Raw genomic sequence first — 576716 nt, forward strand, 5'->3', positions numbered from 1 at the left:
GTGCTCCCAGCTAGGGTTCCTGGGAGGATGAAATGAGAAATGTTTTGTAAAGCACTAGAACAGTGCCTGGCTCATATTAAATGCTCTGTAATTGTTAGCTATTACTATTGAGTTAGCCAACAGATGAAAGAGTACTTTGGAAATCACCCTGACAGCCGGGACAAGCCAAGATGGCTCAGCAGTCTCTTGGCCTCACTCCAAGAGTATGAGCAGAGAAGGGTGGTGTTCCTGCTCTAGGGAGCCTTCCCTAACCCTCCTGTCAGGGCCTACTTCTAGGAGCCCTGATAATGTCAGAACTTCTGCCATCATAGTACGTGTCATATTGTCCTCGCCTATTTACTTGTCTGTCTCCCCAGCTAGACTGTAAGCTGGTGGAGGAGAAGCTGGGTCTATCTTTTCCACCCTGCCTGTCTCCAGCACCCAGCACAGTGCCATGCACATGGTGACTGATCAATAATATTATTGAATAAGTGTCCTAAATGAATGCTTATTTGCCGTTTGGAGAGTCTTCCAGGTGGAAGCTCTGTGAGGGCAGGGACTAGATCTGTTTTTCTAAGCCATTGTTTGTTGGTGCCTAGTTGAGAACTGGCATGTGATAAACTTGCTTACCCTTCAATGAATTCATTCTAAATACCAGAATGCTGACACTCTCCCTTCTACTTTTGAGCTTGCCTTTCCCTGTTGCCTAAAAAGGCAAAAGAGAGAATATCGAGGATGTAACATCTATGCTGGGTTAGTCCTGAATATGCAAGTATGGTAGCCTAGTAGTTAAGATTGTGCACGTTAGAATAAGATTGAGCAACTTAGGGTTGAATTGTGCCTGTCACTGACTAACTGTGCATTTTGGGACAAGTCATTTAACTTCCCTGAGTGTCAGTTTCCTCATCTATGCAATGAGGATAATAATATACCCACATGGCTATGAAATAACTGTAACAAAATAGTTCATTCTAAATTACTTAAGAAACAAATGCATCACAAATAGTTCATTTTTAATTTAAATTATTTAAAATACAAATATGTCATAAAATAAGTTTTTAAAAATTATTTACTTATTTATTTTGAGATGGAGTTTCACTCTTGTTACCCAGGCTGGAGTGCAATGGTACAATCTCAGCTCACCACAACCTCCGCCTCCCAGGTTCAAGCGATTCTCCTACCTCAGCCTCCCGAGTAGCTGGGATTACAGGCATGCACCACCACGCCCAAAAAATTTTTGTACTTTTAGTAGAGATGGGGTTTCTCCATGTTGGTCAGGCTGATCTCAAACTCCTGACCTCCGGTGATCTGCCCGCCTCAGCCACCCAAAGTGTTGGGATTACAGGCGTGAGCCACCGCACCCGGCCTAAAATCATTTTTAAATAAATTAATACAAACAATGTCTGTAAAGCACCAAGTCTCGTAGATGGAGCTCAGTTAATGGTAACCATTATATTATAAGGAAGTCTGGAAAAAGAGAGTGTCTCTTTCCCATAGAGATGTATTTCTTTTGTAACAAATCAAGGGCAAGCTGCCTTTTCTGAATTTTCTTTAGTGATCTTGGCACTTAAAATCATACTTATTTTGGAAGCTGAGGTAAAATACACTTTAGAAGGAATCATAAAAATGCTGGAAAACAGGGAGAAGTAGAATATATAATTCAGGCGGATGTGTGAATGCTAGAAAGAAGATGGGCAGGGGACAGAGGTTGGATGATAATGGGTGAGTCTAGGGTAATCTGATGAAGGCAATGTTTGTTGTTGCTGTTGTTATTTGAGACGGTCTTGCTTTGTTGCCCAGGCTAGAGTGCAGTGACGTGATCACCGTTCACTGTAACCTCAATCTCCAGGGCTCAATCAATCCTTCCACCTCAGCCTCCTGAGTAGCTGGGACTACAGGAATGTGCCACTACACCTAGTTAATTTTCATAGTTTTTGTAGAGATGGGGTTTCACCATGTTGCCTATGCTGGTCTTGAACTCCTGGGCTCAAGCAATCCACCTGAAAGGCAGCATTTTTCCATGGTGTCCTATATTTGGCACCGGCTGCTACAAACCTTGTTGTACATGTCTCTTGGTGCACATATGCAAACCTTTCTATTGAGTGTATACCAAGAGGAATTATGCAGCTTTAGCAGATATTTCCAAACATGTTTCTAACGTGGTCAGACCAATTTGCCCCCCTCCTCAGCAGTGGGAGTTCCTTGGTGAGTGCTCCTTGTCAGCACATGGTATTATCAGTCTTTTAAATTTTAGCCATTTGGGGGAGTCTCTAGTGGCATTTTACCATGGTTTTATTTGCATTTCCTTCACAACTAATGAAATTGAGCACCTTTTCATATGTTAAATGGCCATAATCTTCTGGATATTTTTTCGGTGAAGTTTATATTTAAGTCTTTGCTCTTTTTCTATTTGGTTGCATGTCTTTTTTGTATTGATTTGTAGGAATTCTTCATCTTGTCTGAATAAAATACCTTTCTTGGTGATTGCAATTGTCAATACCTTTTCTAACTCTGAGGCTTGCCTTTTTACTCCTTTAATGATGTCTTTTGATCTTCTGATGACTACTAAAGATACACAAAAATGAATTCCAGCTGAATGTAGATCTAAATGTGAAATGAAAAACAATAAAGCTGCTAGGTGAGGAGAATGTCTTCCTGACCCTGAAGTAGACAGAAATCAAAGCACTGACCTAAACGGAGAGGTTGATAACTTAGACTACATTACAATTAGGAACTTCTGTGCATCAAAATACATCATTAAGAGAATGTAGGCCAGGTGCAGTGGCTCACGCCTATAATCTCAGCATTTTGGGAGGCTGAGGCAGGAGGATTGCTTGGGGTCAGGAGTTCGAGACCAGCCTGGGAAAGAAACATAGCAAGATCCCCATCTCTATCAAAAAAAAAAAAAAAGAGAGAGAGAGACAATGTGTTCTATGTATACCAACATACCATGTTGTACACATTAAATGTATGCAATAAAAGACTGAGTGTGTGTTTTAAGCACTTGGATTATATTATTCAATCCTTTCAAAGAAGAATATCCCAAATAAGTATCCTCATTTTACAGATGAGGAATTGAGGCCCAGAGAGGTTAATGAACTTGTCCTGGGCCACACAGCTTACAAGTGGAGAACTTAGGTGTGAGCTCAGGTCTGTGTGAGTCTAGAGACTGAGCTCCCAACTCCTGGCAGTGCTGCTCCACCTTTACCAGCTCCAGAGTGTGCCCTGTGGGGCCTGGCACAGTGTTGGGCTCCAGACATTCACTGTTGGCTTCCTGTGGTATCTTCCTGTGTGTATAGAGATCACTTCACATGGCCTTGCATTCATCCTCGTAAATTATTCATTTTCTCCACCACCGTTTTGTAAACTTGGCCTGCTGTGAACAGTTGCTCTTTGGTCTTCTTTTTAGTCCTGAGGAAGCAGGACTCCTTCTCCTGGTGTGATTTGCTGAGGCTGCACCTGGAAAAGACTCAGAGCCTTGGACAAACATTCTGTGCCTGTAGCTTCTCTGATCTGGCAGGATGAATGGCAAAGCCTTGGGTAGCAGGGGAAAGGCAGCCTTGACGAGTTGTGCCAGGTCTGCCAGGCTCTGTACTGTGTACTCACGGCCTGCAGGAGTTGGTAAGGTCCCCGTATATGCACGACCACTTCCCCTTCCTTCTCTCCTTCCTCCTCTTTCTGGCTGCCGGAGGCCCTCCCTTGGAGCTGGACATCTGTGCACTGAGAAGGGCCCTGTGCAGGCTGCTTTTGTGGGAAGCAGAATCACAGCAGGGTTTGGGGTATGTGGGTAAGTCACTTGGAGTTGCTGCCAGGGTCACCACAGGCCTAGGTACCTGCTATGCATGCCTATGATAATAGAAGCTAGGAATAATTCGGTCCTGCAAAAAGTCTTGTGAGAGTTAGGCAATGCCAAGGTTCCACCCCCTCCCCACCACCCCATTTCGGCACCCCAAGGGGATCTGGCTCCCATGATCACCACATGCCAATATCCTCATAGTGAAAGGAAGTGTAGCTCTGCCTCCAGGAGCAGATGTGAGCCAGTAGTGCTAATCACAGCGGCTATGATTTAGTGAGAATTTGTGTGTCAGGCACATTGCTGAACCTTTTATATACATTTTCTCAATCCTTATAAACCCCAGTGAAATACAAACTATCATCATTTCTAATTCACAGTTGCAGAAATGAATGCTTGGAAAAACTAATTTTTGCTTTCTCAATGCATCACATCACTGCTAAGTGGCCAAGTCAGGACTCAAACCCATATTGTCTGACTGTAAAGCTCAGAGAAATGTTTACTATGAAGCTACTGAGACTTAAGCCCTGGCACCTCCATTTGCATAAGTCCCTTCCCAGGTGCTAAGTGGATCCTAGCAATGTGTTCACATGGTCATATGTGTTTTTGTTGTTGTTTTTTTGTTTCATGTTTCTTGTAGAGATGGATGCTGTTCAGGCTGGTCTTGAACTCCTGGGCTCAAGCAATCCACCTGCCTTGGCCCCCTAGAGTTTTGGGATTACAGGTGTGAGCCACCATGTGTGGCTGGTCATATAATTTTTAAAAATCTGTGGCTGGGCACGGTGGCTCACACCTGTAATCCCAGCACTTTGGGAGGCCGAGGTGGGTGGATCACCTGAGGTCAGGAGTTTGAGACAAGCCTGGCCAACATGGTGAAAACCCGTCTGTACTAAAAATATAAAAATTAGCTAGGCATGGTGGTGGGCACTTGAAATCCCAGCTACTCGGGAGGCTGAGGCAGGAGAATCTCTTGAACCTGGGAGGCAGAGGATGCAGTGAGCCGAGATTGCACTAGGGCACTCCAGCCTGGGCGACAAGAGTGAAACTCCATCTCGGAAAAAAAAAAAAAAAAAAAAAATTTTGTAAAACTAGGCCAGGTGCACAGTGACTCATGACTGTAATCCCAGTACTTTGGAAGGCTGAGGCAGGAGGATAGCTGGAGCCTAGGAGTTCAAGACCAGCCTGGACAACATACCAAGACCTCGTCTCTATGAAAAATAATAAAAAATTTTAAAAATTTGCAAAACTAGAAAATTTGCAATCTTAGTAGTTTGTTTCCTTACTCAGTTAAAACTACTGTTTCTTTCCATTCTGCCTTGCTTTTCTCCAATTTCCTCCAGTGTTGGGTGGAGCTGGGCATTTTGCGGATAGGCTAAGAGGAATCTGAGTTGGGATATTCTTCAGTTTGAGTTGGTGGGATATATTAGTGTGCCTTGCAGTCCCTTCTGAGATTAAGTTATTGCTAGCTGTCCCACTGCAGGATGGCTTCCAGGAATATCCTGCTGCCCACTGTGCCCACATGCCTGTGTCCTGACTTGATGTACAGAACTGTTAACAGAAAGGGGTCCCAATCAGACCCCAAGAGAGGGTTCTTGGACCTCACACAAGAATTAGGGGTGAGTCCATGCAGTAAAGTGAAGACAAGTTTATTAGGAAATGAAAAGAATAAAAGAATGACTACTCCACAGGAAGAGCAGCAGCTTGGGCTGCTGGACTAAGGATACGTATAGTTATTTCTTACTTATATGCTAAACAAGGGGTGGATTATTCATTAGTTTTCTGGGAAAGGGGTGGACGATTCCTGTAACTGAGGGTTCCTCCCCCTTTTAGACCATATAGGGTAAATTCTTGATATTGCCATTGCATTTGTAAACTGTCATGGCGCTGGAGGGAGTGTCTTTCTGCATGCTAATGAATTATGATTAGTGTATAATGAGCAGTGAGGATGACCAGAGGTCACTTTCCTCACCATCTCGGTTTTGGTGGGTTTTGGCCAGTTACTTTAACTGCAACCTATTTTATCAGCAAGGTCTTTATGACCTGTATCTTCTGTCAGCCTCCTATCTCATCCTGTGACTTAGAATGACTTAACCTCCTGGGAATGCAGCCCAATAGGTCTCAGCCTCATTTACCCAGCCCCTGTTCAAGATGGAGTTGCTCTGGTTTAAACGCCTCTGACAAAGCCAGACACTGGACTACAAAACTGAATGTGGCCTGTGTCTTCAGCACAGAGAGTATGTGGGAAGTGGAGGAGAAATGAGAAATCTTTTTTTTTTTTTTTTTTTGAGACAGAGTCTCACTCTGTCACCCAGGCTGGAGTGCAGTGGCACAATCTTGGCTCACTGCAAGCTCCGCCTGCCAGGTTCACGCCATTCTCCTGCCTCATCCTCCTGAGTAGCTGGGACTACAGGTGCCCACCACCACGCCCAGTTAATTTTTTGTATTTTTAGTAGAGACAGAGTTTCACCTTGTTAGCCAGGATGGTCTCGATCTCCTGACCTCGTGATCCGCCCGCCTTGGCCTCCCAAAGTGCTGGGATTACAGGTGTGAGCCACCATGCCCATTGAAATGAGAAATCTTAAAAAAACCAAACAACTATTACTAATCAAAACCAGTTTTTATCTTTCTATTCTCTATATAGGCAATGATATCACAAAACTGTTGCCACATGAAAATGAAGAGGCAATCAAAGAATATGCACTGAAAAAATATAGAAAAATAATTTATAGAAATGTGTCAGGCAGTTAATAAAAAGGATTGTTATTTTTCTGGATTTTGTTAAAATTTGTGAATTTATCAGTTTTTTAAAAATGCGTAAATTGTGAGGACCTCTTTTCTCATTCTAGTTACTTTTACGTTAATTTTGTGTTTGTAATTTTGTATTATTTTTCTTAAAGAGGACCCGTCTTCCCAAACCTTGAGGTGACCCTGCTCAAACTCATGCACTTAGCAATGGTGACACAGTGTCTGCCTCTGAAGCTTCCAGTCCTCAGTTTGGAAAGAGAAATGGGGCTGTGAGGTGTGCCCAAGCCTGAGTGTACTTTAGAAAGTACTGTAAGCCGGGCGCGGTGGCTCACGCCTGTCATCTCAGCACTTGGGAGGCCGAGGTGGTTGGATCACCTGAGGTCAGGAGTTCAAGACCAGCCTGACCAACATGGTGAAACCCCATCTCAACAAAAATATAAAAATTAGCCAGGCATAATGGCAGGTGCCTGTAATCCCAGCTACTCGGGAGGCTGAGGTGGGAGAATCACTTGAACTCAGGAGGTGGAGGTTGCAGTGAGCCAAGATCGTGCCTTTGCACTCCAGCCTGGGTGACAGAATGAGAATCTGTCTCAAAAAAAAAAAAAAAAAAAAAAGAAAGAAAATATTATGTTTGTCTTCTACTGAAGGTGGGAGGCTGAAGAGGGGGCAATAGCACAGCAAAGCCCCTCAGAGAGGGTTAGCAGCAGCAGACTGCAGTGGGGGTGGGATATGTCCAATGTTTGCAAAGAGCAAAAGAGGGGTGGGGCAACTTATACATCACTTAGCCCTTTGTAATGTATGGTGGCTTTCCTTATAGCCCCACCCAAACCTGAATTTGCTGATGCAGTTTCCTTGGAAATCTCAGTCCAAAGGGCATTTTTGGTACCACCTTGAAGGTGAGGAAGCAGATGTTAGGGAGTGGAGCTGCTTCACGTGCTGTCTGTTCAGCCTCCCTGAGGGCTCTGGAGTAGAGGAGGCAGAAATATGGCTGAAGGCAGGTGGCTGCTGGTGCACTTGGAGTCAAGGTTGGAGCTTATCCTGTCCTCTGTGACCCAGACTACCCAATCTACTTCATTCTGGCCCCAGGGAGTTCCAGTGGCTGCAGGGCAGGAGCCTGGCTTTCCTTCAAGAATGTGTCTCCTTTTGTGGTTTTCATTTCTCCACCTGGTGTCTGGACTGCAAATTACAGGAGAGGATGATGCATTTGCTCTCCCCACTGAACAAAGGGATTGCAGTAGTAGTAGGTGGCATGGTCTTATCCAAGCTCCAGGAATGCTGCTGCCCCTGGCTCCCCTTGGAGCCACCAGGGCTCAAGCTGGTCACTGTCTTGGAGGAAGCTTCCCCTGGAGACAGGCTCACAGAGAAGGCTGCTTCGTTCAGAGGCTGTGGTGTAGGGAGAGGAAGGATGTGCCTACTGACTGCAAGTTTGTTTTTTTTTTAATTACTGTGCAGAGAGAGCACATTCTCATCTGAAATTCTAATAAACGGAGAGACAGAGGGAGGCAAATAACCACAGTTCTCAGAGTAGCCTAGCCAGGCTGCCCTGAGGTCTCCCCCAGAATTATCTGTTTCTGGCTTATGAGTGCAGGACCCTTGTTCCTCAGCCTGTTTTTATCATCACCTCTGAATGAACAGCATGCACAGGTGTGAATGCATGCACACAGCCCATGCTACCTGCCCATCAGACCATAGGCACATTCCATTCCCTTCTATAACAATATATACACAGCAAACTTCTATACACAGTATACAGTATACATACACAATCAAATAGGTAGTATTTGGGATAATGCTATGGGCTGAATTGTCTTCTTCCCAAATTCGTATGTTGAAGTCCCAACCCCCCAGTGCCTCAGAATGTGATTGAGTTTGGAGATAGGGTCTTTAAGGAGGTATTCGAGTTGAAAAGAAGTCATTAGTGTAGGTACTGGATGGGGTTGGACTACCTCCTAATCCAGCATGACTGGTTTCCTTATAAGAAAAGGAAATTAGGACACAGATATGTAAAGAGGGAAGACTATCTGAAGACACAGAGAGAAGATGGCCATGCACAAGCCAAGGAGAGAGTCCTGAGAAAAACCCAACCCTCCCTGACACTTGGATCTCGGACTTCTGGTCTCCAGATCTGTAAGAAAAGAAATTTGGTTGCTTAAGCCACCCAATCTGTGGTATTTTGTTACAGCAGCCCTAGCAAATAATACAGATAATGATAGCAATTTCATTGCATCAGATATCAACAAGCAGGAAAATGTATACCTCAAGACTTATGTTGCCTTGTTTTAACACACTGATTATTAGGAATTTCACATTTGGGGCTTTGGAGCCACTGGTCCATGCCAGGCCTGTTGTTTCCTTCAGAACTCGCAATGACTTTTGCTAAAGTCATCTACACCCCAGCATCCTCTGGTGAATTCCTGTACTTGCTGTCATCCCTGATACACTAGGGGTTTTGAAGCCTGTGGACTTTTCTTTTCTCCCTCATTCAACAGCCTGATCATGAAGCAGGAAAGAAAGGAAAATGTGTGACTGTAGCTTTTCTTAAATAAGGAATAGGGCCTACAACTGGAGGAGTGGAAAGCTGGACAAAGGGTTAAGATCTATATAGAGCGATAGGCTGGGTATCAGAAAAGGGGGAAAGAAATTGCTACAGCAAAGAAGGAGGATCTAGCTGGGGGAGAGAACCTGGAAGAAGTGAGAGCTGGTTCCAAGAGAAGGAACAGCCTGCAGAGGGGTGTGAATGCACAACTAGTAGGATAGCACTAGCCAATAGCACTTTTGGTGATGATGGGATATTCTATATTTTCAGTGTTCAATATGGTAGCCTCTGGTCACATGTGGCAATCAAGCATCTGAAATGTGGCTAAGTGTAACTAAGGAACTGAATTCTTTTAGTTTTAGTTAAGTTTAAATATAAATAGCTACATGTGGCTATCATATTAGACAGCATGGTTCTAGAGCTCAGACACAGCCCACTGTTGCTTGCTTACCCAGCAGTTACCTGCCTTTTTCCTTGCTTACAAACCCCCCATTTTGTTCAGGCAGTCAGGAGCCATGTGCTTCAGGAGAGACTGGGCCCCTTACAGCTATAGGGGGAGAGGTGACTCTTGATTAGTCTAAGCCAGTTATGGTAATTATGTTCCTCTTGCTCGTGATTGGTTTAGGAGTTGGCAGATGATGCAAATGCAGCCAATGAGACATAATGGGGAGTCTGCTGGAGGATTCCGAGAATGTTCTCCTTGATCTTAAAAAGGGGTCAAAAGGAGGGACTAGTTCTCCTTCTGGCGCTTAGATGTGTGAAGATGTGATGCTTAGAGTTGCAGCCACCATCTCATGCCCATAGGGACAAAAGCCAGTATGCTGAGGATGGCTGATCTAAAAGATGGAAAGAATCTGGGTCTCCAATAATGTTATCAAGCCACATCAGAACCAACCTTGGGATGGCCCCATCCTCTTTGTTAGTAAAGACAGTTTATTAGGAAATTAAAGGAATAAAAGAATAAAAGAAGACTTGTGTCTTCTGTTAAATGCAGTCACGGGAACTCTTTTGGGGATAGCAAATATGCGGCATTTCTGCCTCCAATGTGTTTCTGTGTTTCTGCCTCCAATGTGAATTCCATAAAGTATAGCACTTTTTCTCATTGTTCTTAAACCACTGTTCCAAGCAGCTACTACCAATCAAGTGGATTTAATATGCTAAATAAAAATCTGTTTGCTATTTCTACTCTAGGGCAAAAGAACACAAGCGTCTGCTTTGCCACAAACTCCCCCACGAACATATTCTTCCCACTGGTCCTGGCTAACAGTTGGAAAATACTCACGTAAGATCAACAACACATCAATACCCGTGACACCAGCCCACAGAAACAAATCAAATAAACCTGAATTGGAGAAACAGGTTTTCTCTATATCTAAGGACATTAAAAAAGTGCTCATTTTTTGAAGGGTCAATTCATGCTTAGAAGGGAAGCCAGTCACACAGCAATCTGTATTTGAATATAATGGAGCAAAAAAATGCTCTTTTATTAATCTGATATACACTAAATATCTTTGCAGCTGTTACATGAATGTTAGTTATCTGGCATATAAATGTATACACAATTCCAAGTTTGATAGATTTATGCTGTACACGAGCCATCCCACATGGAGCATGCCCTTTCACAAGGATACGCATGGCTGTCTCGGGATATTTGTCAAAACACACTTGGTCAAACATTTTGGCAATTGGAAATCAGACACAGAGGAGCATACAAGAAAGATGAGTTCACAATAGGACCAGCTGTACTTAAGATGAAAACTCGAAAACCTGAAACAGAATTTACTGGGGTTCACACATGCAGCACACATATATACAGTACAATAGGGGTAACTGGAACATTCATAGCAGGAGATCTTACACAGCATTAAAAACAGGAAGAATAAAAAAAGAAAACAAAGCCAAACAATCCAAACACCAAAACCAACAGGACCATTGCCAAGATCTCATTAAAAAAGACAGTAGATAGCACGTTTAGCATATGTTCAAAATGGAAGTTCACCTGAAAGAGAAAACTCTTCTAGCATGTTATTTAGTGTATCTAGATAGTAACAAAAGACATATGATCTGTTCAATATGTTCCTGGATCAGGATGAGGATACATAACTGCATGGATGCTAAGAAAGTGTATATTAAAAAAGGACATTTCTTTTTTCTTCTGACTGACATAGGACATAGATTCAGTAAAGCAAATATATAACAATAGCAGCGGAGATGAAGTTAGGCCAATTTGTCAAGTTCTATCTAGGTAGGCCTGGTGAATATCAAGGCAAGGAAGGAGTTTCCTTCTTGGATGACTACGTGGGCGCAAGAGGGGAGACACTTTGCAACTTCAAACTAGTTTCATTTTGTTTGCATAGCATGAAATAGCCAATTTTACTGTACATTCTTTCTGAAGGAATGACACCCATAGATAACAGTGGATTCTCCGTACTGGGTCCTATTCTGAATCAATACAAATGCAGAAAGAAACCCTTTGTGAATCATACGAGGTTGAGCTTGCTAAGTCTTTCCCCTTCCTTGGACTTAGGGGCAATGCTGACCCATAAATCCATGAAACTCAATGTGATGTGGCCAGGGTCTATGCAGTGGGAGGCCAAGCATTCTTTAGGGCTTTAGATGGTGGTATGCTGGCAAATGTTTAACAACTGTCTTAGGGGTTAGGAGGAGTCTGATTTGCATGGCTTTGTTGCTTTCCATGGTATAAATACCACCACTATAGCTGATCTCAAACTACAAAAATACTATCACTTGGGAAGGTGTGTGTAGTAGTATACCTGTATACAGTATTTCTACCATACAGACATAATAGGCATACATTACCTCATGGGCACAGATAATGGTAAAATGTAGTAAAATAAGTAGAAAGTGATGAGCTTTGACTATATGTTGCCTTTGCTTTTAGCTATAATTTATCTAATCTTATTTAATTTTTTAATAATAGCTATGTTTCTCAACTGACTCTCAAAAGTTCTGAAAGTTTAACAATCAGTTCTGGTGAACCGGTTCAAAGCTGTTCCAGCTCATCACTAGCTTTAGATGACTCCAGCCCCTGTGAGCAGGCTGCCTAGTCACTCCCCAGGCACCACAAAGCTGTTTTGGACTTTGCACCCCTGCTGCTGGGGTAGATTACCCGCTTGAGTTGAAACCCGTCTGAGTCTGAACAAAGGGTTGAAAACTGCTTTCTGCTCCTAGTCCTGGGCACTCTTGGATCTAAGGGGAGCATGAATGCAGTAAAGTAGGCAGAGAGTGGACAATCTCTGCAATTTCAGCATTCAGACCTGACTGGAAGGCACCTAGCCTTCAGCACCAAGTGGGGAATCTTCTGCAGACATGGAGAGTACCATCTACCTCCACTAGCCAATGAATCTCGAGAACCCAGGTAGGAACATCCTGGTCTTCCAGGAGTCAAACGCTGAGCTCTCAGACTTCTGCTCTGGAGATGGGCTGCTCTGATTCCATACCAGCTGTGCCCATCCTATCAGGGCACAGGCACTGAAAAGCAATTGGAAATCCAGCCCTGCACAGGGAGCTGTGCCAAAGCCAGCAGCCTTGCGTTCACACTCCCCCTGCACCCATTCCTGTTCTTCACCTTCTCCCCCTCTGTGCCTCCACAACAGGCATGGATGGGCCTTTCATCCCAAGTGCCCCAGGAAAGCTTGGCCTTGCTTTTGTACACTGCTAGAATTAAGAGGTTGTCGACCAGAGGAGGAAAGGAAAAAAAACAAAAGGGAAATAAAAGAAATGAGTGGGCACTGCCCTGAGGAGGTAAGAAGAGAACTGGTGGGCAAAAATGGCAATGGGGCTCTCAGAGGAGGGTAGAGGGTCACTGACAACTACCCTCTTTCTGCTCTGCCCCCCTGCAGGCCCTAGAACCCCAAACATCCTTTGCAACTTCAAGACACTTGCAACAACACGCACCAGTTTTAAACTGAAACCCAAAATGCCCCCGCTACTGGCTGTCAGAACCTGTTTTCTGGATGGCTTATCTGCTGAGGGTAGAGAGGAGGGAAGCTGCTTTAGGATGTCTGCAAAGATAATTGACTCACCCACAAATCTTCAAAATCAGAAAGGAAACACCCTGGGAGGCACAGACCAGGGGAGTGGCAGCAGCTGCAGGCTTTGCTGACTTAGCTCTGAAGAGAAAACCCCAACACTATTCGCTGGGGAACAGACTCCCTAGCTCCTGTCTCTGGTTTCACACCATGAAAAGAACACCTCAGAAGAAAGCGGGACTTTAGGCCAGGTGTGGTGGCTCATGCCTGTAATCCCAGCACTTTGGGAGGCCAAGGTGGGTAGATCACTTGAAGTTAGGAATTGGAGACCAGCCTGGCCAAAATGGTAAAACCTCATCTCTACTAAAAATACAAAAAATTAGCCGGACATAGTGGCATGCACCTGTAATCCCAGCTACCTGGGAGGCTGAGGCAGGAGAATTGCTTGAACCTGGGAGGCGGAAGTTGCATTGAGCCGAGATTGCACCACTGCACTCCGGCCTAGGTAATAGAGCGAGACTCCATCCCCCGCCCCCCCCCGCCCCCCCCAAAAAAAATGCTCTAGAGAGATGGGGCTATCTCTGCTCCTGATTCTTTTCCTTGAATAATATCTTAGTGCAATATCCTGCTGAGATTATTTAAGGGAACAGCTTATGTGTGGTTTCATTTTTCTCATTTTCCAAGTACTAGTTAATAGTCTCTCCAACAAAAACCAGGTAATCAAGCAGCTTTCTCCTCTCATCAAAGGTAATCTCAATGACTGAATAGTTCCTGCACTGTCTGCTGAAGGCTATTATTTGTTTTAAATGTGGAAAAATAACACTTCGTGTTTATGCGGGGGCGCGGAGGGTTCATATGTAATGGGGGTCAGTGTAAGAGTGTTTTCTCTCATTCTGTTTTCCTTGCCCTCATTTAAGTCCTCCGTAGGCTTAATTATTGCACACAGCAGTGTCTCAATACGTATTACATGGGAGGTGCTCAATAAGTATTTACTGGATAATCATATGAAATGACAAGAGATCAGTGAAGGCTCAGCTCAGCTCTTCCCCTGCCCAACCATGCTAGCCTTAAGTAAGAGCTGAAACAGACCCATAAACTGTATTCTTGTAACTCAAAATCCTGGGATTACTAAACTGCATTTAGATATTGTTTAAGAAAGACTGAAGGGAGCCCTGGCAATGGCTCTGTGACTGGTTGGTGAGAGACGGGCGACAAGAGGAATGGTCAACATTTAGAGCAAAAGAACATCACACGGAGAACTGTTAGGCCATACCTGAAACAATGAAGGGACACGCAATACATCCAGAATATACTAACAGGTTTTTTTTTTTTTTTTTTTTGTCTACATTACAGATAACAAGAGAAGCTTTACTTAAAATACATACTTTGCTGAGCAGAAACAAAAACTGTGAGAAACGTACAGTCCACTTCAGAGTTTCCCACTGTGCAGATTTCAGAAGTTGTTGCAATACTGGCGTTTTTAGGCTTAGTAACCAGACTAAGTTTGGCACGATGTGGGGATTAAAGAAAACCTAACATACAGCCGATATGCCCCTTAACACCAATATCCCAGTTGTCTTTCTGTGATACCAGGTGAAGGCCAAATTCAGACATTCCTGGCTCCAGAGCCTTTAGTGCATGAACAGATCAGGTATATTACTGAAGAAATAGGTAAAGGCCATTTTGACATCAAACAGAAAAAAAATTGGAGAATATCATATTCTATCTATTTTGATTGGCAGAGGGAATCAGAAAGTATTCCCCTGGACTGCTTTGGAAATGATCCCAGCATTTAGAAAGTCTCTGCTGTGTCCTAATCTCTTTGCTGGAACCTTATCAGTGGTATCTTGGACTCTCCCTTCTGTCACTACATTTCTTTTCCCACCTCCCCTTTGATCTCTTAAGGTATCTTGAAAGACAACTAAGCAGTTTTTGGTGAAAACCTGAACTCTGATTTGGTGAGATTTGTCTATTTGCCAATATAGGTAAAATCACTGAAAAGCTGTTTCTGAAGCCTACGTATAATACTTAAGGCCATGTTTCAAGAAAATAATGGAATAAACAGTCAGGAGAGCTGTAGGGTAATATTGCAATTATAGTCTTCTAACCTAAGCGCGTTTATCTGGCAAGGCGGGGCCCTTTTCTGGCTGGGTGATGGTAACTGTCAAACCTGCAGTGAACAGAGATACTAGTCAGGATGCTGAGATGCTGGCAGGGCAGACAGCATGGGGACTGTGCTTTCTGGCCTATTCCATGCGGGCTTCCCAAACAACTTCCTACACTCTTTTTATGCGTGCCTATTTCCTAATTTTTCAGTTTATAAACTAAACCTATTTAGTGCTTGTAAAAATGAGTTGAGGCCTCCAGTGGCTCACGCCTGTAATCCCAGCATTTTGGGAGGCTGAGGTGGGCCGATCACTTGAGGTCAGGAGTTCGAGACCAGCCTGACCAACACGGTGAAACCCCATCTCTACTAAAAGATACAAAAATTAGCTGGGCGTGGTGGCGCATGCGTGTGGTCCCAGCTACTTGGGAGGCTGAGGTGGGAGAATCACTTGAACCCGGGAGGCGGAGGTTGCAGTGAGCAGAGTTCCCACCACTGCACTCCAGCCTGGGCAACAGAGTGAAACTCCATCTAAAAAAAAAAAAAATGAGTTTAGCATAAGAAGGCAGATAAGATGAAGCTATTTTCATTACTGTCTTCTAGAATGCTGGAGAGTGGAGAGCAGACTAGTCCCAATCCTTTATTTTGTGCACGGGGAAAGTGAGAACTAGAGATGTTCAACGACTTACAGTCTCCACAGCAAGATCTGGGTCCCTGTACCGCTTAGTGGTGAAGGTCAGGCTAGGACCCATCTATCGCGTCTCCCAGGTCTGTACTCTGGTGTGAGATGATTCAGGCAGCAGGACTGAATGTGAGTTGGGTGCCTTAAAACCCAATACCTGGGATAGAATGTGGTACATACAGAATTCACAGTTTGAAGCAGTTGTTTGTTTTTCCCTACTGAGAAGATTCTGTGATAATAATGGGACTTGGGAGCATTCTGGATTGATTCCAAAGAGCAACAGGGAAATTTTAGTTAGAAAAGGTGGTAAAGATATAGGAGCAAGTGGACTATTTCCTAGGTTTTCATTTTTGTGCAAATTTTCATTTTCCTTCTACTGTAGGTGAAATGAGATGCCAGTTGCATGTTTAGGTGCCAGTGGCCTGCTACACTGATACAGCTGAGAGTTTCTGTTTAATATCCTGGCTGTTTCTTAATCTCCAGCTAAATCTGGAGCAAGCTATACAGGCCACACCACATGCTTTGGAAATGATTTGAGCTCTCTTAGAAAATCAAGGTGATGAACAGTCTCAAGGAGGCAGGGAAGAGTGCACAAAAGGTGGGAGAGGTGGTGACCAAGAAGGTTTGTGACCACAGACTGTCCAGGAGATGAGAAAAGATCCCTCTTAGGCCACCAAGGATGCTCGGATTAGGTAACAAGTAGGCCAAGAACGGTCCTTCTGCAGGGGACACGGATGGCAGGTCTCATGAAGTAAGGTTTTGCTGGTTTATCCTATGCTGACCCAACCCAGTGTTCAAATAAAATTCTGAATAACTGTGCTCTGCAGCTTGGGAGATGTTTTATGCATTTAGACCCCAGAGCAGACATTAGAGATATTTTGAAAAGTAAAGGTAGTCTAGTTAGCAAAGTGAACTATCACAGAGGACTAGAGACAGCGATGCCCATGTACATTTCTATTTTTCTTTTGATGGGTTGATGGAGATGCACTCCTGGCTTTTGCAGTTATTTCTCCACATGCTGCATTCAACTAAAAGACCTGCTCAGGTCCCCAAATGTCTTTTTAAAGAAGACAAATCAGGGAGAGATAGGTGGGAAAATGGGTACATGTGGAAGAAGAAAAACATACAGGGTACTTTCTTGGGTTGTTTGACTGCTGTCTTTGTTCTCCAATAAAATGATAGGAGGCAGAAGTGAGAGAAAGTTGTTTCTTTCCCTGTGCGGTTGGTATCTTTCAAATGCATCTTGTCTAGCCTTCAGTGATTTTTCTTCTTCCTGCCACCTTTGCAGTTTTTGGTTCGGATTTTCCTGATGTTCTAGCCCTGATCACAGACCCCCAGGGAACCACCCTCTTCCCACTGCCCCCAACACCAGTCTTCCCCCCTCTGCAGACCTGAATTACTTCAAGGGGAAGTCGATTAATGGCTTATGTTAATGAAAGAAGCTTTTCACTTAGTCTGAGCTCAGCGAGGGATCATTAGGAAGGGGAGGGGGAGGCAGGGGGGCCTCAGGGGAGTTAGGACATCTCTGAATATAATGATCAGTGGAAACAAAAGCTTTCCCTTCCTGGAGGCCCCAAGCTATGGCTTGCCTGAAAATGCCTATAATAAGTAACAAGAATAAACCTCTATCGAGGCAGTTAAAAAAGGAATATTGTTTAAATATGGGATTTATTCCTGGCTTCTGGTCATTGGCTGCAAGTCTACAAGGAAGGTTCAGATTTCAAAGAAGAGGTGTAAAAAGGACGAGCCTGGGGGAAGGGGAGCCTGAGAGGCGAGAAGGTCATGTAGCTGACAGCGGGCCCGTGGGAATGTCCTGGCTGACCTCTTTCTTCCAAGCCCAGGCAGATTCCAGAGGTAAAATGAGCAGTCAAACCACCACAGGGAGATGGTCTGTCTGTGAGAGGGGCCCTCAGGAGTCCAGGCGGGCTGTGATTTTACAGGGAGCCAGGAGCGCATTGAGCAGTGGGCCAGCCCTGGGGAAACTAGAGGGACAAACCCTCTTTGCTGATGCCAGCTGGGAAGCTGAATGTCAACTGCGGGCCAGGTGGGGTGGGGGTCCTGGCGGGCCAGTCCCACAGCAAAGAGGTACTGGAAAGAGGTACCATTTTGTATTTCCAAATGGCTCTAGGTGTGAATTTCTTCCTAATTTGCAGTTTACAATTTAGCTATCCACTGGCAATCTCTAGACTAGAGATAGTGTGGGTAAGTGGCAGAATCAGGTAGGCAGACAGTTTTTAAGAAGCAGCTTTCTTTCCCTGAATCTGCTGTCTGGCAAGACCAAGGGCAGCTGAAGGAGTGGGATTGGTAAATGGAGGCAGAAGCTCTCTCTCGGATCTCTGATTTTCAAACATTCTGAACCACATGCCACAGTCACAGATACTGTTACAGTTCTTTTTCCTCACACTCTTCAGAGGTTTAATTGGGCTTTCTGACAGAAATCTTGCTTATGCAGCTCACTCAGATTTTTGCTGCTAATTGCAAAGCTTTTATTTTTCTTGTCAGCAGAGTCACCTTAATTGTCTTGCCCCAAAGAGCCCCACCCAGCCCTGTTTGGTGCCACATGGTTTTCTTTGAAAGGCTCTGCTATAACAGTGAGAATTACTGGGTGTCCTTTCCTAAGTAAACAGGAAATATCACTCTGTTAGAAAAAAAAAAAAAAAAAGAATCCCTCTTCTCAGCACAAATGCAATAATGTGCCGACTTATATTTCCTGTTAATGTTAAATTAGGAGCAGGATCTATTTCTTACACCAGCCCAGTCTTCTTAGCTTCTAAACTTTCAATGAGCAGAACCCCAGGGAAGCCTGGCTGCCTAGGGCATTTTAGAAATGCTTCCACTGATTTGCGGGAGGCAGTAGCATCACAGTTTGGAAAGATAACAATGCATTCAAACAAAACAAACAAACAACCTGTGCAAAATCACAAAGGGGCAAGATGATATGCTTCTAAATTTTAAGTCACAGCACGTGTTTATGTTCTGATACTTGATCACCTTTCTATATAGGAAAACTCTGAAGCCTTGAGTCAGGAAGGAGAATTGACCCAGGGCAGGAGGAAGAAACGCAGGAAGGATGGCTTTTTTTCCCATTACATCAGAACCTGGGTTCGTGTGTCAGGCAGGCGCAGCCCAACGAGTCCTCCACACACGAGCACAGTAGAAGCCAGCAGGATGGGGATTGATTTGGTGATGCTGACCAGAGAGCCAAATATTAAGTTTCCCAGGACGGCTGCTGCCTTGCATAGCGCATTTAAGAAGCCAAAGCCTGTTGACCTGCAAAGGAAAGAGACATGAACAAGGTTGAGAAAATGCCTCCCCATGATTCCAACTTTAGAACAAAAGATCCTAGATTTTCAATGATCTTCCCTCAGATTGTGTTGTATATCAGTGGAGCAAATCAATGCTTGTTAGCAAATCTGGGAGTAGAGAATCCTAGCTGTTGGTATTGTTCCTCCAGCCCTCTGTTGACTTTCTTACCATAGCTTCCATTGACTCTTACTCTGCCTGTAAGTCCCAGTGTATTGTGAACAGAAAGAGAGAAAAAATTGTAGGCAGTATGAAACATCTCTAGTGGTTTAATGTTGTTGGAAGGAGGGGTCTTTTTCATTTTTATAGAGATTAGGTCTTGCTCGGTTGCCCAGGCTGGAGTGCAGTGGCATAGTAATAGTTCACTGCAGCCTCAAACTCCTGGGCTCAAGCAATCTTCCCACCTCAGCCTCCTGAGTAGCTAGGACTACAGGTGTACACCACCATACACAGCTAATTTTTATTTTTATTTTTGTAGAGATAGGGTCTTGCTATGTTGCCCAGGTGAGTACACTGGTACAGTGATAACTCACTGCAGCCTCCACTTTGCAGGTTCAAGTGATCCTCCTACCTCAGCCTCCTGAGTTGCTACCTGGGACTACAAGTGTGTACTGCCATGCTCAGCTATTTTTTTTTTTTTTTAATATTTGTAGAGATGGGGGTGTCCTCCTGTGTTGCCCTGGCTGGTCTCAAACTCCTGGGCTTAAGCAATCCTCTTGTCTTGGCCTCCCAAAGTGCTGGGATTACAGGCATGAGCCACTATACCCTGCAGGAAGGGTCTCTTAAAACAAACTTTAATCCTACTCTATCCAAACTCTTCTCTCAGGAATAAAACAGGCATAAAGCACAGTTCATTAGAGAGAGGCAGGTCACCTCTGCTCAGTGTGGGAAAAGCTGGGTTACCTCCTCTTATCCCAGGCAAAGCGTGGAGAGGGTGATATAGAAAAATTGAGCAGTTTCTCATCTCTTTACAAGAGTGACTTGTTATTTTGTTTTGTAAATTCCCATAATTTCAGAAACATCTATGTTTAAATGGAAATTTAAATTTCATTCCAAAGTTAAAATGTATGGCAGGCTGAGCAGGGTGTCTTACACCTGTAATCCCAGCACTTTGGGAGGCTGAGGTTGGAGGATTTCTTGAACCTAGGAGTTTGAGACCAGCCTGGGCAACATAGACCCTGTCTCTATCAGATAAGTAAAGAGAAAAAACCTGTTGTTAAGTGCAACAATATATTTACTTAGATTTGTTACTCCCTATTTTCTTTAATTAATTATGTTCATGCTAAGTGTTTTATTTTTTATTTATTTATTTTGTATTTTACTTTCAGTTCCGAGATACATGTGTAGAATGTGCAGGTTTGTTACATAGGTATACATGTGCCATGGTGGTTTGCTGCACCTATTGACCCATACTCTAAGTTCCCTCCCCTCACTCCCCATCCCCTAAACAGGCCCTGGTGTGTGTTGTTCCCCTCCCTATGTCCATGTGTTGTCATTGTTCAACTCTCATTTATGAGTGAGAACAATCGGTGTTTGGTTTTCTGTTCCTGTGTTAGTTTGCTGAGGATAATGGCTTCTAGCTTCATCCATGTCCCTGCAAAGGACATTATCTCATTCCTTTTTTATGGCTGCATAGTATTCTATGGTGTACATGTACCACATTTGCTTTATCCAGTCTATCATTGATAGGCATTTGGGTTGGTTCCAAGTCTTTGCTATTGTAAATAGTGCAGCAATAAACATTCATGTGCATGTGTCTTTATAGTAGAATGATTTATATTCCTTTGAGTACATACCCAGTAATGGGATTGCTGGGTCAAATGGTATTTCTGGTTCTAGATCCTTGAGGAATCACTGTACTGTCTTCCACAGTGGTTGAACTAATTTACATTCACACCAACAGTGTAAAAGTGTTCCTATTTCTCCACAGCCTCGCTAGCATCTATTGTTTCTTGACTTTTTAATAATAGCCATTCTGACTGGCATGAGATAGTATCTCATTGCAGTTTTGATTTTCATTTCTCTGTGATCAGTGATGTTGAGCTTTTCTTCATATGTTTGTTGGCCATGTAAATGTCTTCTTTTGAGAAGTATCTGTTCATATCCTTTGCCCACTTGTTGGTGAAGTTGTTTATTTTTTTCTGGTAAATTTGTTTACATTCCTTGTAAATTCTAGATATTAGACCTTTGTCAGATGGGTAGATTGCAAAAATTTTCTCCCATTCTGTAGGTTGCCTGTTTACTCTGATGACAGTTTCTTTTGCTGTGCTGAAGATCTTTAGTTTAATTACATCCCATTTGTGAATTTTGGCTTTTGTTGAAATTGCTTTTGGTGTTTTCATCATGAAGTATTTGCCCATGCCTATGTCCTGAGTGGTATTGCCTAGGTTTTCTTCTAGGGTTTTTATGGTTTTGGGCTTTACATTTAAGTCTTTAATCCATCTTGAGTTAATTTTGCATAAAGTGTAAGGAAGGGGTCCAGTTTCAGTTTTCTGAATATGGCTAGCCAGTTTTCACAGCACCTTTTTTTGAATAGGAGATCTTTTCCCCATCTCTTGTTTCTGTGAGGTTTGTTGAAGATCAGATGGTTGTAGATGTGTAGTGTTATTTCGGAGGTCTCTGTTCTGTGCCATTGGTCTATATGTCTGTTTTGGTACCAGTACCATGCTGTTTTGGTTACTGTAGCCTTGTAGTATAGTTTGAAGTTAGGTAACATGATGCCTCTAGCTTTGTTCTTTTTGCTTAGGATTGTCTTGGCTATATGGGGTCTTCTTTGGTTCCATATGAAATTTAAAGTAGCTTTTTCTAATTCTGTGAAGAATGTCAATGGTAGTTGGATGGGAATAGCATTGAATCTATAAATTACTTTGGGCAGTATGGCCACTTTCACTATATTGATTCTTCCTATCCATGAATATGGAATGTTTTTCCATTTGTTTACATCCTCTCTTATTTCCTTGGGCAGTGGTTTGTAGGTCTCCTTGAAGAGTTCCTTCACAGCCCTTGTAAATTGTATTTCCAGGTATTTTACTGTCTTTGTAGCAATTGTGAATGGGAGTTCACTCATGAGTTGGCTCTCACTTGTCTATTGTTGGTGTAAAGGAATGCTTGTGATTTTTGCACGTTGATTTTGTATCCTGAGACTTTGCTGAAGTTGCTTATCAGCTTTCTATTTTCTTTTATTAATTAACATGCTAGGTCTTAAATAAGAAGAGCCCACGGAATTTTCTCAGAAAATTAGGGAGGGTGAGGTTATATCCCTCATCTTTCAGATACTATGGAGGTGAAATACTCTGCTATCTTGCCAATTATTTTTGGTAGCAGGCAGAAACCGAATACTGAGCTGGGGAGCACACCAATGAGCCAATGTAACATTTGGGAAATCAAGTCCAAGAAAATATGACAGAAGAGAATCAATTGTGGGCCTAGGAAGATCTTGTTCCCTCTCCTTAAGATACGCAGGTATATAAGTAAGACACATCCCACTTCTTAAGACATTTTTTAAAAAAGAAAAAATTTATTATCTTTAGTACACATGAACAAGTGATCTTCTAGGCAGAAAACTTATTTTTTTTTTTTTCAGAGATAGGGTCTCGCTCATGTCACCCAGGCTGGAGTGCAGTGGAGGAATCTTGGCTCACTGCAGCCTCGATCTACTGGGCTCAAGTGATCCTTCCACCTCAGCCTCCTGAACAGTTGGGACTACAGGCGTGCACCACCATGCCCAGCTAATTGTTGTATTTTTTTGTAGAGATGGGGTTTCATCATATTGCCCAGGATGGTCTCAAACTCCTGGACTCAACTGATCATCCTGCCTTGGCCTCCCAAAGTGCTGGGATTACAGGTGTGAGCCACCATTCCCAGCTGAAACTTAATTTTGTTCATGAGCCTGCATACACCACTGACACCATGAGACAGTATGAATTTCCTTCTGACTTTATGTCAGTTTACTCTTTTTTGGCTGTCACTGAGTTAAAGGCATATTGAATACAGGGCAATTTTTGTTTTTTTTTTTTCCCCTAAGAGGGAAATGCATCTTACAAGCTGCAAAATGCAGCACTTAGCCACATCTTTCTTTCTTTGATTTGTAAATTTGTAAGTGTGGGTTTTTCTTTGACAAGTCATAACTACTCATCACTACTTGTACTGTACCTAATGATAGTTGTTTCCATAACGTGTGGACTCTTCAAAACCAAGATATTTATTGTGGTTATTATCCAACCATCCTCCTTTCTGCACCATGGGAAAGGAATAAACACTCCTCCCTGAGCTGCACAAATCCAGTCTGTGAGTTAGTGCACAGCCAGTGATTTTGTGGGTTACATCACACCTAATAAAGGGCAGTAAGCACGGATTTTCTTTTTGGCTAAGACACCTAGAAAGTAGAGTATGCAGGCTCCTGAAGTGAGGCAAAGTTGCCAACTGTTTGGAATGTGGGAAGAGTATGACGGAATCTCTGACTGAAAGAAACTTCTTGAGAAGAGGGTAAGCTAATTTCATATTCTTCCTCTTCTTTTTTTAAAGCAAGAGACTAGTAATGGCAGCAACCACTAAAAACATAAGGAGATTTAATATACTGATAACTACTTTCAAATGAAATTGCTTGAGCCTGTATGTTGGGTACCAAAGAAGACTTAATTATACTAGAAAGACCCCGTCACCACCTCCCCCACCTCCATGGATATGCCATGAGGCTAAACTGTCTTTTTGCTGTTTTTTAGAAAAATGAATAGATGTTTTTGAGCAGCTTTAGGTTTACAACAAAAAAAGTGAACAAAAAGTAGAGTTCTCTTATACCCTCAGTTTCCACTATTAACTTCTTGCTTTGGTATGGTACATTTGTTACAACTGATGAGCCAATATTGACACGTTATTAGCCAAAGTTCAATTACATTACATTGGTGGTGTACATTCTGTGGGTTTTGACACATGTATAATGACATGTATCCATCACTACAGTATCATGTAGAATAGCTTTACTGCCCTAAAAGTCCCATGCTCCATCTATTCATTCCTCTCTCCCCGCAACCCTGAACAATCACCAATCTTTTTACTGTTTCCATAGTTTTGCCTTTTCCAGGATGTCACAGAGTTGAAACCTCACAGTATGTAGCTTTTTAAAGACTGACTTCTTTCACTTAAAAAAAAAAAAAAAAAAAAAAAGGAAGATGAGACGAGGCTATTGCTATGTTGCCCAGGCTAGTGTTGAACTCCTGGGCTCAAGCAATCCTCCCACCTCAGCCTCCCAAAGTGCTGGGATTACAGGTATGAGCCACCGTGCCTGGCTTTTCACTTTGTTAAACTAACATTTTAGTTTCTAGATTCTAGTGTCATAAATGACCAGATATATGTTGTAGTAGTAAGATAAGCTGGATTCTTCCGGGGAAAATGGCCTGAGTGTATGTTGCTGATAAGAAAAAGGAAACCATTTTTCTGTCATGAAGAAGTCTCTCAATGCTGAAACTGCAGAGTAACCCAGATAGGATTTGCATCTAGGTTAAAATAACCATATTTTCCCAAGCGACGAACCTCTGGTATAACTCAGAATAGCGTATAAAATGTGGGCTGCTATCTCCTTGTATCACTGAAACTGTACTCGAGGAATGGATGACTTCCTGAGATTCCTGGGCAGACTAAAGGCAGATGTGTTAGGAGCATCTGGTATCTGAGGGTTTTGAAAAAGACGATCAAATCCTTCTTAAGAATCTCCATTTTCATTTACCAAGCAAAGGCAGTTCTTTAGATGAAAATCTGGTGTGGATGCAAAGCACACAGCCTCCGTAAATTAGTGTCGGCATTCAAGAAAACGTGACTACCCTTTCCTTGGAAAAGTAAATTCTTCTTTCAAATATTTGCAGCTGAAGCGTGTAATTTTTCTTTTCTTTTTTTCTTTTTTTTTGAGATGGAGTCTCGCTCTGTGGCCCAGGCTGGAGTGCAGTGGCACAATCATGGCTCACTGCAGCCTCGACTTCCTGGGCTCAGATGATTTTCCCACCTCAGCCTTTTGGTAGCTGGGACTAAAAGCTTGCACTGCCGCACACGGGCAATTTTTGTGTTTTTTTTTTGTAGAGATGCGGGTTTCACCATGTTGCCCAGGCTGTTCTTGAACTCCTGGGCCCAACTAATCTGCCTGCTTCGGCCTCCCAAAGGGCTGGGATTACAGGCGTGAGCCACCACGCCCAGCTGGGCATGATTTTTCAATGCATCAGAGACACAGCTGTATTAGAAAAACCATTCACAAAGTGATTCTCCCTTGGGGTTATCTGTTTATAAAATAAATAGGCTTTTAGTTCATTTACTCTCTGTTCTTACTTAAAGGAAACTGTATTGCTTCTGCAGACACCCAAAGTACGAGTCACCTTGTGCTCATAAAGTCCTTTGAGGGTGGGGAGCTCAGAGCTTGCAGAACCCTGACTTGCTGATTTCTCAGCTGTAGAATGAGTTAATGCATTATTTTTCAGATCAAATATGTTTTCATGCCTTTTCTTAAACAACAAGCACTGAAGGGAAAGAATGAAATGATCTAGTGTCATTCTATTGCTCCATCCTTTGCTTCTCATCTCTTCAGCCAGAAGCCTTTGCTCTCAATTTGTACTCAATCTACCTATTTAAAATTTTTAAATGTAAATTATTTCCCCCAAAAGTACCCTGTGACTGCAGCTGCCTTGTTGCTCATTCCATTAAGGTGGCTCTCCTCCCTGCATCATAAACTTCCTTGGTCTGAGACACATGTGCTGGTATATGGAGCTGGTTTGCAGCAGCACTTAGACTCACCTGGTGGGGATGTGGCCACCTCTGCAGCTGGACGGTGGCTCCCTCTCTGGGGCCTTCACGATTTATTGGGTTCTAGTTTATTTATATTGTTTCATGCTGTTTTTTTTTTTTTCTTTCTTTCTTTTTGAGATGGAGTCTCACTCTATTGCCCAGGCTGGAGTGCAGTGGCATGATCTCGGCTCACTGCAACCTCCGCCTCCCAGGTTCAAATGATTCTCTTGCCTCAGCCTCCCAAGTAGCTGGGATTACAGGTGCGCACCATCATGCCCGGCTAATTTTTGTGTTTTTAGTAGAGACGGGGTTTCACCATGTTGGCCAGGCTGGTCTCGAACTCCTGACCTCATGATCTGCCCGCCTCGGCCTCCCAAAGTGCTGGGATTACCGGCATGAGCCACTGCATCTGACCCATTTTATGTTTTAGTTGGTGGTGGGGAAAAGAAAACTACTGGCTCCATTCTGGATAAAATGAGGATAATTTTGTCCTCACATCCAGCCTCTTTGTGGATTTTTCTGTCTTTAGTGCAGGGCCAGATATGGGTTTTTTTTGAGGCTCCTAGGAAGAAGAAAAGGACACTGAAAAATGGTGGCACTTAGGGCAGTGCCTGGCATTTGGTAGGCACCATGTGACTATTAGCCATTGTTTAAACACTGGCTGAATATCTACCCCACCAACTGATAAGATTATTAGAAAAGAACAATTAAGTGCTACATTTTTGAGGCAGGGCCTTGCTCTGTTGCCCAGGCTGGAGTGCAGTGGTGTAATCATAGCTCACTGCAGCCTCGACCTTCCAGGCCCAAGTGATCCGCCTCCTCAGCCTCTCGAGTAGCTAGGACCACAAATGTGTGCCAGCAAGCTCAGCTAATTTTTAAAATTTTGTAGAGATGGGGTACCCACTATGTTTCCCAGGCTGGTTTTGAACCCCTGGGCTCAAGTGATTCTCCCACCTCGGCCTCCCAAAGTGTTGGGGTTACAGGCATGAGCCACAGCACCTGGCCTAAGTGCCACATTTTAAAAAGGCCTGAAATGGTGTAGATCCAGACTTAGCTCATAGAATTTACCTGTTAAAGGGTAAAAGTGTGTGTGTGGTGGGGGTGGTTCTTTTTGTCTAGAATAAATTTTTGTAAATAAGCTTTTTCTGGACAACTCAGTTAAATAATTGGTAGAAGTTACAAGAGGGATACTCAAGACTCAGCATGGGGCATTTTGAAAAGTATAGGCAGTCCTTAAATCAGGAGGACATTGTGATCTAAAGATTCTTCTGGAAGTTGGTTATTTGAAATACACAATGAATTTCATTTATCTTAGAGAAAAAATATTAAAAATGATGGCTAGGTCATCAGGTTAGCCTAAAAGAACTTTTGTAACACTGAATCCATCTAAGCTATCACATTACAATGCTAAAAGCACAAGAAACCCTTAAATATTTGTCTAATACGCAGATTTGTCCTTAATACACTCCTAATTTACATATTCTATGCGTTTTTTCATATTCATATAATCATTCATTAAATATCTGCTAAGTGTCAAACACTGCACTAAGCTCCAGAGACCCCAAAATTAATAAGATGAAACCTCCATTTTCACTAAGACGGGTGAGACGAGATCATGGTAACATACATGCTGAGTGCAATGTTGAAGATACCCACAAAGTATTATGCAGCCAGGAGGATAGAAAGTGATATCGAGCTGAGGGTAGTGGCAGTTGAAGGAAAGCTTCTCAGGGGGGCTGGACAAGACAGGATTGTGCTGAAAGGAATAGTAGGAGCTTGCCAGGAGAAGGATGGCATGTGGATAGGGGTGTTCTCTGCCTCTCCCCGTACTCTCACATCTCCCTAACTTCCCTCATGGTACCCACTCAGGTTTGCCTTAGACACACCCCTAAAGGCTTCTTGAGGGCTAAACGGCTTACCTCCCTCCAGCCCCTAAATAAATTTCCTACTCCCAAGCAGGTGTTTTCAACCTAGGATTAGGATAGCAATCTGATTGAACCAAAGTGCACGTATAACCATGCCCTCACCTAATGATGCTTAAGCTTGGGTGCATCAGAATCACCTGGAGGAGCTTTCAAACCATAGTTCAATACTGATGCCTAGGGCCACATGCACAGCGATTCTGAATTTATTGCTTTATTGGGGCCCAAGCATTAGTATTTTTTAGAAGCTCCACGTGACATGAAGGTGTATCCAGGGTTGAGAATCCTGCTGTCTTCCCAGGGATGTCTGCATTCTTTGAATTGATGTGGGTTTCATATACAAAGGAAATTATAAAAGCAAAACATCCACTCCACCTTTCTGACAAATGGTTTTCATTTCTGAATTCCCTTTAGTGTACTTCCAATCATATAAATCACAGGAAATCAGAGGATTTAGACAACTTTGCTTTCTGCTTTTTTTTACATTCATATTACTGTTTTCTCATGTTGATGTTTTGTTTAAAATGAAATGATTTATTTAGCATGGAACCATTATTCTTGTAACCATGCCATTGGCTAATGGGAGCTTTCCAAATTTGGGGTAACAAATGATTCTGCAATTAACACCTTCACATATATGACCTGCTTCGTTTGTGCGTGTTCATTAGGGAATATCAAGCAGCATAAAACATCCAAGGGAAAGTGTTTATGATGTGATGCAGGGGATACCGAGGCCAGCAAAGTATGCTTTGCACACTGGAGAGGAGAGAGAGAGGGATCCAACCCAAAGGCTTCCCATCCCTTTTTTCTTCTCCCTTCCTGCTTAGGCTCTTATTAAACTCCCTTGTTTATTCTGCTTCTCACAGCACAGAGCTTAATTCATTTCACCAGAGGCAGCTTCTCACCTAACCTGAATTGTTTCCTTCTCTTCCAACTGTTACTCAGTTGCCTCAACTTGATTCCCTCCACGCTACCCTTCCCACTCCCCTCCAAGGGCTGGTTTATACCAATCTTGCACATCATCTCCTTGTCCAGAATTAGCCTTGTTTAGGTCCAGGTCACCTCTGGGGGAGTGGAGCCGGGTAGCCTTTGTAGTCACTCAGCACCACCTCTTCTCAGGACCGGAACAGATACCTATGATACTTATTAAATGAAAGACTGAGCTAACAAATTTCCTGAGATCTTCCAAATATGTTGGAAGTCGATTTTTGTAATAGACATTTTAATGGAAATTAGTTGGGTCATATTTGTTTTTTTGATACCAGACTATCATATTGTTTTTTTCAGAGAGAAAAAATGAATTTCACATTAAGTCAGAAAAGACTGAATGCAATTGTTTTCTAATCTTCAAAGAAAGATAAAAATCTGTCTTACCCTAGTATCTATTGTGTGTGTGTGTGTGTGTGCGTGCGCCTGGCTATGTTCCTTAATGAGGGCAAGATGGCACCCTGCACCCCTTCGAGCAGGGCCTTCCTTACATTCAAGTGGAGAAGGACTCACCTACAAGTTGTGAGCTGACAGGAATCCCTGGATCCCAAGTAGCCCTTTATCTCCCTCCCATCTCCACCACCATAAGGGGCTTTTGACTGCTTACTCCTGTTGAAATCAAATATTCTGGGAAGGTAATAACGGCAGCCTTTATGTCTTGTTTATCTGATTAACCTAGCTAGGGAGTGAGGGCCTGGGCCAGGGTAAATAATGATAGAATGACTGAGCACCCCTTGGAGTTCATCTGTGGCCAAGGTCATGAACATGGCTGTGCATCCCAACAGCCAAGTGAGCTGTTTAAAAATAGATTCCCACACCTACTGGGAGGGGAGGTAGATATGTCTGTGCTGGGAGCAGCACCACTGAGTCAGACATCTGGGTTGGAGGCTAAGTGATCCAGGACAAGTTACTTCCCCTTTCTGTGCCGCATTTTCCTCACCTGAACATGGGGTAAGAATACCTACTCTTACAGGATTGGGATGAGAATTAAATAAGTTGAGATCATTTAAAATTTCCAGCATCATGCCCGACCCACCCTCCACCACACAGATGAGGAAACCAAGGCTCAGAAGGGTGAAAGGCCTTTTCCAAATTATCCAGTTATTATTTTTCTGGCAGTGACTGCACCTGAATTCAGTGACCCCTAGATCAGAGCTTTCCTCCACTTTGTTGATGAAGTAGAGGGAGAGGGGGAGGTGGATCTCTAATAGGCAATGCTTTATGAGGAACGGGGAGCTGACAGCTGAAGGATCAGGAGGTCTCAGGCTGTGATGGAAGAAGTGGAAAGGGACCCAAAGGACAGCAGAGAGGACTGAAGACCAGTGCTCCCTCCCTTACACTGGCCCAAATGCTCACTCTGGAAAGTCGGGAGGCTGGACCCCATACGGGGAGGAAAACTATCATCCATAGCCAAATTAATTCTCAAATGCATATTTCATTCATTCATTCACCTAGAGTTATGGCAGTAAATAAGGAAGACAATGTCCTGCCCTCAAGGAGCTAACATTCTAGTGAGTTAAACAAGTACACATGCAACCTAACATCCTCTCATCATAAGGTCTGGGTGATAATTTCCTTTAAGTACTTCAGTATAAGCAATATGATAGATAGATTGTCTCTAATGCATACCCATATAATTTAAAGCACATGAATCAAGAATCAACAGGCCAGAGATGGTTACTTAGTGCTTTAAAGATCATTTTAGAAATCTGCATGAGAAGGTTTGTTAATGACCATGGAGATGATTTTTTCTCTGGTGATGTGAGTGCTGTTCTGTATAAGCAATGATTGGAAAGAATGTTCTGCCCTTAGCCTAATGAACACACAAGCGTCCTCCAAGCCCTGCAGCCTCAAGTTGGTGAAATGGTACTCCTGGTCTAGACTCCAGATTCTAGAGCCCCCTTATCCTGCACCCCACAATTAAAGGGGCATTACCTTGTTTAGCTGGCCCACAAGTCTGGTGGCCCTGCTGTCAGCCTATCAAGCACATGGCCCTTTCATGCAAGGGCTTGCTCAGTACCCAAGGACAGCGAGATGGACTTCCTTGGAGCTCAAAAACAAACTTTGTGACTGTTTTTGTGCTAGTACACTTGGCAGGATTTGCTTCCATTGTAATATATTGCCTGATGGCAAGTTTGTGGGAGCAGGAAGCATATATTCCCCACCCCCTCACCCTCTACTTCTAACTACCAGAGACAAAATGAATCTGACGTTTGCTGGATAGCCAAAGCATAAACATATATAATATAATGATAAGGCGTATAAAGAAAAATCAAGCAGAGCAGAGGGCCAGGGATGGAGTGGATTACATAGGTTGGTTAGTCACCATAGCTGAAAGATTCCTCTGTACCAAAATCTTCACAAATAAGTGAGATATTTATCTTTATATTAGATGTAGAATGTATTCAAAAAAGAATGAATGAAATTGCCATTACAGAATACCAGATGATGACAGTGAAGAGAATTCTAGAGCTAGAAAGGCCCTGAGATACTATTTATTTCATTCTGCTCATTTAAATCTCAAACAATCCAGGCCCAGTTAGGCTGAGTGGTGTCCCTGAGGTCGCACAGCTGGTCAGTAAGAGATCCAAGATGACAGACCTTCGGAACTGAAGAATGGGGAGGAAACAAGAGAACTCTGTCAAAACAAGGACAGTCCTAAGGGAAGGGCTTGGGTTGCTTAATTCTGGGAAAATGTTTTGATTTTAGCTCATCAAGGAAGAGACCAATCCCACTGCACTGGGTGATGGCAGCAGCTGCCCAGGACTCTCAGTGATTGGCAGGTGCGAACAATCAGATCCTCAAATCCTTTCTGACGTCATGTCTGAAACTGTGCATGCATAAGGGGGCATAAGGGGGAAAGAAAAGGGAAGAAGGTAGGCAGAGAAAGGCAGGAACATGCGGCCAAACGACACCATGAGACAGGCTTGCCTGGCTCTGGGAGTCTGTGCAGAGTTGCAGGACGGCCCTGAGAGCATGGGCTGCATCTCACAAGGTGTGTGCTCCTGGCCCTGAGCGCCACGGAGGAGGGGTAAAGATGGCCCCTAATGGCTGGGCACACTGGCTCATGTCTGTAATCCCAGCACGTTGGGAGGCCGAGGCAGGCAGATCACTTGAGGTCAGGAATTCGAGACCAGCCTGGCCAACACGGTGAAACCCCGTCTCTATTAAAAATACAAAAATTAGCTGGGAGTGGTGGAAGGCACTTATAATCCCAGTTACTCAGAAGGCTGAGGCAGGAGAATTGCTTCAATCTGGGAAGCAGAGATTGCAGTGAGTGGAGATTGCATCACTGCACTCCAGCCTGGGTGACAGAGTGAGTGAGACCCTGTCTCAAAAAAAAAAAAAAAAAAAAAGTGGCCCCTGAGCCATAAGCACACAGGAAATGTGAGCAGGGGACTTGGCCACAGCCACATAGTGGCAGCAGAAAGTCAACACCTGGACTCAGAAAAACATGAAGGCCAAAACCTAGAACTGGAATGTGCTGGAACAGGCCTATACCGCGTGAGCTACATTTATGACTTTTGAGAGATTTACAACTTTCACAAAGGAGGGAGAGAAAAGTAGGGACCATGATGGATGGAAAAAAATCCATTTCAACCTGTCATTACATATACTTTCGTTTTGAAGATTTCAAGAGATAAGGGAAAATTGACTTATTTTTCCCAGTTAGGGTATTGAGGGAAGCTGACCAGCACAGACTAAACCCAAAAAATGAAATGCATCTTCTGTTGGTGTTCTCAGTTCTACCGCAAAGAGGGTTGAAAGTAATTTTGCTGGTGGCAGGGACTGAGGACGGAGAAATGAGGGAAAAGTAAGCTCCCCCACACCAATATGTTAGATGGTTGGGGCTCCTTTCAGATTTATGGCAAGCTGGAAAATCCATTCTATGTCTGGCTCATGTCACATTTATATTTCATGTCTATTAGAAGAATCTCACGCCACATCAATTGTTTGTGATCTACATTACATATAATAGGCTCTCTGCTTATCTTTGACACAGGTGAGGGGCTGATGTAGAAACTGTCAAAAGACTATACAATGACTTGTATATTCAATAATGGCTCAAACTTCAAAGGTCTATCATTTTGCCCTGCTCTTCATTTCTTTCCTCATAATGCTTCTCAAAGCAATCTTGTCTTTCCAGCCTCACAATCAAGGACAAATTCCTGAATGCAACATTTGCTTTTCCATCTTCCCGCTTCACCTCACTCATCCCTGCAGAAGTATAGGTATTCCTCGCTTCTTCAAGTCCATGCCTAAGAATTAAGAACCTTGGGGAGAAGGGTACTGCATCGACTACTGCATCTCAATCATTGTGGCAGATGTACCACAGCACTGGGAAGTTGGCCTTGGCAAGAATCTCAAGCTGTTACTACAGAGTTGGGAAGAAGGTTTAGGATCAAGATAGAGGTGACTGACCAAGGTGAGTGCATGAGCAGAGAGGTGCCTTCAACTTCCACTGCAGACAGTTCTGACATCTTGCCTCTACCTGAGGCGAGTTCTAGTCCTGGGCAAGTCAGTCCAGTGAATGTCGTTGAGAACTAGCTGCAAACTATTACTGCCCTACTGACCTAAGCACAGAGGTTATAGGGAAGTCTAACTTGCAAAGCCTTCTCTCAATGTCACACACCATTTTTGAAGATCAAGACATCTCCTTAATACTTTGACCACTTGCTTCCAGGCTAGTTTTTTTGTATTCCACTCTGCCAGCCTGAGTTTCTAGCTCACTGAACTCTTGTCTCCTGGCCTGGTATCCTAACTCTGGTGTCTGTTATTTCTTAGTCCAGATCTGTGTTACCTCTGGATTTTCTTACGTTGATGGATTTACCCCCAGACTCCAACTCTTGCCTCTCAGACATGTTATTTCTATGGAGACCTTTGTTTTCTGTTTCCTTTGACTTGAACTATTCCAGGTCTCTCTCTTAGACATATTTTCAGAATCTAACCACTTTCTCACCACCTCCACTGGCACCATTATCTCTTGCCACATTTCTTGCTGTGGCCTTCATAAGTCAGTTCATGTCACTCATCTGCCCCAAACCCCACACTGGATTTCATTTTACTCAGCAAGAAGACCAAAGCCCTTTTAGTGTCCACTCTGACCCCATGGCTTCTTACCCTCTACCTTGGTCATTCTGCTCCAGCCAGACAAGCTTTGCCTCTCTTCCAACTGGTCTCTCACACTCCCACCTCAGGACCTTTGCACCTGCTGCTGCCTCTGCTGTGAATACACTCTCTCCAGATGTCTGCCTGGGTCTTTGCTCAAATGTCAGCTTTACAGTCACATCCCCCTAGACCATTCTACTTACAGTTGTAACTCTCCTTACCCCAGCATTCTCTACGCTCCACGTAGCTTTATTTTTCTCTACAGCACTTAGCACCATCCAATATACTACATCTATTTTACTTATCTGTTTGTTGGACTGTCTTCCTCAAACTATTATAGAATATAAGCTCTATCAAGGCAAAGCTTTCTGTCTGTTTTGTTCACTGCTGTCTCCCAATGACTAGAATAGTTCCTGGCACAGGATATGCATTCCATAATCATTTTTTTTTTTTTTTGAATGAAATAGTGAATGACCTCTCTATCCCCAGCTCAGGTATCTTTCTGGCATCCAAACAAAAATATTCAAATGCCAATCGGACAGCCCCAGGTTGACGTAAAAACTCAACTTGTCCAAAATGGAACTTATTACCTTCTTGACCACAGCCCAGACCCACTGTCCCTCCTGTGTCCCAGCCTCAAAATGCCATTGTGCTCCTGCAGGTGGTTTTTAAAATTAAAAAACATAAACAAAACCTCCCATCTCCATTCACTCAACTGCACACGCAGAAACTGGAATCATCTTTGACAATCTCTTTTCTTCCCCCTAACATCTAATCAAGCACCAAGGTTTGTTGAATGTATCCCTAAATATCTGTGAACATGTTGAGTGTTGACTTTTCCCCTTTCCAATCTACATTTTTCTTTCTTTCTGTTTTTTTTTTTTTCTTTTAGATGGAGTTTCACTCTGTCGCCCAGGCTGGAGCACAGTGGTGCGATCTCGGCTCACTGCAAGCTCCGCCTCCCTGGTTCACGCCATTCTCCTGCCTCAGCCTCCCGAGTGGCTGGGACTACAGGCGCCAGCCACGATGCCCGGCTAATTTTTTGTATTTTTAGTAGAGACGGGGTTTCACCATGTTAGCCAGGATGGTCTCGATCTCCTGACCTCGTGATCCGCCTGCCTTGGCCTCCCAAAGTGCTGGGATTACAGATGTGAGCCACCGTGCCTGGCCTCCAACCTACATTTTAAGTGTCTTAACCAGCCTCCCTGCCTTCTTTCTGGCCATTAGAGGGAGCTCTCTAAAGGCCAAGAATGATCTTGTCATTCTCTGTAAGACAGCTCAAAGTCTCCCCGTCCCCACACAATAAGGCAATGTGAAAGAGTCTTCATGACTTGTTCTTTGAGTAACTCTTTTACTTCCAGAGCTTGTTAGCTGGTATTTGCTCTAACTGAAATGTTCTTTCCATCTTTTTGACTGGTTATCACCTACTAGATCTCAATTAAATGGTTCTTCTTTCAAGAAACCCTCTCTGATGCTCTGAGCATCATGCACTTCCCACGTAATAACCCTGACCACTATATTACAACTGAAGTTTGCTTGTGCTTATGAGAATAAAGACCACAACTGATTTACTCACGGTTGTATCATAGGTGCTCAAAAAAATAGTTGTTGAGTAAATAAACAGTATTAAAATTCACACTGAGATGGAATAGATATACTTTTCTTATTCTTCTTGATAAGTACAACAAAATATCCTGGACATTATATATAAAACAAACAGAACAAGACTGAAAGAGGAAAAAGGCAGAACTGCTAGGGAGCTTGGGGATGGGGAGTTCCCTACGTTTGCCTTCTGCTCCATAGATCTCAGACTTGGAATTGAACAAGTTGCCAACCCAGAAATGCCATTAGGCACAGACAAAGAAAAGCCCCAACCAAAGCCTGCTCTCTCCAGCCCAAGGACCAGGAAAACGGCAGTCTAGCAAGATAGAAAACTTTTAGATAATAACCTCTCTCCTCAGACCAAACACCAGGAAAAAATTGTAGCTCAACTGCCAGCTACATCAGCAAAGGTCTGGTGGTAGCCTAGATTTCCACCCTTGTGAAACTAACAAGACCTGTCAACACTACCATTGGGATGCCATCAGAGAAGGGTAAGTAAGGAGCTGGGACTTTCATCCCTGCTGGGTGGTAATGAGCTCCTCCTTCCCTCCCTCCCATGGTATCCATGATCAGGAAGGGAGTGTGGACTCCCAGCAGTAATGAGAATGCCCACTCTTGGGTGTCACTGGAGCTTAAGTGGAGTACCTGGACTTCTACGTCCACCTGGTAATAATAAGGCAATGCCTCCCTTTCTCTTGCCAGAGAGGAGTCAGAGAAAGCCAATTCAAGCAAAAGGCTTAAATAAGATCCAAATTCTCATAACATAATATGTAAATGACTGCTTCCAATCAGAAACTGTTTGTCATACAAATAAACAGGAAGATTTCAAACAGAATGAAAAAAGACAATCAATAGATGGCAACACTGATATGACAGAGATGTTAGAATTATCTGATGAATATTTTAAAGCAGCCATAATAGGGCTTCAGTGAGCAACTATGAACACACTTGAAACACATGAAATTTAGAAAGCATCATGGAAAAAATAGAAAGCCCTAGCAAAGAAGTAGAAGAAATAAGAACTAAATGAAAATTTTAGAACTGAAAAATATGATAACCAAAATAAAAAGCTTAGTGGTTGGGCTCAACAGCAGAATGGAGGAGACAGAGGAAAGAACCAGTGAACTGGAAGACAGAACAATGGAAACTATCTAAAGTGAAGAACAGAGAAAACAAACTAAATCAGGGGCCTGCGGAACTATAACAAAAGATCTAATATTTATGTTGCTGGAGTTCAGGCAGAAGAGAAAAAGGGCAGCACTGAAAAAGTATTCAAATAGTTAAATTTTACGGGAGGCCATTGTTTTGGGCTAGTCTCCTGCACCTAGGCCACAGCAGACCAGTCCTAAGCAGAATGGAGTCACTCCTGCTAAGTGCCACCTAATCAAATTGAACTTTGAAAAGAGCCAGTTTTCCAAAAAACAGGTGATTCCGGCCAACCCAAATGAGCATAATAAGGAAGTCCCCTCTGTTTTAGCCCTTTACAGAAAGGGACTTTGAAAGGTCCATCTGCTTTTTGTTCTCTGTATCTGCTCTCTTTAGAGCTTTTCTGCCTATGAAGCCAACTTTCTCTGCTCAGCTCATTAGAGCACTCACCCCATTTTATAGAGTGAGGTGTTGCCTGCTTCTAGAATAGCAGATAAAAGTCAACTAGCTCTTTACACTAAATTTGTTGTAATTTTGTTTTTTGACAAAATAAATAATGGCTGAAAACCTCATAAATTTGGCAAAAGCTGTAAACCTACAGATTCAAGAAGCTGAGCAAAGCCCAAACATAGTAAACCCAAAGAAATCCATGGCAGGCAAAGAAAAAACCTGAAAAGCAACCAGAGGAATCAATAGTTTATTCCTACTGGGAAAAAATACTTAAGACTGTAGATCATCCCCCTCTACAAATGTGGTATCTGTTTTCAGAATTCCCACAACAGACTCAGCAGTAACCCCTCACTTGCCCCAGAGAACACTGGATCTTATCTATCTTTTAAATATTGGCTTCTCTGAATAATAGGAGAAAGCTAAATGTCATAATTGCTTTAATTTGTAATTAATTTTTACTATTAGTGAAGCTGAGCATTTTTATATGCTAAGTGTTTGTTGACATTTCTTTATGAATTTCCAATTTATATATTCAGGTTATTAATTCATTTCTGTTTCAACCCCCTCCTGCCCTCAATTTATAATTTATATGTGCCTATGGTATTTTTTGCTGTATAGAATTCACATTTTGTTTTACCCAGAGAATTCTTTTAACCTTCTCCCTGATGGTTTCTGGTTTTGAGGTCATGCTTATAACTAGCAGCTAAGGTTTTAGGGAATGTAGATTTGTTTTTGATTTGCTGTCCAGGGGTACAGTTTCCCACCTTTTGCATAGCTAAATCCTCTGAATAATAAATTGCACTTTAGTAATAATCTCCAGCCTTAAATATATGGTATAAGTAAAGAATAAATATTTGGTCTTCATCCCCAGTTCCCGGCATTGAGCTCCTAAAACCCTTGGATAAGAGTATCTTTTGCAGCCTGGCACAATGGGTCATACCTATAATACCAGCTACTTCAGAGCCTGGGGCAGAAGAATTGCTTGAGGCCAGGAGTTTGAGACCAGCCTGGGCAACACAGTGAGACCCCCATCTCTTAAAATAAAAAAAATAAAATTAGCCTGGCATGGTGGTGCACATCTGTAGTTCCAGCTACTTTGGAAGCTGATGGGGGAGGATCACTTGAGCCCAGGAGTTTGAGGCTGTAGTGAGCTATGATTGAATCACTGCCTTCCAGCTCTGGTTACAGATTGTAGCTCTGGGCAACAGAGGGAGACCCCATCCTTCCCCCTACTCCACCAAAAGAGTGTCTTTTGTAGGCTAATGAGATGACTCTTGGCTGAGGGGATCCTAGATAGTGTCTGGATTGGGCTGGTCTCCAGAAAAACCAACCATATGTCCAGAGGGTTGGAATGTTCAGTCCCCTCCCACCTCTTTTTGTGTCCCTTAAATCATCATGTCCCAGTCATTGTGTAAGTGCTCTCTAATCTGGGGAAAAAGCTAGAATGTCACCATGCATCTGTTTAAGATTGCAATTGTTATGCTCATTTTTGCTACTGAGGTTTTGAAGAAAGGAGGATGTTGATGGCATTTACAGAATGGAAAAATGGTTGTTTCATTTTTTTTGGCACAGAAAAGTGCTATTCAGTAAGTACATCTAGATTTAATTCCAAAATTTCCTGCCTCTTTATCAAACGATCTAGGTAGGACAACTTATAAAAGACACAAAATTAATAAAATGGGCATAAGAGGGGGCAAATCAAGATAAGGAAGAGTGAAACAAGTATCTGGACTATGCAGATTTAGCAGAGACACAGGCTCTCTGCTTCCGGATTGCACAACAGAGAAGGAAATGTGAAGAATTACACAATTTTTATCATATGAAGTGAGGACACATAACAGCTTCTCAAAGCATGGGTGGAGGAATACAAAATGATTCCTAGAACCCACCCCTGAGATGTTCAGTCTTCATGGTAGACTCTGAGTAGAAGAAGATGTGTCCTATAATGAACAACGTCCTCATTAGTGTTTTCATAGTAAATGCAAATGTAATCCTAATAGAGATTGGATGTGTGCCCCACCCAAATCTCATGTTAGAATGTAATCCCCAGTGTCAGAGATGGGGCCTGGTGGGAGATGATTGAATTATGGGGGCAGATTTCTCATGAATGGTTTAGCACTATGCCCTTGGTACTGTCCTCGCAATGGTGAGTGAGTTCCTGTGAGATATGGTTGTTTGAAAGTGTGTGGCACCTCCCCTTGAGCTCTCTTGCTCCTGCTCTTTACATGTGATGTGCCTGCTCCCCCTTTACCTTCTGCCATGATTGGAAGCTTCCTGAGGCCTCCCCAGAAGCAGATGCCACTATGCTTCCTATGCTTCCTGTATAGTCTGCAGAACCATGAGCCAATTAAACCTCTTTTCTTATAAATTACCCAGTCTCAGGTATTTCTTTATAGGAATGCAAGAACAAACCAATACAAATCCCAGTATTAAGAGAGGGGGGCCTTTAGGAGATGATTAGGTCATGAGGGCTTCTCCCTGGTGAATGGGATTAAGGCCCTTATAAAAGAGGCTTCACACAGTGTTTGGCCCTTCCTGCCCTTCTGCCTTCCACCATGTGAGGACACAGTGTTCGTCCCCTCTGAAGGACTCAGCAACATCTGGAAGCAGAGAGTAGCTCTCACCCAAGACACCAAACCTGCCTTGATCTTGAACTTGCCAGCCTCCAGAACTGTGAGAAAATGAGTTTCTCTTCTTTATAAATTACTTAGTCTCAGGTACTTTGTTAGAGCAACACAAGAGAATGAAGTAAAGCACAGCCTCTAGCCAGAATTTTTGTGTTCTATTCCTGTATTCTTGTATTCTATCCTGCCCCCATGGGGAGATGAAGCTATAGAGTATCTCAACTGGTTGGGATTTTCCTCTAATAGCTGAGTTAGAGATCAGTGGAGACCTCCTAATGCAACCCAGAGAAACATGGAAATGGTGGAAGAGGTTTTAGCCTGAAACATTTTCAGATACCCACTAATTAGCTCATACTAGCGAATTTACCACGGCCATGGTCACGCTGCTCTGGAGCACAAGTCATCTTCTAGATCACCAAAGGAAATGACTTCCTGTGATTATCTGATGACATCTACTTAAGTGCTGGAGAGCGTCTGCCAGCAAGAGCGTGACCGCGGTGAGAATGCACCTGGCAGACCTTTGTGTTATCATGCTGGTGTGCACAGAGGTGTTTTCCCACATGCTGCTCCCAGACAATGACTGGACGTGACAGGACTATTACTGCAGGCTGCTTCCTGGGTCACACAGGACTCCTGTGAGGCTGATGCTGTCATGATCCCTGGGTCTCCAACAGCCTTGCCAAACCTTCCTTAGATTACTGGATAGTCTGGGAGATTCCACCCAAATGCTCCTTCCTCCCTCCTTCACTCAGGCTTAGAGTTGCATTACAGCTCTCCCATACTTCACTCCCTCTCCATCTTCTCTCACAGTCATTTCCTCTAATAACATTTTTGCATGTTTAATCCCATCCTGACATCTGCTTCATGGAGGACCTGAATTAATACAAATAAGCAACGTTTGTTTTTATTTCAATTGATATTTAACCTTTCTGACAACAGAAACACGGTAGGTCTGTACTTCTCACAGGAAGGACCTGACCAATTTCAATTTATGAGGGTTTTTTTTTTTAAGCCAGATTTTTGTCCTAGGTGAATACTCATCCTTCTATTCCTTATGGCAGAGGGATAAGCAGCTGATTCTCCTAAAACAGTATCACACTCTTACAGTATACAAGAAAAAGGAAGGAGGCTATGACCTAGCCTTGTTTTAACATTGAGGAGGTTATTTTATTTTATTATTTATTTTTTGAGACAGGTTCTCTCTGCTGCTCAGGCTGGAGTGCAGTGGCACAATGGGCTCAAGCAATTGAGGGGTTCATTTTAAATGTATAGTGTAATCCACATCTAAGCTCTGTTTGCAGAATGAGAGGTTGATGAAAGAAAGCTCAATGAAGCTCAGAGTCTTAATCTTGCTTTTGGCCGCACCAGCCCTGGCAGGACCTCGTTCACAAAGACAGAGAATTAACATTTGTTGAATGAATGAAGGAGATGCCGTACAAAGATTGTATGGTTCCTTTCAGAGCCTAAATATTTAATAGGTGGGTCACTGAGGGTCTGAACTAGAATATTTGATAAGCAGACATCCAGGGTTGAGTGTTAGATGTTCTGCAGGGAGATGGATGGAGGGGTACCTACAGGGTTCTGCAAGCTCAGCAATAGATGTTGTTGAAGAAGAAATATAAGTTAGAGACAGGACAGGACACACAGAGAATGCACCTCTTTGGGGTCAATAAAAAAAGGGAATGAGCCCAGAGGAAGCACTCAAGATCAGTTGCAAATTGATATCCCAAATGTTTTGGCATAGTTCTAGGAAAAAACTCTCCTACATTTCAAAGTCCAGATAATACTGACTCCACCCTCTGGCACAGAGGACTTCTATGGCAACATAGCACAGGAGTGGTACATGAAGGCAAAGTCCATTTGTCTTAGCTCATATCAAATGGTAAAGCAGAGCTTCTTTTATTTTAATTTAGCTATTCAAGCTGCTGAAGCTATACCCAAAAGCCCTAGCCCTTTCTCTGATATGAGTCTCTGTGTTTCCATATTGGGAGCAATTTTTTTTTTTTTTTTTTTTTTTTTTTTGAGATGGAGTCTCACTCTTGTTGTCCAGACTGGAGTGCAGTGGCATGATCTTGGCTAACTGCAACCTCTGCCTCCCAGGTTCAAGCCATTCTCGTGCCTTAGCCTCCTGAGTAGCTGGGATTACAGGCACCCGCCGCCATGCCTGGCTAAGTATTTTTTTGTATTTTTAGTAGAGACGGGGTTTCACCATGTTGGCCAGGCTGGTCTCAAACTCCTGACCTCAGGTGATCTGCCCGCCTCAGCCTCCCAAATTGCTGGGATTACAGGCATGTCCCACTAGGCCCAGCACAATTGTTTTTTATAACTAGAAATGTGTTTGGCTTTCCTCCAACAAACCAGGAAGGTCAAGAGATATGTTCTAGATACCTCTTTGTGGTTGCTTAATGCAGAGCTCATGCAGACACATCTGCAAACCTAAGGAAACGACCCTCTAAGGACTGGTTAGCCACTTAAAGTGTGGGCCAAGATAGGCTATTAAATTCTAATCCTCACTGCTTCATTACAGCTTCCTCATATTGTTAGCCTACAAACTAAGTTAAGGACACACTTAAATTCCTTCACTGGCTTCATTGCCCTATTAATTCCTTCTAGCACATATGTTTCCCTATATTTTCTTTTTAAAAGATACGAGTGGAACCTACAACTTTGTGAAGCCAGATATTTTTGGATTTTTACTTTTCTGGGGAAGTGACAGTTTGGCTTTTTTTTTTTTTTTTTTTTTTTTGAGATGGTGTCTCACTCTGTTGCCCAGGCTGGAGTGCAGTGGTGTGATCTTGGCTCACCACAACCTCTGCTACCTGGGTTCAAGTGATTCTCCTGACTCAGCCTCCTGAGTAACTGGGATTACAGGCACCTGGCACCACACCCGGCTAATTTTTGTATTTTTAGTAGAAACGAGGTTTCACCATATTGGCGAGGCTGGTCTTGAACTCCTGACCACAGGTGATCCACCCACCTTGGCCTCCCAAAGTACTGGGATTACAGGCATAAGCTACCGTGCCCAGCCAGTTTGGGTTGTTTTAAAATAATTTTTCAGTGGTCTCACAGGGCTTAGAGTGCCTCTTACTAGAGGCCCATTTCAACATACCTCCGGTCTGTGGGGTACAGTTCCACAGTGACCACGTCAAGAGAGTTCCAGGCTGAGATGGTCAATCCATTGTACAGACACAGCATGCCTATCATCATGGATTCACTGGTGCCGAACCAAAGGAAGAAACAGCTGATCCCCGAAAGCACCATAGAGCCACCTGCCAACAATGCAGACAAAAGGCTGGAATGTTTCCCGTCATCTTAGTAAAGCAAGAACCCTTGGGTCCTTGGGATTGCTCAAGAAAACTGAATTCTAAGTGGAAGCTGCAGGATGGGCTCCATAAAGCTCAAGAACTGGTGCATTCACCTGAATGAAAGGCTCTAACTGCCTCTGAACGCAGAAAGTATGAAATGCATATCATCTTTTACTCAGCTACTTAAGTGGGAAAATATACATTTTACACATAGTTTTTCAGTCTGTTAACTCATGGAAACCACTCAAATGAAATGTAATTAGACATAATTTTCACTATAATTTAGTCCCAACGTAAGGTCTAAAGGATTTCTCCTCATTGGATGCAAATCCCTAATAGATGGGAGTACAGGGGGAAACAGGGTCCCTCTGGATTGCAGGGGCAGCTCTTTTATTTGACATGAAACTGAGTACATACCTAGCATTGTTAAGCGCCCAATTCTGTCCATCAGCAGAGCAGACACAATGTTCCCTGGCAATACTGCCAATGTCCCCAGAAAGTTGACAAAATAAATCCAGTAGGCACTATAGTCATCATCAAAGGTAATCTGACATCCCGTCTTGTTGTGAAAAAACGAGCAGTTTTTAAATTCACTGTCAATGAATTTATATGGCTCAAAATCTGTAGAAACAACAACAAAGACAATTCATCAAGCTCTTACCAGGCATGCACCAGTATAAGAAAGCCTATGGAGAATTCGGAGAGGAATCCAGTATTGTAAATTCCTTGAGGGCTTTCAGGCCTATGCTAGCTTGACTTTTTGGGTCTTCTGGCCAAAGCATAGGATCTAGTCTGGGTCTTCACATCATAAAGTAGGTGAATGATGAGATACCTTTGCTGAATAAAGGAATAAATTAAATTAAGGGGTCCAGTTATCTTCTGATTTCCTATGGTTGGCCATTGCTAATTATATTACTTACTTACTCCTTTACAATATTACTTTGTCCTAATTATCATGTTACATAAAGACTATCATTGTAGTACTAATAGCGTCCATACTACAATTATAAAAACAATTTGTTTCAAAATGTGCATGGGCTGGGTGTGGTGCCTCATGCCTGTAATCCCAGTGCTTTGGGAGGATGAGGCAGGAGGATTGCTTGAGCCAGGAGTTCAAGACTAGCTTGGACAACATAGTGAGACACCATCTCTACAAAAATAATAATAATAATAATAATTTTTTATTTGAGGCCGCAGTGAGCTGTGATTGCGCCACTGTACTCCAGCCTGGATGACAGAGCAAGACCCTGTCTCTAAGGAAAAAAAAGTGCAAGAGTCAGCCTTATCATTGCCATTTTATGAGACTAGAGGGCACAGAGAAGGAACAAGTCTTTCCTGAGGCTGAATTTATAATTTAAAGTCTATGTGCATGAATCTACTGAGGAACAAGAGTCAGCCTCATCTGAAGGTCACCAGCATTCATTGCTAATCTTTCCTTGAATTTGAAACCATCCAAGAAGAGTTGCAGATGGTGGTGGTTTCTGCTAAAAGGCTGTGAGAATTGAAACTATCTTCCTTGCTGATCAAGATCTGACAAAATGTTCGTCTTCTGAGGTTTAATGGGTTAGAAGACAGGTAGATAGCATTGCTCAAAAAACAAAAAAACAGAAAGACACCTGACCCCATTCTTCTTTGGAGCTAGGCAGAGCCCTTGTCTGAGCACTAAGAAGGCAGGTCTGGCAACAGGGCAAATGCTGATGCTCCTGCCAATGCCACGCTGTTATGCTGGATTCATTTTACAGGACACACAGACCAATGTTTGGGAGTGGGAAAGTGGAAGGCACAAGCTTTGAAATCAAATAAATCTGGGTTCAAACATCTGTTATTACTAGTTCTATAATTGTGGACAAATTACTTAATTTTCCTAAGCCTCAGCTACTGTGAAAACTAAATGAGATAATGAATGTCTAATGACCTAGAGTAGAAAACAGTATATAGGTGTTCAATCAATGCTTGTTTGCCTTCCTTTTTTTCCCCCTGGGGAGTTTAAAATACCCCATTGTATGGATTTGGCCAAAATATATATCTATCTGAGCATAGCCACATATTGTCTATCTCTGTTGGCTATAGAGTTGAGGCATTTAAACAAACACCAGATTTTGAACCCAGGATTATCAAAACAAATAAACTTCAGGTTAGGTCTTTGCTTTAAAAATTTATTCATCAAAGGATTTTTTTGTTGTTGTTGCCAACTTTTGAACTTTGGCAAGCTCCATTTGCACTAAATCTGACAAAGACAAACAATACAAGCCAACCTTTGATCCAACCTGATTTAGAGAACTTGTTCCATTTATTCTTTAATATCCACTTCCCGCATAAGCCTCTGCCCACATTATCACATGGTTATCGCAGTGAGCCCTTGGAGAGGCCTCAGGTAGAGGCAGTACTAAGTAGCACACCTACCTGTGTTGTCAAAAACAGTGTCAATAAATGTGCAGTTCTTGAAGTAGGTGTTCACTGAAGTTACATCCTCAAAGGTGCAGGACTTAAAAACGGAGTCTTTGAAAGTCACAGATTTGAACTTGACCCCTATGAATCTGCCCAACACACAGAAAAATTCATATCAATCAATGACTGTGTCCATCAAGGTTCAAAGCTAAGTCAAATAGTTTTAGAGATGGAATGCCCCACTATGGACTGTCTTAATTATAAAGAACACAGAGTTCTGGATTTTCTTAGCTCTCTGCTTTTTCCCCTTTTTCTCATCCAGGCTGACCTTTGGCTATCTTGTTGCTTACCAATATTATTTTTCACCAGGAAAAGAGATGACACTCCTAACTTCCCTTAGCTTTTTGCAATGTTGGTAAAAAGTTTTGTGGGGTATGCAATTGAAGATAGTTTGGGGATTACCTGGGGCTATTCTTTAGGTTTTAATCCTATCGTCTCTTCATGTATATCTTTATTTGAATATTCTCTATTTGGGGTTAATGGCTCTAACTTAAGGATGTCCTCCTACCCGATCTTTTAATAACTTTATTTTTCCCTAGCTGAAAATCCAAGTCTTCTTCATTCTAGTGTAGGGACCTCTAATTATCCTGAAGAGAGAGCACGAGAATTCTGTTTCATTTATGTGAAGAATAACTGACTTGGGGTTGAAGAAACTCATAGGCGATGCTCATTTCCAGGATAATTTTTCTTCTCACAGCCAACGGATAGTCCTTGAACCAAAAGGAATTATGAGAACTCTGCTTATTTTTGGAAACATGAAGAATGATGAAACCTGTTCAGGTACATTTTTGGGTGTTATAAGGGGGAATTCTACGTGGTAAAGATGGTAACAGTCATAATGATCATAACATCTTAGAAGAGTCCATGGTCCAGGCCTTATCAGCATTGATAAGGACTCCCAGAAGACACAGATAAATATTCATTAATGTGTCTTGGTACTTTATTAAGAGACTGTGAATGTACACTTAGCCAGTCACTGAGAGGAAAATGCTTGTTCTCCTGGGGAAGGAGTTGTTATGTCAATACCACTCTTATTAGGGGCAGAAAGGGACTGATCCTTCTAGGTAAGTAGGTTGATTTAAAAGCAGTTTACTAACTATTGAGTACTTTCAAATTTATTCTCTCCCTAATACCCAATTACATGTGTTGGTTCAAAATGCACATGGCCTCACAGACCAATCAGCTTAAAAAAAAAAATCATTCCCATGGTACATTACCTGGAAATAATAATAATGATCTCGTTTCAATCCCCACTCCAGGGACCCAGAGTAAAAACATCTAAATGCACCAAAAGAGACTAAATAATGGCACATCTTTAAAAAGTTATCAATTTTTTCTGTCATGGAACTGAATTTGGAAAAGGGAATGAATCAGTTTTATTTTTTGAATGGATAATTCAGAGAGTACACATGGTGCACAATTCGAAAGGTTGAAGACGGAAAATGTCAGTCTTTTCCCATCCATCCCCAGGCCACAAGTTCCTCTGCCCAGAATAACCATTGTTGTCAGTTTCTTGTGTGCTCCTCCAGGGGCATTCTGTGTCTAAAGTACACCTGCTTTATCTCCTTCTAGTCTACCTTGGAGGTTATTCCGTACCAGTACATAAAGAGTTGCCATTTTATGATGCTGAATAAAAAAGCTATTTTTTAAAAAATGATTTTGTTAATGGTATTTCAAATTTTCCTGAAGGACAAAAAAATTGTTTCTATCATCTTTTAAAATAAATGTGTAACATATATGTTTTACAAAAACTGTAATACTATTAAAATTAGTAATCATTATATTGCTAATGTAAAAAAGTTCTAAGCAGTGACTGAATATCCAGTTTAGAACTTTAACATATATTACTAAAACTATGACTGTCAGAGACACAAACATATATTAGAAATTTCTAATGGAGTAACAATACTTTTGAAAGTCAATTTTCACCCTGGCATCACAGAGGACTTGACACTAAGCTTTCTGTGAAATGTTAAGTGCAGATTCAAGTCAGTATTTTATGTGGGAGAGTGAAGGTGATCCCACTTGGCTTGGATTATGATTAGTTCCTTCATTGAATTGCTAATTTGAACAATTACCTCCTAGTTAGTAACCCTCTTTTCCATTACATAGATCATAAGCATCCCACTGAATTCTTTTTCATCTTTCTAAACTGGTTTTTGCCCTGGGGAACTTTGATTATTTTAGAGTTTTATTTGATCACTTTTGAAATTGGGACAACTTCCTAAGAATGATGTAAATTGTCATGAACTGGCAATTATTTGTTCAGGCAACAAAAATACTTGGATATAAACAAGTACTTGGTCTACTCTTTTCCATCTCTAAAAGAATGACCCAGGACCACCTCCCTGAGTCAGTTCTCTCTTGTCATCAAGAAGTATTTCAGATCCCATAAAGGAGACCCTTCCGTCTTTCAAAGCCCTTTACTTTGGGGAATGATTCCTGTTCTCTAATTGAAACTCTTCCTGATGCAATTTAACCTCAATTCTGGATTCAGTGTATTGGGAAGGATGAATTCTGAAAAGTGGCTCTGTTTCTCAGGAATAGAAGACTCATATAATCACATTTCAGATTTCTTCTGTGAATTAAATAATCCTATAGCCTGTCTTATTTTCCCATACTCTTCACTCTTCTCTTCCTTCCATTATTTTTGTTGCTCTCCAACATTGCTCTAAATTTTCCTTCCACACCAGTCAAGTCCACTACCTAATAAATATGAAGCAACTTAGCTGCAAAAATAGTTTTAAGTGAAGTAATGGATACATTTGTACCTTTTATTTAAAGCCTATTCAGAAGTATTGAAATTCACCATGAAAATGACTAAATGTACAAACTAAAACAAACAAACAAAAAACTATGCCTGTTTCAGTGCAGGGAAAGCTAAGAAGAAATAAGTTTTTGTGAATAGGTAGCAAATTAAATTATTTCAAGTTTCTAGACCTGCCATTGTCGTATTCCATTCCAGTATGAATCTGATTTTCCATTGTAAAGTTAATACTGAAATTTGCATATTTATCTCTCTCCACATTTCTGGTTAGCAATGCATATTCATCGGACTGCAGATGTTTAATGACATCAGGGAACCAAACAGATAATCCATAGTACCTGCAAAGACAAAGAAATGTGAGTTTGTAAAGGCGCTAGCATGCCAGAGGCAATGAGCAACTCCCTGATGTTTTCAGAGTGGTAATAATTCCCAGAGAATGGCTGGCTCCCTATAACATTATGAGTAATTCATCATACAGCAATCCATGTGTCCCTCTCCCCCAGCGTTAATCTGCAAAAATCAAGCTTGAGAGATGGCCTATGGTTAGCTGGAGAACCCCAGGTATGTAATTCCTAAACCCTTCCTTTGGGAAGAGACATGCAGAAAGCATCCGATCCTATGCCCATACGTGGTGCCTGGTCTGAATGTGTCCTTCCAAAACTTATGTGTTGGAACTTAAACCCCAATATAATAGTATTAGAGGTGGGGGCTTTAGGAGGTGATTAAGTTATGAGGGCAGAGACCTCATGAATGAGATTAATGTCCTTATAAAAAGAGGTGCGAGGGTGCTGCCTCTCTCACTTTTTCCCTTCCATCCCTTCTACCACTGAGGACACAGTATTTGTCCCCTCTGGAGGACTCAGCGACAAGCTGCTATCTTGGAAGCAGAGACCGTGCCATTACTGCACACTGAATCTGCCAGCAGCTTGATCTTGGACTTCCAGTCTTCAGGACTGTGAAAAATAAAATTCCTATTATTTACAAATTACCCGTTGTGGTATTTTGTTATAGCAGCAGAAATGGAGTAAGACACCTGGCATCCTGGCCCCAATATCTTTCTCATCATTCCAGTCTGCTCTGAGAAACTCTCTCTCCCAGTCTGGTGGTACAAACTCCTGGGATCTAAGCACGGTGAGAGCCCCTAAAGAATGACCTCTTTTGCTAATGGGGAATCTTTCTCGGTTCCTACAGTGCTGTGATACTGCTATCCTGGGGGTAGAGTTCCAGTTCCCAAGGTAGTTAGAGGCTGGGAAGAGGACATTCGTGTTATTCTCAGAGATTCCAAGTTATTTCCCCTTTCTGCCTCTTGACCTCTAATGTGTTATTCTAACAGCTGTGTCATGCTGCTGTGCTGTTCAGTACAGAAGCCACTAACCACGTGTGCCTACTAGGCAGTTGAGATGTGGCTGGTTCAAACTGAGATATACTATAAATATAAAATACCACAGGATTTTGAAGACTTACAGAAAAAAAGAAGGTAAAAATTGTTGCTAATAATTTTTATACTGATCATATGTTGAAATGACAGTGGCTCACACCTATAATCCCAACACTTTGGGAGGCCAAGGCAGGCGGATCACAAGGTCAGGAGATCGAGACCAGCCTGGTCAACATGGTGAAACCCTACCTCTACTAAAAATACAAAAATTAGCCGGGTGTGGTGGTGCACGCCTGTAGTCCCAGCTACTCAGGAAACTGAGGCAGAAAAATAGCTTGAACCAGGGAGTCGGAGGTTGCATTGAGCCAATATCATGCCAATGCACTCCAGCCTGGCAACAGAGCGAGACTCCATCAAAAAAAAAAAAAAAAGAGAGAGAATGAATGAAACAAAATGTAGTATTAAAATTAATTTTATCTGTTTCCTTTTACTTTGTGTGTGTGTGTATGGCTACCAGAAAATCTGAAATGACATCTGTGGTTCACACGATATCTCTATTAGACTGTGCTGCTCTAAAGTAGTACCTCCCAAGGTAAGGTCCCCGGACCAGCAGGATCATCATCCCCCACAAACCCAGGTTCCAGTGAGACCTGATGAATTAAAAACTTTGGCAGGGGAGTCCTCCAGGGATTCTTCTGATGCACGTTCAAATTTGAGAACCACTGCTCTAGTTTATTCCCAGTGACACTTAGCTACACAGGGAAAGAAGAGGGTATGGGCATAGCCTTTGCAGGAGGACAGGCTGGGTTTGAATCCTGGTCTTGTCGCTTACTAGCTGCCTAAACTTGGGCCAGTTTTCTAAGCCTCAGTTGCCCATCTCTACTATTGCAATGATGGGAGTATCCACCTTCCTGGGTGGTTGCTCAGTTTAAATGGGATGTCAAGTACCTAGCACATAGAAAGTGCTCAGAAGACAGTATGAGTCATTTTTATCATCATTGTCATTAGGATTCCAGAAACATCTGTGCCTCAGGATTCCCACCCCTTTTCTTCATAGTAATGACTGTGGGGGTGTGAGGGTAGTTATTGAGGAAGAAATGACTTAGGGGTACAACATATATGGCATTGTTCTCTAGTCACATACATTCAGCACAAACCTTGAAATGGCAACAATGAGGAGGGCACATTACCCTGGAATGTCCATCCATCATCAATGATGTGGAGGGCTTTTGGCTAATTTGTCATTTATTTAGCAAACATTTACCGAACATGCACTAAATACTAGGCACCATTGAGGTTCCAGGGATACAGCAGTAAAACAAATCATAAAGCTTAAAATATGATCAATAATGAATTAGTAAACAAAATAAACAAGCCAGATAATGATGATTACTCTTTACACCTTGACAGCAGGACTTCCTTCTTGCTTATCTTTGTCTTCTTTGTCTTTAACCCCTTGCTTAGGTACAGAGTAAGCACTTAATATAGGTTAATATTCAGCCTTCCCTTCCTTCAGAGATTAATGGATTTTCTAGAGCTTGGGTGGGAATTACTTTACATATTCTAAGTCAACCCTCTTAATTTAGAAATGAGGAACTGAGAAATGTCTCCAAGTCACAAGCTAACCAAGTCACCCAGCAGAATGGGCTGCTAGGTCTCCTGACTCCCAGCTTCCTTCTTTCTCCATATTCCACCTCCTCAGGCACTAGGAAAGAGTGGTCACCTTTGATCACTTGCCTGGTTTGATTTAGGGAGGTTAAGAGATGAAACTTGCAACATAAATGTTAGGTTCTATAAGGTACTGAGATCCTGCTGACCTGAAAGTGTAGGGTATTATCTAATTTTTCTTTTCTAAACAGCAAATTAGGCAACAATAGAGTTGTACACACACATTCTAAAGTGACTATGTCAGCGATTAACAAATAAAATCTTGTTATTTTCTCCCTATTTCCTCTTTTCCTAGAACACATATATGGCAGTTTAATTCATTTGGCAACAACTATTTATTGAGCTGCTCTTACATGCCAGGAATATACATCAGTGAACAAGACATAAACAAAATTATTATTATTTTTTTAGAAATGGGGTCTTGATATGTTGCCCAGGCTGGAGGGCAGTGGCTAGTAACAGGTGTGATTATAACACACTTAAGCTTCCAACTCCTGGGCTCAGGCAATCCTTCACCTCAGCTTCCAGAATAGCTTGGAATATAGGTGGATGGCACCGCACTCAGCTTTGAACAAGGCAGTTAAAAACCCCTGTCCTCATGGAGCTTCCAGAGAGGGAAGCCAGAGCTTTACTCTTTATACAGAATAAAGGAGTGTTTTGCATATTAGAAGGTAGAAAGTGCTGTGGGGTAAAGTAGAGCTGAGAAGGGGATAGGGAGTGTGAAGGGGCTGCAATTTTTTAAAAAGAGAGGATGACATCACTGAGAAGGTGACATCTGAGGAAAGAGTTGAAGAGGGTAAAGAAATGAACCGGGCAGATGTCTGGAGGGGAAAGCAACTCAGGCAGAGGAACACCGCAAAGGCCCGAGATGGGAACTGTTCTAGAATGTTCGAAGAAGAGCAGAGAGTCTGGTATGGGTGGGGCTGGGCAAAGGAGGACAGGACAGAGAAGTCATGGGGCAAATCATCCAGGACCTTACTGGATTTTGCAGATACAATTGGTTTTGCTACCTTAGCTTTATGACAAAACAAATAAAATAACTGGTTTATAAAAACCATAACTGTCAGCAAACCTAAGCTGAAAAAAATTTCTTCCTTAGCAGGTTAACAGCATCAAGCAGTATCAGAAAAGAAAGCAGCATGGCTGGGAGTTACAATGTGGACATTGAACGATTTTGCTTGCCAAGAATTTAAATATCACTTACCCAAAGGACAGGGTGAACCAAACAATTGTAAGCTTTATTGTATTATCCCTGACTGGGTAGTTGAAACATCTCATAAAAGTCAGCCAAATCTGTGAAATATTAGAGAGTTAGTTTTCTCATGCAGTTACTTAGTCAACCCCACTCCCCGACCCCTTCCACCAAATTATAAAAAATGCTGAGTTGTCATTGGGTTGGATTCATTTCACCTTAAAATGTAAAAGTTAAAGGTAATTGGAATTTTCATTCTTCAGCTTCCTGGATGTCAATGGACAAGGTAACTCAAGATTTGAAGGCACCCTGCCACTGCCAAGACTCCTGGCCTAACACTTTCCCTTCCCACAGATGGAATGTATTGGCTAAATGCTGGTCGAGTGGGATCCAATTACCTGGCTCTAGTCCAGGAGTCAGGTGTCCTGGGCAGCAGGAAAGAACCTCGCTCATAGGGCAGGCCCAGTAAACCCCTCTTCTGACTAACCTCAAATGCAATAAATTAACACGCAGGTCATCATGGGACTTGTTACTTACTCCGTACAGCTCGGTGCGGATCCGCACAAAACACCTCCTATACCATGTTCCTGTGTCACTCTCAATTTCAATCAGCTCATCTATTTGTTTAGGAGTTTTTATTTTGTTTACCTGTAGAGAGAAACAGACCAAAGCGCTAAGTTACCTTCTCTGAAGTTGCTGAGTGTAGGGTTATAATTTGTCTTTACAGGAGCAAAAACTGACTCCGGCAAGAAGTAGGCGGTATTTGGTAATCACTTCATACATATATGAGACCATTGGCATAAGTATATGGATCCAAACAGCACCTGGAAGAACTGAAGAAGGAATGAGTGAGAGGGAAAACCACAAAGAAATGGGGGAAGGGAAGGGCAAGTAGTAATAGAATAATGTGAAACCAAAATGCCCTCCCTGAACCATTACTACAGAGACACACATTAGCAGACAAAACATCCAGATAAGTTAGATTCTGGATTAAGAATTATTTAGCTTGGGCTAAAGTGAGTGTACACATTTTTTTCTTTGAAACCTACTTATTTGATGAATTTGACCCCTAACTATAGTTCTGAAAGCATTCCCATCACTATTCTCAGAGCACCACTTCCGGTCCTTTTCTTCCTTCTCCCACAGCCTAACCCACAGTGGCTAGTCAGCAAATACCCACAGGTAGCCATGATTCAAGATTAAGTGAAGGATTTTTGATTGCAAGCGTCAACATGAATTTCTCAGCCATATAAGGGAAATAAATGATACAGGTTCAGCATGAAAAGCAGCATCTATGACTCAGTTAGCCTCTTTTTGCTAAGGAAGAGAACCACAAGACAGGAGAAGCACAGAGAATGAATCCTGAAAATAGAAAAAAAGGAAGAATGGGTCCTTTGTGGGCCTGGCCCGCCTTCTCCTGCTAATCAAGATTTACCTGTTTTTGATAAATCTGAGAGGACATGGAAATGTGTACACATTACCCCTGCCAGAGGTTTGAACAGGTTTTTCCGGACATCCTGCCAACATTTAAAGGGGTAACTCTATTGGCAGAGTACAGGTACCTAGGCCAGTTTTGGATAGAGGTGGCTTGGGGACCCTCAGCACCTTTCAAATTATACCAAGTAGGCAGTAGCTTCTTTCTGGCCAGGTAAACAAAGATGTCTGTACTTAGCAAAAATAATCTCTGAGTTAAATATGGAATTCCAAATCAAATGCAATCGGCTCAAAATAATCCATGTAGGAATTATGTTTTTTAAAACTCTAGATTAAAAAAAATTTTTTTTTCTTTTCTTTTTACATCATGGGATAGTCTTAATCCAACATACTACTTTTGGGAGGCTTCCGCTTTTTCACTTATCGATATTTGTTTGTTCATTTATTCATTGGCACCCATGCGGGATGCAAACATAGGCAGCCATGTGGCTCCAAACAATTACCATACAAAACGAAAAAAAGTACTCTAATGGGGATCTATAAAAGATGGGAAGGAAATACCGTTCAGAACAACCTACTTAACCTGGAAGTGAGAGAGAGGCTTCAGGAACTGCAGGCTTATAGAGAAATATGCTATCTGCCATGGATGTAACCTGCTTGGAGGACATTCCAAGTGGGAGAAATACCATGTGCAAACAAATGTCCAGAGTTAGGAGGGAAAATAGCGCACCGGGAAACTGCAAAGAGTTTGCGATTCCTGAAGGATAGTAGAAGGTCAGAGGGCGGTGAATAAGGAGGCCTGCACCAAATCAGCAGCAGTGGAGTGATATTTAGGAGGTGGAATAATAGAACATAATGGTTTCTTAGATGTACCAAAGATAAAAGAAGGAATATAGTTTTTGGGTTTAGGTGGTGCTGGTGGTACCTACTGATGAAATTTAGGGCAATGATGAGGCTTGGAGACTCCTTAGGTGATAAATTCAGATTTAAAGATGCCATTTTTCCCCACCCCTCACTGCCCAAAGATGCCATTTTTGAAGGGCCTATGTGATCTAGAAGGATGCCCACAAAGTCCTTCAACCTGCATGTGTGGAGCTCAGGAGATTTGTGCATTAGGATACATGCAGGAAATAGCTGAGATCAGCTAAGGAGAGTGAATAGGGTTAAAATGGAAGTTAGCTGAAAATGAAGTCTTGGAAAACAATATTTAAGGCAAGGGCACACTAAGAAGAGCTTCAGAGGACACCTTAAGAGGGCCAGGCATGGTGACTCACATCTGCAATTCCAGCCCTTTGCGAGGCTGAGGCAGAAGGATCACTTGAGCCTAGGAGTTTGAGACCAGCCTGGACAACATAAGGAGACCCTTTGTTAATTATCTACAAATAATTCAAAAATCAGCCAGATATGGTGGCACATGCCTGTATTCCCAGTTAGTAGGAAGGCTGAGGCAGGAGGATCACCTGAGCCAGGGAGGTTGAAGCTGCAGTGAGCTGTGATCACACCACTGCACTCCAGCCTGGGCAACAGAACGAGACCCTGTCTCAAAAAATAAGGAAAAAAAAAAAAAAAAGAAAAAAAAAAGAAAAGGAGACCTTAGGAAAATGCATGCAACTTTGCTGTACCGTGGATTTAAAAAATAAAAAGATAAATTTGTTATGGCAGAATCATGTAACAACTTTTTGAAAGTCACATATAAATGACTTTGAAATTATCAATCACTTTTGGAGTATATCCATCTTATTCTCTTCTAACCTTCATGTAACAACATTAACACATCGCCATTAGTGGACTTGGTAACTCAACCCTTTTGGAAGAAAAGGCAGGTAAGTAGGGCAATGAGGCCCTATAGAGACACCTTCTCAGAAGGTCTGGTAAATAAAGGGTTTTTCTTCATCTGGCTGAGAAGAGTTAAGTGATGTTGTATATCCAGATAATGTCTCAAGATTCTTCCAGCCTTATGATCCTTTAAATTAAAATTTTTCCCCTTTATTGTACATCTACTCAAAAGAAGAGAGTCCTCAAAAGCTTTCAGGCCTTAATTGAAGATATCCATTACTTATCTTCATTTCTCCATTATACTGCAGAGAAAATTTTGCTAATTAAGAATCTGTGATAATTTGGATAGAGGCCAAATTGCAGTTTATCTTTACAGTATGAAAAATTCATTTCCTAAATAAAATGAAATTAATAAATGAGATAGCAGGGGACTATTTAATCAGAAGTGATTTCATGTGTTTTAAGAACTGTAATTGATGTTAGGTATAAGCCACTGAAGATCTTATTTAGGTTCCCACTTATGTCTTACCGTATGTCCCTCCAACCTATTGTAGACAAAACACTTTTAGTCTATTTTTTTTTTTTTTTTTTTTGAGACGGAGTCATGCTCTGTTGCCAGGCTAGAGCGCAGAGGCACGATCTTGGCTCACTGCAATCTCCGCCTCCTGGGCTCAAGCCATTCTCCTGCCTCAGCTTCCCGAGTAGCTGGGATTACAGGCAGGTGCCATCACACCCAGCTGATTTTTGTGTTTTTAGCAGAGACGGGCTTTCACCTTGTTGGCCAGGATGGTCTCGATCTCCTGACCTTGTAATCCGCCCACCTCAGCCTCCCAAAGTGCTGGGATTACGGGTGTGAGTCACCACACCTGGCCATTTTTAGTCTAATTATATGACTGCGTATATTGAAAGATTTTAAACAATTGTTCCTTCCGAAACATTTCCTGCAACCAATTTAAATTAATTTATACTGGCTTTCCCCATGGAGAATCAGCTTTGTAACTAGAGATGGAGGAATGTTCCATGCAGAGGGAACAGCAGCACTGTGGCAGTGCTGTATAGTAAGTCAAATGTTGAGTGTGAGGAGCTGAGGGATGAATGTAGCTGCAGAGAGAGGGGAACTATAAAGCAGGCAGGAAGGAGACTGGCAGGGCCTTAGTGTCCGGAGGGAGGGTTTCTGTCTTTATCCTGAGAGCAATGGGAAGCTGCTAGAATGTGAAACTGGGGTATGTGTTATGTATGTGTGTGCCCATGTGCCTGCATGTATAATAAAATGAAATATATATTTTTGGAACTATATCTATGATTCTTTTATACCTTATGTTCATGTCAAGCTATATCAAGTTGAAGCCACATTCTTGGATTACCTTTCTCTGGTTTCCTATATAGCTACTTTCCTTTACCAAATTCTGATTAATTATTAACCTAAGAAATGGCCATGTGTGAAATGTCTGCCTTTATGTAGAAGTGTTACTGAAAATAATGTCCATTATATTGTTCAATATCCCTTATAATAAGGCCTATGAATAAACTTTTCACAAATTAGAACAAGATAAAATTGGCCTTTCCTGAAAAGTGAATACACTACCTGAAAAGCATTTCCTGAAAAGCGAATACATTGCTTTATATCAATAATGATATAATTCATTAAATTTATCCTTTGCTTTGGTTGTCAGGTGATATGGTTTGGCCGTGTCCCCACCCAGATCTCATCTTGAATTGTAGTTCCCATAATCCCCACGTGTTGTGGGAGGGACCCAGTGGGAGGTAATTGAATCATGGGGACAGTTACCCCTATGCTGCTGTTCTCATGATAGTCAGTGAGTTCTGACGATATCTGATGGTTTTACAAGGGGATTTTCTCCCTTTTGCTCAGCATTTCTCCTTGTTGCCGCCATGTGAAGAAGGACGTGTTTGCTTCCCCTTCTGCCATGATCAGAAGTTTCCTGAGGCCTCTCCAGCCATGCTGAACTGTGAGTCAATTAAACCCTTTTCCTTTATAAATTGCCCAGTCTTGGGTATGTCTTTATTAGCAGCGTGAAAATAGACTAATACATCAGGAAACCCAGAGATTAGTTTTATGTTGTTACATTGCTTTGATCCTTAGTATAATTGTTTTCTCACTTATTAGATACTGTTTTTTTTTGTTTTCAATAAATAATTTTACCATTTACTATGTATTCCAAGGTCTGTTAAAGGCCTCATGGTGGTCCTAATAGAGGCATACCTCTCTAAGATGTCTCTCTGACATCTTAGAGAAAATGTTATGGGGCTGCTATGAGTATACACCTTTGTGGGGGCTGAGTGTCACTTGAAAAGTTGTGACCTGGCCGAGTGGAGGAAATGGCCCTGCACAGCCTGGCTCTCTTCTGGTAGCAGGTCAAGGAGAATCAGCTGGCAGTCCCTACACCAAGAATCTCTTGTCCTCGGGTACTGAACCTGGGAGTCAGAGAGTAAGTAAGTCTGTGATGAAAATGCAGTCTTTCCACCTTAACCCCATCTCTTCGGTTGGTGTTATCATTTAACCAACCACAGAGCCCTCGAGTGCTAGATAGGCATAAGCAAGGTTGGCAACCTATGGGCCAAAAACAGCCCTCTGCCTGTCTCCGTAAATAAAGTTTTATTGACACACAGTCATCCCATTTATTTTAACATTGCCTATGGCTGCTTTTGCACTACAATGGCAGAGCTGAGTAGCTGTGTCAAAGACCATATGACTTGCAAAGTCTAAAATATTTACAATTTTTCCCTTGACAGAAAACATGTCCCAATCCCTGGTGTTGAGGATTCTCTGGGGAGAAGACTCACCGTGAAGACCTTCTCAGGCTGACCCCGGGCTCTCATGTTGGTGTCATGAATTAACTTCAGAATCATCCAAGCTTCATCATGTTTTCCAACCTAAGAAATGAGAGTGGACAATGAAGCGCTAGGAGTGACACACTTACCCTCCCTGATTTTCCAATAGCCGTCTTGCATTGTCAGATCAAATGAGGTGTAATTGTGCAAATGTATCTCAGTACATCCCATTGGAACATACAGACTATTTGGATATCACTGAATACATGAGCAGTTCAAATAATATGGTTATAACTAGAAATAGTATCTCCAGATGGTAAAATTTCGCTATAAAACAATAAATCATGTTTTCTTCATTGAGCCAAGTTATTTGTTTAAGGAGAAACATGAGTGCTTTCTAGCCATAAGGCAGCTTTTTTACATGTTGGTTGTTGAAAGCAGGTCTCCATGAAACCAAACCCTCCATCATTCTATAATAGGAAGGGAAAATGTACCTCTCAAATAGGCAAATGTGCTTTCCTAGAATTAACAAGGAACTTTTTCCAATAGAGGTGGGCTACCTGAGTATCTGCAATAATAAGTGTTACCTCCAACAAGAATCGTGGGCTTTCAGGCATGAATGTGAGGGCCACCACGGAGGAGACACAGGGGAGTGCACAGACGATGACAAACACACGCCAACTGTGAAACTGGTAGGCCGATCCCATGCTGAAGCTCCACCCTGGAAAAGGAGGACAGGGAGAGTGAGGGAGAGCTCCTCCCAGACAGCCTCCTGGGAACATCACCCGGGATGCCCGAGCCATGGACTTATTAGTTAAGTCTTACAATCCACAGAGCAGTGAGCTGATCTGGGCATCATCCATGGTGGCCAGCTCAGCTTTAAGACCCATAATTGCAGAGCTGAGAAGAAGGGTGCTTGGAACCAAAGGGGTCAAGGCCTAAGTATGGGGGTGCAGGTATGCATGTACCAAACCCCAAAGGCCAACATAAATTTGGGATGCTTTTTCCAATAGACCACTGTGCTAGTTATCTTCTGTTTGCTCTTCCAGATCACTCTCCACTCTTTCCCACTCTGCTGTGTGCTAGGGAATGGCCCTCTATGGACTGCATCAACCGGCTCCCTTGCCCACTGGCTTGTAGCTAAGTTTGAATAAAGGAAGGAAGGCAAGAGAACAGAGTGAAGGAGTGTTGGGATATTATTTCCCTTGCTTCCCTTCTCCCTTCCCCCTGACTGGCTGGAGGTCTGGCGGTGGGTGCTCTCATTTCCTGGGCCTTCTTTCACAGCAGCCACAGCTCTTGTCAGGGTCTGGCCACCCCTCCCTCCTGTTGCTCTTTGAGGCATAGGTGGATCCAGGGTGCTTTATTATTCCTTATTGCTTTCTCTGAATGGTTCCCATATCTTCATAAAGAGTCCCTTCACTAAACACCTTTCCACGGCCCCTTTTGAGGGTGTCACTAGCTTCCTGCTGGCACCCTGACCAGTACAATTATTAGGAATTGGCGGTTGCTGCATGTCTCCTCATCCACCTCATGAAATAGATCCAGAGAATTTTACATTTCTAAATAGAACACTTTAACTTCTAAATATTATAAAAATATAAATTTTTATATAATAGAAAAATAAGCATAATGGGATATAAACAGAAATCCTTTCAAGAACTAAAAGAAAGCTAATATTTGAATAAACATAAAATGGTTGAAAGCAAACCATTTTATATCCATTCAAATGAATATAAAATTCATTCAAATGGCTGGTTCTAAATGAGAAATAATGAGGCATATCAAATCTAATTGAAAACAGAGAGGAGATTTATAAAGGCATAGATGAATTATGTGAGGTGAAATTTTAATTTATAGCAATGCTTGGTATTTATATGCCTTTTTGTGAACAAAAATCAGATAATATACATCCTATCTCCAGGAGAGCTGTATAATTACTCATTGTTTACCTGGGAGCCAAGTGAGATTCTGAAGGTGATGTAACTTCCTCAAGGCCACACAGCTGAAGTTATACCTTAGTCTTTCCTGCCAGGACTTGAGACAGAATCTTACAGCCACACACAGCCTCATGTGTGTGCATGCTTACTCATTCTTAAATGCTGAATTTGTTGACAAATGATGTAAACACCAATGACAGGCTATATTAATCTTAGATTAGTAGACTCTGGGAATTTAATATATGAAGATAGTGTATATTACCATATTAATTATATCATAAACTGTAGGGTGTATGATTGCTATGATGTTTTATGTAGCAGAAGTTCAAAACTCTCACATATCCAAAATGCAGAAAAAAACCCTATGATGGATCAGAGAAAACAACTTGTTGACTTCACATTTGATCTCAGAGCTTCATATAAAGAACTTCTTTTTAAAAGCTCTAAATCCTATTACTTTAAGGCACTGAAAGAAAAATAAAAGCTTTAGGTGGCTGAGTTAAGCAAATGCAATGTTTTAAATTTCAGGCCACAGCACATTTCATAAAGTATAGGGGGAAACAACGAAGGCAAGAGAAGGGAAGATCTCTGGTACCATTGTTCTTTTGCTTTTGTTTTTGTTTTTGTTTTGAGATGGAGTCTCGCTCTGTCGCCAGGCTGGAGTGCAGTGGTACAATCTCAGCTCACTGCAACCTCCACCTCCTGGGTTCAAGCAATTCTCCTGCCTCAGCAGGAGTCCCGAGTAGCTAGGACTACAGGTGCACGCCATCATGCCCAGCTAATTTTTGTATTTTTAGTAGACATGGGGTTTCACCATGTTGGCCAGGATGGTCTCGATCTCCTGATCTCGTGATCTGCCCACCTCAGCCTTCCAAAGTGCTAGGATTACAGGTCTGAGTCACCGCGCCCAGACTTGTTTTTGTTTTTGTTTTGTTTTGTTTTGTTTTGTTGAGATGGAGTCTCACTCTGTCGCTCAGGCTGGAGTGCAGTGGCACGATCTTGGCTCACTGTAATCTTTTCCTCCTGGGTTCACGTGATTCTCATGCCTTAGCCTCCTGAGTAGCTGGGATTACAGGCGCCTGCCACCACGCCTGGCTAGTTTTTTTGAATTTTTAGTAGAGACGGGGTTTCATCATGTTGGCCAGACTGGTCTTGAACTCCTGACCTCAAGTGATCCTCCTGCCTCGGCCTCCCAAAGTGCTGGGATTACAAGTGTGAGCCACTGTGCCTAGCCTCTGGCACCACTGTTCTAATCAATTGTGGAGGAAAAGTTAAATATTAAATTTGAACTCAGATGAACATGGACACAAACAATGGTCACCAAGTCCCAGAACAGGTTGTGTGAGCCACTTGAGGCATTCATCCAGCACTGTTTCAGAGAAATCTCTATTTCAATCGACTCCTACACATTAGTTATTGAAAAACAATAGACAATCACAAAAACAGGTTGACTTTTTTGTGTTCCTTGAGCCTAGTCGAGAAGGGCCCTCATGACTGGGCCTCATGCCAAACAATTTGTTACAAAAAGAGCTGGGGTCCCAGACTGCGCCAAAGCTTCATGAGACCTCTCCTTGTCGGTACATGGATGAGTGGCTGACTTTGGAGTCCAGGCTGTTACTTCCCAGTCTGGGGGTGAATCCTCCATGTCTGGTGAATGTAAATCTCTTTTCCCTTCTCTCCTTCCCATTGCAATTTGCTTATTATGTCAATCTGCTTATTATATAAATTTGCTTATATCATTTGCTTATTATATCAATTTGCTTATTATATCTGCATTGCCATTTACGTGGGATAAAGCTTGTTTACCCTTAAAGGTATTGTGTGTGTGCCTTTTCTTCTCCCCTCACGTGTTTCTCACACAGAACCTCAATTAGTTCAGAAGGTAAGTTTTCAAAGGCAAATAGGATGAAGTGATTTAACCAAAGAGAAAGTCACTACAATGGATACAGCAGGAAGCTTCTTATGGTAGAATATTCCCTCACCCCTAAAGATGTCCTCATCCTAATCTGTGAATATGTTACCTTACATGCCAAGGGGCTTTGTAAGTGTTATTAAGTTAAGGATCTTGAGACAAAGAGATTATTTTATATTATATGGTTGGGCTCAATGTAAATACAAATGTCCCTAGAAGGAAAAGAGGGAGGCAGGGACAATGAGAAAGGGAGATGGGTTGAGGGAAGCAGAGATTAGTTTGGAGAGAGACTTGAAGATGCTGTGCTGCTGGCTTTGAAGATAGAGGAGTGGGTCGCAAACTAGGGAATGCAGGTGGCTGGTAGAAGCTGGAAAAGACAAGAACACATAATCTCTCCTAGAGCCTCCAGAAGGAGACTCTAGAAGCCCTGCGAATCCATTTAAACTTTTGATCTCTAGAACTGTCAGATAATAAATTTGTGTTGTTTAAAGCCAACATGCTTATAGCGATTTGTTACAGCAGCAACAGAAACCAATACACTTCTTCTTACAGTTAAAGCTCTACTGCTAACTTGGCTGATAGAAGTTAAGTTGGAGAACTGTAGCATTCTCTATAAAACTTCAGGCTCCCTGCCTTTTTTTTTTTTTTTTTTTTTACTTTGCATAACAAGTTTATTTTTAAAAAAGGCATATAGACAATAAACAAAGTAAATTTTAAATCAGATCTTAACTTCCGTCCTAGAATCGTTCCATTAAGTTCTAGTCTATGAAAACTTTTAGTTCAATAATCGTCATCTTCATCAGAGTCTATTACTTTTCTTCTGTTGAATTTCACTGTTGTTGTCTTTTCTGTTTGTCGGCTTACTTTTTTAAAGGATTTCTATTAAACCTAGTTGTGATACCTTCTCACTTAGTTGTCCATATCTTGCCATCTGTATAAGGTAATTCTCTACTGCTTTAGTTTTTTTAGTCTTTACAAGTGCTAAGTTACTTAACCTGGCCAGGGGCCGACTGATTTAGAACTTGGGCTAAGATACTGTTTCTCATTTCTGCCTCCCTGTGCTTTGCTTCCTGTTGGGCCGCATCACCAGGATCCTGTCATCCTGGCAGGCTCAGACCCTGTCGCGCTCTCAGCACCGGGAACAGAGCGGACCCTCACTTGTCGGCTGAACTTGGGTCAGAACAACTGAATTCCAGAAAAACTGAATTGGGCCCGGCTGCAACTGCTGGCTCCAAAAGCTGAGATTGTGCTTAGACCTAGGCCTGGCAGGATGAGCCTGCTCTGGGCCAGGGGACCCCACACCCCCACACCCGGGTAGGTCCCGCACCTGGAGGCCCCTGACGCCTGCCTCCCAGGCACCCCACGGGGAAAGCAGCCAGGCCACCTCGGAGCCGGCCACGAGGCCGCCGGGGCAGGCTCCCTGCTTTTGCTTGGACTTCTCCAGAAGCCTCTCCAAGGACGCCGGGCTCCATCTTGACAGCTGGTCTCGGGAATTTTGTTGAATTTTGTTCTTCACTCTTACTGCTCTGGAACATCATATCAGCTGATGGAGAGACTGATTGCAACATGATTCCAGTCGGGCGGTTTTCAGCCTCCCAAGGAATTGGACCACAATCAAAACCCAGAAGAGAGCTAACTGATGCAGAGTCCAGCTCTGCTCAGCTTAGAATCGTTTCTTCAGGTGTAGATTCTTCCATTGAACAGCTGAAGTTTAGCCTACTTGTTGCTGTTGAGGTCCTTCTCTCCTTCATTGCTTAGTGTGTGTGTGCATATGCGTGTGTGACACACACATATGAACACACACATGCTGGTGGTGTCTCTCTCTCTCTAAAGGGTGTGTTGTCCACTCATTTCTCTCTCCATTTGTTTGTAATATGCTTTTTTCCCCCAGTATCCAAAACCATTTTATACCTTTTTCCATTTCTCTTCAAATCTCCAGCAACCAACTCCACTCCTGGCACTTGACCTTACTTCCTATTTCTTAGAGGAAATAAACACAGAGAGAACTACATACTCCTCATCTTCTCATCCTTGAATCTATTCATCCACCTGCCCCTGTTCCGTCTCCCTGTCTTCTCTTTGATTACAACAGATGAGCCGTCCATGTGCCTAGCTAAGGCCACCCTGCTCACATGGGCGGTGGAGCTCATCCTTCTCTTTCCCTCAAGGATGGAACTCCTGTAAGTATCTGTTCCTCCTCTCCAACCCTCATCGTCATGTTTTCTCGCTTTACTTGATGGGTCATTCTATCAGCATATCTCTATCTGACACCTGATAAAGAGCCCTTCCTCCACTCCCACAGGCTTCTCCAGCTGCACTGCTATTCCTCAGTTCCCCTTTACAGTAAAACCTCAAAAGGATGGTCTATAGCCAGTCTCCAATTTCTCCCCCAGTATTCTCATCCCAAACAGGCTGTCCCCAAATTCCGCTGAAACTGCGCTAACCAAGGCCACCAGTCTTTGTCATATTTAATGGTTGCACTCTAATCAAACTCTCTAAATCATTCTGTATAGCTGTCCATTCCACTGTTTTTTGTAAAACTTATTTCCCTTGGCTTCCTCATCACTACGTGCTAGTTTCGTTCCCACCTCACTGGCTTTCCTTCAGTTTCCTTAGCTGGCTCCTCTGACTGGCCCCCAAAGGTTGGCACAGTCCAAATCTTGGTCATTAGTCATCTCCTCTCTCCATAGGCCCTTTCTAGGGGCACTAATCTATCTCCACGACTGTAAGTGCCACCTGCATGCCACTGTCTCTGAAATACATTCTTTTCTGTTCCCAGAGCTCCAGAAATATACCTCGACCTGCCTACTTACATCTTCACAGAGATGCCTAATGGGTGTCTCAAAGTTACCATGTCTAAAATGGAATTTTGGTTTCCTGCCACACTATCAAGGAAAACTCTTGTTTCTCTCTTACCCTTCCCTATTTCAGCACTGTCAGACCCCAGATACACGTGTCAAAAACCGAGACCTCATCCTCATCTTCTTTTTCCCTCACAATCCCCAATGTTCAATCCATCAGCAAGTTCCAGCTCTAAAATCTACCTCAAAGCCACTCACTTCTCCCTATCTCCATGGCACTGCACAGGTTCTGGCTGACGTGGACCTTCCCCTGACCTTTAGCAACAGCCTCCTGTTTGGTCTCCCTGTCACTCTTGGTCCTCCATAGTCCACTCTTCCTATAGCAGCCAGAGTTATCCTTTTAAAATGTCAATAAGGTCACTTCACTCTGTCACTTGAAAGCCTCCCACAGCTCTGAGTACATTTGGAATGAAACCCAAATGCCTCACCGTGGCACCTAAGGCCTATGTAGACTGCTTCCTATTCATGTATCTGAGCTCATCTTCTGCTGGTCCTCTAACTGGCTTGAGCCAGTCCCATGGACCTGCTTCCAGTTCTCTGAACATAGAGCTTAATCCCATCCTAGGGGCTAAGCCTTTTTCCTGGAAGCCCAGCCACGCATGAGAAAGGATAGAAAGGATGTTTGTTGTATTTTAGCCAGGCTTTCTGAGTTTTGAAGTGAGGGTTTTCAATGTTGTCCCCTAGGAGTCTTGGAATGTGATGTTTTCCTGGTCTGGACAGCTCTACTTGAGTATTTGCATGCATGGCTGCCGGCTTCGTACCTTCCAGGATTCAGCTTAAGGTTGTCTCCTCAGAGAGGCTCACACACAAAATCCCACTCATGTAGGCCTGTTTTATTGTCTTGACAGCTCTTATCACTATCTGAAGTTGTCATATTCATGTATTGTTTACATATTACCTGTCCCTCTCCCACCAAGAGAGCAGGAACCCTGCTTTTCCCACTCATCAAGACCTCCTAAGCAAGTGCTAGTCCATAGGAAGTGTTCTTTTAATGTTTGTTGAACACACACACACACACACACAATGTGTACATGAGCATGGGCAAAATCACTGCAGGTTACAGGACCACAGACCCAGATTTTCTTTTGATTATTTTCTTTCTGAATCTACACTAAACAGCAAAATAACCTTGATTCACTTTTTCAAATTAAGTTTGTATTATCTTCATAGAGTAAAACTTTATTTGTTTTTAGTTATACAGTTCTATGAGCTTGACAAATGCAGAGTCATGTAACCACCATCATTATCAGGGCACAGAACAGTTTCATTACCTCAAAACATTCCCTCCTGCTGCCCCTTGAGAGTCACCTCTTCCTCCAGCCCTAACCCCTGGCAATCACTGATCTCTTGTCTGTCCCTATAGTTTTGTCTTTTCTAGAATATCATATAAATGGAATCATATTGTACATAGCTTTTGGAATCTGTTTTTTTTTTTTTTTTTTGAGACAGGTCTCCTCGGTCACCCAGGCTGGAGTGCAGTGGCGTGATCTCAGCACTGCAGCCTTGGCTTCCCAAGTGATTCTCCTGCCTCAGCCTCCCAAATGGCTGGGACCACGGGCAAGCGCCACCATGCCCGGCTAACTTTTTGTAGAGACGGAGTTTCACCATATTATCCAGACTGGTCTTGAACTCCTGGGCTCAAGCCATCCTCCTGCCTCGGCCTCTCAAAATGCTGAGGGTACAGGTGTGAGCCATTGTGCCCAGCCTTGGTCTGGTTCTTACACTTTGCGTTACAGTCGAGATTTATGCAAACTGTTGCACATACCTGTGGTTTGTTCTTTTTCATTGTGTTGTAGTATTCCGTTGTGTAAATATATCACATTTAGTTTATCCACTCACCAGTTGAAGGACACTTAGATTGTTTCCAGTTTTGGGTGATTATGAATAAAATTGCTATATACATTTCATACAGGTTTCTGTGTGCCCCCAAAATTTCCTTGGGTAAATATGTAGGAGTGGAATGGTTGAGTCACATAATAAGCTCATGTTTAGCTTTACAGCAGACTGCCAAACCATTTTGCACACTGGTTGTGCCATTTTGAATTCCCACCAGTAGTGTATGCAAGTTCTAGCTGCTTCACATCTTTCCCTTCACTTGTTAGGTTTCTTTTCTTAAATTTTAGCCTTTCTTATAGGTATCTAGTGGTATCTCATCACAATTTTAATTTGTGTTTCCCTAATGCCTAGTGATATCTTCATTTACTTTTTGTTCATTCATTCCTACTTTAGTGCCTATATGTGCCTGTCATAATGCTGTGATATGGAGACTGATTCCCTGATCTCAAGGAAGTTATAATCCATTGAAAAAGGCAGATATGTTAACAGACAAGGCCAGATGTGTTGGCTCACACCTGTAATCCCAGCCCTTTGGGAGGCCAAGGCAGCAGGACTGCTTGAGGACAGGATTTTGAGACCAGACTGGGTAACATAGCAAGGCTTCATCTCTAAAAAAAAAAGAAAAGAAAGAAAGAAAGGAAGAAAAAAGCTAGTTGTGGTGGTGCATACCTGTGGTCATAGCTACTAGGTGACAGAGTGAGATGCTGTCTCAAAAAAAAAAAAAAAAAAAAAAAAAAAAGGCCAGGTACTGTAGCTCATGCCTGTAATTCCGGCACTTTGGGAGGCTGAAGTGGGTGGATCACCTGAGGTCAGGAGTTCGAGACCAGCCTGCACAAAGTGGCAAAACCTCGTCTCTGCAAGAAATACAAAAGTTAGCCAGGCGCATGCCTGTAGTCCCAGCTGCTTGGGAGGCTGAGGTGGGAGGATCACTTGAGCCCTGAGAGGGAGTCCTGGAAAGGGTGTTGGGTGCTCCTCCTGCCTTGTGGCATGTCCCATGGCAGGGGGCAGGGTCAAAGGCTGATGGGTGATAACCTGTGGCTTGAATGAGAGATAGACACCATGAGGGCCTCAAGAAATGACCCTGCAAATGCTTTGTAAAACTATGATACCATTCTCCGGGTTAAACATAGATACAAGAACGAAGGTGTAAAACACTGACCACCATCACTACTCAGCCATCAATTCTCAGGACCTGCTTTTGAGCTCCATTTTAAGTGTCTTAAATTTGAATTTGAGAGCTACACAAAGCCTACACTACAAAATCAGAAAGTGGAGAGACAGCAACGTGGAATAAAGGACAGGAATGGGAAAACAAGCCACAATCAACTGGGAAAGTGGGTTGTTGCTTTTGGATACTTACCTGCAGTTAGTAAAATGGATTCTTTTAAATGAACCTTTTATATTGGCACCACACCTTTTTGTCTTAAAAATATGTCTCGTATGAGTGATGATTCTAATTATCCTTTGGACTTTGTTAAGATACTCAAATGTTAAGACATTCAAATGTCATACCGAGGAATTTATCTACAGATAATATAAGTTCCATGCAAGGAAGGATCTCAATATTACAGAAAGCAGTTCTAGCACAGCACTAATCAGTGTGGAGCTAATAAAAGTATTATATGTCATGAATAATAATCAAAGCTTTTTACCAGCCTTAAGCTGATGTGCTCTGTGACCGCAGAAAACAGCTGCCTCCCCAGTTGCCTGACTGTCTGAAACCTTTCAAGGTGCCAAGGCAGAGGTATGTGACACACATACAAGGATGCTGGCTTTCATGTTCTTGTCTGGGCTCTGTCCCTGATCCCCTGGGGACTTGACACCTACTTTGCTGATCTATATTTGTTTTGTTTTTGTTTGTGTTCGTTTTTTTTTTTTTTGAGACAGACTTTCGCTCTCTTGCCCAGGCTGGAGTGCAGTGGCAGGATCTTGGCTCACTGCAAGCTCCGCCTCCCGGGTTCACGCCATTCTCCTACCTCAGCCTCCCGAGTAGTTGGGACTACAGGCGCCCGCCACCATGCCCGGCTAATTTTTTGTATTTTTAGTAGAGATGGGGTTTCACCGTGTTAGCCAGGATGGTCTCGATCTCTTGACCTCGTGATCTGCCCGCCTCGGCCTCCCAAAGTGTGGGGATTACAGGCGTGAGCCACTGCACCTGGCCTACCGATCTGTATTTGACTGTCAGTTATGTGATATTATTAATGAAATAGTTTTTGGTAGGAATGCAGATTTTAGGTACAAGACACAAACCCAAGGTTCTAAACGAAAACATTAAGTATCATATGTGAGATCAATTTTTAAGCTAAGAAGTAAATCACCTGTATTGATTTGTCTATGGTCTTCTTTACTCACAAGGCACCTGGCCAACTAAAATTTTCTTTAAAAAGGGGCCCAAAATCCATTTTTTCAAGGGTCCAACAAGCTTAGGAAGAGGACAATGATCAGATAAATTTCTGATTTTGTTCCCACAGATATAAAATTTTATCCCCTCAACATGTCACAGGTTTAAAATATAAATACTATGTAATCTGCACGAAACATTAATCCTTGGCTGGAAACTCAGGTTGTCATGCATCTGTGACTCCACCAGATTTAACCAGATGCAGCTGGATGGTTCCTGTTGCTAATACCAGCAGAGATTTTTCATCTCCTTCTCAATTTGTAAAAAGAAAAAAAAAAAAAAGAAGGAGAAAAAGGAAAAAAAAGGCCAAGTAGTAGGTGGAGGGGGGCACATGGAGGGGAGATAGTTAAATAAACTATGGTATAGCCTTACAATGGAACATCATATAACTACTGGGAAAGAATGAGGTCGATTTTTCTAAACAGATATATGGAAAATGTCCAAGTGACATTGCTCAGTGAAAAAAGCACTTTTAAATAATAGTGATTTCATTTATATATATATACATAAAACATATCAGTTTTTATATATATACATAAAACATATCTAGAAAATGACTAGGAGGAAAACCCACTAAACTATTTAAAGTGGTTACTCAGGGTAGGGAGGAGAAGCTCATGAGGACTTTTACTTTTTGAAAAAATTATAGTCCTCCATTCTGAAGATTTTCACTTGACATTTCTTTAATGTTTGAATTTTGTAGTGTCTTGTATAACTTTTTACCCAAAAAGGAAAAGAGAAAGCTTTTCAAAGAGTTGCAAGCCTTTACATTTTTTGAGACACAGGCCCTGATGGGAGAAGAGAGAGGAGAAAGAATCAAATTATAATTGTGCCACTATTCAATACTTACATATTTTTCTGAACTAAACGAATGTTAATTCTGATTGTGACAAATCTAAACACTGACAATACAGGTCTCACTTATGGATACCAAGGCAAAAGTGCCAGAGACTATCCTGGTATCTCTGGGTGAAAAAGAGAACAATATTCACAGACCTTTAATCTTTTGACCTATAACCGCAGTCATATTCTAATCTTGGACCCTTGGGGCTGTGGCCGTTCTCCTTGAGCTGAAATCCTGTGAACACTATTGCCAACAGAGATGCACAAAGCAATCACAATAAAAATAATTGGCAGCGATCTGCCTGCAGCACATAATCACGCATTCAGGAAGTGAGAGCCAATTATACGTCCCAGGGAGAGAGTCCAGGGGTTAAATTCCAACAAACTCCAATAGTCATCTGTCTTTAAGAGCAGGCCCGAGCAACAAGCCAACCTTTCCTGCGAGTTTCTCTATTTCTGTTTCCAAGCTCTGGTCTTGCCCTTTGGAATGCGCAGAGGAGCAGCCAGCGGTGGAAGGAAGTCACATTATGCCTCTGCTTCCTGAATTTGACTTATGACCCTAACCGTGCTTTCGAAGAAGCACATTTTCTGGTGGCTTTTGAAACTCACAAATTCATGGGCTTATTTTTTTAGGGTCATTTTTTTTTCTGGAATGTCTTCTGTGAGTGCCCCAAATATGCAAAGAGTGAATGAGGGGAACTTTTCAGAAAGGGTTCCTGGGGCCAACATGTAAGACTGACTCAAGCATGGTGCTTCCCAAACTCCAGTGAGAGAAATGATGAGTCTGAGAGTTGAAAAAAGCTGACAGCATGAAATGTGCATGTGTATGTATGTGTGTCTATATTTTAGGCAAAGGTCCTTTGGGATTTTCTTTTGTATATAGATAATAATATAGTATTAACGTTATGATAGTATAGGTCAATCAGCCTGAAGTTAAAAAAATATATATATGTGTATATATATATCTTTTTTGTAAAAGATTTTTACGCAAATTTATACTAAAAGAGCCTGTAGGATAGTCAAATGTTGACCAAATGCAACTGAAGCTTATATCATAAATGCATGTTAAGTCAGCTCATTAGTCTATAAATATACATTGTATATATTCATGTTATTATCTTAAAGCACAAATAGGCACACATTAAGTTTCCTTCTCTATTTTACTCACGTAAATGTTTATTTAAAGTGAAATGTATACTTTTGTATTTATATATAAACTATTATATTAGCTGATGTCTGTGGATGAATAATAACAAATCAATTATGCTGATTTTATGAACACATACAGTCTTAGGAGACTGAAAAACAAACAAAAGTAAATATTGGCAATTCTTACACTGGGTAGAAAGTTGGAATACTAGCCTCTAAAGCTCATTCCAGAACTAAAGTTCTCTCTGATTCTAAGATCTTGAGTCTCGACCAGATAAGGCCACAAGAAGGTCCTTTCAAGTATAGATCTAAGGCAAGAAACGAAATACTTTCAAAACAAAAAACAAAACAAAACAAAACACCTTCTAAACTGCAGTTAGTTCTGAGACAAGTGTCCAAAAGTTGGTAGAGGACTTGCAGCAAAATAGTGGTGCTTATTTCACATATTAGCAACTTAGTCAATCTGCTTTTCAAAGTAGCTGTCCGTAAAAACCCAAAAAGCCCAACAATAGTATTCCAAACAACTGCCTGGTTCTCATTCTCTTCCAGATCAAATTTTCTTTTTGCTGTTTGCACATGGCCCCAGGAAGATCTTGCTCATGATCAACAAAGCTCTCTGTTTATTCCTAGAAGATTTTTGTGATAACAATACAAAAATTCTAGTGGAATCCATCGTTAGGTGAAAGATTTTTCTCCCGGGGGCAAGGGGGAGAGATTACAGAGCGGGCTATAATATTTCCAGCATTAAGACAGCAGAGGTCAGCCCAGGTGCTCTTTGTTGCTGATGCCCAAAGGGCACACTTGTATACCTGTGCTAACTTGTTGACCTCTGTAACCTGTTTCTTTTTCCTAGCCCCATTTCTTGCCTTATAGTCTCTGATCCAGAACAAATCATTTAACACTTGACAATTGAAACAGCTGCTTAGCTCATGACTTGGGCCCAAAATGACCCTTAGAGTTTTGTCATTTTTGTCAAAGAAATTCCATTCTAACGGGTGGGGAAATGCATGCAACTACAATGACTGGGAGCTCTAATTTCTGGTCCTTGTGCCTCAAGCAAGGGGACATCATACTCTCCCTCCAAGTACAGTGGATGAAAATGTGACTCTGGAATTTTTAGAAACATATTTATTATGTTTCCTAATTTTCAAAAAGCTGATTTCTTAGCTTAATTTCACTGTGATAAGAGCACATACGCCGGGCGCGGTGGCTCATGCCTGTAATCCCAGCACTTTGGGAAGCTGAGGCGGGCGGATCAGGAGGTCAGAAGTTCGAGACTAGCCTGACCAACATGGCGAAACCCTGTCTCTACTAAAAATACAAAAAAAAAAAAAAAAAAAAAAAAAGAGCACATGCTTGGTAGTTTTTTTGAAATACACTGGAGCTTGCTTTATAGCACAGTATATAGTCCATTTTTATAAATGCTCCACGTATGCTCCAAAAGATTGTGTACCCTACAGGTATTGGGTGCAGTGTCTATATACATCTATTAGGTCAAGTTTGTTGATTGTGTTGTTCAAATCATCTATACACTCACTGATTTTTTCCTCCTATTTGTCATGTTAAACTCTTTTCGGTTGTTTTTTGTGGGTAGTCCCAATAACATAGCCCATCACGTTACTGAAAATGGAACAATATACCTGTTATAAAATCAAGACACATCTATATTCCTTTGCCAATATACTTCCTGGCACCCTAATATCTGGCAGAGCGTATGTTAAGGAATTGGTAAGCCCCAAACTGTGGGATTGAGGAGGAAGAAACATAGAAATTCATGATTACTTGAATTACCACTGAAGACACAAAATGGAATCGTTCAATTTTTATTTCTTTTTTTTCCCTTTTGACATTTCTTCTTGCCTGATAATTTCACTTTTAAAAATCATAGCGATTAGGTCAGGTGTGATGTCTCACACTGGTAATACTAGCACTGTGGGAGGCCAAGGCAGGCAGATCACCTGAGGTCGGCAGTTCGAGACCAGCGTGGCCAACATGGTGAAACCCCGTCTCTACTAAAAATACAAAAATTAGCTGGATGCAGTGGTTGGTGCCTGTAATCCCAGCTACTAGGGAGGCTGAGGCAGGAGAATTGTTTTAACCCGGGAGGCAGAGACTGCAGTGAGCTGAGATTGCACCATTGCACCCTACCCTGGGTGACAGAGTGAGACCCTGTCTCAAAAAAAATAATAAAAATAAATAAATAAATCATAGGGATTAAAAAATGAAACACCTTTCTGTTGAGTAGCAAAGCCATAAAAGGCTTCGCATCTGCTTGTTTGAGCCCCAACACAATATACATCCTGCCCCAACGCAATACACATCCCAGCTAGATATGTCCCCAAGCTATTCTGTAGTGTCATAGCTGCCATTTTGTATTACCTTGTTTCAAAACAGTTTCCCATAGACTTGCAACTTTTTATAAGTTGGAGATGATCAGCAAAGGCTCACCAGCAAGAATAAGCAAATGCAAATCTCCAGCCCACTCTCAGGCTTTGCTGGGAGCCATCAGAATCCTTTACTCTTGTTTTTCCTCCCCTGGGCTGTGATTACACTTCTAATGATTCATCTCACTACAGTCAGACAGGAACGGGGCTTTCCCCCAAAGCAATGAATGCATTTTTTTGTGAACAAACCTAGTACTTCCCCCACACACAACTTAGACTTCCTTCTGGAAAAATAAAACATTCAAGAGTTAATATACTGATATGTAACTCAAAGGAGGCTCTTCCTACAATACAGCTTTAAAGCATGTTTCCTGCAGGTTATATGAATCATAGAGATTAAAAGAAGCCCAAATTAATTAAATTGTTGGCAGAGATGCAATCCACTTTTGTCCATCCAGATTTATGACCCTGCAGGAGACATTCAAATGCTATTTTTCTTCATTCCCCATCCCCTTTCTCCTTTGTCTCAAAATGTCAGGCAACTACCCAGAGTTAAATTTCACCTCTGCTCTCTGGAAAGGCTATTTGGGTCATTCATCTTGGCTCAGAAATAAGTTCCTAGCTGCAACTGAATGTGGAAATGATTGGTCCTGCTGCATCCCAGTGAACGGTTTTCTAGGGCTATGCTGCCGGAAAAATCAAATGCAGAGTGACTGAGTCTGGGACTAATGCAGCAGTTTTTCATTCACTATCACTTCTCTGAATGCTACTTACCAGAAATGATCTAATGACTCAGGGAGACCACAGTGACAAAGTGCTCGAGCATAGGCAGATTGATGCTCCCTCCGGCAGAGGTGGATGTAAAACCAGCTTTGACCAGAATGCTAGTTCCCAGAACTTGCAGACTCACATGTGGGCTTTCTATCTCCTCACACCCACTCTCATGACAGTTTTGGCAAAGGATAGGCAGGCTTGAGTACCAATTGCAGACTACAGCAGGGACACGGGTAAAGTGGATTCAAAGGTACGCAGCGGATTCCTTGAATATTTATAATGCACCCACCATGTCCAGGCACCTCACACACATCCTGTTTCGTACATCAACGATCTTGTTGGCTGCCCAGGTAGGGCAATCAAATAAAATACAGGCCAGCAGTTACATCTGATAAAAATCCGTTTTTAGTGTAAGTATGTCCAATGCAATATTTGGGACATACTTCTACTAAAAAGTTTGTCCATTATTTGGAATTCAAATGTAACTAAGGGTCCTGTATTTTTATTTTATACATCTGAGAACTATACCCCAGGAGACAATTGGTAAAGCCTGGAGACATTTTTAATTGTTATGACCTTGGGAAGAAGGGTTACTACTGGCATTTTGTAGGTAGAGGCCATGGATGCTACTAAACATCTTATAATACACAGGACAGGCTCACCACCTTCAAACAAGAAGTATCCAGCCTAAAATGTCAACAGTGCCTAGGAGGAGAAATCTTGCTGTGAACTAGTCACAGTGTCCATCCATGTCATAGGTGAGGTACTCACAGGTAATAGACCAAAAGCTTGAGGATACTTCGAAACTTCGTTTTCTAACAGAGGTGTGAAAACCGACTTTTAGGAGACCCCTTTTTATTCCTGCATGAATGTGTGTTGTTTTTGTGTTAGTTTGTGCTATGCAATTATAAGCTCTTTTGAATATACTTTTTTGTTATAAAGTTAAACTATAGGGGTTTCCCATACTCTTTTTATGCACCTGGAAGCAACTTTATGTACCCTGAAGTTGACAAGTAAAGGTGACACACAATGAAAGAGTAAAAAGAGTAAAGAAGTGATGTTCCCCCTGGGGTTTTAGTAAGAGTGTAGCATTCTCCATCAAATACTTTCTGAAAACACCCACAGCTTATAAATGGTTATTACCACAGAAAAGTAATAACCATATATTTCCTAAAGCGTTTGCATTCTTGTCTCATAAAAATGGGAGAAGTTGGTTCTCAAAATTCCCGTGAGTCCACAGGAATAGGGAAACAGCATCCTTAATAAAAGCACCTGGCACTAACCACATGTCCCTACAAGTTTACACCAATAAAGCTGCAGCCAGGCAGCGGGACGGGCCCACACTGGGTTCCACAAGACCTGCAGTGAGAATGCTGGGAATCAGTGTTCTCTTCAGGTCTCTCGCAGCTCCTGCCTCCTGGACTCCACGCTCAGTTCTCATGCATCATCGAGCCCCGTGAATCCAGTATTCACGGCCGTGAATTCAGTATCACGGAGAGTGTTCATTGTCTCTCAGCCCTCATCCACCATCACAACTCACCTCTCATTAAGAAAACTTGCTTCACTGCAGCTGCACTTTCCCTTCCCCCTCCCACCTTTTCCAGAATCTGCCCACTATCAGGTTATCTCCCTTCTGTCTACCTTCCAAATACAACTGCCTATAGTACAAGATCCTTTGCAACCTTGCCCCAGCCTGCTTCTCCACACTCATTTCCAACCACGGGCTCCCCAATCCAGCTCAGTGATCCCCTCCACTGCACTTTTGTGTGCTAAGAATCACGAGGAGGATATCGTTGAAAATGCACATTCCCCTCCTCTGTTACTAGAAATGTCCCACTTAGGAGGGCTGGGCTGGGACCCAGGGATCTGCTTGTGTGGGATCCAAACAAGCACCCCAAGTGGTTCTTATGCAGGTCTGCACAATGAGAAACACAGCTTCAGTCCTACTGCATTAATTTCTGTTGCCTGTACCCACTGTCAATGTGATGTCCCTTGTGTCTCAGCCCAGGCTCTTTCCTTTGCTTAGAATATCCCCTCCTCACCCCTGTTGTCTGCCTGGAAAATTCCTACTGATTGCAGAAGCCACATCAAATGTCACTTTTAGAGCTTCCCCGACTTGTATCTTGCAACAGCCATGCTTGGCATCAATGCCTTTCTCTTTGGTATATTTACAGTGATGTAGACAACCACTCTCCCAGCATGTATCACCTGTTCTACATATTTGTTTATAATATATACTCTGCTAAATCCTGCTAAATTCCAGAGACTGAAAAATTTAACCTGTTTGAATCACCTTAAGTAGAATGGAATATACAAAAGAATACTTTACATTTTGATATACCCTCCACAGTTAAAAAGGCTTGAAAGGTACAGGCCATCAAGTAATGAAAAAAATCATCATATTGTACTTGGACTTCATATAGATGTATTTTTTTAATATTAAATTTTCTTTTCTTTTCAGGCAGCCTCCTGAACCAGAATAGGTTCAGAGACTCCCTCATATATATGCATTAACCATAAATTTCCAAATATTTTCCCGTACCCACACATCTGTAAAGTTTTGCCCTTGTAGCTAGTATGTCTCTGGCTACACCAGGTATATTTTAAAAATAGAATTAGAATAACCACATCAGTCACTCATTCCCACATGTTACTATGAGCTGTCTAGTCTCTTCCTCTATTATTTCTGGAGATGACCAGGAAACATGTCGTGTGTTCAGGAATGTCGCCCTCCCAATCACCGTGTGGTGGACATTTGTTTCTCTTTTTGGAGAATCTTTTGCCACATATTTATGCCTTTGATGTCCAGCAAGGACCAACAGATGCCTGCTAGCTGGTGCCACCTCCCAATTTGGAAGTGTCTCTGGAAAAGGTAGACAGTGCAGGCTCTGAACTGGAGCAACTGACTGTTAATCCTCATTCTGCTCATTACTAGCTCTGTGTCTTGGGCAAGTTACTTAACTGCTTATTTTGTTTTCATTGTGATAAAATATACATAACATGAAACTTCCCATTTTAACCTTTTTTTTTTTTTTTTTTTACTGTATAATTCTGTGGCATTAAGTACATTTACATTGTTGTGTAACCAGCACCACCATCCAGCTCCAGAACTATTTCCATCATCCCATACTGAAACTCTACCCATGAAACGATAACTCATCATTCCTGCCCTACCCTCATGCTCTGGTAACCTCTATTCTACTCTCTGCCTCTATGAATTTGCCTATTCTAGGGAGCTCATGTAAGTGGTATTATACAGTGTTCATCTGTTTGTGACTGGCTTATTTCACTTACCATAATGTCTTCAAGATTCACATATGTTGCCTGGGTGCAGTGGCTCATGCCTCTAAACCCAGCACTTTGGGAGGCTGAGGTGGGTGGATCACTTGAGGTCAGGAGTTTGAGACCAGCCTGGTCAACATGGTGAAATCCCATCTCTACTAAAAATACAAAATTTAGCCGGGGGTAGTGGCTCACACCTGTAATCCCAGCTACTCAGGAGGCTGGGGCAGGAGAATTGCTTGAACCTGGGAGGCAGAGGTTGCAGTGAGCCAAGATCACACCAATGCACTCCAGCCTGGGTGACAGAGTGAGACTCTGTCTCAAAAAAAAAAAAAAAAAAAAAAGATTCACACATGTTGTAGCATGTGTCACAATTTCCTTCTTTTTTAAGGCTGAATAATATTCCCCTATATGTATATATGATATTTTATTTATTCATCCTCTGAGGGACATTTGGGTTGTTTCCACCTTTTGAATCTTGTGAATGAACATGGGTGTACAATTATCTCTGTGGACTAGCTTTTAATTCTTTTAGGTATATACTGGATCACATGGTAATTTTGTGTTTAATTTTCTGAGGAACTGCCATACTGACCTAAGCCTTCTATATCTCAGTTTCTTTGTCTGTGAAATGGGGCTGTTGTACGGATTAATTTGAATGGGTTATAATGTGTGTCAGGCCCTGGTCCTGCTAGCATTACTGACAGGCCTAGACCCCAGGCTTCTCTGTTCACTGTTGAGATATCCTTTTCTCCTCTCTTGAACTGCATTAGGTTCCCATGATTTTTTTTGAGGACGTGTTTTTTAGTTCACTTGAGTTCCCTCTCACTGGTGTTCAAATTAAAAAAGGATAAACTAGCTGGGTGCAGTGGCTCACGCCTGTAATCCCAGCAATTTGGGAGGCTGAGGCAGGCAGATCACTTGAGGTCAGGAGTTCGAGACCAGCCTGGCCAACATGGTGAAACCCTGTCTCTACTAAAAATACAAAAATTAGCTGGGCGTGGTGGCACGTGCTTGTAGTCCCAGCTACTCAGGAGGCTGAGGCAGGAGAATCCCTTGAACCTGGGAGGCGGAGGTTGCAGTAAGCTGAGATTGTGCCACTGCACTCCAGCCTGGGTGACAGAGTGAGACTCCATCTCAATAAAATAAAATAAAATAAAAAAGGATAAACTATAATCTGTGGGCAAAGAAACTTCACTATCTCCAATGGCCATATTTGGGCCACTGGCCATATTTGTCTCTTTGGCTTTCTTTTCTCAGCATCTTTCTCTCCCTAGTGGCTCCTCTCACCTTCTGCAGGTAGAGTCCTTCTGGGCACACCCCACCTGCCTTTCAGATATGCTCAGATAACACACTTAGTTCAGGTTCCCCTGCCATAGCCCGTTTTGTAGATTTTAAAAGTGATGATTAAAAAAATCAGTCTTGAGGGCATCTGGCAAGATGGCCAAATAGGAACAGCTCTGGTCTGCAGCTCCCAGCGTGATCAACACAAAAGGTGGGTGATTTCTGCATTTCCAACTGGGGTACCCTGTTCATCTCACTGGGACTGGCTGGGCAGTGGGTGCAGCCCACGGAGGGCAAGCAGAAGCAGGGTGGGGTGTCACCTCACCTGGGGAGTGGGGAGTGCAAGGAGTGGTGGAGGGGGGCCTCCCTTTCCCATCCAAGGGAAGCCATGAGGGATGGTGCTATCCAGCCCAGATACTACGCTTTTCTCATGGTTTTTGCAATCCACAGACCAGGGGATTCCTTCGTATGCCTACACCACCACGGCCCTGGGTTTCAAGCACAAAATTGGGCAACTGTTCAGGCAGACACCAAGCTAGCTGTAGGAGTATTCTTGGTTTTTGCTTTTGTTTTTGTTTTTTTCATACCCCAGTGGCACCTGGAACCCCAGCGAGACAGAACCATTCACTACCCTTGAAAGGCTTCAGCCAGGGAGCCAAATGGTCTTGCTCAGCAGGTCCCACTCCCACGGAGCCCAGGAAGCTAAGAACCACTGGCTTGAAATTCTCACTGCCAGCACAGCTGTCTGAAGTCGACCTGGGACACTCGAGCTTGGTGGGGGGCAGGGGCGTCCGCCATTACTAAGGCTTGAGTAGGCGGTTTTTCCCACTGTCAGCACTAAGGAGGCCTGGAAGTTCAGACTGGGTGGAGCTCAACACAGCATGGCAAAGTGGCTGTGGCCAGACTGCCTCTCTAGATTCCTCTTCTCTGGGCAGGGCATCTCTGAAAGAAAGGCAGCAGCCCCAGTTAGGGGCTTATAGATAAAACTCCCATCTCCCTGGGACAGAGCACCTGGGGGAAGGGGCAGCTTTGGGCACAGCTTCAGCAGACATAAATGTTCCTGCCTTCCTGCTCTGAAGAGAGCAGCAGATCCTGACAAGGAAGGTTCTCCTAGCACAGCGCTCAAGCTCTACTAAGGGACAGACTGCCTCCTCAAGTAGGTCCCTGACTCCCATGTCTCCTGACTGGGAGAGACCTCCCAACAGGGGTTGACAGACACCTCATACAGCAGAACTCCAGCTGGCATCAGGCTGGTGCCCGTTTGGGAAGAACCTTCCAGAGGAAGGAGCAGGCAGGAATCTTTACTGTTCTGTAGCCTCTGCTGGTAATACCCAGGCAAATAGGGTCTGGAGCCGACCGCCATCAAACTGCAGCAGACCTGCAGAAGAGGGGCCTGACTGTTAGCAGAAAAACTAACAAACAGACAGCAGTAACATCAATGTCAACAAAAAGGACTCCCACACAGAAACCCCATTCAAAGGTCATCAGCCTCAAAGATCAAAGGTAGATAAATCCATGAAGACAAGGAAAAACCAGCACAAAAATGCTGAAAATTCCAAAACCAGAATGCCTCTTATCCTTCAAATGATCGCAACTTCTCTCCAGCAAGTGCACAAAACTGGATAGACAATGAGTTTGATGAATTGACAGAAGTAGGCTTCAGAAGGTGGGTAATAACAAACTCCTCTGAGCTAAAGGAGCACATTCTAACCCAATGCGAGGAAGCTAAGAACTTTGAAAAAAGGTTACAGGAACTGCTAACTAGACTAACTAGTTTAGAGAAGAATATAAATGGCCTGTTGGAGCTGAAAAACACAGCAGGAGAACTTTCTGAAGCATACACAAGTATCAATAGCTGAATCAATCAAGCAGAAGAAAGGGTATCAGAGACTGAAGATCAACTTACTGAAATAGGTGTGAAGACAAGATTAGAGAAAAAAGAATGAAAAGGAATGAACAAATCCTCCAAGAAATATGGGACTATGTGAAAAGACCAAACTTACAATTGATTGGAGTCCCTGACATTGACGGGGAGAAGGGAACCAAGTTGAAAAACACACTTCAGGATATTATCAGGGAAAACTTCCCCAACCTGGCAAGACAGGTCAACATTTAAATTCAGGAAATACAGAGGACACCGCTAAGATACTCCCTGAGAAGAGCAACCAGCAACCCCAGGACACAAAATTGTCAGACTCTCCAAGGTTCAAACGAAGGAAAAAATGTTAAGGGCAGCCAGAGAAAAAGGTCAGGTTACCTACAAAGGGAACCCTACTCACCAGAAGAGAGTGGGAGCCAATATTCAACATTCTTAAAAGAATTTTTAACCCAGAATTTCATATCCAGCCAAACTAAGTTTCATAAGTGAAGGAGAAATAAAATCCTTTACAGACAAGCAAATGCTGAGGGATTTTGTCATCACCAAGCCTGCCTTACAAGAACTCCTGAAGGAAGCACTAAATATGGAAAGGAAAAACCGGTACCAGCCACTGCAACAACATACCAAATTGTAAAGACCATCAACACCATGAAAAATCTGCATCAACTAATGGGCAAAATAACGAGCTAGCATCATAACGACAGGATCAAATTCACACATAACAATATTAACCTAAAATGAAATGGGCTAAATGCCCCAGTTAAAAGACACAGACTGCCAAATTGGATAAAGAGTCAAGACCTATCAGTGTGCTCTATTCAGGAGACCCATCTCACATGCAAAGACACACATAGGCTCAAAATAAAGGGCTGAGGAGTATTTACCAAGCAGATGATGGAAAGCAAAACAAAACAAAACAAAAACAAAAACAAAAAAGCAGGGGTTGCAATTCTAGTCCCTGATAAAACAGGCTTTAAACCAACAAAGATCAAAAAAGACAAAGAAGGGCATCATATAATGGTAAAGGGATCAATGCAACAAGAAGAGCTAACTATCCTAAATATATATGCACCAAATATAGGGGCACCCAGATTCATAAAACAAGTTCTTAAAGACTTACATAGAGACTTAGACTCCCACACAATAATAGTGGAAGACTTTAACACCCTACCGCCAATATTAGACAGATCAATGAGACAGAAAATTAACAAGGATATTCAGGACTTGAACTCAGCTCTGGACCAAGTGGACCTAATAGACATCTACAGAACTCTCCACCCCAAATCAACAGAATATGTATTCTTCTCAGCACCACATCATACTTATTCTAAAATAAACCACATAATTGGAAGTAAAACACTCCTCAGCAAATGCAAAAGAATGGAAATCACAACAAACAGTCTCTCAGACCACAGTGCAATCAAATTAGAACTCAGGATTAAGAAACTCACTCAAAACCACACAACTACATGGAAACTGAACAACCTGCTCCTGAATGACTACTGGGTAAATAATGAAATTAAGGCAGAAATAATAAAGTTCTTTGAAACCAATGAGAATAAACAGACAATGTACCAGAATCTCTGGAACACAGCTAAAGCAGTGTTTAGAGGGAAATTTATAGCACTAAATGCCCACATCAGAAAGCGGGAAAGATCCCTTAAAATCGACACCTAACATCACAATTAAAAGAACTAGAGAAGCAAGAGCAAACAGCTAGCAGAAGATAAGAAATAACTAAGATCAGAGGAAAACTGAAGGAGATAGAGACACGAAAAACACTTCAAAAAAATCAATGAATCCAGGAGCTGGTTTTCTGAAAAGATTAATAAAATATATACGCTGCTAGCCAGGCTAATAAAGAAGAAAAGAGGGAAAAATCAAATAGACACAATAAAAAACAAAAAAAGGGGTATCACCACTGATCCCACAGAAATACAAACTACCATCAGAGAATACTATAAAACCTCTATGCAAATAAACTAGAAAATCTAGAAGAAATGGATAAATTCCTTGACACATACACCCTCCCAAGTCTAAACCAGGAAGAAATTGAATCCCTGAACAGACAAGTTCTGAAACTGAGGCAGTAATTAATAGTCTACCAACCAAAAAAAGCCCAGGACCAGACGGATTCACAGCTGAATTCTATCAGAGGTACAAAGAGGAGCCGGTACCATTCCTTCTGAAACTATTCCAAACAATAAAAAAAAGAGGGACTCCTCCCTAACTCATTTTATGAGGCCAGCATCAACCTGATTCCAAAACCTGGCAGAGACACAACTGAAAAAGGAAATTCCAGGCCAATATCCCTGATGAACATCGATTCAAAAACCCTCAATAAAATACTGTCAAACCAAATCCAGCAGCACATGAAAAGGCTTATCCATCACGATCAAGTTGGCTTCATCCCTGAGAAGCAAGGCTGGTTCAACATATGCAAATCAATAAATGTAATCCATCACATAAACCGAACCAATGACAAAAACCACATGATTATCTCAATAGTTGCAGAAAAGGCCTTTGATAAAATTCAACACTCCTTCATGCTAAAAACTCTCAATAAACTAGGTATTGATGGAACATACCTCAAAATAATAAATCTATTTGTGACAAACCCATAGCCAGTATCATACTGAGTGGGCAAAAAACTAGAAGCGTTCCCTTTGAAAACCGGCACAAGACAAGGATGCCCTTTCTCACCGCTCCTATTCAACATAGTACTGGAAGTTCTGGCCAGAACAATCGGGCAAGAGAAATAAATAAAGCATGTTCGAATAGGAATAGAGAAAGTCAAATTGTCTCTGTTTGCAGATGACATGTTTGTATATTTAGAAAACCCTATCGTCTCAGCCCAAAAACTCCTTAAGCTGATAAACGACTTCAGCAAAGCCTCAGAATACAAAATCATTGTGCAAAGATCACAAGCATTCCTATACACCAACAACAGACAAGCAGAGAGCCAAATCATGAGTGACCTCCCATTCACAATTGCTACAAAGAAAATAAAATACCTAGGAATACAACTTACAAGGGACATGAAGGATCTCTTCAAGGAGAACTACAAACCATTGCTCAAGGAAATAAGAGAGGACACAAACAAATGGAAAACAATCCATGCTCATGGATAGGAAGAATCAATATCGTGGAAATAGCTATACTGCCCAAAGTAATTTATAGATTCAATGCTATTCCCATTAAGCTACCATCGACTTTCTTCACATAACTAGAAAAAACTACTTGAAATTTCATATGGAACCAAAAAGAGCCCATACAACCAAGACAATCCTAAGCAAAAAGAACAAAGCTGAAGGCATCATGCTACCTGACTTCAAACTATACTACAAGGCCACAGTAACCAAGATAGCATGGTACTGGTACCAAAACAGATATATAAACCAATGGAACAGGACAGAGGCCTCAGAAATAACACCACACATCTACAACCATCTGATCTTTGACAAACCTGACAAAAACAAGCAATGGGGAAAGGATTCCCTATTTAATAAATGGTACTGGGAAAACTGGCTAGCCATATAAAGAAAACAGAAACTGGACACCTTCCTTACATCTTATACAAAAATTAACTCAAGATAGATTAAAGACTTAAACATAAAACCTAACACCATAAAAACTCTAGAAGAAAACCTAGGCAATACCATTCAGTACATAGGCATGGGCATAGACTTCATGACTAAAGCACCAAAAGCAATTGCAACAAAAGCCAAAATTGACAAACTGGATCTAATTAAACTTAAGAGCTTCTGCTTAATAAAATAAACTATCATCAGCGTGAACAGGCAACCTACAGAACGGGAGAAAATTTTTGCAATCTATCCATCTGACAAAGGTTTACTATGCAGAATCTATAAGGAACTTAAACAAATTTCAAGAAAAAAATAAACGACCTCATCAAAAAGTAGGCGAAGGATATGAACAGACACTTCTCAAAAGAAGACATTTATGCAGCCAACAAACATAGGAAAAAAAGCTCATCATCACTGCTCATTAGAGAAATGCAAATCAAAATCACAATGATATACCATCTCATGCCAGTTAGAATGGTGATCATTAAAAAGTTAGGAAACAACATGCTGGAGAGGATGTGGAGAAATAGCAATGCTTTTACACTGTTAGTGGGAGTTTAATTAGTTCGACCATTGTGGAAGCAGTGTGGCAACTTCCCAAGAATCTAGAACCAGAAATACCATTTGACCCAGCAATCCCATTACTGGGTATATATCCAAAGGATTATAAATCATTCAACTATAAAGACACATGCATACATATGTTTATTGCAGGACTATTTACAACAGCAAAGACTTGGAACCAACCCAAATGCCCATCAATGATAGACTGGATAAAAAAATGTGGCACATATACACCATGGAATACTATGCAGCCATAAAACAGAATGAGTTCATGTCCTTTGCAGGGACATGGATGAAGCTGAAAACCATCATCTTCAGCAAACTAACACAGGAACAGAAAACCAAATACAGCATGTTCTCACTCATAAGTGGGAGGTGAACAATGAGAACACATGAACATAGGGAGGGGGAACATCACAACTGAGGTTTGTTGGGGGTGGGGAGTGAGGGGAGGGAGAGCATTAGGACAAATACCTAATGCATGCAGGGCTTAAAACCTAGATGACAGGTTGATGGGTGCAGCAAATCACCATGGCACACATATACCTATGTAACAAACCTGCATGTTCAACACATGTATCCCAGAAATTAAAGGTAAAAAAAAAAATCAGTATTATTACTGAATAATCATTGATCAACACCATTAGTCTTCAGAGAAATGCAAATTAAAACCCCAGTGAGATGCCTTCCCAGGCCTGCCTAAGGTTGGTGAGGACACGGGGCAAGTGGCATTCTCATACTTCACTGGTGGGAGTGTAAAATGGTCCAACTTAGGAGAACTGACAGGTTTTTATAAAGTTAAACATACATCAACTCTATGACCCAGCAATCCCCATCCTGGGAATTTATCCAAGAGAAATGAAAACATAAACAGAAGTGAGGCGCTCAAAAGACAGGTATGAGAATTTTCAGAGAGCAGCCTTAAAAAAATTAATTCTTTCCCCAACCCTGTAAAAACCCCACAAAAAATTGGAAACAACCCAAATGTCCCCCAATAGGAGAAGACAGGAATTAGTTGTGGTATGTTTATATAGTGGGATGCCATATAACAATAAAAAGGAACAAACTACAGAGCCACACATGCAACAACCAAGATGAATTTTAAAAACATGCCGAGTGAAAGAAGCCAGAAGGCTCCATATTTTATTTAAATGAAGTTCAAGAATGGGCAGAACTAATCTTCAGTGACAAAAATTAAACAGTGGTTTCCTCTGGGGAGGAGAGACAGTGACTGAAATACGGGTGATGGGAATGTTCTATATCCTGATTTGGGTGGTGGTTACATGGGTGCATAAGATTGTCAAAATCCATTGAACTGTACACTTAAGATTCTTGCATTTTTTGAATGTAAATAATAACCTCAATCATAAAGAGTGGTGCGATAACAACAAAAAAACAGCAGCAAGATTACATTTCCACAAAATACCAAAGCTCCAGGCATAGACACTTTATAAACTAATCTGATTTGGTATCATTCAAAATGGCATTGCTGTGGATTTCGCACTATTTCAACTGGTTGTAAGGATTCATTTCCATCTGAACATTCTTCTTGCTGTTTACAGTAGAGGTGACCGAAGGTCAAGCTCCTTCCAGCCATCTCTGGCCATCATCAAGCTCTCACCAACTAAGATAGCTCCTGAAGAGGACATTTGCAGCCCTGGAAGACTAACAAAGCTGGTTAATTTCTCCTTGCCCAGGGGAGATTTCCTGAGGCAGTTGCCCCCTGCCCGTGTCCTTCTGTCTAGAATTGTCTGTAGTAGACCATCTGGGTGGATCAAATACATCCAAAGGGCCGGGCAGCAGTTACTGTTTCTAAGCATTCAAGCTGCTGTGCAGGAAGCTCTGACCTTTGTGGTCGAAAGAGTACTTCACCTCCAACAAACTCCTTACACACACATACACACACACACACACCCCATATACCATACACCACACCCCCACACACTTCACACACACCACACACCACACCCCCCATACTACATAAACACATATATCATATACCATACACCACACAATCCACACCCCACACACTACACACATACTACACACACACCCCATACTACATACACCCATATATCACACACCACACGTCTATACCCCACACACTACACATACACCACACGCATACACACACCACACACACACACCCATATATCACACCACACATGTTCAAACCCCACACACTGCACACACACACCACATACACCTACCACACACACCATCCATACTACATATACCCATATATTACACACCATAGACACACCATCTATACTACATACACCCATATACCACACACATGCGTCCACACCCAACACACTACACACTCATACACACACATATACACCTACCTACACACCTATACATACCACACACCACACCACACACACGCCACACTTCCATGCACACTACACCTACATACCCACACCCACACACACTACCATCTGCTGACACTATAGACACCCCATACCACACATATCCATGTCCCCCCACACATACACAAACCACAGACTCATACACCACACGCTCATACACCACACCACACACCACCCTCACACACAGGACACTCCCACACACCCATACACACCGCTATCCCCCACACTACACACACCCATATACTGCACATTACCCACACACAAACCATACCACACTACCCCACACATACTACACGCACCCCCCACACCCCAACACATACAACCATGTAGTACACACACCATACAGATACCACACACACACTACACACCATACAGATACCACACACACCCTACACACACACACACACACACACACATACACTACAGCCCCCCACCACGAGCTATAGAGACTATTTAGCCTCAGTGACAACAATAAGTATAAAGATTAATATATAAGATATATGTTAATTAATAAGATTAATAAGTAGGAACATCAAGGAATTTCTTTGCTGAATTCAGTGGCTCTGGAAGTTTACGGCACATCAGAACACCTGTGCAGGTTTCTAAAATCTGCAAATGCTTAGAGTCTGACAACTGGCCTAAACAAAATGGAAACGTGCTTTGATACAGAGGTAGATTAAGCAAAACGAAAGCAAGAAAAAGACTTCAGATGTCTGGAGGCAATTTTCATTCAGCTAGAGGCAGGTAGAAGTTCAAATGCAATTTTAGAAACTTACAACCCCGATCAAGAAGAACTCGTTCATTAAGTCTGTTTAACAAGTTTTTTGGCCTTGTGAGAGCAAAATGAAGATGTAAACTAGACAGTGTTTGTAAGTTTTATGAAGGTCTGTATAAGGAAAATATAATGACATTTTAAAGGGGGGGGCAGATTAAAAGATGATTTGGTAGCAGGCAGGATTCTTGCTGGGAGATGAATTTCCCTGGAAACTGCTCTCTTTCAGAGTTCAATTTGCACAAAGGCAAATCAAAGTGAGTTTTTAAAAGTACCACATAAGCCCTCTGATAGACTGAATTTACAGAAGTAACAAAGGCAGGAAAAAGCTTCTGCAGAAAATTAAGAGTGATGGACACAAGTCACAAAGCTAAAACGTTTAAGGGTTGCTTCATTCTAGGGTGTTCTCAGAAACAGTGGCTTGTGATTAACCCTAGCCAACACTTGAGGGCACCCTGGGTTCACAAGAGACACACAGACGCTGCGCTATAAAAAGCCTCTTCCCTGATGACTTTCACTTGCATGCGTGAGTGGATGTTCCAAGCAATCCAGACTCTGGGGTTGCCCTGAAAGTGTCAAACCTGGGGGCCACAGAAGTGACAGTGATTTTTCTTTCCTCCAGGGCTCGCATTCACTCAATGAGTCTGCATTCTAAGTCAATTGCTGCATTCTTAAATTCAGCCTGGAAAGGTACTCCCCCAGGGGACAGATACAGACTGGAAGGCCAGCCCCACCCTCTAGCTCTGAAGGCCAGAGACTCAGGCAGAGCAGGCAAAGCAGTGGCCTTGGTGAAAGTCTTAAGAACCCAAGGGTCAAGCATGTGCCCTTGAGAGCAAGGGCTGCAGAGAAGAAATGTTTAATGGGGCATTTTTTGCCTAGCATTTCATAAAAACAACCTAGCACATATTTTGCATTCTGTCCCCTTTATTGATTTTTAAAAAGGCATCAGGCAAACTGGCCTGACACTGTATTTCCTTTCTATGGAGATTCTAAGAATCTGAGCCCTCTTCCCCCAGAAAGGCTGAGATGGGAGCCAAGTTGAAGGAAGAGGCAGGAAGAACTGGGCATTTGGTGGGAGGTGGCTGCGGAGATGAGAGTCTCAGGTGAGGCAGTCCCTCCTCCAGTGGCCCAGTGGCTCAGCAGAACCTGAGGGGTGAGGGGGGCGCATAAGGTGGCCAGGCGTGACCACTCCGATAACGATTTCACCAGGTGAGGGGCTTGGCTTTCACAGGCACGGTGCTGACATGTAAGGGTTACTTGATGGCAACCCCACAGACTGGGATTTGGTAGGGAAAATCTAATAGAGCAAAGGGATGCCTGGCTAGACAGACAGAGATCCAAGCTAGGACAGTGGGGCCAAAGGACCACTCTAGGGCCACAGTTAAGAAGGAAATGTGATACATTCCCGAAGGACTAGTGAGAAAAGGACTCTAGAACCAGGGACAAAGGAAAGGGACAACCATGGACATTCTGGGGTGGAGGAAGACAGGGTCCCTGCATGGGAGACTTGGGTGACATGGGAAGATGGTCTCCAGACCGGCTGATCCTGTCTCCAAACCACCTGCTATCATTATAACCAGAATGCGTTTGTGAATTCCAGTCTGGGAAAACAGACAGATTCAAAAGAGTGAGCTAGAAACATATATACTTTATGATTTTGATAATGCTTTATGGTTTTAAAAATCCCTGGCAGGACAATAAACTTAATTTATCTGCAAAACAATCTTTGGCTACCTTGATGTATTAGAAATTACTGGAGAGATCCACAGAGCTTTTTAATGATATTAAGAGTGATCATTAATATTATATGAATAACTGTTCTTCTTTCCATAGGACAGAATAATGGGGAAAAGCTCAAAATCTTAGGTTAACAGAGTATTTCCTGACAGTGAGTATTAAAAAATGTAGACAAAGTAAAATCCATTTGGGGGTGGGGTGGAGAGAGGATTTATAAAAAATAAATATAAATAAACACTTAGAGTCTCATTTGTACCAGGAAAAGGGGTGGACCCCAGCCAATATGCCTGTCTCAGATGCTTTTGATCATTTTCTTCTACCCTCAGATAGCAATGTGATTGTTTCTCGGTTACAATAATAATACATGTCTATGTGGCAAGCAATACAGAAAATAACTTAAAAGAAGTAAATAACTCCAAGTTTCATCACTCAGAGATAAACATAATTAACATTTTGGATTTAGTACTATTATTAGTATTTAATTAAGCCATGAGAAGATTTAGTGACAGTCTTGGGGAAAGTAGAAGCTTCATTCATTAAGATTTTTGAAATCTGAATTATGGTTCAGAACACATCAGAGGCAGTCTGTGTATTTATTTCACATTGAATGTTTGGGCATATCTATGTCAGATGTTACCTTCCATGCCTGGAAATTTCCATGGAAAATAGGCAGTTCATAAGGGCTAAAAGAGTGAGATCAAGTGAGTGACACCATTGTAAAGCTAAACATGGAGGTTTGAGTAATGTTTGCCTTCTGTCTCACTCCAGCTGGGGCTCTCAGAACCGCTTCCACCGACACTCTCAAGGAATAGATGGAAAAGTAGGGATGCAAATAATGCTGTTATTATGCCACATTGGCTGGCTGGATGTGTAGATGCATTACATTTATTTTTAAATTTTTAATATCTCTCTCTCGATATATATATATATACACACACACACATATATACACACACATATATATACACACACACACATATATATACACACACATATATATACACACACATATATATATACACACACACACACACATATATATATATATAATAACACATATATTTAATAATAGAGACAGGGAGGTGGTTTCTCCCTATGTTGCCCAGGCTGGTCTCAAACTCCTGGACTCAAGCGATGCTCCTGCCTTGGCCTCTGAAAGTGCTTGGATTACAGGTGTGAGCTCCTGCACCCAGACAATGCATTACATTTCTACCTTCTGCCAAGTCTAATGAGGGAAGCAGTTCAAGTTTTTTAAACTCAGTGAGAATAGTCTGCAGCAGAATCTTTAAAAACTTATGATAGGGAGAAAATTGAATTAGTTTTTCTTCTCGTAATACATGGAGATAATTGTTTCTAAGTTAAATTATGCCTGTAGGTAAAGCTAAAAGATTTTGACTCGGTGATATTAAATAACTAAGAAACATTGATTTCACAAAGATAAAATTTTCGTAGTAAGGAAAGGTGAGATTTTTTTTTTTTTCCTTAGGGAGGAGAGGTGGTGGGGAAAGGAATAGAACTGTCCCAGAAACGGCTGGATGCGGTGAGTAATTAGAGGTGAGTAATATGGAACCACACTTTATGCTCATCTACTCCCAAAGAATTCTGAGAAACCATTTCCCTCCCATCCTAAATGGTAAAATTTCTGGCATATTGCAAATAACAGCATCTTTAAATAAAACCATGTCATTAATCTTTAAAATGTAGCCAATGGAATCTAAGTACCATAGCAATTTTTAACCTGTCACTGGCCACTTGAAAACCCCACAGACAAGCTTTTGATCCAAAGGAGATTTTCGCTTGAGCCCGGGAGACTGAGGTTGCAGTGAACCAAGATCATGCCACTGCACTCCAGCCTGGGCGACAGAGTGAGATCTTGTCTCAAAAAAACCAAAAAGCAAAAAACATAAAAAAACAAAAATCAACCCACAAAAGGAGATTTTATGTTTCTTCTTTCTCTTTGACCTTGAATTTCCATTCCACTATCTGCACAGAATTCTAACCTAATGCAGTACATTTTTAGGCATGAATCATGCTTTTTCTGATTTTATTGATCAACCTATTATAATTCTCTGCAACAAACACATGTATCTAAATTTAAAAGGTAAGAGTCCTGTGACCACAAGCTCTTTATGTGATAAAACTGTATCGATTGAGCCATTATTGCAGTTATTATTACACAATTGATCAATATAACAATATGTATTACACAATTTTTGATAATTTTTAAACTAAAAAATAAAGTTTTATTGGATATTTATCTTTTAATAACATGAAGTGGAGGGTTTTTTCCCCAATTGGCTCATGTATCCATGGATGAATATTACTTGTTTATAGAATGAGACAGAGTTTGTCATTAATTCTTACTCATATAATAGATACAAATGGAAGGAGTTTTACTTTTATGGCTACATCACTCAATTCTGTGAACTCTGAGTTCACTTAGTTATCCATCATCAAAATTGTTAACGATCTACTAGCTTATTTGATTCTTTTTCAATGTTGTTAAAAGAAAAATATTCGAAACCACCTGACCACAAAAGGATTTATTACTTGCCTATTTAGAGTGATTCACGTTCTCACCAGCTATACCAATATTTTGAATCACCTCTTTGTTCAGAGCCTAGAGGTTACTAACTTGATGCTAGTGAAAATTATATCTTTCTCTCATAGATTAGAAGAAGGTTGTGTTCTCAGGGAGATCAGTTTAAGGAAAGAGTGCTTATGGATGTGGAGTTTCTTAAAATTGACTTTCTTAAATGTATCACTGCGGCTGGGCGTGGTGGTTCACGCCTGTAATCCCAGCACTTTGGGAGGCCAAGGCGGGTAGGATCACCTGAGGTCAGGAGTTTGAGACCAGCCTGGCCAACATGGCAAAACCCCGTCTCTACTAAAAATACAAAAAATTAGCTGGGCATGGTGGCGGGAGCCTGTAGTCCCAGCTACTTGGGAGGCTGAGGCAGAAGAATCACTTGAACTCGGGAGGCAGAGGTTGCAGTGAGCCAAGATCGCACCATTGTACTCCAGTCTGGGAGACAAAGTGAGATTCTGTCTCAAAAACAACAACAAAAAAAGCATCATTGCATATACTCCTTGGACAGTGAGTTTGAATACTCGAGTTTGAAGATCAAAAAGCTCTGGAATTAGTCTGGTTAATGCTCCTAATTCCGAACCTCAGTTTTGTCATCTGCAGAATAGAAATAATAACAATAATCTTTGGGCTTTTCTGCAGGCTTGAATGAGGTAATGGAGTAAAAGTGTTTTGTAAACTAAAATTCTATGTCAGTGTTATGTACTGTTGTTTTCATGCTAACAATCCTAGTTTAATGATTAAATTAATGATTAAGTGGTCATGTACATAAGTGATATCAGTCCCTGGAATAAAGAGACCTTGTTAGCAAGCTCAAAACCCTGGTCTCCTGAACTTCAAACAATAAAATAAAGAATAGGTGCATGGATAGCTCTGACACTGGATATCACTGGTTCTAAAAGTGTGGCGCTTATATCAGCAGAGTGAGTATCACCCGGGGTTGTGTTAGAGTTGCAAATTCCCTGGTTCCATCCAGACCACTGGAATCAGAAATGGTGGGGTGAGACCTGGCAACCTCTGTGTGTGTGTGTTTAATATTTTGTTTGTTTTTTGAGACAAGGTCTCACACTGTTGTCCAGGCTGGAGGGCAGTGACACAATCATAGTTCACCGAAGCCTCTAACTCCTGGGCTCAAGCATCTTTCCACCTCAGCCTCCTGAGTAGCTAGGATGACAGGTATGGGCTGCCACCCCCAGCTAATTATTATTATTATATTTTTTTCTGTAGAGACAGGGTCTTGTCATATTGCCCAGACTGGTCTTGAACTCCTGGACTCAAGCGATCCTCCTGCCTCAATCTCTCAAAGCACTGGGATTACAGGCATGAGCCACCATGCCTGGACACAACCTGTGCTTTGATGAGCCCTGCAGCTTTGATGTGCTTTGATGACTCTATTGCATGCCAAAGTCTGAAAACATGGCTGCTGTGATGCTTTATGTGTGGGGAACCCTACAATGTTTCTCAGAATAGTGAGTGACATGAATAATAATGCATGACATAAGAGGAAGCATTTAAAGGGAATCAGTTCTGAATCAACACGCTACTACATTTCCCTAGATGTGGGAAATGCTCCTGATGCACATGCTGTGGTAACTGCAGTGGGTCGGGGAAACAATAGGACCTCAGGAATGGAGGTGTGGGGTCTACCTGGTAGTTTTCAGATCGTAAGTAACTTAAGAGCTCTCATAATACACAGCTGATGGCTGCCCTTCTTGTAGGCAAGGGCAAGAAGTCCTTTTAATCTTCTCTTTTATAAAAAGAGAATCACAAGAAAAAAAAAACATCCATTGAGATTTCAAGAGAAATTAATCTGTGCCCATCTGGCTACAAATAATTGGGTTTTGCTCTTGATGATATCGTTTTCTGCTTAGTACTGAGCCAGCATAGCCAGCATAGCCAGTGTAGCCTGTTCCTCCTTCACTCCAGGCTTCTAACGCTGACCCAGGAGCGGAGACCCTTCTCAGACAACCTCAACCAAGTGCAGATAGGCTGCTCTCAGTGGGGCAGGGGCGAACCCCAATCCATTATGACTCAAAGAGGAAGAGTGTCTCTAGCAGTTTTTCCAAGTGGACACATAGCACCTTTCCTCTAGTACAACCTATTGGATGCATCTAGAACACAGGTGGAAAGCAGTGGCTCAGATGCTGTTTCCACAGAACGCTTATTTAGTGCAAATAAATAAGTGCAACAACAATAAACCACAGTGTGCCAAAGGAGAGAGGCAAGATTTCAGTCAGGGCATTGCTGAGAGCGCTAATGTCCTATTTTAAAAATATAAAGTATTTTTTTGGTTTAAAACACATGTAGGAAACAAAAATCAAGTTAAATAATAGCAATGTTAGGTATTTTATTTAATTTACCAGTTAGGTTTGAACTTTTCTTCATCATATTTTAAAAAAAGCAGGACGCGCAATAAAAGAACAGCCAGAATGACATGGAGAAGAGAGTGAGGCAAAGATGGAGCACCTGCCAACATTTCTTTACCAAGGCAGTAACCCTCGAAACTTGGGTACACAATGAAGAATTAAGGTCTTCAATTATTTGAATTTCACACCTGATTTCTATGTTGTGGAGGAGTGACTTTGAGAGAGAACTGAAAGATCATTCCACAAAGCAAACGTTCAGAATAAAACGTTCCCATTGAGGGGTAATGTTAAGCCAATACCATTGAAAAATCTCATTACCAGGATTGTGGCACAAAATTGAGCTGCTGTATGGTTGACTGAGTCAGAGACTCTGAAGATTTATATACCCCATGGCTCTGCAGAGTCTTCGATTGGGTCTCGCTCAGTGCTGCCACTGACACCGCACAAAAACACAGCCATGCGCATCAGCAACACACACCTACCTGCCATCATTTTCATCATAGCAGAGGGAGGCAATGATATCCTCACACTATCTTTTCATGTTAAAGAGAAACCTGTACAAATGGACATCTTAATGACAAGATGAATATATTTTCAGTATATTTTTGTTAAATATATTAATTATAAAATTATTCATCTTACTAACCAAATAAAAGCAGCTGCTGGTATTAACACAATTATTCAAAAGCCTCAAATCTTATTAAAATGCTACCCAAATTGGCTTTAAATTACAGTGCTACAATATTTTCCAAAGCCAATGTTGAATATTTAATGGATAATGGGACTGCATCGTGCATCTTTCCAATTTACTTCGCATGGTCTTTTTTTAAACTTTGTGACTATGGGGAGATGTAAAATTGATAAATGTTTTACATCTAGCATCAGGCATTTCTTGTTTGAATGCATTAAAATAAACAATGGGCTCTAGAGTAAACAAAATCTACTACAGAACCACCCACTTAACATTTTCATAAACTCAGAAGTGCTGCTAATTGCTTGCAATCAGCTTTAAATCACAAGATATGATAGAAGCAGCTCTTGGAGAACTCCTGTGTGTACACTTCCAACTGTGTCCCTCAAAGAGACACTATCCAAGTCTTTTCTCCTTGTCTCTTTATAGGGGATCTAGAATTTTACTTTTCTTCCAGGTTTATTAAGGATATAAATATTTTTTAAGAAACTGATTGCTATTTTCTCTGAATGGTCCAGTTGCAACCACAGCATCACCACACTCCTCCTAATAATACCCACCCTTTTCTCTCAACACAGGAACTTCTGGCTAATTCTTTTCATTCAGTCATTCAAAAATTATTCACTGAGGCCAGGCGTGGTGGCTCACATGTGTAATTCCAGCAATTTGGGAAACCAAGGCAGGTGGATCACTTGAGGTCAGGAGTTCCAGACCAGCTTGGCCAACATGGTGAAACCCTGTCTCTACTAAAAATACAAAAATTAGCTGGGTGTGGTGGTGCATGCTTGTAATCCCAGCTACTTTGGAGGCTGAGGCGGGAGGATGACTTGGACCCAGGAGGTGGAGGTTGCAGTGAGCCAAGATCGCACCACTGCACTCCAGCCTGGGTGACAGAGCAAGGCCGTCTCAAAAAAAAAAAAAAAAAAAAAAATCACTGAGCACCTACTATGTGCAGGGCACTGGGCTAGAAAGATGGCTGCTGTTATGGGCTGAACTTAGTCCCCTCCAAACTTATATATTGAAGCCCTAACCCCCAGTACCTCAGATCTATATTGGATACAGGGCTTTTAAAGAGGCAATTAAGCTAAAATGGGTTCATTAAGGTGGGCCTGAATTCAATACGACTGGTGTCCTTATAAGAAGAGCAGATTAGGACACAGAAAACAGAGAAATGACCATGTGAGAACACAGCAAGAAGGCAACCATCTAAAAGCCAGGGAAAGAGGCCTCAGAAGAAACCAAACCTGCCAACCCCTTGATCTCAGATTTCTAGCTTCCATATTTGTGAGAAAATGAATTTCTGCAGTTGAAGCCACCCAGTCTGTGGCACTTTGTTATGGCAGCCCTAGCAAACTAACATAGCTGCCTATGAACATGTGTGCTATGCATTTGAGGGGTTCTAGATGACGCTCGTGGAAGGCCAAAGTACACAATAGTGTGTTCTTCCCTTAAGAATATTTCCAGTTTTGCAGCATTTTAATGGCAAATAGGACATGCATATAACTTGATCATTAGCAGCTCTGAACCAAAAACTCTCCAGGTTTTGGGCAATTAATTTCTTTCCTTCATTATGGCCTTGCTTATTCTCTTTCAGTCACCTAATAATCACTTCATCAAATACCTTGCCAGGTGAGGAAGGGATAGCTGAGAGCTGACTTTTGCATGCCTTATTATTTATTTATGAAATATTAGCATGCATGTAGTCTTATATTGTCAAATTTAATCTCAGAAGCTAATGATATGGCATTGTAGAGGCTTTGGTTGGGGCAACTGTTTTCTGTTTTAATACAAAAAGAAAGACTACTTTTGGTCCACAATTGTTAAAAACTTTGACTTAAATTCAAAATTCAAGTGCACAGACTTTCTTCCCAATAGATTGTTAGAATTACCCTAGTTCCCCGATGTTGTATTACCCTCCCCTTGGCATTTGATATTCGCTCCTGTGTGCCAATGCACAGCAATTGGAAGAAAGAACAGGCATTACCAGCAGTAATAATTCATAATCTGAAATGAACACACAGATAATAAATAATCACGTTGCAGGAGAAAATAAGCTGTACTCAGTAAACAATGTTTTTTCTATTTCTCATTCACACCTCACAGTATCCACTTCAATCCCTAGATGTGGAAAGGGAAAGTTGGTTTTAAGTGAGTGACAACTACAGATGAATAAAGCATGAACAGGAAGCATACAAATAATCACAGCATATGGCCACGGGAAAGCATTATTCAATTAAAAGTACCTGTAAGTGTTTAGCGTCCCATCTGTTGCACACGGCAGGTCATAAGACACAATCATTGTTCTGGCTCAGTTATTTCCTCTCCTCTGTAGCATTTGCTAAGGTCAATACAGCACTGTGATCCTTAGTTAGTCCTTCTTCAAGGTGTGTCCGCCTCACTGGCCCCCGTCTTACCAATTAGGGAACTAGGACACTCTGGGGCTAAAAGATTTTGAGTTTCTAATCTTTAATCTCTGGTTCTTCAATTTCCATTCTGTAAAGGTCATCAATATATCTCTCAGCACATATATCATTCCTAATCATTTCTTTGATAGTTTCAGAGGAAAAGCAAAGATGCCACCTGAATCTCTTCGTACCTCCACCCATACCATCCATCCATGGCTTCCATTTCTGTGAGTATTCCACTAACTTAGGCCCCAGATTCTTTTCACTTTAGAGTTGACACAAGAAGGGGCGTTAGTGTGGAAAAAGCAAGCATGTATGCATGTTCATGGGTGCATGTGTATATGTAGGGTAGGGAAGGGTGACAGAGGTGGGGACACTGAGTCTTAGTGTCTACGGGGAGGGAAGCAGCACCACTATGTCTTGCTTTGCTGGGCATAATTTTTCCCTCTTCCCTTTCTAACCTGATTTTCTAAGAAGAATTTCTCTTCTGCTGTGTGTGTGAGTGTGAGTGTGAGTGAGTGTGTGTGTGTGTTGCTATTTAGGATTTGTGCTGTGTGCACCCAGAAGGTGCCTACTTACACAGTCACAAACAAGTCAGAGATTTTCCTCCTGAAAGGACTTAACTGACCAATTGTTTTAATGGTCCACAGCTACTGAAAAAATGTCTAGCTACCTGTCAGAGTTAGGTCTTCAGCAATAAATAAGACAGTCCACTGGACAGGAGGAACATAAGTCTAGGTTAACTCTGAAGGCATAAATAAACAATTATTCAAGACAATCACTTTTATGTTACTGATAATCACTTATTTTTCTATTTAGATAAATACTGAGAACTTTTAACTTGCATCCTGGTTTCTTAGTGCCAGTAATTTTGACAAAGGTAACCACAGACCCACAGGCCTTATGATAAAAATGAATGAATACTCAGGAATATGGAAAGACGAAAACTCACACTGGCCCTTAAAAATTTGAATAAAAGGTATTGTCTTTTTTTTCCCACATGGTGATTCCCCTAACTCCCAGGAGTCCTCAGGATGAAATCACAGGGCTAGGAACTTGACATTTCCTGATGGTGATGGGTACATTGTAAGCAAACTTAAAAGATAAATATATGTCCTTCAGAATCCCCCAACCATAATCTCTATATGCTGGAAAAAAATCCTTTTATATCCTGTTTATACCCTTTAACACACACACACACACACACACACACACACACACACACACACACACTCCCCTGCCTCAATAGATGGAACTAGAGTTCCTGTTTTAGTTTATACTGCAGTGTTTTAGTGGGCCATTTACTGAATTGTCTTCTTTGATTAATCACATCTCTCTTCCTGGCTCCAATAATTCTATCCTTTAAGTATCTTTAGATCAGATGCCCATAAATCACATGAAATGCCCCAAGCCAGCTGCAATTCGCTCCCAATTTCAATTAGCATACAGAGTTAACAGCTGTCATTGGTGGAGACTGCAGTAACTAGAAGAACCACAGCTGACCAGACATTAAAACTGGACCATGGCCTTAGAATCCAGTCTACTCACAATATTTAAAATATCGAAAACTCTTAAACCAAGGACATCAATACATTTTTGAACTTATAAAAAAAGTATTGAGCTTAGGTTGATCTGATTGTCTCTTGTAGGCTCCCATAAAAGTGGCTTCCTGCTTATTAAGTCTGATCGTGTTTTCTTAGCTCACATCTCCTTGGACTCTTCAGAATCATTTGCCACTGGTGACTTTTGCATGAACTGAGCTTCTATCTTCATGCCTGGTCCTTGCACCATCCTGGAACCCCTTCCACAGCCTGTTTCTCCATTCTAGCAGGGCTAGTCATTCCTCTTCCTCTTCCTCCAAGTCTTGGCCATTTCATTCATTCATTCATTCATTCATTCATTCATTCCTACAAAATTTATTGGGAATCTGGCATTGAGGAATTAACAGTGACAGCTCCTGGCCACATGAAGTTTATAAACTCGGGGGAAATGCAAATATAAATAGAGAGCAATTGAAACATAGAAGGGCAAACTGAAGATGGTAGACATACAGGGTACTCTGGGATCTTACACTTGAGGGGAACTAACCCAATTTGAGGGTACCATGGAAGATTTCCTAGAAAAGCTGATATATAAATTGAGTCCTAAAGAAAGAGACAGTTCCTGTCAGGAAGAGGTTGTGTACAAAGGCAGTATTCAGACTTTGACTCTCTTCTTTATATGATCTCTTCATGAATGTATTCACTTCCCCACATTTATACACCTCATCTATTCTGTTAGACCTGGACTGCCTAGTACAATATGGCAGCCACTAGCCACTGGTATTGAGCCCTTGAAACATGGCTAGTGTGACTGAGAAACAGAATTAGGACTTTTATTAATTTTGATGAATTTAACTTGATTCAGTGATTCAAAAACCATTAAGTATGTTTGGATCAACTTGAATATGAACTGACATTTTGTAAACTTTATGGACTCTAAATATAGAACAAGGGTTTCCAATAAAAACTTGCATCTGAATTGAAATGCATTGTAAATGTAAACTACATACCAGATTTAAAGGATAATACCAAAGAAAGAATGTAAACTATCTCATTTTTATATTGATTACATGTTGAAATGACATTTTGGATATTTGTTGGGTTAAAATAAGGTAATTATAAGAACTAATGGTACATATTTCTTTTTACTGTTTGATGTGGTTACTAGAAATTTTAAATTACATTTGTGGCTCATGTTATATTTCCACTGGACAGCACTGGGCAAGACCAAAACTCTTTGAAGGCAGGAACTTGGTCTTACTCATCTTTTGCCTTGGCACCATGTTTTGTGTACAACAGGGGCTCTATAAATCATTTGTCAATTAAGCAAGATATCCTACATGTGGCCAGCCCCAATCCACACCAGAAATACTTCATTTGACATCTCATTCTGCTTTTTGAGAGCTTACCGTGTTTGGTTGTTTTCTAGGCCTGGGGACAGAGTAGTAAGTGAGACAAAGTCCTGCCCACATGGAGTTTCATTCTAACTGAAGATGCCATATTGAATGTGTGTTATAAATCAGTGTAAGGAGCTAGGGGCTTGGATTGAGAATGGGTGTGCTATTTTAGGTATTTTAGGTAGGGTGGGAAGGGATGGCCTCTCCAAGCCACAGAGAACTGAATGCAGAGAGAGGGCAGTCCCTGTGGATGTCTGAGAGAACATTTCAAACAGAGGGGACTACATGTGCAAATGCCCTGAGAGGGAAATGTTTTTGGCATATTCAGAGCAGAGCAAGGCCAGTGTGGCTGCATGTGAGTTGGAGTGGGAGGATGTGAGGTAAGCCAGGACCTGATTGGGCACACCCAAGGAGGGCCCGGCCAGGACTTGAGGTTTACTTTCAAGTGTGATGAGGAGACACAGGGGGTCAAGAATAGGAAATGACAGAAGAGATCTAGATTTTTGAAGGACCACACTGGTTGTCTTGTTGAGAATAGACTGCGGGGCACGGCACAGAAGCAGAATCAAAGAGAGCAGGCAGGAGGCTTTGGCACCAGTCAGCAGTGACTTATTGAGCATCCAAGGGTGTATGCAGCAGGAAAATAAAATGAGATGTGTTCAGAATCCCACTGTGTATTTTACTACAAATTGAAAAAGATCCAGGAAAAGCCATCTTTTAAAAAAATCTCTCTTCCCAGTCAAAAGCATTATGGCAAGCCCAGAAGATGCTCATGTGGACTGTCTCTGTGCTCCCAGCTGCTGTCCTGCACTCAGCTGAAAAACCCTCAGAGGAAGTCTTTGAGCTATACCAGGAAATAAAATCCCCTCAATACGCATTTGTTGACTGTAGAACTGATCTGAGAGCATTCTTGTGGAATCCTTTACTTGAGGTTTGTAAGTCCCTAGCAGATTAACTCTGTTTTTAGAAAACATGCATTTTTTTTGATTCCATGCATTTCTGTAGTGCAAGTGTATTATAGCTCTGTGTGTGCACAGCAACCATTTACTGAGCACTTGCTACGGTGCCTTGCCCCTCACCAACCTCTTTACATGGCTCATCTCATTTTATCCTAGTAATGACCTAACAAGTAGATGCCACTATCTTCATTTTCTTTCTTTCTTTTCTTTTTTTCTTTTTTCCTTTTTTTTTCTTTCTTTTTTCTTTCTTTTTTTTTTTTTTTTTTTTTTTTTTTTAGATGGGGTCTCGATCTGTTGCACAGGCTGGAGTGCAGTGGTGTGATCTTAGCTCACTGCGGCCTCAAACTCCCAGGCTCAAGGGATCCTCCCACCTCAGCCTTCCGAGTAGCTGGGACTACTACTAATTTTTTAAATTTTTTGTAGAGATGGGGTCTTGTTATGCTGTCCAGGCTAGTCTTGAACTCCTGGCCTCAAGCAATCCTCCCACCTCAGGCTCCTAAAGTGCTGAGATTACAGGCGTGAGCTACCACACCTGGCATCATCTTCGTTTTCTTGATGAAGAAACAAAATGCTCCAAGATTATGCAGATGGTCAGTGCAGAGAATGGCTTCGAGTAAGACACACCTGGATTTTAACTCTAGCTCTGTACCCACTATCTGTGCGACCTCGCAGCATTTTGTTTCTGTACCAATAAAACAAAACATGTCTCACTTGAAGCCATGAGGCCAGCGTCTTTTAAAGTGTGGTTCCTAAACCACCTACATAAGAATCACCAGGGTTCCTTATTAAAAGTGCAAACTGGGCTGGGCGCATTGGTTCATGCCTGTAATCACAGCACTTTGGGAGGCCGAGGTGGGCCAGATCGTCAGGTCAAGAGATTGAGACCATCCAGGCCAACATGGTGAAACCCCGTCTCTACTAAAAATACAAAAATTAGCTGGGTGTGGTGGCGTGCGCTTGTAGTCCCAGCTACTCGGGAGGCTGAGGCAGGAGAATCGCTTGAACCTGGGAGGTGGAGGTTGCAGTGAGCTGAGATCACGCCACTGCCACTCCAACCTGGGTGACAGAGTGAGACTCCATCTCAAAAAAAAGTGGAAATGGGGTGGGATCTGGGAGTTTGTATTTTTAATAATAGTGGATCTAATCAATGATAAATATTTATCTGGCATCTGCCTGTAGTGTCATAACTAGGATTAATATACTTCAAAAAATTGGTCATTTTATATTTACATTACTTTTCTGAGGCATTTGGAGCCCCGTGAAATTCTGTGTTTTGAGGTGGTGTCTTAGTTTGGTTTCCCCAAATGGAGCCTGAGACAGGGACTTGTGTGCAGGTGGTTTACTTGAGAGGTGAACCCAGAGCACAGGTGGAAGGATCAGAGAGACTGAGAGAGGAAAGGAGGAAAAGCATATAAAGAGTATATAACAGAACTGCTTACTGCTAGGAACAAGAGGGACTCAATCCCACTTGGGGACCCTCTAAGGAACCATGTAGAATGTGTCACAGATGGTTCCTCCAGAGGACAATTATTCACTGCCTTCTGTTGTCTTTTAGTTGAGGGTTGATTCCTAGTTAGTTACTTCTCCTGCATTTCGAGGCTGAGTCTGTGTGGGGATGAGAGGTCTTCGGAGAGAGCCCTGAGGCAGAAAATCAGAGACCCTAAGGGGATGCTTGGGGTAAAAGGTTGGTAATGTACACACTACTGTTTACACAGCTACACTGATATCAGGGGACAGGTGATGTGGTCAAAATATATCTGCTTTAAGCAGAAGTTATCACACAACTGCTGTGTAATTATTACTTGCCACATTTGGGGTGGGGGTGTGGGAATGCAGTCTCCCTTGGCTGGCACTGAACCAACACTATGTTCTCCCTCACACATGCCACAATTTTATGCTGTAGGGGTGCCACCAAAAAAAATAGTAGGCATTAGATTCTTCTCTTTTGCTTTCACATTCTTCATCTTTCAAGATTTCAAAGAAAAAGGGCACAATATTTGATGAATGGTGCAGAATAAAAAGCATAAGAAAGGAAAAGGAACAAAAACACCAACATCTTAGCTTAAGACAGGGAGAAAAATATTTTTTCTAACTTCTTTCCAACACAAAACCATGTTGCAAAGAAGGGAAGCAGATAGCCCTCCTGGGAGTTGGGCATTTGTGACAGCTAGCCTCCAAGATGCCCCTAGCGATCCACATCACCTGGGATTCATGCATTAATGAATTGTGGCTGGCATGGGTGGCAACAGAATGCTGTAGAAGTGACAGTGTGTGACTTCCCAGGCTAGGTCAGGAAAGGCATTGCAGATTTTACCTTAGTTACTCTTTGATCACTAGCTTGGGGTTAGGGGGTGCTAACCTTTGATAGTGAGGACACTCAAGCAGGGTGGAGAGGCCCATTTGGGGAGCGGCTCATGTGGAGATGAACCAACTTGCCAGGACCAACTTGGTAGCCATGTGAGTAAGCCCCCTTGTAAGTGGATCCTTCAGCCTTAGATAAGTCTTCACATAATACTAGGCCCCCAGCCTTTGATACTGCCAGCAAAGACCCCAGGCATCATGCGACAGAGACAAGCCATCTCCTCTGCACGCTGTCTAAATTCCTGACCCAGAGAAACCATGAAATAATAAATGGTTATTGTTTTAAGCCACGGAGTTTTGGAGTGATTTGTTATGCAGCAATAGAGCACAAATACAGCATTTATTTCCTCTGCTATCTCCTTTGATTCCACATGGAGAACTTATTCTTGACTGCTCAATGGACATGGCAGACTAAATATCATTCTGTCATTTCAAACATCACTACGTAAGGGTAAAGGAATAAAGAACAAGAACAAAGAAAACTGGAGAGGAGATAATGAGTGATGAGATCTCGACAAGATTTTGGAAGACAGCAAGCAGACAGAGGAAGAATAACTGGCTTAGTGGAGCCAAGGAAACTGTGGTGTCAGGACATACAGAAGGAGGGGGAAGACTATTTATTCCCTAGGACCCCAAAAGGGTCAGATGTTGAAGGCACCAGATACTTAGGAGGATAGGAGTGAGACACAGGCTGAAAATAATGAAATTCATTGAAAACCTGTGAATGCAGTGGGCAGACCTTCAGACCTCTCCCCAGCCAAGCAATCAGAGGACTACCCTTCACTCATGTTGCAATAGTCTGGACTTGGGTAAATCAATCAGAAAGAAAATGAGTTAAGTGTGAGACTAAAAGTAGGGGATTTAAGTCAAAGTTTTCACCAGTGTGAATAGTGTGGCATTCCCCTCCACATCCTTCGCAGAACCCCAGGAGTCAGGCTTACTCCTCCAATCTGGAAAATGAATTGTTCGTTTTCACAGAAAATAGTCTTCTAAAAAAGAGACAAATTCAAACAATTAGAGTACCTTTGGATTAAAAGGCTGCCTGCTGCTAGAACACCTGACTGTGACACACCCTCACCCTCAATCCTAGTTGACAAGCTCCCCTTATTCAGTTTTCAGTCAGATTTTCGTGCTTCGCTCTTAAATATTAATAGATAACTGAAGACTTTCAGGTACTAAGAGAGTGTCCAACATGAAAGAGAGACCAAAACAACAGAAAAAAAGAAACTCAGAAGGACAGACTCTACAGGGAACAAAACGCGGATCACTCCCATCCCAAAACCTCATAGTCAATCCCTTAGAGATGTAGGAGAACATGATACAGCCATGAAACAATGAAAATTTGGATTAAAAAGGGCAAAGAACACACACACACACACACACACACACACACACACACACACACACACCCCTCCTTAGAAATAAAAATATAGTAATAACAGAAATAAAAACTCAATAGAATGGTTGGAAAATATAAAGAAGCTCCTAGAAAGGAGAACAAAAAGACAAAGAGATGGATAATAGGAATGAGGAGATCAAAATATTAGAGAATCGATCCAGGTAGTTCAACACCCATTAGACGGACATTCCAGAAAGTGAGAACAACAACAAAAAAAATGGTGGTGAGGTATATATATGTGTGTGTGTGTGTGTGTATGTGTGATTGTGTGTATATGTATGTGTGTGTGTGTGTGTGTGTGTGTGTGTGTTAGTCCTCTGGACTAGGGCCATAAGCCTTCAAATTAAAATGGCTCAATAAGTCTCAGCAAAGTGCAGAGAAGAAACAGACGCATTTGAATATTATGATCATGATACCACAGATAAAGAGTAGATAAGAACTCACAGAAAATACAGGTCATATATAAAGCCAAGGGAATCATAAAGGCATCAGATTTATCAACAATGCTGGATGCTAGATGATAGTGGGCAATATCTTCAAACATTCTGAGGTAGAATGATTTCCAACCTAGAATTCTATGTCCAGCCATACTATCAATATAGTATGTGGTATGATAAAGACACTGTCAGTTGTGCAAGGACCAAAACACAATAACAACAGCAACCTACTTCTGTTTAACTTTTCTATAGAAATTGCCAAAGATTATACTTCACTGAAAAGAAGGTATAAGTCAGAAAGTCCAGGGGTTCCAGAAATAGATCAACTCAGGAGAGCAGTGGAGAGAAGTTCCAGGATAACAGATATGCAGCAGACGTAAGACATGGAAGGACCAAGAACTCTCGGAGAAATGTCTTCAGTAAAAAAATGGTGGTAAGATAGTTCACCCAATACATTTCATTATGTTGAAAACCTACATTATGAGGCTATAGATATGGGAAGAATTTGTGAAACACACATAGAAAACCAGGCAAATAAAAACACAATATAATTGTTAACTCCAGGAAAGACAAAAGTTGTATGAGAAAGTAATCATACTCAATATACTACTTGATTCAGTAGAAGTCAGAATAATGTAAATTCTCATTACTGATTGGTATAGATTGGTGTGTTTTTCCATTCTCACACTGCTATGAAGAAATACCCATGACTGGGGAATTTATAAAGGAAAGAGGTTTAATTGACTGACTCACAGTTCCACATTGCTGGGAAAGCCTCAGGAAGCTTACAATTATGGTTGAAGGCAAATGAGAAGCAGGCACCTTCTTCACAGGGCATCAGGACGGAGTGAGTGCAAGCAGGGCAAATGCCCGATGCTTATAAAACCATCAGATCTCATGAGAACTCACTCACTGTCATGAGAACAGCGTGGGGGAAACTACCCCCATGATGCAATTACCTCCACCTGTTCCCGCCTTTGACATGTGGGGATTATGGGGATTACAATTTGAGGCAAGATATGGGTGGGGACACAGAGTCAAACCATATCAATTGGTTTCATGGTGAAATTTGACCCTCAGTGTTGGAGGTGGGGCCTAATGGGAAATATTTGGGTCATGGGGGTAGATCTATCATGAATAGATTAATGCTCTCCCTGCAGTGGTAGAAATGAGTGAGTTCTCACTTTATTTGTTCCGATAAGAGCTAGTTGTTAAAAAGAACCTGGCATCTCCCTCCTCTCTATTTCTCTCTCTCTCTCTCTTTTTTTTTTTTTTTTTGATACAGGGTCTCATTCTGTTGCCCAGGCTGGAGTGCAGTGGTGCGATCTTGGATCATTGCAACCTCTGCCCCTGGGTTCAAGTGATGCTCCCACCTAAGCTTCCCGAGTAGCTGGGATTACAGGCACCTGCCACCATGCCTGGCTAATTTTGTATTTTTAGTAGAGACGGGGTTTCACCATGTTGACCAGGCTGGCCTCCAACTCCTGACCTCAGGTGATCCACCTGCCTTCCTCCCAGAGTGCTGGGATTACAGGTGTAAGCCACCATGCCCAGCCTAGTGTATTTGATTTTTAGGACTATGAACATGTTACTTTGATTTTCAATATTGACTATAAAAGGTAAAATGTATTCTGAAGCTATGAAGTAACTTTTACGTGCTATCCATCGTGCCACAGAGCCAGTTTTGTTTGATAACTAAAGAGTTGTCTTAGAAGTCTTTGGGTATGCTGCTGACATGGTGTGTGGAGCATGTGCCACCAAAAAAGTTACCTCATTTTATCTTAGAGAAGAAACGGCTCAGCTAAGGCAAAAGATCAGTTTCTTTGTAAGAAAACATGGGAACCTCCACTGAGCTCTGCAAATACAATTTCTATATTAAGATCACTCTGTCTTCTACAATACATAAATTATTCAATTTCATATAGAACCAGCGGGGGGAAGACAACTCATATCACCAACTGTTCTCTATTTTAATCAATTTAGAAGCAAAAAGAGTCATGCTCAGCTGTAGGGGACACAATTAATGAAATGTACTAAGTAACTGTGAGCTAAATGGAAAGGAAAAAAATATGGATTCTTAAAATAATGATGTTTTTCTCTGGATCTGAAAATGAGTCCACAGACGTTTTATTATGCTTGAAAAAAAATCTTAATCCCTTTTTTTATTGCACTAAGCAAAGGCCATGTGAAATTGATAGCCTGGGATTTTCCATATAAGCATTCACAATACACCTCAGTGACAGCATTCTGTGTTCTGAGTTTCGGCCACACTACAAACATTTAATCACACTGCAGTACTCTTCCTATGTAAATGTTTACATTGATATGATTTTTATTATTTTTATTTGTAATTTCAATCTCTCTATAAATATACTTAAAATCATACTGCAAATGTCCCAGCTTCAGACATGTTTTCTTTCACCACTGATAAAGAAAGCTTTGCTGTCTTTCCCTTTACCAACCAATGTATATAATGCCTTAGAAAAATCCATAACATAACCAGAAAGAAAATGTACCGGGGCCTCATTTACCTTGCTGCCAAGACATTTCATGGCATTTCTGCATTTTACTAATGATATTCACTTATTCCTTGACTTTAGGCCTTTCAAAAATATCGTTAAATGTCTCATCTCTACTTTACTTCCTTTTTTTTTTTGCCCTTTTCTCCATGGATAATTCTCCCTTTGTCTTTTTTCTGATCCTTTTGTGAAAAAAAAAATCACTTAAAGCAAATCACAATTGGGTACAATCTTAAAAGGCCAAGTTAATTACGATAGGAAAAGTGGAATGTTAGCTGGCTTTAAAAGCAAAATGAAACACAAATGCATCGCCTTTAACTGTGTTAGTTCTTCCATCTAAACTGATCGAATGTCCCTGTCTTAGCAAATGCAGTAAATAATTCTGATGAAGTCTGGCCAGCATGTGTAGTTGCTCTAGCTTTTATCTCTTGATTACAGTCACTGTAGGATGAGCAGTGTGAAATCCCTCACTCGTGTCACCTTTCATTATAAATCAAGTAAGCACAGGCCACACTTTTGATTGGCTATGATATACTTCATAAAGGAAGCTTCAATTTCTCACTAAAGTCGGCACCAGAGGGAGGCAGGGGAAAATGAGCAAATCAATAACCTTTTCCCTAAAATGAAACCATGATTTATAATGCTCTTACAAAGGGCCAGAATGCTTGTTTTTAAGGACGGTGGCAGTGATTCTGTGGGCAACCAGGAGAAACAGAAGGCTGAAATCAGGTTGTTATGATGAAGTGGAATAATATATCAGAATAAAACTTCATCCCTTTGGATTCCTCCAATTCTGGAATCACAGTACCAAAGACAAAGCATTTGATTCTTACTGAGTAAAAACTCCGGAAAACTTTCCTCTAAGAAAATTTGCCAGATCTTTTGTATAAGATCATTGAAAGAACACCTGGAATATGTTACACTGAGTTTGATAAAATGGACATGTTATTTATAAATCGTGCTTTAGAATTTGAGTCATAATTTTTTTCAGAAACATGCACAGACTGATATAATAGTGACCCTATTGCTCAGTGTGAATTGATACACTTAATTTGTTGCAGCAAAAAGAGAAAATATTAAATTGCTGTGTGAGGCAGTTCTAGGAACATGTCATAGGTGTTTCTGAATTACTAGTTCCTTCACATTTAAATATTTATTGAATAACACACCACATCATATACTATAAACTGATATGCTCAAATACATTCCGGCTTATAAAAATTCATGACATATTAAACAAATAACATTTGTTTAAAATAATTATATACATAGAAGTCTCCCTAAAAGAGCTTGTCCCTCCACGTTGTGAATTAATGCAATTTCATTGTTATGACATAAAAAATATTTCAATAAAAAACTTCCCAAGACTAGAAAAAATAAAATCAGCCATGAGCTCAGAGACACAACCAAAAAAGAGAATTTTAGACCAATATCCTTGATGAACATTGATGCAAAAATCCTCAATAAAATACTGGCAAAACGAATCCAGCAGCACATCAAAAAGCTTATCCACCATGATCAAGTGGGCTTCATCCCTGGGATGCAAGGCTGGTTCAATACATGCAAATCAATAAATGTAATCCAGCATATAAACAGAGCCAAAGACAAAAACCACATGATTATCTCAGTAGATGCAGAAAAAGCCTTTGACAAAATTCAACAACCCTTCATGCTAAAAACTCTCAATAAATTAGGTATTGATGGGACGTATTTCAAAATAATAAGAGCTATCTATGACAAACCCACAGCCAATATCATACTGAATGGGCAAAAACTGGAAGCATTCCCTTTGAAAACTGGCACAAGACAGGGATGCCCTCTCTCACCACTCCTATTCAACATAGTGTTGGAAGTTCTGGCCAGGGCAATTAGGCAGGAGAAGGAAATAAAGGGTATTCAATTAGGAAAAGAGGAAGTCAGATTGTCCCTGTTTGCAGACGACATGATTGTATATCTAGAAAACCCCATTGTCTCAGCCCAAAATCTCCTTAAGCTGATAAGCAACTTCAGCAAAGTCTCAGGATACAAAATCAATGTGCAAAAATCACAAGCATTCTTATACACCAACAACAGACAAACAGAGAGCCAAATCATGAGTGAACTCCCATTCACAATTGCTTCAAAGAGAATAAAATACCTAGGAATCCAACTGACAAGGGATGTGAAGGACCTCTTCAAGGAGAACTACAAACCACTGCTCAAGGAAATAAAAGAGGATACAAACAAATGGAAGAACATTCCATGCTCATGGGTAGGAAGAATCAGTATCGTGAAAATGGACATACTGCCCAAGGTAATTTACAGATTCAATGCCATCCCCATCAAGCTACCAATGACTTTCTTCACAGAATTGGAAAAAACTACTTGAAAGTTCATATGGAACCAAAAAAGAGCCCGCATCACCAAGGCAATCCTAAGCCAAAAGAACAAAGCTGGAGGCATCACACTACCTGACTTCAAACTATACTACAAGGCTACAGTAACCAAAACAGCATGGTACTGGTACCAAAACAGAGATACAGATCAATGGAACAGAACAGAGCCTTCAGAAATAACGCCGCATATCTACAACTATCTGATCTTTGACAAACCTGAGAAAAACAAGCAATGGGGAAAGGATTCCCTATTTAATAAATGGTGCTGGGAAAACTGGCTAGCCATATGGAGAAAGCTGAAACTGGATCCCTTCCTTACACCTTATACAAAAATCAATTCAAGATGGATTAAAGACTTAAACGTTAGACCTAAAACCATAAAAACCCTAGAAGAAAACCTAGGCATTACCATTCAGGATATAGGCATGGGCAAGGACTTCATGTCTAAAACACCAAAAGCAATGGCAACAAAAGCCAAAATTGACAAATGGGATCTAATCAAACTCAAGAGCTTCTGCACAGCAAAAGAAACTACCATCAGAGTGAACAGGCAACCTACAAAATGGGAGAAAATTTTCGCAACCTACTCATCTGACAAAGGGCTAATATCCAGAATCTACAATGAACTCAAACAAATTTACAAGAAAAATACAAACAACCCCATCAAAAAGTGGGCGAAGGACATGAACAGACACTTCTCAAAAGAAGACATTTATGCAGCCAAAAAACACGTGAAAAAATGCTCATCATCACTGGCCATCAGAGAAATGCAAATCAAAACCACAATGAGATACCATTTCACACCAGTTAGAATGGCAATCATTAAAAAGTCAGGAAACAACAGGTGCTGGAGAGGATGTGGAGAAATAGGAACACTTTTACACTGTTGGTGGGACTGTCAACTAGTTCAACCATTGTGGAAGTTAGTGTGGCGATTCCTCAGGGATCTAGAACTAGAAATACCATTTGACCCAGCCATCCCATTACTGGGTATATACCCAAAGGACTATAAATCATGCTGCTATAAAGACACATGCACACGTATGTTTATTGCGGCATTATTCACAATAGCAAAGACTTGGAACCAACCCAAATGTCCAACAATGATAGACTGGATTAAGAAAATGTGAAAATGTGGCACATATACACCATGGAATACTATGCAGCCATAAAAAATGATGAGTTCATGTCCTTTGTAGGGACATGGATGAAACTGGAAATCATCATTCTCAGTAAACTATCGCAAGAATGAAAAACCAAACACCGCGTATTCTCACTCATAGGTGGGAATTGAACAATGAGATCATGTGGACACAGGAAGGGGAATATCACACTCTGGGGACTGTTGTGGGGTGGGGGGAGGGGGGAGGGATAGCATTGGGAGATATACCTAATGCTAGATAACGAGTTAGTGGGTGTAGCGCACCAGCATGGCACATGTATACATATGTAACTAACATGCACAATGTGCACATGTACCCTAAATCTTAAAGTATAATAAAAAAATAAATAAATAAAATAAAATAAAATAAAATCAGCCATGAGCTGCAGCAAGCCTCAGTACGTTAACTCCTGGATCTTTTCATAAATTGACAAATAATAACTGTACATATTAATATATTTATGGTGTACAATGTGATATTGTAACATATGTTTACATTGTGAAATGATTAAATCAAAGTAACTAACAAATCCATCATTTCACATACTTATTAAAAGGTAAAAAATTTCAGTAGGACATGAAGAATAAACTTTAGTGATCTATTGCACAGAATGGTAACTGTAACACTTAGGTCTTTGAAGGCCAAAGAAAAACAACTGAATCGATGAGGGGGTGTTTTGTAACCTTGGAAATGACTGTGGCTATACTGTATTCACAGGCACCAATTAACCCTGCAGGTTCCTGCACTGGGCAGAGAAATTTCATTCAGAGAGTTCCTAATCCATTCTTTGGCTTTTGCAAATTACTTACACAGGAACTCAGGATGTTATGTTAGAATTAAATAAACATTTTCTAGTTAATGTGTGTCAGGACTGAGGCTTCGAGAACCCAAGGGTGCAAAGGTGTAAGTAAGAAAATATAGCCTCTGATTCATAGTCCAGGACTATGTTATTCCTTTTCTTTTCTTACTTTCTTGCCTTTCTTTCTTTTCTTTTCTTCCTTTTTTTTTTCTTCTGAGACAGAGTCTTGCTCTGTCACCCAGGCTGGAGTGCAGTGGTGCAATCTTGGCTCACTGCAAACTCTGCTTCCTGGGTTCAAGCGATTCTCCTGTCTCAGCCTCCCAAGTAGCTGGGATTACAGGTGCCTGCCATCACGCCCAGATAATTTTTGTAATTTTAGTAGAGATGGGGTTTCACCATGTTGGCCAGGCTGGACTCGAACTCCTGGACTCAAGTGATCCACCCGCCTTGGCCTCCCAAAGTGCGTGGATTACCACGCCCAGCCATGCTATGTTATTTGTTCTTTACAAATCTTATGCTTAGACAATATTGCCTACATGAATAATTAAAATGAACTCCAATGAAACTCTTGACATTTTATTTTCTTTTCAACCTTAGGTGCAGAGAACTGAATTCATTACCCTCCCCATGACCACATCACGGTACCACATCATTGATGCTGTTGATACAGCATTGTGCAAATAATGTGCATTGTTAATTATCCCTTTTATGAACATTCTTCACTCTCATTCTCTTCCATGACTGCCATCATAGCCAATGTGTTTTAATTGTGGATTTGAATGTGAGTAAATCCTTGCAAGATAAATTTGTGTCTTTTCATTTACATAATGACAACACGATATAGTCCTCACATTTTTCTTACTTTACACTCAGCTGCTTTTATGATGTATCAAATTACCATGATTGTTTCTAATTGATGCAAAGTACTGCACTGTCTTGTGCATACCCATTCCCGTAGTGATGGACAGACAGATTCTCTAACTCTCTCCTTTCACAAACAACATGTTGTGAACATCCTTACTCATGACTTACATGTGAATTTCTCCGGCCATATACCAGAGATGGGGGTATGCTTGATTGGTGTGTATATATTTACATATTTTGACAAGCATCATCGATTGTTCTCCAGAATGACTGCACCAGCATACAATATCTCATGTACTTCAGAATTTTAGTTCAAGCTTCCTCTCCCCAAACTCTTCACCCTCCCCATCACTCTTCTTTCTCAGTTATTGAGGTCCAGCCTCAGCATGACTTTGAGAAAGAGGGAGGGCTTTCGCCCTTGTTATGCAAGCCCCCCAGGGGATAAGGGCATTGTCCACATATATGTCCTCTCTCTCCTCTGCTGGGTGCCATCTTGCCCTGTCTAAACAGGAAATGGTAGGGGCTAACTACACTTTAGCTTTGGAATTTGGAGGCTCAGACTTCATCAGAAAGTGACAAAGAACTTATGTACAGGTGAGCATGAAGGTGGGAAAGTCTTAAAGGAGTGAGGGTCAGCTGACATGGCTCCTAGTAACTAACCCCACTGAAGGACTTGCTCCAAGTCCAAATGGAAAGAAGAGGGCCAACAGCTTGGGCTGCCTGCCTGGAAGGAATAGTTCATCGCATCCATTTTACTACCCTCCTACCCATTTCTAATTGTCCAGCCTGAAGGAAGGAAGCAATGTGAAACCTGAGAGCAAATCCTGTCTGTCCAGAGATCCTCAAGCTCTGAAGCAACCAACAGCACTGCAAAGTTGGATGGGGGTAGGAAGAACTCTGAATGGCCACATGGCCATCCCGCACCGGGGTGAGGATCCTCAGCCTGGCAGACATAGGCAGCGGAGTGGGGAGGATGGAGGATGGGTGTTGGTGGGGTTTCCACTTTCACCCAAAGTTTATGCAAATATTTCTAGAAATTTCCCCGCTTTCTCAGCTGGGCCATTTGGAGGACACGTTTTGGGGGCAGGGGAGGAGGGGAAAAGGCATTGCCCTTGAACTTGAGGAATGTTTGACAGAAAGCTGGGCATGGGCCACAGTGAGTACCTGTGGCTTCTTGGGTGTCAGCCCAATGGAATGGAAAACCACATAGTAAAGCCACTAAGGTTGTGGTATCTGGAGGCGTGGCATGGCCCTGAATCCTAGCTCCTCCACCTTACTAGCTGGGTGACCTAGGGCAAGCCATTTAACTTCCCGGCCTCAGTTTCCTCACCTGTAAAACATAGATAATATTAATGCGTACTTCATAGAATAGTTGTAAAAATTAAAGACTATATCATCACTTCTTGGAATGAAGTATGATACATAATAAATGCTCAATAAACATTAGTACAGGATGCTACTGACACCAAAGTTTTTATTCAAGGGGTGAGTGAGGGGTGTTTCTCCCCTACTCTCACCTCTCAGTTCCTCTTGTTTTCCCCGGGGGGAGCGACCTCAGTCTCAAAGATAAAACTGTGGCAGTCTGGAGGGCAGACTTACGGTTTCCTTGCCTTAATTTTCTAGCTGCTCAGTTACGGGTTTTTCCATCCTCCCCACCCTCCTGCTGAGCCTTCCTGAAGTGCATCGTCAGGCAGCTTGCCCCGCTACCTGTGACAGTCAGATTTCTGATTTTCCGAAGGCTCTCCACTGTGTGATTCCTCTGTGAGTTACAGACCAACTCTGGGGTCACCACAGCCTGTCTTCTGCCCTGTCGCACTTCAACCATACAGCTCAGCCCTGTTCAAACCATTATCATGCTGACAGGCTTTTCTTTGAGAAACGCCCAGGTGAATCTGATTTGGCTGGAGTCGACGCTTAATAGCAGGGAAATTCTCCCTGATGGTGCAGTACTTAATGAATGCCTGACATGTTCAATAAATGCAAAAGTCTGGATCCCTTGAGCAGCCTGCAAAGGCCACTGATACAGTGCCTTAGAAAAAATGTGAGTCGCAGGCTAGAAAAAAAGAGAGAGAAAGAAAGAGAGAGAGAGAGATAGAGAGAGAGAACCCCAGAAGCCTGAGAACCATTTCAATTACAATAATCTTGCAGTAGCTTAGCAATGATAAAACCTCAGGTGGTGGGAGAACTACTTGCGATTCTGCTGGCCCGCGTGTAAGCTCCTGCAGAGGTCTCAGCTAAGTGAGCCGCGATGGGACAAGATGAATGCCTCCCCTTCAAGCCCATCAGCTAGGGCCACCACCAGGGTGGTAACCCATTCTGGAAATGCCAGTTCACAAAGGAAAAAACTGCCCCACAGCACAAGCTTATTTAATAAAACTGATCAGAACTAGATGGAACTGTCTCAACCAGATGTGTGGAGGGGACTGACACCCCTGAGTAGCCTGTTTATTACAGGGCTCTGTGACTCAAGTCAGCAAAACACTCACCGTGGGCTTATCTGGCTCAGGCATTGTGTTCAGTGCCATGGAGGTTATAAAGATAACTAAGACTTCAGCTCTGGCCTCAAAGAGTCCAGAAATTGCCTAGAGTTCTAAAGAAACATATTTATTATTTTATTGCAATTATAAAGACAATTCTGTAAGATAGAGATGTGTATCAGGCACAAGGAGAGGGTGGTAGGATGCCCTAGGAAGGCACTGGGTTACTGGTGCCTCCAGAACCCCCTTTGAGCCAGACAGGGGGGAAATGCCCCTTCTACAGCTTTTCTTTCTCTATGTTTGTGGAACCCCATCCTCTGTCCACTACAAGACAGAAACCATACCCTGGCTTGGAGTATCCTCGAGCACAGACCACACATGGCAGAGGGAAGGTGCTCCTGCAAGGAGCTGGCCCAGCTGCTTGTTCACTGTGGGGTCTTCTGCCTGGCCAGCCCCTGTGCAGTACAGGCCGTCATGCAGTTTGGCTTTTATCTGCATCATGAGATGATGTTTCTGAAAATCTTCATAAATCACCAAGGGTACTTCTCATGTAAGGTGTCATCGCCTGCCAATCAGATGTTTGGTGTCTTTCCATCCCTCCCGGAAGGCCCCTGAGGTCCTTCCTTTCCTTGAGCAGGCCCTTTCTGTCATCACTTCCAATCTCTGTCTGAAACCAAGCTCTTTCTCTCTCTGATCCCTGGAACTCTTTTCCTGTGGGGCCCGCTTAACTTCCTTTGGTTTAAGGACACAACTGCTTGCCAGACACAGCCAGTGATCATGGGCATCCCACCTGCCTTTCTCCTAATTCTGAGAATCTTCCCCTATTCAGGCTCCCAGAGAGACACATCTTTCTCCATCAGCACAGGCCCATCACCCGTGTCTTCCTCTCCTGGCCAGTGCAGCTCTCCTTATCATTGGGACACATCTGACATCTGACCTGCACGTGTGTTCTGTTAGGCCTATACCTTGCTTTGAAACTTCCTGAATTAGCTGCCAACATTTAAACATTGGAGGATTATGGGAAAGTGACTTTAGAAACAGTTTAGTAGTTTCTCATCAAGCTAAACATGTACTTACCAAATGGACATCTTTGGGAGACCATTATTCTACTTACCACATATGTAAATTGTATATCCATAAGAACACATAAGAATTAGAGCATTAAAAATGGGAGAGATTTCATATAAATATCCAGAATTTTGCCTTTTTTTTTTGGAAATCAGATCTGGCCAAACTGGGCTTTAATATCTGTATGGCTGGAATCTGCTGCAGCTCAGTAGCTGCTAATCCTCTATAGAGGGTGTGGGCTTTCTCATTTGCTTCTGTTCCCTTTTCTGCCAGCTTCATTTATTCATGCCACCTGCTTGGTTCCTAGGATATTTAAGTTGCCCATCTCAGTCTTAAATTGTCAAGCCAAGACCCCTGGGACTCTTCCCAACTCATTTTCCTTCTGCCCCACTGCTCCCCAGCCATCCACCTAACCGCTCAGGCTAATGTGTACCCTCCATCTAACTAGGAAGACCAGTGTAGGTTAAAGAACAGAGTGGAATTCAAAGTGGCCCCAGCAAGGCTGAACTCCCAGATCCATTACAGTATTTGAGGAAGCGGTTCGTTGAACTCATAAGCTGAAACAGGCAAGATGAGAAGCAAGGATTTTCATCTTCAGGACTCTTTGCTGTTACCCCAGACCAGAGATTTCTTCGCAGTCCAACCTTAGCCTAGAAGCATTTCTGGCTTCCAGCATGGGGCCAGGCACAGACGGATGCCCAATGAGCATTTGCCAAACCCAAAATGTAGTGTTATACTCTCATCAAGTAATTTAAATGAAGGCTCAATCCCAGTTTGTTTAGCTGTAATGGAGGCAAAGCCATTGAATCCACTTCTTTGTTGGATACTTTAGACAGAGAAAATATATTTGTTCCATGGCCCTCAACCAGTTGCCTAACCCATGCTGGTCATCTCATTAAGATGTGCTACTAATCATTGGAAAGACTGGGCATGGAATACATAAATGGCTTAAATGGCTCATCTCTTCGGCTACCACTAGATTACACAAGAGCAATTTTTTTTGTTTGATTAAGATCTACAGTAACCACTTCACTCTGTTCTAACCCATACTGTTTCCTTTCATCACACTCTGCCTCCTTTGATTTCACCAGATCTCAAGGCTGACCACTGCCATCTCCCGCCACCCAGTTCTCAGGCTCATTGTTTTCCAACCTCTTTGCAAGTATCCTGTCCAAGCCCCAAGTAACTCCCTTTTGTCTTATACATTCCATGGTGTGACAGACAGCACAGCTGAAGAGCTCCTTGAGGGCTGAGCATGGGAATGAGGAAGAAGTGGATCATGCAATTTAATTTATCCTCAAGTGGAAGCATGCCTCAGTGTTACATAAAAGATCAGAAACCTCCCAAAGAAGAAGCCCCTTCCATCATTGAGAAGGATCCCTAGGAATTACTTCACTGCATAATTAGATTCCCTGTCAAGCTTTCAACCTCACACTCTGTCGTATTTAGCAATCTATTTTTCTAATGCTCTACTCTAGGCAGTTGATTGTACATCTCAGGAAATTAGTCACATAGGAAACATCAATGTGGCCCAGTGGTGCTGAATGGCCACACTGGCTAAGATGCCATACCAAGTGTCCCCTTGGATTCTCTTGAGACCTTCTCAAAGCAACTCAGGGCAAATCTAAACTTGATTTTGACAGAGACAGCTGAATAAAATAGAAACACAAAATCAGCCCATAAGAGAATAGGGAACTGGTAGGTAATTTAACATCAATGCCTCTGATGGTAGGTTATGTAAAAAAATAAAGTTTGGCTTAGTCCTTGCAAATGAAAGAATACTGTGCTTGTGAAGAACAGATGGGTAGCTCTACAATTTTTTACCTTAACAACCTGGGCAAATTAAGGGAGTACTCCTTCTGGGGACCCCACTCTAGATATGGAAGAAAAAGGATTTTGAGGTTATTCAACTTGTACCCTAAGATATGAGGGAAGCATTCTCTCCCTTTCCACAAAATTGTAAGTATCTCTTGTCCTGTAAGTCACTTAATATTATTTATGGAAATCTGGGGAACAATTACAACACTCAAACAAGGAATACTTTTGAAAATGATGGCGATTTTTGTGTCCCTACAGGTGAAAGTTAATTTAGAAACACAGCGGTGAGTTACTAAGACTTGCTAATGGTGTTAATTGTAAGCCTTTGATAAAGGATCTAATTAGGTTAATGATAAATTCAGCCCAGCAAGGGTATTTTCAGAACAGTTATTTTCAAAGAAATACACACATACACACACATACATATTTTGTCTAGTGCAGAATATAAAAATGTGCAGGAAAATGAGATGGGGAGTTCTTATGGAATCATAATGATAGCACAAGACCTTATTTTAGAGAGAAAAGATATCCGTGTTTCAAGTTAGGTTTGCAGTAGGTAGCTAACAATAAAACAGCAGGAAAAAAACCCCCCAAAAATCCCAGTGCCTTCAAAGGGTGGAGCCCTTCTAGTAGCTAGAGGGCCCTTTGTTTGCTAAGATCATAATGGGTGGTTTTATGGACTGAATTATGTCTCTCAGATTCATTGTGGAAGCTCTAACCCCCAATATGCCTGAAAGTGATAGGGTCTTTGGGAGGTAATTAAGGTTAAATGAGCTCATAAGGGTGGGACCCTAGTCTGACAGGACTGTGGCCTTATAAAAACAGAAGAGAGAGATGCCCATCCCCCCACCACTTCCCCCTCCCCACCATGTACAGACACAGTAAGAAGGTGGCCAGAAGCCAACTCAGCCGACATGTTAATCTTGAACTTCAAGCATCCAGAACTGTGAGAAATAAATTTCTGCTGTTTAAGCCACCCAGTCTGTGGTATCTTGTTATGGCAGCCTGAGCAGATTAAGACAGGTATGCAAGTTTGGAGCCAGAAGCTGGAAGAGCTTGATTTCTCTGACTAATAAGGGGTTGGGGGTGACAGTGGAGTTAATTCCTGGAGGAAGAGAGGAGCTAGAGAAGTTGCATGCTGTGTTGGGAGGAGAAGCGAGAAGTTATGTTGTCTTTGAGGGAAACACAAGTATCAAATCAGGATTTATCAAATGTGGGTTATAAAGCATGTGATGTAAAAAACCTCTTCAGTCTCTTATGAAATCTTTATATACATATATATATATATATATATATATATATATATATGTATATAAAGAGACAAGGTCTTGCTCTGTCACCCAGGCTGGAGTGCAGTGGCCTGACCATGGCTCACTGTAACCTCAAACTCCTAGGCTCAAGCAATCCTCCTGCCTCAGCCTCCCAAATAGCTAGGAGCACAGGTGTGTGCCACCATGCCCAGCTAATTTTTAAAATTTTTATAGAATATATGTTGCCCAGGCTGGTCTCCAACTCCTGGCCTCAAGCAATCCTCCCACCTCAGCCTAAGATAATTTTTAAAACAACAAAAAATTCTGCATGCAACTGGTTTTTCTCACGGCAAATGATGAAGGCTTGGGTCTCTGAATGCTTGGCAAGGGGCTGTGAGAGCATCGCCTGGACAGACAAGGGGTAGCTGGCATCTGGGCCACACATGCACACTGTAGAGGCAGTTGAAATGCCCCAGACACCATTCCAACTCTGTGTTGCTCTCTGGAGAAGTTTCTTAGCTTCTTCATGTACAGAGAACATTTTGAAGAAATAAGGATCAAATGATTGCTTCTAATGTCTAATCTTCCATTATCTGTGTCAATCTGGGGAATGGCCAAATTTCTATGCAACAGGATCTCTATTCAAAAAAGGGTAATAATAGTTACTGTTGTTTTTCCCCCCAAAATTGTTAGAATAAATAGATAATATATGTAAGACTGCCCTCTTGAAAGGTATTACTCATTTGTTTTCTACTTTTTATTTTGAATTAATTATAGATTCACAGAAGATGGTACAGAGAGATCCCATGTACACTTCATCCAGTTTCCCTCAATGGTTAATCTTACATAACTATAGACAACATCGAAAGCATGGAACTGACATTAGTGCAATGTGTGTATATAGTTCTGTTTCATTTTATCACATGTGTAGATTCACATAACCATATTGAAAACCAAGACACTCAACTATTACGTCAACGCAAGGTTCTCCCAGATGCAATTCCTTTATAGTCATACACCCCCCATCCCCCAATCACCCCAAACCTCTGCCAATAATTAACGTGTTCTACCACCTCTATATTTGTCATTTCTAGAATGTTACATAAATGCCTTTTGAGATTGGCCTTTTCACTCTGCAAAATGCTGTTGAGGTCCATACATGCTGTTATAGCAATCACTTCTTTCTTATTGCTGAGTAGCATTTTATAGTATTGCAGGACATTTTGGTTATTTTCAGCTTTTGGGTGTTACAAATAAAGTTGTATGGATAACCATGCATACGCTTTTGTGTGGATACAAGTTTTTATTTCTCTGGGATAAACGCCCAGGAGTGATATGTTAGGTGTATGTTTGGTTTTTAAAGAAACTGTCAAACCACTTTCCAGAGTGTCCATAACTATCTTTCATTTCCACAAGCAATGCATGAGAGATGCTGTTTCTCTGTATCCTTTCCAGCATTTGATATTGCCATTAATTTTTTAAACTAATTTTTTAATACTATAAAATGTATTCACGATTTATTCACAATTTGTTTTCAGGACAAACCCCAACATCAACAGCTCCTGGAGTAGGCACCTATATCTACAATAAGTAAAACCAATGTTACTACTTTTATTTACCATAGGTATGGGTGCCTTTGTCTCTTCTGTATGTCAAGGTCTCCAGGATTTGAGGGGGATCTAGTCTGCTGGTAAGGCTCAGATTCACATTTGGTTTGGGGAAGACCCAGGATCTAGCCAACTGTGATCTGAGTACCAGGGAAGTCTAATCCACTCTGAAATACTAAAGAGGAGTCACACTGGCTTGAGGGTCTCGAGACCCCTGTATCTACATTCTCTGAAACCAAATAGAAAGGCCACAGCAGCCCAAACTATGCCTACCTTCAAATGGGCCCAGATTCTCCTCCCGACACACGTTAGTGTGTACTCAGCACTTATCTGAATGAGGGCACTGGGGTGACTTGTCCACAATGTCATGCTTGGGTAATTATGATTTACTAACAGCAGGCAGCACCCCTAAGGATTGCATCTTGCAAAGACAGCAACTCCCCATGACTTTGGAAGAAAATCTAACAATATTAAAAGCCCCTTGGGGCACTAAAACTGAAGTTGTGTAATTTGGGCCAATTTTTGTTAAACTGTAAGTGTTTTCTTTGGGTCGGAGTGCTGAAATTTTGAGTTTGCTGAAAGGCCATGTAAGCCATCTAAGGAAGGATTCCTTTGTCTTCTGCTGTTTTCTGAGCCTGTTTCTCCAGCCTTCCTGACCATTCCCTGAGCTATCCAATAGCCTTCCAAGAAATTCCTGTTGAGTTAGCCAGAGTTGCTTTCTGTTTCTGGCATCCAAAAATGGATGGAAGGGCCACACTTAAACATTAGATTATCAAATGCAGGAACATTCCTAAAAGATTTTCCAGAGTAAGAATGAAATGGTGCAGCAGAGATGGCCAGTTGCCTCCCTGTGTCCACTCTACACTGATTTGTATTCTCCCTGCTGCCGGGAATAAACAGCTACTCTACATTTCAAAGACTTTCTTTGTCTTGAAATTCTGGCCAATGAGATTCAAGTGGATTTGTGTGGGACTTCCAGGAAGATTCTTTCTGGGAGTACAGACATATCCTTATGAATCCTTCCCACTTTGTGCTGCCTAGAATTCCAACCCTACAGTTGGAACATGCTACGAATGGAGGAGCAGTAAGAAAAAAGGAATTGGGGCCTTTGATGATGACCGCTGAGCTACTACACCAGCCCCGGACTGCCTCTATCCAGACTGCTTTCATGTGATATAAAACAAACTTATATCTTGCTTATACCTTTGTTAATTTGGCTTTTCCTTTCTATCTAGTCAATTCTTTGTTTTTTTTTTTTTTAAGACAGTGTCCCTTCCTGGGAAGTTCAAGCAATTCTGGTGCCTTGGCCTCACAAGTAGCTGGAATTATAGGCACCTGACACCATGCCCAGCTAATTTTTGTATTTTTAGTAGAGATGGGGTTTTGCCATGTTGCCCAGGCTGGCCTCGAACTCCTGAGCTCAAGTGATCCACCCACCTTGGCCTCCCAAAGTGCTGGGATTACAGGCATGAGCCACTGCACCCGGCTGTCAATTCTAATTTTTAACTAAAGTGAAGAAATGGATTCTGGAGAGAATCTGGGGTCCAGTGGTTTCCTAGGATTGAGAAGAATGCACCAGTTGATTTCCACCTTCTACACTTGTATCTACTTCAAAATTGTGGTAGCTACTAGCCCTGTCACTAGATGTTGTTACTTAATATGCTAATATATTTTGATAATACTATTTTGAAACAATTGATTTCATTTATAATCCTATTTATTTCGCTTTATGTATATAAAAACATTATTTTGGGAAGAGGTCTGTGGGCTTCACCCACTTACCAGAGGGACGTATGGTCACAAACCCCGGGTTGACAGGGTCACCTGCAGTGCTATCAGCATAGGAACATGCAGTTCTTCACATGAGCACCAGAGCAGGAAACCGCCATATTTTAAACCCCATTTCCCCATTTTAAGATCAGGTGCCTAAGATAACCTACCTGGTACAATGCCTGGGACACAGAAAGCTCTCAGTAAATGCCTGACATCACTTCCTTTTCTGGTGAGCTTGAATGGAAGAGTTCAGACTTCAATTCCACAATAATTGGCTTAATTCACAGTAGGGGAGGCAGCTCCTCTGAGTTCACTATACATACCTCAAAGGTCAGCGTGAGAATGTTGAAAAGTGTTTCCCAGATCTGGCCAGAACTCTCAATCTCTCAAGAAAGTAAATAGATGTCTTTTGGGTCTGTGGGGACGATCTGCATCCTAGCTGATAGATGCCTTCCCTACAGGCTCCATATTACCCCTACTAAACAAAGAGGATGGGGAGAGAGACAAGAGGCTGGGCTGGGAGACCTGGATTGTGGCCATGTTTCAGCACGTGAGACTTTCCAAACACTTGCTTCTGGGTGCCATGAACAATGAAACAGATGCATTCAAAGAAATGGCCATGCACTTAAACACATGATAATTTTTTTTAAATTTCACATCTACTTTTTAAGCCCTTAAAGACTATATCATCAATGTTTATTTGACCGATGCATCTTATTATTGCATGGGGAAAAGTGAACCATCACTGAAGGAAATCGGAAGCCAAGGGTTCTTTCGTTGAGATAAAATATAAGATTGATCGTAAAATTAACAAATTAAATTAACAAATTAAGAAATAATACTGGTATAAGTCAATGTACCAAATCACTTCCCTCTGTCATGTCTTACTCTGACTCTTGAGCATAAAATCATCAGGGCTGTAACACTCAGTGAAATATGGCAAAGATGAGAGGACAGGGCTCTGGGCCACCTGTCACCTGCCTGTCCTGGCTGGGCTGCTGAGAGGAACCCCAGTTATCATGTGAAGCCTGCCCTGACACCCTAGAGTAGTGGGCACAGGACACTTTGGCATGCCTTACAAGTTCTGTTCCTGTACTTCTAATCTTTCTTATCCATCTCCACAACTTCAAATGACAGGTGAACCATTGAGAAAACATGGTTAGGAAAAGGTAAATACAATCTTTTAAATATTCCTCTTTTTAATTCTTCCTCCCTGACCCAAACTTCAGTCCCAAATATGAAAATATGAGACTACACTTAATGAACATTTGTGCCAGGCACTGTGCAAAGACTACACTTAATGAACATTTGTGCCAGGCACTGTGTCAGGCACTTTTTGTATGCCATCCTTTAATACAGCAATTGTATTTTTTTATTTTATTTTACTTTGAGTTCTGGGATATGTGTGTAGAATGTACAGGTTTGTTACGTAGTTATACATATGCCATGGTGATTTGCTGCACCTATCAACCCATCATCTAGGTTTAAAGCCCCACATGCATTAGGTCCTAATGCTCTCCCTCCCCTTGCCTACCTCAACCAACAGGCCTTGGTGTATGATGTTCCCCTCCCTGTGTCCATGTGTTCTCATTGTTCAACTCCCACTTATGAGTGAGAACATGTGGTATTTGGTTTTCTGTTCCTGTGTTAGTATGCTGAGAATGATGGTTTCTAGCCTCATCCATGCCCCTGCAAAGGACATGAACTCATTATTTTTTATGGCTGCATAGTATTCCATGTTGTATATATGCCACATTTTCTTTATCTAGTCTATCATTGATGGGCATTTGGGTGTGTTCCAAGTCTTTGCTATTATAAATAGTGCTGCAATAAACATACATGTGCATGTGTCTTTATGGTAGAATGATTTATAATCCTTTGGGTATATACCCAGTAATGCGATTGTACAGCAATTGTATTAGGTCATACTATTATTATCCCTGTTTTATAGACGAGGAAACAGAGGACCAGAGAGCCTAGGTTACTGTCCTAAAGATGACAAAGCTAGAGAGGGCAGAGGTGGCTTGGAAGTAGGGCCTTCCCTCTAAGCCCATGCTGTTAACAATTGCACTGACTGCCTGTCTCCAGGATCTCTGACATCTTGGTGCTGCGATAGAGCTTGGCTCTGGTGCTGCCCATATAACCCGCAGAATCAGCTGGTAGTTGATGCTCACAGGTTAGAGTTGTCAGACTCTCGTTATTTCTATCTGGGAACGATAGCACCATGGCCTTGAAAATGGGTCTTTATATAGTACATGCCCCTTGAATATTAAATTACCCAACAGAAAAATGGAGGATTCTGATTTATTGGGTAAAAAGTCATCAAGATTTTACAGTATTGTTTTAATACCTTGGTTCTCCTTTATCTTAGCTTCTATCCTTTTTTGTTTTCTTTTCTCTGACTTCTCTAATCTCAAACTTTAGGCAGGGTTTATGCTTTTTAGTTCCTTCTCCCTCTTTTTTCATGTAGCTCACATTTGGGCTGCTCTGACAGTCTGGGTATCCCATGTAGGATGACCTGATAGCAACAAGAGCTACCATTTTTGAGCATCAAATACACACTGGGTATTCTAACAAGATTATTTTGCTTAATCCTTACTACAGTGCTGACTAGGAGAGTGGGCTGGATCAGACTGAAAAGCTTTGACAGAGCTCACAGAAGTAGCAGGTCTGAGACTCAAAATACCTCTCACTTTATACCTCTTTCCCTTGGCCACAGTGCATTCCTTCTTGTGAACAAGGAAGCTGACTTTCTTCTTCCTTCTTGTTGAATATCTGCCTGGTTGAGGAATCAGGAATCCTTCCCTGCTTCCTTCTTCAATTAGATAGCTATTGCCTCTCCTGCCAGCCAAAGGAAATAGGGACGTTTTGGTAATTTGGACAACCTTGGGAATACATGTATTTTTAAGCCCGGACATCTCATCACGGCTGGAGAGGTAGGGTGGGGTAAGTCTGACGTTTATGGGAGCCCCAAGTTTGACCCTATAACATCTGCAGTGAAGGGCTAGCCAGATAGAGGCCATGGGGCTATTCTGGGGGCTAGATGAGGCCCAGTGTGCTGTGGGCTTTCAGAGCTGTGGCCTTTCGTGCTAAAACAAGAACTTTCCCATTTAGCTAATTGAACGCCTTTGCTACACACTGTAATGCACACCGCAGGGGAGAACACCTCATCTGATGCGCACATGAATTTAAAAGGGAAAATGATGACAGAGGGTTTAATGGAGCAGACAGTGCCGCAGTCTAGCAGCAATTCCAAAGCCTGGGCCTAATGAAAGCTCTCAGCCAACGTAGAAAGTTCCTGTGATTCAGCTCTCTGTTCCCATTTCCCCTGAGGTACTGGGGCTTCCATTAAATGCTGATGTGTCCTGATTATTACAGAGTGTGGAGAGAGAAAGGAAGGGCAGGAAGGCTGAAAGAGAACCTTTACACCTGACCTATCTGTTCTTGAAGATACTGCTTATTTATTTCTGAACCAGTAGCCAATTCCCACTATGGGTCAGAAGGCCTAGGCTTGAGAACAGGTGTTAGGTCAAGAAGAGCCAAATTTTCTCGAACTCCTGGCTTTAGGCAATTCTCCTGCCTCAGCCTCCCAAAGCACTGGGTTTACAGGTGTGAGGCACTGCACTCGGCCAAGCCAACTCTAAATACCTATTTTCAGCTGTTACAGGCACCTGATTTTTGAGGCAAGGGCATTTCCTTCTCAGTTTGTTGCTCTTCCTCCTCCCTTGTTCTAGTGGACTGCTCTTTGCCATGGGGGAGACACAGACGGCCCAGAAGTTCCTGAATGGAGTGGTGGCAGGGAAGGTGCTGGTGTGACCACAGCCAAGCACTCTGCCTCCTAAGGTCTTGTCAGCATTGGGTGAGGTCCATTCATGTTGGGAACCTTCAGATGTTAGCAACCATCTGTCTCCGGAGAAAATTTCAACTCTGATAACAGTGATATGAAGAGAAAGCACCATCATTATTCCACACTGGTACAAAAGCTAGGTCTCAGCAGGCTGGGTGGACTCCACTGTCCACCAAAAACTCCTGGCCACAGCCCATGTCTTAACTCACTAGCCCTTAGAGCAATCCAATCCCTTATTCCAGTGTCTAACTTCACAAGAATCCTTCCAGATTTCCTTCCAGAATCCTTAGTGACCCACTCAAGGTCTACTTTGCATCAGAGGCTCGTCAGGGGCCAGAATTCCAGTCTCACAGCATCAGGCTCAGGCTTTGTGCACTGACTGCTCTGCCCTAATTACTAAACGGCGACACCCAGAAACAGCGAACACCTCTGTCCATGAGCCTCTGTGTTATTTATCATTTGAAATACACTTGCAATGTGGATGCCAATTATCCATTCCTTCTCTCCAGAGCAAAGCCCATTACTAATATGAGAAGGCTGAGGTCCTGGCTCTGAGTCACTTTATTACACTCCTGTGTTCATTCTCTGCAGGGTGCAAACTCAATGCACAGGGAGTGGTGGGCACTCAAAGGCCTCCTCAGTGAAAGAGGACAGAGCAGCAGGGGCGGACCCGCTCTTGTTTCTGTGGACTGTGGCATCATTTATACAATGCAGATTTCAGAGGAGAGATATAAGCCTTTAGTTTTTTCAGAGGCTTCAGGGAAAGTGGATAGACTTTTAGCCCCTTGTCTATTTTAGGTAAAGTTAAAAGATGTATCACTGAAAAGAAGAGATATCTAGATGTCAAAGTTATTTTTTAAGTGTGATCCTAAACCAGATGGACAGGAAAGTGTTTTTGCGTGGATGAAACCAACAATACGGAAACTCAAACACTGAACAGATCAGGCTCACTGTTCTCCTTATTCTCATTCACATCCCCCCACTCCCACCCAATACATACCATCAAGTTCTAGGGGCCCAGCAGAGAAACAAACTTCTGAGGTCACTCATTGGGCCTTTCATGGACAGGAAGCTGAAGAATCTCAAACCTGGCTGCACATTAGAACCACCCAGAAGCTTTAAAAACTATTGATGTACCTTAACATAATCAAGGTCATCAATGACAAGCTCCCAGCTAACATACTCAATGGTGAAAAGCTAAAAGCTTTCCCTCTAAGACTAGGAAGACTCTTGTCATTTCTATTCAGGATAGTACTGAAGGTCCTAGCCAGAGCAATTAGGCAAAAAAAGAAAGAAAGGGAATCAAAATCAGAAAGAAAGAAGTAAAACAAGAGTATGTTTCTGCAGATGACATGATCTTATATATAGAAAATTCTAAAGATGTCACCAAAAAATGTTAGAATACATGAGTTCAGCAACGTGACAGCATACAAAATCAAGAGACAAAAATTATTTGTGTTTCTACACAGTAATAATGAAGTATTGGAAAAGAAATTATTAAAACAATCCTACTTACAATAGCATCAAAAAGAATAAACTAGGAATAAAGTTAACACAGAAGGTAAAAGATTTGTATGTTGAAAACTATAAAACTCTGATGAAAGAAATTGAAGATGGCAAATAAATGGCAAGATATATTGTATTCATGGATTGAAAGAATTATATTGTCAAAATGTCAATGCTACTCAAACAGATCTACAGAGTCAATGTAATCCCTATCAAAGTTCCAATGTCATTTCTCACAGAAATAGAAGAAACAATCCTAAAATCTGTATGGAACAACAAAAGACCCTGAGTAGCTAAAGCAATCTTGAGCAAGAAGAACAAAGCTGGAGAATTCCTGATTTCAAATTATATTACAAAGCTATAGTAATTGAAATAGTATAGTATTGGCATAAACACAGATACATAGACCAACGGAACAGAATAGAGAGCCCAGAAATAAACCCATGCTTATACAGTCAACTGATCTTTGATAAAGGCACCAAGAGTACCCCATAAGGAAAGGATAGTCTCTTCAATAAATGGCGTTGGGAAAGCTGGATATCCACATGCAAAAGAATGAAATTGGAACCTCCTTTTGCACCATAGATAAAAATCAACTTAAAATGGATTAAAGACTTAAATGTAAGTTCAGAACTATATAAAACTGTAAAAACAGTAAAGCTTTAAAACTGTATGTGTATACTTATGTACATACATACACACACACATATATGCACATATTGGAATTTTGTTCAGCCTTTAAAAAGAAAGAAATCCTTCCCTTTGTAACAACATGAATGAACCTGGAAGGCATTATGTTAAGTGAAATAGGCCAGACATGAAAAGACAAATGTTGCACAAACTCACCGATATGTGAAATCTGAAAAGTTGAACTCATAGAAACAGAGAGTAGTTAAGAGTGGTTACCAGGAATTGAGGGATAGGGGGAGATGTTGGTCAAAGGGCACAAACTTTTGGTTATAAGATGATAAGTTCTGGAGATCTAATATTCAGCATGGTAACTATAGTTAATAATATTGTACTGTATTGTATACTTGAAACTTGCTGAGAGTAAGTGTTCTCATCATACACACATGAAAGATGTTAATTAGCTCGATTGTGGTAATCATTTCACAATGTACACATATATCAAACCTTCAAGTTGTACATATTAAATGTATATAATTTTTACTTGTCAATCATACCTCAATAAAGCTGGAAAAAAATAAGAATAAAAACTCTCAATGCTGCGTCTCTTGTCCAGAGAATCTGATTTGATTGATGTGGGGTAAATCCAAGCATGAGTGTTTTCAGGGTATGGGGGAGGTGGTAAACTTACTAAAAAGTGTTTGTGAAAAAGTGTAACATTCATATAGTAACATGCACAAATCTTAAGCACTCAGTTTAATGAATTTTACAATTCAAAAATTCATTAAAAACCTCCACCCAGCTCAAGATATAGAATGTCATTAGCACTCCAGAAGCCTCAGCACAGGATTTTAAAAATTAAACTTTAAAACAAAAATTAAAACTCTTCAAATTGCGAGAGTACAACAAGGACCTCAGCAAAGTTATTTTTAAAGCTTTTCATTTTTAATTTTAATTTGCGGACAGAATTGAATGAAATATATGTTTTTTTGCCACACTTCTGGCCATGGAAAGCCTTTAGTAAAGCATGGGCATAAGGTTTTCATATTGACATTACTCATTTCCTAACCTGGTCATTATTTCTCAAGGTGTTGTCAACATAAAAGTTGATGTCAGCCTCCGACATTTAATTTTGTTGTGTCGTCATTGTTTTTTGTAACTTTTCATGCATTGTTTATGATTCCCAACTTTCCCTCATTCTAGTTATATATGAATTAATTAGCCCTTGTAGCTATAAACAAGAAGTATCTTAAGTGTACTTTGGAAAAAGGAAAGTGGTGATCATGCTTATGCTTTGTGGGTTGGCCACTGACTGACCGGTGACAAGGCAGGAGAGAAAATCTGCAAACATCCAGAGTTCAAGGGCAGGGATGTGTGAAAGGCAGAGTCAGAGGAACTGAATCCCTAGTGAGAAAAAAAACTAAAAATAAAAACAGTCAGGCCCAGGCTTGGTGGACACACGGACACACGTAGGCTGCAGAAGCCAGTGTGAGTTACGTGTTTAAGAAGGCCAGCAGGTGAAATTCTGAGTGATATGATGGGAAGGGAGGACCAGGAAAGAGACAGCCATTAACCAGGGAGACAAGGGGCTCCAGAGAGCAAGCTCAGCGAGAGCCAAGGAGCAAGGCTCTCATCAGAGGCTGAAAAGAGAACAAGGCTGGCCTGAAGGCTGGCTAAGAAGGTATTAAAAAAAAAAGAAAAAGAGAGAGAGAGAAAAAAGCACTTCAGCTGCTGTATAAATTTGCCAGGTTGAGCCCTCTGTGAGTAGTTGGCAGAGATGATAAGTGGGGCAGCACTTCTGGCTACCTACCTGGAGCAGCCCTTATTTGAATATGCACAAAGAGTATGAATGGATAGACTAGCAGTGGCTCTGGAGGAATGATGGGTAAAGCTGGACTCTGCATTTCCTATTCACCTTCTTAAACATAGTTCCTATAAAGCAATTCCTGAGTGGCTTTTCCACTTGAACCAGTGAGTTGAGTGGGGCATGAGTTAGATGCTGCTCTACCGAGGAAGGTTCTGAGGGTGGCTGAGGTCCTGAGATCTCAAATTAAAAAAAAAAAATCTTGAATTCCTTGGATGGTGGCAGAAGACAAGCCTCATGGTGGATATGGGGACCTGCCTGTATGAGGGCATCTCTGGCCCAGAAGTGACCTAAGAGTTTAAAAATGAAAAACCCACCACTTGAGCTTGGCACCCTGAACTCAATGTAAATGTTCAGCAAAGAAGTTCTCTTCAGGCCAAGTAACCAATTTCTTATATGTTGCTTTTGTTGTTGTTAAATACGACTTCAGTTTTCATGTAACTTTTCAGGTTCATCAAAAGAAGGCGTGTGACATGATTTTGTAACTCAGCATGTTAAAACTCAGTTAAAAAAAACAAGTTAAATACATCTAAATACTAAAGTCTATGTCTGATTTAAACAATGAGTCAACTTCACCAAGGTTGTTCCCTAACAGAACTGTGTTTTATAATGAAATATTACCATGTTCTAAAACAAAAGCAGAGAAATAAAAAATGAGCAAAGAATGAGTTTTTGAAATCTATTTTTTTAGATTAGAGCAGAGAGTGAGTTTCTGAAGTCATGTGGTTTTAATTTACATGGTATTCTTATTTTGCAAACTTTAGCCTGTTTGGGCACATGTGCACATGTGTGCGTGCATGTACACACACACACACACACACACACACACACGCAACCAGAACACTTCTCTCCCCTTTCCTGATATATTGAATTTGATTTCTGGATTCAATTGACCTTTCCATGCATTTCACTGCTTATAGATGAAGCAACTTGGAGCCGTTGGCTTCTGAGGGGTATTGCTCAGAAACATGCAACCTGTACAGGTTTCTGAGGCAGCAGAAACAGTAAGAGCTTAGGAGAAACTGAGGAGGGGATCTGGGAGTGTGGACAGGTGGAGTCACCTCTAAAGTTCTGCAGTTCAACAGGCCATACAACAGGAGTTTTCCTGCTCCCATTCCAGTTCTGAGTTGCCAGAAGAGGTGGGGCTGATGTGGAGCTGAGCTTTGGACTGAGCCCACAAGAGTTGAGTAAAGGTGCTTCTGTGTGTTTGATATGTATGACAGTCCCAAGAACAACTATAAGTCATGTTGTCTTACATGCTGCTGCTGATCTGTGTATCCTCCCACCTCTACTTAGGGTAGGAGAGGCAGAGGGGAGAGGAATCCCCAGCATTGATAGCACAGAGGAAACAAATGAAAGAGATTACTTTAAACACAGTAAAATGCAACAGTACACTATGATGCTGTGATTATAATAAGAAACATATGTGTTCGTCGTCATTCATGGTTCCTGACACTTCTATTTCCTGGGAATTTCCTGGGTAATAGGAGCATCTTTTGTTCTAACGAGACAACTGTTTGTGGGCTCCTGAGTGGGACTGGTCACCAGAAAGACCAAGCCATGATCATAAGCTTGGAGCTTTCAGCTCCACCCCCATCCTCCAGGAAGGGGAGAGGGGCTGGGGATTGAGTTAATAATCAATCATACCTAATCAATCATGCCTATAGAAACCTCTATAAAAATCCCTGAACTATGGAGTTTGGAGAGCTTTTGGGTTGTTGAACATGTGGAGGCACTGGGAGGGTGGTGAGGCGGAGAACTCATGAAAGCCCCTCACCTCTTCCCACATACCTTGCCCTGTGTTTCTCTTCACCTAGCTGTTCATCTACATCCTTTGCCATATCGTTTGCCATAAACTGGTGAATGAGAGCTGTTTCCCTGAGTTCTGTGAGCCATTCTAGCAAATGATCAAACCTGAGGGTGGGGGGTATAGGAACCTCCCATTTATAGCTGGTCAGTCAGAAGTTCCAGAGGCCTGGACTTACAATTGGCCTCTGAAATGGGGGGCAGTCTTGTGGGACTGAGCCCTTAATCTGCGCCATTTGACTCCAACCCCAAGTAACATAGTGTCAGAATTGAGTTAAATTGTAGCACACCCAGCTATTGGAGAATTGGTCAGTGGGAGAAAACACCCCACACATTTTGGTGACCAGAAATCTTGTGAAAGCATAGTAGAGGAAAATATTTTCCCCCCATTACATTCATATAACCAGAAGGGCATTTGATACAGTCTTACTTTATACAGATCTCTACACAGAGGGGAAAAACTCCTGGACACTATGAAAGGGAGAAACATGATGATGAGTAGTTTTTCTCAAAGTAGCCCTTAGAAGAGAGGAAGAAGATGGGAATGGAGCCTGAAGCAAAATGAAGTGACTGCCCAGCTGGGGCAAGGCCAGCCTCTTACCGTAGTGCGGGATGATGGCCCAGGCCATGGCAGAGGCGTAGATGCCACCGATCATCCAGAACATGCAGAGCCAGCTCAGGTGTTCGCCCCGCTTTTCCCGGGCCAGCACTTCAGCAAAGTATGAGAACACAGTGGGTATGGCTCCTCCAATCCTGCCAAAAGGTACAGAGAATACATGAAATCAGGGTGTGGACAGCTCATGTGAGACGCAAAGGGCAGAGCCAAAGCAAACTCTAACAACACATGCTTTCTCCCTATCCCAGCATATCAACAAACATATATTTTCTATTATTTTACAATGTAAAAATTATAGTCTCTGTATTTAATATAGGTTTATTATGCCTCCAAAAACTTGAACCTGCAATTAAGCTATGTTACCAAGAGGTGGCAGTGGTGTTTGTCTCAGGTGGTTGATAGAGCTTAACATGAGATTCCGTTGGCTTTTCAGCTCATGGTTGTGTTTTGTGTGATATTTATCAAAACTTACATTGATTTCCTATAATCTAGTGAATATTTTAATTAACTTGTTTTTAAAAACTGATGCTGTGCCATGTCCCATTCCTGATGTGGGGACTTTGGAAACAGCTTCAAACACCTCTAGGGTACTGTCTGCAATCTGTATTTACTAACTGCTACCCCACAGCAGCACTAAATTAGGTTAATGTGTTGACAAACATTAGTTGAAATGACTCATGGGGTCATTTCCAAGATTAGCTCTAGTCCCAATCCAGTAGATATGACTGCTAAATAAGTAAACATGAAAGGGACACTTGTAGAATAAAATAAGGAGCTGGTGGTTTAGATGTCAATAGAATGGAATATAATGCTTCCTTTCAGTAGGAGCTAGTTATACAAGCTGCTGACTGAGCTCTGGGGAGATGACAGAAACAGTGACCTCCACCCAGGGTAAGGGTGCTCAAATGAGGGTTTATGGAATCAAAATAGTGCTCATTTTTAGGAGATGGGCCATAGATTTCATCAGAATTTCAAATAGGTCTTGGCCCTAAAACTTTAGGAAGCACTGCCTCAAAAAGCAAGGTAGTAAAGAAAAATATTACTATCACTCCAAGCAATATGTGAATTTTAAAGTATTTGTTTAAAAAGACACACAACATAAGTACATTGTTGAGATGACACAAAATCTAATAGAGTTAGGAAGTGTGCACTGATTCATTTTTGTTCAGATTTCTGTAAGGTAAATTGCTATTGACATTTCATGCAAATTTGATGTCAAGGACTAAAGCATGTTTATTTATTTAGCAATAACTGATTTTCTTAGAGCCTTTGATATGATAAAGAAGTATTGGCAGTGTTCTTAACAAATGCAATTTAGGGAAAGGTCATTTTGGCAGCAAACTAGTGTACCAAATAAACCGCGGGATTTACAATGTTATCCTGCATCAACTGGTAGGTGAAAATATGGCACCATTTCATGTATTTGCCTCTGTTTAAAGTGATGCCATAGTTACGCATCAGTGGACATGGGAAGACCACTTAGGCTGGTGCTTTTCAATCTATGGGTTGCAAAATTTAGTTTAGTAGCTATAAACGGTAAAGAGCATTTTAAAAAATGAGATAGTGATAAAAATATTGAAGTGCAACCTAAGTAATAAGGATAAGCATAAGTATCATTTCATGAAATTTGTGTTATAAACATATTTGTAATGTATAATATACATATATAAAATATATAATGGGTCACAGTGTGTTTCTTAGTGGGAGTTCCTGTTCAAAGAGTTTAAAATTCACAAACTTTAGGCATCTATATCAGTTTCTCTGGGCTATGACAGCAGTGGTTCTACCTAAAATTCTTAGAGGTGTGACTCAACCTGTCTTCAGATTTAGCACCATCACACACAGAGGCAGCCAACCAAGTCCAAGTCCATAACCAAACCCTCAAACAAGAAACAAATGCATGTGGTGGGGGCTCAGAGCTGGCTCTATACTGCACCGTATTAGACTCATACAATTCTCTTGCCTGGGCTTCTTGAGGAGCTCATACAATGGATAGCTAGTTGAATTTTATTTTATTTTATTTTTATTTTTTGATGGAATGCAGATAGTAAAATTGAAAGACATCGTTTAATTAATCTTCTGTGCCATGAGACTCCACCAGGCTGTCTACAAAGACCATTGGGAGGCTGAAGATCACTTGAATCCAGGAGTTTGAGGCTGCAGTGAGCCTTAAAGGGCCACTGCACTCCAGCCTGGGTGACAGAGTGAGGCCCTTTCAAGGGGTAAGCTGCATGCTTGCTTGCTATCTGTGATCATTAAAAGCCCTGAAAACAAATATCACATATTAATCATGACAAAAAACAAATGTGTGATGCTTATTGGTACAGTAAGCTGGTTGAATTTTAAACCTCAACAATATTTTGAACTGATTATAAATGGTTTCATTATAACACACAATCCTAGTATGAAATAAAATATCTGTGTTACAAATAATTTAATGCTACTCCTTTTTTTCATTTGATGTGAAGAATCCGTTTCTCTGCACCATAAAATCCCAGCTCCCTATTCTGTGGCTTAACTTCTCAATGCATAAAAATAGTCCTAGTTTTTACTGACTTTTCACATCCTCATTAATGTTTCATCAGGACTCTGGACATCCTCTTAATAGCTATAACTTAAACTTCATGAAGGCACTATTGCACATCAGGATATGCCAGCCCCCTCTGGACCAAGATAAATGTACTTCAGTGTGGCTATAATTTCTTTCTTTCTTTTTTTTTGCAGTGTGGCTATAATTTCAAGTGGAAGACTGTAGATTTGCCTGTTCGTTTTCAACAAATCATTGTTACGTAAGAAAACACCAACTTGTAGGGGCTTCTAGGCAATCTGGCTGGATTTTATTCAATGCCTCTTTTTCACGTGGTTATTTTTTTTGGATGTCTCTCAATACTTGTTTGTAAAGCAGGCTGCAAGGTAGTGCTAAGGAATACTAAGGGATAAGTGAGTCTGAAGAATTAGAGAAGGCTTCTATTTAAATCCTTTGCAAAGTTATTTAGACTCAGCGATATATAAAACAATCCAAGCATTCACATTTCTTATTGTGGGCTGATGATATATTTTGGGGAAAAAATTACTCCTTGTCCTACTGTGATGTCCTTTAAACAGAGAAGAAACTATTACTATTACTAGTGTTTCACATCCCATAAACCCCTTGAAGGTAGGGACTTCATCATATTCATTCTTGAGTCCCCATTAACTGGCCCAGTGGACATGTGCTAAGTGTTTACGCAAAAGAACTGAATTTCCCAGACTCTTCAATGTTGTAGTTGGCATACCAAGTCTCCTGGAGTAATCTGTTCTGATGATTTAAAGATCTCCAGTGAATAGAAAGATACTCCTCACTTTCTGAACCAATATGACCATAATAGAAGTTGAGGGTGCTAGACTGAAAGTTCTGACAGCAATGGAGCCCCCAAAGGGTTCCCGAGTTGCTCTTTGCCTTAGTTGCTGTGGTCACCCCTTGACCAAATGACCTGATGGCCCTTGTCGTGGAGAGAGCTCCCTTGAACTGCTCAGAGGACACTGGGCAATCCCACTGGGCATTCCAGGAGCTTCTATAACACCTGTGAGCATTTCAGAAAAAGGTTGCAGATGCTATAATGATCATCAGAAAAATATTTAGGGAAGAGATAAAGCAAGAGCTTTCAGGTCTTACAACATAATTTGGTATCTCTGGTAAGTTTTGAAGATAAGAAAAATCTGCCACTCCCCAACCCCCAAATCTTATAAATTAAAAAGAAGTTTCCCATTATGATTCTACCTCAATATTGCATGTGAGGGGTTAAAAATTTCCTTATTTGTTGCTTTTTGGTTGTTTATTACACTAAGATACAATTTCTGAAAATATATGAAGAAATTAAAAAAATGTAAATGAAAGTCCTTAAATTCCCATGTATCAGTAGGTCTTAAATAGAGCTGATTTTGCTCCTCTTTGCTCCCTGAAGATATCTGGCAATGTCTGGAGACCTTTAGGTTGTCATACCTTGGGGGCTGCTGCTGACATCTAGAGGGTAGAGGCCAGAGATGCTGCTAAACACCCTACAACTCACAGAACAGCTCCTTACAAAAAAGAACTATCCAGTCCAAAATATTAATAGCGCTAGGGTTGAGAAAGTTTTGCAGTGGGGGGCTAATGTGGAAAATATAATTGGTTTTATATAAAAGTCCATAATATAAGACACAAATATCTTTTACATTAACTGATGGGTAACACATCCTTAAATCCAGTTTACATGGAGACCTTAGTGTTCGTTATAGAATGATCAGTTAGCTACTGTTGAAATCTGTTCAAGTTCATTTTTTTCAAGTTATATTTAATGGAACATTTACATAAATGAAGCAATGAGATCAGAGTGGCTTATAAAGAATTTTTCTCAGTATTGGATATTAAGTCTATTTTATTAGCTGTCAAAAATGTCAAATCTTAATTATCCTTGGTAATAAGAGGCACAGAAGGAATAATAATAGAAATTCACACTCTACGTAGGTGTGAGATTAGCCAGATTCAAAATAATTTAATTTATACAAATGAAATAGAATGTTAATATTTGGAGTTTCAGAGTTGGAGTTATTCCTTAAGAAATATTAGTTCTAGGTTTTTGCAACTTTAATTATACAAATAGAAAGAAACTAAAACATTCTGTATTAAACACATTTCTAGAATGAAGCAGAACCTCCCCAACGCACAGGCAAGCAGACACAGACACACACACACACAGACACACACACACACACACACACACACACGCACAACACCTCAATAGGTCTGCACATGACTTAATACTAGGCATCTGGTAAATATCATGAAATATATTCATTTATTTTCCCCAATAATCTAAGGCAAATTCACAAGTGGCATATTGTGCAAGGCAAAGAATGTGTTAGCATTACAGACAAAATTTCTCCTCTGCTGGGAAATGTGAGGCACACAAGTTAAACCAGTTTAGCACAACAGGATGACAGAGTATGCCAAGTCTTCCTGTATGCACAAACCTCATTGGGAAACTGGGAAGCCTGACTGAATTTCACAGCCACGCCTCGTCTTACTCCAGTTCACATGGCAACCCAGTGGGGATTATGTTTGTTGCTGTGCTTCATCACACTGATGTACGCTGTTTCAGGCAAAGGTGGGGAGGGGTTTAGGTTTCTTCAATGAAAGAGGGAGGTTATAGATAAAAAGAGTAATTGTACTTAAAATGGCTTGAAGCATGGCATTTTAGAGAGAAATTATGGAATGTTTGATGATTCTTTGTCTTGAGAAGGGATTCTACTGAGTAATTCTATTCTGCTTTAATTTTCTAGCTAGTATGTAACAAAGAATAATTCATTCTAACTTATTTCACCATATAATTGTCAAGCAGCCCTTTACCTCAATCTTCCATTTCCCATTTCCACTGGAAAATGGGACATTCTGCAAGAACATAATTAAGGAGAAAGTTGAATAATCATTGTAAAGTCACATGTTCAATACAAATAATAAACAGAGGGCAGAGTCTACCAAGAGCTGACTCTGGCAGCTTTTATAAGACAAGTATTATAGGATTATAAAAAGATTAGTGAATGGTCTGGCCTATGTCAGGAATCACAATTACAAATAACTTGCATGAAAAATATTCTTTTAATTCTTACTCGGAATCAACAAAAAGGAGAGAAGACACTGAACTGTCAGGCAAATTGCAAAGCAATTCAGAGCCAATTTATTATGTTATAAATTGGACCCAGAAATAAGGGATTAGAGCAGCAGTCCAAAGATGAACCTTTCAGTCTCTTCCACTTTATGAAAGTAAATAGAGTATCACAGACCTTGGGGAGATTGCTCAGAGGCTTAGATGAAAGAGCACACACCTAACACTCTTTCTGAATAGGCTAGGTTGGCACAGAAAATAAGGTTGCTATATAGATCAGAAGGCACATGTTTGCTATCAGTGATAAAGATAGAAATGGGAGAAAAACACATACTGGTAACCTAACTCATCATCAAATCAAGAACAAGAATTTCCTTTGCCCAGTGGCAATGCCAAAGGATGGATGATTTGGGTAGCTTTAGTCTTCAATTTCCAAAGCCACAATTTGAAAAATAATATTCTTCGATATATGAAGTTGTCATTTTCTAAATATTATGTAAACTATGAATAGAATAATGAGTAGAAAATTTGGTTATTTAAAAAATATTGATCTTTAAGTATATAATTTGTGGGGAAAACTGCATTGCTAAGAAAACAGCTGCAATTCAACTCCCTTAGCCCTGGTTTGCTATCAGATTGGTGGCCTAACCCCCTAAGACTGCGGAGGTCTATGCATCCACAGTAGCAGACTTAGTACCACTGAGGGAAGTGGGGTAGTCATGGATCAAGACTTTAATACTGTCTTGAAAAAAAATTAGCTATTGATAGAGTTGGAAGAATGCCTTCCCATAGCATCTAAAGGTGCCATGAATAAAGATGGTGATGATCATTATGATGTTCTATAATTAATGATAAAACATGCAGATGTATCTAGCCTCCTGCTGTATACATTTCCTCATCCATTCCTGCACTCATCCTCCCACCCACCCTTCATTTACCCATTATCCACCCATTATCCCTCTATCCACCCCCTCGCCCAATCAAACTCTGGGCCAGGCACATCACCAGTTGTTGGAGGCGCAGGCATGAAGCACACAAATTCCTGCTGTGGGCTCCAGAGAGTGAATTCTAAAGAGTGCATATGGCTAATTTTTCACAATTATACACTGTGGGTCTGGAAGATCTTTTGTTCTGTTCCTTCTCCTTTGTGATCAATAGTACCTTTGCTAAAGGGTATACTGGGAAACAAAATGTGTCCAAAAGGTCAGCCTTTTTGTTGGAAAGTAAAAAGCATTGCCTAAGACAGTGCTTTCCAATAGAAAATGTGAGCCACGTATGTAATTTTAAATTTTTCCAGAAGAGACATTAAAACAAAACAATCACGTAAAGTTAATTTTAATATATAGTCATTTAACCCAATATATGTAAAATATTATTTTAATGTGTAATCAATGTAAAATTATTGAGATATTTTGCATTCTTTTATATGTTCTAGGTCTTTGAAATCCACTGCTATGTATTTTATACCTACAACACATCTCAACTTGGACTAGTCACATTTCAAGTGCTTGGTAGCTACATGAAGCTAGTGGTTACCATGTTGGACAACGCAGCTCTAAGAAAACACTGACACACTGTTTACAATTTGGGTTTTATATTATTTTTGGATTAAAGATAATCTTGACTGTTGCCTCATTTTACATATTGGGGAAGGTCTTTCCATTCTGATGCTCTGGGGCCAGAGATATTTTTGGACTGATCTGTTCAAACACGTATGAGCACATATCATGTATACGTTGTGCCATATGAAATCAGAGACATTTCTGGTTGAGTCTGAAGCACAGCACAGCCTGATGGTTATGAGCATGGGCCCTGGAGCCAGACTGCCTGGGTGTGAAACCTGATTACATTACTTATTGTGTGACCTCAGATAGGAACTTAACCTCTCTGTACTTCAACTTCCTCATTTATGACATACAGTTAAGATATATGAATAATGAATAGCATCTTTCTCATCGGGTCACTGATGAGAGTCAATATTTACTAATATAAAGTGCTGAACACAGCATCTCTCACGCGGCAAGCACTATAGAGGTGTTTGATAAAATACATTTTAAAAGTCTTAAACAATTTTAAATGACTGCATTTTTCCAATATGATTATTTTAAGAAAAAGACTACTTTGAAGGGAAAAACCTCATAGCTCAGAATCAGACCAAAATTCAGAAGACTGGGTGTCTGTTGAATATTTGGAAGCAATAATGAATCTGTGCCTCAATTTTCTTTTTCTTTTCTTTTTTTTTTTTTTTTTGAGATGGAGTCTCGCTCTGTCGCCCAGGCTGGAGTGCAGTGGCGCGATCTCAGCTCACTGCAAGCTCCGCCTCCCAGGTTCGCCATTCTCCTGCCTCAGCCTCCCGAGTGGCTGGGACTACAGGCGCCCGCCACCACGCCTGGCTAATTTTTTGTATTTTTAGTAGAGACGGGGTTTCACCATGTTAGCCAGGATGGTCTCGATCTCCTGACCTCGTGATCCGCCCACCTCAGCCTCCCAAAGTGCTGGGATTACAGGCATGAGCCACGGTACCTGGCCTCTGTGCCTCAATTTTCTAATAAAAAAGGCACACAATTTTTACATGAAAAATTATTTAAAACAATTGTGGAAATAAATGGGATGCTACATATAAAGCATTCTGAATAATTCCAGTTAATGGTGATGATTTCTACAAAGCCAAGGTATTCTTACTATAACTCAATACAGCTAATGAATGAATATTGCAAATAGCTATGAAGTACACATTTGGTAGGCTCTATTCACAGAGGAAGAAATTACTATTCTTTCATTTACGATATACAGACACGCTGAAATTTCATTTTAATTTCTGTTGCTGTTATATTTTTCTCCTGACCTTCCTGCTTAGCAGTGCCAGGCCCTCAGTGAGAAGCTCCCGACTCTGATATTGCCTAGCACCCAAAGTACTATCATTCCCATAATTAACAGTGACTGGCTACAAATAATTTAATTCTGGGTCAAATGAAAATGAATCAATGGTGCCAACTCCATTTCCCATCTTTCTAATTTTCTATAACAAAAGAGGGGAGGAAAGTGTCTGTTTCTTGGTGTGAGATTCGTTTAGGAAAGTGATAGACAGATGAGTAATTGGTGATGTCCTAGTCCTCCTTCCCACACAACGCTGTTGTCCCCAGGCAGGAAAATCATTCATTGTACCGAATAAACATTTAAAGTCATATACAATATGTCAGCTGGACATATTTGTGTTTCTAAGAAGATATGCTCATGACTTGGTTTGATGAATTAAGAGGAAAGCACATTTGGAGACAAAAAAAAATATAAACCCAAGTAGATCTCAGTTTAAAACAAGAGCTTGGCCAGGTGCAGCAGCTCATGCCTGCAATCCCAGCACTTTGGAAAGCCAAGGCTAGGAGGATTACTTGAATCCAGGAGTTTGAAACCAGCCTTGGCAACATAGGGAGACCTTGTTTGTACAAAACATTTTTAAAAATTAGCTGGGTGTGGTGGCATGCATCTGTGGTCCCAGCTACTCAGGATGCTGAGGTAGGAGGATCACTTGAGCCCAGGAGGTCAAGGCTGCAGTGAGCCATGATCGCACCACTGCATTCCAGCCTGGGTGACAGAGTGAGATCCCATCTCAAAAAACAAAATAAAACAAAAAATAAAATAAAATAAGAACTCCTTCTAGTCCCCTTTATATGCAGAAACAGTGCTGCTAATGATGCTTCAGCAATGAAATAAGACACAGCAACTGGAAATCTGTAGCATTTTTGATAAAATCAACACACAGGTAAACCTTGGATTCAGAATGTACATTTTACTTATTTACAGAGTTGCAAGTTTAAAATGACTTTAAGTGCAATTTAAGTCCTAGCTGAGTTATTCCTGGTTCCACCACTGCACCTCAATCTGCAAAATGAAAAGTTTGGACTCTCTGAACTAGAACTTCTCTTTGTTCTAAAATTCCTAGTAAATGTTGCTGATGGACAGGCCCTGTACCAATTAAATGTGGGGATTCTGTACCAATGTGGGAATTCTGCCAGCTGCTGAGTAGGTCTGTTCCAATTATGCAGTCCAGAACTGTGGAATCAGGCACGGGATGGATTCAGTGCCTGACTCACTGGGCCCACTGTGAAACAGACCTGAGCTAAAACACCATTGATTACCTGCCTTCCATAAGCCCCTGCTCTGACTGGTTGACCACAGTGACATTTTGTGTCTCCTGGAATTAGTGTCAGTTTAGAGCCAGTGTCCACAAGCCCTGAGAAGTCTGATTATTTCCTTTCTCCCATGCACAGTCATACTGGTAAAAGGCCTTCAGTCCCTTTGGGGAAGCTGGGAGAAAGACTAACAGTATAAATATTTAGCTGGGTACAAAGATCCTTCTTCAAGGAGGCCCAGCCTCCCCTTCATTCAGTTGGTTCTGGGTCTGTAAAGCAGCTCCAGTCTGGGAATGATGGAGGGGACATGACTCAAGTTAGATTTTCATTCACTAGTCATATAAGTTTTCTACTTATACAGATCAAGTAAGAATTGAGTAGGCTTCCTATCTATTTCACTTCATGATTAACTAGCCAATGACACAGATGGCTGCAAGTCAGACTATGCTGGTTGCTGCTTGAACTCCACTGTCTTCTACAATACCCATGCCCACTCTGCCATGGGCAATTAAGCAATGTTGAACAAGACGACAGTCCCAGCCCTTTGGAATTTACATGCTGGTGGAGGAGAGAAAGAAGAACATAAAAAGTAAATATTTTCAGGCATCAATTGTAAGTGCTGCCAAGGAGACAAAACAGGAAACTCTCTGAGACCCATTGGGTGTGTGGTCTCAGGAAACGCCTCTGGGAAGCTGTGAGTGGGAGGGCCCTGGGAGAAGAAGCTTCAAAGCAGAAAGGATGGCAAGTACTGTACTCCTAGGAAATGCGTGGAGTGCGGGGTCTCTGTGCACCAGAGGCCCACAAAAGAAACATTCCCAACATTTTGGAATGTTATTTCATCTAGTTTTTCTCAATTTAAAAACTGGACCAGATATGGTTGGAGGGAGTTGTTTAAGTAGATAAAACATGGTCTTTTATTTAAGGTCTCTAGGATGAGAATCTTAATTCTCTGGCTTAAGTTTTAATAAAGAAAGTTTAAATAAAAAAAGAATATATAAAACTTCAGCTGCTTCTGTACTGAGTTAATAAGTAATAGGAATGAGGGGTTTAAATATGATATGCCTTTGAAAACAAGAAGATCATTTAAATAGAAATTTTCTTATTCCAATGTTATTATTGTTTTCTCCCTCCTCTTTGAGATTCCCAAGCCCCTTGTGCCCTCTTTTCAGGCTCTAGTTCCTGGAAGGTGGGGACTGGAAGAGCTGCCTGTTTGTATAGACTGTAAGCAACTTGAGGTGAAGGCTCAGCTATGTCCATGAAAGGCCTTGCATGGTTCCAGTGAGTAGAGTAGGTGTTACAATGTTTTTTGAGTTGAATTGGAATGGAATTGGAGAAAAAGAGACTTTGATGAGACTCCTCAGAGATTCAGAAACAGAGTTCCCAGATAAACTCTAGACTGTTGAGAAAAACCCTGGGCCATGAAGGTAGCATTTCACAAAGCAAGCAAAAGTAAAATAGCCCATAAACTTTGGCGAAGAAGAAAAATATTGCAATGGTCAATTTTACATGTTAACTTGACTGGATTAAGGGATACCTAGACAGCTGGTGTCTTAGTCCATTTTTGTTGCTATAAAGGAATACCTGAGGTGGGGCAGTTTATAAAGAAAAGGGGTTTATTTGGCTATGGTTCTGTTGGCTGGAAGACTGGGCATCTGGTGAGGGCCTCAGGATGCTTCCACTCAGGAGAGAGGGCAAAGGGGAGCTGGCATGTGCAGAGAACACACAGTGAGAGAGGAAGCAAAAGAGAGGGCTGGGGGGTGCCAGGCTTATTTTTAAACAACCAGCTCTCATGAGAACTAATAGAGCAATAACTCACTCACATTAATCTATTCATGATAGATCCACCTCCAAGACCTAAAAACCTCCCATCAGGCCCCACCTCCAACACCGGGGATCAAATTTCAACATAAGATTTGGAAAGGTCAAACATCCAAACTATAGCAGCTAGTAAATCATTATTTCTGGGTGTGTCTGTGAGGGTGTTTCTGGAGGAGATGGGCATGCAAATTGGTAAACTGAGTGGAGAAGTTCTGCCCTCAGCATGGGTGGGCACCATCCAATCGGTTGTGAACCTGGAGAGAACAAAAAGGCAGAGGAAATTCTAATTTGCTCTCTCTCGGAGCTGGGACATCCTTCCTCTCCTGTCCTTGGACAACAGATCTCCAGGTTCTCTGGCCTTTGGACTTTGGGACTTGCACTAGCAGCACCCTGAGTTATTAGGCCTTTAGCCTTGGAATGAGAGTTATATTATCAGCTTCCCTGGTTCTGAGGCCTTCAAACTTATACTGAGCCATGCTACTGGCATCCCAGCATTTCCAGCTTGCAGAAGGCCTGCCATGGGACTCCTCAGCCTCCATAATTGTGTGAGCCATTGCCTTAATTAGTCCTGTCTCATATCTATCTATCTATCTATCTATCTATCTATCTATCTATCTATTCTATCCATTCTTTCCTATTGGTTCTATCTCTCTGGAGAATGCTGACCAATACAGATTTCTTCCCTCATTTTCCTTAATAACTTCATTTCTCAGGTCCTGTCAGCCGCTGGATCCCACAAAACTCTGCAGAGATTTTGCCACCTGGACTAAGGTAACTAAGCTCACATGACTCCCCCCTCAGCCCTGTCCCCAGCCTAGGTACTCACCATTTATTATAGAGATTAACTTGATTTATGCTTGATTTTACTTGCCATGTTTTCTCCCAAATATTTTGTCCCTGATTAGGCCTTTCTGTTTCTTGCATGGGCCAGACTTGAAATTTAAAAAGCCAGAAAGGGATCTCTTTCTGCCTCCTCCCCTGCTGTCACTCCAAGGCAATCAACATAGAACAGCTTAGCAAAATGTACGTGAGGAGGAACAAAGGAGATAAGAAATGCCAAACTATGAGTGAGTGTTTCTAAACATTATCCTACATTATCTTCTCTACCTTGTACTTTCAATACATCATCTCATTTGATCTTCACACTCCAAGGTAAGAATGCAAAATCCTAATGTCTTCTTTTACAAAAGAAAAAGCAGGCAGGAGAGCCTGCGTGACCTTCCTAAGACTCCATGATAATGGGCAGGAGTAGGGCACACCTGGATTTCTTGATTCCCTGCCCCCGGCAGTCCTGACCTGTTGGCTGAAGAATGATTTGTCTGCAGTAGGAATGAGGATAATATCAAGAATACATCTAAGTTGTCTCCGCTTTTATGTTGCCCTTGAATTCGCTTCTGGACAGGCCATTGGTTTGGAATATTTTGCAGCCACCACAATGGACCTTTTTCTCTACAGTCTGTTGGGATGACCATGTCTCAATCCAGATTGGCAATTAAAATTGCCACAATAATTTGACCACAGTCATGTACTTTTGGGTCTTTGGATATTGCTTCAATTTCCCAAAAAAGATTGCAAACTGAAAGGACTGGAAAATTCAGCACTTATGCTGTTAGCCTTCTGTTGACAGGCTAGTGGTATTATATAGATAATAAAAGGGAGAAGGAAGCTTGGCCTTTCCTGGTGGCAAGAATATCTTATCCTATGGATCTACTCACTGAGAAGGTCCTTTAACAAATAGCCCCAAGTAACATCTGTTCTTCATTCATTCATTCAATCATTCAACATTTAGGTCTGCTGAAACCCTTTGAGTCCATAATCCAAAATCCATCTTCAAGTCAGCAGCGTATGTAGCCAATCTCACAGAAACTGAGCACCAAGGGGCTCCCCTGTGGAGAAAAAGCCTCCTCTCCCCTTTCTCCGTTGCTACAAAGCAAATGATTGATTCTGAACAATTTTTTTCCCCCAAGAACAAAATATTTTACACTTTCCCAAACTCTCCAGCCATCTTGGTTTACTGAAATGCACTGTCTTCACTCTAAGAAAAGCTCCTAAAATTTGTGTCACTTAGTCAAGTATTTGCTAAGTGCTCATTGTGTGCAGAATGTAGCATAGGAGCTGTGGGAAATGCTACTATACATAATTAAGAAAGACATGCTATAGTCCTCTGACCTCTTTTCACAAAACTGTGTTCTGCTTTGTAGGTTGTGGTGATGTATCACTAACAACCACAACTGATAGCTTTTAAAGTTTATAACCCAGCCCCGTTTCCCTCATTTTCTTCATTTATGTTTAAAAATTGTATATTATTCCTACAGATTCATTTTGTGTTAGACATCTTGAAAAAAAAGTCTAAGTTCTTAATCATGAATCAAAAATTTTATATATAGATATATTTAACTTTTAAGTTCAGGGGAACATGTGCAGATTTGTTATAGAGGTAAACTTGTGTCGTGGGGCTTTGTGGTACAGATTATTTTGTCACCCAGGCATTAAGCCTAGTACCCATTCGTTACAAAAATTTTATATTTTTACTATGTTTTTTTCTTATTGAAGCAAAGTTTCTCATATATTCCTTATTCAGCTATTAGGTTTTTCTATGCTTATGGATTCATTTAGTATAGTTACAAGTGCTTTAAGCTCTTTAAAGAAAATGACCATCGGCTACACTCTACCACTGCATTTGGGTAATAGCACAACTTCTGTTAATTCAACAGAAGTCAGGAACTTAATAAAAATTACATCTCAAGGAGGCTTTCTACCAAGTTAAATATGCCAAGTTAACATAGACCAATAAAAGTGCATTTATTTGAGACACTCTAATCCTGAATTTAAGAGCATGCTTGAATGGTTCAAACCTTTAATTAGTTCATAACAGGTAGGACGAGAGCTATTTCCTACTTACGTTAAATTTTCAGAAGCAGCATATATGTGTGAATGTGTTCTACCATAGAAACAGCATTCCATTTAAAACAATACTCTTCTTCTAGAAGTAATAATCAGCTATGAAAACATAGGTGTGTGTTCCCTTCTGTCCTGTATTAAGAGTTGATAATTATATTTCTAAGAACCAGCATTGTGGTTTCCAGGGCTGACATGAGGATATGGAAGGAGATGTGTGAAGGGATAATTTCCTCCCAATAAGGTTCTCTAGAGTGGAGAATTATGAAGAATAAACACATTACTATAAAATATGAAGGAGAAAACCTTACCCGAATCCAGAAAGTAAGCGACAGAAGAGAAAGAAGCCATAACCTTGGACAAATGAAGAAAGGAAGGCAAAGAATCCGTTGACAGACATGCAAATCAGAAGAGACTGTTTCCTTCCCACTTTGTCTGCCAGTCCTCCCCAGAAGAATGCCCCCACCATCATCCCGAGGTACACTATGCTGCCTGCAACACACAGAAAACAAAGAAACACATCAGAGATTGGGAGTCAATGACACATGTAACAGCAAGTGAACAAGGAACAAAATACATTCCAGCATTTTGCATGAGGAAAATTTCCTTTAAAAATATAACCTTCAGGACACAGTAATCAGTTTTCAAGTTGAAGAGTAAGCAATATGGAAAAAACACTTGGCAAGGTCTCACGACCCTCACATCAATAATGCAGGGATGCTGTTTTGCAGATAGCTGAGTACACTCAGCTACAGTGAATGGTGAATGTTGTGAGCAATTGTAAAATAAAAGCTGTCTTTATTTAGGCTGGGTTACTACAGAGAATAGGGTGGTCAACCTTTGCCTGGGTGTGGAGGGTATATTTTTCTCTGTACTATGGTGCCGACTACGGACAGATCATCCTTCTCAATGGAGATTCCTCCTGTCATGAGACCCAATGTGTGTCCTGGAGACAATTTAGAGAATGTATAAGTGCAGCACGAGGGATTCCAAAAGCAGAAGGATTGACCCAGGGAAATGCCTATGTAGCAGATCTCTTATTTATAGCATAAGAGGCTCAAGTTTGCCGCTCATGCCTCTCAGAAGATAATCACTAGCTAAGCATCTTTATAAGAATATCTGTGTCTTTTAAAATGCCTACAAATCAGAAAGTGAGCTTTTATAGATCAGGAGCGGCCTGCGGATGCTGTGATCTAAAGACTTGGGAGTCTTTCATATAGCTCCAGCCCAGGGAACAAAGCCTCCCCCATCCCCTTCTCCTTATGTCTTTCAGAATTGCCCCCACCCAGACCCTGAGCCCTGGGGTAAGCCACCTTGATGGCGACAGTAAACCAAGATCTCTTGTGGTCCACCTGAATTATCTGACTACAGAAAGCATGAGTAACACAAAGACAAGCTGTCTGCATTCAATCAATAACCACTTATTATCTTTTAAAGATAATAGTAAACAACAGCCCCTGGTACTACTTTCACTGAGTGAGCATCTGTTTGTGCCAGGCACTCTTTGAGGAACATTCCATATGTTGGTTCACTTAATCCTCACCACAGTCCTGCAACGTGAGTATTATTAACCCATTTTACAGATGAGAAAACTGAGGCTCAGACAGATTATTCAACTTGATCTAACAGATAGTAAGTGGCTAGCCAGGGTTGTGAAATGATGTTTCTCTGACTAAAGCCTGGGGGTCTTTCTCAGGGCTGATATTCCATTTCACCAGGCTCAACTGCCCTGGCCCCTCCACTGGGAAGTCCTGGACTTTCCCTTGATCCAGTAACTAAAGGGTTAAAACCTGATGCTATAGGGTAAAGCTTAGAGCTATAAACATGCTATTTTGATTCCCTGGCTATCCTTGTTATTAATTATTTTGAATATTTCCACTGTTCTTTCTGCTAAGCTCAACTTGGGAGCCCCTGTTATGTGCAAACCAGAAACCAGGTGATGTGAAGCAAAGTCTTTAGCTGGGTGTTAATTTCTGCTTGAGCTCAACCCTGTTGTGTTTAAAGAAAATGCATCTGAGATCTTGGGGCAAGGCAGGTTAACTAAGATTCCTACTGCCCCCTAGACTATCACCATCCACTGCTTTCTGCATTCCTCCTACCACCTTTCCCTGAAGGCATTTGGACTTTCAGACCCCTGAGAGTATGGGATTTACAGTCTGGGGAAAGTGGCTTATCAAAAACGAAGGCAGAATGGCCTCCTGGGATCATAGGATCAGAACAGAACAAAGTGTAAACTCATGTACCTGTGCTCCAAGTCATCCAAATTTTTTTCCTACTCTGTCAGGATGGCTTAAGGAGCTCGTAATTCAGAGAAGGACAAAAACAGATACAAAACTAAATGAGCTGAAGCCCAACCATGTGGTGTGCACCCGAACAGCAGTGTAAATAGGAGCAGAGGGGCAGAAGGTGGCTACTAATTCTCTCGTGGCCTCTGGGAAGATTTTACTAACAAGAGAACATCAGAGGGGAATCCGAAGGATAAGAAAGATTGCAAAATGGTATTAAATTCCTCCATGACTGACACAGTTAGTATAAAAAATGTCATATCAAACTGTATCTTTACTTGCACTCTGTTTAAAAATATTTTTAAGATCTAAAGGTAGTAATCTTTTGTGACTACACTTAGTTTGTATTGAAAACTAAACTGTTCCATTGGGCGTTCTGTGGAAAGAATTAATCCTACCCAACAGCTTATTGGAGACAAACACAGCACAATTAGAACGTTCATTTGTGGATTGTGTGATCTAATTAAAGCCAAACCTTTAAATGTTGGCAAAGGCATCAGGTGAATAATTGTAACCACTCTGGGATTGTCAGACACAAACTGTATTTCCTTCCCTGTTTGCATTCACTTTTCCTTTCTATATTCACAGTGTTATAACGGGGAGTCCTTGAAAACTCAGAGCAGAGATCAAGCTCTAGACAATCTCCAGCCTTCTCTCTCTCTGTGCCTTGAGATGCTGCAGACGGGCAGACTTAAAAGGTATCTTCATCCAAAGCCTCTCATTTTACAAGTAAGAAAACAGTTGTCAGAAGTCAGAACTTGAAATCAGGACTTTTAGATCCTCACTTCTCAAAGTATGACCCATGAACCAGTGAAACCAGTCCCCCCCTCCCCTGCCCTGGGGAGCTTACTGGAAATGTAGACTCTTAGACGCCACTCCAAACCCACTGACTCAAAGTCTGCATTTGAATAAGACCCCCAAGTAATCTGTGTATACCTTAGAATCTGAGGGTGCTTTCCAATAACACAGACAACATTTCTAATACATTTTTAACTTAAAGTTTGTATTTTTTTAAATACATGTTTGAAGGGAGGAGATGAAGGCTACAGAGTATTTTAACTCCAAAGATGTGAAACAGGCAAGACCTGCTAGATGCGCTGGAGCTCTCAAAAGGGCAAGCAGGAACTGTGGAATTAGAAGCTGCTCACCTCCCCTGGGACCTGCCTTCCACAGAACTAGAAGCTGACTTTCCATTCAATTCCAGGAGAGCGATGTTAAAAGAGGCCAGGCTGTGACTCTTGTATCCTTTCATGAATTTAATGAAGACTTTAATTCAGCTGGGATTTCAGGAGGTTGAGCCTGACCTGAGAAATAAACTCAACCTACTCTTCCTACCATAGTTCTGGTGAAGGCCATTCCTGGCCAGTCCAGGCTCTTAGTCTTTCAGAAGATGACACAAAGGCCTCAAGTATGACTTCCTCATTAAGGTATTTTCTGACATGGAGGCTGGTTCCATTTTATTTAATCATACCCTCATTTCCCCTGATAAATATCACATTTACATTTCTGTCTCTTTGCTAAGCTGCTTTTGATTCTTTCTGACAATCCCTAAGGGGACATGTCTTTTCCCCCAACACCATTTTAAACCATATTTAAACAAAACAGAACAACTTTAGGAAATGATATATAGTGTTTTTCTCATACCAACTTTTAGTCCATCAGTTTTTAAAAATTATCTTAAGCACTTCAGTAATGCATGGCTAATGCATTACTCTAGAATTCCTTGCACCATTTATTTATGAACTGATTTTCAATGAAAAACATTCTGTACTAGTATTCAGAATTCATTGATGATAAGGTTTGGGTCTGTGTCCCTGCCCAAATCTCATGTCAAATTGTAATTCCCAATGTTGGAGGTGGGACCTGGGAGGTGATTAGACCATGGGAGTAGATTTCCCTTTTGCTTTTCAAGATCTGGTTGTTTAAAAGTGTGTAGCACCTTCCCCTTCTCTCTCTTCCTTGTGTTCCAGACATATAAGACATGCTTGCTTCTTCTTTGCCTTCCACCATGATTGTAAGTTTCCTGAGGCCTCCCCAGCCATGCTTCCTGTACAGCCTGAAGAACTATGAGCCAATTAAACCTCTTTTCTTTATAAATTTCCCATTCTCAGGCATTTCTTTATAGCAGTGCGAGAATGGACTAATACAGAAAATTGGTACCAAGAAGTGGGGCATTGCTATAAGGACACCAAAAAATGGGAAGCAGTGTTGGAACTGGGTAATGGGCAGAGGTTCAACAGTTTGGAGGGCTCAGAAGAAGATGGGAAGATGAGGGATAGTTTGAAGCTTCCTAGAGGCTTTTAAAATGGTTGTGACCAAAATTCTGATTTCAATAAGGACAGTGAATTCCAGGCTGAGGAGGTCTCAGATGGAAATGAGGAACTTATTGGGAAATGGAGCAAGGGTCACTCTTGCTATGCTTTAGCAAAGAGACTGGTGGCATTGTGCCTCTGCTCTAGGGATCTGTGGAACTTTGAACTTGAGAGAGATGATTTAGGATATCTGGTGGAAGTAATTTCTAAGCAGCAAAGCATTCAAGATGTGGCCTGGCAGCTTCTTTTTTTTAATTTTTATTTTTCCATAAGTTATTGGGGTACAGGTGGTATTTGATTACATGAGTAAGCTCTTTAGTGGTGATTCGTGAGATTTTGGCGCACCCATTACCCGAGCAGTATAAACTGCACCATATTTATAGTCTTTTATCCCTTGCCCTCCTCCCACTCTTCCCCACAAGTCCCCAAAGTCCATTGTATCATTCTTTTTCTCGTTTTCTTTTTCTTTTTTCTTTTTTTTTTTTTTGAGACAGAGTCTCGCTCTGTCACCCAGGCTAGAGTGCTAGAGTGCAGTGGCGCAATTTTGGCTCACTGCAAGCTCTGCCTCCCCAGTTCACGCCATTCTCCTGCCTCAGCCTCCCGAGTAGCTGGGACTACAGGCGCCCGCCACTACACCTGGCTAATTTTTTGTATTTTTTAGTGGAGATGGGGTTTCACTGTGTTAGCCAGGACATTGTATCATTCTTGTACCTTTGCGTCCTCATCGCTTAGCTCCCACATATCAGTGAGAACATAACAATGTTTGGTTTTCCATTCCTGAGTTACTTCACTTAGAATAATAGTCTCTAATCTCATCCAGGTCACTGCAAATGCTGTTAATTCATTCCTTTTTTATGGCTGAGTAGTATTCCATCATATATATATATATATATATATATATATATATATATATATATATATCTTGCCTATGTTTATATGCATGAGCAAATAAATGACCTGAAACTGGAATTTATATTTAAAAGGGAAGCAGAGTGTAAAAGTTTGGAAAAGTTGTAGCCAGGCTATGCTTTAGAAAAGAAAAACTAATTTTCAGGGGGAGGAATTAAAGCAGACTACAAAAATTTACATAAGAAGAGTCAATTGCTAATAGCCAAGACAATGGGAAAAATGCCTCGAAGACATTTCAGGGACCTCCATGGCAGCCCCTTCCATCAAAGGTCTGGAGGCCTAGGAGGGAAGAATGGTTCTGTGGGCCTGGGCCAGGCCCAGGGCTCTGCTGCCCTGTGAAACCTCAGGACACTACTCCCTGCATCCCATCTGCTCCACCTCCAGCCGTGGCTCAAAGGGGCCCAGGTACTCAGCCTGCTGCTTCAGGGGGTGCAAGCTGTAAGCCTTGGCAGCTTCCATGTGGTGTTAAGCCTATGGGTGTACAGAGTGCAAGAGCTAAGGCTTGGCAGCCTCTGCCTAGATTTCAGAAGATGTATGGAAAAGCCTGGATGTCGAGGTGGCAGTCTGCTGCAGAAGTGAGACTTCTAATAGAGGTTACTTCCTAGTAGAGGTTCATGGAGAACCTCTACTAGGGCAGTGCGAAGGGCAAATGCGGGGTTGGAGACCCCACAAAGAGTCCCCACTGGGCCACTGCCTAGTGGAGCTGTGACAAGAGGGCTACCATTCTCCAGACTCCAGAATGGTAGATCCACCGACAGCTTGCACTGTGTGCCTGGAAAAGCCACAGGCACTCAATGCCAGAGCTTGAGAGAAGCTATGCAGTCTGAGCCCTGCAGAGCCACAGGGGTGGAGCTGCCCAAGGCCTTTGGAGCCTACCTCTTGCATCAGTGTGACCTGGATGTGAAACATGGAGTCAAAGGAGATTATTTTGGAGCTTTAAGATTTAATGACTCTCCTGCTGGGTTTTGGACTTGCAGGGGCCTGTAGCCCATTTCTTTAGGTTGGTTTTTCTGTTTTGGAATGGCGGTATTTACCCAATATCTGTACCCCCATTGTATCTTGGAAGTAACTAACTTGTTTTTGATTTTATGAGCTCATAGGTGGAAGAGATTAGCCTTGTCTCAGATGAGACTTTGGACTTTTGAGTTAATGCTGGAATGAGTTAAAACTTTGGGAGACTGTTGGGAAGGCATAATTGTATTTTGAAATGTGAGAAGGACATGAGATTTGAAAGGGGCCAGAGGCAGAATGATAAAGTTTGGGTCTGTGTCCCTTCCCAGACCTCATGTCAAACTGTAATTGCTAATGTTGGAGATGGGGCCTGGTAGGAGGTGATTGGATCTCGGGGGTCGATTTCTCCTTTTCTGTTCTTGTGATAGTGAGTGAGTTCTCATGAGATCTGGTTGTTTAAAAGTGTGTAGCACCTCCCTCTTCTCTCTCTTCCTTCTGTTCCAGACATGTAAGACATGCCTGCTTCCCCTTTGCCTTCCACCATGATTGTAAGTTTCCTGAGGCCTCCCTAGCCACGCTTCCTGTACAGCCTGCAGAACTGTGAGCTAATTAAACCTCTCTTCTTTATAAATTAGTCCGTCTCACGTATTTCTTTACAGCAGCGTGAGAATTGACTTATACAGTTGATAATATCCATGAGGTGACAATCACAATCACTTTTTATATGCAGATCTTCTTAGGTTAAAACAAAATTTTTGAGTCAAAGAAAAATAAAAGTAGATTTTTGTTGAATGATAAGGACATTTCTGGAAATGGTTGAAAAGAATAATATGGACTGACATTAAATAAAGCTTTATTACTCAAATAATGCTTCATTTTTTTAGATGTTATTACTTCTTTCATAAGAAGTAGGTGCATTTGTTTTCCCAAAGGTAGAGTTTCTTCCACAAATCTGAGGTGTGTCTACAATAGAGGCCCAGTGACACACAATCTCTCCTTGACCAAACCCTAGTCTTTGGACCACTCTTCTCAACTAGACTATGAAGTATGGACTTCTGTGTTCATTTCTGCATTGCCCAATTTTAGCAAGAATCCTGCCAAGTCAGAGAATCCCCGACTCTAGATGGCTGGTTGTCTTCAATATCTGATCAGATCCCCTGGGCAATATCTGATCACCCTGCTCTGTCTTCAGCAAGAATCCAGTTAGGTCAACTTACCCAAAGTCTCCTTTACCCCTAATGTTTCCTCTTGGAAATTTTCTGATGAGACTGGGTGCATTCAGGGTGATATGGCGGTAGATCCCTCTTCGTAATTTTCTATCCACTAACTCTCCCACCCTGGACCTTGGCTCTAAATTCACACTTTTCCTTTTTGTACTAGGAGTTGAGCCTGATCTCTCTTCTATACTGCAAAACCCATTGCAGTGGTCCCTACACTTGTTATGATGGTCCTGACTATGCTTTAACAAGCATTACAAATAATTTTCCCTTTAACATCAGTTGGCCAGTTTTCATTTCACCAACCCAATAAAGTAACCACCCCTCCCACAAACACACCAAAAACCATCACTGAAAGTGTTTTCCTTTCACTCACTCATCTTTCTTCTGCTTCCACCAGCAGCACTTTATGCTTCTGAAGAGTTACCTATGTTTGTACCCAACTTTTTTATGCCAGTTCTGTTTGTTAGTAATTATGCATTTAATTTAACACCAATCACATAAATAATGAAATCTGAGTGTGAAAGGAAAGGGAGCTATTTCTATGAAAGTGAATGTAAGAAAGACTTGGGGAAGATGACTTGCAAAAGAAAATCATTGCAATGTGGGCAATACAAAAAAAAAGACTGAGAAAAATCATTAAGATGAAGGATCCTGTGCTCAGATTGAGGCACATGTGTTTTTACGGTCTCACTCCACTTTAAAGAAACTTAAGACTAAAAATCAAAGCTGCAGAATGACTGTAGTGATGCAAAGAAAACAATGGGGAACTCCAGTTTGAAGAGCCCAACTCAAAGGAAAAATCTCTCACTCTGCATCCAAAGATGGTCAAACGAATGTATGCTTATAGGTTAAAACACCATATTTACATACATATTTATATTTTTGCATGTTTTCCTGCATTTACCAACTTTTCTACTAACCAACTAATTACTAGACCTGATTTAGTCAGGTAAGGGGGTTTCTACCATGCCTCTGAAGACCCCTAAAAGTATGCTTTGTGCTTAAAGAAATCAGCTACTGGAATAGTCACTGCAAATTGGTTTGTTTTATTACTAAAGGCAACACTGAAAATGATATCTTCTTAAGGGCAATTCTAGGAAGCCAAGGGAAGACCACACTCAGCCAACAATTTTGGGGTTCCAGGAGCAGGGACAACAGGGCAGCAGCTGTGAAAGCTTACACATCAGTGTAAGCTCCGTCTCTCCTATTTCCTCAAAGAGTCATTTTTTTTTTCATTTTATGCTAGAAAAATCCTTGGACAAAGGTGCCAAGGTACCCTGGACTAGTTCTAGTCTCCCTCTAACTAGACTTAAGATCTCAGGCCAGTCTTCTAGCTTCCGCCTGTGTCAAATGCTTGGTTTGGGCTAGATGTTGGGTCAGTCAGTCCTGCAAAGTTGGCCCAGCCTTTCCTTTCTGTGTGCATGGGGGTGGGAGTGGGGTGCCTCTCTCCCTTTTTGGCCTCTTATGGACCCTCCCCACCTAGTCACTGAGGTGTAAGCTTTCACAGCTGCTGCCCTGTTGTCCCTGCTCCTGGAACCCCAAAATGGTTGGCTGAGTGTGGTCTTCCCTTGGCCAGACTCCATCAGAGTCCATAGAAGGCTGACTCCAGGGACCACTGTCCCTCTCCAGCTGTCCCTGCCCCCCACCCAAGATGCTAAGTAGGCTGTAACATCTCCTTGTTATCCACAATTTGCTATTTTTTGTCATTACTGGTTACAAATTCTGTGTCTGATTAGAAATGATAGCATGAAATCTCAAGCTCAGTACTTGTTCTATTAAATTCTTTCATTAATAGTGCTGAGAAGTGAATCCATTATTAAAGTAATGGGGGTTAAGATGGGGGAAAAATAACTTTATTATTTTTTAAATCAAATGCAGTATGCTTAGTCTTCATTCTACTACCATTTACCACTCTGAACTTTGGGTCAGGTAGAAAATAGTTAAGAGCCTGGGCTCTTAAAACAGATGGCTTAGATCTGAACCCTTCCCCAACCAGTTCCTAGCTGTGTGACCTAGAGTTACTTAAGTTCCTTGTGCTGCCTCAGTTTTCTCCTCTGTATAGTGGGGCTAATAACAGTACCTACTTCACAGGGTTTTGAGAGATTAAATGGGATAAAGTGCTTAGTACTGTGTAAAACACACAGTTGTCCAATAAGCAACAATTATTATTATTATTTTTGAGAGGGGGTCTCACTCTGTCACCCAGGTTAGAGTGCAGGGGCATGATCTCAGCTCACTGCAACCTCTGTCTCCCAGGTTCAAGTGATCCTTCTACCTCAGCCTCCCAAATAGTTGGGACTACAGGTGCGTGCCACCATGTCCAGCTAATTTTTTGTATTTTTCGTAGAGATGGGGTTTCACCATATTGCCCAGGCCTGGTCTCTAACTCTTGAGCTCAAGCAATCCACCTGCCCTTAGCTCCCAAAGTGCTGGGATTACAGGCATCAGTCACTGCACCCGACCAACAATTATTAATATTACTATTGGCATCACGTGAAGAGAAAAGCGGAGAAATAAAATAGTGATGGAAAAGAAAAAGCAGGAATTAAAGAAGATGGATCTGGAATGGTAGAAAAAGTGGAATGACAACTTTTCACCTTCCTTAACTCAAGTTCTGAAAAGAAGATACCTGAAACAGCACTGAAAGAGTAATTTTCTAAATCCCAAAGACATATTTTTTTTTTGCAATTTGAAACTATTTAAATACATAATTAATAGGCTTCTAAAACTGATCCCTCACTTTTTCAATTACTATTTTTAGTAGCCACAAGTAGGGGCCATTATGTGTTCAAAAGCATCTGTGGACTTTCACAAAATCAAATAAAAGCAAAGAAAGTAATAACATCAAAGGCATATGTACAAAGGGGGGAAAACCTTTCTAATTTGCATGAGAGAATATTTACCACAAAAGCCAGCTCTTCTTAGCTAGAAAGAACTGTAAATATCAGATGCAGTCTATAGCATATCTTTGACTTTTACCTTAGGAAAGTCTGACATTTAAGTTTGCTGGTCCAAGCAGAGACCAAACATGGGCAGATAATGCCATGTCAAGCAATAGTGCTACTTGTTACCTAAGTTCACCTGGGCACTAAAAAGCACATGCGGGCCTAAGACACTTTTCCTGAATCCAATGAGCAAACTGTAGAAGAAGAGGCCTAATAATGAAGCCCAATCTATTCTCTAATGTCGTTCCTCAAATGGCTGTTGTACAGCATGCCCATCAGACAGGGGAGGAGACATTACAGTGTTTTGTGCATGTATGGCTCTGCAGGCCCCCTTGTTATTTGAAGCAATTTTTTAAAAGTCTTAGGAATCAAGAACATTAAAGCGAATCACCTTGTGGTGTACCATGGACATCGCATATCAGTTTAACACCAATGGGATCCCCATCCCTTGCGAGGTTCTCCTACTCCAAGTTCTGTGCTGAGGGAGAAAAGTGGTGATATGCTCTGGCTCTGTGTCCCCACCCAAATCTTACCTCGAATTGTAATAATCCCCATGTGTCAAGGGCAGTACCAGGTGGAAATAATTGAATCATAGGGGTGGTTCCCTCATTCTGTTCTCATGATAGTGAGTGAGTTCTCATGAGATCTGATGATTTTATAAGGGGCTTCCCGCTTTGGTCAGTGCTCATTCTCTCTCCTGCTGTCCTGTGAAGAGGTGCCTTCCACCATGATTGTAAGTTTCCTGAGGCCTCCCCATCCCTGTGGAACTGCGAGTCAATTAAATGTCTTTGTTTGTTTGTTTGTTTGAGACAAGGTCTCACTTTGTTGCCCAGCCTGGAGTGCAGTGGTGTAACCTTGGCTCACTGCAACCACCGCCTCCTGGATTCAAGCGATTCTCTTGCCTCAGCCTCCTGCATAGCTGGGATCACAGGTGTGTGCCACCATGCCCAGCTACTTTTTGTATTTTTAGTAGAGATGGGGTTTCACCATGTTGGCCAGGCTGGGATCGAACTCCTGATCTCAGGTGATCTGCCCGCCTTGGCCTCCTCAAGTACTGTGATTACAGGCATGAGCCACCATGCCTGGCCAACCTCTTTTCCTTATAAATTACTCAGTCTTGGGTATTTTTTCATAGCAGTGTGAGATGATTGTAAGTTTCTTGAGACCTCCCCAGCCATGCAGAACTGTGAGTCAATTAAACCTCTTTTCTTTATAAATTATTCAGTCTCAGGTATTTCTTTATAGCAGTATGAGAACAGACTAATACAAGTGGTAATAGACTGAACCTAATCTTCAATAATCCCAATCACTGACCGAACAAATGAAGCAGGTGATCATTAATTCCACAGCTCTTGCTTGAGCTCCTGCTATAAACCAGGCATCTTGCAAAGTATGAGGGTAGGGAGGGAGGAGAGGTCCACAAACTTGAATAGGACACAGTTTTCACTCTCCAGGAGATCACAGCCTAGTGCAGCAAGGTTTCAGACTCTGGCTGCTCACTGGAATCATCTGAAGAGCTTTAAGAAAAACAAAACACTGATGCCAGGCCACACCCAGAGGTTCTTTATCTATAATTTGCTTTTTCTTCTCTATCCAAGAGGCAATGTGAAGCTTAACACCAAGGTTTTGGCATAGGGTTCAGATGACAGTATTTCTTAAAAGCTTTCCAAGAAATTCTAATATGAAGCCGGGGCTTTGAACCTTTGGTTTCCTGGGAGATTAAAAACATGCAAAAAGTAATTACCACAGAATGAAACACGTGCTATAATTAAGGTGAGTACATTATGCTTAAGGGGAAAAAAGGAAAGACTACTTAATTAGTTCTAGGGAATTCTGAAAAGCTTCACATACAGGGTGATGGTTGTACTGGGTTTTGAATAATGAATGCGAAGCCTCCAAGTAAAAGGCACTCTCGGAGGAAAGTTCCAAGGGAGGGAAGAATATCATCTTCAAAGGTTTGGAAGTGTGTCAGAGCATAGCACACTAAGAGGACTCTAGGTAGTTCAGGGTAGACGGAATGTGGAATTCATGGGTGGGGGGAGAGTGGCAAGAGAGAAGGCTGGAGGAAAAGTTGGAGTCAACACAAGGAGTTGAGCTTTATCCTTGGGGCAGCTGAAAAACAGACTAGATATTATCTGTTCCTTCAAATATCATTTTAGCAAGGATAAACTGCAAGGAGGAAAGATGGAGAGAAAGGGAGGGTAGAGGTGGTGATATACTTTGGATATTTGTCATGCCCAAATCTCATGTTAATTCCAATTTAACATGAGATTTGGATGGGTTTGAGAGCACAAACCCCAGTGCTGGAGGTGGGGCCTGGTGGGAGGTGTTTGGATCATAGGGGTGGATCCTTTATGTCTTGGTGCTGTCTTCAAGATGGTAGGTTCTTGGCTGGGCATGGTGGCTTACACCTGTAATCTCAGCACTTTGGGAGACCAAGGCGGGCGGACCACCTGAGGTCAGGAGTTTGAGACCAGCCTGGCCAACATGGTGAAACCCTGTCTCTACTAAAAATACAAAAAATTAGCCGGGTGTGGTGGCAGGCACCCGTAATCCCAGCTACTCAGGAGGCTTGCTTGAACCTGGGAGGTGGAGGTTGCAGTGAGCCAAGATCACGCCACTGCACTCCAGCCTGGGCAACAAGAGTGAGACTCTGTCTCAAAAAAAAAAAAAAGATGGTAGGTTCTCATGAGATGTGGTCATTTAAAAGTATGTGGCACCTCCCCCTACTCTCTCTCTCTCTCTCTCTCTCACATACACACACACACACACACACACACACACACACTCTCTCTCTCTCTCTCTCTCTCTCTCTCAATCCTAGTTTCACCATGTGGCGTGCCTGCTCCCACTTCACCTTCTACCATGATTGGAAGCTTCCTGAGGCCTCCCCAGAAACAGATGCCGCTCTGCTTCCTCCATAGCCTGCAGCATCACAACCCTTTCTTTATAAATTACCCAGTCTCAGGTATTTCTTTATAGCAATGCAGGAATAGCCAAACACAGGGAGGGAGAAAGGCCACCAGGACTAGGGCAGGTCACTGAATCTCCTGAAGTGCCTGGAGCACAAAATTTAAGGAGCCTCACTCTCACGTGCTGGCTCTGAATGTGCACAACTCTGAGAGTGTGTGCTTCCTTTCATCTTACGCCCGAGGCACCTCGCTTTCCTCATTCTAGTACTGACCCTGGAAAAAAGACCAGCTGAAGGACTATCCCTGAGCACATAACTGTAGTAGGCCAAGGAAGAAATGATGGCCACCTGGTCTAAGGCAAGAAAAAGAGAGCAGGCTTGGAGGAGAGAGAAAAGGCTGTAAGTATTTTCAGTTATCAGAGTCCATAGTTGTTGTAAACTGACAGGTGAGGCAAAGAAGAGTTGAAGTTCACATTAAGGATTCCAGCTTGGGATAGGTCATAACAAAATTGATAAAGGAAATACAAGAGGAGGGTAGGTCTGGGGGGTCATGTCTTAAACAAGTGAGGAAGATGTTCACAACAGAAACCCTCATTCTACTCTATGTGAACAGGGCAGGATAGGGCAGAGCAGGCAACACATGCAAATCAATAAAGCAGTGGTCAATACAGCTGACCATCAGGAAATGATTCAGGAGCTTCAAAAAATAAAAATAAAAACCAAGGAGAATATGAACAATGAGAGGATAGGTGGAATGGCATTTTTGCTTTCTTTCAGGACTACACAACAGTCCTGGAGAAGGTCTAACGTAGGAGGCATGAGAAGGTTGGAAAGGTCAGGAGGATAGGTGTCTGGCAGGAATGACTGGGTTTAGTGTGTGGAGAAATAAAATTGGGCTTGATGAGTATGAGAAGACTCCTAAATATCAAAGCAAAAGCATTTAAATTACTTATACAGACAATGAGGAGTCACTTACAGGTTCCTGCGTGGGGAAGGAAAGCAATCAAAGCCTGATATTGTTTGGCTCTTTGTCCCCACCCAAATCTCAAGTTGAATTGTAATCCCCACATGTTGAAGGTGGGGCCTGGTGGGAAGTGGTTGATCATGGGGGTGGTTTCTAATGGTTTAGCCCTGTCCCCCTAGTGCTGTCTCCTCACAGAGTTCTCACGAGATCTGATGGTTTAAAAGTGCAGCACATCCCCCCTTCCCTCTCTCTCCTGCTCCACCACGGTAAGACATGCTTGCTTGCCCTTCACCTTCCACCAAGATTGTAAATTTCCCAAGGCCTCCTAGCCATGCTTCCTGTTAAGCTTGTGAAACTATGAGTCAGCTAAACCTCTTTTCTTCATAAATTACCCGGTCTCGGGTAGGTCTTTATAGCAGTGTGAAAACAGACGAATAGAAAGCCCTAGTGTGAAAAGGCGAAGGCACTGTAGAGCAGGACTGGCAGACTTTCTGTAAACGGCCAGATAGTAAATACCTCAGACTCTGTGGGCCATACGGACTCTACTGCAATGACTCAGCTCTGCTGCTGCGGCATGGAACCAGCCATAGACAACATGTAAACAGATGGGTGTGGCTGTGTTCCTACCAACCTTTATCTACAGAATCAGGCAGAGGGTTGGATCGGAGCTGTTGGCTGTCATTTGTGGACTCCTGCTTTAGAGGAAGCGTTTGCCTGAGGGTAGGTGTGTATTAATTGAACAGGTAGGGGGATGGCTGAGAGGCGATGGAAAGTGTAACACCCAGGCTGGGGTAAGGAAACGAAGAAACATACTTGGGAGGTGGCAGCATAGCAGGGCAGTTGAGAGCCTTGCGAAATGTGATTTCCCTGCAAGAATAAGTGAAAGGATATGACCCAGGCTCAAAGGATATGGCCAAGAAGAAGTGAAAGAGTTAACCCTTGAGGATAGTGACATTTAGACGGCAAGAAGGAAAAGAAGTCAGAGGTAAGAAAGTGTGGACAAGGAAATAAGAAGAAGGGTCTGGATAGAGCAGAGAAGACCTCAGAAGAAAAACTGAAGAGGAAAGGCTGCTCAACAGTGTCCACAGCATGAGAGCTCAGAAAAGACCTTTGGGCCCGTCCTGGAAGAGGTCACTGGCAAGGTTGAAGGGGCAGTCTCGGGCCAGGAGGAATGACGAAGGCAGAGAACAGGAGATGAAAGCAGAGGGGGCAGTGAGAGAAGGGAGGCCCGGGACGTAGCTAAGTACAACTGCAATTCAGAGGAGCAAGAGGGTACCATGTCACTGGATTGAAAAGAACTGGAACAAATGCGTCAGCACAGGGCATCAGTGAAGACGGAAGAAAAGCATCAAGTATATTAATATGGACATGACTGCCTTGAAACCATAGCTGCAGATGTAATAGACTATAGCAAAGGGCTTATGCTATTGGAAGAGTGGGCTATTTTGGAAGAAAAGTGCTACTATGTGTCTTGTCAGAAAATGCGTGAAAAACAGACTTATGAGAAATGTATTAATCTTAAGTTTAAGCATAACTACCTTAAAAATTTTTTTTCCAGAAAAGTCTCTTTTATATTAATATCAGCACAGTGAATAAACAAAGCATAAAAATCTAAAAGGAACTGGTATTTTAGAGGAACAAAACAAGAAAACAATTTTTGATCTATGTTCATATTAAATCTTTTGATATTTTACAGCAACAGAAAGGCCTGGAGGGGCAGGGACTCTCACTGCTTAAGTCCGTGCATTTCTAGATGATGGGAACATGATTGTGTATGGCAGGAAAACAGGACTGAAAATGAACTCAAAGATCACACAGTGCTTGATCAACATTCATAGGAAAATAATTGCACAAAGCCTCCAAGATCCCTCTCTTAAAAAATTATCTGTAAGTTTTTTTCTGTTGTTGTTTTTAAAGTTCAGATGGCAGATATCAAAACAACCAGACTAGATCATAATAGATTCCAGTAAATGTCTAAAGAGAAAATCCAGCAGGCCATTACTGATACTCCTATGTGACCTTTTGTTTCCTGAAACAGGCAGACACCTAAGTTGTCAGCCCAGAGCAGTGAGTGAATAAATATCGGGATCTACTTTGCACTAATGGATGTTGCCCCTAATCCATTGCTGATGGCAAAGTCGAGGTGAATTCAGGGCAGCACTTCTTGACACTTGAGATTTATTTTGTCATTAGTGATGAAGCATCACACGAGGGCTCCTCGATCCCAAACTGTCAGAAGCACTCTTCGGCGTTTTAGGAAAGGTCACCCAGATATTCAGGTGCTGACCCACAGTACTGAAGCTGTTACTTAGTAGCTGATTCTTTTTATTATGACTATTAATGATTTATGTCTAGAATGAGCAGTCAGCCATCCGCTTCTCGGAGAAGAACATGGTCACTTTGAGAGTAAGAAAAAAGTAGGAATTTTAATCAATTATTATATTGTGACTCAAAAACAAGCAAAAAACAATGCTGAATCCATTTTCTTTTCTGCTCTGAAACCTAAGATAAGGCATGTTAAAAACCATTGCATCCTAGAATCCCTAAATGGCCCCTAAGCACACTGCATTCATTTATTCATTCTTATCCACGAATCCTCATTCAATTAATCATATATGCAACATGCTCCTCTTGCCTTTCATCCAAATTGTGTACCTTGAACTTCAACTCCACATTCATAGTGAAGACACCCAGACTACTATAGTTTGCGTGGGTAACTCCTATACATTCTCACCCACATTCTAACTTGCATTATTTATCAGCATTTCATAAGTATCAGTCCTATCTCTATAATTAATTTTCAATTTGACTCCTGGCAGGAACTATGTATTATGGCATCCTTTTCTGAAACTCCATGAGACTACACTATTCTAGTCACATTTTGAAAATCAGTAAAACCTCATTGATTTAATTTAGAAGGTTGAACTCAAACCGCAGTCCTCCTCACATAAAGCTAAGCAATTGACAGAACTAACTCAAAAATGAAATTATGACCATAAAATCTGGAGTGTCCCAAGAAAGTATAAGTGGCATACTTGAGACCTTTTGTCTAGAAGAATAATTCCCAAATCCAATCTACCAAAAAGGCAGGCTCCATGAGACAGTTTCCACCAGCCTGCAGTTAAACAAGAAAAACAAGGAAAATGATATGTCTTTTTCATAAAGATAAATTTCTTCAATTTAAAAAAGGTCCTTTAAGCACATGTCCTTCCTATTATTTTGACGTGAACATGCCTTTTGTTTTATAAAATGATAGTGAGTATAAAGAGTAGTGTGCATGTTATTGCAATCATTATTTTTAAATGTTCTTCCTTAGTAAAATAAAGGGGGGCTTCCCTTTGTTAATCTTGCTCATTCTTTTTTTTCAAAATTGGAATTAAAAATCCAAAAGACTGGGAGCCACTGCTATAAAACTCAATGGTGGGAACAATATTTTGGAAATACTACACCTGAAAAAGAAAAGAAATTTACTCTAACATGTAATAGAATGGAGATGTCTCCTGTGTGCATGTTTGGTGACTGTACAACACAGCTGCAAATTCTGCAATGCTCTTCCCATGAAAAGGTGAAGTCTATGTTGTCTCTCCTTGATTCTGGGTAACTGCTTGAAAGAATAGTGTATGACAGAAGTGATGCTATGTGACTTTCAAGATTAGGTAATAAAAGGCCATGCAGCTTCCACCTTGTCTACCATAGCACTTGCTTCTGGAGCCCTGAGGCCCCATCTGTACATCTGACTACCCTGAGACCGATATGCTGAAGAGGTCACAGGTAGGTGCTCTCACCTACTGTCCCCACTGGGCCCAAAATGCATGAGAAACAGACTTATGAAAAATGTGTTTATCTTCTTAAGTTTAAGCATAATTATAAATAATGAAAGTATGGTTTTCTTTTCAGAGAAATCTCCTTTATATCAGCACAGTGAACAAAGCATAAATATCTAAGAGGAACTGGTATTTTAGTGGAACAGAACAAGAAAACAATCTTTCAGCCATCCCTGCCCAGATGTCAGTCATCTTAGACTCTCCAGCAAAACACCACTGAGTGACCTCTGTTTAAACCACCAAGAACAGAAGAATCACCTAGCCAAGCCTTGTCCAAGTTCCAAATTCACACAGGAGTGTGAGATACAATAAAATGGCTATTGTTTAAAGCCACTAAGATTTTGGATAGTTTGGGACATAATAACACATATCTGGAATAGCATACAGTAGTTCCCCCTTATCTGAGGTTTTGCCTTCAGTGGTTTCAGTTATTCGCAGCCAACCATGGTCTGAAAATATTAAGTTATTTTGAGAGACAGAAATACCATATTTAGGTAACTTTTATTATAGTATATTGTTATAATTATTCTAGTTTATTATTTTATTATCAGTTACTGTTATTCATATCCTACTATGCTGAATTTGTAAGTTGAACTTTACCATGGGTATGTATATATTGAAAAAACAGTATATATAGGGGACGGTACTATCTGCGATTCTAGGTATCACTAGCGGGTCCTGGAACATATAAGGGAAGACCTCTGTACTTCCCAAAACACTGCTGAAAATATTTCATTCACTGGGATACCCAGACTATAAGAAATACAGCATTAAGAATCATATATATATAGATTAATATATTTGTATATATTATTTGTATATATTAATATATAATATATTGATTAATATAATTGATTATTAAATATATACACTTCTGTACTTTCAGTTTTTTTTGTTTTTTTTTGTTTTTTTGAGACAGAGTCTCGCTCTGTCGCCCAGGCTGGAGTGCAGTGGCGCGATCTCGGCTCACTGCAAGCTCTGCCTCCCGGGTTCACGCCATTCTCCTGCCTCAGCCTCCCGAGTAGCTGGGACTACAGACGCCCGCCACCGTGCCCGGCTAATTTTTTTGTATTTTTAGTAGAGACCGGGTTTCATCGTGTTAGCCAGGATGGTCTCGATCTCCTGACCTTGTGATCCATCCACCTCGTTCTCCCAAAGTGCTGGGATTACAGGCGTGAGCCACCTTGCCGGCCTCTACTTTCAGTTTTAAAGAAAATCAAAATGGCTTAATTGCTAATATTTCTTTCAATGCTGCAAATCATTTCAAAAGAAGAACATCAAAAGCAATCTCATTCTACTTTCCCCCCACAATTCCAGCCATAAACTAAACAGTGATTGGGGGTTAGAAAGTTTTCCCTCTTGCTGCTGTCAAGTCTTCTCCAGGCAATCCCAGGAAAGATGTTTTTGGCTTTTGTTTTGTTTTAATGAATAGATTTTAAAAGTAGGGGAAAGATAGGAATTAAGTAAATGGGGACCAGGATTGAAGCAGAGGGTGTTTATGGGTGGTGGTGGTGGGTGATTTGGTTTTAAGATTGGAGAATTGATCATGATGCAAGGAGAAGAAATATGTAGAGAGAACTTTCTCACCAATAAAAATACATTAATTAGCTCTTAGAGGAAAGAGCACAAGGACATAAATTCTGTGTGTTCTGGAGCATGTCACCTACAATATGGCTGATTAATAAAGCTCTGAGACAGGATGAAACAAAACCGCAGCTCTTCTTAGAAAACTGGGTAGCAGATTCACTACCATGGTTTTCTATTTGCACAACCATTCTCCCCCGAACTGAGAACCTCCAGGCCACTTCCTATTTTCCCCATCGGTAATCACTTAAGTCTTGAACATTTAAATCTCAAAACCCAACTTAGACTAAACGTAGTAAACTTTGGCTCCCTGTGTGTGTGTTGGGGTGGGGGGTGAGGGAGAACACCATGCACACAAGGTTGTCACAAATAACAAATTGCTCCTGGGGGCCTGGCTGGAGCCTCACAGCTGCGTGTGCAGATAAGCAGAGCAGTGTGGAAGGTAGGGATCCCAGGGCTTTGTGTTACCTTCACTTTCTCATAGACTTTCGGATGATGCTGTCACCATCTGCAACCTGACCCATCCCCATGCAGAGATTCTGACAGAGTGCAGTGGGAGCTGTCAGACAGATCTGACAGGGCTGGACTCATGCCTTTATTACTGATTGCAATCCACCTCTAGGGGACACACACGCTGGCTTTCCCAAACAGACTCTGACTTGTTAAACCCTTGGGTTGTATGGTTAGCTTTTATTTAGAAAGTTCTAATTTCAGCTGTTGGAAATAAATTGTATGTGATTTTCTAGATCTTACATCTTAATTACTTAGCAATTTAACATACAATTGTAGATGATAATTTTTCTAAGGTCCACTGCCCTCAGGATTCGTGTTAAAAGTATCTCATCAGCACATCGAGCTGCAAACAGGAAGTTGTCTGGGATATGGGGGAAATTTTAGCACCATGTTACTCTTCTGTGTTAGATCTAATTTTCTCTCTGTACTTTAACAATGATGACTGTCACTAATACCTAAACATGCACTGTTAGATTCTGTGTCCATTTTTCTTTTTAGTTAAAGCCATATATATATATATCCCCCTACTTTAAAGGATAAATTCCCTTTTTAATTGAATTATACCTAACCCCTGGGCCATTTGAGTAAAATCTAGTCATGGTCAGCTTTCCTTTTGTTTTACAGTAAAGAGCAATTCATATTGTGTTTCAGGTCCTACCTGTCGTTGGCAAACTCTAGCCTCCAGGGGGAGCCAAAGACTCCCCCACACTTCATCTAGCAAAGAAGAGCTCTGATTCTGTGAAGGCCAACATGGAAACTGGACTTAAACACCAGGCCAGTGTAGGGGTTGGGGAACTGACCTCTTCATTTGGGTCATCTCTTTTCCGTGTAGTGTTTTCTCTGGTATCTCTTACCACGCCCCCTCTCCTTCCCTTCCCCTTCTCCTGCCTCTCTCAAGAACTGTGAGGGGTCTGAGATTTCACCTTACTTGAAATTTAGTCAGTTAGCCCGCCAGGCTCACAGGTGCCAGCAGAACACATGAGATTCTTGGCTCTGAGACTTTAACATTCACAGCAACAGCAGTAACCAGGGTATCAGCACTTGTGCTGGCCAAGAGGGCATGAAGCAGGAGCCAAAGCCTGCCTCCAGCATCAGCGTTGGGCTAGATGAACAGGAGGACCCTTGCTTATCAGGATAGGAGACCATGTCCACATTTGGAGACATATTCTTAGCTAGTAACAAAGAATGTGCAGGTCTGTAGCAGGGGTCCACGAACTATGCTTTCGTGCAGCGTACAAGCTAAGCATTCTTTTTTACATTTTTTAAAATGGCTACAGTAAAGAAGAAAATGTGATAGAGACCACAGGTGGCCTAAAAAATTTGACGTATTCACTATCTGGGCCTTCACAGACAAGCTTGGTGATTCCTGGTCTATAGCATCGTCTGTGCTTAGGGCCCGAGGTGGGAGTGGCAGTGCCATGGCAAAGAAGATTCAGGATCTCTCTCTTTCTTGTTCCATCAGAGACACACATTGCAGGCCTGATGGGAACAAGTACATTATGAGATTATTTTGCTCTTTCATTATTAACTCCCACCCCAACATAAACACCAGAGGCAGATGGATTTCATAAAATAGGATTGAGATGATGACTGCTTGTCACATCAACATTTTTGTGGAGAAAGTTGTTATTTATTTATTCATTTATTTTTACCAATATCTTTCTTGTATAGTTTGATTTCTAATAGCTGCCACCCAGCCCTCTAGAAGACATCTCTGACCTTCTTTGGGGAGACCACTTTTTTACTACCAGACACAATCTTTCTCCACAAATTGACACCACTATTCCACTAACATGGTTTCCACAGCTGGCCAAATGATCTGGCTACCTAGCAAGCTAATTCCTCGAGGGCTGCCTTTCTCAAGCCCCTCAAATTCCACGTGCTATTGTTGCTAGGACTGGTTTCCAAGCAGCATCAACAGTGTCTGTGAGCTTCCTTAATGGGTTTAATGTGAAGGAACCAGTTAAGGGCATTATGAATGCCAGTCTTCAGTTGATGCAGGATTTACCCAAGCTTTTGTTAATTGGGGAAGGTTTGATGCAGTTGATGGATTCCCCTAGTGCTACTGAGAAACATAACAGTTTTATGCTATCTTCTTTGATCCAGTAGTTCCATCGGCTTTAGAAAGAAAATCCTAACTGACAAGTCTGAGATAAAATATACCTACTTATGCCTTTGTAATACCCTTAATTCCCAGTTTTTCACCACCCTGCCCCCTACAACTAAGAGGGTTCCTGTGAATATTACGTCATGTCTAGATGCTAAGCACAGTGCCCTAGTCATACAGCTCTGAGCCCATCTTGTCACATCAGTAAATTGGAATGACAGCCATCATATTGCCACAGTGATTCTGGAAATTGAAGTGCTTCTAAACAGAGTCCCCAGCCAGACCTCACCAACTGCTGACCATCCTGGGCTCCTGCATTAATTCATTTCCAACACACATTCAGAACTTTCCTCCAAAGTGTTTGATGGGATAATTGTTCATTCTTCTACTTTGTCCAGTAAAATATATTTTATCCTTTTGTTTCATTTTATTTTTCTTTCATGCCCAGAGTAGTAGAACTGCCTGACTCAGGAACCCAGATAAGTCAGCAGTACTTTAAATAACAGTTCATTAATTAATAGGGAAAAATAGGGGAGGCCCACTAGAGTACTGACTTCAGACTTCAGTTACATTAGCACAAAATGAGATCCCCAGGATAAATGTCACGCTGGAGGAATTAGTAAGCAATAGTGTTTACAGGGCAGGCTTTGGGAGCAACTCAAGAGCGGGGCAGGGATTTCCTCTTCGGGGTTAAAAGTGTCGCTGGCACTGCCCTGGAACATGATGTCAGAACTACTGAAACCCCCACAGTCTACATATTCTCCCAAAAGGGAGGTGGTTTTATATTTTACGAGAAAATCTTGTGAGAACACAGTAGAACATAATTTAAGAGAGAAGTAAGGGCTGACAAGGAAGGGAAGATATATTCACTCCAGGCTATCGTGAAAGCAAAATGAACGGAGAGAGAGCAACGCGGCATAAGAAATGCAGCGCGGCCCGGAGCCGACCATCTTGGGGCATTTGGTCAAAGATCACCATACCTCCTTCATGACATCATCTCCAAAAGGAGATTCAGAATTTTATGAGCACATTTTCTGCTACTGTTTTTGGCCAACCTGATTAAAGGTGGTAAAGGAGTTCCACATATTATTATCTGACTGGATCCAAGGTAAGGAGGGGTCCAGGGTGAGTCATCCTGGTGGGCAGGGGTGGGGGCAGCTACTGTAGTTGGGCAAGCACGGAGTTGAGTCAGCTAAAGTAGCGAGCATTAGACAGGGACACAGGGTTCAGTCCCAGAGGTCGGGGAAGGCCAGTGAAGGCTGCACTGACAGAAGGAACCATCCAGTGAAAAACAGTTCAGCAGGACTGGGGAGGAGATTCAATTGGGCAGGAGTAGGTACCTCTGGGCCATGGACCTTGATTCTATCTGGAAGAGGTCAGTAGCTTGTGTTTAGGGTCAAGAAGCCTGAGGGTGTTTGGAGACTTGTGCATTTATACAGGAAACTCAAGGACCATTCTACCAAGATGTCCTAACCAGGATTTACAAACGACTGGATTTCATTGCGAGGAAGAAGAAAGCAATTAGAAGCTATATCCATGAATGTGGATTTCATGAATTTTGTCTCTAGATTAGAAGCTGTTCTGCCCCACATACTGAGCTCCTGACTTTCCTGTATCATTTTAGGACTAAAAAAGGGTAAAAAGTGCCTCTTCTAGGTTGGGATTAAAAACAAAAAGCTTCAGTATAACTCAGCTGATAAAGGTTTGGATTCGGGTTCCTGGGTCTGAAGACTCTTCACCACCAGCCACTCAGTGGAGCCAGACTGCATGGCTTCCTATTCAGCCTCTGACACTTATTGGCCATATGACCTTGGACAAATGAACTAACCTCTCTGACCATCATTTTCATCAATCATAAAATCAAGATAATAACGGTCCCTTCTTCATAGAGTTTTTATGAAAATAAAATGAGTTAACTCTTATAAAGTGCTTAGAACTGTATCTGGCACACAGTAAAACCTACATAAGTATTTGCCACTATTATTATCCTGGCTTTCCCCATTTGTAAAGACAAGCTAATGCTGTCCACTGCTAGCTCACAAAAATAACATGAATGCAGAAACTCAACTCTGAAAGAGTCATGGCAGGTTGGGGCTTTCCCCCTCATACTAATCAATCATGTTCAAGGCTATCAAGACACAAAGACAAGGAAAATACAGAGCTAAAGGGGACGTGTGAAACTGAATCACACTACTCATTTTACAGATGAGAAAACTAAAGCTTAAAATTACTATGTCCCAAAGTTAATTTGTCAATAGAACAAGGAATAGAAATTAGTAAAGTGAATTTCCCAGTGTCTGAAGGTGTAGATTCACATATTAAAATCAGGTGCCTGCTAGGTCAGTGTTACTGTTGTTTATTGTCAGCCTGGCCTATTCTCCTTTCCAGTAGCATGACAGAATATGAAAACGTCTTGAGCTCTGCAGAAGAGGATCACTATGTAATTGTGTCAGGGCTGTCTAAGAGTGGGGCTCAACCATGATGCAAACCACAATATACTAAAATTGGAATGGCTTGACTTCCTTTAAGTGCTGTAATTCTTCTCTACCCATGTCAAGTGTAGAGGAGACCTCTTGGGTCATAAAACCCCACACCCAAGCATCCTTTCTGAAGAGAAGGACTCTTTACCCTGGCAAACTTGATCCTGAACACAGGATTCTATCAAATGGAAAAATATCTCTGCTGTTGAAAGCTTGGTCTGTGACGTTGAATGAGGTTTGTGGATGCCTAAAGAAGGGTTCTGGTGTTAGGCTGAGTAATCCAAATCATTTCTGTACAGCTTTGTGGAAGGGCCAAACATAGCTGCATTCAGAAACTGGAAGGGGAGGGGAAAATACTTCAATAAAAAATTTTCTGAGGCAGCACTTAATAGATGCTGCTATCTACTAGTTTGACCCTAGCTCCTAGATATTTGTGGGACTGCTCACCATAATACCAAATGATGACCTCTACAAAGGTAGCTTTTATTTTAATTCCTAGCTCCTAGATATTTGTGGGACTGCTCACCATAATATCAAATGATGACTTCTACAAAGGTAGCTTTTATTTGAATTTGTTTCAAGTTCCATTCCTTCTATCTCTTTACAATCAGATCTTGGCTAAGCAAAGATGTTTAGCTACCAAATAGGGGTTTGGTGGTCCTAATTATAAACTTGGAATTAAGAAACCCAGTTTCTTCTTCTCTCTCCTTCTTCCCCACCATGAAAAAGCCTTGGAATTTGAGCGAGATCACAGATTCCACACTGCAGGGTTGTGGAAGCTACTGTGTCATTATGTGTTAGGTCAACGCATAGGAATTTGCTTTACTTTGAAAAAATGCATAAAACTTTTGACCACGGGGTATCTTTATTTCTATTCTGGGCATAATATTAACATAAGATACTACAGAGCAGAAACAATATCAGGAAATTCCAGGAGAACAGTGTCCCCTAAGGCCTGGGTAAGCCAGGGACAGGTGGAGGGAACACTCGGCTATTATTCTCCAACTTCCCCTGCTCAACTTTCCTTCTGGGAACCCCTCATTCTTGACTGGAGTTGATTCTGGGCATGCCTCTGCTGCAGTTCTCACTCTCCTGGTCTGGGTTGGAGCATGGCCTCACCTGTCTCACTCTCAATATCAATTCAGTTCCTGCTTTCCACTCTGCTCTGTACTGCTGCCTCTCTCCCAGCCCCAACCTTGCCTTATTTGATTCCAGTTCCTGAATCTACTTAGCTACTGACTTGATCTTTCTGACTTTGGTCTTAACCTAACAACAAATACACCAACAAATCCAAGCTCAATGTATATTGCTCATACTATTCAACAATAAATAGGAACAAAAGATTAATACACATAACAACTGATGGGTGTCAAGGGCACTATGCTAAGTAAAAAAAAAAAAAGCCAATCTCAAAAGGTTTCAGACAACATGATTCCATGTCTATAACATTCTCAAAATGAAAAAATTATAGAGATAGAGAACAGATTAATTGTTGCCAGGGGTTAGGGTTGAGGACAGGGTATGGCTGTGAAGGAGTAACATGAAGGAGTTTCTTTGTGGTGATGGAACAATCTGGACCCTGATTGTACTGGTGAGGTTATATAAATCTACATATGTGATAAAACTTCCTAGAACTATACCATTCCTCCACACACACAAACAGAAACAACAGTGGATGTAAAAAAATGGTGAAATCCAAATAAAGTCTGTATTTGAGTTAATAGTATTGTACCAATGCCAATTTCCTGGTTTTGACAATGTACTAAGGTTATGTAAGATATTATCATTGGGGGAAGCTGGGTGAAGGGTAAACAGGAATGTTGTACTATTGCTACAACTTCTAATGGGTCTTAAACTGTTAAAAAAATCACACACACATAAACACACAGACACACACACACAGTCAAGCCTTGCATACCTGTGGGTTCCACATCTGTGGACTCAACCAGCTGCAGATCAAAAATATTTTTTTTAAAAAAGGATGATTGCATTTGTACTGAATATGTACAGACTTTTTTTTCTTGTCATGATTCCACAAACAATATAGGATAACAACTATTTACATAGTATTTACATTTTATTAGGTATTATAGGTAATCTAGGGATGATTTAAAGTATACAGGAGGATGTGGGTGGGTTATTTGCAAATGCTGCACTATTTTATATAAGGGACTTGAGCACTTGAGCATCTGTGGATTTTGGTATCTGCAGAGGTCCTGGAACCAGTGTCCCAATCCCACACAGATACTGAGGGATGACTATCTATATATATGTTTACACACACACACACACACACACACACACACTGAGTTCCATCCCCAACAGTAGCAAATCCCAAGAAAGGACAAAAAGTGACAAGCAGAGTCTAATGCATGGCATTCTTAATGAAAGCATTATATGGAATTCAGTGTTAAGTTGAAAAAGCCTTGGTATTAAGAAAACCAAAAGACCAAAAACCAGCTTAGTCACATGATTAAGTCACATGATTTAACTGGCAGAACTCAAACTGTGGGCATATAAAATGGAGACAACATAAGTTAAATGTGCCACATCACTCAAATCTAGCTGACTTTTCCTTTGGCAATTGTTTTCTACCACATAGATCTACTACATAGGACATCCTATTGTGGAGATCGTAAATTTCCTTCTGACACAAATAATGGTCCCTAACGTATGTGGCTGTTGCATGAAAAATGATCTTGAGACTTTCTGGAAAAGGAACTAGGTAATTCTTTAACAATTTATAAGCTTCTGAAAGGTATCAAAGGAGCCAGGGGTATCAAAATAACCTTTAATACTTCTAAATAAGATTATTTAAAAGAAATATGGCATCTTAAAGAATTGTTTTCATATGACTTGAGTGCTTTAGGAACTTTAAGAAAGGAGGTAGTTGAAGTTCTTTGCTTAGACTTGACAACTGACTTAAGGCATAAATAATCCCCATCTTTGTTGAAAGAAGAGCATAGATGGGTGAATACCTATTTTCCCAAATTTCAGAAGACAGTAGGGTGAAAGTATTTACAGCATACCTATTGGACTCTGAGGATTGTAGAAGGCATATAGCCAGCCAGGAAGCTCCAACATCAGTGTCTGCCCTACTGTCCCTAACCCAAGAGCTCAGGAGACATTTATCTTTGCATTTGCAGAGGTTCCTTCCATTTGCCCTGAGCCTGAGTTTATGGAAACTCAAAAAGAATACATAAAAGTTTCTCCTTCTGAGGACACAGGGGAAAGTATCAGGTTCAAGGGTGCAAAGAAGATGTTGGTCTTGGAGTAGAACATTTATAATGATGGGGCATCATAGGTCTTATTTGGTTTTCATTATGAAAATTCTTAAAATGTTTAATCTGTGTGAGAAAAAGAAAAAGACCTCAAAGAGCAGAAGGGGGTCTGTCAGTGAGGCTGGAACTGCAGGGCTAATGGAGCACCAAGGTGGTGCTGGGGCAGAGTCAGGCCAATGCCACCAATAAAAGACATGGCACCAGTACAGGTGGTTATAAACTAGCTGGTGTGACAGCACCCTTCAGATCTCAAACCTGAAGCTCTGGTTCATGGGAAAAATCCTTAACAAGCAGAGCTGATTTATACTATGCAAGCTTAATGCGTAAATATTGATTAGAAGAGAGATTAGCTGGCTTTTGTCCCCCATGTACACATTCATTTGTTCATTCAATTATTATTCCACAGATATTTCTTGAGTAATAACTGTGTGCCAGGCTTTATAATGTCAGGAACTGTGCCAGGCACTGGTAACGCAAGGACGAATCAACACAGCGCAACCACAGAACAGGTCTAATTCGGTTTTCATTATTAAAATTCTGAAAATGTTTAATCTGTGTGAGAAAAAGAAAATGACCTCAAAGAGGAGAAGGGGATCTGTCAGTGAGGCTGGAACTGTGGGGCTAATGGAGCACCAAGGCGGGACTGGGCAGGGTCAGGCCCAGGTTTTCTGGCGGCAGTGAATTTTGATACCTATTTGGAGGTGTCCAAGGCAGGCAGGCCTCTAAACTGGATTCCTCTGAATTCTGGTTCAGTGAAGTATTAATATGTGCTCCATGATATAAAGGGCTTCATCAGAGTCTCTTCATTTTGGAAATGTTGTATTGGTTGTCTCAAGTTAGCATGTTAATAACTGAGAAGTCCTGCACTAAAGACATCAGGCAAACTTTATTACCTTACAAAATCCAGTTTGGAAAACCCTGCTCTCAGGACTACCGACTGGTAAAAGAGGTGGAGGAGCATATCTGTAGTGAAAAGACAGGATCAAGCAAGTCAGTTTTCATGTCCCATGAAACATTCCAGGGCCCAATTCGTGTAAGCCAGTTAATCTCCAGAAATGTCACTGCTACCCAATTATCTGAAAGGATTTTGTGTGAAATGTATGTAGTACTTTTACTAATTTCCTTCTGCCTAAAATACAGAGACAATTCATCTTTCACAGGAGTTCAGCATCACAGAAGTTGGAGGTGATAAGACTGTCAGGAAGCATCTGGTACAATCCTCCTACTCAACAAATGAGTCTGGACTAAGCTAATCGGTAACCCAACTCTTGAGAAACCTGGGCTCCGGATTCTCAGCCCAAAGCCCAGATGAATAAGTACCTGTCTTCTATATGCTCATGCTCCATACAGCATTCAGTGTACTGTGGGTGCCGTGACAATTACAAAGTCCCTAAAATAAGTTACAATATTTGTAACATCGCAACATAAAGATCAGAACAATAACAAAACATTCTGCCATTTCTTTGGAAGCATTCATTGAACATTTCAGGGAAAAAAAAGTGTACTAGGGCTAAAGGGTTAACATTGCTTCAACCTCAAGAATATCATTATCTGACAAGATCCCCTCCCATCACCATGTCATTGAGATTTTTAAAAATATACCTTTGGTGTTGCTATAATCTTATTAACCTACTGGCTCACAGAGCTTATTACTCTGAAAATAGCTTCTTTTTTTTTTCTTCTAAGCCAAACTTATCCAAGAGCATCAGTCTAAAGACTATAAATAGCCCAAGTATAATGATCAGTGACATGAAAATGTAGGCTACAGCTAATAGAACTGAGGAACAGGTTTAATTTCAAACTGGAGAACTAGGTGATAAGGTCCCACCACTTTATTGTTTCTGTCCTGGATTTTATATAATCACTAAAATGGCACTGTTCACAAGGAATGTATACAGATATACTTGGCCTAACTTTACAACGCAAGCAGTCAATTTTCCAAGCAACCTTACATGTCTACTCTCTTTTTAAAAAACAGCTTTATTGAGATATAATTCATGTACTATCTAATTAATCCATTTAAAGGGTAAAATTCAGGAGTTTTTAGTATATATACAGATATATGCAACTGCTAAAACAATCCATTTTGGAAAACTGTCATCAGCTCAAAATAAGTCCTGTACCTAGGCTGAGTGTGGTGGCTTGTACCTGTAATCCTACCATTTTGGGAGGCTGAGGCAAATGGGTCGCTAGAGCCCAGGAATTCAAGACCAGCCTGGGAAACATGATGAAACCTCATCTCTACAAAAAAAAAAAAAAAAAAAATTAGCCGGACTTGGTGTCATGTGCCTGTTGTCTCAGCTACACTGCACTCCAGCCTGCATGACAGAGCAAGAAGAAAACAGAAACCCTGTACCTTGTAGCTGCCACCCCACCGCCATCCCATCCTCTCATCCACCGCATCCCTAAGCAACAGATAATCTACTTTCTGTCTCAATAGCTTTACTTTCTGTCTCAATAGCTTTACCACATTTCATATAAATGAAATGGGGTCTTTTGTGACTGGTTTCCTTCCTTTAGCATAACATTTTCAAGGCTCATCCAAGTTGTAGCATGCTTCTGTACTTCATTCCTTTTTATGGCCAAGTAATATCCCACTGTGTACATATTCAAAATTTTATTTGTCTATTCATTAATTTATGGTCATTTGGGTTGCTTTCACCTTTTAGCTACTATGAACAATGTTATTAGAAACGTTTTTGTTTTTCCATGGCTTTTGTTTTCATTATTCTTGGGTATGTACCTAAAAAATGGAATTGCTGGGTCATATAATAACACTGTGATTATCTGTCAGAAACTGCTAGACTTTTTTCCAAAGTGGTCACACCATTTTACATTCCCACCAGCAGTGCGTGAGGGTTTCAATTTCTCCAAATCCTTGCCAACACTTCTTATTATCTGACTTTCTGATTCAAGCCATCCTAGGGGCCTTGAAGGGGTATCTTCTCTGGTTTCAATTTGCATTTCTTGATAATTAATGATGCCAAGCATCTTCTCATGTGCTTATTGGCCATTTGAAAATATTTCTTGGAGAAATGTCTACTCAAGTCCTTTGCCATTTTAAGTGGGTTGTCTTATTAAATTGTAAGAGCTCTTTACATATTCTGGATACAATTCTCTTATCAGATATATAATTTGCAAATATTTTCTCCCATTCTGTGGGCTGTTTTGTCACTTTCTAGACGGTGTGCTTTGAAGCACACAAGGTTTCAGTTTTATTAAAGCCCAATTTATTTATACTTTACTCACTTGCATTTGGGTGTCATATTTAAGAATCCTTTGCGAATAATATTTTTCCTACATTAGATGGTCTTGGCATTCCTGTTGAAAATCAATTAACTATAGAGGTTTATTTCTGGATTCTCAATTCCATTTCATAGAGCTGTATGTCTAATTTTGTGCCAGTACCACACAGTCTTTATTACTGTTGCTTGGTAGTAAGTTTTGGAATTGAGAAGTGTTAAGTGCCTCCTAGTTTATCCTTCTTTTTTGAGATTGTTTTGGCTATTTTGGGTCCCTTTAAATTCCGTATGTTTTGAAATCCCATATTAGTTTTGAAATTCTATAATAACCTATAAATTTCTCTAAAGAATCTAGCTGGGATTTTGATAGGGATTGCATTAAATCTGTAGATTCATTTGCGAAGGATTTCCACCTTAATCTTGTCTTCCAATCTAGGATCATGAATGTCCTTCCATTTATTTAAGTCTTAAAATTTCTTTCAGCAATTTTTTTAAAGTTTTTGAAGTATTTATTTATTAAAATTATTCCTAAGTATTTTATTTTTTAATACTATTATAAATGGAATTATTTCCTTAATATCATTTTCACATTGTTCAAAGCTAGTATATAGATATATAATTAATTTTAGTAATTAATTTTGTATCTTGTAGCTTTGCTGTTATGTTTGGATTGTATCCCCCACCAAAAAGATATGTTGGAATACTAACTCCCACTACCTCAGAATGTGACCTTAGAAGTAGGGTCATTACAGATGTAATTAGTTAAGGTGAGGTCATACTAGAGTAGGGTAGGCCCTTAATCTAATACAATTGGTGCAATTACAAGAAGAGAAGATAGACACAAAGGATGAAGACAGTCATATGATGATGGAGGCAGACCCTGGAGTGATGCATCTACAAACCAAGAAATACCAGGAAAGGCCAACAAATACCAGACACTAGAAAAGGAAAGGAAGGATTCTACTCAGTGTCTCAAAGGGACTCCTAACACCTCGATTTTGGACTTCCAGCCCCTGTAACTGTAAGAAAATAAATTTCTGTTGTTTTAAGCTACCCAGTTTTTGGTACTTTGTTATGGCAGCCCCAGGAATCTAATGTACTTGCTGGACTTGTTTATTAGTTTTAATGGTTTTTTAGTGGAGTTCTTGGGATTTTCCATATACACGATTATGTTACTTGCAAATAGAGATACTTTTGCTTCTTCTTGCCAATCGGGATGTCTTTTATTTATTTTTCTCACTTAATTGCCCTAGCTAGACACTCCAGTACAATGTTGACTAGAAATAGCAAGAGTGGGCATCTTTGTCTTGTTCCTGACCTTAGAGAAAAAGTATCCACTCTTTTCCAATCAAGTATGATGTTACCTGTGAGTTTTTTGTAGATGTCTTATCGGACTGAGGATGTTTCCTATTACTAGTTTTTTGAATCTTTTTACCATGAAAAGGTGTTGAATTTATCAAATGATTTTTCTGTGTATTGAGATGATCACGAGGTTTTGTTTTTTATTCTATTGATACGGTATATTACATTAATTGATCTTGGGATGTTAAACCAACAGTGCATTCCTGAGATAAATCCCACCCTGGTGTATAATCCTTTTCATACGTTTCTGGATTCAGCTTGCTAGTATTTTGTTAGAAATTTTTTCCATGCATAATAAAAAATATTGGTTTGTAGTTTTCCTTCCTTGTGATGTTTTTGTCCATTTTTGGTATTAGGGTAATACTGGCCTCAAATAATGAGTTAGAAAGTGTTCCTTCATCTTCTATTCTTTGAAGAATTTGTAAAGAATTGGTATTAATTATTCACAGTGTTCTGAGAATGTCTACTAGGTATTGTTGGCTTTTAGTATTGTTCATGCCTTCTATTTTCTTATTGTTTTCTGCCTAGTTGTTATATCCCTCTTGAAAATTGGGTATTGAAGTCTTCAACTACCATTGTTATCTATTTCTTCCTTCATTTTTGTCAGTTTTTACTTCACATATTTTGGCACTCTGTTGTTTACTGAATATATGTCTATAATTGTTATATCATCCTAATAAACTGTCTTTTTTATCACTATAAAATGTCCCTCTTTACCTTTGGTAACTTTTTTTTTTTAACGTCTATTTTGTCTGATATTAACATAGCCTCTCCAGCTTCCTTGTGGGTGCTGTTTACATGGTATATCTTTTCCTTTCCTTTTACTTTCAGTCTATTTGTATCTTTGAATATAAAGTGTGGCTCTGTAGACAGTATATAGTTCAATCTTGCTTTTTGTTTTTAACTAAAGATTGTTTAACTCTCTGCCTTTTGATTGGACTGTTTAATTAAAAGTATTTAATGTCATTATTGATACAGTAAATTTATGTCTACCATTCTACTTTCGTTTTCTATATGTCCCATGTTGTCTTCTCCTCTATTCCACCTTTATTGCTTTCTTGTGCACTAAGAGAATATTTTCTACTATAGCATTTAAATTTCTTTAAGGATTTTTTTTACTACTTTAAAAAATCATTTTCTTAGTGGTTGCTCTAGGCCTTCTCAGATACATCTTATCAGAATCAGCTTCAGATTTACACCAATTTTATTCCAGTGAGATATAGAAATGTTACTCCTATATAGCTCTATTCCCTTTTCTCCCCTTTTGTGATGTAACTATACTATTACATTTAAAATGTTATAAGCCCAATAGTACATTCTTATTAATTATTACATTACATAACATTATGTCTTTTAAGGAAGCTAAGTGAAGAAAGGAGAACAAATATATATATACATATTTATATCTTTTGTTATGTTAACTTTATTTATCATTTGTGGATCCCTTCGTTTGTTTATGTGAATTCGTTACCACTAGAGTCATTTTCTTAGCCCAATATAATATTGCCTCCACCTATCTCCTTTGTGCTATTATTAGCAAATATGCTACATTTCTATAAGTGAAGTCTCAATGATAATATATATATGTATGTGTGTATATATGTGTATAGTTTAATGCAATTGCTTTTTAAATCAGTTTTTTAAAAGGGAGGTGATATATCCATTAATACTGTCTTTTACACATATATATATGCTCATTTTTTTTTCTTGAAGATTCAGATTATTGTGTGAAGTTACTTGCTTTCAGACTAAATAACTTTAGCATTTCTTGTAAGGCAGATCTGTTAGAAACAAATTATTTCTGTTTTTGTTCATCTGGGGATATCATTATTTTGCTTTTATTATGAAAGATAGCTTTGCTGAATATAAGATTTTTAGTTAACATTTATTTCTTTATGTAATTTGAATCTGGACATCACTATTTTCTGGCCGCTACTATTTCTGAGGAGAAGTCAGGTTAGTCTTCTTTGGGTTCCCTTATAAGTAGTAAGTCATTTTTCTCTTGCTGCTTTCAAGATTCTCTCCTTGTCTTTGGATTCTCAGCATTTTTACTATAATATCTCTGACCTCTTTGTGTTTGCTAATCTTCCTTGGAGTTTGTTGAGCTTTCTAGATATGTACATTAATATTTTTCCAATACATTTGGAAAGCCTGGAAATAATGAAAAGCTATTATTTCTTCTAAGATTTTTTCTGCTCCTTTCTCTTTTTCCTCTCCTTCCAGTATTCCCATTACATATAGGTTGGTGCACTCAATGGTGTCTTGTAATTCTCTAAGGCTCTGTTCATTTTTTTCTCTCTTCAGCTTGTATAACCTCTGTCAATCTTTCTTCTAGTTCATTAATTCTTTCTTTTGTCAGTTCAAATCTACTCTTGAACCTCTTTGGTTAATTTTTCATTTCAGTTATTATACTTTACAATTCCAAAATGTTCATTTGGTTCTTTTTTAAAATTTGTATCTCATTTATATTCTCTGTCTGATATGACATTGTCATAATACCTCCTTTTATGTATTTAATCATGGGTTTCCTTTAGCTCTTTGAATGTATTTATTATACATACTTTGAAGTCTTTTTCTTTTAAATTCAACACCTGTTTGCTCTCACAGCCAGTATCTATTGCCTAATTCCCCCTAACCCCTACCCCTAGTGTACAGGTCATATCTTTCTGTTTTTTGGCATATCTCATAGTTTTTCTGTTGGAAACTGGACATTCTACATAACATATTGTAGCAATCAGGATAATAGATCCTCCCTCTCTCCAGGGATTGCTATTGTGATTTGTTTATTTCTTTAGTGATTAGTTGGATTATTTTACTGAAGTCTGTTTCCTTCCCCCCATAGAATGAAGCCTCTGATGTTACCACTCAGGGGATGTAGCCTTGGGTATGTCCACAGCTACCCTAATAGGACTTTGGCAAGATTCTGTTTCACTATCTCTTTCCCTGACCATTCCTAGCTGTTGAATTAACTGAAGGTTGATTACTATGGGTATATGTTGTTTCCTAGATTGATTCAATCAAATTTGGCTCCTTTGAAAAGACAGTTTCCAAGGCCAGTGCTTAAGATTCACTCTGACTCCAGGAATGCTCCTCTCAGCTGTCTCTTTCCCTAGTTTCCAGCAAACTAGCTGGCCTACAACTTAATCCATATCTACAATGAATCTACCAATCTCTTCCCCATTGCCTTTCACTACAACCTCTACTTTTTTTTTTTTTTTTTTTTTTTTTGAGAGAAACCTTGGGCATAAATTTCTCCACAGTTTGTTGCAAACAAAGTCAGCTCCTTTGGTAAGATACTGAGAGGTCTCTGTTTTACAACCTACTTCTCCCCCAGGCAAATCTCTGAGTTAGGGCTCTAGAACTGCAGATGGAGACAATGGTATGCTTCTCTCTGAGTGACACCCCTACTCTTATAGTTGAGCTCTCAGTGGTGGTGGGGCAGTAACCATAGGTCTTCTCAGCTTGCTTCTTCCTGTGAGAAACCACAGCTTTCAAGCAAGGGCAAGGATAATGTGGGTCCCAGGATTCTCAGCATGCCACATTCAAGGTAGATTCCTCTGTCCTATGGGTGGAGGCTGGATGAAAGAAAGAACCCCACACCTCTGGGCTGCACTTGCCTGGAACTTAGTCTCAAAAACAGGTTGCTGAGGGCAAGACGAGAAAGGCTGACATACTGTCCTTTCCAAGACAACAGGTCTCCAATTAGGAGCTGGGGTAGAAGGAGCTCTGTGTTCTTGGTTGCACCAGTCTAGAGTGAAGTTTCCATCTCTCTGAGTTTGGAGTAGGAGAAGAAAAGTGGAGGTCTTGCTTCAAATACTACAGCTCTCACCTTTGTAACTGAATTTTAGTAGATTTTCCTGAATAAGTATTTCTTAATTTGCTGAATGTCCATATGCCTGGTGAAAGGAAAATAAAATCTTGGCATCCCAAATTCACTATGCCAGGGAAAAGTTAAGCTGGAAACTGAGTCATGTAAGCAACTGCCTTTCTTTTTGTTTCTAAACAAATAACTTAGAAGACAGAAGGCTAGATAGAAGGCCAGATGGCTCCACAAATAGCCACTCTATGTTTACTTTATCTTAGGTAGAGTCCTAATTTACTGAGTGTGAGATGAATGCATAATGACTATTTCTCTATGCTTTCTTTTCAAAGGTAAAATGTGAATTCAGTGAATGCTGATCAAAGACTCAAAGGAATGCAACCCCTCTCTTCTTTTATCTACCCTCCTCTTTTATTTTTCTCTTTCCTCTTTGTGCTACTACCTGCTCTTTTTCCCTTTAAATATAGAAGTCCCAAAACCCTCTTTGGAAAATAGCATGGATCACAGATTGTTCCTGTGGTTTTGTATTCCTTTTCTCTGGACACATCCTTAACCTTGGCAAATAAACCTCAAAATTGATTAAGACCTGTCTTAGATACTTTTTGGTTTACAGGCCATTTCCAGATACTTTAAGTGGTTAGTTTTATGTTCTTTAGTAATTTTCAGTTTTTCTGTGGATCAGGTCCACAGAACTCATGCTATCATGGCGGAAGTGAAACATTCACATCTACTCTTAAGGGTTCCAGGTGTCCGTAGAGTCTGCAGAATACAAATTCTGCTATGCATGCAGCTCTGTGTGGTCTGGAGTGTGATGCAGGGTAGCACTCAGGATGAGCTCTGAGATAGATGCCAAATACCACCTAGTGATTCCATCCTCATTGAATAAATGCACAAATTTCCTCTAGGGAAATCCTATTTCAAACAATAAACGCTTAAGAGCTCTTAAATCTGTGGCTCTCAGTGGCCCCAGTGGTCATCATCTTCCCTTACATTCAAATCAGGCCATCACTGGTTTTATACATTAACAGAAAGAGAAGGCAAGGGAATATGAAGGAAGCAAAAGACAGAAAAGGCAGATACTAAAGCTGAGTGATCCTGGAGGACACCATTAGCACTGACAGCTGTGGAAGAAAAAGGAGGGAACAGGGCATTTTTGGAAGGTGAGTCACTTGGCTTTCTGGTAGCAGGTTGACAATGAGTGGGAGATGTATTGATTAGTACTGTTCTAGTACTAGATGCTTTTTGTACATTGTCACCAATCCTGACAGCACCTCACTAAGGTAACAGACTCTGTGGTCCATGCTTTCTTTACCTTGTAGTCCATGACTACTAACAGGTCACTGATGAGTCTCTTTACCCTGCTTCTTGTCTGCATGCTAACACCCCTCAATTAGGAACTGAGGATGAGAAGCTCTGGAAAAGTGATGATCACAGTATTTTTCAATCTGCAAGATAAAGAATATTATCTGTTTCCTTGTTCCAGAGTGGTAAACTCCTAACTGACAGATCTAGGATTCAAGTCCAGCTCTGCCTCCAAGCCTCTGTCCATTCTTTCTTTCTTTCCTGCACAACCTAATGGGAATATCTAACAAAACATTTGAAGCCACAAGCCTGGAAATCATCAGAAAAGTCTAAGGTTGCCTCTACTAAATCTTGCCAGTCTTGCCCTTGCCCCCTGACAGCACTAACCATTCCTTCTTTTGAATCTCCTTGGTATAGCATCTGTAAAAATTAGGTGCCCTACTTTGTTATATGTCTGCTTCCCTCTCTGGCCTGTAAACTCTCAGGAGCAGGGATCATGGCTTTGCGACTCCATCACCCAGTCTGAAACCTGTGGCAGAGGTAGATATGAAATAAGTGTTTGCTGGATGACTAAGAAAGGCAATTTGAGTCACAAAACACAGACAACCAAGCACCAAGGGCCAACTCTTGGGAAGTCCCTCTTCAGGAAGCAGAGAGAAGACTACAGGAGGAACATTAGGAGAGCCGAGAGACATCAGAAGGATGCTGAGCTGCCAAGGCCGAAGGAAGGTACAATATCAGGAAGGGTGGGGTGGTCAACATTTTACTGAGCTCAGCCTCCCAACTTAGTTTCCTCCAAACTCAAGTCAGTCCACTAAGATGAGAGGAAGCTCAAGGAGACAGGCTACTCCTAGGAACTCCTTTCAGCCTCTGAGCTGGGGAAAGAGCTCGGGGTCCCTACAAAATAGGAGCAGCTCAAGATGCCCCAGAGGGTTTGGAGGAAGCAACGTTCCCAGGCTGGAGAGAATTTGGCAGTACCCTGGCCTTTCCTGGGTTCTCCCATGGGCTTCAGGCTTCAGAGTGATCCATCCAGGGTGTGCCACTCCCATATAGCAGCTATATAACTTATTTCTCTTTAAGGAGGAAATAATGGCATCTCTGGGGGAATAATTCACTGCCTTTTGGCAGAAAAAATATGATCCGTGATCCCACACACCATGTGATGTGCAGTACCAGCCTACAGGGATAAACATCACATTAATATCAGCCACATAACTGCCTACATCCCTACCTTATAACGGTAGTGTGCCCAGTGTTGGGAGGGGCTGGGGGGCAGAAGAATTCTTTACTGATCCAGCAGAAACCCACAGGGCAAAGTTGTAGTGTGCAGTGTTAGAGGATCCTCTGACTTTAGTCAGCTCAAATCAAAGGAAGGAGTGATCAACTGGTAGCTGTCTTCCCACCACACCTCCGCCCTGGGCAATTCTGTACCACATTATAATTGCTATTTGACTATCCACATGTTAACATTTCAGCAAAGTTCATTTTATTTTTAATCCAGAGGTACTTGTAACTGACACAGTTTTCAATTTGGAAAAATAAATAAAATGAGATAGCAGCAGCTGACCCAGTCCTCTCCTATTTTGCCAACGTATCTCCTATATATACATACCCTGGATGTGATTACTGGCACTCAATGACCCAAATGGCTACGAAGATGGAAATTTTCCGTTGCAGAAGATGACTAATATTTTTTCAGCTGCTCTAGTCTATAGTATACTTTTGTTATTAGAAGCATTATCTAAAAAATATATCAAAGTACCTTGTAACCAATGTTTAAACACTGATTTGTTTCCTTCCCTTTAAAAATCTACATTAAAACCAAATCGAGCAGTTCATCTGACATCTGTCCCTGCCACCCTCCAGAACAGCTTTCTCATGGCCACTGCCTGTGTCCTTTTCTCAGCCCCGTCCCCTCAGAAGCACTCATCTATTGTGCCCACTTGCTCCTTCCTGAAATCCTTTTTGTTCTTGGCCTCCAGGCAACTGAGACTTTCCCTACATTCAAACCATTTATTTTAGGACTTCTCTCACCCCCTAAGGCATCACTAAAGCTCTGTCTGTAGCTTTCTCTTTCCCGAGGGCTCTGTTACACTATTCCAAGATTGCCCAAGTTCCATCTCTAGGGCTAGGTTCCCCGTGAGGCCCCAGGAGCCATTTCCAACCGCCTTCCTGGACAGCTTCCTCTTAGCAGCTTGGCTGGCATCTCAACCTCAACAAAGATTCACTGGGCACCACTTGCCACCTAGGCTCTGCTAAGGGCACTGTGTGAAGAAGACACACTCAATTTTTGCTGTTACAGTTCAGGATAACCAAACACATCTTCCTTCCTACACGTGGGCTCTCCCACCTCCCCACCAACCTCAGAACTCTCGTATTAAGGCATAACACCTGGTCTGGAGGTCCCAGTACCATATGACATGGCCCTCCTCCCTGCACCCATAGCTCATGGTTGTTAAGGTTCAGGAATTTGCCCATAAACACCTTCTCCCCTCCATCACTCACAACAAGGCCCTCATCACCTGAAGGCTAGACTATTTCAGATGTGTCTCAGCTGATTCCCATCTCAAGTTTGTGCCTGTCCAATCCATTCCACACACAGCAGTCTCCCAAATGACATTTCACCATGTCCTCTTCTGCTGCTCACACGTCAACCACTCCCCATTGGCACCAAAATGAATTCATTTCAAGCTCTCCAACAACAGGTAGGTCCCACCCACGTTTCCAATTGCTTCCCTGTAAGCATGCTACACTTTGACAAACTGGAACTGTAATCTATTCACAATACTCCATCCAAGATTTCCATGCCTTTGTGCCTTTGCTCAGTTTGTTCTGTCTTTCAGAAACACCATTTACCCAGCTCCATCTCTGCAAGTCCAAATTCTATCCACAACTTGAAGCCTGGCTCAAATACCACAGTCTCCTGAAAGCTTTTTTTAAAAATCCACTCCTCCTTCAAACAGAATGAATCTCTCAGTCCTTTGCTTCCTGTGTCATTCTGATGACAAGTGACTTTTCCAGATAGTTTGTATCTGGTTGATCTTTGTATTTGCCATACAACAGATTACAGTGGCTTGCACCAACTAGGTAAGAATCTGGTGAATGGGCTGAGTGCCATGTTTCAAGCCTGTAATGCCAACACTTTGTAAGGCCAACGTGGGAGGATCACTTGAGGCTCGGAGTTCAAGACCAACATGGGCAACAAAGAGAGGCCCCCATCTCCACAAAAAAATTAAAAAATTAGCCAAGCGTGTTAGTGCACATCTGTGGTCCCAGCTACTCAGGAGGCTGAGGTGGGAGGATCACTTGAGCCCAGGAGGTTGAAACTGCAGTGAGCCATGATTGTGCCACTGCACTCCAGCCTGGGCAACAGAGTGACACCTGGTCTCAAAAAAAAAAAAAAAAAAAGAATTTGATGAATAAACAGACGAATAGTTGGGCCACTGCTGGTGTGCTTTCTGTGTGAGAACTGCTAAATTTTGAAAGGTGATATTCCACAAAGACATCTCCAATCTAACCTCTGCTCATCTCATAACTACAAATTAGAAAAATAAACAGAGGCCGGGTGCTGTGGCTCGCGCCTGTAATCCCAGCATTTTGGGAGGCCAAGGTGGGCGGATCATGAGGTCGAGAGATTGAGACCATCCTGGCCAACATGGTGAAACCCCATCTCTACTAAAAATACAAAAATTAGCTGGGCGTGGTGGCACACACCTGTAGTCTCAGCGACTTGGGAGGCTGAGGCAGGAGGATCACTTGAACCCGAGAGGCAGAGGTTGCAGGTTGTCACCAGCCTGGAGACAGAGCAAGAGTCTGTCTCAAAAAAAAAAAAAAGATATTAAATCAACAGATAAAGGGACTGAGAAGCTGACCACCTGTCACCTACATAATCTGCCTTCATTTGAGTGTGCGTGTTTATGGCTAAAGTGATCATGCAGCAGGACTTTCTTTTGTCCTTGTGAGCAGTTTGATTAACTCTTTCGATTTTCCATCAGTTCTTTGACACAGTTGTACCTTAAATATTTCTGATCTAACTAGATTCTGCTGAGTAAACTAAGCTACTCTCAATAAAACCATTTACTTTCATGCAGCTAGGAGGGAAGAAAATGGAAGGAGTCACATTATAACTCTATCACCATGACTCTGGCACTGAGAAACTATTTCCACAAAGCCAAGTCACACTGTGCCCTGCACATCTGGAGTCCATTCTGGGATTTGAAGCTGTAAATGTGATTAGGGACAGATGTCCCCCCACTGTGTATAAGAAAGAAAGACCAGCGTAAATAAGTCAATATCCACTTAGTGGAGGAAAAAAATGTGCATCCCTCAGCTGCGGATAAGACATTTACTTTTTGGAAAAAAAAAAGTTTCCTAAAAAATGGCACATAAAACTTCACCCTTCATACATAGATGTTACTGTATATTGGTGAATAAGCCAAATACTTCCACTTATATCCCCACCTCTGATTATTTAAAAACATAGTATCATGTATAATATTCATTATCACAACTGCTGGGGGTGCTGCTGCTTCTTGGCTGGGAGGCTCAGGACAGCACCACTCCAAGTGGGATTCACAACCAGCAGCCTCAGCGTCTCGTGGGAGGTTGTTGGCATGCAGAACCTGAGGCCCCACTCCAGGTCTGCAGTATCGAAACCTGCACTTCAGCTCTAACCTCAGGTGACCTGCATCTGCATGATGTCTGGGGGGCACTGGTCTAGGTCATGGTGTTTCTGTAACTCCCTTTGAATAGGAATCACTTGGAATGCTCATAAGACATACACACAATTTCCCAGGCTCCACACCTAGCACTGATTCAGAAGGTCTGGGATTGGATGTGATTCTGATTAAATGAGATAATGAAATTAATATGACTGATATGACCATGCCTGGCATACAGAAGGCAAGAATCAAACTCTAGTCTCTCCTCCCTCCTGCGGACATCAACACTAGTGGTAGGGTTGCCCGGTGACATTTGAATTTCAGATCAACAACAAATAATTTTTTAATATAAGCATCTGGCAACCCTAACTACACCGACCTTGGAATATCTTGGGGAGGAGAGTGAGTGGCAGATTAAGACTGGAAAAACAGGCTGAAATTGTGCAGTTTTGAATGCCATTCAAAGACGTTTAAAACAATCTATGTACTAACTAGCTAAGACTAGATGTGACCCGAACCCTCCACCCACTTTCTCCCAGGAAGAGTCAGAACAACAATGGCAAGTAGGCTGTGGGGACAAAAGCCTCTATCACAAGACCCATTAGAAAGGGAGGCCAGAGGCCAGACGTGGTGGCTCAGGCCTGTAATCTCAGCACTTGAGAAGCCAAGGTAGGAGGATCATTTGAGCCCAGGAGTTCAAGACCAGCCTGGGCAACATAGTGAGACTCTGACTCTACAAAAAAATTTTTAAAAATTAGCCAGATATGGTGGTGTGCACCTATAGTCCCAGATACTCAGGAGGCAGAGGTGGGAGAATTACTTGAGCCCAGGAGGTTGAGGCTACAGTGAGCAGTGATTGCATCACTGTACTCCAGCTTGGGCAACACAGTGAAACACTGTCTCTAAAGAGAGAGAGAGAAAAAGGAAGCGCAGAGGATGAAAAGAATAGTCATGGCCAGTGACCATATAACAAAGAATAAGGGAGTTAAAATTTTTAAATCTTAAATCCATTTTGTATTAATTCTAAACTCTTAAACTATTTATACCGCCAGACACATAAAAATAATTTAAGCCTACTACTTGACTTTTCTAACTGGTGCACAGTTGAGCACTGGCCCTGTTTGCAGAGAGCTATTTGCGGTTTGAAAAAAAAGATATATAGTGACATATCAAAAGCCAAATTTCCAGTGTCCTTAGCCCACTCTTCCAGAACCTTGAACTTGGTTTCTGGACACCCCACATATCTGGCCCAAAGCCTGGTTGTAAAACCAAGCAATGACTCCATAACTATTTGCTCTTATTTAATATATAATTCTTAACGAGTCTCTTTATTTAGCATCCTAAGCCACAGCACAGAAACATCAAAGAATGAATTAGGGGCAGTTAAAATGACAGCAATAACAGCATGACAGAAAGGTGTATAGGAAAAAAAATGTATTACATAAAAAATAAAAATAGATACCCTGAATCATCAGGATGCATTTAAATTATGTATGATATATTTCAAAAAGAGTATATACAACATGTTTGATTTCCATTTAAAAAATAAGCTTAAGCAAAAAGAGCTTTGACTCTTGTAGAGGTAAGCTTTATTTACCTAAAATAAACATCTTGTCAAAAAAGTTACATAAATGAAGTCACATTTTTTAATCTAATGATGATTTTATCTGACTGCAAGTGAACTACAAATGACCTACAGAATGTTTTAGGTTGCATACTTGTTCCCCTCTGATTTCCAAGTAGCCTAATTCGGCCATAGCCAAGTCCCACCCTCTACTCTCAAATTCCCCGGGAAGCTCAACAGGAATTCAGCAATCCAGACAGATGAGAGGCCGTTGTGGCAAACTCCATGCTGAAGTGCTCTGGACCCCTCAAGAAGAAAGCTACAGGAACAGCTGGCACAGACACAGAATTGGGACCACATATGCATCCTGATTCCTGTGAAACTTCAAGACACAGAGTAGAGAAGGCTGTCCTGTTAGGACATATCTGCCTCTACATATACACATAGGATGCACTGCCAGTCCCAGGATCTCCTCAAACACAGGAAAAGAGTCAGCCCTCCCTATCTCTGAGTGTGACTAGGAGCACCCACTCACCTCCAAAAGGACTTCTTTCTGACTTTTTCTTTTTGTATTGTGTTAAAATTTATGTAGCAGAAAATTTTCCATTTTAATTATTTTGAGTGTACAATTCAATGGTATTGATTACATTCACAATGCTGTCAGCCATCACCATTGCCTATGTCCAAAACTTCATCATCACCACAAACCTATAGCTAGCTGTACACATTGTACCTTCCCATTCCCCTCTCCCTTGGATGGAGCTCTGGATAATTCTAAAAGAGTCCCTCATAATTCTAATCCATTCCCCATCTCCATGAGTTTGCCTATTCTAGATAATTCATAGGCAATATTTGTCCCTTTGTGTGTGGCATAATATCATGTTTTCCAGGTTCATCCATGTTGTGGCACATGTCAGCACTTAATTTTTTTCTTTTTAAAACTTTTTTTTGGTTTATTTTCCATTTGGTATCCTTGTTTTGTTTTGCTTTTTTTTTAAAAAAAAAACAAACTCATTCCTTTATCATCTTTCTTTCCAGTTCTGATGTCATTAGCCCCCATGTCAGAGACATTTGAACCAGAGCAACTCCGTCTTGAATAGGAGCTGGGTAAAATGAGGCTGAGACCTACTGGGCTGCATTCCCAGAAGGTTAAGGCATTCTAAGTAACAGGATAAGATAGGAGGTTTGTACAAAATACAGGTCATAAAGACCTTGCTGATAAAACAGGTTGCAGTAAAGAAGCCGGCCAAAAGCCACCAAAACCAAGATGGTGACGAGAGTGACCTCAGGTCGTCCTCACTGCTACACTCCCACCAGCACCCTGACAGTTTACAAATGCCATGGCAATGTCAGGAAGTTTCCCTATATGGTCTAGAAAGGGGAGGCATGAGTAATCCATCCCTTGTTTAGCATATCACCAAGAAATAACCATAAAAATGGGCAACCAGCAGCCCTCGGGGCTGGTCCATGGAGTAGCTATTCTTTTATTCCTTTTCTTTCTTAATAAACTTGCTTTTACTGTGGAGTCACCCTGAATTCTTTCTTGCGTGACATCCAAGAACGTTCTCTAGGGGTCTGGATCAGGGCCTTTCCTGTAACACCCACATGGCTGCTCTTGTCCAAGCTTTCCCTGGTCGACTTAAGAGGCAGGAGATGCTGATGCCCCCTCCAGGTGAGTAGCTTCATGACACTTCAGCTCAGTCCTTGTCAGGAAGCACTTTGCTGCAGAGACAGCAGCCTTGCTTTTCACGTGGAGTGGAACACATTGTGTTTTCATTTCCACATGAACCCCTAAGAGAAGAATTTTTGTGTGTGTGGTAGAAATATATTTGCTACACCAACTGAAACGAGCTTACAGAAGGCAAGGACATATAATTATTATTATATGAGTGTTGGAAGGAGAGTTCAAACAAGGCCACAGGAGTAAATTGGATTCTTAAATGTGAAGGTGAAACTGTGTTCCCCCAATCTCTCCCAAATGTGTCCCACCTATCTTGACAATGGCACCACCATCTCCCAGGAGGAGAGGAGGGGCCACTTGGGTAGATTTGGTTTAATTTAGTCGTTAGGAAAGGGTAAAAGGACCCCTCCCATCCCCACTCAAAGATCTTGCTTGGGAGCTTAAAACTGGGACTCTCCCTGTCGATTCTGTCTCCTCTTTGGTGCCATGCCATGTTCATATTAACTGGGTTAAGGGCAGGCCTTTGCATCATGTGGTGTCAGCTTCTTTGCAGAAAAGGGGACACACAGACTTCATTCTCACTTTGGTTCAGCAAATCCCTCTCAAGGACTAAGATATTTTTGGTAATGACTTAAAGCATCTCTTTCTCTTCTCTTTGGACATCATAATTATCTAAATTTAAATATTAAAATCCACCAGGACTGTAATTTATTTTGTGTATTGATCTTTGGCCATTCAAGCACTACAGAAATATTCCACATATGCTTCTCTGAAGAACAACAACAAAATCTTAGTCTCTTAGAAGAAAGGTATGTTCCAGTACCTACTTTGAAGTAAGTACCTTATTGACATCCCATACTAAGTAGAGCAGCATCTGACTTTAACATCTTACCTCCCTAACCTCACAAAGTGCACACCAAAGATTAAGCAGCCCCTTTAACTTCCACTCTAGGAGCTTGCTCTTCTGCTATGTACCTAAACAGAATTGCTCTCCCAAGAACTCCTGGAGAGGGCAGCTATGGTGATGCAAATTGCATGGGCCCCTCCCGGTATAGAGGTAATCTTCCCCACAAAATCCCTGGTGGCTGTAGCTTAGTTCTGCTCTGTGTGAGCTCTTCTCTTGGGCCTGGGCCTCAGCTAGAGAAGATGGTCCATTCTCTCCAATTCTATTATTCTGGGTCATTAACATGCAGTGTACTTATAAACTCAAAATTCCCTCATTTCTCAGAATTTCCCAAATATTTTAAGTTAATTAGACACATGATTTGCTAAAAAAACAAAAAACAAAAAAAAAAAAACCCTCCTATTAATCTGACCGTACTTAAAATCCAGAACTGTAACTGCTTACGTGAATATTTACTGAATTATATTTGCACTTTAGTTACATTTTCCCTTTGAACGGTTCTCATCTTCTGAATATTCTGCATCTGCCCTCAGTTCTTGGAAGGGTCAGGTCATGGTTTCTTATATCCCTTCTCCTTTTGTATCTCCTCAGGTTCCCCACTGTCTAAAGTTGATCATCAAGTAACAGAGCCTCCTGGCACAGAAGACACTTCTACATGAATTGGGAAAAGGCAGATTCATCTGGGTGGATGAATTACGTAAAGGAGCTCCTTCAAGGAAGAGGAATTAGCAAAGATCATCCTTTCCTCCAGATAAATAAAAGCAGCCCTAAACCAAGATGAATGGTGAGTGAAAGGGCTGGATTCCAACCCCACCCCTTCCACAAACCCAGGTCCTTTTGTGCAGGTCACAACCTGCACAATTTTACATGGCAGCCCCACAAGGTAAGTTGGATCTGGAAAGTGCTGTCGTTAGGGTTTTCAGCAGTTTCTCAGCTGTCAGCTTCACTGTTTCCAGGCTCAGTCTTTCCAGTGAAAAAATAAATTTTATTGCAGAAATAAGCAATATTCCAATATTGATAAATAGCTCTTCATTCCTAAATGCATAGGAACACTGCATTTTTTTAATTGTATAAAACACATAGAACATAAAATTTATCATCTTACTATGATGTGATGTTGAGTACATTCACATTGTTGCGTAACCACCACCACCAACTGAGATTGTGCACTTTTTGGATGAAGAAAATCCCAGTCTGAAAATTAGGCACATCAAGTTTTTATTCCTACCTCACTGGTAATGGCATGTGCCTCTATGTGAATCATTTCCTTTTTATTTGACTTCAGTTTTTCTCTTCTTCAAATTTAGGGTTTTTGATTCTGTGAGCACTAAATCACCTTTCCTCTCTAAGCTCTACAACTCCAAGAACGGCTCAGTTGATGACCAGCTTGATTTTCCAACACATATTCGTTAGTTTGAAAAAATTCAAGACCATTGTCAAGATCAGTAGAAGATCCTCGATGTTAAAACCACAATCCTAGAAGACGTAGAACCACTACCAGGAAGGCAGAAAGCCAGCACAAGAGACAACTCTTCTGTTTCCCCCACACTGAACTCCAGTCTCCACTGCTGTTGTGGTAATACCACCACCAGAGCCTGAGTCCTGGATCCTATTGCTTCCTGGGGGTCAGGTAGAAATATGTATTTGAGAGGCCTTGTCTGGAGTGTGGTAAGGCACATGTTTTAAGGAATGCATGGGAAGCACTGCTCACATTTTGTGGACAGAGGCCACAGCTAGTAAACATCCTGCAATGTGTGAGACAGTGTCACACAGCACAGACTTGTCCCTGTTACTAGGGCTCCTGTTGAGAAATGCTAACATAGAGTTGGACATGGGAGAATGAACTCATTTCTGGGGTAAGGGATTAGGGGCTACTTCAGTGTTTGGAGGGTAAGTACCTAAGATGGGACACCTTTATCGTCGCTCTGTTTCTCATCATCTGACCACTAATGTTTTCCCCTGGGCACACTAATGCCTTTTCATCATCATCATTGCAACCAATTTCCTTAAGAAAAACTTGAAGAGGCCAGCCAGGCGCGGTGGCTCACACCTGTAATCCCAGCACTTTGGGAGGCCAAGGCAGGTGGATCATGAGGTCAGGATATTGAGACCATCCTGGCCAACATGGTGAAACCCCATTCTACTAAAAATACAAAAATTAGCTGGGTGTGGTGGCAGGTGCCTGTAACCCCAGCTACTTGGGAGGCTGAGGCAGGAGAATTGCTTGAACCAGGGAGTCGGAGGTTGCAGTAGTGAGCCGAGATTGCACCACTGCACTCTAGCCTGGCAACAGAGCAAGACTCCGTCTCAAAAAAAAAAAAAAAAAAAAGGAAAAGAAAAAGTTGAAGAGATACCATATTTGGAGAATATGCAAAGGACTTCCTAGTCAGCCTTGACTGTTCCCTGGGCCTGTGTTGTCTGGCATTTCCAACATTATTGAATATTTGCCATATTATTTTCTTCTTTCAGTATTACTTATGTTAATGTTTTTAAAAAAGAAATTAAAATATCATATACTCATTAGTAACTTTCACTCCTGCTTTGGGGAAAACATGCCAACTAAATGTCCCAAACAAAAGAGTAATTTTAATAATGACATTAATTGGAGCATTATTTTCATATAATAAGCAAAGAACTGGATACATTCAAATGCTCAGTAACAGATGGCTAAGCAAGGGACTGGAACAGTGAATTATGAATGACCATATACTCACTGATGCCCACAACACACTGTATTGATTCTCCAAAATATTTATGTGAAATAATGTGAAGTTAGCAAAGATGAACTAATCTGTATTTACATAATTGCAGTTATGATTATAAGCACATTAAACAGAATCAAGACAGAGAGATGTGAAAATAATTTAAAGATCATTAAATTCTATTTTTAAGCAAATTCCTGACAGTAAAAAAAATTTTAATTGGAAAAACTCATTGTTTCCTCATCATTTTCAATTTGATTAGAGACCTCAATTTTGAAATTAAAGGTAAGAACTACACTCATTTACTTCTTTTACTTTTTCTCTCACAATCTTACAGGCCAAAAAGAAATTTCTAAATTTAGGGTAAAAATGTTGGTTTGCAAATATGTGTGTGAGAAATACTTAATCAGTAATTTATCAGACTAATTCATTAAGATGAATGTGATGAACAGTTTCTTACACTGAAGTGTTCAGCAGGAAGCTCAGGCCATTTAAAGGCCCTTGCTCTTGTTTAGGTGAGAATACTTGGATGTTAGATTTCACATGAAAGGGTGCAACTGCATACTGATAATCTGAAATCAAACCTATGAGTCTGTATTATTATATTTGGCTTGATCCAATTGTTAATTAACAATTCAACTGCCTTATTTATTTTTAATTTTTTAATATTTTAAATTTTACTTTTTTTTTTTTTTTGAGATGGACTTTTGCTCTGTCACCCAGGCTGGAGTGCAGTGGTGTGATCTTGGCTCACTGCAGCCTCCACCTCCCAGGTTCAAGCCATTCTCCTGCCTCAGCCTCCTGAGTAGCTGGGACTACAGGCACATACCACCACGCCTGGCTAATTTTTGTATTTTTAGTAGAGATGGGGTTTCACCATGTTGGCCAGGATGGTCTTGAGCTCCTGACCTCAAGTGATCCACCTGCCTTGGCCTCCCAAAGGGCTGGGATTACAGGTGTGAGCCACCGCGCCTGGCTTCAATTGCCTTATTTAAAGTGACATCCACATGAACAAATTCTCCAACCTGAAAATACATCGGCAAGTTCTCCAGTGACTTTAGGTAGAGTCTCAGACTGGATCAATGTATGTAAGGCCAGTGCTCTCAGTGTTAGTGAGGATTCCTATCAGAATCCTCATCCTAGAATGTTCTAGGATATAGGGATACAATAATTCAGAGTGTAGAAATAGAGAAATCTGCCTTCAGGTTCAGAGCTGTATTATGGATAACCCTCAGTGACCCTCAGGGTGGCAGAAGGATATTTTCCTATCAAATTCTCGCCGTCTTAGAATGCTACTTATTGGCAAGTTTCAGGAATGAGGCAGAGAGTTTCTGTTCATTTCCTGTCCTGTGAAAGTGAACCCGACTCTTTGGATGGAAGAGTCTTTTCAGGCTGCTCAGTCCACCTCCACTCGAATGTCAGAAGCCTCTCTCCTCCCAGGAGAATTTGAAAGGCAAGAGGAAATAAGATCCAGGACCATAATGGCGATAAATTATTGAATCTTCTTTTCCAATTCTGCAATAATGAATCCAAATAAGATTTTGCTAGTGTTGGTAGACAGGATGTGCTCTATGAGCCAATAACTTTTTAATTCCAATTAGGATCACTGTGATGCCTGAGAGGCTAAACAGAGACAGAGGGTGCATACACAACAAAGAATAAAGTTCCATGAGAGGTACCCACATAGATGCTGAGGACAAAGAGATCAGGCAGGGTATAGAGCTGCTGATCCTAAAGTCTGCAGTGTACACTTGTAGGGAAAAAAAGTTATGGGTCTTAAAATTTAGGCCACACTCAGATGCCAAATCATCACAAATTTGGAATAAAGCTAAAAGAGGAAAAACTCTGTATCCCTCTATGTCATCAGCTTGGATATGCTGGTCTACCTGGCAGCACTGAGCAGGGGTTAGACACACTCTAAAAAGATTGGTTCAATGCACTGTGAGCCAGTCACTGCACTCCACCTGCAGTCTAGTGGAAAATAAGAGTCTATGAAACTAGCAAAGGGGAATCTTAGAAACTTGAAGCTGTTGTTTTCAGACCCAGCTATCTCTCAATAAAGCAGCTAGAAATCCCAACAGAATATTTATTCTTTTGTTAATCCCTAAAGGAATAAGGGTTCAGGTCATATCTATCCAGCTCTTCTCTCAAAGAAACTACCCTTCCTAGAAGTGTCAAACAAAGCAAAGGGGCATGGGAGGAATGAATTCTGTATATTTCAAGGAATTCCAGCATCCAAGTAAAAACTACAGAAAGAGAAGCTGAAAACATGATCAAGATCTACCAGAGATATTTTCTGTTTTATTACTATTATATTTCTAGAGTCTAAATAGTGCTTGTCACATAGTAGATGCTCAATAAATTTTGGTTGAGTGAACACTCTAGCTATCAATGGAAGATATAGGAATGCCAAGTAGTCTGACTTGGTACAGTTGATAGGAAAGTTTTAAGTAAAACAAAAACAACTACTCCATTTCTATCCAAAAATATATCCCAGATTTGTAAATATCTATATTTATTCTAGAATTATTTAGAAATATTTTTAAAACTTTCAAGAGCTTCTAAAAATGGAAAAAAGTCAAGTAAAATTCCAGTTATATGTAAAAGTATTGTCTTTTTAATGCTTTGATATTATTGGTCTAGCTCTGTTTTCGTCCAATATACCAATGGACTCTAGCTAATATTGCAGATGTTTTAAAGAAAACCTAGTATCTATGAAGTTGGAATATTTCTCCAGGAAGCTAGGTGAACACCCAAGTAGGTCTACCAGGATGCAAGACTGGTTTGGACCTCAGTCTTATATGTTCAGAAACCCGATATGTCAGCACACTAAAGACAGATCTATCTCTTAGAAGCAGTCTCCCAATGGTCAACCTCACCACGACTGATAGAAAAAAACAGAATGCCAGTTGGCCAATTAAAATGAAAAACAGGACTCCCAAGAAAACTGGCATTCTTTGGCCAGCATATTTCTGATGGGCAAGCTCTAGAGAAAGCTGAATTTGAAATCCTTAAGTTGCTTTGGAACATGTAATGAGAATGAGAGGTCTTAGCTACAGCATTCGTGTCTTCACAAATTCCAGGCCAAGGATGTCTAATGCATCTTTCCCTACAATAGAGATACATGTGGCCACTAGATAGATAGGCTAAATCTTTAGGTCAGGGCACCTCAACCCTGAGCACTATTTGGAAGGGCACTGCCAACATCTGCATCTATGACTTTCTCTTTGGTATTCCTCCTCTGCTGAGTTTCAATTCAAAATAATACATTCTTTTTTTTTTGAGATGGAGTCTCGCTCCATCGCCCAGGCTAGAGTGCAGTGGCACGATCTCAGCTCACTGCAACCTCTGCCTCCTGGGTTCATGCCATTCTCCTGCCTCAGCCTCCCGAGTAGCTGGGACTACAGGTACCCGCTACCACACCCGACTAATTTTTTTGTATTTTTAGTAGAGATGGGGTTTCACTGTGTTAGCCAGGATAGTCTAAATCTCCTGACCTTGTGATCTGCCTGCCTCAGCCTCCCAAAGTGCTGGAACTACAGGCGTGAGCCGCTGTGCCTGGCCCAAAATAGTACATTCTTATTTTAGATATGTTCATATCTTGACTTAGGTCTCAAAGTGTTAAAGATCTCAGAGACTGTCATTCATTCATTCAACAAATATTTGTTGAGATCCTATTATGTACCACACACTGATCTGGGCAGGAGGATACAGTAGGGAACAACAGACAAAATCCCTGGTTCCCATGAGGCTTACATTCCCTTTCTTTATTTTTTCTGTCACTCTGCCTCTTTAAGATGACTTTGCGCTATGGGCTAATTTGATAGGTTAATTCTCTGAGGCAACCAAATTTCTCATTTGTGACCATATATTTGCCATTAGGTACTGTTTATAATTACAAAAAACAGGTGATATCTTCTATTAAGGTTTTTGAAAAGTTCAACAGGTGATTACTCTGTTGGACTTCACAAGCAAAAAGTGAATTTCCAAATCATCTTTATCTTGCTTGACATACCAGAGTGGTGTATTTTCACCAAGAATGGAGAGCCTTGTGTTCTTCTCAGGGTTATCCCCATTGAAAGTGCTTTAAATGAAAATGTGAGGGAACTGGAAAGGAACATAGGACTAAGAGTTGGTACATGTGTTCCAGAGTCTGCCTCAGCTAATACCCAGCTACAGATCAGGCAAGCCAACCGAGCTCTCCATGTCTCCTATCTTCATCTTTAAAATGACAGGGTTTGCCTAAATCACAAAGGAAACAACAGCTGGGAAATATTATGATTCCCGCTGGTAATAGGAGCCAAACCTTATTCATCTCAATCTTTCTTTCAGGGCCTTGGGCCATGCCCCACACATCCTGGCTACTTCATAACACCACTTCATCAAACACTGAACCTGTAACACTAGTGTGACAGCTGAAGTCACTGATATTCCAGATAAGATATTAAAATTTTTTTGTTGTTTAGCTATGGAATCCTTTCCTCACCTAAATGGATGAATCTGAGTCTGCTCTGATGAAGAAGAGGAAAGGGATGCCAGAAGGGGTCCTGTCAACCCTCCTCCCCACTTCCACTCCAGCTTCAAAGAGGGCTCTGTAGAACAAGCACATCTAATTGGCATGTCTAGAGAAGCACATAGACCAAATTTTAAACATGGCCACTGGTTCTGAAGGGAAACAGGAGATTTAAGAGGATTGTAATATGATTTTTTAAATTAAAAAATATAAAAGTGTCATGCAGAGGAATTTACTTCTGGCTGTTAGTTATTTGGGGGCTGAAAGACTCTCTAACCCCTTGCTAAGCTGTCTGATACCTTCATTAGTCATTGTCCACCTCCTGTTTAGCTGTGTTCTCTGGTTAAACCTCCCTTTTCAGAATCTCACATCTGCCATTCTGGTCCTGACCTCTTCTACCTACCAGACTAACACCCTCCAAAATGAACTTCATCAGCCTCCCCATCTGCTCTGCCTCCCCTGTACCTGCCCAATGCCTTGGCTATCATCCTCAACTACCTGCTTATCTTTCTCATTCACCAAATTTTTCCATTTCTCTTCCAGAAATACTTCCGATTCTGACACCTCTGTCACCCTATTAACTGATACACTTAGGGATTTCTTCATGTTTTGCCTGGGCTATTGCATTAGCCTCCTAACTGAAATTCACACTTCTATTAATTATTATAGCAGCTATCATTTATTAGTGTTTGCTATATATTCAATGCTTTGCTAAGAGTTATACATATATTATCTCATTCAATCCTCCCAATCTAATTGGGTATTCTTATTGCCAACGTACAGCTATGAAAACCGAGGCACAGAGAAATTTAAATTACTTGCAAATGGTCACACAAGTAAGTGGCTTAAAGTCTATTTGACATTTTAAGTCTCTCTCCCATCTCATTCTCTCTCCACACTGCTGCCAGAGGCAGCTTTCTAAAACACAGGTCTAATGATTTCATGATAAAGTCCAAACCCCTATCTTGGCATTAAGGTCTTCACAATATATCCACAATGTGACCTGTCAGCTCCAACACTACTACGCCTACCACAGATAAGTTCACATAATTGCCTACCAAGTCCAGGCTATTGGGCAATTATAACATCTTCCCGAAGTGCCATCCTTCCTTTTATCTGCCCGGTAAACTCTTGTCCAGCTCTCAAAACCCTGTTTATATTTTTTATTTTAAGTTCTGGGATACATGTCCAGAATGTGAAGGTTTGTTACATAGGTATACATGTGCCATGGTTCAAAACCCTGTTTAAATGTCAATTCCTAGATGAGTTTTCATCAGTTTCCAAAGGTAAGCCTGGTAGTTCCCTCCTCTGCAATCCTATAGCATTTTATTCAGTATCTTTGTCATAGAAAAAAAAAAACATAAAGCACTAAAATTTATCACAAGTGTATTTGTCACATTGTAACAACAACAAAAAAAGTTCCTGAATGACACAGATCACAATATACTAATCAGAATATCCTCTCAATGTACTTTGCCAGGTACCTGGCTCAGAGTTGGTACTCAATTAATGCTTATCAAATGAAATGTTCTTGCTGTCTCCATTTTTCTCAACAACATTCATGTTTCTTCCCAAAGCAATCTGGCCCTGTCTCAATTATGCTGCTAAAACTCCTGTCCTGAAAACTACCAATGCATATGGGAATTAGGGGTAGCAGTTGATATTTGCCTTGAAAAGGATAAAAGAAGCACAGGATGTTTCACTATTAATTAGTTCAGGTTTAGTTATAAAAGTACATTTGGGGTTAGAATATGTTGCTTTGCATCTATTTTGTATTAGTCAACACCTGGCTGTGATAATATTTTAGTTCCTAAATATCACTCATCTTTGTAACCCTCAGCAATAAAGCAGTTGAACCAATAATGATCATTTTCTCTGCTTCACTGGATGGGTCTTAGGAGGAAATAAGCCAGTGAGTGGGAGGCCAGCCCCTCTGATGCAAGGGAAGAGGTGCCAGCAAGCTGCTTGTTCTGCCCTAATGGACTAGAGTCGGGGTAGGGCTGAGCTGAAAATGGTTGCACATCTTTCCTGCCTAGGGGTAATCTTAGAACCATACCTGCCCCCCTCAACAACCACTGAACAGAAGCTAAGTCAGAGGGCTCACTTCCACAGCATCCACTCTGAGTCCCAGCAAATGGGAAGGGAGAATGCCTGATGTCCTGGAAAACCCTGCCTTGTGACCAGGGGCTGGAAATCAGGAGGACACATTTTCACTTTATTCAATAAGAAGTCTTAAAAACTTACTAGTCTGGCTCATTGTGTTTATTGTGCTCACTGTGTTCATCTTAAGAGATGTCTGCAGCAGCCAATAACTCTTAATTGCCAGCCTCTACTGCAAGACTGCAGCGCCTGAAAGCTATACATCCCTTCCTTCTTCCAGCAAGTTCCAGACCTCCCCTTTCTCCTGGCTGCTCCTTTCTCTGGCTTCTCCTCTACCTCCTTAATGATTCCTCCTCCACCACCAGCCCCATAAATAGTATTCAGCGGGAAACGATTCTGTCCCTCATTAAGGTAATTGGCAGTGTTTTCTTAAACAAGATGACTTCCAAATCTCTGGGCATTTCAGCTCAAATGGGGAATAGCCCATTGGCACTCCTCTTTGATTGTCCCCAAGGACCTCAAAATGAGAGGGTCTCAAACTAAACATTTTCATCTTTCTCCATCCTGCTAAAATCTATATTCTGCCTTACCTAATTTAATGAACTGCCATTCTTTCATTAATTGGTCCCCTCCTCCCCACTTGAAGCTAATCAATGAGCAAATCCTTGCTGACTCTACCTCTGGAGTAGCTCTGAAATCCATTCCTTCTCTCCACTGCTTTAGTCAGGGCCTTACCCTGTAACATGTTCTCCCTGCTTGAAGTCTCTTTATTTACACTTGTCTTATGGCTACTGACACTTGGTATCTAGACTGGTAATCTACTCATTTGTGATTTCTCCATACTAGACTATAACTTCCTTGGATAGAGAAACCTTGCCTCTCTTTTTTGTCCTATTATCCTTGTGACAATACTGTGCTTTACACACAGTAAGTGCTTAATAAATAGACTTTGGCAATAGAGAACAGATTATCTTAAAGTGACTGCCCTTGTTCTTCCAAAGAGCAGATCATTAGATAATTAAATATTTACCCTAACTTCTTCTGGCCCAATTAACAATGTTATATATACACACAGACTACGTACACAGATACAGGCACACACTGTATGCCCTTAGATACCTTTAAGTCAATCTTTTAGCAAACACAAAGAGAGGCTCAATCTCCCAAATAATTAAAACATAAATTGGGCCGTATTTTTGTTCCTGGTCTTCCGTGAGGAAAATGACACAATGCTTAGTAGCAAATGAGAAATTATTTTGCAAATCTATATCCTCAAAATGCCACCAAACATGGGTCATGCATCCTGCTTTCTTGCATTTTGATCCTATTGCTATGACTTAGTGTGGTAATTATATTACAAAGCTATTATTCGATGAAATGAAAATGGCAAAACAATTTAAATGCTTGTCTAAAAAGACTCTGTTAGAATGCAATTATGAGTGAAATTACAATGGCAAAATAAATGAAATGCAAGTCTGGAAGGCACAGTTATGAAAGCATTAAAATGCTCCTGTTGGGGACTCACAACACTGAGTGAAACTATACACTCCTGGGGACATATTTTTAATTCACTAAAGCAGGCAACATTTATGGGCAGATGAGAATATCTGTGCTCCAATTGTTCTGCAGCATTATCTACACTTCCAAATGCCACATGGGGGTGGGTAACATCACCAGGGTTTCTGGGTTTGGAGGATAGTTTGATAAGAGAACCGTATGTCATACTGTGCTTTCATACAGCACCAGGAAGATAAAGGCATAGGGCAAGTTGGGCTTAGATTTTTCTGTAGTGTTTCCAGTATAAATGGTGGGATCATAACATTAAAATATTTTTTATTCTAAATTTAAGCTGGCAATTATTAAATATTTGTGTGAGTATATTTCTAAGGGTCTATCTTCTTTACACATTCTGCTGACATATTCCTTTAGCAAAATCTGAATACATATTTTGATGTCTAGGCTTACATTTGGATATACTTGCTCACCAAAAGAAAAAAAACAAAAATGATATACAGTGCTAGATACAAAACCAGTCTGCTGAGATGATCAATTTGACAAATGACCAAGGACCCTCCTCTGAAGCGTGGTGATGTCTGCATTTGATAGTGGAACACACAAATGAGTGTACCAGTGAAATATGCACAATATGCTCCTGACTCCCACCCCTTCAACCTACACAATCTACTTTCATGGATCCATTTATTTTAGCTAAGCATAAAGAAACAAATACTAGGAGTGGGTCATATAAAAGAAACAAGTGTTAAAGGAATAAAAAGATGTATATCATTTTCTCATTCATGATTATCTCTCTTGTGTTGTCACAGAACAAATTAGGATATGGCATTTAATTTTAATCACCCAGGAAATTTCTCAGCCTCAATGATAATAACATTACTTAATAAAGTTACTAGGTTTCAAGAATTGTATACTTTTGTTTTTGAAGCTTTAGTTTTAAAGAAGTCCCTTGGAAACATAGATACTAAGTATTCTTTCTTTCATAGACTCTGAAACACGTAAAGATTTAATATGCACATAAACATGTTCTCTGAGGCAGGATTTGCAAAAGCAGTTTGAAAATCCTCCTGATTTTATATCCCAAGTGTTTGCTGTGGATCCTTAAACTGCTGAGGGGAGATTTCACTGCATGCTTGCTTCTTGCCTACTTATTTTCCCTCGTACAAACTCGGAGAGTGTTAACTATAGCTTTGTAAAAATATAAACCTGAGTCCATGGTAACTTCAAAACAAAAATCAAATCTGCTGTATAGATATTTTATAGAGAGGTTATATTATTTTTAACACACACATTTAAATATTTATATGATTTAAAATAATATAAAGAAATGAAGTTTTTCTAGTTTGGGCACAAAGTTACACAGCTTGAAAAAGATTAAAAATCACCTATAGAAAATTATACGAATAAGGCTAGTTGAAAATCTAAGCAAACATACACATAGATAATAGAAAAAATTAAAGTTATCAGGGTCCTAAAATATTTAAACTACTGTATTACACATAAAAATTGACATTTGAAATCACATTTGTCAGAGTTTTACAGAACTAATCTCTGTATTTAGAAAAGTGTTAAATATAACAGCATTATTAACTTCCAAGAGAGTAGCTTTGGAATTTAATAAAGGAGAAACCAATGCAACTATGATAAAAATATAAGTTAAAACATACTCTAACTTACTTTGAAATGCATAAAAATAAATTGGGTTGATGGAGAGATGATAAAGAAAATATAGTAAATGTTAACTACAGAATCTAGGTGGTGGGTATACACAGGTGTTCACTGTACAATTATTTTGATTCTTTTGTATGCTTAAAGTTTTTTGTAATAAAAAATTTGTTAGAAAAAATGCAGTACTCTAGATGAAAAGTATTTATTCTCTATGTTGATAACTGTGCTTAACAAATAAGCCAGTTTCAGAGTTGGCCTCACTGACACCACACACTCACCTAGCCATCCAGATCCTGAATTTGGGATGCAGAGGTCTGTCTCAGCACTGGGTAACACGAAGCCAACGACAAACACCTCTACACCGTCTGCCATAAGAGCCATGCCCAGGACGAAGAAAAGGGCCCACTGAAAACGACCATGACCGCATTCTTGGATTATCAGCTCATACTGCTGGGCTAACTCTTCCTCGTCAGCTCTCCTTTCTGATTCCAGCTCCCGCCGGTCCTTGTACTCATCGCCCTTGGGCTGCCCCACTGACACGATGCTGTCCTTCGCTTGGTTCATACTGGGGATGCCCTGATACTCCCCCTCGTAGATCTCATCATCTTCATCATGCCCCTCAGTGGCTTCACTTGAGCCTTCGTCATCGTTGGCCTCACCATTATAGGTTTCTCCAGCCGGGTAGTAGTCATCATCATCTTCTTCATCTTGGAACCGACTGTAGGACCTCTGGGTGTATTCATCCTGGGCTCGGTCCACAGCTTGATTCACCTTCTTTACTGTTTGTTTCTTCACCTCTCTGGCAATGTCCTTGGCACCCTTCATCAGTGAAGTCCTATCCTTGTAAGAGTCTTCCATCTTATCTCAACTGATGGCCAATGAGAAGATGGGAAATTTTCACAGCCTCCTTTCAGTGGTTCAGCTCTGACAGCATCATCCACTTTGGGTTCAAAACAGAACTGCGAAAGAAGAAATAGAGGAGATACTTATTATTCCTTTCTATATATATATTTTTTACCGTCTATTTCTTGACCTCTTTTCAGTGTCCCACAAACTACAACACAGAATTAGTTTTTCCTTTTTTTTTTTTTTTGATCTCACTGTATATACATGTACACCCTAGGCTGCTTCTCTGCTTAAGTGTGAGCATCACTTGGAGTATTTAGGGTTTTCGCTGCTATTATTATTGTTTTATTTTAAGGAATTCTATCCCCAGGGTAACAGTACACAGGAATTCCCCTGAGAATAAAACAGAGCATCTTGCATCTTTAAAAGCACGCCCAACACATTTTGAAATGCTACAAGCATATACCTTGATTGAGAAAAATAGTATTGCTCACAGACACGTACAAATATTGCAAAGACAAACCAGAGTATTAGAAGAATCCTACTGGGCCTATTTCCTCACATTGAAAAGCAAGCAGCCCCATATACAATTGCTATCAATCAAACTATAGCTATATTTGTAAAGTTGAATTTCTCCCCTACTTAACATTGTGTTTCCTTCCAACAAATGGTAACAGAGACTCACATGGCACCCCAAACTGGCAAGGAGTATATTCCCATAGCATAGTGTCATATCCACAGGATTGTCAGAGTTCATCAAATGATTTTATGGCTGCATTTGATATTGAATTAGAACATATGGCTTGTTTGGTGGGAGTCTGCCCTTTCAGAAACTACCCCCAGGCCTTCAGGGACAGGTAAGCTCCATGCCATGTCCCTTCACAACCCCATTTCTATTTTCTTCATCTCTGGATACCCAGTACGCACACACACTCTCTCTCTCTCCCTCTCTCCCTCTCACATCCTCCCACCTGCCACTCTGGTTAGCTGCTGTTTTGGTAGTAAAGTCTGGACCTTCCAGGACCTGTTATTTGGTTTTCTTTTTCACTGATAGTCCCCTCATGCCTTGGTTCCTTAAATTCAGGCTGACCTCAAGGTAACTTATATTCCATTTGTCCACTCAGCTGCCTCTTCTGGTGGCTCATGTGAGTCACTGACAGGTTCATCCTTGTACACAGATGATAACAGAGGTTAAAAAAGTCTTTCTCCCCCATCATTAACTCCCCAAGCCTTAAGCTATGGCAGCATTCCAAACATTGATTTATATAATCGTCATTTCTACTTTTTCATTTTGTACCTAGTTTAAAATATTTAAAGTAGCTATTACTAACATACATTTAATTACTCCTCCAAATGCCACAATCAAACCCAGCAATAAAGACAAACAGATGTTTGTTTATAAATGGACCATGCTTCGTTCCCACTGAATACCTACAAATGCCCAGTAGGCAAAACAGGAGTATGGTTCTCACAGGCTGCGTTTTGGAAAATGATAAAATGAAATTAAAATAAATATATGATTGCAAGGTTTTTAACCAAATGTTTTAGTAAATGATTTTTCTGTTTGTTCTCCCCCAGCTCTTCCTTTTTTTTTTTTTTTTTTTAGAACTGAGAGGAAGAGAAAGGGAGGAAGAGAGACATGGGAAAATCCATGAGAACAGTAAGAAAAAATGGAAAGGTGGTGAGAAGGGAGGCTGAGGATGGGGTGCTCAGAAACTCAAGAAGTCAGGGAAAAGGGGCAGAGAGGACAATGATGAAGTTGAGAGACATTTCCTACTTTAAAAATTAACAGAAAATCAGAATATTTCACACAATAAATAAAATAAACTGCCATCCTATCCATCGAACGGATGACCACATCAGACACTGCATATCAGCTGCTTCCTGTACATAATCAGCTCCAGAAACACCATTAAGTGAGTTCCAAATCCCGGTTAGTTGAAAGCAGAGTCTGAATGACCCTACGGCACTACCCCAGTGCCTTTCATAATGGAAAGCTTCTGCCATAGCTGTTTCCAAGAAATTGTATATCAACTGACTGCATTTGGCTTTTTTGCTTTTGTCCTCAGCCACAGGTATCCTTACCACATGCTTTACAGGGTTTTCATCCCTAAAGAGGTCCTTGTATAGGAGCCACCTCTGTAAGAGGCAAGAGGTATGATATCTTAAATGTCATAGTTATGGCTGGAAAAGTGGACAGTTCTAACCCCCTAAGTAGTCTAAGCACTTGAGCAATGAGAAATAAAATACAATAAGAATTTTACAATTAAATATTCCAATTTTGAAAAAATTCTTGCAGAAATCTTAGTTTTAATTCCAGGACAAAACAAAGGATGTGCACATATAAGTTCTCTTTTTGTCTTTCAAGATTTCTCATCCCCCAAATCGAAGCTCAGGTAAGTTCCTTGAGGGAAGAGACTTGTTCTTTAGTTTGTAGTCTTACTAAAGCAAAGAAGATTTTTCTGTGCTCTTTCATAAACAAGAAATATGAATACTTATTCAAAAATGCTATATAAAATTAGATGTTTGCAGATATTGCCATTGGGGTTAGCTGGTGAAGGGTACAGGGGTCTCTCTGAATCATTCCTTACAACTGCATGTGAATCTACAGTGATTTCAAAATACGGAGTTAAACCAAAACCCCAAGTTTGTACTATCCTTATAAAGCCATCTTGGAATATGTGCAGGATGATTGGCTGGGGGCAGACTGTTCAGGGGCAGAGTTATAATTCTATGGCTATTATCTCCCTCTGGTAAATGGAAAAATGTGAAGAGCTTGGCTCATTCCAGATATTGCCAGGAAAATGGCAGATTTGTATCTACATGGGAAGGTTATGCTTGAATTAAAGCAGCACTTCTCAAGGGTGGGGCTTACACACCAGGTGTGGCCTATAAGAAGGTCCGCAAGCAACTGTTTATAGCATCATCAATATTTTCTTTTGTTTCTCGAATCGATTATGGAGTTATGCCACATAATATATGTCAGACTTTGTTTCAATGAAAAACAAAACAAACCACCTTGATTTGGTGTTTACTATATGTGAGGCATTGTGCTAAAAACTTCCTGTACATCGTTTTATTCTTTTATTTAATCTTTACTTCAATCCTACAAAATAGACATTATAGTCTTCCATTTTACAGATGAAAAATTAAGGCTTAGAGAGATTAGCCCAAAGTCACAAAGCTTGTTAGAGGAGATGCCGGACTCAAGCTCAAATGTGTCTGACCCCAAAGCCTTACCCCTTATCTTCATCTGCCTCACCCAGTGGTCTCACTGAGGTCTTATTAAATGCAGTGGCCTTCTTCCTAGTCATTCCAGTATTCCAGTAACTTTTTTTCGTACACTAAAATTGTTTTATAACCGCTTCTCTAAATTGTCTTCTACATTCTGAAGTAAAGAGAATTGTTGTGAGACCTTTAATCAGTGACGAGCTTTATATGGGTAATAATTTTAAAATGTGGTCTTGTTTGTTCCAATAAACTACCCTAGGATGGTGGCTGTACTTCAAAAGATAATGTAACCCTGTTAAATAAGACATCAGTGGGCCAGGACGGCAGGAAAGTAGGCAAAGCAATGAAACTCTAACAACCTCTAAGTACATGATGCTCCTCGTTTACTCAAGTCAGTTTCCTTCTCCACGAAATAAGGGTAATAATAACCACCTTCCAGTGTTGTGAGAATTAAATGAGTTGTTTACACCGGTTTTAGGACAGAATCTGACATATATTCAGTGGTTTCAATTCAGTTTCCCCAGGAACAGACCTAGCCATAAGGAGTCAGCTGCAAATCATTTATTAAAGAGTAAGGGAGTCAGGGAGCAGGGCGGGAGGGAGCGATGGAAGCAGGGCAGCAATTTTAGGTATTCTACCATGCAGCAAGCTTCAGGAAGAACTCTGGAGTATAAATTACGCCTCGGAATTTTTCCCCCACTCGGATAAAGGTGCTGGGCTTTCATAACCCCATGCCAACTGTTGGCTGAGGGGTCCTGGGGGCAATGGTGGAATGTAGGAGCTTCCTGTTCTCTGCACCAAAAGGCAAGGTAGTTCCAGTAGCCTGAAGGCAATCCTCTGAAGGTGCTGGCCGAGGAAAGCAAAGGCACACTGAAGCCAAATGGGGAGAGCACAGAGATGATGAAAGGGGTCCAGGGACCCAGGGCATTAACAGTACCTCCTGTAAAAGCATTTGATAAATATTTGTTTAGATGCCCTACTCATCATGCTAAGCTGCAGGATACATAGCCGATTGAAAACTGCATTTATAGAAGCGGCTGTTAAACCAAACAACGTTCACAGCAAAGTGAATCTGATATAGTCAATGACATGCACAATCATTGTGTGTGATATTTTGCACAAATATGTAAAATATAAAGAATAATTATACACATGAGCATTATTCTGGCAAAACACAGTCTTTCTTCTTTTTGCTCCTTTGATGGTTCATGACAAACACACATATCCAATACCACTACATACTATTTTAAAACTTTCCTACACAAGCTCCCACCCTACACAACCCCCAACACACAGATGTTTCTCTTGTTGTTTCCCCACACCGCCCAAACATGCAGTCTTCCCTTTGCTTTACTCCTCATCACCACCATCAATCAAAAGATCTTGGATAGCTCCTCCTCCCGCAAATGTTCTAGAATCTTCTGGATGCTGGGAGAGTCCATTCTTCTAACAATTGTATTTATGCAGCTTTAAAACCATTGTGCGCTGATAGAGTAATGATAGCAATAATAATGGCTAATCCGTTATGTCAGCCATGTGCCACGCACTTCAGATGCATTATCACACAATAATGCTCACAAACATTGTATGGGGTAGGTACTTTTAAAAATGCCCACTTCACAGATAAGAAAACTGAAACCTGCCCAGTAACAATGCAACCCTATGCAATGCTACTCCAGAGCCCAACCACATACCCACTACATCTGCCACGTTTTTGTGGAAATGGGAGCCTGTGATGGAAATAGGGATCTGAAACAGCATGGGTGTGTAGAAGGCAGCCCCCATGCCAGTAGACTCGGGCTCTTCTAAAGTACTTGCAGATATGTAGTGTGCTGGGATTGGGCAGAGGGGCTCATAACATCCCTCTTCCTCTCTTAAGCTTGGATCTAGAAGAGACATTCAACACAGAAGACAAATGGTGAACTACCTGCCAGCTGACTGGACAACTGTGTCCAACTTTATCCCTGATGCCACACTTCCCTCCCAAGTCAGGCATGCTGGGCTACACAGGACTCCTTCTGGAGTGGGGTGGGGTTGAGAGGGGAGCTTTCCAAGAAGTTTCCACACTGAGCACATCTTTGAGATGAAGAAATAGAAACTGACCCATCATCCCAGCCTGTCCAAATCCCTGACATTAAGTGTTTATTATTTAAAGACACCTCTTGCCCTCCAACCCTGTAAACTACCTGTATGCCTACATTCTCATTCTTTAAGGTGCAGTTCAAAAATCACGGTTCAAAAATCACCTATTTCATGAAACGATTTCCTTTCTTTATTGCTTAGCCTAATCACATCTTGCAAGTTAAGTGTAGCTGGTTTCCTCCCGGCATTCAATCACATTTTCCATTATGCTCATCAATACATGTGATGGCCTTCCCTATTAGAGTGTAACTTTCCTGAAAACAGGAAACTAGTAAAAAGAAACACCATAAAGTAATGTTATTGGGTTTTTTGTTTGTTTTTTGAGACAGGGCTTCACTCTCCCACCCAGGCAGCAGTGGCGTGATCATGACTCACTGCAGCCTCAGCTTCCCAAGCTCAAGCGACCCTCCCACCTCAGCCTCCCGAGTAGCTGGGACTACAGGTGTGCACCACCATGCCAGGCTAACATTTTATTTTTTGTAGAGATGAAGTCTTTTTATGTTTCCAAGGCTGGTCTAGAACTTCTGTGCTCAAGCAGTCCTCCTACCTCAGCCTCCCAAAGTGCTGGGATTACAGGTGTGAGCCACTGCACCTGGCCTTAATGTTATTAAATGAGGACTCAAGCACCATAAGGGGTCAACTCTTAGTTCCTCCACTTTCTTTATCAGGCAGTTGTCTGGATCAGTAGTCCCCCAAGGTGCAATCTGCACCTTGTGGTCCTATAAAGTGCTCTGACTTTATATGACTTTATATGCTCTCACACTTACTTCATGTGGAGTATGAGTAGGAGGGTTACAGTACAAAGCCTGTTATAAGGAACCTTGCTTAAATTTGTTACCCAATCATTTCCTAACTTTCCTAATAACAGAATTCCCCACCCTCAGCATGACACCAGTGAGCAGTTCTCATTATACATTTTATGGAAATACTGTATTAAGATGAACACTAAAATCCTTTAAATTGTAATGTCTCTATTATAAAATACCATAACACTAATTAGAACTAATTGAAAGAAGCAGGATAAAAGGCAGAAAATCTACATTAAAATAATATTTCTAAAATAAAATACAGTATTTCTTTCAAGTGTATCAAAAACTGAAACTAAGTTTTCCAAATGTAATTGCTTATGATTTTTAAACAGACTTGCTATAAAAATAGAAAGTATTTAGCATATCTGTGTATTTTTAAAGCAATAAGTCATTCAAAGAGCCTGGAAATTTTAATTTTAAGTATATTAACGTTCATTTTTATGCAATTTTGACACAGTTAATTTGCTCTATGAAGAATAGATCTCATAAACCAGGGTAAAGACCTCAGCAGTTGTCCAAATCTCTACAAACCCCAGATTAGTGAAATCTAAAGGCCTCACACAAATGGCAAACCTGTTTGCATATATAAACTTTTGTGAAGGTCCCAGAAATATCCTCAAGTGAGTCAAAGTGGGCACTATCCTTCTTTGAAGAAATACTTGAATTCAATTTAGTACAGAATCTTTCTTTCTGATTACAAAACCAAAGCATGCTTATTTTAAAAAGAACTGGACCAATGCATACCAATTTGGATGGCTACTAGCAAAAATCAACAAAAAACAAACAAAATCACAAAATAACAAGTGTTGGCAAGGATATGGAGCCATGTGCACTGTTGGTGGGAATATGAAATAGTACAGCCTCTGTGAAAAATAGTGTGGCAGTTCCTAAAAACATAAAAATAGAATTACCATATAATCTAGGAATTCCACCTCTAGGTATAGACGCAAAAGAATGGAGAGCAGATTTTGGAGAAGATATTTATACATCTATGATCCTAACAGTGTTATTAACAGTAGCTTAATCAAGGAAGCAACCCATTGGCCCATTGACCAATGAATGGATAGGCAAAATGTGGTATACACAGACAATGGAATGTTATTCAGCCTTAAAAAGAAGGAAATTCTGAAACATGCTATAATATGGGTGAATCTTGAGGATACTATGCTAAATGAAATAAGCCAGCCACAAAAAGACAAATACTATATGATTCTATTTATATGAGATCCTTAGACCAGTCAAAATAATAGAGACAGGACATAGAATGGTGGTTGCCAGGATCTGGGAGAAGTGGGGAATGGGGAGTTTTCATTTGATGGATACGGAGTTTCAGTTTTACAAGATGAACAGAGTGATGGAGATGAATGGTAGTGTTGGTTGCACAACATTATGAACATATTCAATAGCACTGACTGTACACTTAAAAATGGTTAAGTGGTAAATTTTATGTGATGTGTATTTTATCACAATAAAATTGGGGGAAAGTAATAAGTTAAAAATCCAGGAAGTCATAAACAAGAAAATAAAAAACATTTGTATTTCTGCCACCCAGAGATGCCCACTCTTGGCAATCAGCAATTTTATTTCCAATATTTAGACTATGCAGATGCATGAGCATATAATGAATTTAGACCATATCATACATTTGGAGTTGAAGTCTATTGTCTCTAACTATTTGGGAGTGAATTTTCTCATTTGTTGGGTTAGTGACTATCTCAAATAGGACAGGACTTTATCACAAGTTTAGTAATTCTTGGCTGTGAGCATATGTTCCATAGTAGTGGTTCTCAAAGTCTGGTCTGAGGATTCCCAGAAAACTCCAAAGACTATTCAAGAAACCTGTGATGTCAAAACAATTTTCCTAACAATAGAAATGTTATTTGACATGAAGCGTTGATGAACTTTGTCAAAGGCCTTTTCTGCATCCATTGAGATAATCATGTGGTTTTTGTCTTTGGTTCTGTTCATATGCTGGATTACATTTATTGATTTGTGTATATTGAAACAGGCTTGTATCCCAGGGATGAAGCCCACGTGATCACGGTGGATAACCTTTTTGATGTGCTGCTGGATTCGGTTTGCCAGTATTTTATTGAGGATTTTTGCATCAATGTTCATCAAGGATATTGGTCTAAAATTCTCTTTTTTGGTTGTGTCTCTGCCAGGCTTTGGTATCAGGATGATGCTGGCCTTATCAAATGAGTTAAGGAGGATTCCCTCTTTTTCTATTGATTGGAATAATTTCAGAAGAAATGGTGCCAGTTCCTCCTTTTACCTCTGGTAGAATTCAGCTGTGAATCCATCTGGTCCTGGACTCTTTTTGGTTGGTAAGCTATTGATTATTGCCACAATTTCAGAGCCTGTTATTGGTCTATTCAGAGATTCAACTTCTTCCTGGTTTAGTCTTGGGAGAGTGTATGTGTCGACGAATTTATCCATTTCTTCTAGATTTTCTAGTTTATTTGCGTAGAGGTGTTTGTAGTATTCTCTGATGGTAGTTTGTATTTCTGTGGGATCGGTGGTGATATCCCCTTTATCATTTTTTATTGCATCTATTTGATTCTTCTCTCTTTTTTTCTTTATTGGTCTTGCTAGCGTTCTATCAATTTTGCTGATCCTTTCAAAAAACCAGCTCCTGGATTCATTAATTTTTTGAAGGGTTTTTTTGTATTTCCTTCAGTTCTGCTCTGATTTTAGTTATTTCTTGCCTTCTGCTAGCTTTTGAATGTGTTTGCTCTTGCTTTTCTAGTTCTTTTAATTGTGATGTTAGGGTGTCAATTTTGGATCTTTCCTCCTTTCTCTTGTGGGCATTTAGTGCTATAAATTTCCCTCTACACACTGCTTTGAATGTGTCCCAGAGATTCTGGTATGTTGTGTCTTTGTTCTCATTGGTTTCACAGAACATCTTTATTTCTGCCTTCATTTCGTTATGTACCCAGTAGTCATTCAGGAGCAGGTTGTTCAGTTTCCATGTAGTTGAGCGGTTTTGAGTGAGTTTCTTATAAATTAGGTATTGATGGGATGTATCTCAAAATAATAAGAGCTATTTATGACAAACCCACAGCCAATATCATACTGAATGGGCAAAACCTGGAAGCATTCCCTTTGAAAACTGGCACAAGACAGGGATGCCCTCTCTCACCACTCCTATTCAACATAGTGTTGGAAGTTCTGGCCAGGGCAATCAGGCAGGAGAAGGAAATAAAGGGTATTCAATTAGGAAAAGAGGAAGTCAAATTGTCCCTGTTTGCAGATGACATGATTGTATATCTAGAAAACCCCATCGTCTCAGCCCAAAATCTCCTTAAGCTGATAAGCAACTTCGGCAAAGTCTCAGGATACAAAATCAATGTACAAAAATTACAAGCATTCTTATACACCAATAACAGACAAACAGAGAGCCAAATCATGAGTGAACTCCCATTCACAGTTGCTTCAAAGAGAATAAAATACCTAGGAATCCAACTTACAAGGGATGTGAAGGACCTCTTCAAGGAGAACTACAAACCACTGCTCAAGGAAATAAAAGAGGATACAAACAAATGGAAGAACATTCCATGCTCATGGGTAGGAAGAATCAATATCGTGAAAATGGCCATACTGCCCAAGGTAATTTATAGATTCAATGCCATCCCCATCAAGCTACCAATGTCTTTCTTCACAGAATTGGAAAAAAAACTACTTTAAAGTTCATATGGAACCAAAAAAGAGCCTGCATCGCCAAGTCAATCCTAAGCCAAAAGAACAAAGCTGGAGGCATCACACTACCTGACTTCAAACTGTACTACAAGGCTACAGAAACCAAAACAGCATGGTACTGGTACCAAAATAGAGATATAGATCAATGGAACAGAACAGAGCCCTCAGAAATAACGCCGCATATCTACAACTATCTGATCTTTGACAAACCTGAGAAAAACAAGCAATGGGGAAAGGATTCCCTATTTAATAAATGGTGCTGGGAAAACTGGCTAGCCATGTGTAGAAAGCTGAAACTGGATTCCTTCCTTACACCTTATACAAAAATTAATTCAAGATGGATTAAAGACTTACATGTTAGACCTGAAACCATAAAAACCCTAGAAGAAAACCTAGGCATTACCATTCAGGACATAGGCATGGGCAAGGACTTCATGTCTAAAACACCAAAAGCAATGGCAACAAAAGCCAAAATTGACAAATGGGATCTAATTAGACTAAAGAGCTTCTGCACAGCAAAAGAAACTACCATCAGAATGAACAGGCAACCTATGGGATGGGAGAAAATTTTTGCAACCTACTCATCTGACAAAGGGCTAATATCCAGAATCTACAATGAACTCAAACAAAGTTACAAGAAAAAAACAAACAACCCCATCAAAAAGTGGGCAAAGGATATGAACAGACACTTCTCAAAAGAAGACATTTATGCAGCCAAAAAACACATGAAAAAATGCTCACCATCACTGGCCATCAGAGAAATGCAAATCAAAACCACAATGAGATACCATCTCACACCAGTTAGAATGGCGATCATTAAAAAGTCAGGAAACAACAGGTGCTGGAGAGGATGTGGAGAAATAGGAACACTTTTACACTGTTGGTGGGACTGTAAACTAGTTCAACCATTGTGGAAGTCAGTGTGGCGATTCCTCAGGGATCTAGAACTAGAAATACCATTTGACCCAGCCATCCCATTACTGGGTATATACCCAAAGGACTATAAATCATGCTGCTATAAAGACACATGCACACGTATGTTTATTGTGGCACTATTCACAATAGCAAAGACTTGGAACCAACCCAAATGTCCAACAATGATAGACTGGATTAAGAAAATGTGGCACATATACACCATGGAATACTATGCAGCCATAAAAAATGATGAGTTCATGTCCTTTGTAGGGACATGGATGAAATTGGAAATCAACATTCTCAGTAAACTATCACAAGGACAAAAAACCAAACACCACATGTTCTCACTCATAGATGGGAATTGAACAATGAGAACACATGGACACAGGAAGGGGAACATCACACACTGGGGACTGTTGTGGGATGGGGGGAGGCGGGGAGGGATAGCATCAGGAGATATACCTAACGCTAAATGACGAGTTAATGGGTGCAGCACACCAGCATGGCACATGTATACATATGTAACTAACCTGCACATTGTGCACATGTACCCTAAAACTTAAAGTATAATAATAATAATAATAAAAGAAAAAAATAAAAAAAGAACAATTTTCAAAGCAAAAAACAAAACAAAACAAAATCTTTGATGCGTAGCTGAAAAAAAAAAGAAATGTTATTTGACTTTTTCACTCTTATTTTTCATAAGTATATAGTCACATTTGCGAGATGCTACATGATATACAATTATATCACTTCTCTGATGATTTATGAAATGTGTGCTCGTAGATTCTTTTTAAAATTTTTTGACACATTATAATTGTACACATTTATGGAGTACAATGTTGTCTTTTGATACATGTATACATTGTATAAGGATCAAAGCAGAATTGTTAGCATTCCATCACCTCATGCACTTAATATTTCTTTGTCATTAAAACATTCAAAAACCTCTCCTTTAGCTTTTTGAAATATACAATACCTTACTGTGCTTGTAGATTCTTGTGTTTAAGGAAGGTTCTCAGTTTTAGTTTCTACTATGGTAAATATCAATAGATATTACCCATAAAATAAAATCTCTTTCATCGTTAATAATTTTTAAGAGTGAAAAATGGGTTGTGAGACCAGACCAAAAAATTCAGAACAGCTCTTCAATAGGAATGTTTGCCTGCTTGGACCCTACATTGTGGAGCTTCCCCATAAGGCTGTTTTTTTTTTGTTTGTTTTTGTTTTGTTTTTGTTTTCCCATAGGGTTTTGAGTTTGCCTCTGCCAGAGCCCCATGGGGTCACAAACTTCTCAATTAGTTTTTCTGTCGGTGGCTCAATTCTGGATTTCCACATTATACAGAAATACTGGCAGGCTCAGGGTTTCCGTTTCAGGTGGGTGATATTTCCTACCTCTCTTTATGCAGGGCAGTTGTGGACTGTCCCTTCTTCCAGGTAGGAATGGGCAGTATGGCTCCCAGCTTGCCTTCTGACTATGTTTATGTCCTGGTCATAACTTGGAATGTGCAGTGTCAGCTCCCACACACTGCTATATCTTCCTTTTCCACTTCTGGCATCTGAGATGTTTTTCTTCTTTCTTTTGAAGTCAGTCATTTGTTATCCAACAGTACTTTGAAATATCCTCCACACATGTGCAATAGGGTGCAGGGTGGGAAAGAGGGGGTTTAGCATGTGCTTCAGCCACCATCTTGACCCAGAGGTTGACATGTTTATAACCTGCTTTAATCACACACTTTATATTGAAAATGTCCTCATGCTTTAAAATATTCTTCTACCATTTTTTTCCTGTGGTACACCATAATTCATTTAACCTGTCTTCTGTCATTGGGCATGTAGGCTGTTTATATCACCTTAGTGTTATTAATATGTGGTGATGCATACCCATATGGGAAGTCTTACTCAGATTTCCTGAGGTCAAAAGGAGCACATAGTTTTGATGTCTTTTCTTTTCTTTTTAAGACAGGGTCTCGCTTTGTTGCCCAGGCTGGAGTACAGTGGCACGATCTTGGCTCACCACAACCTCTGCCTCCTGGGTTCAAGCGATTCTTGTGCCTCAGCCTCCTGAGTAGCTGGGAATACAGGCATGTGCCACCATGCCTGGCTAACTTTTGGTATTTTTAGTAGAGAGAGCGTTTCGCCATGTTGGCCAGGCTGGTCTCGAACTCCTGTCCTCAAGTGATCCACCTACCTCAGCCTCCCAAAGTGCTGGGATTACAGGCGTGAGCCACTGTACCCAGCCAGTTTTGATGTTTTTTTATATATAATATCATACTGCCCCTCAGAAAGGTTGTGACAATTTATAATTCCAGAAGCATGTAGAAAAGCCCCTATTTCCTTAGATTCTCACCTATACTGGAAAATATCAGTTGAGATCAGTTTAAAAAAAAGGTGTTTTATCATTTTTAGATACATTTGATTATTGGTGAAGTTGAACATGTCTTTTCTTGTGAAATCTTTTATCCTTTTCCCATTTTTGTATTGAGGTTTGTAGTAGATTGAACAGTGACCTCCAGAAAGATACCCTAACCTCCAGAACCTGTGAATGTGACCTTATATGGAAAAAGATATAAATATGTTAAGGATTGTGAGATGAAATAATCATAGATTATTCAGGTGGGCCCTATATCCAATGACATGCATCCTTATAACAGACAGAAGACAGAAGACACAGAGACAAAAGGAGAAGACCATGTGAAGATGGAGGCAGAAATTAGAGTTACACAGCCACAGGCTGAGGAGCACCTGGAGTCCCCAGAAGCTAGAAGAGCAAGGAGGGAGTCTCCTTAGAGAGAGTGCAGCTCTGCTCACATCTTAGTTTGGGACTCTGGCCTCCAGAACTGATAGAGAATAAATTTCTACATTTTAAGTCATCCAGTTTGTGGTAAATTGTTAGGCAGCCACAGAAAATTAATACAAGATCCTTTTCTTGTTGAATTTTAAGAGCTCTTCATATAGGAAGGATATAAACTCTTTGGTTATATATGTTGTAAATTGTTTCTCAGATGGCCTTATGCACAGTGTTTTTCACTGTGAAAAGCTATTAAACAATTTTTATATAGTCTATTTTAAGGTTTCTTTGTTCATGTTTTCTGCTTTGTTGTAAGTTTATTAAGGCCCTCCTGAACTTCCAAAACATTCACCTATATTCGTTCTAATTAACTTTAGTTTTATTGTTTAATGTTTAGTTCTGGAACTTTTTTGTTATATGAGGAAGGGATTTTTTTAAAAATAAATAACCGAATATCTCAGGAATAGTTATTAAAATGCCCATTTTATAAGAGAAAAAATTCCTGCATGTATTAGTATCTGTTCAGTTTTTTATTCTTCTGTTGCCTTTATACCATTTAGCTTTAATTTTTGTCACTTTGTTACATGTTTTAATCTCAGTGCATGTATCCTCCATGCTTCATCTTCTGCAAGTATTTATTGATTATTCTCATCTCCTTTTTCCTCCAAATAAACTTTAGAATTGCTTAGCTACTTTTCAAAGAAAAATTTCATTAGGATTTTGCTAAGTTTATAAATTAATTGCAGAAGTGAGTCATCTTATTTAGAAAGACATCTATTATTCAAGCTTTCTTTTATGTAACTCAGTGAAGTTTAGATGTTTTCTTCTTACAGTGCCAGTTATTTAATGAACAAGATACATACCTATATATAGAAAACATATATTTAAACATTTTAAAATTCATTTTATATTTGCATATAGTTTTCTCAAAACCATGATATATAATTGGCCACAAACTAGTTTCTGCCAGATCCATTGGTTGGGTCAGGAAACGTGCTGTCTCCTGCAGTAAAACATCAGGATTCATGGGGATCAACTCACTGAATTCCATTTGTGGAACAGAGTGGATACACTACAAATAAGGGACAGACTTGCTTAAGGATAATTCAGAAAGACAGGGCTCTAAACCATGCTGACAGTCCTGCCTCACTTTTCCTCTCCATATCCTTCTGTAGATCTGGACCCATCTTAGGTAAAGTAGGTACAGGAGCAACTTTGCAAGAAGAACTGGCAAGCGCACCCAGAATGTCTTCATTCGAGCCCAGGAGGAGTGCAATACTCCTGGATTCCTGTCCCTAAGTAGTTACCAAGATCTCATAGCTCTTTGGGGGAAAGAAGATGCCCAAGGAGCATCAAAACAACCTGCATTATGAAGCATAATCAGCTACAACACTGTCGTATGTAATTCCTGCTCTTAAGTAACAGTGAGACATTCTCTTCCATCCAATGGCCAAAGGCATTCTGGCAGATGGTTTTCCCTGCATTAAACAGGCACCACCAGACTTGAAAGGGACCATCTGTGAATGTGGTAATGACCACTCAAAGTCAATGTGGTCAGTTCTGCCTCTTTCACTGGAACTTATGTGAGGGAAACTCAAAGAGAAACAAAGCCAGGACCTGAATTCCTTCCCAGAAGGCGAGGCTTAGGGAAGGCGGTGGGGACAGGGAAGAGCAGAAGGCAGAGGGGGGACTTCCCTCAACAATTCTGCTTCCCTCTCCTGGGTTTAAAAGGTCCAATCACTCATTCATGAAGTATTTATTCTGCACTTGTGATGTGGCAGGAACTCTTCTGGGAGCTAAAAGTCAGAGACTGAACAAAACACACAAAGTCCCTGATTGTAGGAAGCTTGCTTTCTTGAGGCAAGACAGATAGCAAAACAAAGAAATGCAACTCCATGTAGTGGTGAGTGCCACAGATAAAAATAAGGCAGGGTAAGGGGTTAGAGCAGCTCTGTCCCGTAGAACATTCACAATGGTGGAAATTCTGTATCTGACTGTCCAATAAAAATACAGTAATTTAAATTCAAATGACCACACATGGCTAGAACCTACGCTATTGGATGGTGCAGGGTTATAGGGTGTGGGAGGTACTGCTCTTCTAGGAAGAGTGGCCAAGGTAGGAGACTGAGCAGAGGAAATTTAAAGAGAAGCCCAATTAAGGCTAGGGCATAGGCCATGCTGCTCCCCAGAGGCTCAGAGCTTTCCTGACATGGAAGACACCAAGAGTAAAGGGGCTCAGGCAGAGAATGGCAATGAGGCCAAGTGGCTGAGCAGAGCCAGGGAGAGGGGGTCAAGGAAAGTGGCTGGGACATATCACCCAGGACTTTTGAGAGCCACAGTAAGGGCCTTGGGATTTCTAAGAAAGATGGGTTTAGAGTAGGGGGAGGTGACAAGATCTAGAAGAATGTACCCTAGTGGAGCAAAAAACAAGAAGTTCTTTTAAAATCCTGTTTACCTAGATATTGGCAATGCCTCCTTTTCTTTTACTAGATCTCATTATCCCTGCTCTTTCACATTTGTTATCCTTTTTATTCCGACTACGATCACCTTATAATGAGCATGGCATCTTTGAAAATAGGTAGCATTTATTAAATCTCATTAAAGAAAGGTTTGAGGAAGGAGGACAGTCAGAGCGAAAGTTCAGCAGTGCAGACAGAGCAGTCAAAGAGAAAAATCCAGCTCTTCATTGTACCTGGTAGGTGCTTGATACGTATCTACGATCAGCTACCCTTCTTCACCTCCACATTCACTCAGTCTCTCACCAGAGCCATTACAAAATAAGACTAGTTTCCCTTTCCCCTGTACGCCTATCACTAAAAGTAGAAGGAAAAGACAATCTATAAATTAGATATTCCTATCTTGCATATTTAAAACTTGGCTATAGAGCCAAATACTGGTGTCAAGCAATTACTTAGACTCAAAGTTGGAAAACTAAAAGCAGTCACGCCATTCATATACTACCTCAGTGGGACCAACGCGTGATTGTTCCTAAATTTATACAGAAACTCTACAACATCCCTTGAGTAAACAGGTATCCCAGACATATTAAAATGACCCAATTTAACAGACATAAACAGTGAGTTTGTTTATGAGTCAGACACATACTTGGGCTCCCATACTGCCTTTAGCACTTACTAGCTTTGTGACATTAAAATGGGAAATAACAGTGCTGTTGTTAAGATGAAATAACATCAAAAAGGCAAATCATGGTACGTGGTACCCATTCAGTAAATGCTAGTTTACTTGAATTTAAAAAGAATAAAAGAATGTAATTTATAAATATAATTCATCAGTCAGCAGTGATAATACTGGCAATTTCCTATTTTGAAAGGAAACATGATTGTTAAACCTAAGTTGGTCAAGCCTTTCCCTAGCCGGCGAGCACAGGCTGGGAGCCATGAAGCCACAGCACACTATTTCAGAAAAGGCTCACCCCCAGTGTTTACAGCTGTTGCTGAGCTACACACCCTGGGGTTTAGCCCACAAAAGAAAGCTCAAAGAATGTCTACTTGTCTGCCTGTCTTTTCTGAGGGAATCAGGGCAATGTGATTAACATACTTGCAGAGTTTTAATGCAATTTAAAAGCATAGCCAGATTGATCAAGTCGGCCTCATTCCTATTACACTGATAACAGCAAAACACATTTTCCTGGACCTCAGGAAACTCTCACAGATGTCAACAAGAGGAGGAAACAGAGCCCCCAGAGCTTGCACGGTTCTCCCTTTACTGGCTAGAAATGTTGTATTTTCTCTTTCTACTTTGTGTTTTACTTAGTAAATATTTCATTTTGCAAGGTTCTTAGGGTGGTGGCTATAAAAAGCAGCCGCCTTTGTTTATTCAGCCCTTCCTGAACACCATGATAAAATCCACTCCCATGGCATTATTCCCATGGTGATGGGGGATGGGGAGGGATGCTGTACTCATTGTTTCCCTTGCTTGTGGCCTCTAGAAGGGAGGCATCAGGGACTTACTGAACACCTCCACCGGTGCTCTGTAGCTAAATGGGAGCACAGCTTTGAGACCAAGGTGTTTCAGTGGTGCACAAGTCCCCACAGAGCCATCTGCAAAGCATGAGAACTGGAGCATTCATTTACTTAGCATGCAGTGTTCTGCCCAGGGTTCTGTTGGTACATAAGAGATGTGTGCTGAGAAAATGCCATTCGAGGCAGGTCTCTGCTGCCACAAGCCTGGTGTGTATGTGTATATATGTGTGTGTGTGTGTGTGTGTGTGTGTATGATTGTGGGGAGGAAAGTACAAATCTATGCATTAGAAAGAGTAGCGTAAGAGATCTAGGTAGCCACTGAGAATGGGCATTCTTTCCTGTCTTTTCCAATAAAACCTTCTCTTTATTGTCATTGGGAGAGAGTTGCTAAACTAATTCACAAACAACATGTAAATAAATGGCTAAGGAGTTCCTTTCCCCGAGGTATTTCTCTCTTAATTCCTTAGTCCAAGAAAATGGGTAAATTGTGGAATTTCAAGCTCAGTAGTTGGGTTTATAAGTTAGATATTGGGGGACAAGGACTTCTTGGCTTAAATCCTCCCAAGTGGACTACTGAATATTCCACCAATGTTTGAGAACTGATCTGGCCTCCAAAGCAACAGTCACAAGGGAAGTCAGAATTCATCCATCCACCCTATCAGACTACAAGTGCCTAAGGGAAGGGACCATGTTTTAGCTCATCTCATATTCTTCATAGCCAAGACAATCCTGGACATTCATTCATTTACTCATTCTTCACACAGCTATTTTGCACCTGCTCCACAGAAGGGTGTAAACCATCCTTAGATGCTATGCATACAGGAACTAAAGGTACAGGCCCTTGCCAGCAACGTATCTTCCATTTACTGGGGCCACCCAGCAGACAAACAGACAATTATATTATGATGTGATAAGAGCAATGTGCTGGCACATGGTATTATGATATTATGGAGTGAGGTCTAAACTGAGCTGGCCAGGCAAAAGGTGGGCAAGTAGAGGTATTCACTGATTAAGGGCTTGCTTATTAAAAGACATATTAAGAATTCTATGCGTATAGGTATAGGCTGAAATTTTTTTAAAACACAAACACGTACTGAGAGGCTTTTGCAAACCTATACTTGTGCTAGATGCAAAACAAACAAAAATAAAAACAAAAACAGATTCCAATGCCTTCTTCAACTGTCATACCTCTGGGCCAGTACTGTAACTCCACCTTGGCCTTACTTGCTAAACTTAAAATTCTAAGTTTCTTTCTTTAGCTTTTTTGTGTCTTATCTCCCTGACATTGTTATCCACTATAAATTAGTGCCATGGAGGAAGGTATAAAGGCACTTTTGTGACTGACAGAAATACATGATCGACATCTGATTACATACAACAGTATTTTCCAAAATTCATTATGGGAAATAATTTTAAAGTGTTCCTTAAAAAGAAGGTTTATGGCCAAATATGTTGAGGAAACACTTGTCACTTTCTCACCACTTCCACTACTCTTTACCTGGTCTAAGCCACCATCACATGTCACCTGAACACTACCAGGGCCTCCCTCTTGGCATTCCTCATTCTACCTTTGTCCCTCAGAGTCCCTTCTCCACAGAGCAGCCAGAAAAAACTCACCAAAGGTGTGGCAGGAAACCTCACTCCCCTACTGAAAACCTTCAGGGTCCTCCCCCCCATCCCCTTGGCCCCACAAGGCCTCGCCTGCCTCCTCTCTGGTCTTGCCAGCCAGACTGGCCTCTGAGAGGCGAAACGCTTCCTGCTTCCGGCCCTTTGCACTTGCTGTTCTCCTGTGTTGCAATTATCTCCCCCCAGAGAATAGAGGCTGGCCTCCCTCCTGCACTTCCTTTTGGTGTTCTTTCAAATGTCACCTCTACATAGAGCTCTTGACCACACCACCTAAGAGTGCCAGTGCCTCACATCACCATGCCCTGATCCTTTATGCCATTTTTCTTACCATCTCTCACCATCTGACAACATACAACATATTTTGTGTTTGTTCATTGCCTGACTCTCCTTGCCAATCATAAACTCCATGAGAAAAGGAACTTTTCCTATTTTGTTATTAGCTAAATTCTAATACCTAGCAGAATGCCTGATACATTCTAAAATATTCATTAAACAAATGACTGAATAAAACACTAAGTTAAGCAAAGTTAAAACTTTTTTGCAGGCCTTCTCAGAGCCTTTGATATGCAAATGTGGATTGTGACCTTTTAAGAAAGGAAATGGGTGGCGTCACCCAAATTTATCTGACCTGAAAGCACTTTATTGACAAAGCATCTTACAGAACAAGCATTCCCGGGACAAGTGTCCAGAAACCAGGGATGACACACATCAGGGTGAAAACATTTTTCTGGTGTTGCCAACAGGAGAAGTTTCAAGAAAGACCAAGGCCTTCTCTTGCCAACAAACATGACTCACACGATGCAGGAACAGGAGAAATGCCACGGCCTCTCAGTATAATACTGAGAAAGTAAATTAACTTTGATATTTCCTGGTCTAATCCTGGGGAGGCAAATTAGCTTCATGCTGTCACTGAGTAGTGAACTGTTTCTGCCACGGCCAGTACGGTCTGGAGAAAGACGCCTGCCTTTGTCTTCCAGTCTCCATTGGCAGCAACGGAATCTAATTACAACAGTCCCATAGGTCACTCTCTAAATGGAAATGCACTGCTGAAAATATTCAGGGTGGAGGGAGAAGGACAAAATACATTTCCCCGCTGGAAAAGTGCCTTACTTTACCTTCTTTCAATTTCTCTCACATAATTCACATGAATTATTTAAAAATATTCATCATTAATAACCACCTTTGCTTTAGTCATAAGAAAATCATACATGATTCCTTAAGACAGACAGGTCTAGATATAAAAGAAAGAAAGAGTTAGTGAAGAAACTTACGATTCAAAGGGCATTAAAAAAGTAACTCCCAGAGCAGACAGATCTGATAGATTCTGCTTCCATTTAGAGGATCTTTTAGAATCCGTCCCCACCTCTCCTCCCCGAGAAAAGGTTCCTCACCTGGTGCATAACACAGAGATTCTAATATAGGCAATATTCAACTCCCAGCCCTTGGATTTTTAGGGATATGCATTCATGGGACATCATCTGCTTGCACATTTATACTTATAAAGTAATTTCACATGTTTTATCTCACTTGATCCTCATAAGTACCTAGGGTAGATCTTATAGAAAAAATAATTGAGATGGAGAGATGCATTGGGACTGGCCCAGAGTCACACAGAGCCGGTTCTAGCAAATGTGAACCCATATGTAAGACTTTCTGGCTCTGAATCTTGTTCTCTCTCAGCTGCTGAGCCCTGGGGAACTCCCAACACTCATGTTCTTTGCACCACTGTGGCAAGCAGGCAACACTGCATCAGCTTTCCGATATGTTTCATGCCATCCTGGTTTCAGAATTCAGTTTCTAATTTCTCGATAAAATGTCCGTAAGGAGACAAATTGAGAACAACAGAGCTATGCCGTGAGGGTGGTGCCGACGGGCTGCTAGGCTGGCTCCTGTGCCCAGAACTCACTTCTGCACACCAACCTTGCAGCCTCTGTGATCAAATGCGTGCCTCAGCACAATTACTTCAATTCAGTGACTCCTGAGACTTCTCTCGATTGTCCGACCACAAATGTTAACTCCAGAAACCCCGAGAGTCTGCTGAATTAGAAAAATAGCTCTTTCAGGAACATGCCTTTGCTGGAGAGAGTGCCCTGCCTACTAACTTCATATGAAAATGCAGCAATTCCACCCAAGCAGATTCCTACCAAAGACATTCATGCCCCTACTTCCTGCAGTCACAGAGGAGGTACCAAGTGATACCGTCCACCATCCAAGCCATCCACTTCCCAACGAGCACAACAAATCACACTCCATGCCCTTGACTTCAAGTAAAAGGGGCTGCCTCAGTTTCTTTTTCTGCTGCCTCTGCCCCCACCAGCCCTTCTCATTGTTTTGACATAACCCCATAGCTTCTCCCCTATTCAGCAGGGTTCCTTTCCTAAAGATTTCAAAAAATATAGAAGTCAGTCCTTTGGGGTATGCATGTTAGAAAACACGATTTGATTCAGAGGGACACCACTTACAGTTGTTAGGTGACTAAAAATACTGTGGACGGCCATACCTCTGAAGAACTGGACTGGTCATAATGAAATGTAACCACTAATTGTTATTCTATTTCTATGGAAAATCAGAGTTGACTTAAGTCATTGTGGATTTAAATGACTTTCCTAGACATAAACCACTGTATTAGTTCCCCAGTACTCCTCTTCCAAGTAAAAATATACCACAAACTGGATGGCCTAAAACAATAGAAATTGATTGTCTCACCCATTCTGGAGGCTAAAAGTCTGAAATGAAGGTGTCAGCAGAGCCATGTTCCCTCTGGCACCTGTAGAGAACCCTTTCTTGCCTCTTCCCAGCTTCCTACGGTGGCCAGCAAGTCTCGGCATTCCTTGGCTTGTAGGTGCATCTTTCCAGTCTCTGCCTCAGTTTCTCCCTATGTGTCTGTGCCAAATTTCTCTCTTTTCATAAGGACACCAGTCATATTAGTGCCCACCCCAATGACCTTAACTTGATTGCATCTGCAAAAACCTTACTTCCAAACAAGGGCACATTCACACGTATGGGAGGTTAGGACTTTAACATTTCTTTTCGGGGACACAATTTAACCCATAACACCCATCCTACTAAAGAACTGACTGTATATGAAATGAACCCACATTTGATTATACTTAAGAAGAATTATAACATATTTCATTGGTGTTTTCCCTGTAATCATTCCCCCTCAAATTTTTAAGTGAGGTTTGCAGATACTTCAAATCTCAGCTAGATACTGTTCGTTGGACATAGTAAATGGCACTATTCTTGTAATCTCAAGAGATTGAGCCCTTTGCAACTCTTCTGATATTAGACTAGAAAGAAGAAAGATAGAATATTTATGAGCACACATGAACAATCCTATCACTTTCCTTTGCTCTTTTCATTCCTTCTCATTCACTGAAAACTTTCAACATATTTTAAAGTTATATGTAGTAATACAGTAAGCAGTTAAGGCTTGGAAATTCGTCCTCTAACACAAATTCTTCTTTTGAATCTCCTCGTCCAAGTGTTTAAAAGCAAAAAGGATGGTTCTATAATTATAAATTCACAAAGATCATCAAAAGAAAAAGAAAGTCACTGACATCTCTCATTGGCCAGATATTGGCTGGGGACATTGGGCTATTCACATCATCTCTAACACTAACAGGACAATGTTGAGATACAAGAAAACACCACCAGCAGATAGCTCAAAAGTTAGTCAACTTCTTTGTCTACATGATGCCAAACAACCAAATTATATTTTTTTTCACCACAGTTAATGAAACTAACACTTTATCGCCATTTGCTTTAGTGTGGGACTCACATTTGATCCATTTGATCCCCAGGTCAAGCAGCAAAAGATAATTTAAGGCTTTAGCTTGAAACCAAAACATGATCTTTTATATCCTAAAAGGTTAAATGAAGTTAAGGTTATCCAATGAAAAAAAATTTTTGGCCTCGATGGAATACAGGTATTTATTTTTTGCATAAGAGAAAGGTATTCTCCCCTCTAATATGGTGAAGAATACAATTTTAAGAACACCTGTGCTTAAATATTTTATGTTAAAATATAGAAATTTAAAGACTTCCTTAGAGCAGCTTCTGCAAAAGTTGTGCATGTCTCTAATACTCAGACTCTCTGTTCCCATATTTCTATATTTGCCTTTCTGTGTGACTCTTCCAAATTCTTTTATCTCATTCCATTTCTTGTGTCCTCTTTTATCCCTAGAGAATGCACATCACTCCAATTTTATCTCTTTTAACTGGCCACATTATATAAGTTAACTTTACTATTCTCACATTATTGTTTAACTACATATCTTTGCTATTACATTTTGAAAAGCAAGAACTTTAAAAAATGCTTTCTAAATACGCCAAAAAAATCCTTAAGTTGCTTTCATATTACATAATCTTTTGTTGATTCCCCACTCTCTGTCAATCACAGGTCAGTGGTCCTAAAATAAGGTGCCCTATGCTCCATGTAGACCAACATCCAAAAAAGTATCCTGAAAAACAAATATATGCAACATTTGCCTACTGTGCTGTATGGACAAAATGTGATTGACCTTTTCCCAAAATGTGATTTTTGCATACTTAGGAGCAATGCAAAGTTTAAGAAGATCTGTAGATATTTTACTGACTTCAAGAATTAAACATTATTTTAAAATGACAAATCTTAACAAAACCTCATGAAAATAAATTCTGTTAATAAACTTGCTTTTTTTTTTTTTTTTTTTTGAAATAGGGTCTTGATCTGTTGCCCAGGCTGGATTGCAGTAGTGTGATCTTGGCTCACTGCAACCTCGACTCATGGGTTTGAGTGATTCTCCTGCCTTAACCTCCTGAGTAGCTGGGACTAGAGGCGCACACCACCATGCCAGGCTAATTTTTCATATTTTTGGTAGAGACGGTTTCACCATGTTGTTCTCGAACTCCTGACCTCAAGTGATCCGCCTGCCTTGGCCTCCCAAACTGCTAGGATTACAGGCGTGAGCCACCATGTCCAGCCAAGACGATTGCCTTTTTTGTGGGTCTTCAAAGATACTTTATGTAACTGCTGTAATCAATTCTTAACTGTCACAGTATCAAATGAAAATGTAATTAATAATAATCTGAAAACTGCAAGGTATTATTTCTTATTATACGTAAATGCGTATATGCAAAATCTGACTCACGAGGTAGTCAGTATTTCATGGCAGCATTTCCTAAACCGTGTGAGGTATATTGTAGGTCAGAGAAGTATTAACAGGTGTTATTGTACACTAAACATTTAGAATTCACAAAAGCAACAAGCTCTCATCACTCTCAAATTGTTGGAATTAAACAAAAAATTTATAATCCTCATATTTGGAAACACTCTGTTGCTCCTAAATTAGAATATTTTGAAACTTGTTGTTAATCACCTCATTTTTGGATTGCTTACTGATTTTCCTGAGAAGTCTAATACTGGAATTGTATATTTTGCCATTGGATTATTTGGTTATTCCTGGCAGTCTTTAATTCCTTTGTATACTCATTTTTGTGGTCTACTTTACCTCAACTGCATAACACATCTCTTGAGTTTCTATTTATGATCTGTGAATACGTTCATTCTTTTAACACTCACGAGATATAAACTGCTATGTGTCAGGCACTATTCTGGGCACTTGGGATGCAACAATGACAAGCAAGACCCTGCCTTGTGGAGTTTACTTGCTAGCATGGGGAGAAAGACAATGAACAATAAGCACACTAAAATTAGCCACATGTTTATTCGAAGATGATATATGCTATGAAAAAAAAGAGTAAGGCAAGGGGGATTGTGAGTAGGGAGGGGGTAGGTTGTGTGATAATTAGAGAATTCAGGGTAGGTCTCATAGAGATGAGATTCAGGCAATGACTTAAAGAAGGAAAGAGACATCCAAGAGGATCTATGTAGTAGGAATGTTCCAGGCAGAGAAAACAAAACAAAATCCCTGAGTCAGGGGCATGCTTGATGCATTAAAGAAACAGGAAGGAGGCCAGTGTGGTTGGAACAGAGTAATGAAAGAGAAGAGCAGAAGATGAGCCCAGAAAGGTAAGAAGGGGTCATAGGATATAAAGCCCTGTGTACATCTGTAAGGACTTCGGCTTTTACTGTGAGTATGCAGAGGAGTCACTGCAGGGATTTGCACAGAGAAGGGACATGATCTGACTTCTTTTAAGAGATTGCTCTGGTTGCTATGCTCAGGATGAACTCCAGGAGGACAAAAGTAGAAGCAGAGAGGTACGTGGGAGGCTACCTCAGTAATTCAGGTAGTTCAGATGGGAGGGGGCACGGGATAGTAGACAGCAGTGGGAGTGGCAAGAAGTGGTTACATTCTGGTTATAATTTGAAGGCAGAGGCACAAGCACTTCCTGATGCAGTACACAAGAGGAAGAGAGGAAGGGAAAGGATGCATTTTCTATCAACTCAGATGGGGTAGGGTAGAGAAGCAGCAGGTTTTGGTGGGGGCAGGTGCAGAGAAGGCATCAAGAGTTCAGCTTTTAGGCATATTAAATCTAAGCTATTGATTAGACATCCAATGGAGATGCTGAGTATGTAGCTGAAGTTCAGGGGATAGAGGTCTGGGCCAAACATATGCATTTGGGAGTGAACAGCATATAGATGGAGTTTGAAGCCATAAGAATGGATGAGATCACCAAGACTGTTAGTGTAAGATGAGAAGGGAGGAGAGATGAAGAGAAGATTGCTCCCTGGATCACAGGAAAGCTAAGAGATTGGGGAGAAGAGCATAAACCAGCAAAGAAGATTGAGGAGGTACCTAGGTGGCAGGAGGAAGACCAAGAGACTGCAATTTCACTTGAAATTAATGGTGAAAGACTATCAGGGAGGGTGTGTATATGTCAGCATCCAGCTGGGAGACTGAACGCAGATAATTTAATGTAAATAATTATTAAGTATGAAGTTGTTAGCAAGGTCACAAAAAGGGCAAAAAGAGAACTGTAAAATATCACAAAGGTAGCAACTGCAAGGAAGAAAAACTATAACCTCTAGGGCTGGGGGAGCAAAGGTATGAGTTTTAATTATTAAATAAACTTAGAGAAAGGGCCCTACAGAGCTGAAACTCAGACTTCTGAGAAGCAGGTGCTACTCAACTAGTTCGAGGAACCGAGAGAGAACCCCTGGGTTCCTTTGTTTAAAAAAGGGTGCTAGCTATCTGGGGCTTGTGTCTGTGAGAGGGCTATGATGAGGCAGTATCCATTTCCTAAGGCTGCCCCACAAATTACCACAATCCTCATGACTTAAAGCAACAGAAATGTGTCCTCTCATAGTGTGGAAGCTAGAAGCCTGAAATCAAGGCGTTGGTGGTGGCAGGGCAATGCTCCCTCTGGAGGCTTTGAGGAGGAATCTATTCCCTGCCTCTCCTAACTTCTGGTGGTTGCCAGCAATCCCTGGCATTTCTTGACTTGAAGATGTATCATTCCAATCTCTGCCTCGGTCTTCACATAACCTTCTTCTAAGGACACCTTGGATTTAGGGCCCACCTTCATCCAGTATGACCTCATCTTAACTACTTTCATCTGCAAAGATCCTATTTCCAAATGATATCACATTCTAAGGTTCTGGGAGAACATGACTTTTTGGAGGAAATTATTCAACCCATAGAGACAGCTTCTGCAACTGTGGGAAAAAACTGCAAACGAGAATCATCTGCTGAAATAGGAAGAAACTGCCTCTTCTGGGGTGAAGAAGTTTTTCTAAGGCATGACACCCACAACAACCGCATGCAGACAAAAGCCCATGAAAAGAGAATGAGAAAGAGCATGAAAAGAGAATGGCAAGACTCCAGCTTGCCAGTCTCTCTCATCTCCCTCTAGTGTCTCCTATTGGCAGAGCCTACCATGGAGCCATCTCAGGAATATAGTCTGCAGAGTCCCATCTCTATTATCACAAACAGAATGTAGAAAGGTAGGTTAGGAGCTAGAGAGTATCTTAATAATTAGCACAAGAAGGAAGTGATTAACTATGTCAGAGGTTGCTGATAAAGCCCTATTCACTAGTATCTATTGAAGAAACGTTTTTGCAGCCAGGCACAGTGGCACACACCTGTAGTCCCAGCTCTTTGGGAGACCAAGGCAGAAGGATTACTTGAGCCCAGGAATTTGAGGCTGCTGTGTGCCATTATCAGGTCTCTGAATAGCCACTGCATTCCAGCCTGGCCAACATAGCAAGACCTCGTCTCTTAAAAAAGTTGCTGATAAATATAGAAATATGAGAACTGTGAATTGTCCCCTGAATTTAGCTTCAGTTGTTTCCTGATCAAATAAGTTGAGGAAATTCTGTTGTAGTGCGTTTTGTTGGACTGGCCAGGCATTTCAGCACTTTGGCCAGCTCCCTTCCCGTGGGTCTTGGCCAATACTGACATTAGAACAGCTAACAACTGTCACATACAGGCAGGCATCTACAAAATGCTCATAGTGCTACCTACAGCTATCACATATCCTGTCACTCCTCTCTGCTGACTTTTATTCTGATGTTTGCAAATGAGTTAAAGTCACCTAAGAAATGAACATATTTCTAGGGCCTTCCATAGACTACATAGAATAAAGTTAGTCATGATGTATATACTTTTTATACATTTCTGGATTCAATTTGCTAGTATTTTCCTGAGAGTATTTGTGTCTATGTTCATGAGGGATATTGGTCTGTAGCTTTGTTTTCTTGAAATATCTTTGTATGGTTTTAGTATTAAAGTAACACTGTCCTCATAAAATGAGTTGGAAAGTGTATCCTCTTTTGCTATATTCTAAAAGAGCTTGTGTAAAATAGGTATTATTTCATCTTTAAATGTTTAGCAGAATTCATCAGAAAACACCTTAAAATTGTACCAATCTCCTAGAACTGTGAGGTTTAAATAAGATAATGCATACAAACAGTCTAGGTGCCCTAACAGCACCCAGGCATTCAATAAATATTTGCTATTATTAGTCTATTAATCAAACTTAATATAAGTAACTAGCATATTGCTATAAGAGCATACAACTGTCTGGTGAAGCTATGGCTGTCTTTATGTGCCATAGGCTGACATATAAACCCATCTAGGTTGGCCAGAAGTGGTAATGGTGAAAACTCCAGAGATTAACATAATCTGAAGGAGAAGAATTTTAGGTTTCTTTGCACAATCATTATATTCCCTTCTAAGACACATAGTGAGGGGACATTAATATTTAAGATAATTTCAGTATTATACTACTTGAAATATTTTGTTTTATAAATTGTTGTTTAAATTTCTATGTGCTCAGGAAAAACATAATGCTATTTACTAGAGTCCTTAAATTAGGAATAAGCTCAGATGCAGGTGAATAATACATCAAAGTTTCTCTCTCTCTCTCCCTGCTTTGCATTTCAGTGACTACAAAAAGGTATGAGGACTAAATACAGACTGGTAAATAATGAATCAAAGGTGCTACAACTTTAGAGACCCATTAAACAAAATACTAAATATTTCAGCAGTTTTAATTATGCATTATTGCATTCTCCATTTTATTTTTTACACATTCCTGTATGGTCTTATGGACTGATACTCTAACAGAATGGGGAGAGGAAGCAGTGACACATATCAGGTGCTGTAAGAAAAAGCACTTTGTCAATGTCCAATAGAATATTAATGAACAAAACTAAAAAAAAAAACCAAAATCTAGCTCTTCTAAATGTTAAGGCTGCCTCTGGATATAAACAAGTGTCAAGCCTTGGCAGTTCTAGGTTGGTGATAATCACAGAAGCACATCAATGAAAGAGACTACTAAAGTCAGGGGCATGTTTTTCTGAGTGATTAATAACATATATTTATTCAACATCTCTCAACAAGGCTACAAGTAAACCATCTAAGCCAAACGAGTCTTTATAAGGCTCTCACACGGCTCTGTAGAACACACAGATTCCCTTGGTATATGGGCAGAACTTGGGTTTTTAAGCCAGACAGGTATAAAAGCTCTATTTAAAACTCTGTGACCTTGAGCAAGTAATATGTGTTCTCTGGGATTATGCCCTTTCCTTTCTAAAATGCTGATTCATTCCATCTATAGTGATTGTGCCAAGCCCTGTGTCACCTCCTGGGTTCACCAGAGTGAACCTTCAAAATACAGACAAGAGAATGAGCATTCACAACATAGAGTAATTGCTACTGGATAACACAACCCACTGGGAGGGTGCACACTGGAAGTGTGCCTAAGGTGGACCTTAGAAGACAACGAATGACTTCCCTAAGGAAATCATCTTTAGTTGAGTCCTGAAGGATGAGTGAGAGTTAGCTATGTGATCTGGTGGGTGGGTGGGAGGTGGAGAGTCTCCAGGCAGGCATAAAGGATCAGAGGAGGCAGAGGAGAGCATGATGCCATCAAGGACTTGAGGGAGTGTACTGTGGTTCTGGTAAAGAATTGCTAATTTATATTAAGGGAAGAAACAGCCACTGGTGATTTTAAACACAAGAACAGACATGGTGCTTTTGTGTTTTACAAAGGTCATTCAGGTAGGATAATGGTATGAAGACTGACAAAACTGAAGTCCAAAGATCCTGTTAGGAAGTTGTTATATTATTCCAAGTGAGAGATGACAGTGACCTGGACTGAGGGTGTGATAAAAACTAAATATCAAGTGACCAGCAGCACAGCAGCATGTGTTGGGAACCTTGCAAATGTTAGTTGCCTTCTTTCCTCTTCCCCTTCTACTCTGTCTCAATGTCCTCATAATCATGCAGTAAAGCCTCTCTCCAATGAATAAATTTACCAAAAAAAGTTCTTAATAGCAGAGACTTTCATGTGCCAATAGGAGAAACATATATTCTATTTTACCTCTATTTTTGGCCACCTTTGGGTGAAATTTCTAATAAATGTTGATGTAAAAAACTATGAGTATGTCTGAGTTTCTTATAATGAATTTTATAATAATTATTAGCAGTCACTGTCCCTGACATCAACTGCTGCACTGTCTTCATAGCATTTAAGTACTGTTTGAAAGTTCTTCTGATAGTTTCATTTTTATTTGGTAATTGTCCATCTCAACCCCTCTAGACTGTAAACTCCATGAGAACAGGCACTTTGTCTTCTAGGTTCTACCTCCCACAGCTGGGGCAGTGCCTAGCACTTAAGAGACATGATAAATACATATGGGCTAGCCACTTCACAGAATGAATAAAGAACAGAATTTCTTTTTATTTTTTATTTTTATTTTTTTATTATTTTTTTATTATACTTTAAGTTTTAGGGTACATGTGCACATTGTGCAGGTTAGTTACATATGTATACATGTGCCATGCTGGTGCGCTGCACCCACTAACTCGTCATCTAGCATTAGGTATATCTCCCAATGCTATCCCTCCCCCCTCCCCCTACCCCACCACAGTCCCCAGAGTGTGATATTCCCCTTCCTGTGTCCATGTGATCTCACTGTTCAGTTCCCACCTATGAGTGAGAATATGCGGTGTTTGGTTTTTTGTTCTTGTGATAGTTTACTGAGAATGATGGTTTCCAATTTCATCCATGTCCCTACAAAGGACATGAACTCATCATTTTTTATGGCTGCATAGTATTCCATGGTGTATATGTGCCACATTTTCTTAATCCAGTCTATCATTGTTGGACATTTGGGTTGGTTCCAAGTCTTTGCTATTGTGAATAATGCCACAATAAACATACGTGTGCATGTGTCTTTATAGCAGCATGATTTATAGTCCTTTGGGTATATACTCAGTAATGGGATGGCTGGGTCAAATGGTATTTCTAGTTCTAGATCCCTGAGGAATCGCCACACTGACTTCCACAGTGGTTGAACTAGTTTACAGTCCCACCAACAGTGTAAAAGTGTTCCTATTTCTCCACATCCTCTCCAGCACCTGTTGTTTCCTGACTTTTGAATGATTGCCATTCTAACTGGTGTGAGATGATATCTCATAGTGGTTTTGATTTGCATTTCTCTGATGGCCAGTGATGATGAGCATTTTTTCATGTATTTTTTGGCTGCATAAATGTCTTCTTTTGAGAAGTGTCTGTTCATGTCCTTCGCCCACTTTTTGATGGGGTTGTTTGTTTTTTTCTTGTAAATTTGTTGGAGTTCATTGTAGATTCTGGATATTAGCCCTTTGTCAGATGAGTAGGTTGCAAAATTTTTCTCCCATGTTGTAGGTTGCCTGTTCATTCTGATGGTAGTTTCTTTTGCTGTGCAGAAGCTCTTTAGTTTAATTAGATCCCATTTGTCAATTTTGGCTTTTGTTGCCATTGCTTTTGGTGTTTTGGACATGAAGTCCTTGCCCACGCCTATGTCCTGAATGGTAATGGTAATGGTTTTCTTCTAGGGTTTTTATGGTTTTAGGTCTAACGTTTAAATCTTTAATCCATCTTGAATTGATTTTTGTATAAGGTGTAAGGAAGGGATCCAGTTTCAGCTTTCTACATATGGCTAGCCAGTTTTCCCAGCACCATTTATTAAATAGGGAATCCTTTCCCCATTGCTTGTTTTTCTCAGGTTTGTCAAAGATCAGATAGTTGTAAGTATGCGGTGTTATTTCTCAGGGCTCTGTTCTGTTCCATTGATCTATATGTCTGTTTTGGTACCAGTACCATGCTGTTTTGGTTACTGTAGCCTTGTAGTATAGTTTGAAGTCAGGTAGTGTGATGCCTCCAGCTTTGTTCTTTTGGCTTAGGATTGACTTGGCGATGCGGGCTCTTTTTTGGTTCCATATGAACTTTCAAGTAGTTTTTTCCAATTCTGTGAAGAAAGTCATTGGCAGCTTGATGGGGATGGCATTGAATCTGTAAATTACCGTGGGCAGTATGGCCATTTTCACGATATTGATTCTTCCTACCCATGAGCATGGAATGTTCTTCCATTTGTTTGTATCCTCTTTTATTTCCTTGAGCAGTGGTTTGTAGTTCTCCTTGAAGAGGTCCTTCACATCCCTTGTCAGTTGGATTCCTAAGTATTTTATTCTCTTTGAAGCAATTGTGAATGGGAGTTCACTCATGATTTGGTTCTCTGTTTGTCTGTTGTTGGTGTATAAGAATGCTTGTGATTTTTGTACATTGATTTTGTATCCTGAGACTTTGCTGAAGTTGCTTATCAGCTTAAGGAGATTTTGGGCTGAGACAATGGGGTTTTCTAGATATACAATCATGTCGTCTGCAAACAGGGACAATTTGACTTCCTCTTTTCCTAATTGCATACCCTTTATTTCCTTCTCCTGCCTGAGTGCCCTGGCCAGAACTTCCAACACTATGTTGAATAGGAGTGGTGAGAGAGGGCATCCCTGTCTTGTGCCAGTTTTCAAAGGGAATGCTTCCAGTTTTTGCCCATTCAGTATGATATTGGCTGTGGGTTTGTCATAGATAGCTCTTATTATTTTGAAATACGTCCCATCAATACCTAATTTATTGAGAGTTTTTAGCATGAAGGGTTGTTGAATTTTGTCAAAGGCTTTTTCTGCATCTACTGAGATAATCATGTGGTTTTTGTCTTTGGCTCTGTTTATATGCTGGATTACATTTATTGATTTGCATATATTGAACCAGCCTTGCATCCCAGGGATGAAGCCCACTTGATCATGGTGGATAAGCTTTTTGATGTGCTGCTGGATTCGGTTTGCCAGTATTTTATTGAGGATTTTTGCATCAATGTTCATTAAGGATATTGGTCTAAAATTCTCTTTTTTGGTTGTGTCTCTGCCCGGCTTTGGTATCAGAATGATGCTGGCCTCATAGGATGAGTTAGGGAGGATTCCCTCTTTTTCTATTGATTGGAATAGTTTCAGAAGGAATGGTACCCGTTCCTCCTTGTACCTCTGGTAGAATTCGGCTGTGAATTCATCTCGTCCTGGACTCTTTTTGGTTGGTAAACTATTGATTATTGCCACAATTTCAGCTCCTGTTATTGGTCTATTCAGAGATTCAACTTCTTCCTGGTTTAGTCTTGGGAGAGTGTATGTGTCGAGGAATGTATCCATTTCTTCTAGATTTTCTAGTTGATTTGCGTAGAGGTGTTTGTAGTATTCTCTGATGGTAGTTTGTATTTCTGTGGGATCGGTGGTGATATCCCCTTTATCATTTTTTATTGTGTCTATTTGATTCTTCTCTCTTTTTTTCTTTATTAGTCTTGCTAGCGGTCTATCAATTTTGTTGATCCTTTCAAAAAACCAGCTCCTGGATTCATTGATTTTTTGAAGGGTTTTTTGTGTCTCTATTTCCTTCAGTTCTGCTCTGATTTTAGTTATTTCTTGCCTTCTGCTAGCTTTTCAATGTGTTTGCTCTTGCTTCTCTAGTTCTTTTCATTGTGATGTTAGGGTGTCAATTTTGGATCTTTCCTGCTTTCTCTTGTGGGAATTTAGTGCTATAAATTTCCCTCTACACACTGCTTTGAATGTGTCCCAGAGATTCTGGTATGTTGTGTCTTTGTTCTCGTTGGTTTCAAAGAACATCTTTATTTCTGCCTTCATTTCGTTATGTACCCAGTAGTCATTCAGGAGCAGGTTGTTCAGTTTCCATGTAGTTGAGCGGCTTTGAGTGAGATTCTTAATCCTCAGTTCTAGTTTGATTGCACTGTGGTCTGAGAGATAGTTTGTTATAATTTCTGTTCTTTTACATTTGCTGAGGAGAGCTTTACTTCCAACTATGTGGTCAATTTTGGAATAGGTGTGGTGTGGTGCTGAAAAAAATGTATATTCTGTTGATTTGGGGTGGAGAGTTCTGTAGATGTCTATTAGGTCTGCTTGGTGCAGAGCTGAGTTCAATTCCTGGGTATCCTTGTTGACTTTCTGTCTCGTTGATCTGTGTAATGTTGACAGTGGGGTGTTAAAGTCTCCCATTATTAATGTGTGGGAGTCTAAGTCTCTTTGTAGGTCACTCAGGACTTGCTTTATGAATCTGGGTCCTCCTGTATTGGGTGCATATATATTTAGGATAGTTAGCTCCTCTTATTGAATTGATCCCTTTACCATTATGTAATGGCCTTCTTTGTCTCTTTTGATCTTTGTTGGTTTAAAGTCTGTTTTATCAGAGACTAGGATTGCCACCCCTGCCTTTTTTTGTTTTCCATTTGCTTGGTAGATCTTCCTCCATCCTTTTATTTTGAGCCTATGTGTGTCTCTGCATGTGAGATGGGTTTCCTGAATACAGCACACTGATGGGTCTTGACTCTTTATCAAACTTGCCAGTCTGTGTCTTTTAATTGGAGAATTTAGTCCATTTACATTTAAAGTTAATATTGTTATGTGTGAATTTGATCCTGTCATTATGATGTTAGCTGGTTATTTTGCTCGTTAGTTGATGCAGTTTCTTCCTAGTCTCGATGGTCTTTACATTTTGGCATGATTTTGCAGCGGCTGGTACCGGTTGTTCCTTTCCATGTTTAGCACTTCCTTCAGGAGCTCTTTTAGGGCAGGCCTGGTGGTGACAAAATCTCTCAGCATTTGCTTGTCTGTAAAGTATTTTATTTCTCCTTCACTTATGAAGCTTAGTTTGGCTGGATATGAAATTCTGGGTTGAAAATTCTTTTCTTTAAGAATGTTGAATATTGGCCCCCACTCTCTTCTGGCTTGTAGGGTTTCTGCCGAGAGATCTGCTGTTAGTCTGATGGGCTTCCCTTTGAGGGTAACCCGACCTTTCTCTCTGGCTGCCCTTAACATTTTTTCCTTCATTTCAACTTTGGTGAATCTGACAATTATGTGTCTTGGAGTTGCTCTTCTTGAGGAGTATCTTTGTGGCGTTCTCTGTATTTCCTGAATCTGAACGTTGGCCTGCCTTGCTAGATTGGGGAAGTTCTCCTGGATAATATCCTGCAGAGTGTTTTCCAAGTTGGTTCCATTCTCCCCATCACTTTCAGGTATACCAATCAGACGTAGATTTGGTCTTTTCACATAATCCCATATTTCTTGGAGGCTTTGCTCATTTCTTTTTATTCTTTTTTCTCTAAACTTCCCTTCTTGCTTCATTTCATTCATTTCATCTTCCATTGCTGATACCCTTTCTTCCAGTTGATCCCATCGGCTCCTGAGGCTTCTGCATTCTTCACGTAGTTCTCGAGCCTTGGTTTTCAGCTCCATCAGTTCCTTTAAGCACTTCTCTGTATTGGTTATTCTAGTTATACATTCTTCTAAATTTTCTTCAAAGTTTTCAACTTCTTTGCCTTTGGTTTGAATGTCCTCCCGTAGCTCAGAGTAATTTGATCGTCTGAAACCTTCTTCTCTCAGCTCGTCAAAGTCATTCTCCATCCAGCTTTGTTCCGTTGCTGGTGAGGAACTGTGTTCCTTTGGAGGAGGAGAGGCAGTCTGCGTTTTAGAGTTTCCAGTTTTTCTGTTCTGTTTTTTCCCCATCTTTGTGGTTTTATCTACTTTTGGTCTTTGATGATGGTGATGTACAGATGGGTTTTCGGTGTGGATGTCCTTTCTGTTTGTTAGTTTTCCTTCTAACAGACAGGACCCTCAGCTGCAGGTCTGTTGGAATACCCTGCCGTGTGAGGTGTCAGTGTGCCCCTGCTGGGGGGTGCCTCCCAGTTAGGCTGCTCGCGGGTCAGGGGTCAGGGACCCACTTGAGGAGGCAGTCTGCCCGTTCTCAGATCTCCAGCTGCGTGCTGGGAGAACCACTGCTCTCTTCAAAGCTGTCAGACAGGGACATTTAAGTCTGCAGAGGTTACTGCTGTCTTTTTGTTTGTCTGTGCCCTGCCCCCAGAGGTGGAGCCTACAGAGGCAGGCAGGCCTCCTTGAGCTGTGGTGGGCTCCACCCAGTTCGAGCTTCCCAGCTGCTTTGTTTACCTAAGCAAGCCTGGGCAATGGCGGGCGCCCCTCCCCCAGCCTCGCTGCCGCCTTGCAGTTTGATCTCAGACTGCTGTGCTAGCAATCAGCGAGACTCCGTGGGCGTAGGACCCTCCGAGCCAGGTGTGGGATATAGTCTCGTGGTGCGCCGTTTTTTCAGCCGGTCTGAAAAGCGCAATATTCGGGTGGGAGTGATCCGATTTTCCAGGTGCCTCCGTCGCCCCTTTCTTTGACTCGGAAAGGGAACTCCCTGACCCCTTGCGCTTCCCAGGTGAGGCAATGCCTCGCCCTGCTTCGGCTCGCGCACGGTGCGCGCACCCACTGGCCTGCGCCCACTGTCTGGCACTCCCTAGTGAGATGAACCCAGTACCTCAGATGGAAATGCAGAAATCACCCGTCTTCTGCGTCGCTCACGCTGGGAGCTGTAGGCCGGAGCTGTTCCTATTCGGCCATCTTCGAAGAACAGAATTTCATCTCTACAAAGTAATGGAAATTGGCCACTCCTAACTGGTATTTCTACCTCAAGGCTGTTCCTGACCTAAGCCACTGTACACCTGATTTCAAATTAATCTTTCTAAATGTGTGGTTCTGATAAAGGTAACTTCTGCTGAAATTGAGCCCAAACTGCTGCACCTGACCTTCACAGAGTCCCACCCACCCTTCAGCTCAATCTCCCACCACTGCCTGTGTTTCTGTCCTCTCTCCCAGACCAAGAGGATCACTCGCCACTCCCCATATCACCCAGGGTGCTCCACCTCTGCACCTCCATTCACAAGATTCCCTCTCCTCATACATCCTGTATCTCCCTCTTTTGGCCTGATAAAACTTACTGCACTTTAGGGAGAATGTCAAAAGCCATTTTCTAAATCAGTGGTTATTAAACGAGGGCAATTTTGCACTCCCCCCAACCCCCAGCCTTGGGGACGTGTGGAAATATTTTGAAACATTTTTGGTTGTGGCAATGCAGGGGAAAATGCTACTGTCATCTACTAGGTAGATGCCAAGGCTGTCATAAGCCATCTTACAATGCACAGGACAGCCTCTGTCAACAAAGAATTATCTGGTCCAAAATGTCAGTAGTGCTGAGGTTGAGAAACCCTACCTTGAGCAAACACCAGACTGTTGCCTTCAAACCACCATGGAGTTCTGGACTTCTTTTACTGAATCCTCACTCTGTTGCACAGGGCTGATAGACAACTTGTCTGAGCTCTCCCTCACAGGTACGCATGCTTATTGAGATCCCACCCACCTCAGTTCTCCTAATTAGCATAGCATATCCCTTGCACAAGGGAGATGGTCAATTTGTTGATTGATTGAAATTTCTATTTCATTTTTTAAAATATTTCAGTTATCTCCTAATGTCTATTTTCTTCAATCCTGTTAAGAAGAGAAAATAGGCATTATCTTTTGGCATATGCCCTTTAAATACTTAAAGACTGTTATTAAATCACTGGTGTGACTTCTTATCTCTAGAGAAATTCCAGCACCTTTTATGATCCCATAGGAAAGAGTGCTCTTTAAGGGCAATAACTGATGCTAAGTTGAATTAAGTTTATAATTTAATTCAAACGTAGAAAAAAGTTGAATTTGATGCTAGTTTTCTTACATACTGTGAAGTTGCATTTATTTCATTTAGCATAGCTGTAGCTTATGAGCTAATAAGCAAATAAGTAGCCAAACTTGACCTCCAGTTGACCCAAAGGCAGCTTTACACAAACCAGAACTAAAAAAAGGTCATGATTTCTCTAAAGCTCCTCCTTTTCCTATTATCCTAATATTCAACAAAGCTAAAAAGAATTTGCTAATTTTATGGCTAATTGATATAATAAATGCTTACTGAGCATCTTACAAATAAAATATTTTGGCCAATTTGCTGACATGGCTGTACATTCAGAGACTTTGGGCATGTTCTAAAAATTCAAATAAGAGCCAGAATTTACATCTAAACACAACTCTCAATGTTACCACTTCTGAGACATGAGAAATCTGAGCCTAAAAAATACACTGTCAGAGACACATATTAGTTCTTAGAATTAAACTTGAAATGGTGGATGAGAAATTCAGCTTGGATGAAGAGAAGGAAAACCTGGTATGATCAGAAAATACAATACGAATCCTTCTTATTGTTAATAGAAGGTTAAGCTGAACTACCTTGAACATAAACCCAAATGTCCTACAGGCTAAGAATGAAACCAATAGTTAGCCTGAGAAGATGTTATGTTGAGAAGCTAGAGATCCTGATTCCCAGTGCTGTCAGTCAAAGACACAGTGAAAACTGCTATGAAAGAGAATTCTGTGTTGTCATATGTCAGCCAGACTAAAAATCAGTGGTTGGTTATCCTGAGAGAGAAGAAGGAAACCCTTATAAGCAGAAAAGTACAGTGTGATCAGAGAACCCTGAAAAGGCATTTAATGATGTCATGATTTCCTGAGTGAAGATGTTACAACTCATCACTAGCAGCAACAGGACATGAAGACAAGACACACAAACACACACACACACACGACCAAAAGAAAGCACTAATATGGCAAACAGGAAGTACAGTAAAAATATTTCAAAAACATCACTAGGAGTCTCAGGAGCTCAGGTATACATTTTATAGCACTTCAATCTTAGGCAAAGATCATACAATTTTTAAATTTTGTAGTACCCAATTTCAAAATTATCTAGTAAGAAAAAAAATTCTAAGCCAGCAGATCACATACAGCATGAACTGTTATTTTCCATCATATCTGGGACTTTTATTAAGTGAAATATGATGTTACACCAACTGTCTGACATGATAATCAACATAGCAACTCATAGGGTAATAAGGTAATAATATATACTATGGTAATAAGGAAGTACATAATGCCCCAAAGCTGGGAGCAAATAAATTAGTTCTTCATTGCAAAGCATCCCTTTAATCTTGGCTCAGATTCTCCCCATCAGTGGGCAATTTAGGCAGCGCTCCAATGCCTCCACATCTTCTAGGGCCAGCAGGTTTTGCTGATGTCAGCCCGTAAGAAGAATTGCATCATTCTCCTGATATTAAAGGTACAGGTATAAGATGACCTGGATTCATGTCTCACATTTAATTATATTAATCACTGGCTTTTCTCCTCAGGCTTTCTGGGAAGTGGATGTTAACCTTTACAGGTTTATTGTTTGATTATTTGTTGTTTTTGTTTTGTTTTGTTTGTTCATTTTGCATTTACTGCTGTTGAATATAATCAAACTTTGTGCACACACATCTGTATGCCAAAAGGCAGGCATGATCATTACGTATCAAGTTCAGAGTGATGAATGTTTGGGAAAATAATTAGCTGTAATGTATTTATCAATAAATGAGGATAGCTTTGCCCCGACAACAATGTCTTCGGCATGCCGCAGATAGAGTGTGATGCCCTTATCAATACTCCAGCTTTAGACAAAAAGGCACACTGAGCAGCATCTGTTATTTAGTCCTGGGTCACTCTTTCAATGTCTTCTGATTTATTTCTTCTGAATTACCCTTAAATCAGTTTCAATTAATAGGAAAATATAATATCCTTGAGCTTATGGACAAAGATTGGTCACCAGGCCTTCAGCCCCTCTTTTGTAAGAGTCTCTTCAGGAAGCAAGTCAGGAGGCTCCCACTCTTAAACACAGAAGACTCTGGCAGGGGACTCCCACAGGAAACACTGACTGACAGTGACCTCTAAGAATAACAGAATTTAAAAAATAGTATTAGAAAGAAACCACCAGATTCCTACTGGGCATCTCCCACAGTTGTTGAAGCAGCCATCTTTGAACACCTGTTTCTTTTCTCTCTAAGCTTCCCCTGTTCCTACTCATTACTCATCAAAATTAGAGCTGCACAGTAAAAAACTCAGGGCCTTCACAGGACAAGCCTTCGGACTGCCCAGGTTTCAGGAGAGCCTCAGAGTCAGAATTATGGTAAAGGCTTGCACATTTTCTCCAGATCACCCATCTCTGTAGGTAGGCCCAGCTCACACACTACCCTCTCTCAACTACTGCCAGAGAGAGAATAATGTGACTGTCTTCACAGAAAGAACATGTTCCCTTCAGACACAATGTTAAGATAGAAGAGCTCTCTGTATTATATCCTGCTCCTTTCCCACCTCCAAATATGACAGCTTACTACAATGTAGTGCTAAAATACAGAGGATTTAGAGATGTTCAAAAGCACCTAGTAATAACACATATTTAGCAATGCCTTATTAAATAATATTCATAGATATTATAATCTACCTCTACACATAAATTTAAAATATCAACATAATGCCTTAAGGGCAAATAGAAGAAATAATAACAAATTATGTTTTAAAATATGTATATGTTCCAGTGTAACAACTCTCAAATACAAAATGAAGACATCGGATGCTAATATCTAAGTGTAGAATCATCACAAATGCAACAAATGCCAGTGTAGACAAATACAGGTGTGCTTATTAGCAACTTAATGTCACAAATAGGTTTGTCACCAGTGGTAATGTGATATGCAGAAATGATGAACAACTCTCAGTAAGACTTTAAACACAACAAAATATAGTCTTCCCTTGATTTACAAGTAGTTTTACTCCTGGAAAATTTACAACATATCAAAATTGTGCAAAAGATACTGTGTTTATATATAAAACAGAATATAATTCTAGGCTTAAATTATTAGAAACAGATTTTTTTACCTAAATAGATATCTGCTGGGACACTGGAAAACTGTGCGATATGCAAGGCAAGGCTTTGCTTATGTGGAACTGTATTGTGCACTGTAGGTCTTTGGTCAATGGAATGTGGGCTGAGTGGCGGTGTACCAGCTCTGAGTCTAGGGTTAAGAGGTAGGTATTAGCTTCAGAGAAACAGAACCAGAAGGATGCATATGGATATAAATATAGAGAGATATAATAAAGAGACTTGTTATAAGGAATTGGCTCATGCAATTATGGAGGCTAAGAAGTGTAGACCCAGGAGGGTCAATGGTATAATTTAAATCAAAGCCTGAATCCAAAGGTAGAAAACCAATGTCCCAGCTCAAAGACAGTCAGGCAGAGAGAAAGAATTCTTTCTTAATCAGCCTTTTATTCTATTCAAGCCTTCAACAGATTGGGTGAGGCCTAGGAATCTGCTTTGCTCAGTCTGCCAATTCAAAAGGTAATTGCCTCTAGAAATACCCTCACAGACAAACCCAGAAATAATGTTTAACCAAATATCTGGGCACCCCATGGCCCAATTTAGTAGATCATAAAACTAATCATCACAAGGCATCACATGTTTCTGCTCACCTTTCACATACTTCTGCCACCTCCACGCAGAAAACATGAACTGGGTAATTTATTAACCCAGGAGGATAAAAGACCTGAATTCAAAATGCAACTTGAAAAAACCCCAGCCATGCTCAGTCTAGACCACCTAGCCCTCAGCCAATTTACAGATTTGTGGATGAAAATAAATGATTGTTGCTTTATGTCACTCACTTTTAAAGTGGTTGATGTAAGCAGCATGATGTGGTAATCAATGTCTGACATATCAAATGAGACAGTTTTCCTTTTTTCTCAGCATAAAGAATACAAGTATTCTTAAAAGAAGAATAGGAAAAGCCAATAAGAAATTTATGATGTTGGACATGGAATTGATAGATATTAGGAAAAAGAAGCAATGGGTAAAATATAGGGAAAAGATAGAAGTTAACCAGTGCAATATAAACATAAATGCTCAATCCAAGCCGTATGAGGTGCTGGGTATTAGAAAAACCCTTCAACAACTCATACCAATGTGTATCTCATGAACTCACTCCCCTACAATCACGTGGAAAGATAGAATATGTAAAGTTTCTGTATCCTGACAGATTCATGTAAAAGCAGGCAGAGATGTAATAAGGATTAAGACCCATAGTTTTCACAAAATAAAGCCTTTGTTATCAAAATTCAAATCAGAATTCATTTATCCTTTTAGATTTTAAACATATACAGCATTAAGTAATGAGTAGACCCAAAGAAAAACCCATGAGTAATTCATTTTTTTATCAACAGTTTTGCTTTCAAAGGGATTGGTATTTTCCACAAACCTGGCTTCTATCACTTAGTTATTTTTCAAATTAACTAAATATACCATTCTATCTAGTTACTAACATTCTGATATTTTTAGAGCTTTTATTCAATGACAAAGAAAATAAATTATGAGTTTAAAAAACTTGTATATAACCACAGGCAACTAATCTTCCATTTTCTAATGAAATAGAAATGATTCTTAAATAATTCATATATATTTTTAAAGGTCTTTGGATAATGCCACATGACTTTGGAAGACTCTATATAAAAACTTGACTGACCTTCTGAGAAGTCAAAGCAATGAAATAAATACAATTAGATACAAGAATCACAGAGTCTACAAGATAAAAACAAACTAGTGATGATAAATAACTATGCAATAAGTTTGACAATCCAGATAAAATCGACATATTTCTTTTTAAAGGCAGCACACTAAAGCTGACATAAGAAGAAACTGAAACTCTGGATAGCCTTTATTAAAGAAACTGATTTGTTAATTAATAAGAGGCATATCAATGAAATTCTACTACTTCAGTTAATAATAATGTATCAGTAATGGCTCATCAATTGTGACAAATCTACTACACGGATGCAAGAACTGGGAACTCATGGGGGTGGAGTAACTGGGAACTCTGTACTTTATTTTCAGTTTTTCTATAAACCACTCAAAAATATAAAGTCTGTTAATTTAAAAGCCTCTGAACTGTATATTTCATTTTAAACAAAAATTAAAATGGAGTATAGACCCAATTATAAAATGTAAAACTATAAAATCTCTAGAAAAAACATTGAAAGAAATCTATATAACCTTGGGCTTTTTGGTGAGATTTTTAGATACCACACCAACAGCATGATCCATGAAAGGAAAAAAAAGAGAAAAATTGGACTTTATTAAAATTTAAAACTCTTTTTCATCAAAAGACACTGTCAATAGTATAAAAAGACAAGCCACACTAGGAGGAAATATTTGCAAACACATATCTGATTAAATACATATCTGGTATCCAAAATACACAAAGAACTCTTAAAATTCAACAATAAGAAAGCAAGCAACCCAATTGAAAAATGGCAAAATATATAAACAGACACTGTATCAGAGAAGATGTACAGAAGGTGTGGTATGCAGAAAAATGGTTCCCCAAAGATATATTCACTACTTGATCCCCAGAACCTGTGAATACTACATTACATAGCAAAACATGCACAAGGATGTTCATAGATACTTTATTGATAATAGCTCCAATCTGGAAACAACTCAAACATCTACCAACAGATAAACAGAGAAACAAATTGTGGTATATTCATATAATGTAATACTATGCATTCAGTAATGACAAAGAATTGACTATTGATACACAAAAAAAATGAATCTTTTCAAAAATACGGTGTTAAAAAAAGAAAACAGACACAAGAGTACATACTGTATGATTCCTTTTATTTGAATTTCAAGTATAAGCAAAACCAATCTTTGGTGATAAAAATTAGGACAGTGTCTCTAGGAAAGGAGGCAATGAATGAAAAGGGATACAGGGAACTTTCTAAGGTAATGGAGATATGCTTTTGGCTACACAGATGTATACACTTTTCAAACTGATCCAGCTATATATTTATAATCTATGTTTTCTGTGGAAAAAAATTATACCATCATGAATTTAATTGATAAAACAAAATCATTTCTCAGGAGACTCATAGTTTCTTATAGTGCTGAAACTCCAAAGACATTTTATTTATTTATTTATTTATTTATTTACTTGTTTGTTTGTTTATTTACAGAGTCTCACCATTTTGCCCAGGCTGGTCTTGAACTCCTAAGCTCAAGCAATCCTGTTTAAACCTCCCAAGTAGCAGGGACTACAGGTGTGTGCTACTGCATCCAGCTCCAAAAACATTTCTTGAATAGACAGTAATGAATAGGGCAACGGGTAATATAATGGGCAACATCCTTAAAATAAATATGGGAAGTTCCTTAAAACTGTTTCTTGGAATAGTGATGTCAAAGGGAAAGACATTAGAAGCAAGTCTACAAGGGGGAAAAATAATTTGATAAGAGCCCAGGGTTCTCCAATGAGTTTTCTTGGCCTTGTGATAAGAATTCAGAATATTTAGTACAGAGAGAGGGATGAATGCAATGTGCTTTATCCAGATCACTGCGGCTCAGAAGCCAGCTGATAGAGGAGAAATTTGAACAGTCTGGAAGTCAGTTTGTTGCATTCTGATTCACTGGAATGAGTTCAAATTTGGAGGGTAAGAAGAATAAGGCCCAGGTCTAAAGGACCGTGCAAGAGCAGTTTTGTGAAATTCTGGACAAGGCATGGAGGTCAAATGATAGAATTGCTCATGAGGGGCTTAGAATTTGGTCACAAGCGAAGCTGCTTTGCAGGGCCAATGGCTAAGTGTGCAATTAATTAGGGGCTCTTTTCTCTGCCTCTACCTTGTGGACTGGAAGTTCTGGGCACCCAAACAACATTCTGGACACAGTCACACCACTCGCATGTCCACTGGCAGAAGCAAGACTCTGCCAAGCAGCTTCTCAGACCTTGCGCATGGAACAATGGAATTCAGAGCAGGAGAGGGAGAACTTGATAAGCACCTCCAAAGGACTGAAGTCAGGATAGTGGGAGATAGTTATGACTGGAAGGAGCATGCAAGGGACCTCTGGGGCATTAGAAATATTCTTTCTGATTTTTGATGGGTGATCTATAAAGAGACATGTTCAGTTTGTGAAAACGCAGCTATACCCTTATTAAATATGCACTTTTCTTTCTATATAATATACCTTAATAAAAAAGGTTTAAAAATAATTTAAAATGCTTCCAGCCCCTATGTGCCCAGTGCCAGGAGTTACAAATATCTCAGTGGCTTGGCCTCTTCCTCAAGGTATAAGAGTCTAGTAGGAAAATACACATAGAGCAGCCACCATGACATAATATGAGAAGCACTCCACAGCTGGAGCTGCAAGGGGCCTAGGAGAGACTGAGAAAGAGCTGTGGAGTGTCATGAAAAGGGACCTTCGAGCTGAGGATTGAAGGATGATTAGGAGACTTTTCCATAGAAAATATGTGTATGGCGGGAGTTGGGGAAGAAGAGATGGTAGGAAGGAGAACATTCCCAGCCCACGGCAAGAGAAGATAAAAAAATGCCAGTCTCCCATCCTGTCAAATACACAGTCATAGTAGAGCGAAAAAATGTGCCTAAAAGCAAAATATTCCAAGTATTAATACAGCCTTTTGACAGCTATTGGACAAATAAGATTTATTGAGGATGGGGGTGGAGGAATGGGGGTCGATCCTCAGCTCTAGTGACCTAAGTCAGCAATGAGCAGCCCCAGCTCAAAGGTCACTGTATTGAGTGTTTATAGCCATGTTCCTTTTTCATTCAAAATGAAAATAGTTGTATTGAGTACCAAAGCAATTTACGTTCTCACAACTTAGATGACCTCACCTACATTATTGCCTGGAAAAAGATCCATGAGAAAAACTGGCACCACTTTTTTAGCCACTAGAACACTAATACTTACACACGCTTGAAAAACAGCATTGCAGGTGTATATTGAAATTAATATTTACCACCTCTACTGGTGCCTTAATTACAAAAGTCATGTGTGCTTATTGTTGAAAACTCAAACAATTCAGAAATATATAAAGTAAAATATGTAAGGTCCTTTCCATACGCTAAAAGATAAGAGAGTTTGATCTTTATTCTTCCAAACTCTGTAATGTACCTTAAATTCTTTTTAGTAGAATCATACTATATCGGTTCTACTAAATATATATATTTATATTCTGGTCATAAATTGCTATATTTTTAACTAACAACATCTTCAAAATATTTCCATTTTACCATGTAGGTTCACCTCATTCATTTCAGTGGCTGTGTAGTATTTCATTATTTGGAGTAACCATAATTAACGTGATCAGGTTCTGATAGACATATAGGTTGTTTCAATTTTTCACCACTGCAAATAATGATGCAATAAACATATAAAATTCTGATGAGTATTCTGATACCTCTGAGCATGATTAGAAGGGGAGGGACTAAGAAGTCTCTTGGGATTTTATCTCAACTTGGAAGCTGAGCAGGGTCAGGCCTGATTAGTACTTGAGTGGAAGACCACCTGGGAACATGAGCTGTAGGCTTAAAAAAAAAAAAAAGTCTCATAGAAAGCTTATTCTGAGTGAAAGGCAATTTGAGGCCCATTATTTATGGTCCTAGGACAACGGACCTGCATTAGAGAGGGAAACTGATCGTAAATACAGTACACTGTATCACTTGGCATGTTCGTACACCAGCCCTCATACATTCACAGATTCTCTAAACTCTCCAGGGACATCAACAGCACAGGGCAGCATCAGCAGATTCCACAACACTGGAACCAAGGCATTCTGGGCAGTGAGAGGCAGGCTGGGCAACACTGTGGTGATGTTGCTGCAGGGACCAGAGCAGGAGACAAGAACTACAGAAGCAATCTTCAAGGACTCAAAGAATAGTGAGGAATCTTTGAAGCACGCTGGAAATGCCACAATTGGGGTCAGACGAGAACCACAGAAGTGATTATGGTTGCTATTGTGAGTCTGTAATTTCTGCCTTCACATGGATGTGGCCAACAGGAAACACAGGTTGCAGATTTAATTGGATGCTTCAAAAAGTAATAGTCTTTACACTTAAATTGTTTTGTGTTCAATGCAGCTAGTGATGTGTTTAATATGCATTGACTGGAGTATGCTGTCTTGTGTTGAAAAGAATGGTGTGAGGGCAAACACGACAATGGCTCCATGGATTTATTAGAATATCACTTCTTAGATATGAAGCACAAAAATGAAATAAAGAAAGTTGGCGTGCTTAGAGCTACTAAAAAGTGATATTAAAATACATGTATTTTAAAAGAGGCTATTCGGAGCTTGAAATGACAAAGTGGGTCACCTTCTCTACCCACTGCCAAAATGCATGGCTGTTCCTTGCTGCAGAAACTCCCGTGCTGCGTGACTCAGCTGGGTAATTTAAAGCAAAGAATAAAACATCTCAGATATTTCTCCTAGATAAATTTTAGCCCCCCAAAGTTCACTACTTATCTTGCATACATTTGCAGATTTTAAAACCTAAATATTGGAAGAGATAGCATCTTAGAAATCAAGCTGCTGGTGTTCCTGGTGTTTCTACAAAGGCAGAACTAGAACTTTAAGTTCCATTTGTTCAGCAATTACAGGAGCAGTGATGGCAGCGAGGATTCACTGCAGTCACCGAAGAATAGGAGACCTAAGGATATAGTCTTTAAAAGCTCCAGATGCTCATCTAAAGGTCTGAACACACTAGATGATTGTAATTAGGTGAAGACAGGCATGATGTAGCAGAAAGAACACTGAACTAGGTGTTTGATTACTTGGTTTAGTTAATTATAAGCCATGCATCTCAGGAAAATCACAAGTTCTCTGAGTAAGGAGAGGGCCAGGGTTACCATGAAGACTAAATACAATGCTCTGCATGCATTTGCTGGATACAAATGTGCATAGCTTAACAAGACCACCTACACAATTGGCAGGGCCCAATGCAAAAGGGAAACATGGGACCCCATGCTCACAGAATTTCAAGAGGTGATAGCAGAACACTAAACCAAATGTAGCGTTCTTCTAAACGTGAAGCTTAGTGTGACTGTTAAGGTTAAAGACCCATGAAGCTGGCCCTAGGTGTTATCAGCCCACAGATAGGTGCTCCTTGAGAACAGGACTTTTGTAACTGCATAGCTGAATCCTCCGGACTACCTTGCATTTGGTAAATACTTGGGAAACATTGATTGCTTCTGAAATTGCGGTATAATGAAAACAAAGTGGAATTTTATACATCAAAAAGGTATCCTCTCATTTTACAAGATACATATGGAGACAAAAGAAAAGATACCTTTTAAAGTACAGTGCCTATGAAGTAACATGCTAGGAGCTTTGCGTATATTCTCCTTATGCTGTCTCTACATGCAATCCTAAAGAGTAGATTACAAAATCATCTTTTCACAGCTGAAAAAATTTAGGCTTAGAGAGGTTAAGAAACTTGTTCATGGTTTAAAAAGCTCAACATATCTGATCATTAGAGAAATGCAAATCGGAATCACAATGAGATACCTTCTCACACCGGTCAGAATGGTGATTATTAAAAAATCAAGAAATAATAGATGCTGGCAAGATTGCAGAGAAATAGGAATGCTTTTCCACTGTTGGTGGGAATGTAAATTAGTTCGATCATTGTGGAAGACAGTGTGGCGATTCTTCAAAGATCTAGAACCAGAAATACCATTTGACCTAGCAATCCCATTACTGAGTATATAACCAAAGGAATATAAATCATTCTATTACAAAAACACATGCACATGTATGTTCGTTGCAGTGCTATTCACAATAGCAAAGACATGGAATCAACCTAAATGCCCATCAATGATAAGGTGGATATAGAAAATGTGGTACATATACACCATGGAATACTATGCAGCCATAAAAAGGAATGAGATCATGTCCTTTGCAGGGACATGGATGGAGCTAAAAGCCATTATCCTCAGCAAACTAACGCAGGAACAGAACACCAAATACTGCATGTTCTCACTTATAAGTGGGAGCTGAACAATGAGAACATATGGACACAGGGAGGGGAACAATACACACTGGGGCCTGTCGGGGAGGGACTGAGGGAAGGGAGAGCATTAGGAAAAATAGCTAATGCATTCTGGGCTTAATACCTAGATGATGGGTTGATAGGTGCAGCAAACCACCATGGCACATGTTTACCTATGTTACAAACCTGCACATGTATCCCAGAACATGAAATTAAAATTAAAATTAAAAAAGAAACTTGTTCATGTTTATACTGTTTTTCTCCAACAGGTCATTAATTCAATATTTATTGAGCTCCTACTATGTTCCAGATACTATTTCAAACACGAAGGACAAATCAGCAAGATTAATACAAGACCAATTTATCCCTAATCCTGTCCTCAGTCTTCTAGGGTTTGTAGATTAGTGAAGGGGGACTGGCATTAATGAAAGAATCCCATTTTTTTTTTTAAAAAGGAAATTGTAAAATTAGTGAGCTTCATAAACAGGATTGCTAGATTTGGCAAATAAAAATATAGGACACTCAAATAATTTTAAGTTTTCAATAAACAACAAATAAGGTTTCAGTGTAAGTATGTCTGCTATGGTCTGAAAGCTGGTGTCCCTCTCAAATTCATATGTTGGAACTTAATCCCCAATGTGATAGTATTAAGAGGTGAGGCCTTTTGGAAAATAAGTAAGTCATGAGGGTTCCACCCTCATGAATGGGATTAGTGCCCTTATCAAAGAGGCTGAAGGGAGGTGCCTTGCTCCTTCCGTGTGAGGACATCTATGAGGAATAGGCCTTGACCAGACACCAAATCTTCTGGGAACTTGATCTTGGAATTCCCAGCCTCCAGAATTGCGAGCAATAAATTTCCATTGTTTATAAATTACCCAGTCTAAAATACTTTTGTTATAGCAGCTGGAAGGGACTAGGACAATGTCCCATGCAATATTTGAGACATATTTATACTTAAAATTTTTTATTGTTTATCTAAATTCAAATTTAACTGAGCATCTTATATTTTCTCTAATAACTTTATGAGGAAAAGCACACTGTATTAAAAGTAACCTCACAACAGAGGCTTAGAGGCTGGACTGAAATCTGAAGAGCATAAGGAGTTAATATATTAGAGGTAAGTTGGGGCAGGTTGCAGAAGGAGACTGATGATTGAAGGTTGCTGGGGATGGAAGTGGTTTGGGGCTCATGTAAAATGAGGCTGCAGAAGTGAGCAGAGGCCAGACCACCTAGGGCTCTGAAGGCCATGCAAAGGTTTTCAGCCTTTATTGCACTCAACTGACCTGTCATTACAATGTTCCTTCTGCCAATGCCCTTCCCTTCTTTGCTACCAAATATATAACTGTCTCCATGGAGTCATTCCCAACCACCCATGTCACTCACTCCTATGGCTTTTACCAAAGAAGTTAGTCCTCTTTACATTTGTCTCACAAAACAGAATGGTATTTCACTGAGGGCTTCCAGCAGATACTTGGTAAATATTAAGGAGGAAAACATAGCTTAGAAAGTCCATGCATTCTGGGTTCTTGCTATCCTATCTAGTACTAGTTCAAGTGCATCTGCATATGTGGTTCCCCTAATGATAACATCTGACTCACTTGGCAGAGCTTGATAAACAGCACATTCTGGACCCAAACATGGAACCATTAATTTAGAATGTCTAGAATGGGGCTCAGAAATTCCCACTTAAACAAGCTCCCCAGAAAAATATGATATACACAACTATTTGAGAATCGCTGGTCTATTTGGCTACTCTAGGATTCTAGGGTTTCCAAACAGTGGAAAATGATAAGAGAAAGCTCTCTTGGTTTCACTTGTCATAAATCTCACTCTACTCTTGACTTGTAAGAGGGTCCAAGGTTGTCAGAAGACTGAAGCCCATCCCTATAGTGTCCAGTCTTAATCATTTGTATTATATACTATCTATGGGAAAAGATGTAGCAAGCATAACGCACATTAGGTGATCAACAGAAAATATTTTAAATGTCACACTAAATTGATCTGAGTATCTTCTTTATGTTAAGCAGGAATTATTTTTCAAATTTGATCCCTAAAATTGTTTTAATTCATACATCTAATGGCATAATACAAAATCTAATGGACCACTTATCTACAAAAACAGAGCCTATAGCTTCATGTAAAATTTTAACATGAGTTAATTTATTTTAAAAACACATTTTCTATACTACTTATAAGCAAAGTTCAAACTTAAAATATAACTCATCATATATTTCTCTATTTCCTGGAAAGAAAGAATATTAGAACTAGAAAGGACCAAATCATCCAATCCATCCTGTCCATTTATTTCATTTTGTTCAATACCTCTCAATAGGGAAGCCATCCTCAAGTGCAAATACTACTGCTGTCCCTAATTAGGAGGGGTTGTTTGTGATAAAATAAAATTGTGTTTTAGTATCCCATTAAGACATATTTCTAGCAAGAATCAAAATCGTAACTTCATTCCCATTGTTATTCTTAGCTGTCTCAAATCAAGAAAAAACCTCCAAATTCAAACCACTGCAACATTTTACGCTGGTTGCTCAACTGTGCAGAGATTGAAAAAGCAAAGCAGAGATTGAAAACAATGTGGCAATCTGTGCAGAGACTGAAAAAGCAAAGCAGAGATTGAAAATAATGTGGCAATGTTGCATCAAAACTATATATACCTGCCAGGGGCTGCCTTTCCTGGGTTTACAAACAGACTTCATTGAAATGATGAGTTTGTGTTTAAATGGAGAATACTATGTATGCTGTGAACCACAGTCAAACAGGAACCTCACCAACATGGAACCAAGAAATACGCTGGTGTATTGAAGGTTTTCCCCTGATATAGCTGCACAGAATAAGAGGCATTTTGCTTTCACTACTCACAGAAATCTACCATCATCTGGAGTAATATGAATAACAACAGTGGGCTGGTTAAGGAGGCATTTTGACAAATCACATGCTTTTATTCATACAATATGTCATCAAGTTTGCTTAAGAATAAGAGCTAACACTCCTAATTATAGGAAATGGGTTTTCTGGTACTTGTCGTCACGTGATATATTGCACATTATGATGCCTTTGCCGTAATCTCCTGGAGACTGGGAACTGGATCCTATTATTTGAAGCATTTCCACACTTAAGGAATATGATAGGGTTAATAATGAATAGGAGTTTTAGTACAAGCTGTTAGGCCAGTCTGCTGCTCAGATCAGAGAAGCTACTTTCACTGTCATTGGGTCATGAAAAATAAATCTGATTTCTCCACTACAGGAACAAAACACTCAGATGTGATCCAGAGCTTCTTTTTTTCCTTCTCCAGACAGTCAGTAGCTAATGGCATTTGATTGCATATTAGACTGTTAGGAAAAGTCTGCTGTCTGCATTTGCTCACATTGAGGGCCAAATTTCATTAAAAAAACAATGCTGGGAAAAGTCTCTATAATTTTTTAAAAGATAAAATTCTGTGTGTGTGTGTGTGTGTGTGTGTGTGTGTGTGTGTAGGGGCTTTGTTTGCTAATATTTTCCATTCATGGAAAATTTGTATTTCCGAAGCCAAAGCTCTCTGAGATTATCTCTTTTGTCTTCAAAACAACCCTGTAAGGTACATAAGAGCTAGTATAAGCTATTTTTCACAATTCTCAGAGGTGGAAGATGAACCCAAGAGGGTAAATAACCTGCCCAAGGTGACATAACACAATATTTGGGGAAATGGTGACTAGCATCTGTGTCTCTGGGTTCCTTGATAACTGCTTTTCTTCCTCCCTCCCTTCCTTTCTTTCTTCTTTCCCAACCCCGTCCCCTTTCATTCATTTTGCCTACATACTGCAGATTTGGGCTCCTTCAGTAAAGCCAGTAGAAAAACTTTGTCACTGGGTTTCCAGAAAGTGGTCTTTAAAAAAAAGAATAAAATGGATCGTGGATTTGATTTATTATTTTCCACCAGAGAATGCGTTATCAGTAGTGTTTTTTAACGCGTATTTTTATGCCATGAAAGAGGAATGCGGCACATTGTTTTTTAAGACATTCTTAAACCTCACTTAGAGGCCAGGCCTCCTGCCAAAAATCCTGCAGAATGGTGGCGCAACGGGTTGGCACTACAGAACCTCACGAACCTCAACACCTAGGCGTTCACATGAAAACTTGCCACGAGCACGAGGCCTTTCGGAACTTGCCATGGAAAATGAGTGAACGCCTGAGAGATTAATGCCACATTCTTTAGAATTAAGGATAAGAATTAAACGGAAGCTACCGCGCTAGCAGTCAGCTAAGTATGAAGGAAGTAGGTTCAGCGGGAGAGGAGACCATCACGGCATCCCGGTCTCATCTCCTTAAGGCTCTCATGAGCCTTAAAAGACGCCTCATCTCCTCGGTCCCCCGGGGAGCGCCCGGTAGCTGCGGCTCCTTCCCGGCACTGCGGCGCACTGCGGAGCCGCCTGCCCGCCAGCCCAGGCTGTGCGGGGCTTTCCTCGCCGCCCCGCGCCGCCGCAGTCCTCCCGCCCCCCGCTGCCCCGCCGGGTCGCCGCTCTCCACGCCAGGCGCGCCGCGGGGCATCCATCAACCCAGAGCTTTTGACGCACACACGCGCGCTCCCAGACGGAGACTCCGTCGCCTGCCCCCACCCGCCACCCCCGCCCGCCCCTCGCGGGTCTGCATTTGCATCACTCGCACACGTAGCAGGTGACGCGAGCGCCCCCAGCTCAGGCCGTCCAGGCGGCACCTCTAGCCCCCGTGGCTCAGCCCCTCCCCCCCGCCCCCGCGCGCCGCCTAAGGTCCCCGCACGCCCACAGATCTGCTCCCGATTGTTCATCTGCCGCGGGGTGCTGGCTGCCCCAAGCCAAGTTCATCCCCGTATTCCGCAGTCCCCGTGGGCCCAGCCCGGGGCGCTCCCCGCGACGCTGTGGAGAAAAGTCTTCCCAGTTCTAGAACCCAGGCGGAGGGGGAAAAGCCCACTAAGAGAAAGGGTCAGAGGGTCGGCTGATGGCTTTTGCTGCCCTCATCGCCATCTAAGATTACCTCGGTAGCTTATTTACGGGGATCGGTCCCTCTCCTCTCTGAGCTTCACAGCCTCGGGTCTGCTTCGCCTGGCCTGGCGCACAGCAGGCGCCCAAAAGGTTTTTGCTGAATGAAGGCGTTGTAACGTAGGAAGTGCAGGCGCTGACAAAGAGCCTCAGCCCCGCGGGCTCCCCTGCTCTCCAGCCCTCTCTTGCTCTCTTTTAGACGCTAGACAGGCGCTTCGGGAATGTATGTGGGAGAGTTTGAAAATTCATGGTGTTTCTTTCAGGCTCTCTCAGCACTTACTGCGGCCACCTCTGCTCTCCCGCCACCTGCACGTCTGCAGAGGGATCCCCGCCGAAAAGTTGAGCCTAAGGCTGCTATGAAGGTATAGGTCCAGGTACCCAGCCCGGGGCTCTAGGCTGCTAGATTTGAATCTGCCTATCCCTGCCCGTCAAACCACACAAGCAAAAAAGAGCGTGGCGGTCGCTGCAGATGCGGCCCCTGCATCCCCGCTGCTGCCCACCCACCTCCTCTGGGAATCCCAGATAAAGTGCGACCCAGTCCCCAGACCTACCCTAGCGAACCCGGGGGTCACTGCATCTATTTTACCCCTACTTTCCTAGTCCCTCTCCAACAAAGGCGCCTACACAGCAGCGGGCACCTGCAGCCGCTTCCCCGGGGGCAGGCGGGGCAAAGTTGCGCTTCCGAAAGGCTGCAAAAACTTCCCCAGGCTGCAGCGCCCGGCCACCAGTCGGGAAGAGAAATCCAGCAGCGGGGGAAAGTCTCCCCGCGGATGCCCGCTTCACCTCCCCCACTCACCGCTCCAGCCGTCGGAGACCCTTGCCCTGAGTGGTGTCAGCACTGCAGCCGCCTCAGTGCGGGCGCCGCTCCGGCTCGCTTCCCCGGGCTGCCTCCGTCTGCCACTCTCGCCTGCAGCGCGGAGTGGTGACTCCTCTGAGCGTGTCAGCGGCGAGAGGAGGGGCGGGAAAGTGGCTCCCGGCTTGCACGCTGCGGTCCTCCTCCCCTCCTCCGCCTGCCTCCTCCCCCTGGTGCTGCAGTGCCGGGCGGCGGCGTGGCGAGAGTACCAGCGGTGCGCAGGGAGTCACGGCGCGCGGGGGAGGCGGGAGCCGCGCGCCACTCGCGGTGCTCCGGCAAGTCGCGGTGCTGAGGCGCTGCTGCGGTGTGGGACTGGGGCAGGGGGCGGGGAAGGAGAGCCACCTCCAAGTGGTAGGTACTTCTGGAGAAGTCAGGGCTCTGAGTTTGTAGCAGGTGAAGGAGAGGGGCGGCAGTCCTTAATTAGTCACCAACTGTGACTGTGCGTTGCGCACTTGGCGGCGCCCCGGGTCAGGTCCAGCGTGAGACGCAAGGGAGTTCTGACTGCTGGACTTTGTTAGCACCGGACAAAAAGAGGGTTTGTATTCTATTTCCGGGCCTGGGACTGACTTGTTCACTTCGACTTGGCTTCCAGGGAGCAACCAGGCAGAGCTAGGTTGCCTACTTCCCCCAGCCCCCACCCCGACGCTGGCAGACAAGTCCAGAGGAAACTTGGGCACAGCAAGAGCAAACAGAAGAAAACTTCGCTGGGTTAAGTCTAGTGTCTCCCCAATGCTAGATAGGGCCAGACAGCTGGGCTCACAGGCAGATATTGAAAGTGGCCCCTTAGATGGGAAACGACCAAATATGGGGGGGGGGGGGAGGAGAGAGATAGAGAGAGAGAGAGGAGGAGGAGGAAGAAGAAGAAGGAGGAGGAGGAGGAGGAAGAAAGAAAGAAAGAGAAAGAAAGGAGGAGGAGGGAGAAAGAGAGAGGAGAGGAGAGAGAGAGGGAGAGAGAGAATTTTGCTTGTGTTGTTAGAAACAAACATTTCTCCCCTTGGCGTGCAGGAGAGAGAATTTTGCTTGTGTTGTCAGAAACAAACATTTCTCCCCTTGGCGTGCAGGAGACCCCAACTCGAGCTTCACTGTTCCAAAGCGGTGGGCCAGGCGGCTGGAGAGAAACTCGCTCCCGCGAGGCCACACCCAGGCCTGGCGCAGCCACCCCGCGGCAGCAGTGGAGGGCGTCGCCCTCCCGGGCCTTCCGACGCGGACCCTGCCATCCGGATGCTGCGGGAAGTAGGGCATCCTCACGTCCCTGACTCCTCCGGCTCCGCGCGCTCACGGAACCCAAGTGGAGTGGGAAGCGGTCACACAGGCGTGTGCCGTCCCCGAAATCGTTGCTCCTGTGGTGGTGACCCAAAGCGAGACAAAGCGCCGCGCCAATACGGGCTGCAGTGATTGGAACTCAAACACACACATCTCTCCGCGAATGTGTTCCATCCGTGTAAATATGCCTGGGTGATTGAATGGATGGCTGAATGAACGCTGTGTGGATAGAAATATAAATGTTACATGTATAATACAGGCGCCGGGGAAGGAGAGCTGTCAGGCACCCCCAGGCTGGAGCCTCCCGCCCAGAGGAGCCGGTGGAGCCAGGCGGTTCGCCCAGGGCGGTGTTGTTAGCTTGGGCTTTCCAGTTCGATTTGTGCCACTATGCAGGATACTGTGAAGAGAAGAAAATGGAGACAACTCTTGGCCTCTCATTTTCCCTCCTCTCTGGTTCAGACACTCTGGAACTAAAAGTTATGATTCTCATGTGCTGTTGAACCTACACTTCCTTGCTGGTCTGTCTTGTTCTGGTGAGAGGCTTTGCAGTCTGTGACCATGGTGCTATGAGATGGTCAGGCAACATGAAAATTAGTGAACGTGCTCATTTTCATTTCGTGGATTCTTCTTAGTAAAATAATCATTTAAATAGTTAAATAATTTAAATAGTTAAATAATTTAAATAATTATTTAGGCTAAAATTAATGTGCTGCTACTATGACAAGGAAGTGCCTATGAATCCAGCATTGGAAATACAATTGTGAAATTAAAAAATAACAAATCCTATCTGGATTCCCCGCATGTTATTTATAAAAATTTGAGCTTCCAACTGCAAAATGTGCTGGCAATTCACTGAGTTCTCAAACGGTTACCTTTTTGAGAACCTCCCCCAAACTGTTGCAGAATAATGGATTGTTTCTCCAAGTGATGGAAGTTCAGAAAACCATGAAACAAACTTTAAACGTGATCAACGTTATTTATGCTATGCTGTATCTTCCTTAAATCATTCTCCTATCTTGTCCGTGGAAGATATTTTTTTAAAGTGGATTGATTTTTCTACTTCTGGATTTTCGTGTCTTGATGCATTTGAAGGTAACAGCTCCTTTAGGAAAATCCCTGATTGTGAGTTTGCCGGAAACATCCCATTTAAGACCAGGTTGCACTGGAAAAGGCTATTTTAACGTTGTGTCTTTGGAGGACATGAAACATTTTGCCATGATGATGTTGTGCCCTGGTTCCTGGACTTGCCCTCTAAAGCAGTTCTGGTTCTAGGGTCCTGCCTGGCACACACCTTGGCCCCAGGCCCCTTGGATCCAGCACTCAGACTAGTTTTATTCATGCCTTCATTATAATGAAATGTTTTCTCTCTTCTGAAAACACTTGTCTTGTAGAAGCGGATGGAGTGAAAAGGGGTATACCCTCCATCCCCACAGAATCCCAGTACTCTAAAGTCATTGCCCTCCTACACCTCAGGACTTTTGTTCCTCAATGCAGAGTGTCGTCTTGTGATGCTAAAAAACAAGCTGTGAAAGACACCTAATGAGCATGAGAGGTCTGTTTTTGCATCAGCAAAGTGGTTTTCATAAAAATAACTCACACTAAGTACAGACGCTATAGTGGTTATATTTTATAATATACACAAGAAGCGCAGTGCCTAGTACACAATGGGTATAGAATAAATGTCAGTTGCTCTTCCTCTTTTAGTAGTCAGGGCAAGGTTTTCCAAAGCCTGCGCTTTGGAGAACTGGTTTTGTAAGATGCTCTGGAAAGTCAGAGTTACACCTGGCTTCCACAGCAGATGTCTGAAGACAGCCCCATACTCTTGGACCAAGTCCACACAGCTCTCCACTTCTCCTCACTATCATCAGGAGTCTATAGCAAAGTGCAGACACCTACTCTTCTTACCCCAACACTCAGCTTTCACAACACTCAAAACTATTTTTTGTCTCTTTTGTAATTTTAATCGAAGTATTACTATTCATTTTTTAAACTCTGTCTTATAAGCACCACATTTTAATATCTAAGTCAATATTGGGTGAAAGAAACACCACCAAGAACTTCCCTCCAGAACAAAACAATGATGTTCATTCCTCCAAACATCCAAATTGAAAGTCTATCACAACCAAAACAAAAAAACAAAGCCCACGGAGAAATAAAAAGTAACAAAAATCACATTCTAGGGTGTTAGTGCATTTGGCAGTCCTTGCTGTGCTGTTGAACCATCCTTCAGCTGGCTTTCAAAAAAAAACACCCTAAGCTCATCAAAATATACATTTGCCATTTGCTTTTTAAAATCAAAAATAATAATTAAAAAGAAAACTTCAAGGAATTCACAATCAATTGCCTGACTTGTTTCAATGTCATGTACAGCATATGGAAGTGAAAAAGGCCATTTGCAGCACATGTGATTAAGGGATATTCATCTTCAGGGTTTAGCTTTCTTCCAGACAGCGTAAAATACCCACAATTCCAAGTTTGAAGGGACATAGACGATCTCCTTTGAGAATTCCACAAGGCAATACAGGCACCCAAGCTGTTCTTCATAGAGTGGCAGGGCTTCTGTCAGATTGACAGTTTCCCTGTGTAAAATATTTCCCATCCTGTTTCAATACATTCATTCATGGGTCAAAAATCAGTCTGAGAAACTCCCACGTGGAATCTTGTTCCAGAGATGTGGAGATTGGAACAGCTGTCAAATCGTTAGTCACACAATCCAATTCTCTCCTTTCTTTGGTGTGCCTCTTCAGTATTGGAATGCAGTCTTCTATCAGAGCCTGATAGCAGCCTCCTTTAAGATTGTCTACAACATCACCACATGTTTTTTGCATATATTTCTTACATCCATCAATCACCATTTGGTCAATCTCTACCATAGTGACCATCTTTGATTTTAGTCTGACTATTTCACATAATATGCCCCCATCTCAGCCTCTGAGAATCAGTACCTCTTTGCCAGTGAAATCTGCTTTGCTGCTGCCCGTGATGGCCAAGGTATATGCCAAATCACTCTGCCGAATCAACATCCCTACTAAGGATGAGAATATTTCCAAATTGCTTCTAGTGTAGAATTGTAATGTTCCAATAAGGTGAATCTTCATTGTACACCACTTCATCTATGTCATATTCAACCAGGCGCCCATTGGTGGTGGACCAATGTCTGTTGATGGCCCCTCTTCAAACTACAGGTGGTAATTGCTTCACCAGCCCAGTACTGTCTTGACTCAATTCTTTCAATCTTTTTTCTACATTGTTTGAAAGGCTGTCGATCTCTTCTTTGCCCTGCAAGTCATCATTGTAACTCTGAAGGTCCAGCAACACCAATCCATGTAGGTAAATTCTCAAATTGGCAAAGATGATGTTTTTGTGTTTCCGTTTGTAGGTTGCTAACTAGCCATTAACCTGCCAGGTGTGCAGACTCTGCCATCCCCTGCTCCTGGAAAATGGACTGGAGGCCTTTTAGAATGGTCTTGCCATCAGCTTTGGCACCGAGCATGAAGTTGATCTTGCTGTGCCATGCTGCTGTGACAGTGAGGCGAGGCCCTACCTGTGCCATGCCTCTGGTAGGTGGCTGTGGGAGCCAGGGGGTAGGGGCATGCCCGTGTCAGGCTGTGGCCCGCGGGAGTCAAAACAGTATGTTTTGAGTCTACCAATGTTCGTCTTGTTAAGCCCTTAATGCCTGCTTGTATCAGTGAACACAAGAAGCCCCAAAATCTCAAGTGCTTTTCTCATCTCTTACATTCTAATACTCATAAGGCTCAGCACATCCAGTATTCTGTCCCTTTCTCACTATCCAACTCCTGAAACCCTCTGACTATGCCTCCTGGACTTCAAAGTCCACTGTTAGCAAAATGCCCAATATCCTCAACCTCATCTCCAAGTATTCTCTTCACCTTTCTATTCTCATGGAAGTATGGCTTGCCCTCCTAAGAGGCTGCTCTCCCACAACCCTCTCAAGTGATGGCTGACTTTTCCCTCCAATGCTTGCATCACTTGTGTCTGGAGATAGGAAGGTGATGTCCTTGTTCTGCATTGCTACTTCCAGAACATTCTTCATCCCTCCTCCCTGAAACCTACTGCTATAAATCTCCTTTCATCAGGTTATTTCACCCACTACTCTTAGATGTGGCTAGCATGCTCAGACCTCCAGGTCACTCTACAACTTTCCTGATTGACTCCTAAGTTGATGTCACTTCCTGAACACTAATCCTGCCTTAATCCTTGGCAATTTAATATACACACAGGTATTCATTCCAACCAGTACAATCCTTAGACCTGGGCAAACAAGGGGTTGGTCTCCATGCTCCATATATTAAACAACTCTAAAGTTTAAGAGGCCACCTCTCTGGTGGCCAGGTTCTATTGGTGGGGTCCTTTAAGCCTACACCCAGATCCACATGGACCCTATCCCTGTTTCTCCCCTTCAGTGTGCTCTTCAGCTTTCCTCTGACTCCAAAACTCATTGTAGTCTTGACCAAATGCCCCAAGGAGCTGCAGAGCTCCCACTTATGAAGTCAGCCATGGACATGTGGACAGGTCCTGGTTCTAGGAAGGCAGTTTGGCAAGTGGATTGCTCTTGTGGCTGGTGCCCCCATTTCCTTTCCAAAATTGTGGAAGATCAGCAACCAGAACCAGAAGGGTGCTGCCACACTGAGTTTGGGTAACTCACATTGTTTCCATAGACACCCCTGTCTCCTACCTTCCTACTCGCCCTCTTGTTTTATGTTTTTAAAAATTAGTTTGTTTGAATCAAGATCCAAATAAGGTCTACCATACATTGCAATTGGTTGATATGTCTCTTAAATCTCTATTTATCTATTGGTTCATCCTTCCTTTCTTTTCCCTTCAGAATTTACTATGGATGAAGAAACCATATGTCCTGTAGAGCTCTCCACAGTCTGGATTTTACTGATTTCATTCCCGTTATGCTATTTAACATGCTCTGCTGCTCCCTGTATTTCCTGCAATCCAGAAAATAGATCGAGAGGCTTATCAGAGGCAGGTTTTGTTTTTTTTTTAAATGAAACTACTACATATGTGTCGTTTAATTAGGAGGCATATACTAATTGTCACTTTTGTGATGTTAGCAGTTGTTGATGATTATTGCTACTTATCCACTATTTCATTTGGGTTTTGCTAAATGGTAAAATTCTAATGAATACTTCTTAAACAGCCATCCTCCTATCCTTTTACGAGATGTTTGATAGTAATATGATGGGGTAGGTTTTCGTTGCCTTTTTAACATGAGGGGGATACAAGACAAAACCTAGGACCTGCCCAAGTTATTGAATCTAATAGTGAGGCACAGCCCACCCTCCATTACAAGCAACCTGAAGGTTCACACTTTCAGTGTAAGGGAAACCAGAGATCAATGCTCCCTACCTCTACCAATATAGGGGACTGCTGAAAATGTTGCCTTGATGCTTAGTAAAGCAAGAGAATGTGGCTATGGAGTAGAGGTAGAATATGCTTACCTGAGAAATTTCAACTGAATACAAGTCATAGAGCTCTCTAGCCCCAAATTCTCAACAAACTATGAATTCAGTTTAATATTGGGTTGGTAATTTCCCAGATCCCTGATAGAAAGAAATGCAAATCCTGTGTGAAGGAGCCCTCCCTCATCCTGGACTTCAAAAAAAAATCACATAAATAAATGAAAGTTAGAAAATAATGAAGCACATAAAATAACAACACACAAGGAAGCATGATAACATGAAGTAGCACCAGCAGATATAACAAAAGAAACTTCAATCTTTTCCTGAAGAAAGACTTCTTTAGTTAGACTTCAATAGTTAGAACTATTGGTCATAATTTTCACTGTACTTGAAGAAAAATATGTGCAGGCAATAGGAAACTATAAGGAATAACCAATCATATTTAAAAAGGCACCAGATCAATCTTCTATCCAACTCTGCTGGTTGCCCTACCAACATCCACTCCAGCTTCCATACACATATGATACTTTATGCTTACCTCAGAGAATCCTGATTTTATTTAGGGATTTACCTTTTCAAAAACTACACACATATATTTAACAATACAGTTTTATACAGAATGCTAAGAGCACTTTTCATATTTTACAGCAGGGCTTGAAACAATGTGGACCTTCCATTAATGCTCATTCCATAGCACAACCAAATATAACTCCTACATAGATGCATTACAGTGTGTTTAGAGTTTAAAGGCTCAATGGAAATAAGGTGAAAAAGACTATATAAGGAATTTTACATAATTGGAAAATAAATGCAAAAAATAGTAAATAAAATTTAATATGGTCTCATGTGCCCTGAGAGAAGTGGTGCCTGGTTTGGAGGAGTAATTGCTATGTGCAAATAATCTATTTGGAACTGCTGCCACTTTAGGGTTATTCATCATTCACCCCTTTTCTACCAGACATGACACTTCCAGTTTCCTTTACTTGATAGCAATGTCTTTTAAGATCCATAAAACAACTGCAAAATTGAAGTTTGTGCCCTTCTTTCTAGCTTCTGGGTAGACTTCTTTTACTAATCTAGTCAGTTAATTCAAGGTTGCATCCATCTAAGTGTGGATCTGCCACTCACTGGACCACAGGACAGCTCGGACATGTCTTCTCTTGGTTGGTGGGCATCTCCAGATCTTTGTTAATTTCTTCCAGCGCAACGCATGACTCCACTGCCATCTTCTTCTGACAAGCTCTCGAGATTCTTGCCCAGAGCTCCGACCCCCTCAGCAAACTGAGATCTACCACTTTTCACATGACCTTTAGGGAGTGGGCTTTAGGGAATGGGCTCATTACATTCTAATTGGTCCAAATCAGTCATGATAATTCCTCTCTCCCTTTCAGTTACTGGTTTGGGCATGGATTTGTTACACAATTCTGCTCAATGACATTTGCAGGGAAGATTTCTAGAGAGCTTTTGGGAAAGCTTTCCTTACTCCCGAAAATATAAATGAAGCAAAGAAGTCCCATTTGTGTCTTTAGACATTATTTGCTTGAATGTGACATATAGAACTTTGCAAATATCCTGGAATCATGGAGGGGAGGGAGCCTGATGACATAACACATGAAGGATGTAAGAGTCAAGTGAATTTCAGAGAAGTGGTGCCAGAACCCTGGTGTGCCATGTCTGGAACAGCCCTACCTCTGTTGTGTAGTAATACATTTCCTCTTTTTTATTTTTTAGAGCCACTTTAAGTTAGAGACTTTTGCTCACAGCTGAAAGCATCCTTATACTCTCTCCAGCCCTAAAAGAGCACCTGGCACACAGTAGATACTCCACAAATGTCTACTGATTTGAGTTGAGCTGTGTTTCAAGTTTATTTCTGTTGGGAAAACAAGATGGATGTCTCCATCTGTTGTATTCCAAGGTTCTAGCACAGTTACTACATCATAGAATGTGTTTGACAAATAATTGCCTAAAGTCAGAATGGCTTCAGGATCTTAACAAGCAAAAGGGAAGAAGCTGCCCCAGGCAGGGTCAGAGAAAGAAACTCGGAAGAGGTCTCTAGCCTCCTCTGGTGGCTCAAAGGGGAAGGCAGTGTGTCACTTAGAAGTGTGTGGTAGGGTAGAGATGAGGAAGGAAGATGACAATGCCCACAAGAGATACTTTTTTCTGAAAGAGGCAGATTTTGATGTCTGGAAAACATTCTTGTTAAGAAGGAGAGAGATGAATTAAAGGAAACTCTAGGCCATTCAGGGCCGTACCCTGAGTTTGCTTTATAGGCCCATAACTGAATCTCTCTATGTTGTTTGTTCCTATATTATCTGCACATCTAGGATAAGGTAGTTTTTGTCACTCAGAAAATGTCTCGCCTCAGTAAATGTGGCAACTGGTAAGATGCAAGGAAGGGGGATGTTCCTCATGTCTCAGTCCCAGGAAGAAGAGCTACCATTACCTGAATGGTGGCTGAGAAGAGTGGAACCGCATCACACAGCATTGTGGGGTCCCAGGGATTGGTTTGGAGACTCCAAAAAGAAGTACAGCTTCCCAGAAGAAGCACAATTTACCTGCTTTAAATCACTCCATGATTACACAGTGATTTAAAGTGCAAACTCCTTTGCCTGTTCGTGTGTCTCAAATCAATGCCCAGCAGAGAGCCAGAGCCTTCACTGCAGAGGAAGTTCTGAATGACACAGGCCAGGATGGTTTGACCCATCTCTGCCCTTGGCCACCCCAGTGCTTGCACAGTAGGTCTGTGAACCCTCAACCAATGAGGGATGAGAAGACATGGATATTCTGGGCTAATTGGCATACCCCACAGACTCATCAAGTTTCTCTACTTCTTTTTTTAAAATTAATTTATTTTTTATTTCAATAGGTTTTTAGGGGGCAGGTGGTGTTTTGTTACATGAATAAGTTCTTTAGTGGTGATTTCTGAGATGTTGGTGCACCCATCACGCGAGCAGTGTGCATTGTACCCAATGTGTAGTCTTTTATCTCTCACCACCCTTCCGCCCTTTTGCCTGAGTCCCTAAAGTCCATTGTATCATTCTTATGCCTTTGCATACTCATAGCTTACCTTCCACTTATTAGTAACAACATATGATGTTTGGTTTTCCATTCCTGAGTTACTTCACTTAGAATAATAGTCTCCATTTACATCTAGGTTGCTGCAAATGACATTATTTCATTCCTTTTTATGGTTGAGTAGTATTCCATGGTGTATATATATATATTATATATTATATATATATTATATATATATATATATATATATATATACATACTACATTTTCTTTATTCACTCATTGATTGATGGGCATTTGGGCTGGATCCATATTTTGCAATTGTGAATTGTGATGCTCTAAACATGCATACAGCCAATTAATCTTCGACAAAGCAAACAAATACATAAAATTGGGAAATGACATGCTTTTCAAAAAATGATGCTGGGATAATTGGCAAGCCATATATAGAAGAATAAAACTGGATCTTCATCTCTCACCTTATATAAAAATCAACTCAAGATGGATCAAAGACTTAAATCTAAGACCTGAAACCATACAAATTCTAGAAGATAACATTGGAAAAACCATTCTAGACATTGGCTTAAGCAAAGATTTCATGACCAAGAAACCGAGCACAAATGCAACAAAAACAAAGATAAATAGATGGGACTTAAACTATAAAGCTTCTGCAAAGCAAAAGAAATAATCAGCAGAATTGATAGCCCATGGAGTGGGAGACAATCTTCACAATCTATACATTTGACAAAGGACTAATATCCAGAATCTACAAAGAACTCAAACAAATCAGTAAGAAAAAAATTCCAACAGAAAGTGGGCTAAGGACATGAGTAGACAATTTTCCAAAGAAGACATACAAATAACCAACAAGCATATGGATAAATGCTCAACATCACTAATTATCAGGGAAATGCAAATCAAAACCACAATGAAATACCACCTTACTTCTGCAAGAATGGCCATAATCAGAATCAAAATAATAGACGTTGGTCTGGATGTGGTGAAAAGGGAACACTTTTATACCATTGGTGGGAATGTAAACTAGTACAATCACTATGGAAAAAATGTGGAGATTTCTTAAAGAACTAATAGTAGAACTACTATTTGATCCAGCAATCCCACTCCTGGGTATCTACCCAGAGAAAAAGAAGTTTCTCTACTCCTGTGTAAAGTTAATCAAGCTATACCCACCACCTGAGATACCAAATACCACCTTCTCTACTGTACCTCTGCAGCCATTATAGGGAAAAGCATCCTGCCCAGCTTCACACTTGTTAGCTCTTAGGGTCAACTGCATATATGGCTCTCATTACTTACCAGTTTCATTATAAATAATTCCATTTCATTTCCTGTAGTACAACAGCTTTTTGAGGGCAAGGACATCACATTTTCTACAATATTAAATCCCACAAACTCTCCAACACAATGCTTTTCATATGAAAGGTGCTAAACACATTTTGAATAATTGTTCATACATTTAATTAATTTGTCACATTTTTTCTTGAACTTTGTTTTCCAAAATAAGGATTATCAAGAGTTTTTCTATATAAGGAACTCATGGCTTTAAATTCTGCAGTGCCTTCTTTGGAGGGGTAATGGCATAACAATATCTGGAGAAACCTTCATATCTATAGTTTTTTAAAAATTTAGTTAAAAAAACAAACAAACATGTGCCCCTTTTCTGACAAGGGTAATCTCTTTGAATTTTTTCTCTCTCCTTTTCATTCAGTGATTTCTCCTGCTGCTCTAAGCTCTGTAGCAAGTGTTGTGGATCCTCTGTATCCAGATGATTTATAGCTCAACTCTGAATATTCCCGTAGGTCTTCCCCATTCTCACTGCTAGAATTTCTTTTTAACATTCTACTATAGGTCTATTAATGCATTGAGTTCTATTAAATTATTTTCCTGCTCAAGGGAAAATTATCATCTTCATGTTCAGAATTTGTCTTGTATAATCTTCCTGCTCCAAATTAGTGTTCTAACACTCAGCTTTTCTATTTTAATAATAGACATGCTGATTTCCCTACATGATCTAGCTATTAAAAATGCATGTAGTAAGCTCTCAGGAAGTTAGGTTCACTTCTATTTTTAGCATGATCTAAAGGTATTGGTGCTGACCAACTTTTGGGTCACAAATGGCTTTTTGAGAAGCAGCAACACAGTGAGTGTTAATGATGGAAATATTCGGTATTAATAGTCTGTCTAATTGGTTTTCCCTTTCTCTACACTTAGACTACAGCTCTTCCCTGATAATAAAGATATTTTTAAAACTATCTCTTCACTCAACTCCCAGTCCCAAGTTTGGTTTCTGGGTACTCTATTAGCCATTTCCTGCATGACAGTGCATCCTATACCAACATTAAATCTCCCATAATGCAATTTGTGCCCACTTTTATATGCGTCGGCAGCTCAGAACTGCAGGTTCTTTTATAACTCCTGCTCGGTGCCTCTTCTCCACATACTTTCCAGAGATTCTCTGCAAATCACACTTTTATGACTGACATAAAGTCAAATCAAGCTTATCCTAGGTTATTGTCAATTCCAAGGGAAGGAGAAGGAAGCCCCATTTTGGCATTAGGTCTAAGCTATAGTTTACTAAAAGCTCTGTGTTTGAGGACTGTGGAGCACTTGCCTGCTCTCTCAAAAAACCTAGGAAAGAAGCGTCTACCCTTTTTCCACCTCCTTCTCATTCATCCCACGGGAGGTGGAGTCACATCACTAATGGGTACCCTAAAAGTATGGTGGGCTCCATCTTGTCCCTCTGCCTCACTGCCTCAGATATCACCTTAAGGCTGTGCAACTCCTGCATCCAGAAGAGGTAACTCATCTCCGAAGACTTCCTGAAAATGGAGGCATAGGGAGTCCTTGGAAGAAGAGAAGCTGGTATAGGATTTCCATCAAAGAGATCTCAAAACACATTTCTCCAAACTGTCCCAGAGGGAATGCAGAAGTAGCATAGTGGATAGAAGATATTCCAGATCATCACTTCTCAGAATGCTCAGTGAAGAGATTTCCTTGATAGGTAAGACCAGAAGAGCATAGAGCGCAGTGTTCATGAACTACCAGAAGATGGCTAGAACTTGACATGCAGGCTTGACATTTTGGTACCATATCATTTTTATGGCCACCTTCTACATACCACCCTTCCCAAAGAAGACAAAGTCCAGACAGTGTTCAAAGATAAGTAGGAATGAGCAGTGCTCTTAGAGGTGATTGTGCTGAGACCTCAGAGTCCCAGAGAAGGCAGAGCTATGTATTTTTACTTACAAAGCATGTCCAGATTTACCTCAGGGGAGAAGAAGAGACTGAAGTGCCACTGAAAATTGCTATCTTCTTCCTTACAGAGTGCCTTAACCTTGGGGACAGTAGAAACCTGCCTGATAGAACAAGGCCTGGGCAGGAGACAACCACAGTTGTCTCTGTGGTGCGAGATTTCCTGTTACCTGGAAACACATGCACATAAACAGGACACTTGATGAGGCTCTTTAGAGTAAAAGGAGCAAATGGAAAGAACTCTGCTTGGATCATGGGCAGGTGGGCAGTGGAAATCTGATGAGGGTTCAGGTTGGTGAAATCCCCCAGGAACTGTCTCCTCTCCAGGATGAGAGAAGCCTAGCATCCTGGGTGTGGGCTGGGGCCCTGGAGACCTGGGCTGTTCTCAGGTGTGGGGCAGGACTGGACTCCAAGCTGCAGACTGTGGAAGATGACCTGAGAGACAGTTTCCAGGAATAAGTGATAAGCCAGCACACAGCACAACTGAGGTGTCAACCCAAAGGGGCTGCACAGACCTGGAATCTAATTTTGTGTCCTGTTATCAGTGTAGGATCTGCAAACATCAGAAAATGAACCTGAGACTAACTTAGGCCACGAAAGGGTGTGTGTGTGTGTGTGTTTGTGTGTGTGTGTGTGTGTGAGAGAGAGAGAGAGAGAAAGGGGGGTTGAAGACAGTGAGAAAGAGAGAGAGGAGAGAGGTTGGAAGAAAACCAAAGAGAGGAGAAGCAAAGACAATCCCCAAAAGAAATGAAGAACCAGGTTTGGGAAAGACAGGAGCCAGGAGATGGCTGAACTCTCAGAAGCATCTTTTCACGCTCTGCCTTTAGAATGATTCAGCTGCCTCTGCATTTCATCCTTGTGTGACTAGCCTGGGATTCCCGGGAGAGTCTGAAAGGCCCAACCTGGGGCACATGACAAGTGGAGGGATAAGCTGCCTGACTGATATACTCACCAGGACCACAGGGAATGTGAGGCCTGAGCGGAGGGCCCTGTACAGGACAAAACAAGGACCTACACTACAGGGCAGCAGAATGATGATCAGGGATGTCAGAGGCTTGACTGAAAGGTAGAGAGTGCAACATGGAGAGATACCCAAAGGCAAGGGTCACTCTCCAGCACTTCCACAGCCTCATTGAGGTGAGAGGATGGAGCCATGAATGGAGCTGCTCAGACAGATGGAGCAGCCATAAAGTCAGACAGATGGCCTGGAAGGGAAGGCAGCCCCTGTCCTCCTTGATTGATTCTCAAAGCATATGGTGTTGATATAGAGAATCTACACCCCAGATTCTTGGCAGAGAGCAATTACAACTTCAAACCTTCTTCTGCTCATTTCTTATGAAAAGATCAATTGTAACTAAAACATATTTAGGAAGGAGCTGAAGACCATGCAATGCATCCATTTGATACTTTGAATGTTACACCCCTATTATGTGAGACCAACTGGGTGAGCTGCATACCTGAGCTGTTTTTCTTTTCTTTTCTTTGCACTTCATTTTTTGTATACTTTGCAGATGGTATTAATTACACTGATGCATTTGTATTATGCCATGAACCTGTATATAACATATTATAAGAAACATTTTACTACTGTGGGGATGGTGGCAAGGGCTTTGCTCTCTAGGTCGGGCTGTGTATCCTTTAAGGTGACCTAAGGAACTTTTCTTTCAACTCTCGGTATCAGTAAAAATTATGATACATATATGCAAATAGTTTATTTTGTCTTAGTTACATTTTGTCCTCTTATATAGCTTTTGGTAAAACCTCTTTCATTCTTCTTGGAATGTTTTAAGATATAAATAAATAAGAATATAGACAAAACTATTTCTTCAACTTTTTTTAGATCGATAATTGCTACTATGTTAACTATTTTGAAGAGTACAAAGACATTGAAAACTTTCCAGTCAATTATGAAACTGGAAAACCATGACACACAAAAACCTACAGTGATAATACAAACACACACATGCACACACACACTATGGAACAATCTCAAGTGTGGACGAAGATGCAAAAATCCTGAACAAAATCCCAGCAAATTGGATATGGCATTATATATATTTTTTAAAAAAGAGTAAACACAACCTCATAGGTTTCATCAGGATGAAGGCATACTCTAGTGTTAGGAAATACGTTAATAATAATCATATGATCACATAAGAAAATTCCATGATTGTATCTCAATATATGTTAAAATGTTAATTCTTAAAATTTCACACCCACTCCTGACTCTTTAGAAATCTAGGTATAAGGAAATACATTCTCAGGAAGATAATATTTATGTCAAAATGACAACCATGTTATTCTTACTAAGCAAACACTGGGGGCATTCCCATTAAAGTAAGAATGAAATAAAGAGGCCTATTATCATCAACATTATTTAGCTTGGTTTTACAAGCTCTGGCTAATGGAATACAAATATGGACCAAAGATTTGAGACGTAAGAATAAGAAAAAAGTAGAAGAAACTATCATGATTGATAGTTGTTAGAACTGTAAATGGATAAACATCAAGAGAAAGTTAATTTAGTAAAATGGCTGAATATAGACACATGGGCAAAAAATTCATAACTACTCTACATATTGGCAATAATCCATTATAAGGTATAATTGGAAAAGATACTATTTATAAAAGGAAGAGAAAACATAAAATACCTAGAATAAACTTAGCAAGAAAATTGTGACAACCACATGAATAAAATCACAACATTTTACTAAAAGATTTATAAGAAATGTTGAATACATAGAGACACGTATACTCTTGAATGGAAAATCTGAATATTTTGAAGATATCTATTCTTCCAAAGTCAATGTATAGATTTAACAACATACAACATCTTAAAGGAATTTTAGGGGAATGAGAAAAAAATCAGTCTAGATCCTAACCACATGAACTTTACCAAAATTAATTTCAAATAAAGAGTTATTATAAAATTATTAAGGCAGTTAAATACTAGATAAAATTGAAGTTTATATTTGTCAAACCTCTCAGTCAGTGGAGAATTTCTAAGCTTAAAAGCAATGGAAGAAATTACAAATAACAATAATAATAATTCATTGACTGAATGCTTCCAAAGATACTGTGGAAAATTATACTAAATAACAAAGAGACTTTTTTAAGTCAAAAAATCACAGTCAGAAAAAATAACTGGAAAATATTCGTGACAAATATGAAAAAGTTTGATAGGCTTGATAGTCTTACCACACAAAACACAAATTATAAAGGAAAAAAAAAAAGACCTCAGTAAGTAAATGGACAAAGAAAATAAATTGCAAACCACCAAGGAGGAACTATAAATGAGTAATGAAGAAATACTCAATTTTACTAATACTCAGTAAAATACAACTCAAAGTGACAATATCTTTTTGACAAAAACATTTTAAGGGAAAATTATGTATTAGTTAATTTAGATCACATCTTTTTTCTTTAAGAACTTAAAGTAGTTAAAAAATCAATTGTAAAAATTGTTTTTAAGGTGAGAAAACCAGATTGAGGCCAAAATAAAGTGAAACAGTAAGCCTTCCATGACACTGCAAAGTGAGCTTTTAAACTCCCTACTGGCCAATGGCAAAATAAACACACATAGCTGTAAGACTCCAAATGACTATGGATACCAGTTGTTCACTTTTCCTTGGCAATGAAGTCTGAGAGCAATTTCTCTACCATGCTTTTTTTTTTTTTTTTTTTAACAGGGTCCTTTGGTGACACAGAGGACCATGTCTTCAACAAGATCTGTACAAAGACAGTTGTGCATGGTTCTTTCTCAGAGCATCCCTTCATGTGAACCTCAGTTCAGTTACTTTTTAAAACAGGGAGGAGCATATGAAGATGAAACAATACAGAATTCTGGTTCTTTTTTTTTCTTCTTCTTCTTTTTTATTATGCTTTAAGTTCTAGGGTACATGTGCACAACGTGCAGGCTTGTTACATATGTATACATGTGCCATGTTGGTGTGCTGCACCCATTAACTCGTCATTTACATTAGGTATATCTCCTAATGCTTTCCCTCCCCCCTCCCCCCTCCCCCCACCCCAAGACAGGCCCCAGTGTGTGATGTTCCCTTTCCTGTGTCCAAGTGTTCTCATTGTTCAATTCCCACCTATGAGTGAGAACATGCAGTGTTTGGTTTTTTGTTCTTGTGAGAGTTTGCTGAGAATGATGGTTTCTAGCTTCATCCATGTCCCTGCAAAGGACATAAGCTCATCCTTTTTTATGGCTGCATAATATTCCATGGTGTATATGTGCCACATTTTCTTAATCCAGTCTATCATTTTTGGACATTTGGGTTGGTTCCAAGTCTTTGCTATTGTGAATAGTGCTGCAATAAACATACGTGTGCATGTGTCTTTACAGCAGCATGATTTATAACCCTTTGGGTATATACCCAGTAATGGGATGGCTGGGTCAAATGGTATTTCTAGTTCTAGATCCTTCTAAAATGTCAGGAAAGGTCCTTTCTGATAGACCCTGACAGTGGTTTAAACTGGTGCTGCTATTTGAGGGGTTAAGGAAAAAAAATGCAACATATGCCAAGAGCTCTAACACCATTCCTACTGTTTGGTGCAATAATCCCCCTTCCGGAGTCTATCCTAAAGTAGAACCCTAAAAGGAAACATTGCCCGCAAAGCTGTTCAGGGCAGTGTTATTTCTAACAGCACAAACTGGAAATATCTTAAATATCTAAAAATAGAAGACTGGCTTAGCATATTATGGTGTACCTGTTTGATAAAATATCAAGTAGCCATTCCAATGATACCAATGGACAGTTTCTAATAACATAAAGCATTAAATTATATTAAGAGAAAAACCTAGAGTGTAAAAATTGATGTGTAGTGTGATCTCAACTACATATACTACATCTAATAGAAACACAGGAAGGAAGTATTCAAAATGTTAAAGATTATTTCTTATTTCTCTATACCGTTCATAAAAAATTACGTATTTCTTAACTAGAAAGAATAAATTTTGAAGTTCATTGTAGGCAGACGGCTTACTAAACAGATGTAATCACTGTGCTTAGTGTGAACTTTGATCCCCATGAAGAGGAAGCTAAGATAAATGTGTTTTTCCCATGTCTTTGATTTTTATAATTTCTGGTTTGCCACCTTCTGACAGATGTTTAGACTTCTGGCCTCGAGGTATTGATGCACGATGTTTAAAAAGAAATATTTTACTTTAAAAATGTATATTCCATTTTATATTTTCAGTCACAGGTTGCTGTTGCATAAGGTATTATAAGAAAATTTTATCAGGCAAGAGATACAATTATATTTTAAAAACCACAAAAGTTTCTATTTGCTGAAGCTACATGCACTGAAGATTCAGATCAGTATTTTGTTCTTACTTGAAATCTTGTTTTTATATTATATGTAATAATTTTGGGGAACCAAAACATTCAGAGAATTTTTTCCAGCGAAGCTAAAAATGTGATATTAAATAAGCCTATCAACAACATCAAAACCAACCACTCACATAACAAAGGCAGTAATAAATTACAAGGTTTGTTTTCCCTTTTAAGATTCTTTTAGATCTAATACTTACGAGAAAAAGGAAGACAGGAAAATAGCTTTCTCTGTTGTTCTTTTGATTATTCATAAATACATTGTTCTTAGAATTTAGATGTGTTTGATCTTAAAATCACTTTAACAATAGAAAAAATATTAGCAGTTAATATAGCATTTTGATGTTCTCAGAACACGATATTTGAAAGAGGAAAGGTTAGGGAAAGGTTGACCTTAACCTTCTGACCATCTCAATCCAGTTCCTGACAAAATATAAACTGGATTTCTGCTACAAGGGATCCGGAGAAGAAGGAAAACGATGGGGCCCTTCCTTGGTATTTGAATTGTAGACTCCCAGTGGCCAGGAACCATCTCTTCCTGATTTGCTCTGAGTAGGACCTAACACAATACCCCACAAAGAGAAGGCTTTAATAAATGCTTTTGGGGATGATGACGGAGCAAATGATGTGCAATATGCAAAACTAAAACAGAGGCTCTTAAGGGCTTCACTCCAAGTAGAAACAGCTATTCACATAACAAGTTTAATGCACACATTTTTTATTCTTTTTTCTTGTGTTGCTTTTGCTTGTTTGTTTGCCACATTCATGCTTCAAGGAAGACTCCCGCCTGGTGGGAGGAGCCCTTGTGGAAGGCTCACATCTCCTCTCACGTCCAGGGCCTGAGCTCTGGACATATAGGACACATAGGACAACAGAACAAGACAAACTTGCTCTCGATAGGAGTGAACAATTCATCAGCCCCAGGAGGGAGAGGAGTCCAATGAAGGGGACAATTGCCTTCTGACTGGGTAAAGATTATCACATATTATGAATACATAAACTAATTTTATCTTCCAGGGTAAAGTAGGTCATTTTAATAGAGCAGGTAGGGTGTTTATAGAGTTAAACCAAAGTATGAAGAAAGCCCTCACCATCTCAGGAGAAAGGGCAACATGGCGGATAAATAAGATGAGATAACACTCCACGTTTCTCCATAACATGCAAATTTGAATGCCTGCTTTGTGGTCAGAAAAATCAATGCAATTCAAAAGAGGTATTGCTTTATTCTCTGTACTGATGTAAGAGCTCATGTGGGTTTAATTAAAAGCAACCCCAATGAGTTGGCTGGCTGCCATGGTAAGAAATGTAATATTACTTTTGATACTTTCATCTTCAAATTGACCCAGGCCTGTGACATGGTTACAATAAAGAGCCTTTCTTATTTCACTGATGTTTTTGTCAAGTCACCAGGGTAGACAGCCATAAAGCAATAACAGAAATTAAACATAGGAAAATTACATAGCGTTTTTTTTTTTTTCAGACACAACCAAACCCTGATATCGAAGTTCATGTAAACATCTGTCTTAGTCCATTTGTGCTGCCACAAATCAAAGTACCACAAACTGGGTAATTTATAAAGAACAGAAATTTATTTCTCACAGTTCTGGAGTCTGGAAAATCCAACATCAAGGTGCCAGCAGGTTCATTGTCTGTTGAGGATTTGGTCTCTGCTTCCAAGATGGTGCCTTGTAGGCTGCATCCTCTGGAGGGAGGAACATTGTCTGTCTCATGGCAGAAGATGGAAGGGCAAAAGAAAAGCTACTTCCATCAAGCCCTTTTATAAGAGCACCTAATCCCATTCACAAGGGCTCTACCTTCATGATGTAATCACCTTCTAAAGGCCCCACCCCTTAATATTGTTACATTGGCAATCAAATTTCAATGTGAACTTTGGAGGGGACACAAACATTCAAACCATAATACCATCTATCAGACTCCTTCTCATCCCCTCCTTTCCATACTCTAAAAATTACACCAAATAAAAAAAAAACTACCCAGTTTCTATTAGATTGAAATGGCAGCAGGTTTAATAAACGTTTTAGGGGTCACTAAGCTACTATACCCAGGGATAAAGAAACATCAGGAAAAATGGAATCATTTCAGCTAAACACTCCTTCCTGATTTTGTATAATAACAGGTAAACAAAAGCCAAAATTTGCATCATTCTCTGTAAAGAAAATATTGTATCTTTGCTTTGCACTTGACATTAATATCATCATGATTATTTGATCCATTTTTGCAATTATCTTCATGTACATTTACTTCAAAATGTCCATTTTAGAAAGAAAGTTTCAAATGAATGAACACAGTAGCATAAAGTTTATGGGGCACGTTCCTATACCTCTCTGAATACTCTATAATTCTGCATGTGACAGGGCTTCAATTCATATAAGCAGATAAGGATAATAATGTTTGATTCTCTATCGCCAAAATTAAAGCACAAAGACGAGGTCTGGTTTTATTCCACATAGATACAACACACTTAGATATAATTCTTACCCAGAATAAAATCTGGGGGGAGAGGAGGACAGAATTTTATCTTTATCTGACATAGCTATCTCTGAATCAAACAGGGTTCCTTGCTGGAATAAAGGTGACAAATCCAGACTTTGAGAAATTATTAGAAATTAATATGGGGAAATGATTTTAGTTATTTGATTTTGGTAACAAAGGTAACCCAGTGATTCACTGTTTATCATGAGTCAAAATATTTGTGATCCTTTACAGACCTTTGGAAATGATTTAATATGAGCATACTTTGTTTCTTAAATTGCACTTGGCATTATTGCATATTTTTCAGATATTGCTTTTTTTCTTTTTTTTTTCTTTTTCTTTTTTTTTTTTTTACAAATTGAAGGTTTGTGGCAACCTTGCATCGAGTAAATCTATGGGGACCATTTTTCCAACAGCATGTGCTCATTTTGTCTCTGAGACACATTTTGGCAATTCTAATAATATTTCAAACTTTTTCATTATTATTACATTTGTTATAGTGATCTGTGATCAGTGATCTTCGATGTTACTATTGTAATTGTTTTGGGGCACCACAAACTATGCCCATATAAGATGTCAAACTTAATCAATAAATGTTGTGATTGCTCCACCAACCAGCCATCTCCAAGTCTTTCTTCCTCTCCTCGGGCGTCCCTGTTTCCAGGGACATGAAAATATTGAAATTAGGTCAATTAATAACCCTACAGTGGCCTCTAAATGTTCAAGTGAAAGAAAGAGTTGCACACCTTTCACTTGAACTCAAAAGCTAGATATTAATAAGCTTCGTGAGGAAGGCATGTTGAAAGCTGAGATATAGGCTAAAAGCTAGGCCTCTTGCACCACACAGTTAGCCAAGCTGTGAATGCAAAGGAAAAGTTATTGAAGGAAATTAAAAGTGCTACTCCAGGGAACACCAAATGATAAGAAAGCAAAGCAGCCTTATTGCTGATACGGAGAAAGATTTAGTGGTCTAGAGAAAAAAATCAAACCAGCCACAACATTGCCTTAAGACAAAGCCCAGTCTGGAACAAAGCCCTAACTCTCTTCAATTCTATGAAGGCTGAGAGAGGTGAGGAAGCTGCAGGAGAAAAGTTTGAAGCTAGCAGAGGTTGTTGGTTCAAGAGGTTTAAGAAGCTGGTTCCATAATTCAAAAGTGAAAGATGACGCTGCACTTACACAAAAGTGCAAGTAAAAGTATTGATGTAGAAGCTGCAGCAAGTTATCCAGAAGATCTAGCTAAGATCATGATCATCGGTGAAGATAGCTACACTAAACAATGTATTTTCAGTGTAGACGAAAACAGCCTTCTCTTGGAAGAAGACGCCATCTAGGACTCGCCCAGTTAGAAAGGTGAAGTCAATGATTGGCTCAAAGGACAAGTTGATTCTCTGATTAGAGGCTAATGTAGCTAGTGAATTTAAGCTGAAGCCAATGTTCATTAACTACTCAAAAATCATAGGGCCCTTAAGAATTATGCTAAATCTACTCTTCCTAGGCTCTATAAATGAAATAAGAACGCCTGAGCGACAGCACATCTGTTTACAGCATGGTTTACTGAATGTTTCAAGTGCACTGTTGAGGCCTACTGCTCATTAAAAAATTTTTCTTTCAAAATGTTACTGCTCATTGACAATGCACCTAGTTACCCAAAAGCTCTGATGGAGATATACAAGGAGATTAATATTGTTTTCTTGCCTGCACACAACATCCATTCTGCAGCCCACAGATCAGAGTCACTTCAGTTTTCAAGTCTTAGTATTTAAGAAATGTATTTTGTAAGGCTATAGCTGCCATAGATAGTTATTCCTCTGAGAGTTCTGGGCAAAGTAAATTGAAAATCTTGTGGAAAGAATTTTTCACTTTAGATGCCATTAAAGAATATTTGTGATTCATAGGAGGAAGTCAAAATATCAACATGAACAGGAGTTTGGAAGAAATTGATGCCAACTCTCATGGATGATTTTGAGAGGTTCGAGACTTCAATGGAGGAAGTAATTGCAGATGTGGTGGAAATAGTAAGAGAATTAGAATTAGAAGTGGAGCCTGAAGATGTGACTGAATTGCTACAATGTCATGATAAAACTTGAATGGGTGAGGAATTGCTTCTTATGGATGAGCAAAAGAAAAAAAAAAAGGATTTCTTCAGATGGAATCTACTCCTAGTGAAGATGCTGTGAACATTGCTGAAATGACAACAAAGGATTTACGATAGGACATAAACTTAGTTGATAAACCAGGGTTTGAGAGGATTTGCCTCAGTTTTGAAAGAAGTTCTACTGTGGGTAAAATGCTATCAAACATCATCGCATGCTACAGAGAAATCCTTTGTGAAAGGAAGAGTCCATTGATGCAGCAAACTTTATTTTTATTTTATTTTAAGAAATTGTCACAGCTACCCCAGCTTTCAGCAATCACCACCCTGATTGGCCAGCAGCCATCAACATTGAGACAAAACCCTCCACCAGCAAAAAGATTATAACTCCCTAAAGGCTCAGATGATTGTTAGCATCTTTTAGCCATAAAATATCTTTTAATTAAACTACTTTTTATAGACATAATGCTATTGCATCCTTAATAGACTAGAATATAGTATAAACATAACTTTTATATGCACTGGGAGACCAAAAAATGTATGTGATTCTTATTACATTATTTGCTTTCTTTTAGTGGTCTGGAATCAAACATTCAGTATCTCTAAAGATAAGCATACATTCATTCTAAAGCATTCAAAATTTGAATAAATGCGAAAGATCATAGTAAAGTATTGTAAAAGGCTATTATAATAGAGTTTTATAAAATCTACATGTACTTAACTTAGTATTCAGCAGGAATCATGAACTATTCTTATTTATATTGTAAACTGTGATTAGATTTGCTTTATGATACTAATTTTGAATTCTAACTTCTAGTCACATTCTTATTATAAGGCAAATTATCTCACAATTTATTCTGCTCCAGATTTAATTTTATAATAATGAAAAGATAGAATATTCAGCACTTGGAATATTCTCCTTCAGGTCTTAAGAGATTCTTAGTCTATGTCTCTATTCTAATAAGCAGTTATGAGTATGTCTTTGCCAACATTTATTTCTCTTCACTCTAAGTTCCATAGAAATGAGAATTTAATCAGATGTGATAGTTGGAGCAAATAAACCTGACTTTGTTCTGGGCAGGCTTCAGGGATGTAAGTCAGGATCGGATAAGAGACAGTTAGCTTGAAGTTGTCCTGGCAGTAGAACACCGAAGTGTTGCAACAAGTTTTTTCCAGGGTTGATGGGGGAATTTGGTGCACTCCAGGGTAGATCAAAGATCTGAAATGAATTTCCTTTGGAACAGAGCATAATTCTCACATCAGACCCAGACCCTGCCTGAGTTATTCATGGTCATTTCAATTAAGGAAGCTCAGGTGTAGATACAGTTTTAGGACTCTCCTTGGGTGCCCCTCCTCTCACCATAGCCAATTTTCTGTCTGCACCTGCACCTCTGGCATTTATCCAGACATAAGACCCAGCTCAAAGTAGATTTATCAAATACATAAATGCAAATGAAAGAAGAAATGAAATATGCCATAATAGTATCTCTGTGTTAAACAAGTTTTAACCACACCTTTAAAAAGTTCCCTCTAAAATAAAGAAATGGACGTTACATAGTCCCTATAAAGTACATCATTGTCAAATAAAGGATACAGGAAAAAGAAATTACTGAATAATTCAAATTATTCATAAACACTAACGCTGTTTCAAGGAAAAATATTTGCTGTTTGCCATAATTTTTCAGGTTGGCCATAAACCTTGATCAAAATTATTAGTCCAATTGGTGAAGCCTTAACTTCATTTAACCCAGAATAATTATGATAATAATAATTGTAGTCAGTCACATTTCTCTGTGTTTTTGCATACTATGTAATCTATAATACTCACAAAACCCATGGATAATAGGCATTGATATACAGTAGAGGTGAGAAAACTGAAACATTTAAATAGCTTGTTTAAGGTCACATGTCTAGTTAACAGCAGAACCAAAATTCAAACCTAGGATATTGAGCTTATAAACAAAGACCTGCAGCTTCAGTTATATTATAAAGCTAATTTTATTTAAAACTTCACCATCATTCTCAGCAAACTATCGCAAGCACAGAAAACCAAATACCACATGTTCTCACTCATAGGTGGGAATTGAACAATGAGAACACATGGACACAGGAAGCGGAACATCACATACCGGGGCCTGTTGTGGGGTGGGGGTAGGGGGGTGGGATAGCATTAGGAGATATACCTAATGTAAATGATGAGTTAATGGGTGCAGCACACCAACATGGCACATGTATACATATGTAACAAACCTGCACGTTGTGCACATGTACCCTGAAACTTAAGGTATAAAAAAAAACAAAAAACTTACTTCATTATTCGAAACCAACAAGAACAAAGAGACACTGTATTAGAATCTCTGGGACACATCTAAAGCAGTGTTAAAAGGGAAATTTATAGCACCAAATGCCCACATCAGAAAGCGGAAAAGATCTCAAATCAACACCCTAATATCACAATTAAAAGAACTAGAAAAGCAAGAGCAAATAAATCCAACAGCTTGCAGAAGACAAGAAATAACTGAGATCAGAGCAGAACTGAAGGAGATAGAGACACAGAAAACCCTTCAAAAATCAATGAATCCAGGAACTGTTTTTTTAATTAACAAAATAAATAGACTGCCAGCTAGACTAATAAAGAGAGAAGAATCAAATAGACACAATAAAACATGATAAAGGGGATATCACCACTGATCCCACAGAAAAACAAACTTCCATCAGAGAATATTATAAACACCTCTATTCAAATAAACTAGATAATCTAGAAGAAATGGATAAATTCCTGGACACATACACCCTCCCAAGACCAAACCAGAAAGAAATCAAATCCCTGAATAGACCAATAACAAGTTCTGAAATTGAGGTAGTAATTAATAGCCTACCAACCAAAAAAAAAAAAAAAAAAAAGCCCAGGACCAGACAGATTCACAGCCACATTCTATCAGAGGTACAAAGAGAACATGGTGCCATTCTTTCTGAAACTAAACAATTGAAGAGGAGGGACTCCTACCTAACTCATTTATGAGGCCGGCATCATCCTGATACCAAAACCTGGCAGAGATGCAACCAAAAAAGAAAACTTCAGGCCAATATCCCTGATGAACATCCATGCAAATATCCTCAATAAAATACTGACAAATGGAATCCAGCAGCACATCAAAAAGCTTATCTACCACAATCAAGTCGACTTCATTCCTGAGATGCAAGGCTGGTTCAACATGCACACTTCAATAAACGTACTCCATCACATAAACAGAACCAATGACATTCAACATGCACACTTCAATAAACGTACTCCATCACATAAACAGAACCAATGACAAGAACCACATGATTATCTCAACAGATGCAGAAAAGGCCTTTGATAAAATTCAACAGCCCTTCATGTTAAAAACTCTCAATAAACTGTGTTGATGGAACATATCTCAAAATAATAAGAGTTATTTTTGACAAACCCATAGCTAATAGCATACTGAATGAGCAAAAGCTGGAAGCACTCCCTTTGAAAACCAGCACAAGACAAGGATGCCCTTTCTCACCACTCCTATTCAACACAGTATTGGAAGTTCTGGCCAAGGCAATCAAACAAAAGAAATACAGGATATTCAAATAAGAAGAGAGGAAGTCAAATTGTCTCTGTTTGCAGATGACATGATTCTATATTTAAAAAACCCCATTGTCTCAGCCCCAAAACTCCTTAAGCTGATAAGCAACTTCAGCAAAGTCTCAGGATACAAAATGAATATGCAAAAATCACAAGCATTCCTATTCACCAACAACAGGCAAGCACAGAGCCAAATCATGAATGAACTCCCATTAACAACTGCTACAAAGAGAATAAAATACCTAGGAATACAGCTTACAAGGGACATGAAGGACCTCTTCAAGGAGAACTACAAACCACTGCTCAAGGAAATAAGAGAGGACACAAACAGATGGAAAAACATTCCATGCTCATGGATAGGAAGAATCAATATTGTGAAAATTGTCATACTGCCCAAAGTAATTTACAGATTCAATGCTATTTGCATCAAACTACCATTGACATCTTCAAAGAATTAGAAAAATCTACTTTAAATTTTATATGGAACCAAAAAAGAGCTTGTATAGCCAATACAATCCTAAGCAAAAAGAACAAAGCTAGAGGCATCATGCTACCTGACACTAAACTATACTACAAGTCTACAGTAACCAAAACAGCATGGTACTGGTACAAAACAGATATATAGACCAATGGAACAAAACAGAGACCTCAGAAATCATACCACACATCTACAACCATCTGATCTTTGACAAACCTGATGAAAACAAGCAATGGGGAAAGGATTCCCTATTTAATAAATGGTGCTGGGAAAACTGGATAGCCACAAGAAGAAAATTGAAACTGGACCCCTTCCTTACACCTTACACAAAAATTAACTCAAGATGGATAAAAGGCTTAAATGTAAAACCCAAAACAATAAAAACCCTAGAAGAAAACCTAGGCAATACCATTCAGGACATAGGCATGGGCAAAGACTTCATGATGAAAACACCAAAAGCAATTGCAATAAAAGCCAATACTGACAAATGGGATCTAATTAAACTAAAGAACTTTAGCACAGCAAAAGAAACTATTATCAGAGTTAACGGGCAACCTACAGAATGGGTGAGAAGTTTTGCAATCAACTCATCTGACAAAGGTGTAATATCCAGCATCTACAAGGAACTCAAACAAATTTACAAGAAAAAAACAAACAAACAACCCCATCAAAAAGTGGACAAAGGATATGAACAGACACTTGTCAAAAGAAGACATTTATGCAGCCAACAAACATATAAAAAAAGCTCAACATCATTGATCATTAGAGAAATGCAAATCAAAACCACAATGAGATACAACCTCATGCCAGTCAGAATGTCAATTATTAAAAAGTCAAGAAACAATAGATGCTGGCAAGGGTTTGGAGAAATAGGAATGCTTTTACACTGTTGGTGGGAATGTAAATTAGTTCAATCATTGTGGAAGTCAGTGTGGCGATTCCTCAAGGATCTAGAACCAGAAATACTGTTTGACTCAGCAATCCCATTACTGGGTATATACCCAAAGGAATATAAATTATTCTACTATAAAGACCCATGCACACATATGTTTATTGCAGCACTATTTACAATAGCAAAGACTTGGAAACAACTCAAATGCCCATCAATGATAGAATGGATAAAGAAAATGTGGCACATATGCACCAAAGAATACTATGCAGCCATAAAAAAGAATGAGATCATGTCCTTTGCAGGGACATGGATGAAGCTTGAAACTATCACCCTCAGCAAACTAACACAGGAACAGAAAACCAAACACCACATGTTCTCACTCATAAGTGGGTGTGGAACAATGGGAACACATGGATACAGGGAGAGGAACATCACACACCGGGGCCTGTCAGGGGGGTGGGTAAAGGGAGGGAGAGCATTTGGACAAATACCTAATACATGCAGGGCTTAAAACCTAGATGACCGGGTTGACGGCTGCAGCAAACCACCATGGCACTTGCATACCTATGTAACAAACTTGCACCTTCTGAACATGCATCCTGGAACCTAAAGTAAAACAATAACAACAACAACAAACTTACTTTAACCATTAAAAAAATTATAAATTATTATTAATAATTTTCATTCCTATAGTATCCTAATACATAATATTACATTTGATCTTCACCACAGCCTATGAGATTTGTAGGGCAGATACATGGACCTTCTTATGGACAAGAGAAACTGAGATTAGTAGTTTTGACTTTGCTAGTCACAAAGCTGTGTGAACCCAGAATCCAGTGATCTCTTCAAGATACACACTGCCTTCTCAAAGCTTATCTCAACATTAACAGAGAACTGCTATTAAGGAAGCACAAGTGAGTTGCCTAAAATCCAAACCAATCCAAACAAAAAACACCATGGATGTTTGACAAAATGATAGCCCCAAACCGGAACTACTGATAGAATCTTTTTTTTCTTTTATTGTGAAGGAGAAAGCCATCACAGTATCATTTCCTAAAAAGTAATTATGGACAATGAAAATATCACACTTGGTCTTTGACTAGTATAGCTTAAACAGACCATTAATTGTCACACGTTAATCAATTCACTTTCTCCCAGTCCACGACTAGAAGCTGAATGATATGGAACTCCAGAACCATAGGATCAGAGTATCTGATATTTGGTCTGATGGCTCACACGTTCTGGACTAAAAATATATTTCCCTTATTTCAATTCCAGAGACTAGCATTGTATCACAGAACTTGTGTCAATTGGGAGTTTTATTGAGCAAAGTGACATAGACGTGTGACCTGAAGTGCTGAGCTGAAAAGACAAATGACACTTGGAACAAAAAAGGTCAGCTTTCTTCAGGCATGGATGCTTGTTACAGATTTTAGAATCCGCAATAGCTCTCTGAAGTTCTTGAGTATTCTACTCTTTTTTTTTTTTTTGGCCCATATTGAAAAATTAGGAATTAAGATGTCTTGTACAACCTCTGGGCTAAGCCAGAATACGGAGTGTGGTATGGAATGTGCGGGAAGTCCTGACTCAGAAAAGCTCTCCCCCATTGGTTTAATCACCATGTCTGAAATTTTGTTATAATGTTTTTTAAAAATCTTGGACTAATATTTGAATGTTAACATAATATTAATATATAATATTATAATAGTAGATTATTATATATAACTTATAACATAAACCCTCCAAGAGGGGCTAATAAACATTATTATAGTAGTCAGAATTTATTTCTTATACTTTATTTTGAAGTAACAGCTAGTTTTCAGAGTTGCTTTGTTGAAAGAAAGCAGATTTCAAAAGGGAGATATTGTAGGGACTGAGTGTTAATAAGAACCTATGCTGGTGATGACAGACCTTGGTCAGGACCCACTTAGAGAGTCTGAGAAGCCAGCAGCATGATGTGTTTGTTGGGCACAGGCCATGTGTGACACACATCCTTTCCTCCAGCACCCTGGCCATCAGACGGGCTCAAAAGGATGAAACACGACAGACATGCATTCTTCCTAGGTCCAGGTCCCAAGTCCCTGGTAGTCACAGCACCTTAGGGCTTCAGAATCTTAGGAGGCTTTGATGCCACATGGAGCCCATCATTCCATAGAAGTCAGCCAGGAGCCATTAATAAGTTTTAATTCTTCAGTCCCTTCTTTATTTGTCTCTCTGTTATAGCCTGCCCATCATGAAGGCAATTCACCTAACAAATGAGACAGCAGAATTTTACCTTATGCCCGCAATCCCTGAATTTAAATATGCTTAAAGCTTTCTCTTTCTGAAGCACACTGATCTCAAAACTCAAAAGATGTTTAATCAATAATATAACTGAAACTCTAATGTTTTAGAAAAATGAAATTTAAAAATTTCTCAGAATTGATTGGAAGAAGGAACATTTTCCTTTAAAAGCAAGCACTAAAAGCCTTGGGGTTTCTTTTCAGTTTTTAATATAGCTCCCAATGGTGTCAAGACTTGGGTTTGCAGACCCAGATGCTATACTAGAGGGAAACTTTGGGAGATGACCTGGATTTAACATGCAGGCTCCACATGCTGATCATGGGCTACAATGAAGATAAAATAAATTGATCTATTACTTTGCAGACAATAAAATTGATCTATTACTCTGCAGAGAATAAAGAAGTGACAGTTCGATATTTTCCTTTCCTCACAAGTTTACTTTTTCAATTATTACCCTCATTTTTTTCTAATATGAAAAGTAAATATCCTTATTAGAGATCATTCAAAGAATGCATACAATCATGGATCAATTGAAAGAAGGAAAACTTTATTCCTAGTCCCACCACCCAGAAACCACTGTTTATTTGCTATTTTGATATATTTTGTTTGTTTTTTGGGTGTGATGGTTAGATTTTTATGAATTTATGAAAGTTAGTTTTTAACAAAGTTTTTGCATTATTGCAGCCATGCTGTATTTTTATGACCTGCTCCTCTCACTTAACATTATTGTAGAGCTCCTCTGTTATATTGCAAATTATGTAAACATTATTTTTCATACTTGTATTTAATAGAATACATAATAATTCTTCTAATTTTGAGTGGTTTTTACTGTTTCACTGTCTACATAACACTGATGGATATTTTTGTTAAGTTTTGCTAAATTTTTGAACACTTACAATAGATTTACAGAAGTGGAATTATTGCATAAAGTAATGAACATCTATATGACACATACTTTAAAAATTAAATCCAAGAATATACTAATTTAGTCTCTCATCTACACAGTTACTGTGTCCATCTTCAACACCTCTGAGTATTACCATTTCAACACATTAATCCAAGAATCTTGATCAAAAGAAATGCTTTTCTGTTGTTTTTATTAGCATTTCTTTATTACTATTGTTGTTGAACATTTTTTTATATTGGCTAAGCAGTTACATGACATTTTCTGTGAATATTTTACTCACAGACTATTAAGGTCTACATTTTTGTTAATGTTTTCTATGAATATTTTATAAAGATACTTTTTACTCATTACATTTGCTGCACATTTTCCTTGTTTAATTTTTGTTTGTGTTGACTGTATTTTTAATTTTGAAAACTACAAACATTTTAAATTTTCATATGTATTAATACTTTACTTTTTAATCTGGCTTGCTTATCATCATCTTTTATTCCAGTCAAAAACAAGGAGATTTGGACGTATTCCTCCCTGTAGCTTTCCCTTAGAAAGTAACTTATCTATATTTGATAAACAGGAAGAAAATCACATCCTTCCAAACTAAAGATTCATCTTGGCTTTACTCTGTTTCTTGGTACAATTCTGAATTGTTACTGATCACCTCCTTTTGACACTTCTGTTCCAGAACACACGGATAAAATGTAATGAACACAAGTAGAGGCTTATGAACAGGTTTAATACCAGAGCTTTAAGTGCTCTGGAGGGTTTTGACGAGGCTTTGGGTAGAGAGTACTAAGGTGGTAGATCCTTTATAGGAGAAAAAGAGAGAGAGTGAAAGAGAGAGAGAGAGAGAGAGAGATCAAGAATTAGATGAATTACTAATGAACAAATGAGTGAAGGAATATTGCATTATCCATGCATATTCCAACATTCTCCAGCCCTTGTGGGGGAACCTTGTTGTTACCTGGGGCTCATTTTATCTAGTTCAGTATCTCCAAGGCTCTGACAATGAAGATCCTCTAGAGATAACCCCAAGGATTTTCCTGCACATTCTCTTTCATGCATACCAGTGATGTCATCCTGCTGGGTTTGTGTACTTCTCTTTAACCTCCCGGACATGTTTAGTCATGAAAGAAAAGGTGATCACCCTACGTTGAAACCAAGTACAATTTATAGCATCTCTTTAACACTAAGCATTTTCATGAATATTAATTAAATATTTGGGCAGTATGTAACGAATGTCTACAATATGAGTGACAGCATTTATAACAAAGGCTAATGCTGATCAAATGCTTACTATGTGTTGGGCATTATTTCAACCACCTTAGGTGATTATTCCTCTCAATGCCTTTATGGGGTAGGCACCATATTGGCCACATTTTGCAAATGAGGAATTCAAAGCATAGAGAAGTTAAATAAATTGCTCAAAATTACACAATTAATAAGTAGTGGAACTAGGTAAGATTCAACCCAGGCAGTCTGGCTCCTGAATTTCTGCTCTTCATAGTCATGATGTACTGTTTTACTAAGAATTTTGTTTTGTTTTAGTAGAAACAATAATATCACTAAAGCCACTGATGTAACTATAGAAGCTTTATTACAAAATAAACAAGAAAATTAAGCAAAATCAACATATAGTGAAAGCTGCTACTCATTGAAACACTGGTTTTCTTTGCTGCTTTGGGGAAAGTGTTTAATGTAAAACAAAACAAAAAATAAAAACACCAAAACCCAATAACCTACAAACAACTTATTTCCTCTGCTCTTACTGACTTTCAACTCAAAATGACATTACTTGTGTAACTACAACTTATTAAATAGAATTCTAGCACCTTAGAATTGGGGGCACCTACTTCTAGCAGCCCATACCCATTGCAGAAATTTCTTCTTCAATTATCCTGCCAACCATCATTCACCCTTTGCTAGAACATCTCCATTGACAATAAGCTCATTGTTTAGTAAGATGGCTTCCTATGTAGGTATTTTTCTTACCTAACAATGAAATCTGTAAAGTTCATTTATAAATTCATCAAATATTTGCTGAACCCACTGCATGCTAGCCTTGGATACAGACCTTGATTTTTTTTTTTCTTTTTTCTTTTTTTTTTTTTTTCGCTCTGTCACCCAGGCTGGAGTGCAGTGGCGCGATCTCAGCTCACTGTAAGCTCCGCCTCCCGGGTTCACGCCATTCTCCTGCCTCAGCCTCTTATGTAGCCGGGATTACAGGCACCCACTACCACGCCTAGCTAATTTTTTGTATTTTTAGTAGAACAGGTGTTTCATCATGTTAGCCAGGATGGTCTCCATCTCTTAACCTCGTGATCCGCCCACCTCGGCCTCCCAAAGAGTTGGGATTATAGGCGTGAGCCACCGCGCTCAGCCCCTCCCCTCCCCTCCTCTCCCTCCCTTCCTCTCTTTCTTTCTTTCTTTCTTTCTTTCCTTCTTTCTTTCTCTTTTTCTTTCTCTTTCTCTCTCTTTCTTTCTTTCCTTTTCTTTTTCTTTCTTTCCCTTCCCTCCCTCCCTCCCTCCTTCCTTCCTTCCTCTCTCTCTCTCTCCCACCCCCTTCCTTTCTTTCACCTAAACAGCCAAAAATTATTTTTTTTCACAATCTGGAGGCTGAAAAAGGTTCATCAGGTTGATTTCTCTTGAGATTTCTCCTCTCAGCTTGTACATGTGCACCTTCTCACTGTGTTCTTACACGGTCTTTCCTCTATGTGTGCAAATGTCTGACTCTCTGGCTCTAGCTCTCTCTCATGCTCTCAAAATGTCCTTTACTTGCAAGTACACCAGTCAGGCTGGATTATGACCCAGTCTAATATCTCATTTTTACTTCATCACTTTTTTAAAGGCTTGTGATAATTGATTTTTTGTGTCACCTTCACTGAGCTAAGAGATGCCCAGATAGCTGGTAAGACATTATTTCTGGGTGTGTCTGTGAGGGTGTTTCTGGAACAGATTAGTGTGTGAATCAGTAGACTGAGTAGGGAATATCACCCTCACCAATGTGGTTGGGCATCACCTAATCTGTTGAGGGCCTGAATACAACAGAAAGGCAGAGGAAGGGCAAATTCATTCTCTTCGTTTGAGTTGGGACATCCATCTTCTCTTGCCCTCGGACATCAGTGCTCTTGGTTCTCAGGACTTTGAGCTTGGACCGAATTACATCACCAGCTTTCCTGATTCTCCAGTTTGCAGATAGCAGATTATGGGACTTCTTAGCCTCCATAATCACATGAACCAATTCCCATAATGTATCTTACTGTGTAATAGTTCTCAAAAAAATTCAATCAACAGAAAAAATTGTATGTATTTATTGTGTATAACATGATATTTTGAAGTATATATACATTGTGGAATGACAAAATCTTACTAATTAATATGTGCATTACCTCAATTATCACTTTTGTGGTGAGAACACTTCATATCCACTCTCTTAGAATTTTTTTAAGAATACAATATATTGTTAAAATACAAAAAAATTAGCCGGGAGTGGTGGCGGGTGCCTGTAGTCCCAGCTACCAGGGAGGCTGAGGCAGGAGAATGGCGTGAACCCGGGAGGCGGAGCTTGCAGTGAGCTGCGATCGCGCCACTGCACTCCAGCCTGGGAGACAAAGCAAGACTCCGTCTCAAAAAAAAGAAAAGAAAAAAAGAATACGATATACTGTTAACTATAGTCCCTATGTTATACAATAGATCTCTTGAACTTATTTTTTCTATCTAGACCTTGTTTTCAAGGAGTTTACTCTCTAGCATAATTTTTTAAATTTAGAATTCCGCTGATAATGATAGAATATCCAATAGCATAATTTTTTTTCTTTTCAATCACATATAATTTTCACCAATTTAAAGCAATCAGCTAAATGGTTTAACCCCAAACTGGGAACAACCCAAATGCCATCAGAAGCAGAATGAATAGATACCTTGTGATCTATTCACTCCATGGAGACATTCTACAACCTGAGAATACACAAACTGCAGCCATTGGCAACTGCATATCCAAACATAATGTTGGATAAAATAAGCCACACACAAAATAATACATACTATGTGATTCCACTTATATTTATATAAAGTTCTAATTAGGTGAAACTAATCACTTGTATTAGAAGTCGAATCATGGGTTACTCTTGAGGGTGGGAAACAGTGACTGGAAGAGGAAGAAGAGGGCTTCTGGGGGGCTGGGAAGGTTCTGTTTCTTAATTTAGGTGCTGGTTATCTAAGTGTGTTCACTTTGTGAACATTCATCAAGCTGCACGCTTATGATTTTTGTACTTCTCTGGATGTACATTACATTTCAATCAAAAGCATACAAAAAGAAAGCCATTATTAGACACATTAGAAAAAAGGCCATCCACTTAAGAAGAACATGAGTCAGATAATGGAAAAAATTCAATTCACATTCTTCAGGAAATGCATGTAAGCACTCAGTTAAGAAGATGATTTGGAAGATAGCCAAAGCATTACAATTAATAAAGACAGGCCTGAAAAAATAGTCCCAATTTCCGTAATGGGTGAAGCCACGGACAGAGCTCTGTGACAGACAATGAATGAGCAAGGGCAGTCATACTGCGACCTCCCCTAAGGCCTGAGGAGTTACTGCAGTTGAGAGGCCATCTGAGAGCATCCCCTCAGGAGGGGCTTGAGCCTCAGCCACCTCCTTTTTGGGAGAAGTCTTTCTGGCTCAGAGCCACAGGATTTTTTTTTCTTTTAAAAATGCTGACTTGGCTGCTCTCTTCCTTATTATGATAGCACTTATTTATGTCTTGGCATTTTATTTGAATGTTGTAGTGCTGTGGAATGCAGTTGGCTTTTAGTAAATAAATTCCCATTCAGTAGGAAAACTTTTTGAGGTTTCATGTTTGAGATAGTAAGACCTTTACACAATCGTGTGGATACGAGCTAAAAAGTCAATGTTTTGAAATAGACATATACAAATGTATTCTGAGTTCTCTCTTGGATCATCCTCCCTCTCCTCTTTCAAGACTCAATTTGATGTCACCTCTTCCATGAAGCGTTCTGGGAAACCCCTTCAGAATTCACTGCTTTCTTATTTGCTTCCATTGAACTTTCCTTGTGTCTTTATTTTAGCATATTTTAGCACTGTACCATATCACATGGTACAGTGATGGGGTGGCCTTTGGATTATAAAGATCAAAGTGTCTTAGTTTCTCTAAACCTGAATTTTCTTATTTTTCCAATTACAGGATAGGATTATTTTGATAATCAAGAGTGCCTGTGAATAGCCTGACTTATAGAAGACACTTCCTTCCCCCTCACCCTGGTCTAATTTTTTGTGTCACCTTCCAGTGGGAGATAACTCTCATACATTAAGCTTGTGATTTAGTGCCTATCTCCTCCCACTATAGTAAGCTCTACAGACTCATAGTCTGTTTTGTTCACTGATGAGTTCCAAATACCTAGCACCTGCAACATTATAGATGCTCTAAAAGTATTTGGAGAGTGAATTAATTCCTTTTTACCCCTCCCCATGTCCCACTCAGACAGCCTACTAAACCTATTAACCATCACTAGATTTAAGCTTTTTGCAGGCAGGAACTCTCCCCAACACAGCTTCTTTTAGCCCCCACAGAATAAGGAGGCCTTGCAAGTAAGAGTCAATTGAGAAGTAAACAGCAAATTACCATGCTATTAATACTCATACCTAGAAGCAAAATAAAATAGATTTAAATAATAAAGTTCAAGGCAACCAAACACTGGCATTAGCAGCATGAAAGAAAGCAAACATCTTAGCCCAAAAGCAGCATTCTGGATCATAATAGATTAATTTATGTGTTTGGCTTAAGATTGCAGCTAATTCGCTCAAAGCATATTGGCATACAAAAATAAAATGAGGCTCATGGATAGGAAGAATTAATATCATGAAAATGATCACACTGCCCAAGGTAATTTATAGTTTCAATGCTATTCCCATCAAATTACCATTGACATTCTTCACAGAATTAGAAAAAACTACTTTAAAATTCATATGAAACCCAAAAAGAGCTCATATAGCCAAGACAATCCTAAGCAAAAAGAACAAAGCTAGAGGCATCATGCTGCCCAACTTCTAACTATACTGCAAGGCTACAGTAACCAAAACAGCACGGTACTGGTAGAAAAACAGACACATAGACAAATGGAACAGAATAGGGATCTCAGAAATTAGACTACACATCTAAAACCATCTGATCTTCGACAAACCTGACGAAAACAAGCAATGGGGAAAGGATTCCCTATTTAATAAACGGTGCTGGGAAAACTGGTTAGCCATAAGCTGAAAATTGAAACTGGACCCCTTCCTTACACCTTATACAAAAATTAACTCAAGGTGGATTAAAGACTTAAATGTAAAACACAAAACTATAACCCTAGAAAAAAATCTAGGCAATACCATTCAGGATATAGGCAGGGGCAAAGACTCCATGATGAAAACATCAAAAGCAATTGCCACAAAAGCAAACATTGACAAATGGGATCTAATTAAACTAAAGAGCTTCTGCACAGTAAAAGAAACTATCATCAGAGTGAACAGACAATCTACAGAATGGAAGAAAAGTTTTGCAATCTATCCATCTGACAGAGGTCTAATAGCCAGAATCTACAAGGAACTTAAACAAATTTACAAGAAAAAAACAAACAAACAACCCCATTAAAAAGGGGGCAAAGGACATGAACAGGAACTTCTCAAAAGAAGGCATTTATGTGGCCAAGAAACATATGAATAAAAGCTCAACATCACTGATTATTAGAGAAATGCAAATCAAAACCACGAGGAGATACCATCTCACATCAGTTAGAATGGCAATCATTAAAAAGTCAAGAAACAACAGATGCTGGTGAAACTATGGAGAAATAGGAATGCTTTTACACTACTGGTGGGAATATAAATTAGTTCAACCATTGTGGAAGACAGTGTGGCGATTCCTCAAAGACCTAGAACCAGAAATACCATTTGACCCAGCAATCCCATTACTGGGTATATACCCAAAGGAATATAAATCATTCTACTATAAAGAGACATACACGTGTATGTTCATTGCAGCACTATTCACAATAGCAAAGACATGGAATCAACCCAAATGCACATCAATAATAGACTGAATAAAGAAAACGTGGTACATATACACCATGAAATACTATGCAGCCATAAAAAGTAATGATATAATGTCCTTTGCAGGGATATGGATAGAGCTGGAAGCCATTATCCTCAGCAAACTAATGCAGGAACAGAAAAACAAACATCACATGTTCTCACTTGTAAGTGGGAGCTGAACAATGAGAACACATGGACACAGGGAGGGGAACAACACACTGGGGCCTGTTGGAGGGAGAGCAGGGGGAGGGAGAGCATTAGGATAAATAGCTAATGCATGTGGGGCTTAATATGTAGGTGATGGGTTGATAGGTGCAGCGAACAAACATGGCACACATTTGCCTATATAACAAACCTTCACATCCTGCACATGTATCCCAGAATATAAAATTAAATTAAATTAAATTAGAAAAAGAAAAATGAAATAAGGAGGAATAAAAGTCAGGAGGGAGCACTGCCTGATGTTACATTGCTAAGTGAAACTTTCTTCTACTTTTTTGCTTTGTTTTGTTTTACACTATGGAAAAAGGAATGATGTACAAATACACATAAAGCAATGAAACAAAATCCTTGGACAAAGCACTAGAAACATTAAAAATAAATAATTAAAGTTATACACTCTGTGGCACTTGGCTTCACTAAAATAAAGTTTGGAGTATAATAAAGCTAATGCTATTTCACCTCAAAACAAAATATGCATTAACTTGTGTATGAGGTGGAATGGGGTTGGGAGATTATTACTAAGCAATAAGAGAAGTATATTTTGGGGTCTCCTAAATTTTACCAGAAGAGGTAGAAAGTACAGTGGTTAATTATCTGGGCTTTGAAATCCTGCAGCCTAAACTTGAATCTGGGTTACTAGCTATGAGTGACTTTTGACAACTTATTTAACTTCCATGACAGCTAGACTTCTCCAGAGCAAGTGAGGAGTGAGAAAGACAGAGCAGTATTTTACACCTTAACCTTGGAAGTGATATACCCACAAGTACTTCAGCCATATGTTATTGGTCACACAGACCAATCCTGGTACTAGATGGGAGGAGACTAGACAAGAATATGAATACCAGGAGATGGGGATCACTGAAACCGTGTTGGAGGCTGGCTGCCACAGATGGCTAACACAGCTGGGGGTTGGCAGGCATCCTTCTCTCTCCAAATGGGCTTTCTACATGGCTAGTGTAAACTTCGTTATTGCGTGGAAGTCTCAGGGTGGTTGGGTTTCTAACAAAACAATTCGCCTAACAGAGTAAGCATTCTAAGGTATATCATGGAAGCTGACAGTCCTAAAGCCTGGGCTCAGAAATCTTGGAAGACACATCTGACCACTATTCTATTGGCCAAACCAATCAAAGTCCATCTAGGTTCAAGGGGAGAAGAAATAGACCTCATTTCTTGGCAAGGTCACATTGCTATAGAGTATGGGATCAGAGAGGTCAGTTGCAGCGATTGTCAGAAACATACTCTACCACCTGTGGAAAGGAAAATGCAAAGAGAAGACAGCCATTGGCTCTTTGGAAGATGTGAGTACTGAGGTAGGGCTTGAGATAGACTGAAACCTGGAATTGGAGAAAGGAGGTCCAATGGCAAGACAGTTCAGGGGCTGAACACACTGCATTTGGAATAACAGGAGCAGAGCCATGGAGGACAGAAAGTGTGAGTCACTTGCAGGGATGTATGAAAATTACTTGGCAGAAACAAGAAAGTCATCTCAGGGACAGACAAGAGATGAGGACAGAGGCAACTGCCAAAGGGCCCTGAATGCTAAACTGAAAACCTAGACTTAGAAGGAGGATCTACAGATTTGGGAGGAAATGACCTCCTTAAAAATAGTTTTGAAGGAAGGGCCTCAACATTTATGAAACATTTCTGATGTGTCAGGTACTGAACTAAGTATTTTACATACATCAGTTTATCTAATTCCTATAGCAAATCTACAGAGTGAGTATTGTTCATTTTTTAGATGGTGAAATGGAAGCTTAGGAAGTTTGAGTAACTTGCTGCAGTTCACAAAGCTAGTAAGTGGAAGACCCAGGTTTCAAACTCAAGTTTAGTTGAAAGCCTGTAACCTAAACTCACTCATTTTTTTGTCATTGTAAAATCCCAAGATAAAGAAATATTTAAGGTGTTATTAAGAAGAAGGGCCTGAATGAGGCAGACCCAAGGGACTGACTTGTAGTGAAGACTGCTACAACATCCAGAGTAACCAGACCCTGTGAGCAGCACCCTGGACAGAGCCAAGGGTTGTCCTGAATGGCGGGTGGCAGGCTACACAGGTGGGATGGAGGAGCCTGGGCAAACATCGGGCCTGAAACATGGAGCCAGAGGAGCTGCTGTGGGTGAGAAGGCAAAGCAGGGGGAGCGTTCTGGATTTTGGGGGGAGTTCTGCCAGGGGAGGATGCTAGATTCTCTTCCGTCAGTGAATAAACTCGAAGTCCTGTGGTACAGCTTTAGGAAGGACTTGTATAGAGTAATGAAAGATGACAACAAGGTCCTTATCAGAGAGCCAGATTGGCTGAATCAACCCTGATGCACAATGGAGCTGAGGAGGGGAATGTTGGTGGGCAGATCTTGCACTTAGATTGTGCTTACAACCAGTGTTTAGTTCCTCACCACCACCTTCAGACCAAGGCTAGAGGGCTTTCCTATGACCCGCCTCTGGCTGCACATAGTTCATAAGATGAGGGGTCTACCAGCCAAGGAGATATGTGTGTCCATGTGGAGCCCATTCGCTGTCTCTAAATACCTGGGATCCCAGAATTCCTTGCCCAGATGTCCTGAGCTTGCTTTTAGGCTCTCTGCAGTCCTGCTACCTGGGTCCTTCTTCTCTAGAGTGAACTCTGCTCTGCTCTGTGCATCCCCAGGGATGTGCAGGCCTAAGGGGTAGCTTTCTAGCTGTCTGGAGAGAGGGTAGCAAAATTTCTTGGATATGCAGGCTAGGATGTTCACACACATGTGCATGAGGCCCTTTGCAACAAGGGCTAAAGCCAAAGGTGAGAAGAGAAGGAGCTGACTGTGTGAGTCACAGAATTTGAGGTTTTACATTTGAACCTGGCCTTCTAGTCCAGGTACATTTATGCAAATAGAAGGATAGGAGATATTTTATCTATCGTTGGTTAGCTTGATTTATAATTTTAAAATAGTTGCACAAACAGAATGTGGGCTTCTATTTGTATTCTTGCTCAAGCCCCACAAGAGTGGGCCAGTGAATCAGCCCTGGTACAAGCTTGAAGAGGCTTCCCTAGACCTGCCCTCTCCCTTCTGCCCCTCCCAGACAGCTCAACTCACTGGTTACTCTGCCAGACAACAATACCCCACACTGCAGTTCCTCAGACTTGACAGGGGTAATTTTTAACCACATACCTTGAGACCAGTAAAAAGTTGCCTGTTTTGGTAGGCTATGATACTGCAACTTCCGCTACTTCTTAAAACAGATGCTTTTTAACTGTGCTGTATTCCTAGTTTCTTGATTTGAAAACATGTCAAGAAGAGTAGCATTCAAAATTCCTGTGACTACTCAAGGTAGCCAGCACTGTGAGGTTACAGAGTTGTAAATGAGGGCTCAGTTCTCATCATTATCAACTGACTAGAGGCTTCTGAGGGAGACTTGCACTTCCACACTTAGTTGTGCAACTGTTCACATTCAGCCCATTTGCTTCGAAAGAGGCAACTGGGGTCTAAAATATTACCTCCTGGCCACATCATTTTCCTCTCCATTTTTGCTTCCTTTGTGACAACTCCCTTATACCAACCTACACATATAATTCAAAAAAGTCTTCACAGAATTTAATATTGTACTTCTATTCAAGTGAATATTTTAATTTGGCACATGAAGAGCATTTTTGCATCTTCTATATGATTGTATCAAAGGCATTGTCTGTTGCATTATTCGATATCCTTTGAAGAAAAACCATGCAATAAAGTTCTCTTGTAATTACTTACCAGGAAACTGTTTCACTGGAAGAACTGGAGTGGTTCCTTTAAACAGATAGCAGACGACTTTTTAACCCATTATCTTTCCTTTTTGCATTGGCCGCTAAAAATCTCAGAGTTCAATTTAATGCTCATTCTAATTATCTTTTGCCAATTTTCTAACTTAATTATCTTCTGTGTTCCTTAGTTGATATGCTACTAGTCTCACTTATTAATCTTTATTTTTAACTATTGTATCATATATGTGTTTTACTGTTAAAAGTTAATGTGAAAGAGTTAATTCTTTATTAGAAGCAAGGAGATATATATAACTTATTATAAATTAATACACATATACGTACATGTATTATATCTTGTTATGCTGTCCTTTGTATAAAAGATGCCATTACTATTACTAACCTCTTATGTAGCTTGAATTTTGGTGGTAATGAGTTAGACAATGATACCCATTTTCTCTTTTTCAGTTCCCTTTAAGCTATAGTAATCTACAGAAGATTGGGCATCTATCCATATGGAAAGGGCATTGACTGTTCTTCTAATCACTGATGCAATCCTCCATAAGTAGTTACCACTCTTTAGAGGACTCAATTTCTTTTTTCTTTTCTTTCTTTCTTTTTTTTTTTTTTTTTTTTTGAGATTGAGTTCCACTCTTGTTGCCCAGGTTGGAGTGCAATGGGATGATCTCAGTTCACTGCAACCTCTGCCTTTTGGGTTCAAGCGATTCTCCTGCCCCTGCCTCTCGAGTAGCTGGGATTACAGGTGCCCACCACCATGCCCGGTTAATTTTTGTAATTTTAGTAGAGACAGGGTTTCACCATGTTGTCCAGGCTGGTCTTGAACTCCTGACCTCAGGTGATCCGCCCACCTCAGCCTCGCAAACTGCTGGGATTACAGGCGTAAGCCACCACACCTGGCCTCAATTTCTTTTCTATACAAGGTGGGCATTGGGCTAGTTAAGCCCTTCTAGCTTTAATGTTTTCTATTATATGACTGAAATTTAACCAACTAAAGGCAGCAAACTACACGGACATGAGATGATCCCTAGTTTTCCTACTTGGTCATCTGGCATGCTCTAGTAGGGTTAGCCTCCCCATGAAGGAGATATGAGCTGTATCTCCAAGATTGGACAGCAAAATGTCAAGAACTGAACCAAGTCATGGGCAACAGTTGGTCCTCATTGTTGAAGGCTGATCAGGAAATAAAGGACAGAGCAGAAGTGAAGCCCATGCTGACCAAGCTTAAGTATTAGACTTGAGGCCTCATCAGTTCCACTTCTTTCTCCAAGGTGTGTCCATTTCTTCTGCTGACACAGCTTGAATGTCTAGTCCTGTATAAAGCAATTGCTAAAGAAAAGAATAGCCAGCATCTTTTTAGAAACATCCAAATTGGAACCTTTGAGAAATGAAGCTTCGTATGTCATATTGTGCTGTTCTACTGTTTCTTCTGGAAAGGAGGAGACCTGATTGAAGTTTCCCATGTGCTTATCTGAGCATTTACAAAGTAAAGGTGCATATTGACTTGATTATGTGATTCCTCTGAGCTGTTACAGAGTTATTCATTAATGCAAAGAAGCAATGATTGATGTTTTCTCAGTTGTCTTGCAGAAAGCTTTAATTTTCTTGAAGATATTTCATGAGCAATTCAATAATTATGCAAAATATAATTTTTCGACCATTGGTTCAGGGTATATTGAGAACATCTGTCCTTTATATACTAAGATAAGTTCAATTATGCTTTAGGATTAATATTTTTAGTGAATAATGAGGGGCCAGTAATGTGATAAAGTTTCCACATTTGTATCACTCATTATGTGCCTGAAGCTTTATCTGCCTTATTAAAACTTATATGACAACTCTGCAATGTAAATATTACAATATTACTTCCACCCCACAACCTTCATTTTCTAGGTTTTGAAACCAAGGCAAATAGAAGTTAAGTGATACACACAAGGCTATATGATAGGAAAGTGCCAGAGAAACCTGGGATTCTGGCCAAGATCTGCTTGGCTCCAAAACCCATGCTATTCCCACTTTTAGAGCGCTTTCCCCTAACCCTCAATCCCCTACTTCTAGCTTAAGGAGGGGCCTTCATTTATCCATTCACTCATTGATTTACTCATTTAAACATTTGGTTTACATATTCAGTGTACTGACTCTTACATATGTGCTGGAAGAAGAATAAATAAGAAGATATGGGATTTCTGCATTTCCATGTGAGGTACCGGGTTCATCTCACTAGGGAGTGCCAGACAGTGGGCGCACGTCAGTGGGTGCATGCACCGTGCGTGAGCCGAAGCAGGGCGAGGCACTGCCTCACTCGGGAAGTGCAAGGGGTCAGGGAGTTCCCTTTCCTAGTCAAAGAAAGGGGTGACAGACGGCACCTGGAAAATCGGGTCACTCCCACCCTAATACAGCGCTTTTCCGAAGGGCTTAAAAACTGGTGCACCAGGAAATTATATCCGGCACCTGGCTTGGAAGGTCCTACGCCCACGGAGTCTCCCTGATTGCTAGCACAGCAGTCTGAGATCAAACTGCAAGGCAGCAGCGAGGCTGGGGGAGGGGCACCCGCCATTGCCCAGGCTTGCTTAGGTAAACAAAGCAGCCAGGAAGCTAGAAGGGTGGAGCCCACCACAGCTCAAGGAGGCCTGCCTGCTCTGTAGGCTCCACCTCTGGGGGCAGGGCACAGACAAACAAAAAGACAGCAGTAACCTCTGCAGACTTAAATGTCCCTGTCTGACAGCTTTGAAGAGAGCAGTGATTCTCCCAGCACGCAGCTGGACATCTGAGAACGGGCAGACTGCCTCCTCAAGTGGGTCCCTGACCCCTGACCCCCGAGCAGCCTAACTGGGAGGCACCCCCCAGCAGGGGCAGACTGACACCTCACATGGCCGGGCACTCCAACAAACCTGCAGCTGAGGGTCCTGACTGTTAGAAGGAAAACTAACAAACAGAAAGGACATCCACACCAAAAACCCATCTGTACATCACCATCATCAAAGACCAAAAGTAGATAAAACCACAAAGATGGGGAAAAAACAGAGCAGAGAAACTGGAAACTCTAAAAAGCAGAGCGCCTCTCCTCCTCCAAAGGAACGCAGTTCCTCACCAGCAATGGAACAAAGCTGGACGGAGAATGACTTTCACGAGCTGAGAGAAGAAGGCTTCAGATGATCAAATTACTCCGAGCTATGGGAGGAAATTCAAACCAAACGCAAAGAAGTTGAAAACTTTGAAAAAAATTTAGAAGAATGTATAACTAGAATAACCAATACAGAGAAGTGCTTAAAGGAGCTGATGGAGCTGAAAACCAAGGCTCAAGAACTACATGAAGAATGCAGAAGCCTCAGGAGACGATGCAATCAACTGGAAGAAAGGGTATCAGTGATGGAAGATGAAATGAATGAAATGAAGCAACAAGGGAAGTTTAGAGAAAAAAGAATAAAAAGAAATGAGCAAAGCCTCCAAGAAATACGGGACTATGTGAAAAGACCAAATCCACGTCTGATTGGTGTACTTGAAAGTGACAGGGAGAATGGAACCAAGTTGGAAAACACTCTACAGGATATTATCCAGGAGAACATCCCCAATCTAGCAAGGCAGGCCAACATTCAGATTCAGGAAATACAGAGAACGCCACAAAGATACTCCTCGAGAAGAGCAACTCCAAGACACCTAATTGTCAGATTCACCAAAGTTGAAATGAAGGAAAAAATGTTAAGGGCAGCCAGAGAGAAAGGTCGGGTTACCCTCAAAGGGAAGCCCATCAGACTAACAGCAGATCTCTCAGCAGAAACTCTACAAGCCAGAAGAGAGTGGGGGCCAATATTCAACATTCTTAAAGAAAAGAATTTTCAACCCAGAATTTCATATCCAGCGAAACTAAGCTTCATAAGTTAAGGAGAAATAAAATACTTTACAGACAAGCAAATACTGAGAGATTTTGTCACCACCAGGCCTGCCCTAAAAGAGCTCCTGAAGGAAGCGCTAAACATGGAAAGGAAAAACTGGTACCAGCCACTGCAAAATCATGCCAAAATGTAAAGACCATCGAGACTAGGAAGAAACTGCATCAACTAATGAGCAAAATAACCAGCTGACATCATAATGACAGGATCAAATTCACACATAACAATATTAACTTTAAATGTAAATGGAGTAAATGCTCCAGTTAAAAGACACAGGCTGGCAAATTGGATAAAGAGTCAAGACCCATCAGTGTGCTGTACTCAGGAAACCCATCTCACATGCAGAGATACACATAGGCTCAAAATAAAAGGATGGAGGAAGATCTACCAAGCAAATGGAAAACAAAAAAAGGCAGGGGTCACAATCCTAGTCTCTGATAAAACAGACTTTAAACTAACAAAGATCAAAAGAGACAAAGAAGGCCATTACTTAATGGTAAAGTGATCAATTCAACAAGAAGAGCTAACTATCCTAAATATATATGCACCCAATACAGGAGCACCCAGATTCATAAAGCAAGTCCTGAGTGACCTACAAAGAGACTTAGACTCCCACACATTAATAATGGGAGACTTTAACACCCCACTGTCAACATTAGACAGATCAACGAGATGGAAAGTCAACAAGGATACCCAGGAATTGAACTCAGCTCTGCACCAAGCGGACCTAATAGACATCTACAGAACTCTCCACCCGAAATCAACAGAATATACATTTTTTTTCAGCACCACACTGCACCTATTCCAAACTTGACCACATAGTTGGAAGTAAAGCTCTCCTCAGCAAATATAAAAGAACAGAAATTATAACAAACTATCTCTCAGACCACAGTGCAATCAAACTAGAACTCAGGATTAAGAATCTCACTCAAAACCGCTCAACTACATGGAAACTGAACAACCTGCTCCTGAATGACTACTGGGTACATAACAAAATGAAGGCAGAAATAAAGATGTTCTTTGAAACCAGCGAGAACAAAGACACAACATACCAGAATCTCTGGGATGCATTCAAAGCAGTGTGTAGAGGGAAATTTATAGCATTAAAAGCCCACAAGAGAAAGCAGGAAAGATCCAAAATTGACACCCTAACATCACAATTAAAAGAACTAGAGAAGCAAGAGCAAACACATTCAAAAGCTAGCAGAAGGCAAGAAATAACTAAAATCAGAGCAGAACTGAAGGAAATAGAGACACAAAAAACCCTTCAAAAAATTAACGAATCCAGGAGCTGGTTTTTTGAGAGGATCAACAAAATTGATAGACCGCTAGCAAGACTAATAAAGAAAAAAAGAGAGAAGAATCAAATAGATGCAATAAAAAATGACAAAGAGATATCACCACTGATCCCACAGAAATACAAACTACCATCAGAGAATACTACAAACACCTCTACGCAAATCAACTAGAAAATCTAGAAGAAATGGATAAATTCCTCAACACATACACTATCCCAAGACTAAACCGGGAGAAGTTGAATCTCTGAATAGACCAATAACGGGAGCTGAAATTGCGGCAATAATCAATAGCTTACCAACCAAAAAGAGTCCAGGACCAGATGGATTCACAGCCGAATTCTACCAGAGGTACATGGAGGAACTGGTACCATTCCGTCTGAAACTATTCCAATCAATAGAAAAAGGGGGAATCCTCCCTAACTCATTTGATGAGGCCAGCATCATCCTGATACCAAAGGCGGGCAGAGACACAACCAAAAAAGAGAATTTTAGACCAATATCCTTGATGAACATTGATGCAAAAATCCTCAATAAAATACTGGCAAAACGAATCCAACAGCACATCAAAAAGCTTATCCACCATGATCAAGTGGGCTTCATCCCTGGGATGCAAGGCTGGTTCAATATGCGCAAATCAATAAATGTAATCCAGCATATAAACAGAACCAAAGACAAAAACCACATGATTATCTCAATAGAAGCAGAAAAGGCCTTTGACAAAATTCAACAACCCTTCATGTTAAAAACTCTCAATAAATTAGGTATCGATGGGATGTATCTCAAAATAATAAGAGCTATCATGACAAACCCACAGCCAATATCATACTGAATGGGCAAAAACTGGAAGCATTTCCTTTGAAAACTGGCACAAGACAGGGATGCCCTCTCTCACCACTCCTATTCAACATAGTGTTGGAAGTTCTGGCCAGGGCAATTAGGCAGGAGAAGGAAATAAAGGGTATTCAGTTTGGAAAAGAGGAAGTCAAATTGTCCCTGTTTGCAGACGACATGATTGTATATCTAGAAAACCCCATCGTCTCAGCCCAAAATCTCCTTAAGCTGATAAGAACTTCAGCAAAGTCTCAGGATACAAAATCAATGGACAAAAATCACAAGCATTCTTATACACCAATAACAGACAAACAGAGAGCCAAATCATGAGTGAACTCCCATTCACAATTGCTTCAAAGAAAATAAAATACATAGGAATCCAACTGACAAGGGATGTGAAGGACCTCTTCAAGGAGAACTACAAACCACTGCTCAAGGAAATAAAAGACGATACAAATAAATGGAAGAACATTCCATGCTCATGAGTAGGAAGAATCAATATCGTGAAAATGGCCATACTGCCCACGGTAATTTACAGATTCAATGCCATCCCCATCAAGCTGCCAATGACTTTCTTCACAGAATTGGAAAAAACTACTTGAAAGTTCATATGGAACCAAAAAAGAGCCCTCATTGCCAAGTCAATCCTAAGCCAAAAGAACAAAGCTGGAGGCATCACACTACCTGACTTCAAACTATACTACAAGGCTACAGTAACCAAAACAGCATGGTACTGGTACCAAAACAGACATATAGATCAATGGAACAGAACAGAGCCCTCAGAAATAATGCCGCATATCTACAACTATCTGATCTTTGACAAACCTGAGAAAAACAAGCAATGGGGAAAGGATTCCCTATTTAATAAATGGTGCTGGGAAAACTGGCTAGCCATATGTAGAAAGCTGAAACTGGATCCCTTCCTTACACCTTATACAAAAATTAATTCAAGATGGATTAAAGACTTACATGTTAGACCTAATACCATAAAAACCCTAGAAGAAAACCTAGGCATTACCATTCAGGACATAGGCATGGGCAAGGACTTCATGTCTAAAACACCAAAAGCGGCGGCAACAAAAGCCAAAATTGACAAATGGGATCTAATTAAACTAAAGAGCTTCTGCACAGCAAAAGAAACTACCATCAGAGTGAACAGGCAACCTACAAAATGGGAGAAAATTTTCACAACCTACTCATCTGACAAAGGGCTAATATCCAGAATCTACAATGAACTCAAACAAATTTACACGAAAAAAACAAACAACCCCATCAAAAAGTGGGCAAAGGACGTCAACAGACACTTCTCAAAAGAAAACATTTATGCAGCCAAAAAGCACATGAAAAAATGCTCACCATCACTGGTCATCAGAGAAATTCAAATCAAAACCACAATGAGATACCATCTCACACCAGTTAGAATGGCAATCATTAAAAAGTCAGGAAACAACAGGTGCTGGAGAGGATGTGGAGAAATAGGAACACTTTTACACTGTTGGTGGGACTGTAAACTAATTCAACCATTGTGGAAGTCAGTGTGGCGATTTTCAGGGATCTAGAGCTAGAAATACCATTTGACCCAGCCATCCCATTACTGGGTATATACCCAAAGGACTATAAATCATGCTGCTATAGAGACACATGCACACGTATGTTTATTGCGGCATTATTCACAATAGCAAAGACTTGGAACCAACCCAAATGTCCAACAATGATAGACTGGATTAAGAAAATGTGGCGCATATACACCATGGAATACTATGCAGCCATAAAAAAGGATGAGTTCATGTCCTTTGTAGGGACATGGATGAAATTGGAAATCATCATTCTCAGTAAACTGTCGCAAGAACAAAAAACCAAACACCGCATATTCTCACTCATAGGTGGGAATTGAACAATGAGAACACATGGACACAGGAAGGGGAACATCACACTCTGGGGACTGTTGTGGGGTGGGGGGAGAGGGGCAGGATAGCATTGGGAGATATACCTAATGCTAGATGACGAGTTAGTGGGTGCAGCGCACCAGCATGGCACATGTATACATATGTAACAAACCTGCACATTGTGCACATGTACCCTAAAACTTAAAGTATAATAATAAAAAAAAAGATTATTTATGACAGGAAAAAAAAAAGAAGATATGGTCACTGTCCCTAGAGAAATCATATTATTTTCTTGCATGTATCAGTTAATCAATAACAATAAAGTAACTCTGTTCTTTGAATATTCATTAGTTATCACTTAATAATCTGTGCTTATACTCCATCTCATTCAAAAGGAAAGATTTTAAAAGGCTCCTTTCAAAAATAGAAACAAATATATGTAGAGTCTTCCCATTTCAGTAGGTTTGCTTTGGGTCTTATGAACTAATGAGTAAACTACCTTTCCATCTTACTCAGGCTGGGCTATGAGAATGGAATCCATATACTACCTCAGGGAACTCAAGCAGCCAGTAAGCTTTTGGAAAGCTGAAAACCAAATATTTCGGAAAGTCCTTGGACAAGTTGCTAAACTCTTAAATCAGTTCTGTGCCAGTTGTAAATAATATAACGATAGCAGAAATATTCTTAATAACATAATTTCTAATGTCAACTAATTAATTCAAGCTGATGGTATTAGAATATCACTCTGTCCTTTAATAAATGGGCCTCCTGTTACATTGTGACCTAGGTAATAATAAAGATATTGAATATATTAAGGTCTCAGGCAGTCTTTTATGGGCAAGATAATCCTTAATGTAATTGCTATTTGATCAATAGAGGGTTTGAGAGGGTTAAGCACCTCCATCAGGAAGTGCAATTTCTTAGTTACTGAACCTACAAGCCACTTGATGATGCTGCCCAACTGCAGAGTCAGGTAACTGGGCCTGGGAGCGGACCCTGGCAGGCACCGAGTGGATCAAGGTAACAGCAGCAAGAAGGGGTGTGCAGGTCTTGGCTACTGCTCCAGCGACAGCCAGCATTGCCATGTGACAGCCCAGTCAGAGGGAATGGTGATATGGGCAGTGGATGCCAGTATTGGCAGGGTCTGGGATACAGGCCCTCTGAGTGCATATCATGTGGAAAGCACTGGCATCAGGTGTGTAGCTGGCTGTGATGAGCAGGCAACATGCCCACTGACACTGGCTGTAATGAGAGTCAGAAGCCAGGGACCAAATGATGATCAGTTTGGTAGGGAAGTTGTGGTAGAGTCTGATGCAATCCCTTCACCAAACTGTGACTTGGAGGCATTATTTCATCTGTGACAGTTAGATCAAACAAAAGATCATACCTGCAATATTTAAAACTCATCACATCTTTTCAAAAATATCATGATATGCTGATGAATATTTTGCACCATTTATATTGCTTGGTAATCCATTGTATGCTCTATTGTTTAGTTGATTTCGAGAACAGAAAAAAATTGTTGAAATATTTGATTTATGTATTAATTTATATTATCATACTTATTATTAACTATTGTTAGGTATTTTGAATATCACCCCTGGAGAGGCCCCAGATTGTAGCCAGCAAAAGATTCAGTGGCTAATCTCCACTCCAGAGGGAGGCACAAACCTTTCTTTTTTCTTTTTTTTCTTTTTCTTTCTTTCTTTCTTTCTTTCTTTCTTTCTTTTTTTTTTTTTTTGAGACAGAGTCCCACTCTGTTGCCCAGGCTGGAGTGCAGTGGCACGATCTCAGCTCACTGCAGCCTCCGGGGAGGCACTTTTCTAAGCTAGACTGCCCTGAGAGAGACAGAATACGGCTGCCAACCACATGGATGGTGCTTCTTAGAATTGTGCAAAGTGATAGCTCCAAACCATATACATATCATGAACACATCTTTTCTTAATACAGACGACATCACTATTAGAGCAAATCAGCATTACTTACTTCTATAGGTCCCTTTCATTGCTAGGGTAATAGTTCCCAGATGGCATCTACCTCTGTGAATCCTTGATCTGTTACTTTTAGAATATTCTGTGACCAGTGAGTCTGTGAAGTGCTCAATACGCCCTTTCTTCTCCAAAAGATTTCTGGATGTGTGGGCAAATAATTCTTATTCCCTACACAAATGAGATGGAAACTTTTCCAAAAAGAACTTTACAGGAATAAAAAAAACAAAAACAAAAACAAAAACAAGCCTCTGACCAAAGCATTCTGTCTTGTAGGAAAATTATTAAACCAAACCAAAATGCGTACATATTTACACATTTTGTCAAGGAGTCCCTTGACAGTGGCATATACTAAGAAATAAAGCCTTTTTTAGTTACTCAGAATTTACTGGAATTTAAAAAAATAAATAGGTAATCATTAAAATCCTTCTATTTAAAGTGGTTTCCCTGACCCTTCAATGCTATGAAGTACCCACCATAGAAACCGGGGTCTGCAGTCACCTGGATCGAAATCTGCCTCTGAAATCGAAAGGCTCCATTCAGTAAGTCCTGAAAAGAGGCAACTGAAGCAGAGACAGAACCTACTTCAAGAACTTGCTCTGATTACAGAATCTGGTCAATGGCTGTACCCAGAGCTGTTACTAAAAGATGCCAGACTGAGGTCTAAGCTGACATTCTGCTGATTTTTATTCCAAAGTAAACATCGCCACGGTAAATGGTATTGTAATGGACAGTTGCAGGTTAAGCTGAATGTTTTTAAAGCAAATTCTTCTTGGATCTGTAGAAGAGCCAAATATTTGTTTACTTGTCCCTGAAATTACACATGCTGGCTGAATAGGGTGGATAAAAATGGCTAGAGACTTTCTAATAAGTGTAAAAGTAATAAGTGTAAATTTTTGCCTCAAATACTTCTTAGTACTGTAGTCTGATTTAGTACTGTAGTCTGAATTTTTGCCTCAAATACTTCTTAGTACTGTAGTCTGATTTAGTACTGTAGTCTGAATTTTTGCCTCAAATACTTCTTAGTACTGTAGGGCTTTCTCAGATTTTGGTTGAGGAATCACTGTGGTGTTTGTTAAAATGCAGATGACTGTATCCCACCTCATGTCTATTCAATGACTCTCTGGGAGTGGGATTGAGAATCTGTGTTTTAACGAAAACTCTACTGATCATTAAGAACAGAGAGGTTAGGGGGTTGGGGAGATGGTCAAAGAACACAACATTTTCGGTTAGGTAGAAGGAATATGTTCAAGAGATCTATTGTATGACATGGTGACTATAGTTAACAACAATGTATTGTATTTTTGAAAATTGTAAGAGGATAGATGTTTGGTGTTCTCCCCAGAAAAATAACTGTGTGAGGTAGTGCATATGTTAGTTAGTTATATTTAGTCAATCTACAATGTATACATACTTCAAAATATCAAATTGTGCATAATAACTACATACAATTTTTTCTGGCAATTTAAAAATCATGAAGTTTGAGAACACTTGTTCTATAAGACAGGATGGGTGGTATTCATTCATTTATGTTGCTCATTCATTTGTTCACTCCACAGCCACTTACTTATTGCATTCTCCTGAGTGCTGGGGTTATAGACATGAATAAAATACGGTTTCTGTTCTCTGGCAGCTCAAGGTCTAGATTTAATTTGCAACTGTACTTCTCAGCTAGAGGCAATATTGCCCCTCAGGAGACATTTGGCAATTTCTGGGAAACATTTTTGGTTGTCACAACTGAGAGCAAAGATGGCATCTAGTGGGTAGAGGCCATGATGCTGCTATACATCCCCAGTGTACAGGACAATTCCCTCCCTGGCCCAACAAAAATTATCCATCCTAAAGTGTCTGCAGTGCTAAAGCTGAGAACCCTGATTGGCCCTGTACTGATTCATTCAGCCAGATCAATCATCAGAATCACATAGAAGCTTTGCCAATACTGCATATTCCAGATTATTGTCTGGGAAATGTGCATCTAAGTTCAAAAGCGGGGCTGGAATCCAGGCCATGATGATTTGCTGCCACTGTGTAAACAAGAGAAGACATTTTCATTTGTGCTATAAGAAACTTCCAGGGACACGACATAATTACTCTTCTCACAGGATTTTTAAAAACCTACAGCCAAACTGGTTTTACTCTATCTATATGTTTGTTCAATTAACTAAAATTCCAGAAAATGTTTAATGAATAATTTACCATCCTTACAAAATATTGTGGACTTCCACTTCCAGCCAAGATGGCAAAACAGGGATTGGGTTACCCTCCCATTTGAAACAACAAAGACAATAACAGCAAAAAATCCAGACAAAATACATAAAAAAAATTTTCAAGATGCTGAATGAAGGACAGTGATCCAGAGAGACAAAAACAAATATGGGGAGCCCTATGGTTGTTTCCAAGCTGAAGCTGGAAGACAGTTTCCAAGCCATGATGCGGGGAGGGACAATGGATTTTCTGAATTGAGGAAACATTGCTGAGAGTTCAGGGAGTCCAAGGCGCCCACATTTTGCAGGATAGAATATCAAAGAGGAGAATGCTGCACAGAGAGATAACTACAGAGATCTGTGTAGGGATCCCCTCAAGTATTCAGTGAGTACTGATAACACATGCACTTGAAGAAACTACCTGAGAGGAGAACCACCTAAGAGAATTAGAGGTAATAGTACTCATGCAGGACATGTAACAGTGTCTGTTCCCACCATCCAGAATGGAAAACCTCATGATTCACGGAGCACAGAGTAGAGTATGCAGAGGGTGTTGACTCAGTAATGAAGAATATTTAACTCTGGACTGAGCATTGGTCCAGTACCACTTAACACATCTTAAAAGCAAGATCCAGAAAGGATCAAACTGTTTCTAAGTAACTTAACTGCATCCCAGGACAAAACTCAAGAATATTTACTGATATAAATATGATAATTAGTAGAAAAGACTGATTATAATTGTATTCTGTATATTCAAAAAGTTAAACAGCACTACAGATTATATCAATGCTAAAACAACTTCGAAAAAGAAAAGTTGGAAGACTAGCATGACCTGTTTTCAAGACATTTTGTCAATTAGAATGTAAATAAATAAATGTTTCAAAAAATTCCTTTTGAATAACAGAAAGAACAACTGCTTTCTAATTCATTCAATGAATAAGTGAGAATGGACAAGATATAAAATAAGAAATGACAAAAAAAAAAAGGATAATAAAAACTGAAAAAAGGTTGGGCTTGGTGGCTCACACTTGTAATCCCAGCACTTTGGAAGGCTGAGGCGGGTGGATCACCTGAGGTCAGGAGTTTGAGACCAGCCTGGACAACATGGTGAAACCCTGTCTCTACTAGAAATACAAAAATTAGCTGGGAGTGGTGGTGGGCGCCTGTAATCCCAGCTACTCAGAATGCTGAGGCAGGAGAATCACTTGAACCTGGGAGGTGGAGGTTGCAGTGAGCTAAGATCATGCCATTGCACTCCAGCCTAGGCAACAAGAGCGAAACTCCGTCTCAAAAAAAAAAAAGACAACTGAAAATAATACTTTTTTTCAAAAAATAAAGTTTACCCAAATTGACTTAATCCAAGCTAAAAAGCTGGCAGAGTAATTCCCTTAGAAAAAAATAGGAAAAGTCTAAAAAGTGGGGGTTGGATGACAACGTCTGGATGCCAGCCCTCCAACTGAGGTGCTTGTCCATTTGCACCTCATCCACCTCCATCCTCAGGAACTCCCACTTCCCCAGCGCCATCCTTAATCTTTCCCATTGTAGCACCGTCTGCTCTTTCTGTGAACAATCTCCAGGTCTCTCCTAGGATCATCTTTATTTGTTCTCTTTATTTTAAGCTTTCACAATAAATACCTTAGTTAGGCTCACTATCTCTTTTTATTCACCCCACTCCGACTCTTGGAATTCCTGTAATCTGGCTTCCTACGTCTAGCTCTCTAGTGATTGATTTCTCAAAGTTATCAGCATTCCTTGTATTCTTGATCTTCATTTTGGTAATTATGGGTTTCTCCAGTGGGAATTATTTCTATGTATTTGCAGTGGGAGGATAAGGATGGCAGACCTTGCTTTGTGTTGTTTCTCTTTGTGTACTTGCCTGAGTACATCAATTAGACTGTGAGCCTCCAGAGGGTAAGGATCAACCATTAGACATTTTAAAGCATAATCTCCCCCTAATAGATCTTCCATAATTATTTGTATGGTCAATAGTATTATGTTGGGCTCAGGATTTTGGCTGAAAGTTGAATAAAAGTACATAGAAAAAGTCTTCATTTGCACACTTCACTGTGCCTAGCTCAGTCTTGCCTATAGCCGCCTTTTAATATTAATAGCATTGAAGTGTGTGTGTGTGTGTGTGTGTGTGTGTGTGTGTGTGTGTGTGTGTGTGTAAATTTGCCAGGCTGGTTTCTACTTGAAGAAATCTCTTTGAGGTTTTAGATCAGTAGTTCTCAATCCTTTTCCATGCTCAATTCACCTGAGATGCATTATCCATTTCCAACTATAATTGGCTTACCTGATTGTCATTTTTGTGGAGGTGATGGATAGGATGCCTTATAAAGGGATTATCAGAATCCTGGGTGAAATGTGTCATTTTAAAATATCTTCTCCACCCACCTCCCACCATCCTGGTTGAAAATCACTGCCTTAGTCATCCAGACAAACTTCTGAAAAACATGTCTCATCTAAGCTAAAATTTCCCAGTGTTTGTTGTTCACTTTGCATCAATATGTGTTTGGAATGGCCAGGCATGAACAAACATTAATGCTTTGACTGGCTTCCCCAAAGCCATACAGAAACCTAATAGAGTGATACAGCAGAAATGGGCCATCTGACTTCCATTTTTCTCAATGTGCTATTAAACACACAAACTCATGGTCACCATACTACATTTCTTTTGGTATCCAGCTGCAGGCATGTATTCAACAGTGCTGCAAATCATGCATACAGAAATCAATGGGCTCAATATCTCAATACAGAGAATAAAAATTTGGATGTTTTTGTTGTTTTCAAAAACATATACTTTTAGCACATGTGATGATATTTCAGGAAATGTTTTCCTACTACATCCACTCTCTTAAAGGGAAGTGATTTCCACTGGAATATGATGTTTAAGGTGTTAGGCAGAGCTTTTTAAAAGCCTTATTTCCTTCTGCTACGAATAAACAGCCCAGCAGTTTGTGAAAAGGCATTATGCCATCTGAACATATTAGTCTCCTGGCTGTCTTATTCAGACTAGCTTTGCACCTCCTCACCAATGTTTGCTGGCAGAATTCCCAGCCAGGAATGCCCCTCAGCCATCTGCTCTGTCTCTGGTACCCTGCCTATGCTCCAGTGGGACAGCAGTCTCTTCCCCAAGCACTGCTTAGGTGTTTGGGTTAATATAAAAGGGCAGCATAAAAAAAAAAAAAAGTGCTCAAGGCATGTGAGCTGTTTTTGTGTTATGATATTTTATTACACTTTGCTGTCCTGTGTTTTCAAATTGATTCCATTTGCTGTGAACACACACAGATGGAGTGTGGTGGAATAAGAGCAGAGTGGGAAGAGCAGCTTCCCAAAGGCAGCACTGGGTAAGGAAAGGGGGCCTAGGTGAGGATCCGTGTCTATCTCTGCTCTGCATTTAACTGAACATGCAACTTGGAGCAGGCCACTTCTCCCTTTTAGATTCCATACAGTTGACCCTTGAACAACACAGGTTTGAACTACGTGGGCCCACTTATAAGCAGATTTTTTTCAACCAAACACAGGTAGAAAATACGCTATTCCCAGATTAAAAACCTGCATATAGGGAGGGTCAACTTTTCTCATAAGTGAGTTCCACAGGGCTGACTGGAGGTCTTGAATATGCCTGAATTTGGTCTATGTGGGTGTCCTGGAACCAATCCCCTACACACACTGGGGCACAATATATTTTAAATGAGGGGTTTCCTCACATGATTGACCCTATAAAATGGGAAAAGGATTATTGCATCTAAAATAAAATCCAAAACATAAATGATTGACTGGAGAAAAAAACTGGTTTGTAATGCTTATGGAAAAGGGTGACTATCCATAGCAAAAAGCTCCTACAAATTGGTGAAAATAAAAAACGCAAATAACCCCTAAAAAGAGGCAAAGGATATGAATAGGTTTCACGGAACATGAAAAGCAAATGACCAATAAGTAAGTGACAACATGTTCACAAACGGTCAGGAAAATTAAACATCAAAGCAACATTGGGACACCATTTTTATGCATATAACCAGCCCAGCAAATATATATATTTTGAAAAGTTAGCTACTGCTAAGTGCTGGTGAGAGTGCAGGGATGCTTTCTGACATCGTGGTGGGTATATGTAAATTGCTACAAGCTGTTAGGAAGGTAAGCTAACAATGCCTATAGAAATCCCCAGAAATCTCATTTTGGTAATCTATCCTATAGAAACAGAAGCAACATGATTTAAAGATACATATATGGGGATATTATGGCAGAGAGTGAAAGAAAAAACAGAAAATAACCTGAATCTCCATTATTAAAGAAATGGTTGAATAAGTTACTCTCTATCAGTGATTCTCAGCTAGGAGTGATTTTTGTTTCCCCTACCCCAGGGGATATTTGGCAATGTTTGAAGACATTTTTTATTGTTGCAATGGGGCAGAGTGCTACTGGTATCTAGTGTGTAGAGGTCAAGGATATCATTAAACATAAGGCATGGGAGACCCACCCCAAAGAATTGTCTGGCCCAAAATATCAATAATGCTGAGGTTGAGAAACCCATGCATATGTGGGCATATATATTTTGAAGGCCAGTCTCTGAGAAAATATTAAGTTAAAGAAAAAGTTACAGAGTAATTTATAATATTCCATGTTCTTAAAATATAGAAAACAACTCTGAACAAACATACATACATATACACACACACACACACACACACACACATACATATATATGTATATATACACACACACATTATATGTGCTAGGGATGGAGGAAAAGTATGAAAGTATTCATACCAAACTGATAACATTGCTTACTTTGGGAAGGGCTAGGGGAAGTGGCATGGAAAGAGGCCCTTGCCCAACACACACACACATCATACACAAGCTCTTGTACTCCTGTTCTGGGATGGCTACATAAAAGTCCTATAAGACGCATTTGAAAAATTCATATATCCTGGCCATATTTCAGAGCTCTTGGATCAAATACCATTGACCTAAACATTTTAAAAGCTTTTGAGTCCCCCCACAAAATGATCCTTTGGAAACGAAGGAGCAGCTTCCTATTTAAGTCTTTGCAAAGTATCTCATCCCACGGGGTCTCTCTTGACTACTTTATTTTGACAGCACTGTACTATTTGGGGGAAAATACAGTAGCTTGAAAGCTGGGAACAATGCTTGTAGAGGTCACCTGACAGACTCAGCTGAACAAAAATTAATATCAAAAAAGTAGGAAAGAAATTTAACTCAGATTTAGTAGCTATTCCAAGAATAGAACCTCACATCTACAAATATTGGGTGTCACTGTGAATCAGCCTTTAAAAAATGACTATAAAAGTACAGTTAGTTGTTTCACTGTGAAGTGTGGATATACATCTACAGGGGCAGAAACCACCGCTGCCACAACAAAGTATTCTAAGGTTGTATAAATTGGGACAGGTGGCTTGGGCCATAAATTTTCCAGTGCCAACATATCCTATACAGACATTATTAAAATTGCTATGTGAATCTCAAACAACTTAGATGTAAAGATAATATGCATTGGAAAACTGCATTAATAAATCAAAATACAACAAAGATGCTGATGTAGCAGAAGCACATAAAGTGATTTCATGAAATTGAAGGGAAAAAAAGTATTTCTAAATTAATGCATTATTTTATATGTGATTCTAAACATGTCTATCGACCAAATTAATAAACTATCAACAAAACCAAAAAGCTTACAAGGGAATTTTCGGGTGCAGACAGCTTTGGGAATGACTGGACAGAGTGGTTCCCAAAAATTATCCCTGTTACCGCATCCGGTACAGAAGGTCAGCCATTGTGGGTGTTTATGACCCTGCTATGGCTGATTACTTCATGCCTTTGCCTTCTGAAGGAAGATGAAGTTTCCCAGGGGAGGATTATATTTTAGCTGGTATAAAGGAGAGAGAGAGGAATTAATATGGGATAGGCTTAGCAGGTGAAAGAGTGAAAAACACTCCTCAATGCTAACGCAATTTGTTGTAATGCATGAGGCAGTCTGGGGAAAAGAAAATATGGAGCAGCACGGGTCAGAGGCTAAGCCTGATGATCCTGAAGTGTGCACTGTTCTGTTCTCCTGGCATCTGTCACTCATGGGCAGTCAGGTACTTGGGAAGATACTTTGACATTTTAAGGCCAAGAGGGCATCTGTTGATGCACCAGGCATGCTGAGAAAAGCAAATCATCCTTCAGTGTGCTAAATGACACCAGTGAGTTAATGCCGCTGTGAGGCATTAGGCACCAGAGAGAAAGAGTGAGAGGCAGAAGAGTGCTGTAAGCTTCAATTTCTCAGCCTAGCCTTGTCATGACTGCAAAATGGTTGGGACAAATCGTTTTAACCTTGGCTCCTTGTTCTGTTAATTATAGGATTATTAATACCATACCTTGAGAATGAGGACTAGAAATGATCCAAGAATAGTTTAAGAAGACACAACACAACATTAATAATTTCAATGATTTTGACTGTAAGAACAGGATGAAGTAACTTTTACTCACCTATAAGATCCTAAGGCCAGTTAAAAGCTTCCATAGTGACTCAATATCCCAAGCACTTTTAAGTATTAAATTATGAAACAAAAAACCTCCATAAACTTTAATGGGATGAAATGAAAGGTAGAGAAATTTCAAATGAATCATCAGCGAAAATGTTCTTTCAATTATAAAATGACTTTTCCAGGAGTAAAACTGATGTTGAAGGAATAAAACTGATGTTACTGGATAAACACCTAAAGGATTTTTAGACCTGTCCTGTATCACTTGTAATTTCACATTTTCAAATTAAGTTCAGTTCCCCAATATTAATTTGGCCCTTACTATGAGTGAGGCATATTGCTGGGTACTGAGAATAGTGAGATAAATGTGAAACAAGACAAAGCTGGGACATCAGAGTTGTCAGGAAGGCAGCTGAAGGGATTGATAAACATTGATCTGTACCATGGTAATTGATAGGAAACCTGATGCTATTAATAAGAGAATAAACATTCATTTGTTTTGTCCAAATAGTTTTTCTTTCAGTGCTTGGGAATGTTGCTTTAAATTTATATAATGCACACATTCAAGTTTTAAAATAAAACAATTCAAGTCATTGAGTATTGATGGTAAATATATGAATTCAAAAAAACTGAACAAGTTAACATAACTTGCATTATTGTTTATTAGGGTAAATAATGTTTCCAGAAAAAGCAATCTGATTAATCAGCATATTAATCTTATAAAGAGCACTGCTGCCTTATCTCCTTTTTGGCAGATGCCCAATCAATGGCCTCAGACTTCAATTAGGTGGAAAACCAAAACAATCACTGGATAGACCAATGATTTCTTCATGTATCTGCCTGTGTATTAACTAACTGCTGTACTAGTAAGTCCTCAAATTGTAGTGACCTGATGCAGTAAAATTTTATTTCTTGCTCACTTATTAGTCCAATGTTAGTGTTCCTGTTTGGTGACTTCAGTAAAATCATTCAGAGATCAGCTCTTTTCATCTTGTGACTTGGCCTTCCCTAGTGTATCAGAATCTTCTGCCTTCAGTAAGCAATGTGGAAAGAGAGAGGGTGGAAAAAGCACACCTGCTTTCTTAACCCATCTTGTCCCAGAAGAGACACCCAGCACTTCCACTTACATTCCACTGGAAAAAAAGCAGTCACCTGGCCGTGCCCACTTGCAAGGCAGGCTGAGAAACACAGCCTAGCCTGTTCCTAGAAGAAGGAAGAATGGGCTTGTTTCATAGTCACACTCCAACCATCAGGTCCTTGCAAAGGGAAGACATTCACTACCTCTGAGAGGGAGACAATAAAAAGTTCTGCTCAGTTACTGATTCCAGTGCTAAGTCCAGGATTTCCAGGTGATGAGCTACCCTCGCCGTTAGATCCGTATGTGGCTTCGAATGATCATGTGACCTATGAACTAAAAAGTCAGGTTTTCTGCTACTTTATGCCCCCCATTCTCTACAATAGTAGAGCACGGACAGAATGACTGTAATAGAACTCTCATCCAGAAAAGTGAAGAATGGAAAACATACAATGGCCATTGGTCCATAGCAATGATGAAATTCCGTAGACATTTGTAGAGTATCTTGTGCCCAGTGTAGATGGATTTGACACAGACTCTACACTCTGCAAGGAACTCCTTTGTCCGTTATTCTTCACAGCCCCTGCTCTTCCCTTCAGGAAGTTCTTCCATATCTAGCTTCTTCCATTCTCACATCCAAAATAGGCCTAGAAAGCCATATAGCCCACTTTGAGCTAATGTAAGCTTGGGGACTCGAAGGCTGTTTTAAAGCTGTAACAGTGAAAGGTTTTAAAACCTGAGTTTTTTTTGACAATATAATTCCCACACAGCCTCAGTGGGCTCCTGATCGTTTTACGTCATTAAGTTTTGGGCTGCTACATAACCTTAGTAACTGGACAACTACCAGAGACTTAATCTAATGACATGCCAAGTGTGAGTATCACTCAACACTTAGAGCAATTCCACTATTTACTCGTATCCGTCAAAGAATTTGCAAAAGCATCCAATTCATTATCCATGACAATGTTTATTAAAATCCCTTTCATTCGTATTATACTGTTTTAAACTTCCCTCCTTACCCTTCCCTCTCTACCAATATTTTGTTAGTTTTCCCCAATTGTATGGCCTTCTTGTCTTCCCCTCTCCCTCTTTAATGTTTTTTCTCTCATTCATGCGTACAAGACACAAATCTCTCATCCGAGAGTCTTGGGTTTTTTCACCAATTAGCCCAATTTATAGAATAAGGACCAGATATGTGGCAGTGGTGAAGCTATGAAGCAAGAAATATCCAATTTTGACACTGTAGGTAGAGAGAAGGAAAAGAGGTGAGCAATACTCTTGTAGAAATACTTTTTACCCTCATCACATTTGAAGGTTTATTACCTCTTCTTCACTGAACGTACTAAAATATACTCAGTACAATGCTCAAGCTGCTGCCCCATCGGTCTTTCTTTTACTCCTCTTCTCAAAAGGAGGGTGAGCACATACATTTAGTGTCTCCATTTCTCACATTCCATTTACTTCTCAACCCACTGAATTCTGGTTTCTGCCCTCAAAAATCTATTAAAATTCCTCTGAGGTCACCAAATGGTCAGCAAATTGTTGCATCCAGTGCTCTCTCTAGAAAATACAGTACCTTTGTACTACCACCTAGAAACTATTCTCTTGGCTTCCAGAACTCCATACATGCTTCTCTTTCTCCCTCCTGTACTACAGCAGAAACAGTGAACTGGCTGTTGATTAGATTTTCCAATGATAGGGGTTTTTATTTTCTCTCTCTCTCTTTTTATCATAGTCTCCTTTCCTCAAGGAAGTTGGGACAATTCCCCAGGAGGGAGGTGAAAGGGTGATCTCCTAATACCACACTCAAAAGGATCCCTATTGCAGATTGGAAATCCATAAGAGCCTCTAGAATTTCTTATCATTTTCCCATTTCAGGTTACGTTTTCTATCGACCCAGCACTGTATAAAGAATAACTGTAGTTTTACTTCTCCAATTTACTTGTGAAGCTTAATCCAATCTTCAGGGAATCAATGGTCAGCTTTTAAAACCTCTTAGGGTTCATGTACGAATAGGATTCTTTTCCTTGAACAAATACGTGGAGTTCTTGTCGAAACAAACATTTTCCCTTAACATTCTTCCCCAACCTCTTCCTTCTGGCCTTTTCCATACTTAATTACATCATTAAAATAGCCGCATTTAGGGAGATATCCTATTACCATTGATACCTTATTGAAAAATCAACTATTGGCCTGAAAAATGGTAGACTCATTCTCTATAATTTATATGTTGTAAAATTTGGGTTTAAAAATTCAAATATCTTAGCAATATCTTGCACATATCTCTGTTTTAAGCAATGTCATTATAAAACACCTTTTCAAAAATATGCTGATGTTTCTATTATTTTTCCCTTGAAAAACCCCTTTACATTTATTCATGTATAATTTAAAAGTCTGTGGAGAAGACTTTTTGAAATTAGAAGGAAAACAAAGGCCCATGATTATGATTATATGATAAATTTTCTTAACTTTTTAGGAAAGAGATAAGTCAATTACTATCTCAAGTTGAAATATGATTATGAAATAAATAGAGAACTGAAGACATTTTTAATAAAATTTGAGGGTTAAGTTGCAGGGAACAGTGTCCACCATTACTAATTTAATCAAGATGAAAATTATTACGATCTATTAAATGGCTTCAGAATCATGGGGATGGCTGAAGAAAGAGCCTCTTGGATCAGTTTCCACACTATAGAATCAGGCCACCCAGGGATCTGCTGCCTTTTCTACAATCGGGAAGCCACCAGCTCCAGAACAACACTGCCACTGCCACAACCAGGACTCTAAAATCATGAGGCTGTGGCACCGTGACCACATGCATGAGCAAAATGGATGCCTCATGCCTCACCTCTCAAAACCCATGAAACCTGTGACAGGACAGTGGGATCATGATCCCCCCAAACTGTGTTTGTAGCAAAAATAGTGGAAGCAGCATTAGCGTAGTTTTTCTTCCTACCGCCACTTCCCAAATCTTGCATGAATGCATCTGATTGGCACCTCAATCAGACACAGAAATAGCAGCAAGTCAATTTGAGGGAGGTGGATTTTAGCTTTCCCCTATCCTCTTATCCACCCCAACAGGAAAAGATGGAAACACACTCCTAAAAACAAGTGGCTGTAAAATGATTTTTGTGTTGGTTAAATAATGAAGTTTCAGAAGAAATGCTAACCTACACTATGGAGATTAATGAGGAAATGCTAAAATGCCAGTTTTTAAAACCAGTGATAGCCTGGCTCAGTGGCTCACACCTGTAATCCCAGCACTTTGGGAGGCTGAAGCAGGTGGACCACTTGAGGTCAGGAGTTCGAGACCAGCCTGGTGAAACCCCATCTCTACTAAAAATACAAAAAATTAGCCTGGTATGGTGGCGCACACATGTAGTCCCAGCTGCTTGAGGGGCTGAGGTATGAGAATCGCTTGAACCCAGGAGGAGGAGGTTGCAGTGAGCCAAGATTGCGCCACTGCACTCCAGCCTGGGCGACAGAGCAAGACTCCTTCTCAAACAACAACAACAACAACACTTCAGTGATAGACCACAAAATTAAACCATTATTATTAATAAAATATTAGACATTGTGGAATGGCAGTTTCTCATTAGGTCTCAGAGTACATATTCTGTAGAAAAGTAAAACAATGCTGAAGGTAAAGCTAAGAGCTGATGAAGTCTTGAGTGGAGCCATGGAAAAAGAGACAATGAATATTGCCCAGGGCAAATGTCATGTTTATCTTTTCATGATGAAATTATACAAGGTATATTTATAATCAAGTAAAATATAACTCTTCACTTTTTGATAATGAGTAAGAAATTACTGTGGAAGTGTTGGTAAATTATGACAACAAACACAGATGCTTTGATGCACAGTGCAGGTGGCATTTTAATGATATTAACGACATGCACCACCTTTGCCTGCTGAGCAAGGAAAGGAGATTCCCTCTTTGAGTGAAGTGAAGCAAAAAGAAAGCCATGCCTCCAAGTTTTCTATAATGGCAATTATGAAGGGACAATGTTTCATGCAGTTCTTTTACACAAAGAGAACTGGATTCACAGTACCATTTATTGAGTACTCTCTGCAGTCCACATTGAATCAGATGCTTTATGTTACTTTCTGCAGTCCACATTGAATAGGATGCTTTATGTTGTTTTACTCATTACATCATCACAAAAACCCTGGAGAGCTGGTATTCTTTACCATTTATACCATTTTACAGATGAAAAATGTCAGCTTCAGGAAGGATAAATAATTTACACAAGGCCATGGAGATAGTAAGATACTGAGAGGTTTCAAGTTCAATATCTGAATCTATAGTGGAAACATGTTTTTGCTCTCTCACATTCTCCCCCTTGTGGTGAGAGACCCTTTGGGGAGCAATTCCCTCCTCATCCTCATTCCATGTGGTTTGGTTGGGTTGACTGCCCCTCTCCAGGTTGGTCTGGGACCCAGGTAGGGTCCATCAGGTTGTTATGTCGCAGTGGGCACAGTGGTCAGGAATGTCATGTGATACAACCACAGCCTATAGAAAGAATTGCACAGCTTTTTTTTTTCTTTTTTTTTTTAGAAAATTAAAAAAGGAGACCTTCCTCTTTTTTCTGCTGCACTGGAATTTTGAGGATGTAATTCCTATGATGGCTGGCAACCTTGTGCTTCCAAAAGCAAAGAGAGCATGCTAAGAATGGGGCCACCCACACAGTGGAAAGCAGAGATGAAAGATGGAGAGAGACTAGTCTTAATTATATCTTTTATAATTAAAAATCCAGACATCCCTGAACTCAGAGAATTCATGGACTTTTTCAGGTATATAAAGAAACTAATTCCTTTACTTTCTAAAAGCCCATTTAATACAGACTCCAAAACCCATGTTCTTTCCATTGGATCACACTGTCTTATATATCAAAGATAAAACAACCTTCAAAAGGAAATAAAAATAAGATTTACTATAATAATTTTATACATAGTTTGTTTATGATATATTCTCTAGCTTCTCTGTAAAAGTAATTATTTAAATCATTTTAAAAGTTTGAGTAAAAAATATTTAAATGATTTTGCCGCAGGGTAAATTAGTTGAGCATGTTGTTAAATTTTATTGGGAAATTTCTCCAGACAATTATACATTAAAAATAGCTTACCTCTCTTATAGTTTGATTGTGCTTTTGTCCTTCATCATAAGCTAATGATAAATGACATGAATTAAGAGGATTTTTAAAACAGAGAAAACAATTAGTTCATAAATATATAATATATTTAAGATTATTTCTAAGAATCAGATTTATTGGCCATTGTAATGTTTACCCACAGAATTTGACTCAAAAGCATAGGTTATACTAAAGATAGGCAAGATGCAGTGGCATTGTGGGTGGGGAAGAGAGGATCCAGGATACTAGCACCTTCTTACTCATTAAATTATTAACAAAGTGCATCTATCAGACAGGCTAGGCTAGGCTAAGGTAGGCAGTTAAGTCCCAAATTTCAGTGGGCTTTATTTTTGTTTGGCTTTATTTTTTGTTCATGCTACATGTCCAGTGTGAGTTAGTGGGGACTGTGCTCCACATAAGTCATTTCATGATGCAATTTAGTGAAGGTTACTCAGAGATGGAGACTTCACTAACTTATGCCATCTAGGAAACAGCTCTCTAATCTGCTGTGGCAGAGTAAAACAGAGAATGAAGAACTCACACCTTTGTTAAGCACCCATGCTAGAAGTGACATATATATCATTTCTCTACACAGCCTTAGCCAAAAGTATTCACATGACCCCAACCTTAACTACAAGGGAAACTGGAAAATTATATGAATCATATGGAATATTGGATGGGCAATGACTATGTCTTCTACGGTGTCCAAGAGCAAAGAATGGAATGAATTTAACTGTGGTCCCTTAACTAGGCTGTAACTACATAAGTTTATAGGTATATCTTTGGTTTCTCTGTTACTTTATGTAGGCTTTTTAAAAAAGGAAATTTCTACATCAATCAGATGGGCTGTAGTAAACGTAGACATTGAAATAATCAATGACTTTGGAGTGTGTATAATTATATCTGGTAACTTGCACCTTAAGTTAAGCTGATCAAGTAGGCAGAACATCCTAAGCTGTGAAGGGCAAGGTGTGTGAGTGTATGTTAGGGTGTGTGTGTGTGTCCATGCATGTGTGTGCGCGCGTGTGTGTGTGTGGCAGTATTCAATGGGTGCCCATCCTTACTCAGTCTTAGGAGAACCTGTGTGTGCCTGTTTAGTCTGCCTCATCTTAATGGATGTGTGGGAAAGATGGAATATTCAAAGTTGAAGAGTGATTCAAGAATGCTTTGATATAATTTCACAGAGATCTGAAATTTCTGAAAACAGAATTTTTTCTTTCAGTAGTCTGAACTCTTAAAAGTCTAAATTATGCCAGTAGTTCTTAATGGGAGTGGTACTGCCCCTTAGGAGTGTTTTGAAATTTTGCAGTGGGGCTTTCTGCTGAGCTTTTAGTTTTTCTTTCTTTCTCTCTCTTTCTTTCTTTCTTTCCTTTCTTCTTTCAAAGAGAAAGATTTCTTTCTTTCTTTCTTTCCTTTCTTCTTTCTCTTTCTTCTTTTCCTTTCTTTTTTCTTTTCCTTTCTTTCTTCCTCTTTCTTTCTTTCTTTCTTCCTCTTTCTTTCTTTCTTTCTTCCTCTTTCTTTCTTTCTTTCTTCCTTCCTTCCTTCCTTCTTTCCTTCCTTCCTTTCCTCATTCCTTTCTCTCTCTCTTTCTCTTTCATCCTCTCTTTCTTTCCTTCTTCTTGGCTGTTAAAATAATTTGCAGGCCCCCAGTGGCATTTAGCTGGTAGAAGTGCTGCATTTTTTGACATTCAGAAGTCCCACTTAGCATTCACAATCTAAGCCTCTATAACTAAAATATGCTTTATGTATAAACAACAAAAATGGACTTTTATATTTATTAAATTTTCCAGGAATACAACTATTGTATAAATGGAGGGAAAGTTGCACTTTGTTTCTCACAGAGCCTTACCAAATATTGTTTTCTATTTCAGAAAGTCATGTTGCCTCTGGCAACACTGCTCATAATATTTACATTCATAATGACTCTCCACATACATGCAAGTGCCTGATGACATTATTATATCTTCTAATGTGGTCATGCTTGATTATTTACATACTAGAATATACATTATTTTTATAAATTACTTTCTTTTTATCTCTCCTTTTCACTATGTTTAGGGTACTTTTCATTGGAAGTTCTGGCCAGGGCAATCAGGCAACAGAAAGAAATAAAGGGTATCCAAATAGGAAGAGAGGAAGTCAAATTGTCTCTGTTTGCAGATGACATGATTGTATATTTAGAAAAGTCCATCTTCTCAGCCCAAAATCTCCTTAAGCTGATAAGCAACTTCAGCAAAGTCTCAGGATACAAAATCAATGTGCATAAATCACAAGCATTCTTATACACCAATAATAGACAAACAGGGAGCCAAATTATGAGTGAACTCCCATTCACAATTGCTTCAAAGAGAATAAAATACCTAGGAATACAACCTACAAGGGATGTGAAGGACCTCTTCAAGGAAAACTACAAACCACTGCTCAAAGAAATAAGAGAGGACACAAACAAATGGAAAAACATTCCATGCTTATGGATAGGAAGAATCAATATCATGAAAATGGCCATACTGCCTAAAGTAATTTATAGATTCAATGCTATCCCCATCAAGCTACCATTGACTTTCTTCACAGAACTAGAAAAATCTATGTTACATTTCATATGGAACCAAAAAAAGAGCCCGTATAGCCAAGGCAATCCTAAGTAAAAAGAACAAAGCTGGAGGCATCATGCTCTCTGACTTCAAACTATACTACAAGGCTACAGTAACCAAAACAGCATGGTACTGGTACCAAAACAGATATATAGACCAAAAGAACAGAACAGAGGCCTCGGAAATAACACCACACATCTACAACCATCTGATCTTCAACAAACCTCACAAAAACAAGCAATGGGGAAATGATTCCCTATTTAATAAACGGTGTTGGGAAAACAGGCTAGCCATATACAGAAAACTGAAACTGGACCCCTTCCTTACACCTTATACAAAAATTAACTCAAGATGGATTAAAGACTTAGATGTAAGAACTAAAACAGTAAAAACCCTGAAGAAAATCTAGGCAATACCATTCAGGACATAGGCATGGGCAAAGACTTCATGACTAAAACACCAAAAGTGATGGCAACAAAAGCCAAAATTGACAAATGGGATCTAATTAAACTAAAGAGCTTCTGCACAGCAAAAGAAACTATCATCAGAGTGAACATACAACCTACAGAATGGGAGAAAATTTTTGCAATCCATCCATCTGACAAAGGGTTAATATCCAGAATCTATAAGGAACTTAAACAAATTTACAAGAAAAAACAACCCCATCGAAAAGTGGGCAAAGGATATGAACAGCCACTTCTCAAAAGAAGACATTTGTGTGGCCAACAAACATATGATAAAAAGATCATCATCACTGGTCATTAGCGAAATGCAAATCAAAACCACCATGAGATACCATCTCACACCAGTTAGAATGGCGATCATTAAAAAGTCAGGAAACAACAGATGCTGGAGAGGATGTCGAGAAGTAGGAACGCTTTTACACTGTTGGTGGGAGTGTAAATTAGTTCAACCATTGTGGAAGACAGTGGGGTGATTCCTCAAGGATCTTAAACAAGAAATACCATTTGACCCAGCAATCCCGTTACTGGATATATAGCCAAAAGATTAGAACTCATTCTACTATAAAGACACATGCACATGTATGTTTATTGGGCACTGTTCACAATAGCAAAGACTTGGAACCAACCCAAATGCCCATCAATGATAGACTGGATAAAGAAAATGTGGCACATATACACCATGGAATACATACAATGCAGCCATAAAAAAAATGAGTTCATGTCCTTTGCAGCGACATCGATGAAGCTGAAAACCATCATTCTCAACAAACTAACACAAGAACAGAAAACCAAACACCACATATTCTCACTCATAAGTGGGAGCTGAACAATGAGAATACATGGACACAGGGAGGGGAATATAACACACTGGGGCCTGTTGTGGGGTGGGGTGCTAGGACAGGGATAGCATTAGGAGAAATACCTAGCGTAGATGACGGGTTATAGGTGTAGCAAACCACCATGGCACGTGTATATCTATGTAACAAACCTGCATGTTCTGCACATATATCCCAGAACTTAAAGTATTAAAAAACCATAAATAAAAAACAAAAACAGGAAAAGTATAGGTTAGTCGGTAATATCTATTAATTTGACTTCAGAATAATAAAGGAACGTAAAATATTTGCTATGAAAAGGGGTTGGATCTGATAAGGTTAAGAAGCAATGTGTTAGGCATCATGTTTAAAAGCACAGAGTTCAGAGATAAATAGTTCTGAGCTCAAGACCAGCTCTAGTATATAACCTCAGGCAAATCATTTAACTTCTCCAAATCTTATTTCTCTCATCTCCAGAATGGGAGAACTAGCTATTATACTAGTTATTTTGAGGGTTAAATGAGACAGATGTTTAGCCTGATGTCTGGCCCTTAGCAAGCAGTAGATAAATCGTGGCTATTATTTCAAAGTTTCTATTAATGATGAAACTTAAAACTCAACTCAACATAAAACATATAGAAGCCAGAGTCTCTGTGGGAAGTAAAACTTGGTGTATCTACATAGAACCTCCGAATTTCTTTGTCGGTATCTTTCTGTCTTCTTTTTTCCTTTTTAAAAATGATCACTTTATCAACTAACAATGCACTGTCCACTCTCACCAGTTGCCACATTGGTGGGTGTGGAAGAGGGGCCCTACCTGCCTTCGCAAGTGTGCTCTTTGAAAACAGGCAGCTTTGCTTCATAGGCTAGCAATGGGTTTCTCCACTTTGCTTTAGGATAATCAAAACAAGGTTCAATGAGCCCACCAGTAAAATGTGTTTCATGAGATTAGCAGTCTACACCAAATTGTGCAATTAGAACCCTCTTCTTCTTTCTAAGTTTAGTTTCATAATATGACTGCTAATTGCACAAAAAGAGACATTTCCAACTCTTACTTTGGACCCATACAGACTTAATACATACTGCCTGGACCCTTTTTTCCTTCAGAACACCTAAAAAATTGTGTCATGCCAGAGAAAATACACTTAAGCTAAAGTTTCTAAGTCAGTACCCAATTTTAATGTTAGAGTTAGAAGTAATTTTAATGTCATTGGAATAACTTAAACTGATCTCTTATCTTGACTTAATATCCTTTTTTCCCCAAAAGTTGATCAGCACATTACAGGGTTAACAAATGGAAATAAGGAGGAAAAAGATGATTTCTTCAGAGAATTTTGGAGCTCATTTTTCCTTCTATCTGAAAGCTATTTTCCTATAAACTCCCACAAGACTGAAGTCTAAAATTGTGTAGGATCCATACCCTTGAACACGCACATTAACCAATTTTAAGCAAATTGCTGCATTTTGCAAGCAATACCATACATAATTCAACCATCTTTTCCCTGGATAATTAGCAGTGAGTGATTCCCCCACCCTGACGAGCAGGCATGAAGGCTTGATTGAGCCCACAGCTGGGCTCCCGTAATTATGAATTTCTCTGCATCCTGGGAAGAGCCTAGGGAGAGAGGGCCTGATGCCTGTTCACTCTACATTCTGGACTGCAACTGTGTCTTTCTGAAAAGATGACATACTAATTCAACAAATAGGTATTGAACTCCTATGTAACAGGTGCTATTGTAGGTGCTAGGGATACAACAGTGAAAAACAAAACAAAACAAATCCCTGCCTAGGTAGAGTTTGCAGGTTAGTGGGAGAAAACAGACAGAAAAAAAAAAAAAAATAGATAAGTAAATTTTACATGACATGAGAAGCCAATATGTCTTTTTCAATTTATTTATTCTTTTATTTTATTTTTCACTTTTATTTGAGATTCAGGGGGTACATGTTCAGGTTTGTTACCTGGGTATATAGTGTGATGCTGAGGTTTGGGCTACAAATGATCCCATCATCGAGGTGCTGAGCATAGTATCCAATAGTTTTTCAACCCTTGCCCACCTCCGTCTCTCTGAGCTCTAGGAGTCCCCCGTGTCTATTGTTGCCACATTATGTCCATGTGTACCCAATGTTTAGTTCCCACTTATAAGGGAGAACACGTGGCATTTTGTTTTCTTTTCTTGCGTTAATTTGCTTAGGAAATGGCCTCCAGCTCCATCCATGTTGCTCCAAAGGACATTTCATTCTTCTCATGGCTGTGTAGTTTTCCATGGTGTATACGTACCACACTTTCTTTATCCAATCCACCGCTGACAGGCACCTGGGTTGATTCCATGTCTTTGCTATTGCAAATAGTGCTGCAATGAACATGCAAGTGTGTGTGTCTTTTTGATAGAACTATTTGTTTTCTTCTGGATATATACCCAGTAATGGGATTTCTGGGTCAAATGGTAATTCTGTTTTAAGTTCTTTGAGAAATCTCCCAACTGCTTTCCACGATGGCTGAACCAATTTACATTCTCATCAACAGTGTATAAGATTCCCTTTTCTCCATAGCCTCGCCAACATCTGTTGTTTTTAGACTTTTTAGTAATTGCCATTCTGACTGGTATGAGATGCTATCTCATTGTTTTAATTTGCATTTCTCTGATGATTAGTGATGTGGAACATTTTTTCGTATGTGTTTATTGGCCAAGAAGCTAATAAGTCTTAATAGAAATAGCAAGGAAGGATATCGAGCATTCCAGAGGGTGGGTTGCAGTTTTCTTAGAATGGACATGGTGGGCCTCACTGAGCAGGCAACATTTGAGTAAAGACTAGAAGCAGCTGAGGAAGTGCACCATGGAGATCTCTAGGGGACAGCGTTCTAAGCAGAGGGAAGAATCCACGGAAGGGCCTGTTTGAAGAACAGGCTTGGAGTCTACTGTGGACAAAGAGGGTGAGCCAGAAGGTTGTATTGGTGAGGCCAGGTAGGTCACGGGAGCTAATAGGCCTGTGGACCATCCTCAGGACATTGACTTTTACTCTGAGTGAGATGAGAAGTCATTGCAAGGTTTAGATTGGATAAGTGAAATGATCAGAAATAAGTTTTAAATGGACCATTCTGGATTGGGAATGTCTTGCCTCGGGACAAGGGTGGAAACATGGTCTCATGGTAGGCTCCTGCCATAACTCAAGTGGGAGATGCTGGGGACTTGGACCAGTGTGAAAACTGGGAGGAGATGAGCAATAGTTGGATTCTGGACATATTTTTATGGCAAAGCCAGCAAGATTTCCTGTAGTATGGAGATGGAATGTGATAGAAAAAGAAGAGTCCAGGATGACTCCACAATTTTAAGACTAGAGTTTTGAATCATCTGGACTCGTTGCGAGGAAAAAATGGTCTTGAATTCACAGTTAACTGTGTACCCTTCCTGGAATGTGTGTGTCTCTGTGGATATAGGTGAAAAATATTCCTTCATCCCCAGTGGCTTTTAACTCCTTTTGAAGAGTCTCTGAGCTAACAAGTCAACATCAGCATAAAGTAATGCAGCCTGTTTGAATTTCACAGGTTCCCCTGCTGAGACAGACAAGTGTTCACCTTCAGTTCATCCTTAGCTGTCTTTATGACTTCCCCCTGAAGAGGACATTTGTGTTCAGACATTGTTTCTGTAAAATATGTAAATGAAACCATCTAGTCATTCTGTGAGAATGTAAGCAAGAGGAGACATTTTCTCTTGGTCATTGCTGTGGGAAAAATTCACACAGCTTTTGACTCTGCTGAAACCTAGAAAGAATCTAGTAGCTTGCCTACACCCTCACGGAATGAGGCAAATGGAAAGGACAGCACCTGTTGCCACCGGCATTAGGTTTCTTTATGGACCTTGACCCAGGCAAGGATCCTTGGTCACACATTACCACGAACAGCAGTCAAATCCTAACAGAATCTCCCTGTCAGCAACAGGTGAGGAAAGCAAAAGATTACTACTCTTAATAGTTATGCTTTGAAGTATTGCAGCTGATTTCCATAAGTCACATGAGATGGAAGACTTCTCATTCATTTGGAGACAAACATAGAGAGGGTCTCCTAAAAGTTTCATTAATACAGGCTCGATGAGAGCAGAGACTGTTGATCACTGTCATGTCCCCAGCACCTTTCAGAGTGTCTTCAACATAGTAGTTACTCTATAAATATTTTCTAAATAAATTAATACAAGGGAAGATATTCCTAGTTTCCTCTCAAATGTACTAACTTACTCCAACAAAGTACTGTACAGTTAATAAGCTAAAAGGAACTCTACTACAAGTTTCAGTGATGTAAACACAAAAGAGAAGAGTGCCAATGTTTATTGAATACCCATGATATGCCAGAGCCCCAACTAAGAAACTTTTACCTATTATTTCATTCACTCTTCCTCACAGTTACACTGTAAGTTACATGTTATCACTCTCTTTTCACAAATGAAGAAACTGAGACTCAGATAATTTCAGTCATTTGTTCAAGCCAAGTCTGTTTGCATTCAAATGCCATGATTATTTCACTATACGCTTATGTTTTCATTGTTTGTGTATGCCTCCCTTCCCCTAGTCTACAGGGAGCTTGCAGGCTAGGGGAAGGGAGGCATACACAAATAATGAAAACTTTAGAGGCCAAGAAGAACCATGAGATGTTTTAGCAATACATTCTAGAAAATCACTGCATAGACTCTAGAGCCAAATAGCTTAAATTCAAATCATTTCTCTGACACTCGCTGGCTATGTAATTCTCCTCGGGGAAACTGTCCAACATCGCAGTGCCTTTATTTTCTCATGTGTGAAATGGGAATAATTTTAGTACTTACACTGTGAGGTTGTTGTGAGGATTAAGTGAGTATGTATAAATACACATAGCACGTGACATGTACATGTTGTTGATGATGACGAAGTCCAGGAAGTGCTTCAAGGGAGAGAAGGCATTGTAAGAGTGAGTGAAATTTGGATAGATAGGAATTCAGGCAAAGCTCTCAAACATAGGGACTAATGTGACTGAAGGCATGGAAGCTGTAGAATATCAGAGGAACAACAATGATAGAGTTTGGCTGGAATGTAGACCAGCGATTATTGATGGGGTGGCATGCCTAAGTTTTCTGGGAGTGCTGTGTCAAAGAACAGCCCCAGGACCAAATGCTGATTTAGGCCTTCCTCCAGGAAATTGGAGGTAAGGGGACCAACACTCCCAATCCCAGGGAGAAAGCAGGCAGGAGATGAGGCAAGAAGGCAGACTGGGGTCAGATCATAATGTCAAATGTCAGGTTCAGGGATTAGCCTTTATATTCTGCACACATTTTCTGCTAATAAAGAGTTCTGATGGTGGAATGCTGTAATCAGAGATGTTCCTGCATGGGAAACAAGGTAAAACAATTCCAAAATGACTTATGAACTGCCCCCATATTGTACACTGCAGAATAAGCTACATTGCCTAAACAAAAACCATTTTTCCTCTTACATAGCATCTCTTTCTGAAAGCAGGGAAAAGAAGAGGATGGGCAAAAAGAGACCACGGAAATTCACATATATGAAGGGAAGGCATGTGGTAATGACCAGAGCTGAGGACATGGTCACAGCACACATGTCCATGAAGCTGGCACTGGTCAGAGTTTCTAGAAGAAGCAGACAGTCACTTCCTACTATAAAAAGGCAAAATGTTCAGCTTTCTGTAACCAAGAAGCGTTACTGTCCTCTAGAGAAGTCAAACACTCAATCATTATGAGCCACTGAGAGGTTATAGATATTTAGGCAGTAGCCCCTTCCCTGAGGAACCTGCTTCCGTGGTTGAGGAAACAGACGCTGTCTCTGTTTAGAATAAGTAAAGGAAGTTTTTTCACAATAGCATTACCAACATGCACACATGAGTATTGCACAAAACCTCAAATGCAGGGAGACAGCAGATAAGATAATCAAGATCAATGGGATTAATCTTGGAAGGCATTCAGAAAGAGGTAAAATCTTGGCTTACTTAAAAGGGAAAATTCAAGTATGAAAATGCCTTCAGGTTCAGCTGGATCCAGGGGCTGAAATGATGTCACTGGGACTCTGATTTTCCCTCCATTCTGCATTCCATTCATCCTTGCATGGTTTCATTTGTCAGCTAATGCTTTTTGTACATTATGAGCAAGAAGTCTATCAGCTTAGCAACCTCAGCAGAGTGTTTTTCTGTCCCAATAACAGCATATTGATCTAGGAAGGGACTCAAATTTATTCTGCTACAGCCACATATCCATTCCTGAACCAGTCATTTTGACTGTGGGATGAGATGCATGATCAGCCATGTCTCAGTAATGAGCCCTCCTAGTCATACATGAAATTATTAGAGGGAGGTTCTCCAAAGGAAAACATTGTTCAGGGAAAACCAACTAAAAAACCATGAAGGGTATATAGAGCAGAAACAGACAATTATTCCTCAACTCTTAGAGGGTAAGAAATGAGAAGAGCGCATATTTGCATACATTATTTTGGAAAGATAAATACAAGCGTTACCAACAACAGTTTAAGGCTTTGGTTTTTCAAACGTTTATATTTTTAGTCACCGAACTTTTTTTTCCCTCCTAGTAGATATCTTTTTATGTGAACCATAAATATAAAACAGATAAAAGCAAAACAACTGTGAATGAGGCAAAGAGAAGGTGTGAGGCTGGAAACTGCACCCACTTGGTCTCCTCCTGTGATATTGTGTTAGCTACAAGTCACTTCAGAGAAACCCTGGGGCTATTTAAAGTCCTGCTGGCTGAAAATATAAACAGCTTCAAGAAAGGTTTAGAAAACACTGGACAAACCTATAAATCTATGATGGACTATAAGGAAAGTGGAAGAACTTGGTTGATATATCATGAGATTTAGGTCGTGCTCACTCCTCAGGCCCTCTGACAAGGTATGCCCCAAGTCACTGTGAAAGCAAAACACTGGCTTCATGCTCCTGTGGCTTCTCTTATTCCAGGTAGAGGCTTTGGAATTACACAGGACTAGATTCAAGTTCCACCTCCAGACTTACTGGTTATATGACCTTGGGCAATTTGCTTGCTTTTCTAAACTTGTTTCCTAATGTATAAAATGCATTTCTGTTTATTCACGGGGTCATGATGCAGGTAACAAGAGATCACATAAATAATGCATGCACCCGAGGGCGTGTCACACAATGAGCACTCAGGAGGCCAATATCTTCATTTTCTTGGCCAACAGCATTATCAAGAAACCTAGGGATGCTGCTAAATTGCCAGATAAGGATCCTTTTTTGATTAGTACAAGCCCCAAGATTGTGGGCCTCAATGTTACTAAGAGCAACACAAATATAAACATTAATACTGATTCTGGTGCTGAAAGTAATGCATACCATGTGACAAGGACCAGTCTATATGCTTTATACACCTCATCCCTCTAATCCTTACAATAATTCTAGAAGGTAGGTCCCATTATTAGTCCCATTTTACAAACAAAGAAAAAAACTCTTAGCTTAGTTGACGTCCAACACATCCATAGCCAGTGTGTGTTGACAGCCCAGCCAGAAAGTGGCCAAGATAAGAAATGTACTGTTTGATGTAAGGAAGAATTTTCTGGTAGCGTATGTTGTTAAGAAACAGATCTGGCTACCAGCCCAGAGATCCTTAAACATAAGCACCATTATCCTTGGAGGTTTTGCTGACCACCTGGCTGGTGGAATTATTGGATATCATAATTTCTTGATTTGGCTCTAGGAAAAGTTAAGATGGAAGAAGGAATAGGGATTGAGTCCCTGAGTTTGAGCTATATCAACCTTTTTTTTTCCTTGTCCCTCCTGTGCTCCATTCATCAGAGCCTGCAGCTCTCCATAAAAGCCACTGGAACCACCTTTCAGCTCCATCTCCACCCTTTGCTCCAAATCCTCCCTTCTCCTCTGGTTTCTCTCTGGAGCCTGTGCATTTAGTTCTCTCTCTCAGCTTTGTGTCTTCTGACTGGCAACTTCATTAGACAGTCGGCTTGACTTTTGCTTTGATTTCTCCCTCTGAGCTCCACACCCTATGGCCCTGGGCAATATGTTGTCATTACCCAGAGGCCAAAACCTCCTAAACCAAATGGCCCCTGCTTTTTATACAGGTAAGTTAAATGGTACTAAGTTTGCTCACCACTTGGTTCCATTTTCTGAGGTTTGAAGGGCTCATTACTTAATCATCATATTTTGTTGTTTTTGACTCCTTCTCACCCTCCCTAAAGCCCTAAAGTGTTTTGGGTGATGCTGCTTAAAGAAAAGACGTTATTGTTACTGAGCCTTACAAGCACACAAAACAAAACAAAACTGAAGAAAAGGATTTCACGGTTCCCAAAACATCAAGTGGCAACAGAGGATACAGGCTAGCAATTATAATTGCCTATCTATAAATTCCTATTTTGGAAAATGCAATTACTATAATAATAGCCCATGAAGGATGTTACTCATATCACCCAGCCCATATCATCTCAGTGTCTGCTCTTGAGATGTGCTGTCATACGTAAACAATATATTAAATTTTGGCTGAAACGTAGCCCACACTCCCACCTCATCTTTATAGTCTGTGTTAGTCCGTTCTCATGGTGCTATAAGGACATACCAGAGACTGGGTAAGTTATAAAGGAAAGAGGTTTAAGGTTTAATTGACTCACAATTCTTCATGGCTGGGGAGGCCTCAGAAAACTTACAATAATGGCAGAAGGGGAAGCAAAGACATCCTTATTCACATGATGGCAGTAAGGAGAAGTGCCGAGCAAAAGGGGAAAAAGCCCTTTATAAAACCATCAGATCTTGTGCGAACTCACTCATTATCACGAGAACAGCATGGGGGAAACCACCCCCATGGTTCAATTACCTCCCACTGGGTCCCTCCCATGACACGTGGGGATTATGGAACTACAACTCAAGATGAGATTTGCGTGGAGACACAGCCCAACCATAACACATTCCCTCTGGTTACTTTACTTATATATTAAAAAAAAAAACACAGAAGTAATGGGTAGCTGGGTTGCTGATGCAAAAGAAACAGATCTTTTTATTTTTATCATTTTTATCTGCACTTCTTAGTGTTTCATAATTACCTTCACCCACCTTGGATAACAACACATTTCCTGCAATTTTCCCTCAGCTTTTTTGCTGTGTAACTATCAATGCTTGGCCAGAGAGTCAGACTGGAATTCACAAAGAGGCTTCACCCTTTTCTGTTCTTTGTGCCCCTAGATATGTTTCCGGTGATTTTTAAAATGTATATAAACAACTTTATTGAGATCTAATTCACATAGCATACGATTCACCCATTTAAAGGGTACAGTGTAATGGTTTTTAGTACATTCACAGAGTTGTGCAGCCATCAACACAATCAATTTTAGAGCTCTTTTATCACCCTCCAAAGGAACCCCATATCCACTAGCAGTCACTGCCTCTTCTTCCTCCCTGCAGTGACCCACCACCTGTCAAAAGTGAGCAGCAGAGATTGTGGAAATACTGTTGCACCTTTGATTCACTCTTCATTCCAATTTCAATCTGGAAGGTTCATGACTGGTATTACATGAAAAAGACACATGCACACACATGTTTATAGCAACACAATTCACAATTGCAAAAATATAGAACCAACCTAAATGCCCGTCAACCAACGAATGCATAAAGAAAATATTATATATATATATATATATATACATATATACACAATGGAATACTACTCATCTATAAAATGGAATGAAATAATGGCCTTTGTCACAACTTGGATGGAGCTGGAGGCCATTCTTCTAAGTGAAGTTACTCAGGAATGGAAAATCAACCATTGTATGTTCTCACTTATAAGTGGGGGCTAAGCTATGAGGATACAAAGGCATAAGAATGATATAGTGGACTTTGGGAACTCAGGGGGAATGGTGGGAGGGGGATGAGGAATAAAAGACTACATGTTGGGTACAGTGTACACTGCTCAGGTGACGGGTGTACCAAAATCTCAGAAATCGCCACTGAAGACCTCATCCATGCAACTGAACACCACCTGTTTCCCCAAAACTACTGAAATTTTTAAAAACAAGGTTCATGACTGGGCTGGGGGAATGGTGCACTCTCCCATGAAGCTCAAGAAGAACTCCAGTGCAAATGACTAAGGGTGATATTTCAATATTTCTACCAACATCTGCCAATAATTTTCCACACAGACCTAACTCCCTGTAAATAGCGTATTTACAACTTTCCTTTTTCCCAGGAACCATTTCTGAACTGGACAAAAGATTTTTTTTTTTTTTCTGAGATGGAGTCTTGCTCTGTCACCCAGGCTGGAGTGCAGTGGCACTGCAAGCTCCACCTCCCAGGTTCACGCCATTCTGCTGCCTCAGCCTTCTGAGTAGCTGGGACCACAGATGCCCACCACCAAGCCAGGCTAATTTTTTGTATTTTCAGTAGAGATGGGGTTTCACCGTGTTAGCCAGGATGGTCTCAATCTCCTGACCTCATGATCCACCCACCCCAGCCTCCCAAAGTGCTGGGATTACAGGCATGAGCCACCGCGCCTGGCGGAAAAGAGATTTTTAAAAATTCCTTGTTGAAATTCTGTATGCAAAATTATTTTCTTCTGGCCCTCTGAGCCACCCTCTGCTCCCTGCAGCCCCCAGACCCCCTTCCTCTCTCTAAGCACTCTTGAAATTCTGGGCCTTCTTATGGCCCCAGCAAGCCAGGGTCCCCAACTTTGGTGCATCACCAGGCTCAGACATAATTCCACACTTCTAGTGGGTTCTTTCTGCCTGTCCATGCTTCATCCCCCATCAGAGCTCAACTGTTCATCTCTTAATGCATCTCTTACTCCAGGTGTTAGTTTTTTTTTTTTTATTTTTTATTGTACCGAGTGGTACTAAATTACAACATCATCTTCCTAGTTCACATAAACTCTTAGCCTGGTGTGAAGAAAGCACTCTGAAAGCTGTTGCTCTATTTAAGCATGAAAATCAGTGTTCTGAATAATTGTGTGAAGGAACAACAGTGGGTAGATGAAGGGGAGAGAAGGGAGGTGTGATTCTTTTAGGAATTAAATGCAGCTGAGTCGGAGCTCTGTGCCAGAAGCCGAACTATAAATCCAGTGACACAGCAGTGTGAGAAACAGCTCCCCCATCAAGCAAGGAGTGTTAGCTCTCTGGATGTGATGTGGTATCATTCTCTGCATGTCTTAATGTTGAAAGCCTAACGTAACCAGCTGAAAATAATTTTCAGTGCTAATTGGTGTTCATAGTAAATGCTGCTTATAGGTAATTTTGGTGCGGTTAAGTGTGGAGTCAGATGCTAGAGCAGGGCTTCTCAAATTTGAGTGTGCACAGAATCATGGGGAGCTTGTTAAAATTCAGATTCCTGGGTCCCACCTCCAGAGTTTCAGTGGGTGTGAGGCAGGCCCAGCATTATGAGGCAGGCTCAGCATTATGCAGGTTCACAGTGAGTCCAGGCCACACTTGGAGAAAAATCACGTGGGGAATATCCCAGGTAGGAATAACAGGTGTGTGGTGCAAACTGGGAACTTGCAGATGGCACAGGCTTCCCTCTGTGTTTCTTCTCTCTGCTTGCCATGGAGAGGGTAAAAATATATGTAGGGGTGGGTACCTGGGAAATATTACCAGAAACTTTGCTGGTTGAAGTTAAATGTCTCAAAGGCTTCATGAAAGATGGCTAAATTAAACATTATTTCTGGGTGTGTCTGTGAGAGTGTTTCTGAAAGAGACAAGCATTTGAATTGGTGGACTCAGTAAAATAGATGGCCTTCCACTATATGGGTCGACATCAACCAGTTTGTTTAGGGCCTTGCTATGGTTTGAATATTTGTGTCCCCTCGCAAATTTATGTTGGAGCTTAATCCCCAATGCAACAGTATTAAGAGGTGGGGCCTTGAGAAGGTGATTAGCCCATGAGGGATCCATCCTTATGAATGTTAACATCTTATAAAAGATATTGCCTCTCTGTCTCTTCCTCCATGTGAGACTCACAATTCATCCCCTCCAGAGGATTCAACAACAAGGCACCATCTTAGAAGCAGAGAGTAGCCCTCACCAGACACCAAATCTGCCAGTGCCTTGATCTTGGACTTCCCAGCCTCCAGAATTGTGAGCAGTAAATTTTACTGTTAATAAATAACTCAGCCTGTGGTATTTTTTTTATAGCAGCCCAAAGGATTAAGACAGGCTTGGGTAGAAAAAAAAAAAAGGCAGAGAAGAGAGGAATTCACCCCACCCACCGATTTTATTATTTTGCTTCACTGCTTGAGCTGGAACATGTTATCTTCTCCTGCTCTCAAACTGGAAGTTATACCATAGGCTTCCCTACTTTTCAGGCTTTGGACACAGGCAGAATGACACCATGGGCTTTCCTGGGGCTCCAACCTACCCATGGCAGACCCTGAGACTTCTCAGTGTCCATAACTGTGGGAGCTAATTTCTCACAATCATTCTCTCTCTCTCTCTCTCTTTCTCCCTCCCTCCCTCCCCCACTCCTTCTCTCTCTCTCTTCCTATATATAAATATATGTGTGTGTATCTATACTGTATATCTATACTGTATATATATGTATATACACACATACATACATATATACAAATTGATATGGTTTGTCCCCACCCAAATCTCATCTTGAATTCCCATGTGTTGTGGGAGGGACCTGGTGGGAGGTAATTGAATCATGGGGGCAAGTATTTCCCATGCTGTTCTCGTGATAGTGAATAAGTCTTATGAGATCTGATGCTTTTAAAAAGAGGAGTTCCCCTGCACACGTTCTCTAATTTTTCCCTGCCACTAACCATGTAAGATGTGACTTGCTTCTCCTTGCCTTCTGCCATGATTGTGAGACTTCCCCAGCCATGTGGAATTGTAAGTCCAATTAAAACTCTTTCTTTTGTAAATTCATCAGTCTTGGGTAAGTCTTTATCAGCAGCATGAAAATGGACTAATACACAAATATAGAGATGTATTATATATACATATGTGTATACAAAAGAGAGAGAGAGAGAGTGAGAGAGAGAAGGAAAGACAGAGAGAATGAGAGTGAGATTTATTATGAGGAATTGACTCATGTGATTATGGAGACTGAAAAATCCCATGATCTTCCATCTGCAAGCTGGAGACCTAGGAAAGCCAACCAGTGGTGTAATACACACACACACACACACACATACACACACATGCACACTCACATACATACTCACACATACACACACACACACACACACACTATCATGTTCTGAAGAGTAAAGGCTAGTTGTGCTACAGAGCATTCCATGTTCTAGATTCTCTCGACATTTTCCTTGCAATTCAAATCAATTCAATCGTGATTCATCCATTTATGGCTAGGATGCCACCCAGCTGAGGATGGGTACCTTCCACTGCATGACTTCAGGGAGCACATAATGAAAGGTAACCCATTACTAGTGATGGCATGAGTATACTATTGTTCTCAGTATTTCTCTACTACCCATGGGACTTTTTTTTATTATTATCATACTTTAAGTTTTAGGGTACATGTGCACAATGTGCAGGTTTGTTACATATGTATACATTGTGCCATGTTGGTATGCTGCACCCATTAACTCGTCATTTAACATTAGGTATATCTCCTAATGCTATCCCTCCCCTTCCTCCCACCCCATATCAGGCCCTGGTGTGTGATGTTCCCCTTCCTGTGTCCATGTGTTCTCACTGTTCAATTCTCACCTATGAGTGAGAACATGCGGTGTTTGGTTTTTTGTCCTTGTGATAGTTTGCTGAGAATGATGGTTTGCAGCTTGATCCATGTCCCTACAAAGGACATGAACTCATCCTTTTTTATGGCTGCATAGTATTCCATGGTGTATATGTGCCACATTTTCTTAATCCAGTCTATCATTGTTGGACATTTGGGTTGGTTCCAAGTCTTTGCTATTGTGAATAGTGCCGCAATAAACATACGTGTGTATGTGTCTTTATAGCAGCATGATTTATAATCCTTTGGGTATATACCCAGTAATGGGATGACTGGGTAAATGGTATTTCTAGTTCTAGATCCCTGAGGAATCGCCACACTAACTTCCACAATGGTTGAACTAGTTTACAGTCCCACCAACAGTGTAAAAGTCTTCCTATTTCACCACATCCTCTCCAGCACTTGTTGTTTCCTGACTTTTTAAAGATCACCATTCTAACTGGTGTAAGATGGTATCTCATTGTGGTTTTGATTTGCATTTCTCTGATGGCCAGTGATGATGAACATTTTTTCATGTGTGTTTTGGTTGCATAAATGTCTTCTTTTGAGAAGTATCTGTTCATACCCTTCACCCACTTTTTGATGGGGTTGTTTTTTTCTTGTAAGTTTGTTTGAGTTCATTGTAGATTCTGGATATTAGCCCTTTGTCAGATGAGTAGTTGCAAAAATTTTCTCCCATTCTGTAGGTTGCCTGTTCACTCTGACAGTAGTTTTTTTGCTGTGCAGAAGCTCTTTAGTTTAGTTAGATCCCATTTGTCAATTTTGGCTTTTGTTGTCCATTGCTTTTGGTGTTTTAGACATGAAGTCCTTGCCCATGCCTATGTCAGAACCAATGACAAAAACCACATGATTATCTCAATAGATGCAGAAAACGCCTTTGACAAAATTCAACAACCCTTCATGCTAAAAACTCTCAATAAATTAGGTATTGATGGGACATATCTCAAAATAATAAGAGCTATCTATGACAAACCCACAGCCAATATCATACTGAATGGGCAAAAACTGGAAGCATTCCCTGTGAAAACTGGCACAAGACAGGGATGCCCTCTCTCACCACTGCTATTCAACATAGTGTTGGAAGTTCTGGCCAGGACAATTAGGCAGGAGAAGGAAATAAAGGGTATTCAATTAGGAAAAGAGGAAGTCAAATTGTCCCTGTTTGCAGATGACATGATTGTATATCTAGAAAACCCCATCGTCTCAGCCCAAAATCTCCTTAAGCTGATAAGCAACTTCAGCAAAGTCTCAGGATACAAAATCAATGTGCAAAAATCACAAGCGTTCTTATACACCAATAACAGACAAACAGAGAGCCAAATCATGAGTGAACTCCCATTCACAATTGCTTCAAAGAGAATAAAATACTTAGGAATCCAACTTACAAGGGATGTGATGGCCCTCTTCAAGGAGAACTACAAACCACTGCTCAAGGAAATAAAAGAAGATACAAACAAATGGAAGAACATTCCATGCTCATGGGTAGGAAGAATCAATATCGTGAAAATGGCCATACTGCCCAAGGTAATTGATGGATTCAATGCCATCCCCATCAAGCTACCAATGACTTTCTTCACAGAATTGGAAAAAAATACTTTAAAGTTCATATGGAACCAAAAAAGATCGCGCATTGCCAAGTCAATCCTAAGCCAAAAGAACAAAGCTGGAGGCATCATGCTACCTGACTTCAAACTATACTACAAGGTTACAGTAACCAAAACAGCATGGTACTGGTACCAAAACAGAGATATAGACTAATGGAAGAGAACAGAGCCCTCAGAAATAATGCTGCATATCTACCACTATCTGATCTTTGACAAACCTGAGAAAAACAAGCAATGGGGAAAGGATTCCCTATTTAATAAATGGTGCTGGGAAAACTGGCTAGCCATATGTAGAAAGCTGAAACTGGATCCCTTCCTTACACCTTATACAAAAATTAATTCAAGATGGATTAAAGACTTACATGTTAGACCTAAAACCATAAAAACCCTAGAAGAAAACCTAAGGACTTTCTTTGATAATGGGGGGAGATTTTACTCTTATTTTCCAACTGCTAGTGCCTGCCTGCAGGATCTGCCTGACTCCTCACTCTCATATAGCACATGAGTTGGCTCTACTGTTTTCACTTTTCTACCACATGTACATTGGAGAGAAGAGTATTTTTTTCTGTCATCTAGTTATGTTGTGGGCTCAAGTTATAGATGATTTTATATATTCTCCTTGTTGATATGCATGGTTCTTGGAAGACGTGTGAAAAATTAGGATTTAGGAGTCCTGCCATTATTCTATGGGGATTTGGAAGTCCTGAATGAGCTTCTAATGTCAAGTTTCCTTAAAGCTTATAACAGTTGGAGCCAGACATGAGCTCTGAATAAAATCAATTGACTTTGACTCTAAGAAAATACTTATAGTGAGTCAAAGCATTTTAACCTACATCTGAGATGAAAATAAAGGTTACACAGATAGTGATGGATAGTTCTTAAAATGAGTATGGTTGTTATCTTATTTGTTTTTCTTCCTTCATATTTTGTTTCAAATTATTTGATAGCATTTCTAACTGACTATTGCATTAATGATGTTTTATTTTTAATATACTGCATTTCCATAGGGAAATCTTAGTTGCCTGCAGTCATGTGCTAATCTGTTCTGCCAATCAATCTAGGAAGCAATATAATATACTCTTTAAAACCTCTGAAACCTCAGCCCATGCCTCAGTTTAGTTGAAGGTAGCCATAGTGCAGGGCTAGGAAAAAAGAAACTTCTCATACATGCAAGCCAGAGCAATAATGTAATGAGAAGTCACCTGCAAATGGTTAATTTCATGTATTAACTTGACTGGGCTAAGGGATGCTCAGAGAGCGGGTCAATATTGTTTCTAAGTATGTCTGTATTGGTGTTTCTGGAAAGGATTAGCATTTAAGTTGATAGACTATGTAAAGAAGATCTGCCCTCACAAATGCAGGCAGGCATCATCCAATCCTTTGAGGGCCTAAATAGAAAAAAAAGGCAGAGAAGAGGTAAATTTGCTCTCTTTCGTTGAGTAGGGACATCCATTTTCTCTTGCCCTCAGACATGGGAGCTCCTGATTCTCAGGCCTTCAGACCCTGGGACTTACTCCACTAGTCTCCCAGTTATCAGGTCAGCTACACCATTGATTCCCCTGGCTCTCAGGCCTTTGGCCTTGGACTGGAATTTACACCAGTGGCCCCCTCATTCTCAGGCCTTTGAACTCATACTGAATTATAACACTAGCTGTCCTCGTTCTCTAGCTTGCTAATGGCATAGGGTGGGACTTGTTGGCCTACATAATCTGGTGAGCCAGTTTCTATAATAAATCTCCTCTTACATAGCTATATGTTTCCTACTGGTTCTGTTTCTCTGGAGAACCCTGAATAATACCTCACCTTAAATCCTTTCTGGAGAAAGATAGGAGTTTTAATCCATTCTTTAAAATTAATTTATTGATACTAAATATTCCTTCAGTTAAAAATATTTCTTATGCAGAAATTTAGAGAGTCACAAAGCCATTTAGAGAGAGATCTTCTCCTTCAAGCCCTCACTTTATGGCAAAGAATCTGAGGTCCAGTTACTTGTTCAAGGTTATATTACTAGTCAAAGGCAGATTCAGAAAGACTCTTAAGAAGTCAGGATAAAGGCAGGAAATACAGGAACTTAGCAAAGACATACATTCAGTAAGACAGGTCTGTGAGTTCCTCAAATTAGAGCTCAGAGCCAGAGGTGGAACGTCTATAAATAAGGCTTTCTCTGCCTTTTGTGTACCTCCAGGGACATGGGAATGTTGCACATTTTGTCTAAAATTACATCTCCCATCTCACTGTCTGTCCGGCTTTCTCCTCAAGGCTCCCTCTTCCTAAATTGATCACATATAGACATGATTTACGTTTTTAAATTTGCTCATGTGTACCGTTGCAGACTCTTTTATTGGGATAAAAATAGAAGCAGTCCTATTTGAGGCATTAAAATTAAATGACCCCATTAAGCCCAGCCAGTCCTTGTCAGCCTTATAAATCACTTTCAAAACATTGTAGAGTATCATTGGGATTTTAAGGAAAAATTTTCACTCAGGGCCATTAACAGAAGCAGTATTTCTTTTGTTCTCTTGTTTCTCCCTTGGCTTGAAAAATTCTTTGTGCTTTCCATCACATCATTGTGCTTCTAAATCAGCACATCAATTTCTGGCTATTGGCCCAGGAAAGATGTGCCTGAACACATTAGCCTGAGAGAATTTCATTGCATCACTGCACCAGAAGATTAAGTGGCCAGGATGACATCACGTGAAAAGCTGGAATAAGAACTATCCCCCTCCCTGACACCACAACTAACGCAAGGCAAGACAGTAGGTATTTTGGACCTAGACAATCTCCTCCCTGAAGGAAAGAGAACAAGGATGCAAACTCAGGTAACCCAGGGCCAGAAATTCCTTCTGTTCCTACAAGCAAAGTTTCAGGGAAATATATTACATTAAAATAAACCAATTTTGGGGACGTGCCTTCTTAAGTGCAGTGTTCTTGTGTAACTCTAGAACAATATGTTTATCCTTTGAGCCAGTGTCCATTTCGTGGGAGTTATTTTTCTTACCAAGGTGAAAGCATTAGCTTGGTCTTTCTCTTTTTCTGCCAGCTGCTCTGAGCTGGAGGATTTTCACTCAGCTTGTCATTCTTGCCTCTCTTTGCCTCCCCACTCCCTTGAATACAGGCCATGCTCACTTTGCATAGTAGCGTGAGATCATAAAAATGACTGCACAAGCTGAAACCATGCAAGACGATCTTATTAATCAATGGAAAAATGTTACAATGTTTTGTGACTGTTACAAATTTTTGTTGAAACATTAAAAACTCTCTTACTTTCTGTTATAAATGATTAGAAACATGAAAAATAGTAAAATTATTTATTTAGTATACTGTAATTTAAAATATTAGACATATTGAGATTTAAATTACTTTATTTCTCTAAAATACTCTATTTCTCAAAAGCACTTCGAACAGTAATTGCCTTCTTCTTGTTGTATAGTTTATGATACAAAGCAGGCATCCTTTCACTGCCTATGATTTCATCATACTCTTTAAGTTTGGATTAGCTCCCAAGGTTATATCCTCTGTACTTTCAATGTCATGAAATATCTCTGAGAGTTCCTTTAATGTAAGGTTTTGTTTTTGGTTTTTGCCAGTATCACTTCCTCTGGGACATATGTCAGTAAGTTTGATTTGCTCCTCTGCCTGCAGATCTCTCAAAAGCAGTGGTGCTGACATTCTCACTGCCACTATTCTATAATTTCATTGATGTTCAATACAAATTTCACTTTCAGCATTATCACTTCTTGTTTATTTTCTGCACTTTCATCTTTATTGACCAATTTTTGTCAATGATCCATTTTTGTGAAATGTCACATGGATTTACCACTGGGAGACAAGGAGGCAACATAGCTACACACCTTGCTGTCTGTGCATGAACTGTGAATGACAGATGTGCAATGACCAATCATTGACAGATACTGAAAGAGGAAACATGACCGGTCACAAATCAATTTAATAATCTGTATTTTATGTAGTGATTTGTAGACTGAAGACACAGCAGTAAAATTTATACTTTATGCAATTACTCATAGCTAATACAAAGTAGTAACTAAATTTGAATCATGTTGGGGACTGATATTAACTAAACTATGACAGTTGAAATTCATGTATACCAAACTGTGCAAAGTGAGGACTGCATATATAGATGTAGATACAGATATACATATATAGTATGTGTAAACCATATTTTATACGGTTTTATGGTCCTGATATAAAAAGGCTTATCCTGCTTCCACTTAGGCAAAATGGAAAAATCGTATCAACAGAGCCTTCTTGCTCTTGTTCAATTAAGAAATTTATTTTTATCCCTATCGAATTAAAAGCTTGCCCAAATAAATTGGATATATAGACCATGACGTGGATTATATACAAGCTCAGTATTATAAACATGTCAGTTTTTCAGAAATACATCTAATAATATACCATAAACCCAATTGAAATCCCAGTGGAATGGAGGGGGCCCAGGGAAAGAGGGACTTGATTAAGTGATTCTAAAATTTGCCTGGAAAAATAAATGCATGAGAAAGGACAAGAAAAAAATTGCAAAACAAAAATAATGGAGCAGGTACTGATACCAGATTTTTTAAAATTAAAGTTATAATAATTAAAATGATAAGAAACTAACACCAGAATAAGCAGACAAATTTAGTATATGATAGAGCTGGCATTTCCAATCAGTAGGTGTTGCTTATGGTGTTGGCATAGCTGGCTAAATTACTGGATCATACCAAAGTAAGAATTGTTCTTAGAAACCTGACAAAAATACATTCCAGATTAATTGATGGTTTTGCATATATATAGATATCTATATATCTATATCTATATATATATCTGATGGTTTTGAAAATATGTATCTATATATATATCTGATGGTTTTGCATATATGTATCCATATATATGTGTGTATATATATATATATATCTTGCTAAGAAACTGCTGGAATCATACAAGGTATATAATTGCATAACCTTGGGTTACATAGGTACTCTCCAAATAAAGACCATTAAAGACAGAAACCATAAAGAAAAAATTACAGATTGCTTATAAATATATTTAAATTTTCTATATTAAAAAACTCTACCATAAACAAAAACAAAAGCAAAACTAGAAATATTTGCTGTGTATATGACTGACAGAGGATTGATATAATTTTTAAAACTCAAAATTAAATAAAAAGGGATAATAACTCAATAGGAAATGGGCAAAAATATGATGATAATAAACAAAAAGTAAAATACTACAATGTGCCTATTGTCAGTAAATACAGAAAGGTGTTATATTTTCCTGGTAACCAATAGAATTTGAATCAAGGATAGAACATTTTAAACAACATATTGTTAAATATTTTTTTTTAAAAACAATAATTCCTGGTATTGGTGATGTTGTGGTAAGACTGCAAATTGTCACATTTCTCTAGGATGTTATGTACAAATCCTTAAAAACATGTATATACTTTGGCCCAGCATTTATGAGGAGGCTGGCTCCTGGTTACAACTCTGTGTGTGATTTTCCAGGCCTGACGATAGGCAATTACAAAAGCTTTACCTGGCAGTCCTCATGGGAGAAATCTGCCCTTCTCATATCAGACTTGGTGCACAGCCAATGCATTATAGTCTCTGAAGGGAGTTGCAGTCAAAGTCTCAAGCTCTTCTAGCCTTGAGGTATACCCTTCACTTTTTTTTTTATTATACTTTAAGTTCTAGGATACATGTGCACAATGTGCTGGTTTGTTACATATGTATACATGTGCCATGTTGGCGTGCTGCACCCATTAACTTGTCATTTACATTAGGTATATCTCCAGCCCTAGCACCTTCATTCCCAGGACTTGTTGTCTAAGACTTTGGGTAGAGGTCCCACTTTGACTCAGGACTTTTCTACTCCTAGTCCTTCCCCTTCACACTCTCTGAAACCCCAGGTATAAACTGCAGAAACCTGTAAGAGAGAAAAAGTAATTTTTTCCTTAATGCTCGTGGATTCTTAGTTGGAACAGAACTCTGTAATGAAAGAAAGATTAACAAGAGAAAAACAAAGAGTTTATTAACTCACGCAGTGCACATGATGCAGGAGAAATGTCAATGAAAAGTAATTTAAAATGGTGGCTTATTCTTGAGGACTGGCTAGACAGATGCAGAAGATTGAAACTGGACCCCTTCCTTACACCATATTTAAAAACGAACTCAAGATAAACTAAAGACTTAAATATCAACCCAAAGCTATAAAAACCCTACAAGGAAATCTAAGCAATACCATTCAGAACATAGGCATGGGCAAAGATTTCATGATGAAGATGCCAAAGGCAACTGCAACAGAAGCAAAAATTGACAAATGAGATCTAAATTAAATGAAAGAGCTTTAGCACAGCAAAAGAAACTATCATCATAGTAAAATGGACAACCTATGTCATTCTGTAGAATGAGAGAAAATTTTTGCAATCTATTCACCTGACAAAGTCCTGATATTCAGCATCTACAAGGAATTTAAACAAACTTACCAAAAAAAAAACCCCATTAAAAAGGGGGCCAAGGACATAAACAGACACTTCCCAAAAGAAGACATACATGTGGCCAATAATCATATGAAAAAAAAAAGCTCAACATCAAAGATCATTAGAGAAATGCAAATCAAAACCACAATGAGATACCACCTCACACCTGTTGTAATGGCTATTACTAAAAAGTCAAAAAACAACAGATGCTGGTGAGTTTGTGGAGAAATAAGAAGGCTTTTACACTGTAGGTGGGAGTGTAAATTAGTTCCACCATTGTGGAAGACAGTGTGGCAATTTCTCAAAGACCTAGAGGCAGAAATACCATTCTACCCAGCAATCCCATTACTAGATATATACCCAAGGGAATAGAAATCATTCTACTATAAAGACACATGTACATGTATGTTCATTGCAGCACTATTCACAATAGCAAAGACATAGAATCAACCTGAATGCCCAACAATGATAGACTGGATAAAGAAAATGTGGCACATATACAACATGAAATACTATGCAGCCACAAAAAGGAACAAGACCACGTCCTTTGCAGGGACATAAATGGAGCTGGAGGCCATTATTCTCAGCAAACTAACACAGGAACAGAAAACCAAGCACCATATGCTCTCACTTATAAGTGGGAGCTGAAGTATGAGAACACATGGACACATGGGGCCTGTCACAGAGTCGAGGGGAGGAGGGACAGCATCAAGAAGAATAGCTAATGGATGTTGGACTTAATACCTAGGTGATGGGATAATCTTTGCAGCAAACCACCATATCACACGTTTACTTATGTAACAGACCTGCGCATCCTCCTGCACGCGTACCCATGAACTTAAAATAAAAAAGGAAAAGAAAAAATGGTGGTTTATTGGAAAGTGGGAAAACTCCACCTATTGACAAATTAATCCTTTTTTGTTTAAATTTCGAAAAAAAGAACTCCACTTATGTAGTATATTTAAGAAAGAACAATAAATTTTTAGAGAAATGACAAGACAAAGGAAAGTGGTTGTAGTTTTCTAAGGGCGGGAAACTATGGGAAGGTAAATATATGGGAGGAAACTAATGCAGTGAGGTCTGTTTGCAGATTCAACTGGTACCGTCTGGTCTCTGGGCTGGTAACATTCTAGAGTTATTCCAGTAAAGGAGAATTTCTGTCCTGTCTGTAGAGTGAAAAGGGGGAGGATAGGTAGGGCTTTTCCTCCATTTGCTGCTTCTTAATTGCCTTCAGCTCAAAATAACCAAAGAGGCATATTTTGGTGTGACATATTCTGGTTTCCTTCAGGCCTTTTGTTCTGGGTTTCCTCAAAATAGAGACCATCCTTATGTCTGCACTGATCCACCTAACACTTGACCAGTGTGCTCTTCCATGGGGAAAAATAGAATGGGAGAGTCAGTGGCTTTCTCCAGTTCCAGCCTTTTACTTATACTGTCAAAGAAAGTGATGACAGGCATGACTGTTACTTTCATGTGGGCTTATTTTGCTTTCATTGACTTCAACACTTGACAGTTCAGATTTCCCTCCAGGTCACCTGAGGTCCCAATTATTTGTATTTCTGGGAAATGATTAGAAGAAAATACTATGATAAATAGTTCTTATTTATTTAGTATTTAAAAGTGACATATAAATATGTTAAACACGGCTTTGTTTACCATAGGGGGAAACTTTATAAAGCGTCATTGATCATCAGAGACTGGTAAAGTAAAGCAATGTGCATTTACATACTGAAATACCTGACAGCCACTAGAAGTGGCAATGTGTATTATATTTATTGACATGAAAACATGCCTCTGAAATAATGTTAAATAGGAAAAAATGACAATATGACATATACAGTAATGTCCTATCTTAAATGTATATGTGTGTGTGTGTACACATACATGCACATGAACTCACAGTGAAAGTCTGGGAGGATGAAAATAACCACATTTAATGTGTGCCCACTCTGTGTAAAGTACTGTTCTGAATGTTTTATGTATGTTGACTAATATAATTTTCAAAAGGTAGGTGTTTTATACTCATTTTACAAATCAGTAATCTAATGCAGGTAACATTTAAATAACTTGCCTTAGGTCATAGCTAATAAGTGATGGAGTTAAGATTCTCACACAAACACCCTAACACTAACACTAGAACCAGCCCACTCTGACTATTCTACAAAAACATTAACTAAGACAATTAGTGGTGGTCACTAGTAGTAGATGGCAGTAGTGATTGCTTTATTTTTATGCTTTGCAATATTGTTTAAGTTTTTCAAGAATACACTTGTTTTATCATTTAAAACAACAAACCTACTTTTATTTTATGAGAGAAATGAACACAGCAGAGATTTAGAACTAAATCTTTGTTTTCACTTTTGATCTGAAATGCCTTCAGCTCTGAGTAACAATATCTACTCAACATTACAGTGAACAAACAGGGGTTTTGTTTTCTTCACATAATAAGAAATCTGGAAGTAGGTAGTCCAGAGCTGGTTTTCCTGCTCAAAGATGCCGTCAGGCATCCAGGTACTTTCCAACTCTCTGCTCTATCATCTTTAGCGTTTTGGTATTTGGCCTCATGGTTGCAAGATAGATGTTGTACCTGCATCCTGTCTGAGTTACAGGTCAAAGGAAGGGGGAAATTGATGGAATAATCAAGAAAGTACCTTCAGTCACACCCTCATCAGACTTCTGTATACATTTCACAAGCCAATACTATGTGACACAGCTACCCCCAGCTGGAAGTGCATCAAAAACTGTTAAGGGTCAGATTTTACCTTACTTGCAAACTAACAAATTTGCCTGCTGCTGGTTCATGGACACTGGCAGGAGGCATAAGACTCTTGGTTCAGAAACAATGGACTTTACAACTTAGAACACAGCGAGCAGTGTGAGTTTCATTTTGCATTGATTTTCCCTGTCCTTCTTCCCCAAAGTCCCATGGACACAATGTAGAGGCAGGTCTAGGTTGATATGGAGAGCATGGTGGGTTTGTGTCCCAAATGAGAAATGCTAAATTTAGTAAGCCCCTATCTTTTAAAAGCATTGCCAGCAAACATGCCTAACCCATACCCCAGAGGAAAACATTATCTTTATTATCCTGGACAGCAGGATACTCTGGCCAGCAAATGCATCTGGCCTCTGCCTCAAAGGGAGACAGTATCTCTATCTGCGAAGGCTCTTGACTATACAAACATCCTTGAAAAGACAATCCAGAACAAACAGACACAAGACATAAAGAAATGCAAGAGACTCACGGAGACATGTATCCCAGCAAAGACCATCTCCAGCTAGTGAGAACGAGGTTATGAATGCAACCAGTGGTATTTGTTACCTGCCCTTCGAAGACTGTCCTAAAACTAAGCCTAGAATAATTAACTACCAAAAACTTTCTCTATTGATATATTAGTTTTCTATTGCTGCTGTAACAAATTACTACAAACTTAGTGGCTTAAAAACAACACAAATTTACTTCCATATCGTTCTGGAAGGCAAAAGTCCAAAATTTCACTGGGCTAATGTCAAGGTATTGGCAGGGCTGATTCCTTCTGGCAGCTCTGAGGGGACAATGTTTTCTTGCCTTTTCTAGCCTCTAATAGCCACCTGTACTAGTTGGCTTGTAGACCCTTTCTCTCCTCAGAGCACACCACTTCTCTCTCTGCTTCTGTCACCAGTCTCCATCTCTTCTGGCTCTGACTCCTCCTGCATCCGTCTTTCAGGGATTGCACTAAGTAATTTCATTGGACCAATTTGGGTAATCCAGGCTTATCTCCCCATCTCGAGATCCTTAGCTTAATCATATATGCAAAGCCCCTTTAGCACACAAGGTAACATTCACAGGTTCTGGGATTAGAACCTGGATGTCTTTGCAAACTAATATTTTACATACTAAAGTCGGTTGTGGTAGGCCAAATAATGGCCTACCACAACTGACTTTAGTATGTAAAATATTAGTTATTTCTTTAAATGGTGTATATTGTAACACTACATTTATTCACAATCAATTCAAAAACACTGAGAATACAGACACAAACACATGATTGTCCTTTTCATTTACTTAATAAGCCCATTATCCTGAGATTATTCAGATTAATATTTTAAATAAGATTGAAAAGGTGTTTCCAAAACTAACAATAAGCTGTTTATAAGCAGCCTTATTAAATATTGTGAATGCGCCTATTTCACATATTGCCCTTTAGCATTCTCTATCTACTAATGTGGGCGCTCTAAGAGCTCCTACTAAGCAAATCTTAGTGACATTGACTATTTGTTACTAAGTAGTAACATTACTTTTTTTAACATTACTTTTGTTACTACTTAGTAACAAAAGACTACTGAATCTCAGCCCTGGAATGGACTCTAGTCTAACTTCCATCTAGAGCAAGGACATCTTTCCCCATTTCTGACAAATCATTAAGCAGCTTATGTTTGTATATTTCTGGTAATAGTGAGGATGCAATTTTTAGGAGCAGGTGCTTATTAGAGCACTGGATGAAATTATGTCCTGGAGAGAGCACTGCTTTGTGTGTGATGGTTGATTCTATGGGTCAACCTGACTGTGGTTCCCAGTTGATCAATTGCTATGGGTTGGATACGGTTTCTCTGTGCTAAAACTCATGTTGAAATTTGATCCCCAATGCAGCAGTGTTGGGAGGTGGGGCCTAGTAGGTGGTGTTTGGATCATAGGAGCAGATCCCTCATGAACAGATTAATGCCCTCCCTCTAGGGTGAGTGAATTTTCATTCTCCAAGGAATGGGTTAGATCCTGCTGACAGTGGATTGCTAAAATGAGTCTAGCTTCCAGGATTTCTTTCTCTCTTTCTCTCTCCCATGTGATCTTTTTGCACATAGCTGCTCCTCTTCTGCTTGCCTTCATGAGTTGAAGCAGCCTGAGACCCTCACCAGATGCAACTGTGTATTCTTGAACATTCCAGCCACCAGAATCATGAGCCAAATAAACCCCTTTTCTTTATAAATCACCCAGCCTCAAGTATTCTGTTATAGCAACACAAAAATGGACTAAGACAGCAATCAAGCACTAATCGAGGTGTGCTGTGAAGGTAAAGATGTGATAAAAGCCTATAGTCAGTTTAAGCAAAGGAGATTATTTTAGATAATCTGGGTGGGTCTGATTCAATCAGTTGAAAACCTGCAGAGAAGAATTAAGACTTCCCTGGGGAAGAAATTTTGCTTGTGTATTGCAGCTTCAGTTCAAGTCTGAAAGTTCCAGCCTGCCCTTCCTGATGGTTTGCCCTATGGACTTCAGACTTGCCTATGCAGTCCTCACAATCACATAAGCCAATTTCTTGTCTATTCCTTAGGTAGATAGATAGATGACATCATCTATCTAGATAGATAGATGATAGATAGATAGATAGATAGATAGATAGATAGACAGATAGATAGATAGATAGGCAGACAGATCTCTTACTTGTCATGGAACCCTGACTGATACAGTGGGTAAATTACTACCTCGCTGATTTTTAACTTCTTTATCTATAAAATGGGCATAGTAATAACCTCACAGGCTTGCTGCAAGATTTATATTAGGTCATTTGATAACTGAGGCAAAGCACCTAGCCTAGCATATAGTAGGCCCTTTTATTACTATCATTTACTATTTGCTATTATTATTATAAAAAGAAGATTTCATATTCCCTTTCTGTCAACTTATTATTTTCCTTCACTGGAATGTAAATCTGCTTTTTGGTAACTTATGTCTATAGATCCTAATTCTACCTCCACAACCAAGAACAGTATATCTACTGCATTGTTCATGCAGTTTCCATTAGAGTCTTTTAATCCATCCATTTTGCATTTATTTAGTTCTATATGGGTGGGCAGTTTAGAAGGGGTTTGATCAGACACTCTTCTGATCTTGGCAGGGTTCCCTCACATGGCTATGGTGGACTGACTTAAGACAGCTTCAGCTGGAGTAGCTGGGCTGGCCGAGATGGCTGAGACAACTAGGCATTTTAGCTCTCTCCTCCATCTGTCTCTTATTTCCCTCCATTACAAACATGCAGCAATATACTCACAGTTTGAGTAAAGGATTAGAGTGCAAACCATTGCAAGAAGGAGAGCAGAAAGGACAAGTGATTTTCAGTCCTTTCCTTGGGTCACATTTGCTAGCATTCTATCGACCAAAGCAAGTCATCAGGCAAATCTCAGAGGCAGGGAAGGCACTATGCAGTTACTGGGCACAGGGCGCAGATACGAGGAAGCTATCAAATGAGACTATGAATGCAACTATCACAGTCTGTCCTACAACCGCCATTGTTCACATGCCTTCTACATGCAAAATACACTCATCACCTATAAAGTTCGCCAAAACATCTTTTTTTTTTTTTTTAAAGCTGGCCCATAATTTTGCAACCTGCATCAGATTTTGATGTGGCTCCTCTTTATTAGGAGAACTGTGAATGACAAGACAAGATATATGCACTACAATTATCATCTTCTGCACTCATGACCATCGGTGATTGCAGCATTTCTTAAAAGAATGCCACTATGAGCTCCAGAGTTTTCCTCCCAAGCTGCAGACCTTCTTTCTGCAGTTTTTGATGTCATTTTTCTAAACTTACATTTTTTCCCTCAATTGAATCACTTGGTGCTGAAAGTTAAGTAGTTCTGTTCAAAGTTTCTGACAGCTGCTCTTTGGCCACATAATGATGGTCCCGAGTGACACACAGATTAGTCACACCAGGTCCTCTTTTTTTTAACTGTTATTTTAAGTTCAGGGGTATGAGTACAGGTTTGTTACATAGGTAAACTTGTGTTATGAGGGTCTGTTGTACAGATTTATATTACAGATTATTATGTTGTGTTTGTTACATAGGTAAACTTGCTTGTTATAGGATTGTTACATAGGTAAACTTGTATCATGAGGGTTTGTTGTACAGATTATTTCATCACCCAAATATTAAGCCTAGTACCCATTGGTTATTTTTCCTGATCTTCTTCCTCCAACTATTCATCCTCCCCCCTCCAAAAGCCTCCAGTGTGTGTTGTTCCCCTCTAAGTGTCCATGTGTTCTCATCATTCAGCTCCCACTTATAAGTGAGAACATGCGGTGTTTGGTTTTCTGTTCCTGCATTAGTTTGCTAAGGAGAGTGGTCTCTAGCACCATCCATGTCCCTGCAAAGGACATGATCTTGTTGTTTTTTATGACTGCATAGTATTCCAGGGTATATATGTGTCACATTTTCTTTATTCAGTCTATCATTGATGGGCATTTAGGTTGATTCCATGTCTTTGCTATTGTGAATAGTGCTACAATAAACATACATGTGCATGTGTCTTTATAACAGAATGATTTATATTCCTTTGGGTATATACCCAGTAATGGGATTGCTGGGTGGAATGGTATTTCTGTCTTTAGGTCTTTGAGGAATCACTATATTGTCTTCCACAATGGCTAAACTAATTTACACTCCCACCAACAGCATAAAAGTTTTCCTTTTTCTCCACAATCTCACCAGCATCTGTTGTGTTTTGACTTTTAAATAATAGCCATTCTGGTGGGTGTGAGATGGTATCTCATTGTGGTTTTGATTTGCATTTCTCTAATGATCAGTGATGTTGAACTTTTTTTATATGATTGTTGGCCATGTGTATGTATTCTTTTGAGAAGTGTCTGTTCACGTCCTTTGCCCACTTTTTAATGGAGTTGGGTTTTCTCTTGCAAAATTGTTAAATTCTTTATAGATGCTGAATATTAGACCTTTGTCAGATGCATAGTTTGCAAAAATTTTCTCTCATTCTGTAGGTTGTCTGTTTCCTCTCTTGATAGTTTCTTTTGCTGTCCAGAAGCTCTTTAGTTTAATTAGATCCCATTAATCAATTTTTGCTTTGGTTGCAATTGCTTTTGGAATCTTCATCATGAAATCTTTGCCTGTGCCTATGTCCTGAATAGTATTGCCTAGGTTGTCTTCCAGGGTTTTTGTAGTTTTGGGTTTTACATTTAAGTCTTTAATCCATCTTGAGTTGATTTTTGTAAATGGTGTAAGGAAAAGGTCCAGTTTCAATCCTCTGCACATGGCTAGTGCAGTTATCCCAGCACCATTTGTCAAATAGGGAGTCATTTCCCCACTGCTTGTTTTTGTCAGGTTTGTGGCATATCAGATAGTTGTGGGCGTGTGGTCTTATTTCCGGGTTCTTTATTCTGTTCCATTGGTCTATGTGCCTGTTTTTGTACCAGAACCATGTTGTTTGTTTACTGTAACCGTGTAGTATAGTTTGAAGTTGGGTAGTGTGATGCCTCCAACTTTGTTCTTTTTGCTTAGGATTGCCTTGGCTACTCAGGCTCTTTTTTGGTTCCATATGAATTGTAAAATAGTTTTCTCTAGCTCTGAGAAGAATGGCAATGGTAGTTTAATGGGAAGAACATTGACACTATAAATTGCTTTGGGCAGTATAGATATTTTAATAATATTGATTCTTCCTATCCATGAGCATGGAATGTTTTTCCATTTGTTTGTGTAGTCTCTGATTTGTTTGAGCAGTGGTTTTTATAGTTTACTTTGTAGAGATCTTTCACCTCACTAGTTACCTGTATTCCTAGGTATTTTATTCATTTTATGGCAATTGTGAATGAGAGTTTGTTCCTGATTTGCCTCTTGGCTTGACTGTTCTTGATGTATAGGAATGCTAGTGATATTTTTGCACATTGATTCTGTATCCTGAGACTTTGCTGAAGTTGTTTATCAGCTTAAGAAGCTTTTGGGCTGAGAGTATGGGGCTTTCTAGCTATAGGATCATGTCATCTGCAAATAGGTATAGCTTGACTTCCTCTCTTCCTATTTGGATGCTCTTTATATCTTTCTCTTGCCTGATTGCCCTGGCCAGGACCTCCAGTACTGTGTTGAATAGGAGTGGTAAGAAAGAGCATCCTTTCCTTGTGCCGGTTTTCAAGAGAAAAGGCTTTCAGCTTTTTCTCATTCAGTATGATGTTGGTTATGGGTTTGTCATATATGGCTCTTATTATTTTGAGGTATGTTCCTTCAATACCTAGTTTATTGCAAGTTTCTAACATGAATGGACATCGAATTGTATTAAAAGCCTTTTCTACATCTATCAAGATAATCATATTTTTTTTCCTTTAGTTCTGTTTATGTTGAATCACATGTATTGATTTGTGTATGTTGAACCCAACTTGTATCCCGGGGATGAAGCCTACTTCACAGTGGTGAATAAACTTTTTGATGTGCTGTTCGATTTGGTTTGCCAGTATTTTGTGGAGGATTTTTGCCTTGATGTTCATCAAGGATATTGGCCTGAAGTTTTCTTTTTTTGTTGTATCTCTGCCAGGTTTTGGTATCAGGATGATGCTGGCCTCATAGAATCGGTTAGGGAGGAGTCCCTCCTTTTCAATTTTTTGGAATAGTTGCAATAAGAATAGTACAGTCTTCATTGTCTGTCTGCTAGAATTCAACTGTGAATCTGTATGATCCTGAGCTTTTTTTGGATGGTAGGCTATTAATTAGTGCCTCAATTATAGAGCTCTTTACAGGTCTGTTCAGGGATTCAATTATTCCTGGTTCAGTTTTGGCAGGATGTATGTGTCCGAGAATTTATCCATTTCTTCTAGATTTTCTCGTTTATGTGCATAGATATGTTCACAACATTCTCTGATTGTGTGTATTTCTGTGGAGTCAGTGGTAATATCTCCCTTATCATATTGATCGTGTTTATTTGCATCTTCTGTCTTTTCTTATTAGTCTAGCTAGCAGTCTATGTATTATTAATTTTTTCAAACAAACAGCTCCTGGAATCACTGATCTTTTGAATTTTTTGTGTGTCTCTATCTCCTTCAGTTCAGCTCTGATTTTGGTTATTTCTTGTCTTCTGCTAGCTTTGGATTTATCTGCCCTTGGTTCTCTAATTTTTTTAGTTGTGATGTTAGGTTGTTAACTTGAGATCTTTCTAACTTTTTGATGTGGACATTTAGTGCTATAAATTTCCCTCTTATCACTTCCTTAGCTGTGTCCCAGAGATTCTGGTATGTTGTATCTTTGTTCTCATTAGTTTCAAAGAACTTCTTGATTTCTGCCTTAATTTCATTATTTACCCAAAAGTCATTCAGGATCAGGTTATTCAGTTCCCATGTAATTGTAAGGCTTTAAGTGAATTTCCTAGTCTTTATTTCTAATTCATTGTGCTGTGATCCCAAAGGCTGTTTGCTATGACTTCAGTTCTTTTGCATTTTCTGAGGAGTATTTTATTTCCAATTATGTGATCAATTTTAGACTAAGTGCCATGTGATTATGAGAAGAATGTATATTGTGTTGTTTTGGGGTGGATAATTCTGTAGGCATCAGGTCCATTTGATCCAGTGCTGAGTTCAGGTCATGAATATTTCTGTTAATTTTCTGTCTCAGTGATCTGTATAATATTGACAGTGCAGTGTTAAAGTCTCCCACTATTACTATATGGAAGTCTAACCCTCTTTAAGGTGTCTAAGAACTTGCTTTATGAATCTGGGTGCACCTGTGTTGGGTGCATATATATTTAGAACAGTTAGATCATCTTGTTGAATTGAACACTTGACCATTATGTAATGCCCTTCTTTTTTTATCTTTGTTGATTTAAAGTCAGTTTTGTCAGAAACTAGGATTGCAATCCCTCCTGCATTTTTCTGTTTTTCATTTGCTTGGTAGATTTTCCGCTATCTCTTTATTTAGAGGCTACGTGTGTCATTGCATTTTTATTTTTTTTCTTGAGACAGGGTCTTGCTTTGTTGCCCAGGCTGGAGTGCAGTGGCATGACCTCAGCCCACTGCAACCCCTGCCTCCCAGGCTCAAGCAATCCTCCTGCCTCAGCCTCAAGCCATCTATCCTCCTAAGCCTCAAAGTGGTGGAATTACAGGTATGAGCCACCGCACCCAGCCCTGACACGAGTCTCTTGAAGACAGCATACGAATGGGTCAGACCCTCTTTACTTGAAATATCTTTCATCTCTTTCAAGGTATTTGGCAATTTCTCTCCATTTAGTTGCAGTGTGTTGTGTGTGGTACCAACATGAGTAATAGCCACTGTACATATAACTGAACTAAATTATTAATAATCTAAACAATAATATATTTAAATTTTTGTGGAAACATATATATTTGTGTGGATAAGAGCAACTACTTCATTACCCCTTCCTGGATGACAAAGATTATAAGATGGGCATCAATTGTAAGACACAGCCCAATTTCAAATGCAATAAAGTGTGAACAACAGTGTGTCTTAGAATTGATGGAATATAATAAATTTTAGAGTGATTAGACTACAGAAGATATTTGAGGACACGTGACTATTTGACATTGTCTATGTGGTTAGAGTATGTAGAAGAGAGGTCTCAGAGCCAATCCCTGAGACATTTCAATATTTGGAGAATAAGAAGGAGAGGAATATCCAGCGAAGAAGAGCTACAAAGTACAGCTAGTGTCGTATAAGGAGGGCCAAGAGAAATGGTGTTGCATAGCCTAAGAAATCACTCAAAAAATGGGAGCAGCCAGGTGAGTCAGAAGCTGTTGATAGATGGAGTAAGAACAGGACTGAGAATTGACTCTGCTATGCAGCAATATGGGGGTCATTGGTGACCTTGGCAAGAGCAATTTTGGTGAACTGGTAGGGGGCAAATGCTTAACAGGCATGGTTCCAGACATAATCAGAGGTCAAAATATACAAAAGGTGGTTAAAGACAACTTTTTAAAGGAGTTTTGCTGGAAAGGGGTGCTAAGCAACTGAGCAGTAGCTGGAGAGTGATGACAGCCCAGGAATGGCTTTTTGAAATGGAAGCTACCATACAGTGTTTGCATGTTAATGGGAATGGTCCAGCAGAGCAGGAAAATGTGATAATTCGAGAGGAGAGGATAAGTGCAAGAGTGATGTCCTTAACTAGGTGAGGGAGGATATGAGCCAGTGCACAAAGGAAGGGATAGGCTATGGCTAAGACCAAGGGCAGTACATCCATTAAGCAGGCACGAAGGCTGTGCATGTGCTGGCAGATGCACTGCCGGAAGTATATGGAAGCTTGCCTTTGATGGGTTCTTTGTTCTGAGTGAGGCTCCCTTTCAGCCCACTATGGGTGAGGAGAAGGCTCTTCTTTGAAAGGAACAGAACACATGGACTAGAGCCTCCAGTGATTTTTTGGTAGTGCTAAAAAACAAAATTTCAACAAATTTAATTTAAAGATCTAATTGGCTTTTAATAGTGATTAATGAATCAGGCAACATCTCATCCATAAAACAGGAGTTCCAGTGAACTGAGCAGAGGAAGTGGACTTTCTGTAAAGGCAAGAGAAGGCTGAAGAAAACAAACACGAGGAACAAAAAGCAGATTGGTGGTTACAAAGTTACTTCCCTTATAGGGTTAAAACAAAGAGGACGTCCTTATTGTGCCAGCTCAGGTAAACTGGGCCTTTCTGATTGATTGCTGTAAATCTCCTGTTTTTTTGAGAACTGGCCCATTTTAAAATTCAGCCTGATTACAGGTATCTAACACAAGGGACTCCATTCTGGTTTGGTCTGGTCTGTTGAACACAGGGTAGGAGCTCAGTCCCAAACAAAATGGCCCCTCATAATTTTTATTTAATAGTAGATTTTCTTGGGTTTGGTAAATAATTTATATTTTTCATTTATGCAAAAATATATTTAGACTATAAATAATTTTTCTCCATTCCAATACCCTTTTCTGTCATTTCTGTTTCATTTGTATTGCACTGTCTGGAACAGCTATAAGGTTCAATGTTATGACTTGTAATGAGCATCCTTGATTTGTTTCTGAAATTAATGGAAATATTTCTAGTGTTTCCCCATTGAGGGGGATGTACCGCTATGTTGGAATAGAGCTAGCTTTTCGAATTACAAAAGTATCCTATTTCTAAAGTTTTAAGTTGGAAACATAGGATTTTTATCAAATACCTTCTAGGTAACAATTGAGCATATCATTTTTTCATATTTAAGTTATTGATAAGCTATATTAATAGATATTTTTATTCTATAAAGAACTTACTGAACTTAACTCAAATACTGAGAAATATCCATTGAGTTGCTGCTTTATAAATGGATCTAGAAATGGATTTTGACATTAAGATTAAAAGCATGGTATTCTTCAATTGGTCATGTTGCTTTTCATTGTACAAGCTCTCTGGGAAGACTATATAAGGAAGGAAGGTAACCACCGAGACTGGACTCTGTCTGAAAGCCTGTTATTGTTATGCAGGCTGCATCCTCTCTGCACATCTCATTCCAACCTGATTACAGAAAAAATTATGAATTAACAGTCAACGAAGAGTTTGACTTCCAGTTTTTTCCCCTTACCAGCTCTAAGGCCTGAAACAACTATAGGTCTTTCTCTGTACTCCATAAATGATCTCCACATTTCTTATTTTATGACTATTCCTGCTCCAGAGAGAGAGAGAAAGAGAGAGAGTGAGAGAGAGAATGAATATGAAATCTGAAAACATCTCTTTAAAAAAATGATATTAGAGAAAATGAGCAGATTGGCATGGAAATGAGCAGACTGACATTGATACACTGCTTTTGAACAAGTCATTATTAAATAAACATATTAGTTCCATTTTCCTTTCTTGCATACAATTTTCGATTAACTATACCTGCCATTCAAACTATAATTAACTATACCGGCCATTCAAAGGCAGTCTTCAAACGAGCCATTGCTGTAATTCCTGCACGGTTTCAGTAAGTACATGTGCATCCTAGCTCTTCTGCCATATGGATTTAAGTTAATGACTTGAGATTATAGCTAATGATACAAAACTCTTTTATGAACAGGAAAGCATAATCTCTGCTTTTTCTCTCTTTGCCTATCAGAAAGGACAGTTTTATGTAGAGCTGTAAGGGATAGAGAGACCGATGCTGCCTGAGCTTCGGTGCTCTTCTAAGTTTATGTCACTGTGTGAAGACAGCTGTGCTCCAAGTCTTTCCTCAGAGCCTCAACACTCTAATCCCATCTCTATTTTATAATGCCTGTAATATATGCATCCCAAGGCTCTGCATATAAAGCATCATTAAAACAGGCTTTTACGCCTAGAAACCAGAATGTCCTTCCTGTTGCGAGTTCACAGAACCAGAAGGAGAGGTTCCAGGATTTTAATCCCTCTCTGAAGTGTATATCTTGTCACATGGAGCTTGAGAAAGCTTAAAAGATTCACACCCAGTGCACATTATCGTATTCAACATGAGACACAGGAAAGTGTCAAGAATAGGTCTTAGACATCCTCTAAGTTTTAAGTAAATTCCTACATGAATTGGAAATAAAATATGTCTATAGACATGGAGCAAGGATTTTGACAGATGTGGTCATTTATATCCAAGTTCAGGTGATTAATTTACAAGTCCATCCTTTCATTTTAGGCAGACATCAAACTGACTTGAAGAGTGACAGTTGCTTCATCATTTAATAAATATTAAAACCATAAAAATACATACAAATAGGGCTTCACTAGGTGCACTCCTGTGATCTGACCTGAATTTATGCTTTAATAAGCCTCACATATCTGTATTTGAAAATATCCTGCAATACCACAGAAGTGCTATGGTTTTTGGTTTGGCTCTTCAGTGGTACTATGTCAAGGTCAGATGTCGCATGCTTTCTAGTGGAATGACCCTTAGGACAACTGCAAAGTAATGGATTCAACTGTCATTGATAATTCTATCAGTTTATGGGAATCAGCATGCTATAATAGTTAAGAGCAGAGGCTGTAGGAGCAGACTATTATGACTTGAATTCTTGCCTCTGTTGCTTGCCTGCCCTGTGACTTTGACAAGTTTTTTCAAAGCCTCAATTTTTAAATCTGTAAAATGGCAATAATCATAGCATATACCTCAGAGGGTTGTGAATAGTAAACCTAAACCTCTGGCACAAAGTAAACTCTCAGCAAATGAGAGCCATATTGATTTACATTTTTAACCCTATACTCTATAGGTATATTTTGCTTAGTGGAAAGCCAAAATGCAAAACTTAGATGTTATAAAATCTAACAGGTAATCTATTATTATCCACGTATGTGAATTTAGCTTAAAAAGGTGAAAGCACAGCTCTTGTTATAGGAGGCGTGAGACCACTCTCACCGTCCCAATATGCCATCACTGTTCATATTACTACAAATCAATCAGGTAAAAGGATTCCAAACAGAGTGGAGAGAGTTCTCTCTGAGGACTCATGGGGAGTGACTGTTATTCAGAGACAAATGAGAAGAATGGTCATTCCATTTGATGACAACCTGAGATAATGATATCAGCAAAGGATATATCTTTGAAGGGAAAATGAAAATAACTTGGAAGAATCTGACTTATTTTACTGACATTTCCCTTAACTTTCTAAGAGTGTGTTCTCATATATTTTAGAAAATTAAAAGTTATTACAATGCTGTATTTAAGGTCATAATTCTGAAAGCAAATCATTTGCTAAGGTAGATTCGATGGTTCCATTTAAAATATTAGCAAATAAAGTTTTTGGCTGAACCTGGGTTTCTGCCATGAAACTCAAGAATGTGAGAAATCCAAACATCTATGTAGAAATTAAAAACCTCATCATTAACTCAGGATCATTATTGTTTCAATGAAGGCAGAACTTCTTAAAATAAATAATAATAATAGTAATGATAAAATAATGACAAGAATACAAAAAGTGAATTTATAAGTTGATCTCCCTGGATATTAGTATTACATTTGCAGTCATAACTCATTTTTTTGACCATGGTTCTCAATCCCTTTAATAATACCATATTCCCATCTTTAACAAAAAAATTCTCCCTAAAAAATAGCGCAAATAAGAGACAATCAATGTTCCTAGATGTTTTGGGGCAGAAATGTTCTCAATTGCATATGACATGAGGTTAGTTTACCTATAGTTACCAAATAGTTTAAGAGATCCTGCTGTATACTAGACACCATACATCATTCATTCAAATTAAATATATTAATTCTCTCAACAAGTACTTACTGAGTGCAGATAAAGAGAAAGAACAGCTTCCTGTTTTGTAGTACTTACTCTTCTATATAGTCTGTCATAATCCTGATCTATGGCTAAATATAAACCTAATCATCAGAACAGTGTAATTATTATGTCACTCATTCAAAATGTTACACATGTATCAATCTCCCCTCTTCTATCTTTCAATTGATAAGCTGACCCTCCTGGAAAACACATTTCTTTACTTTTTTTTCTTTTTCCTTTTTTTTTTTTTTTCTTTTGAGGCAGTCTTGCTCTGTCACCCAGGCTGGAGTGCAGTGGCATGATCATAACTCACTGTAACCTTGAACTCCTTGGCTCAAGCCATCCTCCTACCTTAGCCTCCTGAGCAGCTAGGACTACAGGAACATGCTACCATACTTGGCTAATTTTTTTTTATTTTATTATTATACTTTAAGTTTTAGGGTACGTGTGCACAACATGCAGGTTTGTTACAATATGTATACATGTGCCATGTTGGTGTACTGCACCCATTAACCCATCATTTAGCATCAGGTATGTCTCCTAACGCTATCCCTCCCCCCTTCACCACCCCACAACCGTCCCTGGTGTGTGATGTTCCCCTTCCTGTGTCCATGTGTTCTCATTGTTCAATTCTCACCTATGAGTGAGAACATGTAGTGTTTGGTTTTTTGTCCTCGCAATAGTTTGCTGAGAACGATGGTTTCCAGCTTCATCCATGTCCCTACAAAGGACATGAACTCATCATTTTTATAGCTGCATAGTATTCCATGGTATATAGGTGCCATATTTTCTTAATCCAGTCTATCATTGTTGGACATTTGGGTTGGTTCCAAGTCTTTGCTATTGTGAATAGGGCCGCAATAAACATACGTGTGCATGTGTCTTTATAGCAGCATGATTTATAATCCTTTGGGTGTATACCCAGTAATGGGATGGCTGGGTCAAATGGTATTTCTAGTTCTAGATCCCTGAGGAATCGCCACATGGACTTCCACAATGGCTGAACTAGTTTACAGTCCCACCAACAGTGTAAAAGTGTTCCTGTTTCTCCACATTCTCTCCAGCACCTGTTGTTTCCTGACTGTTTAATGATCGCCATTCTAACTTGTGTGAGATGGTATCTCATTGTGGTTTTGATTTGCATTTCTCTGATGGCCAGTGATGGTGAGCATTTTTTCATGTGTTTTTTGGCTGCATAAATGTCTTCTTTGAGAAGTGTCTGTTCATATCTTTTGCCCAGTTTTTGATGGGGTTGTTTGTTTTTTTCTTGTAAATTTGTTTGAGTTCTTTGTAGATTCTGGATATTAGCCCTTGGTCAGATGAGTAGGTTGCAAAAATTTTCTCCCATCCCATAGGTTGCCTGTTCACTCTGATGGTAGTTTCTTTTGCTGTGCAGAAGCTCTTTAGTTTAATTAGATCCCATTTGTCAATTTTGGCTTTTGTTGCCATTGCTTTTGGTGTATTAGACATGAAGTCCTTGCCCATGCCTATGTCCTGAGTGGTATTGCCTAGGTTTTCTTCTAGGGTTTTTATGGTTTTAGGTCTAAGATATAAGTCTTTAATCCATCTTGAATTAATTTATGTATAAGGTGTAAGGAAGGGATCCAGTTTCAGCTTTCTACATATGTCTAGCCAGTTTTCCCAGCACCATTTATTAAAGAGGGAATCCTTTCCCCATTGCTTGTTTTTCTCAGGTTTGTCAAAGATCAGATAGTTGTAGATATGCGGCATTATTTCTGAGGGCTCTGTTCTGTTCCAATAGTCTGTATCTCTGTTTTGGTACCAGTACCATGCTGTTTTGGTTACTGTAGCCTTGTAGTATAGTTTGAAGTCAGGTAGTGTGATGCCTCCAGCTTTGTTCTTTTGGCTTAGGATTGACTTGGCAATATGGGCTCTTTTTTGGTTCCATATGAACTTTAAATTAGTTTTTTCCAATTCTGTGAAGAAAGTCGTTGGTAGCTTGATGGGGATGGCATTGAACCTATAATTTACCTTGGGCAGTATGGCCATTTTCACGATATTGATTCTTCCTACCCATGAGCTTGGAATGTTCTTGCATTTGTTTGTATCCTCTTTTATTTCATTGAGCAGTGGTTTGTAGTTCTCCTTGAAGAGGTCATTCATGTCCCTTGTAAGTTGGATTCCTAGGTATGTTATTCTCTTTGAAGCAATTGTGAATGGGAGTTCACTCATGATTTGGCTCTCTGTTTGTTGGTTATTGGTGTATAAGAATGCTTGTGATTTTTGCACATTGATTTTGTATCCTGAGACTTTGCTGAAGTTGCTTATCAGCTTAAGGAGATTTTGGGCTGAGACGATGGGGTTTTCTAGATATGCAATCATGTCATCTGCAAACAGGGACAATTTGACTTCCTCTTTTCCTAATTGAATACCCTTTATTTCCTTCTCCTGCCTGATTGTCCTGGCCAGAACTTCCAACACTATGTTGAATAGGAGTGGTGAGAGAGGGCATCACTGTCTTGTGCCAGTTTTCAAAGGGAATGCTTCCAGTTTTTGTCCATTCAGTATGATATTGGCTGTGGGTTTGTCATAGATAGCTCTTATTATTTTGAGATACGTCCCATCAATACCTAATTTATTGAGAGTTTTTAGCATGAAGGGTTGTTGAATTTTGTCAAAGGCCTTTTCTGCATCTATTGAGATAATCATGTGGTTTTTGTCTTTGGTTCTGTTTATATTCTGGTTTACATTTATTGATTTGCATATGTTGAACAAGCTTTGCATCCCAGGGATGAAGCCCACCTGATTATGATGGATAAGCTTTTTGATGTGCTGCTGGATTCGGTTTGCCAGTATTTTATTGAGAATTTTTGCATCAATGTTCATCAAGGATATTGGTCTAAAATTCTCTTTTTTGGTTGTGTCTCTGCCAGGTTTTGGTATCAGGATGATGCTGGCCTCACAAAATGAGTTAGGGAGGATTCCCTCTTTTTCTATTGATCGGAATAGTTTCAGAAGGCATAGTACCACTTCCTCCTTGTACCTCTGGTAGAATTTGGCTGTGAATCCATCTGGTCCTGGACTCTTTGGTTGGTAAGCTATTGATTATTGCCACAATTTCAGCTCCTGTTATTGGTCTATTCAGAGATTCAACTTCTTCCTGGTTTAGTCTTGGGAGAGTATATGTGTGGAGGAATTTATCCATTTCTTCTAGATTTTCTAGTTTATTTGCATAGATGTGTTTGTAGTATTCTCTGATGGTAGTTTGTATTTCTGTGGGATCGGTGGTGATATCCCCTTTATCATTTTTTATTGCGTCTATTTGATTCTTCTCTCTTTTTTTATTAGTCTTGCTAGCGGTCTATCAATTTTGTTGATCCTTTCAAAAAACCAGCTCCTGGATTCATTAATTTTTTGAAGGGTTTTTTGTGTCTCTATTTCCTTCAGTTCTGCTCTGATTTTAGTTATTTCTTGCCTTCTGCTAGCTTTTGAATGTGTTTGCTCTTGCTTCTCTAGTTCTTTTAATTGTGATGTTAGAGTGTCAATTTTAGATCTTTCCTGCTTTCTCTTGTGGGCATTTAGTGCTACAAATTTCCCTCTACACACTGCTTTGAATGTGTCCCAGAGATTCTGGTGTGTTGTGTCTTTGTTCTCGTTGGTTTCAAAGAACATCTTTATTTCTGCCTTCATTTTGTTATGTACCCAGTAGTCATTCAGGAGCAGGTTGTTCAGTTTCCATGTAGATGAGCGGTTTTGAGTGAGATTCTTAATCCTGAGTTCTAGTTTGATTGCACTGTGGTCTGAGAGACAGTTTGTTATAATTTCTGTTCTTTTACATTTGCTGAGGAGTGCTTTACTTCCAACTATGTGGTCAATTTTGGAATAGGTGTAGTGTGGTGCTGAGAAGAATGTATATTCTGTTGATTTGGGGTGGAGAGTTCTATAGATGTCTATTAGGTCTGCTTGGTGCAGAGCTGAGTTTAATTCCTGGGTATCCTTTTTGAGTTTCTGTCTCGTTGATCTGTCTAATGTTGACAGTGGGGTGTTAAAATCTCCCATTATTTTTGAGTGGGAGTCTAAGTCTCTTTGTAGGTCACTCAGGACTTGCTTTATGAATCTGGGTGCTCCTGTATTGGGTGCATATATATTTAGGATAGTTAGTTCTTCTTGTTGAATTGATCCCTTTACCATTATGTAATGGCCTTCTTTGTCTCTTTGATCTTCTTTGGTTTAAAGTCTCTTTTATCAGAGACTAGGATTGCAACGCCTGCCTTTTTTTGTTTTCCATTTGCTTGGTAGATCTTCCTCCATCCCTTTATTTTGAGCCTATGTGTGTCTCTGCATGTGAGATCGGTTTCCTGAATACAGCACACTGATGGGTCTTGACTCTTTATCCAATTTGCCAGTCTGTGTCTTTTAATTGGAGCATTTAGCCCATTTACATTTAAGGTTAGTATTGTTATGTGTGAATTTGATCCTGTCATTATGATGTTAGCCAGTTATTTTGCTCATTAGTTGATGCATTTTCTTCCTAGGCTTGATGGTCTTTACAATTTGGCATGTTTTTGCAGTGGCTGGTACCAGTTGTTCCTTTCCTTGTTTAGTGCTTCCTTCAGGAGCTTTTTTAGGGCAGGCCTGCTGGTGACAAAATCTCTCAGCATTTGTTTGTCTGTAAAGTATTTTATTTCTCCTTCACTGACGAAGTTTAGTTTGGCTGGGTATGAAATTCTGGGTTGAAAATTCTTTTCTTTAAGAATGTTGAATATTGGCCCCCACTCTCTTCTGGCTTGTAGAGTTTCTGCCGAGAGATCAGCTGTTAGTCTGATGGGCCTCCCTTTGTGGGTAACCCGACCTTTCTCTCTGGCTGCCCTTAACATTTTTTCCTTTATTTCAACTTTGGTGAATCTGACAATTATGTGTCTTCCAGTTGCTCTTCTCGAGGAGTATCTTTGTGGTGTTCTCTATATTTCCTGAATCTGAATGTTGGCCTACTTTGATAGGTTGGGGAAGTTCTCCTGGATAATATCCTGCAGAGTGTTTTCCAACTTGGTTCCATTCTCCTATCACTTTCAGGTACACCAATCAGACGTAGATTTGGTCTTTTCACATAGTCCCATATTTCTTGGAGGCTTTGTTCATTTCCTTTTAGTCTTTTTTCTCTAAACTTCTCTTCACACTTCATTTCATTCATTTCATCTTCCATTGCTGATACCCTTTCTTCCAGTTGATTGCATTGGTTACTGAGGCTTGTGCATTCGTCACGTAGTTCTCTTGCTGTGGTTTTCAGCTCCATCAGGTCCTTTGAGGACTTCTCTGCATTGGTTTTTCTAGTCGTCCATTCGTCTAATTTTTTTTCAATGTTTTTAACTTCTTTGCCATTGGTTTGAACTTCCTCCTTTAGCTCAGAGTAGTTTGATCTTTGGAAGCCTTCTTCTCTCAACTCATCAAAGTCATTCTCCGTCCAGCTTTGTTCAGTTGCTGGTGAGGAGCTGCATTCCTTTGGAGGAGGAGAAGCGCTCTGATTTTTAGAGTTTCCAGTTTTTCTGCTCTGTTTTTTTCCCATCTTTGTGGTTTTATCTTTGTGGCTTTGGTCTTTGATGATGGTGACGTACAGATGGGTTTTTGGTGTGGATGTCCTTCCTGTTTGTTAGTTTTCATTCTAACAGTCAGGACCCTCAGCTGCAGGTCTGTTGGAGTTTGCTGGAGGTCCATTCCAGACCCTGTTTGCCTGGGTATCAGCAGTGGTGGCTGCAGAACAGCGGATATTGGTGAACCACAAATGCTGCTGCCTGATCATTCCTCTGGAAGTTTTGTCTCAGAGGAGTACCTGGCCGTGTGAGGTGTCAGTCTGCCCCTACTGGGGGGGGCCTCCCAGTTAGGCTACTTGGGGGTCAGGGACCCACTTGAGGAGTCAGTCTGCCCATTCTCAGATCTCAAGCTGCGTGCTGGGAGAACCACTACTCTCTTCAAAGCTGTCAGACAGGGACATTTAAGTCTGCAGAGGTTATTGCTGTCTTTTGTTTGTCTGTGCCCTGCCCCCAGAGGTGGAGCCTACAGAGGCAGGCAGGCCTCCTTGATCTGTGGTGGGCTCCACCCAGTTCGAGCTTCCTGGCCACTTTGTTTATCTACTGAAGCCTCGGCAATGGTGGGTGCCCCTCTCCCAGCCTCGCTGCCACCTTGCAGCTTGATCTCAGACTGCTGTGCTAGCAGTGGGCGAGGCTTTGTGGGCATAGGACCTTCTGAGCCATGTGCGGGATATAATCTCCTGGTGTGCCATTTGTTAAGCCTGTTGGAAAAGCACAGTATTAGGATGAGAGTGACCCGATTTTCCAGGTGCCATCCATCACCCCCTTCTTTGAGTAGGAAAGGGAATTCCTTGACCGCTTGCGCTTCCCGGGTGAGGTGATGCCTCGCCCTGCTTCGGCTCATGCACAGTGCACTGCACTCACTGTTCTGCACCCACTGTCCAGCACTGCCCAGTGAGATGAACCCGGTACCTCAGTTGGAAATGCAGAAATCACCTGTCTTCTGTGTCAGCTGTAGACTGGAGCTGTTCCTATTCAGCCATCTTGGCTCCACCCATACTTGGCTAATTTTTAAAGTTTTTTTGGTAGAGATAGGGTCTCACCATGTTGCTCAGGCTGGTCTCAAACTCCTGGCCTCAAGCAATCCTCTTACTTCAGCCTCTCAAAGCACTGGGATTACAGGCATGAGCAATTGTGCCTGGCCCGAAAGGAGAATTTTTTAAAAAAATCAAAGTAATGATAGTGTATATACCTTATTAATTCAATGCTCAACAATCATGTTAATTGTGAATATATATATTAGTAAGTTTTAGTAAGTTGCCGCAAGTCATGTGATTAGTAAGTACCAGAGCCCAGGGCCTAAATCTGTCTTGAGACTGTGCTTTTTCTACCATACAATGCAGTAGTGATACAGATCAAATGAGCCCCCAAACTGGGGCTTAGTCCAGGAGGGTTCTTGGCTTCACTCAGGAGGAATTCAAGAGTGAACCAATGGTGAGAGAAAGCAGGTTTATTGAAGTGTCAGTGTACAGAAGAGTGATTGCTCCTTGCAGAACAGGGCTAACCCATAGGCTGTGCACCCAGAGTAGTGGCATGTGGCTGTTGGCTAGCAGGATTTATACCCACTTTTAATTACATGCAAATTAAGGTACAGATTATTCAGAAAACTCTAGAATAAAGAGGTGGTAACTTCTGGGTGTTGCTGTAGCATTTGTAAACTGTCATGGCACTGGTGGGAGTGTCTTATGCTGATGAGCAGCGAGGGCAACTAAAGGTTGCCTTTGGTGCCATTTGCTGATTCTGGCCAGTTTCTTCATTTTATCCTGTTGGGACCAGGAAATAAGTCCTGCAGTCTCCTATTTCAGTAGGGTAGCATAAAAATTTATGTGGGGTCTGGTAGTTTTCATATTTTGACTACCAAAAGTATGATTTCCTGCACAAAGCTTTGGTTTACTTGCTTCTTTCTCACTTTCAGTGAATATATTATATTTAATAAGATATTCAAAAGAAATGCTAAGCATAAATCTCAATCATAACTAACTTAGAAAGAACTTAAAATTGGATCATATAAAACTCGCAGAAGTTACTTCAGTTACTTATAGACTAGAAAAGTTTCCTTTTTCACTATACTTTTCTCCACAATTTGTTTTGAAGGCAGTTAATCAATAATGTTGAAAATACATGACTGTGGGAAGCCAGACTGAATGCAATTGTAATAGTGTCTTTGCTTCCACAGTTGTACATTACTTTGTGCAGAAGCTCAAGACAGTGACAGTTTTAGCCCCTTCTCTTACTGCTCCAAAGCTGACAAACTGAAAAGAATTTATAGTGAATGTTAATCTTTTTGTCTTTCCTTATATGTGAGCATTTTTGATAGCCAAGTAAAATTATGCTATGTACTTGATTTTTCTTTTTTTTTTTCTGGAGAACTGGAGATAATCTTCCAGCACTTGAGACATTATGGTATACATCTTCCTGTATCCCTAGCAACAATGCCATAGTAGGTAGAATAAAAAAAACTCAATCTAGAATAAACTTGTCAAAACTATAGAAAGAGGAGAGAAATAAATTCACTCCACTTTCTTACTCCATAGTGCTCTTTGTCTGTCTAAGCTACTATAACAGACTACCATAAATGGGGTGGCTTATAAACCATAGAAATTTATTTCTCACAGTTCTGGAGGCTGAGAAATACAAGATCAAAACACTGGCAGATTTGGTGTCTGGTGAGCACCTGTTCTCTGGTTAAGAGAGAGTGTCTTTTCACTGTGTGTCACATGGCAGAATAGGCAAATAAGTTCCCTTAAGCTTCTTTTATTAGAGCACTAATCTTATTCACAATGACTCTGCCCTAATGACCTAATCACCTCCAAGAGGCTCCACCTTCCAAAACCATCACCTTGACAGTTAAGATTTCAACATTTAAATTCATGGGAGACACAAACATTTAACCCACAGCAGTTCTGAACCAAGGACTATTGTTAATGAGTTCACTTTGTGAGATCCTAGTGGCTTGAAGGCCAGAGTGATTGGTTTGATCTCAGGTTGGTTGTAAGCCCCAATCTCTTATGGTCACAAATGGTGCCCCTTCCCCTTAACTGCAGTTCTGACAATGAATGTGCTCCTGGTCATAAGCAGGAGCAAGTGAAAGTGTCTGCAAATTCATGATCTTTACATAAAGAAAACCCCATGTACATGCCCTAATACTATCATGTTAAATATAAAAAAGGAGAGTTTTTATTTATGTATCATACTGGGCTCTACCAGTAAATATACTATTGTAGTTGTGGTTTGTATTGGAATGCTAAACATTTTTAAATGCTCTTCCAGTTATCTTTTTCTCTCAACTAGTTTAAAAAATTGCTGTAATTGTTGCAAAAGTAACAGAACCTTCATAATGACAACTGCATATATGTGTTTCTTAATATCCTTCCGTACCCCAAGACTCCATTAATATGGTAGTAAAAGAATAAAGAAGGAATAAACTCATAGTAATACAGAGAATGAGAAGACAGACTTGATTAGATTAGAGATTTTGACAAATTTTTGAAAGACAGAAAGTGGAGGAAGGGTGTTGATTGGTAGAATCTGGTAAAGAAACCCTTAGCCCAGAATATTTTGTGGAAGCGTTGATGGAGGGGGATGCCCAGAGATCCTCCAGTCTTGGATCCAACAGATAAAAAGACTAAGAGTCTAAGAGACTGAGAAGGAGGCTAAAACCAGGGAGGGAGTGGAGCTTACCGAGAGTCTGACAACAAAAGAACTATGCCAGTGGCTTTCCTCCCCTATCCCTGCACACAGAGGTGGCAAGGAGTTGGCTGAGCCCCCACTATATCAGGCAAGATAACTGATATCTTTATTTCAAATAAAGTAAAAGAAATACTTGAGAAGGACTACTCTGCTAAAATGAATATCGTGACCCAGAGTAAAGCCTCTTGTTGTGACAAACTCCTGGTGAGCAGGTAGTTCCTCTTTCTCAATTCAAGGCAAGCCTGTTGGTAGAACAGCCTCACCAGTGTGAACAGAGCTCCCAGTCAGTCCTCTCACTTCCTAATTATTAAATATAAACTACAAACAAGGACCGTAACACACATGACAAAAACCAACAACACCACGAAGAAAGAAAACATGAACAGACAGGTCCTTGGGGGAAACAGAAATACTCCAAGAGACAGGAGGACCTTAAACAATCCAGGCCCCTTGTAATGTCCTCAAAGAGATTTGGAATTCTGTTATATCCCTAAAGGAAAAGCTATGTGCTATGAAAAAGAAAAAGAATAAGAGAAAAATCCTTCCTGAAAACTAAAAATATGTTGGCCAGAATAAAACAAAATTCAATAGAAGAACTGGAACATGAAGCCATACCAATTTTATTAAGTAGAACAAAAAGAAAAAAAGAGAAGAAAAATATGAGAGAAACACTAAGAGACATAGAGTATCTTTCTAAGACAGTCTGACATTTGGCTTATAGGCATTCCAGGAAGAGAGAACAGAGAAAATGGAGGTGAGGAAAGTACCAAAGAAAATATATAATCATTTCCCCAATCTGAAGAGACACTCGAATTTTTCATATTTGAAAGGACCAATCAAGTACTGAGTAAGATGAATTAGAAAAGACTCACACCTAAGCACACCGTGGTAAAATGTTGGAACCTAAAGTATAAGTAAAAATTATATAAAAGCTTCCAAAAGGAAAAATAAAAAGGAACCCAGAGTACTTAAAAAGAAGAAGAATCAGACCCAAATGAGACATGTCTTGAATAATATCGGATTTTAGAAGACAAAGACAAAACCTCTGTCCAAAATATTGTAAAAAGATCATTTGAACCCGGATTTACATACAAGGACAAACTGGAATCATAAGGGAGGCCAGAATACATGTTTAGATATGCAGAGTCTTATAATATTAACCTCCCATACACTCTTTCTAAGGAATTCGTTGTGAGTGTACTCAAGCAAAATGGAGGTAAAACCAAATAAAAGTAGCATACAGGACAAAGAAATGGTGGGGCTAGCCTAGCAGTGCAGTACGATGAAACTCAGAGGTTTTCAATTTTTCAAAGGTGATCAGTGGAACGAGTAGGATGTTTTGGATGATATGAAAGACGTTCACTCTCTAGACTCTGTCAGTCTGACCTTCCTTCCCATTCCCTGCCTCACCTTTTTGGGAGGAGTGTCCACTCCTTTCCTCAAGTCTCCACTGCATTTTGCACATTTTTTTTTATTGTAAGTCACATCACAGTGTGTTGCCATTAGTTGTTTTCCATTTCCCTGAGCAGGTGATGATATTAACTTGTACATGTATTTGTTCCACAAACATTTGTTGTGTACTTTTGAGCAAACAGTTTTTATATTGCTTCTTTAGCATCTTTTCTCATTTTTCTGGCTATAGTAATTCAATTATTCTGTGGGAACCATTCCCCTCCCATTGATGAGTGTCTCTGGAACAACATTGTCAAACACATAGAAATGTAAGAAAGGGACACTCAGCACTACTGGGATGCAAAAATATATAGTGTTCATGCTATCTGAAAGAAAGGAATCCACAGCTTAGTCTGTGCTGAGTGACATTCAGATCCTCCCTGTGCTCTGAACGCCTGTTCCTCTCTGGCATTAGCAGTGGCACAGCACACAATCCTACTTGGCACTGGACACAATCACCTCTTCTTTCAAAGATATAAGGGCAAGAAACAGAAAATGCATTTCTCCAGGACCTGAAGGACTTGGTCATGAGAGTGGGTATTTAGGGTTATAAATCATTCTGGGCCAATGCTAAGCAGCAGAGCTTGAGTAACAGACACCCATGTGTTCTTCAGTAAACTTGAATTTCCTTTATAGTGTTTGTGATATGCAGCTATCTCTACAGCACAGGACCCAGGGTAAGGACATGTGTTGTTCAGATGCAAGGGTGGTTGCATCTTTGTATACTTAGAGCCTATCAGAGCTCCTGGTACATAAAAAAGAGTATTAGAATATTAGTACTCATTTGGTTGCAGTTCAAACTGACAAGTAAAATAAGGCAATGTATTGACTTAGAGAACTGGAAAAATCTGAGGGTACATATTCAAGCACAACCAGATTCAGAACTTCAAGTAACATTGTCAGGACACTGACATGTCTCTGTATGTTTGCTTTCTTCTGTACTGACTTCATTTTCATGAGGTGTCAGTGATAACCCACTGGTTTACATCATCCAGGTTTACATCTGCTAGGTTAGTAACTCCAAGAGCAAAAAGTTTCAGAGCTAATGTTCCTTGGCTGATAAGCATTTTTTAATATTAAATAATTTATATTTATTTCACATTTGCATATATGTTGATCTAAATGTAATATGTGTGAAAATTAATATTAATTCTTTACATTGCAGAGAGAAGAATCTTGAACACTAAAATTGAAATGGTTTTTAAAAATATTAAATGGTATGTAATTAAAATTTTAAAACAGAAATTGAATTTCAGGTTTTAAAAATAATTATATTTAAAATTCTGATATTTCTGAATCAGATTTTATAATTTTGAATAATGTAATAACATTTTTGAAAACAAAATAATTATGATTTTATTTTTATTTTTCTTAAATACATTACATTGTTGTAAAAATATTCTAATTATACTTTGCATTTACCTTTAAGTTTTATTCCTTTAGATCATTCCTTTTAATATAATACAAATTACTTAAAAATATTGATTACAACAACATAATTAGTGATTTTGCTAAAATAAAGGCAAGAAAAATAAATTTAATGGAATAGACAATAATTTATGAATTATGTGTCTGTATTACTCATCCAAACAGCAGCAGCCCATTGACAGAAAACCTAGACATATGCAAAAAAATAATTAAATCCAGTCATCTTTGATATCTGCTGTCTTCCAGTCATACAGAAACTATAGCTTACCATGTATTTATCATTTTGTTTTTATGAAAATATATTGGCAAGGTAGAAGGAAAGAGCATATTTTATTGAAAGATCTGATCACTTAATGTATAATTTTAAAATATTTAGATACGTGGTATATGGGCTTCCATTTGGATTCTTGCTTTGGCTCACAAATACTAGGGGTGGGCCTTCCAAGAGACATAACACAGAGTTCCTAGGAATCAGATAAATTCACTTGAACAGCCCACTAAATTTGGCTATGAAAGAAGTATATGCAAAGTGGTATTAGAGCACAAGGAAGTATTACATCCTATTCACCTTTGTATATCTAATACAAACAGTCTGTAGATATTTGGGGAATTAATAAATAAATGAATGCAGGCAGATATGAGATACTTATAAATACAATCAATAACAAAGCAACAAACATAATCATGTGTCCTTTAATGACAGGGACACTTTCTGAGACATGCTTTGTTAGGTGATTTTTGTCACTGTGTGAACATCATAGAATATACTTACACAAACCTAGATGCTATAGCTTGGTTTTTAATTTTTATAGCTTTAATTTTTATTCCTTTAGATCTGTACAAAGTAAAAGACCTAGGCTATATGGGATAGCCTATTGCTTTTTGGCTACAAATCTGTACATTAGGTTACTGTATATTGAATACTGTAGGTAATTTGCAGCACAATGGCAACTATTTGTGTATCTAAACATAGAAAAAGTAATGCATTGTGCTACAATCTTATAACAGCTATGACATCACTAGGTGATAGGAATTTTTCAGCTCCATTATAATCTTATGAGACCACCATTGTATAAGTGATCCATCATTGATAGAAACATCATTATGTGGTGCATGACTGTATTAGAAACAGATTGTAAAAAGCCATAAAAGAGCAGAGCAACAGATAGCGTCAGGCACTTGTGTTAACACAGTTATTACATTAATAGAGTTGCAAAAAAAATCAGTTAATAGGGTTATAACAAAGAAAACCATAGTTATTACAGAAAACACTCTGAGTTTCTAGGATTTTTTCATTAAAAGTTCCATTGACCTTCAAGGTCATATTAAAATAGCATCAGGAAAAATTAGAATTATGAAAAGGAATGCTAGCTAAAATATTCTGTAATCCTATGATGCCACTCTTAAGAAAGTTTTATATCTTAAGGCTGAATATCATTTTTCACTATAGTCTTTTCAGCAAATTTACTCTGCAATAAAAATGTGAAGTAGAAACATTACTACAAATTTTGTCTAAGGAAGCAATAATGGTGCTCTAGGTCTTTAAAAGAATATTGATTTTTAGTATACTTTCTCATTTCTTTGTGAATAGGACTGGTCTTATCTTTCCTTTTACCTCTACAGGAAAGAGAAATATTTGCAAAATCAGGTATTTCTACCTTTGGACTGACAGAAGATAAATGTGGAATGAATATGTGAGCAATGGACCCCTCAAAATAACAATGAAGTGATGTTGCCTGAATTGTACTTTATGTCATCTCTGTGGATTTAATAATTGATATTTCCCCCAATTATCATAGAAGCTAGATTAGATTCCTTGAGCAGAAGTATAACTTGCTGATGTGTTTGCATATATGTGTGCACACATGTGCATGTGTTTTGGGGATAAACCTCAACCCTGGCTACATTTTAAATTCACTTGAGAAGCCTTCAATAAATATCAATGCCATGTCCACTACTCCAAAGATTAAAGAGAGACAAGAACTGCAGCATTCAGTACAGAGGAATTATCAGTTCTAACTACTTAACACCCACATGAGATGTTAAACAGGATAAGCTTTGAGGCCATTCTGATCTTAACTGAAATGTTCTTAGAAGAAACACTGAATAAACGACAGAATCTCCAAAGAAGATGTTTTATGCAGGCAGCATGCAAAGAGAGCAGATCTTCTCCTAGGACAGTCTGCCCCGCTAAACTCCAGAAAATTAGAAAAGAGGTCCTTAAATGCTTGTTCTCAGGGTACAAGTTGTTCAACTCTGGACCGTCACAGGTCAGAAACCCTATCGTTTTTATCCTTGCATCATCAGCAGCTACCATGGTGCAAAGAACACTTGCTTAATAAAAAATGAAAAATATATGCATAAATGAACAAAATCTGATGTCAAATGATGTTAATAAGGGACTTTTTCTGTCACAGTTTTAGCATGAGGTCTTAAAATATTTGAGGGGGCATGGGTATAAATCACTCACATTTGCTGAAGTGAACTACTAGACCACCTACGCAGATGTACAAAGAAAGTGTTCTAGAACTCTTATCCCAATGAATACTTCATGACCATCAAAGGGTTGAGGTTGAAAAGGTCAAGGAGAGGGTTTCCTTGGAGATAAATGCTGGTATGCTATGAATCCGCCTCCACATCCCACCCCCATTCCCACTACAAGAGAGGGAGAGGGCTTCCCTTATTTCAAGCATGATGATAGAGTCTCAAAAAGAAACGGAGAAAATGACGTGTGTCCTGAGCCAAGGAGACCATTAGAAATCTATATTTGAGAAACTTCCAAAGCCAGAAGTAGTGACTAGAAGCTGTTCAGCCTTCAGGATGCAGCCAAAGGGCCAAGTTGGAAATGCTCTACATTCCCAAAGTCAGGGCGAAGGATGCAAGAATGTTTTCTGTGGTACAATTGGTGCTGCCTTAAGATAATCTGTTATTGTTAGAAGCAATGTCGCTACAACAGAAGGAATCAGGAAAAATACCAGTGGACCCAGAAGTTGAGGAGGGGAGAGTGGCTAGTTTGTAGACAGATAGGTTCCCCCACATTTAGGGAACTTCATATGAGAAATTACTAGTGATGAGGGTTTCAGCCAGAAACACCCTCAAAGACAGAACCGAAAATAATGTTTAACCAAGTATCTGGGCACCCCATGGCCCAGTCAAGTTGAACAGAAAATTAATCATCACAATAAGCATCTCTGGTCACATAGTCAGTTGATGTCCCATGGTCATGCACTTAGTTTCTGTTAGAGTTCAGTAGTATGCCAGGAGCTTATTTTGGAATGATAACGAATTCTCTGATGCAGATGGCATGACTTTGCCCAAAAACTCTATTGAGGCTTTCCAGAGATTCTGCACTGTGTCACATCAAGGTTACCTGTAGCACCACGGGCTATGCTCAAAAGGCATTTTGAACCCATTTTAGAGTATCCTTCTGTTGGGGGCACCCACTGAAAACTGGTAGCCTTCCAAGTTATCTGACAAATAGGATGGAACAGTATTCCCAAGGGAGGTATGTCCTGTATCCAAAGTCCAAAGATGCCTACCAAGAACTATGAAAGATACAATGACTTGTCTATCTAGGAAGTGCAAGGTACAGTGATTTGCCTTTTACTTAAGAGGAGATGGCTGGGCATGCCCCATTTTTTCAGAGGCTTAGAAACTTCATCAATATGGCAGACTTTTAAAATATTTGTAGGATTTATTTCCTATGGTGTGTCACACATGTGTCTTACCAAGGAAACCAGTGTACTTGCCATATGCAACTTCTTAGATTTAATTAACATGATGTCAATGATATCAGCCTGATGTTATGTGGAATGTCAAGCTGATCAAAGAAAGTTTGGATTTACTTTGTGACAGAGCAGAAAAGTTAGTATAGCCCTGGGGCAAGAGTCTGAATACATAGTGCTACTGCTATCCATTCAAGGGGATCCTTCCTCCCATTGTAGATTGAAGATAAGACAGTCACCAGATTAATAGCTGCATGTCAAAAGGTTGTGCCAATCTCCTCTAGTAAAGATACTGGCTTCCAGCACAGCAATTGCCATTGAAGCAATTGGTAAGGTTTATAGCAGCTCATAGTTATCGGCTATAATCTACCTTTTTATTGCAAGGACTACACTGATGAATTAAACAAAGATACACTGGGAACCAACATTTCTGTATCCCTTATGTCTTAGTAGATGTTACTAATCTCTACCATTCTACTCAGAATGTGGTCTTACTCCTGATTTACTATCTTATCCAGGGTTGAGGAAAATTTTAGGAGCTTCTAGGCTTTTCCCATCATCATTGCTCTTCCTCAATAAGTGAATAAATCAATATAAAGCTTCTGCCAGCTGCTAAGTATATCTTTCTTGATTATGTACTCAGGGAATGAGGAAATGACGGAGTGTGTTCATGAATCAGTTGCAACTATGTGACACGGACTTGGGCCTGGACTTAATCTATCACCTTGCCTTTGTAGACTGTAATAGGGAGGAGGAGAGTAGATGGCTGAGAAGTTACAAGGGAAGGTATGTGCAAATCTGTAGGAGGATATGTATTAACTTGAGAGACAGCTACCTTATGTGAAACTCTGCATGTTTTATAGTCATTGAGTAGCTGTTATCTCTACCAGTGGGAACTGGGCTAGTTCTGAAAGCCCAGAGGTTTCCCAGAGGAGAATTTGGGGCTTCAGTGTTCTCAAGGACATCCACATGAATATCAACATTTCTGTTCTTAGAAAATCAAGGATTCTACTCCCTGACTTTGGTGTAGTATACTTGCGGGGATGGTGAATTGAGCCTTATTTACAATGCTACTGCTCTCATAATCAGATTCTGGTCTTAATTTTCAACCCGAGCTACCCTCCATCTACAAGAGATGATAGGCTCTTTTTATCATTATTATTATTATTATTATTTTTAAACTTTAAGTTTTAGAGTACATGTGCACAATGTGCAGGTTAGTTACATATGTATACATGTGCCAGGCTGGTGTGCTGCACCCACTAACTCGCCATCTCTCATTAGGTATATCTCCCAATGCCATCCCTCCCCCCTCCCCCCACCCCACAACAGTCCCCAGAGTGTGATGTTTCCCTTCCTGTGTCCATGTGTTCTCATTGTTCAATTCCCACCTATGAGTGAGAATATGCAGTGTTTGGTTTTTTGTTCTTGCGATAGTTTACTGAGAATGATAATTTCCAATTTCATCCATGTCCCTACAAAGGACATGAACTCATCATTTTTTATGGCTGCATAGTATTCCATGGTGTATATGTGCCACATTTTCTTAATCCAGTCTATCGTTGTTGGACATTTGGGTTGGTTCCAAGTCTTTGCTATTGTAAGTAATGCCACAATAAACATACGTGTGCATGTGTCTTTATAGCAGCATGATTTATAGTCCTTTGGGTATATACCCAGTAATGGGATGGCTGGGTCAAATGGTATTTGTAGTTCTAGATCCCTGAGGAATCGCCACACTGACTTCCACAATGGTTGAACTAGTTTACAGTCCCACCAACAGTGTAAAAGTGTTCCTATTTCTCCATATCCTCTCCAACACCTGTTGTTTCCTGACTTTTTAATGATTGCCATTCTAACTGGTGTGAGATGGTATCTCATTGTGGTTTTGATTTGCATTTTTCTGATGGCCAGTGATGGTAAGCATTTTTTCATGTGTTTTTTGGTTGCATAAACGCCTTCTTTTGAGAAGTGTCTGTTCATGTCTTTTGCCCACTTTTTGATGGGGTTGTTTGTTTTTTTCTTGTGAATTTGTTTGAGTTCATTGTAGATTCTGGATATTAGCCCTTTGTCAGATGAGTAGGTTGTGAAAATTTTCTCCCATTTTGTAGGTTGCCTGTTCACTCTGATGGTAGTTTCTTTTGCTGTGCAGAAGCTTTTTAGTTTAATTAGATCCCATTTGTCAATTTTGGCTTTTGTTGCCATTGCTTTTGGTGTTTTAGACATGAAGTCCTTGCCCATGCCTATGTCCTGAATGGTAATGCCTAGGTTTTCTTCTAGGGTTTTTATGGTTTTAGGTCTAACATGTAAGTCTTTAATCCATCTTGAATTGATTTTTGTATAAGATGTAAGGAAGGGATCCAGTTTCAGCTTTCTCCATATGGCTAGCCAGTTTTCCCAGCACCATTTATTAAATAGGAAATCCTTTCCCCATTGCTTGTTTTTCTCAGGTTTGTCAAAGATCAGATAGTTGTAGATATGTGGCGTTATTTCTGAGGGCTCTGTTCTGTTCCATTGATCTATATCTCTGTATTGGCACCAGTACCATGTTGTTTTGGTTACTGTAGCCTTGTAGTATAGTTTGAAGTCAGGTAGTGTGATGCCTCCAGCTTTGTTCTTTTGGCTTAGGATTGACTTGGTGATGTGGGCTCTTTTTTGGTTCCATATGAACTTTCAAGTAGTTTTTTCCAATTCTGTGAAGAAAGTCATTGGCAGCTTGATGGGGATGGCATTGAATCTGTAAATTACCTTGGGCAATATGGCCATTTTCACAATATTGATTCTTCCTACCCATGAGCATGGAATGTTCTTCCATTTGTTTGTATCGTCTTTTATTTCCTTGAGCAGTGGTTTGTAGTTCTCCTTGAAGAGGTCCTTCCCATCCCTTGTAAGTTGGACCCCTAGGTATTATATTCTCTTTGAAGCAATTGTGAATGGGAGTTCACTCATGATTTGGCGCTCTGTTTGTCTGTTATTGGTGTATAAGAATGCTTGTGATTTTTGTACATTGATTTTGTATCCTGAGACTTTGCTGAAGTTGCTTATCAGCTTAAGGAGATTTTGGGCTGAGACAATGGGTTTTTCTAGATATACAATCATGTGGTCTGCAAACAGGGACAATTTGACTTCCTCTTTTCCTAATTGAATACCCTTTATTTCCTTCTCCTGCCTGATTGTCCTGGCCAGAACTTCCAACACTATGTTGAATAGGAGTGGTGAGAGAGGGCATCCCTGTCTTGTGCCAGTTTTCAAAGGGAATGCTTCCAGTTTTTGCCCATTCAGTGTGATATTGGCTAAAAACTCTCAATAAATTAGGTATTGATGGGACGTATTTCAAAATAATAAGAACTATCTATGACAAGAGATGATAGGCTCTTTAAATCCTGCCTTGAAGTTCTTTCAGCTTTCATACCTTTCCCTGAAACAACTTAGCCTGTCATTTTCTTCTTTCAACACATTAAAGTACTTAAGAAATAAGAGTGCAACTCCATAGTCCTTTTAATTAACATCGCCACAGACAGGTATCTCTCAAATTCTAGAGAGAATGCATAAGGCAGTGCGTCCCCTTTGACTGTATCCCATCCTAACCCACCATCAATGAGAATCTTAGTTATTATTATGTTCCAGTGTGCCAGGACAAATCACCATCTCACTTACACCTGGCAGTAGGCTCCTTATTGTCACTAAGTAATGCAATTACAGAATCCTATCCTGAGAATCTACTCCTTTGAATTACTTTGGCATCAACTGTCTTGGTTTGAATGTCCCCAGAAGCACACTCCAGAATAAAGATTCAAAAGCAAACAGTTTATTTGGAGGTGCAGGGAACACTGGTATAGGAGTGGGGAGTAGGAAGTGATACAAAAAAGAGAAAGTAGCCAAGAAAAGGTACATTTTGTAGACAACTTCCATCATGGAAAATTGAAGCTTAATTTCATGAAAAAGAGGAGAGGAAAAGGGGCAGAGAAATCTGAGAAATGGTATAAAACGCAACTCAGATTTATCCCACTTAAGGAACAAGGGAGCTGAGGCACTCATATATCATTTGTCATCAGTCATTGCTTCTGGATGTCCACTCTGCCACTTCTAGCCTGTAGCATATATGGGAAAGGCCTTCTGGGTTTCCGGATAAAGTGCTCATGTATGGAGGCACAGCTACTGCAAAGTTTGAAGTTGATTTAAGCACATTAGGTTAAAAAGTTGAAGGACTTTATTATAAATTTGTGGGATCCTGAAATATCTACTACGTATGGTGAGGCTGAAAATGAATCCATGAAAGAAACAGGTTTTATGAAAAATGAAATAGGTATTTTTGATATATGAAGTTTGAGGTACCTCTGGGATTCCTGTAGTTTGGATGTTCATTCCCCCAAACTTCATGTCGAAATGTGACCCTCAGTGTTGGGTAGGGGCTTAATGGGAGGTATTTGGTCATGGAAGCAGATTCCTCATGCCTAGATAAATCCTCTCCTTGGGAGGGAGAAGAGCTAGTCATTATTCTATTAGTTCCCACAAGAGCTGATTGTTAAAAAGAGCCTGGCCCCTCCCAACTCTTGCTTTCTCTCTCACCATATGCTGTCTGTACATGCCAGCTCCTTTTCACCTTCTGCCATGAGTAGAAGCAGCCTGAGGCCCTCGCCAGATGCTAAGTCTTCCAGTCAGCAGAATCATGAGCCAAATAAACCTTTTTTCTTTATAAATTACCCACATCAGATATTCTTTTATAGCAACACAAATGGTCTAAGATAGTGATATACAAGGGGATACATCTAGAAGCACTTGAGTATTTGTGTTTGGATCTTAGGAGGGAGAAGTAAGCTTTGGAGATATGTGGAAATTTGTGAGGCATTATAATAATAGATGCTTGAAACCACATGTATTAGCCGGTTTTTCCATTGCTATAAAGAAATACCTGAGGCTGGGTAATTATAAAGAAAAGATTTAATTGGCTCACGGCTCTGCAGGCTGTACAGGAAACAAGGCACTGCCATCTGCTTGACTTCTGTTGAGTCCTCAGGAGCATTTACCCATGGTGGAAGATGAAGCCAGTATATCACATGGCAAGAGGAAGAGGAAGAGAGAGAAGGAGGAGGTCTCAGACTCTTAAACAACCAGATTGTGTGTGAACTAACTGAGTGAGAACCCACTCATCACCAAGGGGATGGCACTAAGCCATTCATGAGGGCTCTGACCCATATGATCCAATACCTCCCACCAGGCCCCACCTCCAACATTGGGGGTTACATTTCAACCTGAGATTTGGAGGGGACACAGATCCAAACCACACGACCACAATAATGAAAAGGATTAATCAATTCAGAATGGCAGACGATGGAATGTTGAGAAATGTCTCTATTTAAAGGAAGATGAAAGAGAAGCCAGTGAAAGGAAGGGAGTTAGAAGAAGTTGGAAGGAAGGAAGGAAGGAAGGAAGGAAGGAAGGAAGGAAGGAAGGAAGGAAGGAAGGAAGGAAGGAAAACGCAGGAGAAGAATACATTGGAAATCAGAATAAGTTAAGTTATTTCAATTCAGCAATGTCATGATTTTTTTGATCAGGGTTGTTTCATTTTTCTGTTTCAGTTCACTAAAAATAAGTTAGAATATTAATCTTTATTTCATTTTTACTGCTGTACTTAACTGAACTCCTTGGATTATAATAAAGACTCATAAGTTCTTTGGGCTACCTGCTTATCATTCTTTATTGTTACTACTTGCCAATCACTTGAAAAGATTTCCCTGCTTGAGAAGGGAACAGAAGAGACAACAATCAGTCCTTTATATATCCTTACTCCCTTTGCTGTATCACAAGTTTCTTAGTGAAAAGAACTGTTATGTGAGATACCATAATGCTGAATAAGGTTTTCTTTGAGTCCACAAATAGTGTTGTTGGAAGAAGCGTGGTGAGCAGAAAAGGCAAATTCACAACTATATCCAGAATGAGTGTCTATTTCAGCAAAAAGTCACTGCACAGTCCTCGGTGAAAATGATCCAACATAACCAGTTACACTTCGATTGAAAGAACAGGCAAGACAGAACTTACAGGGTTTTCTGTTTCCCGAATTTCTTCTGCATGAAGCATCTCTACATGTTCAAGTAAATCCCTAGATTGATACAGTTACGTTTAATTGGAATCTCTTTTATTACCTTCTGGCTTGGCCAGAGAACCCCTTGAAGCATGGATTGGAGTTCCTTGGCATGGGAGACAGTGGAGAAAGGCTCTCCAACCTTGAGAAAGTTTGAAACCTTGGATCTGAGAGAGCCTTACTGAAGTGAAATAATTTCTTCATTTAGCTTAAGAAGCCCTGGCAGTTCCTGTTTCCCAGCAGGCAAAAGCAGAGTGATCAATTCTGAACAGCATCTCTACTGAGAGCATTTTAATCAGCCAGAATGAATACAGAGCAGCTGGCTCACCACCAAAAATTCGCAGACATGTTTGCACTCAATTGGAAAACAGTAAACATCAGGCATAAGGCCAGATCCATTTGGTATATTAATTTCTTCCTCTAAAATAGATCTTAGAAGCAAATTCTTTTTTTTGCTCTCATCCCTCTGTAAGACCACATAAATTTTTATCCCTTTCTTCTTAATATCTAGATTAGCAGGATGGAACTAGCTCAAACCCAGCTTATAATTATCAAGATAGTTCTAATATTCTATGGCATTTTTTATTCAAAACTATAGACCACTTATAGAATAAAGAGAGAAAGGATGGGTGGTAGGAGTCAGCATAGCGGAATCTAGTTTCACCTCTTTACTAATTTCCCTCATTTTAAAGATAATTGGAATCATTCATTTGACTTTGATCATGTGACTAGAATGTAAAGAGATGATAACAGCAAAGCTTATGTATCTAAATATAGGTAGACACTATGGAAGAAATAATTGTTCCGGGGATATTACGATTGTTTAAACATTTTCTAAAAAATCCTTCTTTGGAATAACTCTCAAGGCCACTAGGAAACTCAGTCTTCATAGACTTAAGCCACATTTAACAGTAAAATATTTCTCAATTTATTCATCCACTTATATCTATCTTGACTCTAAATGACTTATGGCAATTTTAGCAACTAAAATCCACCCAAAAGGACATTTTTTTCATATATAAGGATTCTCAAAGCAATATGTCTATAAAAAGTAGTCCAGATATTATTTCCAAGCATATTTTGACCAATTGTAGTATCATTACAATAAGTATTTAGCCATCTCAAGGAAAAACTTCAAAAAGGCAGTACTCTTTTGGATATAGAAGTTTTCATATATTTGTTAAAAATTAGTCATATTACTTTGTAATATTCATCATTTTATAAATTTAACAAGATGGACAGTAACTTCCTAATTCATCCCCTCCATGTGGGGTCTTTTTGTAAGCCATAGAATATTGTGTATTGGTAATGATTAAATTCATTTGTAATGGCCTATTTCTCAGCTGTGTTCTCTTCATATCACCTTCTGGTTTCGTTTCATTCAATTATGTTTATTACTAAAGTGTGCTCCTTGAAACACTAGGTCCATAAGATCAAGCATAAGTTCTGTAATGAAATACACTTAAGAAATGTAGCTACTATATTCCCTCTTGGATTTTTGCAATGCGTATAAACACACCAACAGTGCCCCAGGGCTCAGTTCTAGCTGAACCTACTTCCCTGGGAGCTACATCAAGACTCAGGCTTTTTTCCCACACTCCTCTCCTCTCCTGGTTCTCCCCATCTCAGTTAATCTCAGGCAACATTATCCTTCCAGTTGCTCTAGCTAAAGTCCTTGGAGTCATCCTTAACTCCCCGTTTTTCTTACAACTATATCCAATCCCTCAAGAAATCCTGTGGGCTATAATTTAAAAATAAAATTGTGTCACTTCTTTAACACCTCCACCACAATCACTTTGGTTCAGTTATCACCATCTGTATTAGCTGGTTTTCACACTGCAGATAAAGACATATCCGAGACTGGGTAATTTATAAAGAAAAAGAGGTTTAATGGACTCACTGTGCCACATGGCTTGGAGAGGCCTCACAATCATGGTGGAAGGTGGAAGGGATATCTTACATGGTGGCAGACAAGAAAAAATGAGAGCCAAGAAAGAGGCAAAACCCCTTATAAAATCATCAGATCTGGTGAGACGTATTCACCACCATGGGAACAGTATGGGGGAACTTCCCCTATGATCCAGTTATCTCCCACCACGTCCCTCCCACAACATGTGGAAAATACAGGAGCTACAATTGAAGGTGAGATTTGGGTGGGGACACAGCAAAACCATAGCACCATCTCTCTTTTAAATTACTACACCAGTCTCCAACTGGTTTCTCTACTTTTGCCCCTACTCTCCTTTAGTCTACTGTTAATATAACAGCTTGAATAGGTCACTTCTCTGCCCAAGCCCCACCAATGGGTCCCTAAGTCAGTGTACTAGTCCATTCTTGCATTGCTATAAAGAAGTATCTGACAGTGAGTAATTTATAAAGAAAAGAGGTTTAATTGGCTCACAGTTCTATAAGCTGTACAGGAAGCATGGCACTGGCATCTGCTTGGCTTATGGGGAGGCCTCATGGAGCTTTTACTCATGGCAGAAAGTGAAGCAGGAGTAGGTACATCACATGACTAAAGCAGGAGCAAGAGGGAGAGGAGGTGCCACACACTCTACAGGATCGATTCTCAGGAGAACTCACTCACTATGGTGAGGATAGCACCAACCCATGAGGGATCCACCCCCATGACCAAAACACCTCCCACCAGGCTCCATCTCCAACACTGGGGATTACAATGCAACATGAGATTTGGGAAGGGACAAATATCCAAGCTATATCAGTTATCACAAAAGCCAAAGTTCTAATCAAAACCTTCAAAGTCGTATGTAATCTGTTTTTCAGCTCTCAGACCCTGCCTCCTTTCTGTATACCATTGTTCTTATCTCCTTTCCTATCTCCCCACAGCCCACCCCAAGATTAATCCACTTTAATTATACCAGCTTTCTTGCTATTCCTGGAACATACCACGCATACTCAGGGCTTTTATATTTACTCTTTCCTTAAACATCCCTTCTCCAGATATTTGCATGGCTCACTTCCCTATTTCCTTGAGGTTTCTACACAAACGTCACCTTATCAAATAAGCCCTCCCTGACCACCACCCTATGCAATCACTCCTTCCACTTCCCCATCCAGGACTTTCACTCTATTTCCTTATCCTGCTTTGTTTCTCCTCATGGCACTATCACCACCCAACACATCATATATTTACCTACTCATTTCTTGTCTCTTTCCTGCTATAATGTAAACTCCATGAAAGCAGAGTGTATCATTGCCTTCACCTGACTTTCCAGTGTCGTAATGGTGGCTAGCATAGGGAGTACTCAATAATTATTTGTTGGATAAACAAATGTATGTGCATTTCTGAGAAACCATGCAGTAAAGAAAGCTGTTTAATTATCATTCCCAAACATGTGTATCTACAAAACCACATTTCAAAACATAATACTGAGTAACATCTCACTGAATACATTTTGGAATTCCATGGATGTAAGGTGCAGTCCTAACTTACATGTGCTTTCAGCCTAGTTGGGGAGAAACATAAACAAATAATTCAATGTAACTTGATAAGTGATAAAAATAGATGTATATGAGGGATGCTATAACAGGACAGGATAAGGCCATTTTATCTAAACAGGTGCCTCTGGGAAGGCAGCTTCCAGGAAGAAATTCCTGATTGTGCTACTACAAAATATGCTTTTGTAACATTGGCCATTATATAGATCTGCCAGTCATTTTAAGTTAATAGCGTTCACTGATGTTTTATGGAGTAGAATAAGACTTCCTACTCTTGATTTTTAAAAAAATGGAAAACAGAAAAATCATAATTTAGGAGCCCCTTTGATAAAGGCAACATCAAGGAGAAGACCAATGTTATTTAGTCCAATAATGCCCAGAGTGATTATTTTGTAAGAAGAAGTTCAAAGAAATGTTAATAAGGGGTTATACATTAATAAGGGGTGATATTTGAGACATGACGTTTTTGTCACTAGGAAAAAAATTACATTTTCTCTAATGAGGTACACTCTGCCCTTGGGTAACTCAGGAAGAAATGAGCTGTGGCTGCCACTGGTGAAATTAGGATACCCCTCAACTTCCTTTCACTCTGCATAGTGGAGCACATGTCCTTGTCTCTCCCTCCCACACTCATATCCAGCAAAGCCTGAGTAGAAGAAATCTCTCAGCATCCAGAGTCTGAGGGACAAGAATTTTCAAGACAAAAGAAGAGTCTTAGGTCTATGATGTCTTCCTAGTATGGAAAGGGATGGAATTTTCCAAGGGGGGCAGATAGAGAAAATACATAGTAGGGTGTGCTGAATGAAGGCTGCAGGAAGAGAAAGAAAAAATAAAATAAAAAGGAATATGGAGGGAGTGATCATTGAACAACCTCCAAAGACATAATTTGGAGGCTTCTCTTTTTCTTAACATTACTTCCACAGGGAATTGGGGATTCCACTCCACAAGTTAATTGAATCAAGACACAACTCCTGATCTTCATCCTCTATACTGATTACAATATTCTAGTAGACATTTATCTTTATTCCCACTGGCACCTCCAAACTCTTCTCATTTTAGAAAACTTCCCAATTGTATGAAACTTTGTGAAAGTGCAATTAAAGAAGCCAAGAGCAACCCAAGACCACCTCTCCCTACTTTCAGATGTGAAGGCATGGTCACTGACCAGACTCAGCCAATCAGACTCTCGCACTTGGATCTTTCAGTTTTAGCAACAAATGCAAAAATAAAACAGTAATAAACATTGTTTTAAACTGTATTTTTATCTGGCATACAGTAAATTTCATTCATTTTATAGTACAGTTTCTGTAATTCTCATGAATGGATAGAGTCATGTACCTATGAGCACAAATATGATAGAACAGTACTTTTGACTCCCAAAATTCTTTTGTGTTGTACCTTTGTAGTCAAACCCTACCCCCCGGCAGCCACTGATGTGTTCTCTGTCCTTACAGTTTTGTTTTTCCAGAATGTTATACGAATGAAATCATAAAATAGGTAGCCTTCGAGTCTACCTTGTTTTGCTTAGGTTAATACATTTGAGATTCACCTATTTTGTTAGATGTTTCGACAGTGTTATCACTGTGCCATATTTCATTGTTATTCATATGGTAATGCAAAGGACCCGGAATATTTAAAACAATTTCAAAAAAGGAGAACAAAATTGGAAGACTTGCATGATCTGACTTCAAGATTTACTATAAAGCTATAGTAATAAAAACAATGTGGAATTGGTGAACAGATAGTCATGTAAACCCATGGAACTGACTAGAGAGTTCAGAAATTAAGTCACAGAAATATGATCAAATGATTTTTGACAAAAATGCAAGCAAAGGTAATTCAATGGAAAATGATGATCTTTTCCAAAAATGATGCTAAAACATTTGGATATTCATATGCAAAAACATAAAATTCTTACATATACATCACACTATATTCTGCTAATATCTGTAGGTTCTGTAGTGGTATTTCCTCTTTCATTCCTGATGTTTGCAGTATGTGTCTTCTATTTTTTTCTTGGTCAATCCAGGTAGAGACTCATCAATTCTTTCATCCCTACACAGAACCAGGTTTTAGTTTCATTGATTTTATTGTTTGTAATTTTGATTTCTTTTCTTAATTTGCATTTTCCTCCTTGCTTTGAATTTCATTTTTTCTAACTTATGTATGTGGAAGCTTTGGTTATTAATTTGAGATCTTTCTTTTTTCTAACATAAGCATTTAATACTATAAATTTCATTATCAGCACTGCCTTTCCTGCCTCCCATAAATTTTGATATGTTTTGTTTTCTTTTTTGCTTTATTCAAAATACACTCTAATTTCCCCCCATTATATTCTTTTGACCCATTAATTATTCAGAAGTCTGTTATTTAATTTCCAAATATCTAGTGATTTTCTAGGTATCTTTCCATTATTGGTTTTTAAATATAATTTCATTAAGCCTAGAGAACATACTTGTATGATTTTAATTCTTTAATTTGTCAAGGTTTGTTCTATGGTCTAAGATATAATCTATCTTGGTGAATGTTCCATGTGCACTTAAAAATAATGTATATTTTGGGCAGGCATTGTGGTGCATGTCTGTAATCCCAGCACTTTGGGAGGCTGAGGTGGGCAGATTGCTTGAGCCTAGGAGTTTGAGACCAGCCTGAGCAACATGGTGAAACCCTGTCTCTACCAAAAAAAAAAATAATAATAATAATTAGCTTGGTGTGGTGGCATGCACCTGTAGTCCCAACTACTTGGGAGGCTGAGGTGGGAGGATCACTTGAGCCTGGGAGGCAGAGATTGCAGTGAGCCATGATTGTGTCATTGCACTCTGGATGACAGAGTGAGACTCTGTGTCAAAAAAAAAAAAAAAGAGAGAGAGAGAGAAAAATAATAATGTATATTTTATGGTAATTCCATGAAACTTTCTATAAATATTAATTATTTCAAATTGATTGTCTTGTTCAGGTCTTCAGATACTATATTTTTCAGTTCTAAAATTTCCATTTGTTTCTTTTATGTAACTTCTACCTCTCTACTGGGAACTTGTATCTTCTTACCCATTTTAAGAGTGTTCACCATGACTTTATGTAGCATGGTTATTTTAGCTGCTTTAAGTCTGTTTCTGATCATTCCAACATCTGGGGCATCTCAGTGTTGCCCTCTGTTAATTCTGTTGATTATTATTTCCTGGATTTTTGTGTGGGTTTTTTTTCACACATTGGTCAGATGTTTTGATTCTCCTCACAGTCTTTGAGCAACAGGGACCCCTTTTTCCAGTTTTTTTTAGCCAAGAGAGTCCATCTTTTTGGGGGGTTTTAGGTGCCTGCACCAAATGGTGAAAGTGCAGTGTCACAGCTGGGGCTGGCCCTGGGTCAGGGCTGGGAGAGAAAAAACATAAAAACTGTAAAAGAAATGGGTATTTTTCTCCTGCCACAATCTCTGGAAAGCAAGAGTCCCTTTTCCTGTGCTCTGCTAGAAAGAGATGATTTCTGCCAGAGTTTTTCTGTCAGCACTTGCTGACAGTTAGCATATATATTAGCCTGTCCTTAGTTCAAACCCAGGTGTCAAAGGAGAAAAAAATCCATGAAACCCTTCTCCACTATAGGTTGTTAATCAAGTTTTTACTTTAATTTCCAATTCTTGTATTATTGTTTGCTTTTCACAGCCCTCAGGCAGTTGCTTTTTGTGTTCTATCCAGAGCTTTAGTTATAACTAGGGGGAGAGATAGGCTGTAGTCTATATACTCCATCTTGGTGAGCACAGGAATTTTTGTAATAAAAATTTTTTACCCAATGAATAGAATTAATTTAATTAGCTTGCTAACATGCATATATATCAATCAAGAAATTAGTAATGACTTGATTATTAATATTAATTTTTCAGGATTAGGCCAAAAAGACAACATGAAGTAAGTTATGCTACATTCATAAAGCCACAAAAGTGGGTGTGGGCAAACCACTGAAGTAAGTAGGTAAGCAGTTTCCAAGTTCTTAGTCAACATCATAGAATTGGTTCTCTTGAGCAGGCATGGTGACACACTCCTGCAGTCCTAGCTACTCAGGAGGCTGAGGTGGGAGGATTGCTTGAGCCCAGGATTTTGAGGTTATAGTGAGCTATGGTTGTGCCACTGCACTACAGCCTGGGAAACAGAGCAAGACCCTGTCTCTTAAAAAAATAGAATTAGTTATCTTTGTTTTCTTGCTTATTTTGTTTTGCAATAATTCATGCTTTATACCTTTTAGTGTATAAAAACATGGATACACTTCTGCTCAAATAAATTAATTCTCCCAACTCCACAGACTATTCTGGCAGTAATAAGTTCTGTTGCCAAAGGAAATATGGAAGGGTGAGGATACACATCAGGAGAGGGACGGAGAAAGCATCTAATACATATCAGTAGAGTCCTGGCACCTCCAAGTGAGTCTTTGGCAGAAAAGGAGGCCCTGAGCATGGTGTTAGAGAGGGAAAAGACTATCTAGACCTCACTTGTTTCCACATTTTAGGACAATAAAACTAAAGTCAAGAGAGGTGAAGTGTTTTGTTCAAGGTCAACCATCTATCTCCTTATTGCTCACGTTTCAAAATTTAGCATAGCAGTTACAGATGGGGCAGTTCATTTTGAGAAACATGGCTTTGTGATTTGGGAGCTCATAGATTAAAAATCTTGTTGAGCAAACAGGATAGAGAAATCAAAGATGAAAAATACTAGAGCTAGAAGAAAAAGATAAAGAATAAGCTGAAGAAGAGAACATTGTGTTCTGAGAAAAAGAAGGGGCAAAAGGCACAGAAAAGCAGAAAAGACATGTCTTCATGGCAGCATTATTTTAAGTTCCATGCCCAATGTTATTGGGAAAAAAATGTTTGCCATTCAGGAGAAAAACTACATAAGACTAATACCCATCAGTACTTGTACCCATTTAAAAGCCAGTTGCCAGTTTAAACAGTATCTAATTTATTTCTCTTCCAAGCAATAGCGTGAGCTTGAGACCTCTTCACCCACACTCCCATGAATTATTAGTTAGACCCTGTTCCTGAAGGACCCCACTCTTTGTTATCTTTCACTTTAGAATGTGGTCTTGCTTTCTCAGAGAGTGCTTAATGCTACACTAATGGCCACTTTCAGACCCAGCTCTGTGCAGACACAGCTGAGTTCTCTGTCCCAAGTCAGGCATTTGCTTATTTATTTGTTTGTTTTTGTTTTAATGAGATAGGGTCTGACTATGTTGCTCAGGCTGGTCTCCAGCTTCTAGGCTCAGTAATCCTCCAGACTCAGCCTCCCTAGTAGTTGGGATTACAGACATGCACTATCGCATGTGGCTCCAAATGAGATTTCTTAATTTGATTAACACAGTGTCAACCTTAACAAATGAATCTTCCTTTAATCCAAAACCCTAAAACTAGTGAAGGAATAAAAGTAAATTGATAAACTAATTCATGTTAAGAAGTTACTGACGAAAGCACTTTTCCCAAGATAGTTGAGTTTGAACAGGGAACTCAAGATGATATAATGATTTGATCCCTAGGAATAAATTATGAATGGTAGGAATGTCTGCATATTGTATATCATTTAGGACACAGATTCGAGTCTAGCTGTAGAAAAGGCCAAAGGAACAATAGCTTACATAAGTTCATTTATTTTTCTCTCATATAACTGACAGGGAGGCAGCCTAGGCTGATTGATAGAACTGCTCCACAGTGCTGGACACCCCAGTCTTTTCTGTTTCCTGGTTCCACCACTCTCATCCCAGTTTCTGTCTCATGGTCTAACATGGCTCCAGCTCTAGCCATCACGTCTTCCCACCAGTCAAAAGTCTGGGCCTCTGGAACATCTGATCAACCAACTAAAGGTTGTGGTTTCCATGACCCTCTCTTTGAGTTCAATTAATTTTCTAGAGGAGCTTATAGAACTCAGGGAAACCCTTACTTATGTTTACCAGTTTATTACAAAGGATATTTTAAAGAATACAAACAAACAACTGGATGAAGAGATACATAGGGTGAGATCTAGAAGGGTCCCAGACATAGGAGCTTCGGTCCCCATGGAGCTGGCACCCTCCCGGCACATGGATAAGTTCTTGTTCACCCTCCTGCAAACCTCCATGTGTTCATCTGTCCAGAACTCTCTTAACCTTGTCCTCTTGGGCCTTTTATAGAGAATTCATTGGATAGACATGATTGACAACCATGTAGAAATGTGATTGGACAAAAAGGATATGAGCTAATACTATAGGCTAAGTTGGGGAACTCACCAAAGCCTATCTGTTCAGATTCTTCCTGGCCTCTCTGTGCAGCATTCCTTTCTCCAGGGTATGGGTAGGACCCCATCTGAAATGAAGGTCTTATGACCTACAATCAGACAAGGTAGGTCAGAGAATTTATTTATGTCCAGCTCCAAGGTAGAAAGGCCCAAAAAGATTCCTACCTTGGAGAAAGAAAGGAGGTAAAGGAAGGCAGGAGAAGGTCAGAGAGATTCTGCTTCCTGAGGCCTGCCTCTGAGGCCTAAAGTGCCCCAACATTATAACAAAAGACTATAACAAGGGTTATAGGAGTTATGAGCCAGGAGCTGTGGATGAAAACCAATGTATGTATCATAATATCATAGGTATTTTAGCTGGACAGCCATATACCTACCTTAAATTTCTATTACTAGAATTAAAAATGAGAACATCTATAAGGAATAAAACTGTCAGAGTCTGCCACAGTAATTTTGATAAGGGTGATTTTTTTGTACACCCTTCAAATACCTGGTGGCTATTTTATAACAAGCATATGTTGAATAGAAAGGCACTGGGCTTTATATTATAATGTAGATATTGGCTATAGAAGATGTTTAAAGTAACATTTTAAAGCCAATATCTGTTTTAGAAGTTGTAGATAAATCGAGCTTTTGATTAAGACTTCTATCTTAAACCATGAATGGCAGTATTTTCAGTTTATTAAAGACGCAACCAATTTTTGTTTATTTACATTTAAGTGAGCAAGAAGTAATGATGAAAGAGGAGATGAGCTTCTTTTTTCTTTATTTTTTCTAATAAAACTGAAGCTGGTATTGCACCAACTGAAAGGTTCTCTGGGTTCAAAGCAACCTGAGACATCACTTATAGAATGATCATTCATGAAGAAATTTGCATAATGTATGAAATTCCAAGAAAAAGCCATTGAGCTCTTTAGCTTATAAACTTTAACAGCTAATAAAATCTGCTGAAAAATAAATTATTTCCCTTAATTCACCAAACCAATAAATTAAGTTTTACATGTGGGTAGATAACCTTATAAAGAGCTTTAGGATCCTAAGCAAGTGGTGAAGCAAGCACAAAATTACACTTTAAATACACACTTTAAATAATATATTCTTATGACCTAAGGGTTATCTACTTCATTTATAAAGTAACCAAAGATTAAGAATCTCTTGCACTTTAAGTCCCTCCAACCATTAACCTTCCAATCTTGTTTTCTCATCATGAAATAGTGTTGTAACTACTGTTAGGATCATTTGCCCTTTCCCCTAATTCTCTTTCATCGATTTGGTACAAGTCAACTCTAATAGCCAGGAGGACAGTCACACTCTGGAGTAAGAAACATACCCATTAAGAAGTAAATCAAGTGTGACAGAGACTCCTGTCTACAGGATATTAGAGTCTTTGTGAATTGTGCCTGGCCTGCAAATTTTCTTGTAAACCAAGAGAACCATTAACCAGTGGGAAACAATTTTATTCCCATCAAAACAAAGGCATCAAATATTAAGAAGAACAAAACCTGACTGCACAGGCGAGTGAAAAATGCCAATTATCACTTCAATTCTTTTTTCTTTTTCTTTTTTTTTTTTTTTTTTTTGAGACAGAGTCTGGCTCTGTCATCGAGGCTGAAGTGCAGTGGTACAATCGGCTGAAGTGCAGTGGCATAATCTCAGCTTACTGCAACCTCTGCCTCCCATGCCCAAGTGATCCTCCCACATCAGCCTCCCAAGTAGCCCGGGCTACAGGTGAACACCATCGTGCCTGACTAATTTTTGTATTTTTTGTAGAGATGAGGTTTTGCCATGTTGCCTAGGCTCAATTTTGTTTGTTAAATAAACATAAAATGCCCATTGTATACTAAGCATAGTGCTTGTACTGGAATTACACGGATTAAAAAGCAAGGTTTCTCTCTTCAGGAAGCTGACAGTCTTGTGGTGGAGACACTCCTGCACATATAATTTCAACATGGAATGATAGTCGCAGGAATGAGGTTCAGTTCTCAGGACAATGGAAGGAGATCTTGGGTAGAACTGAAGGCGGGGCAAGGGAAGGGTTGCTGGAAAGGATGCAACTGAGCCAGACTTGAACTAACCAACAAAGGAAGCCAGGTGAAGATGGGGAGGAGAAAGGTTCTAGGTAGAAGGAACAGGTGAGTGAAGGCACAGGGACTGTAATAAACATTGTATGTGCTGTGTGGGATGCCAGAGCAGGGCAGAGGGCAGGGTTGGAAAGGGTAGATTTGGGAGTCAACTGCATTTCAAGTCGTGTGATGCTTCTGGGTTCTAATTTCACCTGACCTGACTAAAATTATCGCACAATTAGACACAGAGAAGGGGGTTGGGAAGTGTGACTGTGCAGTGAGGTTAAGGAAATGCACAACCTTGAATTTCCCCAGTTGGAGGTTCAATAGACAATGTCTGCTTTGGACTGAATTGTGTCCCCCTACCCCCCCAAAAAATTCATATTTTGAAGCCCTAACACTATGATGGTATTTGGAAGTGGGGCCTCTGGGAGGTAATTAGGTTTAGATTAGGTCCTAAGGATGGGGCCCTGGTCTGATGACTTTAGTGTCCTTATAAGAACTGAAATCAGAGAGGTTCCTCTCTCTCTCCCTCTTCCCTGTCTGCCATGGGAGGACATAGAAAGAAAGTGGCCCTCTACACTCCAGGAAGCCGACCCTCACCAGGAACTGAATCTGCTAGCAACTTGATCTGGACTTCTCAGCCTCCAGAACTATGAGAAATAAACACCTGTTGCTTAAACTACCCAGCCTATGGTATGTTGTTACAGCAGCCCAAGCAGACAAATGTATATCAAAAGATGAAAAACCAGGAGGCTGGGGCTGGAGTATATGGTACATTGAGTGCTGGCCCTGGCAATAATGGTGAAGGGTCTGGAAGTATGATTTTGCACTTCATGCTCTGGAGCCCCTCCCATCTTTCCTGTTTAAATGATAGCCTAGTGACAAATGATATTAACTTGTACAAGACATTCCCCTGCCTCTCCCCAGGGTTATGAACCATTTTGCCATTGTTGTAATTCCACCCTTTACCACCCCCAAATCAAGAAAGGAAGTGAGTACTGTTACTCTAGGGAGCTCACAGAATCCACTGTGATTTGTATTAAAAGAGTGAAGGTATTATAAACTTTGGTCCTCAAGTTAGAAACATGTTACTTTTTTGGTAAAAGATATATTGAAATATACATATAGAAAAGGAAACTAATCATAAGCATACAGGTTGTCAAATTATCAAAACTAAAAATATACGTGTTACCAGATCAAGAAACAGAATATTAGCAGTGCCCCAGACCCCGCTACACTCCCTTCCTGTCACCACCTCTGCCAATGACAATTACTGCCCTGAGCTCTGGTACCACTGATTCATTTTGCCTGTTTTTCGAACTTTATATAAATGAAATCATATCCTATGTATCTTTGATGTTTAGCTTTTTTAGCTCAACATTTTAAGATATTCATTCATATTATTCCGTGTAGTCGTGTTTGTAAAACCCCATTGCCAGAAGGTGTTCCATTTTATGATTAAACCACAATTTATTTACCCATTCTACCACTGATGGGCATTTGCATTGTTTCCACTTTATCAGCATGATGAATGGCACCACTATGAGCATTCTTGTGCATGTCTTTTGGTGAACACATGTATGCACTTCTATTGAGCATATACAGGCAGTTCTCATCTTGCATAGTACCAAAATGCACAAATTTCATTTACCACAGTGTAGTTAGATAACACCAGTCCTCCAACAACACAGTTTAAATTTCAATTACCACTGTATATAAACTATGAGAAATTAGTATATAAACTAACTTTGCCACTAGCCATCCAGTCCACAAATCATTATGTAAATAACAGACGGGCATCATGGTCAGAGACCAATCATGTCTCTTCTTTCAAAGTCTTGGGTATTACACATCTGTTATTCAGTTCACACACAGACAGCAAAGCCTATACTTGTGTGGCCTCCTTGTCTCCCAGTGATAAATCCATGAGATTTATCAATTTTTTAATCAATTATCAATTTTATAAAAATTGATAATTAAAAGAAGAAATTGGCCAACAAAGATGAAAACACAAAAAAAAAGAGATAATGCTAGAGGCAAAATTTAAATTGAACATAAATGAAGTTATAGAAGAATTACAGTTGGTCATGGGAATGTTGATGCTACCACTGACTGGAAGACCCTAGCTGTTGCAGTTAGAGAAATAGTAATGGCACAGTTTTGTTTTGTTTTGTTTTGTTTTTTTGTTTCTTTAGACAGAGTCTCCCTGTGTTGCACAGGCTGGAGTATGGTGACGTTATCACAGCTCGCTACAGTCTCAACATTCTGGGCTCAAGAAATCCTCCCACTTCTGCCTTCTGAGTAGCTGGGACCACAGGTGCATGCCACAATGCTGGGCTAAGTTATTTATTTATTTATTTATTTATTTATTTATTTATTTATTTATAAAAAAGATGGAGTTTTTCTATGTTGCCCAGGCTGGTCTCAAACTCCTGGGCTCAAATGATCCTCCCATCTCAGCCTCCCAAAGTGCTGGGATTCCAAGCATGAGCCACTGTGCCCAGCCAGGGCTTGTTTTTTGACATAAATGATGAAAGTGATTGTGATGAAAAAGATGAAGATGTAAAAGAGGAAGTAATGCTGAGAAAAAATCTTCACAATAAACTCTAAGATATTTCACAACATTGAAAGCAAAATGAATAAAATGTTGGAAGGTGATCCAAACTTCGCAAAGAGTATGACAATTCACTAAGGCATAGAAAAGATGCTTGCTCCATATGGTATGTAATAATATGAGAAGAAGGTAATTATTGTTTAAGCTGTTTGACAATATTTTTACAAAGAAATTAAACACTTTAATTCTCAATGTTTTTAATGTCTTAAATTGCTAAATACAGATTAGTGTTACTATCTTTTTAGATTTCTTTATGCCAATGTGACAGAAAGAGAGGGTTTAACGTTTTGACAAAGTTTTCTAAAGATCACGAGACAACTGCAATTTTCCCATTGATTATTAAGATGGTTTTACACAGTTTCAGCTTGTGTGGCCATTTTTATGTCTCCCACTACTGTGCAAAGCAAGGACTGCTTGTGTTGATAGCATAGTTCTAGATTAAGGTAACGAACATTTGACACACTGCTCAACTGGCAATCAGTTCCTCTCATAAACCTCTGTCCATTGGGTTTGCCTTAAAGACTATGTTCCAATGAGAATCAATAGACCAGTAAGTCAACTTTAGTCCTTATAAGGTATAAAGCAAAATGAAGAGTGAATAATGATTAGACACTGGTTCAAGAATATCTCAATACCAGCTATCCCTTTTCTTTGTTCATAGCATATAATGGCTGTCTTTAGCCATATAAACTCAAGCTTCGTCAAAGTAACGCATCTGTTAGCTGTGGCCCACCCCATATGTCACTGCCCACAAACTTCTGCCTAAACAGGCCTTTAGATATAAAATTGGCTGCACTTTAGTAGCCGGAGCTGAACCAGAAACAGTGACTATTTATGGATGAAACTTTACATACTATTAATAGTTGGAAATTAATTTCACAATTCAAAAAGTAAAATATTAAATGGAGTAAACTGACACAATCAAAGTCTTTCTCCAAAGTATTTTCCAGAATTTCCTCAGCCCAAGATGGTAGTGAACCTGTAGAGACATAGATCCAAGGATGATTAAAAACAAGCAAACAAAAAGGAGAGGAGGACAGTCCCCAGAGGAGAATTGTGCAGATGTGTCAGGAGAAATAGATGTCAAAGAACCTGGGCGCTGGAGAGAGAGAGGGAAGACATAGCTTTTGAACTTCCCTACTCCCTTGAGGCCAGATTGCATGAGTTTCCTAAGGTTCTCCTACATCCTTTCAATAAACTCCCTTAATTCTACTCATGCTTTTTAAATCAGTTTCTGTTTCATGTAACAAAATATACCCTAATGTCACATCCCAATAATATCTCAATAATTTAGCATAACTTGATGCTACATGAAGCATACATAGAGCTTAAAGTAGAAATCTATAATTTAATCTATCAAAAATTTTATAGTTTTGTAGTTATAACTTTTTATTTCTGTTTTAAAATTACAACAGTAACTTATGTGTGGATAGTCAGTGTACAAAATCTAAATGATACAGAAATGAATAGAAAACCTGTAGCTATGAATCCTTTTACTTCCTCACCACAGATTAGTCAATCCTATCCCCTCTCCAGAGGTAAACACTAATAACAATCTCTCTGATCTGTTGCATGCCTCTACATATATGAATGTTACGTATTTCTTAACACAAACAGTATAATACTATATTTATTCGTTCGCAACTTGCTTTTTCAATCATTCGTGTGTCTTAGATAGAGTTCTTGTCAGTACATTTGTCTTCCTGATGCTTTTCAACAGCTCTATAGTATCTATAGTGTTGATAATTACGCTCTTAATTATACCCATAACTTTTACCCTTTCCCTATTGATGGTCATTTTCAATTTTATACTATTTAAAATTACACTGCAATGATTTGTTAAAAAATCACTGTGCGTGTGACTATTTCTGGAAGGTAGACTCCTAGAAATGGAATTACTGGGTCAACTTTCAGACCTAATTCCAAGTTACCTTCAAAAGCAGGTACTTATTTACCCTCCTACCTCAATATATAAGAAACCACATTTCTCCTACACACTAACCAACCCCAAATACTAGATATTACCAATCTTTTTACTTAAAAATTAGTAAAATCTTTACGAGCCTAATGGGAGAAAAATGTTTTGTTGTTTTAATTCTTATAATTCATAGAGCAAGCACGTAGTGAATTTTTTATTTTATTTAATTCAATTTTGAATATCTATTTTAGAGCACATAACTTCATATTGGAAAATCAAATATGAAATTTCAATCATGTCTGAGAAAAATCAGTATACAAACTGTAACCATATAGGAAATATATTTTAAAAATAGCAACATTTCTTGTAAGTTAGCAGGTAGTTAAATACATTGGTAGCATTTCTATATATTAACATTTTGTGAGCATATGCTCTTTTCCATGATATAACAAAGGTTAGTGCACAAAATAGAGAAAAAAGGATGATGTAAAATGTAAAAAAAAAAAAAGATAACTTTGCTCGATCTGCTCTTGCCCATGATATCAGCATCAATATGTGCTCACTACTCTTCCTTGACTCTCTATAACCCTGTAGAGGAGAGATTATAAGTGCAAATGGCCCACAGTGATCATGTACCCCCACACACCACCATAGGACAGTAGAACTCAAAAGCTAAATTAATAAGAAGGCAGTGACACAATGGAACTGATTTCTTTAAGGCCTAATCACTCTAACATCCTTTTTCAAAATTTCTTACTGTAAAACAAGGAAAGAAAGAAACCAAAGCTGAATTTAAAACAAACTCTGAGGCCAGGCACGACGGCTAAAGCCTGTAATCCCAGCACTTTGGGAGGCTGAGGCAGGTGGATCACGAGGTCAGAAGTTCGAGACCATTCTGGCCAACGTAGTGAAACCCCGTCTCTACTAAACATAGAAAAAATTAACCAGCTGTGGTGGTGTGCGCCTATAATCCCAGCTACTCAGGAAGCTGAGGCAGGAGAATCATTTGAATCTGGGAGGCAGAGGTTGCAGGGAGCCGAGATCGCGCCATTGCACTCCAGCCCAGCGACAGTGAAAAAAAGAAAGAAAGAAAGAAAAAAAACAACAACAACTCTGTTTACTACAAAATAAAGCAATGTCATTTGGTCTCAGTGGAGCAAGTTATCCAGTCACAGTCTAATGCAGTGAAGAATTAAGGTGCTCATTGCTCCTGCAATCAGATCATCTGGGTTTGAATCCCAATGTCACCTCTTACCTTGGATAAATCACTTTCAGCTGTCCAAACTCCATAAAATGGAGATGGTAGTAGTAAATTCTCCATATAATAGTTGAGATTAAATGAGAATTGAATGTGATAATCCTTATAAAGTTCTCAGCCTCTGTCTGCTACTACCTAAACGTTAAGTAACAGTGTCTAAATTTCATTGGGTTGAATCTTGATCCTGTTTTACAGGCTGCCTGTGCCCTACAGTGAGAGGGTATCCCCAAAGGGCTATGAAAGTGTAGGGGAATGAGCTTTTCCTGAAGCTAGATACAGTGGTGAAAGCAAAGTTAGGTTTGGTCAGGCAGGCAAGATGAGAATATAAAGCTTGGACAGATGATAGACAGAAAACTGGAGCAGGCTGCTATAGAAGAAAGGGGTAATTAAGACAGGAAAGTGAGGAGGAAGGCATGGCAGCAGTTGGCCTGGAGCCGAGATGGTTCCTGCTGCATGCAGAAGGTACTTGCCTGTGTCAAAACTTCCAGCTGGGCAACTGACTACAGTGCTGTTGGTTATCCACTGATGGTCCTGCCCTAGGGTAGTTCTTCCCAGTCTTTAAAGGAGTCTGGCTCCTTGAATAGCGACTTCAAAGAGAAACAGCCAGGAGACTAAAGAAACTCAGGCCTTTCTTAGGAAGGGGAGAAATTCAGTCCTTTCATTCATTCAGTCAGTATTTATTGAATATCAACTAGGGGACAAGAACGGGGCCAAATGATGAGGATATAATTGATACAAACTGGCAAACAGAACATGAGAAACTCGTCTTTGAGAAGTTTGCTGTCCAGTAGAGGAAGACAAACTTAAACACGTGAGTAAGCAAGTGAATATATAATCACAAATTGCAAGCAGTACTATGAAGAAAAAAATAGGATGCTATATAAGAGAACAGGAGAAAGATTCTTATTTATACTCTTAGTTGGTGATGATGCGGGGGTAGGGTTAGGAAAGGCTTCTCTGAGGAGGTGACAGTCAAGTTAAGCACTAATGGATAAGGAAGAATTAGATAGAGTTGTAAGAAAAACTCCCATAGAGAGGAAACATCAGTTGCATAGACCCTGAGGTCGGAATGAGCCTAATAGGATCCAGGAACTGCAAATAAACTGCAGACCCATGTGCCAGGGGCAGCAGTGACACAGGATGGAGCCAGAAGTATAGGCAAGGACCAGATGATACAGCGTATTATGATGCCATTGTCATCATTTATTAAATAGTTCCCTTTGTATCAGCCCCTGTGGAAGAGGGGAAGGAAGTGAGAAATGGGGGGAACAGGACCTAAGCCTGTCATAAACAGGCCTTAAAGAAACTGGCCATAAACAGGATTTCTGTAGCAATGTGACATGCTCATGACGGCTATCACGCACACTTCTAGAAGTTGTTGGTTTACTGGAGCAGGGCAAGGAAAACCTGGCCCGCCCAGAGTGGAAAACTGCTCAAACCACAGACAATAGCAGGAGCAGCCTGTGCCTTAACAACATGCTTTTGCTGCAGATAATCAGCCAGAGGCTGTTTCTCTGCTCTTCACTAAGAATGCTTTGTTTACTGTAAGGAATGCTTTTAGTGAATCTATAATCTATAGAAATAATGCTTATCACTGGCTTTCTGTCAATAAATATGTGGGTCAAACTCTGTTTGTGGCTCTCAGCTCTGAAGGCTGTTAGCCCCCTGATCCCACTTTGCACTCTGTTTCTGTATGTTTGTCTTAATTCCTCTAGCACTGCTGGGTTCGGGTCTCCACGACCGAGCTGGTCTTGGCAGAGAAAGATGGGGCAGAGCAAGACATGAACTGAGTGGCAGACCCAGATGATAGCCACAGCCGATCCCATGTGAAGCTCTGCAGCTAGAATGGCTATCCAGAGTTGCCCAGAGTTGGCCAAGCCTTTATACTCCCACGATGAGTGGACCCTGGATGTAGGGCTCCCCGGGAAGAAGGAAGTGGCTCCCTGTGTCTGAGGCCAGCCTGCAGGGGCTGACTGTTGAAGACATCTACCAACAGCATTCCCAGAAGCCAGACTGCTCACCGTGTTCACCATAGCCATGGTCTGGGATGGTTGGGATTTATTCAAATGCAGTGGGAAGCCTTCAAATGATGGGAATGAAGTGAGCAACACAATATGGCTGCTGTATGGAGCCTGGATCAGAGGCTGCAGCTTGGAAACAGAGAAACCAGTCAAGAGGCTGCTGTTCAGGTGAGGGATGCCGGATGCTGTGGCTAGGAAGGAAGGAGTGGAGGTGGAGCGACGTGGAGAAATTCAAGATATACAGAAGAAGCACAAAGAAAGGAATTAGTGAGGGCTTATTTCCAGCAATATGAAATCCATAACACGTTATGAGAGAAAAATGTGAAAATCAAAGGCTATGCAAAAGAACCCAATCAATATTCTTAAAATCAAATTTTATTTATCCAAGTGGCTTTTGTAGGATATTGCAAAGATAATCTGATTACTTTGGGATATAGCTTTGAACTTGCTCTCTTTCAACCAGTTAGGTTTAATGTGGCCTTAGCCTTCCATTTGACATAAACATAAAGGGCCAGCAGTGGATTGGCCCCCAAACAAGTGACCAAAACAACATTTATGGAAAAGCCAGCATTTCTTTTGGAACAAAACTGCCAGACAAAGATTTGCCTACAGTTTACAAAAGTGAGAACAAAGTTACATGCAGTTACAAAGCATTTTGATTGATCACCACCTTGAAACATAGTATTCTGGAGCAGCATATGATCCAAGTATCCCATTTTATAGACAGGAAGACTGAGACTCATGGCAGATGATTGACTTATGACCACATAGAAGATCTGTGACCAAGTGTAAACTAGAATTCAGCTTTCTTCTCCGGAGCATTTCCCTCTATGGCTCACATCCCTTCAAATGGTTAGATGTGGAGGAAAAGCTGCAGAATTGAAGCTCCTAGACAGTTATTCCTAAAACTAGGATTCTATCTCATAAGATAGGACAAGGAAGGTTTGCTCATTATTGTTTTTTGTTTTTTTAAAGACCGGGTCTTGGTCTGTCACCCAGACTGGAGTGCAGTGGCACAATCTCGGCTCACTGCAACCTCACCTCCCAGGTTTAAGCAATTCTTGTGCCTCAGTTTCCCTAGTAGCTGGGATTACAGGCATGTGCCACCGTGCCTGGCTAATTTTTGTGTTTTTAGTGGAGACAGGGTTTCGCCATGTTGGTCAGGCTGGTCTTGAACTCCTGGGCTCAAGCAATCCACCCACTTCAGCCTCCCAAAGTGCTAGAATTACAGGCACAAGCCTCCAACCCAGCCTGCTCATTATTACTCTTCACCAAAGAAACTGATGATCAAATCAACATAAATGGTCCATAAAAGATCTAACATATTATTCTCTAATCTGTCTTATCTTTTGAATATAGACTTTATTCACATTTTCAAATTTTTGAAAGCTCCCTAAAGCTTTAAATGTGCCATTAGGACAGTGCTCACATCCATGGATTTCCAACTTTTATATCATCAATTTTCAGTGTCTTTATTCTTTTTCATAAAGGTCAGTGAACAAAAATTGCATTCTGAGATGCAATCTCTTGGATTATAGACCTTCTAGAGAATCTGCCTAATGTTCCAGTCATCACACACACACAGCAAAGACAATTCCTGACCCAGGAAAGAAATAACATGTCACTGAGACCTTTGGTATGAATCTTTTTGTTAATAGAACCAGTGAGCTTCAACTGAATTCAATCTTAAATTTCCAGAGCACCACTGCTGGATGCTCACAGAAAAAAACTGGCGCTCCTCTAGGATATCTTAAAATTTAAAATTGGTAACTTCTGTCTTTTTCCAGAATAATGTGAGGAAGCATGAAACTTTTCCCTGCTTGCATTTATTCCTGGTCCCCTTCCCAAACGTCTGCACACTGCACCTGACAATAATATGTCAAGAAGGGAGTAAGGAAAGAGGTAGAAAAGATGAGGCGAAAAGTAGGGGGAGAAGCGGGGGAAGGGAGGGAAGAAAATTTAAGGGTTAGGGAGGGGAGGGGAAAAAATAGTAGGGACCGGAGGAAAAAGGAACAGATCAGGGAAGAAAGCAGAAAGGAGAGAAGGCTTATGAATTAGCTCTCATTAAGCTTTTCCTTTCATTCTTTTCTCCTAGTAGCTAAGAGGAATTTGAAGACATTTCCATAAAAATTTATTTTTGTAGGTACAACAGATAGGACTTTGACAGCAAAAGTTCTGATAATTATCCAAATGTATATTAACAGTCTGTATTCAGGACTTTCAGAGCTTTTAAGATACAACCAATATTTTACAAAACGTAGTTTTCTTCTCTTAAAATGAATTAGATAATAACCATGCTTAATGAGCAAATAAATACTGGAAACAGAGTATGAAACTACATAAAATAATTTCTATAAAGTGATTAAGATGGTAGCTGGCATGTAGAAGCTCAGCAAACAATAAATTATTGTTATTTGTGTAATGTTGCAACCCAACAAAACTTACAATAAAATTAGTTGTGTACATATACATAAGTGTATATGCATGTGGTAATTAGCCATAAGTTCATAAATGTTAGTGCATGTGGTAATTAGCCATAAGTTCTCACAAATTCTTGTAATTAATATTACCTTTACAGAACCAGATCTAGTTTTTCTGTTTTAGAGCTCTGCATCTTTATAATGTACCACTGTTTATGTTTTCCCTAAATGCAGTTTAATCCTCTTTGCACATTCATGATAATCCCATTCCTAGAGGCCATAGAGGCCAGATAAGTTCCCCCAAGCAGATGCCGCAGCTTCCCCACCATGCCTTAGGCAAACACTCCCTGGGCTCATCTGGAAGGGGGCTGGGCTGGGCACCTGAGGGTAGAAGAGCTCAAGGGTCCTGACTGTGGAGTATGAACTGTGCAGCATCCCCCAGAGAAAGGACAGGTGTGAGGGGACAGGCTGGGCACAGGGAGACTCAGAGCGAGGTGGTTGATGTGTTTGAGAGGACAGAGTGACAGTCAACCCTGGACACAGGGGTGTGGAGCAGAGCTGACTAGTAGGTTGGGTGAGTGGGATCTAGTTGGGCCAGGACTGGATTCAGGCAGGGCTGGGGACACCAGGGAACTTTTTAATGATTTGGGGGAGGCCTCTAAGCAGAGAGAATTTGAAACCTAGCCATAATGAGTGCAAAATGGCAGAGATAAGGTCAAAAGAACACAGGGGTTCCTCTCTATGCAGGCAGAGGAAAGAAGCAAAATTATTCTCCCCTTCCTGTCCTGCTTCATGTACTTGTTCTTTTTATTCCAATTGTACTATCCAGGCATTTCCTCCAGTTCTCCCATCTCTCTAGGCTTCAAGATGCAGACTATAGATAGAAGTTGGTAAGGTGAGATGGGGTCTGGAGAGTGGAAGATGGAGAGAGGAGACTGGGAACAGAATTTCTTCCAAGCTTCCTTAAACCAAATTAACCACAGAGGGATCACACAGAGACAGTAAAAGTACTTAAACTCTGTGACTCCATCACGAAGTTTTGAGGGTTCAGTGCCTACTCCCCAGCCTCTATCTTCAAAAATGGGGATTGTAATCATTTTGGGGATTATATATCCTTCTAAGGTTGAGGAGGAAAAAGCTACATAATCATTTCCCAAGCAAATGCATCTGCAACCAAAATTCTGATTACAATTGCAGGGAGTTCATAGACCCCCTGGATAAGTCCAGGGACCACAAGTTTAAAATAATTAATACCTACATGTGTTTACCGTGAATCACATCCTAATACTAAGTAAATACATGCAGCAGCATAAGGGACTGAACATCATCTCCCTGGAGTTTTCAGGGCCCAAACTCCCAACATTTCTGCAGTTTCCAGGGGATCAAATGAGAAAGCTAAACAATGAAAACAAAACCTGCTTCATGGTCATTTCTCTCAGAGTTTGAAATGAAATAAAATTAACGACAAGGACAAAGCATTTTTTAATGGATACAAAGTTTCTGTTTGGAGTGATGAAAAGTTTTGGAAGTAGATGGTGGTGATGGTTGAATATCACTGCAACCTTCATTAATGCCACTGAATTATACACTTAAACTGTTTAAAATGGCAAATCTTATGTTATATACTGTACCACAATTAAAACCAGGCTAAAAAATTGTATTTTAGAAAAGGAGGAAAGTGTGAGCAGACCAATAAAAAAGAATCCAATACTATGTCTGGCATGTAATAGACACTCGATGAAAGTTACACTCTTCTCTCCCTCAACCCCGGATATGGGAATTCCTGTAGGGCTACCACACTTCCTGGTCTTTGGTGGCTCCTGTAGAGGGTTCCTTCCCTTGCTCTCTCACCCTTTCTTTTGAAATTTTTTTTAGCTTTATTGAGGTATAACTGATGTACCAAAAATTGCACACATTTCATGTGTACCTCTTGCTGAGTTTGGAAATGTGACTACACCCATGAAACCATCACCACAACCAAGGCACTAAACATATCCATAACCTTCAAAAATGTCTTTATGTTCTTTTGTGGGGTTTGGGGGGGTTGTCGTTATTGTTTGTTTGGTAAGAACACAACGTGAGATTATCCTCTTACATTTAAAAGTATACAATACCATTTTGTTAAACCTAGGTACTATGTTGTACAGCAGATATCTAGTACTTTCTCATCTTGCATAATAGAAACTTCATACCCATTGAAAAATAATTTCCCATTTCCCCTTCCCCCCATCCCATAGCAATCACCGTTCTAATCTCTGCTTGTATGGGTTTGACCATTTTAGATACTTCATATAACTGGATTCATATAGTATTTGTCCTTCTGAGACTGGCTTATTTCACTTAGCATAATGTCCTCTAGGTTCACATATGTTATCAAAAATGGCAGGATTTCCTTGTATTTTTTAAGGCTGAATAATATTCCATTGTATGTTTATATCACACTTTCTGTATCCATTCATCTGTCGATGGACATTTGGGTTGTTTCCATATTTCGGCTATTATGAATAATGCTGCAATGAACATAGGGTAGGGAACACATTTAAACCATAGCCCCTTCCAGCTCTCAATCTATAGGATCCATAGCTCCTCTCCAACAGGAAAATCATGCACTGATATCCACCTGCATTACACATAATCTCGTACATTAATGGAAAAACTTATGCCTCGAGTCCTCTAGAATCTTAGATTTTCATATTCAAAATTCAGGCTTTTGCAGTCAAATCTTCTTCCGCCAAATAGTAAAGAGGCTCAAGAGCCCATTTTGAACCTCAAACTTGAGAAGTGGTTTCTTATTTGTTTTCTCTGCTGTAACATTCCTTCCAGAGGAAATTGATACCTCTAGTCTAGTTTGAATGGTGAGAGTACACAAGAGATTAAAAGGAACGGGAATTTTTTCAAATGGTTAATATATTAAAATGTTGTATCCTATTCCTCAACTGTGAGTGTTTACCAAAGGATTTTGTCTTTGTGTGGCTGTGCATACATGCAGTTTGGCAGGAATGCCGACCATATGCACAGTCTGGCCCCCATCAGCCTGTTCTTTTTTTCTATTTGTCAGCAATATCTGGTTATATGTTCATCAGAAATATTTTGTTTGCATCATTATTATAGTGGCTTGGATTCAGAGCCACTAGATCCATAGAATATGCAGATAAAAAGTAGAATCAGCCTATTCAACATATTTCAGTAGTAGCCAAGAAAATTCAGGCACCAAGCAGGAAAAACAAAAATGGAAAAGATTTATGTGCTTAAGAATTAATAATTGGGTATCACTCTTTGAACCAAAAAAGAATGCAAGAAATACTTTATCAGTAGCAAAGCTCATTAGTTCTTTTAATACCAGTTGTAATGTCCCAAATCCCTCCTGTCTTTCCAAAAATGTTTTATTATATTTGATAATTTTTTCATTGAAATGAACTGAAATAACTCTGAAAGAAACTTCTATACAGCTTGAAGCAGATGAGAGTTTGGGTAAGCTCAAAGATGAGAGTTTGGGTAAGCAGATGAGAGTTTGGGTAAGCCTTGGAGCAGATGAGAGTTTGGGTAAGCTCAGTGAGAATTTATATCTGTGTCAAGCTACCCTGGCTTCTAATTCTTTTCCTAATTTATATACAACTTTGATTGAATATTGCCATTTTCTATCAACCACAGTTAAGTGAGATCTTAACAGAAGCCATTTCAACCTGAAACTTTAAAAAAGTTCAGATGTTAGTGTTTCAATGTTCAATAATTTTTATAGACTCCTACTGTCTCTGGTTTAAATATGAGTCAAAGAAAGAGAAAGTCCAATGAAACCCAAGTGATTCATGGAAACCTAAGATTAACTTGTTGTCCAGTTCATTTCCAGGGTCACATTGCAGGGGATGGTAAACCATCTTACTTTAAAAATCTGCATAGAGGTAGATTCTATAATTTTTTTAAATTGCTTACTCTAAGAATCTATGTTCTTTGTGCTTTTTTTTGTTTTTTAAAAAAATCTTTTAAGATTATAAAAATATTTATTTTTTAAATGAACATAATATAGAAAATATTAAAGAGGAACTCTCCCTCTCCATCCCCAAGATACTGCGATTAGCCTGGTGCTAATCACCAAATACAAGCAGAGGCATATGCAAAGGCAGCATATGTGATAGTTAAGATGTGAGATGTAGATTCTAGAGTCAATGGCATGGGCTTGCCATTTATTAGCTGTGTGATCTGGAGTAGGTTTCTTATTTTAGCTCAGCAATTTTTTATTTTTATTTTTTATTGTATAAGACAAAAGGTTTGACCAAGAAATACATTTTAAAATGAATATATTTTTTATTTCAATAGTTTTTGGGGTACAGGTGGTTTTTGGTTACATGGATATGTACTTTAGTGGTGATTCCTGAGATTTAGTGCACCTGTAATCTGAGCAGTGTACACTGCACCCGATATGTAATATTTTATCCCTCATCCCCCTCCCAAACTTCCCCCAAGTCCCCAAAGTCCAGTATATCACTCTTATGCCTTTGTATCCTCATAGTTTAGCTCCCACTTCTAAGGGAGAACATATGATATTTGGTTTTCCTTTCCTGAGTTATTTCACTTAAAATAATGGCCTCTAGCCCCATCCAAGTTGCTGCAAAAGACATTCTTTTATTCCTTTTTATTGCTGAGTAGTATTCTATGGTGTATATATACCACATTTTCTTTAGCCACTCATTGGTCAAAGGGCACTTAGGTTGGTTCCATATCTTTGCAATTGTGAAATGTGTTGCTATAAACATGCATGCGCATGTGTATTTTTCTTATAATGACTCTTTTCCTTTAGGTAGACACCCAGTAGTGAGATTGCTGGTTCAAATGGTAGATCTACTTTTAGTTCTTTAAGGACTCTCCATACTGTTTTCCATAGTGGTTGTACTGATTTACATTCCTAGCAACAGTGTAAAAAGTGTGCCCTTTTTACCACATCCATGACAGTATCTATTGTTTTTTGACTTTTTATGGCCATTCTTGCAGGAGTAAGGTGGTATTTCATTGTGGTTTTAATTTGCATTTCCCTGATGATTAGTGTTATTGAGCATTTTTTCAGGTTTGTTGGCTATTTGTATATCTTCTTTTGAGAACTGTCTATTCATGTCATTTGCCCACTTTTAGATGGGATATTTTTTTATGCTGATTTGTTTGAGTTTCTCATAGAGTGTGGATACTAGTCCTTTGTCAGATGCATAGTTTGCAGATATTTTCTCCACTGTGTTGGTTGTCTGTTTACTCTGCTGATTATTTCTTTTGCTGTACAGAGCTTCTTAGTTTAATTAGGTCCTGTTTTGTTGTTGTTGTTTTTGTTGCATTTGCTTTTGGGGTCTTAGTCATTAATTCTTTGCCTAAGCCAATGTCCAGAGAGCTTTTCTGATGTTATCTTCTAGAATTTTTATGGTTTCAAGTCTTAGATTTAACTAAGTCTTTGATCTTTCTCAAGTTGATTTTTGCATGAGGTGAAAGATTGGGATCCAGTTTCATTCTTCTACATGTGGCTTGCCAGTTTTCCCAGCACCATTTATTAAATAGGGTGTCCTTTCCCCACTTTATGTTATTGTATGCTTTGTAGAAGATCAGTATTTGTCTTTATTTCTAGGTCATCTATTTGGTTCTATTGGTCTACATGCCTATTTTTATGCCAGTATCAAAGCTCAGCTATTTGTTTGCTTTGTGACCATGGGCAAGTTACTTATCCCTCTGTGCCTCAGTAGCCTCATCTGTAAAATGGGGATAAAATATTTTGTTATTTTCATTAGTTGATATGTTCTGTTGTGGTAACAATTCAATTCCCTATGCTCAGTGCTTAACACATCAAAGGTTTATTTCTTGCTCTAGTCACTGTCCAATGTGGGCCAGGTGGCTCTCTTTGGTGGCTCTTCTCCATGTGATGATTTTGGGATCTGGGTTGCTTCAAACATGTGGTTCCTAAATTGCCATGGAAGAGAAGACAGAGCTGAAGTGTCACTCTGAGTGATCTTTGGACTTAGGTCTATAAATGGCATATGTTACTTTTGCCTGTATTTATTGACTAGAGTCACATAATTTCCAACTGAACTGCTAGGGAATCTGGGAAAGACAGTCTTCTTTTATTCCCAGGATGAGGAAATGTTTTGATTAACACAAAGTGCAGTCTCTGCCATAACTATTTGCCTTCCAGAAAGGTTATACTGATTTACATTCTCACCTTTAGTAAATGAGACTACTTACTTCTATTCACTATTGCCTATAGCAGTTGCTATATTTCTTACTTTACTTTTTACGAGTTGTATAAACTGAGAAAAATGACAACTTCAATTTTTTTATTTAATTTTATTAATTTTAAAATTAAAATTAGCCACTTACACTTATTTGTCTTGTTTTATAAATTTCCTATCCATTGAGCATAATAACAGCTGAGTTAATTAAGCAGCTTGATAGACTGGGGGGAAAGGACTAGATTTTGAATTAGAATATTTAGCTTTGAGTACCAGATCTATCACTTATGGCCTGCATTATTTGGTCCTCCTTAACTTCAGTTATTTAAATGTGAAAGAGGGAAAATAATATATATTTCACAGGACAATATAGAAGTTAGTAAAATATATGTAAACTATACATATTTTTAATATATATCATTTATCTATGTTCTTATAAAACTTCATACATTCCTTTATTGAGTCATATATTCAGTTTTCGATGATCTCTTCTATCTGTTTCTTCCACTAGACCATGAGCTTTTTGAATGGGTGCATTTGTGTTTGTATTCCTGGAGCCTACTACAATTTCTAACATACAGAAAACTTTAGATGATTGTTTCTTGAATGAATGAATGAATGAATGAATGAATAAACAAATTGATGATATTGGATCCATTTTAGACTTTACAGGCTTAAAAAAAACCCCTGCTATATATTTGTTTATTAAATCTTCACAACAATCCTTGGCACGAGCTTGGTAGATACCATGAGCTTCTGAAACAAAATGCTGGAGAGTCTAAAATATTTTATACCCTCTGTTCTTTGCTGGGTATATCCATTGCTGTTTACCAACAGATAAAAGGGGGCCCCTGCATTGGCCAGTGGGACAGGAAAAACATTAAGAAGGGGGAGAAGAACACAATTGTCACCTCCTACAACAGGAACTTCACGGGCCGCAATGACACAAACCCCAAGACCATGCCTTCATCATCTCCCCAGAGATTGTCACAGCCCTGGCCATTGCAAGAACCCTAAGTTCAACCCAGAGACCGACTGCCTTATGGGCAAGGATGGCAAGAAGTTCAAGCTTGAGGCTCCAGATGCAATATGAGCTTCCCCAAGCGCAGTTTGACCCAGGGCAGGACACCTACCAGCACCCCCCAAAGGACAGCAGCAGGCAGCATGTGGATGTGAGCTCCACCAGCCAGCACCTGCAGCTCGTGGAGCCTTTTGACAAGTGGGATGGCAAGGACCTGGAGGACCTGCAGATCCTCATCAAAGTCAAAGGGAAGTGTCCCACTGACCACATCTCGTCTGCTGGCCTCTGGCTCAAGTTCCACGGGCACTTGGAGTACATCTCCAACAACTTGCTCATTGGTGCCATGAACATTGAAAACAGCAAGGCCAACTCCGTGCACAATGCCCTCACCCAGGAGTTTGGCCCCATCCCTGACACTGCCCGCTACTACAAGAAACATGGCATCAGGTGGGTGGTGATTAGGGATGAGAACTACCGCGAGGACTCACACGGGGAGCACACAGCGCTGGAGCATCACCACCTCAGGGGCCGGGCCATCATCACCAAGAACTTTGCCAGAATCCACGAGACTAGGGCCTGCAGGGCCTGCTGACCCTGACCTTCGCTGACCCAGCCCATTACAATAAGATTCACCCTGTGGACAAGCTGACCATTCAGGGCCTGAAGAACGTCTCCCCTGGCAAGCCCCTGAAGTGCATCATCAAGCACCCCAACGGGACCCAAGAGACCATCCTCCTGAACCACACCTTCAAGGAGACGCAGATTGAGTGGTTCCGTGCCGGCAGCGCCCTCAACAGAATGAAGGAGCTGCAGGAATGAGGGCGGTGCCTCCCACCCACCCCCCACCACCCACTCCCTACGCAGTGCTGGCATCATGTTCAAGTTCAGGTCCACATGTGCTATCAGAGGATCCGATCCAGCCAGCCATGGCTTCTTATTCCAAGATGGTGTGACCAGACATGCTTCCTGCTCCCCCCTTAGCCCACGGGTTGGCTGTGGTTGAGGGGGTTTCTTAAAATAGCTTTTTAGCCTCTGCCTTCCTATTTTTAGTTTGGTTCAGATCTTAGGCAGCTCCATGCAACTGCATTTATTTTTGATGACAAGACTCCCATCTAAAGTTTTTCTCCTGCCTGATCATTTGATTGGTGGCTGAAGGATTCTAGAGAACCTTTTGTTCTTGAAAGGAAAACAAGAATCCAAAATCAGTGACCAAAAAAAGAGGGCCCAACCTTTAAACCATGAAGTCAGTACCACATCCTTGTTCTCAGCTCCTAGATAATGCTCTCCACCTGTATAACTTCACCAGCGTTTACTCTCAGAATGCCTGCTGTGCCCTTAGCCCCCTTCTAAGAGTTCCTGTCCATAGATTCTTACTTAAGAAAGTGACATAGTCAATTCCTTTAACTTCTATGGCCATGTGTTTTACTGCATATCTCTACCACCCACCTATGTTTTGGTCTAGCAGAGAGACCAGACCCAAAGGCAATGAATCTCTGAGCTGACCATTAGTCCAGAAAGAGGCCATATACTTCAGCTTTGTCCAACAGGTATGACAGCAGTTAACCAAAACTTATCAAACTCTTATACTTTGGGAATTGGGGGTTTGAAATACAGAATTTGGCAGAGAGTAAATGATACCAAAGCAGAAAGACAATGTGAATGCTGTACACAATTGTCAAAGTCAAATGCTTGCTGTCCAAAATATCACTACAACAGCCTGTGGATAAGACAAAGCTGAGTGTATTGTTTACCTACTAAGAAAGAACATCAACAAAGCCTTATTAACGGTCAGGATACTGATTGACATTTCAAAGTCTGGTTTAAGGTAGGTTCTTTTGATGATGGAGAGGAGTTTAATTAGGATGAGAGCAGGGTTATGATAAAATAATTTAGGATTGTTGCAGACAGCTAGGTGAGAATTTTAAGAGAACAAGGTTTAGGATGCATTCTATAGAAGAGTTCATGGATCTTTGGGGAAGTTACTGGAACAAGCAATAATATTATTTGAAATTTTTATCTTCCTGGGAAAGAATTGCATTTAATAGTAAAGTTATATTGATGAAGACAGCCAGCTGCACAGACAATTTTGATTCTCATCACAAAGCAAAAGAAGCAAATAAGTAAACAGAAGCATAAGGTAGAAAAACACTGTCCAGAGAAGAAAAATAGAGGATCTGAAACACACCGATAGGGGAGGGCCTGGTGACCAACCTGGACAGCAGAAAGGATGTTTTTTTTCTCTCTGATCCAGCCTTTCTTGCTCTAGACAATCTGGATCATCATGCTATCCAATCAGTAACTTGTACACTGTTCTCATGTTGAGCAAAAAGAGTAAACCAATCCAAACAGAGTATTCCATACTAAGCTTTGGGATCACAGGTTTAAATTCTCACTTACAGTTCCATTCAACAACTTTGGAGATGGAGGGAATCCCATTTGGATATGAGAGAAAAAATTACCAAGTCAAGAAATCATGAATTCTGCCGGAATGTTTAAAACTTTCAGGGCATCAGGCAGGGAGTATAAGCTCATTATGCAACAAATATCAGATCTCACAGCTCGCTTCATATACGTACTACCCTGTGAACTGAAACATGTTCATATTGGAAGCGCATTTGTTTCCAGTTACAAAAATGTGCTAGTTATGATGGATTTGGGAAATATGCTTGTTCTTCTGCATATCCACTCTGTGGCATAACTCTTCTTCCCTCTTGTTATCTGACTTCTGCTTCCACTTGGGATATCTATCACTCTTGTTATCTACCACAAGCTCCCAAAATTCCATCATTTAAGAGTTAGTCCTTTTTGTTTTGATTAATAGCAACACTCTGAGTGGTGGATGATGTGCAAAGAAGAGCCACTCATGAGGGACAGACTATAGCTTCTCACACACACAAGCGGCATGGGCCATAGAGTAGAAAAACCATTAGGTCTGTTTTGTGCCAGAAATCTTTGTGATGAGTAAGTTCTTCCTCATATTTCTAAACTTGGAGCTTTTTCCCCCTTAGAGCCTGCATCTTTCACGAAGATATAACATTTGCTGAATTAAAAAGTCACACCAAACTGTCATTGAAATAAAAATACGTATGCAACTATCATTCTGTTCAATAGCCTATAAATTACATAATGTATAGGAAAAAGAATATAAAGCCCCTGTTTATTTCTTCTGGACACACCAAAAAGAAATTTGTCTGCAATCGTTGTATTTACCAAAGTGTTGTAGTGTTGCCTGGGACAATCAATAGAAGGTTACTTTTCCTTGAGTATCACAAGGTAATGCAATCCCAGCTCTGCGAATAACTGGTTCTGTGACCTTAGACAAGCTACTTAACATATTATTTGTTCACTTACCAAATAAATATTTCTTAGGATTTAACTATTTGCCAGGCTCTGTGCTGAAAACTGGATAAAATGGCAGGTAAAATACAATCCTCACCCTCCATGGCTTTATAGTATAATAATATCTTCAGCTGAAAAATAAGGCAATAACTTCTACTTCAGAAGTTATTTTTATTTTTAATTTTTGTGGGTACATAGTAGGTATAAATATTTATGGGGTATATGAGTCTTTTGTATAGGCATGCAATGTGAAATAACATCATGGAGAATGAGGTATCTGTCTCCTCAAGCATTTATCCTTTGAGTAACAAACAATCCAAATACACTCTTTAAGTTATTTTAAAATATGCAACTAAGTTATTATTGACTATAGTCACCCTATTGTCCTATCAAATAGTAGGTGTTATCCATTCTTTCTAACTATTTTTTGGGCGTACCTATTAACAATTCCCACCTCCCCCAGTCCTCCCACTACCCTTCCTAGCCTCTGGTAACTATCCTTCAACTCTCTATGTCAATGAGTTCAATTGTTTTGATTTTTATATCTCCAAAATAAATGAGAACACCTAATATTTGCCTTTCTGTGCCTGGCTTATTTCACTTAACATAATGACCTCCAGTTCCATCTCTGTTGTAAGGTTATGAGATTTACATGAGATTATTATATGTGAAAAGTGCCTGATTCTGTGAAAGCTCTGTGGTCAATATTTATTTACTGTTATTTCTCTTCTTTTTCTTCCTTAGCAGAGTGTCAAGCATAATTCACTCTGATATAGTGCTAAACCTAACTTGTACATGTCAGAAGTTATATACAGGCAGAGAAGGTAAAAATGCTACACATGCCTGTCAGGTAGTCATGCTGCTTCCAGAGGCCAAATTCGCCGTTTGGGTTTTTTAAAGGTTTGGTGGCGGGCTGATTAAAAAAGAGTCTGCTATTTTGAAAAAAATAACTATCTTAATTTGGATTCTCCTAGAAGCAGACCCTGAGACAAAGATTAAAGTACAAATAGTTGCACTGGGAGGTGATCCCAGGAAATCTCCGTAGAGGAGTGGGAAGGGAGATAGGGAAGGAAAGGCAGTGAATAAAGGCTGTGTTACCAAGCAAGTCCTGTTGTTGGCAACTAGGGTTCAGTTCTCTGGGGAGCATTTGGAGACGGTGGAGAATCCACAACTCAGAGTTGCTTCCACTGAGGGGCGAGGAGGTTGGGGTATTTGTCCAGGCACCTGCCAACCTCCGTTGGCTGAAAGCTACTCCCAGGGCATAACTCCTAGGTATTTTCATCCTGCCCAAGGCTGGCACTGGGGGAACAGCACATTCCCTGGCCAGAAAATCTCCCAGAAAGGTGTAAGTGCTGGAGGTAAAGAAGATGATGAGGACTGGGCATGGTAGCTCATGTCTGCAGTCCCAGCACTTTGGGAGTCCAAGATGGGTGGATGGCCTGAGATCAGGAGTTCAAGACCAGCCTGATCAGCATGGTGAAACCCCGTCTCTACTAAAAATATAAAAATTAGCCAGATGTGGTGGTGTGTGCCTGTAATCCCAGCTACTCGGAGGCTGAGGCAGGGAGAATCACTTGAACCTGGGAGACAGAGGTTGCAGTGAGCCAAGATTGTGCCACTGTACTCCAGACTGAGCAACAGAGTGAGACTGAGTCTCAGAACAAAACAAAGAGGAGGAGGAGGAAGAGGAGAAGGAGGAGGAGGAGGAGAGGAGAAGGGGAGGAAGAAGGGGGGAAGAAGAGGAGGAGGAAGAGGACGAGAAAGGGGAAGGGGAGGAGGAGGAGGAAGGGGAGGAAGAAGAGGACGAGGAGGAGGACGAGGAGGAGGAAGCAGAAGGGGAAGGGGAGGAGGAGGAGGAGGAAGAGGAGGAGAAGAAAAAGAAGCATCTTCTGCAATGTTCAAAACGTTTTGACTTGCCACTGAATGATTGTGTTGACTGGAGGTCTTTTCATTCTTATTAGAAGTCAAATAAGATCACATAATACCACAGACCTTGATGTAAGTAATTCTCTATTGCCTGAAAGATATTTCCATTCCTTAGCCTGACAGTCCAGTTCTTCCATGAGCTAGCTCTATACTACCTGTCTCTCTCCACTCCTTGATAAGACCCCTTTTGCAAGCACGCAAGAGCCCCAGATGCATATTCCTACCCCAGGAATTATATTCATTCTCTTTCTCCTGCTCAGAATGTCCCCTGCCTTGACCAGTTGCCCCTCTTCAAGGCCCACATCAAGCCCTAAGCCTTTCGTTAAGCATCTTGACCACATTCCTGACCTTAACCTACCCATTCCTGGAGCTTCTTGTCTGCATCACTCATTGAGGACCTTGTACTCCTTGCCCTCCATGGTTTATCATCAAGTGAACAATCCTGTCTCTCCAAGTGGACCACAAATCCTATTCTCATGAGTAGGGAGACTGCATGTTCCTTCTGGAAATAGCCACATCCTTTTTATTTTCACGCTTTCAATAGTCAAGTGCTTAACAAATGTTGAGTTGTTACAGTGACCTGTGTTGCTCATATCTAACTACATATTAGGCAGTCATACCTCTTTAAGTGCAATGAAGTCTCCTTGAAGTGTAATCCAGGTTTCTGAGAACCAGAAAGCTTAATTGATTCAACAATTACCTTGAACTTTAAAAGGAATTACTAAAAAGTGTTTTAAGGAATCCTACTTACTTCATTGTTTGGCAGCTTCTGCATATCAGGTCCCTTTGCATTTATTGGCATTTATTGCTGTAACATGAAGCAGCATGGTGTCATGATTAGGAGTATGAATTCAGGCACCAAATAGATGTGGGTTAAGAGCATGGGCACACTGATAGTTGTGACCTTGAGCAAGGGAAATAGCCTCTCTATGCCTCAGTATGTTCACTTGTGAAATGGTGATATGGTTTGACTGTGTCCCCACCCAAATCTCATTTTGAATTGTGACTCCCACAATTCCCATGTGTTGTAAGAGGAAATTGGTGGGAGGTAATTGAATCATGGGGGGATCTTTCCCATGCGGTTTTTGTGATAGTGAGTAAGTCTCAAGAAATCTGATGGTTTTAAAAAGGGGAGTTTCCCTGCACAAGCTCTTTTTCTCTTGTCTGCCACCACATGAGATGTGCCTTTCACCTTCTGCCATGATTATGAGGCCTCCCCAGCTATGTGGAACTGTTAAGTCCATTAAATCTCTTTCTTTTGTAAATTGCCCAGTTTCAGGTATGTCATTATCAGCAGCATGAGAACAGACTAATAAAAATGGGGATAGCATTATCACATCCATAAGTTTTCATGTAAAGCATTTAGCTCAGGCTGTAATAATAGAAAGCACTCATTACATGTTGACTATCATTATAAGATAGATCAATTTTATATTATAATATGTACCCAAAATTAAATTTAGATTTGGATATACATTAGCAAAAATTTCAGTTAATTGTACTCTCTCCTGTTAAGGAGTACAGCTGGAACTCTCTTAATACACCTCCATTGAACCAATTCACAAAATTAACAACCACTCTCCATTCCCTCTGTAACAAATGCTGACTGACACTTGTGGGAGGCTGAATTCTCCACATCAGGAGGCCATGCTTCTGGACACAACCTAGTACTTCTGTTCCCACCTGTGGAGCTGTATTTTCACTAAAGATTCAGCTGGGTTTACTCCCAAACCTGGTTATGCTAGTTCCCTTCATCATAATTATATAATTTGATTGAATATTACTCAAACTGACAAAATATGGGTATGAAAAAGTAGTAATTATGTTAATAAAAATATAAGTTGAATATTTTGGAAGGAAAAATAAATTTGGTAAATGTTTAAATGAATGAGGTGTGGGGAAGGCAACTATAAAAGAACTCTAGAAGAGTTCTACACTCACATTTTGTTTTTGTTTTGGTTTTGTCTTTGCAGGAGGCTTTAAATCCTCATTGTACTTTAAAGATGAAACTGGGAATCATAGAGAAAACAATATGGGGTTAACTTACACATGAAAATGATGCAGAGCCATGATTATCCAATTCATGCTCAATGAAAAGACCTTAGACCCACATTGGCAAATGGGTGAATAAATGTACGTGTATAGGTTTCAAGTTAAAATATAATGTTTAAGATGTGTTTTTTTTTAACTATTCTCATTTATGGCCTATTTGATTTCTGACTAGCTATGATCTTTATCACAATAAAAATATTTCTTCCCTAGTTTGCATTTCCATACAAAGGCTGAAATATAGCTTAGCCTCACTTGTAGGCTAAAAGTCCTGTAGAAGTAATCTAGCTTTTTGAGAAGAATCCAGAATCTTTTGCAAATATTCACCTTAGGGGCTGCATTTTGACAGCTCCATTTCTGAAACAGGGCCAAGAGATGGTTCACCAGTCCTGGTCTCCCCAGTTACTTTTCAACACAACCAACCTGCACTCTGGAAGCCAAGAAGTCTCCAGAATGTTCAGTAGGAGCATCCCTATCCCAAGATGTGGTCTGGAATTAGTCTTGTCATCTTACACACAATATACATGTGGTGAACTTGGACCTCTACGTACTTTATGAAATATAGTCCCCCTCCACTCCAAAACTGTCTACGTCTACCTAATCCCTAACCCTTTCAAGGCTTTCTAATTATTTCCCCGCTTTCCAGCACCTGGACTTAAACCCTCTATGAGCTCACCTGCCTGGGACCCTGAGGCTCAGCTTGCTCTTATTTATACCATGCTTTGTGAGCTGGAACTTTCCCCTAGATGCAATGGCATATTCAGAAGCATGATACAGTTATCTTCCTGATTTCAAGTGTGGTCCATATCTGGAGACTCCTAATTTATATCCTACTCGCTGGATCAGATCCTGGGGACCTCCATACTGGCCAAACCCACTTTCACCCTGCTGGCTAGGATACTATCACTTGGAAAGCCCTGCTGGTTAGAACACTATCATTTGGAAAGCACTATCATTTGGACTAGATTCCTAGGCTGGGTCCAAGCCTCTGACTCCTTATCCCTCACTGGCCTATTCCTGTGGCATGGTTTACCTCATGGGAAACCTAGTATGGATTGATTATGCCATGAATGAGGGCCATTCTTGGATTCTTGCCTTCATGGCTTCCACCATATTCTAAATCAAATGCACTCTCCTGCCATTTGGGAAAACAAAGAGTTTAGCCTAGTCTAGGTTTATTCCAACTCACCTGGCTTGATCATCTTCTTGGGCAATGTAATTTTAGGATATAGACCAAAATCTTTTAAGCAAAAGTACCTTACTTTGGATTTATCCTGAAATAATTCTGCAGAAATTTTCTGTGGAAGACTTGAAAACAATCACCTGTTTTGGTTTGTTTCCTCTCCTCTACTTCATGAGCTGTTACCTAAGAATAAGAAGAAACATAATAGGGCTTTCCAGAGTTTTCATGTAAGGGCCCCCCACCCTCATACCAAGTAATGTTTAGAGAAATGGTATGAGGTCAGAGCAAGAATGGGGTCATGTCTGATCCTATCCTACATACTAGTTATACTTGCTCCAATAGTTGCATATTTTTTGACATTTTTTACAGTCAAGAGTTGTGGGGGTTTTCTATTTCAATAAGGAGAAAAAACTATTTTATTTTTGTTTTTTGAGACAGGCTCTTACTCTGTCACACAGGCTAGAGTACAATGCTCCACCTCACTGCAGCCTTGACCTCCCAGGCTCAAGTGATCCTCCTGCCTCAGCCTCCCAAGTAGCTGGAACTACAGGTGCCTGCCACCACACCCACCTAATTTTTGTATTTTTTTTTTGTCAGAATCAGACTTTATTTAGCAATCTGAAAATGTGTTCTTCTGGCTTTAAGTCTTGCAAAATGGGTCATAAGTCAGAGACAGATTTGTTCACTATCTCTGAGTATGTGTGCTTATGTTTCTGTATAGACAAGTGTCTGTCTATAGATGCTTTTGCTTTTTATAGTGATTATAGTTCCACTTTAGTTAATGTATAAAGTCTTATTCTAATAATTCTAAAACCTGAATTAAGTATTCCTTGAGTCTAATGTTCTCTTCTCCTCAGCCTGCCTCCCTCCATCTCTCCCATAAGGCTTCTCCTCCGCCTCCATTAATGCCAGGTCTTTAGAGAGCACCAGCATTCCTACTGAGAACCCAGGGATGGTTGCTGGCTCTTATATCCCTCTGACCTATACCCTCTGGTTGAAGAGCTTCTTTGGGGAGGTGTGGGGTGAGAGGAGTCTTGGCAGTTTCTCTTCAGAGTTGTGCATTTTCACTTGTAGATACCTATTCTTGAGGTTCAGGTGCTGTGAGGTTGCTCTTGTCTGGTACTGTGGAGACTTAAAGCTGGTCTTGGCCCTCCGAGGAGTCAGCTAAGACAAGCTTATTATCCTCTTTCTTGTCTTCCATCTTCTTTGCCTCTCCAGGCTCTGAAGCAGTCTGAGATGTCATTAAGGTGGGAAAAGTGCAAAGTTCTTCGGGGTTCTGATTGTGGATGTTTTCATTTTCTTTGACCTCAGTTCTTACTGGCTTCTCTGGTAGTTCTGGATTAGGGGAGAACTCTAGGGAGGTCCTAGGACTTGGAGTCTCAGTCCCCAAGGAGACCCTTAGGCCAGTGGGTGAACCCTCTTCAGAGGCTGGAGGACTGGAGGGTATGTTTCCTGAGGAGAGCCTGGGGCTTGGAGTGGCTCTGGGTGGAGGCCTACTAGGGGGTGCTGAGGTCCTCTGGATATAGGTTCTCTTCTTTGGTTGTTCAGATCCTTCACTTTCTGTGCAGGTTCGGAGGACTACTTCTGTGGCAGATGATGAAGGCTGCCCTGAAGGGCTCAGGGTTCTGCGTGGTGATGGAGCTGGGGAGCTAGGGAGAACTTCCTCCTGGGACTTGCCACTCCCAATGGTAGGAGAGGGCTGGGTCTGGGCAGGGCCATTGCAGGCTGGTAGAGGCTCTTCTTCCTCAGAGGAGCTTGCTTCAGATCCTTCCTTCTCTATTTCCTCATCTTCTAAGTGCTCCTTGATCTCAGAATTATCTTCCCCTGGGCTGCATCAGGTGCCAGATCTTCAGTTGTTGCAACAGATTCACTCTCACTCTTCAAGGAAAGTGTAGAGGGACTAGTAGGTGAGGTAAGAGGACTGGAGGCTACAGATGTTTGAACTGGGGGATAAATGACTAAAGACAGCCTGCTGCTGCTTGATAGTCCCTTCACCACAAAGACTTTATTGGAATGTTGCTTCTGCAGTTTGCTCATCACCTCCTAGAGATTGCAGTTCAGGTTGCTCATTTCCCTGTAGAAGACATCCCTCAAATTGGAAATGTTTTGGAAGATGGTCACATAGCAGCCAACATGACTATTATAAAGAATAGGCAGCTCCTCTAGTAGTTTTTGGTTCAGATCTTCAAACATAGTCTGGGCTTTGTTGAACTCTTCCTCTGCCTTGGCAGTCTTGGCCTCATCTTTCTTCTTGGCATTCTGTACTGCATCCAGATGATGTTGGGCACCATCATAATCCATGAGTTTTCAACCCCACTTGGCAATTCTCTCCTCAATCTCACTGAACTGGGTGAAGTAGTAAACCAAAGGTGAACAATTTGAACAAAGCGCCAACAACTTCTACCAACAACAGGCAGAAGACCACAAGCTATACAAGGACCTCAAGAACTTCCTTAGTGCAGCTGAAGTGATGCATGAAAGTTTAAAAAGAGTATCAGAAACCCTGCAGGAAATCTACAGCAGCGAGTGGGATAGTCATGAGGAGCTGAAGGCCATCGTAGGGAATAATGATCTCCTTTGGGAAGACTACGAGGAGCAACTGGCTGACCAGGGTGTGAGGACCATGGAAACTAATTTCTTTATTTTTTGTAGAGATGAGGTTTCGCCATGTTACCCAGGCTGGCCTCGAACTCATGCAATCCACCTGCTTCAGCCACCCAAAGTGCTGGGATTACAGGCTTGAACCACTGCGCCTGGTGACAAAACTATTTTAAACTGGAGAGAAGTGGGTGGAATCAATCAAATGTTTGTTGAGCCTACTGTGTGCACTGATTCACTCATCCCACAAGTATTTATGGAGTGTCTGCTCTGTGAAGTCCCCATGCTGGGTGGGCCCTGCCTGAGGATGCAGAAACTAACAATAGGGCATAATCCTATTGACATGGAGTTTACTGGGCAGGACAAACTTATATCAAACACCGGCTATTATTGTGTCTGTGGATGGATCATCCTGACATCTTGGTGTTTCAGTTGCTGAGTGGTGATTGTATAATTTTTGTGATTTTTATGTCTTTTGTGAGGAGGATGGGCAAATAGGTACAATTTTACCATGTATTATTTTGGAAGTTGGGAGGATAAATGAAAGACATGAAAGATAGGTTAATTGGTTTGCATATTTAACAGTAGCTTACAGGAAAAAGGAGTTAAAATGAAAGGTCAAAATAAGAATTAAAGAGAAATGTGTATTGATGCTATGCATGCTCTCCTGGTTTTCCAACAGCAGTTTAATGGAAAATCAGAAACAATTTTACCACTTTACAATAGTTAAACAAAGAAAACATTACCAAGAACAAAACCCTCCCTCTACTACCTTGAGCCCACTTGTCTCCCCTCTTGCTGGTGTCTCTCTCTCCCACAGACAACAATTTCCAGTCCTGGCACTCCTACAGTATGTCAACAGAAATAAGAGCGTGTGCCCAGCAGCTACAATTAGCTAGTCACAGAGACTGTGAAAACCCATTCAACTCCCTGGTTTAGACTAAGTGGCATTTTAAATATATCTGTGGTACTAGAGGAAAAGCAGGCAGGAACAAAGACGCCAGTACTGTCTCCAAATAAGAACAAGGCTTCAGTGTCCCTCCACTGGGATAGCAAAAGGATTCAGGACCCTGACACACATGCACAGGTGTTTTCTTTTGCAGACCAATCTGGCCACATTTTGCTGTGGTTTGCATGGCACCGTGGAAATCAGTGTGGTCCCTTAGGAAAGAGGAATGGAGGATCTGTCAGGAAACCTGGATTCTGGAGCCAATGCTGTGGCTTCCTCGAGGCTTCTAAGTCTCAACTTTTCTGCCAAGTGAGGACAATAATGTTCAACTTCTTACCTCTCAGCACAGAAATGAAAATTAAATGGGTTAATATGTCAAAGTGATTTTTCAAATCGTAAGGAATGATACATATAGGAATCATTAACACTGAATGACATTGTTGAATATCAAAGGTTTTTCAATGCAAAATATGACAACTACATAAGAGTTTATTATACACAATTATGCTGCAAATCTCTGCACTGCTGCAGAGCTTATCTAGCACTTGAAGAGGTACTGTTTGAGGCTGGTGGAGCCAAAACCACTGACAATGATAAATCTACAGTGTCAGAGGAAAGGACAACACAGGAACTAACGATATTGCAAAAGGTGCTGAGTAGTCAGCATAACCAAATCCAGATGTCCATGGAAGAAGGGCAGGGGGCATTTCTGACAATTGAAATTCACAAACGAGCCCTGAGCCACCATCAAGTGAAAGACGTCTCTCGCCTTCCTACCATATGGCCAGAGTGACTTACAGGTAGCTCAACCATGGGACAGGTTTGGCCTCATTGCTTTCCTTGCTCACCTGGCACATAAAACTAATAAAAATCATTGCTGGAAACAACCCAAATGTCCCTGACTGATGAATGGATGAGTAAAATGTGACACATCTCTATAATGGAATATTATTCAGCCATAAAAAGGAATGACATACTGATATATACTACAGTGTGGATGGATCTTGAAAATACATGCTAAGTGAAAGAAGTCAGATACTATGTGACTGGTAAGATACATAATATGTGACACAAAAGGCAACATATTATGTGACTCCATCTGTATGATATGTCCAGAACAGGCAAATCCTAGAGAAAGAAAGCAGATTGGTGTCACCTAATGCTGGGGAGTTGGGGTAAAACAAGAGCGACTGCCAATAGCAGGTGTTACAAATTATCTAAAAATTGATTGTGACAATTGTTGCACATATCTGTGAATATACTAAAAACCATTGAATTGTGTACTTTAAATGGGAAACTTGCAATTTTTTTTTTAAGTCACGTTCCCTCTCTGACCTGTTCCTAACTAACACTGGCATTCTCTGGCCAAGGCCAACAGCATCACACAGTTAAATCCACTCTCTCCCATTAGTGCTCCTATGAAGAGATGGCTGTGTGTGCAGGGACAGGGCTCTGAAACCTTATCGCAGACCCATGCTGCAGTTCTCAGGCGAGGCTTCCTCAGGGCACTTTTAATAGTCTGTCTTCCTTCAAGCCTCTATTAAATTAGAACAATTTAGGTATTTTGGTTTCTCTGTTTTCTTTCATGGTCTTCTCAGAATCAGATTAGAGAGACAAAAATAAACAAACTCTCTGCTTTTCAAAACCAATGACTATTTAAAATGGATCTGTCTCGGCTAGGGACAGACAGCCTTGGTCCCAACCAGTAGCCACTAGCTGACATTTCTGCACAAACCCACAGTTATCACCTTTGCTCTTACTTATGCCTTATGATGTTTCCCATTTACCCAAAATAGGTCATTCTTATTACTCTCTCTCATGGGCTCTTCTCTTTCTTAGCAGTTTTGTGTGGGTGTTTGCTTATATCCCCATATCCCACCCTCCCCCCACCCCACCGCGCTGCTCTGTAACCTGCAAGGGTTACCATAGTGTAGCAGCTCTGACAGTGAAGTTCACATTCCTGGCCCCAGAACCTGGCACAGACAAGACCTCCAATAAACATTTACTGAAGACGTAATAAAGCCCTCAGAGTGCTGCTTTGGAGGTGAGCCATGATCAAGATTGCCTCATTTCCTTTAAGTAATAAGTAATATTTAGTCTAAAGAGTCTGAGCTCCTCCACCTGTCCTTAAACCAATTTGTAGTGAGCACACATTTTCTCCCAAGTGTTCTTCCCTTTGGAGACCACCCATCATCTATGGAATCTTGAGGGGTTGGTCATTTGGCCCCACACCTGGTCAATGATATGGCCAGTGGTTGTTATTCTGGCCACTTTGATTGGCTAAAGGTTGGGCACATGACCAAAACTTGGGAGATTGAAGTCCTCTTGAAACATCTCCACCAGCACTTTCAGGAGAGATGTTCTAAGACAGAGTTTCTCAATATCGGCGCTCTTGACATTTTGTTCTGGATAATTGTCTGTTATGGGAGCTGTCTTGTACATTCTAGGATGTTCAGTAGCATTCCCAATAGATGCCAGTAACAAGCCCCAGTTGTGACAACCAAAAATATTTCTAGACATTGACAAATTTCCATGGGGGTGGGGTGCAAAATTAACCCTAGTTAGGAACCGCTGATGTAAGATGTGCCAGTGAGGACAAAATAAACTGGACTTGCCTGCATCTGTGCTCCTTGTGGCTCCCTGGAAGGAAGCTTCCATGGAGAAGCCATCTGCAACAAGAGAAGTTGAAGTCACCAGAAAAAGAGAAAGAAAGCTCAGATGTGGAGAAAGAGACCTAATAATATCTGTTAAATTTCACTTGAATTTGATTTTGGGGGGTTACTTGCAACTAAAGTAGACTCTTGACATATATAATCCATCCATCACCTTAATCCATAACAATCCAGTTTTTCTTCTAGAAATCCATTTGCCTATTCTAACCGAATAAGATGAGCTGGTCAAAAATGTCCATGATTAGGAAAAAAAAAAAAAAGCAGACATAAAAACCTCCTGCCCATCCTTGGATACATCTTGATCAACTTTTGCATTCTTCATACCTGTTTTAGCACAGTGTGGGACACAAAGTAGCTATCATCCAAAGGAGGTAAGAAAATTTCCTGGCACTGCTGTAACAAATTATCACCAATCGAGTGGCTTAAAGGAGCAGGAACGTATTCTTTCACAGTTCTGGAGGCCAGAAGTCTGAAATCAAGGTGTCAGCAGGATTGTTTTTCTCTGGAGACTCTGAGAGAAGCCTTTTTTGGTTGTCACAACTGAGGCTTGTTACTGTCATCTACTGGGAATGCCTCTGCTCCATGCCTTTCCTAGCTTCTGGTAGTTACCAGCAGTCCTTGGTGTTCTTTAGCTTGTAGCTGTGCTGTTCCATCTCCAATCTCATCATCACATGACCTTCTTTCCTGTGCACCTCTGTGTATGAGAGTCCTCTCCTCTTATGAGAACATCAGACACTGGAATTAGGACCCACCCTATCTAGTATGACTTCATCTTAACTAATTAAATACACAAAGACCCTATTTCCGAATAAGGTCACATTCTGAGGTTCCAAGTGAATGTGAGTTTGGGAGGATGCTATTAAACCCTGTGCAGATGGCAGAACAATACCTTATATTTGCAGAAAACTTTACAGTTTCTAAAGCATTTTTAAGAAAAGAAATAGGGCAGACAGTTATGCAAGTCCCATTTTTTCAGGGAGGCCCTGATGATGAGTGAAGAACACTGAGCTCCATAGAGTGAGCTAGAGAACCACCTGACACCACCAGCTGGGAGACTGGAAATGAGCTGGACAGCCCAACTGCAGACCACTATCCCTCTCTTCTGTACTCTGCCTCAGTTTTATCTGCAGCCTCAGCTCAGGGATCTAAACGCTTACTACCTTGTTTTAAGAGCCATCTGAATTTCCATTTGGAATTCTATCCAAAGCAATACACCACCAAAGCCAGCCAAAGAAGCTGCTATTTATTTTTCCAGTTTATTTTGCAACATGGGCATGCATCTTTTAATGCATATATTAATCAAACTGCTTTCTAGATGCTTTGACCCAGAAGCTAAGTTCAAAGACTCCAGCAAGGCACTGGCAATGGCAGCCAGAATCTTGGCATTTGACGGTTATTACATATCAAGGGTCTTTGTTCTCATGTGATCACTAGCAGTAGCTCCTGGATGGAAGCAAATGAAATAATAGAGGTAACTTTGCCTTGCTTCATGGACATATCCTGGAGTAACAAAACTCAGCATCACTAGAGAATCTTGGAACATTCAAGAGTTCTTTAAAATAAAATAACTCATTAGTTCATGATCATAATGTAATATGGCAGGACTAAAATCTAAACTGAAGCTAAAAGTAGAACTCTGGGAACACATTTTGAAGCACGGTCATTTTTACCTCCAGTTATCAGTGATAATCATTTGAAGTGTTGGATTATCTCCAATCATTCTTGCTTTCCAGTAAGAAATAGGACTTGAATTTCATTTGTCAGAAGGGACGCTGTTTTCTCTCTACTTACTGTCAGTATCTAGCCAACTGAAGAATTTGACAGAGTGTTAACTCTCGCTAAGATATACTGTCCTTAGGTAGCAGTTATTAATCAAAGCAAGACTACAAATAGCACTTTAAGTGAGGATTTACTAAAATCAGTTTTCGCATTGTAGACATTAGTGCTGCCTATGTCTACGTTTACCTAGAGTTAGGATGACAGATGGGAACCATGTTTTCCCTAGGATCCAGTCCCAGAAGTGCTGGTGTAAGCTTGGGAGGAAGACATGAAGGCAAGCTCATTGAGTTGTGCAGACAGATGAATCACTTGTTGGGATTCAGGGCTCCATTTTACATTTACTCCTCACATGGACAGATAACTTTGTTCTTGACGCTCTGGACAGGGGCAGCCCATCCTCACAGCTCTGATCAATTTGCACCAAGAGGGTGAGAAGTCACAAGACACTCAGAGTTGCTGGGCTATTTCACTGACCACCGACAGCCTCTCTCTCTCTCTCTCTCTCTGGGTTTGTTTTGTTTTGTTTTGTTTTTTTGAGGACTGTGGCTTCTGAGACCCCTGATTCCAAGTAATCCAGATCAGAAATATCTTAAGAGCCCCCTTTCAGTGAGCTGGTTCTTTTTGCCTTCCAAAGACCTGTTGTCAGCAAACAAAATACCCTAGCCAAAATAAATGATATTTTTATAGGCAGGACTTTAATCACCTGAATCAGGAAAAAAAAGTTTATCTCTCCCTAACCTAAAAACCCACCAAACTATATCAAAACTACCAAACATCCATTACTGAGATGTGAAGAGCACATATTTGGTCTTGAGCTATAAAGTGTAATTCAAGCTTTAAACACAAGTGTGCTTATGTAAAACTCTATAACCACCCCCCAGAAGATTTTATGCCATGAGTACACCTTTCACAACACTGTTAATTCATTACTTTTATTTTTTTCTTTGAATAAAAGAGGAATGCAAGTAGAAAACTGAGTTGTAAACAAAATTTTAAATCTCAAAACAGAATTCCGAAGATAAAGTTGATAATTCTGCCATGAGAATAATATGTAATTGTCAATAATTTGGGTGATGAGGAAATGTAGAAACTTCCACACAAGAAGAGAGTATGAGTCAACAATTTACAAAGTTGAAGTCTAAAAGAAATGATGTGTCAAAATTTGTAACACCCTGAAGTAAATGGAGAAGGTTGACATGAGCTCATTTACCATAATCTGAGCTGTGAGAACAAGGGTCTCATCATCTTCATCATTGGTGGTTCTCAAACAAATGGAAGATTTTAACAAGACTGTGCAGGCTGAAATTCTAAACAGATTTAATACAGTTAGGCTTCAGGTTAATATGCAGGATGCTAAGAGTTCTGCGGTGGAATGAAAGAAAAGTTCGGGATGGCTGGGAGAAAGTGTAGGTCACACTTGTTTTGAGAATTTGGTGTGAAAAGACTGTCATTAGCAAAGACAAAAACCTGTGAAGAATAAACCATAGGTTCAACAGAAAATGATAAAACTTTCTTTTTTTTAAAAAAAAAAAAACAACTTTTTGTGGTACTTCTGACTCCTACACACAACACTCAAGGGTCCTATCACCTTTCATAATCTTGGACAAATCAGGTCATCCAGATGGATTTCAGTTATGCATGTGTACAAAATGAAAGGTTGAATAATCTCTAAGGGCACTTTGAGCCCTGACATTCTATGCTCTTATTTTTAAGAATCATTTTGGAATACTGGAACAATGATAGATACTGGAATAAGAGAGACAAGTATTTAAATCCTAGTTCTCTTCCTTAATAGCTGTTCACTTTTGAATAACTACTAAGTTGTTCAAAACTATGTAAGTTTATTGAGCTCAAATTTCTTAACTGAAAAATAAAAACAAGAATCCATCTCACAGGATTTTATGAAGATTAGCTCTAACATATATAATATACCTAGCCCAGTGCCTGGCACCCAATGCACAGTCAACATTAGCCTTTTAGATCATCCTGCTCACCAGTTCCCCTTCCCAGCTTTCTTCACATCTTACTGAATAGACTTGCTTCCCAATACAACATCACACATCCCATATAAATACCTCTTTTCATCAGGCTAACTTTGTAATCATTTTGTTAGCCCTATTTCAGTTGATCAACTTTATGCAAATCCCAAAACAAATGCCCAGCAAATTATGAGCCAGTTTCATAATGTTAGAGATCCAAAGGGAAGGGAAGACATAAAAGTCTGCATTAAAAACCAAGGCTCTTCCATGGCTATGGCAAACTACACTGGAAACAGATTTCACAGTTTGGAAATTATCAGAGGCAAAATAGACCATTTGAGCTCTGGGAAAAGCATTTCAACCCCGAAGGATAAGAACAAAAGGAAAACAGTAACTACAACAAATGGCCAAATCCAAAGGTTCCTTTTTACCTGGGTTAAAGCACAGAAACCTAGAGCTGAAAGGGATGACAGCTAATCCAGACTCCTTATTCTACAGATGGAGAAATTGCTTGCCCACTCATTTCTTAGCCCCATACAGCACCTTCTGTGAAGGCACAGTAGCCTGAATTTCTTGCACACAGGGACATAAGATTTCCTATGTGTTAGTGTGAGTGTCTACCACCTTATTAAGAAAGAAGACCCAGATTACTGTTCAAAAGCAAGTGGTTAAGAACTATCCAGGTGTGAGAGCCAAGATGGCCGAATAGGAACAGGTCTGGTCTACAGCTCCCAGCGTAAGCGACAAAGAAGACGGGTGATTTCTGCATTTCCATCTGAGGTACCAAGTTCATCTCACTAGGGAGTGCCAGACACTGGGCGCAGGACAGTGGGTGCAGCGCACCATGCACGAGCTGAAGCAGGGTGAGGCATTGCCTCACTCAGGAAGCACAAGGGGTCAGGGAGTTCCCTTTCCTAGTCAAAGAAAGGGGTGACAGACGACACCTGGAAAATCGGTTCACTCCCACCTGAATACTGTGCTTTTCTGACGGGCTTAAAAAACGGCGCACCAGAAGATTATATCCCTCACCTGGCTTGGAGGGTCCTACGCCCACGGAGTCTCGCTGATTGCTAGCACAGCAGTCTGAGATCAAACTGCAAGGCAGCAGCGAGGCTGGGGGAGGGGCGCCTGCCATTGCCCAGGCTTGCTTAGGTAAACAAAGCAGCCAGGAAGCTCGAAGGGTGGAGCCCACCACAGCTGAAGGAGGCCTGCCTGCCTCTGTAGGCTCCACCTCTGGGGGCAGGGCACAGACAAACAAAAAGACAGCAGTAACCTCTGCAGACTTAAATGTCCCTGTCTGACAGCTTTGAAGAGAGCAGTGGTTCTCCCAGCACGCAGCTGGAGATCTGAGAACGGGCAGATTGCCTCCTCAAGTGGGTCCCTGACCCCTGACCCCTGAGCAGCCTAACTGGGAGGCACCCCCAAGTACGGGCAGACTGACACCTCACACGGCCGGGTACTCCTCTGAGACAAAACTTCCAGAGGAACGATCAGACAGCCGCATCCGCAGTTCGCGAAAATCCCTTGTTCTGCACCCACCGCTGCTGATACCCAGGCAAACACGGTCTGGAGCGGACCTCCAGCAAACTCCAACAGACCTGCAGCTCAGGGTCCTGTCTGTTAGAAGGAAAACTAACAAACAGAAAGGACATCCACACCGAAAACCCATCTGTACATCACCATCATCAAAGACCAAAACTAGATAAAACCACAAAGATGGGGAAAAAACAGAGCAGAAAAACTGGAAACTCTAAAAAGCAGAGCGCCTCTCCTCTTCCAAAGGAATGCAGTTCCTCACCAGCAACGGAACAAAGCTGGACAGAAAATGACTTTGACAAGTTGAGAGAAGAAGGCTTCAGACAATCAAACTACTCCGAGCTACCAGAGGAAATTCAAACCAAAGGCAAAGAAGTTAAAAACTTTGAAAAAAATTTAGACAAATGTATAACTAGAATAACCAATACAGAGAAGTGCTTAAACGAGCTGATGGAGCTGAAAGCCAAGGCTTGAGAACTACGTGAAGAATGCAGAAGCCTCAGGAGCTGATGCGATCAGCTGGAAGAAAGGGTATCAGTGATGGAAGATGAAATGAATGAAATGAAGTGAGAAGGGAAGTTTAGAGAAAAAAGAATAAAAAGAAATAAACAAAGCCTCCAAGAAATATGGGACTATGTGAAAAAACCAAATCTACGTCTGATTGGTGTACCTGAAAGTGACAGGGAGAATGGAACCAAGTTGGAAAACACTCTGCAGGATATTATCCAGGAGAACTTCCCCAATCTAGCAAGGCAGGCCAACATTCAGATTCAGGAAATACAGAGAACGCCACAAAGATACTCCTCGAGAAGAGCAACTCCAAGACACATAATTGTCAGATTCGCCAAAGTTGAAATGAAGGAAAAAATGTTAAGGGCAGCCAGAGAGAAGGGTCGGGTTACCCACAAAGGGAAGCCCATCAGACTAACAGCGGATCTCTCGGCAGAAACTCTACATGCCAGAAGAGAGTGGGGGCCAATATTCAATATTATTAAAGGAAAGAATTTTCAAACCAAAATTTCATATCCAGCCAAACTAAGCTTCATAAGTGAAGGAGAAATAAAATACTTTACAGACAAGCAAATGCTGAGAGATTTTTGTCACCACCAGGCCTGCCCTAAAAGAGCTCCTGAAGGAAGCACTAAACATGGAAAGGAACTCGTACCAGCCACTGCAAAATCATGGAAATTGTAAAGACTATCGAGGCTAGGAAGAAATTGCATCAACTAATGAGCAAAATAACCAGCTAACATCATAATGACATGATCAAATTCACACATAACAATATTAACCTTAAATGTAAATGGACTAATTCTCCAATTAAAAGACACAGACTGGCAAATTGGATAAAGAGTCAAGACCCATCAGTGTGCTGTATTCAGGAATCCCATCTCACGTGCAGAGACACACATAGGCTCAAAATAAAAGGATGGAGGAAGATCTACCAAGCAAATGGAAAACAAAAAAAGGCAGGGGTTGCAATCCTAGTCTCTGATAAAACAGACTTTAAACCAACGAAGATCAAAAGAGACAAAGAAGGCCATTACATAATGGTAAAGGGATCAATTCAACAAGAAGAGCTAACTATCCTAAATATATATGCACCCAATACAGGAGCACCAAGATTCATAAAGCAAGTCCTTAGTGACCTACAAAGAGACTTAGACTCCCACTCAATAATAATGGGAGACTTTAACACCCCACTGTCAACATTAGACAGATCAACAAGACAGAAAGGTAACAAGGATACCCAGGAATTGAACTCAGCTCTGCACCAAGCAGACCTAATAGACATCTACAGAACTGTCCACCCCAAATCAACAGAATATACATTTTTTTCAGCACCACACCACACCTATTCCAAAATTGACCATATACTTGGAAGTAAAGCTCTCCTCAGCAAATGTAAAACAGAAATTATAACAAACTGTCTCTCAGACCACAGTGCAATCAAACTAGAACTCAGGATTAAGAAACTCACTCAAAACCACTCAACTACATGGAAAATGAACAATCTGCTCCTGAATGACTACTGGGTACATAATAAAATGAAGGCAGAAATAAAGATGTTCTTTGAAACCAACGAGAACAAAGACACAACACACCAGAATCTCTGGGACACATTCAAAGCAGTGTGTAGAGGGAAATTTATAGCACTAAATGCCCACAAGAGAAAGGAGGAAAGATCCAAAATTGACACCCTAACATCACAATTAAAAGAACTAGAAAAGCAAGAGCAAACACATTCAAAAGCTAGCAGAAGGCAAGAAATAACTAAAATCAGAGCAGAACTGAAGGAAATAGAGACACAAAAAACCATTCAAAAAATTAATGAATCCAGGAGCTGGTTTTTTGAAAGGATCAACAAAATTGTTAGACCGCTAGCAAGACTAATAAAGAAAAAAAGAGAGAAGAATCAAATAGACACAATAAAAAATGACAAAGGGGATATCTCCACCAATCCCACAGAAATACAAACTACCATCAGAGAATACTGCAAACACCTCTACGCAAATAAACTAGAAAGTCTAGAAGAAATGGATAAATTCTTCAACACATACAGCCTCCCAAGACTAAACCAGGAGAAGGTGAATCTCTGAATAGACCAATAACAGGCTCTGAATTCTGGCAATAATCAATAGCTTACCAACCAAAAAGAGTCCAGGACCAGATGGATTCACAGCCAAATTCTACCAGAGGTACAAGGAGGAACTGGTACCATTCCTTCCGAAAGTATTCCAATCAATAGAAAAAGAGGGAATCCTCCCTAACTCATTTTATGAGGCCAGCATCATCCTGATACCAAAGCCAGGCAGACACACAACCAAAAGAGAGAATTTTAGACCAATATCCTTGATGAACATTGATGCAAAAATCCTCAACAAAATACTGGCAAACCGAATCCAGCAGCACATCAAAAAGCTTATCCACCATGATCAAGTGGGCTTCATCTCTGGGATGCAAGGCTGGTTCAATATAAGCAAATCAATAAATGTAATCCAACATATAAACAGAACCAAAGACAAAAACCACATGATTATCTCAATAGATGCAGAAAAGGCCTTTGACAAAATTCAACAATCTTCCCGCTAAAAGCTCTCAATAAAATAGATATTGATGGGACGTATCTCAAAATAATAAGGGCTATGTATGACAAACCCACAGCCAATATCTTACTGAATAGGCAAAAACTGGTAGCATTCCCTTTGGAAACTGGCACAAGACAGGGATGCCCTCTCTCACCACTCCTATTCAACATAGTGTTGGAAGTTCTGGCCAGGGCAATTAGGCAGGAGAAGGAAATAAAGGGTATGCAATTAGGAAAAGAGGAAGTCAAATTGTCCCTGTTTGCAGATGACATGATTGTGTATCAAGAAAACCCCATTGTCTCAGCCCAAAATCTCCTTAAGCTGATAAGCAACTTCAGCAAAGTCTCAGGACACAAAATCAATGTACAAAAATCACAAGCATTCTTATACACCAATAACAGACAAAGAGAGAGCCAAATCATGAGTGAACTCCCATTCACTATTGCTTCAAAGAGAATAAAATACCTAGGAATCCAACTTACAAGGGATGTGAAGGACCTCTTCAAGGAGAACTACAAACCACTGCTCTAGGAAATAAAAGAGGATACAAACAAATGGAAGAACATTCCATGCTCATGGGTACTAAGAATCAATACTGCGAAAATGGCCATACTGCCCAAGGTCATTTATAGATTCAGTGTCATCCCCATCAAGCTACCAATGACTTTCTTCACAGAATTGGAAAAAACTACTTGAAAGTTCATATGGAACCAAAAAAGAGCCCACATCGCCAACTCAATCCTAAGCCAAAAGAACAAAGCTGGAGGCATCACGCTACCTGACTTCAAACTATACTACAAGGCTACAGTAACCAAAACAGCATGGTACTGGTACCAAAACAGAGATATAGATCAATGGAACAGAGCAGAGCCCTTGGAAATAACGCTGCATATCTACAACTATCTGATCTTTGACAAACCTGACAAAAACAATCAATGAGGAAAGGATTCCCTATTTAATAAATGGTGCTGGGAAAACAGGCTAGCCATATGTAGAAAGCTGAAACTGGATCCCTTCCTTACACCTTATACAAAAATTAATTCAAGATGGATTAAAGACTTACATGTTAGACCTAAAACCATAAAAACCCCTGAAGAAAACCTAGGCATTACCATTCAGGACATAGGCATGGGCAAGGACTTCATGTCTAAAACACCAAAAGCAATGGCAACAAAAGCCAAAATTGACAAATGGGATCTAATTAAACTAAAGAGCTTCCGCACAGCAAAAGAAACTACCACCAGAGTAAACAGGCAACCTACAAAATGGGAGAAAATTTTCGCAAACTACTCATCTGACAAAGGGCTAATATCCAGAATCTACAATGAACTCAAACAAATTTACAAGAAAAAAACGAACAACCCCATCAAAAAGTGGGCAAAGGACACGAACAGACACTTCTCAAAAGAAGATATTTATGCAGCCAAAAAACACATGAAAAAATGTTCACCATCACTGGCCATCAGAGAAATGCAAATCAAAACCACAATGAGATACCATCTCATGTAGTTAGAATGGCAATCATTAAAAAGTCAGGAAACAACAGGTGCTGGAGAGGATGTGGAGAAATAGGAACACTTTTACACTGTTGGTGGGACTGTAAACTAGTTCAACCATTGTGGAAGTCAGTGTGGCGATTCCTCAGGGATCTAGAACTAGAAATACCATTTGACCCAGCCATCCCATTACTGGGTATATACCCAAAGGACTATAAATCATGCTGTTGTAAAGACACATGCACACGTATGTTTATTGCAGCACTATTCCCAATAGCAAAGACTTGGAACCAACCCAAATGTCCAACAATGATAGAATGGATTAAGAAAATGTGGCACATATACACCATGGAATACTATGCAGCCATAAAAAATGATGAGTTCATGTCCTTTGTAGGGACATGGATGAAATTGGAAATCATCATTCTCAGTAAACTATCACAAGGACAAAAAACCAAACACAGCATGTTCTCACTCATAGGTGGGAATTGAACAATGAGAACATATGGACACAGGAAGGGGAACATCAGACTCTGGGGACTTTTGTGGGGTGGGGGGAGGGGGGAGGGATAGCATTAGGAGATATACCTAATGCTGAATGACAAGTTAATGGATGCAGCACACCAGCATGGCACATGTATGCATATGTAACAAACCTGCACATTGTGCACATGTACCCTAAAACTTAAAGTATAATAATAATAAAATAAAATAAAAAAAGAACTATCCAATTACTGACAATTTAGATAATATATGCATACATAAATTATGTATGTACATTTTGTATGTGTGTATATAGTGCAAATGTATTTAATATATAAATAACAGTTCTATCTTTATAAGATAGGTTCAAATAGAAACCCTAAAGATACTACAATAAAAATTAATGTTTTTGTGGAAAATTTCAATTCTGAAGCATTCTCCAGATATTTTTAAATGCAACATTAATCCACATGCTCTGGGAGTCAAGACAGAGCCCCCAAGCTCAAATAATCCAGAAAAGGTCACCTTCTCTACTCTCACATCACCCTTGACAGGAGTGAAAAAGAAGCAACAGAATGCTGCATGCATGTGGCATGAGGCACACACCTCCAAAAAAAAACAGCCCAGGCCCATGAATTGCTTGGAAACCATGAAGTCTGAGCCCATCATGCCCTTCATCACTTTTCCCATCTGTTACAAAGTCTGCTAGGTTATCCATCATCCTGACTCTAATCTCTGAATTATTTTGGGCACTGAGGCAATTCCCCACCATCAAGCTTCCTCCCCACAATTTCTATTTGGTTTGTAATTAAACTACTTTATGTCACTTTACTGATATTCTCTATTTGGTGAGAGCTCCTTCTCATATTTTTCTTTGATTCTTTAGACATAATTTCCTTCAGTTATTTGAACATATTTAAAATAGCTGATATAGAGTCTTTGTATAGTAAGTCTAATGTCTGAGCTTCCTCAGGGACAATTTCTATTGATTGCTTTTTCTCTTGTGTGTGAGCCATACTTTCTTATTTATTTCAATGTTATATAATTTTTTGTTGAAAATTGGACATTTTAAATAATATAGCATGGGAACTCTGGAAATCAGATATTTTTCTCTCTCCAGGATTTGTTGTTGTTGCTGCTGTTGCTGCTGTTTGTTTATTCAGTGACTTTTCTGAAGTAATTCTATAAATACTGCATTCATTGTCACGTGTAGCTGCTGAAGTATCTGCTTGGTAAGCGTGGTGATCAGCAACAAAGTAGACAGATATTTTCTTTAATGTATGGAATCAATAAGTCTTTACCAAGAAACTCTGTATGCATCTTCAGAGAGGCCTTCAACACTCTGTCAGTCAGCTTACAACTCTGCTTTAGCAATTACCTCCTGCCTGTGCACAGCCTTAAGGTCAGTTAGAGGTGAGAGCACAAGTCCTTCTCAAGTCTCTCCTGGGCATGTGCACAGCCTTACACATGAGCATGGCCTTCTAGATTCCCAGGAATGTGCAGGACCTTTTTAAAATGGCTTTTGGTCATTTCATTTCCCAGATTTTCTTTTTAAGCTTTTTGATTGGGCTATTGTTTGGTCAAACTGTTATCTATCACCTCAGGTTGCTAGGATATTAAACAATTGCCATTGATTGTTTTTGACAAATCCTCCCGGAGAAAGCAGGCAAGCTCTGACTCAGGTTAAATAAAAACAAACATTGTGAGTGGGGCCTTCCATGAAACCACCAGACAGGTCAAATAATGACAATTCTCTGTCAATGGAGCTTTGAAAGGAGCTCCAAACACACTTTGCTCCCTCCAGAGACTGTCCAGCTGCTGGTTTTCACTGGCATCATGAGCTGTTATTTTTCAATACTACCACAGAGCTAGAGAGAACAGGATCAGAATAGGGCAAATTAAAATGCCACAAAGTCCATGATTTTATAAATATTTATCTAGTTTTCTTGTAAAAACCACTCTCTGGATTGCTGCAAACTTTTAGTTAATTTACAGAGTTCTGGGGAAGCTGATCCTGACAAGTATGCCAGTGTTCTAATTGTTTTTATAAAGAAGAGGATTTTTGAAAGTCCTTACTCTGACATTCTCACTGATATCCCTCTGGGCTAGAGTACTGCCACAGCCATCTAATTGGTCCTAGTGCCTCCAGTCTGTCTTCTCTCCAATCTGTCTGTATAATGCTGCCAAAGTAATGAACAATTCTAATGATGTCCTCCCTCGCTTAAAAACCTACAATGATTTCCCATTCCCTTCACTAAAATTGAGATATTTTACTGTGGAACAAAAATTCTCCATGATCTGGTTCCCACCTACCTTGCTGGCTTCATCTCCCACAATTCACCTTAATTTCCAGTCAACTGGACTGGCTGTCATTCGCAGATCAAAATCCCTGGCTCCTTGGTGACATGTCTGATCTTTTCAGCATGAAGTTCTCTCTTTCCCCACCTTCTTCACTTCCAGAGACTTTCCACTGCTTTCATATGGCAGGGGTAAAGTACATTTGGTGGCTCAAAACTCAATGTTTTTTTTCTATAATTTCAACTTCTATTTTAGATTCAGGAGGTACATGTACACATTTGTTACATGGGTATATTATATGATGCAGAGGTTTAGGATACAATTAAACCCATCACCCAGATAGTAAGCATAGTACCCAATAGGTAGTTTTTCAACTCTTGGCCTCCTTCCTACCTCCCCACTCTAGCAGTCTCCAGTGTCTATTGCCATCTTTATGTCCATGAGTACCCAATGTTTATCTCTCACTTACGACAACATGCAGTATTTAGTTTTCTGTTCCTGCATTGATTTGCTTAGGGTAACGGCTTCCAGCTTCTTCCATGTTGCTGCAAAGGACGTGATTCTGTTCTTTTTTATGGCTGCAAAACCTCAGTGTTAGACGCAAAGACCCTTTAGTTAGACCCAAAGAATCTTAGAATACTTTACAGACCTCATGATGGTACATTTGCATATATCCAAAATCTCTAATGATCTTAAAAAAATCAACAAGCAAAAAACAAATAATGCCATTGAAAAGTGGACAAAGGGCATGAATAGACACTTCTCAAAAGAGGACATACAGGTGGCCAACAAATATATCAAAAAATGTTCAACATCACTAATCATCAGAGAAATGCAAATCAAAACCACAATGAGATACCATCTCACACCAATCAGAATGGCTATCACTAAAAAATTAACAGATGTTGGTGAGGCTGCAGAGGAAAGCGGATGCTTATACATGGTTGGTGGGAATGTAAATAAGTTCAGTCACTGTGGAAAGCAGTTTGGAGATTTATCAAAGAACTAAAAATAGAGCTACCAATCATCCCAGCAATCCCATTACTGGGTATATACCCAAAGAAAAATAGATCATTCTACCAAAAAGACACATGCACTCATATGTTCATCACAGCACTATTAACAGTAGCCAAGACATGGAATCAACCTAGGTGTCCATGAATGGTGGATTGGATAAAGAACACCTGATACATGGAATACAATGCACCCATAAAAAGAATAAAATCATGTCTTTTGCAGAAATATGGATGCAGCTGGAGGCCTTTATCCTAAGTGACTTAACACAGAAACAGAAAACCAAACACTACATATACTCACTTATAGGTGGGAGCTAAACAATGGGTACACATGGACATAAAGCTGGGAATAAGAGACACTGGGGACTACAGAGGGAAGATGAGGAAGGGAGCCAAGTGTTGAAATCCTACCTATTGAGTACTATGCTCACTACCTGGCTGACAGATTTAATCATACCCCAAACCTCAGCATCATGCAATATACCCATGTAACAAACCTGTACATGTGCTCCCGAATCTAAACTAAAAGTGGAAGTTGAAAAAAAAAAGAAGGGATAAGTGTGATATTTCATAGCAGATAGGATGACTATACTTTTAAAAAATGTGTTGTACTCAGGTGGCAAACACCCTAGATACCCTGACTTGATCACTGCACATCATATACATGTAAAAAATTTATCATACATTTGCACAAATAAAAAAATAAAATTTTTATTAAAAAAATAGGGTAGTGACTAATGTGACATGAAACACAGCAAGACCCATACCAGGGGCACATGAAGATACACAATACCAGGGAAGAAATGGATTCCTTTAGCCTCTGAGGTAAGAGCTGGAGTTTCAGTGCAATGCCAAAATCAATTCTGAGGAATTTGAATGAGAGATTACCAAATGCTATGAAAAGCAGTTAAAAAGGTTCTAACTTCGAGATAAAGATCAAAGTTTAGGAACCTGGGAATCAGGGAGTAATACGAAATAGGTGATCAGATTTTGCTGGGGAGGTCAGGGTTTATCTGGCCCTAAGCTGTTTTTAATGGACCAGGGACCATTGCAGGCCCCTCTAGCATCCGATAGATCTCTGCAACATGAATGGGTGGTGCTGGCTCACAGACTAGATGAGGCCTTAATACAGACAAAAAGGAAGAAAGAAATTTACTCTACAATTCAATTATGCTAGTCAGTGGCACATTCCTTTCCCAAGTCACAAACACATTTACATGGTCTGAGATTGCAAGGCAGATATCTCAAAAATAAATGTCTCAAATGAAAGAAAATGGATTTTAAATTGCAGAGGTAACATTTCTATTTCATGCCATCTGTTATAACTCAAGTTTTTCCAGCTAATGGATTATTCATCAGAAACGATGAAAACATTTTTGAGATCAAAAGTATGTTATTGGAAAGAAAGATATTCAAAAATGTTAAGATAATTTAAAAGTATTTACTCAATATAGTTTTTCTCTTAAAACTTACAGATATTGATTATGCATCAGTGTACTTGGACAGACCAAAATGATGATATATTAAGCCCTTTCCTCAAATAAACCTAGAAATGTGAGTGAACATGTTATCTATTTTACAAATCTCCTTGCACTACTACTAAAGTGTGGGCAGTTACATGAAGAGAGTTCTACCTTGTAGATTCCCTTCAAACTGACATGATAGACAAAAGTAGCTGACCAAAGATTAGGAGACCCAGTTCCTGGTTATCTCTCTGTTTCCCCTCTGCAGACACAGTTAATCCCAGTGGTCTAATCTGATCAAAGCAAAAGTCTCAAAGTCCCTGGTTTCCATCCCAACCAATACTGACTGCTGATTTGTATCAGAAAACAATTAGTATTTCCTAAATTGGGGCTTGCACAAGTACCTCAGAATCAGAAGGAATCAAGACATTCGGTCAACTACATGGTGTGGTTAAGAACAAGACACAAACAAAAAATAGGACGAGATATCTACCATCAGCCTCCCTACATAATCAACACAGCAACGTTGCTCAGAGGAGAAAATGAGATTGCAGTAATATCTTGACTCTAATATCAACATACGGCCAACCAGAAACAAATGGTAGGGGAAGGCTTTCCCTAACATGATAGTTAGAAGGCAGCCATTGAGTGGTCTATCCTCATTCACCTCTGCTGACACTGACGTAGAAGCTCTCTCACCCACCTCCACTGCAGGCCTAGCCCCACCCACATAGTGAGCAAGTACCAAAGTCAGCAAATGACTAACTGTAGCATTCTAGCTTAGGGCAATTCCTATGCTCACTTCATTAGACATCACAGGAGCCTCGCAATGGGAGACTAAACAAAGATGTATAGGACTCTGGAGACCCCCAATTCACAGAAATGCATAAATGTCCTCCTCTAAGCAGGAGATAGGCCTGGTGGCATCTATCTGGGTGTTGCCATCATGCCTTCAACTTCTGATGTTCTTTTTCCTTTCTTTTATCAGTGATGGAATGATGGAAATTTATAGAAATAAGGAGTATAGGCATTTGGGATTGTATGCAGGTAAGCACCACCTTTGAAGGCTTCTAGGCTGTTGCCACACTCCAAAGCAATGGCTAGGCTTTGTCCCCACTCTGCCTTTCCTAGGAGAAAGTGATTGACACACTATCCTGTAGACTATAACTGTATTCTATGTATAATAAAGATTTACTACAATGGGAGGAGGTTTGCTAACACTTGCTGCTTTGCTGAACAAGTGTACCTGCTTTGCAAAACATTGACCTAGGCAAATGAAAGAACAGTGGCACGCTCCTGGAGTGCTGACTTCATTTTCCTTCACAATTTAAAGTCTACATTGTGGGTAATTTTAGCATTCATTATGAAAATGTGGCTACCTTTAAATATAATGCATTGAAAATAGCACAGGAAGCCAGATGTTTAAGCTGACATACTAAATCTGTAACTCTTTAATTGTATTATCTTAACTGTTTAATTGTATTATCTTGGTCACGTCTCTAAAATTCCTTGGCCTTTCTTTCTTCAAAATTAGGGTGACTGAAATGGATTAGTGATGCTTAAGACTGACTATACATTCGAATCACCTGCAAAAGTTACAAAAATCCCAGACACCACTGCTCAATCCAAACCGCTTACAGTACACATCTCTAGAGTGGGCACCTTGGACAAGCTTCAAGCTTCCTTTCCTTTTCTGTTTTACAATCTTTGAACTCAATGATAATTTTGAAAGCATTTATCCATTCAGTGGATGTGTATGAAGTGCCTATTATGTGCCAGGGTTTTATGAGGTGAATTGAGCCCTCACCCCTAATTCATACATTGAAGTCCTGACCCCAGTGCCTCAGAATGCGACTGTATTGTATTTGGAGATAATCTTTAAAAATTAATTAAGTTAAAATGTGGTCACTAAATCATTCTGCTATAAAGACACATGCACACATATGTTTATTGCAGGACTGTTTACAATAGCAAAGACTTGGAACCAACCCAAATGCCCATCAATGGTAGACTGGATAAAGAAAATGTGTCACATATACACCATGGAATACTATGCAGCCATAAAAAAGAATGAGTTCATGTCCTTTGCAGAGACATAGATGAAGCTGGAAGCCATCATTCTTAGCAAACTAACACAGGAACAGAAAACCAAACACCACATGTTCTCACTCATAAGTGGGAGTTGAACAATGAGAACACATGGACACAGGGAGGAGAACATCACACACTGGGGCCTGTCAGGGGGTGGGGGTCTGGGGGAGGGAGAGCATTAGGAGAAATACCTAATGCATGCGGGGCTTAAAACCTGACGAGTTGATAGGTGCAGCAAACCACCATGCCACATGTATACCTATGTAACAAACCTGCAAGTTCTGCACATGTATCCCAGAACTTAAAGTAAAATAAAAAATAAAGTAAAATGTGGTTACTAGGGTGGAACTAACTTAATATAACTTGTGTCCTTATAAGAAGAGAAGATTACACAAAGGAAGGCCACGTGAAGACATAGGGAGAAGACAGCCAAGGAGAGAGGCCTCAGAAGAAAACAACCCTGCTGACATCCTGATCTCAGACTTCTGGCCTCTAGAATTGTGAGGAAAGAAATTTCTGTTGTTTAAGCCACCCAGTCTGTGACGCTTTGTTAAGGTAGCCCTAACAAACTAATATAAAGGATAATATGCAAGATTCTGGGTATAGCATAGGGCAAAACACGGAAACAGGCCACCCCCATGGCATTTACAGTTTAGCAAGGGTCAGATAAGAAAAAATTACAAATTATGCTAAGCCACGGGAACATTTAATACAAGGTGCTGTAACAGAATGCCAAGACAGGTAGTAGTTGGCTCATGTTAGATGAAGTTGGTAGAGAAGGACTCTCTGAAGAAGAGATATTTATTAAAAGCTGTTAAGTTGAGACCTAAAGGCTGAGAATGAGACAGCCATGTGGCAGCGAAAGGAAAAGCCTTCCACTCAGAGAATCAGGAGAGGCAAAGGCCCAAGGTAAAAAGAAAATGTGTGTATTTGGGGAAGTGAAATGCCTCTGTGGCCAAAATGGAGTGAGTGATGAAGGGAGTGACGTGAAATGAGGTTGGGTAATTGGGAAAGGGGCCAGTCTGTTGAAATCCATGGTAAAGAGTTTGGATTTTATTTCAAAAAAAAATTTTTTTTTTTAAAAAAGCAAGGAGACTTTAAGCTCGGCTTCAGATAAACCATGTCTAATGGTACCATCTTTTTATTTAAATCACAAGGTTGTGGCCAAAGCATCGCCCCCACCTGGTTGCAGCGGACTACACCATCTTTCATTCTTTTGAGAGGTACAGAAGCCCCCTTTGTCAGGTTTAAAATTTACACAATGGACTGAGATGAACAGAATGTTACTTTTAAAATTTTCTAAACTTGAACACAAATTATGAGATCCTATTTTCGATAATGATAGAATACAAATTTACTCTCCTTTTTAAAAAAAACAATTGAACACTTTTAAGCAGGAAATTGATGTTTATGTGTAATGGGAAGTAAAATAAGGTTCTTGCAGTCTCAGCTTTGGCTACAGCATCAAGATAATAGACACCATTTTTTGAAATTAAGCCCATGCTGATATTCCAAAGGGGTATTTTAAAAACCGCTTCGAGGACACCTAAGATCTGCTCCTACACTAAGTATATAAAATCAGGATTTGGAGATTTTAAAAGATAGCTTATTCTTGTTTTTGTTGTTGCTTGGTTTTTGGGGGGTTTTGTTTGTTTTGTTTTTGCTTTTTCAGAATTTTTGGAGAAAGCTGTAGGAATGCTCTAAGTCCCATCATATATACATATATACATTGTCCAGAGCATCATATTTGTGCATTATATTAATGATATATCAATTTGACTGAATGAGCAAGAAGCAGCAAGTCTACTGGAAGCCTTATTAAGGTACCTGCATTCCAGACGATGGAAGATAAACCCTGAGGAAATTTAAGGCCTTAACTCATCCAGAAGGATTTTAAGGATCCAGTGGTCTGAGGCATGCGAGAACATCTTTAAAGTGGAGGATAAGACAAATACTACAAGATCTCACTTACATGTGGAATCTAAAAAAGTTGAGCTCATAGAGGCAGAGAGTAGAAACTTGGTTACGGGGGGCTGGGGTGGGGGTGCTGGAGAGATATTAGTCAAAGGGTTCAAAATCTCAGTTAAACAGGAGGAATAAGTCCAGGCAATCTATTATATAATATCGTAACCATAGCTAACAACAATGTATCGTATGCTTGAAAATAGCTAAAAGAGTAGATTTTAAGTGTTCTCAACACAAAAAAATGATAAATCTCTGAGGTAATGCATATGATAATTTAGCTTGATTTAGCCATTTCACAATGTATACATATAATCAAAACATCATATTTATACATCATAAATACATGTAATTGTATTAGTCAATTAAGAAATAAATGCTAAATATTTTAAAAATAAAAAAATAAAGTGAAGGACAAATTACATCTTGCATCTCCTACCACTAAGAAGGAACTGCAATGCCTAGCAGGCTTAGGTTGAACAACCATCCCAGTTTGCCTAGGTCAGGGGAATTTCTGGGACTCAGGATTTCCAGTGCTAAAGCTGGAACAGTTCCAGGAAAACTTGCCTGGTTAGTCATCCTAGAAGACATCTTATTTTTTTAAAGCCACTTACAGTCAAGTATCTGTTTCTTGCAGCTGAAAACATTCTGACTTATACTATTTCAAAGTCTCAAAGAGAACCACCCCACCGCCCCTCGACCACCAAGTAATAACTCTGTAAATGTCTGTGGATTTAATTGAGCTCTGAGTTGAATTAGTTGTTACTGAGTTAAAAGAAGGGCATCTCTGTCAGTTATATCCTAAGTGTCTAGCACAATCCCTAGACCATAGATGGTGTTTGGCAAATATCTGCTTAAAGCCAGAATGGCTTCAGGATCTTAGCAAGCAAAAGGGAGACTTTAGGAGTCCACATGGAAGGCTGAAAATGAGAAAAACTAGTTCAGTGAAACTAAAGTTCTGGAAGAATCTTTCTGCTCAAATGGACAAGGAGGAAGCTGCCCCAGGCAGGGTCAGAGAAACAGACTCTGAAGAGGACTCTGGCCTCCTCTGGTGGCTCAGAGGGGAAGGCAGTGTGCCACTTAGGAGACTGTGCTAGGGAGGAGATGGGGAAGGGGAACGTAAAAGACAGCCACAAGAGATTTTCCTTAGCAAAAAGAGACAGAATATGATTTCTGGTAACTTTCTTAGTAAGAATTAAAGAGCTGAATCAAAGGAAATTAGAGGCTGTCTTATCTGTACTCATAGGAATGATGAGCTCCTAGGAGTGATGGCAAATGACAGCTCTCAGTAGAGTCTCATCTCCTTTGCTTGCCCTCAGCTAAAAGGGGCTGACTCACCCAAGGTCAAGCCCACATCCTGGAAGAAGCTTGTATTCAAAGATTTGTCCATGCAAACAGTATAGAGGCCCAAGGCCCTCAGTTCCACTAGGGGCAGCTCTGAAAGGCCATCCTGGCTTCAGAGCTCCCCATGGAACTGAGTGAGGCTTTTGTTTGACTGTACTGAAATCCAATAGCTTCTTGTCCTGCAGCAACTCTCTTTTCCTCATTGCCACAATGGTGTTGATCCAAGAGCATTTCCCATTGATTTGGGACGTGCAAATCTCCTTCTTGGAGTCTGCTTATTAGTGTCAAAAACTAGGAAGAGTCTGAGATGTTTAACCTACTTGTAAGCTAACAAGTTCATAGATGCCAGCAGAAGACACAAGACTCCTGATTCAAGAAAAAAGAATGTTAGCTGACATGGTGGCACAACCCTGTAGTCCCAGCTACTTGGGAGTATGAGGTGGGAGGATTTCTTGAGTCTAGGAGTTCCAGGCTGTAGTGCACTACAATTTTTGCCTGTGAATACTTTTTTTAAAAGAATGTTATTACTCATAGCATAGTAGTTAGCATGAACTTCTGCTTAAATTGATTTTTCTTGCTTCTCATATCCCACAGGTGATGCAGATTTCACAGTGGGTTTGCGTCACAGCTGAGAAACCCTGAGCTTAGGCAATCTCAATCTTTTAAAGAAGACTGCTAGCAAATCTGCCTGTCCTTTGCCCCAGAGGGAGATATGACATTTATTATACTGGTCAGGAAACTGGACTTGGAGGCAGATACTGTCTCTATTTCCTACACCTCTTTAGATATAAACATTCTAAAATAGATAGTTCAGTACAGAGGCTAATAAAATATTATGTTATAGTTGAGTAAGCTGACAAATTGATAAATGTCCCATCAGCTCAAAATGTTAGACATCCCTGGACTCTAATTAGGGTTTGGGGATGGGAGGGTGACAATAGGGGGAGTATTTTCTTGGAAATCTCTAGAATTTCTTTTGCACAAAGAGCCACACTTTAAAACAATCAGCATTAAATTTTCTTGTATGTGTCACAGCTTAAGCTGGTTATGTAATAATTTTCACTTGTTGAGTCGTGAATGCATTACAGATGCTCAAAATAGCCTTTATTCTATTGTTAAGTTTCTTTTGTTTCCTTGAGTTTCAAGTGTTATTTAGCATCTTAAATGTTGCAAAGGTTTATTTTATCATTATTAATTATACTCTGAAGATTCAGTATTTTTGCACACTAGAATGAAGTACATTGTTGCTAAGTTCTGTACAATATGGTTTTTTCTTTATTTTAATTTTTCATTATTAATTTTTTATTTATAATTGACATATAATAGTTGTACATACTTATGGGGTATAGTGTGATGTTTCAGTGCATGTATACATTGTATAAGGATCAAATCAGGGTAATTATAATATCCATCACCTTAAACATTTATTAGTTATGTATGGTGATAACATTCAAAACCTCCTCTTCTTGTACAATATGTTTTTTAAGTTCATCATTTAGTTAAGTTTGCAGAACAGTCAAGAAGCATGTATCAACCCAGTTTTACATTGTAAAATAAAAATGACCAACTCCATCAACACTATGAACAATACCCAATAGTTAGAAAAGGCAAGTCTTCCTTTGATGGACATATTGAGCCATTAGCCTATGATGTAATGATGTTGCTTCTGTAGGATATTATTTAGCTATGTAAAAACAAAGTATGTTATTTGTTATTGGAGTTAAAACAGTCTCTAATTATGCACAGTTTGATATCAATGATATAAAAGCAATCATGGTGCAATCAAGCAAAATGGCATTGTTGGCAGGTTCCACTTAATATTCCTAAATTACCACGTTGGCAAAAGTCAAGCATTTATGAGTGTTACTGCAAAGCCAATCAAATAGTCCATTTGCATGGTCCCCTTTGGTGTTTCTCAAAAGTTGATGCTCACACCCAGGGAGCATGGCTAGTTCACAGGGTTATTTTTCAGTTTACCTTCCTGAAGAAAATCTCCCAAGACTAGGGTATATCTTCCCGAAGTTCAATAGCATCCAAAATCACTTTTGCTGATCCCCAGTCTTTATTAATTTTTATTAATCAGAATTTGCAACTTCTTGCATAACCTTCAATTATCAGACTAATAAATAATACCATTGTGAAAATTCCATTAAATAGAGTACTCAGACAATTGTCTGCTCCAGTTAGTTCTATTTCCCAGTTAACAGGATAAACCAGAAATACACCTGAAAGAAATGGTTTTTTTTTTTGTTTTTTTGTTTTTATATTATTATACTTTAAATTTTAGGGTACATGTGCACAATGTGCAGGTTAGTTACATATGTATACATGTGCCAGGCTGGTGCGCTGCACCCACTAACTCATCATCTAGCATTAGGTATATCTCCCAATGCTATCCCTCCCCCCTCCCCCCACCCCACAACAGTCCACAGAGTGTGATGTTCCCCTTCCTGTGTCCATGTGTTCTCATTGTTCAATTCCCACCTATGAGTGAGAATATGCGGTGTTTGGTTTTTTGTTCTTGCAATAGTTTACTGAGAATGCTGATTTCCAATTTCATCCATGTCCCTACAAAGGACATGAACTCATCATTTTTATGGCTGCATAGTATTCCATGGTGTATATGTGCCACATTTTCTTAATCCAGTCTATCATTGTTGGACATTTGAGTTGGTTCCAAGTCTTTGCTATTGTGAATGCCGCAATAAACATACGTGTGCATGTGTCTCTATAGCAGCATGATTTATAGTCCTTTGGGTATATACCCAGTAATGGGATAGCTGGGTCAAATGGTATTTCTAGTTCTAGATCCCTGAGGAATTGTCACACTGACTTCCACAATGGTTGAACTAGTTTACAGTCCCACCAACAGTGTAAAAGTGTTCCTATTTCTCCACATCCTCTCCAGCACCTGTTGTTTCCTGACTTTTTAATGATTGCCATTCTAACTGGTGTGAGATGGTATCTCATTGTGGTTTTGATTTGCATTTCTCTGATGGCCAGTGATGGTGAGCATTTTTTCATGTGTTTTTTGGCTGCATAAATGTCTTCTTTTGAGAAGTGTCTGTTCATGTCCTTTGCCCACTTTTTGATGGGGTTGTTTGTTTTTTTCTTGTAAATTTGTTTGAGTTCATTGTAGATTCTGGATATTAGCCCTTTGTCAGATGAGTAGGTTGCGAAAATTTTCTCCCATTTTGTAGGTTGCCTGTTTACTCTGATGGTAGTTTCTTTTGCTCTGCAGAAGCTCTTTAGCTTAATTAGATCCCATTTGTCAATTTTGGCTTTTGTTGCCATTGCTTTTGGTGTTTTTTTTTTTATGGTTTTAGGTCTAACATGTAAGTCTTTAATCCATCTTGAATTAATTTTTGTATAAGGTGTAAGGAAGGGATCCAGTTTCAGCTTTCTACGTATGGCTAGCCTGTTTTCCCAGCACCATTTATTAAATAGGGAATCCTTTCCTCATTGTTTGTTTTTGTCAGGTTTGTCAAAGATCAGATAGTTGTAGATATGCAGTGTTATTTCTGAGGGCTCTGCTCTGTTCCATTGATCTATATCTCTGTTTTGGTACCAGTACCATGCTGTTTTGCTTACTGTAGCCTTGTAGTATACTTTGAACTCAGGTAGCATGATGCCTCCATCTTTGTTCTTTTGGCTTAGGATTGACTTGGCGATGCGGGCTCTTTTTTGGTTCCATATGAACTTTAAAGTAGTTTTTTCCAATTCTGTGAAAAAAGTCATTGGTAGCTTGATGGGGATGGCATTGAATCTGTAAATTACCTTGGGCAGTATGGCCATTTTCACAATATTGATTCTTCCTACCCATGAGCATGGAATATTCTTCCATTTGTTTGTATCCTCTTTTATTTCCTTGATGAGCATTGATGCAAAAATCCTCAATAAAATACTGGCAAACCGAATCCAGCAGCACATCAAAAAGCTTATCCACCATGATCAAGTGGGCTTCATCTCTGGGATGCAAGGCTGGTTCAATATATGCAAATCAATAAATGTAATCCAGCATATAAACAGAACCAATGACAAAAACCACATGACTATCTCAATAGATGCAGAAAAGGCCTTTGACAAAATTCAACAACACTTCATGCTAAAAACTCTCAATAAATTAGGTATTGATGGGACGTATTTCAAAATAATAAGAGCTATCTATGACAAACCCACAGCCAATATCATACTGAATGGGCAAAAACTGGAAGCATTCCCTTTGAAAACTGGCACAAGACAGAGATGCCCTCTCTCACCACTGCTATTCAACATAGTGTTGGAAGTTCTGGCCAGGGCAATTAGGCAGGAGAAGGAAATAAAGGGTATTCAATTAGGAAAAGAGGAAGTCTAATTGTCCCTGTTTGCAGATGACATGATTGTATATCTAGAAAACCCCATTGTCTCAGCCCAAAATCTCCTTAAGCTGATAAGCAACTTCAGCAAAGTCTCAGGATACAAAATCAATGTGCAAAAATCACAAGCATTCTTATACACCAACAACAGACAAACAAATCATGAGTGAAGTCCCATTCACAACTGCTTCAAAGAGAATAAAATACCTAGGAATCCAACTTACAAGGGATGTGAAGGACCTCTTCAAGGAGAACTACAAACCACTGCTCAAGAAATGTTTGTTAAAAAACTTTCATAAACATATAATGTACTTTAAAGATTTAATAAGTATCCTAGTAAAAAATAATAGCTAACACTATGGATTACTTGCCAGGGGCCAGTCACTGTCTTTATATATGTTAACGTATTTAATCTTCACAGCAAACCAAGGATGTAGCTACTATTTTTCTCTTCATTTTACTGACAAAATTATTAATTTCCTCAGATTAATTGAGGAATTAGGTGAAATGAATGGTGATATGGTTTGGGTATTTGCCCACTCCAAATCTCGTTGAAACATAATCCCCAGTATTGGATATGGGGCCTGGTGGGTGGTGATTGGATCATGGGGGCAGATTCCTCATGAATGGCTTAGTGGCATCCCCTTGGTGTTGAGAGTACTTGCTCTGAGTTCATGTGGATCTGGTTGTTTAAAAGTGTGTGGCACCTCTCCACTCGCTCTTTTGTTCCTTCTCTCACCATGTGAGATCTGTTCCCCCTTCACCTTCTGCCATGAATTTAAGCTTCCTGAGATCTTCACCAGAAGCAGATGCTGGAGCTGTGCTTTTACGTCTTGCAGAACCATGAGCCAACTAAACTTCTGTTCTTTATAAATTACCCAGCCTCAGGTATTTCTTTATAGCAATGCAAAAATGGCCTAATACAGAAAATTGGTACTGAGAAGTGGGGCATTGATATAAAGATACCTGAATATGTGGAAGCAACTTTTGAACTGAATAACAGGCACAGGTTGGAAGAGTTTGGAGGACTCAGAAGAAGAAAAGAAGATGAGGGAAAGTTTGGAACTTCTTAGAGACTGGTTAAATGGTTTTGACCAAAATGCTGATAGTGATATGGACAGTGAAGTCTAGGCTGATGACGTTTCAGATGGAAATGAGGAACTTATTGGGAACTGGAGCAAAGGTCATCCTTGTTATGCCATAGCAAAGAACTTGGCTGCATTGTGTTCATGTTTTAGGGATCTTGAAATTTAAACTTAAGAGTGATGGTTTAGGGAATCTGGTGAAGAAATTTCTAAGCAGCAAAGCATTCAAGATGTGACCTGGCTTCTTCTAACAACCTATGCTTAGATGTGGGAGCAAAGAAATGACTTAAAGTTGGAACTCATATTTAAAAAGGAAGCAGAGTGTGAAAGTTTGGAAAATGTTCAGCCTAGCCAAGTGCTATAAAAGAAAAGCCCGTTTTCAGGGAAAGAATCCAAATCGATCTTGGTAGAGTTATTTGCATGTCTAAAAGGCAGTCAGGTGCTAATAGCCAAGAAAATGAAAAAAAAAAAGGCATTGAAGGCATTTTTCAGATATCTCTGAGGCAGCCCCTCCCATAACAGATCCAGAGGCCTAAGGGGAAAGAATGGTTTCATGGGCCAGGGCCAAAGCCCTGTGCCACCCCAGAACACTGCTCCCCATACCCTTGCTACTTCAGCTCCAGCCATGGCTCAAAGGGCCCTAGATACAGCTCAGGTTGCCACTTTGGAGAATGCAAGCCATAAGCCTTGGTAGATTCCATGTGGTGTCAAACCTGCAGGCACACTCAATGCAAGAGTGATGGAGACTTGGTGAGTTCCACCTAGATTTCAGAGGGTGTATCAAAAAGCCTGGGTGCCCAGGCAGAAGCCAGCCACAGAGGCAGAACCTTAACAGAGAAACTCTACTAGGGCAATGTGGAGGAGAAATGTGGAACTGAAGTCACTACACAGAGTCCCCACTGGGGCATTGCCTAGTGGAGCTATGGGAAGTGGGCTACTGCCCTCCAGAACCTAGAATGATAGATCCACTGGCAGCTTGCATCCTGAGCCTAGAAAAGCTGCAGGCACTCAGCTCCAACCCATGAGAGCAGACATGTGATTGGCATCCTTCAAAGCCACAAAGGCAAAGCTGCCCAAGGCCTTGGGAGCCCATCTCTTGCACCAGTGTGCCCTAAATATGGAACATGGAATCAGTGGAGATTATTTTGGAGCTTTAAGACTTAAGGACTACCCTTCTGGGTTTCAGACTCGCATGAGGCCTGCAGCTCGTTTCTTTTGGCCACTCTTTCTCTTTTGGAACAAGTATGTTTACCCAATGTCTGTATCCCATTGTATCTCGGAAATAACTTGTTTTGATTTTAAAGGTTCATAGGTGGAAGGAGATGAGTATCAGATGAGACAGAACTTTGGACTTGATGTTGGAATGAGTTGAGACTTTAGGGGACAGTTGGGAAGAGATTATTGCATTTTGCAATGTGAGAACCTGAGATTTTGGGGTGGGCCTGGGGCAGAATGATATGGTTTGAATATTTGTCCACTCCAAATCTCATGTTGAAATGTAATTCCCAGTGTTGAAGGTGGGGCCTGGTGGGAGGTGTTTGAATCATTCATCCCTCATGAATGTCTTAGCGCCATACCCTTGGCGATGACAGAACTCGTTCTGAGTTCACATGAGATCTGGTTGTTTAAAAGTGACACCTCCACTGTCACTCTTTCTTGCTCCCATTCTCACCATGTGAGATGCTGCCTGCTCCTCCTTCACCTTCTGCCGTGATTGTAAGCTTACTGAGGCCCTCACCAGAAGCAGATGCTGGAGCCATGCTTGTACAGCTTTCAGAACCATGAGCCAAATAAACCTCTTTTTTTAATATAAATTATCCAGCCTCAGATATGTTTTATAGCAATGCAAAAATTGCCTATTACAAATGGTAAATTCAAGTGAGGATTGGAACTCAGCACTCTGGCACTGCTCATGTAATCACTATGGTATGTGGTATGGCCAGAGTAGGGTATGTATTTATGTGTAATAGCTCCTCAATGATTATCTTATATCAGGACCACCACTATAGACATGAATTTCCATTGAATAACAGTATACATAAAACAGCTATGACAGATTGGGTAAAAGGTATGAGCTGGGGTGGGGGAAAATTAGTTTAGGGCTTGAACTCAGTTTATTTTGGGGTTTTAATAAAAGTATGGAGAAGAAAGAATAAAAATTGCCAATTATTCCTACCATTAGTAACATTTTAACAGATGTTTTGTCAGTCTTTTACTACACAGTATAGATGCATTAAAAAATTAAAGGCAGTTTATAATAAAATAGGTGAGCAGATTCTGAAAAAGAAACAGACATTTAAACCTAAGAGCTCTAGACTTCAACTTCCTCAACTGCAAAATGGATATAGGACTAGAACTTAAACTCACTGAAGAATAGGAAGATATTTCATATAAAATACTAAATATGATGCTTGGCACATAGGAAACACTCTATGAAACTTAGATATTGGTACTCATATCAACTATACATAGCATTTTCAACTTCCTTTCCTACCCATCTAGATTGTGAGCATTTTCTCACTTTATTAAATATTCTTTAAAAACAATTCTCAAACTTTTAATAGCTTTATTGAAGTATAATTTGCATGCATACAATTCACCCTTTTTAAGTGTACCATTCAGTGGTTTTTGTTATATTTACAGATGTGTTCCAGCATCTCCACAGTCAATTTTAGAACATTTTCATCACTTCAAAGAGAAACTTGTTTTTTTTTTTCTATCACTCCCTGCATTCGATAAGTTTTGGTATGTTGTGTCTTCATTTTCATGCATCTCAAATTATTTTCTTATTCTCCTTTTGATTAAAAAGTCAAAAAATAACAGAAGCTGATGAGGTTTCCGAGGAAAGGAAACACTTATACCCTTCAACACTGGGAATTACATTTCAACATGAGATTTGGAGTGGACAAATATTCAAACCATATCATTCTGCCCCAGACCCACCCCATGTCTTATTCTCCTTTTAAATGCATTCATCTTGGATGCATTGGATATTTAGAAGTGTGTTGTTTAATTTCCACCTATTTGTGAGTTTTCCAATTTTTTTTTTTTGCTATTTATTTCAAATTTCATTTCACTGTGATCAGATAATTCACTTTGTATTATTTCTTTTAAATTTACTAAGTTTTTAAAAAATGATCCAACATATGGCATATCCTGGAGAATGATGTGTGTGCATTAGAGAAGATTGCCATATTCTGTTGTTGCATGGAGTGTTGTAGGTCTAGTTGGTTTATAATGTTCTTCAGGTCTTCTATTTTTATGCTGATCTTCTATCTTGTTCTGTCTACTACTGAAAATGGATATTGAAGTTTCCAATTATTGTTGTTGAATTATTTATTTCTCTCTTTATTTGCTTCATATATTTTTGTGCTCTACTACTAGGTGCATACATATTTATAATTATCATATATTTCTGATGGATGACCTTTATTATTCTAAAATCTCCCTATTTATCTGGTAATATTTTTGGTTTTAAAAGTCTATTTTGTCTGATTATCAGTATAGGCACTCCAGCTTTCTTGTGGTTGCTTTTTGATAATATGTCTTTTTACATCCTTTTGCTTTCAATCTATTGTATCTTTCAATCTAAAGTGTGTCTTCTGTAGATAGCACAGAGTTGGATCATGTTTTTAATCCAGTGTGACAATCTCTGCCTTTTGATTGGGTGATTTAATCCATTCACATTTAATGTTGTTATTGATATAGATTTACGTCACTGTTTTACTTTTTGTTTATTATACGTTTCATGTCATTTTTTCCTCCTCCACTTCTCTTTCATATCTTTCTTTTTCCTTAGGTAACTATTTTCAAATGTAGCATTTTATGCCTAATAATATTAACCACTTTTAGGTGGTTGCACTAGGATTTGCCATACACACCTTAAGTTATCAGAATCCACTTCAAATTTACTGGCTTAATTTCAGTGATACACAGACACATTACTCCTACATAGCTCTATTCCATTTCTCCCTCTTTATGACGTTATTGTTATGCATATTACACCTATCAATTTACAAACCCAACTATACCCTGTTGTTATTATTACTTTATCATCTCTAGTAATTTCCTTTTTTAACTTTTATTTTAGATTTGAGGGTACACGTGAAGCTTTGTTACATAGGTAAACACATGTCACAGGAATTTATTATACATATTATTTCATCATCCAGGTATTAAGCCCAGTACCCAATAGTTATCTTTTCTGCTCCTCTCTGTCTTCCCACCCTACCCCCTCAAGTAGAACCCAGTGTCTGTTTCCTTCTTTGTGTTCATAAGTTCTTATCATTTAGCTCCCACCTGTAAGAGAGAACATGCAGTAGTTGGTTTTCTGTTCCTGCATTAGTTTGCTAAGTATAATAGCCTCCAGTTCCATCCATGTTCCCAAAAAAGACATTATCTCATTATTTTTATGGCTGCATAGTATTCCATGATGTATATGTACCATGTTTTCTTTATGCAATCTGTCATTGAAGGTCATTTAGGTTGATTCCATGTCTTTGCTATTGTGAGTAGCATTGCAGTGAATATTCACATGCATGTGTCTTTATAGTAGAATGATTTATATTCCTTCGGGTCTATAGCCAGTAATTGGATTGCTGGGTTGGATGGTAGTTCTGTATTTAGCTCTTTGAGGGGTTGCCATTCTGCTTTCCACATGGTTAATTTACACTCCCACCAACAGTGTATAAGTGTTCCCTTTTCTCTGCAACCTCATCAGCATCTGTTATTTTTTGACTTTTTAATAATAGTTATTCTGACTGGTGTGCAATGGTATCTCACTGCAGTTTTTATTTGCATTTATCTAATGATCAGTGATATTGAGCTTTTTTATATATGCTTGTTGGCCACATGTATGTCCTCTTTTGAGAGGTGTCTGTTCATGTCCTTTGCCCACTTTTTAATGGGGTTGTCTGTTTTTCTTGTAAATTTGTTTAAGCTCATTATACATGCTAAATATTAGACCTTTGTCAGATGCATAGTTTGCAAAATTCTCTCATTCTGTAGGCTGTTTACCCCATTGATGGTTTCTTTTGCTATGCAAAAGCTCTTAAGTTTAATTAGATACCACTTGACAATTTTTGCTTTTGTTGCAATTACTTTTGGTATCTTTGTCATGAAATATTTGCCTGTGCCTATGTCCTGAATAGTATTGCCTAGGTTGTCTTCCAAGGTTTTTATACTTTTGGGTTTTACATTTAAGTCTTTAATTCATCTTGAGTTGATTTTTGTGTATAGTGTAAGAAAGGGGTCCAGCTTCAATCTTCTGCATATGGCTAGCCTGTTATCCCAGCACCATTTATTGAGTTGGTAGTCTTTTCCCCATTGCTTGTTTTTGTTAGCTTTGTTGAGGATCAGATGGTCATAGATATGTGGCTTTGTTTCTGGGCTCTCTATTCTGTTCTATTGGTCTATGTGCCTTTTTTTGTACCAGTACTGTGCTGTTTTGATTACTGTTAGCTTGTAGTATAGTTTGGAATCAGTTAATGTGATGGCTCCAGCTATGTTCTTTTTGTGTAGGATTGCCTTGGCTATTCAGGCTCTTTTTTGGTTCCATATGAATTTTAAAATAGTGTTGTTGTTGCTGTTGTTGTTTTTGGTTTGTTATTTGAAGAATGTCATTGGTAGTTCAATAGGAATAGCATTGAATCTGTAAATTGCTTGGGCAGTATAGCCATTTTAACAATATTGGCTCTTCCTATCCATGAGCATGGAATGTTTTTCCATCTGTTTGTGTCTTCTCTGATTTCTTTGAGCAGCGTTTTATAATTCTCATTGCAGAGATCTTTCACCTTCCTGGTTAGCTGTATTCCTAGGTGTTTTATTCTTTTTGTAGCAATTGTGAATGGGATTGCCTTTCTGATTTGGCTCTTGGTTTGGCTGTTGTTGGTGTATGGGAACACTAGTGATTTTGGAAATTGATTTTGTATCCTGTAACTTTTCTGAAATTGTTTATCAGCTGGAGGAGCTTTTTTGGGCCGAGACTATGGGGTTTTCTAGATACAGAATCATGCCATCTGCAAACAGAGATTGTTTGACTTCCTCTCTTCCTATTTGGATGTGCTTTATTTCTTTCCCTTGCCTGATTGCTCTGGCTGGGATTTCCAATCCTGTGTTGAATAGAAGTGGTGAGAGAGGGCATCCTAGCCTTGTGCCATTCTTCAAGGGGAATGCTTCCATCTTTTGCCCATTCAGTGTAATGTTGGCTCTGGGTTTGTCATGGATGCTGTTATTATTTTGAGGTATGTTCCTTCGATATCTAGTTTATTGAGAGTTTCTAACATGACACGGTGTTGAATATTATCAAAAGCCTTTTCTGTGTCTATTGAGATAATCATGTGGTTTTTTTGTCTTTAGTTCTTTTTATGTGATGAATCACATTTGTTGATTTGCATATGTTGAACCAACCTTGCATCCCAGGGATGAAGCCTACTTGATCATAGTGAATTAGCTTTTTGATGGGCTGCTGAATTCAGTTTGCAAGTATTTTGTTAAGGATTTTTTCATGATGTTCGTCAAGGATATTGACCTGAAGTTTTCTTTTTTTGTTGTATCTCTGCCAGGTTTTGGTATCAGGATGATGCTGACCTCATAGAATGAATTAGGAAGGAGTCCCTGCTCCTCAATTTTCTGGAATAGTTTCAATAGGAATGGTACCAGCCCTTCTTTGTATGTCTGGTAGAATTCTGCTGTGAATCCATCAGGTCTTGGGCTTTTTTTGGTTGGTAAGCTATTTATTACTGATTCATTTTCAGAGCTTGATATTGGTCTCTTCAGGGAATCAGTTTCTTCCTGGCTTAGTCTCGAGAGGGTGTATGTGTCCAGGAATTTGTCCGTCTCTTTCTTCTAGTTTATGTGCATACAGGTGCTTGTAGTAGTTTCTGATTCTTTTTTTAATTTCTGTGGGGTCAACGGTAACATTTACTTCATCATTTCTAGTTGCACAAAAACAATTTTTGAAGTGTATCAGAGATGTAATGTTTCCTGTAATTTTTTTAAATTTTAAGTATGCTACAATGAATGTTCTCATAAATAAATGATTTTGTAGTCTTCTGATATTTTTCCCCTTAGGATAAAATTCCAAAAGCAAAATGGCTTGTTCAAATAACATAAATATTTTGAGACTTTTAATGTAAATTTCCAAATTGATGTCCAGAAAGAATATGCTACTTACATTAGTATCTGAGATATGAGAACATGTAAATCTGTAGAATTAAATTATTACAATTATTTCTAAACTTTGCCAGTTTAATTAGTGAAAAAATGATGACATTTATTAGATGTGTTTTATTCTAATGAAATTAAATTTTTGTATGTATGTTGAAAATTTGTATCTCTTTTGTGAATTCCCTATTCATGTCCTTTGTCTACATTTTCACTGGGGCTTAAATGTCTTTATCATTGTTTCATAACAGTCCTTTTAATTTCACCAATTGATTCATGTATTCATGAATTCATTGTATTAAACAAATACCTATTATTAACACACACTTTACTACATAGATTACCAACATATCTCTTTTTCATTTGCTTTTATATTTGTACATAATGATTTTGATGTACAGATATTTTTAATTTTATGTATATAATCTATCAATGCTCTCCTTTGGTTTCTGGCTTTGGTACTAGGCTTTAAAAGGCCTTACCTAGAGATGTTATGTATGTCTATATATTTACGTTTTTCTACTTTTTAAATGACTATTATTTTTCTTTTTCTTTTTTTTAAATTTTATTATTATTATACTTTAAGTTTTAGGGTATGTGTGCACAACGTGCAGGTTTGTTACATATGTATACATGTGCCATGTTGGTGTGCTGCACCCATTAACTCGTCATTTAGCATTAGGTATATCTCCTAATGCTATCCCTCCCCCCTTCCCCCATATTTTTCATATTTAAATATTCACATTTACATTCAAACTATCTGGAATTTATTTCATGATAAATTATAAAGTAGGACCCTAATATGATCATTTTTCTTTCAAAACAGCCAGTTATTTACATTTCTCTAATAAGTACATTTTCTCTAATAAGCATGTTTTCCAATACTTGTATAAAATATGATATTCTTCTATTCACTAGGATCTTTTTCTAGTTTGTCAATTCCCCTCTGTTATTCTCTCTATACCTTCTTGAGCCAATATCTTACTGTTTTAAATACTGTATCTTAAAATTGTATTCTTTCACCGCTATGTTGTTTCTGCTGTTTTTCCCAAAAAATACTATTCCAGGGAATTTCAGAATCATTTTGCCTGGTGTAAGAAGAACCAAATTGGAGTTTAAATTGGAATTAGTTTCAAGAAGATATAAATTAATTTGGGAAGAATTTTTATAATTTTTATTTCTTTCAGTACTAAACACTGGTAAATCTTTTTATTTATTCAGGGCCTTTTTTCATATTATCTAATAAATTTAGCAATTTTTCTCATATTGGCCCTATATATTTCTTGTTAAGATTTTTCCAAGTTATGTGGTGGTTTTGTCCCATCATTGATGATATTTTTCCATTGTAATTTCTGATTGCTTCTTGCAATCTATCATATATATATTCATATATACTATCATATATATTCATATATATGTATATATGAATATATGATAGGTTTTGTTATATATTGTTAATATATTATATAAAATAAATAATATATATTTTGTTATATATATTTGTTAAATATACGTGTGTGTACCAGCATGGCACATGTATACATATGTAACTAACCTGCACATTGTGCACATGTACCCTAAAACTTAAAGTATAATAATAATAAATATATATATATATACGTTTGTGTATATATATATTTGAGACAGATTCTCACTCTGTCGCCAGGCTAGAGTGCAGTGGCACGATCTCAGCTCACTGCAACCTCCGACTCCCCAGTTCAAGCAATTCTCCTGCCTCAGCCTCCCTAATAGTTGGGATCACAGTCACACGCCACCACACCCACCTAATTTTTGTATTTTTAGTAGAGACGGGGTTTCACTATGTTGGCCAGGATGGTCTCGATCTCCTGACCTTGTGACCCGCCTGCCTTGGCCTCCCAAAGTGCTGGGATTACAGGCATGAGCCACTGTACCTGGCCTATATTTATTTTTTAACTGGCAAACTTAAATCGTTTTTTAAATAGTTTTTCCTTACTTTTGGGGGCTTTCTACATAAACAGTCTTATCACTTGCAAATGAAAATAATTTTTATTTTCCAGTATTTATACTTCTCAATTCTTTTTCCCATCTAAATATAGTAACAAATATTTCCCCAAATCATCAGCGGTTATACATCTTGTTCTCATTGATTGCAGTCCTTTCATTGCTTAACTGTTGGGCACAATGTTCACTTTGGGTGTTTTGATTTTGAAAAAAGCCTCATTTCATTTCTACTTCAATTAAAAACATTTTTAAACCAGAAATAGGCATTGAATTATATGAAATGTCTTTTTTGCATCTATCTAGATGATCACATACCTTTTTTCCCTTTGGCATCTATTGGCATATTATATAAATAGATTTCCTAATATTAAACCACTCTTTCAATTCTGAAATAAACCTCATCTAATCTTGGCATATTGTCCTCGTATTATGCTACTGAAACAGTTTACTGAATATTTTACTCGGATTTCTAAATCTCTATTTATGTGAAGTTACTCTGTCATTTCTTTTGTTGCTTCCATCAGATTTTGGCATTAGGCTCACACTAAACTTGTTTAAATAAATGGAAAATATTTCTTTAGCAGTTTAAATATGTCATGCGACTCTCTCCTGGCCTGTAAGGTTTCCACTGAAAAGACTGCTGCCAGATGTATTGGAGCTTCATTATACGTTATTTGTTTCCGTTTTCTTTACGCTTTTAAGATCCTTACTTTATCCTTGACCATTTTGGAGTTTGATTATTAAATGCCTTGAGACAGTTTTCTCTGAGCTAAAACTGCTTAGTGTTTATTAATCTTCTTGTACTTGGATATTGATATTTTTCTCTATGTTTGGGAAGTTCTCCATTATTATCACTTTGAATAAACTTCTTACCCCTATTTCTTTTTCTACTGCCTCTTTAAGGCCAATAACTCTTAGGTTTGCCCTTTTGAGATTATTTTCTAGATCCTGTAGGCATGCTTCATTTTTTTTTTAATTTTTTTTACTTTTGTCTCCTCTGTGTATTTTCAAATAGCCTGTCTTCAATCTCATAAATTCATTCTTCTGCTTGATCAATTCTTCTGTTAAAAGACTCTGATGCATCGTTTAGTATGTGAAATGCATTTCACAGCTCCAGATTTCTGCTTGATTCTTTTTAATTATTTCAATCTTTTTGTTAAATTTATCTGGTAGAATTCTGAATTCCTTCTCTGTGTTATGTTGAATTTTTTCTTGAGTTTCCCAAAGCAGCTATTTTGAATTTCCCGTCTGAAAAGTCACATGTCTTTGTTTCTCTAGAATTGGTCCCTTGTGCCTTATTTAGTTCATTTGGTGATGTCATGTTTTCCTGGATGGTGCTGATACTTGTGGATGTTTGTCTGTGTCTGGGCACGGAAGAGTTACATATTTATTGGAGTCTTCACAGTCTGGGCTTGTTTGTACCTGTCCTTCTTGGAAAGGCTTTCCAGGTATTTGAAAGGACTTGAGTGTTGGAATATAGGCTGTATCTGCATTTAGAAGGCACCCCAAGCCCAGAAATGCTGTGGTTTTGCAGACTAGACGTACCACCTTGATGGTCTTGGACAATATCTGGCATAATTCTCTGGATTACCAGGCAGAGACTCTTGCTCTCTCCCCTTATGTTCTCCCAAACAAACAGAATCTCTCTCTCTGATCTGAGCTGCCTGAACCTGGGCTGGTGTGACACAAGCGTCCCTGTGGCCACCAATGCTAGGACTGTGGCAGGTCAGATCTGAAGCCAGCCCAGCACTGGGTCTCACCCAAGGCTTACTGTAACAAATCTCCGGCTACCACCTATGTTTACTCAAGGCCCTGAGAAGCTACAATCACCAGGTGACAAAGCCAGCCAGGCCTTTGTCCTTCTCTTCAGGGTGGTGAGTCCTCCCAGGGCCAGGGCAGGTCCAGAGGTGCCATCCAGGAGCCAGGCACTAGAGTCAAAGACCTTAGAGGTTTACCTGGTGTTCTATTTTACTGCAGCTGTGCTGGCATTTAAACCACAAGATGCAGTCCTTCCCACTCTTCTCTCCCCTTTCCAAAGGCAGATGAGCCTCACCCTGTGGCCGTTACCACCACAGGCCCACTGGGAATACTGCCAGACTACCACTGATATTCCCTTAATGCCCAGAGCTCTTCAGTTAGCTTACGGTGAATGCTGCCTCACCTTGGACTCACCCTACAGGGGAGTGGGCTCCCCTCTGGCCTAGGGTAGGCCCAGAAATGTCATCCAAGAGCCAATCAGGACCCCAAGAGCCCACTTGGTGCTGTATCCCCCTGTGGCCAGGTGGGTACCTAAAGTGCAAGACCCCAAGAGCCTAGTTGGTAGAATCAGGGACCCCAAGAGCCCACTTGGTGCTGTATCCCACCTGTGGCCAGGCGGGTACCTAAAGTACAAGACAAAGTCCCCTTTATTTACTTTTTCATCTGCTTTTCTCAAACAGAAGGAGTTTCTCCCTATAGACACCACACACCACATTTGGGAATGTGCCGAGTCTCACCTGAAGCCAGTAAAGAAGGAAAAACTCATGCTTATGATGTTAATCTCTCAAGCAAAGCCTACGCCCTGCAATTCATGTCAGGGAACCAGGGGAAGCTTCTTGGTAGAGTGCTGGTCAGAGGACATATTTACAGAGACATGTTGGGTAGGAAGAATTGTGGGCAGGGGACTCTGGAGTGGCAGGATGGGGTTTGGCTCTGAGTCTGACTTCCCTTTAACTCCACTGACACCCAGCCCTGGGACTCTGCCCCCAACTCCAATTCCCTTCTCAATTCTCAGCATTATATGTCACCACCCTCAGCTTATGACCTAATAGCTTTGGATTGGTGGATACAGTAAAGTGAAGGTTTTATTTTGCTTTGGGGTTTTCTTAGTTAGTTTACTATTGGAAGCACTTGCTGTCTTCCAGGAGCAGGTACTTCCTAAAGCAAGCAGCCAAGTTTTTTTGTTTTTGTTTTTGTTTGTTTGGTCTGGTCCCAGTATTGTTTACCAGAGCAACCCTTTCCCTCTAGTCTCACTCTCCTCCAACCCATCCACACATAGTAGCCCGAGTGCTCATTTAAGAGAACAAATCTGTTTGCATTACTCTCCCAAAGTTTTGTTTGGTTTTGTTTGTTAAATACCCTTCATAAATGGTCAGTGGGAAAAAGCCATTCCAGAAAGAGTTTTGTATACATGGGTTTTATCATTTGGCCTCAATCTTTCTCCAATCTTTTCACTTTCCTTCCTATACCTTAAGTTTCAAATATACCAAAATACTTAGTCCTTCTTTGTTTCTCTTGAATTTCTACGCCTTTGCAAATGTTTATATTTCCTCTCTTAGTCCCTTAAGAGTGGTCCAGTTATTCTTCAAAATTCAGTTCAAATGTCACTTCTGAGCTTTCCTTGATGTCCTGGCCCTTCATAAATGTTCCTCACATATCCTGTGCTTATTTCTGTCATAACTCTCATCCCTTTTCATTGTACCTATCTGTTTCCTCATCTTTATCTCTCCCAACAGACTATGCACCCCCTTGAGAGTAGGGACTGTGTAGTTTATGCCTTCATGATCAGTACTCAGCATGTGCCTGGCACATAGTATGCACTCAGCTAAAGTTTTCTGAATAAATGAATCGCAGATCTCACCCTCAGCACACAGCTTTTGCTGAGAGAGGTAAAAACAGGACCCTGGAAGGGAAAGATCTCCCAAGATGAGAAGTTGTTAAGAGTGAGAAGAGACAATGAAGGGAAAGACAGGAAATCTTCACCATCAACAGGAAGGAAACATTTCAAAGATCTATGTTCTATGGAAATTCTTCTTATGTAAGAAACATCCAGGAATCAAATATAACAGATGTATGCTTTACAATCACAAAACTCCATATAAAAAATGTAACTTTATTTCTATTATGCATTTGTATCTCTGACCTAATGGCAGACCATTTAATCAAAACAATTCTATAGCTTTCCTCAGTCCAGTCCAGGAATTTTTAGCATTTTTCAAGATTCTTCCCCTTCTCCTTTCCTTCTCTCCTTTGCTCTCAGGGTGGTCTAAGTTCTCCCAGCATATTGTCCTGGCTTTGGAGAAGGAGCCTGTGGTCCACCTACTGTCCTCTGTCCCAGCCAGCCCTTTCCAAGGAGGCTTGATCCGTCTTGTGTTGGGTATTGGCTCTGACCCCTGTTGCATCTGCTACTGAAGAACACACATCCCACCACGCCCTCTGGTTGATAGGTCCGTGTGTTCTAAGTCTTCCTCTGCCAAACTATCCATGATTGGCCAAACATCAGGTGGCTTTCCTACTCTTACCCAATCCTTAGTCTCCTCTCAAGGAGACTTAAGAACCTTGGAAACTTCTTCAAGGCACAGAAGCCTGGGGGTGTGGAGAAGCTATCTTAGGTTCTCTCTCTGCCTATATCTACCTTGCTACCATGTTTTTCCCACTGTGGCTGCCCTGCATTGACACAGAGAAATCAGCAAGACTTTCTTCTCTCAGCATTCCAGCAAGAAAGATGAAAACACATTTTCTCAGCTGCCAGATACTTAAATCCACCGAGGAAGCCCTGTCATTTCCTTCACTACACCCTAAGAGGGGATAGGTAGAAAGCCCCTTTCTCAGGGACCCTCACTAATGACTCACTGTCTTATTTTCCTCTCCAAGTTCTCTCTAAGCCCCTCCTCTGCCTAGAAACTAACCTAACTTTTCTATCTTGGAGCCTTACTGTTTATGGCATAAATTCTAGGCTCTGGATTTGTACCATAACCTCTTCAAGAAAAATCTTTTCTCTCTCAAAGTTATTCACCTGCCATCAGGTTACCTGGTTTGGATTCTGGAGATATGAATTTGAGGCTTCATTTCATACTGGATTCTTAGGTGTTTTGTCTTCACTAGGAAAATAAGCTTCAGCCTTGGCCAATGATAATGCTAGAAAGTTGGCAGGGTAGACCCAAATTTCAGTTCTATCACTTATAACTCTGTGATTCTGGAAATATTCACTATCTTCTTTGAGCTTCAGTTTCCTCGTTGATAAAACAGGGGATAGTTGTGCCCCAGCCATAGGTTTATTGTGAATATTTATTAAAAGTAATAGCTTTGCCACATCGGTGCAGTGCCCAGAACACTGTAAGTACCCAATGCATAGGAATCCCTTACAACTAACATCAGTATCAGATTGCATAACAGTTAATTATTAAGAATAATAAAACTACATAATACTGACTACCTGTTTAGCATAAGAAAAGATCAAATTGAGTCTTTTAAAATGAAAAAAAAAATGCATTGGAGATGAACTGATGCATGTGGACATGGCAGTTGAAGTAAACGTGTTATGAAAAATAGGTAAAAGACTGATCTTCTTTGTCTTTCTTTCCATTCTCACCTTCACTGAATCCCCCATAAGTGGCAGCCAGGGAAGTAAGTGGCTGAGAACTCCCTCCAGGAGAGAACTTACTGCAGGGGATGCATTTTTGATAGTTTCTAGATGCAGGAAACTCCTCCCAATGGCAGGAGTTACAACAGGTTTTGTCAGTGGGAGTCCAACCTGCAGGGCACATGTGCAGGCTCCATCTCTGTCTCCAAGGCCACTCCATTCATGTGCCCACTGTGCCAGTTCCAGAGTGGCTGGTGACAAAGGTTGGCTAACCCAAGTTATTTGTCTACTTGGTTAACAAGGGCCTCTTCCATAGAAGATGCTTTCTACGGGGCATTAACGTCCTACGGAAATCTTCATACTTTGACTGACTCCCATTTGTTGGTCCACATGCTTCTCCCCAGACATCCTTGTCTCTGATCTTCCAATCCTTTTCTTCCCAGGCTCCTGAACAGTTGGCAAGGCTATTGGCCACTGCCTAGAAATCTGAATGTATTCTCACATCAGGTCACTTCTCCTTCCACGCAAAGTAGATAACCAGATGTACTGTTCACAGCTCCTCCATGGGGAAGATTCTTCTTCTACATCATCTTTCAAGGCCACTTCTGGATGTGGCTCTAATGCAACTGATGTCCTTTTCCACCCTATTCCCACATACCAAGGTAGCCCATCTATAAACCAAGCATGAGTTTTTTCCTTCTCCTGCTGGTCACATGGGACCCTTTATATGACCATTGACATGAGTGGCACTGATGCACCCAAGAAGGACCACATGGGGATCTGGACTGATCTGCTCATTAACTTTCTTATAGCCTCTGGCCCTACTCAGACATAATGCCAGATGGACTGTTCCATCTTTTGAATGCTGCCAGCCTTTCTGACTTTATTCCTCAGTTGCTCTCATAGACCCAGCTTATAACAGGCAATTCCAGGTATGTGGTCACTCAGTGTCCCATGCTCAATTGTTCCTTTTCTACAGGAGCCCAGTAACATGCCAGGAGCTGTTTCCCAGAAAGTGTGTTAAGTCTCTGCTGCAGATGGCACAGCCTTGCTCCAGAACCCCAGGGGCCAGTGCTGTGATTCTCCCTCTGGAGCTTTCTGTAAACTTTACAATGAATCTTTTCCCACCACCAACACCTCCAACACTTCAGTGGTAGGGTTGCTTGCATAGCAGTCTGGACATGCTGCAGAACCCTTTCTGCTCTACTCCCACTCAAAGCTGGTAGCTTTCCATGTCACTCATCACATGTGCTGGAGAATTTTTTCTTGGTGTGAAATCTGTTGCCTCAGAACCCAAAAGGCTATCAGCCAATCTGTCTACTTCTTTGTAGTAGTGATGCAGAATGCAGCAAGGTTACTTTTACTTTGAAGGAATTATTCTGGCATACCTCTGAATACTTGCTCCCATGCTGGGAGGGACCTCCACAGCATCTCCATGCATGGGGAAGTACCAGCTCTCAATAGGGTCATGGATGTAGCCCCTGCAGCTTTCAGGCTTCATGGTACACCACAGAGCCAGATTCTGCAGGGACATCTACCCAGATGTCCTTGTCCTTGTTTCAGGGACCCAGGTTGCCCAGTCAGGGAAAAGGAGTATAACAGATGTAACAAGTCTACCTCGGCAGAAAAATTCTGTCTCTGGGGATCTGTGATTCTATCAAGCTTTGTGTCTGCCCCTTGGCTATGTCAGCTTTTCACTGCAGGAGATAGGGGCCTGGTACCTATTAGGTACTATTAATTAAATGGATGGATGGATGGATGGATGGATGGATGGATGGATGGATGGATGGAGTGGCACTGGACAAGCAGTGGTTTGGAAAAGCATAGAACTTATTTTAAAATCTTAGTTTTATATTATTTCTGAACAAGGCAGGAAATATAGATGAAAAGATAAGAGAAAATCAGGCTCGGTTTTTCTATAAAAAAAGAATTTTTGTCCTTTACTGTGTCTCTTTATCCAATAAATCATAACCATGAATTATTTAATGAAACCTTTATGTTGTTTCTCATGTCTTTTATAAAACAAGAAACTATAACCATGATGTATAGAATATTACACTAAAATTATTTTGCATAAAATAAAATAATGGAGAGATTCAAAGTTACAGGGCTAGTTATAACCTGCTTCCTTTATGTAATAAGCAGAAAGTTGAATATGCCTCACATTTATATTTGTCATTTATTGAAAATTGAAAGCTTGATATACCTTAAAGATACCTTAGTAAACAAACTTATTCAGCAGAATAAATCAACAGAAAAATATAGGTTGGGGCTATGGAAAACAGCAGGAAAGAGTGACATTTAATCTTCTCAAAATGATATTTGGACATAAAATCTTGTTTGGTAAATGTTTCACTATCGGAACATCGGTCTTTAAAAATATCTCAGGCAATTAATGTCACAAAGCAAGTCAGAACCAAATAGTTGAGTAAGACAACAAAATCTGAAGCCAAGCCACTGCATACAAACCCTTCTGAACCAGAGCAGCTGAATGTAAAAAGGCCATGTGGAAAAGCCACAAGGCAGGAAAAACTGCCAAAGAAACCTAATTGTTCCACATGGATAATCAGATTATTTGCAAGTAACAAGATATTTACCTCTACATTTCCAATATTAAAAGCAAAGGTAATAAATTCTCAAAACTCATCACTTTCCAATTTTACGACAATTTACTATTATCTCTGTGGTCTTTAGATTGTATTTGTTGTCTTTGCATGGTAGAAATGCTATATGATATTTGGTAAAATGGATCTTCTTTAGTTTTTCTATTTCAACAGTTTTTGGGGAACAGGTGGTTTTTTGTTACATGGATAAGTTCTTTGGTGGTAATTTCTGAGATTTTGCTGCACCCATCACCTCAGCAGGGTACGCGTATCTTTTCCCAAGCCCAAGTTCAGGGACATCACCTTGGTAGCTTGAAATCAGCCATACTGGGAGAAGTAGGCAAATGCTATACATCAAGGCTTTTTCTTTGTTCAAAGACCTTGTCATTAAACATTTACCAGTTTCCCCTGGCAACACTCTTTCTGGCTGTAAACATTTGAGAAAGGTGTTGGTCCTCCCTGACCAAGGACTGAAATAGTAAATATTTTGGAATCCATACCAGGTAACAGATGATGCCTGAGTTCACACCAATAGTGTTAGATATGCTCCCCGTTCCGTGATTCCTGAAGCCAACCACTGCACTGTACCACCATCGCACAGCATGGAAATTGTTCTGATCAAAAAGAAGCAGTTTAGTGTCACACCCTACTCCTATTATCACGTCTTCTCTTTCTGTATCTACTGAGATTTGGATATCACTGTGCAACACAAGAAGAAGCAGAGGGATGGATAAAGATGTCTTTTGTCTTGGGAAGATTAGTCCTCCAAGAAAGGGCAGAGAAAGGATGAGTACAGGATGCCTCAGCCACAGTTCCATCTTCTCCAGCGGTAAGTAGCTAGGCCTGAAAATACCCAAAGGCAAGAATTTGCCACAGCAAGAGATTATTTTTTTTCTCATGAAGTCCAGCTGGTTCAGACTGCATGAAAAATGCCCTGGTTTGTGGAAGGCTCATTTTATTTTACTATTTGCCAAATAATCTCCCTGCCTTAATAGGCTAAAGGACATTCAGCTCTTTCCTGATCTGTAAATTAGATGTATTTTTTTCTGATTCCAAAATTCCCCACACTAAATCATTATGTTTTTTCTAAAGTTACCTGGGCTTCCATGTAGGTTCTAGGCAAATGGCATTAGGTCCACATAGTTTCTATCTAAACCCAAGCTGCCTCCCCAATACAACTGATGACTAGTTCAGTTCTTCCCACCAGCAAGACAGGCCTGTAGCCTCATGTTAAATTAACAATGGCGGTTAAGGGAATGGCTGGGGCAGAGAAAGGAGGGCAGAATTATATAAAGTGCACTAAGTTCCTTGTCAGAGGAAGGAGTCTGAAATTAGTAATTTATTCTTGATGCTAATTTTAGATGTAAGTAGGTTTTTTCAGATATCACGAACTGGGAAATGATCATGTTGCTTCATATAATGGGAACTTATTTATGATGTAACAGGCAAAATGTACACAAGTTCTATGAGAGATGGAAGTAAATAAAAATTATTCAATCCCACTCTCTTTTTAAAATTAACTTCAACTTTCATTTTAGGTTCAGAAGATACATGTACAGGTTTGTTACATAGGTATATTGCATGATGCTGAAGTCTGGGGTGTGATTGAACTCATCACCCAGGTAGTGAGCATAGTACCAAAATTGCCCTCCTCTCTCTCTTCCCCTTCTAGTAGTCCTCAGTGTCTATTGTTCCCAACTTTATGTCCCTGAGTACCCAATGTTTAGCTCCCACTTATAAGTGAGAACATGCAGTATTTGGTTTTCTGTTCCTGCATTAATTCACTTAGGATAATGGCATCCAGCTGCATCCATGTTGCTGCAAAGGACATAATTTCATTCTTTTCATGGCTGTGTGGTATTCCATGGTGTGTATGTACCCTGTTTTTTTAATCCAGTCCACCACTCATGGGCACCTAGGTTGATTCCATGTATTTGCTATTGTGGATAGTGTTGTGCTGAACATATGAGTGCATGTGTCTTTTTGGTAGAATTATTTATTTTCCTTTGGATATATACCCAGTAATGGGATTGCTGAGTTGAATGGTAGTTCTGTTTTAAGTTCTTTGAAAAATCTCCAAACTGCTTTCCACAGTGGCTGAACTAATTTACATTCCCATTAACAGTGTATCAGCATTTCCTTTTCTCCATAGCCTCGCCAGCATCTGTTGTTTTTTGACTTTTTAATAATAGCTATACTGATTGGTGGGATATAGTATAGTATTTATATTTGAATGTCTCTGATGATGTTGATCATTTTTTCATGTTTGTTAGCCACTTTTATGTCTTCTTTTGAGAAGTCCCTGTTCATGTTCATGTTTCTTGCCCACTTTTTAATGGGGTTATTTGTTTTTGCTTGTTAATTTGTTTATGTTCCTTACAGATTATGGACATTATATCTTTGTCAGATGCATAGTTTGTGAATATTTTCTCCCATTCTGTAGGTTGTCTGCTCTTTGCGAAGGCCAGTGTCCAGAATGGTGTTTCCTAAGTTTTCTTCTAAGATTCTTATAGTTTGAAGTCTTACATTTAAATCTTTAATCCACCTTGAGTTAATTTTTGCGTACAGTGAAAGGTAGGGGGTTGGTTTCAGTCTTCTGCATATGGCTAGCCAGCTATCCCAGCACCATTTATTGAATAGGGAGTCCTTTCCCCATTGCTTATTTCTGTCAGCTTTGTCAAAGAAAAGATGGCTGTAGGTGTGTGGTTTTATTTCTGCATTCTCTCTTCTGTTCCAGTAGTCTATGTGTTTTTGTACTAGTACCACATTCTTTTGGTTACTGTAGCCTTATAATATAGTTTGAAGTCAGGTAATGTGATCCCTCCAGCTTTGTTCTTTTTGCTTAGGATTGCTTTGGTTATTTAGGCTCTTTTATGGTTCCATATGAATTTTAGAATAGCTTTTTTCTACTTCTGTGAAAAATGTCATTGGTAGTTGAATCAGAATAGCATTGAATCTATAGATAGCTTTGGGCACTATGGCCACTTTAATGATATTGATTCTTCCAATCTGTGATCATAAAATGTTTTTCCATTTGTTTGTGTCATTTATGATATTTTTTGCAGTATTCTGTAGTTCTCATTGCAGTAATCTTTCACCTCCTTTGTTAGATACATTCCTATTAGTTTTTAAAGTAATGGCAAAAACCGCAATTACTTTTGCACCAACCTAACAGATATTATTTGTGTGTGGCTATTGTAAATGGGATTGTGTTCTTCATTTGATTCTCAGCTTGAATATTACTGGTGTATAGAACTGCAACTGATTTTTGTACGTTGATTTTGTATCCCAAAACTTTCCTGAACTCATTTGTCAGTCCCAGGAGCCTTTTGACAGAGTCCTTAGGATTTTCTAGGTATAGAATAATATCATCAACTGTTAAGGAAACCAGCCCCACACCACCTGGTGGGTACCCCGAGTCCAGCAGAGACAAAGGAGTTAGAAAGAGACAGAATAAGAGTTTAAAAGACAGGTCTAGGGGACCGGAGCTTCGGAGGCTTGCTCAGGGCCCAGAGCTCTTCGGCTCCACCTAATTTATTGGTTTACAAGCTCTTTGTTCTTAGGGCAAATGGGAGGCGTAGGAAGGGATGAGGAAAAGGATTAATCAGTGAAGGAGAGCTAGTAAGTCATTCAATAAGATGTATAGCAGTGGCGGTTTCTGTGAATTTCCTGTGAGCAACGGCGTGTGTCTAAACTACTTAAGATCTTTAACTTATCAGGACTGAAATGAGTGGGAGCAGTTTTCAGGAGGAGCCAAGATGTTTGATTATACTCCACTGCTTCAAGGGAGTGTTATTTCCCCGAGCAACCTGTGGAATGCCGCGGAGTGGTTATGCTCTAGGGGCATAAAGACATGAAGGCAATAAGGAGACTTTTCTCCTCAGAGGCCGCCCATGGCTCCCCATGGGTGTCTCACACAGGGGAGACCAACTCATCTGGCACTCCAGAAATTCTCTTTCCCACGTTAACGAAGAGAGATAGTTAAACTTCTTATTTTCCTATTTGGTTTCTATTTATTTCTTTCTCTTGCCTGATTGTTCTGGCTAGGACTTCCCAGAGCCCACTTTAAAAGAATTTATGAGTACCTTCAGATTATTCTGAAGAGAATGTTTTGGTTTTTCTCCCAGAGACTTTAAACTTTCGGAATGTAAATGCCCTCGTATGTGAAGAGGCAAGAGACAGAGGTTGAGAGATATCAAGATCCTCATTATTTAATCTGGATTCATTCAAATGATAGATAATGACTTCATTGATGCAATATAAGTGAATCTTATATCCTTAGTTTTATGGGCTCAGTCAATAAATTGCTATTTTCCCTTTAGTGAACATAGGAAAAAATCAGATCAAGAGCAAACCAAAACCAAAATCAGTAGAAAAAAATTATAAAAATCAGGGGAGAAATAAAATTGAAACAAAATAATGATACAAAAGATCAATGAAAAGAAAAATTGGTTCTTTGGAAAGATAAACAAAGCTGACAAACCTTTAGCCAGACCGAAAAAAAAGAGAGAAAACCCAAATAAATAAAATCAGGGATGAAAAAGAAGACGTTACAAGTGATACCACAGTAATTCAATGGATCATTAGAGACTACTATGAGCAACTGCATGCCAAAAATTGGGAAGAGAAAAAATAAATTCCTAGACACATACAACCTACCAAGAGTGAACCATGAAGAAATCCAAAACCTGAAAGACCAATAACAAGCAACAAGATTGAAGCCATAATAAAAGGTCTCCCCACAAAGAAAAGTTGGGACCCAATGGTTTCACTTCTGAATTCTACCAAACATTTAAAGAAGAACTAATACCAATTCTACTCAAACCATCTCAAAAATTAGAGGAGAAAATAATTCCAAACTCATTCTATGAGCTGAGTATTACCTTGATACCAAAACCAAAGACACATAAGAAAAAAAGACAATTACAGCCCAATGTCCCTGAAGAACTTTGATGCAAACATCCTCAACAGCAAACTAGCAAACCAAATTCAACAACACATTAAAAAGGTCATTCATCATGACCAAGTGGGATTTATCCCTGGGACGCAAGGATGGTTCAACATACACAAATCAACCAAAGTGATCATTAATATCAACAGAATGAAGGAAAAAAACCATATGATTATTTCAATCGATGCTGAACAGTCATTTGATAAAATTCAACATCTTTTCCTGATGAAAACCCTCAAAAAACTGGATATAGAAGGAACATACCTCAACACAAAAAAGCCATATACAATAGACCCACACCTAGCATCATGCTGAATGGGAGAAACCAAAAGCTTTTCCAGTAAGACCTGGAATAAGACAAGGATGCCCACTTCCACCACTGTTACTCACCATACCACTGGGAATCCCAGCTAGAGCAATCAGACAAAGAGAAAGAAATAAAGGGTATCCACGTTAGAAAGGAAGAAGTCAAATTATCCTTGTTTGCAGATGATTTGATCTTATATTTGGAAAAACCTAAAGAATCCACCAAAGAACTATTAGAACTAATTAAAAATCAGTAAAGTTGCAGGATACAAAATCAACATACAAAAATGAGTAGCATTTCTATATGCCAACAGTGAACAATTAGGAAAAGAAATCAAGAAAACAATCACATTTGTAATAGCTGCAAATAAAATAACATGACCAGAAATTAACTAAGGCAAATAAGCGAAAGATTTCTACAATAAAAATTATAAAACCCAGATGCAAGAAATTGAAAAGGACACAAAAAATGGAAAGATATTTCATGCTAATGGATTAGAAGAATCAATATTGTTAAAATGTTCATACTACACAAAGCAATCTACAGACTCAGTGCAATCCCCACCAGAATACCAATGACATCCTTCACAGAAACAGGAAAAATAATTCTAAAATTTAGGAACCACAAAAGATCCAGAATAACCAAAGCCATCCTGAGCAAAAGGAACAAAACTGGAAGAATCATGTTACCTGACTTCAAATAATAATACAGAGCTATAGTAACCAAAACAACATGGTAATTGCATATAAACAGACACACAGACCAATGGAACAGAATGGAGAACCCAGAAATAAAACCAAACATTTACAGTGAACTCATTTTTGACAAAAATGCCAAGAACAAACAATGGGGAGAGGAATATCTCTTCAATAAATGGTGCAGGGAAAACTGGATATCCATATGCAGAAGAAAGACACTAGGCCCCTATCTCTCACCTTAAAAAAATCAAATCAAAATGGATTAAAGACGGCCGGGCGCGGTGGCTCACACCTGTAATCCCAGCACTTTGGGAGGCCGAGGCAGGCGGATCACAATGTCAGGAGATCGAGACCATCCTGGCTAACATGGTGAAACCTTGTCTTTACTAAAAATACAAAAAATTAGCCAGGCGTGGTGGCAGGCACCTGTAGTCCCAGCTACTTGGGAGGCTGAGGCAGGAGAATCGGCTTGAATCCGGGAGGCAGAGGTTGCAGTGAGCCAAGATCGCACCACTGCACTTCAGCCTGCGCGACAGAGCGAGACTCCGTCTCAAAAAAAAAAAAAAAAAAAAAAAAAAAGGATTAAAGACACTTAAGTCAAAGACCTCAAACTATGAAAATGCTACAAGAAAACATTGGGAAAACCTCTCCAGGACATTGATCTGGGAAAATATTTTTTTACTAATGTTCCACTCGCACAGGCAACAAAAGCAAAAATTGATAAATGGGATCATATCCAGTTAAAAAGCTTCTGCACAGCAAAGGAAACAATCAACAAAACGAAGAGACAACCCACAGAATGGGAGGAAATGTTTGCAAACTGTCCATTTGACAAGGGATTAACACCTAGAATATGTAAGGTGCTCAAACAACTCTCTAGGAAAAAAATGTAATAATCCGATTTTTTAAATAAACTAAAGATCTGAATAGACATTTTTCAAAAGAAGACATACAAATGGCAAACAGGCATATGAAAAGCTGCTCAACATCATGGATCATCAAAGAAATGCAAATCAAAACTACAATGAGATGTTATCTCACCCCAGTTAAAATGGCTTATATCCAAAAGACAGCATTATATAACAAATGCTGGTGAAAATGTGGAGAACAGGAAATCCTTGCACACTGTTGGTGGCAATGTAAATTACTACAACCACTATGAAGAAGAGTTTGGAGCTTCCTCAAAAAACTAAAAATTGAGTTACCATCCAGCAATCCTACTTCTGGGTATATACTGAAAAGAAAGCAAAACAGTACATGGAAGAGATCTCTGCACTCCTATGTCTGTTGCAGCACTGTTTACACTAGCTAAGATTTGGAAGCAACCCAAGTTCCATCAACAGATGAAAGGATAAGGAAAATGTGATACATATACACAATAGAGTACTGCTATTCAGCCCAAAAAAGAATGAGTTCCTGTTATTTGCAACAACATGGATGGAACTGGAGATCATTATGTTAAGTAAAATAAACTAAGCACAGGAAGATAAACTTACACATTCACACTCATTTGTGGGAGCTAAAAATTAAAGCAATTGAACCCATGGAGATAGAGAGTACAATGATCTGGGGCTAGGAAGGGTAGTGGGGAGGGGGAGAAATGGAGATGGTTAATGGGAACAAAAACATACTTAGAATGAATAAGACCTACTCTTTAATAGCACAGCAGAGTGACAATAGTGAATAATAATTTAATTGTCCATTTGACAATAACTAAAAGAGTATAACTGGATCATTTGTAATTCAAAGGATAAATGCTTGAGAGGATGGATATCCCATTTTATATGATGTGATTATTATGCATTGCATGCCTGTATCAAAATATCTCATGTACCCCATAAATACATACACCTACTATGTACTCAAAAAATTAAAGTTAAAAATTTCAAAAGATCACTGATCACAGATCATCATATCAGATATAATAATAATAAAGTTTGAAATATTGTGAGAATTACCAAGATGTGACACAGAGGCACTAAGTGAGCACATGCTGTTGGAAAAAATGGTGTCAATGCACTTGTTTAATGCAGGGTTGCCACAAACCTTCAGTTAGTAAAAGAAAAAAAATTATCTGCAAAGCACAAATGAGGTATACCTGTATGTAGAAAATCCTTAAGAATCTATCACAAAAGTCAGTAGAACTAATTTGTTAACTCAGCAAGATCACAGAATAGTCACTGTGTAACAATGAATTGTATTTCTCTCTTCAAGCAATTAAAAATTGGAAATTGAAATTAAAAGTCCAATGCCATTATAATAGGAAAAAATCATTAAGTGTTTAGGGATTAATCTACCAAAATGTGTGTAAGGTCAATAAATGCCCAAATCACATCTACCTATAGATTCAATGCAATTCAAAATTCCAGCAGGAATTTTTCTAGAAATTGAGGTGAGCCCTAAAATTATTTAAAAATGCAAAAGATATAGAATTGTCCATTTTTTAAAAGAAAAACAAAGTCAAAGGACTTAGGCACCTAATTTCAAAACTTACTATAAATCTACAAGAATAAAGACAGAGTAGAGCTGGTTTAAGCATAGACATATAGATCAGTGGAATGGAATAAAGAAATGGTTCTGGAACAACTTGCAATCCAGCTGGGGGCTGGGGAAGAAGAACCTCAATCCTTACTTCTCATCATAATAAAAAATTAATTGGTAATAAATGATAGTCCTAAACACAAAAGCTAAAACTATAAAACATCTAGAAGAGAGCATAGGAAAAACATCCTTGCCACTTTGAGTAACCAAAGCCTTCTTAGGATGCAATAGGCACAAACAATAAGAGAAGGAAATAACACATGGAGTTCGTCAGAAGAAAAAACTTCTCTTCAAAAGATACCATTATGAAAATGTTAAAAAACAAAGCAAAAACTGAAACATGAGCACTACATATATAACTGACAGAGGACTTATGTGCAGAATATATAAAAACTCTCAGAACTCAAAAGTTAGAAGAGATACAAATCAAGGAAAGATGGGCAAAACATTTAAAGAGGCACATCACAAAATAAGATACTTGAATGACCAATATGAGAAGATGTCATTAGGGAAATGCAAGTTTAAAGAAATACACAATGAAATAGTTTGATAGTTTTTATACAAAAACATACATTTACCATACAACTCAGACATTTCAGTCCTAGGTATTTTACCTTTAAAAAATGAAAATATTTGTCCACAAAATGACTTGTACATGAATGTTCTTTGCAGCTTCATCCACAAGATGAAACAACCCAAATATCCATCAATAGGTGAATTGATATAAATAAGTGGTATGTTCATATCATAGAATGCTACTCAGCAATAAAAAGAAATGAAGTACATATATGTGTAAAAATGTCTATGAATCTCAAAACATTGTGCTGAATGAAAGAACTCAGAAAAAAAAAGAGTAAATACACCATTCTTTGGTTCATATGAAATTTTTAAAAGGAGAATCAAACGTATTGTGAAAGAATGCAGATCTACAGTTGTAAGGTTGGGTGGGGACTGACTCCAAAGGAACAAGAGGAGGTTTTTTTTTTTTTTTTTGGTGATAGATGTGTTCTATATTTTAATTGTGGTAGTACATATATATATCTGTCAAAGCTAATCAAACTGTACATTTAAAACATGCAATTTTAAGAATTTATTTTTATTTTATTTACATTTTACCTGAATAAAGTAGAGTTTAAAAAGAAATTTTTAAAGACTGACAAATGGTCTCAAAGACTCAGTCTTTACAAAATTTAGGAAAAGAACGTAATGTAAATTAATTTGCTGACACACTTCTATAATACTTTTGCCCTACATTTTCAGCTACTTGATCATTGATTGCCTCTTCATTTGACAATGAATTTGTAATATTTTAAAAAATAGAAAAATAACTTTTTCTTTAGTAGATGTAACAATTTTTAAATTCTTTTTTTTTTTTTTTTTTTTTTTTTTTGAGACGGAGTCTTGCTCTGCCGCCCAGGCTGTTTTTTTTTTTTTTTTTTTTTTTTTTGAGAAGGAGTCTCGCTGTGCTGCCCAGGCTGGAGTGCGGTGGCGCGATCTGGGCTCACTGCAAGCTCCGCCTCCCAGGTTCACACCATTCCCCTGCCTCAGCCTCCGGAGTAGCTGGGACTACAGGCGCCCGCCACCACGCCCGGCTAGTTTTTTTGTATTTTTAGTAGAGACAGGGTTTCACCGTGTTAGCCAGGATGGTCTCAATCTCCTGATATTGTGATCTGCCCGCCTCCGCCTCCCAAAGTGCTGGGATTACAGGCGTGAGCCACCGCGCCCGGCCAATTTTAAAATTCTTGATGGTTTAGGTAGGAATGTTTACTTCATATTCAAATATTTTCTAGTATTCGGTATTATGCCCCTTATTGACTTTTTGCCTATACCTCTTTGGTTTATTTCTAGTTGTTGTTGTATGCATCCTTAACTTATCACAGTTTACATGGAACATCTCTTCACATATAGCATTAAGAACTTGCGACAGTATGTATATTTCTATCACTTCCTCTCTTTTTGATATATTTATTATGTATTTATGCTAATTTTGTCTTAGTCAAATGCCTTTCGAAAACTAAGGTAAGTTTTTAAATTGTTGTGTATTTATTACTTATTTTATTTTTATGGCATTCCTCACTCATTATTGTAGATCCAAGCTTTCTACTGATACCAGTGCTCTTCAACTCAAAACTTGCCTTAGGCAGTTTTTTTTCTTTTTTCTTTTTTCTTTTTGAGACGGAGTCTCTCTCTGTCGCCCAGGCTGGAGTGCAGTTGCGCGATCGCAGCTCACTGCAAGCTCCGCCTCCTGGGTTCACGCCATTCTCCTGCTTCAGCCTCCCAAGTAGCTGGGACTACAGGCACCTGCCACCACGCCCAGCTAATTTTTTATATTTTTTAGTAGAGAAGGCAGTTCTTACAGTGAAGATCTATAGAAGAAATATTCTCTCAACTTTCATTTTTCTGAAAATGTCTTCATTTTGCCTTTATGTTTGAAGAATATTTTTACTACATATGAAATTATAGATTGAAAAGTGTTTTTTGTAGTGTTTTAAATATGTCATTCCATTATCTTTTTACCTTGCATTGTTTCCTATGTTAAGTCAATCATAATTCTCGTCTGCATGTGTTACATCTTTTTTCCCCCTCTGGTAGCCTTTAGGACTTTTTATTTATCTTTGTTCTTATCAGTTGATAATTTTTTGTGTATTTATTTAACTTGGGGTAAATTGATTTTTTAAATTATTATTATACTTTAAGTTCTGGCGTACATGTGCAGAACGTGCAGGTTTGTTACATAGGTATACACGTGCCATAGTGGTTTGCTGCACCCATCAACTCATCATCTATATTAGGTATTTCTCCTAATGCTATCCCTCCCTTAGCACCCCACCACCTGACAGGCCCTGGTGTGTGATGTTCCCCTCCCTGTGTCCATGTGTTCTCATTGATCAATTCCCACTTATAAGTGAGAACATGCGGTGGTAAATTTACTTTTACCTGCCCACTCCTTCACCAGTGCTTCTGTTGGAATCAGTCAAGTCTCTTGAGTTTTGATACTTTCTCCTCCTCCTGCCTGTATTAAGATCCAATGTTTCGGCCAGGCGCGGTGGCTCACGTCTGTAATCCCAGCACTCTGGGAGGCCGAGGAGGATGGATCATGAAGTCAGGAGATCGAGACCATCCTGGCTAAGACGGTGAAACCCTGTCTCTACTAAAAATAGAAAATAAAAATAAAAATAAATTAGCCTGGCGTGGCGCCATGCGCCTGTAGTCCCAGCTGCTGGGGAGGCTGAGGCAGCAGAGGCAGCAGAATGGCGTGAACCCGGGAGGCGGAGCTTGCAGTGAGCCGAGATCGCGCCACTGCACTCCAGCCTGGGTGACAGAGCAAGACTCCGTCTCAGAAAAAAAAAAAAGATCCAATGTTTCCACCCAGAAGTTGCCACAGCATACTGCTCACTTATGAAAGACTTTTCTTTCTTGTAATCACTTTGTAAAGGCTTACCTACATCGGACACTCTTCAAAAATCCCATGGGTACATATGAATTGTATGTTGTCTGGGTTTTTCATGGTGTTACCATGGGCGAAAAAGCCATCCACATCTTTTCACATCCTAGCCTGAAGTAGAACTGCCTACACCGGCTATTTCCTAAAGTGGTCTTATGAAAAGAATATGGTCTTTTGGATTCAGACATACATAAACTCAAAAATTGAACTCTGTATTTACTAGCGGAACATAGTTCAGCTATGCACATAGCAGAACTGTACTTACTAGCAGAACACTTCTGCTAGTGGCTAATATTGAAAATATCATCTAGCTGAGGAAAATCTTTTAAGAGATTCCACTAAAAAAGAATGAGCTACTGTTAGATGATAATTTCTGCTGACTTTTGCTGGGTCATCCCGTGTAGCTGAAGCTGGAGCCAATGACTCCATCAAAACTGAATACCAAATTGTGTGCCATCCTGGGATTTAACGATTAAATTCTGACAAGTGTTAGATGTGGAGTCCTATTTAGGGAAAAGGAGTTAGGCTGGTGGGAGTAGGGGAAAGCAAAAAGAGAAAGCAGATAAGCTATGAGTCTGCCTTTCTTCATGATACAGGACACATAGCCCTCCTGTGCAAATAACTCACAATCTTCCTGTGCCCGACTTATCACCAGCCCCTCGGCTGATAGAAAAATCCAAGTTAGCTCACTGCAACACTGGCATTATTAGTACAAAGCCCTCTTCAGCACACAGCACAGCACCATTCTATAAAATCCCCAGCAAGCCTTTGTCTCCTTGCAGTCAGCTCCTTTCTTGCTGACCTGTTTGTTGCACCCTTATAATGTATTTTCATACTTTCTCTAATAAATCTGCCTTTCCTAACCTAAAATTGTCTCAGTAAATTCTTTTTATACATATATATACTTTTTTTTATTATACTTTAAGTTCTAGGGTACATGTGCACAACGTGCAGTTTTGTTACATATGTACCCACACCACCAACCTAGATAGTCACTACCTACCTATGACATTAGGTAGTCATAGTAACAAATTGGTCATTTTGTTCTTAAAAATGAAAAGCAATAGTCCACTCACAAATCTAATTTCATGTTGTTGATTAGAAAAAAATAAGAACCTATAGTTTCAAAGCTTAAAATCCTAATAAAAACAAAAGTATTTTGTGATTTTTTTGCAAATATATAACAAATTGATAGAAAATTAACTTGCCTCAGAAGTGAAAAACATGATCACACCAATCACGGGGACGGTGTGTGTATACATTTTAATTCAGGGCATCTGTGATTTAGTAAATCATTCTGCACAGAGAGAAGTACTTAATAGTCATTTGTTGGTCTAACGTCTAATTTTTATCTGCTAAATCTGCTTATGAACAGCTTGATGAGAGTGTCATAATATTAGGGAAGATTATTTTATATGTAAGACATTCCTTATATACCTAAAACTATGAAATCAAATGAAGATTTTCAAGGAAAACAGAATTAAACAGCATCATTTACCATGTCAAAGATATTAAATCTCTTCAAAAATTAGAAATACAAAATTCTTACTTCAGAAAACCATTAGCCATCATTCTAAGCAGTTATGATAAAAATAATAAAAACTATAAACATGAGATTTTAAAGGTTTCTTATTTTAAAAAAAAAGAAAAGAAAAGGAAAAAAAGAGGAAAGGCATACTATGTCCTAAACCCAATATCGTTTTAAGAGTTTGCTCTTATTCCAAGGTCAAGTCTGTTACTCATTTTATAAACGAGCCAGGTCTAAGGGTTAATTGCATTCTAAAAACCTACAGTGATCTTGAAATTTCAAATTCAAATCTTTTAACACTTTCTTCATCTTTACAAGCTCTCAAAGAATCATAAAGCATTACTACTGACCTTGTGATGTAGTTAAATTCTATTTACATTTTTAATAGAGAAAAATTCAGTTTGCATAAGATAGATGATAGAAAGATTGATCAAAAAGCTCAGGTAAGATTGAAAAATCTAGGCCAAGTATTTTATACACATTCAGAAATACACACTAACATACACATGGGTACTTCCCCACAAATGTATACCACACTGTTGGAAAACACAAATGGTGGTCTATACAGTGGTCTTTTTTTAAATATAAAGGTATTGCTTTATAGCACAGGATTTTTTGTGTATACAGACCATAGATTTCTGTTCCTTTTCTATTGTAAATAGGTATATATGTAATTGTGTTCTGTTTATCTCACTCTCATCAAAACCTACTTTCCTGAAGCTTAGCATTTGTAACCACCTGCTCTTCCATTCACTCCACTAAGTTTTATCCTTCCATTTGAGACTTATCTCACAGGTAGAACCTGCTTTAATACTCCCAGCTGTCTTCCTAGAGTTCCACCCAACTTATTCACTCAACAACTATTTATTGGGAACTTACTATGTGCCAGACACTACAAAAACAGAAGTGAATAAGATAAAGTTCTACCCACTCAGAGACTTCTTTCATGCATATGGGGAGATAGAAGGGGCTGGTGGGGGTGGGGATGAGGGAAGAGCACTGGAGGTCAAGGATATGATACACTGTCATTACATTCTAGGCACTACGTGCCAAATATTTAATGTATATTATCTCAAAACCTCAAAACAACCATATGGAGTTGAATATTATCATATTTCTGCAGATAAGGAAAGTCAGATTCAGCAGATTGAAGAATTTGCCCCAAATCACAAAACTGGTAATTGACAGAGTCGGGATTCAAACCACAGTTGCTTGTGTCCAGGTAGCCTATTCTTGATCCTATCACCAGACTGTCCCATATAGGATATACGTTCCAATACACTCAGACTTACCACCTCCTCTGTCCCTTCCCATACACACCCCCCAACCCCTCCTATCTTGAGACACAACCAGGCTGACCCACACAGGTATGAACTAAACAGTGCAAACATGTTCAATTGTTTTATTCATATAACCCAAAGTTGTTTCTGTAGATTTTCTAATGGCTGACAACTTAAAACAAGAACTTTTGAGATTTCTCAGTCCAGCAGTGATTCTCATCTCAATCAATTCTGACTTGTTATCAAGTCACTTACCAGGTTAAATTTTAGTGAGCTGAATGTTCTGTCTTCCTTCATCCTTCTCCCCAGGGCAGTTTCTGAGTCCTAGGGAAGCCTTTGGGAGCACTGTGGCCTTGGTAGAATATATGTAACTACTCTAAGGCTCTAAGGTCCTGTCTCTGCTAGTGACTACTGCTGATATAACTCCCCTGCCCTCTTGGTTCAAGTGGTATACAATGTGACCTTGAGCAGGGCTCAGAGCTCTTGACAACAGGCTCTTCTTTGCCTTCTGGTGCTGCCAGTCCTCTGGATTCAGTTCCACACTCCATCTGGACCATGGCTGGAAGTGCATGCAGCATTCTTTCAGTGAAGACCTTCTCAGACCAATAGGTGACTTCCTGGGAGGCGTTCCAGCTCCTACTCTTAGACAACTTCTGTGTCCCCATACTGGATCCCTAGGAAAAACTGGATTCCAGATCCATGGGAAAAGTTGAGGAGAGGGTGTTGTCTCTGGTTTACTTTTTTTCATAAATACCATCTCCAATTTTGCTAAGCTGGCATGGAGCTGGGCTTTTCTCTCCATCTTGCTGTTGTTCTAGATCGTACCTGGGACTTTCCTCTTTAGGATCCTGAGACTTAAGGAAGATTTTATAGGGTGGAGACAGGTGCATAGGTGGAGTTCAGAGAGTGCAATCATTACACTACTTCTCATTTCCTTTTTTCCTTTCTCTAAAATCTCCTCTCCTCTAGCTTGGAGGTCATTTACTAATTCTGGGGGTTGGGAACAGAAATACAAACCTTTCATTTCCTCAAATCTATTTCTGGTCTCTTCTATCTTACATCCACCTCAAACTTAGAATCAAAGAGGAAGTCAACTTTGTTATCAGCTGTGAACTACTCCTACATCCACAGAACTTTCTGCCAAATGAGAAAATGTGGGCAGCTACACAAGTTGGACTTGAAATGGCAAAGCAATTAATGATTTGAAACACCAACAATAGATATTCCACTGAAGTCTACCTTTTAACCCTTTCCCCCTGCAAGTCAGTGTACATGGGTGGACACAACCATAAAAAGTGAAGTTATGGGCAAGCTGTCCTCATGCAGTTCACATTTTCTTAAGAGCAATATAAATGCTTGATTAACAGAAAGAGGTGAAATCAGAGACAGAAGCCAAGAGAACATTCATATGATGCAAATTTTGATATACAGGTTTAAACAAACTCCAGACTGGTGGTGTTTGAAAGCATTTAGAATTATTTAGAGAGAAACTGGGGATTTTCATGATTTTTTGCAAGTTTCTATCTCAACTCTAAAAAAGCAATAAGAACAGAGATACAGAAAAACAGTAGGGAATACGACAATGTACAGATAATCATTTGGAAGTCTCACTTTGTTCAAAGGGAAATAATGATCATAACAAAGGTGGCTTACCTTAACAGAATTTAAAAGGCAAATAATTTGAAATAAAAAGCACAGGGACATTTAATGTGTTGAGTTGCTTAAGAAGTGGTTCAATGCAAATGTGTTGAATCAGTGTTTCCCTGGCAGAGAGGCAATTACATTTAAGAAAGTTTTAAAAGGTGGTTACTAAGCAACTACACTCAGCCTACACACATTGTTCATAATCTCTGGTAAATTATAGAAAATGACAGCCTGCCATTAGAGAACAGAGACATACAAAATTAAAGCATTATTATTCTATGTTCCTCCTACAGGAGAAAGATCCATTATATCTTTGGTACGGTTATTAGGTTAAATAACTACAATAGGTATTAAATGTTAGTGTGTTATGGTATAAAAGAGTAAAAACCCAGATGTTTTTCAAAGAATGACCCTTGTAAGTAGGTACAACCTTCCCTTGACTTGACTTCACATTGTATCCTCTCTGTCATAGCAAGAGCAGCTCAAAACACTACTTTATTGGCAGAATTTTAAGTGAGTCTTTGGTAAAGGAAAAAAAAAAAGAAGAGAAGGAAGGAATGAAGGAAGAAAGGAAGGAAGGAAGGAGCAAGCGAGCCCTGTAAGACAACTATACATATCAGTATTATTCACAGTGCAGAATTCTCTCTTCTAATAAAATAATGATATCTTTGGCATCAACACCTTTTTGATAGTGGTACTTTAATGACTGCCTACTATTTCTTTAGAAGAGAAAATCAGTATATAGCAGTAGATAAAATCAAAATGTCCCATTTAAGACATCGGGAAAACAGCTAGTTTCTTTCTTTTTTTCTTCCTTTCTTCCTTCTTTTTTTTTTTTCTCTTGAGTCAGGTCTCACTCTGTCACCCAGGCTGGAGTGCAGTGCTGCAATCACAGCTCACTACAGTCTCAACCTCCTGTGCTCAAGCAATCCTTCTGCCTGCGCCTCCCAAAGTGGTAGGATTATGAGCATAAGCCACCATGCTCGGCCCTAGTTTCTTGGGTAACAAATATTTCTATTAAAAGAGTATGCCACTATACATGCCTGTAGTCCCAGCTATTCAAGAGGCCAAGGCTGGATAATCGCTTGAACCCGGGAGGCAGAGGTTGTAGTGAGCCAAGAGCGCGCCACTGCGCTCCACCTGGGCGACGGAGTGCGACTGTCACACACACACACACACACACAAAAGTATGCCACTAAATTTAGTAATCATGTGGCTAATGTCTACCAGATAAGGGTTCTCAAATTTCAGGGAAAAGCTATTGGCCAAATGTATTTTGAAATTTTATTCATTCTCTTATTTATGAAAATAATCCCTAAAGTTGGATAAAACCATATATCTACTGTTATCCATTTCCATTTCAATGTGCATTATAAAACAATACATCTTTGGAAATAGTGAAGTAGTTTCTCTTCTTGCTCCCGCTTCCTATACCTCTTCCCAGCCTGTAATAAAGTGCAGAGGCAGTAATAAGTACACAGTGGCTCTTTCTTACTACTCAGCAGCAACTGCTTCACACAGTTATTTCTCTTTCTCTCTAATGTGGCTCTCACCATGTCAGTAAAAATTCTGAGGAATGAAGAAACCTGCTGCCTAGCCCCGCTCATTTCAGTATGTCCTACTGCCATGTAGGACATTGTTATTGACTGTGACCTAGAAAAATGGGTAAGAAAAGTAAGATCAGTGTCAAAAACAACAAATGAATGGGAACTGAATAGGAACTGTCAGAAAGAGTTGGGCATTCTAGAGGCTCCCTGCCTTGTCATGACCTCTCTCCAGGACTATATGAATTTTCTTTTATTCCATTTCTCCTTTTCTCTTCATTGTATTTCTACTCCGTAGATGTTTTGCTTTCTCATAGTTCCTGACTCTTTATAACCTGGACTTACCATGGCCTTGTCTATACTTCATAGTATTTTTTCATCTCTACCCACCACTTCTAACTAAAGTGTTCCTTTGTATTCCTTAGTTCAAATTTTTGAAAAGAGAAAATAATTAACCCAGTTCATCTTTTTGAGCCAGACCATGTTACAGATCACTGCCTAGCCTATGGGATGTGTGACAGTTTTTAAAAGGTACACAAAAATATTTGACACTTCTCCCATCCAGAGACAGGGTTCATGTCTCCTCCCCTGGAATCTGGAGAATACAATAGAAGTGGCAGTGTGCAGATTTCCAGGATTAGGCCTTAAGACACCAGCAGCTTGCTCTTGGAATCTGACCACCAGCTATGAAGAAGCCCAGGCCACACAAAGAGGCCAGGTAGGGGCTGTGGCTGACTGTTCCAGTGGAGGTCCCAGAAAACAGCCAGCATCAAGCACCAGACATGTGTGAGTAAAGCTATCTGCAGAGGACAACAGTCCCCAGTCGATCACTCCCAGCCTTTGAGTCTTTCCAGCTGATGCATCAGATATCATGGAGCAGCGACAAGCCATGCTTATTGTGCCTGTCTGAATTCTTGATATACAGCATGTGTGGGCATAATAAAATGCATGCTTTATACCCTAAGTTCTGGGATAGTTTGTTATATAGCAGTAGACAATTGGAAAATATTTTGGTACCATAAGTCAATTACCTATAGCTGTGTCACAAAACTACACACTTCAGTGGTTTAAAACAATGATCGTTTTATTTTATTTTTTTCCTGTTTCTGGGAGTCAAGGATTTGAGAAGCATTCAGCCAGGTAGTTCTGGTTCAGAGTCTGCCACATAGCTGTAGTCAAAGGCTGGAGCTGGAAGACTGTAACTGCTGAAAGAGTTGGGGGCTGACTAGGCACCTCTCTTTCCTCTGAGGTTTCAAGGGCTCTCGGCTCTCTGCAGGGTCTCTCCATGTACACTACTTTGGGCTTCATCCCAGGATGATGGCCTTAGATGACAGAAATTCTTACATGGTGGCTCAAGGTTCCAACGTGACTGTTCCAGTGAGCCAAGCAAAAGATGCATTGCCTTTTTTGACCTAGCCTTGTAAGTCACGTGGCATCACTTCCACCATACTCTTAGCAGTCAGCTGCTCACTAAACTCAGCTCAGATTCAAGGAGTTGGAGGAGATATATCCACCTTTCAAAGAGAGGAGTGTCAAAGAAATTTGTCAAAGTTTAGTTCTGGGCCAAAGCTCATACCTATTCTAATCAACTATGCCCAAGGCTGGTGGGATCATAGGTGCACCTGCGGCCTCTCTTCTGTTAGGGACTGGAAGCAGGGATAGCTCCCTTAGAAGGAACTACATTGGCCAGTTCAGAGCACTACATCCCTTGCCTGCCCAGAACCCAGGGTCCTTCTTCCTCTTCTTTATGTCCTACACACATCTGCATCCTGTTGACCCCATCTATTGAACATCTCTTAAACTCTCCACTGGCAATTAATAGATGATTTTTACAGAAAATTTGGAGAACACAAAAAACTACAAGGAGAAAAAAATACCCTTCCTCCCACATACACAGTTCCAGAGCTGCCCACTCCCAACATGGCCTGTCTGACATTTACAACTACAAATATGCTCGTCATCTGCTAATAGAAAGACATTCCAAAGTCATGACCAGTTATAGCGCCAGGAAAAATGTCAAGGACCACTTCAAAAGCTGCTTGCCTATCTCAGAATCCAGAGTTTTCTGTGGTGTCTAGCCTATTTCTTTGTTCTCCTTTTTCCGTGCTCCCATTCAGAGCTATTTCTTACCATTTTATGGGCTCAAAATGACCACTGGTAAACATCAAAGCACCCTGAATACAACAAATGAAAAGTAAATAATATCTATAATAACTATTTTTATTGGCATACAAAGGGAACATAAAATCTATCTTTTCATCCTGAAACTCAAGATTTACATATGTGTGATCAAGCAGTATTTACAAATTTGTAGTCTGCATTTTTCCCTTGTATTATAATTTTTGTTGTCATTATAATCTTTAAAACCATGAAAAGAAAATGTAAAGTGAAATATCTAATAGCTAAAGCAATATGTTCATTTTTCTTCATCACTTTACTATTAATAAAAAAATTATTTTTTAAGTTGAATTACCCAGCAAATAAATTAACCCAATTATAACTTTACTAATCACTTCTTTTATTTCAATTTTTCTCAATTAAAATAGAATTATTAATTAAAATAAATTTATGGGTAAGCTTGGTGGACTGAGTATAATTGTTTTTTCCTTGTTACCTTCTAAAATCCCACTAAAATAAAAGGAAAAGGAATTTAAAACTATAAATCCACAAAAAAGAGAAATAATGACAGCATATGAGAGATATCAACAAAATCTAGAAACTGAAAAGCAATAAATGAGAAGTGGCCTCATAGACCAAAGAGAGATGAAGCTTGAGTCTATAATAGGATATCTAATAAGAAGTAAGCTAATTATATGCCAAGCAGTTAAGAAGTTACAGAACCTTGAAAATTCTCAAGAATTGAATAAACCAGATATCACTGAGTCCAACAGTTTAAGCTGGTCTGAAAGCAAGAGGACTGTCTGACAATCTTTATAAGGAATAGATAGGACACCACTGAACTCCACCAGCCCATTCAGTCAGAGCATGAAGAACAACAGGTGCCTGAATACAGATGAACCTGGAGGGCATGATGCTAAATCAGGCACAGAATGACAAATACCACATGATTTCACTTACAGGAATCTAAAAAGTTGAGCTCATAGAAGCAGAGTAGAGCAGTAGTTATGAGGGGCTGGGAGTGTGGAGAGATAAGGGTTTAGAGAGATGTTGTTCAAAGAATATAAAATTTCAGTTAGGAAGAATGAGTTCAAGAGCTCTATTGTACAACATTGTGACTATAATAAATAACAATATATTGTATACTTGATTACTAATTTTAAGCAGATTTTAAGTGTTCTCATTGCACACAAAAATGCATATGAGAAATGCACATGTTAATTATCTAAATTTAGCCATTTCACAATGTACATGTATTTCAAAACATATTGTATAAATATATATAAATTTGTTAATTAAAAATTAATAATAATAATATTATATTGGCAGGCCTAGTCAGTATAAATATAAGAAAAATAAATTTAAGGCATTAGACTAGGGGCAAAAATCAGTGAGATAATAAAGCATTACCTTCATAAAAACAGAAGTCAATTAAAAAAGGGACATTTCAAGAAAAGAAGTTTTTAAAATTAAAGTACGGATATATACTTTTTAAATTAAATCCCACAATTAGAAGATAAAGTTAAGGAAATCTAGAAAGTAAAAGCAAAAAAGACAAAGAGATGGAAAATAGTGGTAGGAAAAAAAGAAAGTTAGAGGAAGTTCAGCATCCAATTTAATTATTAAGAGTTCCAGGAAAAGAAAACAGAAGAAATGGGCAAGAGAATATCTTCAAAAAATAGCACGCACGTAAAAACATCCCAGACCTGAAGGACATGAGCGCCAGTTTGAAAAGGTCCACACAGTACACAGCAAAATGAATAAAAATGACTCTCACCAAGGCACATTATGGTAATACTTCAGCACGCAGGGGAGAAAGAAAAGACCTAAAATTTTCAGATAGAAGAAAATGGTTCGCATCAGTGTATCATTAGACATCTCAAAGTTACATTGTGTAGCATACTATAAGAACCATCGTTCTCAGCAAAAAAACCAAACACCACATGTTCTCACTCATAGGTGGGAATTGAACAATGAGAACACATGGACACAGGAAGGGGAACATCACAGACCGGGGCCTGTTGTGGGGTCAGGGGAGGGGGAAGGGATAGCATTAGGAGATATACCTAATGTTAAATGACGAGTTACTAGGTGCAGCACACCAACATGGCACATGTATACACACGTAACAAACCACATTGTACACATGTACCCTAAAACTTAAAGTATAATAAAAAAAAATGGTGCTGGGAAAACTGGCTAGCCATATGTAGAAAGCTGAAACTGGATCCCTTCCTTACACCTTATACAAAAATTAATTCAAGATGGATTAAAGACTTACATGTTAGACCTAAAACCATAAAAACCCTAGAAGAAAACCTAGGCAATACCATTCAGGACATAGGCATGGGCAAGGACTTCATGTCTAAAACACCAAAAGCAATGGCAACAAAAGCCAAAATTGACAAATGGGATCTCATTAAACTAAAGAGCTTCTGCACAGCAAAACAAACTACCATCAGAGTGAACAAGCAACCTTCAGAATGAGAGAAAATTTTTGCAACCTACTCATCTGACAAAGGGCTAATATCCAGAATCTACAATGAACTCAAACAAATTTACAAGAAAAAAACAAACAACCCCATCAAAAAGTGGGCAAAGGACATGAACAGACACTTCTCAAAAGAAGACATTTATGCAGCCAAGAAACACGTGAAAAAATGCTCATCATCACTGGCAGTCAGAGAAATGCAAATCAAAACCACAATGAGATACCATCTCACACCAGTTAGAATGGCAATCATTAAAAAGTCAGCAAACAACAGGTGCTGGAGAGGATGTGGAGAAATAGGAACACTTTTACACTGTTGGTGGGACTGTAAACTAGTTCAACCATTGTGGAAATCAGTGTGGCGATTCCTCAGGGATCTAGAACTAGAAATACCATTTGACCCAGCAATCCCATTACTGGGTATACACCCAAAGGATTATAAATCATGCTGCTATAAAGACACATGCACACGTATGTTTATTGCTGCACTATTCACAATAGCAAAGACTTGGAACCAACCCAAATGTCCAACAACGATAGACTGGATTAAGAAAATGTGGCACATATACACCATGGAATACTATGTGGCCATAAAAAACGAAGAGTTCATGTCCTTTGTAGGGACATGGATGAAACTGGAAACCATCATTCTCAGCTATCGCAAGGACAAAACACCAAACACCGATTGTTCTCACTCATAGGTGGGAATTGAACAATGAGAACACATGGACACAGGAAGGGGAACATCACACTCCAGGGACTGTTGTGGGGTGGGGAGGGGGAGGGATAGCATTAGGAGATATACCTATATACCTAATGCTAAATGACAAGTTAATGGGTGCAGCACACCAACATGGCACATGTATACATATGTAACAAACCCGCACATTGTGCACACATACCCTAAAACTTAAAGTATAATAATAAAATAAAATAAAAAATAAAAAAAAGACATATTGTTGCTATAAGTTTAATGATGGCCAAAAGTCCCTCTCAAATATCTCACAGGGTCTACACTATATGTTCACTTAGCAGTATGGTGCAACCTGGCCTAAGATTTCCAACCACGGCCTGGGAATTACTGGGTCTGTATGACAATGAGACCTAAAAATGCTGGTTGCCTTAGGGACAAGACCACTCAACATAGATGCAACCTTAAAACAATGCTTACCCTCACAAGAATAGCTAATACTTCCTTTATGAAAGAAACACCTGGCAACTGACCTGGACTGAATAGTATGAAAAAGGAGAAAGAATCCCCCAAACTCTGAGAATGGTCTCCAGATGGAGACTCTCCCAGTCATCTGACTCCTGACTCTATCTGGCCCATGCCACCAGCCTGCTCCCGCTATCTGTCTTGTAAGAGCACTTCTGGAATAAACTGTCCAAACATCAGACAATGTCTAAGACTCGTCTTTGGAAGCTAGGAGAGACTGATGTCTTCAAAATATTGAGGGAAAAATATTTTCAACCTGAAATTCTGTGCCCAACCAAACTACCCATCATGAATAATAAAGTTACTATAAATTATGCTCTATCAAAATCAAGAATAAGATAGGGGATAGAGGAAACAGGACATTCAAATAGGTGACAGGCAAAAAGAATTCCTGGATGGTGCTAAAGTGAAGACCCAGCATAATAGCTGAGGGCTCAGCCTTCAGAGCAATCAGTTCTGCTTAGATAATAGAGAGCATCAGAGGCAAAGTCACCAGGGGAAAAAATTAATTGATAGATTACCTGATGTGTTTGATTGTTTTGATAAGTAATTCATTGATATTTTGGAGTATTTAGGGATTAAAAATTGGTGACAGGTACATAGAAAATCAAGCAAACAATTTTAAACTTCAGAGTAAAAAAAATTGTCTTTAAAAAATTGGAATGTGTATTTAGTAAAATTCAGTACCCTTTAAGGATGAAAAAAAAAATCACTCAACAAAACAGGAATAGAAGAAAACTACCTCAACACAATAAAGGCCACATAGGAAAAGTCCACAGCTATCATAGTCAAGGTGAAAGACTGAAAGCTTTCCTGCAAGATCAGGAAATAGACAAGAATGCTCACTTTCAACACTTCTATTCAACATAGTACTAGAAGTCTTAGCCAGAACAATTAGTCAAGAAAAAGAAATAAAAGGCATCCAAAAAGAAGAATTAAAATTATCTCTATTCATAAACAACAGAATCTTGTATGTAGAAAATCTTAAGGATTCCACAAAAAAACCTGTTAGAAATAATAAACAAATTCAACAAAATTACAGGATTCAAAATCAAAACACGAAAAAAATTAGCTATATTTCTACACACTAATAATGAATAATCTGAAAAGGAAATTAAGAAAATAATTCCATTTATGATAGAATCAAAAAGAATAAAATATTCGGAATAAGCAAGCCAAAAGACTTGCACCCTGAAAATTACAAAATGTCACTGAAAGATATTAAGGCAGACACAAATAAATGGAAAGATATCCTGTGTTTATGTACTGGAAGACTTAATATAGTAAGATGTCAATACTCTACAAAGCGATCTACAGATTCAATGCAATTCCTATCAAAATCCCAATGATTTTCTTTGCAGAAATAGAAAATCCCAGCAAAGGATTTGAATAGATATTTCTCCAAATAAGATATACAAATGGCTAATAAGCATATGAAAAGATGCTCAATGTCATTAATAATTTTGGAAGTGAAAATAAATCAAAGTCACAATGAGGTATTGCCTCCCACCCATTAGAATGGCTGCTATTGAAAAAAAAAAAAGAAAATAGATATTGGTGAGGATGTGGAGACATTTGAACTCTTGTGAACTTTTGGTGGTAAAATGATACAGCTGGTGTGAAAAACAGTATGATGGTTCCTCAAAAAATTAAAAACAGAAATACCATATAAATCAGAAATTCTACTTCTGGATATTTAGTGAAAAGATTTGCAATTAGGATCTCAGAGATATTTATACACCCATGTTCATAACGGCATTATTCACGATAACCAAAAAGTAAAAGCAACCCAAACATCCATTGATGGATGAATGGATAAACAAAATATGGTAGGTAATACAATGAAATATTATTAAGCCTTAGAGAGGAAGGAAATTCTGACACATGCTACAACATGGATGAATCTTGAGGACATTAATTAAGTAAAATAAGCCAGTCACAAAAAGGTAAAAATCATATGACTCAACTTGTATGAGATATCTCTAGGGAAGTCAAACTCAAAAAAAAAATAGAAAATAGAATGGTGGTTCCCAGGGGCTCGGGGGAGGAGAAAACAGGAAGTTGTTTAATAGGTATGAAAAAATTCTGGAGATTGGTTGGACAACAAACTGAATATACTTAACCTACTGAAGTGTACACTTAAAAATGATTAAGATGGTAAGTTTTATATTATGTGCATTTTACCACATTAAAGCAACTTCTATTTTGAGACACGGTCTCACTCTGTCATCCAGGCTGAAGTACAAGTGGCATGATCACAGCTCACTGCGGCCTTATGCTCCCAGGCTCATGAGATTCTCCCACACCAACCTCTCAAGTAGCTGGGACCACAGGCACATGTCACCATGCCTGGCTAATTTTTTAATTATTATTATTTTTTGTAGAAACAGGATCTCACTATGTTGCCCAGGCTGGTCTCAAACTTTTGGGCACAAGCAGTCCTCCTGCCTTGGCCTCCCAAAATACTGGGATTACAGGCATAAGCCACTGCACCTAGCTAAAACAACATTTTAATATACTACATTACATGATTCAGCTATGGACAACATCTACATACATACTTATAATAATTTAGCACTCATTATTTTTAGACAAAAATTTGCAACATAAATATTTGCAAGATAGAGGAAGTTTAGAGTTGGGTAAGAGAGGAGTAGTGGAAGAGAACCAAATTTTCTAAGTCAGGAAGTCAATAATAGATAATATGTCTAAAACTGGAAAATCAATGTGGGGAAACATAAACACATTATTCAGAAACAGAGGATAAACACCTGTGCTAGTCTTAGTGTGACTGGCCTCAGCTCTATGTTTTATCCTTTTCCTGCTCTCTTCTAGTAAGAGTGTTATCTGTTGTCTGCATGCTATATTCTCCAAGTTGCCATGTCTATTGGAGATAGCTAGTTTGACTAATGGGAAACACTGTCAGGAAACTGAATGTGAAGAGGAAAAGACAGGATATTTTCCTCCTTCCTTCTATGCCTCAGGTGACATATTAAGTAATGTCTGTGTTTCTTCCATGGCTCCAGCTTCTGACAGACAAGCTTCTATGGTCCTAGATTCTGCAAGATTAACCTAGCTACTGGGCTTACCAGTATCTCTTCTCTTTTTCCCTCCAGCCTAATCTATCTAATGTTGCTAGTCTCTGAGTTGCTCACCAACCCCTGTTTGGCTTCTCAGCTTTTCCACGACTAATGCCTGCATAAAAGCTTATTGCAAGAGTTTTGTTTCTGCCTAGTATTTAGCTGGGAAGGTATCATTCCCGCCCCAAGTACAAGAAAAATGTATGAACTACAGAATCAGAATATTTCTTAATCTCATTAGAGAGCTGATATAAAGAGCAACCAAATAGACTGAAAGCCAAGGAAAGACAGGAGCCTCCAAGATGATATAAGCATTGGCTTAATTGTGGCAGAGTATTGGGGGAAGAGACACTGAGCATCATCAAAGTGGGTAAGATGAATTCAGTTAAAAAGTTTAAGTTGCTAGGCCTCACTTGGGCTAGTGGGACATCATAGAGCCCCTGGGAGTTTCAGACATGAGGGAAGTTTATGTCCACTTGCAGTTCTTCTCCACATACCTTCAATGGGGGTGTGTGGAGAAGAACTACAAGTGGACATGAGAAATATTTGGGGCAGGGTGGGAGAAGAGGGCCTCCATCAGTAGAGTGAAAAAGGCACAAAACCCATCTGGCTCCTCTTCTGTGGAACAAAGGCCTTAAGTCACTGGGGAAAGGTAGCAAACCCTCTCACCCACAGTAGAAGTTGATAAGCAAAGGATGCACATTCAAGAATCAAAAATAACCTTTAAAAACACAAAAGCAAAAACCTAAGTATAACTAATAAGTAATAGTGGAGATAAACAGAAGTATTATAAAATGCTCAACTGACCCCCACCCCCAAACAAAAATAAGAGAAAAAAAAAGGAACAAAGAACAGATGGGGCAAATAAAAAACAGGTATCAAAGTAGCAGTTTTAAATTCAACCATAGCAATAATCATATTAAATGTAAATGGCCTGAACTTTCTAATTAAAAGAATTAAAAGGCAGAGATTACCAGAGTGGACTACAAGAAGTGGATTACAGATAAAAGGATAAAATAAGATATACTCTGCAAAAATTCATTGTAAAAAAAAACTGGAATGGATAACATCAGACAAAGTATAGTTCGGAACAAAGAATATTACCAGGAATAGGAGGTAAATTTCATAATGATAAAGGGGTAAACTTATCAAAAAGATATAACAGTCCTAAATGTGTATGCATCCTGTAACAGAGATTCAAAATATCCAAGGAAAAAGCTGATAGAACTGAAAGGAAAAATAAATTCACAAATACAATTGGAAGCTTCAACAGTGTTTTTTTCATTAATTAATAAAACAAGAACACAAAAAAATCAGTACAGACATAGAAGACTTGAAAAATACAACCAACTGGACCCAATTGATAAATGTATAGAATATACCATTCAAAAAAAGAATAAACATCCTTTTCAAGTGCATTCACAATAGTCACCAAAATAGACAATTTTCTGGGCCATAGGGAAATTTACTCAGATTGAAATCATATGGAGTATGTTCTGTTACAAGATAATTAAATTAGAAATCAATAACAGGAAGATATAAGGAAAATTCCCAAACATTTAGAAATTAAACAACACACCTCTTAATAATGCATGGGTCAAAGAAACGTAAGAAAATTAGAAAATATTTTAAATGGAATGGTAATAGTAACATCAAAATGTGTGGGATAAGACTAAAGCAGAGCTTAGAACATAATGTATAGCCTTAAGGACTTATATCAGAGAAGACCTAAACAAGCAAAAATTATAAAATTTCCAGGAGAAAACATGGAAGAAAATATTTGCACCCTTGATATAGCAAAAATTCCTAGGTGGGAAAGAAGCAGCATGAACCATTTAAACAATTAACAAATTAGACTTCATCAAAATTAAAAAATTCTGCTTTCTTTAATTTTATTTAATTTTAAGTTCCAGGATACCTGTACAGGATGTGCAGGTTTGGTACATAGGTAAACATGTGCCATGGTGGTTTGCTGCACCTATCAACCCATCACCTAAATATTAAGCCCTGCATTCACTAGCTATTTATCCTGATGCTCTCCCTCCCCTCGCTCCCCTACAGACCCCAGTGTGTGTTGTTCCCCTCGCTGTGTCCATGTGTTCTCATTGCTCAGCTCCCACTTATAGGTGAAAACGTGAGGTGTCTAGTTTTCTGTTCCTGTGTTAGTTTGCTGATAATGGCTTCCAGCTCCATCCACATCCATGCAAAGGATATGATCTCATTCCTTTGTATGGCTGCATAGTATTCCATGGTGTATATGTCCCACATTTCCTTCATCCAGTCTATCATTGATGGCCATTTGGGTTGATTCCATGTCTTTGCTATTGTGAATAGTGTTGCAATGAACATACACATGCATGTATCTTTATAATAGAATTATTTATATTCCTTTGGGCAGATAACCAGTAATGGGATTACTGGGTCAAATGGTATTTCTAGTTCTAGGTCTTTGAGGAATCGTCACATTGTCTTCCACAATGGTTGAACTAATTTACATTCCCATCAACAGTGTAAAAGTGTTCCTGTTTCTCCACAGCCTTGCCAGCATCTGTTGTTTCTTGACTTTTTAATAATTGCCATTCTGAATAGTGTGAGGTGGTATCTTACTGTGGCTTTGATTTGTATTTCTCTAATGATCAGTGATGTTGAGCTTTTTTTCGTATGTTTGTTGGCTGCATAAATGTCTTCTTTTGAGAAGTGTCTTTTCATATCCTTTTCCCAGTTTTTGATGGTGTTGTTTTTTCTCATAAATTTATTTGAGTTCTTTGTAGATTCTGGATATTAGACCTTTGTCAAATGGATAGATTGCAAAAATTTTCTCCCATTCCGTAGGTTGTCTATTCACTCTGATGACAGTTTCTTTTGCTGTGCAGAAGCTCTTTAGTTTAATTAGATCCCATGTGTCAATTTTCACTTTTGTTGCAATTGCTTTTGATGTTTTTGTCATGAAATCTTTGCCCATGCCTATGTCCTGAATGGTATTGCCTAGATTTTCTCCTAGGGTTTTTATAGTTTTGGGTTTTACATTTAAGTCTTTAATCTATCTTGAGTCAATTTTTGTATAAGGTGTAAGGAAGGAGTCCAGTTTCAATTTTCTGCATATGGATAACCAGTTTTCCTAGCAGCATTTATTGAATAGGGAATCCTTTTCCCATTGCTTGTTTTTGTCAGGTTTGTCAAAGATCAGATGGATGCACATATATGGTCTTATTTCTGAGATCTCTATTCTGTTCCATTGGTCTATTTGTCTGACCCCACAGAAATACAAACAACCATCAGAGAATACTATAAACACTTCTACACAAATAAACTAGAAAATCTGAAGAAATGGAGAAATTCCTGGACACATGCACCCTCCCAAGACTAAACTAGGAAGAAGTCGAATCCCTGAATAAACCAGTAACAAGTTCTGAAACTGTGGCAGTAGTTAATAGCCTACCAACCAAAACAAGCCCACGACCAGATGGATTCACAGCTTAATTCTGAGGTACAAAGAGAAGCTGCTACCATTCCTTCTGAAACTATTCCATATAATTGAAAAGGATGGACTTCTCCCTAACTCATTTTATAAGGCCAGCATCATCCTGATACCAAAACCTGGCAGAGATGCAACAAAAAAAGGAAACTTAAGGCCGATATTCCTGAGGAACACTGATGCAAAAATCTTCAATAAAATACTGGCAAACCAAATCCAGCAGCACATCAAAAAGCTTATGCACCACAATCAAGTCGACTTCATCCCTAGGATGCAAGGCTGGTTCAACATACACCAATCAATAAATGTAATTTATCACCTAAACAGAACCAATGATAAAAAGTGACCTTAGACGCTCCAGAAAAGAGGTTGAGAAAATTTAAGTACTAAGGCAAAGATGCATCTCTGAGGCGACAGCAGAGGATAGCAGTCAGCCTGGAGCTCCGAAAGGCCAAGAAAGATGAACAGATCTTAAAGAGAAAGAATATCACCAGCTTCTGCCCTGATACAGCTTCCAAAAAACCAGCCAAAGGGGTGGCAGTCAGCTTCACTCTGGTGAAATAATCAAAGGTGTGAATAGCTCAGATTCAGTCCCACGGTTCCAGGCCACCGAGACAGCCAGGAAAATGCTATCCCAGGAAAAGAACCCCCTTCTGAAATTGAGCATTGAAGCAGGCTTCATTCGCAGGATGGTAGAGTTCCTGAAGTCATCACTTTACCCCTGCTTGCAGTTTGAGGCCGCCTGGGCCCTGACCAACATTGCTTCAGGGACTTCCGAGCAGATTTGAGCCGTGGTAGAAGGGGGACCCATCCAGCCCTTGATCAAGCTCCTGTCTTCCCCCAACGTGGCTGTGTGTGAACAGGCAATGTGGGCTCTTGGTAATATACCCGGTGACGGCCTGGAGTTCAGAGATAATGTCATTTCAAGCAATGCCATCCCACATCTGCGGGCCTTGATTTCACCCACCCTACCAATCACATTTCTGCGGAACATCACGTGGACCTTGTCGAACCTATGCCGAAAAAAGACCCCGTACCCTTGCGAAACTGCAGTGAAGCAGATGCTGCGTGCCCTCTCACTCCTGCAGCGCCACCACAGCGAGGTTCTCTCGGAAGCCTGCTGGTCACTGTCCTACCTCACCTACGGCTGCAAAGAGCTCATCGGCCAAGTGGATGACACAGGGGTCCTGCTCAGACTAGTAGCCCTCATGACCATCTCAGAACTCAATGTCTGGACCCCTTCTCTCCCGTACCATGGGGAACATTATCACAGGCACAAATTAACAGAAGCAGATGGCCATTGACGCGGGCATGCTGAACGTGCTGCCCCAGTTCCTGCAGCACAACAAGCCCTCCATCCAGGAAGCGGCCTGGGCCCTGAGCAACGTGGCGGCAGGGCCCTCTCACCACACCCAGCAGCTGCTTGCCTACAACGTCTTGCCTCCCGTGGTGGCTCTGCTAAAAAAAATGGAGAATTTAAAGTCCAGAAAGAGGCTGTCTGGACGGTGGCTAACTTTGCAATGTGGGTCACCGTGGATAAGTTGATCCTCCACTCTGGGGTCCTGGAGCCACTGATGAATCTGCTCATTGCCCCAGATGTTAAAATTGTTCTCATCATTCTCGATGTAATCTCTTGCATCCTCCAGGCGGCAGAGAAACGGTCTGAGAAGGAAATCCTATGTTTTCTGATAGAACAGCTCGGTGGGATCGATAGAATTGAGGCTTTACAACTGCATGAGAACTGTCAGATTGGCCAGTCTGCTTTGAACATCATTGAGCAGCACTTTGGTGAGGAAGAAGATGAGAGTCTAACTTTACTGAGCCAAGTCCTAGACCAAGATTGTGAATTTATAGATTGTGAATGCTTAGCAAAAAATAGCCAAGCTCCATAACTCCTAAACCAACAACCCAATGCTAAAGGATAACTTCTTTAAGCAGCAGTAGTCCTATATCTTAGTGTATCCCAAATGTGAAGCTTTCAAAACTTAACATTAATAAAACGTTCAATACTTTCAAAAGAATTATCTCAATAGATGCAGAAAAGACCTTCAATAAAATTCAATTCATGCTAAAAACTCTCAATAAACTAGATATTGATGGAACATATTTTGAAATAATAAGAGCCATTTATGATGGACCCACAGCCAGCATCATACTGAATGGGCAAAAGCTGGAAGCATTCCCTTTGAAAACTGGCACAAGACAAGGATGCCCTCTCTCACCACTCCTATTCAACATAGTATTGGAAGTTCTGGCCAGGGCAATCAGGCAAGAGAAAGAAATAAACTGTATTCAAATAGGAAGAGAGGAGGTCAAATTGTTTCTGTTTGCAGATAACATGATTGTATATCTAGAAATCCCCATCATCTTAGCCCAAAAGCTCCTTAAGCTGATAAGCAACTTCAGCGAAGTCTCAGGATACAAAATCAATGTGCCAAATTAACAAGCATTCCTATACACCAACAACAGACAAGCAGAGAGCCAAGTCATGAGTGAACTCCCATTCACAATTGTTACAAAGGGAATAAAATACCTAGGAATACAGCTCACAAGGGATGTGGAGGACCTCTTCAAGGAGAACTACAAACCACTGTTCAAGAAGATAAGAGAAGACACAAACAAATGGAAGAACATTCCTTGCTCGTGGATTAGAAGAGTGAAATGGTCATACTGCCCAAAGTAATTTATGGATTCAATGCTATTCCCATCAAACTACCGTTTACATTCTTCACAGAAATAGAAAAAACTAGTTTAAAATCCATATGGAACAAAAAAGAGCCCATATAGCCAAGACCATCCTAAGCAAAAAAACAAAAAACAAAAAACAAAGCTGGAGGCATCACACTACCCGACTTCAAAATTCTGCTTTTCTAAAGACGCCATTAAGAAAACAAAGTGGTAAACCATGGACTGGAAAAAAAAATTCACAATATGTACATCTGATAGAGCATTTGTTTCCAGAATATATAAAGAACTCTTAAATTCAATTACAAGAAGACAACTCAAGCCAAAATTCGGTAAAATGTTTGAAAAGATTCTTCACAATAGAAGATATACAAATGGCCAATAAGCACATGAAAATATGCTCAACATTACTAGTCATCAGATAAATGCAAATTAGAACTACACTGAGATTTGCTATACTCTCACAAAACAGTTAAGAGTAAAAATATTGACATTACCAAACATTGGAGAATATGTGGAACAACTAAAATTCTATTCATTGCTGGTGGAAATGCAAAATTGTACGATGACTTTGGAAAACAGTGTAACAATCTCTTCTAAGATTAAACCTACTCTTACCATAAGAACTAGAATTTCACTCCTAGGTATTTACTCAATTCTTTGTCCACACAAAGAATTGTACAAGAATGTTCATAGAAGCTCCATTCATAATAGCTGAAAACTGGAAACAATCCAAATGTCTATCAAATGAGAATGGATAAAAAAGTTGATCTAGTCCTGCACCAGTGCCATCAGGTCTTAATAACTACACTTTATATTACGTGTTAATACCTTGTCTGGCCAGTCTGCAATGCTTTCTACTTTTTCAGAATTTTTTTTGTGAATTCCTGCATTCCAAAGTAACTTTTGAATAATTGTTTCAATCTCCTAAAACTCTTGTAAGTATTAATTTAAAGAGAATACATCTTATACAAGATTGAATTTACCTATACAGAGATAAGGCATCATCTCCGCTTATTAAGGTATACCGCAGAAAACAGAATTGCTTTTACTGGCTATCTGCTAATCTATACCACAATATCACTCCCATATCCCACCCAGGGCACTTTAATTTTTCGACTAACAGAGTTTTATTCCAGAATTTGGGGCTTTGGTGATTGCAAGATTTGCAGTATTCATACCAGCACTCATAGCATGTGCTCAATGCTAGTTCTTCACAGTCACGCTCAGAATTAGAAAGCAGGTGTTTGTTACCTTGATTGAATTCAGTTCACCTTAATTTGAGAACCATATATTGTACACCTACGACGTGTCAGCCAAGGTGCTAATTTCTATGAGGAGTCAAAGATGAAGAAGTCACAGCTCCATTCTTATGAATTTTTTCATTCTATGGCAATGGCAACCATATAAAGCAAAAGTTTCATGGAAGACAGAATGTCCTGAGGGCACAGAGAGTCTGTGTGGGCACAGAGGAAAGAGTTCCTATTTAGGTAAGAAAAAGAACAACACGAGAAAGACAAAACTTTAACATTCTGCATCAAAATGTTGATTTAACTTCTGTATCTTCTTTCTAACAAACCCTGAGACCTAGAAATTTGCTGAACTTGGTGCTTTGTGACTGAGTCTAATTTGCTTCGCTGCTCTTGAACCGCAAGGTTTAGAGCATCCTGAGCTTGTAATTTTGGTATTTCTCATATTACTTGCTTAGGTGGTAATTCTTATTTAGCTAATAATAGAACTTGACAAAGAAATTTTAAAGAAATTAATGCAGGAATGAATGGTGGGGCAACTCTCCATTCAACATTTTATTGTTCATTATAAATTTGCTGCATAATTTCAGTTCCTAAAGAAGCTTAAATTGGCCAGGCGTGGTGGGTCATGCCCGTAATCCTAGCACTTTGGGAAGCCAAGGCAGGCAGATCACCTGAGGTCAGGAGTTCAAGACCAGACCAGCCAACATGGCGAAACCCCATCTCTACTAAAAATACAAAAATTAGCCAGGCATTGTGGCAGGCACCTGTAATCCCAGGTACTTGGGAGGTTGAGGCAGGAGAATTGCTTGAACCCAGGAGGCAGAGTTTGCAGTGAGCCGAGATCGCACCACTAACTCCAGCCTGGGTGACAGAGCAAGACTCCATCTCAAAAAAAAAAAAAAAAAAAAAAAAGCTTAAATATTTTTCTAATTATAAGAGACAAGTGGTGTGATTAGAAGCAGCTGCTCCAGAGAGTGTTTGCCAACAGTCATTTCCAAATTACACACACACAAAGGTATTCAGCGTTGTTTCTTTCCACTTCAACCTTGATATGGGTAGGTTTGTAATTTTTTCACATACAATGTAAAGAAAAATCACTTAATATCTCAAGATTTATTGTGTCTATTCTCTCAATCCTATGAATAGCTGTGCAGAATAACCAAGCTAAAGTCACTTTTTAAAATATGAAGATGGAGGGAGAGAGGGAAGAGAAAAGATGGGTGAAAGCAAATAAGGAAAGGATAGAAAAGATGAATGGGAAAAGGTGCAGACAAAATGCGCAGATGGTAGACTACTGGAAAAGTACAGAATGAGGAGAAAAATACACCTCCAGGCTCTGTTTCTTCATTTTAAGGATGCATATTGGCCTAACAGTGAAGTGTAAGCTAACAAGTTACAGCAAGAGAATTAACAGCATGAATTTTGGAGTTAGTTTGCTCCAGGATCATTCCTGACTTCCTGTCTCCTACTAACTATAAGGCCTTGGACAAATTATTTCCTCCACCTCATTTGTAAAATGGGCTTAATAAGAATACCCTCCACCTAAGATTGACATCAGAGAGAAGAAAATAAGAACTGTAATGTGGTGCCATGTCACACCCATCATGTAAGCAAAAATGTTTAAAAATTTAATAACAACTGTTGCTGGGGAAGTCAAGAAATATAGTTCTCATACAATGTTAACAGCAATATAAAGTGGAAATTAATTTAAAAATCAAACAAGTTAGAAATGCACACACTCTGATTCAGCTATTCTTCTCCTAGGTAAACATATCCCTGAGAAAAACTCCTGCCTGTGTAAACAGAGAGACACAGAATGTTTACTGCTCTAATATTTATAATTGTCAACAATAGAAAAATTCAAATGCCCTCCAACAGAAATATGGGTAAATCAGAGACTATTCATATAGTAGCAAAAAGGGATGATTTTGAGTTACATGTGTTAGTACAGATGACTCTCCAGTACACTAAGTTTTTTTAAATCAAGTTTCAGATTTCAGAATATCAAGGCAGAATCACAATGAAACTAGAAGAAGGCTGGACTTCACCCCAAGAGGCTGAACTTGAAGCTAGATACAATAGCTAAAGTATTCTTAATTGTGCATAAGATAAATTTATTTATATTAGAATGAGGCATTTTAAAACCTAAATGCATGAAAATTCATACGTGATGTAGGGGGAGGGTAAGTGAGCTTCAAAGTGGTGGAATGTGGATCTATTCTTTTTGCCTGCCAAGCATCCCTATCCTTTTATATTTGTTAATCAAACCTTTTGTTTCTGTCTATCATAATCCCCTTAAACCTCCATTCCTGATCAGTGGTTGGGCACAGAATTCAATCTCTATTTCCTGGGAATTTAAATCTTGGGTACAATCACAAAAATATGAAAAGTGATGCCAGTATCCCCAAAGAGCCGAAACAGAACTGGTAGCAGATTAATTACATTGAATCCCCTCTGTCATGAAAGGGGCAGCAATTTAAAATCACTATAATTGATACTTATTCTGGATCTTCTGGATCTAGGTTTGCTGTCCCTGCCTGCTATGCTTCTGCCAGCAAAACTATCCCTGGTCTTACTGAATGGCTCATTCACCATTATGGTTGCCCATAAAATATTGTTTCTGGTCATGGGCTCCATTTACAAGGAGGGAGAGGCAATGGGGCTCAGTATCTCATATAATGTGTTAATGGTGGTTAACTTCACATTATTGAATATAAATTGTGGAATACGAATGTGAGTTGTGCAGAGCTAGATGGAGCTGGATTTGAAAATGTGGTAACTGGTGAAACTTGGCCTGTCTACCTCTCTGGAAAGAGACAAGTGTACTTTCAGATGTATGGAGAAATAATTGCATGATGTAAGGAAGGCAGTTTTTCTTTTTTTCCCTTTTTTCTGGAACTGAGCATGTGAAGTAAGGTGGGCTTTGATGTCAGGTAGCCAAATACTATGGACTATAGTAGGAATGCATAGTCCATTCCTACTAGACAGCTCCAAATCCCAATAGGAGCTGTCTAATTTTCTGTATCTCCTTCCTGATGAGTCTTAGTGGTAGGCACATGACCTAGGGCATTTGACCCGGGAGAACGTAATCAGATATAGAAACTAAAATTTTAGATGTATAGCTAGGAATACAAAGAAATAGGGCAGGGATAAAATTTTTCTAGTGTCAGTCAAGATAACGTGTTCCAATATCCAGGGCCAGCAAAAGTTGGAAAGAAACACTAATCTAATTCTGTTGTAGATTCTGTTGTGAGGCCTCCAAATAATCTTGCCTAGAATTGACATATGTTACTTCCCAAAAGTAGGCACCTAAGGTTTACGTCAGAGAGAGAAAAATAAGAACTATGATGTGGTGCCATATCACATCCATCAGAGAAGCAGAAATGTTAAAACCAGACTACATCTGGTTTAAAAAAAAAAAAAAAGCACTTGATTGAAGAATAGTAATTCAGCAACATAGAACCCATTTTCCCTGTAAGTTAAATCACACTTTTTATACTGCAAAGAAACTACTTGATTAATAATATAAGCTGGGCTCAGAATTTAAGCTGTAAGCCCCACAAGTCTGTCACATTCCTCCTGGAATAATTTTTGGCTGCAGCCTAGCTCCTCTGAATCCCACTCCCTCAGTTCTGCCTCTAAATAAGCAGCTATGCAATCTTTATATAGTTCTATATTTTTTATGTATGGAATCTGCTGCATGGAACATTCTTATGGAAAGTGTTCACAGCCACGCTTTATGGCTTCTTTAGCACCATAGCTTCTGGAAGAGTCAATAAGGAAAGAGTGCTGGTACAAGGACGGAACTAAAGGCCCACCATTTATCTTATTAGGAACAAAATACTGTTTCTCCACTCCTAGCCTGTCCCCTAGGTTCAAATTTGCCTGTAACTCAGGGTTAGGGTGTAAGGTGTCTACTCTGTTCGACACTACGTAATAAGAGGCAAAAATTTAACATTTAGACTCAGCTATTTTGGGTCTTCTTTTGTTTGGTTGATTGGGTTTTTTAAAATAATTTCAACTTTTATTTTAGATGTAGGGGGTATATGTGCAGGTGTGTAACATGCATGTATTGCGTGATGCTGAGGTTTGGGGTACAAATGATCCCATCACCCAGCTAGTGAGCCTAGTACCCAACAGTTTGTTTTTCAACCCATTCCCTCCTCTTTCCGCCTACTCTAGCAGTCCCCAGTGTCTATTGCTCCCATCTTTGTCCATGAGTACCCAGTGTTTAGTTCCCGCTTATAAGTGAGAACAGGTGGTATTTGGTTTTCTGTTCCTGCATTAATTCACTTAGGATAATGGCCTCAAACTGGATTCATGTTACTGCAGAGGGCATGATTTTTTTTATGGCAATGGTATTCTATGGTGTGTATGTATCACATTTTCTCTGCCCAGTACACCACTGATGGGCACCTAGGTTGATTCCATGTCTTTTCTATTATGAGTAGTGCTGTGATGAACATACAAATGCATGTGTCATTTTGGTAGAATAATTTATTTTCCTTTGGGCATATACCCAGTAATAGGATTGCTTGACTGAATGGTAGTTCTGTTTTTTAAGTTCTTTGAGAAATCTCCAAACTACTTTCTACAGAGGCTGAACTAATTTACATTCCCATCAACAGTATATAAGCATTCTCTTCTCTGCAGTCTTGTTAATATCTGTTGTTTTTTTGACTTAGTAATAGCCCTTCTGACTGGTGTGAGATGGTTTCTCATTGCGGTTTTGATTTGCATTTCTCTGATGATTAGTGATTTTTTCATGTATTTGTTGGCTGCCTGTATTAGACTCAGTCATTTTTATTCTATGCTTCCAAACAGCTGCATTGTTATAGCATCATCAAATGTCTCCCATGTCAGAATAGCCTAACCAAACCCAAAAGTCAAAATAGTTCTCTGTCTTTGTGGCTACAGTGGCTGCGTGAATGCTGTGGGCCACATTTCTGTGAGAAGTAGCTCCTTGGATTTGCTCTCTGCATTGAAGTGGGCCCCTGACCAGGAATGCCTTGAACTGACCTCCAGAGAGAGCTGTGTCCATGTCGTTGGCCTTTCTCTTTCCCTCACTGGGCTGTCGCCTGCAGGTAGAGATGGTCCTTGCTGTATAGTCACCCACAATAGGGATGTCACTGCAGCCACCTTGACAGCTAAGGGTGTGATGGAATGAGAATCCGGTGCCTCATGCTTCTGACTCCTTACTCCCACACAGGTGAAGAGACCTTGAAGATGGTCCTGAACTCAGGATGGGAGTGAGGATGTTGGGGGAGTGTCTCGCTGGACACTTCCTCTTTCCTAATTATCCCCCTTCTGCCTCCTCCTCCCACAGCCCTCTTCCTTTAACTCTTTTCTCTTCTGGTATCCCTGTTCCACAAGCTTCTCCCCTGGGGTTTACCACCACTCCCCATAAGAAATAGTCTTATCTCAATCACCATCATTTCCCTCCAAGTCTTGCAGATTCCACAACCCCAGGTGTTTTTTAATGCCAGAGGGTTTCTGTTGCATCCATTTACCACTGATCTGCAGAGCGCAAGGGTGAGCTCTGTTAGTTCTGAGCTGAGGGGGCTCCACTGAAAGACAGAAGAAAACTTCTACTCTGGGCTCAAGCTCCTTCTCTCTTAAAGGATCAAAACTATTGAACATATTTCATCACCATAGGATTAATTTTCACCCTCAATTCCACATGATAAATTGATAGCATAACTTTGATCTTATTTTACACTAACAAATGTCATGGCATTGTTATAATGATAATATTTGATCCTTCTTGTCCTGGATTACATAACAAAGCATTCTGTATTAACTGACAATAAATTGTGACATGCTCAAATTCTAATCACTTGATTTCCTCCCTGACTATGGGGCGTAGGGGCCGAGTGTAATTTGCCCCCCGAATATGTTACAGCAATCTGAGTGGCCATAATTTTTTTTTTTCTTGAGATGGAGTCTTGCTTTGTCACACAGGCTGGAGTGCAGTGGCACGATCTCGGCTCACTGCAACCTCCACCTCCTGCATTCAAGCGATTCCCCTGCCTCAGCCTCCCAAGTAGCTGGGATTACAGGCGGCACCCACCACCATGCCTGGCTAATTTTTGTATTTTTAGTAGAGATGGGTTTTCACCATGTTGGCCAGGCTGGTCTCGAACTCCTGATCTCAAGTGATCCACCTATCTCAGTGTCCCAAAGTGCTGGAGTTACTGGCATGAGCCACCGTGCCTGGCCATGAATTTTTGTTGAAACACTATACATGTCAAATTTGGCAAAGTAGTAAAAGATGCTACTGGAAAATATCCATGTCCATGATCAACACGCACCCTTTTTATCATGGGTTATCATTTAATAAATTGCTTAAATAGGTTGCCATCTCACCTCCAGTATTTTCACATTTTCCAGGAGGATTTGGTGTTCTCTGCCATATATATATTTCTTATAAATATACCATATATAAAAATGTATTATTAATATATATGCCATATATTTATGTATATATGGCATATATATATTTATATATATATATATATATATATATATATACTTTAAATTCTGGGATACATGTGCAGAACATGCAGGTTTGTTACATAGGTATACACGTGCCATGGTGGTTTGCTGCACCCATCAACCTGTCATCTACATTAGGTATTTCTCCTAATGCTATCCCTCTCCTAGCCCCCAACCCCCCAACAGGCCCTGATATGTGATGTTCCCCTCCCTGTGTCCATATGTTCTCATTGATCAACTCCCACTTATGAGTGAGAACAGGTGGTGTTTCGTTTTCTGTTCCTATGTTAGTTTACTGAGAATGATGGTTTCCAGCTTCATTCACATCCTTGCAAAGGACATGAACTCATCCTTTTTTATGGCTGCATAGTATTCCATGGTATATATGTGCCACATTTTCTTTATCCAGTCTATCATTGATGGGCATTTGGGTTGGTTTCAAATATTTGCTACTGGGAATTGTGCCCCAATAAACATACAGGTACATGTGCCTTTATAGTAGAATTATTTATAATCCCTTGTGTATATACCCAGTAATGGGATTGTTGGGTCAAATGGTATTTCTGGTTCTAGATCCTTGAGGAATTGCCCCACTGTCTTCCACAATGGTTGAACTAATCTACACTCCCACCAACAGTGTAAAAGTGTTCCTATTTCTCCACATCCTCTCCAGCATCCATTGTTTCTTAACTTTTTAATGATCGCCATTCTAACTGGTGTGAGATGGTATATCATTGTGGTTTTGATTTATATTTCTCTAATGACCAGTGATGATGAGCATTTTTTCATATGTTTGTTGGCCACATAAATGTCTTCTTTTGAGAAGTGCCTGTTCATATCCTTTGCCCACTTTTGGATGGTTATTTTTTTCTTATAAATTTGTTTCAGTTCTTTGTAGATTCTAGATATTAGCCCTTTGTCAGATGAATACATTGAAAAAAATTTTTCCCATTCTGTAGGTTGCCTGTTAACTCTGACAATAGTTTATTTTTCTGAGCAGAAGCTTTTTAGTTTAATTAGATCCCATTTGTCAATTTTGGCTTTTGTTGCCATTGCTTTTGGTGTTTTAGTCATAAAATCTTTGCCCATGCCTATATCCTGAATGGTATTGCCTAGGTTTTCTTCTAGGGTTTTTATGGTTTTAAATCTTATATTTAAGTAAGACTTTAAGTCTTTAATCCATCTGCAGTTAATTTTTGTACAAGGTGTAAGGAAGGGGTCCAGTTTCAGTTTTCTGCATATGGCTAGCCAGTTTTCCCAACACCATTTAGTAAACAGGGAATCCTTTTCCCATTGCTTGTTTTTGTCAGTTTCTCAAAGATCAGATGGTTGTAGATGTGTGGTGTGATTTCTGAGGCCTCTGTTCTGTTTCATTGGTCTATATATGCTGTTTTGGTTACTGTAGCCTTATAGTACAGTTTGAAGTCATGTAGCGTGATGCCTCCAGCTTTGTTCTTTTTGTTTAGAATTGTCTTGGCTATATGGGCTCTTTTTTGGTTCCCTGTAAAATTTAAAGTAGTTTTTTTTTTTCTAATTCTGTAAGAAAGTCTATGGTAGCTTGATGGGGATAGCATTAAATTTATAAATTACTTTGGGAAGTATGGCCATTTTCATGATATTTATTCTTTCCATCCATGAGCATGGAATGTTTTTCCATTTGTTTGTGTCCTCTCTTATTTCCTTGAGCAGTGGTTTGTAGTTCTCCTTGAAGAGGTTCTTCACATCCACTGTAAGGTGTATTCGTACGTATTTTATTCTCTTTGTAACAATTGTGAATGGGAGTTCACTCATGATTTGGCTCTCTGTTTGTCTATTATTGGTATATAGGAATGCTTGTGATTTTTGCACATTGATTGTGTATCCTGAGACTTTGCTGAAGTTGCTTAAGGAGATTTTGTGCTAAGACGATGGGGTTTTCTAAATACACAATCATGTCATCTGCAAACAGAGACAATTTGACTTCCTCTCTTCCTATTTATTTCTTTCTCTTTATTTCTTTCTCTTGCCTGATTGCCCCGGCCAGAACTTCCAACACTATGTTGAATAGGAATGGTGAGAGAGGGCATCCTTGTCTTGTGCCGGTTTTCAAAGGGAATGCTTCCACCTTTGCTCATTCAGTATATTAGCTGTGGGTTTGTCATAAATAGCTCTTATTATTTTGAGATACATTCCATCCATCAATACCTAGTTTATTGAGAGCTTTTAGTATGAAGCAGTGTTGAATTTTATCGAAAGCCTTTTCTGCATCTGTTGAGATAATCATGTGGTTTTTGTGATTGGTTCTGTTTATGTGATGGATTACGTTTATTGATTTGTGTGTGTTGAACCAGCCTTGCATCTCAGGGATGAAGCCAACTTGATCGTGGTGGATAAGTTTTTTGTTGTGCTGCTGGATTCAGTTTGCCAGTGTTTTATTGAGGATTTTTCGCAACGATGTTCATCAGGGATATTGGCCTAAAATTTTCTTTTTTTGTTGTGTCTCTGCCAGGCTTTAGTATCAGGACAATGCTGGCCTCATAGAATGAATTAGGGAGAAGTCCCTTTTTTTCTTTTGTTTGGAATAATTTCAGAAGGAATAGTACCAGCTCCTCTTTGTATCTCTGGTAGAATTTGGCTGTGAATCCCTCTGGTCCTGGGCTTTTTTTGGTTGGTAGGCTATTAATTACTGCCTCGATTTCAGAACTTGTTATTGGTCTATTCAGGGAATTGACTTTTTCCTGGTTTAGTCTTGGGAGAGTGTATGTGTCCAGGAATTTATCCATTTCTTCTAGATTTTCTAGTTTATCTGTGTAGAAGCATTTATAGTATTTTCTGATGGTAGTTTGTATTTCTGTGGGATCAGTGGTGATATCCCCTTTATCATTTTTTATTGTATCTATTTGATTCTTCTCTCTTTCTTGTTAGTGTGGCTAGCAGTCTATCTATTTTGTTAATCTTTACAAAAAGCCAGCTCCTGGATTCATTGATTTTTTGAAGGGTTTTTCATGTCTCTATCTCTTTCAGTTCTGCTCTGATCTTAGTTATTTCTTGTCTTCTGCTAGCTTTTGAATTTGTTTGCTCTTGCTTCTCTAGTTCTTTTAATTGTGATGTTAGGGTGTTGATTTTAGATCTTTCCTGCTTTCTCTTGTGAGCATTGAGTGCTATAAATTTCCCTCTAAACACTACTTTAGCTTTGTCCCAGAAATTCTGGTATGTTGTGTCTTTGTTCTCATTGGTTTCAAATATGATATCCTTCTTAATGTTCTATTTTTCATTCACCAAGTAGATCTATTAATTTGTATCATGAATCCAATAATTCCAGAGTTATAATCTTTCTCCTCATAGAATGATTGGCAGCCCCGAATGATCAGGGAACTATGGCGGCAGCTGCTGACAATACCATCATTACATTTTTCACAAGAAATTATGAACAATGGCATTGTCTGAGTCAAGAGATACTGTAGTCAAAACATATCAAAAAGAATAGGGTGGATTCAATGAATCATTTTGATGACATAGGCTGTTACTGTAAAGGTTTTCCATACTATTGGCAAGACTCCCCCATAGCCTGGCTGTCTTATGAGTGTATAGTGTTTTGCATATACAAAATTACCAGTTTAATGGTGTTCTATTATTTCAAAATTTTTAAGGTTTCCAAAATGGACGTTTTGAGACAGCAATATACGTACTGAACCCTCACCACCTTTTTTTCTAATAGAGAAATGTAAATCTGATGCTGCTGATGAAAAGGAAATCTGTTCAAGTCTCAGTCCTAAACAAACAGGTGCAATTGAGATCTTTCCAAGGCTTATGTTTGGGCATCACAGACTAGCAGGAGAAGCACCTAAGTCTCTTTATAGTCTATTTTGACTGTTTCAAAATAGAATAAACCTGTAACTCATACACACAAAAAGGCTGACACAAAACACTTTTTTTTTTTTTTTTTTTTTGAGACAGGGTGTTGTTCTGTCGCCCAGGCTGGAGTGCAGTGGCACTATCTCGGCTCACTGCAAGCTCCGCCTCCTGGGTACACACCATTCTCCTGCCTCAGCCTCCCGAGTAGCTGGGATTACAGGCGCCTGCCACCACACCCGGCTAATTTTTTGTATTTTTAGTAGAGATGGGGTTTCACCGTGTTAGCCAGGATGGTCTCGATCTCCTGACCTCGTGATCCGTCCGCCTTGGCCTCCCAAAGTGCTGGGATTACAGGCGTGAGCCACTGCACCTGGCCCACAAAACACTTTTACCTGTCCCCCCACATACCACTTAGGCTGGAGATTGTATTATTTACTAGTAGATCATGAGAGTAGACTAACACTGCTAGTTGTTTCCAGACTTTCCAATTTCAATTAATCTGAAAATGTGTTTTGTTGGATAACAGATCTTTTTAAAAGTAAACTTTATTTTTTAGAACAGTTTTAGTTTTACAGAAAAATTGGAAAGATAGTACAAGGAGTTCCCATACACCTGGGTGCCCAGTTTCCGCCACAGTGGCTCACGCCTGTACTCCCAGCACTTTGAGAGGCCAAGACGGGCAGATCACCTGAGGTCAGGAGTTCGAGGCAAGCCTGACCAACATGGTGAAACCCCATCTCTACTAAAAATACAAAAATTAGCCCAGCATGGTTGCGGGCACCTGTAATCCCAGCTATTCAGGAGGCTGAGGCATGAGAATCAATTGAACCCGGGAGGCGGAGGTTGCAGTGAGCCGAGATCACACCATTGCACTCCACCCTGGGTGACAAGAGCGAAATTCTGTCTCAAAAAAATAAAAAATGCTACATTAATGTGTATATTTGTTACAATCAATGAACATATATGGAGACAATATTATTAACTAAAACTCAGTGTTTATTCAGATTTCCTTAGTTTTACTTAATGTCCTCTTTCTGTTCCAGGATCCCATCCAAGATACCACATTATATTCAGTGGTCATGTCTCCTTAGACCCTCTTAGCTATGATAGTTTCTGAGACTTTCCTTGTTTTTGACATCCTTGACAGTTTTGAAGAGTACTGGTCAGGTAAATTGAAGGATTTCCCTTTATTTGTCTGATGTTTTTCTCATGAGTAGACTTTTGGGAAGAAAGGTCACAGAAGTGAAGTGCCATTCTCTTCACATCATATCAAGGGTATACAATATCAACATGATTTATGACCGTTGATGTTGACCTTCATCACCTGCCTGAAGTAGTGTCTGTCAGGCTTCTCCATTGTAAAGTTACTCTTTATCCCCACCCCTTTTTGTACTGCATTCTTTGGAAGCAAGTTGCTATGCACAGCCCACACTTAAGGATTGGGGTGTTATGCTCCCTCCCTCTCTTTTAGGGCAAAGTACCTACATAAATTATTTGGAATTTTCTGCATATGAGATACGTAATTGTTAAATTCCAGTATACAAGTATAGTAGTAACAAAATTGTTAACCTGTATCTCTCTGAGACACCACTTTATCAACTAGAGTACAGTGTTTATATACAGTTCCTTTTGCCTTTAGTCCTATAGCTTCCTCTCACTTCCAAAATTAGGTCTGCACTTTCCCCCAACACTTCCCATTCCAGTAAAGTTATTTTAAACATTTGTGATACATTTAGATTCTCTTGTCACAGTCTGCATTCCACACTGGGTCTCCTTGACCTCCTAAATGGTTTTTTTCAATTTACATATATTAAAGTTTTCTCTTTTTGCCATAAAGTTCTATTTGTTTTGACAAATGTGTAATATACACTATTGCAGTATCATACAGTATATTTGTACCATCCTAAAATCTCCTGTACTTGACCTATTTATCCTTCCTCACTCCCCTCAAATCCCTGGCAAACACTGATCTTTTTACTTTTGCCTTTCCAGAGTGTCATGTTGGAATCACAAAGCATGTAGCCTTTTCAGATTGACTTTTTGTTTGTTTGTTTTAGACAGAGTTTTGCTCTTGTTGCCCAGGCTGAAGTGCAATGGCACCATCTCAGCTCACTGCAACCTCCACCTCCCAGGTTCAAGCGATTCTCCTACCTCAGCCTCCCAAGTAGCTGGGATTACAGGCATGCACCACCACGCCTGGCTAATTTTTGTGTTTTTAGTAGAGATAGGGTTTCACCATGTTGGCCAGACTGGTCTCGAACTCCTGACCTCAGGTGATCTGCCCTCTTTGGCCTCCCAAAGTGCTGGGATTACAGGTGTGAGCTACCGCGCCCAGCCTCAGATTGACTTCTTTCACTTAGCAACAAATATTTAAGTTTCTTCTATGTCTTTTTGTGCCTTGAGAGTTCATTTCTGTTTTTTCACTAGATAATATTCCATTGCATGAATGTACCAGTTTGTTTATGCATTCACCTGTTGAAGAATATCTTAGTTGTGCCACGTTTTTTAGAGATTATGAATAAAGCTGTTATAAACATTCATGTGAAGGTTTTTGTATAGACATAAGTTTTCAACTCATTTGGTTAAATATCTGAGAGCATTATTTCTGCATTATATGGTAAGACTATGTTCAGCTTTGTAAGAAACTGCCAAACTATCTTCCAAGGAGGCCATACCATTTTCCCAACAGCAATAAATAAGAGTTCCAATGACATTTTTTTTAAACTTTGAGAATAGGCAAGTCTTCAATTACACAGAATCTCATTGCTGCAGAACAGCTCCATTGTGAGGATTAGGTGGAAATTCAGTTTCCATGGTTCATGCCTTCTTGGAGATGAACAACAATCTTCTATAATTGTGTGGAGACAGCACTTATCTTTGAGGGAGCACAAAAGTGTAATTTTTTTCTCCCCTGCACAGCTAATACACCATAGCAGCATGTACTGACAAGCTGCTAACTGTAAAAGGCTACTGGGAGAATTAAGCAAATAAATCTATACTTAATCCCATATATACCAATATTTTATCAGGGAGGATGAGGATGTACTATTAACATCACCACTTTAGTGGGATCATAGTGGACAGGAGGCAGGACTAGAATGCACCTCCCACTCATATAGACAGAGCAGCATATAGAGGCTCACACTGTGAACTATTGCTCCAGAAAGATTGCAGGAATACATTAGGAAAGCCAAGAGAAGCCACAGACCCACTGAAGGAAGCAGATTGTTCCTGTAAGACTCAGGAGACACCTCAAATACTGTGAATACCCAAACTGTGGAAGTGGGAAAGGGAAATCATCCACCCCAGAACACACACCCCCACTGGGGAAACTGAAGGTTTAGATTACAGGAGAATATTCTGACTTACCTGCCATCTGAGTCAATTTAGAGAGCCAAATGAAATACAGGAGTAGAAGAAGCAGCAGGAACAGTCCTGTGGGCTCGCTGGGTCCCTAGGAGCCATTTCTGCCCTGCCTCACAGGGTCCTTGGTGGGGCAGGGTGGTGAGAGGCACTGGGAAAAGGCCACAGAGAGAAGAAAACCTCCCGTTGAACTTTGTAACAACTCAAACCAATCAAGAAGTCTCCTGGCCAGAACTCGGGGGAGGGCATGAATCCAGTGTGCAGACTCCACAGGTTGGGGAAAAACAAAAGCCCTACTTGCTTTCACAGCTGGAACGCTGGTAGCCTGGGGCAAGTTCTCAGCCCTGCTCACCCACTGCCTGAAAACAGTTTCAGTGCTGTTGGTGCGGGGGCACAGTGGGAGTGAGGCCGGCCCTTTGGGTTGCATGGGAGCTGGGTGATGCCTGTGACTGCTGGTTTTCCCCTACTTCCCTGACAACCTGCATGACACAGTAGAAGCAGCCATAATCTTCCTAGGAACGTAACTCCATTGACATGGGAACCTCACCCCCATCCCCCAAAAGAGCTGCAACAAGACCCATCCCAGGAGAGTCTGAGCTCAAACATGCCTAGCCCTGCCCCCACCTAATGCTCCTTCCCTACCCACTCAGGTAACTGAAGACAAAGGGGATATACTCTTGGGAGTCATAGGGCCCCGCCTACCACCTGTTCCTCCTCATACTGCCACAGCTGATGCTCTCTTGAAAGTACCACATCACGGCAGAAGGCCAACCAGCACAAAAACAGAGCATTAACCCACCAAAGCTAAGAATCCTCATAGAGTCCATTTCACACTCCTGCCACCTCCATCGCAGCAGGTGCTGGTACCCACGGCCGAGAGACCCACAGAGGGTTCACATCCCAGGACTCTCTGCCCACAACTCCCAGTACCAGCCCACAGCCTGGTAGACTTACTGGGTGGCTAGATCCAGAAGACAGATAACAATCACTACAGCTTGGCTCTTAAGAAGCCATATCCCTAGGAAAAGGAGGAGCTTACTACATCAAGGGAACACCCCATGGGACGAAAGAATCTAAAGAACAGCCTTGAATCCTGGACCTTCCCTCTGATGGCACCTACCCAAATGAGAAGGAACCAGAAAACCACCTCTGGTAATATGACAAAACAAGGTTCTTAACACCCCCACAACTACACTAGCTCACCAGCAATAGATCCAAACAAAGAAGAAATTCCTGATTTACCTGAAAAAGATTCAGAATGTTAGTTGTTAAGCTAATCCTGGAAGCAACAGAGGAAGGTGAAGCTCAATCTAAGGAAATCAAAAAAATGATACAAGTGAAGGGAGAAATAGTCAATGAAATAGATAGCATAAATAAAAACAATCAAAACTTCAGGAAACAATGGACGCACTTACAGACATGCAAAATGCTCTGGAAAGTCTCAGCAATAGAATCAAACAAACAGAAGAAAAAACCTCAGAGCTCAAAGACAAGGTCTTCAAATTAACCCCATCCAACAAAGACAAAAAAGAATAAGAAAACAAAGAAGAAAATTTCCAAGAAGTCTGGGATTGTGTTAGATGACTAAACCTAAGAATAATTGGCATTCCTGAGGAAGAATAAAAATCTAAAAGTTTGGAAAACATATTTGAGTGAATAATCAAGGAAAACTTTCCTTGCCTTGCTAGAGACCTAGACATCCAAATATAAGAAGCTCAAAGAACACCTGGGAAATTCATCGCACAAAAAGATCATCACCTAGGCACATTGACATCAGGTTATCCAAAGTTAAGACAAAGGAAAGAATCTTAAGAGCTGTGAGGCAAAAGCACAAGATAACCTGTAAAGGAAAACCTATCAGATTAACAGCAGATTTCTTAGCAAAAACCCTGTAAGCTAAAAGGCATTAAGGCCCTATATTCAGCCTTCTCAAACAAAACAATTATCAGCCAAGAGTTTTGTATACAGCAAAACTAAGCTTCATAAATGAAGGAAAGATACAGTCTTTTTAGACAAACAATTGCTGAGAGAATTTGCCACTACCAAGCCAACACTACAAGAACTGCTAAAAGGATCTCTAAACCTTGAAACAAATGCCGGAAACGCATAAAAACAGAACCTCTTTAAAGCATAAATATCACAGGACCTATAAAACAAAAATACAGTTGAAAAAAACAAAACACCAAGGTATACAGGCAACAAATAGCACAATGAATGCAATGGTACCTCACATCTCAATACTAACGTTGAATGTAAATGGCCTAAATGCTCCACTTAAAAGATGCAGAATTGCAGAATGGATAAGAACTCACCAACCAACTATCTGCTGCCTTCAAAAGACCTAACACATAAGGACTCACATAAACTTAAGGTAAAGGGGTGGAAAAAGACATTCTATGCAAGTGGACACCAAAAGCAAGCAGGAGTAGCTATTCTTATATCAGATAAAACAAACTTTAAAGCAACACCAGTTAAAAAAGACAAAGAGGGATATTATATAATGATAAAAGGCCTTGTCCAACAGGAAAATAATCATTATTATATAATGATAAAAGGCCGTGTCCAAAGTCCTAAATATATATGCATCTAACACTGGAGCTCCCAAGTGTATAAAACAATTACTAATAGACCTAAGAAATGAGATAGACAGCAACACAATATTAGTGACAGACTTCAATACTCCACTGACAGCACTAGACAGGTCATCAGCACAAGACAGAGAGTCAACAAAGAAACAATGGATTTAAACTATACCCTGGGACAAATGGACTTAACAGATATTTACAGAACATTCTACCCAACAACCACAGAACATACATTCTCTTCAACAGTGCATGGAACTTTCTCCAAGATAGACCATATGATAGGCCACAAAACGAGCCTCAATAGATTTAAGAAAATTGAAATTATATCAAGCATTCTCTCAGACCACAGTGGAATAAAACTGGAAATCCAAAAGGAACCTTCAAAACCATGCAAATACATGGAAATTAAATAACCTGCTCCTGAATGATCATTGGGTCAAAAATGAAATCAAGATGAAAATTAAAAAATTCTTCAAACTGAACAACAATAGTGACACAACCTATAAAAACCTCTGGGATACAGCAAAGGTGATGCTCAAAGGAAAGTTCATAGCCCTAAATGCCTATATCAAAAAGTCTGAAAGAGCACAAACAGACAATCTAAGGTTACACCTCAAGAAACTAGAGAAACAAGAACAAACCAACACCAAACCCAGCAGAAGAAAGGAAATAACCAAGATCAGAACAGAACTAGATGAAATTGAAACAAGAAAAAAATACAAAAGATAAATGAAATTAAAAGCTGGTTCTTTGAAAAGATGAAGTTGATAGACCATTAGCAAGATTAACCAACAAAAGAAGAGAGAAAATCCAAATAAACTCAGTTAGAAACAAAACAGGAGATATTACAACTGACACCACAGAAATACAAAAGATCATTCAAGGCTACTATGAACACCTTTATGCACATGAACTAGAAAACCTAGGGGAGATGGATAAATTCCTAGAAAGATACAACCCTTCTAGCTTAAATCAGGAAGAATTAGATACCCTGAACAGACAAATAACAAGCAGTGAGACTGAAATGGTAATTCAAAAATTACCAACAAAAAAAAAGTCCAGGACCAGATGGATTCACAGCAGAATTCTAACAGACATTCAAAGAAGAATTGGTACCAATCCTATTGACACTATTCCACAAGATAGATAAAGAGGGAATCCTCCCTATATTAGTCTATGAAGCCAATATCACCATAATACCAAAACCAGGAAAGGACATAACCAAAAAAGAAAACTACAGATCAATATCCCTGATGAACATATATGCTAAAATCCTTAACAAAATACTAGCTAACCAAATACAAGAACATATCAAAAAGATAATCCATCACAATCAAGTGGGTTTCATACCAGGGATGCAGGGATGGTTTAACATCTGCAAGTCAATAAATGTGATACGCCACATAAACAGAATTAAAAACATAAATCACATGATTATCTCAATAGATGAAGAAAAAGCATTTGACAAAATCTAGCATCCCTTTATGATTAAAACCCTCAGCAAAAAAGGGAATACAAGGGACATGCCTTAATGTAATCAAAGCCATCTATGACACACCCACAGCCAACATAATACTGAATGAGGAAAAGTTGAAAGCATTTCCTCTGAGAACTGGAACAAGACAAAGATGCACACTCTCACCACTCCTCTTCGACACAGTACTGGAAGTCCTATCCAGAACAATCATACAAGAGAAAGAAATTAAAGGCATCCAAATCAGTAAAGAGGAAATCAAACTGTCGCTATTTGCTGATGGTATGATCGTTTACCTAGAAAACCCTAAAGACTCTTCCAGAAAGCTCCTAGATCTGATAAAAGAATTCAGCAAAGCTTCTGGACACAAAATAAATGTACACAAATCAGTAGCTCTTCTATACACCAAAAGCAACCAAGCTGAGAATCAAATCAAGAACACAACCCATTTTACAATAGCTGCAAAAAGAATAACATACTTAGGAATACACCTAACCAAAGAGGGGAAAGACCTCTACAAGGAAAACTACAAAATACTGCTGAAAGAAATCATAGGTGACACAAACAAATGGAAACACAACCCATGCTCATGGATGGGTAGAATGAATACTGTGAAAATGACCATACTGCCAAAAGCAATCTACAAATTCAGTGCAATTCCCATCAAAATACCACCATCATTCTTCACAGAATTAGAAAAAACAATTCTAAAATTAATATGGAACCAAAAAAGAGCCCACATAGCCAAAGCAAGACTAAGCAAAAAGAATAAACCTGGAGGCATCACATTACCTAATTTCAAACTATACTGTAAGGCCATAGTCACCAAAACAGCATGAGACTGTATAAAAATAGGCACCAGGACCAATGGAACAGAATGGAGAACCCAGAAATAAACCCAAATACTTATAGGCAACTGATCTTCAACAAAGCAAACAAAAACATAAAATGGAGAAAGGACACCCTAGTCAACAAATGGTGCCGGGATAATTGGCTAGCCACATGTAGGAGAATTGAAACTGGATCCTCATCTCTCACCTTATACAAAAATCAACTCAAGATGGATCAAGGACTTAAATCTAAGACCTGAAACTATAAAAATTCTGGAAGATAACATTGGAAAAACCCTTCTAGACATTGGCTTAGGCTTAGATGAGGATTTCATGACCAAGAACACAAAAGCAAATGCAATAAAAACAAAGATAAGTAGCTGGGACTTAATTAAACTAAAGAGCTTTTGCATGGCAAAAAGAACAGTCAGCAGAGTAAACACACAACCCACAGAGTGGGAGAAAATCTTTATAATCTATACACCTGACAAAGGACTAATATCTGGAATCTACAATGAACTCAAACAAATTAGCAAAAAACAAAATCAAATGAAAAAAACAAAATAAAAAACCTAAACAATCCCATCAAAAAGTGGCCTAACGACATGAAGAGACAGTTCTCAAAAGAAGATATACAAATGAAATGGCCAGCAAACATCTGCAAAAATGCTCAACATTCACACTAATGATCGGGGAAATGCAAATCTAAATCACAATGCCATACCACCTTACTCCTGCAAGAATGACCATAATCAAAAAATCAAAAGTAGATATTGGCATAGATGTGGTGAAAAGGGAAAAATTTTTACACCGTTTTTGGGAATGTAAACTAGTACAACTGCCATGGAAAGCAGTGTGGAGATTCCCTAAAGAACTAAAAGTAGAACTACCATTTGATCCAGCAATCCCACTAGTGGGTATCTACCCAGAGGAAAAGAAGTCATTACACAAAAAAGATACTTGTACACGCATGTTTCTAGCAGCACAATTCACAATTGCAAAATTGTGGAACCAACCAAAATGCCCATCAATCAACAAGTGGATAAAGAAACAGTAAGATATATATATATCACATATATATACCTTATATATATATCACATATATACCTTATATATATATATCACATATATATACCTTATATATATATATCACATATATATACCTTATATATATATCACATATATATACCTTATATATATATCACATATATATACCTTATATATATATCACATATATATACCTTATATATATATCACATATATATACCTTATATATATATCACATATATATACCTTATATATATCACATATATATACCTTATATATATCACATATATATACCTTATATATATCACATATATACCTTATATATCATATATATCACATATATACCTTATATATATCATATATATACCTTATATGTGTCATATATATGACATACATATGACATATATATCATATATATGACATACATATGACATATATATCATATATATGACATACATGTCATATATGTGTCATGTCATATATCATATATGACATATATATCATATATATATATGATGGAATACTACTCAGCCATAAAAGGGAATGAATTAATGGCATTCACAGGACCTGGATGAGATTGGAGACTATTATGCTAAGTGAAGTAACTCGGAATGGAAAACCAAACCAAACATCATATGTTCTCACTCACAAGTGGGAGCTAAGCTATGAGGATGCAAAGGCATAAGAATGACACAATGGGCTATGGGGACTCAGGAGGAAAGGGTGGAAAGGGGGTGAGGGATAAAAGACTACAAACAGGGTGCAGCATATACTGCCTGGGCGATGGGTGCAACAAAATCTCACACATCACCATTACAGAACTTACTCATGTAACCAAACACCACCTGTTCCCCCAATAACCTATGGAGATTAAAAAAAATTTAACTTAAAAAAATCACCACTTTAATATACAGAATTTTTTAAAAGAAAGTGATTGTCTCCAGGAGACTAAATACAAGACAAGTAGAGAAAGGTGTTACAATTATGGGCCCTTTACTTGAGCTCTGTATTCAAAATCTGCCTTTGCTACTTACTAGTCATTTGCCACTAGGCAAGTCTCTTAACTTCACTTGGACCTGGCTTCCCAATCGTAAAATAGGAATAACAATAATAATATTCATCTCACAGGGTAGTTGGAACCAACCAGTAAACAATGACTATCAATGCTTATCTCCCTTGCTACAACCAGGGCAACTCCTGAGCTCCCAGTGGGATTGGCAGATTTTTCTATTGCAATTGCATCTTATTCCAACTTCTTCTTCTGCCCAATCCTGCTTCCCTCATTCCCTTATAAATATTGTTCCCAAGAGCTCATCCTCATAAACCCCTGTATGCAAATCTCCATCTTGGGAAATCTGACCTAAGGCAGCTAGCATTCCCATCATAACCACTATTATTATGGTTGCTGTTTGTTCCAAGGTCCCAGATACATGCAAGATTCATGGCTGTGTGTGCACTGCAAAAATATACATCCCTCAGTTCTTCATTTGAAGGACCACCCTGCAGACAGACTCACGCTCCTCAAAGTGATGAGCCACTTGAATTGGCCAACCCAATCTAAAGTGTCAATCTTAGCACAGCTAGTGATGGTGGAAGATGATGGGCAAGGATGAGCCAAAAGGACAGAAAGGAGACTTTCAACTGATGAAAGTTCCCCAGTGCAGCCTAGGATAAATCAATAGAATAGAATCAAAAGTGAAATTTGGCTGGGCATGGTGGCTTATGCCTGTAATCCCAGCACTTTGGGAGGCTGAAGCAGGCAGATCACTTGAGGTCAGGAGTTCAAGACCAGCCTGGCCAACATGGTGAAACCCCATCTCTACTAAAAATACAAAAAAATTAGCCAGGCGTGATGGTGTGCACCTGTAATCCCAGCTACTCAGGAGGTTGAGACAGGAGGATCACTTGAACGTGGGAGGCAGAGGTTGCAGTGAGCTGAGATCGCACCACTGCACTTCAGCCTGGCTGACAGAGTGAGACTCCATCTCAGAAAAAAAAAAAAAAAAAAGTGAAATTTGAAGGATGTTTAGTTGCAGCAGGCAATGTATCAGAAATAAGCCCATTCCCAGAAAAGCAGATGTGGCCAAAAGTTGGTTATACAAATAGAGATTTCATAATATTCTCCAGAAGAGTGGGATTTCAGAGCTGTGTTGATTTGCACACAGCCAAGACCCACAAAAAAAATTCAGAGTAGGATCCATGCCTTGGAATGGTAGCAATCTGGAGCAGGAAAAGAAATGAACCTAATGGCACTGGGGTCCCAGCAGATCATATAGAGAGGAAATTGTGTTGTTAAATGTCAAAGGTTGACAATTTCTTTTCCTTGCTGAGAAAAGCCAGTTGCTTCCATGTAACATTTTAAGAATATACATATATTCTCTATATGCAAATATACAGAACATGACATGATTCCTTTAAAAACAGTCAGGGATATTTTTAGTAAATTTACCCATAGCCATCCTGTTCTGTGCATTTCTCCCAAAACTATGTGGGTTCACTCTTTCCATCAAGTTAAAACTTAGATCTTTAAGAACAATAATAAAAGAGGTCTCAACAGTAGCAGTCAACCTGTCAAGAAATTTTTCTCTTTAAAACTGAGATGTCAGCTTTTCCTTTATGCATACAGATTTAATTATCTGATGACTACAGTTTCCAGAATTACTCTAGTTTTCTCTGGAATAGTGGCTATTAGGGTGCAAATAGTAGGTACTGAGAAAAGTTGTCCAAAAGATATGAATGCCATTTTGTGACTTCTAGGAATATACCAGGTGCAGTGAACCAATTCCAAATGTGGAAAGCATGCTCCCATTTAAAATTTTTGTCTCATAGGTACTTACAAAATACACTAATGTCTAAATTACTTATGTACAAAGGAAATGCATTAAAATGTAGAGACAGAAAAGAAATTCAATTAAGCCAGCTCTGCTAACCTTGAATTCACCAAAACGGAAAGCCTAGCTCATAAACCGTGTCTTCCCTTCAAGTGAATCAAACCTATTTTAGTGAAGTTCAAGTTCCTCTGTAGAGATCAAGAAGGCATGGCTACAGGCATCCAGGGACTCCAAAGAGTTCATTTTCTGGGCTCCTGGGGATCTAGTAGAGGTAACGAATGCCCCATGACCTTGAAGGCCAGTGGGGATAGCAACACAACTGGATGAGGAGACGCAGTGCTGATCTGGAGGCCATCATAGGCACAGGCAGGACACTGGATACCTTAGGTAGAAACCAAATCAGAATTTGATGTGACTCAAAGTTGAGAGGGAAGGTACTCAACAGAGTAGACAGAGCGGCACACAATAATATTTGATATCCAACATGGAAAAACTAACCAACAAAGAGAATGAATCTTAAATAACTTGTTTGCAACTTTAACAAAAAACAGCTAAAAATCTTTATTTCTATAACACCTCTTTCTCTGATGAGTGCAGAACAATTAACACTTACAGCTAATTAGTCCTCACAGTTTGAAGTTTCATATAATTAAGATTTTCCAGGGATGCTATTCATGAGTCATAGACAAGACACCGAAGGAGTCTTTTTTAAAAGGAAAAAAACATCTATAAATATAATCAGGTCATTTCAGTCCACTGCCTGGTGGAGGGAATGTGGTCTGCCTGGAATTGTCGTGAGTGCTCTCAGCACTGGCAGACCCTGGAGCTGGGAAGGAAAACCTCCTGATCTTCCCTCTTGTGGCAGTAGCCATTGGGAGCTCTGTAGGGAAAGGCATTCAGTGCACAAGGTCCATCTTAGTAGGGAAAAATACTGTGATCAATTATAACATCTTGCACTGACAGAGAATCGGAACAAATACTTGACAACAAACTTGCCCTAAGAGGTTCTACTACAGAGGGCTGTCCAGGAATTGACAGTCTGCATGTTGCCAGCCTGCCAACTAGAGCAGATTGGATAGTTACACATCTCCCTAACCAGGCTGAGAAATGGGGCCAGAACAAGCATTAACGTATAGAAGCAAGGCATTGGGTGAGAAGTGTCCAGCCTATGCTGTGGCCTGGTAGGGTTTTTATTCCCCTTCAGCTGTCTCATTCCTTCCTACATAGTTAGAAGACTTTTAGTAAAATTGATAAGCCAGGAAAATTGATCCTTACTAGCAATAGAAAGGTTTGCTTGTGTTATGGGTGTTCCTGCTGCAATGGAGGGCCTAAGGAAGCTGCTGACTCCAAGAACCTGTATTGCCCATTCCAAACTTGATGGCTTAAGGCAACACACATGTGTTCTCTTATAGTTTACACTTCTGGAGGTCAGGAGTCCAAAATCAATTTCACTGGGCTGAAAAATCAAGGTGTTAGCAGGGCCACACTCCCTCCAGAGGCTTTAGGAAAGAATCCCTTTCCAGCTTCTAGATTGCATTCCTTGCTTCCCTTAGCTCAAGGCCCCTTTATCCATCTTCAAAGTCACAGAGTAGCATCCTGTTTCAGCCTTCACATTGTCTACTTCTGGTCCAATTTCTCTCTGCCTCCCTCTTCTAAGAATACTTGTCATTACATTTAGGGTCCACCTAGAGAATCCAGGATAAACCTCCCCATCTCAATATCCATAATCATAGCTGCAAAATCAATTTTTCCCTATACAGTTACATTTATAGTTTCCAGGAATTAAGATCTGGATATCTTTGGGGGCCATTATTTAGCATATCTCAGCCAAAAACAATGATTCCCCCAGCCTTTACCCCACTAGAGAAATAAAAGTGGGCATGTGGAGAAAGGGAGAACGTAGGAAAGAAAAGAAGGAAGGGTATCAGGACAGGGAGGGAATCAGCCTGCAATTGGGTCTGAAGGGCTGCAAAGAGCAAACGTCAGACACCCTCCTCTGGGCTCCAGATTGTCCTCTTTCTGCAATGTTGTGCACTCACATGCCTTTCTAGACATAACGATGCTCACTGGTGAGGCTTGAATCCATTTTTCTTGTCTAAATTATATGTATTAATTTTTCCTAATTATAATACCAATATTTATTCATGGCAGAAATTTTGGCAACTACAGGAAATAAAAATCACCCGATACCACCACTGTTAATAATGTAGCATATTCCCAAGCAATCCGAGCCCATCTTTCTTGAATTAAGTCCTTGGAACATTTTGGGTTCAGCACTGCCAAGAAATCCTTACTCAGAAGGTCAGAGACAGTCTTCACATTGTGTTTTATTGATGAAAAGACCACTATGTAAAAAAGGTGAAGTGCTTCATCCAGCCTCATTCATTAGAACCAAGAGTGAACGGTGAGACTTGGACCTCTTCCTTCTCCTTGTTGTCTTCTGATCACTATCAAAGACCTCTCGGTATTCCATATCCAATTAAATATGTCCAGAATTCCTAGTCAGTCTTGATGATTCATTTCTTATTCAACCTGTTTTTGGCACATCAATGTTTTAACATTTTTAAGTCATAAATCAATATCTACTTTTCCCAAGTCAGAAACTATATTGCTATTATAAATCACATTGAAATATAAAAGTGACCAATTACTTAGCCTGTCAAATATCTGGAGAACAGTGGGAGAGGAATGGAGATAAGCTGAATACTATTATTTTGTCGTTGTTATTGAGTATACTTTGAATGGTGAGAAAACTAGCAGATGTTATTCCTCACTGTTGGTCATTTTGAATCTCACCGACAAGTAAGTAAAATCCGCTTTAGTTATTAGACAACAAATCAATACTCATAGTGCTCGTGCACTTCAGGATGGGTTTTCTTCTTTACTGAGCTGAAGAAGACTCACAAAGGAATGGGAGAATGCTTAATGAGCTTGAAAATGAAGCTGTTCATTTGATCTGAAGAAATCAACACGTTCTCCCCTCACTCCACATTAATTCATTTTCCTGTTATGGAGACAATGAGAGCTATCAAAACCATAGAGGCCAAAGTGCAAACACTCAGAGTGCAGTATCTTCAAGATCTTCAGCACTGCTGCTGAACACTAAACAAATTCTTACTCACTAACTCCTCACTCTCTAGCCTCTTCACCTCATACTCTGTTAACACAATTTTTCTTCAGACAGATTTCAGTACAGTCAGTCATTAAGCAACTCATGACTGCATTTCAAAATAAAGAGCTATGTTTTAAAAGTTATAGCCTAAGCTTTATTATACTTTGGGAAATTTGGGAGAAGGGCCTGTCCTATTCATGGAATGAAGTAGACAAGAAGTCAAGCATTCAGTACAATTGGCTAACCCAACTACCATTTTATAGAGGCATACATATATATATATGTTGTTGGCTGTGGGTTTTTCATAGATGGCTCTTATTATTTTGAGGTATGTTCCTTCAATACCCAGTTTATTGAGAGTTTTTAACATGAATGGATGTTGAATTTTGTATTAGCCAGGGTTCCCTAGAGGGACAGAAATAATAGGCTATATATATATGTGAGAGTTTATTAAGTATTAACTTACATGATCACAAGGTCCCACAATAGGCTGTCTGCAAGCTTGAGGAGCAAGAAGAGTCAGTCCGACTCTCAAAACTGAAGAACTTGGAGTCCGATGCTTGACAGCAGGAAGCATCTAACATGGGAGAAAGATGTAGGCTGGGAGACTAGGCCAGTCTTGCTTTTCACGTTTTTCTGCCTGCTTTATATTCACTGGCAGCTGATTGGATTACACCCACCAGATTAAGGGTGAATCTGCCTTCCCCAGCCCATTGACTCAAATGCTAATCTCCTTTGGCAACACCCTCACAGGCACACCCAGTAACAATACTTTGCATCCTTCAATCCAATCAAGTTGACACTCAGTATTAACCATCACACATTTTATCAAAAACCTTTCTTGCATTTATTGAGATAATCATTAGTTTCTGTCTTTAGTTCTGTTTATGTGATGAATCACATTTATTAATTTGTGTATGTTGAACCAACCTTGCATCCCAGGAATAAAGCTTACAATCATGGTGTATAAGCTTTCTGATGTGTTGCTGGATTCAGCTTACCAGTATTTTGCTGAGGATTTTTGCCTTGATGTTCATCAAGGATATTTGCCTGAAGTTTTCTTTTTTTGTTGTATCTCTGTCATATTTTGGTATCAGGATGATGCTGGCCTCAGAATGACTTAGGGAGGAGTCCCTCCTCTTCAATTTTTTGGAATAATTTCTGTAGGAATGGTATCAGCTCTTCTTTCTACACCTGGTAGAATTCAGCTGTGAATCTTTCTGGTCCTGGGCTTTTTTTTTGGTTGGTATGTTCTAATTTCTACTCATACAATCACTGCAGCCTTTCTGCATCTTACTGAATGGGCAATTACATATTGGGGGCATTGTTTTTAGGCTTCCTAAATTTTGAAACATTACTTTGAATTGGTTGAAAATGTATTTTCATCTCTGTTTCATTTCCTGCTGATTGAAAAACATCTCATTTCAGTGAGCAGGAATGTTACTGTTGTACAATTATTTATTCTCTTACTATTTTCTTATTTAATATCACATGATCTCTCTTCTGAAAGACAATATAATTTTTTTTTTTTTTGCCAAAATCACAAGTGATTCTTCTAAAGGCTTTTTTTTTTTTGGTATGCCTTAAATTGAGCTGTCATCTAGTTCACTGATTCAACAAAAGAGTGATAATACATTTCATATAAATAATTTAGGAGGATGTCTCCTGTCAAAACAAAAAGTACATTTGAAAGTAAACCAATATTAATAGTAATAATTCATAAAAAATACTACAACAAATCCTAAATTTGAAATAGATTATGTTTAACATTTATCTTATGCCTTATATGTGAAAGCCATATTGCATATTGCCAATAATTAACTATATTTTAATATCAGGTTCTCAATTTACAATATCATGTAGCAATTGAAGGGATTGAGTGAGAGCATAAATTTTTTTACAGAAAATATAACAAAAAACAATCACCAAACAAGTAGATTAATAATTTTCCCCAAATGGCTAGCACATGAACAATACAAATTGGAGTCTGGATATTCTGATATTTTATATTAACTCAGAATACTTGACAGCCTTTACTGGTGGTGGACACGTTTTTCTGTGAAAGGCCAATAATAAGTATTTTAGACTTTGTGGGACCATTTGGTCTCTTGCAACTACTCATCTCTACAGTTGTAATGCAAAAGCAGCCATAGGCAATAAGTAAACAAATGGGTGAGGATGTGAACCAATAAAACTGTTTACCAAAACAAGGGGGTAGGAGGACTGGAGTTTGCTGACCCTTGTCCTATATGATAGATATGACATATACGAAGTGGAGCTCCACAATGTCACTGTAAGTCCAAAACTTGATTGTTGGGAAATATAGGAACATTTGTAAAAACATGTTATAAAAAGTAGGAAGAAACTATACATTGAACATGGTCAAAAACAAACATAGGGAGATAAAGTCTGAAATAATGTCATAAAAGCTTTTTTTTCCCCCAATACATCATGATGTTCAAAATAAAAGTTTTAAAAGCTGAAATGAAAGATGTGAGAAGAGAGTAAGATATAACAGAGGAGTCCCTCTTCCCTCAAGCCAAGAGGGAAAATGGTTCAGAGGGTTCAGGGTGTGGGCCAGGACTAGGGACTGTTACTCCTGCACAGACTGCAACCTGGTCTTAATGTCAGAATCCCCTTGAGAAACAACCTTGTTTCCTCAGGTATCTGCGGGAGGTAAGAGCTACTGAGATGGACTTAGCTTGGTGTGTAGTGAGTAGTTTCTACTTGATCTCACTCTGCTCTTCCCACAGTGGCAACCCTAGGGGCCAGCAAGGGAACTGTGTTACCCAAGTGTAACCCAAATTATGGTGGCCCAAGATCCACTGGCTTTATTTATCCTCCTTAAGAAATATCCAGATATGTCAGAGAGGACCTGATGTGCTGCCTCATATGTGGTAAGCCCCACTTCGTCACACTGTTACTCTCCAGTGTCCCTGTCACCTCTGCAGTATTGCCTCTCTGACCAATGGCGTTCATGGTCTGCATGGCACAGCTGTACCTCCACTGGTGAGCCTCACTGCCTCAGCAGAAAAGATGTTTTTCTCCTTGTAGAGATGGAATTTGGCTTTAGCTAAACCATTGTGGTTTAAATGAATACAGATTTATTTTTGCTACAAAACAATTTCACACACACACACACACACACACACAAACACACACACACAGACTCCTTTTTTACCACAGTTCTTGGCCTGTGGTTTTAATCCTTATGGTTGACAAGTGGCTGCTTGGGGGCAGTTCCAAGATGGCCAAATATGGACAGCTCCAGCCTACAGCTCCCAGCGTGACCAACGCAGAAGATGGGTGATTTCTGCATTTCCAACTGAGGTACAGGGTTCATCTCACTGGGGCTTGTTGAACAGTGGGGACAGGACAGTGGGTGCAGCCCACCGAGTGTGAGCCGAAGCAGGGCAAGGCATCACCTCACCCAGGAAGTGCAATGGGTCAGGGAATTCCCTTTCCTAGCCAAGGGAAAGGGTGACAGATGGCACCTGGAAAATCAGGTCACTCCCACCCTAATACTGCACTTTTCCAATGGTCTTAGCAAACGGCACACCAGGAGATTATATCCCATGCCTGGCTCAGAGGGGCTCATGCCCACAGGGCCTCACTCATTGCTAGCACAGCAGTCTGAGATCAAACTGCAAGGCAACAGTGAGGCTGGGGGAGGGGCACCCACCATCGTTGAGGCTTGAGTAGGTAAACAAAGCCTCTGGGAAGCTCGAACTGGGTGGAGCCCACTGCAGCTCATGGAGGCCTGCCTGCCTCTGTAGACTCCACCTCTGGGGGCAGGGCATAGCTGAACAAAAGGCAGCAGAAACCACTGCAGGCTTAAATGTCCCCATCTGACAGCTTTGAAGAGAGTAGTGGTTCTCCCAGCACAGAGTTTGAGATCTGAGAATGGACAGACTGCATCCTCAAATGGGTCCCTGACCCCCGAGTAGCCTAACTGGGAGGCACCCCCCAGTAGGGGCAGACTGAAACCTCACAGGGCTGGGTACCCCTCTGAGATGAAGCTTCCAGAGGAACGATCAGGCAGCAACATACGCTGTTCAGCAATATTCGCTATTCTGCAGCCTCCACTGCTGATACCCAGGCAAATAGGGTCTGGAGTGCACCTCCAGGAAACTCCAAAAGACCTGCAGCTGAGGGTCCTGACTGTTAGAAGAAAGCTAATGAATAGAAAGGACATCCACAATAAAACCCCATCTGTCGGTCACCACAATCAAAGACCAAAGGTAGATAAAACCACAAAGATGGGGAAAAAACAGAGCAAAAAGCTGAAAATTCTAAAAATCAGAGCACCTCTCCCCTGCCAAAGGAATGCAGCTCCTCACCAGCAATGGAACAAAGCTGGATGGAGAATGATTTTGACAAGTTGAAGGAAGAAGGCTTCAGATGATCAAACTTCTCCAAGCTAAAGGAGGAAGTTCGAACACAATGCAAAGAAGTTAAAAACCTTGAAAAAAGATTAGACAAATGGCTAACTAGAATAACCAGGGTAGAGAAGACCTTAAATGACCTGATAGAGCTGAAAACCATGGCACAAGAACTACATGATGAATGCACAAGCTTCAGTAGCCGATTTGATCAACTGGAAGAAAGGGTATCAGTGATGGAAGATCAAATGAATGAAATGAAGGAAGAACAGAAGTTTAGAGAAAAAAAGAGTAAAAAGAAATGAACAAAGCCTCCAAGAAATATGGGACCACGTGAAAAGACCAAATCTACATCTGACTGGTGTACCTGAAAGTGACGGGAAGAATGGAACCAAGTTGAAAACACTGTGCAGTGAGCCAAGATGGCCGAATAGAAGGAACTCCAGTCTACAGCTCCCAGTGTGAGCGACGCAGAAGACGGGTGATTTCTGCATTTCCAACTGAAGTACCAGGTTCAATTCACTGGGGAGTGCTGGAAAGTGGATGCAGGACAGTGGGTGCAGTGCACTGAGTGTGAGCCAAAGCTGGGCGAGGCTTCACCTCACCCAGGAAGTGCAAAGGGTAAGGGAATTCCCTTTCCTACTCAAAGAAAGGGATGACAGATGGCATCTCAAAAATCGGGTCACTCCCACCCTAATACTGCGCTTTTCCAATGGGCTTAACAAATGGCACACCAGGAGATTATATCCCGCACATGGCTCGGAGGGTCCTATGCCCACGGAGCCTCACTCATTGCTAGCACAGCAGTCTGAGATCAAACTGCAAGGGGGCAGCGAGGCTAGGGGAGGGGCGCTTGCCATTGCCGAGGCTTGAGCAGGTAAACGAAGCCACCGGGAAGCTTGAACTAGGTGAAGCCCACTACAGCTCAAGGAGGCCTGCCTGCCTCTGTAGTCTCCACCTATGGGGGCAGAGCACAGACAAACAAAAGGCAGCAGTAACCTCTGCAGACTTAAATGTCCCTATCTGACAGCTTTGAAGAGAGTAGTGGTTACCCCAGCACGCAGCTTGAGATCTGAGAATAGGCAGACTGCCTCAAGTGGGTCCCTGACCCCTGAGTAGCCTAACTGGAAGGCACCCCCCAGTAGGGGCGGACTGACACCTCACACGGCTGGGTACTCCTCTGAGACAAAACTTCCAGAGGAACCATCAGGCAGCAACGTTTGCAGTTCACCAATATCCGCTGTTCTGCAGCCACCGCTGCTGATACCCAGGCAAACAGGGTCTGGAGTGGACCTCCAGCAAACTCCAACAGACCTGCAGCTGAGGGTCCTGACTGTTAGAATGAAAACTAACAAACAGAAAGGACATCCACACCAAAAATCCATCTGTACGTCACCATCATCAAAGATCAAAGGTAGATAAAAACACAAAGATGGGGAAAAAACAGAGCAGAAAAACCAGAAACTCTAAAAATCAGAGCGCCTCTCCCCGTCCAAAGGTATGCAGCTCCTCACCAGCAATGGAACAAAACTGGACGGAGAATGACTTTGATGAGTTGAGAGAAGAAGGATTCAGGAGATCATACTACTCCGAGCTAAAGGAAGAAGTTCGAACCAAAGGCAAATAAGTTAAAAACCTTGAAAAAAAATTAGACAAATGGCTAACTAGAATAACCACTGCAGACAAGACCTTAAAGGAGCTGATGGAGCTGAAAACCACGGCATGAGAACTACACGACGAATGCACAAGCCTCAGTAGTGGATGCAATCAACTGGAAGAAAGGGTATCAGTGATGGAAAATGAAATGAATGAAATGAAGCAAGAAGAGAAGTTTAGAGAAAAAAGGAATAAAAAGAAATGAACAAAGCCTCCAAGAAATATGGGACTATGTGAAAAGACCAAATCCACGTCTGATTGGTGTACCTGAAAGTGATAGGGAGAATGGGACCAAGTTGGAAAACACTCTGCAGGATATTATCCAGGAGGACTTCCCCAATCAAGCAAGGCAGGCCAACATTCAAATTCAGGAAATAGAGAGAACGCCATAAAGATACTCCTCGAGAAGTGCAACTCCAAGACACCTAATTGTCAGATTCACCAAAGTTGAAATGAAGGAAAAAATGTTAAGGGCAGCCACAGAAAAAGGTCAGGTTACCCACAAAGGGAAGCCCATCAGACTAACAGCTGATCTCTCAGCAGAAACTCTACAAGCCAGAAGAGAGTGGGGGCCAATATTCAACATTCTTAAAGAAAAGAATTTTCAACCCAGAATTTCATATCCAGCCAAATTAAGCTTTGTAAGTGAAGGAGAAATAAAATCCTTTACAGACAAGCAAATGCTGAGAGATTTTGTCACCACCAGGCCTGCCCTAAAAGAGCTCCTGAAGGAAGCACTAAACATGGAAAGGAACAACCAGTACCAGCCACTGCAAAAACATGCCAAATTGTAAAGACCATCAAGACTAGGAAGAAACTGCATCAACTAATGAGCAAAATAACCAGCTAACATCATAATGACAGGATCAAATTCAAACACAACAATATTAACCTTAAATGTAAATGGGCTAAATGCTCCAATTAAAAGGCACAGACTGGCAAATTGGATAAAGAGTCAAGACCCATCAGTGTGCTGTATTCAGGAAACCCATCTCACATGCAGAGACACACATAGGCTCAAAATAAAGGGATGGAGGAAGATTTACCAAGAAAATGGAAAACAAAAAAAGGCAGGGGTTGCAATCCTAGTCTCGGATAAAACAGACTTTAAACCAACAAAGATCAAAAGAGACAAAGAAGGCCATTACTTAAGGTAAAGGGATCAATTCAACAAGAAGAGCTAACTATCCTAAATATATATGCACCCAATACAGGAGCACCCAGATTCATAAAGCAAGTCCTGAGTGACCTACAAAGAGACTTAGACTCCCACTCAATAATAATGGGAGACTTTAACACCCCACTGTCAACATTACACAGATCAACGAGACAGAAAGTCAACAAGGATATCCAGGAATTGAACTCAGCTCTGCACCAAGCAGACCTAATAGACATCTACAGAACTGTCCACCCCAAATCAACAGAATATACATTCTTTTCAGCAACACATCACACCTATTCCAAAATTGACCACATAGTTGGACGTAAAGCATTCCTCAGCAAATGTAAAAGAACAGAAATTATAACAAACTGTCTCTCAGACCACAGTGCAATCAGACTAGAACTCAAGATTAAGAAACTCACTCAAAACCATTCAACTACATGGAAACTGAACAACCTGCTCCTGAATGACTACTGGGTACATAATGAAATGAAGGCAGAAATAAAGATGTTCTTTGAAACCAATGAGAACAAAGACACAACATACCAGAATCTCTGGGACACATTCAAAGCAGTGTGTAGAGGGAAATTTATAGCACTAAATGCCCACAAGTGAAAGCAGCAAAGATCTAAAATTGACACCCTAACATCACAATTAAAAGAACTAGGGAAGCAAGAGCAAACACATTCAAAAACTAGCTAGCAGAAGGCAAGAAATAACTAAGATCAGAGCAGAACTGAAGGAAATAGAGACACAAAAAAACCCTTCAAAAAAATCAGTGATTCCAGGAGCTGGTTTTTTTTTAAAAGATCAACAAAATTGATAGACTGCTAGCAAGACTAATAAAGAAGAAAAGAGAGAAGAATCAAAGAGATGCAATAAAAAATGACAAAGAGGGTATCACCACTGATCCCAGAGAAATACAAACTACCATCAGAGAATACTATAAACATCTATGTGCAAATAAACTAGAAAATGTAGAAGAAATGGGTAAATTCCTCAACACATACACCCTCCCAAGACTAAACCAGGAAGACCTTGAATTCCTGAATAGACAAATAACAGGCTCTGAAATTGAGGCAATAATTAATAGACTACCAACCAAAAAAAGTCCAGGACCAGACAGATTCACAGCCGAATTCTACCAGAGGTACAAGGAAGAACTGGTACCATTCCTTCTGAAACTATTCCAATCAATAGAAAAAGAGGGAATCCTCCCTAACTCATTTTATGAGGCCAGCATCATCCTGATACCAAAGCCTGGCAGAGACACACAAAAATATGAGAGAATTTTAGACCAATATCCCTGATGAACGTCAATGCAAAAATCCTCAATAAAATACAGGCAAACCAAATCCAGCAGCACATCAAAAAGCTTATCCACCATGATCAAGTGTGCTTCATCCCTGGGATGCAAGGCTGGTTCAACATACACAAATCAATAAATGTAATCCAGCATATAAACAGAACCAATGACAAAAACCACATGATTATCTTAATAGATGCAGAAAAGGCCTTTGACAAAATTCAACAACCGTTCATGCTAAAAGCTCTCAATAAAATAGATATTGATGGGACGTATCTCAAAATAATAAGAGCTATTTATGACAAACCCACAGCCAATATCATACTGAATGGGCAAAAACTGGAAGCATTCCCTTTGAAAAGGGGCACAAGACAGGGATTCCCTCTCTCACCACTCCTATTCAACATAGTGTTGGAAGTTCTGACCAGGGCAATCAGGCAGGACAAAGAAATAAAGAGTATTCAGTTAGGAAAACAGGAAGTCAAATCGTCCCTGTTTGCAGATGACATGATTGTATATCTAGAAAACCCCATTGTCTCAGCCCAAAATCTACTTAAGCTGATAGGAAACTTCAGCAAAGTCTCAGGATACAAAATCAATGTGCAAAAATCACAAGCATTCTTATACACCAATAATAGACAAACAGAGAGCCAAATCATGAGTGAACTCCCATTCACAATTGCTTCAAAGAGAATAAAATACCTAGGAATCCAACTTACAAGGGATGGGAAGGACCTCTTGAAGGAGAACTACAAACCACTGCTCAACAAAGTAAAAGAGGATACAAACAAATGGAAGAACATTCCATGCTCATGGATAGGAAGAATTAATACCGTGAAAATGGCCATACTGCCCACGGTAATTTGCAGATTCAATGCCATCCCCATCAAGCTACCAGTGACTTTCTTTGCAGAATTGGAAAAAATTACTTTAAAGCTCATATGGAACCCAAAAAGAGCCCACATTTCCAAGTCAATCCTAAGCCAAAAGAAGAAAGCTGGAGGCATCACACTACCTGACTTCAAACTATACTACAAGGCTACAGTAACCAAAAGAGCATGGTACTGATACCAAAACAGAGATATAGACCAATGGAAGAGAACAGAGCCCTCAGAAATAATACCACACATCTATAACCATCTGATCTTTGACAAACCTGACAAAAACAAGAAATGGGGAAAGGATTCCCTCTTTAATAAATGGTGCTGGGAAAACTGGCTAGCCATATGTAGAAAGCTGAAACTGGATCCCTTCCTTACACTTTATACAAAAATTAATTCAAGATGGATTAAAGACTTACATGTTAGACCTAAAACCATAAAAACCCTAGAAGAAAACCTAGGCAATACCATTCAGGACATAGGCATGGGCAAGGACTTCATGTCTAAAACACCAAAAGCAATGGCAATAAAAGCCAAAATTGACAAATGGGATCTAATTAAACTAACGAGCTTCTGGAGAGCAAAAGAAACTACCATCAGAGTGAACGGGCAACCCATAGAATGGGAAAAAATTTTTGCAATCTACTCATCTGACAAAGGGCGAATATCCAGAATCTACAAAGAACTTAAACAAATTTACAAGAAAAAAACAACCCCATCAAAAAGTGGGCGAAGGATATGAACAGACACTTCTCAAAAGAAGACATTTATGCAGCCAACAGACACGTGAAAAAATGCTCATCATCACTGGCTGTCAGAGAAATGCAAATCAAAACCACAATGAGATACCATCTCATGCCAGTTAGAATAGCAATTATTAAAAAGTCAGGAAACAACAGGTGCTGGAGAGGATGTGGAGAAATAGGAACACTTTTACACTGTTGGTGGGACTGTAAACTAGTTCAACCATTGTGGAAGATAGTATAATGATTCCTCAAGGATCTAGAACTAGAAATACCATTTGACCCAGCAATCACATTACTGGTTATATACCCAAAGGATTATAAATCATGCTGCTATAAAGGTACATGCACACTTATGTTTATTGTAGTACTATTCACAATAGCAAAGACTTGGAACCAACCCAGATGTCCAACAATGATAGACTGGATTAAGAAAATGTGGCACATATACACCATGGAATACTATGCAGCCATAAAAAAATGAGTTAGTGTCCTTTTGTAGGGACATGGATGAAGCTGGAAACCACAATTCTCAGCAAACTATTGCAAGGACAAAAAACCAAACACCACATGTTCTCACTCATAGGTGGGAATTGAACAATGACAACACCTGGACACAGGAAGGTGAACATCACACACTGGGGCCTGTTGTGGGGTGGGGGAAGAGGGGAGGGAAAGCATTAGCAGATATACCTAATGTAAATGACGAGTTAATGGGTGCAGCACACCAACATGGCACATGTATACATATGTAACAAACCTGCACGTTGTGCACATGTACCCAACAACTTAAAGTAAAATAATACATAAATAAATAAATAAATAAAAATAAAAAAAGAAAAGTGGCTGCTTATACTTCTAGGTCATGTTCACAGTCCAGGCAGGAAGAAGGCAGAAAGGAAAGAATTTGCACCAGCAGACCTCTACTCACATATTTTTGGCCAGAATGCTGTCAAATGGCCATATTTGGTTTCCATAGAATCTGAGAAATGTGTGTGTGTGTGTGTGTGTGTGTGTGTGTGTGCGTGTGTGTGTGTGTGTATGGCTAACCCAACTACCATTTTCTAGAGGCAGATTCATGCTTAATCTGGTGGGTGTAATCCAATCAGCTGCCAGTGAATATAAAGCAGGCAGAAAAACGTGAAAAGCAAGACTGGCCTAGTCTCCCAGCCTACATCTTTCTCCCATGTTGGATGCTTCCTGCCGTCAAGCATCGGACTCCAAGTTCCTCAGTTTTGAGAGTCGGACTGGCTCTTCTTGCTCCTCAAGCTCACAGACAGCCTATTGTGGGACCTTGTGATCATGTAAGTTAATACTTAATAAACTCTCATATACATATATATGTGAGTGTGTATATATATACACATTATATATATACATATATATATACATATATATAATGTGTATATATATATATATTTTATTAGTTCTGTCCCTCTAGGGAACCCTGGCTAATACAAAATCCAACATCCATTCATGTTAAAAACTCCCAATAAACTAGGTATTGAAGGAACATACCTCAAAAATAATAAGAGCCATTTATGACAAACCCACAGCCAACATCATACTGAATGGGAAAAAGCTGGAAGCATTCCCCTTGAAAACTGGCACAAATCAAGGATGCTCTCTCTCACCACTTCTATTCAACATACTATTGGAAGTCCTGGCTGGAGTAATCAGGCAAGAGAAAGAAATAAAGGTATCCAAATAGGAAGAGAGGAAGTCAAACTATCCCTATTTGTAGACAACATGATCCTATATCTAGAAAACCCCATAGTCTCAGCCCAAAATCTTTATGAGCTGATAAACAACTTCAGCAAAGTCTCAGGATACAAACAACAGTTTAGGTTCAGCAAAATCCCAGGACACCAAGAACAGTCAGGCCCAGAGCCAAATCAGGAATGAACTCCCATTCACAACTGCCATAAAAAGAATAAAACATCTAGGAATACAGCTAACTAGGGAGGTAAAAGATCTCTACAAGAAGAACTACAAACACTGCTCAAAGAAATCAGACATTACACAAACAAATGGAAAAACATTCCATGCTCATGGATAGGAAGAATCAATATCATTAAAATGGCTCTACTGCCCAGAGCAATTTATTGATTCAATGCCATGCCTGTTAAACTACAATTCACATTCTTCACAGAACTAGGAAAAATTATTTTAAAATTCATATGGAACCAAAAAGGAGCCCAAATGGCCAAGGCAATCCTGAGCAAAAAGAACAAAGCTTGAGGCATCATGTTACCTGACTTCAAACTATACTACAGGGCTACAGTAATAAAAACAGCATGGTACTGGTACAAAAACTGACACATGAACCAATGGAACAGAATAGAGGATCCATAAATAAGACTACACACCTACAACTATCTGATCTTCAAAAAACCTGACAAAAACAAGCAATGGGGAAAAGATTTCCTGTTCAATAAATAGTGCTGGGATAACAGGCTATCCATATGCAGAAGATTGAAACTGGACCCCTTCCTTACACCATATACAAAAATTAACTCAAGATGGATTAAAGACTTACATGTAAAACCCAAAACTATAACAACCCTGGAAGACAACCTAGGCAATACCATTCAGGACATAGGCACAGGCAAAAAGCTTTCATGAGGAAGAAGCCAAAAGCAACTGCAACAAAAGCAAAAAATGACAAATGGGCTCTAATTAAACTAAAGACCTTCTGCACAGCAAAAGAAACTATCAACAGAGGAAACAGATGACATACAGAATGGGAGAACATTTTTGCAAACTATGCATTTAACAAAATCTAATATCCAGCATCTATAAGGAACTTAAACAAATTTACAAAGAACCCCTTTAAAAAGTGGGCAATGAACATGAATAGACACTTTTCAGAAGAAGACATTCATACAGCCAAGAATCATATGAAAAAAAGCTCAACATAACTGATCATTAGAGAAATGCAAATCAAAACCACAATGAAATACCATCTTACACCAGTCAAAATGGCTTTTATTAAAAAGTCAAAAACTAACAGAGGCTGGCAAGGCTGTGGAGAAGAAGGAATGCTTATACACTGTTGGTTGGAGTGTAAATTAGTCCAGCCACTGTGGAAGACACTGTAGTGATTCCTCAAAGACCTGAAGACAGAAATACCATTAGACTCAGCAATCCTATTACTGGGTATATACCCAAGGGAATAGAAATCATTCTATTACAAAGACACATGCACACATATATTCATTGCAGCTCTATTCACAATGGCAAAGACATGGAATTAACCTGAATTCCCACCAATCATAGACTGAATAAGGAAAATGTGGTACATATACACCCTGGAGTACTATGCATCCATAAAAAAGAATGAGAGCATGTCCTTTGAAGGGCTGGTGATAATGCTGATGGGAGGAGAAGTACATTATCTTGTAGAGCACTCCAGATACAGGAAACCGGAATTTTTGAAATATTAATGCCAAACTACAGACTTAAAGTGCAGGTATTTAATGTTGTAGACACTTGCATTTATTTATATTTTATTTTCTGAAAATATAGAAAATTCCCTTTTTTAACTTTAAACTTTTGTGACTACATAGTAGATGTATATATTTATGGGGTATATGAAACATATTGATACAGGCATACACTGCATAACAATCACATCGGTAAATGAGGTATTCATCACTTCAAGCATTTCTCCTTTCTTTGTGTTGCAAACAATCCAATTATACTTTTAGTTATTTTTAAATGTACAATAAATTTTTGTTGACTGTAGTCACCCTGTTGTGCTATCAAATTCTAGATCTGATTCATTCTATCTGACTATATTTTTGCACTCATTAAACATCACCACTTTCCCCACCCCACTGCCATTCCCAGCCTCTAATAACCATTGTGCTACCATCTCTGTATTAGTTCATTTTCACACAAAGCAGCAAGGTCCTAGGCCCAGCCCACAAAACCATTTTTTTCCTCCTAGGCCTCTGGGCCTGTGACAGGAGGCGCTGCCGTGAAGACCTTTGACATGGCTTGCAGACATTTTCCCCATTGTCTTGGTGATTAATGTTTGACTTCTCATTGCTTATGCAAATTTCTGCAGCCAGCTTGAATTTCTGCCCAGAAGATGGGTTTTTCTTTTCTATTGCATTGCCAGGTTGCAAATTTTCCAAACTTGCATGCTCTGCTTCCCTTTTAAACATAAGTTCCAATTTCTAACCATCTCTTTGTGAGAGTATATAACTTTCAAGAGCACCCAGGTCACCTCTTGAGTGCTTTGCTGCTTAGAAATTTCTCTGCCAGATACCCTAAATAATCTCTCTCAAGTTCAAAGCTCCACAGATCCTTAGAGCAGGAGCACAATGCCACCAGCCTCTTTGCTAAAGCACAGCAAGAGTGACCTTCATTCCAGTTCCCAAGAGGTTCCTCATTTTCATTTGAGACCTCCTCAGCCTGGAATTCACTGTCCACATCACTATCAGCATTTTGGTCACAACCATTTTAAAAGTTTCTAGGAAGTTCCAAACTTTCCCTCATCTTCCTGCCTTCTTCTGAGCCCTCCAAACTGTTTCAACCTCTGCCTATTACCCAGTTCCAAAGTCACTTCCACATTTTTGAGTATCTTTATAGCAATGCCCACTTCTGGTACCATTTTACTGTATTAGTTTGTTTTCACACTGCTATAAAGAAATAACTAAGACTGGATAATTTGTAAAGAAAAGAGGTTTAGTTGACTCACAGTTCTGAATGGCTGGGGAGGCCTCAGGAAACTCACAATCATGGAGGAAGAGGAAGCAGGCACATCTTACATGGTGGCAGGCAAGAGAGAGGAAGTGAGCAAGAGCAGGGAAACTGCCTTATAAAACTATCAGATCTCATGAGAACTCACTCACTATCCTGAGAACACCATGGGGAAAACTGCCCCCATGATCCAATCACTTCCCACCTGGTCCCTCCCCTGACACATGGGGATTGTGGGGATTACAATTGGAGAAGAGATTTGGGTGGAGACACAGAGCCAAACCATGTTAATCTCCATGAGTTCAACTGTTTTAGTTTTTACCTCCCACAAATAAGTGAGAATATGTGAAGTTTGTCTTTCTGTTCCTGCCTTATTTCACTTAACATAATAACCTCCAGTTCCATCCATGTTGCTGCAATTGACAGCATCTCATTCTTTTTTATGACTGAATACTACCCCATTGTGTATATATACCATATTTTCTTTATCCATTTGTCTGTTGATGAACACTTCAGCTGCTTCCAAATTTTCACTATTGTGAATAGTGCTACAATAAACATGGGAGTGCAGATATCCCTTCTGTATACTAATCTCCTTTCTTTTGGGTATATACCTAGTAGTGAGATTTCTAGATCCTACAGTAGCTCTATTCTTAGTTTTTGGGGAACCTCCAAACTGTTGTCCATAGTGCTTATACTAATTTACATAGCCACCAATAGTATATGAGGGCTCCCTTTTCTCCACATCTTCACCAGCATTCGTGTTGCCTGTCTAATCAGCCATTTCAATTGGGGTGAGGTGATATCTCATTGTAATTTTGATTTGCACTTCTCTGATGATTAATGATGTTGAGTACCTTTTCATATGCCTGTTTGCCATTTTTATGACTTCTTTGGAGAAATATCTGTTCAAACCCTTTGCCCATTTTTTAATCAAATTATTAGATATTTTCCTATAGAGTTATTTGAGCTCCTTACATATTCTGGTTATTAACCCCTTGTCAAATGGATAGTTTGCAAATATTTTCTCCCTTTCTGTGGGTTGTCACTTCACTTTGTTGATTGTTTCCTTTACTGTGCAGAAACTTTTTAACTTGATGTGATCCCATTTGTCCATTTTTGCTGTGATTGCCTGTGCATATGGAATAATACTGAAGAACTTCTTGCCCAGACCAATGTCCTTGGAGTTTCCCCAATGTTTTCTTATAGTAGTTTCATAGTTTGAGATCTTAGATTTAAGTCTGTGGTCCATTTTGATTTGATTTTTGTATAAAGTGAGAGAATTAAGTTTTGTTCTTCTGCATACAGATATTCAGTTTTCCCTGCACCATTTATTGAAGAGACTGTCTTTTCCCCAATGTATGTTATTGGCAGCTTTGTCAAGAATAAGTTCACTGTAGGTATGTAGATTTATTTCTGGATTCTCTGTTCCATTGGTCTACGTGTCTGTTTTTGTGCTAGTACCATGCTGTTTTGGTTACTATAGCTCTGTAGTATAATTTGAAGTCAGGTAATGGGATTCCTCCAGATTTGTTCTTTTTGCTCAGGATAGCTTTTGTTATTCTGTGTCTTTTTTGACTCAAGATCAATTTTAATACTGGTTTTTCTATTTTTGTGAAGAATGTCATTGGTATTTTTATAGTGATTGTATTGAGACTGTAGATTGCTTTGCATAGTATGAACATTTTAATAATATTAATTCTTCCAATCCATGAACATGGAATATCTTTCCATCTTTTGTGTCCTCTTCAATTTCTTGCATCAATGTTTTTAGTTTTAATTGTAGAGAAGCTTTACTTCTTTGCCTAAGCTAATTCTTAGGTATTTTATTGCATTTGTAATTATTGGAAATGGGATTAAGTTTTGGTTTCTTTTTCAGATTGTTTGCTGTTGGCATATGGAAATGTTACTGATTTTTGTACACTGATTTTGTATGCTGCAACTTTACTAAACTTCTTCATGATTGCTCATAAACTTTTTATGGAGTCTTCAAGTTTTTCAAAATATAAAATTATACCATCTGCAAACAAGGATAATTTGACTTCTTCCTTTCTAATTTTAATGCTCTTTATTTATTTCTCTTCTCTGATTACTCTACCTAGGACTTCCAGTGTTATGTTGAATAACAGTAGTGAATGTGGGCATCCTTGTCTTGTTCCAGAAGTTAGAGGAAAGTCTTTTAGTTTTTCCCCATTAAGCATTATACTAGCTGTGGGTCTGTCATACATGACTATTACTGTTTTGGGATATGTTCCTTCTATCCCTAGTTTTTTGAGGGTTTTCATCATGAAGGGATGTTGCATTTTATCAAATGCTTGGTCAGCATCAATTGAAATGATCATATGATTTTTGTCCTTCATTCTGTTGATATGATATAATACATTTGTTGATTTGTGTATGTTGAACCATGCTTGCATCCCTGGGATAAACCACGCTTGGTCACAATGATGATCTTTTTAATGTGTTGTTGAATTTGGTTTGCTAGTATTCTGTTGAGGATTTTTGCATCCATGTTCATCAGGGATATCAGCCTGTAATTGTCTTTTATGGGATGTCTTGTTCTGGTTTTGGTATCAGTGTAATACTCGCCTCATAGAATGAGTTTGAAAGTATTTTCTCCACATCTAATTTTTGAAATGGTTTGAGTAGGGTTTGTAATACTTCTTCTTTAAATGTTTGGTTAAAAATCAGCAGTGAAGCCATTGGGTCCTGGGCTTTTCTTTGCTGAGAGACTTTTTATTATGACTTTGATCTTACTTGTTATTGGACTGCTCAGGTTTTAAATTTCTTCTTGAATCAATATTGGTAAGTTGTATGTGTCTAGGAATTTGTTCATTTCTTCTTGATTTTCAAATTTATTGGCATAAAGTTGCTTATAGTAGACTCTAATGATTCTTTGAATTTCTGTGATATCAATTTGCAGTATCTCCTTTTTCATCTCTGGTTGTATTTATCTGGGTATTCTCTCTTTTTTTCTTTATCTGGCTAAGGCTTTATCAGTTTCAAACTTTTCAAAAAATCAACTTTTTGTTTCATTGATCTTTTGTATATTTAATTTGTTTCAATTATGTTCATTTCTATGCTAAACTTCACTATTTCTTTTCCTCTACTTATTCTGGGTTAAGTCTGTGCCTACTTTTCTAATTCTTTAAGATGCACCATTAGGTTATTTATTTGAAGTTTTCCTACTTTTTTGGCGTACTTAATTATAGTTATAAACTTCCTCTTAGTACTGCTTTCACTGTGTCCGATGGTTTTTGTGTGTTGTGTTTCTATTAACATTTGTTTCAATAACTTTTAAAATTTTCTTCTTGATTTCCTCATTGAACCACTGGTTATTCAGGAGCATATTGTTTAATTTCCATGTGTTTGTACAGTTTCCAAAATTCCTCGTTATTGATTTCTACTTTTATTCCATTGTGGTCAGAGAGGATACTTGATATAATGTCAATTTTTTTGAATTTTTAAAGACTTGTTTTGTGCCCTAACATGTCTATCCTTGAGAATGATCCATGTGCTGAAGAGAAGAATGCATATTCTGCAGCTGTTAGATGAAATGTCCTGTAAATATCTATTAGGTCTTTTTGCTCTACAGAGCAGATAAGTCTGATTTTCCATTGTTAATTTTCTGTCTGGATGATATGTCCAATGCTGAAAGTGGGATGTTAAAATCTCCAGCTACTATTGTGTTGGGGTCTATTTCTCTCTTTAGCTGTAAGAATATTTGCTTTATGTATCTGGGTACTCCAATGTTGGGTACATTTACAACTGTTATATCATTTTGCTGAATTGATTCTTTTATCATTATATAATAATCTTTGCCTCTTTTTATAGTTTTTGTCTTGATATCTATTTTGTCTGACATAAGTATAACTGTTTTATTTTTGCTTTCTACTTCCAAAACACCTCTTTTTTTGCTTTTCTCCTCCAAGGTATATCATTTTCCATCCATTTCTTTTCAGTCTTTGTATATTTTTATAGGTGAAATGTGTTTCCCTTGGGCAACAGATTATTGAGCCTTGGTTTTTTAATTTCAATAGTTTGGGGGTACAGGTGGTTTTTGGTTACATGGATAAGTTCTTTAGTGGTGATTTCTGAGATTATGATGCACCCATCACCTTGGTAGTGTACACTCTACCCAATATGTACTCTTTTATCCCTCACACCCCTTCTGCCCTTTTCCCTGAATTCTCAAATACCATTGTATAATTCTTATGTAATTGCATCCTCATAGCTTAGCTCCCACTTACAAGTGAGAACATACAATATTTGTTTCTTCATTCCTAAGTTACTTCACTTAGAATAATGGTCTCCAACTCCATCCAGGTGGCTGTGAATGCCATTATTTTGCTCCTTTTTATGGCTGACTACTATTCCATGGTGTATATATATTGCATTTTCTTATTTTTTTATTATACTTTAAGTTCTGGGGTACATGTGCAGAACGCGCAGGTTTGTGTCATAGGTATACACTTGCCGTGGTGGTTTGCTGCACCCATCAACCCATCATCTACATTAGGTATTTCTCCTAATGCTATCCCTCCCCTAGGCCCCCCACCTCCAGACAGACCCCAGTGTGCGATGTTCCTCTCCTTGTGTCCGTGTGTTCTCATTGTTCAGCTCCCACTTATGAGTGAGAAAATGCGCTGTTTGGTTTTCTATTCTTGTGTTAGTTTGCTGAGAATGATGGTTTCCAGCTTCATCCATGTCCCTGCAAAGGACATGAATTCACCCTTTTTTATGGATGCATAATATTCTATGGTGTATATGTGCCACATTTCCTTTACCCAGTCTATCATTGATGGGCATTTTAGTTGGTTCCAAGTCTTTGCTATTGTGAACAGTGCCACAATAAACATACGTGTGCATGTGTCTTTATAGTAGAACAATTTATAATCTTTTGGGTACATACCCAGTAATGGGATTGCTGAGTCAAATGGTATTTCTAGTTCTAGATCCTTGAGAAATCATCACACTGTCTTCCACAGTGGTTGAACTAATTTACACTCCCACCAACAGTGTAAAAGAGCTCCTATTTCTCCACTTCTTCTCCAGCATCTGTTGTTTCCTGACTTTTTAATGATCATCATTCTAATTAGCATGAGATGGTATCTCATTGTGGTTTGGTTTGCATTTCTCTAATGATCAGTGATGATGAGCTTTTTTTCATGTTTGTTGGCTGCATAAATGTCTTGTTTAGAGAAGTGTCTGATCATATCCTTTGCCCAATTTTTGATGGGGTTGTTTGTTTGTTGTAAATTTGTTTAAGTTCTTCGTAGATTCTGGATATTAGCCCTTTGACAGATAGATAGATTATAAAAATTTTTTCCCATTCTTTAGGTTGCCTGTTCACTCTGATGATAGTTTCTTTTGCTGTGCAGAAGCTCTTTAGTTTAATTAGATCCCATTTGTCTATTTTGGCTTTCGTTGCCATTGCTTTTGGTGTTTTAGTCATGAAGTTTTTGCCCATGCCTATGTCCTGAATGGTATTGCCTAGGTTTTCATCTAAGGTTTTTATGGTTTTAGGTCTTTATGGTTTTAGGTCTTACATTTAACTCTTTAATCCATCTTGAGTTAACTGTTGTATAAGGTGTACGGAAGGGATCCAGTTTCAGTTTTCTGCATATGGCTAGCCAGTTTTCCCAACACCGTTTATTAAATAGAGAATCCTTTCCCCACTGCTTGTTTTTGTCAGGTTTGCCAAAGATCAGGTGGTCGTAGATGTGTGGCATGATTTCTGAGGCCTCTGTTCTGTTCCATTGGTCTATATATCTGTTTTGGTACCAGTACCAGACTGTTTTGGTTACTGTAGCCTTGTAGTATAGTTTGAAGTCAGGTAGCATGATGCCTCCAGCTTTGATCTTTTTGCTTAGGATTGTCTTGGCTATGTGGGCTCTTTTTTGGTTCCATATGAAATTTAAAGTAGTTTTTGCTAATTCTATGCAGAAAGTCAATGGTAGCTTCATGGGGATAGCATTGAGTCTATATATTACTTTGGGCAGTATGGCCATTTTCACGATATTGATTCTTCCTATCCATAAGCATGGAATGTTTTTACATTTGTTTGTGTCCTCTCTTATTTCTTTGAGCAGTGGTTTGTAGTTCTCCCTGAAGAGGTCCTTCACATCTTTTGTAAGTTATATTCCTAGGTGTTTTATTCTCTGCAGCAATTGTGAATGGGAGTTCACTCATGATTTGGCTATTATTGGTCTATAGTAATTCTTGTGATTTTTGCACATTAATTTTGTATCCTGAGACTTTGCTGAAGTTGCTTATGAGCTTAAGGAGATTTGGGGCTGAGACGATGGGGTTTTCTAAATATACAATCATGTCATCTGCAAAGAGAGACAATTTTACTCCCGCTTTTCCTAATTGATTACCCTTTATTTCTTTCTCTTGCCTGATTGCCCTGGCCAGAACTTCCAATACTATGTTGAAAAGCAGTGGTGAGAGAGGGCATCCTTGTGTTGTGTCGGTTTTCAAAGGGAGCACTAACAGTTTTTGCCCATTCAGTGAGATATTGGCTGTGGGTTTCTCATAAATAGCTCTTGCTATGTTGAGATATGTTCTATCAATAGCTAGTTTATCGAGAGTTTTTAGCATGAAGCGCTGCTGAACTTTGTCAAAGGCCTTTTCTGCACCTATTGAGATAATCATGTGGTTTTTGCCATTGGTTCTGTTTATGTGATGGATTACATTTATTGATTTGCATATGTTGAACCACCCTTGCATTCATGGGATGAAACTGACTTGCTCGTGGTGGATAAACTTTTTGATGTGCTGCTGGATTCAGTTTGACAGTATTTTATTGAGGATTTTCACATAAATGTTCATCAGGGATATTGGCCTGAAATTTTCTTTTTTGTTGTGTCTCTGCCAGGTTTTGGTATTAGGATGACGCTGGCCTCATAAAATGAGTTAGGAAGGATTCCCTCTTTTTCTATTGATTGGAATAGTTTCAGAAAAAAATGGTACCAGCTCCTCTTTGTACCTCTGGTAGAATTCGGCTGTAAATCCATCTGGTCCTGGGCTTTTTTTGGTTGGTAGGCTATTAATTACTGCCTCAATTTCAGAACTTGTTATTGGTCTATTTAGGGATTCAATTTCTTCCTAGTTTAGTCTTGGGAGGGTGTATGTGTCCAGAAACTTATCCATTTCTTCTAGATTTTCTAGTTTATTTGTGTAGTATAATAAGATATAAAGAGAAACAACAGAAAGTCAAAAAGTGAGAAGAATTAAGTTAAAGTATGGAGTTTTTATTAGTCTTTTTGCTTATGTGTTATTTCATTTATGCAATCAGTGTTAAGTTGTCATTGTTATCAGTTTAAAATAATGGGTTATAAGATATTATTTGCAAGCCTCATGGTAACCTCAAATAAAAAGAAATACCACAGATACGCAAAAAATTTAAACATACCAGTAGAGAACATCACTTTCACAAAAAAGAAAACAGGAAGGAAAGAAGGAAAAAAAGACTGCAAAACTAAGCTGTTTACCTCACCTTCTGAGAAATCAGGAGAGAGAGAGAGATAATAGTCAAATCACCAATAGGCCAGTTTTTCAAAGTGGCATGAGAAGGAAATCCCCTTTGCTTTAACCCTTACAAGGCAAAAAAGTAACCCGAAGTAACCTGATGTTAACCAAGCTACTTTTTGTATTATGCTGTTTCTTTGTTCCTGTTCAAGATACCTTATAAAAAGTAGCCATGCCTAATAGAGCACTCTCTCCAAATTTTCTGATGAGATGCTGCCCAACTCACAAATTGCAAACTTATAAAAGCCAATTATCAGTTAGATAAAAGAAATAAGTTTGGCCGGGCATGGTGGCTTACGCCTGTAATCCCAGCACTTTGGGAGGCTGAGGTGGGTGGATCACAAGGTCTGGAAATCAAGACCAGCCTGGCCACGATGGTGAAACCCTATCTCTACTAAAAATGCAAAAATTAGCCAGGCGCGGTCGCAGGAGCCTGTAATCCCTGCTACTCGGGAGGCTGAGGCAGGAGAATTGCTTGAACCAGGGCAGCAGAGGTTGCAGTGAGCCGAGATCAAACCACTGCACTCCAGCCTGGGTGACAAAGTAAGACTCCATCTCAAAAAAAAAAAAAAAGAAAAAAAAGAAAGAAGTTCAAGAGATACATCATACAACATGTGACTATAGTTAGTAACAATGCATTGTGTTTATACATGTTGCTAAGAGAATAAATTTTAAGTGCTCTCACCACGCCAAAAAAAAAATAAGTACATGCGGTAATGCATGTGTTAATTAGCTCAATTTAGCCATTCCACAATTGCAAAACAATGTTACTTAGATGATAGATATATATAATTTTTATTAGTAAGCAAGTATATCAAGAAAATTAGATCTTTAAACTAAATTTGTTGAAATTTCATCCTTTGAGAACCCCAAGGGCACTTGCTAATAAACACACTGCATTTTTTCTCAGAGTACACTTCCCAGGAGAGCCAACCTGGGCCGCTAATCTTATACCTTCTCATGCAGCAAATGTGCAAAATTGACAAAAGTAAGTTATTTTAACTGTATTTGGTTAATATTGCTGTCTCTTTCTATCTCAACATCTGCTCCTTCACACTTCTCATCATGTTGTGTGGTGCTAGAGAAGCTATGGACATTTGGAGATTCCGTTAAGTATAAGATGAGTAAGGGATATATTTTATCTGGGTTGGTGGGATACCTTTATCACAGGCACTTCCTGTATAGGCAAGTTATGGATAGCTATTCTATTGTGGGAATGGTGTCACAACACAGTGGTGCAAGGGCAGATGTCACATTGAGATGTGAATGTTTTCTATGGTGTTCGGCACTGGAATTTTGTGGGTTGTGTTGGGGAAGGTTGATAGGTAAGGAGACAGAAGCATCTGTGGAAAATCTTTTCAGCATCAGACATAGAAAATAACAAGTAAAAGATATGATTCTCATCAATGCCTAGTCAAAATGAAATTTCTCTTCTGTCAGATAACATAAAACTCAAAATATGCCAGGACAATGAAGACAACTGATGATAAATTGGCAAATGAGTGTCATCAATTCAAAGAATATTTAAGATTAGTTACTACACAAGAAAATTTGAAATGCCCTAAAATCTTATAGTTCATATATAAAAGAAAATTGCCAGATGTCCCAAAATTTAGCAACAATCCTAGATAGTACATGACATTACCAACAATGAGTAATGAAACGGAACAAATCTTTACTAAGCTATTATAAAATATATTTTAATCAACCATAATAGAAGAAATATTAAATAATCTTTCTATTCTCTCTAGAGAAAATAATATTACAAACTTATTTTCATATAAAAATATGATAAAAAATTATGCAGCCAAAAAAACATAGGCGAGAAAAGTGCTATAGAGGTATTTCAAACAGTTAATTAATTAAATTATGTTACTTTTCTAGATTTTTGTGACCCTTGTGTATTTGTCAGTTTTTGATATCTTCTCTTATTCTAAATAAATTATGACATTTGTATCTGATTATGCATTATCTTCTGAAAGATGGACTAAACATTTTACTAATCTTCAGGCACTACAAAATCTAGATCCACCCAGGAGAGCCACACTTTGAAAAAAGATGTATATACTATTATTACTGTATTAGAGGTCCATAATGGCTAGAGGGTCTTTCAAGACAGAAATCCTTGCAGTGAGAAAATCATATGTCCCCAGGGGATGTCCATGGAGGAAAATAACACAGCATTCTCCTGAATATTAGTGCATGCTGCTGCAGACTGTACCAGTAGCACAATACTCACTAGACAAATTATTAACATTTCTGATTTAACATCATTTATACATTTGTTTTATTCTTTCAACCATATTTCATAGTCAAAGCATTGTGCAGTAAAATTCTTACCAGTGCTATTTAACGATTAAGTGTGGATATACAGCCTTGAGAAACTTCCTTTATTTTTCCCATTTTCTTTGCCAGTTTCCTATTTCTTTCAAATTTACAATCTTCAATTCATGTTCAGTAAGCAGAATAATAGACATATGCCACGAATGTCACTGGGTAAAATGTGGACAAAGCAGAAAAAGCTTAGTGTTTCCCAATGATTGTTCACTTGAAAAGACAATAGATATAATTCTTATTGGGATCATATGTTTCAGCTCACACATTTGCATATAAACTGGTTCCTATCAAAAAGGATGGCATTGAATTGAAGAGTGTGACTGTACCTTAATATTACTCTGAATAAGAAAATCAGATGTTTCTGATCTCATCATTACAAACAGAAAACGGCTAAGAACAGGAATGTGGCAGAAACTGCTGGGTGTCTGTCAATATTCATTCTTCTTCCTTACCAACAGAATTCTAATTTTGAATGTGCCCAGCTGATAAGCTACATTTCCCAGCCTTGCTTGAAGCTAGCAGTGTCTGTGTAACTAAGTTCTGACCAACGAGATGAAAGCACAAGTCACTGGGTGGAGCTCCCAGGAACGCTCTATAAAGATGGAAGACTCAGCTAGCAAGCCTTTGCCCTCTCCCTATTTCCAACTGGAATTCAGAGGTGATGCCACAGGAGAGACAGACATTTTACAATTCGAAGGCAATGAAAAACGAGGTTTACAAGTTGCACAACCTGCAGCTAGGAAGGCATGGTGGTGCATTACTTACCTTTCCTGGGCTGCCTACCTCTAGGCTTCTGTTAGGTTTAATGTAAATCCTTGTTTGTTTAAGCCAACTGTAGTACAGTTGTGTCATACACAATTGTAAACAAATTTCTACCTGATACAAGGAGTAACTGAGATCTCTATTTTTATTTTCCTTACTTTGTTTCTGAATACCTATTATTCCTAAAAAGCTAAAATATTGGCCGGGCGTGGTGGCTCACGCCTGTAATCCCAGCACTTCGGGAGGCTGAGGCAGGTGGATCACTTGAGGTCAGGAGTTTGACACCCGCCTGGCCAACATGGTGAAACCCCATCTCTACTGAAAATACAAAAATTAGCTGGATGTGGTGGTGGGCACCTGTAATCCCAGCTACTCAGGAGGCTGAGGCAGGAGCATTGCTTGAACCCCGGAGGCGGAGGTTGCAGTGAGCCAAGATCATGCCACTGCACTCCAGCTTGGGTGGCAGAGTGAGACTCCATCTCAAATAAATAAATAAGTAAATTTAAAAAGCTAAGATAAGCTACGATATTTAGAGAGAAGGAGGGAAGAAAAGGGGGAGAGGAGGAAAAGTGAAGATGGATAAGGAGCTACAGTAAAGCTAATAGTAAAGACTGGTGGGTCTGGAGCCAGACTAACTAGATTAGAATCCAAGCTGTGCTACCCTGATTCAGTTTACTTATTCATTCAACTAATTCAAATTGGGCACACACTGTGTGCCAGGCGCTGTTCAAAGTTTTTGGAAATGAAGTTACTTAACTTCTCAGTACCTCAGTTTCCTGGTTAATTAAGTGGAGATATTGATAGTACTACCTTATGAGGTTATTGTAAGGATTAAATGAGCTACTATTTGTAAATACCTAGAGCAGTACATGGCACCAGGTAAGTGTTCAATAAATATCAGCTATTGTTATTTAAATTAATTTTATAGAAGTTTTAATACATGAAAAACAAATTTACTTGTATTATTAAATTAAAAAATGAAGCTGTAAAATGGTATTATCGCATTTTTATCTTGGAAAAGCCATATGTATATTTAGCAAGAATACTGAAATCATATCCAATAAGACATTAACAGGGGTTATCCATGAGTCGTGAGATTATGAGTGGTGAGATTATGATGAGTGAGTGAATGGTGAGATTATGATGAATGAGTGAATGCTGAGATTACGAGTGGTAAGATTATGATGACTTTAATGAATGGTGAGACTATGATGACTTTAATAGATTTCTTTATATTATTTAAAATTTCACAGGAATAGATGTTAGCTGAGTGAACATGTATTCCTCTTGCAATAAGACTAATAAAGTTGTGCCTAAGTTACATTGTAACACCCCCATGAGAAACATTGCTTTATAGGGTCATGGAATCTGGCCACATTTATGTAGTTTGGGCTTCCCCCTAAAGGGAGCAGGCATTCTATTTGTCAGTCATTCTAGAAAGAAGTCACCCACATGTTCAACTCAAATTCAGGGTTTCTATTACTGAGGGAGAAGGAGAAATGGATATTGAGGAACAACATATTCTCTACCATAAGTGGGAAGTGAATTAAAAAGAATTCGCCCATATGTTAGTTCGGTGAATTGAAGGCCTAATGATGGCTGCCCCCAACAAATTTCAGTGAGCTGAAAAGAAAGTACATGAAGCAATTAATAAAACAAGGCAGGGGAGTAGAAGAGAGAACGGAGGATGGAATTGAACATAGCATTAAAAAAATAGGCATACAGTACACTCAGGGAGAAGACATACTCCAAGAAACAGAACAAAATTCAGGAACACAAATCTTTCCTGCCCTTAAATTCTCCACATTTAAGAAAATATTAAATCTGTGTTTTAAAGATCACAATCAGATGATAGATGGTAGAATTTAATATTTTTTAAGTGAGATTGCAGAATTAAGGGGAAAAAATATCAAAAGTAAAAACAACACGATTAAGGACCAAGCAATAAGCTAAATGCATAAAGGAACATAATCAACATGACAGAAATCCAAGTCAGTGATTTATAAGACAGCTTTGGGAAAAATCACACAAGGGAGGACATAAAAGACAGAGACAAAAGCGACCTTATGACAATAATAAATAAGAGGGACAAACAAAGAACAGCCAACATGTGGTCTGATGTCACAAAGCAGAGGACAAAAAATAAAGGAACTACCACTTTCTGAAAACTACTACTAATAAATCCTGAAGATTTTCCTAAAAGAAGGAACAGAATTATATTCCAGAAAAATTTAAAGAGGAAAGTAAACTTTTTATAAAACTCAACACTTCTTCCTAATTAAAAAAAAAAAAAAAGGAAACAGACTCTTAGTGAAGTAGATGTTAATATAAACCAACAAATAATGGTTTACATTACAAATAAGTAACAAATAACTATTGATATTTTAAAATAATATTAAAAATAAAATAAAATAAAAATAAGGAATAATGTATCCAAGAAATATATAAATACCAAAGCTATTGATATGTAACACCATCCATTGAAAACATATATTGTGGAAAGAAGCAGGAAAATGGCAGATAGGAGGCAGGACTAACTTGCAGCTCCCCCTTGGACAGAGAAGCATGTGGAGACTCACATCATAAACTTTTGCTGCAAGAAATACCACAGGAACATATGAGGAAAGCCAAGAGAATCCACAACCCTTTGAAAAAAGCAGCTTGCCTCTACAGGCTCTGTGAGACAAGCTGTGAGTGCCTAAAGTGTGAGGGGGGAACATCTGTCCCTGAACATACATCCTCACTGGGAAACCTGCAGGTCAAGATGACGGGAGAAGGATTAGACCTTACTTGCACCTGAGATGAATTTAAAGAGACAAGCAAAATATAGGAGTAGAGAAAGCAGTGGGAAGAGCCCTGTGGCCCTCTGGGTCCTCAGGGAAGCCATTTCTGACTTTGTCTCACAGGGGTCCTTGGAGAGGGCTGCCAGTGGAATTGGGAAAAGACCACAGGCAGAAGGGAACTTCTTGCTGAACTTTGTAACAATTTTGACCCAATGCAAAGTTGCCTGGACAGAATCTGGGAAAGAGGACAAACCAGATGTGCAGATACCAGCACAGAAGCTGTAGCTAGCAGGGAGGCATGAAACCTGAAAGCCCTGCTCGCTTTCTCAGCAGGGAGGCTTGTAGCCTGGGGCAAGTTCTTAGCCCTGTTCTCCAGCTGCCTGGAAATAAACTGAGTGCTACTGGGGAGTCACGGTGAGAATGAGACTGGCCTTTTGGACTGTGTGGGAGCTGGGTGAGGCCTGTCACTGCTGGCTTTCCCCCACTTCCCTGGTGAAGTGTACAAAGCAGCAGAGGCAGCCATAATCCCCCTGGGAACATAACTTCATTGGCATAAGAACCACAGCCCCATCCCCCACAGTGGCCTCATCAAGCCCCACTCAAGCACAGTATGAGCTCAGACAAGCCTAACCCTGCCCCCACCTGATGATCTTTCACCCACCCTAGTAGTAGACAAAGAACATAATCTCATGGGAGTGCTATGGCCCCGTCCACCACTTGAGAAACCCGAATACTTATCCAGGAGACCTTAGAGCAAGCTTGTATGCTCCCTATACTACCACAGCTAATGCTTTCTTGAAAGTGCCACCTCCAGGCTGGAAGTCAAACAATGCAAAACTAGTGCACTAAACAAAACTACAACCAAGAACCGTCACAGAATCCATTTCACTCCCCTGCTACCTCCACTGGAGCAGGTGCTTGTATCCACAGCTGGGAGACCTGAAGATAGATCACATCAAAGGACTCTGCAGACACTCCCCAGTACCATACTGGAGCCCAGTAGCTCTGCTGGGTGACTAGACCCAGAAGAGAAATAAAAATCACTGCAGTTTGGCTCTCAGGAAGTCCCATCCCTAGGGGAAGGGGAAGAGCACCACTTCAAGGGAGCACCCCATGGGACAAAAGAATCTGATCAGTAGCCCTTGAGCCCCAAATCTTCCCTCCGACACAGTTTACCCAAATGAGAAGAAACCAGAAAAACAATCCTGGTAATATGAACAAAACAAAGTTATTCAACACCCTTAAAGGGTCACACTAGCTCACCAGCAATAGATCCAAACCAAGAAGAAATCTCTGGATTGCCAGAAAAAGAATTCAGAAGGTTGATTATTAAGCTAATCAAGGAGGCACCAGAGAAAAGTGAAGTACCACTTAAAGAAATAAAAACATGATACAGAATATGAAGGGAAAATCTTCAGCAAAATAGATATCATAAATAAAGAACAATGACAACTTCTGGAAATGAAGGGCACACTTAAAGAAATGCAAAACACACTGGAAAGTCTCAGCAATAGAAGTGAACAAGTAGAAGAAAGAACTTCAGAGTTTGAAGACAAGACTTCCAAGTTAGCCCAATCTGACAAAGACAAAGTAAAAATAATAATTTAAAAAAAAAGGACAGTGGGGAGGAGCCAAGATGGCCAAATAGGAAGAGCTCCGGTCTACAGCTCCCAGCGTGAGCAACGCAGAAGACGGGTGATTTCTGCATTTCCATCTGAGGTACCAGGTTCATCTCACAAAGGAGTGCCAGACAGTGGGTGCAGGTCAGTGGGTGCACACACCATGCACGAGCTGAAGCAGGGCAAGGCATTGCCTCACTCGGGAAGCTCAAGGGGTCAGGGAGTTCCCTTTCCTAGTCAAAGAAAGGGGTGACAGACGGCACCTGGAAAATCGGGTCACTCCCACCCTAATACTGCGCTTTTCCGACGGGCTTAAAAAATGGCGCACCAGGAGATTATATCCCACGCATGGCTTGGAGAGTCCTACCCCCACGGAGTCTCACTGACTGCTAGCACAGCAGTCTGAGATCAAACTGCAAGTTGGCAGCGAGGCTGGGGGGAGGGGCACCCGCCATTGCCCAGGCTTGCTTAGGTACACAAAGCAGCCTGGAAGCTCGAACTGGGTGGAGCCCACCACAGCTCAAGGAGGCCTGCCTGCCTCTGTAGGCTCCACCACTGGGGGAAGGGCACAGACAAACAAAAAGACAGCAGTAACCTCTGCAGACTTAAATGTCCCTGTCTGACAGCTTTGAAGAGAGCAGTGGTTCTCCCCACACACAGCTGGAGATCTGAGAACGTGCAGACTGCCTCCACAAGTGGGTCCCTGACCCCTGACCCCCAAGCAGCCTAATTGGGAGGCATCCCCCAGCAGGGGCAGACTGACACCTCACACCAATATCCACTGTTCTGCCGCCACCGCTGCTGATACCCAGGCAAACATGGTCTGGAGTGGACCTCCAGCAAACTCCAACAGACATGCAGCTGAGGGTCCTGTCTGTTAGAAGGAAAACTAACAAACAGAAAGGACATCCACACCAAAAACCCATCTGTACATCACCATCATCAAAGACCAAAAGCAGATAAAACCACAAAGATGGGGAAAAAATAGAGCAGAAAAACTGGAAAATCTAAAAAGCAGAGCGCCTCACCTCCTCCAAAGGAACGCAGTTCCTCACCAGCAATGGAACAAAGCTGGATGGAGAATGACTTTGACGAGTTGAGAGAAGAAGGTTTCAGACGATCAAATTACTCCGAGCTATGGGAGGAAATTCAAACCAAAGGCAAAGAAGTTGAAAACTTTGAAAAAAATTTAGAAGAATGTATAACCAGAATAACCAATAAAGAGAAGTGCTTAAAGGAGCTGATGGAGCTGAAAACCAAGGCTCAAGAACTTCGTGAAGAATGCAGAAGCCTCAGGAGCCGATGCGATCAACTGGAAGAAAGGGTATCAGCGATGGAAGATGAAATGAATGAAATGAAGTGAGAAGGGAAGTTTAGAGAAAAAAGAATAAAAAGAAATGAACAAAGCCTCCAAGAAATATGGGACTATGTGAAAAGACCAAATCTACATTTGATTGGTGTACCTGAAAGTGATGGGGAGAATGTAACCAAGTTGGAAAACACTCTGCAGGATATTATCCAGGAGAACTTCCCCAATCTAGCAAAGCAGGCCAACATTCAGATTAAGGAAATATAGAGAATGCCATAAAGATACTCCTCAAGAAGAGCAACTCCAAGACACATCACTGTCAGATTCAACAAAGTTGAAATGAAGGAAAAAATGTTAAGGACAGCCAGAGAGAAAGGTCGGGTTACCCTCAAAGGGAAGCCCATCAGACTAACAGCTGATCTCTCAGCAGAAACTCTACAAGCCAGAAGAGAGTGGGGGCCAATATTCAACATTCTTAAAGAAAAGAATTTTCAACCCAGAATTTCATATCCAGCCAAACTAAGCTTCATAAGTGAAGGAGAAATAAAATCCTTTACAGACAAGCAAATGCTGAGAGATTTTGTCACCACCAGGCCTGCCCTAAAAGAGCTCCTGAAGGAAGCGCTAAACATGGAAAGGAACAACTGGTAACAGCCACTACAAAATCATGCCAAAATGTAAAGACCATCGAGACTAGGAAGAAACTGCATCAACTAAGGAGCAAAATAACCAGCTAACATCATAATGACAGGATCAAATTCACACATAACAATATTAACTTTAAATGTAAATGGGTTAATGCTCCAATTAAAAGACACAGACTGGTAAACTGGATAAAGAGGCAAGACCCATCGGTGGGCTGTATTTACGAAACCCATCTCACATGCAGAGACACACATAGGCTCAAAATAAAAGGATGGAGGAAGATCTACCAAGCAAATGGAAAACAAAAAAAGGCAGGGATTGCAATCCTAGTCTCTGATAAAACAGACTTTAAACCAACAAAGATCAAAAGAGACAAAGAAGGCCATTACTTAATGGTAAAGGGATCAATTCAACAAGAAGAGCTAACTATCCTAAATATATATGCACCCAATACAAGAGCACCCAGATTCATAAAGCAAGTCCTGAATGACCTACAAAGAGACTTAGACTCCCACACATTAATAATGGGAGACTTTAACACCCCACTGTCAACATCAGACAGATCAACGAGACAGAAACTCAAAAAGGATACCCAGGAATTGAATTCAGCTCTGCACCAAGCAGACCTAATAGACATCTATAGAACTCTCCACCCCAAATCAACAGAGTATATATTTTTTTCAGCACCACACCACACCTATTCCAAAATTGACCACATACTTGGAAGTAAAGCTCTCCTTAGGAAATGTAAAAGAACAGAAATTATAACAAACTATCTCTCAGACCACAGTGCAATCAAACTAGAACTCAGGATTAAGAATCTCACTCAAAACCGCTCAACTACATGGAAACTGAACAACCTGCTCCTGAATGACTACTGGGTACATAACGAAATTAAGGCAGACATAAAGATGTTCTTTGAAACCAACAAGAACAAAGACACAACACACCAGAATCTCTGGGACACATTCAAAGCAGTGTGTAGAGGGAAATTTATAGCACTAAATGCCCACAAGAGAAAGGAGGAAAGATCCAAAATTGACAACCTAACATCACAATTAAAAGAACTAGAAAAGCAAGAGCAAACACATTCAAAAGCTAGCAGAAGGCAAGAAATAACTAACATCAGAGCAGAACTGAAGGAAATAGAGACATAAAAAACCCTTCAAAAAATTAACGAATCCAGGAGCTGGTTTTTTGAAAGGATCAACAAAATTGATAGACCGCTAGCAAGACTAATAAAGAAAAAAAGAGAGAAGAATCAAATAGATGCAATAAAAAATGATAAAGGGGATATCACCACCGATCCCACAGAAATACAAACTACCATCAGAGAATACTACAAACACCTCTACACAAATAAACTAGAAAATCTAGAAGAAATGGATAAATTCCTCAACACATACACTCTCCCAAGACTAAACCAGGAAGAAGTTGAATCTCTGAATAGACCAATAACAGGAGCTGAAATTGTGGCAATAATCAATAGCTTACCAATCAAAAAGAGTCCAGGACCAGATGGATTCACAGCCAAATTCTACGAGAGGTACAAGGAGGAACTGGTACCATTCCTTCTGAAACTATTCCAATCAATAGAAAAAGAGGGAATCCTCCCTAACTCATTTTATGAGGCCAGCATCATCCTGATACCAAAGCCAGGCAGAGACACAACCAAAAAAGAGAATTTTAGACCAATATCCTTGATGAACATTGATGCAAAAATCCTCAATAAAATACTGGCAAACCGAATTCAGCAGCACATCAAAAAGCTTATCCACCATGATCAAGTGGGCTTCATCCCTGGGAAGCAAGGCTGGTTCAATATACGCAAAGCAATAAATGTAATCCAGCATATAAACAGAACCAAAGACAAAAACCACATGATTATCTCAATAGGTGCAGAAAAGGCCTTTGACAAAATTCAACAACCCTTCATGCTAAAAACTCTCAATAAATTAGATATTGATGGGACGTATTTCAAAATAATAAGAGCTGTCTATGACAAACCCACAGCCAATATCACACTGAATGGGCAAAAACTGGAAGCATTCCCTTTGAAAACTGGCACAAGACAGGGATGCCCTCTCTCACCACTGCTATTCAACATAGTGTTGGAAGTTCTGGCCAGGGCAATTAGGCAGGAGAAGGAAATAAAGGGTATTCAATTAGGAAAAGAGGAAGTCAAATTCTCCCTGTTTGCAGACGACATGATTGTATATCTAGAAAACCCCATTGTCTCAGCCTAAGATTTCCTTAAGCTGACAAGCAACTTCAGCAAAGTCTCAGGATACAAAATCAATGTACAAAAATCACAAGCATTCTTATACACCAATAACAGACAAACAGAGAGCCAAATCATGAGTGAACTCCCATTCACAATTGCTTCAAAGAGAATAACATACCTAGGAATCCAACTGACAAGGGATGTGAAGGACCTCTTCAAGGAGAACTACAAACCACTGCTCAAGGAAATAAAAGACGATACAAACAAATGGAAGAACATTCCATGCTCATGGGTAGGAAGAATCCATATCATGAAAATGGCCATACTGCCCAAGGTAATTTACAGATTCAATGCCATCCCCATCAAGCTACCAATGACTTTCTTCACAGAATTGGAAAAAACTACTTGAAAGTTCATATGGAACCAAAAAAGAGTCCGCATCGCCAAGTCAATCCTAAGCCAAAAGAACAAAGCTGGAGGCATCACACTACCTGACTTCAAACTATACTACAAGGCTACAGTAACCAAAACAGCATGGTACTGGCACCAAAACAGACATATAGATCAATGGAACAGAACAGAGCCCTCAGAAATAATGCCGCATATCTACAACTATCTGATCTTTGACAAACCTGACAAAAACAAGAAATGGGGAAAGGATTCCCTATTTAATAAATGGTGCTGGGAAAACTGGCTAGCCATATGTAGAAAGCTGAAACTGGATCCCTTCCTTACATCTTATACAAAAATCAATTCAAGATGGATTAAAGACTTAAACGTTAGACCTAAAACCATAAAAACCCTAGAAGAAAACCTAGGCAATACCATTCAGGACATAGGCATGGGCAAGGACTTCATGTCTAAAACACCAAAAGCAATGGCAACAAAAGCCAAAATTGACAAATGGGATCTCATTAAACTAAAGAGCTTCTGCACAGCAAAAGAAACTACCATCAGAGTGAACAGGCAACCTACAAAATGGGAGAAAATTTTTGCAACCTACTCATCTGACAAAGGGCTAATATCCAGAATCTACAATGAACTCAAACAAATTTACAAGAAAAAAACAACCCCATCAAAAAGTGGGCGAAGGACATGAACAGACACTTCTCAAAAGAAAACATTTATGCAGCCAAAAAACACATGAAAAAATGCTCACCATCACTGGCCATCCGAGAAATGCAAATCAAAACCACAATGAGATACCATCTCACACCAGTTAGAATGGTAATCATTAAAAAGTCAGGAAACCACAGGTGCTGGAGAGGATGTGGAGAAATAGGAACAGTTTTACACTGTTGGTGGGACTGTAAACTAGTTCAACCATTGTGGAAGTCAGTGTGGCGATTTTCAGGGATCTAGAACTAGAAACACCATTTGACCCAGCCATCCCATTACTGGGTATACACCCAAAGGACTATAAATCATGCTGCTATAGAGACACATGCACACGTATGTTTATTGTGGCATTATTCACAATAGCAAAGACTTGGAACCAACCCAAATGCCCAACAATGATAGACTGGATTAAGAAAATGTGGCACATATACACCATGGAATACTATGAAGCCATAAAAAATGATGAGCTCATGTCCTTTGTAGGGACATGGATGAAATTGGAAATCATCATTCTCAGTAAACTATTGCAAGAACGAAAAAACAAACACCGCATATTCTCACTCATAGGTGGGAATTGAACAATGAGAACACATGGACACAGGAAGGGGAACATCAGATACTGGGGACTGTTGTGGGGTGGGGGGAGGGGGGAGGGATAGCATTGGGAGATATACCTAATGCTAGATGATGAGTTAGTGGGTGCAGCGCACCAGCATGGCACATGTATACATGTGTAACTAACTTGCACATTGTGCACATGTACCCTAAAACTTAAAGTAAAATAATAATAAATAAATAAATAAATAAATAAATAAATAAATAAAAAAGAACAAAGCCTCCAAAAAGTTTGGGATTATGTTAAATGACCAAACCTAAGAATAATTGGTGTCCCTGAGGAAGAAGAGAAATCTAAAAGTTTGGAAAACATATTTGAGGGAATAATCAAGCAAAACTTCTCCAGCCTTGCTAGAGATCGAGACACCCAAATACAAGAAGCTCAAAGAACATCCACGAAATTTATTGCAAAAAGGTCATTGCCTAGGCACCTTGTCATCAGGTTATCTAAAGTCAAGATGAAGGAAAAAATCTTA

At 39.9% G+C, this 576716-nt stretch overlaps 1 protein-coding gene and 4 pseudogenes across 1 annotated transcript; 2 read left to right on the plus strand and 3 right to left on the minus strand.

Annotated features, from left to right (window-relative positions):
• Window positions 1-18293: 18293 nt before the first annotated feature.
• Window positions 18294-263294, minus strand: SV2C (synaptic vesicle glycoprotein 2C). The gene is made up of 13 exons (XM_526889.8): window positions 263167-263294; window positions 208265-208945; window positions 148978-149158; window positions 134182-134333; window positions 59088-59221; window positions 58513-58602; window positions 53035-53145; window positions 52510-52598; window positions 48433-48597; window positions 45448-45581; window positions 43462-43665; window positions 42849-43008; window positions 18294-19101 (listed from the first exon to the last, which is right to left on the minus strand). Exons 2-13 carry the CDS (start codon window positions 208842-208844, stop codon window positions 18918-18920), a joined length of 2184 nt encoding a protein of 727 aa, XP_526889.2. The 5' UTR covers window positions 208845-208945; window positions 263167-263294; the 3' UTR covers window positions 18294-18917.
• A 3617-nt stretch (window positions 263295-266911) lies between these two features.
• LOC100612840 (spermine synthase-like) lies at window positions 266912-268039 on the minus strand (annotated as a pseudogene).
• A 145257-nt stretch (window positions 268040-413296) lies between these two features.
• Window positions 413297-423663, plus strand: LOC107974554 (aconitate hydratase, mitochondrial-like; annotated as a pseudogene).
• Window positions 423664-432389: 8726 nt separating this feature from the next.
• LOC100613040 (bridging integrator 2-like) lies at window positions 432390-433600 on the minus strand (annotated as a pseudogene).
• A 211-nt stretch (window positions 433601-433811) lies between these two features.
• On the plus strand, window positions 433812-512837 carry LOC471513 (importin subunit alpha-8-like; annotated as a pseudogene).
• The last annotated feature ends 63879 nt before the right edge of the window (window positions 512838-576716 follow it).

Source organism: Pan troglodytes, chromosome 4 (genome assembly GCF_028858775.2).
Source record: "Pan troglodytes isolate AG18354 chromosome 4, NHGRI_mPanTro3-v2.0_pri, whole genome shotgun sequence".
NCBI lineage: Eukaryota > Metazoa > Chordata > Mammalia > Primates > Hominidae > Pan > Pan troglodytes.

Bases quoted from the DNA above. Each gene is read 5' to 3' on its own strand.
- SV2C (XM_526889.8), bottom strand. From the start codon at position 208,844: ATGGAAGACTCTTACAAGGATAGGACTTCACTGATGAAGGGTGCCAAG. The intron at 52,599-53,034 runs GTAAGTAACAAG...AATATTTCACAG, and splicing joins TCCGCACCGAGCTGTACGGA to ATTTGGCTGACTTTTATGAG. The intron at 43,666-45,447 runs GTAGGTGTGCTA...TTGTTTCTACAG, and splicing joins CACTGTTTTTGACAACACAG to ATTTTGAGCCATATAAATTC.